The following is a 532,051-nucleotide window of genomic DNA, read 5'->3' as shown; positions in this document are numbered from 1 at the left end:
GCCGCAGTGACTAAAGAAGCAGTTGGCAACAATGAATTGGAATGTAATGGGGAATGAAAAATATGCGGGGGTCAGAAGAGAACAGGTTGCTTACAGGAGCATGGGCTTGAAGAGATTGCAGAAGTAGACAAGTTCTTCAGGACTGAATTAAGATAAGGGAGAGGATGTTCTAATCTTTATTGGTGCCAAAGGTAACAAGGCCTAAGTGCAGGTTAAACCTCTGCTGCAAAAGTTGTCAAGACAGATCTGCATGGTTTGGAGCTTTCAGCATTTAGTGGAAGGGTTTTCTCTGGCCCATCCAAGAACAAGTTGAATCTTGGACATACCCTCTGCTCCTTAAACACAGAGATAGTTCTCAGGCCCCTTTCCTGTGCTTCATCATCAGTGACATTTCCTTCAACTAATTAATATGTCTTTTCTCTACTACAACTTCTTTAAGACCCTGCTCTTTGACCGTCTAGGAAAATGTAGGAGGGGAGGACTCTGGTCTGTACTGGAAAGGGAATTCATTATGGTGCATACTTACATGAGGACCTAGATCAATCAGGTGGTGATAAGTAAACCTCGTATGCAGCATTGGTCTTGGAAGCCTAAAACAGACTTTTTGATTTGTGCCAACTGGCAATCAGCTGATTTTTTTTTTTTGAGTTATCAACAGTCACAGATTGCAACTCTTTTGAGTACAATCACAGTTCTTGGTTTCCAGGAGTGGGACATGAACCCACAACCTTCTGATTCAAAGGCAAGGGTGCTATGGACTGAGCCACAGCTGACACCTCCCTGGAAGCCTAAAACAGACAGTTATACAAAAACACAGAGTTCAGTATCTGCCATAACTGGATTCTAGACAGACAATCAGTTGATGTTGAAGGCACTCACCTTTAACTGGTAAAATTGCCATTCAATGGGGTATGGTTGTATACATTGTCATGCCCAATACAGGCATGTAGATATTACAAATTATTAAAGCCATTTTTAAAAGACACATCTTAAAGACTGAAAAGATGGCATCTGGGTATCACCAGACTTCTCTTCCGAATTGAAACTACTCTGTTTCCAGAGAGAACAAAAGAGTACATTGTTGACTGATGTGACTTGTCGTGGGTCAGACCAAAAGGTAAACAAAACCCATTGGTACCTCATTGTAATATCATGGTCTGGCCTTCAAACACTTGTGTGAAACCACAGGTGTGAAAAGCTGCAGTTCAGAATACTTATTGAACTGACGCCAAACTTTATTTGGACAATGACTAGGCACTTGATACAAGGTCAAATGGTTAAGGCTCCCTTCTTTTAAAACATAATAGCAGACTTACAGCAAAATTCCTTCAGAGAGTCCACAAAATACCATCAAAGGCCATCAGACCGCTGCAGTCAATTAAACAGCCAAGGTATCCAACAACAATGTGAAGCTCAATGCAAACTGGAGGAACAGCACCTCATCTTCCGACTAGGCACTTTACAGCCTTCTGGACTGAATATTGAGTTCAACAATTTTAGATCATGAACTCTCTCCTCCATCTCCACCCCCTTTCCGATTTTCCCCCTCTTTGTTTTTTCCAATAATTTATATAGATTTTTCTTTTCCCACCTACTTCCATTATTTTTAAGTGTATTTCCATCCATTGTTTTATCTCTACCTTTTAGCCTATTTCGATCCCTTCCCCCCACCCCACCCCCACTAGGGCTATCTGTACCTTGCTTGTCCTGCTTTCTACCCTTAATTAGCACATTCCTTTAGATAATATCACCACCTTCAACACCTCTTTGTTCTTTTGTCTGTGACATCTGTTGGCTATCTCCACCTATCACTGGCTCTCTATCCAGCTCTTCTTGTCTCCACACCCCCCCACCCACCCCTTAAACCAGCTTATATTTCACCTCTTTTCTATTTTTACTTAGTTCTGTTGAAGGGTCATTCGGACTTGAAACGTTAACTGTGTCCCTATCCGCAGATGCTGCCAGACCTGCTGAGTTTTTCCAGGTATTTTTGTTTGTGTTTTGGATTTTCAGCATCCACAGTTTTTTGCTTTTACCCAACAGCAATACCTTAAAAGAGAAAGAAGGTTTTTTAATATATCCTATTCCAACTTCAAGCTCACCAGAGAGTAGGGTGATCAACTTCCAGCAAAAAGTTTAAGGGAGACTTTGACATGACAGTGAGCCTATAAGAATGGGGGTTGGGGGGGGGTGGCTGGTGGCAATGGCAGGGGTGCTGTCAGAGCTGTAAGAACAGTGGAGTTGGTGGGGGGGAGGTGTGGTTTGTGTCAGAACTGTAATAGCAGGGGACTGGGGGGCAGGGCAGGTTCTGCTGTACATCCCAAACTCAAACTACACGCATGTTCTGGTCCAACACGTGCAGGATCAGCAAAAGAATGCCGAGGTCCGAAGCATATGCAGCAACAGCAGAAGTAAGTGCCAGGTTCTACATAGGCGCAGAGCTGAGAGAAGAATTTTGAGGGCTCGACGGATGCACAGGAACAAGTTAAATCTGAAATCCAGGACAAAACACTTCCTGGGAAGGCTTGACCAACCTTCTGGCAAATCAACTATAGGAACCTTCACAGCCACTGAGAACCCCCTACTTTTCCTGCAAGACCTTCACTCCAGCCAAAATAAACTCAAATAAGAAACAGCAGACTTAAGATAAATTTCATTTTTATAACTATTGTTTTTATCTTCATCTGTATTTAATTTTGTGTGTGTGGTAGCGTGGGTGAGTCCAGTGAGTGAGACATCACGTTTTTGTTGCCCTCCAGGGAAAGTGTGTAAGAAATAAAATAACCTTTCTCATGTTTAAATATATAAAAGCTTGATGCTGGGTTATTAAAAATCGAGTAAACCACTCCGAGAGTAAGAAAATACACAAATATATTGATCACAGGCAATAAAAAGGAAACATAAAATTTGTCCATGATGATGTGTTATGTTGAAGAGTATAGTAACAATGCACTCATATTTTAGAGTGAGTTGTACTGCTCAGGAGGAGTTTTTGATACTGTAGTATGCCTAGCAAGGAGTTAAACCCAGGGCATTTGTTTAAACTCTGGCTTGTTGTCCTGTAACAATTAGTGACAATTCATCTTAAGAGATTAAATGGTCTCTGGAGATGAAATACATGGTGAAGGGAGATCAAAATTAATTTGACCCAGCAAGCCAATTCCAGAATAATGCGGTTCTATAGTATTGTGGGAAATTGTTAATGATCGATTATCCAGCCTACGGATTGAGCCTATACTCATTGGATTTTAGAAACATCAGAGGTGAACTTCTTGAAACATATAAGATTCTGATGGGGCTTCACAGGGTAGATGCTGAGAGAATGTTTCCCCCCATGGGGAAATCTAGAACTGGGGGCACAGTTTCAAAATAAAGTATCTCCCATGTAAGACAGAGTTGAGGAAGAATTTCTTCTCTCAAAAGGTCATTAATCTTTGAATTTACTACCCCAGATAGCAGTGGCACTGGGACATTGAATATATTCAAGGCTGAGTTAAACAGATTTTTGATCTACAAGAGAGTCAAAGGTTATGGAGGGCAGGTACGAAGTAGAGTCAAAGCCACAATCAGATCAGCCGTGATCTTATTGAATGGCAGAGGAGGATGGACAGGCCAAGTGGCTTACTCCTGCTCCTATTTCTTATGTTCAGCCAAGCTAATTAATAACCATTTACGGGATTAAAATTCTTTTGATTCAGCTTGAGTCGTTGCTACTAACCAGTGTACTAAGGAGTATGTTATGGACAGGAGAGAGAAAGAAACTGAACTCCTTTATTCTCTCCCTGTCTGTACACAAGCAGAATTGTTTTTGAATTATTTTTAAAGTACGCCCAAAACACTCAGCTTGTGTGGTCCAATTTACTAATGATTTGTGGCAAATTCACGTTATGATTAACTCAGAAGGTTAGTTTATTCACATTCAAATCTGGGGTGGTGGGGGTGGAGTGTTCACAACCTCACACACACACACACACATACACACACACACACATTCAGTTATTGGGGGTGTAGAAAAGAGGAAGATTTATGGCTATCAGCAACAATAACAAAAAGGACACTGAAATGAATTCATTGATTCCCAGAGTCTGAGAAGTCAAAGTCCAGAGGGTGTTTCCTTCATGGCAGAGTTCAGTCCAGATGAGTTTCTGGTTGGAGGCAATAACATAAAAATCCTTGAAACGATGACACTGCAGTACAATGGGCTTTCTGTTCTTCGATCACTTGGCAGGTGATAGTCAGAGACATTTAAAATCAAACAGGCTTCAAGGAGTTGAAAGGTAGTGGCCGCTGCTTGCTCAGCCAGGAGTTGCTGGAGTTCTTTCCTGTTGGTGATAAAGCAGCAGTCTGAGGATATCTCATTTCTCAAAGGAATATAGAGATTTCAAAATGGCCATCGGAGTCATGTGATCTTCTTTCTCCACAATAATGTCAAAAGGGATGTTTATCTATTGTCTTAGACTGGCTTTGGTTTCAGGACTGATAGTCCCAGCCATTAGCTTTTGAAAGAGTTACCATCCATATTGAGGTTCTTGTGTTAGGAAACCATTGTCTAAGCAGAGCCTCTGACTCTGCTAGAGGGGTAAGCTTATCAAGATGCAAATGATGCCCATTGTCTCCTTTTGAAATGGATCTGGACAGTCCTTGGTGTGAGATGGGTCTGTTAACAACTCTGTAGGAATAACAAGTATTGACCTGCGAGTCCCCTAGTTTTGTGATTATAATATCCTTACAAGTTGGTGTGAGATTCCACGATAATGAGAGGAGGATTCTTTTGTTCTTGTAACTCCTGTTGGTAGCTTCCAGAAAAAAGGGCCAATCCTGTGGTCATGTGACTTGAAGCAGCCAACTTTTTGGTTTAGCAGAAAGTCTATTTTAAAAATAGAAAAAAAGATATTTTGATACAGTTTTGGATTTTTTTTCATGTCTTATTGATCTAATAAGTAGAATGGTCTCAGCTGGACATGGCCCTAGCTAAACAAACACTGGTTAATTTCAACATACTTACCAATCCAAGATTACTTTGATAATCTTGGGATCAAACAGTGCTCTAGCTCAGCCAACAATAATAAGTAGATAGCAATAATCATTTAAAATAATGTGCTGTAACTTCTGACAAATTACTTCTTGAATATCTTTTTGTGTATACACGTTGTATTTCTTAATAATATTAAATTTTCAACATTTTGTTGGTGTAGCATGGTTATATACCAATGTGGTTTGCCATCTCTATGCACAGTTTGAGATCAATAAGTCTTGAGTTTTAATTTTCAAGATGTTAGTGCTGGAGCCCACTGATACACCATTACACAGCGTCGTAAAGTAGTAGGATCTAGATTTGTTTTTGTGACTATTCATAGTGCATTTGTGATCATTTGCTGGGCTGTCAAACAAGTGCAATGGATAGAGGAGGTGTCTTCTCAAAGACAGAGAAAGGAAAACACAGGTGAATAATCAACAGAGTGATTTATTCATCTGTGAAAGAGAAAATGAGGTGACGAATCAAAAGAACAGATAGTAGTACAATGTCATGTTACAACAACGTGAGATTCAGGAAAAGATAAATGGAAGAACTAGGCTGCATAGATCTATTTCTGCCCTTATAAATATCTATCAATACTGGTGATATTCTTCATCTGACAATGATATTCCGAGGTCCATTTGAGCCGTAGGTCAGGTTTGAAACAATGATTTGGATGTGTGATAACATTTTTTGTGGCGGTCTCAGTATATACCTGGAACAGTTCTGATGAAGGATGGATCCTCACTGAAAAACAGTCAAAATGTTGACAGATGTGCTGTTTCCAGCATTTCAGTTTTTATTTCTTCTGATCAATTTCTGTTAATTTTATGGAAAATGGAAAATTCAACTCATTTAGATCATCAACACTGATTTCAAATTCAACTTAATTATAAATATATTAATGTCACTTCTTAGGAAGAGTAATATGTCGATGTAATGTTCGTTGGCATTGTACATAAAGACATGAATTACGAAACAACTCATATTTTTCTCATTAGCATTTGGTAAACAGAAACAATTAAGACTATTGAATTTTGTGATGAATCAAGGAGGATTATGCAAAATAAGCAAAAATGTTATGATTTTATACATACATGCTTCCACTGCTTGTATGTTGAATTGTTCCCATAGAAACCACTTAGCCTTTGTGAGCTCTCCTGAGATTCCCATACATTCCCACTGACAACAGCTATTGTTTATAAAAATGGTGAATGTATAATTACTGTGGGAATGTTTGTGGCGCTGGGAAGATATTAAAGATGCAGGAATGTATGGGAGTACACTGCACTTGAAAACAGTGTGCAGTATAAAGTTTTTGCTTAATGCCCTATAAAAAACACATACTTAAGATGTTCTGACAGACTGTTGAAAAAGCTTAGAACCCACAAGGGGGCACATTGGCAAGAGCATTGGTATGGATTATTTAGAGACACAGCCTTTACAATGTGTGTCTTGCCAAATCAAACAGTAATAATATCTATATAATATTCATTTGTGAAAGATACAGTATTTTTATAATACTCTTCAAATTATTTTATTTGGACTGCACAATCCCTTTTTCAGCAACATACTTTCCAATCCAAGATTATTTTGATAGTTTGGGATCAACCAACAATAATAAGTAGATGGCAATAACCATGTTTAAATAATCTTCAGTAACTTCTGATGGATAACTTTGTTTCGACCTCTTCTTGAATGTCATTGTGTTTATATACATTATATTTCTTTAAAAAATTAAATTACATTTTCAACATTTTGATGAGCATGTTGATATAGCAATGTTTTGTCATTGCATTGCAAGATCTGGATCTGTACTTGAGTCTCTACACATTCTTGATTTATTTGCTGGACTGTCCTGTCTTGTACAGAAGAGTGAATGATTTTCTGTTCAGATTTCTGTAGTTTGACTTTGAGCAAAGCCCACACATCTACAATTGCCCCCAAAATGGGGACACCATCTATAAAATAAAAGTCTGTCCAAGCTAAACCTAGTAGTTTTCAAATAATAATTGTAAAATTCAGGTTCATGGCATGTTCAATCCCTTGCAGTAGCAGCCAATGATGGAGAACTCCTGATAAATCTATGGATGTCGTGCAATTATAGCTCGTGGTCACCAGGGTATCTCATGGAGCTTTGGTCATGGCAGCAAAGCTCAAAAAGCTTGACACCATCCAGGATTAAGCAGCCCACTTGATTGCCACCCCATCCACAAACATTCACTCCCTCCACCACCGACGAACAGTAGCAGCAGTTTGTATCATCTACAAGATGCACTGCAGGAACTCACCAAGCCTCCTTAGACAGCACCTTCCAAACCCACGACCACTACTATCTAGAAGGACAAGAGCAACAGACACATGGGAACACCACTACCTGGAAGTTCCTTCCAAACCCCGCACCATCCTGACCTGGAAATACATCACCGTTCCTTCACTGTTGCTGGGTCAAAATCCTGGAATTCCCTCCCTAACAACACTGTGGGTGTACCTACATCACAGGGACTGCAGCGGTTCAAGAAGGCAGCTCACCACCACCTTCTCAAGGGCAGTTAGGATGGGAAATAATGTTGGCCTAGCCAGCGAAGCTAACATCCCATGAGCAAATTAAAGAAAAAGCCAGAGAGGCCCTGCCCTGTGCTCCTTTGCATCTCAGGCTTGTAAGTAGCTGGTTTCACCAAATCAGGAAAAAGACCTACCAACTGCTTGCCCTGCATATTAGATAACCATAAATATATAGGGATGGTTAAAATTTATTGGATTCTCAAAAGATTTGGAGCATGGGTCAGGTATGTTCTCTAAAATATAGGGGGGGAGTGGGGGGGAAAGCAGGGACTCAAGGAGGTAACTTTTACTGATCCAGCAATGGACTTAAATGTAAGAAAAATAATTTTAATTCAACTTTGGTTTGTTTGTTACATGCACAGAACAATATCTTATTACAAGAAGAAATTGTCCCACGTAAAAATGCACTGTTCTGAATTACACCAAGTTCCACATGACCCAGTAGCATGAGAGTACACATTGCCCTTACATGTGCTGCCAGCCTTGCCTCTGAGTCAGAAGCCCACATCCCATGAATGAATGTAAAATAAAAGAGGTTTTGGGTTCAAATCCCATTCCTGAGACTAAAACTCAAAATACAAAAACAAAATTCTCCACACATGTTGTTGAAGATTTATGTCATGCACTCATCAGGACAAAAGCAAGAATGCCAAATTTCAAACAATCACAACAATTTACATTACAGGAGAAAAGGATGCTGATTTGGTGGTAAGTCGGCCTTAACTGGCCAAGACATTGCCCTGGAGAGAACAGGGAACTATAGGCTCCCCAAACTCCCAGGTAATTCAAAAAAGGTGCAAAATTGAACATATTCCTTCTGCTTGCAGAGAACAGGTCCCTGTGTATGAATGTATGTCACTTCTAGCAAGCCTGAAGAGTGACATTACAAGTTCGACTGATTATCTTAAATTGGTTGTTAGTGTAGCTATTAGTGCACTCAGGTTTCAGCAACTTGTCTCTCTTTTCAGCAAAACAGGCAATGTTGGAAGCACTCAACAGATCTGGCAGCATCTGTGGAGAGTCAGAAATAACACTTAAGGTCGAATATCTTTCTCAGAACTGCCTATCCGACTATAAATAGTGATCGACGGAACTCTTCTATTACCACAGAATTCTGGTGGTCTCACTGAGCAGCGACATGTTAATTGCCTTCAATTAAGGCCAATGTAATCTTCTAATCTCGCAGAAAGATTATAACCTTTTGATTTCTGTGTACTAAATCAAGCCCAGTTTCAATCTCTGAAGAGTCCCCTGATGAGATGGTTAGAATCTAAATATATAAATGGAATCTCTTTAGAATTGTTTGCGACATCGGTATTTTAATGACTTTTTTCAGTTCAGATTCACATCTTGTCGCAAGCACAGAACATGAAATAACCTTACAGCTCGCAGAGTAAGCAGTTGGGGAGGCACCATAGTAGCATTGATCTGTGATGCGTAGTACCAAGTGGAATATCGGTTTGATCTTCCATGTGGCAGATTTCTTGGTTTCAAATGCATTCCTGTCGGCAGATGCTGGTTAGAAATTACAACAAATTACCCCGGATGCTGGAAATTCGAAATTAAAAAGAGAAACACTGGGGATGCTCAGCAGGTTTGACAGCATCTGTGGAGAGGGAAACAGTTAACGTTTCAGGTCGATGATCTGTCATCAAACCTGAAAAAAATATTAAATATTTAACAGTTTATAAGCAATTATAGAGCTGTTTCTTTACATTAGTGGGGAAGACTCATCATGAGACAGGAATGCATAATTCTTACAAATCTAGCAATTTGAAGTACTTCTGTCCACCTACTTGCAATATTTTCGGCGTTATCTCAATGCAGCGTTGAAGCCCACATGCCGGCGCATGGCCATGCAGTTTGTTGTAAAAACAGATTAGTTTCAGAGACAAAGTCAAGTTCACAGGCTTTTTACAGTAAATGTTGGTTTCAACCGCCTCGGCTGAGGGTGAGATGTTGAAAGGATCAGGAATAATGTTCTGGGGGAGAGGGAAATGAACATGTAACAAAACACATAGAAAGGGGAAAGCTACAGAAAAGTACTGCAGCCAGCCTCAGTAATAAACATTTGGAGTCAAAAGCATGGACATACCTGGTGAAAATATTGAAACTGACTAAAATAAAACTGAATTCTGCAAAGAACTGGCTTTTCAATTCGACTAATATTTCAGCATTTCAAACATTTGTGTGGAAATTAAAGCTCCCCGCTCTGTTTATTGTTGTTTTTGGTGTAAAGTGTGTTCGAGCTGCGAAACCTAGGAGAAAGTCAGGGCTCGGTGGCAGAGGACAAGAAGTGTCCATTCAGTGACACCAACTGTAGGAGTAAAAGAAGATTGAGCAAAAATAAAAGCAAAAAACTGCGGATGCTGGAAATCCAAAACAAAAATAAAAAATACCTGGAAAAACTATTGAGCAAGATGTTTGTGTTCGCAACAAGAATGCCTTGCTTAATTCAGGACACGTCGGACAAGACATCTTATGAACATACACATTTCCAGCAAGCCCATCAGCAGAAATCTTGAGCTGTCACCATTATTTTTATACCCTAGAGAATTTTCAGGCAAACGTCTGGAATATTTATGTTCAAAAGCATTATTGCTGTTACTATTTAGGAATGGGGCAAAGATAACACCGTTTTGAAAGATTTTTCTCTGCAAATCTACCAACGTCATAGTTAAGTGCTTCTTGTTCTGAGCCTCTAAAATATCCTTTCCAATTTTAGTTGTGTAACAATCCAGATGCAAATTCCATTCTACTTCACTTCGCCACATCACACTTCTCCATTGCCATTAAACAGATGCTCAGACGACAGGATTACTCAGCCAGGTAAGAATATTATGGGGAAACTTTAGGCAATGGCACACAATTCGGTTGCAATGTTTTCTATTTTATGGTTTGTTTGTAATAGTTCTAATTTTCTTCATATTTATTATTAATTTTGTTTTTGGTAAAATTAAAACCAAAAAATGCGATTCTACATTTCCACACAATCCAATTTAAGAGAAAGCTAGTATATTATAGGAGGAAGGTGTTGATGGGGTGAGACGAAGGGGAGGAGGAGAAGCCTGCGGATTAAACATCCGCCAGTTGAGCCGAATGGTTTGTTTCTGGGATTGTAAATAGTGTAAATACTTCCCTGCATAAATGTGTTTATGCATCATTCACAATTCTAAACCCATCGGCTTTGTCGCCTCTTTTCCACTTCCATCAATAGAAGCGGAAATGAGAAACTGCACCAATTTGATCATTCCAGTTCGCGCGAATGTTTGGTCTCACTGCTCGAGTTTCATTCCTGAGGCTGGCTTCTCCTCAGAGTGGTGCCTCTCTGTGGAGGCGCTGCGTTTGGGCTCATTGCGGAGCTGACGTAATAGGAGTTGCTCATTGGTCCGGTGACGCAGCGCCGCCGCCGAATGACTTGAGTGCTGCAGTCTCCTGGCGCTGGGAGGAGGAGGCACAGCGGAGGCACTGGAGCGTAAACGCATAGATTATTATGGCATCGCGGCGAATGGAGACTAAACCGGTGATAACGTGTCTCAAAACACTCCTCATCATCTACAGCTTCGTTTTCTGGGTAAGGGTGATAGATTATTTCCTATTTTTAGCTCCGAAATAGAAGCGACCATAAAAAAAAAAATAATTTTGTTTTGTTTTGCGGACGTGTGCTTGGTACAAAAAAAAAGCTGAGGTTGAAACGCGAGAATACTGGAGCCGCTTCTTTGCTTCTCCAGATTTAACCCCTCGCCCCCTTTTATTTGTATGTTGGCCAGATGTACAAAATCTCAGATAGGCAAATGCCACGATTAGAAACTCAGCCCTGTTTTTGTGATATGGGAATGTCTTTGATCCTGACGCACTGGTTGCTGTGTGATGCGCGAGAGTACTGCAGCAAACATGAAAGATCATCAGTCTCACACAGAACCTCCCCCCCCCCCCCCCCACCAAGTTTGTTTGCTCAGTTCAAATAATTCGCTCACTGAGTAAATCTATCATTTTTTAATACTTATTGTGTGAATTAATGATTTCACTGATAGCGCGTCAGCCCCGTGAGAACATCCAAAACAACTTTCTTCGTCTTCGCATTCCGTTAGGTTTATTTTTCCTCCTCTTTAGGTACAAATAGACATTCTACGGTTCAAACATTTAATTATACAATCCACCTCTCTTTAAATAAAACACTAGCGACACAAATAATGCCGCATTGTTGAATTATTTCATTGTATTTTTTTTTAAACCAACGCTGTTGTGAAATAATTCAGTCAACGTTTCACACTGTCTTATTATTCGACTGCAGTGTTTTCCACCTGCATGTTACATTTGTAGGTAGGTTTTATTCAACCAGAAATAATTGTTTTTTTAATTTATATATATAGTTGCTTCATTTCCCCAACAATTTTTTTCACTGGTGTAACACTTTCTTCATTGGTAGGGATTTATCGTGATCTGACTGAAAAGCCAGAGAACCGAGTTTAATTTTAGGTTCAGACCTGAATAAACCAATAGTGACAAACCAGTGAATGTTATATATAAAATGCTGCAATTATATTTAAAACCTGTAATGTCGGAGTTATGCCTGTCTGGATGTGGGAAGTTAACAATGTGATCCCATGCTTAATGAATGTTTTACTTTCAGCTATGTAAAAACGTAATGTTTACAGCAAGTCGATTAACAGTTAATGCCTGGTTGTAAATTCATGACAGTCTAGTAATCCAATTTTATTCTATGATTTGGCTAGTCGTTTCACTCAGCACAGAATTCATTGTTTACATATGTGGCAGTTGAAAATACTTATGAAAGGATCGCAGCAGTGAAAGGTATTTTTGATTTCAAGCAAATCTGTATTAAGGATTCTGCTGTCAAATGTGCCTCTAGAATAAAAGGGTTACAGATATTTCTCCACTTGTGTAAAACATTGCTGTAAATTGTCAATGGACAGACTTATAAGCCCTTCACATTTACAACAACATCCTTCATTTATATAACACCTTTAACATTGTAAAACATCCCAAACTTCACAAGAACATTATCAAACAAGATTTGACCCTGAGCCACATAAGGAGATATCAGAGCAAATGACCAAAAGCTTGGTCAAAGAGGTTGGCTTTAAAGAATGTCTTTAAAAAAGGAGAGTGAGAAGTAGAGAGACAGAAAAGTTTAGGGAAGGAATTCCAGAAATTAGAGGCTAGATAGGTGCAGAAATGAAAGCCGGGAATGCACTAGAGGCTAGAACTGGAGGAGCACAAATATCTCGTAGGGTTGTAGGGCTAGGGGAAGTTACAGAGATAGGGAAGGGTGAGGCCACAGAGGGATTTGAAGACAAGGATGAGGGTTTTAACATTGAGGCGTTGCTAGACTAGGGGCCAATGTAGGACAGCAAGCACAGGGTTGATGGATGAATGGGACCTACTGAAAGCTCGGATATAGGCAGCAGAGTTTTGGATGAGCTCAAGTTTATAAATGGTGTAAGGTGGTCGGCCAGCAAGGAGAGCATTGGAATAGCAGGCCTACAGACAACACAGTCTTTGCTGGTTTCAGCAGCAGATGAGCGGGCACAGGATTGGATGATGGATGACGTTATTGAAGTGAAGTGAAGCTTGGTGATGGAGTAGATATGGGGTTGGAAGCTCAACTTAGAGTCAAATAGGATGCCAAGGTAAGATAAAACCTATAATTTATCCTGCATTACTGAAATTGTCTATCCTAGCAATATTTACTCATAACCTCTTTGACCAAGCTTTTGGTAATCTTTCCTAATATCTCCATTGCTGGCTCGATGTCAGTTTTTTCTCTGATTACGCTCCTGTGAAGTTCCTTGGGAGGTTTTACTACAGCGCATTACAAATACTATATAGATGCAAGTTGTTGCATTGTTGATACACTTCATCAAGTAGGCCTTTATCACAATTTACAATTGTTTGCTTTCTTCTCCAAAACTGGATACCTTTTATTCTATGCAGTGTTTAGAATTAGGAAGGGTTAACAGGCAGAGTACCTTCTGGTACAATTTTCGTTGTGGTAGCTTTGCATTCACAGTAAATGCATAATAGTGGCTGTTGTATAATGTTTTCTGTCATTCATCAAGACCATGAAAATATAGGGACTAGGACATTACCACCTCTTTTTAATGATGAGATTGGTTTGAAGTATTTATCGAACTCGTTACCTGATCAGCCTGCTTAAGAACATTGCACGTTTATTTACATTACCTCCTCAATTACAAAAGCTAAAATAAAGCATAAATGTTTTATGAAAAGAAGAAGCAGCTATAATTTAACCAAGTAGGAAAAAATTCAATCAATGCTTTTCTGTTGTAATAGGTCTTGGAAATTATTAGATGCAATGAGAAGCAGGTTTGGCTTCCTTATTTGTTTAACTATTTCATAAATGACCATGCATTACTTTAATAGCTTTAAATAGCATTTTCACATAAGAGTGTAAACCTTCAAATCTGCTTTACAGGTTTCCAAGTACAGCACACTAAATCTTACAAATTAATTTCACATCTAGGCAAGGAGAATGTTTGGCTCTGAGCTGAGGAAATTAAATTCCTAAGATTACCTTCACCTTATTATAAAATCATTAATTATTTAGTTCAAAGACAAAATGTTGTCTTAAATATATAACAGATTTGCCCCTCCTCTGCCATTTCAGTTATACCATTCTGTAGAGTACATGAGCAAAAGCATATAACCTGTGCCATATATAAATCAGTGGACAATATGGGGTAGATTTTCTGCTTTGAGCATAATTGACAACCCAGGCACAAACAGTGCTAGTTTTCCAAATTGATTTTAATGATTCAATCCCTGTTCAAACTCAGTTACAAAATCACAAACATAAAATCATCTGTCAGCCAGCACAATCAGGCAACATGATAAAATGTTCTTCCTTGGATTAAAAAATATTCCTTGATGTATTTAGTCTGCAACATGTTACTGTCCTTTATTAATAAAGCTGAAAATTGATTTGCCACAAAAATAAGCATTATTGATAAGAATGTTTAGCTACGTCCTGTGAGTGGCCTGATTATAAATAACTAAAAACTGACTTTAAAAAACTATATAGAGCCATTTATTAGTTTTATTGGTGTACAGTAGGCAGTTTCTTCCTCAATTAAATATTTTTTCATGTTTAAAATCTTTAAAAAGGTGGATATTCATGCCCTTGAGTCTATAAGTGGCTTAATTTTAATAACCTTCTAGAAGTCTTGATAATGTGTTGTTGTAATATTCATCCTGCTCAGTATGAATAAGAGCAACAATAACAATTAAACTGTCATATTAATACATGGTTATCATAGCCAGCTCTGATGTGTCACTCATAATTTTTGTTCCCACAAATTGGGGCATTGATATTGCATAACTGTTATTGGATAGCAAAAGTTCAATTATCTTCTGTCAAGAGGTGCTTTACTAAATGTCCAATTATTATCTCCAGTGAAAACCTTCTTTGCCCACCTCCTCCAGGAATCCAGAGGTACTGATTTGGTAGAATGCTGGTTTTTTTTTTTAGTTTTAAACAGTAACTTTATTGTTTAAAAAAATAACCTCAAAACACATTTGAATCATGCCCAAAAAATAAACTGCATGATGCATCCTTCTCTTATTACTTGAGAACTTCCAACTGAACAGAACTTAGTGGGAGTGACGGCCCTGTGCCTGTACTTGTACAACCATGTAGGAAAGTCAGCAAATGATGTCAGTCATTTATCAAGGCCAGGATCATACTGTGCAGGTAAGTAGAATCCTAGTTTAATCATCGCCTCCTTCATGTGAGTCTTGAACTGTCCGCGATTGTGAATCTCGGTTGGCTCATAGACTCCCACATTACCACAGGGGACTGCCAAGTACCTGTAAAGATTCCAGGCTGCTACTGGCAGATTGAGCAGAAATATGAACCAGTGCATGGCGACGAACATCAGCACAGTAACAATTCCTAGTGCTACCAGCTCGGGCAGTATCCACTTGTTCATTTTGGAGCAACATGCTCGGGCATTTATATACTCACATTCTAAATCCAACAGGGTGATACTAAAATAAACCGCCATGAAAATCAAGCTACATCACTCAGCCAACGACACGATAAAAACCAACGCCCCCATCTTCACTTGGGCTCTAGTATGATCGTATTTTGTAACTCCTAAATAGTGGATTGTATTACCCAATTAGTGGAAGTACCATGATGATTAATTTGATTGGAGATGTGGCCACTTAGTGGGTGGGACCAATTTCCAGCACAATATTTTTTAAGCTATTTCTAAAAATCGCAGAAACTTGATTTGTCCTAAGGGAACTTCAGCTTGAAATTCCTCACATTTTCTTTTTTGGTTTAGCCAATTTTGGGCATAGCTTAGCGAAAATCCTATCCCATTTACAAAAAGAGTTAATTAGCATCGTTTAACAAATTTAAGCATGTAGCATTTGCACCAGTTGAGTGCCAGATGGATGAATGAACTGCATCATTTAAAGGGCTTCTTTAACTTAAGTGTATATTTTGTACATGGAGGGCAAAAACCTATAATGTAAAAATCTACACATTAAAGTGTCTTAGTGGAATAGACACCAATAGAAATTATTTGAAGGCACCTAAGATTAAGACAGTTAAACAGGATATATCTTAAGAGTTACATTGTTGAAATGAATGGAGCTGCTGACTTTCTTCCTTCCTCCTACATAGCTACTTCCTTCCTTCCTTCCTCCTTCCTTCATAGCTACATTTGCCGTATACATACAATATGGAATGTAATCTAAGAATGTTCAGAAATTACAGTGGGGAGTTTCCTGACTTATTTTGGTGTTAAGAAGGTGGCCAAATTATAAAGCAAGCAATGCTGGCAGTATAGCGGTGTAATACAGTATTGTCCAGACAGGAACAAGGCCTAGAGCTAATTTTCCACATTTAGTTAAGCAGGATAATTTGAAGTAGCACTGCAAATATTTTTCCCTCATTATCTTTGTGTCACATGCACTTTGTGTCAGATCAATGATATTTCCCCTGAAAGCTCAGTCTAAGGCCTAATAGGTAAATGCCTTGACCAACATAGCATTAAATCATAGATGCCCAAAGAGTCCAGGATTGATTTTCCCTGTTTGTGCTGAGTTAGTTGATCTCAATCAGGCAAACAATTATTACAGTAGCTGGAAAGTGTATGAGGGTAACTCCTAGCTATTCTCACACACCTCTCAGCAACCAGCATCACTAGTGGAGATCTGGCAGGTCATCTGTAATTCCTTTAGGTCAGGAATAGATCAAAGCAGATCAAAAGAGTGGTGTGAAAAGGAGATATCTGAAGAAAACTGCACTATATGGTGACTGAACTTCCCCCTCTCCCACATTTATTAATACAGCAGAATAATTATTCAATATGCTGCTATCTTCTGAAATACTTCCATTTAAACTAAAGGCAGTTTCAAATCATGAACCATCAGTTATGTGGAAAATGTGGTTATTGCAGCCCCAAGAGTAGCTGGGCTACCCTTTTTGTGCAATGCTCCCAGCCTCGGTTGCTGAACAGGGACTGGTTATAGAACTTGAATTAAAATCCCAATATGGCAGGTTGTGCAATTGAATTATGTAACTCTGATAATTTGCAGGCTGGCAGCAGGGGAAAAAGATATTATTGAGAGCTGTTGTGAAAAACAAACTGGTTTACTAAAGACCTGTAGGAAGGAAACCTTCCCAGTTTAACCTACATGTGACTCCATTTCTGAAGTACATAGTTGACTCTGAAGCCTCTGTTGATTTGTAAAACATCTGCAATGGTGTTCAAAGTGCATCACCTGCTTAGGACAACTAGGATTGGATGGGCAGTAATGGGCACATCCCAAGAATAAGTCAACAAAAATTTTTAAAGCAAAACAATAGCAAATAGGCTTTCATGTGCTGTATTATTATTATTATCTTTACCCTTTATTTTTTTTTACTTTGTTTCCTTCTTCTTGTCTTTAACAGCTTATGGAAACTCCAAGTTGAATTTTGAAGTGCTATTGAAGGGCAGGGGTGGCTGAGTCAGCAACAATAATGTATTTTTTTTAACTGCAAAGGATTCAGATGTAGAGCTGACACCTCTATTTTGTGGTCAGCACTCCAATGTAAAGCCAGGGTGGCTCTGAACCAATTTAAACACCAGTGTGCTGGAGTTTATTTATAAAACCGATATTAGATTTGAATAAATAGTACATCCATCCAGGAACTCACTGCAAGTTTGGGACTGAGCTGTCTCGGAAGTCATCTGGATGGTTCCTATTTGTTTTATTTTTGCAAGAATGTTTGCACTGTTTGCTTCAGGGTAAAATCTCCTATTGTAACATTCTGATCCATTATTTAATTGGTGTCTTAAAATATCATGGGCATGCAGATGGTGGTGTGAGAATTTGTAACCTTGTTGGTAAACCTGGCAAAGAACTTTGAGTGGCATTTTATTTATTTGTCTATTTATTTGTCTCTTTCAATCTGATTTTATTCTACAGTAATATCACCTTTTTTCTGCTAGGACTAGCCTCCAATATCTAGTGATTAATTTCATCTCACCTAAATGTAAGTCATTTATTAGCTCTTGTTAAATATGGGTCACACGTGGAAAACCAAATTGGTTAAGTGATCATCAAAGTTACAAAAAAATTGGTAAATGTGATTTTCCTCAACATAAAATTGCATGAATCAAATTAGCTAAGAGTCCAAGGGCGGAATTTTACACTAGTGGGATTTTACGGTCCCGCCAAAGTCAATGGACTTTTGAACAGTTCACTGCATTTTATGGGCTGAATTTTCCCGTCGGCGATTTGGGGTGGGGCCCACTCACCGACGGGAAAATGACATGGGATGACGTCGGGAGGAAACCCCGATTTCATCCTGGTCAATTTAAATATTGAGTAAGGCAAGCGGGCAGCGAAATCAGCTGTCCGCCCACCGACCTGTCAATGGCCAATTAAGGCCATTGACAGGATAATTAAGGTAGTTAAATGCCCTGCCTGGCCAACCTTAAGGTTGGCGGACAGGCCAGGAGCCCCAGTGGGCTTCTGATAATACATAAACCTCATCCACTGGCGGGATGAGGTTTCATGTCCGTTTTTAAAAACTTTAATAAAGTTTATGTGCTTCTTATTAATATGTCCCATATCGTGTGACATTGTCACATGAGGGGGACATGTTAATAATTTTTATATTTTACTATTTTAAAAGTATTTTAGAATGTCAGTAATCTCCCTGAGACAGCACTTAGTCTCAGGGAGCAGTGTGCTCTTTCGTGCGCATGCGAGAAAGAGCGCACTTTGACAGCTGGGGATCCCCCCCCCCTGCATAGGAAGCGCATAGCGCTTCCCATCGGGCAGGCCGCTGGGCGGGCCTTAATTGGCCCGCCCACTCAAAATGGCAGTGGGCCCTGTTTCGGCGGCAGAGTTCGGCTGCCCGCCTGCCGCCGAGCCGGTGGGGCCTGCCCAGCAACCAAGGGCAAAATTCTGCCCTATGGCTCTGCCCCCTGCCATGACAGGGCTGTAAAATTCTGCCCCAAGAAACTATTGAGCAACCAATTTTTACTGAAAATTTGCTATATTACTTAACCATAAAGATTTTCCTTCCTTCTTTCACTCCTCTCCCTTATCTTCTTTGTGTTGGCTTCGCTAGGAACCCCTCCACATGTAGCAAGAGTAATGGATATGCAATAGTGGAGTTTGGATAGGTTAACTGGACAAATATTCTTAGAATTTGCCACATTAATATCTAAATATCTATTGTTGACGTAATATATAGTGCAGGAGTTGACAGCTTGACAATAAAATAAACTTGTATATTTTTCAAAAAATTGTTAAATTTATATTTCACTACATAAGAACTTAAGAAATAGGAGCAGGAGTAGGTCATTTGGCCCCTCAAGCCTGCTCCACCATTCAGTAAGATCATGGCTGATCTGCCCCAGGCCTCAACTCCTCTTTCATGCCAGCTCCTCATAGTCCTCAACTCCCCGATATTTCAAAAATCTATTGACCTCCTCTTTAAATACTTTCAGTGATCAAGCCTCCACACCTCTCTGAGGTAGCGAATTCCAAACATTTATTACCATCTGAGAGAAGAATTTCCTTCACATCTTAGTTTTAAATGAGTGTCCCCTTATTCTGTAACTATGTCCCCTAGTACGAAAGTCCCCACTAGTGGAGACATCTTCTCAACATCTACCTTGTCAAGCCCCCTCAGAATCTTGTACGTTTCAATAGAAGCACCCCTCATTCTTCTAAACTCCAGTGAATAAACCTGTTTAGCCATTCTTGATGAGTCAACCCTGTCATCTCAGGAATCAGCTTATCGCTGAATCTCTTTTGAACTGCGTCCAATGCCAGTATATCCTTTATTAAATACCGGGACCAAAACTGTACACAGTACTCCAAGTGTGGCCTCACCAACACCCTATACAGTTATTAAAAGACTTCCTTATTTTTAAACTCCAACCTCCTAGCAATACAGGTCAAATTCCATTTACCTTCTTAATTACTAGCTGCATCTGGATGCTAACTTTTAGGGCTGAATTTTCCCCCTGTGGAGGGGGAGGATGGTGGGCGTAGCGCCATTTTACGTGGGCGGGCCAATTAAGGCCCGCCCAGCATGACGTCCGCAGGGAAGCGCTATGCGCTCCCAGTGCGGGTGGGGGGATGCCTAAAATCGAGAGTGCACTCTTTTGCGCATGCGCACGAAAGAGTGCACTCATCTTCCTGAGGCTAAGTGAATAGAAAAAAAAATTCCCTTACATGTCCCCTCATGTGACAATATCACATGAGTTGGGACATGTTCATAATTTCCAAAAAAAATTATTAAAAATTTAATACCCTACATGAAACTTCATCCTGCCTGTGGATGAGGTTTCATGTTTTTTCTACTTCCTGCCGGGGCTCCTGGCCTGCCCGCCAACCTTAAGGTTGGACGGGCAGGTCCACTAATTACTTTAATTGATCTGTCAATGACCTCAATTGGCCATTGACAGGTCTGCGGGCGCACAGCTGATTTTGCTGCACCCCCGCCTTCCTGAAAATTTAAATGGGGCGTGGTGACGTCGGGAGTTCCGCCCGATGTCACCGCGCGTCATTTTACACGTTGGCGAGCGGGCCCCGCCCCCACTCGCCGACTCGTAAAATTCTGCCCTAAGTGTTTCATGCATAAGAATACCCAGATCCCTCTGTGCTGCACTTTTTTGGAGTCTCTCTCCATTTAAATAATAGTCTACATTTTGTTTTTTCCTACCAAAAAGTGCATGACCTCACACTTTCCTACTTTAAATTCTATCTGCCAAGTTTTTGTCCACTCACTCAACCTATCTATATCCCCTTGCAAATTCTTTATGTCCTCATCACAACATGCCCTTCCAACTATTTTTGTATCGTCAGCAAATTTGGATACATTACACTCTGCCCCCTCCTCCAAGTCATTAATATATATAGTAAATAATTGAGGCCCTAGAACCGTTCCTTGTGACACTCCACTAGTTACGTCTTTCCAATCTGAAAAAGACCCATTAATCCCAACTCTCTGTCCTCTGTGTATTAATCAATCTTCAATCCATGCTAATACATTACCCCCAATACTGTGAGCTCTTACCTTGTGCAATAACCTTTTATGTGGCACCTTATCGAATGCCTTCTGGAAATCCAAATATACAACATCTACCGGTTCCCCTTTATCAATTCTGCTTGTTATATACTCAAAGAACTCTAGCAAATTTGTCAAACATGATTTCCCTTTCACAAAATCATGTTGACTCTGTTTGATTCTGTTACGCTTATCTAAATGCCCTGCTATTTCTTCCTTAATAATGGACTCTAGCGTTTTCCCAGTGACAGATGTTAGGCTGACTGGCCTATAGTTTCCTGCTTTTTGTCTCCCTCCCTTCTTGAACAGGGGCGTCACATTAGCAGTTTCTCAATCCATTGGGACCCTCCTGGAATCCAATGAGTTCTGGAATATTTTGACCAATGCCTCCACTATATCTGCAGCCACTTTCTTTAAAACCCTTGGATGCAGGCCATCAGGTCCTGGTGACTTGTCTGCCTTTGGCCCCCATCAGTTTCGCGAATACTTTGTCCCTCATGATAGAGACTGTTACAGGATCTTTCCTCCCATTAGCTCCTTGCTTATCTGATATCTTTGGAATGTTTATAGTGTCCTCCGCCATGAATACCGATACAAAATATTGGTTTAAATTATTTGTCATTTCCCCGTTCCCCATTTTCGATTCTCCAGTCGCATCCTCCAAGGGCCCCATGCTCACTTTAGCTACTCTCTTTTTATGTACCCGTAGAAGCTATTGCTGTTTGTTTTTATATTTCTTGCCAATTTACTTTCATAATCAATTTTCTCCCTTTTTGTTAGCTTTTTAGTCATCCGCTGCCTGTTCCTAACAAATTCCCAATCCTCTGGCCTATCATTAGTTTTCGCCGCTTCGTATGCCTTAGTTTTTGATTGGATAATTTCCTTGACTGCCTTTGTTAACTATGGGTGGTTCATCCTTCTCATCGGAGTCCTTTTTGACCGGGATAAATATTTGCATAGCTTTATGAAATATCTGCTTAAATGTCCGCCACTGCTCATCCACTGACCTTCCCCTTAGTCTATTTTCCCTTTAGACAATTCTTTCTTCATACCTCTGTAATTTCCCTTATTTAAGTTGAGGACACTGGCTTGAGATCCGAGTTGCTCGTCCTCAAACTGAATTTGAAATTCTACCATGTTGTGATCGCTACCCCCTAGAGGATCCTTAACTACGAGATCTCTTATTAATCCAACCTCATTACACATTACTAGATATAAAATAGCCTGTTTCCAGGTAGGTTCTGCAACATATTGCTTTAAGAAACAATCCCTGATGCACTCTACAAATTCATCTTCCATGTTACCCCTGCCAATCTGATTTGTCCAGTCAATATGCAATTAAAATCACCCATGACAATTGTAGCACCCTTCTTACATGCCTCATTATTTCCTGATTTATATTTTGTCCTACAGCGAGGCAACTCTTTGGAGGCCTATGGACGACTCCTACCCATGACTTCTTCCCCTTGCTGTTCCTAATTTCCAGCCAAACTGATTCCACATCACGATCTATTGCACCTATTTCAATACTCACCACCACACTGATATCTTCCTTTATTAACAAAGCTACCCCACCTTCTTTTCCTTTTTGCCTATTTTTCTGGAATGTTGAATACCCTTAAATATTGAGTCCCAATCTTGGTCACCCTGCAACCATGTTTCTGTAATAGTTATCAAGTCATATCCATTTATTTCTATTTGTGCTGTCAACTCATCTGCCTTGTTACAAATGCTGCATACATTCAGATAAAGAGCCTTAAGCTTTGACTTTTTACCATTATTACTCATTCTGGCTCTAATTTCTGCTGCACTCTTCTGCTTATATTTTCTGCCCCTTCCTGTCACACTTTGATTATTGTTTGCCTCTTTATTACCCTGCACCTCTGCTCTCCCACTTATTTTTGATTTTCCAAACTTCCCTTCAATTGAACGCCGCCCCCCCCAATTAGTTTAAAGCCCTGTCTACAACCCTAGTTATACGATTCACCAGGACACTGGTTCCAGCATGGTTCAAATGAAGTCTATCCCAATGGAACAGCTCTCTACTTCCCCATTACTGGTGCCAGTGCCCCATGAACCGGAACCCATTTTTTCCACACCAATCTTTGAGCCAAGCATTTACCTTTCTCTAATTTTATTTACCCTACGTCAATTTGCAGGTAACTCAGGTAGTAATCCGGAGATTATTACCTTTGTGGTTCTGCTTTTTAATTTAGCCCCGAGCTGCTCGTAGTTCCTCAGAAGAACCTCTTTCCTAGTCCTACCTATGTCCTTGGTACCTAAGTGGACCACGACAACTGGATCCTTCCCCTCCCACTCCAAGTTCCTCTCCAGCCCAGAAGAGATGTCCTTAACCTTGGCATCAGGTAGGCAACACAGCCTTCGGGACTCTCTGTCTTTGCTGCAGAGAACAGTGTCTATTCCCCTAACTAATGCCATCCCCTATTACTACATTTCTCTTTTCTCTCCCTACTTGAATGGTGCTCTGTGCCAAGGTGCTGTGGTCAGTTCGCTCATCCTCCCTGCAGTCTGTGCCCTTGTCCACACCAGGAGCAAGAATATTGTACCTAGTGGGCAATGGCACTGGCTGAGGCTCCTCCAAAGCTAAATTCTGGATCCCCATACCAGCCTCACTTGCAGTCACACCTTCCTGTCCCTGACCACAGACTAAATTTGATGTAATTAATCTAAGGGGTATGACTGCATCCTGAAACACATTGCCCAGGTAACTCTCCCCTCCCTGATGTGTCGCAGTGTCCGCAGTTCAGACTCCAGCTCATCAACTCTGAGCTGAAGCTCCTTGAGCAGCTAACACTTGCTGCAGATGTGGTCACCATGGATTGCGCCACTATCTACCAGCTCCCACATGCTACAGCTGCAACACATCGCCTGCCCAGCCATTAATTAATTTAGATATTAAATATTTTAGAAGTGAATTTCTTAACTGTTCTCTTCAGCTGTAATAACGTCTACTGATTTAAGCCACTTGGCCAATCAAAAGAGACACGGAAGAGATACACACCAATCACCTAACTGTTTTCCTATGATGTCACACACTGGCTCTGGCAGGTAGAAACAACTTGAATGAGTTATCTTTCGCCGCCGCTGTCCTTCTCACCCAGGTCCGCTCTCCATGTGCTCCTGGCTCTCCTCTCGCTGTTTTAAAATGGAAAACTCCTGGCTCTCCCTTTGCTGCTTTAAACTGTGAAAATCCCGGTTGTCTTCTCGCTGCTTTAAACTGTAAAAATTCCACTCTCCTCTCGCTGTTTTAAACTGTAAAACCCCCTCAGTCAACAATCTCCAATTGTAGCTCCCTACTTCCAAATATTAATGCAAGATACAATATATCTTGAAAACCTATTGCTCACATTTCCTTTCAATTTTAGTTGCACAAAGTTAAACAAACAGATTTTTATGCAGCTTTTTAAATCAAAGTGGTATTTTGCAGGTGTATCTTAATGATTATTTTATATAAGACTGCAGTTAAGCAGTTTTTACTGGTTCAACAAACTTAGTCAGAGAATAAGGACCAGAAATGTCCTAGTTTTGATCCCCAGATCTTGTTAACTAAGTTAACCTCAGCAGGGCCAGCAACTGGAATGCTACAATTGTCTGTTACATTACCCAGTGTTCTTTTCTGAAGTATTCATTAAAAAATACACACAGTAGTCTGTCTGTGTATTTCGGCAAGGTATCTGTTGTTACATAGAATGTGCAGCACAGGAACAGTCTGGTTTATGATCCAGAAAAGCTAGGTTATTTTGATTAAGGAAAATTATTTACCATATGCCTATACAAAGGATTGGCTATAATGGGCCAGATTTTGCTAGGTAAAAAACACCATTTGAACAATGCGCACTGTTATTAAGCAAACTATCCAGTAATTTATAGTGAGGAAGAAATACCCCATGAATTGCAATTCACCATAAGTTGCTGGCCAATTTCCACTGCTCCAGTTTAGCTTGACAAAACATCATGTACTTAACCTCCCTTTTCTGTATTTGCATATTCATTGCACATTAAACTAGCCATAAGCACAAGTGCTCTTTTAATTACACAATAATTATTAATGACAACAACAATAACAACAACGGTGGTCATTATATCGTAAGGTTTAGGATGATGGTAGAAAAGAACAATGTGCAATTTGGAGTAAGAATAATTAACTGGGGGAGAGCCAACTTCAATGGGGCAAGAATGGAGCTGGGCTGGATATATTGGAACCAAAGGTTGGCAGGAAAAACTGTAGCTGAACGATGGACTACCTTCAAAGAAGAAATGGTTTGAGCACAGTCAAGGTATATTCCCTCAAAAGGGAAAGGCAGGACAAACAAATCTAGAGCTCCCTGAATGAAAAAGGAGATAGAAATTAAGATAGAGAAGAAAAAATGTGCTTATGACAGGTGTCAGGTAGAAAATACAATTGAGAACCAAGCGAATCACAAAGTTCAGAGGGGAGGTGAAAAAGCAGATAAGAGGAGCGAAGAGGGATTATGTGAAAAGACTGGGAGCCAACATATAGGGGAATCCCAAAGCTTTCTATTGGCACATAAATAGTAAGAGGGTGGCAAAAGGAGTAGGGCCGATTAGGGACCAAAAAGGGCATTTACACATGGAGGCAGGGGGCATTGCTGAAGTGTTAAATGAATATTTTGCATCTGTGTTTACCAAGGAAGCAGATGCTACTGAGGCCATGGTGACAGGGGTGGAAGCTCTGTCACTAGAAGGGTTAAAAATTGATAAGGAGGAAGTTTTGGATAAACTGTCGGTACTTAAAGTTGACAAGGCACTGGGACCAGATGGGATGCATCCAAGGATATTGAAGGAAGTAGGTTTGGAAATTGCAGGGGCACTGACCATAATCTTTCAGTCTTCCCTAGACTCAAAGGAGATGCCAGAGGACTGGAGAATTGCAAAGATCACACTCTTGTTCAAAAAAGGTTGTATGGATAAGCCCAGCAATTACAGACCAATCAGTTTAACTTCAGTGGTAGGGAAGCTTCTAGAAACAATTATTTGGGATAGAATTAGTAGTCATATGGAAAAATGTGGGTTGATTAGGAAGAACCAGCATGGATTTCTAAAGGGGAAATCTTGTTTAACTAGCTTTTTGGAGTTTTTTGAAGAGGTAACAGAGGGGGTAGATGAGGGTAATATTGTTGACGTGGTGTACAAGGACTTTCAAAAGGCATTCGATTCAGTGTCACACAACAGACTTGTGAGAAAAGTTATAGCTCATGGAATAAAAGGGACAGCAGCAACATGAACACAAAATTGGCTGAAAAATAGGAAGCAGAGGGTAATGATCAATGGATAGTTTTCAGGCTGGAGGAAGGTTTGTAGTGGAGTTCCCCAGGGGTCGGTATTGGGGCACTTGCTTTTCCTGATATATATTAATGATCTAGGTCTTGGTGTGCAGGGGACAATTTCAAAGTTTGTAGATGATACAAAACGTGGAAGCATTGTAAACTGTGAGGAGGAATAGAACTTCAGAAGGGCAAAGACAAGTTGGTGGAGTGGACAGACAGGTGGCAGATGAAGTTCAATGCGGAGAAGTGTGAGGTGATGCATTTTTGTAGGCAGAACATGGGGAGACAATGTAAAATAAGGGGTACAATTCTTAAGGGGGTGCAGGAGCAGAGGAACCGGGGTGTATATGTGCATAGATCATTGAAGGTGGCAGGACAGGTGAAGAGAGCAGTTAATAAAGCTGACAGTATCCTGGGCTGAGTGCAAGAGCAGGGAGAGTATGCTGAGCTTAGATAAGACACTAGTTAGACCTCAGCTGGAGTATTGTGTACAGATCTAGGCACCACACTATAGGAAGGATGTGAACGCATTGGAGAGGGTTCAGAAGAGGTTTACAAGAAAAGTTACAGGGATGACAAACTTCAGTTATGAAGATAGATTTGAGAGGTTGAGACTGTTCTCCTTGGAGAAGAGAAGGCTATTATGGCATGGCAGATGGTAAATGCTGCGATGCTCAAATCCCAGAGGGAAACTTGAAACAGCTGCCACAACTGTTTTGCAGTTTGTATTTTATTTTGAGATGTGTGCCTTGAATTCAGTAGTAATAAGTCCACTGAGGCTTAGAGGTTTTTTTTACAAAACTAAGTTAAACATTTATTAATAGAAAAAAAGATTTTAAGCACATACATAGGTCTACAAATTACTACTATAATAACCCCTAACTGCCCTAATTAATCTGACTCCCAGTTACACCTCCGTTAAGGCAACAGTAAAATAAATAAATTTCAACAGACCCAGGCAAAGCACACAACCCTGGACAGTGATATTTACAGTCAGTTTTCTTAGCTTTGGCTCTTGTAGACAGCAGTTTGATACATAGAGGCTGGAGGCTTTTCATACTTGCATTAGATCTTAGAATGCCTTCCCCCTTACACATAACCTTATCTCCTTTATACATGTTTCTCCCTTTTTAATGTAAATGACATTGTTCCAATATGTCTTTGCAACTTTACTTCTCTCATAATATAAATCTTTCATAGTACTCATATTATCAGTAACCTTTGGAAAAATAAACACACTGTTGGGCTTAGCTTCTTATGGCTAAGTGTAACATCTTACCATCTCTTTGAAATTCAGACTAACCTAATTTATCTAAAAATGCAAATATTCCTTACACCTCACATTCTAAAACTTCAGCCATGTTAACATATTTAGCATTTCAAACCTAGCTTCCCTTTTGATAACTCAAAAGTTTCAGACCAGCTGCCTCCAATTCAATTAAAACCCATGCACACACATCCACACAGAGAAACTAATCCAAGCCCCACTATTAACCTACCTTTACAATATATCACGATAATATTATGAAAATTATTATATTTCCATGACAAGGCTAAGAGGAGGTTTAACAGAGATGTTCAAAATCATGAAGGGGCTGGATAGAGTAGATAGGGAGAAACTGTTCCCACTCATAAAAGGATCAAGAACAAGAGGGGGCACAGCTTTAAAGTTATTTGCAAAAGAAGCAAGTGTGATGTGAGAAAAAACTTTTTCACACAGTGAGTGGTTCGAGTCTGCAATGTACTGCCTGGAACCTGCAGAGGCAGGTTCAATTGAGGCATTCAGGAGGGCATTAGAGAATTATTTGAATAGAAACAATGTGCAGGGTTACAGGGAAAAGGCAGGAGAATGGCACTAAGTCATAATGCTCAGTTGGAGAGTCAGTGCAGACACACTGATCCGAATGCCCTCCTTCTGCACCGTAACAATTCTATGATTCTGTGAAATGTCCCAAGGTGTTTCTTGGGAGCATTATAAAACAAAATATGACACCAAGCAACATAAGGAGATATTATTAGAAGACCAAGAGCTTGGTCAAAGAGACAGATTTTAAGGTGATGAAGGTGAGGTGGAGGGAGGGTATTCTAGAGCTTGGTGTTTAGGCAACTAAAGGTGTTGCCACTAATGGTAGAATGATTAAAATTGGGATGCACAAGAGGCCAGAATTAGAAGGGTGCAGATATCTCAGAGGGTTGTGGGGCCGGAGGAGATTACAGAGAGAGGGGATGGCGAGGCCAGGGAGAGATTTAAAAACAGGGATGAGAATTTTAAAATCATGATGCTGCTTACTCAAGAGCCAGTGTAGATCAGCAAACATAGAGGTGTTAGAGAAATGGGACATGCTGCAAGTTAAGAATAAGGCAGCAGAATTTTGGATGCCCTCAGATTTACGGAGGTTAGAATGCGGGAGACCAGCCAGGAGTGCATTGGAAAACTCAAGTTGAGAGGTAACAAAGGCACAAATGAGGGCTTCAGGAGCAGATGAGCTGAGATGGGGCGAAGTAGGGCAATATTGCTGAACTGGAAGTAGGTGGTCTTTGTGATGGCAGGAATATGAGGTCGGTAGTTCATCTCGAGATCAAATGTGACATCGCATTTGCGAACAGACTGGTTTAGTCTTAGACTATTGCCAAGGTGAGGGATTGGGTCAGTAGCTAGGGAATATAGTTTGGAACAGGGAATGAAAACAATGGTTTCATTCTTCCTAATATTTAATTGGAAGAAATTTCTGCAGTCTGATAGTTAACAACAGTGGAAGAGTCTTGGTAGTGAGGTAGAGCTTGGTGTCATTAGTGTAGATGTGTCTTTGAATGATTTTGCTGAGGGCAACATGTAAATGAGAAATAAGTGGAGACTAAGGATATATCTGTGGTAATTATGGTTTTATTTAGTGTGTAATATACCTTATAAGAATAATGCTTGTTAAGGAAGATCACATGATCTTTAGTACCCAATAGGAAAGTAGTGTGAGCTACCTCAGTAGTCAGGGGTTAGTAGTGTAGAGATAGAATTTGAGCTGAAAGCACACACGTAGTTGCTGCTAAGTATCTTGTAAATAAACTTAGTTTCCACCCAAGAAGTGTCTGCAGATCAACTTACAGCACTACCAACTCGGCCACCACTCACAACAAGATCCCTGGGAGATACCAGAGGTAATGCTGCAGGAGCAGAAGGAGAAGCCATTATAAGTAATTCTGGCAATGATTAGGTAGAAAAGATGGAACTGGGTGAGACCAGGTGGATTACAGTAAAGAGGCGTTGGAGGAGGAGAGTGTGGTCAACTGTGCCAAAAGCTGCAGACAAGTCAAGAAGGACGAAGAGGGAAAGTTTACCTTTGTCACAGTCAAATAGGATGTGATTTGTGACTTTGATAAGAGCTGTTTCGGTACTTTGTTTTATAATGTTCCTTGGAACATTTCATTACATTAAAGGTACTATATAAATAGACATTGTTGTTGCCATTCACAATTATCACTTCATTAAAATAGTATTTATTACTAGTTAATAGACTTAATTTTCTATGGCAAGTTTAATGTGCAGAGACGGAAACCTAATGACCACCAATCATCCTCTTTTGGTCAGAACATGAACTGTTATAAGTGTGAAATCTCATCCTTCAGGCTGTGAATTGTTTAAAGGGATGGATTAGTTGGCCGCCCACCTGCACTCAGTGGTTGAAACGCTGCCCATCCAATCTTCGGGAATATCCCATGGCAGTGGCAAGACATCAGACTGCCCCCTCCATGCCTTCCGCCAACATTTTACCAACCCTCCCACCTCTCAGCCTGTCTCCAGAGTGCTGGTAAAAGCCCAGCTTCTGTTCCCCTAACTGGACCATTATCAGCTCGTACTCCCAGCAACTAAAAGCTCACAAACGAGTGTAACTAATAGGGAACATGGCAAGATGCCCAACTCCAGTGTTTTTGGTCAAAATTTTATTTCTTTTATGAGCAAATATTTACACATAAGCATCAGCTGATACACTCACTTGGAAAAGAAACAACTGAGTCAGTAAGCTCTCTTTTTCAATACTGTAGCAAACAAACTGTTTTCCCCTTTAACATTGCTAATAGTAGTGCGTAACCTAAGTGTCCTGGAGCCACTGTATTTCCACATATATATTCTTGCAGCCCCCAAAACAAGCTTTTATAATAAATTCCAGCCGCAGTCTGATAAGGGGTGATTTCTATTTTACCTATTTACTGTCCACAATTTGGAATGAAGAAATGGCTTTGGCACAGCAATAGAACACAATTGTAAAAGAAAGTCTGAAAGAATACTCACATATTCAGCTAGCAGAAAAATAGATTTATTTTTAATCACATGCTGGGCAGAGCATTACTGACAATGAAGCGAATAGCTGTTTATGTAACCAAAATATAATCCTTCCTGAGGTCTTCCGAACTTTAAAAGTAAACATATGCTTTCAGCACAAAACTTGAATTTTAACTTGGTAAATATCTAATGCTGATTACAAGCAGGAATACCTGGAGCCAACAGCATTTTGTTAATTCATTCAATAATTGCAACCTAGTTTACAAATGTCTATCCATCTCAAAGTCATTGAGTCTTTGCAGAGATATAATTCCTGCATTGTCTGGTTCAAGTGGCTATTATGCATGTCTGAGCCCTGACAGTGAGTGTTGGCAAGTACTTAGATTTGTTGGGCATGGGGATGGGGTGTGGTAGAGTTCAGTGGAGGGGTAATACTACAGATGATTAGAATTCCGTCTTTGCCTGATTTCTGCATTCACCCATTTCCCACAGGGGTCGCAGGATAAAGGCCACATGCATGCCAATGATCAGTTTTTTAAAGCTGACGATAAGCTTTTTAACCATGTGTCAGCTTGACATGAGCTTTTTCAGTGGTATTGGAGGCTGTTGGTTTCAAACAATCAAATCATTGAGAAGTTAGTTTGGAGTCTGTGGGAATTAATCTGATGTTACTTTCTCCCATTATTCGACTTAAGGCAGAAAAGCTTAAAATGAACAGTTAGTTTCTGAGAGTTTGTAATTATTTGTGGGGAAAATTTTAGCTCCAGCAGCTGGTTCATCCTGAAGTGGCAGTGAGAGAGTAGCGATTTTAACAACCAGGCCTCATGTCATAACATGCTGCTGACCAACCTTCTGACCAAAGTAACAAGAAATTGGTGGGAGTGGCTGCCCAGCTGTTAAAATCAGGCATTTTGGAGGCTGAAACAGGGATGGGATGGCATTTCCTTTCTGGTCAATGGTTTGGGAAGAGGACGGGGTTGTCTGGGCTGGAGAGCTAGGCCTATACTTTGCTTGGGGGTCTGGAGTTGCACTCCTGCTCTTTCTGGCCCTATAAACCTAACCACCTTCTCACCTGCTGATCCTCTTCCCACTAGTTTCAATTTAGTTCCAAGTCAGGATTGTGTGTGGCCTAGAGTGGAACTTACAGGTGATGGTGGTGTTACCATGCATCTGTTGCCCTTGTCCTACTAGGTTGTAGAGATTGAGAGTTTGGAAGGTGCTGTTGAAGGAGGCTTGGCGAGTGGCTGCAGGTCAGCGGGGGAGGGGGAGATGGGAGACTTAAAACTCTGCTCCAATGTGACTATTTAGTGTTGCCCTTAAATAGGCTACACATAAAAAATAAATTGCTAAACTTTTAATTTTCTTCAAAATAAGAATGTATTATTCTTATAACATTCTTTTGGAGCCTAATTTTCATCTAATATGCAGGTTGAGTTTTTGGTTACAGCTGGTTTTTGAGATAAAATGCTTGTTCCCTGATACAAATGCATTAACTGGCATATTGCACAATTCTTGCCATTTCTGGAATTGTAATCTTTTGAAAAGAAAATAGAAATGGAGTTGATCTGCAGAAACAAGCCCCCACCCCAACTGCAGCCCGTGCCCTCCCCCCAGCAATGAAGATCCCACCTTTGCGGGCACTTTGTCCTAAGCCAGGCGGGCCAAACCGGGAATTTTCCTGACTCCCCCTACCTGCCTTGAGAATGAAAACCCAGGCCGTGATCAATGCCAAGCTGCTTGGGATGTGTTTACGTGTTGTTAGCATATCGTACAAACCCTGATGTGTGAAGAAATTCTTATGTTAGCTGCTACTGTAACAAAGTCATGGACTTTCTGGGGAAGCAAGTCACTCTCTGGATATGGAGAGGGAGGCAAGAAAATATATATACATTGACTGTCAATCATGGCTAGCATGACTTGGAACATCTAGGCTTGACTGGCACATGTCTTTAGATTCAAAAGCAATACACATGACTCACCAATTCAGATAAAACAGTTACATTGGTACACTTTCCTTCATCAGTAAAGTTTGCTGAAACTGAATATTTGGCCAAGCTAATTTAAAATATCAGAGCCCGAAGTGGCACCAGTAGGGGATGATACTGTAAGATCTACTTCCCTGAGAGGCTTACTTACATAGGTTTTTCTCTAGTTTCTCTCTTACCTCCCTTCACATTCCCTCTGAGCTAATTTTGCTCATGAAACTGACCTCTTGCTCCCTCAAGACTATCCTCATTAAATTGCTGACTATTTTAATCTGGAAAGCCAAATGGAGAGTGAATCAACCTTTACTCAGTCTAACATTTGGTTTGCAGATAGTAAAAAAAATTACAAGCATAAACCTCCTAACTCAACCACACCACAGTTTCAAGTGTCCTTTTATTTGTATTAAAGTGAAACCCCAATCAATGCTCATCACCTATTTACAATTAAACACAATTAATGTACAGTTAATATACAATTAACACTGTCAACTCAACTTCCGTTCCTGGCCCCCATGTTTGCTGATGTAACAAAATAAGAAAATAAGAAATAGCAGTAGACCATATGGTCCCTCGAGCCTGCTCTGCCATTCAATACGATCATGAATGATCTTCTGCCTCAACTCCACTTTGCTGCCTACTCCCCATATCCTGCGATTCTCTGAGAGACCAAAGTCAATTTCAGTCTTAACGATAGAGCATCCACAAACCCACGGGGTGAACAATTCACAACCTTATGAATGATAAACTGTCTCCTTATCTCAGTCCTAATTGATTGTCCCCTTATCATGAGACTGTGCCCCCTAGCAGGGGAAAATACCTGTCAGTGTCTACCCTGTCAAACCCCTTAAGAATGTTGTTTCTGGTTCTCTTGTCTCAGGTACTGTCCTCCTCCGCTTCAAATCTTCTGTCATCACTCCTCTCCTCGAAAAATCAATCTTTGGCCCTTTGTCTTGCAAAACACCATGCATCTCCAACCTCCCATTCCTCTCCAAAGTCTTTGAATGTGTTGTCACTTCCCAAATCCATGCGCATCTTTTCAGGAGCTCGATGTTTGAATCCCTCCAATCAGATTTCTGCCGCTGCCACAGTACAGAATAGCTCATATCAAACACAAATGACATCATATGTGACTGTGAACATAGTAAACTATCCTTCCTCATCTTTCTTGACATGTCTGCCGTCTTTGACATAGTTGACCATGCCATCCTCCAATGCCTCTCCTCCATCATCCAGCTGTGATTGCTTTCACCTGGTTCCATTCTTAACTTTTCCAGTTGCTGCCAGAGAATCACCTGCATTAGTTTCTCCTCTCAATCCTGCACCTTTACCTCTGGTGTCCCCAAGGATCTTTTCTTGGCCCCCTCCTATTTCTCACCTACATGCTGCCCATTGGCGACATCTTCTGAAAGCACATCAGGTTCTACACTGACAATGGATAGCGCTACCTCACTGCCGCCTCTCTTAACCTTACTACTGTCCCTAAATTGCCTGGCTACTTGTCCAACACACAGCACTGATTGAGCAGAAATTCCTTCCAACTACATATTGGAAAGACCATGGCCATTGTCTTTAGTCTCATCATAAAGTCTTAGACACTGATTCCATCTCTTTCCCTGACAATTGTCTGCAGCTGTACCAGACTACTTGCAGCCTTGGTGCCATATTTGACACTGAGATGAGTTTCTGACCACATATCCACACCATCATTAAGCCAGCCAACTCCACCTCCGTAACATAGCCTGACTCCGCCATGTCTCAGCTCATCTGCTTCCGAACCCCTCATCCATGCCTTTGTTACCTCTAGGCTTGAATATTGCAACATATCCCTGGCTAGCCTCCCATATTCTACCTGCCATAAACGTAAGCTCATCCAAAACTCTGTTGCTCATATCTGAACTTATATCAAGTCCCGATCACCAATTTCCCTGAGTTCACCAAGTTGAAATGATCTGTGGTTGAGCAACACATCGATTTTAAAATTCATATCCATTTTCGAATCCCTCCATGGGCTCACATCTCCCCATCTCTATAATCACCTCCAGCCCTACAATCCTCTGAGATAACTACACTCTATTTCTGGCCTCTTGAGGTTCCCGATTTTAAGCGCTCCACCACTGGCAAACATGCCTTCAGTTGCCAAGGCCCCAAGCTCTGGAATTCCCTCCCTAAACCTCTCAAGCTCTCTTTCCTCCTTTAAAACTCCTCTTCAAACCTACTTCTTCGACCAAACTTTTGGTCATCTACCCTGCTGTCTCCTTATGTAGCTCAGTGCCAAATTCTCTTTGATAATGTTCCTGCAAAGTGCCTTTTTACTACACTATAGTCTCTATATAAATGTAAGGTGTTGTATAGACAATGGGAACCCTTTGGCCCAGGAAGAAGTGCAAAGGCAGCCATAGGGGTACGAGAGCAGGCTATTCAAAAGCCCCGCCTCAATGCCATGGGACTTGCCATTCCTCCATGTCCCTCTACCCACCTCATATGGCCTCTCATGGCCCCCATGACAGGCTGACCTTCCACCCACACGCTATGGCCCCTCATGCCCCCTATGCCAAGCTGTGGCAGTTCCATGCCCATTGACCCACTGTACAATTTCTAGAACCAATGAACCCTATAGTGTAAAGTGCCATATATTTAAAAAAAAGCTTTGAAAAATAAGCAATTCATTGGTAACTGTCTCCTATGTTTGGAAAAAAAAATCTGCACTACAAGCTAATAAAAGTGTAAAGGGAGGTGATGACATAGGGGTATTGTCACTGGACTAGTAATCCAGTGTAATGCTCTGGGGGCCCAGGTTTGAATCCCGCCACGGCGGATGGTGGAATTTGAATTCAACGAAAATCTGGAATTAAAAGTCCAATGATGACCATGAAACCATTGTCGATTGTTTTTTTTTAAAAAAACCATCTGATTCATTAATGCCTTTTAGGGAAGGAAATCTGGCCTACATGTGACTTCAGACCCACAGCAATGTGGTTGACTCTTAAATGCCCTCTGAAACGGCCTATCAAGCCAGTCAGTTATAACAAACCACAACAAAGACACAAAAAAGGAATGAAACCGGACGGACCACCTGGCATCGACCTAGGCACCGGAAATGGCAATCGCAGCCCTACCTTACAGATAATGTCCCAGACTCCACCATCACCATATGTGTGACAAGTAACTTGCCTCCTGACTCCCCAAATCCTGTCCACCATCTGCAAGGCACAAGTCAGGAATGTGATGGAATAATCCCCACTTGCCTGGATGAGTGCAGCTCCTGCAACACTGAAGAAGCTGGACATCGTCCAGGACAAAGCAGTCTGCTTTATTGGCACCACATCCACAAACATTCACTCCCTCCACCACCGATGCACAGTAGCAGCAGTGTGTACCATCTACAAGATGCACTGCAGGAATTCACCAAGGCTCCTTCGACAGCACCTTCCAAACCCACAACCACTACCGCCTAAAAGGACAAGAGCAGCAGATAGATGGGAACACTACCACCTGGAAGCTCCCCCACAAGTCACTCGCCATCCTGACTTGGAAATATATCGCTGGTCCTTCACTGCCGCTGGGTTAAAATCCTGGAACTCCCTTCCTAACAGCACTGTGGGTGTACCTACACCACATGGATTGCAATGGTTCAAGAAGGTGGCTCACCACCACCTTCTCAAGGGCAACTAGGGATGGGCAATAAATGCTGGCCCAGCCAGTGAAGCCCACATTCCGTGAATGAATTTTAAAAAATCATCCAGGCCCTTTAAAGTGTCAAGCACCGCAAACCCTTGAAGCCACTTAACTGTGTAAACAAACATTGTGAAATTGACAGCAGAGATCAGAGAGCCTGAGTTGTGAATCAAACAATGTTTCCCCTGGGGAGCAGGGGTTCTGGTATTCTAATAGCGGTCTTGGCTCTCAGCCAAACCTCATTATGTATGTCTGGCCCTCTGTTACTCTGTTTTCCAGTGTCTAACCAATCCCCGAACGAGGTGAATAATTTGCTTTCGATTCTCTGCTTTCCAGTGGAGAACCATGGTAATGTTGTAGGAAATGATATTACACATCAATACTTCTGCTTTGGTTGTGTCGGCATCACAGACTACCATCCGTATTCTGCAACATTTATAAATGTGGTTTGCGCCAGCTAAACCAGCCATGACATGTGGTGGTTATGATAATGAAAATCTTACAAATGGAGACAATCTAAAGATGGGTCTTGAAGATTTTAAATGATGGTACTGTGACTATTTCCTTTGGTAGCTTTTCCCTCTGTGGGAATGGTCTTAGAAAGAAAGATTGTTGATACACTGCCTTGGAAACAAATGGTAGTTTTTGTGGGTGGCTACCTTGTGTTTTGTCATTGCCGGAGGGCACTAGATACTTGTGAATAGAATAACAATAGAACACAACAAGTATAATAGAATAACATGCCACTAAACCAATAATGTAAAGTACAGAAGTATGATGATTATATGGTCTGTATGTCATTTAATATATCACATATACAACTGAGATTCCAAATGGAAGATTGTTCATTAGTAAACAAGAAAGGCATGTTAATCTCCAAAAAACAAATGTACCAGTTTGTCTAAAGAGTTCCGAAGAGCAAAGTTTACTAACAAACAAGTACACTGGCACTACATTTCTGTCTGTTCTATTTTTACCTTATTTTAAGTGGGTTAATGTTTGCAAAGTATAATGTATGCAAGTGTGTAATACAGAAGTGTAAAATAAACTTTGGAATATCTATCCTCATTTTGTCGTGTCATTTCACTGTAAAGCTCTTACTCTTTTATTTAACTCATGAAATTTCATCTGTGCTCAGCTGCTAATCAGGTTTAGCAAAAGAGTGCAAAAAAAAGCAAAGTCATATCTACATTGAAATCCCAATACTGGTTTCCTGATTTTGTGCTCCCAGTACTTTTAGGCTTACAAACAGCAAAGCCCGGCATGCTTTTATGAATTGCAGCCTTACTGTGAAAAGTTTTGAAATGGGAACCACAGGCAGAAATGCACTCTGACGGCTGTCGTATTTTCATTGTTAAGTATTTCAGTGAACAAGGAAGACCCTGGAAACTCAGAGAACTCAATAGTTAGTTTCTGTTGGGAATGCCCAAAGCAGTTTAAGTGCAATGAGGCACTTAACTGGCCAGTGTTAGGCGTCCCACCTGATTGAGGCCCCAAGAGGGCAGAAATCTCACCCCCAAGCAACACAGAGGGTGGTGGTTGCTGCTGGTAATGCTCCAAGGCCTTCACCAGGGATCATCTCTGGATCCCTGGAGGTAGGTGAGTGGGCGAAATGGAGGTCGTGGAGAGGGGGTTGCTGCAAGTGGGGTGGAAGGGGGTGGGATGCAAGCACAGGGTGGTGGTTTTTTGCGGGCCTCTGCCCCCTTCCGAATGCTGGGCTGTTCGATCAGGCACTGAGTGTCTGTGAATGAGAGACCACCTCCCCCACCCCCACCTGCTGGTAGACAGGAACCATGGGAGACCTGTGCCAGTCCCGTTAAATCCTTGAGCCACCTTTAAATTCTGGTGGGCTCAGGAATAATTGGCTTTAACTGACTCATTAATGAGCCTAATTCCACCACCAGCGGGCTGGATTCCTGTGTCAGGCCCTTCATGCAACCCACTAAATTGGGGACAGTTTTCCTAACACTGGGAATCAGAAACAGATGTTCTCATCCAATTCTCTTACCAACCCCCCCACCCCCCAACTTTGTCATGCTCACTCTGACAAGCTCCATTAAATCCTATCCATTGTTTGGCACAATTTTAATACATACAAATTGCTGTTGTATAGCTAAGACAAATCATTATCTTGTAATTTTTTTCCTTGATATGTTATTAATGTCTTTTTGAGCACTAAATTTATCACTAGAAAGTCCAAGATGGTGGCTGATAAAAAATATTTGGAGAGATTTGATTCATGTTCTCAGTTTTGTATTTGTAGATTTAGTTGGCTGCTCATTGGTATTTTGATAATTCCTTATTTTCTCACTCGAGATTGAGCTGCTTTGGATGGTTAAGTTTTGATTTCACTGGAGTTGTCTAAATATTACATTTTAACAATAAGGTGCACATGTGACATATATCAGGGGCGATCACTGAGGAATAAAGACATGGCCTTGTGCTAGATGCAAGACTTTTACATAAAATGATTACTAACTTTTTTAAAAACGTGATAAAGTATAACCTTTGCTTACTAATTAAAACTTTAGTGATTTCTGTTAATTTGGGGAGCATTACAAAAGGTAGAGCTTAATTGTAGGGATATGGTGGGTGTGTTTGCACAAGGTGCCAATACTAAACGATAACACGTGAAATAAATTTGGTCCAGCAATTTGTTAATGCTACCAGTGGTAACCGGATATCTGCCATCCTTCTGGTTAAAAAGTTTATGTATTATCCCTTTGACTACAGAGCTATTGTGTACTGCTTACGCAGCTGCTTTAGTGCTTTGTCTGTTAATTAATAGTGCTAAGCAACGGAAAATGCGGTAGCAAAAATTAGCCTGGAGTCATAACTAGCACAAAGGAAGATAGTTCTGGTTGTTCACCAATTCAGCCCCAGAGCAACGCTGCAGAAGTTCTTCAGGGGCAGTGTCCTAGGCCTAACCATCTTAAGGTACTTCATCAATGACCTTCCCCTCATCATAAGGTCATAAGTGGGGACGTTCATTAATGATTGCAGTTTGAAGTACTGTTGGCAATTCCTCAGATAATGAAACAGCCTGTGCCTGCATGCAGCAAAACCTGGATAACATCCAGGCTTGGGCTGATTAGTGGCAAGTAATATTCGTGCCAGGCAATGACCATCCCCAACAAGAGAGTTTACTCATCTGTCCTTGACATACAACGGCAATACCATTGTTAAATCCCCCACCATCAGCATCCTGTCAATCACCATTGACTATAAACTTAACTTGACCAGACACATAAAATCTGGTCAAAGTCTGGGTATTCTGCAGCAAGTGACTCACATGCTGACTACTCAAAGCCTTTCCACCATCTAGAAAGTGCAAGTCAGAAAGGTGATAGAATGCTGTCCACTTGCCTGAATCAGTGCAGCTCCAACATAACTGAAGAGGCTCAGCACCATCCAGGGCAAAGCAGCTTACCTAATCAGCACCCTAACCATCGCCTTAAACATTCGCTCCTTCCACCACAAGTACATCATGGCTGCAGTGTCTACCATCCACAAGGTGCACTGCAGCAATTCGCCAGGCCTCTTTGTAAAACCTCAAACCTGCAATCTCTGAAACCTAGGTGAAGAGCAGCAGGTGAATGGAAATAGCACCATTTCCAAGTTCACCTCCAAGCCATACACCATCCTGATTTGGTAATATATCACCATTCCTTCACTGTTGCTGATTCAAAATCCTGGAACTTGCTACCTAACGGCACTGCGGGGAGTACCTTTACCACACAGACTGCAGTGGTTCAAGAAGGCAACTCATCACAACCTTCGCAAGGGCAATTAGCAATGGGCAATAATGCTGGCCTAACCAGTGATATCACATCCCATAAATGAATTTTTAAAAACAAAATACTGCAGATGTTGGAAATCCAAAGTAAAGACAGAAAATTTTGGAAAACACTCAACATGTCAGGTGGCAACTGCAGAGAAGAGACATGGTGAACATTTAAAGTTGATGGTCTTTCGCCAGAAAACAAGACTATGGTCTTTTGGCCATACCTGCTGCTAGATCTGGTACGGATAAGTATGTGCATTTGAGACAGTGGTGCCAACCCTGTTCTACATCACAATAACAGAACTAACAGGCAAATAATTTGTTTGCTAATCTATTAGCTAGGCAATTAACAAATATACTGGGTTAAAAATGTGATCCAAAGAAGCTGCCTCGCATGAACCATTTCCTGGCCGTGTAGACCAGCAGAGCGGAGCCATTAGAGCTCATAAAAAGCTGCGGTAACTGTTTCCTTTGTACAAAAAGTATAACCAGGAATGGACTTTTTAAAATAAAATGGGGATCTCAGAAACTGGAAGCATAGCTGGCACTGCATGGCATCACTACCTGGCAATGATTTTGTTTTGTATATATTTATGGCTTCCCACGTTTATAGAATTAAATGCCTGCATTTTTGATCCCTAGCTGGGAGTGCAGAGTCAGGAGATTTCCCGGCTCTGCAAACCCGAATCGGGGGAAAGTGGCATGGAAGGTCAGATTTTCGTTCCAGGGTGACGGGGTTCCTGGAAGTCAGGCTGGGTGATGCTGGAATGAGTGCAGAGGATGCCGGGTGGGGAGGTGGGCAGGTGGAAGGCCTGCCTTGGTGCACTGGCACTGTATTCAAGTTTTATTAAAAAACCAGGAAAACATAAAACAGTCCTCACCCCTCACACCCGCTCACTCCTTACGCCCACCACACACTCCCCAGGCCCCATTCATGCCAGCCTATACCACCTCATTCCCCCATGGCCCTTATACCTTCCATTCCAACCTATGCTCCTCTTCCCACCCAGTGGCCCCTCATAAACATCCATGCCAACCTGTGCCCCACCCACCCCCATGGCCCTTTATAGCCCCTATGCCAACTTAGTGCTAACTCATGACTCATGCTAACTCATGCCCCCCGCCCACCACTCTTTGCCCCTGCACCCAGTATCCACTATGGGCAGATCTCAGGACTCATGCTGATATTAAATAAAAGAAAGTTCCAAGTGTCTATTACAGACTTTATTTTTAAAAACACATTCTCATTCATAAATACTACAGTTACATTCCTTCAACTACATTATCCATTAGAACAACAAACATTTTATTCATTTGCATAATCCCATATAAAACAAGCATTGGAATTCATAGTCCCACTTCTTATAGATGTCAATCAAACTGTGAAATGGCAGGCACCCTACTGTCATAATGGGCAGTAGTGAATCGGTCATGTGACACCAATAGTAGCTCTAAGGCTTATGTCAACAGACCAAGTGAAATAGCAAGCAATCATTTTTTAACACTCCTGACGGTTTTTCAAAGAGTTAAAGGGCAGCAGTTTTAATTGCCTTGACAGCTTGACAGCTCCCTTTGACAGTTCATCTTGACACTTTTGACAGTTGTTTTTGACAGTTCCAATGAGTTTATGCACTTTTTACACACATTCATGTCTAATTTTAGGAATTCCAACGGGTATATGACCTTCCCCAAAGGGCACTTGATCTCCCCCAAAGGTGTCCTGGACTATATCCAAAGGAGTATCTTACCTCTCCAAAAGGGTACCCTGGATATCCAAACAAACCCACAAAGTTCAGATCTGCTCCTACCAGGTCTCATCTGCGCACATTAGATCACACCCAAATCACATGAATGGAGGTGGCTGCTCATTTTATGGGCAACTGCTTCCACAGAATGCGTATGTGTGAAATGCGACCCAACCCCATTCCCACCCCTGCGAAAATGGTAGGTTCAATGTTCGTGGGCGGAACTTCCACGTTTCGGGCTCGTCTGTCTTTTTGCAATGATGAAGGGGCTCTCCATTGTTGCGAAAAGCCAGGCCAATGTTCTTGATTGAGCAAGTTCTACACTATGCCAGTTCCATCAGTATTTTGATGGGTATTTTCTAAGAGAGTAAGATGGAGCATTTTGCTGATTTATAATTTACATCATATTGCCTAGCTTTTGAGAAGAATTTGATAATCTAAGTGGCTGCTTGAACAGTGTCAATTCTGTATGTATAGCTAAGAAGGAAAATAACAATGTGTATTAGATATAAAGAGCTGATTTGAAATGCTTTCACATAAGAATATATTTTCAAGTAAGTTATTCATTTCTATTTAAACCCATTTGGAAAATTGCATCTGAACAGTTAAAAGCTTCACAATTCTTTCATTATGTAGACTACTTGGGACTGATCTGCAAAATAAGCTTTCTTCCTGTCACTCAGACATTTCACAAAAGTGTTATATGCTCCACAGCTGAATGCACAAACTCTCTGCGATTTATACTTGCTAGCTGGCTGTTCAGTTAGTTGAGAAGGGTTAGAGACTCTTAAACCTGAATTATGGTTGGTTGGTTGATTTTATTTTGCTGTTCCTTCTGATTAAACCATGTTGCACAAAATCAGCTGTTTAAAAATTGCAGGCACACCTAATTTTGTGGGCCATTTTGGGGGGAAAAAACAGAAAAGTCGGCTTCTTAATCATTTTTAAAAAGGAGGAAGAGATCTCCCTTAATCATTTGTGTGCCCCAGTTCATTGGTGAAGCACTATAAAAGACTGAGGCTTAATTATAGTGACATATAGTGGAGTGTCTCTATAGTAAGCCCTAGTCCATGTGATAATTAAAACTAAATAATAGCTTGTGTGTGAATAAAATTTGCCCTGGCAACTCATTAAGGTTGCCAGTGGCAACAGGATTTCTGCCAGTTCTGCCCTCTAAGCATTGCAAATGGTATCAATACAGTAATTGAGAGTGAAATAGAAATGTGTTCAGAATATTAGGAACTGAATTAACATGGTGTTGAATAAAAATATATTTTAAGTACTGTAATTTATTAAGTTTTATTTCAGACCATTGGGTAATTATCATCTCAACAATTATCAATACTGCCATGTGATGAAATTGACATGCAGGCAAGGCGATCCAGGAGTCTCTTTGAGCTCAGTTTGAATGTTTTCCATGTTCTGATATACCTTAGCTCCTTACCATGAAGTATATTTTTTACTGCTGCCACTGCAGTATGGTTCATAGAAATCTAATTCATGTTGCAGTGTCCCTTTCAGCTGACTTGTGATGGCTGAATTTCAATAAACAAAAATATAGAGGGCACCGAAGAGGACATGCTGTATCTTAAGTGTTTTTCTCAATTAATCAACCTCAAAATTAAATAGGCTTTAAAAATTTGAAAAGGTCCAAATGGCTTTTTCTCTGCTGTGTTTACACAAGCCGATGAAGATCAGCTGCTAAACGTACATGGTTTGGAATTTTCACATGGGCTAGCAAAGCTGTTCGTTATCGGAGAAAATGATTTAATCTAGGTGCATCTGTCCTGCAGTAAATCATTGTTACATAGACACATAGAAGTAGGATTACTGTACAGTTATTTCATGAATTGAAACTATGGATTTGCAACCTAGATCGGGTTTAATAGGTATAAATGTTTTGTATGCCAAAGTGGAAGCTTACAGCACAAAGTGGCTTTTTGCATGAATTAACATTATCCAACCTAAATTCGTTGTAAATATTTTTAGTTTTCTCCATTCTTCTTTAATTTTATGCCCTGTTGATCCAGTAATATTGTTCAGTGCTTAAAGAGCTGAGGTCACATAGCAGTGCCAAGGCTTCTTCGACAGCCACAATCTGTCCCATGGGCTGCAGGCGGGTGGGAGCATAATCACCTCCAAGTCACACATTATCCTGATTTTGAAGTGTATTGCCGTTCATTCATCGGCCAGAATCTTGTGCTGCTGCCGGCAGCATGAAACGAGGCGATCAGGAGGCGGAATGGCAGCTTCCCGATGGAGGGGTGACAGTAGGGAATTAAGGTTGTGGCGGTGGATTGAAGGTGGATTGCGCTTCCCCGCACCAAGCAGCAGGAACCTATTTGTAATGTATTAGCATGTCATGCATACTCATTAAAACACCATTTCACCAGATTAAATGATACCGTTGCAATTAACTCTGCAGTGAACGAGAAACACATGCCTTTGGATTCCAGGCTGGTTAAAGGTGGCGCGCAGCAAGTTAAGTAATCTTCCTGGTGAATTTGGACTGAGTAGGAGCTGCTTTTCTTTTAAGGGGAGCTTTGTTGGACCACGGGAGAGGAGACATTGATGCATTGAGATTGGATGGGGGCAATCCAAGGGGATTGGGACATGGCTGACGGAGGGAGGGAGGGCGGATAATGGTGGATCTACAAAGGCATGTCAGGGTCAGAGAGAGGAAGCTGGACCATATAGGGAAGGTCAATATTTACAGACAGGAGATCAAGCATGATTGTGGGAAGAATCAGGGTTATAGAGGGAAGGTCAATGATGTGGCCCTGAGAGTCGAGGGTAACAGAGGACAGGGTGATGGAGGGAGATTTGATGATGACAGATGGCAGGTAAAAAATAATGGGGAGAAAGGTCCAGGGTTCCAGGGGGCACATCAATAGTGACGGGGTGGAGTGGGGCAGTTCTAGGGAAAGTTGAGCTAGGGTGATGGTGGTTGGTTCGAGGGCCAATGAAGGCAGGGCAAGGGTGATGGAATGAGAGTTGAGGCTGAAGGAGGGAAGGGCAAATGTAACTTAGGGAGGAGCTGCAGTTGAGGTCATCCAGGTCTGTCCATGGTGGATGCCTATGGAGTTGGCATGGAAGGTATGGGGGTCAGTGGGGGAGCATGACTTGGCATGGTCAGTATGAAGGGCCATGGGGGTTGGATGTGGGGCATTAGTTGAAATTGAGTTGGCATGGAGGATATGTAGGCCATGGAGGTGTGTGGGTGGGAAGGTGAGGGGTGAGGGCTAGAGCGCCTAACAGCTTCTGAAACAATTTAGGCTAAGTCCCAGAGAATGGAGGCAGACCTTCTAACCAGCCCACCTTGGCTTTCACCCATGCCCATGGCTGCCTACACTCTGCTGAGGTCAGCAGGCCTGACTCCATCCTGCACCTTACGCCCACAGCAAAAATTGTCCACAATCTAAGACGGGTCTGGCAAGTGGGGAGCGAACTGCCTTGGTAGCCAAAATCCAGCCCTTAGTGTATTATCATGGCATAATCTATCTTGATGTATAACCAGAAGACTATTGATTTTAAGGGTCATAGATACAATATCCTGGAATACATGATTGCTGCAATTATTGTATCTGGAAAAGTATCTACTTAGCACATCTGACCTGAGATATAGCAAGGAGCCATTAAATTATTTGAATTGTGGAATTCTTATTCATTTTATCAATTTGCAAGTCTTGGCCTAAATCAATCATCATGTCAATTTTAGTTAACTGCTTACAAATTGAACCACATGCCAAACTCCATGACCATTTCTTTCCTGCCCTCCAGAGTATTGGTGGGGGAGCAAGTGGGATGAGCTTTGGATTTGCATATAGCCAGCACAAAAATCAAAGGCTGAATGCTGACCTCATGTGCTTAATCTTCTGTGGTTCTAGCTGGAGAGTATCTAGTTTCCACCCAGCATAGGACTGTTTTCTGGATCTCATAATACTGCAAATTTATGCCATTATTATTAACTAAGTTACGTACATGACCACACTTTTTTTATTGTGGATGTATTTATTTGTGTTTGTAGGATAAAAGCATTCCTGTACATATTATTATCCTTAAAGCTGTGGAGGTACAAGATGTACTGCGGCAACTCACCAACACTCCTTTGACAACACCTTCCAAACCCACGACCTCAACCACCTTGAACAAAAGGGGCAGCAAACACATGAGAACAGCACAATTTGCAAGTTCCCCTCCAAATCACATACCATCAGCGCTCCTTCCACGTCACTGAATCAAAATCCTAGAATTTCCTTCCTGACAGCATTATGGGTGCACCTACACCACATGGACTGCAGTGGTTTAAAAGGCTGCCTCACCACCACCTTCTCAAAGGCAATTGGTGATTAGCAATAAATGTTGGCTTTGTCAAGTGGCACCCTCATCCCAACAACAAATTAAAAAAAGCTTAAATTCATAATATTTTTTAAAATGCTGATATCCTGTTCAATGTCTATAAAATGTAGTGCTGGTGGACCTATTTGGTTGTTAGTCAACAAATTTAATTGTTCCATGTGACAGATGCAGCACCCACTTCAGGAACTGTAGTTGTCTGAATATTCCACTCCTCAATCAATGTGAAATTAAAATATTTGTTTCATTTCCATCTCCCTTCCTATATACTGGGGTGCAGTAAGTTGGTTATTAGGAACCATGCTTCAACGTATTCTAGTTTTTAACAAGAGTCAGAATTGCACTTGTAGTGTTTTGTAAAATATTTTGTTATGTCACTGTTGGTAATCAAATTTCTCACCTTTTAAGGGATAAACTTGTGTTTATATTTTAAAAGAATGTTTTCCATTGAGTTCTATTTTTGAGAAAGTTGCTGCAGTTGGTAGGTTTTTATTTAATTTAATATTTTAATTTATGGCCTAAATTAATGTAAATGTCAATCAATTTCAATTCTGTTAATTTAATGTTGATTCTGGTGTGGATATAAAACTGCAGTGGAGCAATCTAAGAGCTTGTGCATTTGACTCTCACCTGGAAGTACAGATACAGTGCCACAAATCTGGCTGCCCGTAAACTGGAGTTGGCCGAAAACCAGACAGTTTTAGAGTTTGCCATGCATCAACTTTAATTGAGTAAAATAGAAAAAACATGCCTGGACAATTTGGCTAGGTGCTTCATTAGCATGGTGTGGCATTGGACTAGTTATTTCCTCTGCCGCTTGCTTGCCGGTCTGTTCCCATTCTCCGAGCGACCCATGACCCCAAACAACCCGCATGACCTGAACAACCCATGGCCTGAACCACCTGATGCAAAATCAGGCAAGATCTGAATTCTGTCACAGCTTCGGTCCCGAGGTTGTCAGTTTTGAGACACTGTACATGTACTATGAGTTTTGAGTTCAGGGGTTGATGGTCATTTGGCTTTGCTTCAGTTGAGTGAGTTTCACACTTCTTAGCAGTCATTGCAGCAGGACAGAGCACTGAATATAGGAGAAGCATTGCGTCCAAGAGAAACTGAAAAATGGACACTTTTTTCACACTACCAAAAAGTTTCTTTATGTACCAATAGTTACACTAACTAACCACTGGCGTATATGGCCTCTGGACTCTCTGTTTTCCATTGACAATTAGAATTGAAGGAGTGTAAAGATAACTGGTTGTAGAATGAGAAAACGCCAAGACAAAATGGATGAGTTTTCTTATCAATTTCAGTATTGTTAAATTGAGGATGCACAATAATCTTTGCATAATCTTTGACTGAAGTAACAGTTACCTCTGACACTCTCTGGGTTCCTTCATCTTGATATTGGAGTACATTTTATTCTCCAAGCTCCTTGCTTTCTAATTTGTTTCTGCTGATCAAACAGTTTGGTATACCACGTACACCAGAATTCATCCCGGTAATAGGTTTGAGGAAGGACCTGAGCCTCTGTAGAAAATCAGGAGAGGAAAAGGAAATATCTAATATAAACGCACTGGAATTGTTCAATTTTAGTAAGTAATTTACCATTGTATTTAATAGTCATAATCATATGTAGATAAAGATTGTTCATAGTATGGCCAACCCTTGGAATGAGGACAGATGAAAGACAAGACAATCATATGTGGCAACACCTAAGTTGTGAACAGTAATAAGGGGAAGAGGACTTGAAATTGTTTACCAAAGCATATGGAGGAAGGGAGGAGCTTTTTTCAAAAGGGTATGTATGCTATTTTCAATACTGGAGCAGTTATTTGTGTGATATGTAATTTGTAATACTCATAGCACTAACCTGTTCATTTAATTAAGTCACTATTTTATCCGAGTTGAATTAACAATTTAATATATTAATGCCGAAACTAATTATTTTTGGAGCTGGGGAATGAAAAAGAGGTTTATATAGGACAAAGCAGCCAGTTTGATTGGCACCCCTTCCACAAACATTCACTCCCTCCAAACAAACAGTAGTAGCAGTGTGTACCATCTACAAGATGCACTGCAGAAACTCACCAAGGCTCCTTAGCCAGCACCTTCCAAACCCACGGCCACTGCCATTTAGGGCAGCAGACACATGGGAACACCACCACCTGGAAATTCCCCTCCAAGCCACTCACCATCTTGAGTTGGAAATATATCGCAGCTCCTTTACTGTCACTGGGTCAAAAACCTAGAACTCCCTCTCTAACAGCACTGTGGGTGTACCTACACCAAAGGGACTGCAGCAGTTCAAGAAGACAGCTCACCACCACCTTCTCAAGGGCAACTAGGGATGGGCAATAAATGCTTGCCTAGCCAGTGACGCCCAAGTCCCATGAAAGAATTTTTAAAAAGCACATTTCATGGGCCCAGGACATCGAAAAGCAGTTCACGGACAATGAGTTAGTCTTAAAATATAAACACTGTAATTTTTGTTTTGGTCCATCTGAACTAATATCTCCTTACATGGCTCAGTGTCATGCTTTGTGAAGCACTTTGGCACATTTTATTACATTAGAGATGCTATATAAATAAAGTTGTTGTAGGCAAATGTAGCAACTATTTTACATAACAGCAAGTTCCTACAAATTGCAAATGTGTCAAACAGCTTGTTAATTTGTTTTGTCGATACTCAAGGAATAAATGTTGGTCACGCTATGAGGAATGTTCCCCCAAATTTTGGAGTGTTTTGAATTTACTTGAACAGGTTTATGGGGCCTCAGTTTAATATCTCATCTAAAGCAAGCACCTCTGATGGTGCAGCACTCTCAGTACTGCATTCAAGTGCCGGCCTTGCTTTTATGCTCAAGTCCTACGGTGAAATTAGAAGTCACAGCCTTCTGAGTCTGAGATAAGAGTGCTTCGACCGAACCAAGCTTACACTAAAGTTAAAAACATGTATGGGAGTAACATACAATTGGCAATAACAAATCAAAAATTGTGCTGAGCTTGTTTTCAGGTTACAGAAGAAAGTGCTCAGCACTTTTTCTTCTATAACCTGAAAAGTCTTTTTATCCCCCTCTCCCTTAATCAATGTTTCCTGTCGGGGTTGTCATTTTGCTGTGAAGTGCTTCAATTCCTGTAGATGTGAGATAACTACAGTTTCAACTTTGCTTTACCTTGATAGATAACATAGAATTAAGGAACAAAGCTTGAACAATTTATCAATGTCACCACAGCCCAAAGATGGCTTACTGCTACGTGATTATTATTTAAAATATATGTGTGTCAAATTTTTAAGCTGTTGAGAACAGTCAGGGAGAAATGTTAGAATGTCCGTACTCCCAAAGTGCTACATGACAGACACTTAGAGATTTTAGGTATGGAAGTTAATGTGTCAGACAAGATAGATTATAACGATGACCCCTATAATCTGTTCTTGTGCATTTGTTTTTTGTAGTGGTTGGTGCCATAACTGACAGCATCTCTGGAAATAAATATATGCCAAGTGATCAAGAGTAGATTTACTGCATGTTGCAAAGAAACAACACAAAGAAGCCTTTGGCTGCTGAAACTGTCCGACACAGGGAGTGCACATTGAGTTGTTCTTGAAAGTAGAAGATTATTTTTGTTATTTTTATACTGAGTCATGAGTCTGTCAGCTGTTAAGTGCCTCAGTTCCACATATCTTAAATTTTTCCCTAAGAATCCCCTTGACAGCTTGGTGTTAAGTTTACTGTCTGTCAACAGACACCCTACATATACTATACGGAATCATTTCACAACCTGTTTGCCCACCTAATGTGCTAGAGCAGATGAGAGAATTTCTTACTCTCACACACTAGTGAATGAATATTGAATCAGAAGCATCAAGTTACAATCAAAACTATGTTAGCCTGTTTATTTTCTCTTGTAAGTTAAAAACATCTTCCTGATTTGTGGAGAACTTGTATTCTTAAATACTTCACAATACTTACATGGCACAGAGAATGATACCTGACTTTTGGTTTGCTATGGTTTCTTTCTTTATATGTTAATTTAATATTTTTTAAAAATCTAAGTACAATGCCATGTGCCATGGGGAGAACTCAGCTTTCTCCAACATTGAAGCATGCAGCCATATTTACATCTTTTAATCTTATGTTTTAAGATGTCACTGAATAAACATACTTTACAATATGTTAGGGAAATGTCTTAGAACCTGCAGGAAAAATTACTTCTTTGTTTGTTTATGATAAAAAATGGAACACACTCTTTGGGCCCAGTTTTCACAGAGTCTTCCTGATACTGCAGACCAATTTCTGATGGATCCCATTTTTTCCAGTAGGGGAAGGGGACAGGGCATGATTCAACACAGAAGGGAAACCTGAAATCAGTAGAGTGATTCAAACTTAGTGCTGAGTTCAAACTGACCCCATTTTGGCTTTTGCAAAGGCCTTAATTCACAGTGTAGAAGTCACACATTTATGGAGGAGTCATAAATACTCTTAAAGGGTGGATAAGATCTTTTTAACTGTCATGCTCCAAAGATTTTTAAATCCCTCGTCCATTGTTGCTATTTCCCTAAGGACTATTCAAATGCTTGGCTAAATTTCAAAAGCTACAATTATCTCAGCAGAGGTTTCTGAGTTCACAGTTTGATTGACAGCTTAAAGAAGCTATTAAAGGATTAGGGCATGAGCAGAAGTTTGTTTTTATAAGAGATTAACCTCTTTATGAGATTTAAATGCCAAGATGCTTTCAGGAATGGGAGAATTTTCACTATCAAGTCTATATAGTGAGAACTGTATTCGATTTTTAGGAGGTTTTTTTCACCTCCACATGGCTCCTGAACTCTGCCTATGGTGGATACTAGATGAGTTGTCATTGACTTGACATGGAGGATATGAAGGGCCATGGGAATGGATGGGGAGGGTGAGGAGGTGTAAGAATTGAGGGCTGGAGGGCCTAAAATCTTCAAAAATGACCAAGTCCCAGAGAACTGAGGCAGGCCTTCCAACTAGCCCACCTCAGCACTCACCTGTTTCATGTCCTCCTAGGATCTGCTTCTGGGGATAGTGGGCCCGGCTTCATCCCAAACCCGCTCCCCCGAAGTGAGAATCACGCAATTCAGGACACTTTTTACTGAGGCATGTCCAGCGATTCTGGAAATTTCCCCATTCAAGCTATCCACCTCGGTAGCCAAAATCCGACACTGTGTTCATTTTACCCCATGCCAGTGTTTGACCTTGTATGACTTTTACATTGATGTACTGCTGTTCTCCTGCTGTCAGTTCCTGGTACCCTAGTCTTTCAGCCAGCAGGAACCTCAAAGCAAACTTACTGCACCATTAGGTTTAAAAAGTGATATTTCTTCCCCATGACCTTAACGTATGTTGCTATTTTACTTTGGGTCATAAAACTCTAGCATTGAGATTCAGTGACAGTAACATGGTATTCTGTTTAGTATCAGAGAAGCTAGTATTAAACACCATGCTGTTGGTGCAGTAGAATGTATATTGTTATCTCCTGCCTCTCCTGTTCTCAGAGCTTGTGCTAGTTCAATGTTATATGTAACCTGGCTATGTTGATGGACCTATGCACCATATTTTGCCTACCTGGCATTTTTGTTCTCCTATAGCCTGCGAAGTGGTTGATTAGAACACAGTAACAATACTAAATATGGCTGCTCTGCATGTTGTGGGGTGGGGAGAATGTTACACTGATACAAAATGCAGTATATGTCAGGATGAAATTGGGCCCATAATTAAGCTATGCACGGTCAACTTTCTTCAAGACGCTTCACTGGTATCACAATAACATGAGTTAACAGTATAGTTAATCATCTTACGTTGTATAATTTGAAGGGAAATCAGTTAAGTATACATTTGGCCACAAATGTGAGATGCAGTGGAAATTCAGAGGCTATACATGTAGTGATTTTGTTAGTTGTTGCCTCTTGAACTTACAGTCTTCTGCATTAACAATTTGTGCTATGTTAATTTTGTGTGTTGCTCACATTTACAGCCTTCTGCATTAACAATTTGTGCTATGTTAATTTTTTGTATTGCTCACGTTTACAATTATGCTTTGTTATCTTCTATCAACATTTTTCTTTATCCATCAATTGTTTTTTTCACTTTGCCTCATCTTCCTTTTTAACTATTTATTTATTCTTTACATATACATAATACATGGGGCCTGGAATGTTCTTCACAATACAGAGCAATCTAATGGTTTTAGTAATTGTAGTGGTAATGAGATTTTTTTAATCCGTGGTGACAGATTTTTCTTGGCTACTGCTGACTTTCTTTGAAGATGGTGAATATGTATCAGTTGCTGGCAAATCATACACACATCTAGGTAGGGCTTCAATGTGGGATTTGCAGCTGCTGGCAGGAAGATTGAGGATGAAGGTAGTGACGCCATGAGGAGGATTATATTGCTAATTAAGAGGCATGTCCTAAGATGTTTAGTCTTCTATTCCTTTTAATCTGGTGGGGGAGTGCTGTGTGTGCCTGCATTCCATTGTAATGCAAAAGTACTCGAAGAGCAACGGTTAATGTGGGACTGGAGAATAGCACCTCCCACGATATGTTGTATAGAGTCACATGGTAATAGACTCGGAGAACACCTAGAAGGAACCTGCATGGGAGCAGCACCATGCGTAGCAGTAACTGGGATCTGTACATAGTGATTTTCAATAAATGGTTCATGTTTAAACATACAAGTCTCAAGATCTCACAATGAGACACCAAATGAACCCATAACACAACATGGGGCGGAGTTTTGCCCGTGCCACAGTTTGTTACCGGGCCGGTTGTGACGGGAAAATACAGCGATCCGTTCAAAAGCCCATTGACTTTGGCAGGACTGGAAAATCCTGCCAGTGGGAGGGGCCCTAATATTCCGCCCATGGTGATCAGCAGTGGAATGACAGGTGACATTTAAGCGATTAACCCAGAACAGAATCCCAAGATATCAAAAACTAAAAGTAGCTGAAGCCTGATCAGAGAGACGTACGCCTAAGAAGAAAAATTGAAGGAACAGTTGAAAAAGCTTCAAAAGTTGAGGAATCCATCAGAATGAGTGGAGGTCCATTGCAAGACCCTGAGTGACACAGAGTGAAGAAACCTGGTCAGATTACAAGACGGGTAAGCAAAACTGCAAAAAAGAAGCTGTACTTGTATTGCAGATTAGACGGCAGCCCCAGGGGCTCAGCTAGTTCAGAAGCTGGAAGACAGCTGCAAGTAAAATAATGTTAAAAACGGAAGGCCTGAAAAAAAAAGTTTGAAAGCTTTGGAAGGGAACGAGGCAGCCAAAGAACCTGCCAAAATCATAAAAGTGCGCAAAAATCAAAAACAAAGAACTGATAGGTTGCAGACAGCCTGAGTGAAAAATTGGTTACTGCCTTAAAGGGGCAACAACATTTAAAGCTGCAACTAATACAGAAAAAAGCCATGGACAGAAAATTGGAAGAGCCAGACCCATTTTGAATAAGGAAATGGCTAAACCATACCCAAGAGTGGGAGTCTTGAAGAAAAGAATTTCTAGTTTACAGGAGAAATACAGGATTAAATAAAGAATTAGAAGAAGTACAAGTTGACAAGTTTTTATGCGTGCCTGGTTCATTTGTGGGTGAAGCACTCCACAGCCAACAATCAATATTCGACAACATTTGGTGAGATATTAAAAGGCTTTGACAGATATTTTAAACTCCAAGTTGTGGAGAATGCAGACCCTAGAAGAAGGTCTAAAATGCCCCCAATAAAGTGCCGTGGGCAACAAAAGACCCCAGAGAGAGGGCAACAAAAAAATCCAGACAGAGGGTGACAGAAGACCCCAAAGAGAGAGAGCCAACAGACCCCAGAGCAAGGGTGACAGACGACGCCAGAGTGAGGGAGACAATATCCAAGTAAACCACAAAATGGTTGCCGACCATGTCAGTGCAATGAAATGCACGAGCCAAAGAGTGTAGTGCAGAAGAAAGAAATGGCTGAGAAGCAGCCGAAAGGCTTAAAAATAGAACTTTTTGAAAATGCTGACACAGTACCCAAACTGCAACAGCAGATGGCAGTGTGGAGTGAGCAGATGGCTGTGAATGAAGGAAAGCTATCTGAGGTAACTCAAAAGAAGCAAAACATGCAAAAAGTAAATGAAGCTATTCTACAGGAAAGTGTTCGCATCAGAGCTGAACTAGAGGATTTGAAGTGCAAGATTCAAGCTGAGTACATACCTTTGAAAACACATGATAAACTTAAGTCTTCAATGAACCAAGCTGTTTGAGATCTGAACAAACAAATTTCAGAGATGACACAAAGGTATCAGAGGGAAATGACAACCCTCAATTCCACAGTTGGCAAATCAAAGTGGGAGTTAGAAAAACTCAACCAAATGTACAGCCAGGCAAAACAGCTGGTTAAAAAAGGCACGCAAAAAAGCTGTGACCCTGAAAGACTCCTTGAAGAATCAATATGTAGCTGTTGAAAAACATGAGGAGCTAAAAAGAACGTTGAATAGTACTTCAGAAAAAGCTGCGTTGGAACCATCAGTGGCAATGAAACGATGCACTGAAGCCCAGAGTGAGTTGGCAAGGGGTCAACATGAAAGTAAACAGTTGAAAGAACAGCTGATTGTCCTTCAAGATGAAATGCAAAAGGAATGCATAACCATTCAGCAACATGAAGAAATGAAGATTGTCTTAAACAACAGCATGGAAGAACAGCGGGAGAAACTCAAGGAGACTCTGCTGAATTACAGGAACACTCAAGATGAAACAAGCAAGCTTCACAAAGAAAAAGAACCTGTTGAAAGACCTGCACATGCTACAAGGATCCCTCAGGTTAAAGTTTGTACTTTACAAAGAGAAGCAGAATGAATTTAATGTCACTCTGAACAAAGTGAAGAACCAGTTAGCAGAGAACCCTCAGCAATGTGCCACATTTCAGGAGGAAGCCAAAATCGACAAGAAAAAGACAGAGGAACTGAAGAACCAGCTGAGTGACAACAGGGAGGCATTGAAAGGAAAAGCCATAGAACTTCCTAAGTTGTGAGTGGATATGAAGCCATGAGTAGCACAGTTACAGAATTGAAACAAGACTTCGCCGAAGACAGACCAGGCCAACAGTGAAATCAAAATGAAGGACAAGGATAAAGTTCTTTTGCAGACAGAGAAAGATAAAACAGAAACAAAATCAGAAAATGTACATCCGACACTGAAGCACAAGAAACTGGAAGAAGAAATAGCATTGGATGTCTCAGATTTACTGAAACCATTGAGTTGTTGAAAAATGAAATGGCTCAAATGGTGAAACAAGTGGACCTGAAGGTTCCATTCGCAACATGTCAAAGTCCAGCAAGAACATGGAAAAATATAATTTGAGTCCACTCTAGGAATGAGCAGAGTGCACGTTCCATGTGGAAGGAACGGGACAAACCCACAGTGCCCGAAAAAAGCAGACGAGTTGTTAATAAAGAGAAACACAACTCGAAGGAGAGCAAAAGGCGAATCAAATGGAGATAACCAAGTACCAGAAACACAGAGTACTACCACCATTCCTCCAAACATGACAGACTGAGATGTGGAAGAACTGTCAAGCCTCAAGGCCGTCTGAAGTTATAAAGTCAGAGACTTGAGTTGGGGGAGAAGGGTTAGTAAGTAAAGATTGTATTGTAAATAGCTATACTCTGTTGGAAGGGAGAAAAGTTTTCTTTTGAGAAGAAAGGGTGATATTGTGTGTGTCTGCATGCCATTGTAATGTAAAGGTGCTCAGCAGAGCAAGGGTTAACATGGGACTGGAGAATAGCAATACCCATGGTATGGTGTATAGAGTCACATGGTATAGACTCGGAGAACACTAGAGTGAACCTTCATGTAAGCAGCACCATGCATGGCAGTAACTGGGATCTGTACATCGTTAGGGATTTTCAATAAGTGCTTCATGTTTAAACATACAAGTCTCAAGATCTCATCAATGAGACACCAAATGAACCCATAACACAACAGGAAGGCATGAGACAAGTTTTATTCAATGCAATGGGTGGAGGGAGGGAACAGTGCCATTTGATTGTCAGAAGAACCATTTGTACTTAGGACATACAAAAACAAGCTGAACATTGGATATTAGAATATTACCCTATTTCAGAAGAACTGGATATTCCTAATTAAAACAATAAAAAATTCCAACAAAACTTCTCTTCCATCTTAAAAGATTTTGATTAGGTAGTTAATATAAAAAGTATTCAAAATATCAAAGAATGCATATATCTAAATTAAATTGTCTCACATTAATGGACTATTCCCAGAAATCCACTGGCTGAGAGGATGTATCCAATCAAGTTTGATATAAATTTTACTTCAGAGTTTCTGCTCCTTTTACTTCTGTAAAACTTCTTGGTTATCTATTGGTGCAATCCAAGTGGAATTGGTGGAACCAGCACAAAAGAACAGGGAGTTTTAAACATAAGTGAGTTACACATAATACCACTTTGTGTTTTCCGTGATTTTTTACATTTAGGATTAAATTTGCCCGATCAGGCCCTGCCCACAATAGTATCCCCAGGTCAACTGTGCGAGGTTCACTGATTGCATTGGTTTGGGAAGGCTCAAATTGCGTTCATTTTCTTAGGCACTCAGACACATTTTAGGAGTTTTTCCAAGTCAACAATACTTACTAAGGAACTGACTTGTGTACAACAATGAAAGTCAATAAATGGTTCAGTATAATATTTTTAAGTTATTTCGGTTATTTAAAATGGGGTTACTCACAGGTGAAGGACTGGATACTTATTAAGAATACTTATTTTTCAAGATAAACCCATTGTTAGCTGTATTAATAAAACTGTACCAGGTTACCCCTCTTAAGTATATCAAGGAATGTTTGTTAATGGAAAGAAGAAAATAATTATGTTCTGTTACATTGCCCAATTGTGCTGGTTCATGTAAGATTTCACATTTGTGAATATGCAAATGATTTTATCAGAAACTTGAGCATAAGCTCGAGAGCATTTTGGCTGCGATTTCCCAATTGTGCCCGTGGAATTCTATCCACTTGTGTTTTTTGCCCTCCGTCTATTTTTTGCATCCTTTTCTCACACCTGTTTAAGCCTCTATCAATTCTCTACTGCGTTACAGCTGTTAAACTCTGAGATAAAATAGAGGAATTCAGCAAACATTGATGAAAATGCAACCAGGTCATGTAGTATTTGTCACTTACGCACAGTGTTTATCATTGTACCGAATAAGCCAAAAGCTGTTTGACATTCTGTTATTACCAGTAAGTGGGATTTAAGGGTCAGATCACAAAATATTCCATATTTGCATTTACTATTTATGTCTGCTGCAGTGAACATTGAGGAAATTTATTTCATTAATCTGACCATATCTGCAAATTTCCTACAAGACACAGAATAGTTTAAAACAAGCAGATTCTTTCTGAAGTGTTGACTATTCATATTGAATTAAGGGTCACTGAGGTACAGAGGGTGAATCCAAATGTAGAAGTGTTTTCATTAGATGGGAACTGTGGAATGTGACCAGAAGAGAACATTTCATTTTGGAATGCATTTGGTGAAAGTGAGCTTGATTGATTGTGTATTGACTCGCCTATAACCAATTCCTTCACACAGTCTTGATAATGAAACCAGCACCATAATTAACCTACAATCAGCAAGTAGGATAGTTTTCATGATGGAACAGGAGGGAGGGGTTCAATGAAACAAGCTAAAGATGAATGTTTTGTGCCCAATATAAGGATAGAACTATTAGAAAAGTACACAGCAGACTGAATATTTGAGAACAGTGAGTCTGTTCCAGTGGGTGTTTGTGTAACTTTTTATAAACAAAATTAATTTTTTAATGGCAAAGTTTAGATGTTTACATTTTTATTATTTGCCCCTGCCATCTTGAAAGCAGCATATCATACATGGGTTCCTCAGGTGTATATATATATATTCCTGTACATATCATTGTTATAAAATAATCAGAATTAGCTGTAAAGGAAGATTAACATATCTGTTTCTTATTGAGGAAAATTTTAGGGAATTAAACGTGAATGCACAAAACAAATATAAGTTTCACAATTCTTGTCCAGAGTATTAATGCCAACAGATTAGGCAGCCTTCATATTTCAAGGCACATGGCAGAAAAAGTCCATATTTCTTGTGCAGCAATCCTATCTGCAATAGGGATCATTAGCACATCACTTTATTTGTCTGTACAATTTCCTGATAAATTAATTGGTAAGGACAGTAAGAAAGTTTCAGTTTTAATGCCTGATCTTTGCCAAGCCGACAGTACGGTTGATAGAGTTGGCCTCAGTGTCATTGCAGTTTGGAGAGGAAAGGTTAGTTGAAGTCCCTGCGTCTGCTTGCTACCTAGTAATACGACTGGGCACTGTGCAGTGAGAGAGGATTGGGCACAATTGTGATACCCATTCCAGTACAATAAACCAACACTCAACTATCCAGGATACCACAAGTGTTACCACGTGGGTGCAATATCAGAGAGTGACCTGTGGCTGTCGAACCATACCCCAGCAAGAAGACTACACTTTCAGAAAAATGAGGAAATTGCTGGGAAAACAGGTAAACAGTACTGGCACATTAATTAAAATTTCTAACAGAATTGGCATTGCGATAGATCAGCAAAGTGATGGAAGGTGTAGTAGACAGTGCTATCAAGCAGCACCTATGCACTAATAACGCACTTACGGATGATTAGTTTGGGGTCTGCCAGGACCATTGATCTCCTGACCTCATTACAGCTTGTTCCAAATATAAATGCAGAAGTTGAATTCCAGAGGTAAAATGCAGCATTTGACCAAGTGTGGCATCAAGAAGCCCTAGTGAAATTGAAGTTAATGAGAATCAGGGGAAAGCTCTCCATTGGTTGGAGTCACACCTAGCACAAAGGAAGATGGTTGTGGTTGTTGGAGGTTATTCATCTCAGTCCCAGGGATTGCTGTTGATGTTCCTCAAGGTAGTGCCTTAGACCCAACGATCTTCAGTTGCTTCATCAATGACCTTCCCTGTATTGTAAGGCGAGTAGTGGGAATGATTGCCACTAGTTTCATTCGCAACTCCTCAGATTGTGCCCGCATGTAACAAGACCTGGGCAGCATTCCGGTTTGGACTGATAATGGCAAGTAACATTCGTGCCTCACGTTTCCCAGGTAATGATCATCATCAGCATGAGAAAATGAGAAAAAAAGACTTGTGTTTATACAGCACCTTTCACAACCACAGGTCACTCCAAAGGACTTTACAGTCATCGGTGTACATTTTTTTAAAGCGTAGTCACTGTTGTAGGAAATGTGACAGCCAATTTGCTGACAGTATGTTCCCTCAAACAGCAATGTGATCATAGCCAGATAATCTGTTTTTATGATGTTGATTGAGGGGATAAATATCTCATCCAAAATAGAGCACCTCCAACATTGCTGCACTACCTAAGTTGAGTACTGGATTGTCAACCTAGAATTTCCTTTGTACTCAAGTCCTGGAACAAGACATGAACCCAAAACCTTCTGACTCAGAAGCAGGAGTGCTACCCACTGAATCACAACTGCCCTCTACCCACTTTCCTTGACTTTAAACAGGAATACCATCACTGAATTTTCCACCATCAGTGTCCTGGGGATCCCCATTGACCAGAAACTTGACAGGGCAAGCTGCATAAATATTGTGGCTACAAGAGTAACTTGCCTTCTGACTACCCAAAACCTTTCCGCCATCTATGAGGCACATCCAAGAGCATGATGGAATAATCTCCACTTGCCTGAATGAGTGCAGCTGCAACAACACTCAAGAAGGTCAAAAGTCTCCAGGACAAAGCACCCCACTTGACTGGCACCCCGACCCACCATCTTAAGCGTTCACTCACTTCACTACTGCACTGTGGCCCTGAAGCGTACTATCCATAAGATGCATTGCAGCAACTTGCCAAGGTTTATTTGACAGCACCTTCCAAATCTCTGCCACCTATAAGGCACATAAGAACACCACCACCTGCAAGTTCCCCTCCAAGTCATGCACCATCTAGACCTGGCAATCTATCACTATCCATCATCCAGTCCAAAACCCTGGAACTCCATTCCTAACAGCACTGTGGGTGTACCTATACAACAGACTGCAGCGGTTCTCGAAGTTGCCCCCCCCCCCCCACCATCAAAGGAAGCTATGTATGGGAAATGAATGCTGGCTTTGCCAGTGACACATTCCATGTGACATATAAAAAAAAAGTTTGGTTTATTTTACTTCAGGAAGTTTTCCCCAGTTATTTGCTTAGAGAGTAAATGAGCACATGGGACTGAATGCTACATTTGTAACAACACTGCAGCTTGACCTCTGGAACCAGGATTTGAATCCAGCACAAACTGCAGTGAGATATGTTTCCTACTTCACAACACTGCCAACACTTCAAAAAAAAACATTGTTGGCTGTAAAGTGCTTTGAGACATCCAGTGGCCGTGAATAGCATTATATAAATGCAAGTCTTTTGTTTCTTTCTCAGCTGGCTGTAAATGAAATTATCAGAGTGGATTCATAGCGCAAAATGCCATTATTTTGATACTAATTAGCCTTTTTACTCAGTTTATTAATTGGGTGTGATTAAGAAAGAATTACACAATTTTATTGTTTCCCTTCTGGGACTCTGGTCTCCACACCAGTTTGGGCAGAAGAACATGTTTGATGATACTAAGTCAGTGATGAAGGTTTAACAGCGACTGTCATGGCTGCTCATTGGAGCCGGAATTCTCCACCAGATCCAAAATGGAGCTGGGTTCTTTGGGACTTTCTTTTCACTGCAGCACATTCAATACGATTCACTTAATCTTAAATGTTGTGGAATTGCATCTCTGTGTTTGCCTTCTGCTTACCCGTACTGAGGTATTCCTGTTGTTGCTGGCCCTGTACAGTTTCCAAAATGCAGAGTTCATCTGAGTTTATCCTACAAATGCAGGAGGCAGACAGCTGAAGGAAGCTTAGACACCTTAAAGCCTGGTTTCAGATGCCCATAAAAGCCTGTGATCAGATACTACAGTGGTTTGCTATGGACCCTTTCCTTTCCAAAGCCCAACTCCATGGCAGTGTGCATCGCATGGGCCTTGTATCTAGGTAGAAATGCCAATTAGCTATCCTCTAGACCCCAATTCTATTCTAGCTTGAAATTAAATAGACAGCTTAAAGTATAACTGTTTTTAAAACCTGGCATTCCTAACACTTCCCCGTGAGACGTGGAAACTAGCAGTGTACCCTCAGTTAGCACAGATGCTCTTGCCATTGTCCACAGGTATGAATGTCTTGCACCTGCTCAGCAAGTCTCTTTTCTTGGGGCCCCTTTTGTCCCAATAGCAACCAACCACCCAGGCTTATTATTGAGCAGAATTCAGAGCAGGTCACATGAGCCCCGTTCATTCCTCCATTTTACCTTAAATTAAAGATACAGGCTGGAATTTTCTGTCCCCATTGGCATTGGGCGTCATGGCGGAAATGAATGGACAATATGGCAGGAAAGCCAAAAATCGGTTTCACGACATCGTGAAACCAGTTTGTAATCATCCACGCCACCCATCCATGGCGGGCTGTGTTTCCCACCGCCAGATGTCGGGAATGTCATTTTAATACATCTGCATAGCATTATAAGCCCTGCTCATCCTCCCAAACTGGATCATCTGAGCACATCGGCATTTTTCACAACTGTACATAAGCAATTTTTACCTGGCAAGCTGTGGTTCATTTGGGACTTCGATGTTTGTTTGCCTACATTTCTTCAGGCAGCACTCATGGCCATCAGCACCAGGCAGCACCACGTCACTTTTAAAGGGCTCACAGTCTCTACCTATCACACCAGCCGTAAGGCGGGGTGGCTTTTAAATGGCTGCAAGGCTAGGGCTTGCTTGGGGAACGGAGAGAAGTGGCCTCAGGCAAGGGAAGAGGCTGCAGGTCAAGGGCTGTACTGGGGAAGTGGGGTATCCAAGGGTGTGTGTGGGGGCCCATGTTGATCTGTGCAAGTAGCGTCAAGATGGCGAGGGCTGAGGAGGCAGTCTCCAGAGGAGATGAAGCCAGATGGTGATGTGAAGGTTTATGTGAATGAGTCAGTGGTGATGTCCCTTGAGCTGGCAGTGAGTGAGATGCCAGTGAATGTGTGATGGCTTTGTGAATGTGTCAGTTTAGAGTGATGAGATGGCTGCCTTACCCTGGCTACCACAGTTAGTGCAAATCTGGGACGATTCCGCCCACAGTCCCAAATACAAAACAACCTTATAAACTTTGCATTTGTAAGAGCGTTGCACTTGGTGGCCCTTTCTGAGTGCCTATTATTTATGTGAGCATTGATAGTAAATCTAGGTGCAATACATAGTAATTCATTGAATAAATTAATAATCATCTGGTAAAAAGTTAACTACTTTGCATAAGAGAAGGATAGGTGATGTGGAAGATTAGAGAGGGATTTGGGGATTGAAGCTCATGACATTAAAAGCAGCCTTATTCAGTTGAGGTAATATTAAAAAATAGTTAATGGAATATTAGATTTTATAACAAGTATAAAATATACAAGTCAATGATTCTATAATTGAAACGTAATGCTATAATTCAAATAGGTAATCTATATAAAATCCTGGTATGACAACAGTTGGTGTACTATATACAGTTTTGAACTGTGTTAGAATGAGTGTTGAAGCAGTGGAATGGTGGCAGCAGGGAATCACTAGGATTCTGCCTGGTATGAGGGTATACAAGTACAAAGAAACACCTGAAAAATTGCAGGTATTATTTAAACATAGTGATTTGATTGAGTTGTTTAAAATTATGAAGGGATGGGACAGAGTAGTTAGAAGCAGACTGTTTCCAGTGGTAGAATTTAAAACAGGAGGCATAGGATGAGAGGTGATCTCATTGAAACCTACTTAAAGGGATAGACAGGGTAGATGTTTCCCCTGGTTGGGGAGTCTAGAACCAGGGGACACAATTTCAAAATAAGATGGAAGGCACTTAGGACTGAAATGAGCAGAATTTTTTTTACTCAGAGGGCTGTGAATCTTTAGAATTCTCCACCTCAGAGGGCTGTGAAAGCTCAGTCATTGAGTATGTTTAAGGCAGAGATTGACAGATTTCTAAATGCCAATGACATAAAGGGATATGGAGATAGTGTGGGAAAAAGGCATTGAAGTGGATGATCAGCCATGATCATGTTGAATGGCAGAGCAGGCTCGATGGGCTGAATGGCCTACTCTTGCTTCTATGTTCCTAGGTATAAGATTAAGTGTAAGTGAGTTAAGACAGAGAGCAGAAGAATTTTTTTTACAGAGGTTTGTGAGACTGTGGATCTTCAGTAGAAGCAGGAAAATTAGAATTACCATAAATGGCATCAGATTTATTATTACTTGATGGTTGCATTGCCCCGAGTGGTGACTATGTGATTTGCGTGGGCCCACTCAAAAAAAATTCCAGACAACTGGTGTTTCTGGATTTCAGTTTCCAGACTGGAGAGGTAACAATGCACTGTGGATGCTGGAAATCTGATAGAGAAACAGAAAATTGTAGTAATCTGATGTGTAATATACCTTTAAGACAAGTGTTGTAATGTAAGATCACATGGTCTTAATACCCAATAGCAGAGTAGAGCGGGCTACCTCAGTGGGAGAGTCTTGAGTTAGGCACTGAAGAGTGAAGACAGAGTTATGAGTTGTGAGCACACAAGTGTAGCTGCTGAGTTTTGTTTTCGTAAATAAACAGCATGTGTTCATTCTAACAATGATCTCCTGATGTTCTCTGTCTCTGTACCAACTCAGTCACCCCGAAACAAGCATGCAACCTGGATCCTTTAACCCCAACAAACCAAGGGCACTGGATCCAACAAAAATGCTGGAAATACTCAGGGGGTCTGGCAGTATCTGTAGAGAGAATAAACATTTCAGTCTGATGACCATCAGAATCGTTCTGCCTAAAGGTCATTGACCTGAAACATTAACTGTTTCTCTCTCCACCGATTCTGCCTGACCTGCTGAGTAAATAAAGAGAGGCTTGCATTTACATAGCACCTTTCACAATCACCGGACGTCCCAAAGCGCTTTGCAGCCAAGAAGTACTTTTTGAAGTGTAATCACTGTTTTCACTGTAGGAAATGCAGCAGCCAGTTTATGCACAGAAAGCATCCAGAAACACCAATGTGATAATGACAATATCTGGGTTTGTGTTGTTCACTGGGGGATAAATATTGGTCAGAACACTGGAATAATTTCCCTGTTCTTCTTCAAGATAGTGCCATGGGATCTTTTACATCTACCTCATAGGGCAGATGAGGTTTTGGTTTAATGTCTCATCCAGTCACCACTGCACTGAGGTGTCCACCTAGATTGTTATGCTCAAGCCCTGGAGTGGGACTATGCATCCATAACTTTCTGACTCAGAGGCGAGAGTGCTATGAACTAATTCAATCTAATTGAATTTTTTGTTGAAGTAACAGAGAAGGATGGTGAGGGGAATGCAATGAATGTTATCTATATGGATTTTAAGACAATTTGACAAAATACCACACAAAATGCTGCTTAAGAAGATTGAGACTCATTAAACAGGAGGGGGAGTCTCAGTTTGGATAGAACATTGGCTTAAGGACAGAAAACAGCGAGTTGTAGTGAATGGTTGTTTTTCATACTGGAGGATGGTAGACAGTGATGTTCCCCAAGGGTCAGTGCTGGGACCACCATTTTGATATAGATAAATGACTTGGATATTGGAATAAAGGTATAAATTTGAAAATTTGATAATAATGCCAAACTTGAAAGTGTGGCAAACAGTGAGGATGATACAAATCAGCTGTAACATATAGATAGATAAGCAGAATGGCCAAACAAGTGGCAGATAGAATTTATTACAAAGAAGCAGGAGGTGATGCATTTTGTCAGAAGGGATAGGGAGAGACAATATCGATTTAATGGAAAAGTTCTAAAGAGTGTGCAGGGACTTGAGAGTCCATGTCCACAGATCCTTGAAGGTGGCAGGTCATACTGAGAGAATAGTTAGAAAAGCATACACGATCTTGGGTTTCATAAATCGAGGCATTGGCCGGAATTTTCTGGTCCTGTTGGCGTTAGATGTTATAGCAGGCAATAGGGGGAATGGGACAAATGGCAAGGAGGCCAAAAGTTGGTTTAAGGCCACCGTGAAACCAGTTTGCAATTATCTGCTCTGCCCGTGCGCCGTGTTTCCTATCGCTGCACATCAGGAACATAATTTCAATACTGTAACATCTCATTAGCAGCCCTGCTCACTGGAATCACCCCTCATGTCAAATTTACCACCCACGTCTGTGTGACTTCAGAACGGCATGCTTCATGACTGCCTTTAAAAGGTGTGCACCTGGCGAGCTTAACTTCGGGGTTAAATTCGGATGTGAGTGCCCACAACCTTGCACAGCGCTCGCTGTGCCCCAAGGAAGAGGCGCTGCACGATCGCAGGGGGCACAGGCAAGTCGCTTTTTTCCGGCTGGCTTTCAGTGCGGTGCTGGGGCAAGGGCCCCAGTGCTGGTCAGGCCGGGAGGGTGTGGGAGAGGCGCGGGCAGCACAGACTGAAGGAAGTACACAAGCACATGCTGGGGGTTGGGGGAGGCTGGGTGATGAGGGAAGTGGCTACGCACTTGGAAAAGCTTGTCAAAAGTGAGCATTCTTCCACAGCTGAGTCCGTTCAGCAGCAGCTCCATTGCCACGCTTGGAGTCTGGCTTCTGAAGCTTTTCTGCCCACTCTAGCAAAGCAAAAGCGGGAATGTGCCACCAAATGCTCCAGAACTTTTCACCCCTTGGGCGCAGACTGCAAATTAATGTGTGTTTTAGGGGCATCAGAACAATTGGCTAATTGGACAAGTTGTACAATCCCCTTGTGAAAGGTGACCATGGTGCAGTCACTGGTGGACGTGCTCACAGCCCCTTGCAATGTCGTTATTAAGGTTTGGACCAGTATGCATTACAGTTCAAGCTAACAGTGCAGCCTTGCAGTGTGGGTTAGGAGAATGCCTGAGCCTGAGCTGAGAGCACAGCATGCAGTCCAATGGCTGAAGCTGCCGCCAATCAGTCAAATGGAGTGGGGCGGAGTTGGGTGGGTGGGGTTTCGGACAGCCAATGAGCACACTACACACTGGCCATCCAAGCGGTGGCCAGCATTCTCCGGCATGCATGAAGGGGCCTTTCGACTTAACCAAGAGAGGTTCTTAGTGCACCCATGCTAACCCACGAATCTCCCACTTTGATCCTTCAGGAGGAGAACATAAGGACCATGGAGCCTGGTGATTTAGCGCTATGCCTCATGGCTTTACAGGGAGCAGAGAAGAAGAAGAGAGTGGCGGAGGTGCCTGGCTCGGCAAAAAGAGGAGCACCTCCCTCAAGATGAAGAGATGGCAGGGCCTACTGCGCAAGCAGCTGAAGATCCACAACAAGATGTCGCTCATATGTGTCTCGCTAGACCCAGGGTCCACAGACGGTGTTTGTCATTCCTGCAGATGACTGAGAACCAGTGTCGCCAAAGACTGCGCATGTCTAGGGAACTGGTTGGTCAGATATGCCACCTGCTTCAGGATTTGGCACCACAGGGACATGGAAGGCATCCAGTGCCAGTGGCCATGAAAGTGACCGCGAAACTCAATTTTTATGCCAGTGGCTCCTTCCAGGGCTCCACAGGTGACCTGTGTGGGATCTCGCAAGTCTCCACCCACAAGTGTATCCAAGAGGCCACGGGTGCCATCTTCGCAAAGGCACAGAACTTTGTGCATTTCACCCGGGATCAGGAAAGCCAGGAAGCAAGAGCGCTGGGACTTGTACAGATCTCAGATTTCCCACAGGTGCAGGGTGCCATTGACTGCACTCACGTGGCATTTAGATCTCCGTGGCAACAACCAGTCAACTACATCAACCATAAGAGCTTCCATTTGCTGAAGGCTCAGCTGGTGTATGACCGCCACAAACACATCCTACAGGTCTGCGCATGGTTCCCAGGGAGTGTCCATGACTCCTACATTCTTAGCAGCTCTCAGATCCCTGACAAATTCCAGGGTCCAGAGGGGCTGCAGGGTTGGCTCCTCGGGGGTAAGGGCTACCCACAGAGGACGTGGCTGATGACGCATGTGCAGTGGCCTCAGACTGCAGCAGATGGTATAACAAGGCTCATGCTGTGACCTGGACTTCAGTGGGGCAAATGATAGGCGAATTAAAAATGAGGTTCCGGTGCCTTAACAGGTCTTTTGGAGCACTGCAATACAATCCCCAGAGGGTGTTGTGCATCATCATAGCTTGCTGCATGCTACACAACCTGGTGCAGCAAAGGAGGGAGGATCTGGCTGAGGAGGAGATGAAAGAGCTGCACGTCTACTCCGATGAGGAGGACGTTGAAGGGGATGAGGGTGATGAGGTCCTCGAAGTCGGGGATGCCAGTAATGAAGCCATCGCACTGGTCAGACGAGGCAGGCACGCTCAGGAGGCCCTCATAGCCGCAAGATTCATGGAGGATGATGACAACGAGATGCAGTGAGTACAGTCCTGACATCCTCACCTTGCATCTGTGAACATTTGACTCCTGTGTGGCCAATGGCAGCGCACATACCCTCAGTGCACAGGCTCATGTCATGGAGATGCAGCTATGAAATTTTAAGTGCACCTGATCCTTTGTCAGCCTTCAGCACCTGACCCCTCAGGAGCACAGCACCACTGGTCACAGATGCTGAAGAGATGGGGGCCAGCCCCACCTCAAAGGTGCTGAGAGCACACAGAGAGAATGACAGAACTCTGATGCCTGCCCACGACATTCTGGCAGCAATAATGAGCACCATCGAGGTGCAGGCATCAAGGATGTGTCCAGTGAGTGAGAAACTGGACAATCACTTTGCTCTGAGGGTTACACACTGCACAGGGAATAGGCCCTAGCCTGAGACACCTGCCTTTATCTTGTGCAGGAACCAAGGTTTTGCATCTGAGTGACACGAACACTGCTCATCATATCAAGGAGCCATAAGCAAAGAGACATCCTTGGGAGTTTATTTATAATAGTGAACATTGTGTACAAGTGATTAATACCCGTGCCCAGGCTGCACCTCGTTACTGCTCAGCTGTGTGGCTGTTGCTGTGGTTGTGCTTGGTGCTGGCTGTGGCTGTTCCTGTTGCTGTGGGATTTCCTGTAGCTGTTCCTGCTGCTGTGGGATTTCCTGTGGCTGTCCCTGCTGCTGTGGGATTTCCTGTGGCTGTCCCTGCTGCTGTGGGATTTCCTGTGGCTGTTCCTGCTGCTGTGGGATTTCCTGTGGCTGTTCCTGCTGCTGTGGGATTTCCTGTGGCTGTTCCTGCTGCTGTGGGATTTCCTGTGGCTGTTCCTGCTGCTGTGGGATTTCCTGTGGCTGTTCCTGCTGCTGTGGGATTTCCTGTGGCTGTTCCTGCTGCTGTGGGATTTCCTGTGGCTGTTCCTGCTGCTGTGGGATTTCCTGTGGGTGCTCCTGCTGCTGTGGGATTTCCTGTGGCTGTTCCTGCTGCTGTGGGATTTCCTGTGGCTGTTCCTGCTGCTGCAGGATTTCCTGTGGCTGTTCCTGCTGCTGTGGGATTTCCTGTGGCTGTTCCTGCTGCTGTGGGATTTCCTGTGGCTGTCCCTGCTGCTGTGGGATTTCCTGTGGCTGTTCCTGCTGTTGTGGGATTTCCTGTGGCTGTTCCTGCTGCTGTGGAATTTCCAGTGGCTTTTCCCGCTGCTGTTTTCCTGTGGCTGGCCTTATTATTGTGTTGCTGCCTTCCCTCAAGACTTAGTCCATCCTCCGTGTTGCTGGGGACCTGGAGTTTGCAGGGCCAAAGGCCTGGAGAAGAGAGAAAGGGAGAGAGAGACAGAGAGAAAGAGAGGAGGTGGTGCTGCTGCAGGACAGGGAGGTCAGGAGGCAAGGACTGTTTGGCTCAACATCCGAGATGGGTGTCTGGACTTTTGTGCGGTGGGGCTGAAGACAACCGTGTGTTTTATAGGGGGAGGAGAGAAGACCGCTGCAGAGACCTGGGGGAGAAGGGTCACCACATCGCCACCCCTCCTCGCACCGACTGCATCTGAGTCCAGGTAGTTTGTGCTGCCTGGTGAAGGGGGACAGGGCTGACTCGTGTCTGTCAGGCAGTACGAGCTGCCTGATGAGGACATCGCTTTCCCCCTACGGGAGGAATATTGAGGCCCCCACCCACACTCCACTCCACTCCGTGACACCCACCCACCCTTGACCCTTTCCCTCTGTGTCTCCCTCTCCTTTGCCTCTCTCCCTCCTCTCCTCTCTGTTTTTTGTCATCCCGGAGGGGGAGGTTACACCATCCTTTCCCCCTCTTCCCGGGGTGGTATATTGTTGAATATAGAGCTCAGGGTGGGTGTGGCTCAGCCCCTATGGCTGCGACAGGGTCACTTGTAGCCGGGCCTTCCTGGGCGAATGTGGAGGCGGTGCTGTTACCTGTGGCGGGGCCCCCCAAGAAAACCTATGCGGGTGCAGCTGCTCCGGCGGCCCCGTCACCTTTCCACCTCCTCACCCAGGCCCTGGGGGTGAAGAGTGACGTCCACCCGAAATGACAATCAAGGCCTGCGTAAAGGTGATGGCTGGGATTGTCGGCCCCTCAGACATTGTCATGGCCTCGAATGTACATAATTTACATAAATGTACATAAAGCCATAATTTTCTTGAGGTCGGACCTAGCCCTAGAAAAGGGGCTCACTGTGGGTGGGACGTTTCTGGCAGTGGAGCCCTAGGAGGCCAACGCCCAGAGGGTCATACTTTCCAACGTCCCGCCCTTTGTCCCCAGTGAGCTCCTCCTCCATCAACTGGGAGAGGTTAGGTCAAGGGTTACGCTGATCCCGGTCAGCCTCAAAGATGCGGCCCTCTGACACGTATATTCCTTCCGGCACCAGGTTTTTGCCTGCCTGGCCCGGGAAGAGTGCACTGAGAGGGGTTTCACTGTGGAGTTTGAGGGGGCCGCCTACAGGGTCTTCTGGACTGCGGATGGTGTGCGGTGCCATGTCTGCAAGGAGGTGGGGCATGTCCGTAAGAACTGCCCTGCCAAGGCCACCAGCACCGTCCAGGCGGCCGCAGCTGGCACCGCTGCTCCTCCCCCACCACCACTCCATCTTCCTCTCTGCAAGGGGAGGTGCCGCTGGCAGTTACCGCCATCTCGGCTGCCGGTGAGGCTGGGGGGAGAGACCCTGCTCTGTAAGAAGGTGCGGAGGAAAACCTGCCACCTGGAGGCAGCCCCCCAAACCCGCCTTGAGCCCCAGACCCCTGAAAACGCCAGCTCGGGGGTAAAAACATCATCTGGCCCCGGTGACGTGTCCGCGTGAGCTCCCGGGCCCATGTGCGCCTCAGCGCCATGTCCTTGGCCCGTCATCGCCCCGCGTGAGTTCCCAGGTCCAGCGGCGGTGGGGCCCGCAACCCCGAGCCGATGGTCCTATTAAAGTGGGTGGACCTGCCCAAACCCCAGAGAGCGGAACAGCCGTGGGCGATGGGGGTCTTACAGATGGTGGTGTCCACAGCCCCCAGCCTACCCCAGAAGACACGCCATCCCTTGGAGGGGATGACCTTCTGACTCGTGAGGTTGGATGTGTTCCCTCCCCCAATGAAAAGGTGGTGGGGTCTCCGCCCCGTAAGTCCTCGCTCTGCCCTCTGTTGGGAGCCCCCAGCAGTCCCCTGAGCTGAGCCCCTTGGGGATCGGTGACGGTATCGTCCTTGTGGTGGTGCCCCACCCTGACCCACCTTGTACCCCCAGATGCCATCTGGCCCACCAGGGGACTGCAGCAGTCCCTTCATGGCCCCAACTGCTGAGTCATCGGGTGGTGGTGATGAGGAGGGCCTCTCAGCTCCGTCCCAACCTTCAGCACCGGGCACCTCCATCCAGAGCTAGGTCCGGAACTTTTTCCAGATTCACTGGGTGACCTGGTGCTTGGGGGGAGAGCAGGGCTGTGAGTCGCCACCGCCCTTTGGCCCACATCCCCAAGAGGAGACCAGAGAGGACCCCTCTGCCCTTGATCCTGGGGGTGGGATCGAGGTGGAGGTGGAGCCGACTGGCAGCTCCGAACCAGCCCCCGTATTCAATACGGGGGAGGGATTAGAAGCTGGAGGCAACGACATGGAGGAGGGCGGGGTTAAGGTGGTGAGCACCCGGGACAACTTAGAGTCATTGTTGGGTGAGGTGGTGGATCCTCTGGTGTCCCCACCGATTCTCCCCTCATCCCTTTACGGGAGCTCCAGGATTTTTTAGTGAGTAATCGTGGTCACCGAGACAGGGACCAGTCGGCCCTGGGCTGGTGGCATTCTTTTCCTCTTGTCTTCTGGTCTGCCCGTGAGGCCCTCAAGGCCCCTGGGCTGGACCGGAACACGAAGAGGAGGGTCCACACGTTTCTCACTGGGCTCCTGAAAGAGAGGAAGGATTAAAATAGTCCTCTCCTTGCACTTTGCATTAGGCGATGGTAGCACTGACAATGAAGACTACCAAAGCCAGCCTCAACATCAACAGCAGCAGGGACGCACAGCGCAGGTTCCAGAACTTCTCAGTCCTCTGGGACGGGAAGTATGCGCTGTGCTTCCTGCAGGAAACCCATACCGTTCCGGGAGACAAAGCTACGTGGCTCCTGGAGTGGCGAGGGGGGGTTCTACATGAGTCACCTAGCCTCCAAGTCTGACATTTTCAGCCAAAGATCTTCGGGGGTCAAGGAGCCGGTGCCAGGCCGGTTGCTTTACCTCACTGTGCGCCTGGGGGGTGCGGCGCTTCACTTTGTGAATGTGTACGCTCCCCTGGGCTCACAGCAGCAAGCGAGCTTCTTTGAGGAAGTGTCCACTCATCTCGGCTCCATCGATACAGGCGAGGGCATTGTCCTCGGGGGGGATTTCAACTGTACCCTCGAGGCCCGGGACAGTCACGGTGCCCAGCACCGCTCGCTAGGTGTGAGTAAGTTGCAGGACTTGGTCGGGTCCTTCGACTTGGTGGACGTCTGGCGACATCTCCATCCTGACCCCAGCGTTTTCACTTTGTGTCACCTGGAGTCGGAGTGTCCATACTCGACCACCTTTACATTTCCGAGGCGTTGGTGTCCTGTGTTCCATCGGCTTCTGTGCAGCAGCTGCCGTGCACGGACCACCGTCTGGTGTGGGCGGAACTCGTTGCATTCTGCACTCGGACGGGGTCCGCGTACTGGCCCTTTAACAACCTGCTGCTGGAGGACGAGTGGTTCCTCTACTCATTCTGTGGTTTCTGGGCCGGCTGGAGAAGGAAGCGGGGAGGCTTCCCCTCCTTGAGGCTCTGGTGGGTTGTGGGCAAGACTCACGTCCACGTCATCTGTCAGGAGTAAGCGAGGGGGTCGACAAAGAGGCGGAAATCCAGGGTCGAGGAGTTGGAGAAGGAGGTGTTGGATCTGGACACACGTCTCCGTCAGCCCGATGCGGACCCGGCCCTGCGGCTGCTGTACGATGAGGAGAAGGGCGTGCTGCAGGACCTGCAGCTCGTTGGGTTCCACGGTGCGTATGTGAGGTCGCGGATCCGGTTCCTCCGGGACCTGGACCGCGGCTCCCCCTTCTTCCACTCACTGGGAAAAAGACACGGGGTCCGTCAACAGCTCCTTACGCTGCTGGCCGACGAACGATCCCATGTCACGGATCCGGAGGGCATCAGGGCCATTACCAAATCCTACTACACTGCCCTGTTCTCTCCAGATCCGCCCAGCGAGGATGCTCACAGAGTTTTGTGGGAGGACCTGCCGCAGGTTGGCCTGGAGGGTGCCGGAAAGCTTGACTCCCCGATAAGTCTGGGGGAGTGACTGGCGCCCTCGACAGCCTCTCCAGGGGCAAGTCCCTGGGGTGGGACGGGCTGACTGTTGAGTTATTCAGGGCGTTCTGGGACATTCTGGGGAGCGACTTCGCGGGGGTCCTGGGGAGAGTATCGTGACCGAGGAGATTCCCGTCACATGGTGTAGGGAGGTCATTGGCCTGCTGTCTAAGTGGGACCTCCGCCTTCTAAAGTACTGGCAGCAGGTCTCCCTCCTCAGCACAGATTACAAGATGTTTGCCAAGGCAATGTCTTCTCTTGGCACCATGCCGGACCACATGATCCACCCTGACCAGTCCTACATGGTCACAGACTGGACCATCTTTGATAATATCCATCTGGTCTGGGACGTCATCCACTTTTCCCAGAGGACTGGTCTGCCAAGCGCTTTTCTGTCTCTTGACCAGGAGAAGGCGTTCGACAGGGTGGATCACGAATATTTATTCAGGACTCCGCGAGCATTCAGGTTCGGGACGCATTTCGTTGCCCGGATCCGATTTCTGTACACCGCCGCGGAATGTCTAGTTAAGGTTAACGGGTCCCTGACGGCGCCCCTTTGCTTTGGGAGAGGGGTACGTCAGGGCTGCCCCCTGTCTGGCCAGTTGTATTCTATTTGCGTGGAGCCTTCCTGTGCCTCTTGCGGAGGAGGTTGTCGGGATTGGTTCTGCGCAGGCCGGGCGTCGGGATGGTCCTCTCGGCTTACGCCGATGACGTGCTCCTCATGTTTAGCGACCCGGCTGACCTGTGGAGGATGTGCGAGTGCCAGGAGTTCTGCTCCACCGCGTCCTCTGTCAGGATCAACTGGGGTAAATGTTTTGGACTTCTGGTCAGTCAGTGGCAGATGGATTCCCTATCCGAGGAGCACAGGCCTTTCACCTGGAGCAGGACCAGCCTCCTGTACCTGGGGGTTCACCTCTGCCCTGCTGAGGAATCCTGGCCGGCGAACTGGCAGGAGCTGGAGGCCAAAGTCACCACTCACCTGCGGCACTGGACAGGACTGCTCCGAGTGCTGTCTTACCGGGGTCGGGTTCTGGTCATAAACCAGCTGATTGCCGCCATGTTGTGGTACCGGCCGGTCACTTTGACCCCTCCCCTGGACTTTGTCACAAAAATCCAGAGAATTCTCATCAACTTCTTCTGGGACAAAAGGCTGCACTGGGTCACTGCTGAGGTTCTGAGTCCCCTGCTTAGGGAGGGCGGTCAGGCGCTGGTGTGCCTACGCACCCAGGTGGCAACTTTCCGCCTTCAGGCCCTGCAGCGATATCTTTACATAGAGCCCCCTCCGAGATGGTGTCCCCTGGTGAAGTATTTCTTCCACCAGGTGCACAGCCTGAATTATGATGGGCAGCTCCTATTTATAGATGTGAGGGGCCTTCATGGATCCTTGCAGGCATTGTCCGTCTTTTACCGGGACCTGATCAAAGTCTGGAACATGGTCGCCTCGTGATGCAGTTCTCTGCCATCAGGAGTAGCGGCTATCGTCGGAGAGCCACTGATCAGGAATCCATCCCTCCGTCCTTTTCAGTGGCTGGTGGAGAGGAGGGCTGTGGCTGCCGGGGTGACCAGGATCAGGGACTGCTGGGTGGTGGAGGAGTGAGCTGGATGATTCCCCGGGAGTTGACACATCACATGTCCGTGGACATCCGGCTCGTGGCCGATGCCATTCAAGAGCTTAGGACAGTCATACTCGGCCCCAACGTCATTCTGGGACTCGAGGTGGTGCAGGTGCGCGGTGGTTTTCCATCCGAGCATACACCTGTTCAGACGGAATTCCACATTGGCTCCAAGCCCCGAACCCTCCCTTGGGAGCCAGTGCCCTGCAATCTGAGTCGCCTCACGGAAATGCCCTCCTTGGCCTTTAGCACAGCGTGGAGGGGTTTCCTGTATGGGCTGCTGCTGCACACCCTTCACTTTCTTGCCCTTGCCCGCCACCAGGACACGCCCTGCCATGTCTTGTTGCCGTCCGGCGGTGCAGGTCCCCAGTGAGGGGCCCTCTACAGGGTGTCCTCCCACTTTCCATCGGGGACCTGGGGTGGAGGGTGTTGCATGCAGCAGTCCCCTATAATCTTAGGTTGTGTCGGTTCTCCCAAGATACCTGCGTCTTTTGCAGCCTTGTGGAGTCCGTGGACCATGTCTATATAGGGTGTTGTAGGCTGCACTCCCTTTTCAGTTATTTTAAAAACCTTTTACTGTCGTTTTGTTTGCACTTCAGCCCCACGCTCCTGATCTACGGGCACCCGGTGCGGAGGGGGGCTCGGAGGGAGGAGGACCTCCTCATGAACCTGCTCCTGGGCCTGGCCAAGTTGGCCATTAACAGGTCCAGGCAGTGGGCGATCAAGGGGGTCATCAGACTCACTGTTTGCTCCTCTTCAATGGCTATGTTCGCGGCCGGGTGTCCCAAGAGAGGGAGCACAGTGCCGCGTCTGTCGGCACTGTCAAGGCCTTCCATGCCCGGTGGGCACCGCGGGGACTGGGGTGTTTAATTGACCCTGTTAATCACATTTTGGTTTAATGTTTGCAAGTTTCCTTTAAATTTTGTTGTTTTTGCAGTTTCTCTTTAAGGGACTGCTTTTTACTTTGTCCCTGATTTTGTTAATTTAGTTTATTTGGTTGACTCAAAAGAGTTACATCTTCTTAACCTTCCTAACCCTGCCACTACGCCTTGGTGCTCTCCCAACATCCATAGCCGAGGTGGAGGCAGTCTGTTGACTGCTATGCCCTGTCTGTGATGACCTTGGCGGGCGTCCTCTGGAGGGTAGAGACCTGGAGGGCCCCGGCCTGCATTCGGGGTCTTGCTGTGTGGCAGTGACACTCTCCTCGGCTTGTGGACCTGGAGCTGCTGGGGTCACAGGAAGAGGAGATTTGGATCGGCCGGAGTCACCTGGGTGTATGCTCCTGGGGTGTGCATCTGCTGATCTTACTCCCTATGGGTGCCTGAGGGCCCCTGGTTGACTCCTTGAGGGGAATGGAAAGCTGGAGTGAGATCAAGCTGCCCCGCACCCATCTTGCATTGACATTGCTGGAGGCCAACTGTGGTATCAGCGATGGAGTTCAGACCGCGTGGCAGTGCAGGACTGATGTCTTGGATCAAGGTCTCCCCTGGCAGCCGCCATCCTACCAGTGTTGATCTCAGTGCATTGGCATGCCGGTGCTATCACCTCAGACTGAAGGCGGACGGACAGCAGATTTCTGGCCTCCGAGTACTGGAAACCTGGGAAATCCCTGCCTCCGCCTACTGTGGATCAGACAATGTCATGTGCTCACCAAATCACCAGATTGTGACCCCAAGGCTACTCTAGAACTAGGTCCCACCAAGGTATGCCTCTGCACTGGTGGAGGGTGTACATGAGCGTTGTGACTGGTCTTTAATTAGGGTGTCGTCAGATTCTTTTTCCGAGGTGTCTTCGGGGCTTGAGTCAAGGACCTGGCTTGTGGACCCCCTTGGCTGCTTCCCAGATGTGCCTGTGAAAGCAAGGAGAGATAATTAATGCAGAATAGAGGAATTCACTTGCAGCATGGTTGCCTGATGGATATTGCACTGCTGGATCCTCACTTGGTTGAGCACTGCCACCATCATTGTCAGCACAGGAACGGCCCAAATCATCGCTGGCCAGCTGGCTCAATGTTTGTGAGGACCTTGATGTCGAGCATTCCTCCACCTGTCTGCGATCTCTCCCTTTTGTTGTGTGCCAGCTAGTCCTGCATGAACACAGATGGAGAGAGTGAAAGCAGGACATCTGCCAGGTCCGATTGAGAAGGATGCCTGGCATGTGTGGATGGTGAGTGGTACCATGGATGGGATGAGGACACGATCCGCAGGACAGATGAAGATGTGTGTGAGACAGTGAATGTTGATGTCCCTTGAACTGGCAGTGAGTGAGATCCCTGTGGATGCTGTGAAGGGTTTGAGTACACAAGTTGAGAGAGATGTGAAGAGTAACTTACCCTGGCGGAACGGAGGAGATCATTCATCTTGTTTAGGCACTGGGTGGCTGTCCTCTTTTGCAGGGCGTTGGCACTGACCACCGCTACCACTGCCCCCCATGCAGGATTTCTGACCTTGCTTGCCTATCTTCGCCCAAAGTGGGCATAGAGGACATCACGGCAGGCCTCCACTGCATCTGGTAGGTGCCTGAGGGAGATATCACTAAATTTAACGTGTTTCCTCCCTTTGGCAGCCATGACTTTGCAGTAGCTTCTGATCCTGTAGGCAGTACTAGCTCTGTACAGGGGTGCCTTTTTAATATGGCACTCAGATTACTGAAGGTCTGAGGTGATGGTGGGGTGGGCGAATCAGAGGCTGCCTCACCAGCAATCCGGCACGTTTCCCGGGAATGCATTAATAATGAGGCCAGACACGCCGGGAATGGGATGACATAGTGCAAAAACCTTGCATTGTGGCCAATGGGTAAAACAACTTTTTTCCTGCCAGCTACCACACTTTGTGCAAACCTGGGACGATTCTGCCCATTGAATACAAAGGCTGGATCATTGAATATATTCAAGGCTGAGTTTAATTTTTAAATGACGACAAGGGGGTCAAGGGTTATGAAGGGCCAGCAGGAAAGTGGGGTTAAGGCCATAATCAGATCAGCCATGTTCTTATCGAATGGCAGAGCAGGCTCGAGAGGGCGAAAGGCCTCCTCCTACTCCAATTTCGTATGATCTTATGAACCTTTATAAATCACTGGTTAAGCCACAACTAGAATATTGCACCCAGTTCTGGTCACCACACTTTAGGAAGGATGTGAATGTCCTTGAGAGAGTGCAAATGTGATTCACCAGAATGGTTCCAGGGATGAGGAACTTTAGCTGCAAGGTTAGGTTAGAGAAGTGGTTATTCTTGGTGCAAAGGAGATTGAGAGGAGATCAAATAGAGGTGTACAAGATTATGACAGGTTTAGATAAAGTAAACAAAGAAAAGCTGTTCCCATTAGTTAATGGTACAAGGACTAGGGGACATAGACTTAAGGTTTTGGACAAGAGATTGTACAACAGCAGACTAATGGTACAAATTACCTATGGACAATTTGAACTTTTTAAGGAAGACTTGTGTTCTTTAAAAGAAATACAAGCAAAGACACTCAGCAAAACTGGCTGAAAATGTGAAGTGATCACTTTCTAGAAAATTCCTATGTGGAAAATACTGACAGACCTGTCCTGAGAGAACATGGAATGTTGCACCTGAAAAGGTGTCATGGCCTTCTTCAAGCAGGGACACTTAAATGGGATATAGGAAAGATGCAAAAGACTGAACCTTAATCTCCTGTGGTTGCGGAGACAGAAGACTGATTTCACTTCTTAGCAGACATCCAAAATCCATCTCCTGTTGGTTTATTATCTCAGAACATGTAAATGGTCTGAGATGAAAAGAACATGGACTCTGGGTGCGAGTCATAATGTTTTCTGTTCCAGACTACACAGGGAAAAATCAATTAAAAAGCTGGTGTGTGATTATGTGTGCGGCAGGCAAACAAAAGAACAAGTGAATTCTCCCCCCCCCCCACCCCGACCCACCCAAGTAGCTTGCAGGCGAAAGATCTCTCTCTCAGGCACAGTGTCCAATTCTTCGCAGGAGTTTTACCTGAATGCTTGTGGAGCTGGCTTCAAGAAGGGCACTGGTGTTTGTTTGACGGCCCATTGAATCTGGAGGATGTGGCAGAGGCATTGCTGATGGAATTTCTCTAGCGCTCTTATGTGTCGCCCCGCCAGGTCCTGTTTTCTCAACTCTCAAATGCCAATGTTCCAGGGAAAAGACAAAGAGAACATTTCAAAGACATGCTGAAGCTCTGCTTGAAGCGCGGCAGCTTTGTCAGTAATGGCTAGGCGGAGCTTGCTACAATCGTTCAAAATGGCAGCAACTTGTCCATCGAGCTGCATCATGCTTTGAGTCACATCGCCTTATTGATGAGACAGAGTGGCAGCAGAGAATCACAGAATTGACAGAGAATCACAGAAGGAAACCATTTGGCCCATTGTGTCTGTACTGGCTCTCTGAATGAGCAATTCATCTAGTGCCATCCCCCTGCCTTCTCCCCATAACCCTGCACATTCTTCCTTTTCAGATAACAGCCTAATTCCTTTTTGAATGCTTTCATTGAACCTGCCTCCACCAAATTCTCAGGCAGTGCATTCTAGACCTTAATCACCCGCTGCGTGAAGTTTTCCTCATGTACCCTTTTTGCTTCTTTTGCCAATTACTTTAAATTTGTCCCCTCTCATTCTCGATCCTTTCACGAATGGGAGCAGTTTCTCCCTATCTACTCTGTCCAGAAGCCTCACAATCATGAATACCTCTATCAAATCTCCTATCAGCCTTCTCTTCTCTGGGGATAGCAGTTCCAGCTTCTCTGATCTACCTGAGTAGCTGAAGTTCCTCATCCCTGGAACCATTTTTGTGAATCTTTTCTGCATGCTGCCCATGACTTTTGCATCTTTTCTAAAGTGTGGTGCCCAGAACTGAAAAGAAAAGGAAGCAAATCCTGCACTTCTTATCCCACTACCTTGTGGGACACCATGACCCACGTGCCCAAAGACCTGTGAGTCAAGAATCGGCATGAAGATCTATGGCAGAAACTCATGACCCTGAATAGACATCATCCACGAATCAAGAGACAGCCGACGACTACACAATCCAGGTCTCACTGCAATACAGGAGTGTGGTGATGGCATCTGCCCTGCACACAGGACTTTTGTTGATCTGCGGAGATCTTTGTTGTCAAACACAGTCCCGTAGTTTGTAGAAGATTGAGCTGGCGTGACTGATCTGGTGTTGGATCTCCCATTTATTAATGGTGGCCTCTTGAGAGAGGTAGTTGCCAAGGTATGGGAAGTGCTCAACATATTCCCTATATGGGAGGTGAAATATTTGGCAGACCAAGTGTGGGCTGATGTGGGTTGTATTTTGGCAACGTTCAAGGACAATCCGAGTTTCTTGTATGCAAAAATTGAAGAGATTGAGAGTGGCTTGCAAATCTCGTGCCGAGTGGGCAACACTCTTATTATATGAGGGGGAAGGCTGGCCAGGACACCAGGAGAACTGTCTGCTCTTCTTAACCTAATATCATGGGCTGAATTTTATGTCCCGCAGGCGGGCGTGCGCACCGCCTGATCAGGCATAAAACCCCACGAGATGACATCGGACAAGCATCCCGATGTTATCCCGCACTCGTGTGATATTTCACTAGGCGGGTGCACACAGAAGTTGGAAGCGCACCTGCCGACAATTAAGAGGGCAATTAAGCCCATTAACGGCGCAGTTGCCTGTTATTTTTCGTAGCTGGCCCAAACTTATGGTTGGCGGACAAGTGAATCGGCCAGGCGACCTTTACATTTTTCATCGACCCTTATCCAAGGGCGGAATGAGGTTTCCGTTATTAAATAAAATAAAAATAAAAATCTGTGGGCAGTATTTTTATCACCTGTATGTTCAGGTGCCTGGTTGTGATGCTTGGTCATATTTTTCCTGATTTTCAAAACTTTATTCCCTGGTTTTCAGATCTGCAGCTCCCCGAGACAGCTCTCTGCCTTCAGGGAGCTTTCTCGCAGTGCTCGCCCGCGTGCACAGAAACATAATCACCCACCCTCTTCCCGCCCCCACCCCGGCAGCGCTGAGCTTTTCAGTGTGCATTTCGGCCAGCCAGCGTGATATCACGGTCGGGGGCCGATCGCAGTCAGTGGTCCGTTTCCCAGCCGACGCCGATCCCACCTGCCAGCCCAGCTGAAAATTCAGGCCCATGGTTATTTTTAACATTAATCAATGGGCCTTTGGTTTAATGTCTCAAAAGCCAACAACTCTAGCACTGCAACACTCCCTCTTCTGCATTGAAATATCAGCTTAGCTTATATATTCAAATCCTTGGGGTGAAACTTTGAGCCCACAACCTTCTGACTTGGGCGCAACAGCCTCCAGCTGAGTTAAGCTGATAGAATTGGAGAGGACATCGTGTAGGCCACTGAAGGCAAAAAAATCTACTAGGTACATTTTGCAAGGTGAGGTTTCTGGCACGGAGCCTCGCAAAACAGGATTGGGAGATACAGGATCAGCCCTACAGTGTGATAATCCAAAATCTGCCCTCCCATGCAGCAGCCTTCACATCAGGAGAGTATACTTGCAAATTGTATCCATTTTTTTTACATTTAATGGGCTTTAGATGAGATTGTAAGAAGAAAATATTTCATTGCTGTGGTAGTTTATTTAGTCCAGTTTGACAATCTTTTAAATCCAGCATTCAGTATTTCATTTTAAGTACATTTAAAATCCTAAACACAAGGATTGTGTGAGAAGTAAACAATAGGGATTGTCCTGTACATTCATAAGCGTTTCACACCTTTTCAGCTGAATGATTTCTTTCTGACACTAAATGCCCAAGAATGATTTTCATTCCATCAGCGTAACTGAGGCCTTAAATAAACGGTCTTAAATAAACAGGTACTCGAGTGTCTTGGGCTCCCATATCAAAGGGACCAGAGTGGTAACTCAATGAGGCATTATCCTAAAAACGGAACTAAGGGAGGGATCAAAGAACCCTTTCCATTCTATGTTCTACCTTTCTCACTTTTTTTTCAATTTTTACTTCTTTGCTGTCTCACTAACTTGCGTACATGCCCCTTTCCTCTTTCTTGCTCTCACTTTCACCCTTCGACCCTTTTTCTCCCCAATTACAGGCTCTCTTCTCATTGCTGTCTCATCATTCACCCCTATTTTCTCATGTCTGCCTCTCCCCACCTCATACTCTGGCGGCATTCCCTCCTTTTCTCAATTCCTTGTCCTCCCTTCCCTCAACTCCACCTTCTCTTGCCCCATTCTCTCTCACCCCCTCTCACGCCTCTTTCTCTCAACCCCTCTCTCACCCCTTCTTTCTCTCTCTCACCCCCTTCTGTCACACCCACACTCACGCCCCCTCTCTCTCCCACCCCCTCTTTCACCCCCCCTTTCACCCCTCTTTCACTCCCTCTCTTTCACTCCTCTTTCACCCCCCCTCTCTTTCACCCCCCTCTTTTACACCCCTCTCTTTTTCACCCCTCTGTCTTGCTCCCTGCCTCTTGACCCCTCTTTCCCTCACACCTCCTTTCTTGCCCTCTCTCTCTTTCCCCATTCCTCTCAACCCCTCCCCCACATCTCTTTCTCGGCCCATCTCTTACCTCCCATGCCCTGCCCCCTTTCCCTCATTCCACCCCCTCTCAGCCCCTTCTTTTCACACCCTCACTCAACACCCTCTGTCTCTCACACTCTTTCACCCTATCTCTCACCCTCGCTTGCTTGAGTTCCTTGTCACCCAATCCCACCGCTTCTCTCGCTCATGTATCTCTCTGCTGCCCCCTGTCTCTATTACGCTCTCTCTCTTGCCTCCTTTCTCTCTCTCTCCTCTCTCTCTCTCTTGCCTCCTGTCTCTCCTGTCACGCCATGCCCCTCGCTCTCTCTCTTGCTTTCCATCTCTCTTGCACCCCTCTGTCTCTCCCTCATCCCCTCTTACTCACTCACACCCTCATCCAACACACTCCCCATCTTACAGCTAATTTCAAATTCTTGCTATTGCATAATTTATCTACTGCATTGTCTACCTTACAAGAGTGACCGCACCACTTAATCGGCTGTGAAATTCTCTGGGATTGTGAATGCTGCTATATAAATACAAATTATTTCTTTTTATTTGTCTTCTCTCTCTCTCTCTCAAGCATCTGTCCTCACTCTTGTATGCATGCTCTATCTCCTCACTTTCACAGACTCGTGCTCCCTCTCTCTCACAACAGTGATAATGTACACCCATGCAGCTTGTAACAGAAAAAGATCAGCCAGTAGATTGGGTTGAACTAGATTGAGGGGAAGTTCGTGCCCGAATTGTCAATGGAGTTTATGTTTGTATTGTTTGTATGAGGCACAGAATCATAGCAAATGAATGGATCATTTCAAAAACTGTGTTCTGCTTAATTCATTTTATGTAAATTAAATCAGGTCGTTGCTTTACGGTCATGCTTCATCTTACTATATTGCTTTTATTCTGCTTTCGGTAAAGACTGGAGAATGCACATGTGAGATTACCATAGCCAGTATACATAACCAGGATTTTATAGTATTATCCTGGCTCATGCTATCGCCTAACAAGATAATGAGCTGAAATAGGTCCAGTCCAGACTCTATGGGGATGTGATGTCCACTTATCAGGGTGACCAGAGACTTTGAATCCAATGCTGAACCTGAAAATCTGTAGCTGGGATATATCAACTAGATCAGTTAATCTAACATCAGCAATAGTCACTTTTAGAGGCCATCATTCAGGTTAAAATGAAAATTCATTATTGCTGTTATATTCATTGGCTTCTGTATTGCTGAAGAAAGAGACATGTCGAAGCTTTTCGTCTGGAACTCTTGCACTCATCTTTTAACTCCGCGATCAGACATAATTTGCGAAATAATCTTCAGTGTGCTAAGAATTATCCTGACAACCAATTTAAGATTGTCAGTCGGGCTTGTGGTGTGCTAAGAATTATGCTGACAACCAATTTAAGATTGTCAGTCGGGCTTGTGGTGTGGCGAATTTGTGTGTACTGGAAGCTACATATATTAATACACACAGCCCTGTTCTTTGCAGATGGAAAGCATACGTATACACATTGTGTCTGTTTCAGCTAAACAAAATAAGTGACAGGCATTCGCTGACTCATTCCTCAGGGTCAAGCTGCCAGGTTTAAATTTCAAACAATGCTTGGCAATTAACCGTCAGTCACCATCACTGGTGCATTCTCATGGCAACACCTCTACCAATCAGAGTCCACTTACTAACAATCAGCACTCTCTTCTCATACAGTATAAATTGTTGTTTTCCTCTTATATTGGTATTCTTGCGAAGTGTCCTGATGAATGCAAGATGAAAAGCTTCAACGTGTCTCTTTTTTCAGCAATGCTCAAGTTCTGTACTACCAAACGACTAGCATTGGTTTCTGTCATCACATTTACAATGACTTGCACAATCATACAACTATACGTTCCTGCAATTTGGTACAGGTCTTAAAATAGGAAGAAAAATTAGTATTTCTCCTGCTTTTTCAGATGTAAGTATACTCCTGGGGTTTTCCATGTACCTTGCGTCTACCATAATAGACTTAACAAGGCTCTGTAATAACATTTACGGAGGGTGACCTCTGATATCAATGGCCAAAAGAGGTCAAGTTTGAAGAATGTTTATTGAATATACAGAACTAATGTAAAACACTGATACAAGTGTCTGTTGGAATTTATTAGACGTTGACATTCTTAATTTTCCTGCTGTGTGTTTGCTTTGCAGGGTTTATAGTGAGATTTTGTGGTTTGTGTAAATAGAGACAGCTGCTTTGGCAAATCTCTTGTCTAAGGGATGATGTGACTGAAAAAAATTAATACCAGGACGGTAAAGGACAAAAATTTCAAGGCAATTGGGATATTGAATAAGTTTTATTTCAAAGAATAACATTTTAAAATATCTTAGAAAATGTTACAGTGTGAATCTATTTCAAATATTACAATTCAGAGCAAAATCTCTCTCAACCTTCTAGCAGAATAAGCTACAATATTCAAGTTCATTGATGAATTTAAATATAATTTCGGGGGTTGGTTATAGCTCAGTTGGCGAGATGTCTACACTGTGATGCAGAATAACACTAACAGCATGAGGTTGAATCCCTGTTCTGTCTCAGGTAGACTTGGGGCCTGCCTCCTTGCCCTGCCCCAGAATAAAACCATGGCATGAGCCAAGTTTCGGCAACCCTCGAATAGCCAAGGATGCCACCTGGAGAAGAAGAAGAAATATAATTTAACACAATTTGGAATAAAAAGAAAGAATTGTGTTTACATAGTGCCTTTCAGAACTTCAGGATATCCTAAAGCATCTTAGGTACTTTTGAAGTGTAGTCACTGTTGTAATGTAGGAAACATGACTGCCAATTTGCACACAGCAAGTTCCACAAACTGTAATGCAATAATAATCAGAAAATCTATTTTAGTGACGTTGGTTGGCAGAAAATTATTGGACATGTCATCAAGAAGACAACTATCCCTGGCCTTCTTTGAAGTAGTTCTATGGAATCTTTATTGTGCATCTGAAAGGACAGACCAGGACCTCAGTTTAATATTTCATCTTAAAGACGCCACCTCCGACAGTGTCGTTCTCCCACAGTACAGTACCACAATGTCAGCCAGGATTATGTGTTCAGGTCTCTGGGGTGTTTTAGACCTACAGCTTTCTGACTCAGAGGCAGGAAAGTTACCACTGAGCCACAGCTCACCCTTCAAATATATCAGTATAAAGCTATGGATTTTAATTTGCTTGAGTTATAGTTGATTCATCCACTAGCTAATTGAGCATAATAACAATCAGATCTAATCTGTTTGGTTAATTTTTATTATCTTTTATGTTGATTGAAGTTTTTATTGGATTTGTAAAGGTAAAGTAAATGGGATAAAATGATTATGGAGGACACTTTCAAAAGTTAGCTAGAGTTACAGTTCACTTGGTTTTAGACCTGAGTTAATTATACTTACACATGACATTTCATGAAAATGGTTTAAAAAGTAAAATAGAATATTTTCTATTATAGTTGACTTTAATCCCCTTCTGCTGCCTCCCCATTTCCTTGCAACTGAAAGGACAAAATGATCAACTTGGGCTGAGCTGTGACCTCCATTGGCACCATTCAAGATGAGCTGACGGGAAATGCAAACCTCTCTTGATATTTTTTTCATCATCTTCTCTACTCCAGATAAAGTATTCCTCATTTTAAAAGAACTGCCTGAACTTTTTAATACAAAAGCAAAATACAGTGGATGCTGGAAACCTCAAATAAAAACAGAAAATGCTGAAAATACTCAGGAGGTCAAACAGCACCTGTAGAGAGAGAAACAGCTCCAACAACATTCGAGAAACTTGACACCAGGACAATGCAGCCCACTTGCTTGGCGCCCCATCCACCACCTTAAGAATTCATTCCCTCCGTCACCATCGCAAAATGGCAGCAGTATGTTCCATCTACAAGATGCACTGCAGCAACTCGCCAAGGTTCCTTCGACAGCACAACAGAGATTCTGCGTCATTGTGAAAATTCAGACCTCAGTGTTATTTTGTCAATGGTGCCCTGGACTTTGCATACTGCCATTGTTTATTTATATGCAGTGCATTTGCATTCCATTGCTAATTGTCTGTGGAGAAATAGTGACATTTTTCTCTGTGAACAATGCATTAGTCATTTTCTTGATATGTCTGCACATTGCATATTGACTGATGTTGCTGATGTTCCCTGTGGCTGCTCAGAATTAACCAGGGATATAAACTTCTAACACAATGCTCCTTGGCAGCCAATTGCAGTGTTGTTTCTATGATGAGAGATTTCAATTTTCAGGAAATTGCACAACTATTTCACTGATTCTTGAATGAAGTACAGTTTGTGAGGACAGCTTGAAAGAAAGGAGTTCCTTTGACTGTAAATATGGATCTGCGGCCGACAACAGATGCATGCAATTCATCTCAATGAATTTCGGGCTCGGCACGATGCTGAGCTCTTCTTCCACCGCCTTCGTCTCCGTGCTCACTTCTTTGGGCAGGAGTCCTCTCCCCGTTCAATAGATCCTTTTACCCGCCTCCAATATTCTCCCTCCACCTGGGCCCCTCCCTCTGGATTCTTACCTTCTCTTGATCTTTTCATTGAGAACTGTCAGCATGACATCAGTCATCTCAATTTCTCTGCTCCTCTCACCCACTCTAACCTGTCTCTCTCTGAACTTGCTGCATTCCATTCTCTCAGGTCCAACCCTGACATTGTCATCAAACCTGCTAACAAGGGTGGTGCTGTTGTTGTCTGGCGCACTGACCTCTATCTCGCAGAGGCTGAGCGTCAACTCGCAGACACTTCCTCCTACCTCCCCCTGGACCATGACCCCACCACTGAACATCAAGCCGTTGTTTCCAGGACTGTTACTGACCTCATCTCCTCTGGAGATCTTCCTTCCACAGCTTCCAACCTCATAGTCTCCCAACCTCGGACAACCCGCTTTTACCTCCTACCCAAAATTCACAAACAGGACTGTCCCAGCAGACCGATCGTGTCAGCCTGTTCCTGCCCCACGGAACTCATTTCTTGCTATCTTGATTCCATTCTCTCTCCCCTTGTCCAGTCCCTTCCCACCTACATCCGTGATTCCTCTGACACCCTACATCATATCAACAATTTCCAGTTCCCTGGCCCCAACCGCCTCCTCTTCACCATGGATGTCCAATCCCTCTACACCTCCATCCCCCAACGGGATGGCCTGATCGCTCTCTGTTTCTTCCTGGAACAGAGGCCCGAACAATCCCCATCCACCACTACTCTCCTCCGTCTGGCTGAACTTGTTCTCACACTGAACAATTTCTCCTTAAACTCCTCTCACTTCCTCCAAATAAAAGGTGTGGCTATGGGTACCCGCATGGGCCCCTGTTATGCCTGTCTCTTTATGGGATAAGTGGAACATTCCTTGTTCCAGTCCTACTCTGGCCCCCACCCAAAATTCTTTCGCCGGTACATCGATAATTGCTTCAGTGCTGCTTCATGAGTCTGGACCTGGAAAAATTTATTAATTTTGCTTCCAATTTCCACCCCTCCATCATTTTCACATGGTCCATCTCTGACACTTCCCTTCCCTTCCTTGACCTCTCTGTCTCAATTTCTGGTGATAGACTGTCCACCAATATTCATTACAAGCCTACCGACTCCCACAGCTACCTCGACTACTCACACCCTGCTTCATGTAAGGAGTCCATCCCATTCTCTCAGTTTCTTCGCCTCCGTCACATCTGTTCTGATGATGCCACTTTCAAAAACAGTTCCTCTGACACGTCTTCCTTCTTCCTTAACCGAGGTTTTCCACCCACGGTGGTTGACAGGGCCCTCAACTGTGTCCGGCCCATCTCCCGCGCATCCGCCCTCACACCTTCCTCTCCCTCCCAGAACCATGATAGTGTCCCCCTTGTCCCCACTTATCACCCCACCAGCCTCCGCATTCAAAGGATCATCCTCCGCCATTTCCGCCAACTCCAGCATGATGCCACCACCAAACACAACTTCCTTTTACCTACCCCATCCCCACCCCCCCACCCTCCACCCCGGCAGCATTCCACAGGGATCGTTCCCTCCGGGACACCCTGGTCCACTCCTCCATCACCCCCTACATCTCAACCCCCTCCCATGGCACCGTCCCATGCAACCTCAGAAGGTGCAACACCTGCCCCTTCACTTCCCCTATCCTCACCGTCCAAGGGCCCAAACACTCCTTTCAAGTGAAGCGGCATTTCACTTGCACTTCCCTCAATTTAGTCTATTGCATTCGCTGCTCCCAATGCAGTTTCCTCTACATTGGAGAGACCAAACGCAGACTGGGTGACCGCTTTGCGGAACACCTTTGGTCTGTCTGCAAGCATGACCCAGACCTCCCTGTCGCTTGCCATTTCAACACTCCACCCTGCTCTCATGCCCACATGTCCGTCCTTGGCCTGCTGCATTGTTCCAGTGAAGCTCAACGCAAACTGGAGGAACAGCACCTCATCTTCCCACTAGGCACTTTACAGCCTTCCGGACTGAATATTGAGTTCAACAATTTTAGATCATGAACTCTCCTCCATCCCCACCCCCTTTCTGATCCCCCTTTTTTCCAATAATTTATATAGATTTTTCTTTTCCCACCTATTTCCATTATTTTTAAATGTATTTCCATCCATTGTTTTATCTTTGCCTTTTAGCCTATTTCGATCCCTTACCCCCACCCCACCCCCACTAGGGCTATCTGTACCTTTATTATCACATTCCTTAGATAATATCACCAGCTTCAACATCTCTTTGTCCTTTTGTCTGTGACATCTTTTGGTTATCTCCACCTATCACTGGCCCTCTATCCAGCTCTATTTGTCCCACCCCCCCTTAAACCAGCTTATATTTCACCTCTTTTCTATTTTTACTTAGTTCTGTTAAAGAGTCATATGGACTCGAAACGTTAACTGTGTTCCTCTCCGCAGATGCTGTCAGACCTGCTGAGTTTTCCCAGGTATTTTTGTTTTTGTTTTGGATTTCCAGCATCCGCAGTTTTTTGCTTTTATAACAGATGCATGCAGTCCATCTCAGGCATAATTTAACCTGGTTGGCACCTGCCTTTTATCCTCTTTCTCCAAATAACACTCAAATAATTAGGTACACATTGAAATGCCCATGTTGTAAACTATCAGTGAGACAAACAAGAATAACAGTCAAAGCTCTTGGCCCAGAACTTACAGCTCTGCAGTCCTGCCACATGCAGTCGTGAATGGTGGTGGACAATTAAACAACTCACTGGAGGAGGAGGCTCCACAAATATCCCCATCCTCAAAGATGGAGAAGCCCAGCATATCAGTGCAAAAGATAAGGCTGAAGCATTCGCTACAATCTTCAGCCAGCAGTGCCAGTGGATGCTCCATCTCGGCCTCCTCCAGAGGACCCCAGCATCACAGATGCCAGTCTTCAACCAATTCAATTCACTCCATGTGATATCAAGAAATGGCTGAAGGTACTAGATACAGCAAAGACTATGTGCCCTGACAACATTCCAGCAATGGTACTGAAGACATGTGCTCCTGAACTTGCTGCGCCCCTAGCCAAGTTGTTCCAGTACAGCTACAACACTGGCATCTACCCAGCAATGAGGAAAATTGCCCAGGTATGTCCTGTGCACAAAAAGCAGGACAAATCCAACTCAGCCAATTACCGCCCCATCAGTCTACTTTTGATTATCAGTGAAGTGATGGAAGGGGTTATCAACAGCGCTATCAAGTGGCACTTGCTTAGGAATAACCTGCTCACTGACACTCAGTTTGGGTTCCACCAGGGCCACTCAGTTCCTGACCTCATTACAGCCTTAGTTCAAACATGGACTAAAGAGCTGAACTCCAGAGGTGAGGTGAAAGTGACAGCCCTTGACATCAAGGCAGCATTTGACCGAGTGTGGCATCAAGGAGCCCTAACAGAACTGGAGTCAATGGGAATCAGAGGAAAAATTCTCTGCTGGCTGGAGTCATACCTAGCACAAAGGAAGATGGTTGTGGTTGTTGGAGCTCAATCTTCTCCGTTCCAGGACATCACTGCAAGAATTCTTCATGGTAGTGTCCTAGGCCTAACTATCTTCAGTTGCTTCATCAATGGCCTTCCTTCCATCATAAGGTCAGAAGTGGGGGTGTTCACTGACGATTGCACAATGTTCAGCACCATTCATGACTCCTAAGATACTGAAGCAGTCCATGTCAAATGCAGCAAGGCCTGGACAATATCCAGGCTTGGGCTGACAAATGGCAAGTAACATTTGTGCCACACAAGTGCCAGGCAATGACCATCTGCAACAAGAGAGAATCTAACCATCACCCCTTGACATTCAATGGCATTACCATCGCTGAATCTCCCATTATCAACATCCTAGGGGTTACCATTGACCAGAAGCTGAACTGGACTAGCCATATAAATACTATGGCTATTAGAGGCGGTCAGAGACTAGGAATCCTGCGGTGATTAACTCACATCCTAACTCCCCAAAGCTTGTTCACCATTTACAAGGCAGGATGTGATTGAATACTCTCCACTTGCCTGGATGAGTGCAGCTCCAACAACACTCAAGGATCTTGACACTGTCCAGGACTAGGCAGCCTGCTTGATTGGCACCCCATCCACAAACATTCACTCCCTCCACCACCGATGCACAGTGGCATCAGTGTGTACCATCTATAAGATGCACTGCAGGAACTCACCAAGCCCCCTTAGACAGCACCTTCCAAACCATGACCACTACCATCTAGAAGAACAAGGACAGCGAACATAGGGGAACACCACCACCTGGAAGTTCCCCTCCAAGGCACTCACTATCCTGACTTGGAAATATATCACCGTCCCTTCACTGTTGCTGGGTCGAAATCCTGGAACTCCCTCCCTAACAGCCCTGTGGGTGTAGCTACACCACAGGGACTGCAGCAATTCAAGGAGGCAGCTCACCATCACCTTCTCAAGGGCAGTTAGGGATTAGCAATAAATTCTCACCCTGCCAGCGATGCCCACATCCCATGAATGAATTAAAGAAGAGTAACTTCGTCCCCCAAAAAGGCAAAAATAACCTACATCATAAGTGTACCCTTAAATTGCTATTTCGGTGTTCAACAATTCAAAATTACCTGTGACCCTTTATATGTAAAATTTCCGATAGTGCTGAATGACTCTTCTTGCTAAGCCCATTTTATATGGACAAAAGTAATGCATAAAATAGAACTTGCAAAACGTGAGAAATTTTGTGTGGTGAATGAATTTGAGTCTACTTAATTTTGTACTGTCAAGAAGCTTTTGCGGACTTATTGCAAAAGTTTAATTTACCCATCATTTACTCTCCCCGCAGCCCCTGACCCCAGATGCATACGATGTATTGGTGGAGGCATTGAGCTCTCCAACACCATCAAATCTCCTGATCCCCTGCAGTGCTTGTTCCATGGGCTGGATTTAATGGTCCCACCAGGCGAGTTTACTGTGGGAGGGTCCTGTAAAATAAAATATACGAATTAGGAGAAGAGAAGGACACTGGACCCTTCAAGCCTGCTCCATCGTTCAATAAGATCATAGCTAATCTAATTTTAACTTCAACTTCACATTCCAGCCTACCCCCGGTAACCTTTCACCCCCTCGATTTTCAAGAATCTCTCTACTTCTACCTTAAAGATATTAAATGACTGCCTCCACCACCTTTTGAGGAAGAGAATTCCAAAGTCTCATATCCTTTTGAAAGAAAATTATTTTCCTCATCTCTGTCCTAAATGGGCGACCCCTTTTAAATAGTGGCCCCTAATTCTAGATTCTCCCACAAGAGGAAACACCCTTTCCACATCCACCCTGTCAAGACCCTAAGGATCTTAAATGTTTCAATCAAGTTACCTCTTACTCTTCTAAACTCCAGTGGATACAAGCCTAACCTGTCCAACCTTTCCTCATAAGACAACCTGCCCATTCCCGGTATTAATCTAGTAAACCTTCTCTGAACTGCTTCCAACGCTTTTACATCTTTCTTTAAATAAGGAGACCAACACTGTACACAGTACTCCAGATGTGGTCTCACCAATGCCATGTATAACTGAAGCACCAGCCCACCACCTTCCTGCCCATCCCCGAGCTGTTTCCATAATGCAATAGATGGGTGGGTGCTGAAATCTGCAGCTGCCCGCCATATTGAAATAAATACTCAAAGGTCAGTTGAGCTGTTAATAAGCAAATTGACTGGAATATTATGCTGCCCATGCCATAACACATTTGGCATGAGCAGGTGGGTGGGAGTGGGCAGTCTGTTTTTGAGGCCAAGTTGAAAAAAGGCAGGAAGGAAGGGGGGCACATCATTCAGAACATGCCCTGTGCACATCAGGGGCAACGCCACAGCCCCCCCGCCCCACCCCCCCATCCCCCACACTGTTGTTGCCTGCTGCCTGCCCTACAAAACTCAGATCCCAACTCCCTTCCCTGGGCTCTAGAATCTCTCCCCCCTCACCGCCCCCCCCCAACAAAAACCCTCGACTTGCCTGTCTCCAGTAGCCATTGCTCTTCTTCCTGCTCCTCCTTGCAGTCATGACAGCATCCACTATTGACCTCTGCCGCTGCCAGGACTGATGAAGTTGCCGGCCAGTCTTCAGGATGGGACTTCCTGTCCACTGAGGGCGGAAGTCCCACTGTGAGCTTGTTTGTAGCCCGCCAGTTATGGCTGCAGGATGGGATTCTTACAGGTGTGTTGGCTGCCAGCTACTTGCCTTCCAGAGGTACAAGAAGTCTCCCCCGCCCCCTACTCCCCTGCCACTGCCGACCCCCACACCCACACCACGTAAAATTGTAAAATCCGACCCCATGAATTTGGGTGTTTTTCTAATCAGAATGAATGAGTGAAATCAGGTCTCAATCCAGGAGATCTTTAAGACTAAGTTCAGCTGTAATTCCTCCTTTGGACTCTGTCCTAATAATTCACCTTTTATCATTTAATTCCTCCATTTATGTCAAAGCTACGACAATCAGATGTATCAATATTATTCTGTATATTCAGCTATTTTTAATGAGTAAATTGACGTCAATTGCAGTTTTTAATCAAAACGCTAGCATTCTGGGAAGAAACTTCATGAAAAATTAAATTTACAGTCAGGCCGAACCTGTCTGAATGTTTATTCTTTGCTCGTGCTATCTTTAGAACTTAAATATGTGTAGTAATTAGATTACCTTTCCAACAACATTTCAAAATCCTACCCTAGTCTTCACCATTTTCTTTAATAGCTCAGCAATCATAACTGTAAAATATAATTGAAAAATTGTGCTGGCAAACAACCAGAAGAAACATGACCACCACCTGTAGTGAAGTCAAATCAATTGTATGATGAGTGGTTATTGTAATTATGCTTTACCCATTTGTCCATCAGTTTCTAATTTGATAATACACTGTACTGACAGTCTGAGATGCTTTAATCTGGCAGATGAGTTTTCAGCCAATTGTGAATATTGTACCAAGGTGGTATCCTTGCAGGCAGTTGCCATGTATTTATTATCTTTTGGTTATATTTAATGGTCATTGTGCCCCAGTTTAAGAACCATGTGTGGCTGCTGCATGCTTAAAACCATATAAAGAGATGTGTTAAAAAGAAAAAACAAGAATGTTTAACAAATTTATTGCAGGGTATCAGAACACTTACTGCCTAGTGAGAATATTACAGTTTTATTGGGCTGTTTTTTTTTTCTTTTACATTACATCAGATGGATGGCATCTGGTGAACAGTTGGGTTGAGAAGAATGTGTCTGAACCTTAATCCAGCCTGACCTTCTGAAGATGACAGAAGAGTCTGTTTGGACGGCATCATTTTGGTGTGTGGGAGAGATTTCCCACGTAGTCTCTTCAAATTGCAAATCATTCAGAAGGAACTGTAACAGACCAGTTTGTTTTTTACTGCTGAGTAGGAAAAGGGAGGAAAGCAAACAGCACAGAAAAATAAATGCCATCTTCACTTTTTCAGCCATAGTAAAAGATCCAATTTTAGATATTGGATACAAAACTTAAAGAATACATTTTTAATCACCTGGTAAAATTTGTTAACCCATTATCAAGTTCTACCTAAGTTTCTGATTTAGTATTTGACCCACTTGATCTTGCTGTAATTTAGCAATTCCCTTTGACAAAAAATTAAATGATACCAATCTATTCATTCAATAGGACTGAATTTTCAAGATATCTTCTGGCATAAATTAGATTCACATGCAAGTCGTTGGCACTGGTAGAAGACCCTACTTGTTTGGTAACTGATATCTAATACTAGTGTACTGTTATAGTATTGCCCAGTTCAAAACTCAAATCATAAAATTAGCTCTATTTAACAAAACTGAGGGTTGCAGTTAACATATAAATATTAGCTGATTAGTACTTAAATATTACAATTTATTTTAATCTTCCATCTTAGACAAAATATTTTAGAATGTGAGGAACTTGTGTTGTGAGTATAACCTAGTGTCCCCGCAGACCATAACACAGGCCTGAATTTCACACTTCCTTGCCTGCGAGGGGGAGCGTGATATTGAAGGAACGGGATTCCCTCGGGTTCCCGCCCGCCCCAACCAATTATTGGTCGCTTAAGAGCCATTTCCCGCCCAGCCCCAATTTTTTGCCTGGGGAAAGCCCAAAACTGAACGGGCCAAGATCTCGGGCGGGAAGGACTGGGGCGCATCTATCAGAAGCCCCCTTCTAACTTCGGCGTCCCCTCCCCATTAAGGTCTAGTGGCTGCTGGACCTCTCTCCCGATCTCACTCCCAACACCCCAATCACCATCCCCCCTTGCACCTCTCAGGCCTTGCCTACCCTCCAATCAGATTAGCTAGCAGCTCTCTAAGGCGGGACTTCCTCTGGGGTGAGGGGCAGAAGTCCCACATGCAGCCAACTGATGTTTATTCGAGGGCGCAATGGCTGCGGGGCACTCGGAGTCAGTGGGGATGTGTTCGGGGAAGCCCAGGGAAGGAAAACTCCACCATCTGAAAAATTCAGGCCATAGGATGGTAAGATGCAAGTTCACACTGGTGATATCCTGATTGTTGCTCTGTCATTAGGGAAGGTGAACTGGCATAGCTCAGGTATGTTTGTTAAACCTGTTGCAATATCCTAACTTGGCTCCAAATTCTTATTGACCAACTCAATATCAAAAAGAAGCGCTTACCGTACTTTCTCCCCTCACCCCTTGTCATTAGACAAATGACCAGAGCTGATTTGTGCCATTGCTAGATGGAAACACAAGCCCCACTTACCCAAGTTTAATCCTTGGTTTGAATTGAGTTAATTGATATCAGCCAGAGGAAGGGAGTTGTAATGGCTCCAAGATCCTTGGGTTAGAGAAGGTAAAATTGGCTAGGATTCCTTCATCTCATTACAATTCATTGACCCTCCTGGAATTGTGTGCAGACCTGATGAAGAGATGGCCTGCTGGCACTGTTATCTGGTCTCACATGAAGATTCAATGTACCAGAGGATACCTAATGTCCATTGAGTCAGTCCAGCAAGAGTTGAGGCCTTCATGAGAGCTAAGAAGAAAATTCTTTAAAATGGAAAGTTCTTCATGTGAGCATGACAGAAATGTACCAATTATTGCAGATGTCAGAATGGATTCAGCAAACTGCTAAAAGTAAATTCAGAAGTGTGGTGTAGGTTCTCTATGGTTCCGTAATGATTGAAAGCAACTGCACATTCTCATTGTGTTCAAAGATTGTCTGCATAGGGAAATCAGTAGTAGAACATTAATTTAGTTTTACTTCTACACTAGGATTTCCCATCATACCTTCAGCGAATGCTGTATTTTCCAACAAAGTAACATTTCCTTACGTCCCTAATGATTCTGACAGCTCTAGTTTCTTGTCAGTAAGAGTTAGTACTGTACAGTTTCTTTTGATTCACAGGCTTTTAAATTATAAAATTCAGTCTTTTTTTATACGCACTAAAGCCTATTCTGGAAGGTAAGTTTATTATACTGACAGATCTAACAGTTCATTACTTTTTCAGAATTGCAAATACATGAAGTCTAACTCAATCATAGAAACATAGAAAATAGGAGCAGGAGTAAGTCATTCGGCCCTTCAAACCTGCTCCATCATTCAATATAATCATGGCTGATCCTCTATCTCAAAGCTATGCTCCTGCATTCTCCCCATAACCCTTGACACCTTTAGAACCTAGATATCTAAGATGTTACTTGAAGAAAGGCTTCACAGATGAGTTGTATACTAAAATCTTGTAATGTTTAGTGGCACCTTCCATCAGGAAGCACCACACCATATGTCATTGGGGGTCAATTGCCTCAGAAGCAAGCAGGACTTCTCCCAGATAAGCTGATCTATATACCCACAGAATATTAGCGAAAAATCTCAGTTATTTATAACTTGACCTTCATTTTTATTAAGCGACTACCATAGAATCTGCATGCTGCTTGAAAACAAAGCAACTGTAAATCACCTCTTGCCACTTGGAATTGTTCACTCTGTCACAACAGCAACAATAACATTCAGACTGCTGGCTTAATAGATCATTGCTTTTTCCTAAACCTTTTAGTACTAGCGGAACACTGAAAATCTGTTTGAACTACCCTTTCAGAACATCTGGGAATAAATTTTCCCAAACATTCAAAACTGTAACTATTTACAAACCAACTTCCAATTTGGATCTGCTTTATTTTTGGTTCTGGAATAAACACAATGAACTAGGACATGCTTGTCCAACCTTTTCCAGGGGGGCGGGGGGGGGGGGCAGTTTTCAATTTTTCTCACACTTGGGGGGGACCCATGAGCAAATTTTGGAAAGATAAGGTTTGGCAAAACATTAAATATGAATTTCAAAAAAAAGCTGACGTATGAAAAGACACAATTTGCTAAGCAAAAAAAATGTCACAACAATAACTTGATAATTTTTCAAAATGAATAATAAATTAAGACGACCATTAGAGTGTGAAAGGGTGAGAGCGCATGTGCCTAGCTCACTCCCTGTCTCAGGGTGCTCACTCACTCAGCCTTACCTCCTGTGAGAGTGGGTGAGAGTGCCTTTTGGTGTGTGGGCATGAGGGTGAATGAGAACTCTGAGACTGAAGTGAGGCAGGTGCACACTTGCCACTCCCTCTCACCCCCTCTCTCTCACACACAAACATGCCTCCCTCTTTCTCTCTCTCTCTCTCTCTCTCACAGACACACAAACACCCCTCTCATGCACTCATCCTTCTCTCTGACACACACTCACCCCTCTCTCACACATACATACACTCATCACTCTCTCTCTTACATGCGTGCGCACACACGCACCCCAACCCCTCTCTCTCACGCGCACACGCACACCCCTCTTTCACTCACACACACTCACGCAGACACACACACATACAAACACACCCCTTTCTCACTCACACACACACCCCTCTCTCTCGCACTCACCACTCTCTCACACGCTCACATCCCTCTCTCACACATACACACCCCTCTCTCTCCCTCACACACATGCACACATACTCTCACCCGCCATCGCTTTCACCTGTCCTTGATCTCACCGACCCTCACTGTCTCCTGCCTTCACACTCACCCGCCCTCACATTCACCGCCCTCACATTCACCGCCCTCACGCTTACCCGCCCTCATACTCACCCACCCTCACACTTACCCGCCCTCACTCACACCTTCTCATTCACTCAACCACCCTCACATTCACTCATCCACCCTCACATTCACTCACTCACCCTCACACACAATCACTCATTCACCCACTCACCCATACCCACTCAGCCTGACTCACTCACTCACTCACCCTCACACTCACCCACCCTCACAGTCATACTCACCCACCCTCACACACACACACACACTCACTCACCCACATACACACACACTCAAACACATTCACTCACACACACTTAATAAATCGACTGGGGGGGTGTTGCAGTGAGAGTGGAGGAGACACTTGGAATGAGTCCTGAGGCCTAGTGGTGCCTGAATGTAGGTAACTGCTGAGAGGAGCACCAAGAGCTGGGAGAGACATGGGGGGAGCCGGGAAGGACACGGGAAGAACCCTGATGGACTTGGGGGGTTGATGGAGGAGGAGCCATGAGGGACTCAGGGGTAGGGGGTGGGGGGGAGTTGGGAGGGATACGGCCAGAACTGGAGGGAAGCGTCCGGAGCCTGGAACAAGCGGCAGGAGCCAGGACAGAGCACTGGGAGCTGAGGGGAAGAGGCCGGAAACTATGATGAGTGGAGGCCTGTGCGTTCCAGAGGTCTACCTTTACATGGTTGCAGTTCCTGGTGTTCGCTGCTCCTCCAATCACAGCCTGTTTCTGTCCCATGTTTGCTGCTGATAGGCTCAATAGTGTGAAACAGGCTGTAATTGGAGGAACAGTCATAGTCTTGGAGTCATAGAGGTCTACAGCACAGAAAAAGGCCCTTCGGCCCATCGAGCCTGCGCCATTTAAACAAGTACCTAACTATTCTAATCCCATTTTCCAGCACTAAGCCCATGGCCTTGTATGCCATGGCATCGCAAGTGCACATCCAAATACTTCTTAAATGTTATGAGGGTTTCTGCATCTACCATCCTTTAAGGCAGTGAGTTCCAGATTCCCACCACCCTCTGGTTGAAAAAATTCTTCCTCACATCCCCTCTAAACCTCCTGCCCCTTACCTTAAATCTATGCCCCCTGGTTATTGACCCCTCCACCAAGGGGAAAAGTTCCTTCCTGTCTACCCTATCCATGCCCTTCATAATTTTATACACCTCAATCATGTCCCACCTCAGTCTCCTCTGCTCCAGGGAAAATAACCCCAATCTATCCAATCTCTCCTCATAACTAAAACTCTCCAACCCAGGCAACATCCTGGTAAATCTCCTCTGCACTCTCTCTAGTGCAATCACATCCTTCCTATAATGCGGATTCCAGAACTGCACACAATACTCTAGCTGTGGCCTAACCAATAAAACAAATAGAACCTTATCAGGCTGAGGAAAGGAATAAAATTGAAGGCCATGGTCAGCCCTAAGGTTGATGCTAGAAAATATACAAAATATCAATAGCTGAGGAGGAAATGATTGCAGTGAAACAGTCTGCATACTTGCAGTAGGAAGCCTATAAGGTTACAAGGATTGTTGCTAGATAGAGGCAGCATGGTAGTATATGTTTTGTATAGATCTGCTGTATTATGACATCAGTACATTACCTTCCAATCATGATCCTCAATCCAGTGCGCCCTATTCATGCCATGATGTCCAACGCATGAGAGGGTGTTCTGTACAAAATGTCTACTCCCACACGGCCACTATCCAATATTTCATCAGAGTAACACAAGTGCAGATATCCATGTTTATTACATTGAGGGATCATTGTGTAATTCAGTAGAATATATTTCCTTCTCAGCAAAATTTCCTGTCACTAATAACAAAACCCGTCAATCTATTCAACTTAAAAAAAACAATTAACCCATTTTATTTATGATTAATTATATTTTTGAAACCTGTGACAAACAGATTTCTGTCAACCACAGTATTCTCTAAGCAACATAAGATTAATTTCAGAGAAAATGATCTAGCTGTTGAGTAGGAGTAGGCAATGATTCCACTGCCTCAGAAATGTCAGTAGCTTATAATTAAAAATTTTATTTCTCTGTGCATTGGGTTTACAATAAAGTCCTGTCACTAATAAAATGAAAGTACAAGTGCTCATGCCATTCCCTCCTAACAGCTAAGTGTATGTGTCCTATCAGATATGGTATTGAACTATACAAATACAAGACATTAGGCAGATTTTGCTAGAGCAGGGCATCTTGCAGCTGAGGCTGTTGATTGTTTTTTCCTGCATCTTTCAACTCAAAGCTGTGGGTGTACCTTAACACATGGGTTGCAGAGGTTCAAGAAGACAGCTCACCACCATCTTCTCAAGGGCAATTAGGAATGGACAATAAATGTTGGTCTAACCAGCAACGCCCACATCCTGTAAATTCATTTTTTAAAAATTCTTTAGTGCTGGAAGTATGCATTGAATTTGGGTTTGATCCCTTCAGTGTCTTGGGGGAGAATTTTCTCCCTGTCGGAGGGGGTTGGATGAGCGCGGGCAGGCGTGTAGCCGATTGCCGCCTGCAATTGGATGCGCGCCATCATTTTACTTGAGCCGGCCGATTAAGGCCCGCCCGGCGTGACGCGCACCCGGAAGCGCTGTGCGCTCCCTGTGCGTGTGGGGGGAGTAGGCTGAGTCGGGGCCCGTGCTCTTTCGCGCATGCGCGTGAAATAGTGCAAAAATCTCCCTGAGGCACAGAGCTGCCTCAGGGAGATTATGAGCTGGGGCATGTCAATGAATTTTATTAAAAATTTTTATTAAACTTTAAAAACCTCATGAAACCTCATCCCGCCCATGGATGAGGTTTCCTGATAAATGCGAAGGCCGCCTGGGCTCTTCACCTGCCCGCTAACCTTAAGGTTGGACGGGCAGCTCAGTTAATTAGCTTAATTACTAGTTAAATGGCATTAATAGGCCTTTGACAGTTCGGCGGGTGCACAGCTGACTCCGGTGCATGCCCACCGAACTTAAGATCTGAATGATGCACGGTGATGTCAGGACGCACGCCCGGCATCACTACACATCATTTTACGCGTCGGTGAGCGGGCCCCGCCCCCGCTCACCGACCTGAAAATTCTGGCCTTGGATTCAGAAGCTTTAAAGAAATCAGCCAGGGGGCCAGGTCTTGATCATCATTTAATGATTTCTAGTTGGAAATGTACATGTGTAAACATCCTTGTGGATATCTGTGTCCTAGCCTGAGCCAGCACTTCAAGAAAGAAAGGGGAAAACATTGCCTGTTGCCATTTCAGGTTTTTTTAAATAGGTTTTCTCTTGCTAGGGTCTTACAGTGGTCCCATAAACAAATCTTCTGTTCTAAAGTCCAGAAGATGAAGCCTTTCTGTACATTGTCCTTACAAAGATGCATAACCAAGCAATTTACAATTAACCGACATGGAGTAATCTTACAAATTTAATTTAATCTCATGTTCAAGATGGCAAAAATTACCACATACATTAGACCAAATCCACTTTTTTTTATTCTCTCAGGATGTGGGCATCATTGCTCTAGGCCAGCATTTTTGTTGCCCACACCTACTTGAGAGGGTGGTGGTGAGCTGCCTTCCTGAACCGCTGCAGTCCATGTGGTGTAGGTACACCCACAGTGCTGTTAGGAAGGGAGTTCCAGGATTTTGACCCAGCGACAGTGAAGGATGGAGATACATTTCCAAGTCAGGATGGTGAGTGGCTTCGAGGGGAACTTGCAGCTGGTGGTGTTCCCATCTGTCTGCTGCCCTCGTCCCTCTAGGTGGTAGAGGTTGCAGGTTTTGAAGATGCTGTCGACTGAACTAATATTATTTACATTTAGATAGAATCATACAGCACAGAAGGAAGCCATTTGACTCATTGGCCAAGGTTTTACAGCCCCACCATGGCATGTCTCCCCCAAGTGGATGTGGTGTGCCATTTAAATCTCCATTCGGTTCAGCAGGACTGTAATATCCTGCCAGGTGGGAGGGACCGCAAAATCCTGGCCATTGTGTCTGTGCCAGCTCTGACTATATAACTATCCCACTCCCATGCTCTCTGTCCATAGCCCTACGTTATTTCCCCTTCAAATATTTATCCAATTCCCTTGGAAAATTATTGCTGAATCTGCGCGCACCACCCTTTCAGGGAATGTATTCCAGATCATAACAACTTACTGCGTAAAAACGGTCTTCTCATCTCCCCTCTGGTTCTTTTACTGACCTTCTTGCCACTGAAAACCATTTCCCTCCAGTTACTTCATCAAAACCCCTCACAATTTTGAACACCTCTGTTAAATCTCCTTAATCTCTCTGTTCAAAGGAGGAATTCCTAGTGTCATTAATCTCTCCACATAGTTGAAGCATGACCCTGCTGGTATCTTGACTGTTTTAAGGGGCACTTGGACCTGAGTAACAACCACCACTATGACCCACCACCAGTCCAAATTCTCCCTACAAAACACCAGATCATGACTTCGTAAGCCCCGATGCTACTTTGCTGTCCAATGCTCTGAGTTAGCAAATTGTGTACTGTTTCTCTAAATAAAACTTAGCTTCAGGCCTGTGAAATGAGACACAGGTACATATATATCTAACGAGAAACAATTTAATCATGAATTTGGACAGATGTCAGGTACATCAGCACAGCAGCAACATGAGAGCATTCCATTACCAGACAACCTTCTCATTCAAAACACAGTGATCACAGTGACACTGAGCGGGAGTTCACCAGCCCTCTGAGGATGGTCTGGGAGGTCGAGGAGAGCCCTAAATTGGTGCGGGGAGGCGGGGTGGCATGCCTGTTCTCTTTCCTGCTAGCAGCAGAGAAGATGGCAAACAGCCCACCCACCCAGAGGCCAACTGAACCACTTAAGTGGCCAATTAAGGGCCTCTTCTCACTGCCACTGGCATTTTACCAGCAGTGGTGGGGGGGCCTGCCCACTAGGTGTGGAGACTGCCAGGTGAATCCTAGTGGCTTCCCAGCAGGCTTGGGTTGGGAAGGGGGGCCTCCTTTCCAGGCACTCTTTGGCCCATGAAGGGGCCCCTTCGCAACAACAGAGCCACCCGCCTTCACCAACCCCCAACCACCTTCCCCTCACCAGGGCCTGTCTGACTGGCTCCAGAGCCCCAAGATGGCACTTAGCAGCTTCTGAGGGTGCCACATCTATCCATTCCATCCTCTCCTTTCAGGTGCATTTCCAGCAGTGACCACCTCTCCTGGTGGCACTGCTGAGCTGCTGGCTCTGATTGGCTGACAGATCCGAGGGATAGGCAGCTGTCCTTAATAGGGGCAGCTGCCCTGGGAACAGCCAATTAATTGACTGCTGCTGACAAGATACGGCTGTGGGTCCCAGAGACCGAGGAAGTGGGGTTTGCCACCACACCTCAATCACGCCCCCCCCCCCCGCCCCCGCCACTTTCAAGCCTAGCTGTGGGACCCCCACCATGATGACAAAATTCAGCCCATTATCCCTGCCCTAAGAAGTATAACAATCTTTCATCTATGCAGGATTTCAGCCTAGGGTGAAGCCCATATACTTTTATACTCTTGCTGATGTCAGCATATCTCAACAGCTATGCTGTTCTCCACTCTTTGAATAAGATGAGGTGTCAAAACAGAGATTTCCCTTCCTGCAGAACTAGTACTTAAGCCCTTGTACTGCTTAGCCGAGGCCTGAACCTTTCCCTCGTCGGGCACACACGATCAGCAGGCCGGGAGCAGCCGGGAAACAGGCCCCCGACGAGATCAGTCCCCGACTACACTTTCACGCTGGCTGGCCAATTAATGGGTCACCAGTGTGAAATGCACGCTGAAAAGCTCAGCGCTTCGGGGATGGGATCGGGAAGAGGGCGGGCGACAATGTCACCACGGGTGCGGGTCAGCTCTGCGAGAGAGCTCCCTGAAGGCAGACATGTGCTTCAGGGGGCTGCAGATTTGCAAATAGTGAAGTAAAGCTGTAAAAAGCTTCAAAAAATGTCCATGCATTACAATCAAGCGCCTGAAAGCAAACCTCATAAAAATTCTGTTCCCAAATATTTCTTTTTATTTTATTTCCTAACGGAGATTTCATCCCGCCCTTGGGTGAGGTTTCATGAAAAATATAAAGGCCGCCCGGCCAATTCGCCCGACATAATGTTGGACAGACCACGAAAAATCACAGACATTTGGGCTGTTAATGGGCTTAATTGCCTGTTTAATTACCAGCGGGCACACTTCCAACTTTTGCAAAAAATGCGAGTGCACGATGAGATCGGGACACTTGCCCAACATCATCTCGTGCGATTTCATGCCCGATCGGGTTGAGCACATTCCTGACTGTGGGACATAAAATTCTGCCCCATGTGTACTTCTAATTCATGGCGCTTCATCAGCAAAACATGTTTTTCCATTTCTGATAACTATTCAACCTTGGGAGTCTGGTGCTTCGCAGGTTTTCAGATCCTGCAAGCATTTGCCCTCATTACAAGGGCATTTGTCTACTATCTTGCCTATTCCCACAGAATGCAATTTCTTATCTATTTCCCATGTAGGGCTATCTGCTCAAAACATACAGAACAGCTCAGACACAGATTAACTATTTCAAAATGTTGTGGTTTAAGATTATGCTATCATGTTTCCTAGATGAAAAGTAACATTTCCCACAACAACAATGTGTTCAGTAACCTTGTTCTCTTAAAAAAAACAATGTACAGTGTGATAAACTAGCAGATTTCATCACCATCAAACACGCAGCAGAATCTCTACTGCTGCTTCGATCAACCCTTTCCATTCTAGTCTATTACATTCACCCAAAGTTATTATCCAACACTGCAAAAATCCATTTATAGTTCCTAGAATTTCTTTGTTCATGTATGTGACCTGCAGGTTGTTCTTTCATCACCTCAGTAAAAGAAAAAAGTTAAAAGACTGAATGCTTCTACAGTATCAAATGCTAGTTATTATTGTGAAGTTGTCTTAAATTTCAGAATTTTTATTGTAAGAGTTGAGAAAACACATCAAGAACACCATATTTTAAAAAGTTAGTTGATAAAGCATTTGTAGGATGTAAATTAATTACAAACAAGCTCCATTAGTTGGTGCCAGAGTATAAAAAATGCACAGCTAGCTGGTAGATCCCTCTAAATCTTCAGTTAATATTTACAATAATATTGTTTGAAATAGGCAGATTACGCAAACCAATAAAACATTTTTTTTTCATCACTAAAACACATGGGTCCATGTGTTGAGAAACATGCCATATTTTTAAACTTGATTTGTTTGGGATTTGAGGCACCTATGATCGATGACTAGAATTTTGTTTGGTAGGTATTTGCATGAAGAAGGGGCAGTAGGTTGGAGCATTTCTTTCTCTGCAGGAGTAGTTGAGATTATTTTTTGTTCCATGTATGGGATAGGTTGAAATTTTGGATGCCGAGAATGGAACTAAATTATGTATTGGGGAAGGGGGGATGAATTTAGACATGTTTGTGTTTGTAAATAATTTGTATTTGCCAAATTTCAACACAATCATTGTAAGTTATTCACTTCTCAGTTTTCTTTTTTACAAAATGCTCATGGATGAGGAAGGATTTTTAACCCACCTTAATACATCCAGGGCAACCCTACACCTTGCCAGCACCAAATGTTGCATCTAGCTGTCCTTAAATGATTCCAAGATTTCACCTTGCCACTCTGCTCAGAAATCCATTCCTTTTTGCTGTTTCAATTTCTCTGTTGAAAATTGAAAATGAGCCAAAGCATGAATTTTCTCACTGACCATAAACTTCTGTTTGTGCATTATAATATCAAAGTTTATAATGTCAATCTCTTAAAGGAATTGTATGCTTTCAGTTTTGACCCAATAGAGTTCTTTTTAACTAAACTAAAAATATCATTGTAATTCTTATGACTGAAAATGTAAAGCTACCATGGTCTAAAGCCAGTAAATCATTTTGGTGCATGGGTCCACGAATAGCAACAGCTGTCTAGCACCTTAACGACTGTTATTCACCTGCAAGATTAAACAGTGACACGGTGACAATCTGTGATCCCACAGCTGCAGCAAAGCAGGAATTTCAGTCCAATGAGCTGAGAGCTTGTTTTTGTCAGAATATCTTGTGGATGCCTATTCCAGCATTGGTGCATTTTGGGCATGTTATAATGTAAAATGCAGTTACCAGAAAGCCATGTTTAGTAGACACCAGCAGGACTGGTGGGAATTGTTCCCTTTAGTAAAGGGACAACTTAAATTCTGCAAGAGTCAATCTTCTAGACCATTTTTGGGATTTCCAGGCAATGACCCCAGCCTGGAAACCCTCGTGAGCCCCACTTCCATTGCGATATTTGATGCTGGTATCTTGCTGGTGTCCAGTACGATTAGTGCCAGGAGGAAGAGTCGATGGAAAACCTAACTGCTAGCACCATTCCAAAAGCCCCATGTCCTTTTAAATTGTCAGCCCACCAGAGGTCAGATGTAAGTTCTGCCTACGTTTTCCCCCCTAGGGTACACTCAACGTTAGCAGGACATATGTGAAAGTTTCACATGAGACTGTAAGATGTCCTGGGCTACGTTGTGTTCTTCTCTTATGTTTTAATACTGGTCTAAAATGAACCCTTCAAGGAACTGCCGCTGATTTTATTGTCAGTTTTCAGTTAGACAATTTATAAGAAGTGATTCTAATTGAGAAGTTGAAAGTCTTTACATGCTTGGAAACTGACTTCACAACAACATGTATTAATTTGCACCTCATAAGTGCCAGGCAATCACCACATTCAACAAGAGAAAATCCAAGCAATGCCCCTTGACATTCAATGGCATTACCATCGCTGAATCCCTCACTATTGACAACCTGGGGTTACCATTGACCAGAAACTGAACTGATTCAGCCATATAAGAGCCCCAGGTCAGAAGCTGGGAATTCTGCAGTGAATATTCCACCCCCTTACTCCCTAAAGACTGTCCACCATCTACAAGGTTTACGTCAGGACTGTGAGGGAATATTCTCCACTTGCCTGGATGAGTGCAGCTCCAACAACACTCAAGAAGCTTGACAACATCCAGGAATGAAGCAGCCCACTTAATTGGCACACCATCCACCACCCTAAACATTCACTCCCTCCACCACAGACACACAGTGGCAGCAGCGCGCAGCATCTACAAATGCACTGCAGCAACTCACCTAGGTTCCTTCGGCAGCAGTTTCCAAACCTGCAACCCATACCACCTTAAAGGACAACGACAGCAGACACATGGGAACACCACCACCTGCAAGTTCCCCGGCAAGCTACTCACCATCCTGACTTGGAAATATATCGCCGTTCCTTCACTGTCGCTGAGTCAAAATTCTGGAACTCCCTGCCTAACAGCACTGTGGATGTACTGACACCACATGGACTGCAGCAGTTCAAGGAGGTGGCTCACCATCACCTTCTCAAGGGCAATTAGGGATGGGCAATAATGCTGGCCCAGCCAACGGTGCCCACATCCTGTGAAAGAATAAAAAAATTCATATGTTCAGCCTTCAGGGATATGGAAAAAAATATTCACCAGAAATTTGCTGCCCTAAAAACTCTAAAGCAATTGATTGGCCATTAAAAGGTCGTGCCAAATAAAGAAATGTTGTCAAAATATCACTTACAAAAGCAATGCAGTATTTTGTTAAAAAATGTGCATATGATTTATGTGAAAATTCTTATTTGCAGTATAAGTAGATGGAATAATTTATGACTCTGAAACAATGCAAAGCTTTCATAGAAAAGTTTAATCAAAGCTGCATTGTCAGAGTTTGGGTTGGAAGCGCCAGAAAGTGGTAATTGCTTTTTCCACTTTCTGGGTTGCACATAGGGCCAGTATCCCTGTGGTACCAGTCAGGCGCTTACATAAGACAATCAAATCATTGAAGCAACCGGTGCTTACTAGTCAGTGCCATATACCACTGTGGTTTGTTATTGGAAGAATGTAAAGCAATGACTGCAGTTTGGAATTTTTGGGGTTCGAACTTTGGATATTGTTGAGATAAGTGCTGTCCGCCAGGGTAGTGGTCAATCTGTTACTTGGTGCTGAAATTGACGCAGTCATCGCAAAAACGTAGCTGTTATGTCCAAGCTGAGTAAGAGAGCATGGAATAACAGCAACCTGACTGAGAACACCAAACTGTGAGTCTACCAAGCCCGCATCCTCAGTACACTCCTCTACAGTGGTGAGACCTGGACAATAAATGCTAGGCAGAAAGAAAGCGAACGGTTTCTACCTTCACTGTCTCAAACGTATCCTGGACACCTATTGGCAGGACAAGGTCACCAACTCAGAGGTTTTGGAGTGTGCTAATTCCATCTGCACACACTTATTGCTGAACCAATAATGTCTGCGCTGGCTCAGCCACATTCATCGGAATGATGGCTGTATATCCAAATACCTGTATAGTGAACTGGCCACTGGGTCACAACCTCCTGGGCATTCATACCTCTTCTACAAGGACACCTGCAAGTGACATATGAAGATGTCAGACATTGACACTGAGCTGGGAGACAGTCGCTGACGCCGTGACCTCTGGAAGCTGACTGTTTATAGAGGAATTAGAAGAAGTGAGCAGAAACAAAAAGCTTAGCTAGCTGAGAAGAGGGCCCAGAGAAAACAGAGGCCAGCAAATCGTGCACCTTCTCAGCCCACTGTCTTCCTCCGCAGCAAACACGGCAGACTTCCATGTCAGAATGGGGTTCCTGAGCCACACCTGGTGATGCATAGCACAGAGTTGAACCATGGCACAAGCCTATGTCTTAGGAGATGGAAGGCTCACACCATTACCAGGCTGGTTACAAGGGCACATACATTGTCTTGAGCGGCCTTAAGGGAAAGAGCTACCCTGGTTAATTAACCTTGACATTTTTTCATCTGTGAAACTCATACATATACGTACATAACATTATTTATATTTAAAGGTATACATATATATAAATTAACTGCCTCCATAAAACCTTTTTTGTAGTAATGTTTAACATGTTACACCATTGTGTGATCATATTTAGTGAATACAGGAAAAAAACATTTTCTAGACATTTTCCAGCAAAGTTCCTGCCCTGCTAACTTAGATAGAAATATCCACATTCCTTCCCAAGAAACACAGTTATTACCAGATGTGACATCAACACCAATGGCACAATTATTTTGTGTTCTCTTTGACTAAAGCTCAGGTAGTTTAGTTGCTACTTGATATTTCTCAGACCCATTAGGCCTTTTCACTATCAGTCATCTGCAGCACACTTTCATCCTATAGCTTCCCACTACTGATTCAAGATTGTAGATGCAAAACATGCTGAGTGTGAAACTGAGAAAGAGTGAATTAGACCTGACCAAGAGTCCAGTTAACATACTATATATATTACACTCAGCTTGCAATTGACTATTTAATTCAGTAAGACAACAAAGCAAAATGCTGCATGAAAGGTAAATGAGGCATGTGCAGAATGCACACCCCTCAACCTCTGGACCGATCAATCAACAAAAGTGGTGAAGAAATTACCAAAATTAGGTTCACTTGTTTTTGATTGTGTAGATGGCCTTGAAGCTGCCTTCAGTATCCATTTGTGCATCTCAGTGTATCATAGCAACCCACATCTTAAGCCAATAGCTCCTATAAGGCATCTGATTCTTGTCTTACATCAGTTATGCTGCTTTTATTCTGCAAATTTCACATCAGTGCAGCATTTGCTTAAGTGGAATATACTGAAATCCAGTATAAAATATGCCATTGTGCAATTTTATATTATTAGGAAGACCATAAGTAACCATGAAAGCAGCCAGTATAATAAGGTCACAACAAAAAATTATGTTTTAAAGTTAAAAACTAATTATGGTGGCCCACTGTACCATTATTCACATTGTAATAATTGAAAAAAGCTGATTGTGTCAATAGCTCTCTCCTGTCATTAAAAATCACCCTGGCAGAGACCCTTAAGCAGCTATGTTTTTCGTAATTTTTTTCCCACTTGGATTGTGAATTCTGGGATAACCCACCTCCAAATTGTATTTTTTACTCTTCCATTAGGAGGGAGAGGCATCTGACTGAACGCGAAGTATTAGTCCTGTTAGTGCAAGAAAGACTAGCTATTTTTTCACTACTTAAGCCAGGTTGTCCCAGACAATTCCTGCATTTGATAGGTGTGGTTGTATGGATTGCTATTCTAAAACTGGGATTTAATCCTGTGTTTTGTATCATCAAAGGGACATATAACTTCGTATAATTCTGGTATAATTGGAGCTTTAAGTTAATGAGCTTTCTATTCTCTTCCAGGATTTTCATTCCCTTAAGAGGTGGATAGCAGTTCTCCTTTAAAAGTTCACTGTTTACTGACAAATGCTTTCTTCTTTTGCAGATCACAGGCGTGGTCCTATTGGCTGTTGGAGTATGGGGGAAACTCACCTTAGGCACTTACATCTCACTTGTTGCTGAGAATTCCACAAATGCCCCATACGTACTCATTGGGACTGGCACCACCATTGTCGTTTTTGGCCTGTTTGGTTGCTTTGCAACATGTCGTGGAAGCCCATGGATGCTGAAACTGGTAAGTGGCGCATCAACAATTTTACCACATGATATTGTACTTAGCAAAAAACAGCTTCATCAATAGTTATTGGAGCTGTACATCTCAAGTGATGTAAAATTAATATTGCAATTCTGTTAATTTGCTAATTTAACAATGATTCAAGCACCTTGGCAAGTTTGATGTCCTGGTGAAGGTGGTGGGGGCTGGTGCTATTTAAAATATGTGAGTGTATGCAGACTGGAGCTGTGTACTCGTTGCATTCTCTTCTAGTTTCTCAGGTGACACATGGTACAATGGCAGATTGTAGCGGACTGGCTTGCACACATTCTCAGTAGTATTTAGTCTTGCAGAAAGACTAGAAGGTCTCTATATTAAGGAATCAATTCCTTAGTTATACTATACACAAACTATATCCTCAGGAAAGGGATGAGAGGGGAAAAATCTACTTAAATCCAAAACTGTTTAAAAAAGTAATAATAAACTGCAAATGTATCCGTAATAAAATAATGTTTGAAATACACGCCAAGTCAGCCAACATCTGTAGTGCTCTGAGGAAGGCTCTTACATTTTACAATTTAACCTGTGTTTTCCCTTTACAGATGCTTTCCAACCTGTTTCCAAAATTATAAATTTAGTGGGCATAAAGAAGATTGCCTTTCTTCCTAAATTACTGTAGTTTAAACATGTTTTAAGGGTAGGAGCAACTTACTTTCTTCTTTTTCCTCCATTTCCTAGATCACAACAATGACTACACTTCAAAACAACTTCATTGGCTGTAAAGTGCTATGAGGTGTCCAGTGGTCATGAAAAGTGCAATATAAATGCAAGTCTTTCTTTTCTTTCCTTTTGGGTCTCCTTGTGCCACATTTTGAGTAGTGAAAGAGAGAAAGACTTGCATATATATACCTTTCATGACTTCAGTACATCTCAAAGTGTTTTGCAGCCAATGAAATACTTTTGAAGTGTAGTCATTGTTGTAATGTAGGAAATCTGGCAGTCAATTTGCACACTGCATGATCCTACAAACAGCAATGTGATAATAACCAGATTATCTTTTTTTATGTCAATTAAGGGACAAGTATTAGCCAGGACACCATGGATAACTCCCTGCTCTTCTTTGAAGTAGTGCCATGGTATTTTTACTTCCATCTTAGAAAGCCAATGGACCCTCAGTTTAACATCTTGTCCTAAAGACAGGCACTCTGACAATTCAGCACTCCTCAGTACTGCACTGGGACATCAGCCTAGATGTTTGTGCTCAAGTTTCTGGAGTGGGACTTGAACCTGTAACCAACTGGCTTCAGATGCTAGAGTGCTACCCTGAGCCGCGGCTAACAGTCCTGTGCAACTTGTTTCTTGGTCTCTACAGATACTGCCAGAAGGTTAAATATATGATTAATTTCTTATAAGCAATTGGCCTTCATTCTCTACTTCCCCACCTTCCCACAGCAACATGGCTAAAGCTACAAACAGTGGATTCCAAACCACGGGCATGGCCATGTATCCCATTTCTCTGTGATGCACTGAGTTGGTGCTGCAGCACCATTTAAATTTTTTTTTAAAATATTTGTGCAATTTACCTACTCCCACTGAGACTGATTAAAAATATACTTCTTCCTTCCCACTCCACAGTAAAGTACTTCTTTTTTCTTTCCTCTTATTTGTCTCCTCATTATTTTGTTGTGGCATTGCACATATACAAAATGAATATGCTGTTTTTTTGGATGGTGTGCAATTCCAAATAGTGCTCAATGCACTGATATCTAGGCTTCCCATGGCTCAGCTGGTCAGTGCTGTGAGTAGCTGAGCCGTACCAACCATCTGATCCAGAATCAATGCCGATTAAACTAGTAGGAATGCTGCACTTGGTCTCAGAACCCACACCACCAGCTGAAGTAATCTGAGGAAGTAGAAAATCTGGGAATTTTCTCAGTCTTGATAAATTAAGAGCATAGGGGTGGGCATCCGGTGAAAACAGGATTGGACTAAGCTTAAGTACTTCCCTGTGAGCGAATACCCTGCTGACGACACTCATTGGTGAGCTCACATACCAAGAGAAGTCACTTGGGTGAGATATAAAAAGACATCTAATCAAGGACAGCAGAGAAAACTAGCTGCAAAACAAGGAGAAAAGCCACCTATTCTGTGAAAAATCAAAATCTTGATATTTATCCTGTTGTTTGTTGCATTCTGAAACTCCCCAGAAGGTCAGACGCTACAGTGTCATGTATGGTCTTTGAGCTATGTAGGTTAGCAGGAGCAGGGATTCCATTTAACATGCTTTTGGGTTTATCTGGTCAGTGACCCTGAATATCACTAACATTTAGACTATTGCTTCTCTGTTTGTAGTATGCCATGTTCCTCTCCCTGGTATTCTTGGCAGAGTTGGTGGCTGGCATTTCTGGGTTTGTGTTTCGACATGAGGTAAGTATATTTGTAATTTTATTTGAATTGGGATCACAAGATCACAAAAAAATTCCTTTATCTTGTTCTACTATTTTCATCCATATTGCAAATATTCACATTCTCTTCATTATATGCTTTATTTATGTATGTGTTCCAAAAAAGCATGAGAAATATATGAACTAATAATTATGAAAGGAAGTGTTTCAGTTTAATTTTCCATTGATTATAATTTACAATATCGACTCCATTCAATTACTTCCATTGCATTACAGCAAAATGTGTTTTAGTTCATCCATTTGGCAAAAATTGGAACTTTTCTTCACCCCAAAAGTTGTTGCATATATTTTCTTTGGAGCTATGTGCTGCCTGGAGCCTGGGTATTTTAAATGAGGGGTGACGTGGAGTAAAAGGAGATTTTAATTTGTAGCTGATTAATCATTTTAAGAAGCTAGCAAGATGGCAAACATTAAAAGGTAAAAATATAGACATCGCATCAGCATCGGAGCGAGTTTCCCACTTCAATGCGCCCTACAATAGAAAGTTAGCAATAATGGGGATGGAAAGGAAAATGAGTCTTTAGACCTATAGTGCGCAAAAATGTACATTGCAAAATATAACAAACTTGTTTCGCTACAATAAAATAAAATTCAATCAGTGTTTAAATAACAACAGTGTCTGGGAACTATATTTTTCCATTGTTTATAAATGGAATCTTTAGGAAATGACAGTTATCATTGTGTAAAACCACAGACCCTCCATTCTTCCAAATTAATATCTCCCTTTACTCCACGTCACCCCATGTCCCATCCTCCATCACCACTCCATCAGCAGCAAGGCCTTCAGCCAAATATAGTATGGAATTTTCTTTCTCAATTCTTCTGTCTTACTGTCTCTGCCAATCTTCAAAATCCTTCTTAAAACCTCTTTAACTGGCCTATTGGTTGCGTCTTCTAATCCTTCCTCCTCTCTGTTGAGTCGGCTGACCCACCAGTACAGTGCTTTGGAATATTTTGTTATGTGAAAGTTGTTATAAAAGTGCAGGTTGTTGAGTAATATCAACAACAGATTTTGTGCTTTGTCCAAATAATAAATGTTGTTTCATCCTTCTGCAGATCAAGGATATCTTTCTCAAGACTTATACGGATGCGGTTCATAATTACAATGGAAAAGATGAGCAAAGTAATGCAGTGGATGATGTACAGAATAGTGTAAGTAAATCAGTCACTTATAATAACAGTGTCAGTGCTCTCTTCTAATGCATTTGGCAAGGACTATTAGAAGAAAATTGCTCAGGTATGTGTCCTGTACACTAAAAGCAGGACAAATCCAACACAGCCAATTACCGCCCCATCAGTCTACCCTTGATCATCAGTAAAGTGATGGAAGGGGTCATCAACAGTGTTATTAAATGGCACTTGCTTAGCAATAACCTGCTCTCTGACACTCAGTTTGGATTCCACCAAGGCCACTCAGCACCTGACCTCATTACATCTTTGGTTCAAACATGGACAAACAGCTGAACTTCAGAGATGAGGTCAGAGTGACTGCCCTTGACATCAAGGCCGCATTTGACAGAGTGTGGCGTCAAGGAACCATAGCAGAACTGAAGTCAATGGGAATTGAGGGATAACTCACCACTGGTTGGAGTCATACCTAGCACAAAGGAAGATGGTTGTGGTTTTTGGAGCTCAATCATCTCAGTTCCAGGACATCACTGCAGGAGTTTTTCAGGATAGTGTGCTCGGACCAACCATTTTCAGCTACTTCAACAATGACCTTCCTTCCATCATAAGGTCAGAAGTGGAGATGTTCACTGATGATTGCACAATGTTCAACATCATTCGTGACTCCTCAGATACTGAAGCAGTCCATATCCAAATGCAGCAAGACCTGAACAATATCCCCATCTCCAACTGAAATTCAAAGGCATTACCATCACTGAATCCCCCACTATCAACATCCATTGACCAGAAACTGAACTGGACTAGCCATATGAACACTGTGGCTACAAGAGGTGGTCAGAGGCTAGGAATCGTGCGATGAATATCTCACCTCCTATCTCACCGCCATCTACAAGGCGCAAGTCAGGAGTGTGATGGAATACTCCCCACTTGCCTGGATGAGTGTAGCTCCAACAACACTCAAAAAGCTTGTCACCAACCAGGACAAAGCAGCCTGTTTGATTGGCACACCATCCACAAACATTCACTCCCTCCACCACTGACGCACAGTAGCAGCAGTGTGTACCATCTACAAGATACACTGCAGGAACTCACAAAGCCTCCCTAGACAGCACCTTCCAAACCCACAACAACTACCATCTAGAAGGACAAGGGCAGCAGATAGATGGAGACACCATCACCTGCAAGTTCTCCTCCAAGCCACTCATCACCCTGACTTGGAAATATATTGCTGTTTCTTCACCATCGCTGGGTCAAATTCCTGGAACTCCCTCCCTAACAGCCCTGTGGATGTACCTACATGACATGGACTGCAACGGTTCAAGAATGCAGCTCATCGCCACCTTCTCAAGGGCAATTAGGGACAGGCAATAAATGCTGGTCTTGCCAGCAATGCCCACATCGCATGAATGAATAAAAAAAAGTTGGCTGCAATAAACAGAAAGCAAATAAATACTGAAACCAGATTTGAAAACATAGCTACACCTTGTGTACTGGCATTGCCCTTCACTGCTCCTTCATTTTGGCATGTATTTCTCATACAAGATAAATCACTGTGCCCAGGGAGTTTGTGTAAAATTGGTATTTGTACAGCTGTTATGAAACTCGAATACTTATCTTGGAGGTCAGGAACTCCAGTTCCCAGCAGGCCTTGGGCCGTCTGCGCCTGTGCCAGCCGGGAAGTGGCCACACATGCATAGTTTGTGTAATTTACCGTCTTTAGGCCGGGAACTGGCCCTGCGCACCTGTGCAGAAGCAAAGTGAAATGTCACAAAACTGCAGGTCAGGTGACCTGAACCAGAGTGCCATTCCCGAGAATGTGCCCCAGCGAGCAGGACATGGGGAGGAGGACAGGGAGAGGTCCCAGAAGAAAGCCCCAAACAGGGTCAATGACAGGGATCAGAAAGAGGTCCCAGAGAGAAGTCCCAGGTAAGAGATAGAGACAGAGGTCAGAAATAGTCCAAAAAATCAAGCTAAAAGAAATGAGCAGAGCAATAGACTCTGAGTTAAAGAGAGAGCTGCGAGGAGCAAACTTGAAGAGAAGTGGACTTGAGAGAAGCCCTGACGATCTGAGGAGGCAGCCGAAGGTTGGTGACTCCTTACCGCTGGCTTTTTGGAGCAGTGGTGTTCTGCTTGGCATGACCGAGGATCTGAAATTGTACTTGAAAGGTGAACCTTGAGTGTACTCGGAGGTCCAGGGGAAAGGAATCTCGGAAGGTGAGATTGGAACCCTGGAAGTGGATCCTTGTTGAAGCCATTCAAATGGGAGCAACGTTTGAAGAGAAATCCAAGGCAAGTTCTTCAAATGTAGACAATGGAAACACTCATGAAAAAAACAAAATTTCTGTGAGACTGGTTGGCTCACAATGTGATAAACTTCTGGGTGTGTTGTTGAGAAATCCATGGAATCTGCTTTGGTCGCACCTGCCATTAATTTTGGAGTGTGGTGTATCTGACCACAGTTCACCTGTTAATTTACATGTGCCTCATACTTACCCTGAATATTAGATTATGATATTGTTATTGTAAATTGTTTATCTTTCTGAACTAATATGTGTCTGTAAAGATATTGCTCGGGTAAAGGAATAGTGTGCTTTGAATAATTTCTTGTGTTGGTATTGAGACCTTTCCAACCTTTTTGACTGGTGTAATATGGTTCATTTTTCTTGTTTAATAAATGTTTTATTCTTTGTGTTAAAAGTTAGCAGACTCCTGTGAGTTTGTTCAGTAACTTTCATCCACTGTTTCTTAAAAAAAACAAAGTTAGTATCTTTCAAACCAGGTTTCACTCTGGCATCTGACTTATCCAGTATTAACATCAGCTGTGATCGTAGCACAACATAGTTCACAGAAAGATGAATGTTAAAAGATCTCAGCTGGAGTAACAATCGCAGCATAGAATTGGTATGCCAGGTTCAACAAGGGAAAAAAATAAATAAAAACAAAAAACTGCGGATGCTGGAAATCCAAAACAAAAACAGAATTACCTGGAAAAACTCAGCAGGTCTGGCAGCATCGGCGGAGAAGAAAAGAGTTGACGTTTCAAGTCCTCATGACCCTTAACTGTTGAAGGGTCATGAGGACTCGAAACGTCAACTCTTTTCTTCTCCGCCAATGCTGGCAGACCTGCTGAGTTTTTCCAGGTAATTCTGTTTTTGTTTTCAACAAGGGAAAGTTGTTCAAGGTTCCTCCTGTTGGTCAGTTATCAGTGCCCCTGTTGGAAGTATACATAGGCTTGTGCCAGGCTTAGGTGTGATGATGTCAAGTAGCTTAATAACATTCACTATCCAAAATCACACATCACTAGTGATAATTGGGAGAGGTACCAAAAAGTTACAAATGTCCACTACAAGCTACCAAAGGGAGGATAGGAAAGTACACAAAGAAAATTGGAGAAGGTGAAAAAGCATTAAAAAAAAACCTACAGAAAAGGAAATACAAAGAAATGTTTTTAGTTTGTGTACTTACTTTGGTAATTTTTTTGGCACCATAGGAGACTCTTCATCCAAACAGTTTAGGAAATGGCCCTCTTCAGATATGTAAAATAACTCGTGCCATCTGAATTCCAGGGTTCTTTATCAAACTATTTTAGTTCAGTAGAGAAATTCACTCTGCACACAGATCAGGATTTCTCACCAGTGATGGCAAGTTATAATTCTTTCAATGATAAATGCTGACTCACATCCATTAGACTGTTTGCTGCCTGCAAAATATTCTGCTTATTTCCAGGAGGGACAATTCTTTGAGCACTAATGTGGCCTTCAAATTGTAAAGTATTGCACACAGTATGCTTATTGTTAGCTGAAGGCTCCAGATGTGGTTTTATCTCTCATTCAACTACATTGGCACCTTATTAAGGAGAAAGATATATTCCCTGCATGAAGACAATGCTGTTACAGCTATGTTACAGCTCTTCCTGTAAGACTTAGTTCCAGGTTTGTCACCTTGGGTGGATAAGCTAAAAATGCAGTTCATGTTTACAAAGAGTGAGACTTTTCAGAACAACTTAAACATGTTTTCCAGTGTGAGTTATGACCCTGATAATACAGGGAGGAAGGAAGAAGCAGCCAAAGAACCCAAGCAAGTGGCTTGTGGCTGAAAGGGAAAACCAAGAGGCTTGGGACCAGTCTCAGGCAACCGGAAGGGGGGTATTGCACTGGAGGTGTGGTGATGAGGGGTAGAGAGTACATGGGGGCTGGGGGGTGGAGGTTCACCATTGGGACAGGGGAGGAAAAAGACCATGCCAGAGACTGAAGTCTTCCTTGAGGGGGCAGTGGGGTTGGGAGGGAGCTCTCCCGTTTCTTATGGCCCACAAGGAGAGTTAATAAAGTGTCCCACATCTCCAGAGTGGGACATTCAGGTGCTGCAAAACCCACCATGACCATGGGCACAGGCACACTGTATTAGGGTCACGTTTTGTGCATTTGACGGTTTAACGCACCAACTCAACCCTCTCCCAACAGTGGAGTTAATATTAAGGCCTACATTTTTGCAGAATTGGGGCAATTCTTTGATATGATGGGACCTTTGCCTTGTCCAAAGATGCACAAAATATTCTGGATGATCTTTCTGGCCTTTTGCCCATCTGTGGACAGGTTTCCCAAACTTTGTTCAGGTCTCTGTAAAAAGAATTAAGAAATGAAGGATAATCAGTGTTCCTGATTTGCAATCTTTGAAAATTGTTCAATGTCATTGGTTGCTTAGCCTGCTTGATAACATTACTGCTGCTGGTTCCTAGCCATCCCCTATAGTTGGCGCCAGATTGACAATGGGTTTTTGTGCACAACTTTCTTTTGAAGTCTGCAGTGATCGCCATTATTTTATTGCTGATGGGAAAAACAAGATCTCTATTTATTTAGGACAAGAGTAAACATTAAGCCTGGTGTTTTATGTATCCAGACTTTCTTAAATTCTTTTTTCTTACTCTTTCTCCTGTTTTTCTTTCTCTCTCTTTTTGATTTTCTCTCTTTCTCTGTCTCTTGCTCTCAAGCAATGACAAACTTATACAAATCAAATGTCTTTCCTTTGCAGCTGCGCTGCTGTGGTGTGCAGAACTACACAAATTGGAGCACCAGTGTCTACTGGCCTGAACATGGCTTTCCTCGGAGTTGCTGTATAAACAGCAGTGACTGTAACCCGGTGGATTTAAGGAACATGACTATTGCTGCCACTAAAGTCTACCAACAGGTATAAAGCATACCAGTTAAATGTGTAGGGACATTGAGCACTATTACTGCAACTGTAATTTGGATTTTGTACATAATTCGCCTTTATTTTTAAATGCACAAATGATGTGACATGTAGTAAAGAAAGAACTTCTAATTACAGTATATTGTGTTCAATCACCTTGGGATACCCCAAATCACTTTACAACCAATGAGTAACTTTTGACATGCCTTCACTGTTGTTATGCAGCCAAACTGCACACACTGCCCCACAAGAAGAAAATTAATGAGGGCCAATTAATCTGCTTTGGTGATGATTTATGGGTAAAGAATGTTAAGACACTTGGAGAACTTCTTACTCATCCTGAATTTGAAATTTTAATCATCCAGCTGACCGGACAGTTAGAACCTAAGTTTAACATTTCAAGACAGATTTTCCGATTAAAGTACTTAGACAGAAAGGAAGATCATGTTGGGCAAGGCACAGGGAAATGCCAGCTGAACAGCCAGCTCACTTTTTTCCTGCCCATTAATTTTAATATATAAAATATAATGAATGATCCTGCCCACCAATCTTTTCCCCATCCCAGCATGCACAGGCAATCCTTTATGACCAAGCACTATAACAGGAAGATCTGTTAAATTATCTGAAAGATGGCATTTCTGCAATGCATCAGTGCAGCTGGGTGTGTTCAACCACAGTTTGCCTATTAATTCACATGTACGTCATGTTAATTCTGATTGTTTTACTTTCCTGGCTTTGTATAGTATAATTTATTTTGGTGCTGAGTGGGGAGGATTTAATGGAGCAAGGAAATAGAGAGAAAATGTAAATGTCTAGTGAGGAGAAACTTGACCACAACTTCACTTGTGCAATTAGCTATATTTCTTTTCTATATTTGCCCCTTTTTATTTTGCCTCATTTTTAAACTCCCAACTATTTACAACAGCAGTCTAAATCTTGTGCTTCAGGTCCATTAGTGGAGTTTGAATGTACAATCTTCTGACTCAGAAGTGAGCATTGCACTAATAAGTTGTAAAGGATTATTTGTCATTTGATTCAATGGACCTATCTTCTGCTGTAATATAAATGCGCTGTTTCTCAGGGCACCCACCACCATCCCATTCCCCATAGACATCTAGCCTCTGTTAGATTATTTTCACAGCCAATGGGCTGAATTTTCTGGGTGGCGTGCGGGTGGTGGAGCCCTCACGTCAGTGCTTAAAATGTCGCATGAGCGTTTCGACATCAGCACGCAGCATCGCGATATTTATGTCGGCGGGCGCACTATGCGTGCCCAGCCATTAATTAAAGGCCTTGTTAAGGCCCTTAACTCAGCAATTGAAGCTGATTTTGAGGTGCGATCTTTGGCTCGGCGCACGGGCACAACGGGCAGGCGGGTAACTGATTTTTTAATAAACCTCATCCATGGGTGGGATATACGGGCTCAGAGGGGTTGCTCATGTTTTTTCTGAAGTATTTAATGCAGAAAGTGTTTTAAACTTGCCTGTGTGATTGTTACCAGTTCAGATCGATTTCCAAGAGCTTTCTTCTGTGTGCTTTGAAGCTTCAACTCACCAGTCTGCAGACAGTAATCTTTATCGGGCCTGCAGCTTTCCGGAGGCCTCCATTTAGCCTGGGTATGGTTTCTGACATCTCCACTGGAGGCAGCTCCCCTGAGAAGGAAGGGAAGGATAGAATAAGGAGGAGGCCAGGACTGGACAATCAGCCTCCAGGGGAGCCACCTTTTGGAGGACAGGCGCAGGCACAAGGGGCGCAGGGCCAAGCGGTTGTTCAAGGTGGAAGGGGCCACAGAAAACACCACTATCCTGCTGCCAGGGTATACAGGCGGCAAAGCACTACCTCAATATGACTGAGGTGCAGTGCCAAAGGAGGCTCCGTCTCTCAAGGGAAACAGTCAACTATATCTGTCAGATGATAGGCCCTGAGATCTCCCCTGACTGTGTGGGTGGACACCCCATGCCAACGGCTCTGAAGATCACAGTTACCCTCCACTTCTATGCATCTGGCTCCTTCCAGGGCTCGGTGGGTGATCTTTGCGGAGTCTCCCAATCAGCTGTCCACACTTGTGTCAAGCAGATTACAGACGCCCTGTTCAGACGGGCATTGACCTTCATCCACTTCCGCTGTGACCAGGCAAGTCAGGCACAGCGAGCCAGAGTCTTCGTGGCCATTGCTGGCTTCCCCCACATCCAGGTTGCAATAGACTGTACATGTGTGGCCATCAAGGCGCCAGAAGGTGAACCCGGTGCCTTTGTCAACAGGAAGGGCTTCCACTCCATGATCGTGCAGATAGTGTGTGATCACAGGATGCAGATTCTACAAGTTTGTGCAAGTTACCCAGGCAGCTCCCACAACACCTACATCCTCAGACACTCCCAGGTGCTGGCACTCATCAGTGCTCCGGCTCGGCTGGATGGTTGGTTGGTGGGTGACCAGGGCTAACCCCTCCGAAAGTGGCTCATGACGCCACTCCGCCATCCAAGAACAGAAGCTGAGCAGCGCTACAATAGGAGCCACGGAACCACAAGGGCTGTGGTGAAGAGAGCCATCGGTCTTCTCAAGATGCGCTTCCGATGCCTGGACCGCTCAGGGGGCGCACTCCAGTACCCCCCAGATCGCGTCTCTCTAATAGTGGTAGTCTGCTGTGCTCTGCACAATCTTGCACTGGAAAGGGGGGATGCAGTTGACGATGAAGACCTTAATTGGCCTGCCCGCGCAAAATGGTGGCATGGCCCGTTTCGGCGGTGGTGATCAGCTGCCCGCCCGTCACCAAGTCGGTCAGGCCCGCCCGCCCATCAAGGGCAAAATTCAGCCCAATGTTTCTTAGAACTTTTACCATAAAATCATGAGGTCCTTGCTGATTTTGTCTTGAAGTTATAACAAGTCACAGTTTTAGTGTCTGTAAAAATTGATGCTGGACATTTGTTCACTTTGAGTGAGAGCCTCTCTAAGTCTACCTGTCGGAGTAGATAACTTGCTGAAAAACAAATTTAAGTTCTTGCAAAAAAATCTTGCAACCTACCAAGAGGTACACGGGCACCTATTCAATCAAAAACTGACACCAAGCCAAAGAAGGAAATATTAGGACAAGTGACCAAAAGCTCAAAGGGAGATATTTAAGAAGTGTCTTTAAGGAGGTGACAAGACAGAGAGGGAAGTCCAGACCAGAGGACCGAGTAGGTTGAAAGCACGATGGTGGGCCAAAGTGGAAGTGGAAGATGGACAAGAGGAACTCCATTCTTAGGTTGTCTGGGCTGGAGGAAGTTCAGTAAAAAAAAATTACACTGAAGATCAGTAAGGGAGAAAGAGGGAATGAGCAGATGCTACAATATTTCAGACTGCTTGCATTAACTTACATCATTTAAAACATGAAAACATTAAAAACCCATTGTAAAAGAAAAAATTACTGTTTAAAAAAAAGCACAGGTGGAAAATCCCGGAAATGACCAACATTTCTAAGTCTGCCCCCGAACCCAGCATTTTCCATCTTCACAGGGGCGGAATTAGAGTCAGGCTGGGGTTCAAGCATGCGCAAGTTGTGGAGGCAGCTGGACATTTAAATCACCAGCTGCCTTCACTGAAGTGGAATTTTGGAAGAACAGGATTTTGGAATCTCAAATGTGCAGATCAGAACAGGTAAGAGGAGGTCTGAACTTGGTGGATGTGTTTGGATAGCCAGGGTACTCCTTTAGGGAGGCAAGGACCCCTTTGGATAGGGCCCTGGGACATCTTTGGGAGAAGTCAGGCACTCTTTGGGATTTTTAAAAGTGAATATGATTATGCACTTTGTACGCGCAAAATCATCGGAACTGTCAAGCTGCCAAAGAGCTGTCCAGCTTTCAAGGAACTGTTAAAGAGCTGCCAAGGAACTATCCAGCTGTAAAGGAACTGTTAAGAAGCTGTCCAGTTGTCAAATCCATCAAAGCTATCCAGGAAGTATCAAAACTGTCAAGCCTGTCAAAGCTATCCAGGAAGTGTCAAAGCTGTCAAGGACCTGTCCTAGGGTACATGGTGAGTTGGCATGGAGGGTAAGGGCGGGCATGGGTTGACATGAGTTGGCACTAAGTTGGCATAGGGGAATTGGCACCATGGATGGGTAGAGGGTCAATAAATTGTTATAGGCGGTATGAGGGCAATGGGGGGTGGGTAGAGGGGAACTAAGTTGGAATAGGGGTATGGGGGTCTTGGGGGTGGGTGGGGGGAACGGGCTGGCATAGGGAGTATGGGGTCCATGGGGGTTGGTTGGGGGACATGGATTGGCATTGGTTGACATGGATGGGGCAAACGGAGTGTGTGGGGATAATGAGGATGTGAGAGCTGAAGGAATGTTTTTGGTTATATTATTGTCTTTTATTTATTTAAACGCTGTGCCAGGGCACAGAGGCAGGCCATGTGCCCAGTCTGCCTCTGCACCCAGCAGCCTGCACATTCATTCCAAGGTCACCCACCCTGAATCCTGCTTCAGCCCGTCCCCTCCGATCGAAAATCCAACCTGCAGAAGGACATTTTTAAAGGTTGAGTTCGCTGAGCCGGGAAATCTCCCAATTCGGCGAACCCAACCCGGGGATGACAATCTGGGCCAATGTTTTAATGCAGGTTTTTGTTTCTATGTTCTCTTATACAGCCAATAACATCGACTAGAAACCCTTTTGTATGGAGTTTATTTTTCATTCTGCATATGTGCTGATGCTATTACTGTATACTTAATGAACTGATGGGAGGCAGTTGTTTGACCCATCAAAAATCAACTGCAATATTGATGCTGCCTGAATTAGACAGACATCAATCTTGTATCTTGACCATCTGTATCCTGATATTTTTCATTAATCTCAATTTCACTGAAGGATTTCGGATAGACTGTTAAATTTTTATTAATCCAATGACTACCAAATTTCTACTTAGCTTTTGAAATATATGTCTTCGCCTGAAAATGTAATACGATATAAAGTATTTAATGTGGTCTTCACAGAAAGAATGAAAATGATAATTGGTATGCAGCATTATTGTCCCTTTCTCACATCGAAAAGTTACTTTTTTAAATATACCATGACGATCATTCCCCACTCCTCTTCTGACTTCTGAATCAAATATCAGTCCCAAGGCTGCTGAACTGAACTTTTCTGGACTAGACTTTATACATCACTAGCTCCAAACTGAACCTGCACACTCCTGCTGGCTCCCAACCTGGACTTTGCTCTACTGTTATCTCTCACTCAGTAGTTTCCCCCACAAGACAAGCACTCAACTATTGTACTGGTTACCTTTCTTCTATCAGTTGTTACCTTAAGAACCTTCCTTCCCATGCTTAGCTGTTTGTCATATATTTAGATCTAAGATCATCTCTATGTCTTTTCAAGTGCAAATATCGGTTGCTATTGCAGAGTTTGACCAATTAATCCAGCTCATCCTGGATATTCTCTGCCATGCGTACCATGGAAAAAAAAATCACACTTAATCAGCATTCTCTTTGTCCACTCCTGGTGACCATGTAATCCAGTTTTCTGAGGATGGGGTGGGGGTGGTGGGTTAACTTCTTCCCATTCATGTTACCTCTTTCAGCTGATCATCAATCATAGTCCCGATTTTCATTGCTATTGAGAATATTCACTTTCTCATGAACAACATCCTCACTATTCATTACTTCATTGTGGGTGGATAAGGTTGAAGCCGGGATTTTCGGGTCCTGCCCGTGGGGCGGAAAATTTGACAGACCAACCAAAGGTCCATTGACTTTGGGTGGGACTGGAAAATCCCGGCTCCTGAAGTCGAGGGAGAGGCAAGGAAGTTTGAGTGACAGAATATATCTTAGGGGCAGTAATCCCTAACCCCCCTCACTGAAACCTCCCCACCTTTACTACATATTCCATCACCAGTCCCACTGCCAATCCATAGCTTTTGGTGCCAAGTCCCACTTGACTTTTGCTCCTATTCTGCGACCATTCTTTCTAGCTCTCAGAATCACAGCAATCACAGAAATGTTACAGTGTAGAAGGAGGCCATTTAGCCCATCGTGTCTGCGCGGCTCTCTGAACATTTTAACTTAGTACCAATCTCCTGCCTTTTCCCCATAACCCTGCACATTGGTTCAATTTAGATAATCATCTAATGCCCTCTTGAATGCTTCAATTGAACCTACCTCCACCACACTGCCAGGCAGTGCATTCCAAACCCTAACTACTCACTGTGTGAAAAAGTTTTTTCTCACCTCACATTTGCAGTTAAAATCTTTGTCATGTATTGTCTTCCCAAGCCCCCATGTCGAATTCCTTACTGAAATAACCTTTTTCTTCCTCTTTAGCCTCTGGCCAAAGCAACCTATTTTCAGATTTAAACCTATTCCTTTGTACCCCTCCCTATAAACTCCCGGCCCCCTTATTCTCACCCAATCTCATTCTTCATTTAAGACTCTGCATCCACAGCCACGTCCTTGCTATCACCATCTTTACTCCTGCGATCTTGATCATTAACAGGGCTATCTCTGACTGCTTTCTTGCCTCACTTACTTCCTACATCCTCCAACCTACCCCAATCCACTACCATCACTGCCTGGATAAACCAGCTCCTTCACAAAATAGCTCCAATTTCCAACTGTCTCTTATCTGCCTTTCATCCATTTTAAAACCTCTGCTCCTGTTGGCCTGCTCAACTATTTGATCACCTGTCTTCATTCCTGCCAAGTCACTCCCCTAACCTGGCTGTAGCTTCCAGGTATATTCCCATTAATATTACCTCAGAGGGCCACAAACTGAAGTGTCTGAATTCATGATGGCCAGATTTCACTTGGCCATGTCAAGCGTTATTATACCTCATTTTCATCAGCCAAATCTTCCTACTATTCCACAATCATCCTGAAAGGCAAAGATAACTCAAGGTTTCTTTTCTCCACTACAAACTATTCCCTTCAAAGATATTTTCCCTTCTCGTCCATCTTCCCCTCCTATATCAAAAGCAAAGAGCTCATGTATTGTATTCCATTCCTTTGAAATTTTAAAAACTACTATCAAATCACTCGTCAATCATTTTCATTCTAACGAAAAGAGCCACCATTTTTCAAGCTTTGTTTGTATTCTTATTTCCTCATACTGAATCTGCAGTGTGCTCTCCCTGTTACGTCATCATCTTTCCTCATATGCATCCCAAAATTGCACACACTATTCCAACTGTGATCTTACTAAAATTTTATATAAATTTATTATTATGTCTCTACTTTTAAAATTTATGCCTCCTGGAAACTCAGGATTCCATTTGCTTTTTTTAATCACTTAATCCATGTGAGATGCTCTTTTTAATGTTTAGTGAATCTGAACACCCAAATATTGCTGCTCTTCCCAGAATTCCAAATATCAAAGTAGAACTTTTTACTTTTTTTTACTTCTTTTGGCAAAATGTACCACCTCACATTGACATGGATTGTATAGAAATAAATACTTTCTCTTTTAGTTCCTTTTGGGATAAAATGATGCATTTGAGGTTTGTTGGTCAATGAACTGTAGAATCGCTGGACTCTGAGAATTACTTGCACCGTCTGCAGTTACTGGAGCACTGTGATAAGATGTTGCACTGTTGTATTATAGCTATTCCTTTTTTGTTCTTTAAAATAAAATCTAGAGCTCTTCAACCCCAGCTAAGAAAGTGTTCAGTCAGCAAATTAGCTGTTAGGCATGCTGATTCCAGTCAGCAACAAACATTATCAATGTTTTCTTACCTCCCACCTTTTGTGATAGTGCCCGTTAATGTTCTGTATTCCCCAAGAACATCTGACTTGAGATTGTAATGAGTGTAAAACCATAACATAGTCTGCTGGATGCCATAACACTTCTTATTTCAGGCTTTAAAAAATATGAAATTCAGTGAAGACTGAGGAATTTCTTTTCTTATGTTGCAGGCTGAGTTTTTCGTCAGAAGTACTCATGAAGTGCTCCCACGATTAACAAATATGTGCTAGCTGCTGGTGGCAACACAGAATTCATCTTATTGTGCATCTGGTGATTAATGATCTGAAGGGATATTTACTGGTCAGAACATGAAATCGCCAGATTTATTCTCAGTTCTGCACTACTTGGTATATGCAGATATATTCCTACTGTTCATTTATTTCCTATTATAAATTTTGAAGAAGGAAAATGGTAGCAAATGGTTTTGTTGTTTCAGAAATTTAAGAGTCCATTCACATTCTTGGCTTCAAGACGACTTTACTGAAAGCGTATTGGGCTGCAAATGGTCACAGTTCCCTCAATAGCCCAGTGGGTAAAGGTAAATCCTGGTGCAACAATAAGCCACAGACCAGAAGGTACCAGCCCAATCTTGGTGTATGCAAGGTTAGCTGATCTTAGCCTGAGTAGCAGTTGCAGCACTTGACCTCATAGCCCTTTTGCAAATTTGAGGAAAACGTTGGATGACAAGAAGTTTGAATACAGTCTGATGGTTCTCATTATTGAGACTCATGTGAAGAATGATCATTTGGGCAAAGTACCAGACAAACTGCTGACATCAATGAAGCTATCCAGCACTAAGCGTCTGCATCTAAAGGGGAGAAAATTAGAAAGAAAGAAAAATCACATAGATGAAAATGATGGTCAGAATTCAATCGGTTCCTGTAATTATACACAAGTAGGACTGAATAAACATAATAAGGATTAAGTAGAAAATGTAATTAACCTGTTCATTGATTTGATTTATAGGGCTGCTATGAATTGGTGACCAGCTTCATGGAGACAAACATGGGAATTATTGCTGGGGTTGCATTTGGAATTGCCTTCTTACAGGTACAATAACTATAGGAATAATTTTCTGACATTGCACACCTGATGCTGAACTTTGCCTGCTGGGATTCATGTTGGGAACTCTGTCACATGCCAGGAAAGTAAATTCATTACTTTACCTCTTAAACTAGTTAAATTAAATTATATTCTTAAGTGCAAAAAGTTAATTTCAATGAATTAGTCAATTTTAAAATGTATTTGTTCTTCTCTCTCCCCCTCACCCCTATTAAAAGCTATGTTTTGTGGCTTGTAACTACCCCTGTTCCAATAACCCTTTGTCCTCTATCCTTCAACCAGCTACCTGGCCTATTCATACATATTGGCATGGACTCTGTTTCAATCATTAACTCTAATGGTGCTTTCCACAGCCTCACAAGTCTATGTCCTAAATCTCATACATTTAATCTTAGGACTAGAATGAAATCACAAAGTTATGTCAACCACTGAAATTAATCAATTTCTATCTACTCTAGCCTCTAATTATAAACGCTGCTATCAAATCACCGCTTAATCTTGGTATAAAATTGAATATTCCATCAGCCCTTTTATAGTTTGACATGCTGCTTTCCGTGCTTTGTGAACCTGAACCCCAAATCCCTCTGATCTTCCACATCATCAAATCTTCCTCTATTCCAAATATAATACATTTTTAGCCAAAACCTACTATCACACATTTATTGAAGACTCAATAGGCAGAATTTTACCCTTGGCGTGCAGGCTCGGCGGGCAGGGGCGGTTGGGAAGCCGACCGCCACCCACGATCAGCACCGGACCACAATTTCACACTGGCGGGCCAATTAAGGCCCGCCCAGAGTGAAACGCGAGTGGCAGCGCTGAGCGCTGCCTATGTGGGGGGGGTGGGGGAGGGCGAGCGGGCAGTACGCAAACTTCGCGCATATGAGCAAGTGACTACTTCATAATCTCCCTGAGGCACAGAGCTGCCTCAGGGAGATGAAGAAATACGAAAAAAATAATTTTTAAAAATTAAAATGTAATGAAATATGCCCCCTCATGTGACTCTGTCACATGAATAGGGACATGTTATTAATGAAAAATTAAAGTTTTTATTTCATTTTTATTTGCTTTTGGAAACTTCATCCTGCCCGTGGATGAGGTTGCCCAAAAAATGCAAAGGCCGATTGGCCTTTTCACCTGCCCACGAACCGTTAGGTTGGACAAGGCAGTGAAAAATTTAAGTTAATTGTTCGCTTAATGGCCTTAACGGGCACCGGAGCCAGCAGCGCACCGGCTGACCGAACTATTGCACGTTGACGTTGGCACGCTCAGTCGACATCAATGTGCGTCATTTCATGCGTTGGGCGCGCACCCACCCACCAAGCGAAAATTTCTGCCCAATTAATTCCATGTGCATTCCACATTCTTATCAATATCCCATTGGAATTTATTTTGATCCTTAGAATGATTTACTATGCTTCTTCGCTTAGTTCCGTTTGCAAATTTGGATGTGACTTTCTGTAGCCCAACTTCCAAATCATTGACATGCACAATAAACTGACGTGGTCCAGTATAGAATCTGATCGGATTACCTATTTCTAACAGCTCTGAGAATCGGTCCTCATCTCCCAGTCTGTTTTCCCTCCCTTCTGACCATTTTTAAACCAATTTGCTGTTCTCTCCCTAATTCCATAAACTTTAATCTTCTCCAGTAGTCTCCTCTGTGATACCTTGTCAAAGGCTTCACGAGAGACCAAGTAAACCACTTTGCCTGTCACAGATTCTTACCTAAAACATACTGGGACATCACATCATCTGCCTTCAGTATAATATCTTGTTAAGATTCAGATCAATCTTTATTACAGTAAATCTCCCAGCCCTTTCCCTTGACATATTTATTTCTTCTGTCCCTTGTTACCCCAAATTACTAACTATCTCCCAACTCTCTCTCCTTTTTTCCAGTATAATTTCTATCATAATTCCCTTAAGTTTGAGGGTTGCAAATTCAAGTGCATGATTGACTTGGTCATTCATTACCATGTTATCTCCACCATATTAAATTTTACTTTGCCTCACAGACTTTGGCCAAATCTGCCTGATACTCCGTTTAGGTGTTTGCCATGACAGACCCCCTCCAAAAACCTCTTTCAATGCCCCCTCCACCTCACCTCCAACAAGTGTTTTAAGAGCCATTGGATTTCTGTCTTTAAAATTGGGACATTTTAAACATCTGTCTGTCAGTATCTCCACTTGCTCTTTCCTGTGACTTCTATCACTCACCAGAGCCCATTCACTCAACATCTGATCCCCTATTCCTATGTAGTTTCTCTCTCTGTTTCCTCACCTACCTTCTCCAATTTAATCTCTTGAAAAAGTCCCAACTCATGGTCCTTGCACACCCAACTCCTGATCGCTTCAATTACCTGTGCTTCTCATATTCTCTTTGACTGGAACCATAGTGCATTATCCTTCCTTATTGTCCTCAGGCTCTTGGTGATAGTCAACAAGGTCAGTGGTGTCATTCTTCTCCATCACTTCTATTGATGGTAATAAAATTTGCCAGCACTTTTAGTTGTCTTGGTCACCTGCTTTGTTTTAGTAGTGCCATTCTCTCAGGGTAGGGGAATGGGGTCGCTGACTGGGAAGGGAGCAGGGTAGACAGTTGTAGCAATGTTATTGCGCTCACCCATTGTCAATCTATGGAACTAGATTCAAAATAGAGCCATGCTACGTTTGACCTGGCTGTCCTTAACGTGTACATTGCACACAAGATAATTCCCCAGCTCTGAATTCTAACAAAAAGCTATAAAGATTTTTTTTTGACTTTTACAGTTAATTGGAATGTTGTTGGCCTGTTGTTTGTCCCGATTCATCACTGCAAACCAGTATGAAATGGTGTAAAGGATGGAAGAAGAAGGTGGGTTCTACACGTGAATAAAATTGTTTTTGATGTTCCATAGAATACAAAACAAACTCCATTTTCAGAAGATTTATGTGTTAGAAAATGGTTTCTGAATTAGCTGATACTTTATTATTGAGCAAGTGATGCCTAATCAAAAGGGAATCATGCATTCCAGATCCAGGGCTATCTTGAAGACAAAAATGCGTTTCTCATTTTAATAAATCCATTTCTATTCTTTTATTTGGGATTGGAGGATAGAGAAAGGGTGAATTTGAATTTTCTGGATCAATTCCAATAAATGGCTTCACCTGCTGGCAGTACTTAAAACTCTCTTATTACTGTCTAACTGTCCTGATGAGGGTGTCTCCGAATGGATTTCAAAATAGAGCAAAAATTAGGTGAGAAAAACTGTGTTCAGATTATCAGAAGAGCCATTTTAGAAATTTAGAAGATGTTGTCCTGAACAGGTCAAATTATACGGTTTGCTGGAATTTGCTTTTAATTGTCTTCTGAGAGATAGTCAGTGGTATCCTTCCAAGCTATTTTTATCAAGGAAGGTGCAGATTTGTAGTTTTGCACATGCTTAATATTTTAGTGATATTAAGAAGGATTGTTGACCCTGTCAAATGAAGAATGGTTTGTGGCATGGGAAGACTAGCGGTGAGTGAGTAGAGTAATGGTAATTTTGAAACCCAATTCCAAAGTCCTGAGATGTGGTACAACAATTGTTGTTGCTGTACCCAATTTTTCTCAAAAATTGTGGGGATTGAGAAAGGCAGCTTGATAACGAAACCTCATGTGATGTGGTTCTGGGCCATATAGACCAAGAAGGTCCCAGATTTAATCCTTAGTCTGTGCCAAGTTTCCAATTTCAGCTGGAATTTAGTGTAGATGCTGCAATTAGCTTTGGTGTCTTTGCTCTACAAATAGGGAAGATTGTTCATGCTCCTGGAAGTTAGGTAGGTACAGGATTATGTTTGATGTGATAGGCTTGCGGTGAAATTGTAAACTGGCATTCACTGTCCAGGTTTACATGATAAACTGGGTAAATTATCAGAGTCCTTTTCCTGTCCATCAAACTATATACAGGCTATCTTAAGGTATGGATAAGAGAAGAAAGAGAACCTTGACAATGTATTCATTTGAATAGTTTCTAAAAAAAATCTTTCTCTTGGACAATTTTGTGATAGCTTTTTTTCTTTTACAGGGACATGATCTAATTGGACACTTTCTAATAAGGATTTGTAGAAGACCAGGCCAACATCCTAGGAGTCCAAACACACTACCCTTTCTGTTATTGGTAGTGCCCCATTTCTTGTCATACTGTTGTGCAATAAAGGGGTAGCTTCTTTTCATATTGAACATCAAGGCTTTTAAGATGCTGATGACTGCAGTAGTTTCTCTACTTGGTCAATTTAATGGGTATCATATTTCATTACAACAGATACCATAACTGCATTGATGTGGCTCTGCATGTAGTGACGTATGAGGTTTAATTGGGGGGGTGGGGGTAGAGGCTGTTTAGCAGTGTCACTGGAATTTCTTACATCTTTTATTTATAGTGAATAAGTATTGATGACTATTTAATATAGATATTGTAGTTTTTGATTTGTTTCATACACTACTATTGTTCTACCATATCGGCTTAGAATTGAAATAAGTGGATTACTGAGGGAAAAATAAAAGTACAATAGTAATGTAGTGCTTGAAGGGAAAAGGAATAGTGTTTTCCCTGAACCTAAACTACAGTTCAAGTTTTTTAATTATAGTGTCATTAAACATTGCTGCTTATGCCACTAAATGTAGCATCCCTGTCCTGTGTAAAATGTAGTTATAATTGTACTATTTGTTTTGTGAATTTGGTAAATAATATTGCTTCAGTTTTGAGTATTTGTATGTTAACATTTACATTGTAATGTATGTAGAAGGCTGTTATTCGGCCATTAAATTTCCTGTTTTCTTCATTGCCTTATACAGCAATTCATGCGCCACAGCATAGTTAATTTAACAAGATGGGTCTGTGTTAAGCAAGTCTAAAGAACATTTCAGAAATAAATTGTAGTTGAAATTAATGCATTTTAGAACAGTCACCAGCTAGCATGCCAACAAGACTGCAACATTGTGAGCTTATGTGAATTCTGTATTAATAAATACTGTTAATTACACATGTTTCCAATCTCTTTCTTTGGGTTACCATGCTGTGATTTATGTGATGCATGTATCAGAACACTTTAGAATTACAATCTTTCCTGCACAACAATCTACAGGTTTGATTTGCTTATCCTTTTTCCAAAAGCTGTATGGACAATGTACTTTGCGCTTGGCCAAATTGTACAGCTGCAGGGTGTCTTCCTAAAGGGTGGTAGTCTTAAAATCTTAATTCCTAATTCAATACAATAGATTATGTGGTCATTAATTGAATTGTGATATTATGAAGCTAGAATGATCTGAAACCTCGATCAAATAATGATTCATTTGGTGGATTTTGTGAGAAAACTGTTGAATTGTTGCTTTTCATTTCTCGGGGTAAAATGATCCTAAGCCAGTCTTTATATTCAGCGCTGCTAAGTATGCTTTTTACTACTGCTGAGAGTGCTAGAACCTTCCACTTATTTAGCAGAGCCAGTTTTCTTGGGAAGTTTTTACTATTTTTAATGTCAGTATGATCTGGACCTACTAAAGGGCAAGATTGTACAGGTGGCAGAGTTTCCCGTCCCGCCATTAAAAAGTCACCCTTGGCTGGCAGCTCTCTGGTCCACACGATGCCACTGGGAGCAGCAGCCACCTCTAGGCCGGCCGCAGCCAGTCTCTGAAGAAGAAGAGCCAGGAGCTGGGTGACAAAATAAGTTGAGGGGGGATCTTGGTGGGGCAGGATAAGAAGTCCTATGTGGGGTGGGGAGGCACAAGAGAGAGTGGAGGCCAGGGTGCACAGACCAGGGTGAATGGTGGAGGAAACCTGAGAGGCGGTGGGGCTCCTCCGACCAGAAAAGGGGGCACGTGAAGGAGGCACCCTTCTTCTCTTCTGTGGCCCAAGCAGACTTCCTGCTGACCTCCCCTGGTCGGAAAATTGCAACCAGCAGGAGCTGGCCCAAGGACTCATATTCCACTTATTAAATTGTGGCCAAGTCTGGGAAGGGTGGATGGGTGGCCTCAGAATTTTATGGGCGCACTGCCACCGTTCCCGTACCCCCCTGCCCCAGCACCCCCTCCACAAAGCTACCCACAGGGGACCTTCAAATTCTGCCCTTAATGTTGTTTAGATTTTAGATTATGAAGCAGCTCATTAAGGTTTAGGCTGAATGCCAGCTTTCTATTCAAATAAGCTAGTTGTTGAAGTCCAGATGATGTGTTGTTCATCTTTGATGAGGAAGAGTGGGATAGTAAAAATCTGTAGGATAGCTACAAATTGGGATTTCTCAAAACACTTCTCACCTTGGTAAAGCTTGATGAAAATAATCCTTTTGTTAGCTCAACTACCTTTGAAAATGTGACTTGTTTCTATTTCTATATAGTTTATTCCAAGAACAATGCAAATTGTATACTTTTGTTTTTGAAATCTCCTTTATATCTAAGTATTATTGCAATTGTTTTTTGTCTTTACAATGCTACAAAACTTGATAGGCAGGCACCTGTCCACTCAGAAAACAATGGACTGCACCCAGAGTGTGTGTCACTTCTGGATTGAACATTGTCTGTGTGGCGGTAGAAGCTGATTCATGAGTGACAGTCCCTTCCGCAGCTGGCACAGGTGAACAGCGCTGGTTCGAGGTCAACTGATGTTATTTCCTTCTGCCAGTCTCTTTTTTTTGCCATCTGGTAGTTTCTTTTGTCCTCTGCTTTTTCCATGCCTTCCCTGACTGTTTGTCTCCAGGTGCTCCGGGCAACAGCAAGGACTTTCCTGTGCATCAGCTCCAATCTTGGTCAGCTTGAGGTCTCGCTTGCAAACATCCTTGTATCAGTCATGTGGGCAACCTGTTGGTTTCGTGCTGATAGCAAGCTCATCATAGAACATGTCTTTGGGAATGTGACCGTCATCCATTTGGCTCACATGACCCAGCCAATGGAGTCGCTGCTGACTTGAGAGTAAACATGCTGGGAATCCTTGCACGTTGGTTTACTTTCATATTTGGCACTCTGTCCTGCCTTGAGATGCCTAATATTCGTCTGAGGCAGCGGAGGCGGAAGCTGTTCAGCCGCTTTTCTTGGCTTGCATAAGTTGTCCAGGCTTCACTACTGTAAAGGAGAATGCTGAGAACACAAGCCTGGTACACACGGGGCTTTGTATTTTCAGTTAGTTTGCTGTAGGTCCACACTTGCCTTCTCAACTTCAAAATAACGGTTGCGGCCTTGTCAACCCTGGTGCTGATTTCAGCATCAAGGGACAGGTTGCTGGTGATCATTGACCCAAGGTAGGTGAAGCTGTTGACGACCTCCAGAGTGAGGTTGTTGATGTTGATGGAAGTGGAGTCTCTGCATACTGGCCCATAACTTTGGTCTTCCAACACTGATTGTCAGTCCAAACTCCTCGCAGACCCAGGAGAACCAGCCTTCAAGCTGTCGCAAGTGGACTTCGGTCAGGATGACCAACTGTCCCGGATTTTCTGGGACTGTACCAGAATTTACTCTCCTGTTCCGTGTCCCGGGCTTGGGCTTCCTGGGATGCCATTTGTCCTGGATTTCCCTGGGCGGCCACTGAGGAAACTGCTCAAGATCTCTTTTTGCTGTCCGATCATTGGGAAGTTCTGAGGGTGGGTGGTGGGAGTTCGGGGAGGCCTTGGGAGGGGGGCTTCCGGGGAGCCCTGAGGGGGAGGGGGGGATCTGGAAAGTTCCAATGGGAGGGGGGGATCCGGGGACGCCTAAGGGGAAGGGGCCAGGAAAGTTTTGAGGAGGAGGGGTAAGGGGGTCCAGCTAGCCCAAGGGGGAGGGGGAGTCCAGGGAGGCCTCAGGGTGAGAGGGGAGTTAGGGTAGTGTGGTGAGCTGAGAAAGCGAATCCGCAGCTCTCATCTGCAGTCACTCTCAACCTCTTCATGTATTATCACCTGCCCCACCCCCGCTGCTCTGATCTTGTCACTCAGCACCCCCACTCCTCCGGCCTGGACAGAATGCCTCCCCCTCTCCCCAGGTCTTGTCAGCACTCCCCCAACCCCAGCCCCACTCCTCTGGTGAAGTTTCCCTTAATTTTTTTCCCCCTGGAGTAGGTCACCCTGAGTGTCTATGGGGTGCCAGCATGACACCATCAGCAAACAACACCGTACGGACTAGGACTTCATGCACTTTGGTCTTGGTGCGCAGTCTTGTCAAGTTGAACAGCTTGCCATCAGCTCTGGTATACATGCAGATGCCCTCATTTGATTCACCGAAAACATACAATAGCAGCGAGGAGAAAAACATACCAAAGAGAGCTGGCACCAGGACACAGCCCAGCTTTACCCCACTGCCGATCTGGAAAGTGTCTGATGTTGCTTGATTGTAACTGACGGAACTGTGCATGTTCTCATGGAAAAAAGAAGTGACATCCAAGAGGACAACCTACTTTCTGCAGCATTTTGAAGAGTCTGTCTTTGCTCATGAGATCGAAAGCCATGGTGAGGTCTATGAGGGCAATGCAGAGAGTGGTCTGCGCTGCTCACAGCATTTCTCTTGTTAGCTGCCAAAGTGAGAAAGTAATGTCAACTGTTGACCTGCCAGCTCTGAAGCTGTACTGGGACTCAGGATAGATCCGTAATGCCAGGGTCTGCAATTTTTGTATTTGAAATCTCCTTTACATCTATTTGTAAGTTTTTTTTGTCTTTACAATGCAACAGAACTAATTAACATTTAATTCACTGCATTTTAAGACTTCATCTGATGACTGTGTCAGGAGATAGTGAGGCCCAAAATGCTAAGTTATAAAGGACTCTAACTGGCAATAACTTTGAACCATGCATGAAAGAGCAGATTGCACATTAAGATGTAGTTATATGGTTTTGACACTGAGCCATATTTTCTGTTATGGGATTAACAGTAGTCACATGATTCTGCAAGGGCTGAATCCAAGTAAATGACATAACACAAAACATAAGAAACTGGAGCAACAGTAGACCATAAAGACCCCTCGAGCCTGCTCTGCCATTCAAAACAATTATGACTGATCTTATGCCGCAACTCCACTTTCCTGCCAGCTCCCCATATCCCTTAATTCCCTGAGAGACCAAAAATCTGCCTGTCCAAGCCTTTAATAAATTCAATGATGGAGCATCCACAACCCTCTGAGATAGAGAATTCCAAAGAATTCATGATGCAACAGGCCTTCCTCAAAGAGGCGATGTTGGTTTTTGCTGGCTGTCCAGCTGGTGGCTGAGATCTCTGTCACCTCCACTAGATTTTATTCATGGGGGACCAAATGGCCTCCATCTGTGCCATGAATCTTTCTGCAGCTCTATATTTCATCCCACAAGCATGCACCTCTTACTCTCTCTGCATCCCCACACCACAACCGTACTCTTGTGGCTTTTTTCTTTCAAGAAGTGCAATATGGCCAGACAATGGAGGAACAGCACGAAGAGGCTGATGTAGACACATATCAGTCGCTGTCACACTTTCAGCCACCCTTTCAGATACTGACACTATATGTAATTTAGAGGGTATCATAGGGACAGAATCTGTATGTGATGAGACACTGGAAATGAGTAGCCTGCAGCTAGAGTCCGGGACAAGAATAGAGGAGGTGCCAGCTCGCCAGAGGCCAGCATTCAATGCCAAGGAATATGGAGGAATCTGGCACTAACTTGGTACAGGCTTTTGTGCAGAGCTTGGAGCCCATCCTTTCCAGCACAGAAGTGGTGGCCAACTTCATTAGCACACCCGTGGACTCAAGCATGATGCAAGATCTGATGACCAATGTTTTAGCTTCAATTGTAGCACAAGCAACTTCCATGGAATACTGCAGTGGAAGCTCAGACTGAAGTCATATAGACTTCTGTGCAGTAATTTTTTTCTATATTTCTATGTTGGAATCCAAAGGGCTGTGAAAAGGCAAGCATGACTGCCCTCTTACCTTATCCTAGTTGCTTCAATTCTCTCTCGTCCTCTTGGGTAATCTCCCTTGTCCTTCAACCACTATGACAGCCCTAGTACACTACTGCAACAAAACTGTATTGAAAGCAACCAAAAACAGTGCAGACCAGCAAAAACTTCTCAGAAGTTGAAAATCACTTGTAAATGTGAACAAGTTGGCCCAAAAATTAACCAAACTAAAGGACAAACCGGCAATTAACCTGTATATAGTGGATGAGCACATAAATAGTGCTGCAGAAGGGTCCTTGTCATGGTGCCATGAATTTCTAAGCAAGTTTATCATGTGGCCAATGTCTCCAGGACTGAAGTTATGTTTCAGCCAGTATTAGGCGTGCTCCGAAGCACCAGACATAACCATTGATGGCACCAGTCACAAGGAAGGAGAAAAATTTTCATACCATAATAGTGTGCTCTCTCGAGATACCACTATTGATCCAGAAAGCAAGTTCCTCCAATGGCCAACATCATGATCGTGTCTGGAAGCAGAATGGCTTCTGCATTGCAGACCATGGGTGGAATGGTCCCAGATTTGCACAAAGTGCAGTCGCAGACAGGAGAAAGGACATGTTTTCGCGCCGTATCAGCCTATTCCTGGCATGTCCCGTCTCAATACTGCATTCACGGGAAACACACCGGATCGCTGGAGGGCGGGCTCGGATTTGCCTGGCCCACCGTGACCTCAGCACTTCCTCGCTCCGGGCACCATATTTAAAGCGCACCAGAGCACATACCTACTTCAGCTGGCCCTGAAAGCAAAGAAGACGTCAGCCCCCAAATTTAGTGAAGCCTCTCTAGGGCACCTATTGAATGCAGTGGAAGGCCACCATGAAGTCCTCTATCCCCACTCTGGCCACAGGAGGTCATCAGAGTCACTAATCCAGCCTGGGAGGTGGTGGAAGCGGTGTCAGCACCGTCAGAGCACAGAGGTCAGCCATTCAGTGCAGGAAGAGGATGAATGCTCTCATCCGCTCGGCCAGGGTAAGTCAACCTCCTCATCACTCTCAACTCACACACTCACAAACCCATCACACATCCACAGGGATCTCACACCTGAAGGGACAACACCACTAACTCTCACACACACCCTCACATCTCCATCAGGTTCATATGCTCTCAAGCTTGTGTCCTCATCCTGTCCATGGCTCCACTCACCACACAAACATTCCATGCAGTGCCATGTGTCCTGCTCACACTCTCTCCATCTGTTTTCATGCAGGAGAAGCTGGCTCACAACAGCAGGGAGAGGAAGCATGTCTGCAGCAAGAGGAGGCAGGTTCAGCCGAGCTCCCCGGCACTCAGAGGACTGCTGGAGAAGAGGTATCTGTCAGGTCTGAGTCAGGTGACGAGCCTCTGGATTTGGCCTTTCAACCTATTGTGGAGAGTCAGCAGGAGGCGGGGGAGAGAGTGGCACGCGAGTCGGAGGACTGCGTCCGTCTGCTCTCTGATGAAGTGGTGCCCACATATGTGTATGGAGGTCTCCATGGAAAGGATGGCGGACACCATGGAGACCCTGATCCAGCAGAACATGGAGTTGCGCGTGGACCTGCACTCCATCACCGGAGCCAGGAGTGAGTTCCTGCAGTGGCAACGCAAATGGGAAATTGGGAGCTTCGACGTCCCTCCAGGTGCTCCTTCCCTTCAAGGAGTCAGGCCAGGGCCCTCAGACACCTGAAGGGAGGAGGAGCAGCAGCTGAATACCCCTGGGTCATCCACTCGGGAATCTCAGAGGCTGTCCTCCCCCTCCAAGGCCCTTTGCCTGTGATCCCCCCTCAACTTCATCCTTTGTCACCTCAGAGGGAGCAGGTGGTCCACAGGAGGACTGCTAAAGCAAGCCGGGTCCCTCAAGGCCTCGGCTCTCCAGAGGATGCATGCGGAAGTCATCAGAGGCAACAGGGCTAACCAAGGCTGTCTCCACCCTTCCTGTGGATGTCAGGGCAACACCTAGAGGAAGTGGTAGGCCTGGAAAAGCTAAGAAATTCTGATCACAAGTGTTACATGGGTGAACACGTTTAGTCACTTTATAATCTGAAAATATATTCACTTTCACTGAATAACGTGTAATGATGTCTTTCAGCTTTACTTACAGGCATAGCAAGTCCTCCCATCCACACCCGCAACCCCCCTCCCCCCCACCCCTCCCACTAGCAGTTCAGATGTATTCAGCCGGACCACGAATGATTCTGAAGGGAGAAGTGTGTGTGTGTGGCAGGGCCTTTCGGAGCTTCATGCGTACACTCTCATATGCACACAGTGCCTTCATCCGTCACACTCATCTCACTGCCCCAAGCATTTTCAATGCTGCCTGCTGGGGTTCTCTCCCAGTTGTCCATCTGAGCTGACCTGCATCTCCGCCCACCCACTGATCACACTCCCATGCAGCACCTGTGCCCGTCCAACACGAGGCTCCGCTCACTTTCAATCTTGACAACCATGGTAATTGTTAAGCTTCTCATCAGCTCCACCATCCTTTCCTCTGCCCCAGTCACCCATGTCCTTTCCCCCATCACTGCTGACCCCCCTGGCATCACCTTCCACCTCCCCACTGTCACCTACCAACCAGATGTCCAGGTGAACGTGCACGTTTCCCACTTTCCTGAGAATCCCACCCCCATTACATTGACCTCCCCGACCTCTTCCTTCCCACTCCCAGGGTCTGTGTCTGCTTCTGAGTCCCCACCAACCACCCTCGCCGTCCCTTCTACCATTACTGTCGCACCCTCACCCTCACCCTCAGCCCTTTCAGCTCACTCTGTCCCCTCTCATACTCAATATTCCCTCCTACCACACCCAACCTCCTTTTGCTCCCCAGGAGGCAGTCATTGACTCCACAGATCTTCCCTTGCACATCCACCTGGACATCCCCCGCCTTATTTCCCCTTCCACCCTTACGCCTTCCTCCACCCTTACTCCTTCCTTCCCCCCTCCGAAGTCATTCTTCCTCCTGGACTCCTTCCTCCCACCAAACTCCTTCCTCCCCCCTGAGACTCCTTTCTTCCTCCAAACTCCTTCCTCTCCCCTGGAGACCTTCCTTCCTCTGGACTCCATCCCTTCTCCGAACTCCTTTCCCCCTCTCTGAACTCCTCCCCCCCCGCCGAACTCCTTCCCCCAAACTCCTTCCCCCTCCTAACTCTTTACCCCTTCCCAACTCCTTCTCCCCAAACTCTTTCCCTTACACTTTCCTCTCCCCTTACACCCACCTCACCACCTGCCACATTCTGTCCCATTACACCTTTCTCCCCCCATAGTCCGTCCTCCCTGCCCCAACCTCACCCCAACCCCCCCACCCCCCCTGACACCTTTGTTCCCCCACCTCCCAACCTCACCTCTTCACAGTACACCTTCCACTCCCAATCACATCTAGATCTCCTCTCCCACTGCCCCGGTACACCTGCCTCTCCAACTTGCAGATAGACCTTCCTCTCCCGACTTGCTCGATGATCATTTGTAGCAGCCCAAAGCCATGACCGTGATGTTCCAAAACAGCCCTAAGACATCAACGGAGACCTCTCACCTTCCGCCAGCGGCAGAGCCATTCCATGAGAATCCACCCAGCATACGATGGACGTGTTCTCCAGGGTCCAGTAGCTGTAGACCTCCAGCATCTTCTGCTTTTCGGATGTCCACAATCTGAGCAAGGCCCTAATGCTAAGTCCCCACTTCTGCATGTCACACTTGTCCAGACATGTTCTAGGCTGGCGTGTTTTCCTGCTGGCATAATAGTAAATCTGGCATGCAGGGATGATTCCCATCAGGCCTTACTTTGCATCCATTAGCAGGATACAAAGCAGGTTCACGCAACCCCCTAGCAGGATTGGCATTCCGCCATGGTGGACACCATCGGATGATCCCGCTGTGCTTTCACACCAGCATGAAACCGATTTTTGGCCTTCTTGCCATATTGTACCCCCACCCACCATGATGCCCGATGCCAATGGGGCTTGAAAATTCCAGCCCACCTTTCCTGAGAAAACATTGTAGTCAACCAGCCCATGTGGAGGCAAGCACCGAAACTTCGTTCAGCGTGGCTCGAGGGCCAAACTCGCAACAACCACATGCCCAGAGAAAGGTGAGAGTCGGCACAGCCGCAGAAGTTCCCCCAAACACAAACAACAATGTGAACTGCCGGTTCTGGGGATGTCTCTGCTGACCTTGCATCGGACTCTTCAGCATGAGAGGACCAATAGAAGACAATTAAACTTCTTATAGCTTGGACATAAACAACGAGGAGCCTACCATGATTATGTGTCAGGAGCTGAGGGCAGACCAAATTTATAAAACGGACTGACAGGAAGCATATGACAATTATTTAAATATTTTAATTATCATTAAATGGACACCTACAAAGGAAACCAAGCCAATATAAGTGATGGGCTTTTGGCTTGGGCTGGGCATATGCTGCCCAGCATTTTGGATGCTTAGATATCCATTTTATTTCTGCAAAATGGCCATACAGCAATACATTTCTTGGCCAAGTTTTTTCCTTCGTACAGAAGTTTCCACTCCCACCATTAAACTTGGATCTGTGAATAATTATATCCCCAAAATTTGATTGCTATTAATATTTAAAATTCTGGCATAATTTCTTAACCAGTGAGAACCAATTTACACCAGGAGTTTCCAATAGGTGGCAGCATTACTCAACCGAGATTTAATCCTTGCATTAAATAATTCTCAAAACAATGCAACTTTTAAATAGAGGGAATCTTAATTACTACATAAATTTCCAACACTTTATATATTAGGTTAGTTTTTTTCTTAAATTCAGAATTTACGTATTTAAGCTTTTGAAATCAATATGCCAGTATATGGGTTAATGTAATCAAGTTGCTTGTTGGCTTCATTTTTCCCATTTATCTTTGTTCTGTTGAAATCTTATTTAAAGGCAGTGTGTTATTTGGGGCTTTCTGATTTTAATAAAACTGACACTGTGACATTCTTGCTCACAGAACATTCAGTCATGTTAAAGAAAGATTGTCACCCTAGTAAAGTAGCATATGATCCCTTCCTCCATTTTCTCCCTTCCTATAGGTGGGAACTAATGCGGTGGTACATCTTACAGTTTGCAATATCTCACCCAAATAGACACTTTTCATACACTGAATCTACACATTGCCTGCAGACTGTTTAATCAAGGGGTGAGCTTCACAACCAAGCTTGTTTTCCACACACCAAGATCACCAGACAGCAATCAAGAATAGGAGCAATGAGTCACGGAGAGATTCAAACATGAGGCATTGGAGGACCAGGAGCCAATATAGATAAGCAATGACAAGGTTAATGCATGAATAGAGTGTGTTGCAAGGTAGGATATAAGCAGGGGCAATGTTCCCCTACCTGTCCAGCCTACTCCTGAGCACTCATAGTTCCACTTGTTCGTTTTCTCCCAGCTAGTTTTGCGACATTGAGTAACAAAACCAGCTCTTACCTTTTCAAAATGTTGATAACATTTATAATGTTATCAATAAATACATTATAATCACTATAGTTTCTTATAGTTTTCTGTGCCTGAGCTGGTGGGAAATCAATGATGTGAAGGGGTGAGGCCAGGGAGGGATTTGAAAACAAGGTGAGAATTTTAGAATCCAGGTGTTGGTGGACCAACGTAAGTCAGAAAGCACAGGGCTAATGGGTGAATGGGATTTGCTTCAAGTTAGGATACAGGAGCAGAGTTTTGTATGAGCTCAAGTTTACAGAGGGTGAAAGGTAGGAGAAAGGCCTGAAGATTTTTGGAATAGTCAAATCTAAATGTAACAAAGTCATGGATGAGGGTTTCAACAGCAGATGAGCTGAGGTTAAGGAATTTTCATTTAGCAGTAACTGATTCCATTTTCCATGGCTCCTGATCCTATGGTTAAAAACCAAACTCCATTGTAAGATTCAGCAATAGATAAGCTGAGGCAGAGGTAGAGATGGGCAATTGTACAGACGTGGAAGTTGTCGTTTTTTGTGATGGAGAAAATATAGAAAATATTTTCCCAATGTTGAACTGGAGGAAATTGTGACTCATTCAACTTAAACACATAAATTATATTTTCACTGCATTTAAAGGGGATCGTTAGTTCAACAAAATCAAATAATAATAGCATAATTCATTGTCAATCTATTCCACCTTAAACAATGGGCTGATTTAATGACTGTAAATTAATACCTTTGGATGCATTTACCATGTAACAAACAGAAGGGGGCAACATGGCACTTTTCCTTTGCAATGCCACATGAAATAAACATACACATTTTCATGAAACAATACCCATAGATATTCCCATATCCACATTGTTCTCAAGTTAAAAGGCCCAGAGTAATAAGAGGATTCAGTCTCATCTGTTCCATAAATGCTGCCCCATACCAACAATCTACAGGAAAGTAGTTTCCGCTTTAGCTTCCCCAATTGTATAGCTAAATCCATGAGTTATACGTTTACAGATTCAAGCCCACGTTGGGATTTGGACATAGAAACTAAATTGGCACTTCAGTGCTACACTGAAGGATGCTGTCGTTAGAGCTATTGTTCTTCCAATGAAATACTATTTTACAGTCTAAGAGACAGATTTTTAATCTGTAAGGGAATCAAGGGTTATGGGGAAAAGGCAGGAAAGTGGAGTTAAGGATTAGCAGAACAACCATGATCTCATTGAATGGCAGAACAGACTCGATGGGCCAAATGGCCTACTTCTGCTCCTACATCTTATGGTCTTATGGCTGTTCCAGTAGTTCAAGCGGATGTTAAAGATCCCATTTGAATTAACTGAAGAAAAGCAGGTGTTAATGGATATGTTATTCTCTCAGCCAAAAACTTGCTCTGGACAAAATTACTGCCATAGTGCCTAAATAACAACAGTGAGAAGTAATTAATTGTATGTAAAGTTGTTTCTCTGAGAGCTGTGATAAGGCATTATATAAATGCAAATCTTTTTTCAATTCAACATCTTCAACCCTTGACCTTTCCATCTGTACACACAGGCAATTCCCCAAATCAAAAGTCCCTAATCTTGACTGATTCATCCCCGACCCATATTAGAGATTTTAAAGGGGAAAATTAAAATGTTAGAATTAAATGAAACAATGAAAACAACAAATATAATATGATCTTGATTATCCATGCTCTCACTATCCACATGCTGTACCTGATCATATGTGAAAAAGCTGTCAGAAAACAGTTAAAGTGAAGACCAGTATGATTCAAGGTTGCGTCAAGGTTCGAGTAGCGACATTTCTGGGTCAGGAAGGGAGTTCCCAATGATCTCAATTGAAATAAGAAGGAAATCGATTTAGCAACTACTGGGCATTAGCATTTGTCAAGAAATATTGGTGAGAAGAAATGTTCATAATGAAAGACTTTTTATCAGAATTTAAAGCGATTGACTGTAAACAACAACATTATCTGCACTGACAACAGCACAAAACACAAGCAAAATATTGGGTAAAGTAATCTAAATATTAAATATAGAATAAAAACCAAACATGCTGGGAATACTCAGCAGATAGGCAGCATCTGTGGAGAGAGACACAAAGTTAAAAGGCCCTGAACTTCATCGGAGTGGCAATCAGCGTCAGATTGACACTCCGTGTCCATTTTTGTACATTGGGCCGTAACTTCCAAGCTCCCCAGTATTGTATTGGTGGCGGGGGGTATCCCAAAAATACACTGGGGAATCCCCTTCAGACATTCCCAGGTAAGGGTTTGCACGGCAATTGCCCAGAAGTGCAAACTTCCCCCGGGCAATTGCCCTGCACTGGGAACCATTCAAAAATGCGATTTAAATTGCAAACTTAAGATGTTTCTGCCAGGGTTACACGAATAGTTATCCAGAAAAAGTTAAAGGGATTAAAAACACTCCTAACATCTGAGTAACTGTTGAACAGAACCAGACCAACGCCCCCTATGGCCCTGAGCCCCCCACCCTCCCCACTGACTACCCCCCAACTACCCCACCATGGGGCTCCTCCACCTCCCGACTCCCAGGGGTCTCCCTACACTCCCCAGGTACCACGCCCCAGGACTCACCCACACCCCTGAACCCCAAGGGGACTCCTGACCCCCCCCAGGGGACTCTTCATTCCCTCAACAACACCACCAACGGGACTTCTCCCGACCCCCCAGGGATCTTCACCCCCAACCCCAACTACAGGATTCCCCAACTACATGGGGCCCTGCCCACCACCACCCCCACACCCCCCACCACCCGGCGGGCCCAATTCTCACCCCCACACCCTCCAAGGTCTGATTTCCCCCCACACCGGAGGCCCGAATCCCCCGCCTCAAAGCCTCCCCCGTCCCTCCCCCAGGCTCGACAACACCACCCCCCCCCACCAAAGGCCCGACAACCCACAGCCACCCCCACCGAGGCCCTACACCCTTCCCTTACCTCCGATTGCCCCCTGAACTCCAAACCCCCCCACCCAATCTCCAATTTCCCCGCCCGACCTCCAATCCCCCCACACCCCAAATCCTATCCACTTACCTTGGACACTTACCTTCTCCCTTGTGCCCTAAAAAAGGGGGCTGGTCCATTGACTTCGTCCCTCCTGCACTTCGATGCTGGGCCCCTGGGATGCACTGCACCGCTTGGATCTCGCCCAGCCTGGGTCGGAAGTTTGGGTGAGATACGATCAAAGAAAAATTAAAGTAAGAAATTGGGCACGGAGTGGCAAACCGACACTGATTGCCACTCTGAGGAAGTTCAGATTGCCACTCTGAGGAAGTTTTCTTCAATCCTATCTCAACCAACTTTCTGGGGGAGGGGAGGATCAGAGGTCAGGGGCTGGATCGGAGGTCGTGAGGGGTTTGGGCCTTGGGATGGGTCGGGCCTCGGTGAGGCGGAGGGCCCAGGTCAGGTTGGGTCTGGAGGGGTGGCCGGTGGGGTGGTGTTGGGCCTTGTTTGGGGAGGGGTCGGACCTCAGGTCAGGTCAGGCTTAATGGGGGGGGTGTGGGGTCGGGCCGGCTATGCGTGGGCTGTCGGGCCTTCGAGGGGGCATGGGTTGGGGCTCATGGGCTGGGGTGAGGATGTTGGGCCTCGTGGTTGGGGCGATGGGTCGGGCCTCAGATCGACTCGGGCCTGGGGCATTGGGGTTGGATGGTGTTGGACCTCGGGGTTGGGTGGGGTCGGGCCTTGGGGGGCTGGTGGTGAGAGTTGGGCCCACCAGGATGAGCGGAGGAGTCCCATGCAGGTGGGAGGAATTCCATTGGGGGGTAGTTCGGGTGTCAGGGGAGTCCTGTGGGTGTGGTAGTTGGCAGGGAGGTGCGGGGGGGGGGGGGTGGAGGGAGTGCCTTGGGGGGGGAGTCCTGCGTGGTGGGTGAGGGGTCTGTCTGGGTTTGTACAATAGTTACCCAGAAGTTAGAACTGGTTTAAATCCTTCTAACCTTTTCTGGGTAACTATTGGTGTAACCCATTTGGAACCACCTCACGGCTGTGATTTATATCGCATTTTCGGATGGTTCCCAGTGCAGGGCAATTGCCCAGGGGAGCTTTGCACCTCTGTGCAATTGCCACACAAACTTTACCTGGGAATGTCCGAAGGGGATTTCCCATTGCACCAATACGATGCTGGGGAGCTTGGAAGTTACAGCCCAATGTTTTGCATCCAATATGACTCTTCTTTGAAACCCATATTCATCAATTCTGAAGAAGAGTCATATGGACTCGAAACATTAACTCTGTTTCTCTCTCCACAAATGTTGCCAGACCTGCTGAGTTTTCCAGCACTTTCTGTTTTTATTTCATATTTCAAGCATCCGTGGTGTTTTGCTTTTATTAAATGTAGAACTGGATTGTATGCTTATTTCTAATATCTGCTAAGTGTTGGTGCACTTCATCATAATGGGTAACCAGGGTTCCACCATTGATTAAATGTGCTTCTCTGAAAATAAATCCATAATTGCTCCCCTCCCCATTCATTTCTTGAGGCTTATTCTGTTAATTGAGAATTCCATAGAGAGCTTCAATGTAAGTGATCATAGAAAATGCAAAAAAGCACCCACCATTTTTGATTGTCTTTGGTACAAATTTAATTTTTTTAAACTTTGCACTATCTGTAAGAAGTCATTCACAATCTCAGGAATCAAAATATTGATTAACAACGTGTAGTCAGGTGACATAGCCCATGTTCATCTGTAGGAACTTGAAATACAAAGAATTCAATGTGTTCAATGTGACTGGGTCCATATGTTTCCATTTTAAATAATAGATTTTATTTTTTGTTTTGCTTTATTATAATTGATGTTCCAGGAAAAATGTTGTACCATGGTTTTAAAAGGAAAGAAGTGTTGCCAGTTGAATTGGACACATTGAAATCTACGTATTGATTAAATTTATTCAAGGCATAAACAGGTTTGATGGCAAAGTGGAGTTGAGACCACAACCAGATCAGCTATGATCTTACTGAATGGTGGAGCAGGCTGGGAGGGCTGAATGGTCTACTCCTGCTCCTAAGTCCTATGTTTCTCTATACTTATTTTGATTTACTACAAACTTCTAGTGAGCTACCCTGCAGAGTTAATCAAAATGTCACTTATGCCAGGCAAACTCTAGACCATCATTTATCTATGAGCTTGAAACTGGTTTTGATTTTGAACCAAAGAAGGAAAATTGAGATTAAAGTAGGCATTTGTTTTCCAATTGTCTTATGAATGGCTTTACTGGATGTGGCATTGTTTCTATATAACTACATGTGCAAGCTGGTGAATCCACTGTTGTTTTAAAGTTGCTGTTTATAACTACTTAGGTGGTTACACTACCCTCCCAAAGGCTGGAGAAGGTTTTTACAAGTCAGTCAGTCACAAAATCACTCAGCTGGCTTAAATGGGGTCATAATGGTTATTACCAACCTAGCTATTGGTGTAATTGGCAATTGGAATTCTAACTATAGCAGATGTATTTAAACAAAAATATTCAGCCAAAGCTTAAAGCAATGATTATTTTAAAAAATTCTTTAGTCAGTCCATGTACCAATGGTCATCCATCTCTTTATTTCATGATTGTTGTATATTAGCCATGCCCTACTAATGTTATAATTATCAAAAACCAACATTTAAGCCAACTTAAATAGCAGCTAGTAGAACTGTATAAGGACTGCATGCAACAGTTGTTTGCAGATAGAAATCCTACTGTATAGGGCAAAGCATTACCAGGCACTGGAATTGGTTAATCATGGTAATGAATTATAACTGTTCACACAAATCTTCCATGCAGTTACAAAATTTATAATGCAGTCATAACCATGGTCACAATAATAAAAATAAAACAGTTGCTTTTACAACTTGTGTAAAAAAAAACTGGGTCTCCCCCTTCTTGCAATGGATGATAAAACTACTCTTAACAATAAATTAGAATTAGAAGACTTAACTAAAGCATAGAAAACTTGAATATTCAATCTATTGTAAAAATGGAGTGAAATGTTTTTGTATACATTAGTTGTTAACATTCTTCATACACACCAAAATATAGATTTATGATGCTGAGGTATCACATTTTTGATGGACTTTCTCATTTCTTTCTTTTAAATGCACAGCTTTTGTTTTTTATGAAATTATATATGAACATGTGGAGGGAACTGAACACTCAACTGTCACTCAAGTGACAGAAATCATCCCAGAATTGAGCTGGGGCCAATGACCCCACAGGGGGCTTAACTAGCCCTATGGAGGAGGGTTTAGACTAATTTGGCAGGTGGAGGGGCACCAACACCATGGCAGCAGAGAGAGGAGACAAGGTGCATAGAAAAGTAGAAGAGACAAAAAACAATGGAACAAAAAATAGTGTGCAGGAATTAGATGGAGGAAAAGAGCGAAGCCAACTAGCATGGTATTGGAATGCATGTGTGAAGAGCATCACAAATAAATTTGACGAGTTACAGATGCAAGCTGCCACTTAGGATTATGATATAACTCCTATAATAGACACCGGGCTTAAACATGGGAAGAAATGGGAACTACACATTCCTGGCTATATTCAAGAGAGAGAGGGATGAAAGACAGGAGGCAGTGACAGTATTGATCATGGATAATAGAGTTCTAAAGAGAGACAATATACTAGAGGGTTCAAAGACTAAATCTATTTGTTTAGAGTTAAGAAACAAAAGCAGCTGTTACATTGCTGGGAATTTACCATAGACCCCCAAATGTTGAGAAGGAGATAGAGGAGCAACTCTGTAGGCAAAATTTTAGAAAAATGTAAAAATAATTGAGCACTAATAGCAGGGGACTTCAATTACCCAAATATGAACTGATGAAAAAAAAGAGTAAAAAGCAAAGTGGGTGAAGAATTCCAAAAATGTGTATAGGAGAACCTCATTAATCAGTATGCTTCCAGCCCAAGAAGGAAGGAAGCAGTCCTGGATTTAGCTCTAGGGAATGAAGTAGGCCAAGTGGAGTGTGCTGCAGTGGAAGAACATCTGGACAATGGTGATCATAATATAATTAGGTTTAAATTAGTTAGGGAAAGCAATAAAGAAAGATCAAAGACAAAAGTAGTCAACTTAGAGCAAATTTCAGTAATTTGAGAAAGAGTCTAGCACAGATGGAGTAGAAACAAAGATTTACCAGGAAAACTGTAAATGAGCAATGACAGGCCTTCAAGCATATTCCCACAATGAGGAAAGGTGGGGCATCTAAAGCTAGAGCTCCCTGATGACAAAGGAAATAGAGATTAAAATAAAATGGAAAAAGGCCCATGACAAATGTCAGGTACAGAATATAGTAGAAAACTAGTCAGGATGCAGAGTTCAGAGGAGAATTGAAAAAGAATGTAAGAAGGGCTGAGAGAGAGTATGAGAAAAGATTAGCAGGTGATATAAAAGAGAATCCCAAAATATTTTATAAACAAATAAGAAGTAAAAGGATAGTGAAAGGAATGGTGGAGCCAATTAGGGGCAAAAACGGAAATCTTCTTGTGGGGCAAGGGAAATGTTTGTGGGACTGAATAAATATTTTGCATCTGTCTTCACAAACAATGAGGATGAAGTTAATGTCACAGTAGAGGAATGGAGAATAGAGATACTAGGTAGGATAAAAAAATAGGTATAAAGGAGTTGCTAAATAGATTGGCAGGAGGAATACTCACTAATGCCACAACAGGGCAAAGAGCATGCTCCAAGGCTCTCAATGCAGCACATGAGGCCTTGGTGTAGGAGGCGGAAAGGAAGAAAGACATCCTGAATCCACAAGCAAACAGAAGGCCATCCAAACAAATTTTGATACGGTAATGGGTGCAGATGGCCATTGCAGTCAATGCCAGGAGTGTACCCCGAAAACTAGTGGGAGTATATGCAGTGCCATGAAAAGTCAAATGACATGAGCAATCAAATTCAGTGAATGCATCTTTAGATGCCAAATCCTTCCAACTGTTGCAGCATTAGTGAGTGTTCTTTCTGCTTGGCTTACACATAAGGTATGGCATCAGTGCAAAGCAATATAGAGGGGAAGACACCTGTAAAACTGTATCCAAGCATGACTCAGAATTTTCAGCTGAGGATAAGAAGAAATTGGAGAAGAAGAAGTTTTTCTTTTATTTTAGCATCTTAAAATTAGTAATAAGAAATTATTCTTCATCCAAAGAATGACCAAAATGTGGAAAAAGCTTGCAGGTAGAGTAATGGTGGCAAAAACTGTGAAACCATGTAAGAATCAATGAAATGCTACAATGCAGGATGGAGACAGATGTATGATCTCTCCAGAAGAATGAATTAAGAGGGACCAAATGACCTTCCCAATCCTGAACTCATGAACTTGTGAATATACTATCACAATTGAGAAATTCTTGTGATATGGTCTGTGTTTGCTTTGTCCAATCCATATTTACATGAATGGTAATTGCATACTGTTTTCAGCAACTTCTGTTTGTAAATGTTTAATGCTATCTCTGTTCAACAGTTAACATTACAATCAGTTATCTCAATTGGTCTCAAGCATGACTCATATTGACAGAGTTGTGTGAAAGGGAAACCTACCTACTGCACACTGAACAACAGCATTTATAGGTTAAATGTATTTCACCCTGCCATCAATCCACCTACTTACTCCTGATCTGATGAACGCTTCCCTGAACCAGTTACTGAAAATGAGAGCAAGCTGGGAAATAAGTCACCACAGGCTGTGCTACCTCTAATATAAATAAGTGAAGTATTTAGAATTTGCACAGAATGAATTTCTTCTGACAGATATTCAGGATTTTTTTGCCTACTCAGTAACATAGCAGTTTGAATAGTAACAAACACACCATGGTCAGATGTATCACAAAATTGATTCTTCTGGTTGCCATGACCATGGAAAGGCTTAGAAAAATGTATTAGGCTGCCAACAGCCAAGTTGCTGATTTTATTATAGTCTTAAACATGCCCTAGTTCAACAAGTGCTCACAATGAATTACTGTCTTGATAGGCCATTAATTTGTTTTCAGGAGCTGAAAAGTCATCCCCCACATCAACCACGTTTCTCACCTATGAAAAAATCTATTTTAATGTCGCTATATTTTTTCATGTTTGCACACAGCAGTGTCCTAGTGGTTGACCTTCAATTCCTGGAGGCTCCAGGCCAATCCTGGAGGGTTGGCAACCCTAATCCACAACATTCTGACTTCAGAGGTGAGAGTGGTACCAACTGAGCACGGCTGAACAGAAAGAAAAAGTAAGCTGAAGCTAAATGTCTAAAAATAAATTACTTAAAGAAAATCTCTGATAACCAAGGGTTAGATGACATTCTGCAAAGAGCGGGGGTTTCCTACCACTAATCTTCCAGTAACTTAATTTTACGTTGAATGAAAATACAAAAAATGCCCTGTGAGATGTGATTCCCTTTCTGCCGTAAATGTCCAATTTTAATAAAATCCGTGCAATCTATGCAGGACAACATTCCGTTCTTGCAATACGCTCAATGTTTCCCCCTCCCATATTGAACACAGCAACCCTTCATTGGATGGAAGATTTGAAGACAATTCACTAGTACAAAATTTGGAATAAAATAGCTCGAAAATAATAAAAACGGCAACACAATGTTAATTGGCGTTAATGAGATGCTGCTTTGAAACATGTCATTTTTGGCCACCAGCAGCAGCTCCCATTCACAAGCTGTCCTTGTCAATCAAAATGAAGGCGCAGGCTGTTGCCAGGGTTTTTAGTGACGTATGGCCAAGGGCCATTGGCTGTGTTTTTTTTAAGCGGGGTTTATTAGCATATTGACCTCACAAAGGGCCCGCTACGCCATTGGTCTGCAGCGAGAGGGTGAGGTTTGACGTCATGATGCCGGCGGCGTCCTGATTTGTTGCCAGGAAATGGGGCGTATCCCGGAGAGCTCGCAAGGGTCTGTTCTGCACTCGGAGCCGGCCATTCACTAACTCACTCCATGGCAATGGGAGCATGAAAGCAGCCGCAGAACGGCCCGGAAACAAGAAGGGAGGCGCTTATTATATTTGGGTCAGTGCCCAGCGTCCAAGTCATCTTACGACAGTTTCCATCTTGCTTTGCAACGAATAAAAAGCGTTGCCAAGTAACACCTTTCTAAGTCCGCTGAGGAAGTGAGCTGGTTTGCAGTGCGAAGATCAGGTCAGCACTGCGGGAGCAAAGTTACTGCAAAGCTCCAGTTTGAAGGATTCCATCTAAGAAGGGCGAAAGCAAACACCGCGTTAAGGAAGATGATGCAAATTATGGATACTTACAACCAGAAGCACTCCCTGTTCAACGCTATGAACAAGTTTATCGGTGCGGTCAATAACATGGACCAGACGGTAATGGTGCCCAGCCTATTGCGAGATGTCCCTCTGGAAGATGAAGGCAAGAGCGAAGTCAACGGCGTTTCCAGCACCGGAGCGTCTAACTATTACTCTGATAAGCGGGATATGTACAACTACTACGTCTTACTGAAATCCATCAAGAACGACATAGAGTGGGGTGTGGTGCAACTGGACGATAGGAAGAAAGATAAAGCCGCCACCATGGACATCAGGGTGGACGAGGCGGAAGGAGAAGAAGACTTGCAGAAACAATTCCACTATCATCTAAATGGATTATACACCGTCCTGTCAAAACTGACCAGAAAAGCGAACACTCTAACTAACCGCTACAAACAGGAAATCGGTTTCGGCAGCTGGGGACATTGAGCACAGATCAAGTTACCAGTACTAATGAAGTTAAGCCAAGCCAAGCCTAACTGAAGTTGCAAGGTTATTTTCTGCTCTGCTCCAAAAACGGATTTAACTTGATCACTTAATAAGCCCTTTTCTGTGTTTTCGTCTTATTGCTGGGAGAAGGGAAGGCTTTGTAGGACGTGCTTGAGAAATAAAACTTTCATGGAACTGAAGCGTGGTTATGAGCGGCAGTGCCGGTGGAAATTACATCATTTTACTTTGCACTACTTTGTACTATATATGTGATGTATAAAATTGTAACGTGTCTTGTAAACCGTTTACTCATTTTTATAAGCGCACAAAATAGACGCGTTTCTTTTACAATCTCTGGTACATGAGTTTGTAAAATACGCTTCTGAAGAGGGCTTTAAGATCCCTGACGAAATGAGGCTATTGAAAGGGCCAATGAAATGACTGAGAGCTGCATAGTTACTCGCGTGTGTTAAGTTGCTGCGTGGAACCGACTGAATTTCTGCTAAAAGATAATGACGAGGTTCCTTACTATCATCAACCTATTTTTCTTATTTTAAACCCTACTTTTTGTACAGGGTGGTATATTAAACCTATATGTTAAAAATAAAGGAAAAATAGTGAGATTTTCACGAGCTTGTGGTAAATTTGAAATTCACAAGTAGAAGAGGTCGATCATGAAAAACTGGTGAAACGTATCTGACGGGTAGAGTTAAGCCTGTTTTCTTTTGGAACCAAGTCAAGCATTGAAGCTTTTAATTCGGTTTGGGAAGAGTATATAATTTCTCTTATTACTCAGCACCAGCTACAGAAAGCCTGTCCACAGAAACTTGTGCAATGTGCGGTCCGATTAAAGGCGGTCTTGAGTGGATTGTTTCAGGTTGTGGAAGCATTTGTCAGTCCTGCCGCATTCTTTCCCCGCCTTTTTACAACTGCGAGAAATCCTTGCCCGGGCTGCTCCATGACTATTAGCTTCCTCTTGTCTGTAAACCATACATCCCACAGCAAAAGCTTGGATTTTGCCTCCTTGCACTGATCATTAGTTGACTTGAGCCTGGAGCTTTGATTATATTGCGTTGCATCTGTTATTACAAAATCCTACCGAATTGGGTGGATGTGATTTTGTTCAAATGAAGGACCCTAAGGGAAACAATGCGCCCGCAGATCAGGGTGCGTCAGACACAAATATAAGCGGAAGCATTTAAGATAATTTTAAAAGAACTATCCTTGAAAAAACATGCAAGATAATTGATCTAATGACACAACGAGGAAAGGCTTATACGGAATGTTACAATTTTAAGTTTCAGCACAGCTTGTGTGTTTGTGTATATATATAGGAAATAAAGATGTAAAGTTCAAAATATGTATTTGGAATAGTTGTACGTCAAAACTCTGGCACCATTAAAGATGGGCAGTATATGGGAGCTTGTTAGTTCATAATATACGAAGTGCCTGAATTTGCTGTGCAAAACGTGTTACAAAGAGGACTCGAAACCAGGCTACAATTTTCAATGCCGATAATCGTTTTAAAAAAAAAACGTTTTTCTGGTAAGCTTAAATTATGATAAATTTCGGATTTTTTATTAACAGAATAAATAATTGCATTTCGTGATTGGATTATGCAGTCGTCCTACAAATGGATGGCACGCCAGCATTAAACGTCTTCTCTCCATTCCTAACTCCACCCCATCCTCTCCTCCATTGACGGCTATATCTTCAACCGCCCAACCCCCATGATTGGAATTCCTGCTCTAAATCTCTCTACCGCCCCCTCATTCTCTCTCGCGTTAAAATCCACCTCTTTAAAGACCACCATTTCTGGCCAGCTTCCGCCCTCAATATCTTAATCCTGGTTCTCTCAAAGGACAACATTTTAGCTCTATGACCTTTCATCAGAACTGGAGAATGTTAACCCTATGTTTCCCTTTCCACGGATGCCTTTTCTAATGAACCCAAAGGCCACGGCCATCGGGGGGGAAAAGTGAAACTAATAAAGAACTTGAGTAAAATAAAGGAATGGAAATGTATGAACTCTATCCGCATTATCCACTGTGTTTCTGTTTTTATTTCGGATTTGTGGCATCTTTATTTTTTGTTTCCTCCTTTTGTTTGGTTTAATTTTTAGATTACGTTTTGTGAAATGCTCTGGAATATTCTTAGTTAAAGATGTTTTTCAACAAGCTGTTGAAAGCTAATCTACGCTTTCTGGACTATAGACTAATTTTTGCAATAGGATTGAAATTAAATATTCAGAAAATTGTTCCATTGTTTTAATTGAAATCTAGTAAATTAATAATGAGTTTATAGTACTCTCATCTGATTCAGAATGGTTTGAGCTCTACAATAAGTTTGAGCTAATAATGCTTTAGTGCATTTTGTTGCATTGGTAGATATCCTGCCTTTCAGATCTGATGTTAAACCATAGGCTGGATTTTAGGGCCCTCTGATGGCATGTTTGAGGGGCAGGGGGAAAGGAATGCTGGTAAAATGCAGTGTGTGGCCCACCTACTGCTTTCCTGTCTGTCAGAAGCCTATCTCCCATTTTATTGTGGATGGTGGAGACGTCAGGCCTGCCTTTGGACCTATTGAGACCCTTAAGGGGTGACTTAAGTGCCTCACCCTGTCTCCATTGCTATTTTACCCATGGCAGGGGGAGGCCCAGGCCAAGTGGGTAGCCAGGCAAGTTTTACTGGGCACACTGATGTCAGGCAGGGAAGGGAGGGGGTTTCCTGTGCCCATCAGAGGAATTTCTGCCCTCACCCAGGCCATAACCCTTGGTCATAATCCTTTCCCAACCCCCCCTGCCAGCCTTTCAAACCTGGTACCCCACCTCCCTTACCCTCACTTGGGGCCTGTCAGCCAGGCCCCAGTAATACCCCAGGTTTACCTGAAATCCCACTTCCATAACCACCTCTTCCAGGGTGACCTACTCTGGGGGAAAAAAGTGCTAACAAGACCTTGAGAGCAGGGCTGGGGATGCTGGTGAGACCATGATGGGGGAAGAGGACCTGAGGCCATGCAACCTGCTCTGATTTTAATGCTGCTAGCTCGGACCACCACTCTGCATCCATAGGACAATTGGGAACAGACACCATCAACCTTTATGCATCCAATGCATGTGCAGTACGATGCCTGTAGTATAAATCAGAACAGAACATGTCCCAGAAAGGTCTGACCCAGGATGAGAGGCCAAATTACGGAACAGTCCAGGAAAATCATGGATGGTTGGTCACCCTGCCCTCTTCTTTGGAGTTTGGTTGTAATCCCCACAGTGGCCACCGCTCAAACCTGGCACTTCTGGGATGACAGAGCATTCTGCCAATCAGCCTCTTTGGAGAGAAAGACAGAGTTAACATTTCGAGTCTCTGAAAAAGAGTCATACGGACTCGACACATTAACAGTCTTTCTCCAGATGCTGTCAGACCTGAGTTTTTCCAGCATTATTTGTTTTTGTTTCAGATTTCCAGCATCCGCTGTATTTTGCCTTTATATTCCGCCAATCAGATGTGCAAGCAACTCCCTAAGGTGGGCTTTCCTCCCCAGCTAGAGGCAGAAGTCCCACCCTTAACCAATTAATGCCCTGCTGAGTGTAATATGGCTGGTGGTTAAGCCAGCATTTTCTGTGGGCTGTTTTTTAGCTAGAGGAACATGGTACCCAGTAAAATCCAGCACCTAAACGTACATTGATGACACCCAGCTCTATCTTGCCATCACCTCTCCTGACCTTCTACCGTGTTAGACTGCTTGTCCAGCATTCAGTCCCGAACCAAATTTTCATCCAATTAAACACAACACACGTTGAATTTGGAAACCAAAAACAATTAGTAAGAGGGAAAATAAACTGTAACTGGTCCCTCGAGTATCTGAGCTTCAGACTTAGGCTAACAATGCATATTGTGGGAATGTTGCATTATTAGGGAAGTCCTATTCTTAAGGGGGCAACTACTTGTTCCACTGGTGATTAGAGACAGAATGACACTGCTCAATGAAGATCAAGAAGTTATCCTGACATTGTGGTCAGCATTCTTCTTTCAACCAATAACCGGCAAATTCTAAATTCTAAAAAAAGCAGTCACATTTTCTTGTATAAAAAGCCACTAAGTTTCAAAATATCCATTGCCTATGAAATGTTTTAGATACTTGTAAAAAGGTGCAGTATGCAAAAACACAGAAATTTGTAACACAAGAATAGACTATTTACGCCTGTGTCTTCAGCTGTCTAGGCCTTAAGCTCTGGAATTCTCTCCCAAAGCCTCTCTGCCTCTTCCTCTTTTTACTCCTCCTTTGAAATGCTCCTTTAAACCTACCTCCTTGACCAAGTTTTTTTTAGTCACTTGTCTTGATATCTCCTTTGTCTTGGTGTCAGTTTTTAGCTGATTATGCTGCTGTGGTGTGCCTTGGGATGTTTTACTATGTGAAACACTGTATATTAGGAGGGATACTGGAGCAGAGACCCAAGTGTTCACATAGTCAAATTTTTGAAGGTGGCAGAACAAGTTGATATGGCTGTTAAAACAATGGACAAAACCCTTGGCTTTATAAATAGGCATAGAATACAAAAGCAAGAAAGTTATGCTACCCCTTAAAGAATTAGGACTGGAGTGTCTTGTCCAATTCTAGGCACCACACCTTAGGAATAATGTAAAATCCTTGGAGAGTGCACAGAGGAGAGCTACCAGAATGACACCAGGGATGAGATACTTAAGTTATATAGAGAGACTAGATAAACTGGGATTGTTCTCCTACAGCAGAGAAGGTTAAGAGGAGACTTAATAAAAGAGTTCAGTATCAAAAGCCCTGAGAATAGAATAGATAGGGAGAAACTGTTTCCAGTGCCAGGAGGGTTGGCAACAAGACAACACAAATTTAAGATAATTGTCAATAAATCCAAGGAGGAACTGAGATTTTTTTTTAGCACCTATGGTTTGGATTGCATTGCCTGAAAAGGTGGTAGAAAATGATTCAATAACTTTCAAAATGGAGTGGATATGTTGGAAAAGGATACATTTGAGGGGTATGGGGAAAGAGCAGGGGAGTGGGACTAATTGGTTAGCTCCTCCAATGAGCTGGCACTGGAAAAATGGGCTGAATGGACTCATTTGTTCAGTGCCAATCAGTGAAATGCAAGCTGATGTTGTCACCATTACCATTCCAGTTCCTACTCTTTCAATTCATAATCCCTTTTGTTTATTTGTACTGCTTGATTAGCAGCTGCACCCCTCTGAGAACAGGTGAAATATAAGGATATCTAGCATAATTTATTTTCTAAGTGGTACTGCTGTAGATTAAATAGCTTATTTCTCAAAAATTATAACATATCAAAAGCACAATTGATAAAATAGTACTTGCATTTTTGCTACTATAACTTTAAAATGGAAAAATTTTGAATTCAACGAACATTTTTGTATATAATGTTCACAAAGGACAGATGTTTACATTTTTAAAAATGCTGCATAGTTTACAATTTAATTGCAATCTTATTGTCCTGGTAGTGTTTATAAATCCAACTTGTAATTAATTTAAACTTCACAGCATCACAACCTGTTTGATTAAAGCAGCCAATAATCTTATCAATTTTATCCTTACTTTTTTTTTCAAATTACACTTTCTCTCAATGTCTTTAGTCTTGTAGATTCAGGTGGTAGGTGCCCGCTGACATTTCAGATAAGTGAACATTATTCTTATCTGAGCTCTGACAGTGAATAGGAGTATAAAAAGTGAAGCTATTTTTGTCATGGCTTTATCTATGTTTCTCACAAACACTTAGCTAATTCTCAAGTGTTTCAGTTTTCTTTTCCCTCATGGCCTTTGTCTTGTAGAAGCTTTCTCCGTCTTTATCATTCAAGAAATGGAAGGTTGATTGATGTGTTATATTCCTCCTAGTCATCCATGTACTTAATTAAGTATTTGCAATTTTATAGGAAACCCTCTGTCATCAGTCATGTGTGGTATCTTGCTGATGCCTCAGCACCACATAGGAAGTTCAAATATTTGAGCTAAATGCCATATGCAAAAATGCATTTACTTTTCAGTTTAAGGTTACATATATTTATTTCAGTTTGCAGGTTGGTTAATTTAAAAGTACATTCCTTAATGATGCCAAAATTAGTCAGGCTACTGATGATCATTTCAAACCTCCATTAGCAAACAAAATACCATAGGCTGGACTTACTTCTATGTTGAAACTTGGGCTGCAAGTTTCTCCACAGCTTTTGTGCCAATAGTTATGTGTACTCAGCCAAGAGAAGTTATGCTTGTCAGGGACTAAATGTGGAATACCTGCAAATTGACTATCATGAGTGAGGCTGGGGAATAGGTAAACTTAGAATTTCATTTGTCAACAACATTATTATGAAGTATGTATGATCTTTATTTGTTCAAGGCTTTTTCAGTCAGTCTTGAGCAATAGTCAAGGAATATAATTGTAACTAGATTAGATGCCAAATTGGTTACAAAGGGTTGGAACACTTGGAACCTATGATGACTTTTTAATTTATTGGTAGGATTCACAGGTTATGGAACCCATGTAATTACTCTGTCCAAAACCCTGAACTGGTGTGAGTCAGTCCAAAGTGTTTGCTCCAATTCAGAGTTCTGAAGTTTGAAATGTTTTATTTCCAAGATGGACACCAGATCTTGCAAATTCAGTATGATTCTGACACATTTGAAATAATAAACATAAAGTATTGTAGACAGCATACAAAACCCTTTGATAAAAAGAAAATGATCTGTAACTTTGGCTGGCATGAAAATTCAAGCGAGATAAAGCCTAAGGTATTATGGTCAGATTCCTCAGATTACAATTAGCAAACAAATCAGTAAATCTTAACGTGAATTATGTGAACAACTAATTGAATCTGTCCTTTAATGAGGAGATTCTAGCAGTATCTATGGGTTGGAATTTTCCTCCACCTATTGTTAATGAAGGTAAGTTCTCACCAAAAACACTAGGTGCTCTATGTAGGCATCTCAATGAAACCTCTGCTATAATAAGTAGTCCACTTGAGTGCTGCAGTAAGATACATTTATGAAATATCTTATTAATTGTGTTTTTGAATTTTGAGTATTGTGGTTGTATATTCTGCTATTATCCCCATACAGAATGTTAATGTTTAAAGAGAAATTTGAACAGTGATTAACTGAAAAAAATTACATCACAAGATTTAAAGTTTTTAAACAAAAACAAACTTTACAGTATATGAAAAGAGCTTAAAGCAAACACTACTAACAACACTATAGTTTAAAAAGAATTATGCTATAAACTCAGTTCTACCTTATCTTACAAAACCTTGAAGGTTCATTCACCTTTCCTGGGACCAGCCCAAAGGTATGCCGCTGCCCTCTGGAATTCACTTTCATTTCTCCTCAGTGTTTCAGTTATCTCTGAAATTTCATAAGGATCCTTCTATTAGCTTTTGGCTAAGTTATCCTCCAAAACCTTATGATTGTGGAATTCTAGGCTCAAACTTAAGCTTCACTGCATGCTCCAAGTTAACTGCTTGTTTTCACTATGAGGATCACTCTAGGTTTCTTCCTCTAGCTCCAAGCTAGGCAAATCTCCCAGTCTCTTTTTCCCTCACGAGCTCTAAATGACCTGAAAACTACACAAGACCAAATCTGCAACTGCTTTTTGTGAGCAAAACCAGGATAAGTTAAAGAAAGGAACCTTATAACCCCCACAGCCTGTTTCCATTACAACATGACATGTTTGGGATGTTCCAAACAGAAGTGTAAATTAACTATCTTTTACCTTCAATGCCAAACCCTTTGATTCTGTCACCCATACGAATAATTTGTACCTCTAGTGGGGATTTTACAACCCTCTTTCCCAGAATTTCTAGCTTTTACCTTCTTTCATCTGGGAACTACATAAATAATATAAACCTTGTATTGAGATAAGGGTAGACCTTTTGCCTCCTTTACAAACCCAAAGATGGGTCACTCATTGTTTAAGTTTTACGTTTCTACATCTGACCTTGTAAGATAAACACAAAATTACCTTTTAAATGTAATTAACTGAAGCTTGTTTGGTTTGCATTCATTCCATGGTTGTTTACTAGGTTCTTAATCAGGTTTTCCATTTATTTTACATTTAATATTTTAATCTCCAACCTAAACATTATACTCCTAATACTAAAAGTTATACCTCTAAAACACATGATTTGTGGAATCAGATATTCGCAACAATTCAAAATACTTCATTTTAATGATTAGGAATACACATGAATCATGTAACCATATTAGAGTAAATGAGCAAATTGTTACTGAGCTAGTGTTTTATATTTTCTAATGACAGAAATAGGAACTACAATCTGGAGAGGTGTATAACAGGCAGCCAGTTGATCTGATATTGTCCCCTTTACATGATCAACAAAAGTTAAAATTATCCCCATATTATTGGAATGGAGAATACTTTACACAAGTGAGAATCAAGATGAGATTGATTATAACCTTAAAAAGGCACTGAATAACTATTGAAAGAAGAATAATGTGAACGTACAAGGGGAGAAATCAGGAAAATTGGGCTGTAAAACTAGTGTTCAAAAGGGGCTTAAGTTGACTGCAGGGAAGAATGACTCCGCACTTTACTGAGCTAAAAGTATAATTGGTTCTGCATAGTGAATTATTGCATTTTTAAAAATACCTCAAGCACTTCACATACAATAGATTATTTTGAAATTTAGTGACATTTTGTGCCAGAAATATGACAGCTAAATTCCAGGCAACAATGAGGTAAAAGAACAATTATTTTGTTTTTGGTGATATTTGTTCAGAGAAGAATGTTACCTAGGAGAACTTTATTAAGCCATGCTATCCTATCTTTAATCGTCACTGGAACACACAAACTGGCTCTTGATTTAAATGTATTTTGAAGGATAGGACCTCTCTAGGGAATGCAAGATTCCCTTATCATTGCACTGCACAGTCAGGCTAGGCTAAAAGCTCAAATCCTTGAAGGGCATTGAATCCACAATAATTACAGGATTTCGTCCCTGTTATTAATTGTTTTTGGTTTCCAAATTCACTGTCTGTTTTGGTGCCATGACAAATATGCATTACATTTGAGTCAGCTATCTCAAGAACTTCATCTGATTAACCTCACAAGAAAAAATAAATTTTTTGGCTTTACTTTTTTTTATTCATTCATGTGACGTGGGTGTCGTTGGCTAGGCCAGCATTTATTGCCCATCCCTAATTGCCCTTGAGAAGGTGGTGGTGAGCTGCCTTTTTGAATCGCTGCAGTCCGTGTGGTGTTGGTACACCCACAATGCTGTTAGGGAGGGAGTTCCAGGATTTTGACCCAGCGAAAGTGAAGGAATGGTAATAAATTTCCAAGTCAGGATGGTGAGTAGCTTGGAGGGGAACTTGCAGGTGGTGGTGTTCCCGTGTATCTGCTGCCCACAGAATATTACTGCAATAAGCTACAGATCCACCTCTGCTTTTAAAAGTAATTTATTGTGCCCAGTATTTACTATCTGTATTTATATCTTTGTGTCAGTTTCTTCTACCATGAATATTATGTGACTTGTGCATATATTCCAAACATTTTTTCTTTATCATAAGCTGAGTTTAACTATCTCTAGCATCAGTTTGGCTTAGTGATAGCACTCTAACTTCTGAGTTAGATATTTTATACACTTCAAAAAAATTTAGCTGTAAAGCACTATGCAACATCTTGAGATCATGAAAAATGCTATAGAAATGCAAATTTATTCTTACTTCAACAACAATTAGGGGACTTGTTTATTATTATTTAGGTAATATTTGGAAAAAATTACATCAATTTGTTTCTCTTGTTTAAAGGGGGTGTAGTACAAAACAGGATGTAGAGACACTGAATTATAGTGCACAGGCTGAGAAACACAGGAAATATGGTTAGTGCTTCAATTGAAACTTTTCAAAATGTAGTTGTCTCCTCATACCCCATGCCACCAACACAAATATTACTTACACTCAGGGAGGAGTGTGGGTTGGTGCACACCAGTAATTTCTCCACAATGGTTGCAGTGAAATCATTTTGGTTACTTTGAAACACCTCATCCAATCAATCCCGTTAAGAAGCAATGAGGCACATTCCTATCATGACAGAGTAGGGGATGGGGTGTGGTGGGTTGGTGGTGATAGTGTTTGGGTACAGTTGGCCTAATAACTGTGTCATGGAATGTTACTGCTGTGAGCTACAGACCCACCTCTGCTTTTAAAAGTAATTTATTGTGCCCAGCATTTACTATTTGTATTTATATCTTTGTGTCAGTTTCTTCTACCAATTTTCACCTCTCCCAAAGTCATGACACTGTGTTAGCCTGTGGTTCCACAGTTGCTGGCAATGCTTCAGTACACTGACCAACCAGTCCATTCCACATGTGAGTGTTGACAATGACTGTTAATGAGCACAGCTGAACCGCACCCTGTCCTCATTCTATATCCCATATGTGCATTTGCAGCAGTGATCATTGGATACCAGTGAGGAATGAGAAATCTGACTGACCTTCCTGTACCTGACTCAGGCATGGTGAGAGCAACCGAAGGAATCCAATTTCAGTCTTAACTGAGACCAGCTGACATATCACAAGCTGGAGATCAAGGCTGCAAAATTAGCTGAGATCTGAAAATGGATACTTGTATTGCATTACGCTATTAACCTGTGCTCGTTCCTTTTAATGCATACAGCACTCAAACTTTGTGCTGCCTACTCATTACCATGATTGTATTTTGCAGCCAGTGCTGAGTGTATTATGAGTGGCTGCACGCCTAGACATGGGGTGCAAATTCATGAGTGACTAGCACCACTTAAAGCTCGCTTATACTACTTAAGTCCGCCTGCACCTCTTAAAGTGCATTTTGACTGGGTAAAAGTGGTCAAGCAGAAAGAACACTGAAATATGGCTCAGCAAGGCATGGAGCATGCTCCGAGGTTTTCTGACGTAGCATTGGAGGTCTTGGTGTAGGAAGTGGCCAGGATGAGAGGGTGGTCTATTCACTAGGCACCAGGAGGCCCTACAGCCAGATACTGTGAAGGCAATGGGAGCAATGCACCAGTGTAGCTCTGAGAACCAGGGTGTAGTGCAAGAAGTATATTGATGTCACACAAGTGGTCAAGGTCAGTGAATACATCTTGAAGTGCCATATCCTTACAACTGATCCATACTCACGTAGCAACAACCTCTATCAACCATGATTCATACCTTACATTTATATTTCACTTAGCATTGCTGCAAACCTGACATGTGCATCTCTCAGCTCGCACAAACTGCCTGCTATTCAACCATAACACTCAAACACATTGCACCTTACCAATGACACACTTCCCTCTCTCTTGTAGGATAGGATGACACAAAATCACAGGCAGCAGAATCTAACCGGTAGGCACAGCTGCATGTCCCCACCGCTGTGGAAGAGAAGGAGCTTGCCATCAAAGCAGCCATGGGGCCATGGCCAGTTTCTGGGCTGAAAGGATCAAAGTACATTCATACCTAATCCTCCTAGAGCTGGACTGCCTCACCCTCTTGACTAAAATAATATAGACAGGAGGAAATAGGTAGTAACATAGAGTACAATGGTATCATTTTGGACAATATCTGACTCAATGTTTTTGATGTGGTTTTATTCATGATATTTCTGTATATGAACTTTGTCTTTTGTGGACTAAATAATTTTGAACTGAGACAATATAAGAGTGAAACTGTGAATGTGATAGTTGCTATGGAGCTAAGGATAAACTGAAATATGCAAACAAGTGGGCTAATTGATTTTAATCAACAACATGAAAAAACATAAATTCATGCTACCTACGGAGTCAAACAGTGATGAATAAACTCAGAAATCTGTAATGAATGTAAAATGAAAATATGGAAACTAAACAATGGCTGTCGCAAACAATACTGTAAACTGTAGTTTATTTGCCACTTCATGCTTGTACTGAACAAACGCAGCATAGTTTCCATTTAATTATGCTTCAGAGCTCATTTAATTACCAGCAGCAATCAATTAAAGCAAGTAATTCAAAAACAGTTATCTTAAAATGTTCTACCTTTCAATGAAGTTAACCTTCAATGCACTAGTCATGACATTTCCCATGCAAAAAATGTATAATTTCTGCTTAACTCAGCAGGTTATTTTATTCCTAGGTTGCTTTCATAACTCCACAATTTCTAGAAGTACTCTTGGCTTTGCCTTGATAGCAATCCTAGGAGCTTACAAAACTGCCCTTTGTGTGAATTCTGGAGAGCCTCATTGTTCATTTATCAAAGCAAAAAGATCTCTAGTGCTTTATTTTGACCATGCAGAATCTGCTCAATTGGATTGATGACTTTAAACTAACTATTTGAAAGAATTACCAATTAAGATGTGTCTGCAAAAAGTTTTAGTTCTAGCTCTACTAGCTTTCTAATAACATTTCCAGATGGCATCTCTCATACACTATGGGTAAAAGCAGGCTGGAGTTTTTCTCAACTATTATTTACATTGAAGTCAGTGAAAAGGAAACATTCAACTGACTACCAGTGAATTTTCTCTGCAGAGTGTTTAGCAAGCTGCACTCTGCTGTGGTTATGATGACATTCGTAAAATGTGGTCACTTTTGGGTGCTAAATACTGTCAGTTCATTTTAACAGAATATAATGGTGTTTGTGAAGGATGTCATGCACAAACTAGACAGATCGCAAAGGTTCTTCTCCTCATGCCACCATTACATTCTTAAATATTTTTTTCTCTTCCAAATGTGCACTCAGAAGGTTCTTCTTTTCCCAGAAACTAGTGAGCTTCTGGAATGCATTACCTGCTTCTGCAATGTGAGCTGACTCTCTGCATGCCTTCAAAAGGAAACCAGATGTTTCTGGTTGGGGCGAGATCACATCATAAAAAACGTTTAGCAGTTTACACACACATAGGGCTGGATTTAATCCAGCTGTCACAGTGGGAAACGTGGTAGCTGGGCCCACTTAATTGTGGGAGAGGCCCTGCATCAGTCTCCCAGTGGCAAAACCACACCTGACCAAGTCAGATGGCGGAAGAGGCTGACGCAATTGGGAATGAACCAATTGGCACCCATTATCCCTGAACCCACTGTGATTTGGTGGTGGCTCAAGGATTAAATGGAGGCTGCATGGCTTTCCCGAGCTCTTGGAAATCAGTAAACCTCTGTTGGGTTTGCCAGCAGTATCCCAGGGTTGGAAAGGTGGGGGGTGGTGGGAGTCAGGGGGTTGAGGGGGGGGTTCCATCATTATTAGGCACTCTGTGCCCGATCAAGCTGGCCTTGGGGTGGGTGCGGGGGGTGGTGTTGTGGCAGGAAGGCTACCCTCTACGCTTGCCTCTGATCCCCTTGGTCCACCCCTCTCTCACAACCCTCACCTCATGTTCCCCATCCCGCCCTCACTTGCCTATGGCCTGGGGTCGCATGATGATCCTGGGCCTCTGGTGAGTGTGCTGCCTCCAACAGCTACCACTCCTAATAATGCTGGTGGCATAAGGAGCTTCCAGCCTCTGGTTGGTCGGCCGCTCTTGGTGGTTGGGACTACCACTTCTGGGGACCACTTAAGTGCCTGAAGAGCACTTGATTCCACTGGGCTTCTCCCACGGAATTGGCGGGGGTTCCCCAACAGTTCTGCAACTTGTGGGAGAGATACCGTCAGCCTGACAAAATCCCGGCAATAGTCAATATGATCTGCTGGACTGGTTTCTATTACCTCAGAGGTTGGAGAGAAACTTTCCTGATTTTGTTCCCTTTTTCCAATATGATAGTTCAATTGTCCATAATATAAAAAATACTTCATATCTAACAATTAAGCTTGCAGAGTTTCATCCTACGTAGAACATCCAGCACCAAAACAGGCCATTCAGCCCAATTGGTCCATTTCAGTATTAACACTCCCCGCAAGTCTCCTCTCAGGTGAGTCACGTGCTGTGGAATACCCAGCCTCTGACCTGCTCTTACATTAATGTGACTTTTCCAGTTAAGTTTCTTGTCAATAGTGACCCCAGGATGTTGTCTGTGGAAGATTTGATGTTAATGATGTTGAATGTGAAGAAGCGGTGGTTAGACTTTCTCTTGTATGAGATGGTCATTGCCTGGCAATTGTGTGGCAGGAATTTCTTTTAATTCGTTTGTGGGATGTGAGCATTAGGCTAGCATTTATTGCCCATCCCTAATTGTCCTGGAGAAGGTGGTGGTGATCTGTTTTCTTGAACTACTTTAGTCCATGTGGTGTAGGTACACCCACAGTGCTATTAGGGAGTTCCAAAATGTTGATCCAGGTACAGTGAAGGAATGGTGATATATTTCAAGTCAGGATGCTTTGTGAGTTGGTGGGGAAGTTGCATGTGGTGACATCTGCTGCCCTTGTTTTTCTAGGTGGTGGAGGTGCGGGTGTGGAAGTGCTGTTGAAGGAGCCTTGGTGTGTTGCTGCAGTGCCTCTTGTAGATGGCATATCCTATTGCCACTGTAGTGGAAGGATTGAATTTTTAAGGTGGTGGATTGGGTGCCAATCAAACTGGCTGCTTTGTTCTGGATAGTGTTGAGCTTCTTGAAGCTGAACTCATCTAAGCAAGTGGAGAGCAACCCATCACACTCCTAACTTGTGCTTTTTAGATGGTGGTCAGCATTTGGGGAGTTAGGAAATGAGTTACTTGCCATTGGATTCCCAGCCTCTCACCTGCTGTTGTAGCCACAATATTTATATACCCAGTCCAATTAAGCTTATGGTCAATGGTAACCACCACTTTCTTGTCACTTATCAGCTCAAGCCTAAGTATTGTTCAGGCCTTGCTGCATGTGAGCACAGACTGCTTCAATATGTGAGAAGTTATAAATGGAATTGAACACCGTCCAATCATCAGCAATCATCCCTACTTCTGACCTTATGATGGAGGAAAGGCCATTGACAAAGCAGCTGAAGGTGAGTGGGCCTAGAACACTGTCCTGAGGAACTGCTGCCTCGATCTCCTGGGCCGAGATATTTGGCTTCCAACAACTGAAACCATCTTCCTTTGTGCTAGGTATGACAACTGCCAGTGGAGAGTTACCCTGATTCCCATTGATTTAAATTTTACTAGAGGGGCTACTTAATGCCATGCTGTTTTAATGTCAAGTGGAGTCACTCTCACCTGACCTCTGGAATTCAGTCCTTTCGTCCATGTTTGGACCAAGTTTATAATGAGGTCTGTAATCAAGTGGTCCTGGCAGAACCCAAACTGAACATCCATAAGCAGGTGATTGGTGAGTAATTGCTGAATGATAACATTGTCAATGATACCTTCCATCACTTTGCTGATGATTGAGAGTTGACTGTTTTGTTTTATTCATTCATGAGATGTGGGCTTCACTGTCTGGGCCAGCATTTATTGCACATTCCTAGTTGCCCTTGAGAAGGTGGTGGTGAGCTGCTTTCTTGAGCTGCTGCAGTCCCTGTGGTGCAGGTACACTCACAGTTCTGTTAGAAAGTGAGTTCCAGGATTTAGACCCAGCGACAGTGAAGGAAGGGCGGTATATTTCCAAGTCAGGATGGTGAGTGACTTGGAGGCGAAGCAGTAATTGGCATGGGGCAGTAATTCACAAGATTGGGTTTATCCTGCTTTTTGTGGACAGGACCTGGGAAACCTTACACATTGATGAGTAGATGCCAGCATTATAGCTGTACTAAAACAGCTTGACTAGAGGCTTGAATAGTTCTGGAACATGTCCTAGTACTACAGCCAGGATGTTGTTGGGGCCCATAGGCTTTGCTGTATCCAGTGCGTTAAACTGTTTCTTGATATCATATAGAGGGTCATGAAGCTATTAATGTATATAATATTTTAGAAAATATTTTTCTTTTAAAATAGAGGTTTAGTCTGTGGGTGTATCTTAATTGGATTAAAGCCAGCTAGTCTGGGTGCTTTGATGTGTACTAGTTTTGATATGTAAGAGAGATAGCACACATTTGCATTTTTTTGAATAGAGCATTCAAGAAGTGGGGTGAACTGACACCTATTTAGCAGATACCAAGCAATATATTTATATTATTAATAAAATTGGTACTATGAAAGGGGTTTTATTGTTAGAGAGGTTTAGTTCAGAGGTTGGTGATAAAGTGAGAATTTACATTCAATGGCTGGTGTTAGATATAACTTCAGCATTTTTCGGGTGTGCAGAGCAGAGGCAATGTGAGATCAAAAGGCAGCTGTAAGCCTCCAACTGTCTCCACAGGAACCAAAGTGAAAAGAACCTCATTTTGAATTCGTAAGGTGAAAATGCTTTGCCTGGTGTTTGATTAAGTCTATGGGTTGCAGTTGCCTTAATGGAGATTAGTTTGGGAATTTGTTAAAAGTTATGATCATAGTAATTTGTAGCCATGTGTATACATATTTTAACCTGTTAAATTAATAAAATGTTTCATTTAGTTTAATGTAAAACCTCGAGAACTGGTGGTCTGATTCCTGAATTTAGAGTTGCATCTCAAACATAACACATAAAATTATAGGTTATGACAGTTGTTTAAAGTTTCCCTCTGGGATTTTTAAATAACTCAGCTTTACCAATTGCTTTGGTCATAACATAGAGTAAATCAAATTGACTGAAGACTGGCTTCTTTGATGCTGAGGACTTCAGGAGAAGGGCGAGCTGGATCATCTACTTGTCACTGAGTTGTTGAAGATGGTTACAGACACTTCAGCCTTGTCTTTTGGACTCATGTGCTGGGTTCTGCTATCTTTGAGGATGTCGATGTTGAACCTGGTTGAATGTAATGGTAGAATGGAGAATATACCAGGCCATGAGGTTGCGTACTGTGGTGGAATACAATTCTGCTGATGCTGATGGCCCACAGCACCTCATGGGGCAACATTGTCCCCCCGTTGAGGGGTAAGTGCGGGAACGGGGGTGGGCGGACAGCCCTCCAATTGGCGCCCCCAATCGGAGGCGTGCTGCCATTTTCCATGGGCGGGCCTTGCGCTAGGCGCTTCCTGTGCAGGCGGTGGAGAATGCCAAATGCGGAAGTGTGCTCCTTCACACATGCACGTGAAGGAGTGCTCCGATCTCCCTGAGACCAAGTGCTGCCTCAGGGAGATCGGTTCCCAAAGTGAAAAAGTTATTCTGTCGAAAATTTCATTTTACCATCCATGTCCCCTCATGTGACAATGTCACATGAGTTGGGACCTGGACATAACTTTAAATAAAAGTGAATCTTAATTTTTTAATTCAGTCATGAAACCTCATCCCGCCCGTGGATGAGGTTTGATGCTTTTTCAGGGGGCTGCTAGCGCTCCCGACCTGCCTGCCAACCTTAAGGTTGGATGGGCAGGTCCACTAATTGGTTTAATTGTTTTTTGAATGGCCTCAATAGGCTGTTGACAGGTTGGCGGGTGCACAGCTGACTCGGCTGCACCCCCACCAACCTAAAAATGCAAATGATGCGGGATGATGTCGGGAGTTCCGCTTAAAGTTACTCCGTGTCATTTTATGCATCGGCGAATGGGCCCCACCCCCACTCACCACGGGAAACTTCTTCCCATGAATACCAAGTTTTGAGCGGCTGGATCTGTTCTGAATCTGTTCCAGTGGTTGGTAACCTGCAGCCTGCGGGTCGCATGCGGCCCATCGGGGTTCTGATCGCGGCCCGCAAAACATTTTGTTGACCTTTGCCCATACGCAGGGTTGCCATATTCCACTGGTTTTGGTCCACCTAGTTTTTTTTCCTACCAGTGTTACTAAAGTGATACACAGGTAAAGCAAGGGCACGTGAAGTGAGGTGCGTGCTGATTGCACACAAACATTGACTGTGAGAGCCGTGCTCTCCCACTGTGTCCAATCAAAGCAATGCATGCGAGTAGACTTTTTCTGCTATGGGACACATCAAATGCAAGAAGCGCAACAGACTTTTAAAAATTAATTTATGGGATGTGGGCTTCGCTGGCTAGGCCAGCATTTATTGGCCATCCCTGGTTGCCCTTGAGTAGGTGGTGTTGAGTGCCTCCTTGAACCGCTGCAGTCCATGTGGTGTACGTACACCCACAGTGCTGTTAGGAAGGGAGTTCCAGGGATTTTACCCAGCGACTAACGGATGGAAACCTCAGTGCTGAATTGTGAAGTATCTGCACATCCCTGAGTTCTAATCTAAGAAAGCTTGTGGAGGACAGATCCAGCCAGAAGTCACACTGAGTATAATGTAGGAAAGGCAAGCGTAAATATTTCTTTTGTTTTTACCATTTGAAGCTGATGACAGCTCAAATCATGTATGAATGATTGAGCATTTTCTATAACTCGTTATGAACTATTTGGCGCGTAGAAATGTATTTAATCTTATTTATGGGGTCATGGTTAGTGCACATGCCTGATTTCAGTCTTGCGGCTCACTGAGATGAAGGAGGGCCACTCATGCGGCCCACTCACTAGCCTAGGTTGTCCATCACTGATCTATCCCCTTTAGCATGGTGGAAGTGTCACACAACACAATGAAGTGTATCCTCAGTGCGAATATGAGACTTTTTCCCAAGGACTGTCGTCACGCATACCAATATTATCATGGACAAGTGCATCTGTGACAGGGAGACTGTTAAGGGTAAGGAAAAATAGGTTTTTCCCTCATGTTGTTTTTCTCACTACTATTATAAGTTCAACTTGGCAGCTATGTCCTTCAGGACTTGGCCAGCTCAGTCAGCGGTGGTGCTAACCAGCCACTCCTGGTGACAGACATAAGACTCCATCCAGAGAATATTCTGTGTCTTTGCTACCCTCAGTGCTTCTTCCAAGTGGTGTTCAACAAAGAGAAGTACTGATTCATCAGCTAAGGGAATCAGTAGGTGATTTCTTAATATTCATATGTATTCTTAGCACTCGAAGACCAATTTGGTTGGCACTATCAATCAACTCCAAGACAGATTCTGTCTCATTATGGCAGATGAAATGGGAACGATCTGTTTTCAGAGTAAGAATCTTCTTCCTCGCCCAGCCTGTCTTTGAGTTGTTATGCCAATTCTTGTACAAACCCAACCATCTTAGATGTGGGAGGGTACATGTTCAGCAAATGACCTGTGTAGCTGTGATGGAGTTCATAAAGATAAGCTGTCCTGTGGTATTGTGGGGTCTGCAACATGGCTGTGATGTTTATCTGCTCGGATGAAGCATTATTCTGGTTTGTAGCTTTAAAACAAAGTCAATTAGATTGAGGCATTTTTGCCATAATCTGTCGTTTGGCTGATGTTTGTAAATCCCCAACCTGTGGAGAGGCCTGGTCATCAAGGTCTGACAACCCAGTCGGAAATAACTCCCTTATTTATTTTGAAAACATTTGATTCTCTGGTCCGTGACTTATGGGTGTGAGAAGCAGGGATTTGATATAATTAAATAAGTAGATAAATTAAATTCAACGGATGCTTCTTAAAACGACAAAGAAAAAGGTCAAAAAAGAAAACAATGAACACAGGAAATGTTTTATCTTCGGCTGTTGCGAAGAGGATCTGAAGCTTTTAGTCAAATCACTTAAGTTATAAATTTCAAGGAATCACCAAAGTGATTTTCCTTTTATTTCTGAATGTTTGAACTTCTCTGAACCAGGATAGTGTTGCCTGTGATGGATGGTTGGAGTAATATTTCCTAATATTATAACACTGACACAACACTCTGTGTGCGGCTATTGATAATGTTTAGGCTTTTTAAAAAAAAAATAATAAAGGTTACAGCTCGGTTGAAGAGAAAGGGCCGTGAGTTTACACTCAGGGCCTCCTGCTCCTGGTCCTGCTCCTGCAGTGGGAGGCCGGCCTGCCTGGCTGGGCTGTGTTCCGGTGCCAGTTCCCGCACTTACTCACCGGGTGTTTGGCAGGGGCGGGAGCAACAGCAGCTTTTTATCAGCCTGGTTACTATGGGAAATGGGCCTTCGCCGATTACCGGTGCGGCCGACAACTTCACCGCATCGCCGAATTCCCGCTGCACTCTGTTCAGCTCCGATTTGGAGGATTATAAATGTGTGAGTATAGCAGCCGCCTGAGCAGACACACACACACACAGAGCCCAGGCTGCGAGCGAGGCCTGCAGGGCCAGCCAACTTCAAAATAAGGATGGTTCAATAAATGCTTCAGCCCTTGCCTTGATTAATGTGGGTTTTATTAAAGTTCCGTTTGCCCCAGTGCAAATATTACTGCACTGCGTGCTGTTAAATAGCCACCCATTAATGCATTTAAGTCACACTTTTTGGTATCCTTTAAAAAAATATTGTGCAATCTGTATTTTTAAAAAAACAGCACCAGTCCCCTTTTCCCTCTGATCAATACAATCCTTCCAGTGTTCAAATGCTAATTCTGGGCCTCATGTAGGGCTGTGGTCGTGAATTTTGTTTCATGGTTAGCAGTGGAATTGCAAAATGAATGATTCTGCATCAACAGGGCTAGTAAAGGTATACTGTCCCTTTTTGTTAGTGATTCAGTATATTTTTGATGTCCTAACATTTTTCCCTACTAGCAACAAGAGCTATGAAGACTTCACATGAAGTCCTTGCTTTGATAATTTTTATAAAGGAAACTGCAGTGCCCCTTTTTATTTGTCACATAATCTGTCAGCATCCTTGGAATACTGATCTGATGGGGGGTGATCTTTATGTGCTGAGGGGCCCCACTTAGAATCACGAAGAAATACTTTTCATTAACCTCATAAATCTTTTGTAAGATGTCACTGATGCCTGTTGCAATTTTGACCCATGAAGTTCTTGGTTAAATCAAAATCTTTACAGCGTTAGCTAACATCAGCTGGGAGTCTTGGTTATCGAAGGAAGGGGAAGAAGGGTCCTTACTTTTGATTATTGTGTAATATATTGACAATGCATTATAGGTGGAGTCTGTTGGGTAAGATCAGGATTGGGTCTGCCTACAATGCCCCTGCTGTCAGGCCTCCTGCAAACACTCACCATATGTTGAGATGTGAAAAATGACCACTTGGGGAAATATTGATGAGCTGCTGGTTTCCATGGAAACCATAAACCAACAAAATTGAGCATGGCCCCGCTTGAGGTTGCAGAATTGTGATTTCAGACAGGTTGATGATAGGTCATGATTTGCCTAAATATTTTGTTTTCAGATGTGAAACTCGGTCATAGTTCCTGCTATTGATCGCCATGTTGTGAGCCTTTTTACCAGTGTGCATGTAAGGACAGAAGGTGATTTACAGGAAGTCCTATAATGGTATCTGTTAGAATATGAACCCAGCACTCGAACATGAAAATGTTTGGATAATGTCCTGGAGAATCACCACTGCTGTGGAACTGTAAAGCAACCACTGCCTTTAAGAAAGGAAGTTTAAGGGAAGAAAATTAGATGATGAAAAATCACATCTTAAGAATTGAAACCATTATCATCAATTAACTTATTGTCAATTAATCAAAGATCCCTTTACTGAAATCGGATTCATCTGGCAGGCTGATGGAGTAATTCAGATATTTAATATTTTGCATTTGAGTTCAGACTTCCGGCAAAGTAATTTAAAATAAATGTATTTATGCTGTCATGAATGAATAGATCACTCCTAATTGGTCAAGAGGGACAATGATTAATAGATGCAATGAGAAGGAAGAAACTTAGTGTTTCAAAACTGCATGAGTTAACCAAACATTGACAAAGTCAAAATTACTATACAATTAAATTACCACCTCAGTATAATTTGACATTACTGTCACACCCTCATGTAAGCACTAACGTTTGCTCATCTGCATATTTCTCCAATTTCTCTTTAAGCTCATCTTGTGCATGTGGCTTACTTATTGCTCCCTTGACACTACTCCCACCAAACTTCTGAGCACCAACTTCTCGTCCTGGTTCTCATGCTAGTAAGCATTATAAATGGTTCCCTCTTCACAGGTACTGTTGCCCTTCCTTTCAAAACAAACATTCTCACTCAGTCCTCAACAATCCCACCTGTGACTGCTCAAACTACCGTTCCATCCTGACTTGGAAATATATCGCCGTTCCTTCACTGTCGCTGGGTCAAAATCCTGGAACTTCCTTCCTAACAGCACTGTGGGCTACACCACATGGACTGCAGTGGTTCTAGAAGGCAGCTTACCACCACCTTCTCAAGGGCAACTAGGGATGGGCAATAAATGCTGGCCCAGCCAGTGAAGCCCACATCCCGTGAATGAAAAAAAAGTCTCCAACTTCTTTCCTCTCCGAACTCCTTGGCCAGGATTTTTCCCTCGTCAGGCAGGGACGAGTGGGGTCAGTTGGGAAGCCGACCTGTGCACATATGCGAACTTGAACACTCACCCCCCCTCCCCCACACACACACACACATAGGCAGTGCTGCAGCATGCATTTCACACTGGGCGGGCCAACCGCGTGAAATTGCAGTTGGGCCCCGATCGTGGGTGGCGGTTTCACGCTGGCAGGCCAGTTAAGGCCCGCCCAGCGTAAAACATGTGCTGCAGCACTCAGTGTTGCCAGTGTGGGAGGGGAGGAGGGTGAGCACGCAAGTTTGCGCATACGCACGGGTGCATGCAGGAAAAGCTCCTGGAGACACGGAGCTGCCTCAGGGAGATGAAGATATTGAAAAATAAAAAAGAAAGAATTTAAAAATGTTGTAAACGTCCCCTCATGTGGCTCTGTCACATGAGCAGGGACGTTAGAAGTTAGTTTGAAAATTTAAAAAAAATTTTTAATGATGGATTGAAACCTTGTCCTGCCCGTGAATAAGGTTTCGCAAAAAATCAAAAGGCCGCTTGGCCTTTTTGCTTGCCTGCCAACTGTAAGGTTGGAAGGGCAGCGAAAAATTGAATTCAATTAGATTCTTAATGGCCTTAATAGGCCTGTTAATTGTTGCAGGCGCGTTGTCAACTCCCGGCACGCCCGTTGACTGAAATATCATGCAAGTGCGTGATGACATCAGGATGCTGTCCCAACGTCATCGCGCGTCACTTTACGCTCGTTAGGGTCGGGCGCGCACCCGCCCAATGAGCAGAAAATTCTGCCCCTTGCAAATGTTGGGAATTTTTACTTATCGGCATGCCGTGTCAAGTGGAGGTTTCCGGTAGCACAAGGGAATTCCTGAGTATGGGTTTCCCTGTATGCTATTGAATTTTTAACTCCACAGTGTGTGACTTTTGATCCTGACAGGTTCCCTGCCCGGAATTCAGGTTGATTGATAGGTGGCGCTTCCAGTCAGCAGGGAGCACTCTGAAAGTTGCAGGACCAGGTTGGTCCAATTCTCAGCCCCGTGGAGATAGGGGAGTATAGTTCCTATAAATTGGCTTTGATCTCTTGACTTCAAGGATCTGGAGGTGGGTCGTGCCTGTATGGCTGGAGCCAGGGTGGAAAGGAGGTCTGATGGTGGAAGCTGAAGGAAGCACTTCTCCTCTTCCTGGCCCACAAACAGTGCTGTCAAGGCATTTAATTTCTCCCTCACGGAGGCTGTCCTCACCTCACTGCACTTGCTGGGTTTCCCAAAGCTGGAAAATATATGAACAAGGTGCAGGAGTGGGCCATTTAGCCCCTTAAGCCTGCTCTGCCATTTAATAAGATCATGGCTGATCTGATAGTAACCTGAAATCTGCATCTCACCTACCGCCGATAACCTATCACCCCCTTGCTTACTAAGAATCTATCCACCTCTGCCTTAAAAATATTTAAAGACTCTGCTTCCACTATCTTTTCAGGAAGAGACTTCCAAAGACTCATGACCCTCTGAGTGGGCCAGCGGGCCATCGTTAAACCAGCAAGGCAGGTTAAATCTGAGTCTTCTAGTCTTAGTAACATATTTAAAATGCCATAGAACCATAGAAAAGTTACAGCACAGAAGGAGGCCTTTTGGCCCATCTTGTCCATGCCAGCCCGAGGACACCCAGGTGCCCTTCCTGCACCCGGCCCATGGCCCTGCAGCTTACAGCACTTAAGGTGCAGATCCAGGTACTTTTTAAAAGAGTTTAGAGTTTTTGCCTCTACCACCAACTTGGGCAGCGAATTCCAGACATCCACTGCCCTCTGCGTAAAAAAGTTCTTCCTCATGTCCCCCCTACACCTTCTGCCACTTATCTTGAATCTATGTCCCCTGGTTCTAGAATTCTCCACCAAGGGAAACAATTTTATCCTGTGCACTCTATCTATTCTCCTCATAATTTTGTACACCTCAATCAAGTCACCTCTCAGCCTTCTTTGTTCTAAGGAAAATAACCCCAACCTATCCAATCTCTCCTCGTAGTTACACTTTTCTAACCCTGGCAACATTCTTATAAACCTCCTCTGCACTCTCTCCAGAGCTATTACATCCTTCCTGTAATGTGGTGACCAGAACTGCACACAATACTCCAGTTGTGGCCTCACCAGTGTTTTATACAATTCCAACATTATATCCTTACTTTTATATTCTATACCTCTGCCAATGGAGAGCATTCCATATGCCTTCTTTACAACCTTGTCTACTTGAACTGCAGCCTTCAGGTACCTGTGTACTTGTACGCCAAGATCTCTCACTTCAACTACCCCTCTTAGCGTATTCCCATTTATTTTGTAATCCCTGTAACTGTTTGACCTCCCTAAATGTATGACCTCACACTTCTCTATGTTAAAATCCATCTGCCACTTTAACGTCCATTCCACCAACCCATCTATATCATTTTGGAGATTATGGCTATCCTCTACACTATCCACTACTCGGCCAATCTTTGTGTCATCTGCAAATTTCCCAACTGTGCCCCCCACGTTGACGTCCAAATTGTTAATATATAACACAAACATCAAGGGTCCCAACACCGAGCCCTGTGGAACACCACTTGGGACAACTTTCCATTCGTAAGTGCATCCATCGACCATTACCCTTTGTTTCTTGTTACAAAGCCAAATTTTTATCCATTTTACCACATTATCCTGAATCCCATGGACTTCTACTTTCCTGACCAATCTGCCATGTGGGACCTTGTCAAATGCCTTGCTAAAATCCATGTACACAACATCCACTGCACTACCTTCATCAACCCTTCTTGTCACTTCCTTAAAGAATTCAATCAAATTTGTGAGGCAAGACCTTCCTTTAACCAATCCATGCTGACCATCCCTGACTAGTCCATGCCTTTCCACATGACAGTTAATCCTATCTCTCAGGATTGATTCTACTAATTTGCTCACCACCGATGTAAGACTAACTGGCCTATAATTGTTTGGCATTTCCTTTGATCCCTTTTTAAACAATGGAACTACGTTTGCGTTTCTCCAGTCCCCTGTATCTAGTGAAGATTGGAAAATCCTCCTCAAAGCATCTGCTACCTCCTCCCTGACTTCCTTCAGTAGCCTTGGAAACAATCCATCTGGCCCTGGTGACTTATCAACTTTCAAGGATTTCAACCCTTTGAGTACTTCCTCTCTCTTTATGACTATCCCGTCCAATATTTCGCTGAGTTCCTCCTGGACTACTATATCTACATCCTCCCTTTCCTTTGTAAACACGGAGACAAAATATTCATTCAGAACCCTTTCCACAGCCTCTGCATCTGCACATAAGTTTCCATCTTCATCTCTGATAGGTCCCACTTTTTCCTTAACTAATCTTTTAGCATTAATGTATTGGTAAAACATCTTTGGATTACCTTCAACTTTACTTTTTCATGCCCTCTCTTTGATTTCCTTATTTCCTTTTTTACTTCGTCCCTGCACTTCCTATATTTGTCTAGGCTATCTGCAGTGCTTAGTTCTTTGTGCCTATCGTACGCTTTCTTTTTCTGTTTGACCTTCCCCTGTATTCCTCCAGACAACTAGGGAGGTCTAGATTTGGCAGTACCACTCTTATTTTTGTAGGGGACATGTCTACTTTGTACAATTAGGATCTCGCTTTTTAGTGCTTCCCACTGGTTTTCCACTGTTTTATCCTCCAGCAGTGATGTTCAGTCCACCTCAGCCAAGTCCCTTCTGAAGTCCCTTCTCATTTCCACCTCCTGGGAACAGGTTGGCTGTCTGCATCTGTCCCATCTCAGGAAAATCTGGAAGTGGGCAGCTTGGAGTCAGCTTCCCAATGCGCTCTAAAAGTTTGGCCATTTAACTACCCCACCCAATTCCATCTGCTCACCTATATTAAATCTCTTTCCTCCCCACCCCCCACCTTCAGCCGTTGTCACCTTTTAAATCTATACCCCTCTTTCTTACTACTTCCATGTTTGAAGTTCTCCAGTCCAGCTGGGCCACTGAAATGGCCCTGATCAAAATCACATAATGACCTTTGTGACTGAGCGTGGTGCATTACCTGATCTTAGCCTCTGACACAGTTGATCACATCATTCTCCTCTTTTGGCTCCCTTCCATTGTCAGGCTGAATGGGACTCCAATTGTAGCTAGAGAATTTTCAGTAATGGCTTCTCTTCCCACACTATTTCCTCTGGAGGCTGCAAGGATCTTTCCTTGTTTCTCACCGCCCCCACTCCCCCCAGCATCCTTATCTACATGCTACCCCTTGACAACATCATCCTGCTTCCCACATATGCACTGACAGCACCCAGCTCCACCTCCTTTGACCCTTCCACTGCCTTTGTTGTCAGACTGCATGGCTTCTGGATGAGCTGCAGTTTCCCTTTGTTAAACACTTGGAAGACAGGTCACTGGCCTGGATTTTGCAATCAGTGGCTCAGTGACGGCGCTTGCTACTGACATTGAATAAATCTGTGCAAAAGCTGACTGTAATCCTCCGATCCCCAGGGCAAGATATTCAGTGGCCTTGGGGGAGGCTTTCCTTCCAACGGTGGCTGCATTGAGGCCCAGCAGCACTGTGTATTGTGGCTAAAATTGGCAGGCCGATGTGGACATGGCTTACAGTTACAAGTATTAAGCAAGGTTGGAAAGAAAAATATTGGCAAGTCAGATTTAATAGATGCGATTAATTTACTAAATTAAAAATCAAAACATTTTTTAAAAACTAAAATTTAAATCATTTTTAAAAATACAATAATTTTAATCAGAAATCATTTTACCAAGTGATACTTAAATCTGAAATCATGCTAAAAGTCATAGATTATACTTTTTGACAAGATTTATAAGACTTTTTAAAAGTTTCATATTAAATTCAATGCATTTTAACTTTTACAGATCCTTTCTGGTGTGGGTCTCCTTATTGAGTATTTGCGAATTGAGAGGAGGACCCTTATGCCTGGAAATTAAGATTTAAAATTTTAAATCTATCATTAATTTGTAATTGGTGGGCAATTATCCCACATTCATGCTCTGTCTGTATTTGCTGTTTGAATTAATGAACCCTCGAGACTAGTGTTGGTTAATTGGCCTCCGCAACTTTCGGATTTGTGTGTTACAATACAATTCAGAGGTTCCAGGTGCTTTCTGATGTTCAGTAGCAGTCAATACTGAAGAGATTGTTGCTGGTGCTGCAATATCCAGCCCATAGTCTTTGGCTCTTAATAGAAACTGTGTACCCTTGCTATTGATTCTGTCCCCTCCCTGACCACTGCTTCTGGTTGAAGGTTGAACCCCAAAATGAACTTCCAATCCAATAGCTTCTTCTATCACAAAGATGCCTACTTCCACCTACATACAACGATACAAAAATGTTAGACAGGAAACGACCACCTGGCCCCATACTGTTGTGATGCCTCCTGCATCACTATTAAGACGCTCTGTACCCGCCTGCTAGGAGCTGCATAATTTCCTGGAAGAGATAAAGAAAACAGTTAAAAGCCCAAGGCCAATTAGGGAAATTCCTTTCCAATCTCCTTTAGGTTATCAAAACTACTCCAAGAGACCATGTTGACCATGATATGAATTGGTACTCACCTCTTGTAGAACGAGATCACAGCTCCTGATAGGAACTGCTCTAGCTGTCTTTAGGAGGTATATGGTATCAATGTGTACGTGAACTGACAACTAGTTTCAAAAGGTATACTATTATTTGGAAGAACGAGCCACCATTTAACCTATTTCTGCCCTTGCACAATTTTTAAGTGTGAGCCCTGGTGCTTTCCAGTCTATCTAATCTATCTAACTGAAATTATTTATCAATGTGAACTTGGTCTGGTCCCTGCATTTTTTTTAGGTCCCAATCAAATTTCCCTTTGCTTTTCTGAAGTATATCGACCCAGCTTTTTAAGCTTATCTTGGTAGCTAAAGTATTTTTAAACTGGGATTATGTCTTGTGCTTCTTCTTTGAACCTTTATTAAAGCTTTCATTGTGACCCACTTGTGAGCAGCCCAGAAATGGACACAGTATTCTAAATAAATCTGACCAATGTTGTACAAGGACAAGCTGTTATGTTTTGTCTTGTATTGAACAGCAATGTTCCCTCCAATCTGCATGGCCATGACCTAACGCACAAGTTTAACACTTTAAATTTTTTTGCATGGTCTTGCACGTGTGATAATTTAAAAAGGACTGTGCACTTAAATAAATTGCCCATATAGTCCAAACAAAATAAAGGGAACCTTATTGAACAGTCCTATGAATGTAGTCCAGCTTCCTATTTTATTTAAGTAAAGTTTTGTATATATGCAATATATTAATTATTATTTCCCTAACACAGTGAGATATGCTGTCAGTAATTTAGTCTCCTCTACAGTCCTAACAATTGCATAAATCATTGTATCACTCGCAAACTTGCAGACCATTCCTGGACACCTTTTTCTAAGGTTGTCTAGAGCTTAACACTTATCCCTGCGGCTCACCAGTGTAATCGGCCTCCAAGCTGATCTAAAGCCACTGAAAACTTCTTGCCTATAGACATGCAGCTAATTCTTAAATCACTACAGCAGCTTTCAACTAATTGCCCAAGATTCTACCTTGAAAGATTTGCATTGCATTATCAAAAGTTTTATGAAAATTCAGGTGGACATTTAAATAACATGGTCCAACTCCACCCCTCCCCAGCCTACCTGCTGCTGAAATTCTAATCCATTCCTCTGTTATCTCAGTATTTGACTATTTCAGTTGCCTCCTAGCCAGCATCCTGTCTTCCACTATAAACTTGATCCCTGGTCTAGAGCCAAGAGTCAGGGTGTCACTAGAAACGTGTTGTGCAAGTCCAATTGTATTGGGCACCTCCTATAATTTGAATAGACTTAAAGACTGTAAACCCTTTGGAGAGCGTACAGAATATATTTATTGAATGGTTCCGGGGTGAGGGATTATAGTTATTTGGGTATACTAGAGGAACTGGTGGTGTTCTCCATAGAGCAAAGAAGTGTAAGAGGAGATTTGATAGTGGTGTTAAAAATCATGTAGGATTTGGATAGGAGTAATAAAGAGAAACTGTTTTCAATGGTTGAAAGGTCAAAACCAGAGACCACAGACTTAAGTGTTTGGCAAAAGTCAGAGGTGACACGAGGAAGAAACATTGGAATTGGAATGCACTGTCTGAATATAGTAGCCTTAAAAAGGGGATTGGATAAATACTTGAAGTAGAAAAAAATTACAGCGATATGCAGTAAGAATGAGTGAGTGACACTAACTGGGTAACTCTTCAAAAGAGCTGGCACAGACTTGATAAACTGAATGGATTCCTTCTTTACTGTATCTATGATTATAAATACCTTGATTTCCATGGTGAATGCTAATCACATAGCCAAAGTTTCTGACAGGGGCTGAAGAGGAGAAACTGGTGAGTCACTAGTTTTTAACAGGAACTTGATGACTTATGTTCAAATCCATCCCAGATTAAAGTCTTTTATAGGTGATGGGGATTAAATACTCCAACTGCTGCATGTAGGCTAGGGGTTGCAGGCCAAGTGTGGTCTTTCCCATCGCCTTCTAAAATGACTCCTGTTTTCTTCACCTCTTGTTCCTATTTTGTCTGAAAACCCTCCCAGTATCTCCTTCCCTTTCCATGGCTCCCTTATTTTCACTACCCCGACTACTGCTATCTATTAAATGTCTGTATCCTCCACTGCTCCTGGCTCCACTCTCACTCTTCACATCCTTGTTCCTATCACTAAGTCTCTACAAAGGCAAGTAGCAAGAGACCAGAGGCCCATTGCTCTTAACTTGTTTCCCTTCTCTTCTACCCTTTCTATCAGAGGCCTTGATTGCTTTCAAAATTCAGTTTACTTATTTGAGGCTAAACACTTTCTGTCTTTGCATCTGAATGCAGAATTTGGAATTTAAAATGGATTGATACAGAAGTACAAGAGGAAGTAATGTTTTGTAAACAGGAAGTGTATGCAGACATTAGGGAGTAAAATTAGTCTTCAGCGGTAGAGTGAAAGGGGTGGTAACAAATTTGCAACTCATTTTTACTCCCTGCTTAATTATCTTTTCCACAATAGACCAACTTTACTACTCATATTATTTTTTAATATGTTAGAAGGCTACATGAATTTAAATTTGATACTTACAAACAATAAAGACAAAGGAAAATTAAAATAAATGTTCTTTTACTGTTGAGACTGATAGATCTTTGCAATCAGCAAAGGAAAACCTAATTTAAGTAATCCTATAACCTACAGGTCACTGTCATTGCTGTAAAGCGAGCCTCTGCTGCATTCTCTCTACTTGCGTGGTAAGTTTTGTTTTACATTTTTAGTTGTAATTTAACCAAACTGTCTTAGTACTACACTTTGGTCCAACATTCTTTATTAAATATATAGCCAAACAAGTTGGTTAAAAAAAAAAATCCCCCATTAATTATTTTGCATTAACAGCACGTTATTAACAGGTCTTATAACAGGCCTTCTCTGATAGATTAACTGGTTTCTCTAGTGAGTAGCTTTGCTGTCCCGACAAGAAAGTTCCCTTCTTTGTACTGAGTTAGTTTTTATTATTCTTTCATGGGATGAGAGCGTCGCTGGCTAGGCGAGCATTTGTTGCCCATCCCTAATTGCTCTTGAGATGGTGGTGGTGAGCTGCCTTCTTGAACCGCTGCAGTCCATGTGGTGTAGGTAAACCCACAGTGCTGTTAGGGAGGGAATTCCAGGATTTTGATCCAGCAAAGTGAAGGAACGGCGATGTAGTTCCAAGTCAGGATATTGCGTGGCTTGGAGGGGTGTCTGGATGGTGTCGAGCCTCTTCAGTGTTGTTGGAGCCGCACTCACCCAGGCAAATCGAGAGTATTCCATCACACTCCTGGCTTGTGCTTTGTAGATGGTGGACAGATTTTGTAGACAAAAAATCGCCTCAGAATTCCCAACCTCTGACCTGCTCTTGTAGCAACAGTATTTACATGGCTGTTCCAGTTCAGTTTCTGGTCAATGGTAACCCCCATGATGTTGGCGGTGGGGGATTCTGGAAGACCCACAACTGCTACCATCTAGAAGAACAAGGGCAGCAGACATATGGGAACACTACCACCTGGAAGTTCCTATCCAAGCCACTCACCATCCTGACTTGGAAATATATCGCCATTGCTTCACTATCGCTGGGTCAAAATCCTGGAACTCCTTCCCTGACAGCACTGTGGGTGCACCTGCACCACATGGACTACAGCGGTTGAAGAAGGCAGCTCACCACCACCTTCTCAAGGGCAATTGGGGATGGGCAATAAATGCTGGCCTAGTCAGTCATGCCCATCTGTGATGGTAATGCTATTGAATGTCATGGGGAAATGTTATAATCACCAAATAATCTGTTTTTTGTGATGCTGATTGAGGGATAAATATTGGCCAGGATACTTGGGATATCTCCTCTACACTTTGAAATTATGCTATGGGATCATCTTATATCCATCTGAGCAGGCAAATGGGGTATTGGTTTAACTTCTGATCCGAAATATGGCACCTCCAACAATGCAGTGCTTCCTCAGTACTGTATTGGATATTGGAGTGTTGGTCTTGTTTTTTGTCCTCGAGCCTCGGAGTGGGATATGAACCGGAACATTGTGCTTCAGAGGAGAGTGTGCTACCAACTGAGCCATAGCAGACGTACAATTTTCTTGATTCACTCTTGTTGGAGATGGCCTGGCACTTGTGTGGCACAAATGTTACTTGCTACTCATCAACCCAAGCCTGAATGTTCTTCAGATCTTTCTGCAAGTGAGCATGGAGTGTTTCAGTATCTGGGAGTTGTGAATGACCCTGAACACTGCAATCATTAGGGAACATCTGGACTAATGACCTTATGATAGAGGCAAGGTCATTGATGAAACAGCTGATAATCGCTGGGCCTAGGACACTACCCTGAGGAACTCCTGCAGTGATGTCCTGGGACTGAGACGATTGGCTCCAACTGCAGCCATCTTCCTTTGTGCTATCTATGATCTTAGCCAGTGGAGAGATTTCCTCCTGATTTTCATTGACTTCAATTTTACTAGGGTTCCTCGATGCCTCATGTGGTCAAAGGCTGCCTTTTTCTCGTAGGCAGTCACTTGTGCCTCTTGAGTTCAGCTCTATTGTACATGTTTGGAGCAAGGCTGTAATGAGGTCAGGACTGGCCCTGGCAGAATCCAGCTGACCTCAATTGGGCACCAGTACTGTGTGTTCATACGATTAGACTCCCCACCTCTATGTGGATAGGGAAATCTGCGGAGATACCTCCTCTTGAATGCTGCCCCTGCTGGAAGCATTCATGTGTGAATGTTGTAGAAATTAGTAGGCTTGGTGATAATGCACTGTGTTCTCATAGGATCGTGATGTTTAAAGCAAAGAAGGAAGTGATTGTGTCTGGGCTGGCTCTTCATTTGAGCAATCCAGTACATTCTAACCTAGTGCCTGCTTGCTTCCCCATATCACTTCAGCTTCCTCTCTCAAATTATTGTCCAGTTTTACCTTTCTACTTACTTTCTGAATGGATTTTAAATTGATGGTTCTTAGTCACTGATTTCTCAACCAGAGAAAACGTTCTCTTCCAATTCACTCTGTCAATACCCTTCATAAGTTCTTTTAAAAATCCACTAAATCTCCTCTAGCTCTGATCTCCGGTAGAAATAGTCGTCTCCCATCTTGTAAACTATATTTCCCCATTATCGCCATTTTCCTGGTTAGTATAAGTTGTACAACGCTGTGGCTTTATTTGGCTGCAAATAATGATCATCCAAAATCGTACACAATGCCCTAAACTATGATTTGTGTAAGTTTATCATTACATCTTCACTCTTGTACTTTGTAAATCCTGTTGCACTTGTTATGAATTATCTATCTATACTCCCACCGTCAGGGAATTATGCATTTGAAACCTAGGATCACTCTGTTCATCCACAACGTTCAGTGTCTTTCAGATAAATGTACACTCTCATTCCATATTCTTTCTCCCAAAAGATATTCCTGCACTCTTATCCACATTAATTTGCACCTAGAAATGTTTCATCTATCTGCCTATTCCACTAATCTATTTATATCTTCCTAAGCTTTTTTACACTCCTGCTCACTTTTTGCCATACCTCTTTGCAATTTTAAAGTTGTATTCCCCAGATCTTGGTCCAAATGATTCCTCTGTACTAAAAACAAAAGTGGCCCCAAACTGATTGTTGGGATAAACCACTTCCAATCTTTCTCTGGTTCGAGGGACTCCCACTTACTTGGTAAGTGTTTGTTTCCTATCTTGTTGGGCAGTCTCCCACTACGTTTATTATACATACCCATAAATTTTTCATACATACACGTGTATCACTCAGCCACAAACTTGGGTGAACCCTTGGGAAGCAATAGATCAGTGTTAATTTTATTAATGCTTGTGGAGAATGTATACTAATGATGGTATTGTTTCCATGTAGTTCCTTTATGCTTCTTGTGATATGGTTATTCCGAAAGTACAACTCTTTGGCCCAGGTAAGGTAATTATATAAAATTTAAAACATGGTGCAATAATTGATAAGTGTACTCACACAACCAGTTTCTAAGTGTTGAAATGCCTTTAGGCTTTTTCCCATATTGACCATTGGTCCTGCGTTGGATACCACTGAATGAGAAAGATAGCAGGTTCGCTGAGGAGAAAATATATATCTCTACCTCGGAGTAGTCATATTAATAGAATGAGCATTTAGTTAATTCACTAGCTATCTATTCCATTTTGCTGACACTAAGAATAATGGTACAAATCATGATGGTTGATGTGGCACAAATAGTGGTTTCGTGTTTGAAGTAACATCCATTTTTGTTGTAGTTTGTATACACTTCATATGCAAAATGCCGCAGGCATAAAATATAATTGCTTATTCAACTAGAAGATTTGTGTGTCAGGTGTGCTCAGACTGAAGCCTGTGTAAAACCCCACTTGTGTAACACAAAAGCAAAATACTGCGGATGCTGGAAATCTGAAATAAAAACAGAAAATTCTGGAAATACTCAGCAGATTTGGTAGTATCTGTGGAGAGAGAAACAGTTAACGTTTCAGGTCGATGAACTTTCAGACAAAAGGTCATTGACCTCAATCATTAATTCTGTTTCCCTCTACTCAGATGTTGCCAGAACTGCTGAATATTCCCATGTGTGTAACATAATGTTTACCTTAAGCTTCTTTTAACAGCTGTAGCAGTGAACAGTTTTGTATCTCTTCTTCAAGATTGCATGAAACAAAGGTTTAAAACTGACTTGGTAATTTTGTTTCAGCACATGCAAGCTATTATAAAGCACTTAGGTTTACTTCAACACAAACTTCTTACGTTCTATTTTCTTTGTTAAGTAGTGTTGACGGTGGATAAATTAACTTAAAGGAGTTATTGGTGGAGAAACAGAATTAGTCCTTACGTTTGAAGTTATATTGTCACTGAGAGCTAAACTAAGCTCTGTCAATTTTAGTGATCAGCAGGCTTAGTTTATTCCCTCCACCCTAATTTCCCCTGATGTCACTATATAATAAAAACATTAAACAAGGTTATGTTGGTCAAATACTTGTTAATTTGAAAGCAGATCTCTGCTGGCATTGCTCTGTGTCAGAAACTACTCTGTTACCAACAAAGTGAGGACAGGGAATGTGGTACAGGAAGTACTTATGGCACCTAGAGTGCATCCTATGTGCAAGACTTTTATTACCTAATAGTTGGGTGAGTTGAATGATTTACAATTCTGAATGGAAAATATTGTTCCTTGCCAAAATATTGTTCCCTTATTGATGTTGTTAGGTTACCAGAGTTACAGTTGTGTTGCTGTAGCAATAAATATTGGTGTGTTTACTGTGCAAAAATGTAACTACAATATGTTAATTTGGACCACAAATGTTATCATTTTTGAAGCCTGAAAATTGTGTTTTTAATTTTTAAAAAAGTTCAACTGCTTAAGCCTGAGTTGAGCCATAAAGGTGAGCAAAGTTCCAATGCAATCCCAATTTGTGTTTTAAGTGGCCTGCCAAAACTCTAGCAGGACTTGCACATTGAATCATCACTACTTGAATGAGGTACTGAAGGATGTTCAGCACAACATGTGACATGTTATTACACTCCATTAAGTGTTGAATATTTTCAGGAGAAAATGGGGAAAAAAAACAATGAAGAAGGATAGAAAATAAGAAAGGTACTGTGATGCATTGCCTCATTAAGGTTGTAGCGTATTTTTTGAAATGTTTTATCTCCCTGTGGAGAAGAATTTTCATTGGAACCTCTCCTGATGGTCTATCTTTAGTTCAGAGATTGTCTTTTGAAGAATTGCGGGTGTTAAGTTAATTCCTGCCACTTCATGCACTTTGTAGCACATCAATAAGCCCAAACCATCAGAGAGTTGCGGAATTTAATTTTGAACTCTCCTTTGTGAAATATGAACATGAAAATAAACACAAGAAAAGACCATCTGGCACATCTAGCCTATCCCATTCAGATATGGTGCAGCCTACCATTAGCTACCTCCCTTCCACCACCCACTTCCACATGCTGCAATCTCCTGGCAGAGGCAGAAGCAAAAGACAGTTTCAGAAAAAAAAAACGGGGGAAATTCCTCTCTAACCCTCCAAAAGCTTCCTTTTTGATTATGGTAGACTAAAGAGTTTTGCTTTTTTTTTATATATTTGTTCATAGGATGTGGATGCTGGCTGGGCCAGCATTTATTGCCCATCCCTAGTTGCCCTTGAGATGGTGGTGGTGAGCTGCCTTCTTGAACCGCTGCAGTTCATGTGGTGTAGGTACACCCACAGTGCTGTTAGGGAGGGTGTTCCAGGATTTTGACCCAGCGACAGTGAAATAACGGCGATATATTTCCAAGTCAGGACGGTGAGTGGCTTGGAGGGGAACTTGCAGGTGGTGGTGTTCCCATGTGTCTGCTGCCCTTGTCCTTCTAGATGGTTCTGGTCGTGGGTTTGGAAAATGCTGTGTGAGGAGTAATAGCTTCAGTGAAAATTTAATTCCATTGCATCTGTAACTCTGGAATGCAGAATTTGTTGACTCAAAACAAACAGCTTGATAACTCGGTCATGATTTCCTCATTCACTTGTGTGTTATTAGGTCTTTCTGCCTTGTTGAAAAATTCTATATTCCCCATATGACTAAGACTTAGTTTGCATCAGGATTTACAATAGTACTGATTGATTTTTTTTTTGTTTAAGTCATCAAATTGTCATGTATGGTGCATAAGTATCTTAGAATATAACATCAAAATGGTTTCCAAATCTGAATAGCTCCTGTCAGACTTACTCTTGCACTTGTGTCCACAATAGAAATTAGTTTTCATAAGATAACTCATGTCAACAGTAAACTGAAACTTTCAACCTTATATATGATGTGCACCACAGCACAATCCAAGTATTTTGCATCAGAGACTATGGGCAAACTTTTACGCCTCGCGGGTGCACGGCTGACCCAATCGGGCGTAAAATAGTGCGAGAAGACATCGGACGAACGTCCTGATGTCATCCCGCGCTTGCGCAATATTTCGCTTGGCGGGCACGCACAAAAGTCAGAAGCATGCCCGCCAACAATTAAGAGGGCAATTAAGCCCATTAATGGCGCAATTGTCTCTGATTTTTTTATGGCCCATCCAACTTTACAGTTAGCGGAAGGGCGAATCCACCAGGTGGCCTTTGCATTTTTCATCAAACCTCATCCAAGGGCTGGATGAGGTTTCCGTTATTAAATAAAATAAAAATAAAAATCTGTGGGCAGCATTTTCGTCAACTATATGTTCAGGTGCCTGATTGTGATGCTTGGATACTTTTTTTCTGATTTTCAAAACTTTATTCCATAGTTTTCTCTGCCTTCAGGGAGCCTTCTCTCAGTGCTTGCCCACGCCTGCGTTGATGTCATTGCCCGCCCTCCTCCCATCCGCACCCTGGCAGCACTGAGCTTTTCAGCGCTTGCTTCATGCTGGCTGCCCGTTAATTGGCCAGCCAGCGTGAAATCGCGGCCGGGGGCTGATCACGGCCAGCAGTCCGTTTCCCGGCTGATCCCAGGCCTGCCAGTCGTGCCCGCCCACCAAGATGAAGATTCATGCTATATGGAGCTGCCCACAATATTCACCATGTTTTTCTGTCCACTGAGGAATACTGTATTAGCCAAAAACTAATAATGATGTTATTTAGAAATGAGCTACATGACAAGTGACTAGTAATATAATCCTTGAGTTGCAAAATGCTTCAACTTTTAAAAAAATAACACAGGACAACCTACTAATTAGTGCCATGTCCCAATGTGTTTAAAGAGGAGGCAAGTAAGGTAGAGGAACAGAATTCACAATTTTTATTTTCATCCACACTTCTAGTTTACTGTCCATGTTGTAAAGTTGAAATTCATCCACTCCTTTTTGGAATCACTTCAACAACTTCCCCATGAACAAATTTTCAAGGCTTATGAACATTATGACCATGAGCATTATCAGGTGACAAACAGATTCCCCCCATGTTGCACATAATATTTTTTTTAAAAAGGGCTGCCCCAATCCCTGGAAATTGTGCTAAACGATTGGGCAAATACTCCCTGGGTGAAATGTGTATGCTTTCCAACACAATGCATTCTTATGTATTTTGACAAAGAAAGCTGTCCCTGGCAGCCCTAAGTCCTGATATGCTACTTTGCTGCCTAAGCACATATCAACACAAGGATCTGGATAGAATGCATCCAGCACAATGGGAGCTGCCAGGGAATCCAATAACAATTAACCACTAGTCAGAGCACAGCTGTAGGCATAGAAATATTCCTAAAACACTAAACCTTTTGTGCTTGGTCTCCAGCTTGTGTTCTCTAACTGGGTCTTTTAGCTGCCACTCTGCTGCTTTTCTGTTCTACAAAACCATCAAGTGTTTCCAGGCCACAACTTAACATCACCCTCCCCCCACTCTGTCCCCCTCAATTTGCCAGTACCTTGCCCTCTACTCAAATGCTGCCAGATCTAAGCCCCTCTTACATCATTTGGATCTGTCTGAGCATGTGTGTGTGTGTGTTAGAAAACTAATGGCTTGGTAACATTAAGGGATTTTATATGTGAGAAAATAAGTGCCCAGGATTAACAAGTTTTAGTAATCTGCTAAAATTGGGAAAACATACTTGAGCCCATACTCACCAATCTGCCTGCCACAGATGCATCAGTCAGCACCATCACCATTCCTGGGTATGTCCTGTCCCAGCGGCAGGGCAGACCCAGCAGAGGTGGCAGCATAGTGGTATACAATTAGGAGGGAGTTGCCCTGGGAGTCCTCAACATCAGCTCCGGACCCCATGAAGTCTCATGGCATCAGGTCAAATATGGGCAAGGAAACCTCCTGCTGATTACCACTTTCCGCCCCATACCTGATGAATCAGTACTCCTCCATATTGAACACCTCTTGGAAGAAGCACTGAGGGTGGCAAGGGTGTATAAAGTACTCTGGATAGGGGAGTACTCTGGGTAGGGGACTTCAGTGTCCAACACCAAGAGTGTCTTGGTAGCACAACTACTGACTGAGCTGGCCGAGTCCTAAAGGACATAGCTGCTAGACTGGGTCTGTGGCAGGTGGGGACGGAACCAACAAGAGAGAAAAACATACTTGACCTTATCTTCACCAACCTGCCTGCCGCAGATGCATCTGTCCATGACAGCATCGGTAGGAGTGACCACTGCACAGCCCTGTGGAGACGAAGTCCCGACTTCACATTGAGGATACCCTCCATCTTGTGTGGCACTACCACCATGCTAAATGGGATAGATGTCGAACAGATCTAGCAACTCAAGACTGGACATCCATGAGGCGCTGTGGACCATCTGCAGCAGCAGTAGAATACTCAACCACAATTTGTAACCTCATTGCCCGGCATATCACCCACTCTACCATTACCATCAAGCCAGGGCATCAACGCTGGTGCAATGAAGAGTGCAGGAGGGCATGCCAGGAGCAGCACCAGGCATACTTAAGAATGAGGTATCAACCTGCTGAAGCTATAACACAGGACTATTTGCATGCCAAACAGCATAAGCAGCAAGTGATAGACAGAGCTAAGTGTTCCCACAACCAACAGATCAGACCTAAGCTCTGCGGTCCCGCCACATCCAGTTGTGAATGGTGGTGGACAATCAAACAACTCACTGGAAGAGGAGGCTTCACAAATGTCCCCATCCTCAATGATCAGTGCAAAAGATAAGGCTGAAGCATTTGCAACAATCTTCAGCCAGAAGTGCCGAGTGGATGATTCATCTCAGCCTCCTCCGGAGATCCCCAGCATTACAGATACCAGTCTTCAGCCAATTCGATTCACACGATGTGATATCAAGAAACGGCTGAAGACGCTGGACACTGCAAAGACCATGGGCCCTAACAATATTCCGGCAATAGTACTGAAGACTTGTGCTCCAGAACTTGCCATGCCCCTAGCCAAGTTGTTTCAGTACAGCTACAACACTGGCTTCTACCCTGCAATGTGTAAAATTGTCCAAGTATGTCTTGTACACAAAAAGCAGGGCAAATCCAACCTGGCCAATTACTGCCCCATCAGTCTACTCTCGATCATCAGTGAAGTGATGGAAGGGGCCATCAACAGTGCTATCAAGTGGCACTTGCTTAGTAATAACCTGCTCACTGACGCTCAGTTTGGGTTCTGCCAGGGTCACTTAGCTCCTGACCTCGTTACAGCCTTGGTTCAAACATTAACAAAAAAGCTGAACTCCCGAGGTGAGGCGAGAATGACTGCCCTTGACATCAAGGCAGCATTTTATCGTGTGTGGCATCAAGGAGCCCCTAGCAAAACTGGAGTCAATGAAAATCAGGGGGTAAACTCTCCACTGTTAAAGTCATACCTAGCACAAGGGAAGATGTTTGTGGTTGTTAGAGGTGAATCATTTCAGTGCCAGGACATCACTGTAGGAGTTCCTCAGGGCAGTGTCCTAGGCCCAACCATTTTCAGCTGCTTCATCAATGACCTTCCTTCCGTTATAAGGTCAGAAGTGGGGATGTTCACTGATGATTGCGCAATGTTCAGCACCATTGGTGACTCCTCAAATACTGAAGCAGTCCATGTTCAAATGCAGTAAGACCTGGACAATATCCAGGCTTGGGCTGACAAGTAGCTAGTAACATTCGTACCACACAAGTGCCAGGCAATGACCATCTCCAACAAGAGAGAATCTAACCATCGCCTCTTAACATTCAATAGCATTACCATCACTGAATCCCCCACCATCAACATCCTGGGGGTTATCATTGACCAGAAACTGAACTGGACTAGCCATGTAAATACTGTGGCTTACAAGAGCAAGTCAGAGGCTTGGAATCCTGCGGTGAGTGACTCATCTCCTGGCTCCCCAAAGCCTGTCCATCTACAAGGCACAAGTCAGGAATGTGATGGAATACTCTCCACTTGCCTGGATGAGTACAGCTCCAACAATGCTCAAGAAGCTTGACACCATCCAGGACAAAGCTGCCAGCTTGATTGGAACCGCATCCACAAACATTCGCTCCCTTCACCACCGACGCACAGTGGCAGCAGTGTGTACCATCTACAAGATGCACTGCAGGAACTCACCAAGGTTCCTTAGACAGCACCTTCCAAACCCACAACCACTACCATCTAGAAGGACAAGGCAGCAGAACGCCAACACTAGAAGCTCCCCTCCAAGGCACACACTATTCTGACTTGGAAATATATCACCGTTCCTTCACTGTCGCTGGGTCAAAATCCTGGAACTCCCTCCCTAATAGCACTGTTTGTGTACCTACACCCCATGGATTGCAGAGGTTCAAGAAGGCAGCTCACCACCACCTTTTCAAGGACAATTTGGAATGGACAATAAATGCTGGCCTAGCCAGCGAAGCTCACATCTGATGAGTGAATTTTAAAAAATAAGAACGCATTGTGGTGGAAATCTAGTGCATTGCATCCTGTGGATTGGAGTCCAATTATTTAACAAAATTCCCAGAGATTTAATAAGTGATACAAAGTGCAAAATACCTGTTTTTACAAATGAATGTACCTTGGTGTAAATACTTCACAAATTGCATAAGCTGATTGCTGTTCTTTTGCTTGTCATTGAATCAATTTTGCATAACTCACCTTTGTGGTGCTAATTAGGCTCTTGTTTACAGAGATTCTGTGGGCTGAATTTTCACCACAGAGGTGGGGGTTGGGTTGGGGGGCGGGGTGGGGGTTGGGAGGTGGGTGGGGGGAAACAGGAGCCGGGTTTGGTTTATTTTGGTCAGAAACCAGTGAGAAACTGATTAAAGCTCAGACTTTCATGGGGGTGAGCCGTTGATTGATTTCCTGTCCACGTAGAGCCAGTGGCAGTGGGAATGGAGGTGTCAAAAGCTCTTAATGAGCTTTTAAACAATCTTAATTGACCTGAATTTAGAGAGTGAACAGGATTCCTGACCTGCGCTCCCTCCGTGCTGCACCTCAAGATCAAAACTTCTATGGAGAGTCATGTTATGGTGAGTGCAGCAGACCACCACAGTCGCTGGGATCCTTGTTAGAAGGTCTTGGTAGACACTGAGCTGCCAGGATTGGCGCCTTGAAATCGACATGGCACCTGGACGATTGAGCCTAGACAATTGGGCCTGTTCTAGGCCCAATCATCTTCAGCTGCTTCATCAAGTTTTCCTGGGCCCCCTCCTTTGTTCCAGCCTTCGAAGGGCCCCAAAAATTCAGCTCCCTGTCTCAAATCTATGAAAATGTTGTTTTATGGGATACCTGGGTTATATTGCAAAACCATCTGACATGACCATTAAACATGTTAATAGGAACCAAGCTGTTCTTGTGGGGCGGGGGGGAAATAATTTTTGAGTTCCGTTTAAATGCTTAAATGCTTTAAATGTTTAAATTCTGTTTAAATTCTGTTTTCAAACAACTACTTCTTATAAAGGGCTCCTGTGTTTCCAGGAAAGCAAACACGTTTTAACACAGCCATTTCAAAGCATAAGTTTATTTATGTTTTCAGTTATGACATTTTAAACTACATATCAACAGCCTTTAATTGAGGATTTGTTCACTGTAGAAAAGGTTTTTTTAAAAATACGTTCATGTAATTCTATTGCATTTGACAAATGGGCTCCTGACATCAATAAATCCATTTTGAAAACATGTTTGAATTTATGTTTGGCATATGTTAAGTTGATTGGGAACTTACTGGCTGTGAGTATTGGGCAGTGCCGGTGAGTAAAGGGTGTGCTGATGATAAACAAAGTAAAATTTGAAATTCTTAAAGTTATGAAGACACCCGTTATGTTTAACATATATTGCAACCTTTTTAGTTTACCCATCGCTAGGTACTTCCAAGAGCATGTTCTGTATGATTTTGTGAAAAAATTTTTTAAATGTTGCCTGGATGAGAAATTTTCTTTTGTCATTGCATTAGTGTTACTTCATTTATTTTACAAATTAGTACAATTGTAAAAAAATTACCTCTGTACCTACAATATTCTTTCAGCATTAATTCCCTTAGCTGAACAAATGCTTTGTTAACTAGATTCCTGAATGCAATAGTTTTGAAAAATTATTAGCAATTCTTGAAAACATTGGCAATGTTGCAGGTGACCTGCCCTGATCTGCCTACCGTGCAATGGAATGCACCACAAAACAAGCTTGGTCCATCTGATATAAGTTCAGGTTTTAGGTTTTATATTTGTTCATGGGATATGGGCTTGTTCAGACAGCATTTAAAAGTTAACCCACCTTGCTGTGGGTCTGGAGTCACTTGTAGGCCAGACTAGGTAAGGACGGCAGATTTCCTTCCCTAAGGGACATTAGTGTGCCAGATGGGTTTAATTCTAGATTTTTATTGGATTCAAATTTCACCCTCTGCCATGGTGGGATTTGAACCCAGGTCTCCAGAGCATTGGAATACCATTCCATTGAGAATACCACTATGCCACAGCCACAGCCTCCCCAAGAACACATTGCTCCCTCACAGTATAAATTATGATTTGTTTAATACCCAAGTGGGAGATATTTCTTCTATAACTTGTCAGGTAAAATTGTAGGTCCAATTTTAACTTGGAGTGGGAATTGGCTGATGGAGGGTGAGGTGAGCATCGAACATCTTGACCTTGGCAATGTGAGGCCTAGGTGATTTTGAATTATTACTCACCATGTCCTTAACAAATAAAGGTTTGGGAAAAGGACATTTGACCCAGTGGTTCTGGCCCTTTTGTATGCAGACAAAACATAAATCTAAGGAAATAAAATCCTAAATCAAGCTTTGGTGAACCAATTTTGCTCTTGCATTTACCCGTGGTTAATCTTATAACCCTCCCATAAACCATAATACTGCTCTAGCAGTCCCATGTTCACATGATTTAAACAAAGTCCTTGATATTGAGAAAAACGGTTCAACATTCACTGATATAAAGAACTGTTCTACATTACAAACTTCTACATTAAAAACTGTCAATGAAGAAAATACACATAGGTCTGTCAGCATGTGGCTAGAGGAAAGATTTCGACCCTTTGTTAGAATGAAGTATTTCTATGCCATGTTTTTTTTGGATACTGTCCAAAGTTTTTGCATTTTCTGCTTTTGATAAATTACACAACATGCTTTAGTTAAAATTTAACAACTTGATAAATCTAGATTTTAGTCACTTTATGTAACATTATATAATTCTAGCTACTGCTGGAGATGGACCAGTGCTATACCAATTGTGCAGCTATTTACAAATAATGGATTGAATTTCCCCTGGCATCTTTAACCCTTTGGCACAATAGGCACCAGCATCAAAATTAAATAAAATAACAATGAAAGAAGTGTTCTGTGCTGGATATGCCCCATACATTTATATATTCAGAATATAATTGACAGTTGTTGCTCTTTTCCCAGTTTATAGGCTTTTGATCCAGAACCATGTCGACAGTTGGGAAATATTGCACATGTACAATAATATAGAAATAAAGCATTGTAATTTTCTGTTTTGGGAATTTGAACTTGCCCAAGATATCTGTTGTTTATGACATCATTGGAGATGAATCTGTTAATGTGCTGACATAAACCTGGTTCACATGTGACAGGAGGAAACCTCTTTGCCTGTCTGCATGTTCCATTTATTTGCTTTGCCCAAACTGCTACAATAGTGACATGCTCTTGTTTCCAAATCCCATCTTTGCCTCCCCGCAACTTCTGTGTCACCTTCTCTTCCTTTTGAGCAACTCGGCTTCTTCCATCCTTCCCACTTATTTCTTACAATCCTTGTCATGTACTGCCCGCCCAAGCCTCATCAATCCTCACCAAGATCTCCTCCCTTAACCTGTACATTGAGCATTTGATTTCAACCTCCTCCCTTGCCTCCATAATCTTCAGGAATTTGAGAGCCACAAGACATGGATAACCTTTACAGACACATTTTAATTACTATTGTACATACTTCTGTGAGGAAACCTTCAGGTTCTTCCTCATTTATATTCCTCTCATATTCTGGGCTTCCTTCACACACAATTCAGACTGTGGCAAAAACAAATCTGCTTCACAGACACACATCAGAGTTAGCACACGCTCACTGCTTAACTGACTTTGGCAGCCTTGCTCTTCCAATGTGGAAACTCAGCCAGATGCTTTTTTAAAAAAAAAATTGATTTTACCTGAAAAAAGTTGTAACCGCCTACTGAACAAAAAATTTGAATCGGAGTACCTGTGTCCCAATACAGTAAGTTCTTACATTCCTGTTCTGTATTAAACTGTTTCCTCCATTTCTAAATAGAGGCCACAAGTTGGAGGGTCATCAATGAGAGGGTGAATTAGGGAGCCAGAGAAAATGGCAGCGAGGGTCACGCAGACCTACGTAAGACCGACGGGAAACAACAGAAGAAATCTCGCAACAGCCTGCTTTCCAGTTCTCTCTCTACAAAGCTGTTTGTGGCCGAGGCTGCACCTGGCTGTTTACCTCCCTCCAATGTGCGATTTAATGGGTTTCACAGCACAAGGAATGAACTGCATTTTTACATATCAAAGAGCTGCACGTGGCTCGCAGCCACAATTTGGCCACCCTGACATAAACTATCCCACCCACACCCATCCGCTCCACCTAACTTTCTCATATTATCCCTGCTTCCAAATCCTTGGCCGCTGTCAACGCTGTTGCCTTGTTTTCCTTACCAGCTGCCTTTGGCAGTGCGGGTAAAGAACAACTTTAACCCAGTTGATCACTTATTCACTTTCATTCACGCTTGCAAGTTCAAATCGGCTCTTCCCCACTGGTCCTTGTTACGCCACCTCCCTCCGCACCGCCCGCCCCCCCCTCTCTGCCCTCCCATCCCCAAATAACCTATCTTGACATTTCTACTATTTTTGAATTGTTGACATGCTGTTTTTGATGACCTTATTACTTACTATCTCTTAACCAATCTTACTGCATGGTACGGATTTGCAGGATGGGTTTTTTAAAAACAAAGAAAAATTTACATACCTGATCTAACATGTCTCACTCCCTTTTCACCTGTTTTTATTATTCATATGGGTGGGGAATCCATTATAATTCTGTATCGAGGCTAACAATCCATTCAATGGCTTCAGCTGACACAGTGTGAATGGTTGTGATGCCACTGGGAATGGATCTCTCGGGGCAGTTCATTATGTAGATGGTGCTCTGATGGCCACAATCACAATTTGAGCTGTTCTTCATGTTTCAGTTGCAGAGTAAGTGGCCATATAGGAACAAGAGAAGGCCATTCAGCCCGTCGAGCCTGCTCCGCCATTCAATACGATTGAACACTTCAATGCCCTTTACCCACAGTATTCCCATAACCCTTTACGTTATTGTTAATCAGAAATCTATCATTGAAACATACTTGATGACTGAGCTTCCCCAGCCCCCTGGGGTAGAGAATTCCAAAGATTCACAACCCTCTGAGTAACGAAATTTCTCATCATCTTGGTCCTAAGTGGCTTCCCCCTTATTTTGAAATTGCGTCCCCTGGTTCTAGACTCCCCAACCAGGGGAAACATCTTACCTGCTTCTACCCTGTCTATTTCTTTAAGTATTTTGTAGGTTTCAATGAGATCACCTTTCATTCTTCGAAACTCTAGAGAATACAGGCCCTCTTTCCCTAATCTCTCTTCATAAGACAGTCCCACATCCCCGGAACAAGTCTGGTGAACCTTTGTTGCGCTCCCTCTATGGCAATAATATCCTTTCTGAGGTAAGGTAAACAAAACTGCACACAGTACTCCAGGTGCGGTCTAACCAAGCTTCTATACAATTGAAGCAAGACTTCACTACTCCTGTACTCAAATCCTCTTGCGATAAAGGGTAACATTCCATTAGCCTTCCTAACTGCCTGCTCCACCTGCATGTTAACTTTCAGTGACTTATGGACAAAGACACCCAGGTCCCTTTGTACATCTACACTTTCTAATCTCTTACCATTTAGGAAATGCTCTGCACATCTGCTCCTTCTACCAAAATGGATGACCTCACATTTTTCCACATTATATTCCATCTGCCATGTTCTTGCCCACTCACTAAGTCTGTCCAAATCCTTCTGCAGCTGCTTTACATCTTCCTCACAACACACATTCCCGCCTACCTTTGTATCATCCACGAACTTAGAAATATTACATTTGGCCCCCACATCAAAATCATTGATATATATTGTGAACAGTTGGGGCCCAAGTACTGATCCTTGTAGTACGCCACTAATCACAGCCTGCCAATGCGAGAATGAACTGTTTATTCCTACTCTCTGTTTTCTGCCTGTTGGCCAATCCTTAATCCATGTTAGTATATTGCCTCCTATTCCATGTACTTTTATTTTACTAATCAACCTCCTGTGGGGTACTTTATCAAAAGCCTTCTGAAAATCCAAGTATATTACGTCCATTGACTCTCCATCTATTTTTTAGTAACATCCTCAAAAAACTCCAAGTTCATCAAACATGATTTCCCATTCACAAATCCATGCTGACTATACCCAATCAGATCATGATTATCCAAGTATCCATTTATCACATCCTTTATAATAGATTCCTGCATTTTCTGTACTCTGATGTAAGGCTAACAGACTTGTAGCCCTCTGTTTTCTCCCTCCCTCCCTTAAATAGTGCTGTGACATTTGCTACCTTCCGATCTTCAGGGACCATTCCAGAATCTATAGAATTTTGGAACATGATCACCAATGCGTCCACTATCTCTATAGCAACCTCTTTCAACATTCTGGGATGCAGAATACCAGGTCCCAGGGGCTTATCAACTTTCAGTTCCATTAATTTCTCTAATACAACCTTCTTACTTAAACTAATGCCCTTCGATTCCTCATTCTCCCCAGTCCCTTGGATCTCTAAATCTGGGAGATTTCCTGTATCTTCCTCAGTGAAAACAGACATAAAGTAATCATTTAGCTTCTCTGCCATTTCTCTATTCCCCATTATGAATTCTCTTGACTCTGCCTGTGATGGACCCACATTTGTCTTAGCCAAACGTTTCCTTTTTACATACCTATAGAAGCTTTTACAGTCTGTTTTTATGTTTTTTGCTAGATTGCATTCGTGTTCTATTCTCCCTTTCTTTACCAGTTTCTTGGTCTTCTTTTGCTGTATTCTAAAAACCTCCCAATCCTCAGGTTTACTACTACTTCTGGCAACTTTATAAGCCTTTTCTTTTAATCTTATACAATCCTTAACTTCCTTTGTCAGCTACGGTTGACTGACCATTTTTGGGTTTTTGCACCTTAAAGGAATGTATAGGAGCTGTAAGCTATGCAATAGTTCTTTGAAGACTATCCATTGCCTATGTACAATCATACCTTTTAATGTATTTTCCCAACCAATTTTTCCCTCATGCCTTTATGATTTCCTTTATTCAACCTTAACACCCTTGCTTCAGAGTGAGCTACTTCACTTTCAAACGTAATGTAAAATTCTATCATATTGTGGTCACTCATCCCTAAAGGTTCTTTTACAACAAGATTGTTAATTAGCCCTTTTTCATTACATAGTACTAGGTCTAAAATAGCCTGTCCTCTCGTTGGCTCATTATTGCTTACCGTACACAGCAGCAGGTGGTAAGAAATTAGTGCCATCGCTCGCACATAAGGGTAGTGGAAAGGAAGGGTGACTTTAAACATGTTTTAAAAAAACTTCCTATGTGGCCTGCAATTGCTGCAGATTTGAAGGTTGGGGTATTTTTGGACATTTGACATTATTCTCAACAATTCCCTTCAATTATGTAATTAAAAGTGGGTTGGCCGGCAGGGGAGATGGAAGGTTGCAGCCAAAGATCTTGCCAAATTCCAGCATTGGCTGAAGGTCACAATCCTTATAAATTTCTTTCTCAGGAGGTAAAGATGAATGTCTATTTCCTTTTATTCACACTGATAAGTTAAATTAATAGAATGAATTAAGCATAGAATGAATCTGGGTACATGTGCCCGAAAATATAAACCATACCAAGGCCATTTAAGGAGTTGTGAAAATTGGACTGTGGTAAAATAATTCTCTCTATATTCATTAACAAAAGTGACTTACTTATGTTACTAAAATGTTACAGCAGCCATGCTCATTTATATGAACTATGAGTTCCTGCTCGAGAAAACTATCCCAAACACAGCCCAGAAATTCGTCTTCCGCAGCATTTAGTGCTCAACTGGTTTACCCAGTTTATATGTAGATTGAAATCATCCATGTTAATGTTTGGCCCATGCTACATTCTTCTCTCATCTCCTGATTAATACCATGCCCCACATTACCACTACTGTTTGGTGGCTGATAAACAACTCCAACCAAAGTCTGCTGTCCTTTGCTGTTTCTTAGCTCCACCCAAACACATTCCACACATTCTTCTTGCGATCTGAGATCCTACCTTACTGATGCACTGATCCTATCCCTTATTGTTAATGGAACTCCACCTCCTTTCCCTTCTTGTCTGTCCTTCCCAAAACGTCGAATAGCCTTGAATATTCAGTTCCCAGTCTTGGTCACCATGCAGCCATGTTTCCGTAATGGCAATTATATCATACCCATTTGCCTCTATTTGTGCCTTTAGTCATCTACCTTATTGCGAATGCTGCGTCCATTCAGGTAGAGTGCCCTAAACTTTATCTTTTTGACATCTTTTTCACATCTTACCTGGCCCATCCTCAAGTGGTTGAGGGTTGTCCATATTTTCAGCGAAAGTTGAAACCTGGGACTTCACCACTCAGGACAGTTGCCTGGAGGTGCGCCATTGAGAGGTGGGGCTGTCGCAGTTTGTTGCATGTGGAGTGTGTTCCAGTAGGGGTTACGGGATTTCTGGTGAGAGTTTAGGATTTCTTTGAGGTCCTATGTCAAGGGGACACTATGATGAACTGTTTTTCAAAACCCTTTTCTTCACATCCAATCTAAAATTCAAGAACACAAGAATTTCTTCGTCACCAAAACTGATGCCATCTATGCAGCTACCTCTGTTACCTTCCTCTTGTTTTTGCCTCTCCCAGCCCACCTTCCACCCATTCTGCATCTGATTCCATGCCACTCTGCAGATTTGACTTCCATTTCCCTCAAACTTCCACAGGCCCAAATGGCCTTGCCCTCTAGCCTCATCTCATCAATGAGACCTATCTCCTGTTCCCTTGATCGCCCCCTCATTGAAGTCTTGACCACTTAACTATGGTTCCAAGCCTTAATACTAGCTGATGTTTCTAATGGCTTCATTGTTCAGGCAATATCCGTGTTCCTTACAAAACTGTGGTAATCACCTTCTTAAAAAAAAGCCCATCAGTGCTGCCCAATGATCTACCACTAACTCCTCTTTCCTCTCTAAGGATCTTAAATGTATGGTCATCTCCCCTATAAGTCTGTTTCAATTCCTTCAGTCCAATTTCTGTCCTGTTCACAATATTATACCACTATGCCAAAGCCTTGAATAACATTCTAGTACAATGATTGTGACGTATTATCCTTTTTGGCTTTGCTAGAGAGTTTGATATTGTTGGCTACAAAACCTTCCTCCAAGGGATTGCCTTTGCATAGTTTCACTATTATTTTCCAAACTCCACCAGCCTGACTGCAGAAAGGATGTCTCGTCTGAAATTTGTACTGTCTGACTGCTTGACTGATACAATGTCATGGATGAGTTCATATTCTCACTAAATGAACCTCAGGAAGACTAAAGCCATCGTATTTTGCCATCATCATAAATTCTTCCCGTATCATGTGCTCTAGCAGAACCTTGACATTCCTTTTCAAACCAGAGCTGAGCTATCACCAAGAATGCTTACTTCCATGTCCATACTGCCATAACTGTCATCCATGCTTCGTCCACCTCTAGACTTCACAATGTTCCTCTGCCTAGCTTTCTATCCTTCATAAACTCCAAAGTTCAAAATCCAGTCAACCATTATCTTGTACTAAATCCCTCTTCTCTGAAGTCCCTATCTTTGATCCACTGGCTCTTTCCCCAGTATATTGAATTTAATATTCTTGCCATATCTTCAAATCTCTCCATCGTCTCACCCCACTTTGCCCCTCTAACCTGCTGTAGCCCTTACATCCCCTTTTGTGTTCTCTAATCTTGGGCTTTTGTGCAACAGGTCCTCCCTTCACCCAGCCATTGTTTCATGGCCTCCAGACACGTGGGCCCCACTCTCTAAAACTTCGTCTCTAAACTCTATCGCTCCACTTCTCTGACCACCTCTTAAAAACCTTCTGAAAGCACTAACCTTGAGGATAGAGCTCCCAACGCTCCAATTTTGGCCCCATGTGTGTTCCTTCATTCCTTTCATTAGTCTTTTTTCTCCCTTCTCTGTAAATGTTGGGGCCTACATTTAAAGGCACTTTATAAATGCAACTTATTGTTTCTGGCTGTCAATGAGTTAAATTGTTCCAAGCCTTTTCTCATTATTGCTTACTGTACACAGCAGCAGGTGGTAAGAAATTAGTGCCATCGCTCGCACATGAGGGTAGTGGAAAGGAAGGGTGACTTTAAACATGTTTTAAAAAAACCTCCTACGTGGCCTGCAATTGCTGCAGATTTGAAGGTTGGGGTATTTTTGGACATTTGACATTATTCCCAACAATTACCTTCAATTATGTAATTAAAAGTGGGTTGGCCGGCAGGGGAGATGGAAGGTTGCAGCCAAAGATCTTGCCAAATTCCAGCATTGGCAGAAGGTCACAATCCTTATAAATTTCTTTCTCAGGAGGTAAAGATGAATGTCTATTTCCTTTTATTCACACTGATAAGTTAAATTGATAAAATGAATTAAGCATAGAATGAATCTGGGTACATGTGCCCGAAAATATAAACCATACCAAGGCCATTTAAGGAGTTGTGAAAATTGGACTGTGGTAAAATAATTCTCTCTATATTCATTAGCAAAAGTGACTTACCTTACTTATGTTACTAAAATGTTACAGCAGCCATGCTCATTTATATGAACTATGAGTCTCCCAGGTTCAGTTTTTGATTTGTGCTGAAGTAACTGTTCAGCTGGGGGAGTTAAAAGAACACCACAGTTGACTTTATCACCCAGAGGTTAGGGAAGGAAAAGTTGGCCAAAGTTCCCGCTTCTGATCATTGTCCAGTGAGCCCCACTGTTGATGAATGTTAACAACTACAACTTATATTTTATAGTACCTTTAACGTAATAAAATGTCCTGAGGCACTTCACAGTAGCATTATAAAGGAAAATTTTGACAACAAGCCACATAAGATGATATAAGTGCAGATGGACAGAAAGTTTGGCTTTAAGGAGTGTCTTGGAGGAGGAAAGAGGTAGAGAGGTGCAGGAAGAGAATTCCAAAGTTTAGGGCGTAGACAACTGAAGGCACAGCCATCAATTATTTTGGATTCTTTCATGGGATGTGAGTGTCGCTGACATTTGTTGCCCATCCTTAATTGCAGTTGAGAAGGTGGCGATGAGCTGCCTTCTTGAACCACTGCAGTCCACCTGGGGTAGGTACACCCATAGTCCTGTTAGGAAGGGGTTCCAGGATTTCGACCCAGCAACAGTGAAGGAATGGAAGTGTAGTTACAAGTCAGGATGGTCTGTGACTTGGAGGGGAATGTGCAGGTGGTGTGTTCCCAAGCGTCTACTGCCCTTGTCCTTCTAGTTGGTAGAGGTTGCGAGTTTGGAAGGTGCTGTCGAAGAATTCTTGGTGAAATGTTGCAGTGCATCTTGTAGGTGGTACACACTGCTGCTTCTGTGCATCGGTGGTGGAGGGAGTAAATGTTGAAGGTGCTGGTTGGGGTGCTAATCAAGTGGGCTGCTTTGTCCTGGATGATGGTGAGTTTCTTGAGTGTTGTTGGAACTGTACTCACCAGGCAAGTGGAGAGTATTCCATCACACTCCTGACTTGTGCCTTGTAGATGGTGGCTTTGGGGAGTCAGGAAGTGAGTTACTTGCCACAGAACTCCTAGCCTCTGACCTGCTCATTTAGTCAGTGCTTATATGGCTGGTTTAGTTCCGTTTGTAGTCAATGGTCAACGTCTTACGAGACAGAAGGAAGCCACCCAACGCCAATAATAACTCTCAGGATGTTGATAGTGGAGCGATTAAAATCAGTTGCTGAAGAGGCCAGATTAGATGAGCACTGATATCTCTTGGGCGTTTTGGGGCTGTAGGAGATTGTAGGGGCAGAAGGGGTGATGGAGGGATCTGTAAACAAAGATGAGAATTTTAAAATTGAGGCATTTGTAGGCCAGCGGGCATAGTGGTGATGGATGAATGAGACTTATCCAAGTCAGGACATGTGGAGCAAAGTTTTAGATGATCGCAAGTTTACCAAGGATAGAATGTGGGAGGACAGCCAGGAGTATTTTGGAATAGTCAAGTCTAGGGGTAACAAAGGCATGGGTGAAGGCTTCAGCAGCAGGTGAGCTGAGGCAGGTGTGGTGTGAGGTGATGTTTCAAAGGTGGAAATAGACAGTCTCAGTGATGGGGTGAATATGTAGTGGGAAGCTCATTTGAGGGTCAAATCTGACAACAAGGTTGCAAACAGCCTGATTCAGCCACAGTTAGTTGTCACAGAGGGGGTTGGAGTTGGTAGCTAGGGAACAGTTTGTGGCAGGGATCGAAAGCAATGGTGTCAGTCTTCACTATATTTAATCAAAGGAAATTTCTGCCCATCCATTGCTGGATGTCAGACAAATAGTGTGATAATTTAGCAAAGGCAGAGGATTTGAGAGAGGTGGTGGTGAGGTAGAAGTGGATGTATATTTGAAAACTAACGCTGTGTTTTTGGATTTGTCACCAAGAGTCAGCGTGTAGACAATACCATGAGCAGGCCAAGGATAGTTCCTTGGGGACACCAGAGGTAATGATGCGGGAGCAGGAAGAGAAGCCATTTCAGATAATTTTCTGCTTATGACTGGATAGATAAAAATGGAACTGGGGGAGGACAGTCCCATCCAGCTGGGTGATGGTGGAGAGGTGCTGAGATGCGGTCAATCTTGTCAAAGGCTGCAAACATGCTGAGAAGGATCAATAGGGATAGTTCACCTTTGTCATTTGTGAAAACAAAAACAGAATTACCTGGAAAAACTCAGCAGGTCTGGCAGCATCGGTGGAGAAGAAAAGAATTGATGTTTCGAGTCCTCATGACCCTTCAACAGAACTGAGTAATATTAGGAGAGGGGTGAAATATAAGCTGGTTTAAGGTGGGGGGATGGGGGGGAGAGAAGTTGAGGGGGCGTGGTTGTAGGGACAAGCAAGCAGTGATAGGAGCAGATAATCAATTAGTGACTCTGATAAGAGCTGTTTTGGTATTTGGCAAGGGTGAGAGCCTGATTAGGGGAATTCAAACATGAAGTTCTGGGAAAGATTGTCACGGATTTGGATGGTGACACACATTCAAGGTTTTGGAGAGGAAAAGGAGTTTGGAGATGGGGTGGTAATTCGAAAGGATGATGGAGTTAGGGTTGGTTTTTTGACAGAAAGGTTAATGGTGGCAGTTTTGAAGGAGAAATGAACAGTACCTGAAAAGCGGGAACCGTTAACAGTATCAGCTAACTTGGGGACCATGAAGGGAAGTTGGATGGTCACCTGTATAGTGGGAATAGGGTCAAGGGAGCAGGAGGAAGCAATGTGTTAAGGATTGGTCTTGACTATTCATTCACACATGAATAATGGACATTTGCAGTAAGTATTAGAGGTTCACCTGTTCTCTGTGTCACCATACCATATAAAGGAGTTGAACATCAGTGAAGGTGCTCTTGGGCAGGACCTTCTATCCTCTTAACAAAGGAGGATGGTGTAGATGGGGAGAAAGAACACCATTTAGTGAATAATTAATTTTAAATTTAGTGAAAAATTTCTCTTTGAGTATGTTATAGTTTTTCAGTTTGAGAATTATTTTAATTGCAGTTCTAAAAGGGTTAGATAGCATTTTAACCCTGTGTATTATTTGCTAATCTTGTTTGGTTTCCCTGTCTAAATATGCTGTGATTTAAAATTTTTACCCTGGCTAAGTAGCAGCTGTTTTGCTTTACTTGCAAGATAATTAGGGTCTCCAATAAAATGGCATTCTATTCATGCAATGTTGTAAATAACTCTAGCTTGTCACAAGCTATATTTTGGGACCCTAAGTGCATTAAAGAGTCACAAAACTCCCAGAGGCAAATGAAAATCTGTTGGCTGTTACGTGTTTCTCCTGGCTAGCGTCAGACCTTCGGGTAACAAGGAATTACAACTGTGTCTCTTCAAGTATTTTCTCTAAAGCTGATGAGTAATCCTTTGCGTAATTTTACAGATTTTTTTTTTTGAAGCTAAGCTACCCTCTACTTCTTCCTTCTCCGTGGGTTTCCTCAGTCCATGAGCTTTTCTGACCAAGTGGGTACATGGGGATGTGCTTCAGTGCGGTTCTTTTGTGCCAACAGTTAGGTTGTTGAGGTGAGTGCAGTGACGTCCCTTCCTTTTAACTTTTCCCTTCCTCCCCGTTGGGAGGTACATTGCTTTACTTTGGCACATTTCCACAGCTGTGCAACAACCCAGTGGAATGCAAGAATTAAAACTGTGCCCCATTATTTTGTTGCAGCACATGATGCTCCAATGAACTGTGTTTCTTTGAAATGTTATTAAAGGATGAATTGTATCCTCTTATCGATGCAATTTAGCAGGAACTATTCAGGGAATCTAGGACTAGGGGGTAGAGTCTAAAAACTGGAGCCAGACTGGCATTTTCAGTTGGAACTCTCTATGACTTCAGAAGTGAAATTAGGAAACACTTCTACACACAAGCTGGTAGAAATTTGGAACTCTTTTCCACAAATGGCAGTTGGTGCCAGATCAGTTCATTTTAAAACTGAAATTGAGAGATATTTTTTAGCCAAAGGTCTTGAGGGATATGGGACAAAGGCGTGTTTATGGAGTTAGGTCACAAATCAGTCTTGATCTCATTGGATGGTGGAACAGGCTCGGGTTAAATGGTCTACTCCTGTTCCTATTTAACTACGTATTGTTTACAACATAGACTAATATAACAATATTAATATAGCAGTGTTACATTTTAAGCCTATTGAAATACTATGCAGAGGAGGGCATCTTCCACTTGCACAAATAAGAAAAAGATGTCAGGGTATGAGGGAAAACTGAGAGAACCCTTTACGTCTGTCATGGTTTGTGATTTGTGAACATTTGCCCAGGGCTTTTTTTTATTAGTTCATATTGGGATGCTTATGACGTTAAATTTGGCTGACAAGGTTAGATTGACAGCGCAGAGCTTTTTGGAATTAGGTTTAAATGAAGGATTTGTCCAGGATGTTACTTCCCGCATCATCTTGTCATTGAGATTTATTAAAACATTCTTAATGAATATTTTTGAATAATAAAACAGAAAATTGCAAAGCACTTCACATTTTTATGTCATGAGTGCTTATTGCAGTAGATTAAAAACACTTATTTTATTTATTCTAAGTATTTGTAAAATAATCAGCTTGTGGTTTAAAACTTACCTTGTTTCACTGAAGTGTTTATCGGGAGATGGGAGAAATGCACAGAATCGAGCCTCTCATGGTTATGACTTGTAGGTCATGGTGCCATATGAGATATTGAGCAGTAAAGGTAAACTGCTGTTTAGAGGAACATGAAACCTGCTTACCAGAAAGACCAATGAAGCTGAACATGCAATGATATCTAGTGCAGACCAGAAATTTGTAACAGTTACCATCTCAAGTGTTGATCATTGCATGCTTCATAGAGGAAGATTTAAAGGACTGGCATTTTCAGTTGGAGCTCTGTGACCCGAACTGTCTGATTTATATTGTATTTCGATCGATAAAACTCTCAAGCCCTGAAGCAGTTCAGCAGAGAACCAGGAGGCTGATCTCTAATATCAGGAGATTGAATTACATGGAGACACTGAAAAAACATGCGCTGTTCAGCTTTGATAGGCGACAGAGAGAGAAGCTGGTGAAGGTATATATCGCCTAGATATATATCGCTGTTCCTTCGCTGTCACTGAGTCAAACTCCTTGAACTCCCTCCTCTAATGGTACTGTGGGTGTACCTGCAGCACATGGACTGCAGTGGTTCAAGAAGTTAGCTCACCATACCCTCTAAAGGGCAGTTAGGGATGGGCAATAAATGCTGGTCTAGCCAGCAACGCCTGCATCCCACGAACAAATAAATTTTTAAAAATAGGAAATGGTATACAAAAGGCAAATTTGGAGTATGGCTTCAAATTAAACTGCAGAACAAAGAACTGCAGGTTTGAACTGGTGAAAAGCAAATTTATGGCAGATATGAAGGAGAACTTCCTGACAAAGAATGATCAACAAGTGGAATGGATTCCTGGGTGGGGTAATGGAAACAAAAACTTGCTGTTATGGGAGACTGTAGGTTTTATAAATAGATGGAACATATGGCCTTCCTCCTTTTGTATATAGATTGTGATCTTGTGGAAAAAGCTGTATGCTTTGTGCCTGTGGATATTTGTTTTTATGGATACTAGTGCCTGTCCTGTGACATGGTGAGTCAGATAATTCTCTATTTTGTGCTGTGTAGTATACAGTATATTATAGGGGTCACGGATTTAGAGCGACTGCATAATTAAAATATTATGCTTGTTTAGCTATCTAATTAAGTTTATTTTTTTTTCAGAAGTCAAGGAACCAGATGATGATTATGGGGAAGATATTCCATGTTGCAAATAGGTAGGAGACATGTAGAAGAAGGGGAAAGGGTGTGATGTAATTTTACTTTTAAAATGGTCATCTTGGGTTATGGGGATTGCAGGAACAGAAGTGAATTGGGATTTGGGACAATTAGGGAGGAGATCTTGGAGTACTGGGAGCAGTGTGGTAAGAATGGTGGCCTGCGTGTTCTTGTGTGGGAATATTGGTGAGGGCAGTGCTTTGGATTCAGAATGGGGGCAGGAGGACATAAGAGCACCAAGATGGTGATGGTAAGCTGTGGGAGCATTGACATAGGGGGCTCACTATGGAAAATATGGAGAGGAGGGTTACTGGGTATAGACATACTGGGAGGGGATGCGAATAATGAGATGGAATTGTTGGGTACCTCTGTGAAAGACACTATGACTTTTAATGGCTGTGGCATGGGAGCTGACTATAATTTATTTTGAGTGATATTATGATGAGAATGAAGCTTCTACAAAAGGGATCCAGAAAAAGGGAATCTCTCACTCGCTAGTTAAAAAAAGCTGTGTTCAAGGCTGACAACAGTCATAGTTATGTGTGTGCTGAGAAAGTGGCTTTTGCACTCCCCAGCCAGGAGAAAAGAGTTCATGCATTTGGGTTTAGGGAGGGGAATGATGGAATGTGAGTGATACGAGGGGAGAAGTAGAGCGTTGGGTATTAAGGGATGTAGTAAGGGGAGTAGGCCTAAAGTGGGTGATGCAGTGGAAAGCTGTGCTACAGTGCCACCTTTCTCGGACACGAGTTGAGACGACTCATCAAGAATTAATTTATATGTACATCTAAATTCAGTATGATGGAAATAGCATGATTTAAAAAGAAAAGTGATGCCAGAAGTAAGTGTGCACTATAGGAAGACTTCTAGTATTCCAGTATTATTAGCTGATCTTTCATTGCATTACACATGGAGAGTCAAGACCAGTCTAGAACTGAAATGTTTTAGTTTAACGTTCCTAAAGAATGTAATGACAGTACAATATACCTCAAAAGAGTAGACAATAGAAGCTTATGTTGTTATAGCATAGAGATTAAAAATGAACAGAATAAAGTGGCAAATTTAAATGAGAACAAAATGTCATTCTAGAATCACAACAGAAAATCTAAACCCACAGAAATCAATGCGAACTATGTGCGTCACTACTGACTGACAACAATGAAAGGTTACTGATGAACGGTACTGCCTGTTTAGCTATGCTTCAGTGAATTCATGCCTTGATGGAGCATTAGATACAACTGGCTGAATAAATTCATGGAGCAGCAGGTAGTAACAAATGAATACATTGCTCCATTTTTTAAAAAGTTCAATGTGATCCAGTGAATTATTAAAATCATGATGGTGAGTACCAGTGAAATAATAAATTCATAAAGCAGTGGAAACAACAAGAAATCAATAGATTGATGAAGCTGTAAGCATCCATGAATTAATACCATCTTCCTATCTTTGTCAATGCTGTCTTCTTCCCGTAGAACTGCCTACTGGCGTCCACTAGTTTCCTGGTGCTTCATGTTTCAAAGCGCAATGAGCACTTTAGTGTATTTTCTGACTGTAAAAGTAAGTTTAAAAATGTCTCCAATGTTAACCCCTAATATTTAAAGAAGATTTTAGTTTGCTTAGAAATTTAACAATTAATACTTTATATTTGTGTAGTTTAATGAGCTTAAGTGATTGTTGTTGTTTAAAAGGCAGGGGAGTGGGACTAGCTGAGTAGTTCTTACAGAGAGATGGCACGGACACAACAGGCTAATTAGCCTCCTTCTGCACTGTAACCATTATATGATTCAATGATGGCTTAGCTGCTCAGAAGAAAGATTGCTGGGAGGAAAGCTTCTAGGGCAAAGGATTGGTTTGAGTAAGTAGGGGGTTTTGATGGATGCAGTTGTGGTGCTCAGGGTGTTAGTATTAATAGTACTAAAGAGTGACAAACCCTCAGGAGCAGATGGTTTCCAACCCAGCATTTTAAAAGAAGCAGGTGAGCTTCCTAATTTATTCAATTTGGGAACTGTTCCTTTAGAAGGAAAAAGTTCAGGTCAGTCCACTATTTAAGAAAGGTGGGAAAGGAAATCGGGGAATTATAGACTGGTTAGCCTAACATTGGTTGCTGGTAAATTACTGGAGATTATAATTAAGGACAAAGTGACTGAACACTTTAAACTTTCAGCTGATCAGAGAGAGTCAGCATGGATTGATATAATTGTAGGTCATGTGTGATGAACCTTATTGAATTTTTTGAAGCGAAGTAAAGGACAGGGAAATGTCTATGGCTGTTATGTGAACTTCCAGAAGGCATTTGATAATGTCCCTCATATGAGACTATTAGCTAAGGTTGAAGCTCATGGAATTGAAGATAAGTTATTAGGCATTGCTGAAAAAAGGGACATGTCAAAGCTTTTTGTCTTGCACACAGGACACTTACAAGTGTCCTGATGAGTGCAAAAACAAAAAGCTTCGCCATGTCTCTTTTTTCAGCAAAATTCAAATTCTGTACTACCAAACGACTGTAAATTATTAACCTGGTTAGGAAATTAGCTGATATCCTAATCGGCAAACCGTGACTAGTAGTGTCCTGGAAGGATCTGTGTTGGGACCTCAACTTTTCATTGTATTTGTTAACGGCTTGGATGATGGGATAGAAAGCTACACATCCAAGTTTATTTATGACCCAAAGATAGGTGACATTGTAAGCAGTGTAGATGCTAGCACAACATTACAGAGGGATGTTAATAGCTAAGTGAATGGTCAAAATTGTGGCAAATGGATTTCAATGTTGGAAATGCTAGGCAATGCACTTTGGATCTAAAAAGAATGTATCAGAAAACTTTCCAAATGGTGAAAAACTAGAAACAGTGCAGGTCCAGAGAGACTTGCGGGTTCAGGCACATAGATCACTAAAATGTCATGAACAAATAAAGAAAGTAGAGAAAATAATCAAAAAGGCTGAAGGAATGCTGGCCTTTATGTATAATATATGAGGGTAGAAGTTACATTACAGCTATACAAAGCCCTGGTTAGGCAATGCTTGGAGTACTGTGAGCAGTTCTAGGCACCACATCTTAGGAAGTGTATATTAGTCTTGCAAGGAATGCAGTGTAGATTTACTAGAATGATACCTGGATTCCAAGAGTTAAATATATGAAGAAAGGTTACATAAACTAGGGTTGTATTCCTTGAATTTTAGAAGGTTAAGGGATGATTTGATTGACGTATTCAAGATATTGAGGGGAACAGAGAGTAGATAGAGAGAAACTATTTCTACTAGTTGGGGAGTCTAGGACTAAAAATTGGAGACAGATCTTTTAGGAGTGAAATTAGGAAACACTATACACAAAGGATGGTAGAAGTTTAGAACCCTTTTTGACAGATAGCAATTGATGCCAGATTAGTTACTAATTTTTAAACTGAAATTGATGGATTTTTGCTAGTCAAAGATGTTAAGGGATATGGGACAAAGGTAGATATATGGAATTAGATTGCAGATCAGCCATGATCTCATTGAATGGTGGAACAGGTTCAGGGAGCTACATGGTGTATCCCTATTCCTATGCTCTTATGCAGCTGGAGAATCCAGTAATCCCAGTTGTGCATAATATACTGCATGATTTCCTGAGGAAAATTTGCTTCCTGGATATCAAGTTAGGAGCACAGTTGGTTGCCACAAGGATGAAAGAGCTAAGGAAACAGATGAACAACTGAATATTGGCTTTGCAAGAAAACCCATTCTTGGGGAACGGGTTAATGAGGGATGCAATGTGAGTAAAGTCCATGTGATTCTTTTTATTCATTCTCAAGATGTGTGCATCACTGGTAAGGCCACCATTCATTGCCCATCACTAGCTGGTTTCGAGAAGGTGGTCTGCTTGAATCACTGCTGTCCAAATGGTGAGGTTGCTCCCAGAATGCTGTTCAGTAGGGAGTATCAGGGTTTTGATGAACTGATGGTGACGTATGTCCAAGTTACAATGGTATGTAACTGAGAGGGGATCTTGGAGATGATGGCGTCCCCATCTACCTGAAGCGCATGTCTTTATAGATGGTGGAGGTTAAAGATTTGGGAGTTACTACAAAAATATCCCCACCCAAAGATTTCCCTGAATGTTCTTGAACCCTCAAAGGACCTTTTGGAGCAGCAGGAAAAAAAGAGAATACAGTCAAGCTCAAAACAACAGCATGTATTTATATAGCACCTTTTATGTAATAAAATGTCCTAAGATGCTTCACAGGAGTGTGAATAAACAAAAGTTGACACAGAACCACATGAGGAGATATTAGGACAGATGTCTAAAGGCTTAGTCAAAGAAGAAGGTCTTAAGGAGCGTCATAAAGGAAGAGAGAGAAAGAGAGAAGTGGAGAGGTTTAGGGAGGGAATTCCAGATGAATTGGCAGCTGAACACACAACTACCAACTGTGGAATGACCAAAATTGAAGTGGTGCAGACATCTGAGGGTTGTAGGACTGGAGTGACATAACTGACAGTAAGTGAACATGTGAGGATGGAAGCAGGTTTAAGTTGGTATCCAGATAAAACAACACCATGACTTCTGTGCAAAATTGTAGCCAGTATTGTTTTTATTATATAAAACTGTCTCAGAAATTTTAGAAATTTTGAAAAATGATAAGTTACAAAATTAATTATTTTCAGACAAGGTCAGATCCAACTGTAAGTTCAGATTCAAATGATCATGAAAACAAGCAAAAATAATTGTAAAACTCGCTCTTTAATTAGGAAAAGCAAGATCCAAATACCTCTCATGGTCTACAACTTATACTCTACTTTCTGAATTGGTGATTTTTTACCCCAGGCACACTGGACATTTTACTCCATTTACACATGTTTTATCAACGTTATGATGATAGTGTGCAGATTTGTGAAACTGATAAATTAGATTTTACTCCACCGTATATCAAAGGGCCCCCCTCAGGGTTTTGGATAAACCTGTCTCCTCCATCTTCACCTTGAGGAAGTTCATGGACGTCTTTGTCACAATGATTGAGACCATCTAGTACCCTGCTATCTCCCTCCTTTCCCCTAGCCCACCTGGCCAATCTTCCTCAGATTCCTGCTGCACTAGCCCCAAATTCGCATCTTTCTCTTGTTTCTCTCTTATCCCCCTTCATGCTCTTTCCAATTCACCCTGTCTTCGAAATTGACCTCCTGCTACCTCAACTCTACTTCCACTAAACTGTTGACCACCTAACGGTCCTTCCTGGCTCCCATATTTGTTAATGTCTGATTAATTACATTATTAAGGTTAATTGGCAATTACATTAAGGCTTAATGACAATTACATTGTTAAACAGGTGGCAGGTATTTGTACACCTATAAATGGTGATAGCTGGGACACTGGTGGAGTGGAGTAGTATTGACTGTGAACTAAGTCAATAAACTCTTCTGCCTTAGTTTTAACTTCACTAACCGATGTGGATTCAGTTAACAATGCTAACTAATATGGTTAATTGATTTCTCTTCTCAAATATTGTTCCCCAGTCCTTTACATCTGCTGCCATCATTCCTCTCCTTAAAACAAAACCAAACCTTGACCTCCCCATACTTGCAGCTCCAACCTCCCTTTCCTTTCCAAAGTCCTTGACTGTGTTGTCACCTTCCAATTCCACATCCATTTTTCCCGGAATACCATGTTTGAATCCCTCCAATCAGATATCTGACCTGGCTGCAGCATTGAACCTGCTCTTACAGAACGTCACTGATGTGGTTGTGACAGAGAAACTATCTCTCCTCATCCTTCTTGACCTCTCTGCAATCCTTCACATGGTTGACTATACCATGCCTCTCCATCATTGTCCAGCTAGGTGGGACTGCTCTCATCTGGTTCAATTTTTATCCATCTAATTGTAGTAGGAGAATCGCCTACAATGGCTTCTCTTCCTGCTCCCACACCATTACCTTTGGTGTCCTCCAGAATTCTATCCATGGCCCTCCTATTTCTCATTTATATGCTCCATCACCAACATCATCCAAAAACACAGCTTCAGTTTCCACATATATGCTGATGAGACACAGCTCTACCTCATCCCCCCTCTCTCGACACTTCCACTGCTTCTAAATCATCCAATTATTTGTCCAGCATCAAATACAGGATGAATAAAAATTTCCTTCAACAGTATATTAGGAAAACTGAAGCCATTCCCTTTCCCTGTCACAAACTCCATTCCCCAGCCACTGATTTTGTCCCTCTCCTGGCATCTCCCTAAGGTTGAACCAGACTGTTCACAACCCTAAGTGTCATATTTGACCCCGAGATGAGCTTCCAACCACATATCTGCACCGTCACTAAGACTGCTTATTTCCACTTTTGTAACATCACTTGACTCCCCTCCTGCCTCATCTCATCTTGCGCTGAAACTCTCATTCACCTTTGTTACCTTTGGACTTAACTGTTCCAACACAGTCTTAGTTGGCCTCCCATCCTCCACCTTCTGTAAACTTGAAGTAATTCAAAACCAGCAATTCCTGTTCTCCTATCACTCCTAAACCTTGTCTCCTGGCTAAGCAATGCCTCGATATTAAAATTCTCATCCTTGTTTTCAAATTCCTCTATATCCCTCCTATCTCTGTAATCTCTTCCAACCCCACAATTCTCTGCGATATCTCTGCTTGCAAATTCTGGCCTCTTGAGCATCCCAATTTTTAATATCTCCAGCATTAGTGGCCATGCCTTCAGCTGCCTAAGCCCTAGAAGTTCCCCCTTAAACCCATCTCTTTACCACTCATTCCTCCTTTAAGACATTCCTTAAAACGTACCTCATTGGCCAAGCTTTTGGTCACCTGTCCTAATCTCTTTGGGTGTCAAATTTTGTTGATAATGCTCCTATGGGGTACCTTGGGACATTTCATTGCATTTATATAGTACCTTTAATGTAAATTGTTGGCATTGTTATTAAATATTATTGGCATTTCTGTAAAACTAAGTAGTTAAATACACCACGTGTTGTACAGTGAGCTATAGTGGCCAGATTTGATTGCTGTTCTCTGGTGATTCACATGTGAACCATGTGCTGTAATGAATTAATCTGTAGGACCAAAGATCTTGGCAGGCGTGAAAGGGAATTAAAATGAATTGCTCACATGTACATATTTTCAAATCATCCAGTAGGTTAATAGGTAAATCCTGTTGATTGGTGCTGAACAATACAGAGGAGGGAGATTTAATGTTGATTGTTGGTTCTTCCACGTTATTGGTTCTTGGACAGATGACAATGAGAGAGTTAGAATTTGCTTCAGTGTCACAGGTATATGGAGGGCAAAGATAAGACAGGGTTCCTGCTCTTGATTTCTAATCTATCTATCCATTCCTGCTGGAAAACTTGTTTCTGCAGATGTTGATTGAGGACAGGATTGGGATTGACTATGATGACACGAATAGTTAATACCCAGCTAGCATTCATTGTCTATGTTGATGCATGAAAAAAGACTGTTGACCATACCTTTGAAGACGGGCCACACAGACTCGAAACGTTAACTCTGTTTCTCTCTCCACAGATGTTGTCAGACCTGCTGAGTTTTTCTAGCATTTTCTGTTTTTATTTCAGATTTCCAGCATCTGCAGTATTTTGCTTTTATTTTAGCACATCCCGTCGGCTTTTTGCAACAGGCAAAACACTGATCATACCCAACCAGCCTGTGTGTGCAAAACTCAAAACATAGTGCCCAACATTAGATGTGGTTCCACAATTGGGCAGCACTTGCTAAACAACCCTGATTGGCATTCAGTGTAAGTCTTAGCATAATTTAATATGATCAGTTGGGCTTGCAAGTGCCTCATCATGCTAGAAGCCACATGTATTCACTGCACAGCAAGCCTTTTTCAACTAAACAAAAGCTTAGGGGACAGCCATTCTCTGGTTCAGTACCAATGGCAATGCCTTGACCAATCAGAGTTGACCTGCCTAGTTTGAATTTAAACTAAGCTTGGCAGTTAATTGTTCCGTGGTGCATTCTCCATGGCTCGACCAATCAGAGTCCACTTACCAACCAATCAGCACTCTCTTCTCAATTAATATCATTACTGTTCCCTTTACTGTTGGTTTATCTTGTGTGGCTGTCCTGATGAGTGCATGATGAAAAGCTTTGATAGCATGGCCAGGATTTTCCCGTCGGCGAGCAGAGGGCAGAACTCCCGACGTCACCGCGCCCCATTTAAATTTTCAGGTAGGCGGGGGTGCAGCAAAATCAGCTGTGCTCCCGCCGACCTGTCAATGGCCAATTGAGGCCACTGACAGAGTCATTTAACTAATTAATGGACCTGCCCGTCCAACCTTAACGTTGGCGGGCAGGCCAGGAACCCTAGTGGGAATTAGAAAAAGCATGAAACCTCATGGGCGGGATGAGGTTTCATGTAGGTTTTTAAAAATTTTATTGAAGTTTTAAAAAAAAATTATGGACATGTCCCAACTCATGTGACAGTGTCACATGAGGGGACATGTTAGGAATTTTTTTTTCTCTATTTTTAATATTTGTGACAGAACAGCCGATCTCCCTGAAGCAGCACTTAGCCTCAGGGAGATGAGTGCGTTCTTTTGTGCACGTGCGCGAAAGAGCGCACTCTCAGGTTTAGGGAATCCCCCCCGCCCGCACAGGGAGCGCATAGTGCTTCCATGCAGATGTCACGCTGAGCGGGCCTTAATTGGTCTGCCCATGTAAAATGGCGCTGCGCCCCCGATTGGGGGGGAAAGTCCTGCCCTATGTCTCTTTTTTCAGCAATATTCCAGTTCTGTACTACGAAACCACTAAAATATTTCATTGTGGGCATGGCTTAGCTGAGCTTCCACCTCCAAACGCCTTCCAGATCAGTGTGTGCCAACAAAATGCACTAGTCATCTAGTCTTGTGAGAGCCCAAGGACAGTTCAGAAATCCTGACATCAAGATGACTCACTGCCCTGATTGTTTCGTGTTCCTCCCCTGTATGATCAAACATTGGGCCGCTCCTGTTTCCTGATTCTATCAGCCCCTGGAGCCAGTTCAGTTATTAAATGAGATCACAGCTGATCTGTATCTTAACTCCTTCTACCTGTCTTGATTCCATATCCCTTTATATCCTTTCCTAGCAAAAATCTTTCAACTTAAATTTTGAATTTTTAAATTTACCAGACCTCAGTAGTTTTTGGGGGAGAGAGTTCTAGCTTGCCACTGTCCTTTGTGCGAAGAAGTGCTTCCTAACATCACCCCTGAAAGTCACACCTCTAATTTTAAGGTTATGCCCTCTTGCTTTGGACTCCCCAAGCCCCCTCCTGACCCTCATCCTCCACCCCCACCAGAGGATATCGTCTCTCTCTATCTATCCTCTGAAATGCCGAGCAAGCCACTCAGTTTCATGGACAATTAGGCATGGGCACACAAATGCTGGCCTTGCCAGCAACGCTCATGTCCAATGAAAGAATTTTAAAAAAAACTACTGAGCTTGTGGCCAGGATTTTACGGTCCCTCCTGTCTGGCGGGATATTATGGCCCGGCTCAACTGAATGGAGATTTAAATGGCTAGCCGCATCTGCTACGGGAAGACACGTCGCGGCAGGGCCGTAAAATCCTGGCTCATGTTTCAATTAACTTGCTTTAAATGAAATAAAAATGTAAAATGCTGAAATGCAGTTCAGGCAGCACCTGATTTGTGATCTTTAGAACTTTAGGTTAATTTAGTTTGCTCAATTGTCCAGGCAAGCTATGGTTGCAATAAATACAGTGCAATATGAGTTTTTAAAATTATATTTCTGATCAAAAGATGGCTGCTTTTCCAATAAATTTTTCCCTCTTTAAATTTTTGAGATCAGTTGTGTCCTACCTTTACTGATCAGTGGCCTCCAATGGGTGACGAAGCTTGGTGTCAAAAGGTGGTGGGCCCTATTATAAAGCCTGTCAACTAAGGTTGGATTTTATAATGGTACTTTTACTTTAGTGGCTCATCTTTTAAATTTGGAATAGGTCCTTGTGGGGCTTTATCCTGAAATATTCATTTAAGTCAGTGTTAAAAATTTACCTTTGAAAATATTAACCCATTAATTGGAAGATTAAATAATTGAGCTAAACTGATTTTATGGCCTTGTTTACATCGCTTTAGAAACTAGTTTAGCACCAGCCTTGTATCTCAGTATAAGCATAATAATAAATCGCTGCGCAGGTTATTGGCCCGTTAAAAACTTATAATGTTGGTGCTCAATGGAAGTATGAATTGTAATTGCTGTTAACTAGGTGTTGCAGATAACCAACTACTTGTTATCTCTTTTGTAAATCTGGTCATTGCAACAAAACAAGATCAGAGTTGAGACGAATTTCAAAGTAGATTCAGAATCCAAATTTGATTTGTTAGGATTGTTTTAAACATGCCATGTTCTGAATAACTAGGACATATTGTGCCATTTTTCCTTGTTCCAGTCAGTTCTAGCTGCCTGGTGGCACCTGAAGTTTCTTGTATCTAATTGCACTTTTTCTGGATGTATTAATTCCTTTTCAAAGTTATATATATTTCCATTTTCCTGAGTTGGATTATCTACTATAACAAGGGTGAATAGCCTGTTTCCAGGTTCATGACTGTGGCATAATAAAATTGGTAGAGTAGAAGAATAAAAGGAAGATGGGGCTTCCTTTGTTTTCTTATTTTTCTCCACTCCTGATGGTTCTCCATGATAAGAGACTGGGACTCAGCAATATGCTGGATCATGGCTGAAAACTACATTCTACCATTTCATGGCGTTATGATTTGGTGTTCTGTTACTGTGTACCAGCAGAAACCCACTCCGCAGAGCTCTGCAGTTAAGCAACGAGAATTGAAAACGGATTTGAGATTCAACATCAGGGATGAAATTTCTGCCAATTAAAACTGGAAAGATGTCTGCTTTCTGTAATTAATTAAGATCTAACAAAACCATATGCTTGAAAATTGCAAGTTTCAAATTGGTGCACTCCAATTTTATTATGGGTCATTAATTGCAAAGCTAGGCAGGAGTTCTTCTACTCCCTCAGTGTTCAGAATCTAAAGTTACTCTTTATATTTTCCTGGTGCATTCCAGCATAATTACCAGCATACTAGGAATTGCAAAGTTGTATTGCAACAAGTTAAAAAAAAAAGCAAATTTTGATTTTTAAAAAAATATAATGTAATTTGAAATATTTTTTATTGTTTATGTCTCTTTTGCCAGTCAGCATAGACCTGATCAGGGCAACAAGCCCTATCCTGGCAGTAAGTGGATGTGATGACCAGGAACTCTGTTACCTATTCTTTCTGTAGAACACTGCTTCTCAAACCTTTTCCCATTGAGACTCCAATTCGAGGCTTGGAAGTTGCTGTGGCCCCTCAATGGGAGCTGTGAGAGTGGGATAGGGGTGGGGGGGGTTGGAGGTGGGGTGTGCAATGGTGCTGATCTTTGAAAGCGAGGTGGGGGAGGAACCTGTAAGCAAGGGTCGAGGTGGGTGGGAACCTGGCTTCACATATTTTTAAAAACTGACCTTTTCAGTTGGTTTTCTGGAGCAAGAATCAGGCCACGCCCACAATTTAAAACAGCAGGAATTTAAAGGGGCCGCGCAGCTGTTCATATTAGGTCAGAGCTCGGCTGCCGCAGATCTTGCGACCCCAGAATCTTGTCTGGGTCGCAAGCCCCAGTTTGGGAAGGCCTGCTATAGAAGCACCAACCTCTGCTCAATAACTCTTTCAGAATGCGTCCACAGGTTATGAATACAAAATTCTATGAGAGAACACATGTCCAAGGGTGTTGCCTGTGATTAGTACTGAAAAATAGACAGAATTGTGGTATGCAATTCCAAAATACTAATAAAAATCACATTGGGGGGGGGAGAGAAAAGTGGAAATTGACTTATTCAGCCCCCTTAAATTACTGGCCTTGCAGATGTTCTAATACTTCATAGTGAGAAGTGCGTCATGTTAATGTGATGAAACAGTAAGCTGATTTATATTCACAGATTTGTTGGTACTGTATTTAATATTGATTTAGAGTTTGCAGGAAACCACATTACAAAATAGTATCTATAAATCTATATTCCCAATGTAACGCCATATGTTCAATGCATCCTGTGTAGTCATTTCCTTTTACTAAAATTATTCATTTTACACCATCTACACACTAAATAATAATGGGGAGTCAGGAAATGGTGGAGGAGTTGAATAATACTTTGCATCAGTCTTCATGGTAGAAGACACTAATAGCATACCAAAAATACTAAATAATCATGGGGCAAAAGTGGGGGAGGAAATAAGTACAATAACTATCACTAGAGGAAAAAGTACTAGGGAAACTAATGTGGCTAAAGGTTGATAAGTCCCCTGGACCTGATGAGTTGCATCCTAGGATAATAAAGGAAGTAGCTGCAGAGATAGTGGATGCACTGGTAGTAATCTTCCAAGAATCCTTAGATTCTGAAAAAATCCCAGAGAACTGGAAAATTGCCAATGTAACACCCTTATTCAAAAAGGGAGGGAGACAAAAAACAGGTAACTATTGGCCACTTAGTTTAACATCTGTCTTTGGGAAAATGTTAGAGTCTATTATAAAGGATGTAATAGCAGAGCATTTAGAAATGCATAATATAACCAAGCAGAGTCAGCATGACTTCATGAAGGGGAAATCATGCCTAACAAATTTAACAGAACTCTTTGAGGAGGTAACAAGCAGGATAGATAAAGGGGAACCAGTAGATGCAATATATTTGGATTTCCAAAAGGCTTTCGATAAGGTATCATACATAAGGCTACTTAATAAGATAAGAGCCTATGGTGTTGGGGTAGTATATTAGCATGGATAGAGGATTGGTTAACTAATAGAAGACAGAGAGTTAGGATAAGGGGGGCATTTTCAGGATGGCAACCTTTAACTGGTGGAGTGCCACAGGGGTCAGTGCTGGGGCCACAATTATTTACAACATATTTAATGAGTTGGATGAGGGAAATGAGTGTACCATCACCAAGTTTGTGGATGACACAAAAATAGGTGAGAAGGCAAGTGGTGAGGATGACGCAAAGAGTCTACAGAGGGATATAGACAAGTTAGGTGAGAGGGCAAAAACCTGGCAGATGGAATATAATGTGGGAAAATGTGAGGCTGTGCACTTTGGCAGGAAGAATAGAGGAGCTGAATATTACTTAAATGGAGAAAGACTGAAGAAAGCTGCAGCGGAGAGGGACTTGGGAGTCCTTGTGCATGAATCCCCAAAAGCTAGCATTCAAGTTCAGCAGGTAATAGGTAAGGCAAATGGAATGTTGACCTTTATTTCAAAGGGAATGGAGCATAAAAATAAGGAAGTCTTGCTAAAACTATACAAGGCACTAGTTAGACCAAACGTAGAATACTGTGAACAGTTTTAGTCCCCTTATCTAAGGAAAGATTTATTGGCATTGGAGGCAGTCCAGTCTAGGTTGATCCCGGGGATGAAGGGATTTTCTTAGGAGAGGTTGAGTAGGTTACCCCTGTACTCATTGGAGTTTAGAAGAATGAGAGGTGACCTTATTGAAACGTATAAGGTTCTTAGGGGGCTTGACAGGGTAGATGCTGAGAGGTTGTTTCCTCTTCTGGGAGAATCTAGGACCAGAGGACATAATGTCAGAGTAAGGGGTCACCCACTTAAGACAGAGATGAGGGTAGTCAATCTGTGGAATTCTTTACCGCAGAGGGCTGTAGAGTCTGGGTTGTTAAGTACGTTCAAGACTGAGATAGACAGATTTTTAATCAGTAAGAGAATTGAAGGTTATGGGGACAAGGCAGGAAAGTGGAGTTGAGGATTAGCAGATCAGCCATGATCTTATTGAATGGCAGAGTAGACTCAATGGTCTGAATGGACTATTTCTGCTCCTGCATCTTTTGGTCTTATGGTCTAAAGGTAATACCTAATTCTAGTAGCTAGAGATTAAACTGAAATACACAACTGTTGGATTTTTTGAAAAATTGCACATGACTCAGATCTAACTCTCAGAATGATTCTTCACCCTTTGAAACTGCAGGAAGTGGTGGTACATGCAAATATGAAAAAAAACTGAAGTAAAACCTATTTTTAACAGTCTAGAGAATGTTCTGCAATGTGGGATATAAGCCACACTGTACTGACATTTCAGAACCTGCTGTGTAAATCTGATGACACTGGTCTTAAATTCATTTTATAGAAAAGAGTTGAGAAGTTGACAATTGCAAACAGGCTTCACCACACCTATAGTTCCTACAGTTTTGCACTTGCACTGTTGTCCTGGGATTGCTGAATGCACCTAGTTGCATAAATTGCACAAATTTGACACCGCACAAACCATATGATATTGTGGAACCATTTCCATTAGTTGTTCCTCCAATATAAATGGGGCACACGTTACTCTGATGTGATGTTGGTGTGCCAATCGTCTATGTTATAGAATGATTAGACATTGGTTTGTCTCTTACGTAATTGAGTTCCTGGTTTCAGCAGAGCAATCTGGAGGAAGCTACAGTTTACTCTTGAAGCAAGAAATGGCAAGACAACCCAAGCTGTTCTCTCACTTCCCCAGAATTCTGATTAAAGTGTAGCATAATCAGAGGCCTGGACCAGGATGTCTGCTGACATACTTATTTTGAGCAGTAATGTGTTAGTGGGAGGGAGAATTTGGTGTTTAACTTTGCATTGAGATTGCTATACAGCTTTTCCTAATCTTTCTATGCTTTCATGGGCTGGCAGCATCAAATTCATGAGACCTCTGTGCTACGTTTACTCCAGATGCACCATAAAGCAAAAAGGGAAAGAAATGACTTGAGTTACAAGTAGCATTAAAAAATTTACAAAACCCTGATCTCATGTACCTTTGAGGCGTATGGAGCACTTTCTAACAGACATTAGGGGGTGTAATTAATCTATGCCAACAGTGCAAATGGGCTCGTAGCAAATTGACAGCTGATTTTTCATCACGCCAGTTTCTATTTCCCATTGACTTGGAAAATATTGGCAAGATTTTTAATTTCAAACCAAATAAAAATAATAGTAAGACTCAAGAATGAGTCTCCAAAAAGGGTTTGAACCGTTGTTCTGTGAAAGAAGATTGGCGTGGTGTAAAATCGGCTGTTTATTTACTATGAGCGTGTTTCATGCTGCTGGCAGGGCCCAACTGACTCACCTTATGTCCACAGTTTAATTGATAAGGGGGGTGGGGTAAGAATGTGTCAATCGGCAGTGGAACTCCTCTGGGCCACCACCAATAACTCCTCCCTACCCAGGAACACTATAGCAGTAGTGTCGTGTCAGAGAGGAATACCAAGTTGCACGGAATACTGGGAGAGATAGACAGCATTAGGATAATAGGGAGTTAATGGGTGGAATTGTCCCAAATTTGCACTAAGTGCGGTAGCAGGCATGAAAAAAGTTGTTTTACCCGCTGGCCGCAACGGCGAGTTTTTGCATTTGTAGTCCCCTTCCCGCCTCAAAAATTATGCAGTCATGGGAACCATGCTTCCTCACGCTGGGCGCCATATTTAAAATGCAGACGCACGCACACTTCTCAATGCTTGCAACCCAGGACTGCTTTGCTGAAGACATGGCCGCAAAAGCCAGGAAGATTGCAGACTCCCCCCAATCAATTAAGTGATATATCCCTGGAACACCTTCTGGATACCGTGGAGACCCGCCACGAAGTCCTCTACCCCTGCTCTGGCTGCAGCAGGCCCATCAGTCTCACCACTCCAGCTTGGGAGGCAGTGGCAGAGATGGTCAGTGCCAATGCTTCACACAAGAGGTCGGCCATCTAGTGCAGAAAACGGATGAATGATCTCAACCGTGCAGCCAGGGTAAGGCAACCATCTTAAATCTCAACCCACCCACTCACAAGCCCATCACACATTCGTTGGCTGCTCACTCACTACCAGCTCAAGAGGCATCACCAATCACTCACTCACACACCCTCACATCTCCATTTGGCCTCATCTCCTCTGGAGACTGCCTCCTCATCCCGTCCATGGCTCCACATGGCACACATGCATGCCTGCCATCTTTCTCATTTGGTCTGGCATGTGCCCTGCTTACACACTCTCCATCTGTCTTTACTGCAGGACAAGATTGCACACAATCACCGGGTGAGGTCCCAGACTGGGGATGGAGTGTCGGACGTCAAGGTCCTCACTCCATTCGAGAGTGGAGCGTTGGAGCTGGCCAGAGGGGATGTGGGCTGTTCCTGCAGTGACAGTGAGGTCAGCAGGGAACATCCTTCTTAATGCTGCTCTGAGTCCACTGTTCTATGTTCAGTGCAGCTACCAAGCTCGAATAATCTCCACTTTCTCTCCTAGGCACATCTGACACATTGACCTCAGGCACCAAAATGTAGTGGCAGGGTTAGGAAGGTTAAGAAGATGTAGTTGCACAGCCTGAGCACAGGCGTTAATCACTTGTACATAATGTTCACTGTTGTAAATAAACTCCCAAGAATGTCTCCTTGTCTATAGCTCCTTGTTATGATGAGCAATGTTCATGTCACTCAGATGTGAAACTTTGGTCCTGCACAAGATAAAAGCAGGTGTCGTAGTCCAGCGCCTCTCCCCTGTGAAGTGTGTAATCTCCAGACCAAAGTGATGGTCCAGCTTCACACTCACTGGACACATTAGAGATGCCTGCACCTCGACGGTGCTTGTCATTGCTGCCAGAATGTCATGGGCATGTGTCACAGAGTTCCATCATTCTCTCTGTGTGCTCTCAGCATCTTTGAGGTGGGGCTGGCCCCCCACCATCTCTTCAGCATCTGTGACTAGTGACACTGTGTTCCTGAAGGGGTCAGGTGCTGAGGGCTGACAAAGGATTGGATTTAAACTTTCACGGCTGCATCTCCATGATATGACCCTGATCGCAGAGTGCAAATGAACTGTCCTCAGCCAGATAGTAATTGACACTCACAGAGGCATGTGAAGATCTATGGAGTGTCCTCACTGAATGTCGTCATCATCCTCCTGAAATCTAGTGACTATTAGGGCCTCCACTTTGCCTCCATGATATGAGCCTGAGCACTGAGGGTAAGTGCGCTGCCATCAGCCACGCAGGAGTCAAACATTTGCAGATGCAAGGTGAGGATGTCAGGACTGTCCTTACTGCGTCTCGTCGTCGTCATCCTCCATGGATCTTGCGGCTATGAGGGCCTCCCGAGCACGCCCGTCTCGCTTGACCAGTGCGATGGCCTCATCGCCCAGCATCCTTGCTTTCGAGGACCTCATCACCATCACCTCCTTAGACATCCTCCTCATCAGAGGATATGTGCAGCTCTTCCAACTCCTCAGCCACGTCCTCCGCTGTTGCAGCGCCAGGTTGTGTAGCACACAGCAAGCTATGATGATGTGCAACACTCCCTGGGGACTGTATTGCAGTGCTCCACTGGACCTGTTGAGGCACAGGAACCTCATTTTCAAGATGCCTATCGTTTGCTCCACCAAAACCCAGGTCACGGCATGAACCTTGTTATACCATTGTTCTGCTGCAGTCTGAAGCTGTCGCATGGATGTCATCAGCCACGTCCTCTGTGGGTAGCCCTTGTCCCCGAGGAGCCAACCCTGCAGTCTCTGTGGACCTGGAAGATGTTCTTTTTCCCCAACCCCTCCACACCTGCACTCACCCTCGGCCCAGGGCCATCTGTCACTGGTTCCTATGTTGTGCTTTCACAAGAGCACTGACCCTTGTTCTGCTTTAACACATTCTGCTCTTACCTTTATGCCACCTTCAGCACCTATTTTAGTCTTTTTGTCTTGTGTCCATGACATCTTTGTCAATCTCTCCTTCACTACCACCTATCCCTGACCTTTCATCTTGCTTCACCTGCTCTAGCCCCTCTTCAACAGTACAAAATCCATCACATTTCTACTCTTTAGCGCTGAAGAAGAGTCAGACGGACTCGAAACGTTCTGTTTCTCTCTCCACAGATGCTGCCAGACCTGCTGAGTTTTTCCAGTGTTTTTTGTTTTTATTTCAGATTTCCAGTCTCCGCAGTATTTTGCTTTTATCTTAATGATCCTTGATGTTTACTGTTGTACTGAACAGTGGTGCTCAGTGAACACTGATGCTTTAAACAGCTGGTTAATCAGCTCCTTAAGTGTCTCCTACATAATGCACAGATTGTTAGTGTGCTTAATTTTTTTTTGTTTCAGCCCAGAACCAGCACTTCTTGAGTGGAATGCTACTCAGCACTCATCTGTTGCAGTGTTGTGCCCAACTGCTGGTTTTGGCTTGAAAATAAATTAGGGGGTGGAAGTGCTAGCCTTCTGAACAGTGCATTAGGAAGGAGGAATTAAGCAGTTGATTGATTAGCTGTTTACTTTTCAGCTGTTTAAAGTGCCATTGTGCAGCACTGCTCACTTATACTGTGACGCAGTATCACAAGTAGGAAACCAATTTATGCATTTGATTTTAAAAATTGAGTTAATTAATATTGAGTACCACACCCATACGGTATTTACAAAGAGATGATTAAATGTAATACTCCACTGTAGAGCACAAAGGATATTCACTAGAATAGTACCAGAGATGAGGGGCTTCATTTATGTGAAGAGACTGGAGAATATGGAATAGCTCCCCTTAGAGAAAAGAGGTTTAGGGGATTTTTAATAGAGATAGTCAGAATTATGAAGGGTTTTGAAAGAGTAATTTGGGAAAAAATATTTCCACTAGGAGGAGGGTCAGTCCCCAGAGGATGCAGGTTTAATAGGGGTGATGAATTTTTTTAACACAGTCATTTGCTGTGATTTGGAATGCACTGCCCGAAAGGGTGGTAGAATCAGATTCAAAAGTTACTTTCAAAAGGAAATTGGATATATACTTGAAAAGGTAAAAAATAGTAGGGCTATGGGGAAAGAGCAGGGGAGTATAACTAATTGGATTGCACTTTCAAAGAGTCGGTATAGGCATGGTTATCAGATGCTGTGTAGAATTCCACTGGATTTCAAAATGATTAGTTGTTCATTAGAAATTGGTGGGACCAGTGTTGCGGTCAGTTAATGCTTTGTACATAAACGTTAAAGTACAGATTCTGTGCAATTTCCATGCGTATGGAATTACTTAAATGAGATTTAGTAAAATTCACTGAACAAGAAAGTGTGATAATGGGAAGAAAAAGATTTTTAAAAAGCAGTAATCAATACTGTTAGACTTTTTACTGTCGTACAATGATGCCATATTCTATCGACATGTAATATATTTTTAAAAATGATCAATTATATTTTAATGCGGTAGGTTGATTACTAAAGCTCTAGAGCCACTTATGTTAATTAAGATTCTGTTTATATTAAAGCATTTTGTGGAAATTCATATAAATATTGGTCACAGCCAAATTGTTCTAGGGTTGCTTCTTCAGCTAAAAGGTGCAGCAGCCTAGATTCTGGATCATTTCAGAACTAAACCATAATTGTCAATTCTGTTTTGTTGTTGGCTAATAGGAGCTGTACTTTTATTGGAGCTGCTGACTTTGCTATGTGTTTGATGTTGATTTGAATAGGAAATATTTCCATTTCCTTTACCTCTGACCTTGACGAGGATAAAAATTCTCAAATATCATTAAAAGGAATTTGAGAAAAGTAGCCAAATGATAGTTAATGCAATTTTTACAGCTCACCCATTTTTCAGCAGACAGTTGTGCAGGGAATAATGAATCTCAGGAAGTGATTGCAAGGCAGTAATCCAATCAGAGACACTTAGATGATGTCATAAACCAAGAGAATAAAGTGAATAGTTTATAACTATTATCTGAACCCTCAACATTAAATTACTGCATTGAACCACTCCAGGATCTCTTTCATCATAATCTGTTAATTTTGTCAAGTTATAGGCTTGTCTTTGTGTAAACCAATGTACCCTAAGTATAAGTCAGGTGTTATGCAGTGTGCACATGTCTAGTTTGAATTTCAATGAACTAGGCCACATTTCTGGATTCAGCTCATCAGAATGAAGTGGGCGAGAGCGAGGTGCAGTTATCATCTCCTATTTGTCTTTCATTTGTATGGGGGCTGGTGCAGGCAGGAGGGCGGATGGTAGGTGCAGTGAGAGGGGAGAATAATGTGTGCTACTGCTGCAGGTCTTGAAGGCCTTCACAACTTAAAGGAAAATCACTGAGAATCATTGAGACAGAGCAGGATATCATGCTTTAAGGCTGTATAAAGCAAGTGCAGCACAGAAGGGATTTCTATGGCCAGTTGACTTTAGAAACAATTGAGAGGATAGTATTGTAGTTTCCCTAATGTTCTGGTCTCTCTCCCAACAGAAAATGATCCTGAGCCTGACTGTGGCTGCACTGTTTGACAGTATTGCCTATCTGATGGTAAGTGGGTTTTACCTTTACCGACAGTACATGTTTGGTCCGTACTTTTTCGGTCCGAAAACTTCAGAATGTATGATAAAGTCAGTTGTATAACTACTCATTTTCTTTTTCATTGTACATGAAAGTAATATTTTGGTATTGTATCCTTTGCCGTATTCTTTAAACAAAAATGACTTGTGATATAAACAAGCTATACTGTCAGATTTCTGGGTAATAATACTTGAAAGGTTTTTAAGTGTCCAATCCTAAATCTATCAATTATTATTGTGTATTTACTTTTTTTAAATGGTATATTTTGATGTAAATATTATTTGGAGGAATTATGACAAAATTTTCTTAAACTCATCACCCCAAAATATTTTTATAATTTTAACTTGTTTATTTGTCAAACTATTGTAGAAAAATACACATCTGTGCCGAACAGCAAGCCAACCCTTTTTGCAGTGTGTGCATTTATAGTATGGAAATATAGCAATAATTTTGTAGGTTTTAGAAGCTTCAAAATACAGTTTCTCTAGTCCTAATGCTTGCATTGTCATTTTAAAAAAACTATTAAGTAAATATACATGTGATGGAAAATGCGTATTTCTCTATTTAAAATAAAATAACTGATTTGCATATTTTGGAAATTGATATGGTCTCTATTCAGTGGTATGAAACTTAACTTTTGTAACAGGGAGAAGTTATCCCAGATGGTGTCCTTTGCAACTTTCAAGCCTGGTGGCTTACATACTTTGGTGAGTGCTTTGGTTCCTTTCCTATATAGTAAACCCAAAACTTGTTATGCTGATACCTAGTATGATAAGCACATAACATCAAGCAACACCTGAGAATTTTCTCTCACTGAAACAAAAACTTACATTTATCTAGTGCATTTTATGACCTTAAGATGTCCCAAAGCACTTCAACAGCCAATGAGTACTGTTTGAAGTGTAGTTACTGTTGTCAGAAACTCATGCTTCTGCATGTTTGAAATGGTCTCCTTTTAATTGTGAATTAACAGGTAACAACTTTTAAAAATGTTGTGAAATAAATACTAGAATGTTTTACAATTTCCTAAATGAGTTAAATGTAATATGCTATTGAGGATTGATAATTTTAATGCAATGCCATATGGCTCTTCTGTTCATTCATTATAGTGAGAGGGGCCCAAACATCTCTTGTACTAGAATGTGTAGCTTCAGAACTTTTATAACTTACTAACACTTCTGTGTCATGATAAACTTTGAGCCAAAAAGAATTTGAAACACCTTTGGTAATTTGTAATATTTATTAATAGAATTAGCATATCATATGGAAAGTTTTTATGTGACCTTGATTACATTTGTTTATAGTACTTGTTCTTTAGGCTGTGCCATGGATCTATTCTAAGGGACGATACTGATAGTTGCAGTGTAAGGGTGCATTCTGGGCTATGCCATTTGTAGAAATGCCAATGTCATTTAGCAATCTGGGAGATTATGAAAAGGGAAAATGACACGAATGAGTGAAATATATAGCAAATCCAGAACATTCCACATTTTTAAGTGTTCTACCTCAACAATATGTACACTAAGAGAAACTGGAAATGGCAATAGCTTTTAAGATAGTTCCAATTTGCAACTCCTCTACATTGGCTGTTTGAATGCAGTTTGTCTGAATAGAATAAAAGCAAAAAACTGCGGATGCTGGAAATCCAAAACAAAAATAAAAATACCTGGAAAAACTCAGCAGGTCTGACAGCATCTGCGGAGAGGAAGACAGTTAACGTTTTAAGTCCGTATGACTCTTCAACAGTTCTGTTGTCAGACCTGCTGAGTTTTTCCAGGTATTTTTATTTTTGTTTTGTCTGAATAGAATGCAGCTTTCAGTTGTCACAAGTCCCTAATTGTATGTAAATACTTTAAGCATGCTATTTTAACATTCTTTCATTAGCGTTTAAAAAACAATCCTCTTTCCACATCCTCTCTCAGCAGATTGTTAATACATGAGTACTAATGTATGGAGAGTAGAAATGGTACATTTAACCTCTCTACTTTGAATCAATCAACTTCTCACTCAGAAAGGGCAAAATTTAATGCTGTCTCCATGGCAGATTTGGTGGTGGGGGCATTTAATCGGACGGGTAGGGACCCCACCGCCTTTCTGCCCCTGCCCCGATTGAGTCTGTCAGGAAGACTTGTGAACAGCATTCTTGCCCAACCACCAATTGAGGCCCTTAAGTCAGGGTGACCAACTGTCCCGCATTTTATGGGGTGGGGGGGGTCCTGTATTTGAGGTGATTGTCCTGAGTCCCCAGTTGTTTGCTGCTGGAGTGGCCTTTGTATTTCAGATCTGTGTTTCTTACGAGTGTACAGTGTACACCTCTGTGTGCGAGCTGCTCTCTGCTACTGCTGTCCCACACCCACAGTCTGAACAAAACACCCCCAACCCCCACAACCTTGGACAGTACACTCTATGCACCCCAACCATTCCACTCCCCCACTGCCACACCCCACACCTCCTTCTACTCCTCGCTCCCACAGCCTGGATAGAATTCTCCTCCCACCTCCCACAAACTATTAATACCCACTTAAGGGCCTCATCCTGCCGCTGCTGGTATTTGTCCAGCAGTGGACAGGGAACTTGCCATGTGGGAAGCTCTAAAAGCAATCCTGTTGGTTGCTTGTGGGTTTTTTTTTGGTGTGGTGCAGGGGGGGGCATTCAAAGGCACTCGGTGTCTGATTGAGGGACCTGGCATCAGGAAGTGGGGGGTGGGGGTGCTGAAAACCGCCCCTTACTCTTTCTGCCCACCTCCATCCCTTAGCCTTTCTGCTGACCTCCATCCCTCGATCCACCTCCTGCCATCGCTCGGCGGCAACCTGGGGCCCTTGGTGAAAGTGAGCCTCAGGTGGGTGCATTACCAGCAGCAGCCACCACCTCCCTGGTGGTACTGCTAAGCAGTGAAGAGCTGCAGGCCTCTGATTGGCCAGCATCTCTCAACAAGTGGGACTTCTGATCCTGGGAAAGTCCTGTTGCCACTTAGTTAATGCGGTGGGCCTTCCCGACACATGGTTCTCACCGGTCCTCCAACCAGCAGTCAAGACCCCCATCACCTACACTGAATTTCTTTCTTTTTGAGTTACTCTCAAAGATATAAAGGTACTAGAGGTAGGTGACGGGAGGTTGCAAGAACAAAAGGGTTAAATATTAGTTTTTTGTAAGGAGTGGAGTGATGACAGTGGGAGACAGTATCTGTGGTGAGGGACCAATCTGCAATGTCGATTAGTATGGGGGCTAAGAAGAAAAGTTGTATGATCGCAGTATAGTGACATGGGGTCATGGGAGCAGGTGTTGGGTCCCTAGAAACAAACAAATGATCCAATGTAGAATACAGATTCAGTGGAAAGTGGTGTTGAAGGTTGAGGACAGGCAGTGCCTCAATTTAACATTTCATCTGGAAATCAGCACCTCTGATGATGTAGTGCTGCTGCGGTACTACATGAAATATCCACCTAGATGATAAGGTATCTGGAGTTGGCTTTGAAGCCATGACAGAGGCTAAAGTGCTGCCACTGGACCAATATTGATCCTTGTGAGAGCTTGAATGCTGGAGAACTGAGATTTGATGGCCCAGCTAGTCGTCTCTTGTCCTTAGCTTTTCCTAATTCCCTAGGTAAACTGTCCTGTGCCAATAGAAAATTATTTTGCATTTGGACTATGAGAATAGTGAAATTTCTAATATAAACACATACTGTCAAGCAAGAATACATACATAATTACATAATAAATATATAATTGCATAATTTTACATTTTTAACCTGTTAATGAAATACAATTGCTCAAATAGAACATGGACCATCTATAATACAATGTGTTATGAGTTGTTATTAGAGGCAATGGGGACCTGGTTGACACCTTTTGTAGTGTTTGTGTTACCTGATTTTTTTTTAAAGTGCAACTCTAATCCTGAATGATCAGTTCATTGACTAAATAGTTGCCAGTGTTCACATGCACTTACCCAATTTTCAGTTGAATAAGTTATAAACACAACAGAAAAAATATTTTGGGACAGTGCAATTGGAAAGACATATAGTCATCAAATAGAATTTTGCAATGATACAAATGTAATTGTAGCCTCTAGGAGACTGTTATAAAAAGGCAGTAAACCAATTATATCTTGAAGGAGCAGTTTCTTTGAACAAATCAAAATATAAATTCAGTGATTCCACGCTCCCAGCAGGGAACTGCACACATAAGAAGTGCATGACAAAATGTGCGTTACACTGTTGTAGGCCTTATCTCAAACCAGTGCTCCCTTCAACCATGGTTCTTCATTGTAACTATAGGGTTTCTAAATTTTCCCTCAAATATGTGTGAAGATTCTATATTGGTGGCTTTTATTTTACCAAATGTTGCAGTACGGTGTTGAGTTTTTGGACTAGTCGAGGGCTTGCTTATGCAAAACACCTGTGTTAATGCATTAACAAAAGCTAAATCTGGTTTAATGCCTGATCACTCAGCAGAAAAATCCAAATCGCTTTTAACCCCCCCACACAAATTGCCCCAGCCACTGACTCCCTGACAATAGTCTGGAAATGAACAAAATCATTCACAATCTGCACGTTGTGTTTGACCCAGAAATGGGCTTTTGACCACAACATCACTGAAATCACCTATTGCTATGTCCATAACATCCCTTATTCTGCCCCATCTCAATTCATCTGTTGAAACCTTCATCCATGCTTTTGTTACCTCTAGAATTGACTGTACTGATACTGGCTGGCCTCCTACCTTCCATCATCCATAAAGTTCAGTTCATTCAAACTCTGCTTCCTGCCTCCTAAACCTCACCTAGTCCTGTTCAGCCATCACCCCTCTGGGTTGGGCAGTGCTTCACTTTTAAAACATGCTTTCAAATCCCTCCACAGCCTCACTCATACCCAATTCCATAACCTCATGCAGCCCTTCAACCCTCCGAGATCTCTGTGCTCCTCCAATTCTGATCTTTTATACATCCTCTATTTTAATTCCTCTATTGTTGCTGGTTGTACCTTCAGCTGCCTGGACCCACGCTCTTGAATTTCCTCCCTGGCTGTCAACCTGTCTCTCCTCCTTTAAGATGCTCCTTAAAAACAATCTCTTTTATCCATACTTTTGGCCATGTCCTCTCTAATATCTCCTTATATGGCTTGATGTCAAATTTTGCTGATAAAGGTCCTGTGAAGCACCTTGAGAAACTTTATTAATTGAAGTGATATATAAATTCAAATTGTTGTAAATCCTGAAACTTTAAAATCTGCAGGACTGAAGCATTGTTCAGTAGTTTAAAAAAATCCAATCCTTTTGTTATATACAAACAGTTCTTTGAGCTTCTAGGGAGGTAACATTTTTGTATCAGCCTACAATTTTTATTTTAAATGCAAATGAACATTTCAAAACAAGGTCACAATTGGGCATTATTTGCGAAACAACATACTTCAGTTCATTTTTTGACAACTGTGTTTTACATGCTATTTTTAGTTTGAGATTCTTTGACAATCTTGCACAAAAAAGGGAAAAGATAAGACATTGTTTAACAAACTTCCAGCAACCAAAATATATTGACTACAAGAATGTAGGAAGTACATGCTCTTAGCTTACTTAGCTCCTCTACCTACGTAACATCTTTGTAAATGCATAGAATGTATAAATGGAGCTCATCAACTCTAACTAAATAAGGTATTAATGGATCTACAGTCAGGGGAAAGTCTATCAACATTGTTTTTGCTGCTATGCAATGATCTGAATAAATTGCAAACAGTTCCATTCTAGGAATTAGTTGCTTTCTGAGGATAATTTTCAACTTGGCAGTGATATGATGTAGTGGATCACCTGCCCTATGCAAAACCCGCCTGGTTTTCATCCTGTTGTTTGAGAATGGGATAAGGTTGAAAATTACCGGTAAATTGAGTGCACTTAGCTTTTTTAATGAAGGAAACACTTTATTCTCTCCAAACACAATTCTTTTGCCCCTCCTGTTCTGAAGTTGGCAGTTTATATTCAATGCGATTCCAGGGGCTACAAAGCCCCCAGTACTTCATCCAAGTGTCCATTCCCCACATGTAAGTTAAGGCACAATGTGATTAAGCTATTCCGGCATCTAGAGCAATGTAGATATCCCTGTATTGCCCTTAGCTGAATTTCATGCACCCACACTTTCCACCAGGAGCAAAACAAAAATCTCAGATTTTTTCCCCTTTCTAGCCTTTACCTACAAGGCAGATGCTGCCCGGACCATGGTGACAGAGGAGGAAACTCAGTCACTAACAGGGTTTAAAATTGATACTTAAAGCTGATAAGGCACCAGGACCGGATGAGATGCAGGCAAGAATGTTGAAGGAAGTGAGAGTGGAAATTGCAGAGGCACTAGTAACAATCTTTCAATGTTTCCTGGATTCGGGGGAGGTGCCGGAGGACTGGATAATTGCAAACGTTGCACCCTTGTTCAAAACATGCTGTAAAGAATCTGCCCTGCAATTACAGACCAGTCAGTTTAACTTCATTGTTGGGGAATCTACTGGAAACAATTATTCGGGATAGAATTAATAGTTGCATGGAAAAATTTGGATTGATTCGGAAGAGTCAGTATGGATTTGTTAAAGGAAAATCGTGTCTGACTAATTTGTTGGAGTTTTTTGAAGAGGTAACAGAGGGGTTGATGAGGGCAAGGCCATTGATGTGGTGTATATGGACTTCCAAAAGGCATTCGATGCAGTGCCACACAACACACTTGTGAGGAAAGTTATAGGTTATGGAATAAAAGGAACAGTAGCAATGTGGATACAAAATTGGCTGAGGGATAGGAAACAGAGAGTAATGGTTAATGGGTATTTTTCAGGCTGGAAGAAGACTTGTAGTGGAGTTCCCCAGGAGTCGGTATTGGGACCCTTGCTTTTCCTGATGTATATAAATGATCTAGATCTTGTTGTGCAGGGAACAATTTCAAAGTTTGCGGATGACACAAAACGTGGGAGAATTGTAAACTCTGAGGAGGACAGTGTAGAACTTCAAAAGAACATTGACACATTGGTGCAGTGGGCAGATAGGTGGCAGATGAAGTTCAATGCGGAGAAGTGAGAGGTGATACACTTTGTTACAAAGAACATGGAGAGAGAGTATAAAATAAAGGATAAAAATACCTGGAAAAACTCAGCAGGTCTGACAGCATCTGCGGAGAGGAACACAGTTAACGTTTCGAGTCCGTATGACTCTTCAACAGAACTAAGGAAAAATCCTCTGTGTTCCTCTCCGCAGATGCTGTCAGACCTGCTGAGTTTTTCCTTTTATTTTTGTTTTGGATTTCCAGCATCCGCAGTTTTTTGCTTTTATAAAATAAAGGATACCAACCTAAAGGGTGTGCAAGAGCAGAGAGACCTGGCTGTATAGTATATAAGCCATTACAGTACAGGTAGAGAGAGCTGTTTCTAAATCATACAGTATTCTAGGCTTCATTAATAGGGACATAGAGTACAAGAGCAGGGAGGTTATGATGAACTTATATAAGACACTGGTTATACCTCTGCTGGAGTATTGTGTACAGTTCTGGGCGCCACACTATAGGAAGGATGTGAACGCATTGCGAGAGAGTGCAGAAGAGGTTTACGAGAGTGGTGCCAGGGATGAGGAAGCTTCAGTTATGAGGAAAGATTGGAGAAGTTGAGACTGTTTTCTTTGGAGAGGAGAAGACTGAGAGGAGACTTGATAGAAGTTTTCAAAATAATGAGGGGCCTGGACAGAGCAGATAGGGAGAAACTGTTCCCACTTCTAAACGGATCGAGAACCAGAGGGCAGTTTTGAAGTATTTTGCAAAAGGAGCAAATGCGAAGTGAGAAAAAACTTTTTCACACGGCAAGTAGTTAGGGTTTGGGATGCACTGCCTGGGAGTATGGTGGAGGCAGGTTCAATTGAGGCATTCAAGAGGGCATTGGATGATTATCTAAACAAAAACAATGTGCAAGGCTACGGGGAAAAGGCAGGAGATTAGTACTAAGTTAAAATGCTCAGAGAGCCAGTGCAGACACGATGGGCCGAATGGCCTCCTTCTACACTGTTAACAGTTCTGTGATTCCATGGTACTAAGGCGCATTCTGCAAAGGGCAGATGATCCATTCCACCATATCGCCACCGAGTTGAAAATTATCCCCCAAAAGCAACTCATTCCACTGATCAGAACTGTTCACCAATTTTCCTTTGCAGTGCACTGATGATCAGAGAGCTAAAGAAAATTTAGCCATCTGCTTATATGCTGAACTTTATATATATTGGATTCATTAATACCTTATTTAGTTACAGTTAATGAACTGTAGCCTCTCCATTGCTGTCAAACTGACATCAACTAACTCAGAAGCAATTGATGATCAGCGGTAAGTCCCTCCATGTCTTTATATTTCAATACTGCAACATGATAGCTTTTGCAAATGCAGAAACATCCAGATATTTTTCACTTGAATCTCATCTCATCAAATACCATTTATAATAAAACTGCAAAAAAGAACTAAGTCAATTAACAATTCTACAGTTTAATTCTTTATTTGTTTCATGCTTTCTGTTTATAACTTATCCCCTCTCTTCCTCAGCCAATTGCCCATGCTCATAATATTCCTAAAATTGTGCATGAATGCAGGATATTTTATGTTTAACAAATATTCACACAAAAACCCTTCAAAAATCTTTGGGGTACCGTTAAAAAAGACAGACATGCATTTATATAGTGCATTTCACAACCTCAGGATGACCAAGTATTTTACAGCTACTGAAGTACTTTTGAAGTGCAGTCATTGTTAGACATGCAGCAGCCAATTTGCACATAGCAAACTCCTAAAGACACCAATGTGATAATGACCAGATAATTTATTTGTGATGTTGGTTGGTAACGATGTTCTTAGGGTGTGGGGTGCCCTCCAGTTATTGGTCCAGATTACCTTTACTCATATGTGTGAAGTTAAGCTTTACAGCCTAGGGAGAAGAAGGTTAAGAGGGGTAGATAAAGTATTAAATGGTATGGTTGGATCCAGAATATGATTTTTCAGTAGAAGTTGAGACAAACATACGAATCTGAATAAATTTATCAGTTTTGCGCGGTATTGCACACAAACATCAGGAATATTGTTGGGATTTCTCACGGTTAGCTGCTATAACTTCAGACATGCAAAGAAGGGGTTCCCATTGATCTTCCTCCTAAGTTATAGCAGTGAATTGGGCGAAACCCCAATGAAGTTCCTAGCAAGGGAGTCATGACCAATTTCTATCTTCAAACTGAATTAGAAGGCTGAGGAGGAGGAGAGAGGAAGAAGAGCAGAGAGGACAGTGGGAGAATGGGGATAAAGGGCAGAGTAAGACAAAAGAGAGATGCCTAAGTGTGGGTGGGGAGTGAGGTTAGCACAGCAAGGCCAGAAAACTACTTCAGTGAAGAATAGCAAAGAAACAGAATAAGGATGATGAATAAGTTGAGGAATTGGTTGTGGTTGGTGGGGGGGGGGGTGTTGTATCATTTCAGTTGGGCTTAGAATTTGGTGACTCCTTGCAATCTATTTAAAATAAAAGAATTAATTCAGCAAAAGTATCAGAGTCTGGTAAATGCTGTGACCAGATTTGCTGATGGAACTCCAACGTCTTAGATCCATTAACAATGCATTCAGTCTCATTTGGAAAATGAAGAAAGAGGGCAGCACATTGCGAATGAATGAACACAGCTCAACTGGAAAATTGGCAACATTGACCTGAATGTGGTACACTCTAGCAGGGTATCCCGATGAAATTGAATTTCTATTCTGTGGTCATCTATTGAACCAAAATTAAACATAATTAAAGATCTTAAGGAGTTGTATGCCTTTTAGAGAACTCAACTTGGTATGGAGCCATCCCGTGGCCAGTATTCAAAACTGTAAAAATTCTCCAACTAAGCGTTTTTATTAAGGAATTGCACAGAATCAGGGGCTTTTGTGAACACAAAATGTGACACTAGCGCTGAGTACATTAAATGGGAATATCCTACCAGAGTGTCACATAACTATTTCAAACATACTGGGATGTGGACACAATTAATGTGGAAAACTAAAAGTGACAGGTAACAGGACGTAATGATTTTAGTACACCTATATAGATTGTACTGTTGTTAATAGTTTGTTATTCCTATAGAAAATTAAAACTTATTGTGGTTTTAACTTCACAATTTTTTTTGTTACTTTTTGTGTGCTGCATTTTTACTAATAATAGTACTATAATTTATAAAAATTCATTTGTGAGATGTGGGCATTGCTGGCTAGACCAGCATTTTTTTCCCATCCCTAATTGCCTTTACGAAAGTGGTGGTGAGCTGCCTTCTTGAACCACTGCAGCCCATGTGGTGTAGGTACACGCACAGTGCTGTTAGGGAGGGAGTTCCAGGATTTTGACCCAACGAAGGTGAAGGAACAATGATATATTTGCAAGTCAGGATGGTGTGTGGCTTGGAGAGGAACTTTTAAAAATTATCTTTTCTTGATGACAATTTTAGTTATTATACTTAACAAGATCAATGCTTTACCACCCATTTTCTCCCTTTACTATGAGTAGGGGACTGGTATCCATCCACACTTTGCTACCATATTATGGCTGAAATTACTTAAGTTGAGGTATGAAATCATATTTTACCGCCCTGTACTACTGGGTTTTGGATGTGCAATATGCTGCACCATCAGTTGACTACATAAACATTTGGGAACATTATAAAATTTACGGGTTGAGAAACCCTTGGCATTTTTATTATTAATAAATACTACATTATTCTGGACCCAATTGGTAATCAGATCCAGATGCTAAGTGACAGTTCTAATTGAAACTTCTAGAAAAAATGATAGTTTTTTTTCTGGATTAAATATGTATCACACAGTGCTCAATGTAAAGTTTTTAGCTGCTGTAGTTAGGTTTTTAGCAGTTATTTGAGTTGAGTTTATATAGAATTTTCCGTGTATTCAGTACTTTACTTTTCATCTCCTGAGTACTTCAATTTTAATAAACTGAAGCTGCTGCATCAGGTTGGAATAACAGAGAATAAAGGCAATGTGGCTTAATGAATGGAGCCAAGCTGTAAACAATTTCCCAATTAAAACCACAACCCACGCTATTTAAACTTTGAACATCAAGCGGGGAAATACTACAAATTCCATGGGCTCTTATCTCGGGATTAACATGAGATTTGTTCTCAAATTTGGAAAATATGTAACTTCTAGATTTTGTCATAGGACTACATCTTTCTCCCTCCCTTGTTGGAAATAAAATCTGTGTAGTTAAGTACTTTATGAGCATGCATATATATCACTGTGCATGACTTAAATATTTAAGAACACTTTGGAAGAGTTGAATCTGAGGCTTGCCTAATAAGATGATGTAAATTGACACTGTAGTTAAAGACAGGACTAAAAAAAAAACCTAGTTGTGCAAGGCTTTAAGAGAGCAAACTTTCAAACTATGCGAAGAGCTCTAGAGAGGGTTAATTGGGACAAGAATATGAAACAGTAGAAAATGGAACTGGAGTATTGCTGATAAAAGAGACATTTTTTGTTGAAGCTTTTCATCTTGCACTCATCAGGACAATTCGCAAGAAATACTAATGTCAGGGGAAACAGCACATTTTTACAGTATGCGAAGAGAGTACTGATTGGTTGGCAAATGGACTCTGGTAAAGGCGGTGCCATGGAGAATGCACCAGTTGATGGTGACTGACAGTTAACTGCCAAGCATTGTTTGATATTTAAACCAGGCAGTTTGACTCTGATTGGTCAAGACATTGCCCTGTGGAATGAGCCATCGAATGGTTGTCACTTATTTTGTTTAGCTGAAACAGGCACAATGTGTGTGCATGTTCTTTCTGACTGCAAAGAACAGGGCCCTGTGTATTAATATATGTAGCCTCAAGTACATGTAAATGCGCCACATTGTGAGCCCAACTGACAATCTTAAATTGGTTGCCAGTGTAATTCTTAGCACACTCAGGATTATTTAGCAAATTTTGTCCAGTCACGAAATCCCATCTAATGTAGAACACTGTGTTTTGAGTTTCGCAAGCACGGGCTGGTTGGGTACAGTCTATATGTTGCCCGTTGCGAACAGTGGAAGGGACATGCTATTTGATATGATCCGCCAGTCTTTGGGCCTACATATCTAGCATCACACTGGCACTGAAATTCATACATGACACTACTCATTTGTGTGATAGGTAGGGCGTCTTTTTAGATTGATGACAGCATCCTGTTAGTGGCGAATATCACTCATGTTGCAACTGCACAGTAGCAGCGTGAAACAGCTAGCTTCACCTGTTGCTCAAATTTTTGAGATACTTTGCCCTCCCAGGGTAATCTTAGACCGTTTGGGGATCTGTGCTTTTGTCGCCAAAGACCTCGCACCTTGCAACATAGGTTGCTATGCCCTGCCAGTAACCATTCAATCACTCTGGCCGTGAACTTGTTCGCTTCTGGCTCTTTCCAAGGATCAGTTGCAGACCTTGGTGGCATCTTGCAATCCAAACGTGGCTGCATAACACGCACACCTCAGATCACTGATGTCCTATTTGTGAGAGCTGTGTAGACATAAAAGGGAGTGGGTATTTTTCCATCGCTGGATTCAGGGCATTATCGATTGCACCCACATGACCATCAAGACACCAAACGATTGCCCACTCAGATCCATCTCCCTCGATGTTCAGCTAGTCTGCTGTGTTAGGTTTTTTTTTGGTCCTGTCTTTAACTACAGTGTCAAATTACTATTTGTGAGAGCTGTGTAGACATAAAAGGGAGTGGGTATTTTTCCATCGCTGGATTCAGGGCATTATCGATTGCACCCACATGACCATCAAGACACCAAACGATTGCCCACTCAGATCCATCTCCCTCGATGTTCAGCTAGTCTGCTGTGTTAGGTTTTTTTTTGGTCCTGTCTTTAACTACAGTGTCAAATTACATCATCTTATTAGGCAAGCCTCAGATTCAGCCCTTCCAAAGTGTTCTTAAATATTTAAGTCATGCACAGTGATGTATATGCATGTATATGTCTGCGAGGCCCCATCTGTCTGGAATTGAATGCGTTGCCAAGCTGTCACAAGTAGGGCATCAGTAACCTGCGAGGCTAAGGAGAGACCAAATAGAGATATTTAAAATTATGAAGGGTTTTGACATGGGAAGGAGCAAGAAACTGTTTCCTTTTTGCAAATGGGTTGGCAATCAGAGGACATAGGTTTAAAATAATTGGCAAAAGAGCTAGGAGGAAATTAGGAGGCGCTTTTTCACAAAGATGGTTAAAATCTGGAAGGCTCTACCTGAAAAACTGATGAAAGCAGATTCCAATGCACTTAGGCATGCAGGTGAAGAGGACTAATTTTCAAGGTTATGGGAAAAGGCCGAAGCGTAGGACTAAATTGTCAGCTCTTTCAAAAAACCAGCACAGGCTTGGACAACATTCAGGCTTGGCTGAAGAGTGGCAAGTTGCATTCACACCACACAAGTGCAGTCAGTGAACATCTTCAACAAGAGAGAACCCAACCATCTCCCCTTGACATACAATGGAATTACTGTCACTGAATCCCCCACTATCAGCATCTTGGTGGTTACCATTGACCATAAACTGAACTGCACCTGCCATATAAATATTGTGGCTACAAGAGCAGATCAGAGACTAGGAATTCTGCGGTGAGTAATTCACCTCCTGACTCCACAAAGCCTGTCCACCACCTACAAGGCACAAGTCAGGAGTGTGATGGGAAACTCTCCACTTGCTTGGATGAGTACAGCCCCGACAACACTCAAGAAGCTTCACGCAATGCAGGACAAAGCAGCCTGCTTGATTGGCACCCCCATCCAGAACCTTCAACATTCACTCCCTGCACCACTGACACACAGTGGCGGCAATGTGTACCGTCTACAACTACACTGCAGAGACTCCCCAAGGCTCCTTCGACAGCCTCCTTTCCGAACCCACAACCTCTACTACCTAGAAGGGCAAGGGCAGCAGATAGATGGGAGCACTACCACCTGGAAGTTCCTCTTCAAGCCACACACCATCCTGACTTGGAAATATATTCCTTCACTGCCACTGGGTTAAAATCCATAACTCCCTCCCTAACAGCACTGTGGATGTACAGTGTTCAAAGTGGCGACTCACCATCACCTTCTCAAAGGCATTTAGGGATGGGTAGTAAATGATGGCCTAGCCAGTGACACCCACATTCAATGAAAGAATGAAAAAAATGCAATCTGAGCTAATTGTCTTCTGTGCTGTTAAGAGTTTATGGTTCTATTCTCCTTTTGTGGTGCTGTCCCAAACTTAAACTGAAATGCTCGTAAACTGCCCTGTTGCACCATGTTGTAAAATTAAAATCGAAAATCTGAACAGGACTTGTTTTCTTTCCTGAGACCAGTAGATTTCTTCCTGTTCCCAGGTTCTGAGCACAGGTGAGATACCACTGACTCTTTTTGTCATCTCTAGGCAGGATACATTTCACTGGATGGTGGCCCTTACTCTAGAAAATAAATATTTTCCTTTTATTGGACTTCTCAATACCTACAAAGCTGCTTTATTGGATGATGTAGAATTTGTGCTTATTGCAGTCATTTCTTTTCTTACTTGGACACAGGACAGCTTTAAAGATGAACGGAAGCCTTTAAGAGCTGCTTATGCCAAAATAGCATTAACTCTGTGACGTTGCTGGCTGTGTGCTGGGAACAGTGAAAATGTATTTAATGAGCTGACCTCGCATTTTAGCAGTTTGCTGGCACACTGAGTACCCAAAGAATAATGTTCTTGCTATCTTTCTGCATTATCATTATTGGCTCCATGATATATGCTGTTCTGGGAACAAATGACAATCTTAATAACATGAAAAACAGTCATTAAACTTTCCAATCAATATAAAGGCACAAGTGTGCCTGTCACTTCCAAAAACTGTGTGTTCCACCATCACATTTTTCAGCCATGCTGAAAAAATATGCTGGTAAACATCAGGATGGTGCTTCTTGAAGTCCTGCCAGCTGTTTTCTCCCCCACTACTTCTACTCATAAGAGAAGTATCATTCTCATGGTCTGAGAATTTCTAAGCCGTTTTGAGCAGGAGGCCCTGGATCTGGAGAGGCGCCATGCACCCAGGTGAGGTGTTGGTGAGGCTGGGGTGCCATGGGCAGGAAGTATGCCCAACAGTGAGGTCAGTATTGTCCTTCCAACAGCCATAGCACTGCTGAATGTTAAATGATTTAATTTTGCAACATGGCTTGACCATTGGTTATGGAAGGATGAGCGCATAATGATCCGGGAGACAGGGATGGACTTTGTCATTGCCTCCACACTAAGTGACCCACTGCCCTTGTTCGTCCTTTCAGCATCATCGGAGCAGGGCCTGGAGGAGGAGCAGCAGAGGCCCCCTCTCACGCCTGAGCACCCTGAAGTCTCACCAGCATCACACCATTTCTGCAAGGCAGCCACCATCACAGATACTTGTACCTCGGTGGGAATTTGAACCTTGGCTAGTGTCCTGGGGCACAGTGCTGAAGGGACTTCACAGTCGCTGGAGGAGCTGGCAGAGACAGAGAGTGCCCATGGCGCCAGCAGCCGGAGGACTGCAGGGGACCAGGCACATGCTCAGTTGGTGCCTGATGATGTGCCTCTGGAGTCGTCTGCGATGAAGCAGGTGCAGGAAATGCGGCCGGGTGTGCAGGAGGATCTGGTGGAGGTACATGAGGCTATGCTTGGCTTGGTCTCCATGGTGGAGGAGTCTACGCGGATGCTCGCCAATGCAATAAACCGCATGTCCGAATGCCATGTGTCCTCCATGGAGAGAGTGGCGATTCTCGTGGAGAGCCTATTCCAGGAGACCTGTCAGGTCTTCCGGGGATGCGCTCTGACCAGCAAGCCCTCACATCAGCATTGACCTCAGCTGGTCAGTGCCAGTGTGGGAGATGGTGTGGGCATCAAGTTTCCCAGCTTGGTGCCCATCCATCCATGGTGAGCAGGAAGGTCTGAAGTGACCTCACGGTCAGCACAGCAGCTGCCTGTCGTCTCTGCGGGCACCTCTCAGGGCGCTCCGGATGAGGGCATCAGCTGCTCCGCCCCTCCCCCAGTGACCGTATCATCCGGTGAGGCTGCGACGACTGGGGAGATGCCAGCTGTGGAACTGGCAGCTCCCTCCTAGGCGGGGCCAGCACAGGCTCCACGGGCCAGAGGACGACCGCCAAGGTCATCGAGGCCAACAGGACAGCAGAGTCAGCAGGCTGGCTCAGGTGCCACTCCGAGCAATGGGGCAGCACCAAGATGTAGCACCCGGAAACGTAAGCATAAGACACCTTAGGCACAGCACGGGTTTTTCACTGGTGGTTTTTTGTTGGCCCGAAATGAGGCCCTTCTGATTTTATTTGATTGTAACACTTTTGTCTATTTTTTGTAATAAGCTGCTTTGTTTCACACATTAAATTCAGATATGTCACCATGGCTGAGGGTGCCTCTTTTCTTCTGCATTTATAAAGTTTCCAAAACTGTAATGAGTGATTTTTTGGACATTGAGCTTTATTAACAATGCCCTTAGTTACTGTTGCTAACCTGGCAGATTTTGCACTTGGGTGTCGAGTGTCGAACTGACAGCCCAGGCTTGGCTTGGTGAACCATCTGTGTTGTGCTAGCTGAAGGTTAATTGGATTAAAGCATCCCAGGTGTCCCTGCCTCCCTGGAGTATGCCGGGGTCAGTGTCTACCCCCTCAGCATTTCCCTTTGCGTGATCATCCTCGGACTCACTGCTGGACTCATCGTGTGCAGCTGCAGACACTGTGTCGATGTCTTCATTGTCCACTGCGTCCCCCCTTTCCAGCGCAAGATTGTGGAGAGTGCAGCATGCAACCACTATCACCAAGACACGATCTGGGGGGTATGGAGTACGCCCCCTGAGCGATCCAGGCATCGGAAGCGCATCTTGAGAAGACCGATGGCTCTCTCCACCACAGCCCTTGTGGTGCCATGGCTCCTATTATATACCGCTGCTCAGCTTCTGTTCTTGGATGGCGGAGAGGCGTCATGAGCCACCTTCTGAGGGGACAGCCCTTGTCACCCAGCAGCCATCCATCAAGCCGGGCTGGAGCACTGAAGAGCCCCGGCACCTGGGAGTGTCTGAGGATGTAGGCATCGTGGGAGCTGCCTGGGTACCTTGCACAGACTTGCAGAATCTGCATCCTTTGATCACACATTATCTGCACGTTCATGGAGTGGAAGCCCTTCCTGTTGACGAAGGCACCGGGCTCACCTGCTGGCGCCTTGATGGCCACGTGTGTACAGTCTATAGCACCCTGGACGCGGGGGAAGCCAGCAATGGCCGCGAAGCCTCTGGCTCGCTGTGTCTGGCTTGCTTGGTCCCAACGGAAGTGGATGAACGTCAATGCCCGTCTGAACAGTGCGTCTGTAACCTGCTTGTCACAAGTGTGGACAGCTGATTGGGAGACACCACAAAGATCACCCACCGAGCCCTGGAAGGAGCCAGAGGCATAGAAGTTGAGGGCAGCTGTGACCTTCAGAGCCACTGGCATGGGGTGTCCACCCACACCGTTCACGGAGATCTCAGGCCCAATCATCTGACAGATATAGTTGACTGTCTCCCTTGAGAGTCCGAGCCTCCATCGGCACTGCACCTCAGTCATATTGAGGTAGCTGGTTCGCCGCCTGTAAACCCTGGCAGCAGGATAGTGGCATCTTCTGCGACCCCTTCCACCTTGGACTACCTCTTGGCCCTGTGCCCCTTGTGCCTGCGCCTGTCCTCCCAAAGGTGGCTCCCCTAGAGGCTGAATGTGCACTCCTGGCCTCCTCCCCCTACTAGCCCTCCCTTCCTCCTCAGAGGAGCTGCCTCCAGTGGACAGTACAGCTCCCATTCCTAGGCTAAGGGAAGGCTTCCTGAAACCTGCAGGCCCAGAAAAGATTACTCACTTCAGAGCGCTGACCTGAAGGTTAAGAGTCCAGAAAAAGCAGCTGCAATGTGTTCTGAAGTACTGCAGATCACACAGGCAAGTTTGAAAAACTTTCATAAATAAATACTTGACTGTGCGCATTCATGACCCCAGTGAGCCCTCTTATCCTGCCCGTGGATGCGTTTAATACAAATGTGCCCTTCTTGCCTGCCCGTTGCACCCGTGCGCCAACCCAAAGATTGCACAGACGCAGAAAAATTGGTGTCGATTGAAGACTAAAGGGACTTAAGTGGCCCGTTAATTAATGGCGGGTGCGCGTTGGACATCATCGCGTGCCCACCCAGCAAAATATCGCGATGGCGCGCGGTGACACCGGGATGCTCGCCCGATGCGTCATTTTACATGCGGATGTGCGGGGCCTGCCCCCCACACGACAACGGGAAAATTCTGCCCTTGGTTTAAAGGGGGCAAAAATGGCAGCTCAACACCTCTGGAAAAAGAGTTTTCGGGCAAGATGGAGAGGGGGATAAAAAAGGTGGAGTGTAGCATTATTGGCTAAAGAATCAATTACAGCTGTCAGGAGGGATAATATATTAAATGAAGCATCAAATGAGGCCATATGGTTGAGCTGAAAAATAAAGGGACAGCCACACTGCTGGGAGTGTACTATACACCCCCAAATAGTGAGGGAGATAGAAGAGCAACTATGCAGGCAAATTTCTGAGTGCAATAACAATAGGGCAGTAGTATTTGGGGACTTCAACGACCCTCCTATCAACTGGGATACAAATAGAGTGAAAGGCACAGAGGGCACAACATTCATGAACTGCATTCAAGAGAACCTTTTCAGCCATCATGTAACAAACCCAATGAGAGGGAGTGCAATTCTAGATTTAGTCTCAGGAAACGAAGCAGGGCAAGTGTATGAAGTAGCAGTGGGTGATTATTCTGGGGATAGTGACCATAGTGCAGTTAGATTTAGCATCATTATGGAAAAGGGCAAAGATAGAACAAGACTAAACGTTCTAAATTGGGGGAAGACAAATTTTACGAAGTTGAGAAGCGATCTGGCGAAAGTGGACTGGATATAGCATAGCTACTTAAAGGAAAACCAGTGACAACTCAGTGAAAGGCATTCAAAAGCAAGATTCTACAGGCACAGTGTAGATATGTACCCACAAAGGGAAAGGGTGGTATTGCCAAATCTAGAGCTCCCTGGCTATCCAGAAGCATACAGGGTGAAATAAAGCAGAAAAAGAAAGCTTATGACAGTTACAGAAACCCTAGAGGAGTATAGAAAGTACGGGGGTGAAGTAAAAAAGGAAATTAGGAAAGCGAAGAGAGGTTATGAAAAAATATTGGCAGGTAAAAACAAGGAAACCCAAAGATGTATTATTAGTACATTAAGGTCAAGAGGATAACCAAAGAAAGAGTAGAGCCTATCAGAGATGTACAAGGTAACATATGGCCATAATTTTGTGCCCTGAGTGGGTACAGGGACGTGATCAATCGAGAAATTGGGCACGATGATATTGGGAGGGCATCCCGACGTCATTGCGCTGCCTCACAATATTTTGGTCGGTGGGCGTGTACAGAAGTTGGAAATGCACCCACTGACCATTAAAAGGCCAATTAAAGCAATTTAAAGGACAATTGACAGTGATTTTGAGTGGCCCATGCGCTTTTACGTTTGGCGCATTGGCCACTCGACTAGGTGGCCTTCAAGTTGTTCATGCATTCTACATCCAGGGCTGGATAAAGACCCCCATGCAGATGCAAAGGTGAGTAATTAGGAGTTTGGCTGTGAGTGGTTTGGAGCTGGTTTATAGATAGTTTCTGGCCTTTTTCTGTTCTGGAGAACTGATTTCTTAGGATATTCAGAGGCCTTCTGTCAATAAGCTCCTTCCGTGCAGAAACTTGTGCAACTATCTGCACAAAAATGGGGATAGTGTACTCTGCAGGAGGGATCTCCTCAGAAGAGGAGAGGAGGCCAGTTGCCCGCAGGCAGCGTTCCAGGGTGGGACCCATGGATCGAGAAGCACAGCAGGAAGTACAAGGCAGAAGGGTCTGGAGAAGGCGCCATTCCCCAGCAGTGAGAGTCTACGGGCTGTGCCCCTGCTACCTGGACATGTCTGAGGTTCAGTATCAAAGAAGGCTCCGCCTCTCCAGGGAGACTGTCTCCTCCATATGTGAAATGATTGGTTCCGAAATCGCCTTCAATTGTGTAGGTGGCTGCCCTATGCCAGTGGCTCTTAAGGTTACAGTTGCCCTGAACTTTTATGCCTCTGGTGCTTCCCAGGGTTCAGTGGGAGTCCTATGTGGTGTCTCCCAATCAACTGCCCATAGCTGCATCAAACTGGTCACTGATGCTCTGTTCCAAAGGGTCAGTACCTTCGTTCACTTCAGGACCAACAAAGCCAGCCAGGCTGAGCAAGCCGGTGGCTTTGCAGCAGGATTTCCTCACATCCAGGGAACCATTGACTGGACCATAAAGTTCCCATAAAGGCACCAGCGGTGGAGCCGGGTGCCTTTGCCAATAGAAAGAGCTTCCACTCCCTCAACATCCAAATTGTGTGTGACCAGGAGAGTCAGATACTGCAGGTTTGTGCCAGGTATCCAGAAAACTGTCATGATGCCTACATCCTCTGTCACTCCCAGGTGCCAAGGCTTTTCATGGCTCCAGCTCACTTGGATGATTGGCTCCTGGGGGGGGCGGCAAAGACTATCCGTTGAAAAGCTGCCTGATGACGCCACTGAGACACTCAAGGACTGCAGCTGAGGTGAACTATAATTGCAGTCATGCCTCTACAAGAGCAATAATTGAGAGGACCTTAGGTCTACTCAAAATGAGGTTCTGCTGCCTGGACCACTCAGGGGGATCACTTCAATATCCTCCTGAGCATGTTTCCCTTATTGTTGTTGTCTGCTGCGCACTGCACAATCTGGCACTGTCAAGCAGGGACCCATTGGAGGATGAAGACAACAATCCTGCTCAACAGGCCGCAGAGGATGACTCAAGTGTTGGTCTGAGGAGGAGCTGGAGGAGCCCCAGCACGAGAAGCAGGATCCGATGTGAGGATCCTTATGGGAGGCAGGGAGACCTTGAATCAAAGGATCTTCAGCTAGAAATCTAAAGTAAGAAGTCAAGGTAATGGCAAGGGTTACGCCACCTTACTGATCATACCTGATGAGGCACTCCTGTCACTCTTAAGTCAAGTCCCGACATGTGAAATAAACTTTGTAGCTCTTCCTCTGTGTTACACATGACTCCCAGGCCTCTTCCCTATTAATTGCTTGAAGCACACTAAGGCTATTGCACATAATGTAACATTTTTATAAAGAAGGCAGAGGTACAAATAGACCAATACATGTGCCAAGGAAATATAAATTACCTGAGGAGCCTCCTCTTGCTGTCCCTTAGCAGCAGGATGTCACGACAATCACTTACTGTCTGCAGCAAAACCCTAAGGCACTCATCCAAAAAATGGGAGAGGCAGGCTGGATCCGAGCATTTCCATCACGCCTGGGAAGGGCTCCAGCTATGATGCCATCCCGGAGAGAGGAGCAAGAAATCAAGAAACGTGACCAAAAAGTTTCGAAATCCAAACCAACTCCCTGAGGCTCGGAGCACAGACTTTCAGCCTTCAGGGAGCTGTGTTTAAATCCCCTGCCCACACATTTCCTGCACCTGGCACCCGCCCCTGTCAGCAGCACTCAACTTCTCCCAGCGTGTGTTTCATGCTGGCTGGCAGTTAATTGGACAGCCAGCATGAAATTGACTACAGGAGCTGATCGCAGGCGGGAGCGAATTTTGCATCTACTTCCAGGCCCGCCGATCGCGCTTGCACGCCTGACTGAAAATTCAGGCTTGTGTGTTGATACAGAAAATTTGGGCGGGGTACTTAATGAGTAGTTTGTCCCTGTCAACCCAAAGGAGAGGGATGATGCAGACATTCTGATTAAAGAGGAGGATTATGAAATATTAGATACAATAAGCATAACGAGAGGGGAAGTACTGGAGGGACTGTCATCCTTGAATGTGGATAAATCAACAGGGCCAGATGGATTGTATCCCAGGCTGTTTAGGAAGCCAGGGAGGAAATAGCAGATGCTCTGAGGATCATTTTCCAATCCTGACTAGATGCAGGCGAGGCACCAAATGATTGGAGGTCTGCGAACGTTGTGCCACTATGTTAAATGGGTGCAAGGGACAGGCCAAATAATTATAGGCCTGTCAGTCTGACTTTGGTGGTGGGCAAATTATTACAATCAATGGGGAGACGATGGTGTAGTGGTAATGTCACTGTTCTAGTAAATTGGAGGCCTAGGCTAATGATCAGGGGACATGGGTTCAAACCCCACCACAGGAGCCGGTGGAAATTAAATTAATAATTTGGAATTGAAAAGCTTGTCTCAGTATTGGTGACCGTGAAACTATTATTGATTGTCGTAAAAACCCATCTGGTTCACCATCTGGGAAGGAAATCTGCCGTCCTTACCTGGTCTGGCCTACAACAATGTGTTTCACTCTTAACTGCCCTCTGAAATGATGTGGCAAGCCAATCGGCTCAAGGGCAATTAGGGATGGACTGTAAATGCTGGCCATGTCAATGATGCCCACATTCCATTTAAAAAGAAACATTTTTTTAAATTCCTAATGATAGGATAAACTATCACTTAGAAAGGAATGGTAGTCAGCATGGTTTTGTTAAGTCGTGTCTTACCAATTTAATCAAATCTTTTGAGGAAGTAACAAGGAGGATTGATGAGGATAGGGCAGTGGATGTTGTCTACATGGATTTTAATAAGGCATTTGACAAGGTCCCACATGGCAGACTGGTCAGAAAAGTAAAAGCCTGTAGGATACAGGGGAATATGGCAAGTTGGATCCAAAATTGGCTCAGCGACAGGAACAAAGGGTAATGGTCAGTGAATGTTTTTGCGAATAGAAAGTGGTTTCCAGTGGCATTCCACAGGGCTCAGTGTTGGGTCCCTTACTGTTTGTTGTATATATTAATGATTTAGACTTAAATGTGGGAGGCATGATGGGAAATTTGCAGATGACACAAAAAGTGGTCATGTAGTTGATTGTGAGAAGCGGATAGCTCTCAACTCCAAAATGATATCAATGGTTTGGTTGAGCGGGTGGAAAAGTGGTAAATGGAATTCAGTCCAGAGAAGTGTGAGGTAATTTAGTTGGGGAGGGCAAACAAAACAAGGGAGTACACAATAAACGGGAGGATATTGAGAGGAGTAGAGGAAGTGAGAGACCTTGGAGTGCATGTCCATAAGTTCCTGATGGTGGCAGGACAGGTGGATAAGGTGGTAAAGAAAGCATATGGAATGTTTTCCTTTATTGGACGAGGTATAGAATACAAGAGCAGGGATGTAATGCTGGAACTGTATAAAAAAAACTGTTTAGACCACGACTGGAATTTTGTGTGCCACATTACAGGAAGGACATAATTGCTCTGGAGAGAGTACTGATATGGTAGCAGGTAGCATCCCACAGCATGTTACCTGCTACCATCTCAGCACAACCCCAACCTGGCATGAGGTAGAAAAGGCCTTTGACAGCTAAAGAGCAACAAGGCATCAGGAGTAGATGGAATCCCCACTAAAGCACGGCAGAGAAGCACTATTGGTGCAAATACATGGCCTCATCTCCCTTATCTGGAAGGAGGAGAGTATGCCAGGAGACCTCAGAGATGCAGTAATTGTGACTATCTTCAAGAGAGGTGATAAATCTGACTGCGGTAACTATAGAGGAATCTCCCTGCTGTCGGCCACAGGGAAGGTCATGGCAAGAATCCTCCTTAATTGCCTTCTCCCTGTGGCTGAAGAGCTCTTCCCAGAGTCGCTATGCGGATTCTGCCCACTAAGGGGCACAACGGACACAATCTTCACCGCGTGGAAACTGCAAGAGAAATGCAGGGAACAGCACTAACCCTTGTACATGGCCTTCTTTGACCTCACAAAAACTTTCAACACTGTCAACCACGAAGGATTATGGACCATCCTCCGCCATTTCGGCTGCCCCCAAAAGTTTGTCACCACTCTCCGCCTGCTCCACGATGACATGCAAGCCATGATCCTGACCAACACAGACCTAATCCACGTTTGGACCTAGGTCAAGCAAGGCTGTGTCATCACACCGACGCTCTTCTCGATCTTCCTTGCTGCAATACTCCATCTCACCCCCGGCAAGCTCCCCGCTGGAGCGGGGCTAAACTGCAGAACAAGTGGGAACCTGTTCAACTTCTGCCGCCTGTAGGCCAGATCCAAGGTCGTCCCATCCTCTGTCATTAAACTACAGTATGCAGACGATGCTTGCACCTGTGCACACTCGGAGGCCGATCTCCAAGCCATTGTCAACATGTTCACCAGAGTGTACAACAGTATGGGCCTTATATTAAACATCTGTAAGGCAAACGTCCTCTACCAACCTTCCCTCTCCACAGCGCACTGCCCCCTCCTCTCTCTCTCTCTTCTCTCTCCCCCCCGCCGGCCCAGTTACCAAAGTCCACAACGAGGCCTTAGATAACGTGGACCATTTTCCATACCGTGGAAGCCTACTGTCAAAAGGGCAGACATTGACAATGAGGTTCAAAACCAGCTTCAGTGTACCAGTGCAGCCTTCGGCCACCTGAGGAAGAGTGTGGTTGAAGACCAGGATCTCAAACCCAGCACCAAGCTCACGGTCTACAGAGGAGTAGTGATACCCACTCAGAGACATGGACTATGTACAGCAGGCACCTCAAATCTCTGGAGAAATACCTTCAGTGCTGCTTCCACAAGATCCTGCAAATCCATTGGTGGGATAGGCGCACCAACGTCAGTGTTCTCATTCAGGCCAACATCCCAGCATTGAAGCATTGAACACACTCGATCAGCTCCACTGGGTGGACTCAATTGTCTGTATGCCTGACACAAGACTCCTGAAACAAGCGCTCTACTCGGAGCCTCGACACAGCAGACGAGCACCAGGAGCGCAGAGGAAATGCTTCAAGGACACCCTCAAAACCTCCTTGAAAAAGTGCAGCATCCCCATTGACATCTGGGAAACCTTGGCCCAAGACCGCCCAAAGTGGAGGGAAAGTATCCGGGAAGGAGTTGAACACCTCGAGTCTCATTGCTAAGGGTTAGCTGAAGCCAAGTGTCGACAGTGAAAGGAGCACGTGGCAACCCAGGCACCCATCCACCTGTTCCCTCTACCTGCCCCAGATCTGCCCCACCTGTGACAGAGACTGTAGGTCACGCATTGGACTCTTCAGTCACCTGAGAACTCATTTTTAGTGTGGAAGCAAGACATCCTCGACCCCAAGGGACTGCCTAAGAGAGAAGAGAGGTGAGAGTGCAGAAGAGATTTATAAGAATGTTGTTAGGGCTTGAAAATTGCAGCTATGAGGAAAGATTGGATAGACTAGGGTTGTTTTCCTTAGAACAGAGGAGGCTGAGGGGTGACTTAATTGAAGTGTACAAGTTTATGAGGGGCCTAGATAGAGTAGACAGGAAAGGCCTGTTTCTCTTAGCGGAGAGGTCAATTACCAGGGATCATAGATTTAAAGTGATTGGTAGAAGGATTAGAGGGGACATGAAGAAAAACTTCTTCACCCAGAGGGCGGTGGGTGCCTTGAATTCACTGCCTGGTTTGGTGGTGGAGGCAGAATTCTTCAACTCATTTAAAGGGTACCTGGATCTGCACCTGAAGTGTTGTAACCTGCAAGGCTGCAGACTAGATGCTGGAAGGTGGGATTAGAATGGGCAACTAGTTTTTTTCTCCTTTTTGGCCAGAGCAGACATGATGGGCTGAATGGCCTCTTTCTGTGCCATAACATTTCTCTGGCCCTACTTCTAACGTTCAGTTGGTAGTGAAGTCATGGAAATAATCGTCTCTATTAGAACAATCTACACAGCTAATTTTCCAACCTTTGTGTTCCTGCTGGTGAGATAAACCTGCTAGGTATATATATCCGAAATTCAAATATATGCTGCGCACGATTTTCCAACCATTAATTCAAGTATGCACTTGAATTTCAGATATGTGATTAGTGTGAGAGAGGCTCTGCCTCCTGGAACCTGAAGTTGGAAAACAGCCCTTTTAAATCTATATGTTTTTGTGTATTTTGCCTTTAATGTTTAACTCATTTCTTGTTCACTTGCAGACTGGTGCTCCCTGGCATGGGTTTGTTGCATAACAGTCAACCTATATTTCAACTTGGTGAAAGAAATCAGAACAGATCGCTTTGCAGTGTGAGTATTGCACTAGATGTTATTCTCTCTTTGACCTTCCTTTGTATATTGTTGATTAAAGTACTACAAAACTATAACTCATCTCTATACTTACTATGGTTTTGCCAATAGTTCTTCAGATACCCTAGATCAATGTTATGTGCAGCACTTGGAGAGTTGCTGGATATTTTTCTTGCATCTGCACTTCTGAAAAGCTATGACTATGACTATTAACTTCCTATTCAGCTAGATGTTACTATGAATATTTGTAAAATTTAGTCCTCTGCAGTAATTTTTTTCTTCCTTTAAAAACAAATTTGAATGTCTGGGTGGATTGAATCCAGACATACTGCTGAAGTTTGGTTGTACAGTAAAATTGTTTGGCTCTTAATTGGCTACAGAGAATTCCCTACCTACTGCGTTGACTGTATGAATAGTTTGTGAAGATACTTTGGGGATAAGAGGGTAAGGAGAGCCAATTGCTCTGAGTTTATTAACTCTCCTTACCCTCTTTTCCCCAAAGTATCTTCACAAACTATTCATATAGTCAGTGCAGTAGGTAGGGAATTCTCTGTGGCCAACTGAGTGCAGAAATGTAGGCTGAGTTAGAAGCCCTGACTATTTTTTCTCTGTTATGTTGTTCTCTGCTAGGTTTTGTGCCTAATTTTCTGCTTGAGATTAGCAGCTAACACCCCTATGCTGAGATTCAACCTCTGTTTTTACAGTTTTTAGACCAGCACATTTAACATTTTGGTCTGCTGAACCACCTCAATGAACTTAAGGATTTTAAAGCTTAGAATTGAATTGCATTATTTATTGGAGCCAAAAAGCAGTAATGCAATATAGAAATTACTGCTATGTATAAACTTGAAGTTCAGAATTCCATTCTCCGTCATAAAAATGTGAATGATTTAAGTGGATTGCATTTCAGAGGAGAGGTGAATTGTATGCTTAAATAAACTTTAAATGACTAAAATATATTTGAGAGTCTTTGGCTTTTTAACAAATGAAACTGCTGTCACAGTGTACAAATAAGCCCTTTCCTTTCAATATTGAAGAACTGATGAACGACTGCAGCATTAACAGCCATGACACAATGTGATCCCAAGGACATAAGTGAACAAGGTCTTAGTTATGACCTCAGCTGAATGTACTTCATTGTTTCAAATATGCTCTTCCTGTACTTGTTGGAAGAAGATTTTAATAAATAGCTATTCAAAAAAGGGAAATGGTGTTGTAGTGATAATGTCACTGGACTGGTATTCCAGAGGCCCAGGCTAATATTCTGGGGACAAGGGTTCAAATCCCACCATGGCAGCTGGTGGAATTTAAATTAAATTAATAATCTGAAATTGAAAAGCTAATCTCAATAAGGTTGACCATGAAACCATTGTCGGTTTTCATAAAAACCCATCTGGTTCACTAATGCCCCTTAGGGAAGGAAATCTGCCGTCCTTATCTGGTCTGGCCTACATGTGACTCCAGACCCACAGCAATGTGGTTGACTCTTAATTGCCCTCTAAAATGGCCTCGCAAGTCATTCAGTTCAAGGGCAATTAGGGATGGGCAAGAAATGTTGACTTTGCCAGTCATGTCCACATCCCATGAAAGGATAAAGAGTAAAAAAAAAGCAGAATACTGCAGAAGCTGGAAATGAAATAAAAACGGAAAATGCTGGAAATGCTCAGCAGGTCTGGCAGCATCTAAGGAGAAAAATAGAGATAATGTTTTAGGTCAATGTAAGTTCTGATGAAAGGTCAGTCATTGACCTCAAATTTTAACTCTGTTAAAGAGCAGAAGCCTGCTGAGTATTTCCAGCATTTTCTTATATTTAATAAATAGTTATATGAATTGAAAGTTGCCTCACAATGGCAGCACCTTGTCCCTTATTAAACCTCCCCCATCTGACAGTTTCTATTACCTGCCCTGCCCAAACTGTTGTGGGCCTTATCACTAAGTCACATCTTGGCCTCTCTCCCTCCTCCTTTTGGTATCTTCTATTCCTTCGAGTTCCTCAACCCTCTTGCTTTTTCTTTAAAAATTCTGGTTGTCCTCCATGCCACCTTCACAAGGGAGTTAAGGGTTATGGTGGACAGCCAGGAGGGTGGAGTTAAGGCCACAATCAGATCAGCCATCATCTTATTGAAGCAGACTCAAAGGACAAAATGACCAACTCGTGCTCCTATTTCTTCTGATCACCCTGATTTTCTCCCTGATTAAGCCTCTCTCTCCCTTTTTTCCTCAAGTCTCTGCACTAAGCCACTCCTCATCCTCAGTAATTTTACTCTCTATCTCAGGCCCTCCTATAGTCTTTCTTTTAAATCTATTTCCCTCTTATCTTTCCTCCATATAATCTCTCCTACCTATATTTACAGCAACCTCCTTGATCTTCCCTACTTCCAATAACTGTCGGTCATCTTTTTTGTATCGTTCATGGGATTTGGGCATATCTAGCTAGGCCAGCATTTATTGCCCATCCCTAATTGCCCTTGAGAAGGTAGTGGTGTGCCGCCACCTTGGACTGCTGACACTTGTTTTGTTCACCTACCCACATCCCCTTAGCCCACTTTCAAACTCCACTTGCTTCTGTGCCTGCGGCTGAAAAAAAGCCATTCCCACCGCCCCCAGACCAAGTCACTTAACTGCATTTTCAAACTTATAATATCCTAAGCATTGACCTTTTATTCATCACAAGTCTCTTATAGTTGTTGATTTTCTCTACCACTCCATTTCCTTCATCTTTTTGATTTTGTTTCCAATAAAGTCTTTAGTGTTTCTGCTGCCATCTTCATTCCCTTGCAGGCTTCAATATACCTGGTGCTCAACTTGCTTTAGCTATCCATTGCTAGATCTGGCTGGACCACATTAATTGCTATCAGGTCTCATTGTCCTGCCAAAACTGCTCACTACTCCCAAGATTATTCTGGAGAGCAAAGGTAACTTCCAGCTTCTTTTCTCCACTATGGACTGTCTCCTTAAACTCCTCTTACCTCCTGCTCTCACCACCATCAGTAGCTATGAGAAGTTCATGGGCTCCTTTGTCACTAACATTAACACTGTTCATTTAGCTGCCTCTAATGCTTTGCTAATCTTTTCCTTTCTCATCAGGCAAACTAATCTGCCTAGCCCCGCCAACTTGTTGGCAAATTCCCAAATTTACATCACTGCAAACTATTGTTATTTTTGTTTATTCATTCACAGGTTGTGGGCTTCATTGGCTGGGCCGGCATTTATTGCCCACCCCTAGTTGCCCTTGAGAAGGTGGTGGTGAGCTGCCTTCTTGAGCCACTGCAGTCCATGTGGTGTAGGTACACCCACAGTGATGTTAGGAAGGAAGTTCCAGGATTTTGACCCAGCGACAGTGAAGGAATGGTGATATATTTCCAAGTCAGGATGGTGAGTGACTTGGAGGGGAACTCCCAGGTGGTGATGTTCCCATCTATTGCTGCCCTTGTCCTTCTAGATGGTAGTGGTCGTGGGTTTGGAAGATGTTGTCAAAGGAGCCTTGGTGAGTTCCTGCAGTGCATTTTGTACATGGCACACACTGCTGCTACTGTGTGACAGTGGCGGAGGGAGTGAATGTTTGTGATGTGGTGCCAATTAAGTGGCTGCTTTGTCCTGGATGGTGTCAAGCTTCTTGAGTGTTATGGGAGCATCGCTCATCCAGGCAAGTGGATAGTATTCCATCACACTCCTGACTTGTGCTTTGTAGACGGTGGACAGGCTTTGGGGAGTCAGGAGGTGAGTTACTTGTCACATGATTCCAAGCCTCTGACCCGCTCTCGTAGCCACAATATTTATATGGCTAGTCCAGTTCAGTTCCTGGTCAATGGTAACCCCCAGGATGGTGCAATTGAAATATGATACTTACCGTTTCACATAGAGCCCTGAATACCTCTTTGTAGTTGTCCAAATCTGCATTTTTAAAAGTTAATAATGGGTTAAAAAAAACATAGCTGAGCATTGTAAACAAAACACAACTGGAGAACCTCTAACTTGCAGCATTGTTACATGAAGTGAATGACTGTTCCTTGATAAAGTATTCTGGGGGTTCAATAAATTCATAAAACATAAAAGCAAATCAATTGAATTATAACTGTTGTTTGAACTCAGGACTGTCTCACCAACAAATCACTCTGAGATATCCAGTATTTTTACAATGTACAGCGAAGTTTGTGTTCCAATTTAATTCCTAAGCTTTCGATGCATGTTGATCCCTGCACTTAAAGATAATGATAGTGATATAACCCTTTATGAAATCACTTTGCATTAAAACACTGCATATGAAATATTTTTCAGCCCCCACCTGCTCACCAGTAGCCTTGTAAGTAATAATAAGAAAGAGTGGGATATCAAGCCATGCAGACAAGGTCAAATATGCAATTCTTGCACTGTACTGAGTTTGCTAAATGCAGCTGGAGCAGTGGCTGAATGCTGCACTTTTTACATGCTAGGCCAGCACTTATTGCCAATCCCTCATTGCCCTCGAGAAGGTAGTGTTGTTGAAACACCCACAGTGCTATTAGGAAGAGAATTCCAGAATTTTGACCCAGTGACAGTAGAGGGTCAGGATGGTGAGTGCTTTGGAGGGGAATTTCCAGGTGGTGGTGTTCACATGCATCTGCTTCCCTTGTCCTTCTAGTTGGTAGAGGTCAAGGGTTTGGAAGGTATTGTTAAAGGAGCCTTGGTGAGTTGCTGCAGTGCATCTTATAGATGGTGAACACTGCTGCCACTGGTCGCAGAATTTGTCACAGAATCCCTAGGCTGGGGAGAGGGAGAATCACTATCCAGTAATTACTTTTGGAAAATGCAAATGTGGAAATTGGATGACAACGGATGATGTGCTTCTGGCTTTCACAGTTCATTGGCCTGCCAAAAGTCATCTTTTGGCTTGCACATGAAGAATGATGACTTGTGTGGGATACTGAAGGCCTGATACCAGTAGAGCCATACCCCGATGTGAGTCAGTCGGCCCAATTTTACCTCCATGCAAGTGGATCAGTTTGTATGGGTTAAAGTCGGACCAGTGTCTTTGGAAGAGGAAAAGATTGGTTGGAGTCATGCCTAACACAAAAGAAGATAGTTGTGGTCGTAGAGTCATAGAGGTCTACAGCACAGAAAAAGGCCCTCAGCCCATCAAGGCTGCACTGGTCAAACAAGTAGCGAACTGTCCTAATCCCATTTCCCAGCACTAGGCCCATAGCCTTGTATGCCATGGCATCGCAAGTGCACATCCAAATACTTCTTAAATGTTATGAGGGTTTCTGCCTCTACCACCCTTTTCAGACAGTGAGTTCCAGATTCCCACCAGCCTCTGGGTGAAAAAACTCTTCCTCACGTCCCCTCTAAACTTCCTGTCCCTTACCATAAATCTATGCCCCCTGGTTATTGATCCCTCCACCAAGGGGAAACGTTCCTTCCTGTCTACCCTATCTATGCCCCTCATAAGTTTATACACCTCAATCATGTCCTCCCTCAAACCCCTCTGCTCCAGGGAAAATAACCCCAGTCTATCCAATCTCTCCTCATAACTAAAACTCTCCAGCCCAGGCAATATCCTGGTAAATCTCCTCTGCACTCTCTCTAGTGCAATCACATCCTTCCTATAATGCGGATGCCAGAACTGCATGCAATACTCTAGCTGTGGCCTAACCAGTGACGTTGGAGGTCAATCATCTCAGTTCCAGGACATCACTGCAGGAGTTCCTCACGGTAGTGTCCTAGGCCCAACCATCTTCAGCTGCTTCTTCAATGACCTTTCTTCCATCTTAAGGTCAGAAGTGAGGATGTTCACAGACAGTTGTACAATGTTTAGCACCATTCATGACTCCTCAGATACTGAAGCAGTCCATGTCCAAATGCAGCAATATCCAGGCTTGGGCTGACAAGTAGCAAGTAACATTCACGCCACACAAGTGCCAGACAATGACCATCTCCAACAAGAGAGAATCTAACCATCGCCACTTGACATTCAATGGCATTACCATCACTGAATCCCCCACTATCAACATCCTGGGGGTTATCATTGACCAGAAACCGAACTGGACTAGCCATATAAATACTGCTTGCTGCAAGAGTAGATCAGAGACTAGGAATCCTGCAGCGAATAACTCACCTCCTGACCTCCAGAGCCTGTCCACTATCTACAAGGCACATGTCAGGAGTGTGATAGAATGCTCTCCACTTGCCTGGATGAGTGCAGCTCCAACAACACTCAAGAAGCTTGACACTATCCAGGATAAAGCAGCCTGCTTGATTGGAACCCCATCCACAAACATTCACTCCCTCCACCACCGACGCACAGTAGCAGCAGTATGTACCATCTACAAGATACACTGCAGGAACTCACCAAGCCTCTTAGACAGCACCTTCCAAACCCACGACAACTACCATCTAGAAGGACAAGGGCAGCAGAAACATAGCAACACCATCACCTGGAAGCTCCCCTCCAAGCCACTCACCATCTTGAAATATATCGCCATCCTTCACAGTCATTGCCAAAACCCTGGAACTCCCTCCCTAACAGCAATGTGGGTGTACCTACAGCACATGCACTGCAGCGGTTCAAGAAGGCAGCTCACCCACCACCTTCTCAAGGGCAATTAGGGATGGACAATAAATGTTGGCCTAGCCAGTGACGCCCACATCCCATGAATGAATAAAAAAAATATTTTACTGCATGCATGCAAGTTCAGTTCACATAGGGTTTCTCTCATTGTGAAAATATACAAAGAATATTTCATATTGTAAGGCATATAGCACTGAAACATTATTTATGTATAACTGTTATGTAGTCAGTCAGTGGATAATTTAGCAAAGTAAAGCAGTTTGCAGTATTTAAACCTTGTTTATATTGTTTTTGCTTTTACCTGTGACTAGGATGCAGCCCAAGGGAAAGGGGCACATGGCTTGGATATTGAAGGTTATTTTTAACCTTTTTTGAGTTGAGGTAATATTTCTATACTTGAATTAAGGAAATCTAAAGTAGGATCACTGTGATCAATATTATAGAAGTTGTGAGTGGAGCTGAACACAGTAAAGTCAATGAATAATCTGCTTATTTTATAATAGAGGAGTGTATGCACTCCCTGAAGGAGTATGTGATAAGGAGGAAACTACTAGAATAAAATAAGGAGATAGGTATTTACTTCTCAAAATAACCTTGGCAATTAATCCATTTAATGATGATGCTGTCCAGCACATGGAGATTAAACTTGGTGCTCTGAAAACGTCAGCAGGGTGTTCAGGTTTTAGTTAGGATTTATTTGGGTATTACAATTTTTCTTTTTTGTTTATGTCTGTTACTTGGAAACAGAGAGCCTTCCTCATACACTAGGATTCCTAAATGATTCAAATTACAGGTCATGTGCAAAGCTTCAGTGTGAGTGTTCTCTGCTTCTCCTTTATTGATTATCCTTGTAGCTTGCTTAATTGAAATTATAGAATTCTGAGCATTTTTGTGCTCAACGCCTGTGCCCAAGAGGAGCTCGATTGAAACTGACCAGCTCATTTTAAAAGGGCCCTTGGAGCCAGCAGGGAGAGAAACTTTCATCTCATTATTCTTGACCAAGGTCCCTGAGAAGAAAAGCCAGTCTGCTGTGATAGGCATTCCCTACCCGACGGGGAAGATGATATTGTAAATTAGACTTTAAAGCATATGTAATTATGCATCTTCAAAACAAATGTTACAATGCATCTCCAGCCAATTATTTAAATAAGCCACAGTACCAAAAATTAATTTGGTGCAGCATGTTTTGGTTCTCCAACACTCAATTCTCTGGACTGATATACCACTGCTGATGGTAGAATTCATTCACTGGTGACAGTCTTGCGTCTCACAAGACGATGGTTGTGCCATGATGATCAACTCTGTGTTGAGCGTCACCTGGTGTGGCTCAGGAGCCCCACTCTGGCATGGCAGTCTCTGCCGCATTTGCTCTAGATAAAGGCAGTGGGCTGTGAAGGTGCACAATTCACTGGCCTCTGTTTGCTCTAGGCCCTCTTTGCTTCTGCTCACCTCTTCCAATGTGCTTCCAAACAGTCAGCTTCCAGAGGTCACGGTCATCAGCGACTGTATCCCAGTTGTTGGTGTCGATGTCTGTCATCTTCATATCTTGTAGAAGAGGTATGAATGCCCAGGAGGTTGTGACCCAGTGGCTAGTCACATTACAGAAGGTCTTTGGATATCCAGCCATCTTCTATCCAATGAATGTAACTGAGCCTGGGCAGACGTTGTTGGCTTAAAAATGAGTGTATGCTGATGGAATTAGCATGCTAGAGGGTCTCTGAGTTGTTGACCTTGTCCTGCCAAATGCTGCTGTAGATACGTCTGAGACAGCAGAGGTGGAATCTATTCAGCCTTTTTTTTCTGTCTAGCATATGTTGCCCAGGTCTCACCATTGTAGAGGAGTGCACTGAGGACCCAGGCTTGGTAGACTTGCAGTTTGGTTTTCTAAAATCACTGTAAAGTTGCTGTTGTTCCTCATTCTCTTACTCAGCTTGGACATAGCAGCTGTAGCTTTTGCAATGCATATGTTTATTTCAGCATCAAGAGACAGATTGCTGGTGATTGCAGATCCTAAATATGTGAAGCTATCATCAGCCTCCCACGTCACATTGTCATTGCTGATAGATGGCGGTATGGCAACATCCTGGACCATGACATTTGTCTTCCTAATGCTGATGGTTAAACCAAACTTTTTACAGGTGTGAGAGGGTCTGTCCATTTGCCAGTGAAGGTGTTCCTCAGTATGGAATGCTAGTACAGCATCATCAGCGTAGAACAACTCTTGGCGCACCTTTGTCTTGGATCTCTGGTGAATAAGGCTGAACAGCTTCCGTTGGTTCTGATATGCAAGTAGACACCCTCTGTAGATGACCTGAATGTATATGACAGCAGCAAAGAGAAGAATGTGTCAAAGAGTGTCAGTGCCATAATGCAATCCTGTTTGACCCCACTATGGACCTCAAAGAGTTCCAATGTTGCACCACCATAGCTGACCTTGCCCATCATTTTGTCAAGGAAAGAGAAGATCACATTGAGCAGCCAATTTTCTCCAGCAGCTTAAATAGACCACCGCTGCTCACATGGTTAAATACTTTTGTAAGATCGATGAAGGTAATACATAGTGGTCTCTTTTGTTCATGCCATTTCTCTTGCAGCTGCCGGACTGAGAAGATCATGTTAATTTTAGTTATTATAGTTCTGAAACCATACTCAGATTCTGGGTCGATACATTCAACCAGGATCTGCAGTCAGTCTTTGAATCACGCATATCCTGGGACATTGCCCCCTTCCCCCAGCAGAGATAGAGAAGTTTGTGCAGATATTGCAGCAGTGCCAGTTTCCCGTGCTTGTTGAGTTCAGGTGGTATAGCATCAGCACCTGGTGCTTTATCCATGGCAAGCAAGTTAATAGCTTTGCTAAGCTCTTCCACCATAGTTACGATATCCAGCTCTGCCATGACAGGCAGGCTTTCTATGGTGTTTAGAGCTTCCTCATTGATGGTGCTCTCCTGAGAGTACAACTCAAGGTAGTGTTCCACCCATCCTTTCAACTGTTTATTGCATTTGGTGATGACCTCTCTGCCTTTGTTTTCAGTGGAGATGTTTTTCTTTTTTGATGGACCTGTTTCCTTTTTGATCCCTTCATACATGCCCCTAACATTCCCTGTGTCAAAGAGCATCTGGATATTCTGGCAAAATTGTAACCAATAGTCATTGGCTTACCGCCTAGCAGTCTGGTGGATTTACTGATCTCTACTCTGCTATTGTGAAGTAATTGGCTGCAGAAATGAAGTGCTTCAAATTGTACAGGGATAGATGGAAAATAGAGAAGTGCTCTTTGTTATATTTCAGAAAACCGGTGCTGAAGGATAGAACTCAAACTTGTCTTTATACACTTTCTATGAACATTTATTTACAGAGGTACATATTACAAGCACACACTTTTTTATTCATATGTGGGATTTGAACATCGCTGGTAAAGCCAGCCTCTATTGCCCACCCCTAATTGCCCTGGAGAAGGTGGTGGTGAGCTGCCTACTTGAACCACTGCAGCCCATGTGGCATAGGTCCATCCACAGTGCTGTTAGGAAAAGAGTTCCAGGATTTTGACCCATCAACAGTGAAGGACTGGTGATACAGTTCCAACAAACCAGGATGTGTGTGGCTTGGAGGGGAACTTGCAAGAGGTGGTTTCCATGCGTCAGCTGCCCTTGTCCTTCTAGGTGGTAGGGGTTGTGGGTTTGGAAGGTGTTATTGAAGAAGATTTGGCAAATTGCTGCAGTACATCTTGTAAACGGTACAAACTGCTGCCAATGTGTGCTGGTGATGGAGGGAGTAAATGTTTTTTGATCAAGTGGCTGCCTGGTCCTGGATTGTGTCAGGCTTCTTGAGTGTTGTTGGAGCTAATCTTGTCCGGCCAGCTGGAAAGTATTCCATCACACTCCTGACTTGTGCCGTATAGGCAATGGACAGGTTTGAGGAGCCTGGAGATGAGTTACTCATCACAGAATTCCCAGCCGCTGATCTGCTCTTGTAGCCACAGTATTTATATGGCTGGTTCAGTTAACTTTCTGATCAGTGGTGACCCCCTGAGGATTTTGATAGTGGGGGATTTAACAATGTTAATGCTGTTGAATTTTAAAGGGTGATGGTTGTTGCCAGGCATTTATTTGGCACAAGTGTTCCTTGCCACTTCTCAGCCCTATTTGAATGTTGTCCAGGTCTTGCAGCATGAACTGTGGGCTCCTTCAGTTTCTGAGAGTTGCAAATGGTTCTGCACACTGCTCAATCATCAGCGAACATCCTCATTTCTGACCCTATATTGGAGGGAAATTAATTGACGAAGCAACTGAAGATGGTTGGGCCTAGGACACTACCTGGAGGAACTCTTGCAGTGATGTCCTGGGACTGAGATGATTGAACTCCAAAAACCACAACCATCTTCCTATGTGCTAGGTATGACTCCAGTCAATGAACCTCCATTGAGGTTGAATTTTATGAGGGATACTTGGTGCCATACTTCATCAAATACTATCATGATGTCAAATGCAGGCACAATCTCCTCACCCCTGGAATTAAGGTCTTTTGTCCATGTTTAGACCAAAGCTGTAATGAGGTCAGGAGCTGAGTGGCCAAGAGGAAACCCGTACTGAGAATTGGCAAGTAGGATGAGCACTGATTTGGGAGGCAATGACCTGTTCGAGGACTTGAAAGGAGATTGGAAATCGGATAACAGCAACAATTTGCTTTTATATAGTGCTTTTGACATAGTAAAACATTCCAGTGTGTGTTCAGTGAGTATGGTAGCAGAATGGATATCTTACAGGACTTGGTAACCCAGAGGCTTGGTCTAATGATCCAGAGACATATGTTCAAATCTCACTATGGCGGTTAGAGGTTTTAACTTTTATTTCAGATTTATTTAATTAAAAACTAGCATAAGTAATAGTGACCATGAAACTACGGGATTGTCATTGAAACTAATCTGGTAATAATAGGGAAGGAAATTTGCCACCCTTACCTGACTGGGTCTATACGTGACTCCAGATGTGCAGCAGTGTGGTTGACTTTTAACTGTCCCCTGAAATGATCCAGTAAGCCACTCAGTTGTATTGCTTATCAGCATCTTCTCAAGGGCAATTAGGGATGGGCAGTGAATGTTGGTGAGCAATACATGAGTAATCCCATGAACGTTATTCATTTTTATTCAACATTGAATAGATTGGGGGTGGGGTGGGCTGGGAGGAGGAATGTGAGAAACTAAGTTGGATGGTCAACAGTTTAGTGAGAATAGACTTGAGGTAGCAGGGGATGGTGTAAGGAAAGCATTTCTTTCATATTAATTTCTTCATAATAACTTTTAGCTTTTGTTAAGTGAGCTTCTGTTATAAGGCTAAAAGGTGTAAGACAGGCTTGCTTTGTAGATTAAAATGTACTGAAAAGTAATGGTAATTAAATTGTACTGAAAAATCAGTTTGGACAGTAAACTTAATTAAAAGATATTTCAGTAATTAATGGGTAACAAGTTCATTGGGAGAATGCACATTCAAATATATCATCCTTTCTAGATGGGAAGGAAGTTATTTAAAATAGATGGCAAAGACAACATGGAAAGCCAGTTTTTAGCTGGCAAGAAATTCAGCAGTGAACAAACAAGTTTCCTTTGTTACAAGGATATTGAGCTCAGGATTAACACCTCCAAGGACATATCTGCGTAAAGCAAGGAATAACAGCACCTGTCGAGGGCCTTTCTTCATCATATTCCCTGCTACTGTCTAAATTGACTGATTTGATTGATAGTTTAGTTAAGGTGAAGCTAGCTAGGGAGTTATTAGTATGAAAACTGCAATTATCAATGAGGTAGAATATGAGAGTAAACTAGCCTGGAATACAAAAACAGATTGTAGGGCTTTTTTAAGTATATAAAGAGGAAGAGAGTAGCTAAAGAAAATGTTGGCCCCATAGAAACAGAGACACGGGAAATTATCACGGGGAATGAGGAAATAGCAGAGGCATTGAACAAATATTTTGTATCTGACTTCACAGTAGAAGACACAAGTTTCATACCAGAAATAGACAGTAACCTAGGGGCTAAAAAGAATGAGGAAATTAAAGAAATTAGTATCAGCAGAGAAGAAATATTTGTGAAATTTGAGGGACTAAAATTCAACAGATCCCTGGGACCTGATGGCATGCACCTAGGGTTCAAAAAGAGATAGCTGCAGAGATAGTGGATGTGCTGGCTATGATTTTCCAAAATTCCTTAAATTTGGGAATGGTCCTATTAGATTGGAAGTTGGCAAACATTATACTGCTTTTCAAGAAAGGAGGGAGAGAGAAAACAGTGAGCTATGGGCCAGTCAGCCTAACATAACATGTTGGGAAAATGCTGGAACCTATTATTAAGGAAGTCTTAACAATGCACTTGGAAAAGCATAGTTTGATTAGAACAAGTCAACATGGTTTTACTAAGGGGAAATCCTGTTTGACAAATTTATTAAAGCTTTTTGAGGATGTAACTAGTAGGGTAGATAAAGGGGAACCAGTAGATGTAGTATACCTGGATTTTAAAAGGCATTGGATAAGGTACCACACAAAGGGTTAATACATAAGATAAGGGCTCACGGAGTTGAGAGTAGCATTTTAGCATGGGCAGAAGATTGGTCAATGGTTAGAAAGCAGAGAGTGCGCCTAAACAGGGCATTTTCGAATTGACAGGCAGTGATTAGTGGAGCACTGTAAGGATCAGAGCTAGGGCCTCAGCTATTTACAATCTATGTTAGTGACTTGGATGAAGGGACAAGAGCATAATGTTTCAACATTTGCTGATGATACCAAGCTAGATGGGAAGGTAGGTTGTGAGGAGGACACAGAGGGGCTACAAAGAGAAATGGACAGGTTAAGTGAGTGGGCAACAAGATGGCAGATGGAACATAATGTTGGGAAGTGCGAAGTCGTTCACTTTGGTTGTAAGAATAAAAAAACAGAATTTTTTTTAAAGTGTGAGACTTGTAAGTGTTGATGTTCAAAGAGACTTGCGTGTGCTTGTACAAGGAATGCAGAAAGTTAGCATGCAGGTACAGCAAGCAATTAGGAAGAATTGGCCTTTATTGCAAGGAGATTGGAGCACAATAAAGAAGTCTTGCTACTGAGGGAAATGTTTTAGGAGAGAAAGAGAAAGGAAGATGGGAGTTGTCTTTGCATTCCAGGGTGATCCTGGGATAGTGAACTCCTCTAGCAGAGGAGAGCCAGGTTTTTTAATACATGATGTATTCCAACCAGAACTGGCCGGGAATGGCTAAATCATTTGTGTGCCAAAGAGCACAGCTAAGCACATTATTAACAGAGTGTGCTGGATCAGAATAGGAATGAGATGCTAAATAAGGGACAGCGCAAAATAGAAAGGAGGTGAGATGGAATTGAAGGGAGTGTATGTCCTTATCCCTAAGGTAATTTTTGACAACTCAAACAACCGTGAAACTTTAAAGCTGATTGAGGGTGGAATATGCTGTGTTCTAGAAGTTATGATGTATTATTTGATTTCTGGAGAATTTCTTTAACTGCAAGTTTATTGATGGAACAGGTAATTCGATTCTTTTTTTTAATTAAGTACTTTCATTTATATGTTCCAAAGGAGGGCCCAACCTGAAATGTTGTCCGACTTGTTCTCTCTACAAATATTGACTGACGGTGTGTGTTTGCACTATTCTGTTCTTTTTCTTTCAAATTCACATCATTTGTAGTCCTTGCTTTTAACCTGCCTTCCAGGATGCTCCAAATCAATACAAGCACTTAAAGTAGCCTTAAACATGCCAATAATGTGCTTTGTTAATACACTGGTCTTGAATGGACCTCATTACACTGGTGCTTTATTCCAGACAAGTGCAATAAGCCGTGCCTGCAGAGGATAGCCTTGATCTCCCAGGAGCCAACCTTACTTACATTAGTGGCTCAAAGTGCTTGCGCAATGGACTGTTTTGAAACAATCGTATTATGACTGCTCCAAGGGAAGCAAGCAGTTACATGCATAATGTAGCACTGCTGGTTGCAAGCCAGGTGCACATTGAGATCGTGGAATCCTTTTTCTGTTGGTGGTAACATTGAAAAAGAGATCACATGGGGTTATATGGGTATGACCTGTGATTCGTTTAGTCTTTGGGAATGCCTACATGTTGCCACTAATTGACCATGGAAAAAGAGATGCAACATGTGGCATTAGTCAGTGATAGCTTCCTCAGCAGATCAAAAACACCACATGCATGCACTGTTACTATGATCCGTATGTGTATCTCTGCCTGTATATTCTGGTATGGGAATACGAGCAGGTGATATCACCTTCTGAGTAGCATAGCATCCCTTTATGGTTTCTCTCCAGAAAAATAAAAATTCAGAGGAATTGCCAATGGTAAATCCATTGTGCTCTGTGTGCATGGTAACATGGTTGGGGGCGGGGAACAAAACAGCAGCACACCACCCCCACCCCACCCAACAAATAGCATAAAGAGAAACGTGAAAGAAGTTGACAGCGGCAATAAATAAAAAAAATCTTCTGACCCAGAACAGGTTGGAAGTAAGCTTTAACTTTATGCTTTCCATGTTCACAGAATTATTATAGCACAGAAGGAGGCCATTTGGTCCATCGTGTCTACACTGGATCTCCAGATGAGCAACTCACCTAGTGCCATTCTCCCACCTTCTCTTTGTAACTCTGCACACTCTTCCTTTTCGGATAAGTCAAATTCCGTTTTGAATGCCTCAATTGAACCTGCCTTCAACGCACTCTCAGGCAATGCATTCCAGATCCTAATGATGTGCTGCATGAAAATTTTTTTCCTCATATTACCATTGCATCTTATGCTTATTACTTTAAATGTGTGCCCTCTTGATCTCAATCCTTCCATGAATGGGAACAGTTTTTCCCTATCTACCCTGTCCAGACCCCACGTGATTTTGAGTACCTCTATCAAATTCCCCCTTGACCTCTTCTACAAGGAAAACAGTCCCAATTTCTCCAGTCTATCTACGTAACTAAAGTTCCTCATCCCTGGAATCATTCTTGTGAATCTTTTCTGCACTCTCGCTAATACTTTCACGTTTTTCCTAAAGTGTGGCACCCAGAACTGGACGCACTATTCCAGCTGAGGCTGAACCATTGTTTTATACAGTGTTGATAGTAGACTCTGGAAATTCTCTCCCGTCTAGCTAAAAGCCAGAAAAAAAACTTAAAATTATTTAGTGCCTTTCCTGACCTAAGGACTTCAGTGGATTCCAGTTTATTGGGATTAACTGACTGGAAAGTCGGCGCAAGATTCTCTCAAATATAACCCTGCATCAGAACCTTGCTTTAAAAATCTTTTTAGAATTCCAAATCATTTTGGCTACCAAAATAAAATATGACCAGGTTTTGATTTAATCCAGAGAATATTGCCCATGTACAAATATGTATTTCTTAATTCTGGTTTTCATGATCAGACCACACTAATTCATGGAATATATTTTGTAGATGTAATTACTAACAAATAACATGCATTTTGAAAGTTGCTAAGGATTTGGAGGATTATAGCTGCAAAAGGACATTTGCTATTGAAAGGATTAGAGCTATAATACTAAGATACAGCAATGGTTAAGGAGGAAGCTCATCTTAATAATCACCAATTTCATTTTGTTTGGTGCCTGGTTCAATAGTCAAAAACAAAACTCCATTTTATGCTATTGGGTAATACCCACTTTTCAGGCAGTTTTGTGACACTCCATAGTATATGTGAACTTTGTTTCCCTCTTTCCCTCTTCCCCAATCTGTGAGACTGTTGTTATTTTTGTTAATTTACGGGATCTGGGATAGTGCTGGCTAGGCTAGCATTTATTGCCTAACCCTAATTGGCCTCTAGAAGGTGGTGGTGGGCTGTCTTCTTGAACTGCTGCAGTCCCTGTGGTGTAGGTACACCAACTGTGCTGTTAGGGAGGGAGTTCCAGAATTTTGACGCAGTGAGAGTGAAGGAACGGTGATATATTTCCAAGTCAGGATGGTGATTGACTTGGAGGGGAACTTCCAGGTGGTGGTGTTCCCACGTATCTGCTGCCCTTGTCCTAGATGGTAGTTGTCGTGGGTTTGGAAGGTGCTGCCTAAGGAGGCTTGGTGAGTTTCTGCAATGCACCTTGTAGATGGTACACACTGTTGCCACTGTTTCAGTGGTGGAGGGAGTAAATGTTTGTGGATGTGGTGCCAATCAAGCAGGCTGCTTTGTCTCGGACGGTGTCAAGCTTCTTGACTGTATTTGGAGCTGCACTCATCCAGACAAGCAGAGAGTACTCCATCACACTCCTGACTTGTGCCTTGTAGATGGTGGACAGGCTTTGGAGAGTCAGGAGGTGAGTTACTTGCTGCAGGATTCCTAGCCTCTGACCTGCTCTTGTAGTCACAGTATTTATATGGCTGCTCCAGTTCAGTTTCTGATCAATAGTCAATGCGTGCATTATCCCCTGTTTTTTTTTCACCACCGTTCCCTATGTAAATTTCATTATTATAAATTAGGAATCTTTCCAGAATCTTGAAGATTACAGTATCCCATATCCCATTGGATCTATCAGCCAGCTTTCCTTTCATATCCAAAAATCTATCGCTCTCTGACTGAGCAGCACAGCAGTCCTGGGGTAGACACAACTCTAAGTGAGAAAAATTTCATTTCAGCCCTAAATGGCTGATCCCTTATTCTGAGACTATGATCGTTAGTTCTAGACTCCCCAATCAAAGATACAACCTCCCAGCATCTACCCTGCTTAGGTCTCTCAGAATCTTAGTATTTCAATGAGATCTCCTCTTGTTCTTCTAAACTCCAGAGAGTATAGCCCATGCATGTTGGTCTTTTTTGCAAGGGACTTGGAGTATAAGAATTATGAATTCTTTTTCTGAAATTGAAATTATTCCCAGCTGGAATACTTTATACAGTTTTGGTCTCCATCAGGAAGGATATACTTGCCTCAGAGAGGGTGTGCAACAGAGTCACTAAATCTATTCCTGTTGAAATGGTTAGAAATAGAGTCATAGAGGTCTACAGCACAGAAAAAGGCCCTTTGGCCCATCGAGTCTGTGTCAGTCAAACAAGTACCTAACTATTCTAATCCCATTTTCCAGCATTAGGACCATAGCCTTGTATGCCGTGGCATCGCAAGTGCACATCCAAATACTTCTTAAATGTTATGAGGGTACCCTCATAACTGGTATATGTTCTATGAGGCGAGATTGAGCAGAATGGGCCTACACTCTGGAGTTTAGAAGAATGAGAAGTTATCTCATTGCAACACAAGTTTCTACTCAATCTCCTCTTGTAGGACACCCCTCTCATCCCAGCAATCTCCAGCAATCAACCCAGTGAACCTTCGTTGCATCCTCTTTAAGATAAGTATCTATTTCCTTGGGTACTCAAGACCAAGTACACAGTACTCAGATGTGGTCTCAGCAAAACCCTATAAAATTACAGTAAGACTTCTTTAAATTTGTACACCAATTGCATTGTAAATGTTCTGACATATTACATTCAGCAAAGTACCAGGACAAATTCTAGAAAAAGTAAATGTTTCCAGGCTTCTTGGGGCATGTTTTTGCTTGTCTGCATGTATAGTGAAAAGTATTCATTTCAAGAAAAAAAAAACATAACAATAACTACCTAGTTCTCTTCTACATCTTATCGTTGTTCCTATGCCTCCTCTTTTGCTTTAGTTTCTCTCTCACTCCCTTTCCTGTATTTGCCATTTTAACTCTTTCTCAAGTAGCCCATATTTCTCATTCTGTTGTTATTTCGCTCCTATAGGTAACTGCTGTGGCAATTGGTATATGTAAATAAAATTGTTAGTGGTCTCAGGTTTACAGTACGTGGTACAGTATATGTAACATGACAAATTGAAAATGGTGGAGGAGGATCACAATTTACTTTTTAGCCCCAAAATGGAAATTTGAATAATCCTTATATTCCCTCTAAAGGATTGTGATAGTGACCTTGAATGGGCCATTACATTTAGCGAAGAATAATGACAATCAGAATGAACTTTCTAAATTCTGCATTTGGTTATCTAACACAAATTGTGCAAGTAGCAGAAGTCTTGCAAAGTACGTGCAAAAACCTTTTTAAAGACAGTTAGTTGCACTCCAGAGCAAAAACCTGAGGCAAACCGCAATCCACAGTGAAGTACAAACAAAATTGGGAGAATTTAAAAAGTCCAAGGAAACTGGCGATTGGAAGGTCATGAATCAGAATGGCCAATGAGCAATATAAAAGTTACCACACATGAGCGTTATATTAACCTGGGAACCAACATCCCCATTCTGACCCCCCCCCCCCCCCACCCCAAACTGCTCTACTCTCCTCACACTGAGCAGGAAGCACAAACAGCTTCCCCTGCCCACAGCAGAGCAACAATTGCCAGCAGATTCTTCCCCGCCCTTGCATTTAGACTAAGCAAAACTAAACAAACAAATGATGAGTGCTTTCATGGAGCACAAGAGCAGCTTTGAAACGTTTGGTGGAACTGGCAATGGGATAGCCCAAGTCACTCATCCCAATAAATAGCTTCTCCATCTCTTCTTCCACCTCCACCATGGCTCAGTGACAGCACTCTTGTATTTGAGTCAAAAGACTGTAGGTTCAAGGTACACTCCAGATACTTTGCACTACTGAATAAATGCTCCGCTGTTGGAGGTGCCATCATTTGGCTGAAATTTTAGACCTCTCAGGTGTACGTAAAAGATCCCAAGGCACTTTTTGAAGAAGTGCATGGGAATTTTCCTTTTGTCCTGACCAACATTAAACCCTCAACCGCTACCACCACTTTAGTTGGTCATTTGCTTTCTTTGGGGCTTTGATGCATGCAAATTAGTTGCCACCTTTGTTATGTAACAAAGGTGATGCCACTTAATTGGCTGTGAAGCACTTTGGGCCATCCCACGGAAGTAAAAAGCGCTATAAAAATGTAAATTTTCTCTTTTGTCCCTTCTCTTGATTTAATTCTTTCATTCTATCCTTTCCTAACCCCCTATCTTTCCCACTTCTCATCCCCCCATGCTTCTCCCCCTCCCTCCCTCCCTCATGTTTTTCCCCCTCCTCTCTCTAGTTTCTCCCCCTCCCAGTTTCTCCCTACAACTACAATTTTTGAAATGCTAGTTGGATCAAAATTATGAATTACTTCGTTTCTGTGTGTAACATAGAAATCTTATTAGAAAAATGTGAATCCACATAGAGATCAGATCACTAAATATCGTGTATAAATGATATTTTTACCACATCTACACCAGATTTGCCACTCCTTAGGTAATGGCACAGCTAGAAAGTTTAATCCAACATCGCCTTTACAAATGTCTGGATGATTCACCCTCTGGTTTAACTTTGCAGCATGATGAGTAATTGCAAGTGTGAGCCTGCATCCTACCACTGGGCAAGGCTTCATAGACCATAAGTTTCTTTTTGTTAACTCCCTCTGTGCCCGTTCTAAAATGTCTTGATTTGAAACTTTTCTGCAGCTGTCTTCTATTCAAATTGGTTGTCATTTTCTCATTTGAGGATAGTCCTCAAATGTATCTGTATCTCTTAAACATATTTTATTTTAGTCATTGTACCAGGAATCTGAGTATCTGCACAATCAGAATTTATTAATTTACTACATTAATGAATTAATTTACTAAACAAATCAGCCATTTAAAACTGGAACAGTATTAAATATTCATGCAGATAAAAGATCAATTAACTGACTGAAAATTGATTAATGTTGCCCCTTAAAACTTGACTAATATTACATGAGTTATAACTATGGAAATAATTTATGTTTTTGAATATCATAACTATCATAGATTATATTGCTTGTAAACACTCCTAACAAGAAGTCTACAGATTTCTATTTGAGAAGTTTACAATAAGCATTTTTGCATATTTGCATAAAAGTTACAGTTGGCAGGGAATGAAATGCCCAACCTTTTAAATTATGACATTGAAGTGTGGGCTTTTATGGGCTTTTCCACTCCTGCACATGGCAGCTTGGAATTTTCTACCCATTCCCTTTAATGAGCCAACAATTGTGAGCTGGTGACAAAACAGCCGAGGAAAAAACAGTGTGAAAGTTTTTTTTTCCCTTCAATAGCCAGCATCATGAGTGAATAATTTTTTTTAAAAACTGGTTTTCAGTTTTACAATTTAAGTTGCTCAATTTTGCTGTTCTGTTCTATTCAATGTGTACTTTGATTAAAAGCAGAAATGTCAAGGCAAAGCATTACAGTGACTCAACTGTTTTTTTCAGGCATTGGGGCGGATGAAGGTTATTATTAATACAGTGTGCGTCTGGGCTTGATCCTGTCCTAACAACTGATTACACAAAGCTTATCTGCACACTCCTGTGTTACTAGTAGCTGATTAGTTCCTCTGCAAAATCTTGATGTATTATATGATTTGTTTGAACTGATGGGCAGAACCCTGAGTCGTTGCTAAAAAATACAGGAATATAACTTGAAGCTGTGATGAAACTGAAGTCTGGTGATTTTCCTTCCTGGGCAGCATGCCAGAGAAGGCTTGTGTGGTGCTGAATGTGGAAGTTACTGCAAACGACTACGAAAAGTACAAATGTATATTTTGTCTTGCAAACACAGGGTGGCTATTATATGTTGGGCAGGATGGAATATATATGAATAATTTTTGGGAGCTATTTCTTATAAAGTTTTGTCATTTGGCAATTACTGATGCAATAAAAATGATAGTCCAGAACAATCAACAATAAAAGTAAGTGCAAGTATGCAAAAATGCAAATCATTTATTATTTTACAAATTTAATTATTTAAGCTGAACTATTGGAGGCGTTTGCTCTGTCCTATTGAAACATGATTATTTAACGGTTGAACTATATTTGTATGCATTATTTTAAAAAGACTGTACTGCTGGAGAGGTTGACAGATGTTCTTTCAGTCAGAAGGCAGTAGTGTGGACTTGAAAGGCCTCTGCCAGCCTTGGGTACTTTAGTTGCAGTTCCACTTGGACTGCAGCATGATAGGGAGATAGAGCATATTCAGCAGAGAGGAGAAGCTGTGCACAGAGGGAGGAGGTGATGGTGGGGGGCTCACAGCAGCAGGCTGTGCCACCTAGGGTCTTCAGGGAGCACTTGCCCCACCTCCATTGCAAATTGGAGCACTGTCTGAGGAAGCTTTGATTCACCAAGGTGTGGTCATACAACCTAGGCATGTTAGCAACAGTCTGAGCTGGGAGACTGACATACAACAGCAGTGCCACTGACAGAGTGGCAGTAGTGAAAACATGAATGCTGTCATCCTGAGAGAAGACAGCAGGCTTATGTACTACAGAACCACTGTCAGTCCCTGGAGCAGTGCCTCAGCAATCCTGGTAATCTGCTGTAGCACAGATTGCTGGACTGCTGTAAGAACCTTTGAGAGCAGGTAAACACAGCTATGGTGGCAGCAGTCTGACCTTGCATGGCAACAAGCAGAGGTCTCATGATCTTAGTCTGAACTTTCACTGCAGCACTCTGATGTTGGGTGGCTTCTGCTTGTGCTGAAATGGAAGCTGAGACATTGGCCATTAAATGCTGCATCATGGCCAGCTCCACCATGCATATCGCTGGAAAGGATGTGCACCAAGCTCTGCATGAGCTCAGTTAGAACCAAACTCCTTCATGCTCCTGGACAGTGGCATCAGGCTCTCTGGCAGGTCTGTCAATGTATCAAGCATTCTGTGTGCATGCCCATCAACAGTTTCCTTTAAATACCCAATCGAGGTCCACATTTGAGTCCTCCACAACAGAATTTGCAAGCAACCTAGCCCTCCAGGGCACATGTTTATTCTTTTACCCCAGCTTTGTTGCAGCCCACTCATGTCCAGTGATACACCATGTGCAGAACCTGCCTCAAATTGTACCAGTACCTGAACTGGTGCCTGTGAGTGTCAGATCAAATGATGGTGTCTCTTCCTCAGAGATGTGCTCTGCTTCTTCTCCTCTCCCTTCATTGTCATGCACCACTGGCTGGCCAGGCTGCAGTTCCTCCGCTACCTTAAAGTTTAAATGCAGAGGGGGAGGGTTGGGTTGGGTTGCATAGGAACATAGAAGCAGGAGTAGACCATTCAGCCCGTCGAGCGTGCCCTGCCATTCAGTTAGATCATGGCTGATCATCTACCGCAACACCACTTTCCCGCACTATCCCCATACCCCTTGATATCATTAGCATCCAGAAATCTATCAATATCTTTCTTGAACATGCTCTATGATTGAGCTTCCTCAGCCCTCTGGGGTAGAGAATTTCAAAGATTCACCACCCTCGGAGTAAAGAAATTCCTCCTCATCTCAGTCTTAAATGCACTGCTACTTATTCTGAGACTGTGTTGCTTGTTTCTTGACTTACCAGCCAGGAGAAACATCCTATCTATTTCTACCATGTCATGCACTGTAAGAATTATGTAAGTTTCAATTAGATCACCTCTCATTCTTTGAAACTTGAGAGAATACAGGCCCAGTTACCATGATCTCTCCTCGTAAAACAATCCTGCTATCCCAGGGATTAGTCTGGTGAACCTCCATTGTACTCCCTCTATAGCAAGTACATCCTTACTTAAATAAGAGACCAAAACTGTACACAGTACTCCAGGTGCAATGTCACCAAGACTCTACACAATTGCAGGATTGCCACCAGGATTGCTGAGGCACTGCTCCAGGGACTGACAGTGGCTCTGTAGTGCACAAACCTGCTGTCCTGTCTCAGGATGACAGCATTCATGTTTTCATGACTGCCACTCTGTCGATGGCACTCAGTCACCCAGCTCAGACTGCTGCTAACATACCTAGGTTGTGTGACCGCTCCTTGGTGAATCAAAGCTGCCTCAGACTGTGCTCCAATTTGAAATGGAGATAAGGCAAGTGCTCCCTGAAGACCCTAGGTGGCACAACCTGCTGTTGTGAGCCCTCCTGTACTCCTGTACTCAAACCCCCATACCATTTGCCTTCCTAATTTCTTGCTGTGCCTGCATGCTCACTTTTAGTGACCCATGAACAAGGACATCCAGGCCTCTTTGGATGACATCACTACCCTGCTGCTCACCATTTAAGAAATATTCAGCCTTTCTGTTTTTTCCACAGAAGTGGATAACTGCACACTTATTCACATTATATTCCATCTGCCATGTTCTTGCCCATTCACTTAGTCTTTCCAAGTCCCCTTCAAGCTGCCTTGCATCCTCCACGCAACGTACGTACCTAATTTTATGTCATCAGCAAATTTGGAAATACTACAATTGGTCCCCACGTTCCAATCATTTATATAGATTGTGAACAGCTGGGGCTCCAGCACTGAACCATGCAGAACACCACTGCCCCAGGTAACAGCCTGCTATGCTGAGAATAACCCATTTATTCCTACTCTCTGTTTTCTGCCTGTTAACCAATTCTCAATTCATACCAGTATAATACTCCAAATCCCATATGCTATAATTTTGTTTACTAACCTACTGTGTGGGACCTTATCTAAAGCCTTCTGAAAATCCAAATATACCACATCCACTGGTTCTCCTTTATCTATGCTGCAAGTAACATCCTCAAAACACTCCCAACAAGTTTGTCAAACATGATTTCCCTTTCATAAATCCAATCATATTATTTTCTAAGTGTCTAATTATCACAGCCTTTGTAATAGATTCTGACGTTTCCCCACTACTGACATCAAACTACTGACATCGAGCTAACAGATCTGTAGCTGGGTTGAGGGAAGAGCAGGAGTGATGGGTGGTAAACAAGAGGTGCATGGTCACACCATCTGCAGCTTATATTTCATCCCAGATGGTGGGGTGAGTGTGAAGTGGAATTTGAGCAAGTGCAAAATGCAGGAACATAGCATCATTCCTGATGGCTTCAACGATATGGTTGCAATAGCCTCTGTAATGGCAGTGCCAATAAAGCAGAGCACCGTCTCCTCCCATGGGGTGAGGATGTGTGGCTGTGCATGTTTCTTGCAGGTTTGTTACTGCTGCCTCCTATTATGTGGCACCCTATCCTGCAAGAGAGAGGAAAGGGTGTCAGTGAGTATGTTACATTATGTTCGGAGTCATAGCTGACAGTATGTGGAAGCTGTGTGATGTGGGTGTGTGGCTTACAGCAGTGTTATGTCTGAGGGCGAGATGGCGCAAATGAATGTTGGGCATGATTCCTGTCTGCTAGAGATTGTTGTCATGAAGCTATTAATGTATATGATATTATTGGAAAATATTTTTCTTTTAAAATAGAGGTTTAGTCTGTGGGTATGTCTAATTGGATTAAAGCCAGCTAGTCTGGGTGCTTTGATGTGTATTAGTTTTGAGATGTAAACAGAGAGGTAGAGTGCATTTGCATTTTTTGAATAGAGCTTTCAAGAAGTGGGGTGAAAACTGAAACCTATCTAGCAGATACCAAGCGATATGTTTATATTACTAATAAAATTGGTGGTATGAAAGGAGTTTTATTGTTCAAGAGATTTAGTTCAGAGGTTGGTGATACAAGGAGAATTTACATTCAATGGGCTGTGCAAGGTATAACTTCAGCAGTTTTGTATGTGTAGAGCAGAGGCAATGTGAGATCAAAGCAGCTGGAAGCCTCCAACTGTCTCCACAGGAACCAAATTGAAAAGAACCTCATTTTGAATTCATACGGTGAAAATGCTTTGCCTGGTGTCTGGTTAAGTCTATGGGTTGCTGTTGCCTTAATGGAGATTGGGAATTTGTTAAAAGTTATGATTGTAGTAATTTGTAGCCATGTGTATATATTTAAGTTGTGTAAATTAATAAAATGTTTCATTGAGCTTCATATAAAACCTCTCAAGAACTGCTGGTGGATTCCTGAATTTAGAGTTCCATCTCAAACATAACACTTAAAATTATAGGTTATGACAGTTGTTTAAAGTTTCCCCCTGGGATTTTTAAATAACTCCGCTTTACCAGTCATAACATGACAGATGCTCAGTCATAACAATTGGGGGCTCTTGCCGCAATAAATTATATTTCTAATTCCTTGATTGGTTAGGACTTGGTGAATCTTAATCTTACGAGTATGAGAGGCACTTTGAATTCAGGAGTTGGTGAGGTATTTTAGAAGTGGTGAGACATCAAGATGATTTTGGCAATTGCTAAGACTTGTCTGGGAGTAGAAGAGATAACTCTGATTGGGTTGGAGAAAATAACCAAAAGTAAGCTAACAGAGTTGGCAGATAAGTTAAAATTGGGGTTACCTGAGGGTACTAGGAAATCAGATATTGTTAAAAGTATAGCACAGCATCTAAATTTGGAAATGAAACCTGACACTAATGAGTCACAGCGGGAGGTAGTGAGACTTCAGTTGCAAATGTAAAAGCTTGAATTAGAAGCAAAAGACGGAGAAATAGATTTTAAAAGGGAATTAGAAATTGCGAAGATGGAGGAGGAAAGAGAGCGAGAGTGAGAATTCCAACTGAAAATGTTGGCAATTAGAAAAGAGATGTCATTAGGTGAGGAAGGATTTATCTCTAGAGTAGAACCCAGTGGGGATATGTTTAAATTTGTACTAGCTCTTCCAAAGTTTGAGGGAAAAGATATTGAAGCATTCTTTATTTCATTTGAGAAGCTAGCTAAACAGATGAAATGGCCACAGGAAAACTGGACGTTATTATTACAGTCTAAGTTGGTAGGTAGGGCACCTGAGGTATATGCTTCGCTATCAGAAGAAATGTCGGTGAATTATGATGTGGTGAAAATAGCTATTTTGAGTGCATATGAGTTGGTTCCTGAAGCATACAGGCAGAAATTTAGGAATATGAGAAAACAGCCTGGGCAAACTTATATTAAGTTTAAAAGAGTAAAACAAAGTAATTTTGACCTGTGGATACAAGCGTTAAAATAGAGACAACCTATGCAGCTCTTAGGGAAGTAATTCTTTTGGAAAAATTTAAAGATTCAATCCCTTCAGTAAGACAAGCAGCAGAGATAGCTGCTGATTATGAGTTAGTTCATGTTAGCTAAACCTTTGTTTCATCACCCTTTCAAATTGGAAAAGGATAAAAAGTGGGAAGATGAAAGGAAGGTAGGTAGTCAGGGAAGAGAAGGAGTAGTTGGAAGTTCCCAGGAAGTTTTTTTCTCAGAACAAAAAGGAAGGTGCTGAAGGTAAACGTGACATTCAAAAATTGATGTGTTTTCATTGTAATAAAGTGAGGCACATGAAGTCAGTGTGTTGGAGATTGCAGGAAAAATCTGTAGCAATTGTTGGGCTACAGAAAAGCTCTGGAAGTTAAAGTACTTTGGGTTCTGAGGTTCAGGCGCAGGAGAAACCAGTGGTTTGTGTACAGGTGAAACAGGGAGAATCAGTGAAAGGTAAAGAAGTGGGAATGTGTTCTCAGTTTACTCAAGAGAATTCTGAGGAGCAGGTTGAAGAAATGTTTAAAGACTTTGTATGTGAAGGGAAAGTCTTTCTATGTGTACAGGGTGGAGTAGGTAAAGATGTTAAAAATTTAAGAGACACAGGGCTAGTCAATCCTTAATGATGTGGGATAGTAATATTTGTTGTTCAAAGGGAGTATTGCAGGAGAAGGTAATAATACGTGGGGTTCATGGAGATACTAAATCTATTCCATTGTGGAAGGTAAATATAATGAGCATATGGAAGACAGGTGAAGTTATAGTTGGAGTGGTGGAAAAATTGCCCATTGCAGGGGTTCAGTTTATCCTAGGTTATGATATTGCTGGATCGCAAATGTGGGTGATGCCTATGGTAGCTGAGCAGCCTGTAGAAGTGCTTTCACTGTTACAGAGCTGTTACAGAAGGAACATTCTGGATTGTTTCCTGATTGTGTTGTAATGAGATCAAAGGCTCATCGGGAAGACAAGACAAGCAGGCAGTTCAAAGGCAAGAAGGAGGTGTTGGAATCTAATTAGCTGGCACTGTATTTGATAACATTGTTCAGGAGGAAGGAATGCAGGACAGTTCAGTTAAAATATTTAACTCAAAGAGGTTAGTGGAGTTACAGAAAAGTGATTTGCAAACAAAACAGTTATATCTGAAAGCTTATTCAGAAACAGAAGCAAAATGTATTCCAGTATGTTATTATCTTCAGGGGATATTCTGATGAGAAAATGGAGGTTGGATCATGTCTTAGCAAATGAAAGCCGGAGGGAGGTGCTTCAGATTATTATCCCATTAGGGTATAGAAATGAGATTCTGAGGATTGCTCATGAGATTCCAATGGGGGTATATTTAGGAATTAGGAAAACACAGGAAAAGATAGAGGTATTTTTTTCACCAGGATTGCATAGGGATATAGTCAAATTCTGTAAAACCTGTTATACATGTCAAATAACAGGAAAACCACAAGCAGTGATTAAGTCGGCGCCTTTAATCCCAATACCAGCATTTGAAGAACCTATTACCAGGGTCATGATTGATTGTGTAGGATCCCTCCCTAAGACTAAAAGTGGGAATCAGTATTTATTGACAATAATGAATGTGTCTACTAGGTTTCCTGAAGCTATACCTTTAAGAAATATTACAACTAAGATGATTATGGAAGAGTTAATTAAATTTTTCACACAATATGGTTTACCTAAAGAAATACAGTCAGATCAGGGGTCAAGTTTCATGTCACAGCTGTTTAAGGAAGAAATGAACAGATTGGGATAAAACAGTTTAAGTCAACAGCTTATCATCCAGAGTCACAAGGAGCTTTGGAAAGATGGCATCAAACTTTAAAAACTATGATAAGAGCATACTGTCATGATTATGCACAGGATTGGGATACAGGAATTCCATTTTTGTTATTTGCTATTAGAATCGCTCCTAATGCATCAACTGGTGTTAGCCCTTTTGATCTAGTTTGTGGTCATGAGGTAAGGGGACAGCTGAAATTCATTCATGAGAAATTGGTGGCTCAAAATTCAGAAACTACTCTCCTGGGTTGCGTATCAATTTTCAGGGAAAGATTGAACAGAGCATGTGAGTTGGCTAGGGAACTTTTAAAGATATCACAGCAAGTGATGAAAGTGAAAGCAGGTAAGAAGGCTAAAATTCACAGTTTTGTCTCTGGAGAGAAAATACTAGTTTTGTTACCAGTACTAGGTGATTCATTAAGGGCAAGATTTAGTGGGCCTTACAGGATTGAAAAGAAATTGACTGAAGTAAATTATTTCATCAATGCTCCAGATAGGAGAAACAAGCAGGCTGTGTCGTGTAAATATGCTTAAAAAGTACTTTGACAGGGAAGAGGAACAAAAAGAGGTATTAGTGTTGGTAGATGATGAGAAAGAGGTAGAAGTGCAGGACTCTGAAACTGATTTTCCTCTAATCAAATTGGTTAATGAGGAGGTGCTTGAAAATTTAAATGAAATATTGAGTTACCTTCCAAGCAAATGTCAGAGTGATTTGGAAAAGCTATTGCAGTCACACAAACCTATTTGTGGAAATAAATTGGGAAAGACGCATTCAGCTTTACATGATGTATGTATAGAAATATCATCTTCAGTGAGGCAACAACCTTATAGGTTAAATCTGGCAAAGTTATCACAAGTACAAAAATAAATTGATTTCATGCTTCAAAATGACATAATTGAGCCTAGTTGCAGTAACTGGAGTTCGCCTATTGTACTGGTACCGAAACCAGATGGAACACTGAGACTGTGTGTAGGCTATCGAAAGGTGAATGCGGTGACAAAAATGGATTCATATCCCATACCACGGTTGGAGGATTGCATTGAGAAAGTGGGACAATCGAAATTTATCACAAAGATTGACTTGCTAAAATGATATTGGAAGGTACCGTTGTCGGAGAGAGCAAATGAGGTATCAGCTTTTGTAACGCCAAGTGGACTGTATCAGTTTAAAGTCATGCCATTTGGTATGAGGAATGCACCTGCAACATTTCAAAGACTGACAAAGTTAATGCAAGTCTCAGCAATAATGAGGTTTTTATTGATGATCTAATCGCTTTCAGTCAGACGTGGGAGGAGCATTTACAGCATCTGGAAGAATTTTTTACTGGACTACAAGAAGCTAATTTGGTGATGAACTTGGCTAAAAGTGAATTTGCAAAAGCACGAGTTTTGTATCTAGGCCATACCATTGGACACTACAGTGTGCTTGCACATGAGTAGGGGAGAGACCTCATCGTGAGTGAGACACAGCCAGAGTAAGTGTGGGTATTGGCAATTTGGTGCACAGTGGGAATTTGGTGCATAGGGGAAGAGGTGCTCTTTGTATTTTTCTTTGCTATCCAACTTCTTAAGTCTTCAGAGAATGGTCTTGCTCTGCTGCAGCAGTAGAGGTTACAAGGGAAAGGAATCACTGCTAAGTATTGAGTAAGGTCGGGTAAGTATTTACTACTTTTATCACTTATAGTTTCAGGTCTTTTCCTGGTTTATAGTTTGTATATTCTGTAGTAACGAGGATCAGGAAAGAAGGGCCCTAGATTTAAAAGGTTTAATTTAAAGGGATAACTCATGGCAGGAGAACTCAAAGCTGTGGCGTGCTCCTCGGGCTCCATGTGGGAAGCCAGGAACGTTTCCAGTGCCCGGGACCAGCATGTGTGCAGGAAGTGTGTCCAGCTGCAGCTCCTGGAAGCTCGGGTGTCAGAGGTGGAATGGCGGCTGGGGACACTGGAGCATCCACAAGTCTGAGAGCATCGTGGATAGCACATTTAGAGAGGTGGTCACACCGCAGCTGAAGGGACTTGAGGAAGGAAGGGAATGGGTGACCACCAGGCAACCCAAGAGAAACAGGCAGGTAGTTCAGGAGTCTCCTGGGGTCTCACTCATAAATCGGTATTCTATTTTGGAGGCTGATGAGGGCGCTGGTTCCTCCATGTTGTGCAGACAGAGCCAAGCTTCTGGCACTGTAAGCAGCCTGTCTTTACAGGAGGGGAGGAACAGCAATAGTAATAGGGGATTCTAAGTCAGGGGAACAGATAGGCACTACTGTGGCCGTCAACGTGACTCCAGGATGGTGTGTTGCCTCCCTGGTGCCAGGGCCTGGGATGTCACTGAACGGCTGCAGGGCATCCTGAAGGGGGAGGGTGATAAGGCAGAGGTCATGGTACATGTTGGTACCAGTGACATAGGTAGGAAGAGGGATGAGGTCTTGCATCAAGAATTCAGGGAGTTAAGCAGTAGACTAAAAAGCAAGACCTCTCGGGCTGTAATCTCTGGATTACTCCCAGTGCCACGTGCTAGCGAGCTCAGAAATAGGAGAATAGCACAGATGAATACGTGGCTTAAGAGTTGGTGCAGGATGGAGGGTTTTAGATTCCTGGATCACTGGGACCATTTCTGGGGAAGGTGGGACCTGTACAAGCGGGACATCTGAATCAGAGCGGGACTAACACCCTGGCGGGCGGCTTTGCTAGTGCTGTTGGGAGGAGTTTAAACTAATTCAGCAGGAGGAGGGGACACAGAATGTTAGCAGAATAGGGACACATCATAATACAGTAAAACAATCGAGTCAGAGGGAGTACAGCTGCATTAAGTTTCAAGGGAGTAAGGCAAGGCTGGATGGCCTCTACTTTAATGCCAGGAGTATTACAGGTAAAACGGATGAATTAAGGGTGAGGATTGACACGTGGAATTGTGATATGGTAGCCATCACAGAGACGTGGTTGAGGGAGGGGCAGGATTGGCAGCTCAACATTCCAGGATATAGAATCTTCAGGCAAGATAGGGGAGGGGATAAAAGAAGAGGAGGCGTTGCATTATTAGTTAAGGAGTCAGTTACTGCAGTAAGGAGAGATGATATCTTGGAGGGGGCATGGAATGAAGCTTTGTGGGTAGAGCCTAAGAATAAAAAAGGGGCAGCCACATTGTTAGGTGTTTATTGTAGATCCCCAGATAGTCAGCAGGAAATTGAGGAGCAAATATGTGCACAATTTGCAGAGGTGTGTAAAAACAATAACAATAGGGTAATTATATTAGGTGATTTCAACTTTCCCAACATTAACTGGGATAGACATAATGTTAAGGGCTTGGATGGAGTGGATTTCTTGAAATGTGTACAGGAGAACTTTCTGGGTCAATATGTAGAGAGTCCAACAAGGGACGGCGCAGTGCTGGACCTAATTCTGGGGAATGAAGCCGGACAGGTGGTTGAGGTGGTGGTGGGGGAACATTTTAGTGATAGTGACCACAACATGGTACAATTTAAGTTTGTTATGGACAAAGAAATAGACAAGTTGCATAAAAATGTTTTGGATTTGGAGAGAGTGGATTTTAGTAAAATAAGGCAGGATTTGGCCAAGGTTGACTTGGAACAGTTACTTGTGGGGAAATCTACAGAGGAGCAGTGGAGGATGTTCAAAAAGGAAATGGGGAGGGTACAGGCTCAACATGTTCCCTCTAGGGTGATAGGAAGGAGTAACAAGCCCAGAGAACCATGGATGACCAGAGATATTCAGGATAAGATGAGAAAGAAAAGAGAGGCTTTTAGCAGGTACAAGGGGAGCAAATCAGCAGAGGCATTAGTGGAGTACTGTAAGTGCAGGGTGGAGCTTAAGAAAGCAATTAGGAGAGAAAAGAGGGGACATGAGAAAGCTCTGGCTGGTAAAAGTAGGGAAAATCCCAAGATATTCTACAAGTATATCACTGGGAAGAGGATAACCAGGGAAAGAGTAGGGCCCATTAGCAATCTATGGGTGGAGCCAGAGGACATCGGGAGAGTGTTGATCGAATACTTCTTATCCGTCTTCACCCAAGAGAACGAGGATGAAGGTATCGACTTGGGGAGAGAGACTGCGAGGTTGTTGAGCAAATTGACATAGGGAGTTACAAGGTATTGGAGGTGTTGGCAGGCTTAAAAGTAGACAAATCTCCAGGTCCGGATGATTTGTGTCCCAGACTGCTGAGGGAGGCAAAGGAGGAGATCGCAGGGGCTCTGACCAAATTTTTAATTCCTCTATGACCACGGGGGAGGTGCCAGAAGACTGGAGAACAGCAAATGTGATTCAAAATTGGCTTAGTTGTAGGAGACAGAGGGTGATGACAGAAGGATGCTTTAGTGACTGGAAGCCAGTGTCCAGTGGCGTACCACAGGGATCTGTGCTGGGTCCCCTATTATTTGTCATTTATATAAACGACATAGATGACTATGTGGGGGGTAGGATTAGTAAGTTTGCGGATGACGCAAAGATTGGCTGGGTGGTTAACAGTGAGGTTGAGTGTCTTGGGCTAAAGGAAGATATAGACAGGATGGTCAAATGGGCATATAAGTGGCAGATGGAATTTAACCCTGAAAAGTGTGAAGTGATACACTTTGGAAGGAGTAATTTGACAAGGAAGTATTCAATGAATGGCATGACACTAGGAAGTTCTGAGGAACAAAGGGACCTTGGCATGTGTGTCCATAGATCTCTGAAGGCGGAGGGGCATGTTAGTGGGGTGGTGAAAAAGGCATATGGGACACTTGCCTTTATCAATCGAGGCATAGATTACAAAAGTAGAGAGGTCATATTGAAGTTGTATAGAACCTTGGTGAGGCCACAGCTGGAGTACTGTGTGTAGTTCTGGATGCCACATTATAGGAAGGATGTGATTGCACTGGAGGGAGTTAGGAGGAGGTTCACCAGGATGTTGCTTGGGATGAAACATTTAAGTTATGAAGAGAGGTTGGATAGACTTGGGTTGTTTTCGTTGGAGCAGCGAAGACTGAGGGGTGACCTGATTGAGGTGTACAAGATTATGAGAGGCATGGACAGGGTGAATAGTTGAAGGGTCAGTCACGAGGGGACTTAAGTTCAAGATGAGGGGCAGGGGGTTTAGGGGGGATATGAGGAAAAACTTTCTTACCCAGAGGGTGGTGATGGTCTGGAATGCGCTACCTGAGAGGGTGTTGGAGGCTGATTACCTCACATCCTTTAAAAAGTACCTGGATGAGCTCTTGGCACGTCATAACATTCAAGGCTATGGGCCAAGAGCTGGTAAATGGGATTAGGTAGGTAAGTCAGGTGTTTCTCACGTGTCGGTGCAGACTCAATGGGCCGAAGGGCCTCTTCTGCACTGAGAGATTCTGTGATTCTGTGACATGGTAAGGTGGCTCCGAGAGATGCGAAAGTCAAGTCTAATGTGGATTTCCCAGTGCTTACAACAAAATGAGAAGTTTTCAGATTTCTGGGCACGAGTGGGTTTTACTGGAAATTTGTACCAAATTTTAGCCAGGTGGTTGCTCCACTGACTGAATTATTAAAAATGAACAAAAGTTTCAATGGACACTGGAGTGTCAGAAGTCATTCGATAGTTTGAAAATTGTATTAATTATGACATCACTGTAGGCAGTACCCAATTATGCCAAGCAATTCAAGTTGACTGTTGACGCAAGCAACATAGGCATTGGGGCAGTACTGTTACAAGAAGATGACACTAGAATTGAAAAACCGATAGGGTATTTTGAACGGAAGCTGAATGTACAACAGAGAAGATATTCAATGATTGATACAGAGACTTTGAGTTTGGTGTTAGCATTGCAGCATTTTGAAATTTATGTTGCAAACAATTCATCAGAATCAATTGTTTATACAGACTGTAATCCTTTGATGTTTCTGGACAAATTTCGTGACAAAAGTGCAAGGCTTTCGGATGGATTCTATTATTACAACCATTTAATCTACGTATTATACATATTGCTGGAAGAGAAATCTGTTCGCAGATGCATTATCAAGAGTTTGAAGCTTAAAGGAAAATGGGATATTTTTTTTAAAAATCCTGGACACTGAACTGGAGTGGTTTCTGTTGATACCAAGGACTTGTGTATATATATATATTATGTTAATGCATGCATCTGGTTATGCAATAGTGTAATAAGTATAGGAGATAGTGTGAGATGGGTTGTTAAAATGAAGCCGTTGTCTACAATTATGACGGTTCATTTTTTAATAGGGAGGGGGATGTCATGAAGCTATTAATGTGTATAATATTATTGGAAAATATTTTTCTTTTAAAATAGAGGTTTAGTCTGTGGGTGTGTCTAATTAGATTAAAGCCAGCTAGTCTGGGTGCTTTGATGTGTACTTTTGAGATGTAAACAGAGCAGTAGAGTGCGTTTGCATTTTTTGAATAGAGCATTCAAGAAGTGGGGTGAAAACTGACACCTATCTAGCAGATACCAAGCAATATGTTTATAGTACTAATAAAATTGGTATTATGAAAGGAGTTTTATTGTTAAGAGAGATTTAGTTCAGAAGTTGGTGATGCAATGAGAATTTACATTCAATGGACTGTGCTAGGTATAACTTCAGCAGTTTTGCATGTGTAGAGCAGAGGCAATGTGAGAACAAAGGCAGCTGGAAGCCTCCAACTGTCTCCACAGGAACCAAAGCGAAAACAACCTCATTTTGAATTCGTAAGGTGAAAATGCTTTGCATGATGTCTGGTTGAGTCTATGGGTTGCTGTTGCTTTAATGGAAATTAGTTTGGGAATTTGTTATAAGTTATGATCGTAGTAATTTGTAGCCATGTGTATATATTTAAGTTGTGTAAATTAATAAAATGTTTCATTTAGCTTAATATAAAACCCCTTGAACTGGTGGTATGAAAGCTGAATTTAGAGTTGCATCTCAAACATAACACTTAAAATGATAGATTATGACAGTTGTTTAAAGTTTCCCTCTGGGATTTTTAAAACTAACTCAGCTTTACCAACTGCTCAGTCATAACATTGCTAATAGGCGCATGATGAGGCTGCGGTGCATTAAGCAGCACGTGAGGTTGGTGGTGTTTGTAGTAGAACATGGCATTTGAAGCTGCATTCACTGGTCTTGACCGTTCGGTGTGAGGTCTTTGAACTTGTCCCGGCACTGTATCCAGGTCTGCAGTGTCAAATTCCTGACATTGGCCTCCTGCTTCTACCATAGTGCTTGTCTGATGAGCCTCCTCGGCCCCTGCAGAAAAATGACCTTTCTACCTCCAACACAGCTCCCTCCGCTGCTCCATTCCTCAGATTTCAAACTGCTCATAAAGTCACTTCCAGCCTCTACTGCAGCCAGAATGCAACTCCCTTTTAAGAAATGCAGGGTAGCTTTAACTCATGTTAGCCTTGTACACAGCTGAACCTCCTGCTGAACGTGCAGCCAATCAGCAGCATGTTTTGCACTAGGCTGCATGTCACAACCATGGAGATGAGGCAGCAGCGCAAAGTTTACGTGTTGCCTGCATCACCCCAATCTGGTGCAGGAATCGGCATTATCCAATTTTTAGCTTTTTCTTTACCTTTTCTTCCCTTTGCTGAGAAGACTGGCATGTAACCATGTTTTAAGCCTCTGCCATGACTGAAGCATGACTGGTTTCAAAAGTGTGGGAGCAGGCTGCATGGCAATAGTGACACTATAATTGGCTTTTTAAAAATTCATTCTTGGAGTTTGTTTCCCCCAAAGATGATTTCTGCTCACCAGGATACCATTTAACAAGCATCAGTCACCTGCAAGTACCTGCTTAAGTACCGATCATTTATGTATGAGCCTTGGTGGTGGCTGATGGCAGGCTATTTAACTGTAGCGTCATCAGCATCCTGTTTTGATCTGATATCCATAGATACAGACCTTGAGCAAAGGTGCTTAAGGCTGAAATCCCTCCAAAATCCACAACGTCTTATCACCAAGGGGGAAAACAATTGGACAGCAGTCACATGGGAACATCACAACCTGCAAGTTCCCCTCCAAGCCACACACCATCCAAACTTGGAGCTATATTGCCATTGCTTCGCTGTTGCTGGATCAAAATCCTGGAACTTCCTCCCTAACAACACTGTAGGCGTACTACATCACATGAATTGTGCGGATCAAGAAGGTGACTCACTATACCTGACCAAGGGCAATTTTAATGGCCAATAAATGCTGGCCTTGCCAGCAACAATCACATCCAAGATGGAATAAAAAATGAATTGAAGCCAATTATAGTACCACTACTTCCACCCTACTTGAGTTTAGTAACTTATTACAGAGCAGGTATCCAGCCAGGCACTTGCAGGAACTGTATAACTCAGCTACTGACTGAATAAACTATGAGTTATTGGGTAACCTTATCTTTCTGAGACAAAATACCTGGCTGCTTCTTGGCACCTTGCATAAAAGCACGCTTGAGATTTCAACTAAGCAGTTGACAAATTAACAACATATATCCATGACCTACCACAGCCTGTCCATTCTCTATTGAAATTATCATAATCTTTTATGCCCAGTAAAGATATATCATATAACCAACTTTTCAGATATGAACTTTATTCAACATGGCCTCTTTGAAATTAACCTTTGCTTTTTAAAATGAACCATATGCTGCTGTAAAGGTGGCCGCTGAAGGTCAGATGACCTGCCCTGTGTATTCAAAAAGTGACTCATTGTCTGAGGCAAAAATGCACATCCCAGATGAAAAAGTGCTAAATACACATGTCCTGAGACCATCAAAAAGCATTCCCAAATTGAAGAGCCTTTTTTGAAACAAAGAAGATGAACGTCTTAATCTCTCGTCAGGATGAGTGTCTTGCAATAATAAACCAAGATGTGGCTAATCAACCTAAGATCACCAGCGTATTTGAAAAAGGAACTGCAATTGTGAGGAGTCACATGGTAAGGCAGCCATGTGTGTGCCTTTGTAATCTTTAAATGCTGTCTGCAGAAAGACATAGCAGCTAATAGGGCAATAACGCCTATACCTTAAAGGAACTGGAGGTTGTAACATTCTAAGGTCTCCAAACCTGTTCCTTTTTGGGTCCATTTATACAGCAAACTGCCTTCCCGGTAACGAGACTACAAGCAACTAACTTCGTGACCTGCAGCAAGTCCAGCCCTTTGAGAAAATCTATAATGACTTTGTCATATGACTTTCGACTGTTAAATTCACCTAAGCTACCCTTCAGGAGTGAAGAAGTTTTCTTCATCAGGCCTGCAACATTTGTTTTCCAGAACAAGACAATGATGTGAATTATGAACTATTCTTTTTGCTTATAACCTGTAAAAGTGCACTGTTCTCTCCAACTGTACTTTCCTTGATTGTGTTTGTGTGTGTGACTGTTAGATTTCGGGGTGAGCATGTAAATAAACAATCCTCTTCCTTTATTTAAACCCTCGAAAAGCTTGCTGCTGGTTAAATATGGCGCTTGGCATGATGAAGCAGCAAGGTGATGGCGTGGCTGGCGAATGAAAGCCTGCCCGCCATGGAAATGGCGTTTTTCCTGGGAATGCATAATTAATGCGGTGGATTTGGGACAACACGATAGGAAAAGCCTCCATTAAGGCCGGCGGGTAAAATGTCATTTTCCCCACCTGCTAGCGCACTTAACGGAAATCTGGGATGATTCTGCCCATTGTTTCACAGGTGGAACCACAGCCTCCGGCACATTTTATAAAATGCAATGGAACTGTGATGTGTGATGACTTCTTCATGTTTCTTTTATTTTGAGTGACATGTTCTTGAAATCGCACGAGATGACATCGGGCAAGCGTGCTGACATCATCCTGCGCTGGCGGGATATTTCGGTTGGCGGGCGCATACAAAAGTCGGAAGTGCACTTGCCAACAATTAAAAGGCCAATTGGTGCAATTAAAGTTGTAATTGTCTTTGATTTTTCATGGTCCGCCCAACCTTACGGTTGACAGACAGGCGAATCGCCCAGCCAGACTTTGCTTTTTTCATGAAACCTCATCCAAGGATGGGATGAGGTTTCCATTATTAAATTAAAAAGAAAATCTCTGGACAGCATTTTTATCATGTATATGTTCAGGTGACTGATTATGATGCTTGTACATTTTTTTCCTGATTTTAAAAACTTTATTTGTTTCCAATTCTTCAGCTCCATGAGGCAGCTCTGTGCCTTCAGGGAGCTTTCATTCCGCACTCCTCTGTGTTTACGTCAGCACCCACCCTCCTCCCGCCCCCGCCCGGCAGCGCTGAGCATTTCAATTTAATTGGCCAGCCAGCGTGAAATTGCGGTCAGGGGCTGATCATGGTTGGTGGTCCATTCCCTGGCCGATCCCAGACCCGCTGATCGCGCCCACCTGCCCGCCGACCTAAAAATCTTGCCCCAGAAATATTTTGTTTGCTATAAGGCACTTTTGGATGTCCTAAGCAGAAACTATGTCAAACTTTAAGGTTAGATTGGCTGGGTGAACTAAGGTAAAAAGCATTAAAGGGATATGGGAACCGATGAGGAAACGTGCTTATAACTATTCGCTCGTGTCGGGGGGCAAATGCCGATGCATGCTTTTGGGCGAGTGGCCTGTTTCCATGTTGTTGCTTCATTGTATTTCTGTGTATCAGAATGCGAAAGGCACAATATAAATGCAGTGTTCTTCTTTCTCTCTCCTTTCTTTCTCCCTGCTCCTTTTCTTTCTGTGTAGTACGTCCATCTTTATTTAGCTCTGAAGAAGAATCATACAGACTCGCAACGTTAACTCTGTTTCTCTCTCCACAGATGCTGTCAGACCTGCTGAGTTTTTCCAGCATTTTCTGTTTTTATTTCAGATTTCCAGATCCGCAGTATTTTGCTTTTAAGCTTTATTTACTAGTCATCTTAGTTTTGGTGGGAACTATTTACACATGCCTTAATTATTTGCATTTAATTAATGGGATTCATAATATGATCCTTGATGTCTAACATTACACAGAATTACATAGAAACTACAAGATAGAAACAGCCCATGTTGGTGTTTATTCTGCACGAGTGGAATCCTAATCCATGTGCATGCGCTGTTCCCAAATCCCTTTCTTTTCCCTGAACCTGCTCTTAAATGTTGCCATTGTCTCTGTTTCGATCATTAACATTCAAAGGTCTCTTAACCCTCTGTAAAAAGAAAACCTTTCTCTTGCTCACTTTCCTAAACCTCTTGATTCACTTTTAGACCTATGCCCCTTGATATCATTTTGGAATCCTGGATAGATTTTTTCTTGTGGACAGCAGTTGTTTATTTTATTTTTTATCCACATAGAATTTGTTAGGAATAGGATGATAACACAGGTCATTCATAGAGATTATCAGGAAGAGATTCATTATGCTGCCTTTATATCACAGTAGTGCGGATAAAGCCCCAAATCAGCAAGTGAGATGGTGTTGAGGCCTGCAGTGGTACAGAGATCTACCTCAGCAGGTGGTTTTCTCCTGCTGCTGAAGGAAAATAGCATTTAGAGAAAACATAAATGGCTCCTGCCACAGGACAGTATGGATTACCACTTTTCATTTTAGGTCATCAGCAAGTTAAATTTTCAGAATTGCTGGCTCACATGGGACTTCTCCAGACAGGGGGGAATATTTAAGGTCGGAAACATCATTGGTTTCGAGCAAGTGCATTTCGAGTTTTGTTGAAGAGCAGTTTTCCATTACCAATTGATGCACCAGAATACTTTTTCAGAGTGACAGTGACAACTGTTACAGAACCAAGCAGTTCTGTAATGTAGTATAACAATGCTATAAGAAATTCTGAGAGATATAAGAATTGACTGTGGAAAATGAAAACCTGGGAGAAATTGTCGGCAGAAAAGAATAGAGGGCAGGCATCAGGGAGTGACACAGTGTCTGGATTTAAGTGTCTCTTTTCCCAATCTACAATGTTTTTAGTTCAATAAATTTTTCCACTTTTGCCTTACACACAGGCAGCTCATAGCCAGTTTAGGCTCAACCACGTGTGTTGCCACACCAAACAAGTTATATAGTGCCTTTAAGCTAATAAAAGCCACCAAGGAGCTTCACAGGAGCATTATAAAACAGAATTTAGAATTGGGCCACATAGAGATATTAGGGCAGATGTCCAAAAGCTTAGCCAAAGAGGTAGGTTTTAAGGAGTGTCTTAAAGGAGGAAAGGGAAGTAGACCAGTGCAGAGATTTGAGGAGGGGATTCCAGAACTTAAGACCTTTGAAACGGAAGACGCAATGGACTGATTAAAATTGGGGTTGCTCAAGAGGCCAGAATTCGGGGAGCACAGATAACTTGGAGGGTGGTAGGCTGGAGGATATTAAGCGATAAGGGAGGGGCACAGCCATGGAAGGATTTGAAAACAAGGATGAGAATTTTAAAATCAAGGCGCTGCTCAACCAGGAGCCAACGTAGGTCAACAAGTACAGGGCCAATAGAGGAACAAGGCTTGGTACAAGTAAGGACCCAGCAGCAGAGTTTTGCGTGACTTCAAGGTTGCAGAAGATAAATGTCGATGACCAACTAGGAATGCATTGGAATAATCAAGCCCAAAGATAACAAAGGCACGAATGTGGGCTTCAGCAGATAAGTTGAGGCAGGAATGGAGTCGGATCACGTTACACAGGTGGTCTTAATGATGGCATTGATATTTGGAAGCTCATCTTGGGGTCAAATATTACACTAAGGTTGAAAACAGTCTAGTTCAGCCTCAGATATTTGCCAGTCAAGTTTTTGGGCAGAACATTTTAAACTGTGCCCTCTTGTTTTAGATTCCCCCACAAGAAGGAAACATCCTCCCAGCATCTATCCTGTCAAGCCCCCTCAGAATTTTACATGTTTCAAAAAGATCACTTCTCATTCTTCTAAACTCCAACTCATAGCATCTTTCTTTCTTCAATGGAATATATCTTTGTTGAGAGTTATGAAGTATCCCCTTAAATGCCTGCCACTGCTTCTCAACTGCCTTACCTTTTAGCCTATTTTCCCATTCCACTTAAGTCAACTCTGTTGTCATACCCTTGTAGTAGCCTTTATTTCATTTTAAGACACTAGTTTCAAATCTAAATTTCTCACCAGCAAACTGAATGTGAAATTCTATCACATTATGATCACTGTTACCTAGAGGATCCTTTACTATGAGATCATTAATTAATCCTGTCTCATTAACATTACTAGGTCTAAAATAGCCTGCTCCCTGGTTGGCTCCAGAACATAGTGTCCTGAGTACACTCCATGAACTCACCCTCCTGGCTACTTCTGCCAGTTTGATTTGTCCAATCCATGTGAAGATTAAATTCTCCCGCAATTATTGCAGTACCTTTCTTACAAGTCCCCATTATTTATTGATTTATACTCTTATAGCTACTGTCAAGGGGCCTATAAACCACCTCCACCAGTGACTTCTTTCCTTTGCTATTTCTTATCTCCACCCAAACTGATTCAATTGAATTCAGATCAAGAGCCTTTAATTCTGCCTTTTTACCATTTTTCCCTAATCTGATTATTTGCTGGTGCACACTTGTGTCTATACATTATGTTCCATCCTCTCACACTCTGGTTGTCATTATCTGCAATGCTACCCTGCACTATTGCCTTGTCCTTTCTCTTTAACTTTCCAAATCTCCCCTCACATGAACTTTCTCCCGCCCCCCACTGTTTAGTTTCAAGCCCTCTCTACAGCCCTAGTTATATGATTTGCTGATACACTGGCCGTAGTGCAGTTTAGGTGAAGGCTGTCCCAATGGTACAGCTCCCTCTTTCCCCAGTACTGGTGCCAGTGTTCCATGAATCAAAACCCATTTCTCCCACATCAGTCTTTGAGCCACTCATTCAACTGTCCTAATCTATTTACCCTATGCCAGTTTGCTTGTGGTTCAGGTAATAATCCAGTGATTATTACCTTTGTTTTATTTTAATTTAGTTCCTAGCTGCTCATACTTCCTCAGCAGAATCTCTTTCTTGGCCCGACCTATGTTGTTGGACTGTTACCACTGGATCCTTCCCCTTCCTGTCCAGCCCTGAGGAGATGTTCTTAACCCTGGTGCTGGCAGGCAATACAGCCTTCAGGACTCATGCTCTTGGCTGCAGAGAACACTATCTATCCCCCTAACTATACTGTCTACTACTACAACTACATTCCTTTTTTACTCCCCACCCCCCCACCCCTTTGAATGGCTCTCTGCACCACTGTGTCATTGTCAATTTGCTCTTCCTCCCTGCAGTCCCTGTGCTCGTCCATACAAGTTGCAAGAACTGCAAACCTGTTATACAATTGCAAGGGCCGAGGCTCCTGCATTATTACCTTCTGGATCCCCATATCTGCCTCACTCATTGTCACACCCTTCTGTTCCTGACCACAGACCAAATCAGAGGTACCTAGCCTAAGAGGTGTGACTGTCTCTTGGAACAAAGCATCCAGGTAATTTTCCCCCTCCCTGATGTATTGTAATGTCTGAAGCTTGAACTCCAGCTCCTTTCATAGAGCCTCGTGGAACCTCATATTGCCAGCACAGAGGTTACCTAAATCCTAACCTAGACACTTGAGTTTTTATGACCTCAGAGTGAGTGTTGCAAGTTCTCCGAAAGGTGAAACAATGGTAATTTGGTGTGATTCACTGTTGCCGCACCCAGTAATTGTTATTGATATTATCTACATTTCTAAAACATGTTTTGTACAATTACTATACACAGAGGATGGCAAGTATTTGGAATGGACTTCCAAGGAAAGTTTCCAAGGAAATTAAAGCTGATAATATCAATAATTTTAAGAGGACATCGAACAGAAATTTGACAAGGAAAATTAATAGAGGAATATGGGTAGTGAACTTTGTATTCTATTTTTGTACCTGGGCTCGGGTGACATATCATCAATATGGGACTTCTGATATTTTGCATTCTTATGTTACCACTTCTACTTACTTGATAATTACTGCAGCCACAAGCTTTATTTATAGAAGTCATGTAGGCAGCAGTTTGGACATATATGCTGCTTTATTCTGTCTGAAATGTAGAGTTACTCATCAGTGAAACAAGATACTTTAACATTCTTTGTATATGAAACACTGCCTGACAGTGGTAGAAAAACTGGCAGGACGGGTTATACCAAATAGAATTGCATCTGTTAAAGATAAGTTTTGGCTTAACACTAAACTAAGCTGGCCTGATAACATGGTGAAATGGAATCTGACTCCCTGGAGGTGGTAGGCTCCAACGATTTTGATTTGACACCATGGCCTGAAATTTTGTCTGGGTGCGTAGGCATGTTTCAGTGCTCGAATGGCCACGTTTAGCTTTTTTTGGGGAGGAAATCTGACTTTCTGCCACATTCTCACCCCCACAAAATTTGTTTATTGCCTTCACTGGTCATATTCAGCAATGTGAAAGAACCATGGGAAAGGAGGAAAGACTGATTGATAGCAGAACTTTAATAAGCCAAGACCTATTAATAAGGTTGTTGTTTTACATCTTTTTTTCCAATGCCTTACACACTAAATTACTGTATTAACAGATTTAATTAAAGATAATAGTGCTGAAGGAACCAGTTGCCCTATTTATATGACTGATTAAAAGTGCATGCAGGCCCAGAAGCAGGAATTATAAAAATCCCTTTTCAGTATCAGTGAGCTCACATTCAAATAGTTTAATTGAAACTTGGTTTAATTCTCATTTTCCTGCAAGCAAAGACTTGTTAATAATCAATTATTTTCAAAACTAACTTGAAAATAGAGTTAAATATTTGTATGTTTTATTGCACTTGTCACACTTGAGTGTAATTTCCTTATGGCTTACTTCTCCGATTTTATGCAACTCCGCTGGCTGTACTTGTGAAGGGCATAGGTCATGAAATTCGGCACCTAATCTCATGGGTCTGATGTGTGGTGGGACAAGTTTTGCGGGTATGATCTTTGTAAACCAAGAGGGGCACTGCTGCAGCACACAGGGCCCTACATTAAGTTTGAATCATTATTAAAATAAGGTCATATGCTGTATTTCATAATACATCTCACTATGTAAAATGGCACATAGCAGCTCAACATACATTGACTGCGTTAACTTAATCCTTAAATCAAGGTTTATGTTCGGGTTGATTTTTGACAATGAGCATTAATCTACTTCTTCATTTAGTATCTTGCATAGAATCTTTGGCATGTACATTTCTAGCTTGTTGCTAAAGTTTTCAGTTTGCTAATCAATACATTCCTCTAACCTTTGTTATTGCTGCTCCAATACAAGTTGTTGTTAACAAAATTGAAATGTTCCAATCGTATTGCATGAGCTGGATGAGGACAAATTCATATATCGGGGAGGTGGTGGCATAGCGGTATTGGACTAGTGTTCCAGAAGACCCAGGGTAATTCTCTGGGGACCCGGGTTCAAATCCCACTGACAGATGGTGAAACTTGAATTCAATAAAAATCTGGAATTAAAGGTCTGATGATGACCACGAAACCCCGGTTCATTAATGTCCTATAGGGACATGTTGACTCTTAAATGCTTTCTGCAATTAGGGATGGGCAATAAAGTCTAGCCAGCGACGCCCACATCCCATAAATTAATAACAAAATCTTCACCTCAAACCATGTAAGGAAAAAAAACACTACCATTGCTGGATATCTGAAACAGAAGCACACAGAGGGCAATCAGAATTTATGGCCAGAAAAGTTTGTCTACTTTATGGTTGCCTGTTTGTGTAAAAGTTTGTGCACTTGATATGTAGACTATCCATTTCCTCCAGAAATATTGATTGACCTGGTGTATTATTCTAATTTTTTAATTAAACTGTATACTCACTCCTGCACAACCCAAGGATCTGTCACAATGCTCCTACCTAGATATAGGGGAAGATACCAGTCATTGCCAAAGCAGTGACCAAACTGCCTTCCTCTGCAGTCTGACTCTCACACAGTTTCAAGGACTGTGGTGGTTCTTTGTGCAGCTGTGATGGTCACAGCAGCATCAAGCAACAGGATCCTGGGGCTATTTGCTAGATAAGCCTGCCTGCAGTGTATATCTCTAATAAGACATGACTGATGCCAAACTTGCCAGATGAAGCACCTTTATCACTTTTCAAATGGAATGGAGACTTCAGTGTTGCAGAGGGCACAAAACTTTTACTGGCTAACAACCTTTGAATAGTCCCAAGCATTACTGACAAAACCCATATGGCCACCAGTGCTTCAACTGTCAGTCCTGATGTATGCATAGATAGGAAAAGATATCGCTCCATAAAAGTCCATTGTGCTATTCCAATGAAATCCACATTTTATAACCCAGCAGCTATAACATTTTTATGGCTCTCCTTTGACTCCACTTTTGCTAGAACTACTTTGTGCCGTATTTAGTTGATTGTTCTGATGTCTTGAGCAGATACTCTCCCCCTCTCCTTTGGTGTCTAATCATGCATCCGTAACTGAATGAAGGCAAGGTCAGGAACTAAGTGATTTTGGCAGAACCCAAACTGAGTGTTGCTGAGTAGGTTATTAATGTGCCAGCGTCACTTGATGGCATTATTGATGAACCCTTCCATCTTTTCACTGATGTTTGGGAGAAAGCTAAGAGGGCAGTTGTTGTCCTAGTCTTAGGGGTTGTGTTTTTTTATGCTGAGGACATACCGTGGCAATCTGCCACATTGTTGAGTAGATGCCTGAGTCATAGCTGATATATCTTAGTTATGGGAGTAGCCAGCTCTGGTATGCAAATCTTCAGCAGTACAGCAAGGGTGGTGTTGAGGCTTTTGTTGTCTCGAAGTGAATGCTCTTTTCAGCTGATCATATAGTCTGTTAAATCCATCAGTGATAGATTCTTTTAAGTGGGTACTCACGGTCTGATTGGCATCAGTCACAGAACGTGAAAATTGGCCTGTATTTTGGAATGCTCTACAGATGGCTGTGAAGATGCCACTTACTCCATGGTACTGTTTGTTTGTGTAAATCCCTTGTGTGACTGCAATGATGTTGGAGGAGCACTGTTGCACATCCTCTGCCAGCTGCTGCAAGCTGTTTATCGCAGACTCAAGGATGTGGAAAATGCCTTCTGCTCCTGCATTCATTTATGCCCAAAAGCAGATTTAGTAGGATGCCAGTCCTTTACCCATGCAACAGGTATATGTTGTGGACATTCAGCCTGTCTAAATCTTTCCAATTCCCCTCCTGCCCCTTCCACTTCTCACTTGTGAGTTATAAGTCACCTATTACACATTCCTCAAGCTTACTAGCTATTTTCTCTGGAATGTTGATAATTATTCTCATTCCTGGACAGCTGGAATACTTGTTGCAGCCTGCTGTGAACTTCTATACTTTATGGTACTACTCGCACTGGATTTTTCTTTATCTTGGAATGAGCTTCTAAAAAGGGTATTTGCATGCATCCCCAAGACAGTGTCTTCAAAGAGAGAAGCAAGATCATAAGACATTCTTTGTGTCATGCACCTGTTTTGCAAATGTAACCCTAGATTAAGAAAGTAGGTCGTTGAAGGAAGGATCATCATAATGGGTGGTGGCACCAATGCTCCAAACTCAACCCAGTTAATCTCTTAACCGAGTTAGTCAGAAATGGTAGGGCCACATCCTGTACTGAGTGAACTGTTGCAGCATGGATGGTCCCTTACCTATCTTTGTGCTTTATCAGTAGTTGCAAAACACAATAAAATATTGGCAATCTCATGAGCTCCTCTGGCCTCCCCCATTCACCACCAACCCCCCTCATCCACTTCCAAAGCAGCACATGTGTAGCCAGAATACCTTCCTTTCTCCTTAGGCAAGGCCATTGCAATGCTTCACTGCAGTTGTGCCCTACTGCTTCAGTTGTAGAAAAGAATGAAGTAATGTTGCAAACAGCTTTGTGTGCTACTATCCTGAGGGTGTGTGAGATAAGTTTATTGCCTGTCTATAGGCGGATGTTTGTGTACAAAGGTGGATATCATGACATTATTCCTGATGCCACTGAATTTGCTTAGCATTTTCTCCCAGTTGTGACAAACCCAGAGGATTTCATTCTCTTGCACAACTAAATCAATAGACCATGGACATCAGTAGATAGTCCCATACTTTTTGGCTGTACTTCCTGCAGCAAGACCCCAGGATAGTCTTTGTTAAATGAGTGAGTTTTAGTTGCCCACACTTCTCCGCGTGTATACTTTCATCCTTCGGTTTTAAACTGAGAAATGGTGAACTTCTGTTTGACGGAAAGGAGCAGCCCATTAAGAGTTACTGGGTCAAATAACTTGTGTTACTCTATCAACCAAAATTCGGCCTGCTTCCAGAGCATGTTCATAAAAACATAAGATAAGGAATAGCTGCCAGGGGTAGGTCATACAGCGCCACAACTTCCTGCACTATTCATTAAGATCATGGCTGATCTGATCTTGGCCTCAATTCCACTTTCGTGCCTGTTCTCCAAGACCTTTGACTATGTTAATTGTATTATTAAGGTTAAGGCTATACAGATGGAGGGCATTGATTGATTAAGTACCTGGAGAAAATACAAAGAGAGACTTGTGCGGTGTCAGCTGTGGCTCAGTTCATAGCACCCTCGCCTTTGAATCAGAGGGTTGTGGGTTCATGCCCCACTCCCGGAAACCAAGAACTGTGATTGTACTCAAAAGAGTTGCAATCTGTGACTGTTGATAACTCGAAAAGAGTATCAGGGGCTGTCACCTCATGTATTAATTGATTTTATTGACCATTTGTTTTATTTTGAAAGATAATATAAAGAGAGACTTCTGGGACACTGGCCATTGGTTAGGGAGGAGGAAGATATTTGTAATGTTGCATTCTGTAAGTAAACCTAGGGAAGAATTTTATGGCCCTGTCGCAGCGGGAGCGGGGCTGTAAAATGTGGCAAACCTTTTAAAAGCTCATTAACTTCGATGGGACTGGAAAATCCTATCGGTGGGAGGGGCTGTAAAATTCTGACACTGATGTTAAGTAAAAGGTTGGCTTCTGGTTTCCTACTTCAACTGGCTTCGGAATGAATTAACAGACTCCCGTAGTTCGAAAATCTGTCTACCTCAGCCTTGAATATATTAAATGACACGGGCTCCAAAGTGCTCTGGGTTAGGCGAGAATTCCAAAGATTCATAACTCTCTGACAGAAGAACTTTCTCCTCATCTCTGTCTTTAATGGGCGAACACTCACTCTGAAACTATTCTCCCTAGTTCTGGATTCCCCAGTGAGAAGGAACATCCTCTCAGCATCTACCCTGTCAAGCCCCCTCAGGACCTTTATACAGTACAATAAGATCACCTCTCATTCTTCTAAATGCCAGAGTTTAAGGCTCAACTTACTCAACCTTTCCTTATATGACAACCCCTTCATCCCAAGAATCGTCCTAGTGAACCTTCTCTGAACTCTCCAGGGAAAGTATATCCCTTCTTAAATAAGGGGTCTGAAACTTTTCGCAGTAATGTAGGTGTGATCTCAGCAAAGCCCTGTACTTTTGTAGCAAGACTTACCTAATTTTACACTCCATCCCCTTTGCGTAAAGGCCAACATTCCATTTACCTCCCTAATTATTGCTGTACTTACACTATTTTGTTTCGTGTACAAAGACACCCAGATCCTTCTGTACTACAGTATTCTGTAGTCAATCTCCATTTAAATAATATTCTGCTTTCCTATACTTCCAATCAAAGTGGACAATCTCACATTTTCCCACATTATACTCCTCCTGCCAAATTTTTGCCCACTCATTTAACCTCTCTGTATCCATTTGCAGACTCTCTGTTCTCTTCACAACTTGCTTTCCAACATATCTTTGTATCGTCAGCCAATTTAGCTTCAGTGCACTTGGTTCTTTCATCCAAGTTATTAATATAGATCGTAAATAGTTGAGGCCCCAGCACCAATCCTGTGGCATCCCACTAATTTATAGTTTGACAGCCTGAAAATGACCTATTTATCCCAACTCTGTTTTCTGTTCATTCGCCAATTGTCTGTCAATGCTAACTTTTAACCCCCAACTCCACGAGCTCTTAACTTGTACAGTAACCTTTTATGTTACACCTTACTGAATGCCTTTTGGAAATCTAAATACGCTACATCTACCCATTCCTCTTTATCCATTCCACTTGTTACATCCTCAAAGAAATCTAATGAATTTGTCAAGCACAATTTCCATTTCATAAACTCACATTGACTGTGCTGGATCGTATTATGATTTTCTAAATGTTCTGCTACTTCTTCCTTCCTAATGGATTCCAGCATTTTCTCAGTGATAGATGTTACGCTAACTAGCTATAGTTTCCTGCTTTTTGTCACACTTTTTTTGAATAGAGGCATTACATTTGTGATAAAAATAAAAAATGCTGGAAAAACTCAGCAGATCTGGCAGCATCTGTGGAGAGAGAAAGAGTTAACTTTTCGAGTCCGTATGTCCTTCATCATTACATTTGTGGTTTTCCGATCTGCCAAGATCTTTCCAGAATCTAGGGAATTTAAGTTACAGTCGATGCACCCACTATTTCTGCAGCTGCTCCTTAAGGTTCCAAGTTCAAGTCCCACTCCAGGGCTTGAGCCCAAAAATCACATTTGACATTCCATTTGGCGGTGCCATCTTTTGGATGAGATGTTAAACAGAGGCCCCATCTGCCTGGTTGGATGGATGTAAAAGCTCCGATGGCACTATTTCGAAGAAGAGCAGGGACGTTATCTCTGGTGCATTGGCCAATATTTATCCCTCAATCAACATCATTAAAAAAAATTATCTGTTCATTACCACATTTTTTGTGGGAGTTTAGCTGCTGTGTTTCCTACATGACAGCAGTGACTACGTGCTGAATTTTACGTGCCCCCGGCGGGCATGTTTCCCATGGAGGATGAGGGTTGCACGTAAAATAGGGCGGGCGCCCAACCCACCACCTTCCTGTCCACCCCCAAGCTCACCCCCCATAATACAGGGTGGGAGGGAGGGGATGGAGGCACGAATTGGCGCTAAATTCAGCAGCCCATCTGCCATATTTAAATGAATAAACAAGGGTCAATTAGGTTTGTTATCAAGCAGTCGACCCTGATAATACACTGCCCACACCATAAAACGTTTGGTGTGGGCAACTGGGTGGGAGCGGGAAGCTTGATTTAACTTAAATGTGTAAAGGATGGGCAGGAACAGGGGTTGGGGAGTGGTGGTTGCTCTTCGGAGGCTGCCCTTTGCCGATCGTGGGACAGCCCCATTAGGTTGAACCCCCCCCCTCTTCCTACCCACTCCCTCCCTTAAACCAACCCCTCCCCTCACCCCTCCCCGTAACCTACCCAGTCCCTCCCAACCCAAGTCTTCGGACTGGTTTGGGGATCCATGGGCCTTAATCTTCTTTTCCTTCTACAGTTCCGGCAGTGACCACTGATGCTTCCCTGCATTGCCAGGACTGATGGAGCTTCCAGCCAATTGGATTGGCCAGCAGCTCCAGAGTGCAGGACTTCTGCCCCAGTGAGGGGCAGAAGTGCCACTTGGCCCTCATTAGTCTGCCTGCAGTGCTTTATGGTTGCAAGTCGGTGTGGAACATGTTGGCTCCACGCCAACGTTGTTTCTGGGGGCGGGTCGCACCCCCCTCCGCCGATATTACTCAACCCTATCTTTCAGAAGTACTTCATTGACAGTAAAATGCTGAGAGATATCCAGTGTTCATGAAAAACATTAAATAAATGCAAGTCTTTCATTCTTTTAAAACCAAAGGATGCAGGCCATTAGAGATAATTATTTGAATTCCTAACTCCCTTTTGCCACTCTACTGTTATTGGGTTGCTTTTAGTGTGTCCTATTCTGAAGGTAGATACAAAATATCTGTTCACGTCACTGCCATTTCCTTGCTTCCTATTATTAATTCCCCAGTCTCAATCTCTAAAGGACTAATGTTTACTTGAGCTAATCTCTTTTCTTTTAAATACTTGCAGAAGCTTTTACTGTCTTTTTAAAATTTTTTGCTAGTTTGCTCTCATAATCTATTTTCTCCCTCTTTAATTTTCTCAGTGATCCTTTTCTGGTTTCTAAAATGTTCCTATCTTACAGCATATCATTAATTCTCACAACATTGTATGCCTCTTCTTTCAATGTGATACCATCCTTAACTGTTTTTGTTAGCCACAGATGGTTCATCCTTCTTGTAGAGTCCATATTTCTCAATGGAATGTATCTTTGTGAGAATTATGAAATATCTCCTCAAATGTTTGCCAATGCTTATCTACCATATAGAGATGAGCCTCCCAAAATTGATGTAGAAATGCCATAGGCAAAAACAGAACTCTGATGTTACCATTTCCGCAGAACTGAAATGCTTTTGGTCAACTGGCAGTGGAAATAAAGTTAGATTTTAAAGACATTCATTGTTACTCATTAGATGTGAAGAAGCATAACTTTGCAGCCCCCCCCCCCCCACCCCTTCGCCACCGCCGCTGCTAGCAACAGTTAAAGTTATTCTATGGAACATAGATTGCCCAGGAGGAAGAAAACAACCCTCTTTTGTGTTTCTTTTGAGGTTCTGCTGTTGTTGTCATCCTCCTCAAGCAGGGGGAGCGGGATGGCTTATACTGTGAATTTCTTCTTGGTGACCAACACTACCTCTTTAATCAGTCTATTGAAATAGAATTCTTTTGGACTAACCCTTGCAGCTTTTTCTTCCTCCTGTATTGAGTTGCTTTTGTGCTCCAGCAAAATTTAACAAATGAAGGTGAGTTTTTGTCACTTGATGATAAGGCATCCTCCCTTGTTTTAACAATATTGTATCTGATGTCATTTGTAATTATATTTTGCTATCTGTGAGCCCTGGCTCTTTTCTGGAGTGTATACCTTGTGTGTTTGATAAATCATTATACAGCTGTTTTCTGCTGATACCTTTGACTTATGACCCTGAAAGTTGGGGGTGGAATATTCTGATTGTGAAAAATGTCCGTTAAATGTTTAGTGTATATTATGCACACTACAGGGTTGTGCTCATTTTGTGGAGACCTAATGTGATTTATCTTTCAATAGAGTGAAATATTCCTGTAACTAATGTCCTGTCTTATGATTGCCATCAATAAAGCATTAGGCTTATCATGCTTAAACATTTAAAATGGTTTTTTTCTTGGCTTTTTGTATAATTTTCATCCAAGTTCAGCTTTTTAAAAAATGTTTCCCCACTACACTGATTAAAACTGAATGGCATGGTGAATACCAGAAAAATCGTGCATTCCTGAACTGTGGTCATAAGTTCTATTTCCTGTGAAATTTCACACTAGAACCTTATTATAATATACAGTGCTGCATCTGTCCTCCACAGGCTATTTGAAATGGTGTTCTTGCCTAAAAGACAAACCTCCATTCCTTTGTGTTCTTCAGCAGGAAAACTCCTACTGTTATTAGGCTTTGTCTTTCGAATTATGGAGAATATTACTGATTCAATAATTTATCTCTAACTTTCATCTTAATATTTCTGATCAAAAAAACTCTCAAATTGGGAAAATAAATGACAACTTAATTTAAAAATTATTCTCTAAACAAAGTAATTTTGAAAAGACTAATTATTTAAAATAAATACCTTGTATCATTAAAGACTAGTTTAAAATTATTTCCCAGAGTCTTTTTCTGTTTTCACAATTCATCTGTAGATTGGAAGTGATTAATTTTAATAATGTATTAATAACTATAGTTCCAAAATTGAGAGACTCTGCATATGGACAGAAAATTGGGAACACTGTTAATCAAGTGCGCTGATGTCTCTACCATCACCCCATCAAGCAAAGCTGTGCACCAGGATCAAGTCTCACCATTTTGGAGCTTAAATATTTCCAATTTAAAGTGTACAACAGTTTGTTTTATCTTTTATTCTTTGTCAGAATTAAGTTTTTTTTTCCCTTGCATTATGTCTTGCAGTGCGTATTATGTTGCTGCCTGGGGTGTGCCTTTCATTCTATCCTGTCTTCCGCTCTTTGGAGATTATTACGGCCCTGCGGGGGCATGGTGGTAAGAACATGGCTGTGCCAATAGATAATGTAAATTTTGTGTAGAGGAGGTCAACTGTCTTTTGCTATTTGTTGCAGAAGGAAGATTCATTCAACAGAATAGTTTCAGAGATTGAGCTATAATTTGAATTGTAAATTTATAAGCTCATTATTTGTGGAGTCTTGAGAGGAAAGGTATGAGTTAGAGAATTTGTATCTAAATAATTCTGTTACAAAAAGATGATAAAGGAGATCTTTTGTTAGTTCAGAGGAGACAGATAGTTGTAAAATAACTTTCTTTGGGCAGGGTGGGGGCTGAGGTGCTTTTCTCACTTTTCTAGTTATTATTTACATTGGTATTGAGTCACGCATGCCAATAAAGTTCCATGTGCTGAGCAGCTTAAATTAGTTTGCGGGGTGACAACAGAAGTATGGCCACAATAAGGTATCTCCAGGATGTAGTGTAAAATAATCAAGGATGTCTGCAGTTGCAGTGCACACATGTATGAAGCACACGTTAACAGTTATTTTTTTGCGGGAGGCAACACAAGATGAAACACTTTCTTCACCTTGCCTTTAAAAAGGAGCAGGATTTTTCAGATAGCAGGTTTCCAGCAGCCCAATCTCCGAGAGCTGCTGGCCAATCTGATTGCTGCGCCAGCAGTAGCAGTGGCCAGGTCTGGGACTATAAGCACTCCCTAGATTCCAAGTCCCAGAGTCCAGGGCTAGGTTAGTGTGGGGCTGTCACGGCAGGGAGGGGAGGTGAGGCCCCGGGTGGGGTGGGGAGAGGGGGGTTGTGGTCTTGATGGAAAAGCCATGGGGGAAGGGAAGAGGGGAGCAGCCCTTGGGTGGGGTCTCCCGATATGGAAAGGGGACCCTTGAGGTTGGTGCCCCTCTTCCATCCCAAGGCCTGACTAGGGTGACCTGCCAGACTTCCCCTCTGCTTCATCCTCCCTCCAGCAGCTGGGGGGGAAGTGGCCTTTAAGTGCCCAATAATTGGCCACTTAAAGGCCTCAATTGGGGTGAGGGTTGTGAGAAGCACCCTCTGCCTGCAAACTTGACAGTGGGGGACTGGAAAATTCTGCCCAAGGAATCAGCTGGATAGAACACACAATCTTCATCAAAGCATTGCACATCTTACTGGAAAACCTCCTCGTTTGTCAGGTACGAGGAACCTAATTGATTGCATTTATGAAATCGCTGGTCTCTCTCAGTGCAGCTGGCACCTGCGCTTTCACTGGAGGAAGGCCATGAGTTGCAAACTTAACCACTCTCTCTTGGCAAACCCCTGCAGCAGGACTTCCAATTCTTCCCTGCTATGCCGTAGTGAACAATTAGTCCTCTTTTCTGGCACTACCACGGCTTCTCCTTTTTATTGTTAGCAGAAACCATGTAAGAGCTGGTCCGTCTCCAGATTTTGTGCTTTCTATTCAAGTGTGCCACAGACCAAGCTCTTTGGCCATTAGTTAATCAAATTAGATGGAGGTACACCCATCACAAAGTCCAGTGCAGCTCTCACCATCGGTGTAGGTATGCCCTTGGTCATCCTTTCCAGGGTCTCAAAATTGGGGTGAAAACATCAATTCTGGTGAATTTAGGACTGTTGTCAGGAAGAATTATCAGCACTTGTTGTAGACTTCTGGGCAAGGAAGGGGCAAAAATATGAATCATTCTAAAACCAGTCAGATACTGTTAACAGGGATCTGTAGGTTTTTCTTTTTAAATGGATGAACTAAACTAAACTCAACTTCCTCACCTGGATATATCTTGTGGTTATGGGCGGAGTTGTGGAACACATAACATTGTTGCTACATAATAATTGTTTCAGAAATTGAGTGGCTCAAAATTGATGAGACATTTAGAATAAGGTGTTCCTTCCCAATGTTATTTGTCTGACTCCGTTAGGCAGGTGGCAGGTGTTGAGCAGTCAAGTGAAGGGATGGGTACACCCCAAGCAAATCATATATTATCACCTTTTCTCCAGAATGCTGTAATTGAATGTGGTAACATTGTTTCAATTATTTTTGAAAAATAAAAATGGAGCTCTTTATGACTCTTCTACCGTGTAAGTTTCATTTTAAGGCCCACTCATCCCATGAAAATTCCTTGTTGCAATGGGAAGGCGATTTGTTGTGAGGAATTTTCCGGTGCTTACTAGGAAATATGCATTGGCTAAGTGAGGTCACTCTCACTTCCAATTCTCTCTCCACTCTTCCTTTACGATTGTATAGAATCAACCGCACAGCAATAGGGAGGTTTTAAAGGAGATTTAAGATGGCAACTGTGTTTGATACATCAAAGCTCCCCCAGGTATTTGTGTTTTTGATTTCTGCATTGTGCCCTGGAAGATGGGCAAGATTACCCAAACGTAGCCCTCCCCTTAATAAGAATTTTGTTTTTTTGTAACAAGTGAGAAATCATAATATGGAAAAAAATGAATAACTTTGCTTGAAAATATTTTAATTATTTTAGAAGCCAGGGATAACCATAGTTGTGATCTAATCACATATGCTGGATCCTTACCTCTCAAATTGTAGCCTATCTAAAAATAGATGAAATTCAAGTTGGCAGGGCCAGGCTTTTTGTAAAATTTGCTGATTTACCAACTCATGCACCATTTCTGTTTTTCTCAGCAGTATTTAATGTCAGAACATCCTGATTAAATGAGACAGTTGAAAGATATGGTCTGATCTATTACACATAGCAGAACAACAACATAAAATTTCATATACCTGCCCATATTTCAACATGTACTGAAAGACCATTTTAAACTTTCAAAGTAGCAGACTTTTCTTTCATGCAGCTTGAGTAAATATAATTTATTTGAATTTCGAATTTACTATGGTGAAATAGAACTGGACCCCTCCCTCTGGATTCTTACCTTCTCTTGATCTTTTCATTGAGAACTGTCGGCGTGACATTAGCCGTCTCAATTTCTCTGCTCCTCTCACCCATTCTAATCTGTCTCTCTCTGAACTTACTGCACTCTGTTCTCTCAGGTCCAACCCCAACATTGTCATCAAACCCGCTGACAAGGGTGGTGCTGTTGTTGTCTGGCGCACTGGCCTCTACCTTGCGGAGGCTGAGCGTCAACTCGCAGACACGTCCTCCTACCTCTCCCTGGACCATGACCCCACCACGGAACATCAAGCCATTGTTTCCAGGACTGTCACTGACCTCATCTCCTCTGGAGATCTTCCTCCCACAGCTTCCAACCTGATAGCCGCCCAACCTCGGACGGCCCGCTTCTACCTCCTACCCAAAATCCACAAACGGAACTGTCCTGGCAGACCGATCGTGTCAGCCTGTTCCTGCCCCACGGAACTCATTTCTCGTTATCTTGATTCCCTTCTCTCTCCCCTTGTCTAGTCCCTTCCCACCTACATCCGTGATTCCTCTGACACCTTACGTCACATCAACAATTTCCAGTTCTCTGGCCCCAACCGCTTCCTCGTCACCATGGATGTCCAATCCCTCTACACCTCCATCCCCCACCAGGATGGTCTGAGGGCCCTTAGCTTCTTCCTTGAACAGAGGCCCGAACAATCCCCATCCACCACTACTCTCCTCCATCTGGCTGAACTTGTTCTCACACTGAACAATTTCTCCTTTAACTCCTCTCACTTCCTCCAAATAAAAGGTGTGGCTATGGGTACCCGCATGGGCCCCAGCTATGCCTGTCTCTTTATGGGGTATGTGGAACATTCCTTGTTCCAGTCCTACTCCGGCCCCCTCCCACAACTCTTTCTCCGGTACATCGATGATTACTTCGGTGCTGCTTCATGCTCTCGTCGGGACCTGGAAAAATTTATTAATTTTGCTTCCAATCTCCACTCCTCCATCATTTTCACATGGTCCGTCTCTGACACTTCTCTTCCCTTCCTTGACCTCTCTGTCTCAATTTCTGATGATAGACTGTCCACCAATATCCATTACAAGCCTACCGACTTCCACAGCTACCTCGACTACAGCTCCTCACACCCCGCTTCCTGTAAGGACTCCATCCCATTCTCTTAGTTCCTTCGCCTCCATCGCATCTGTTCTGATGACGCTACCTTCAAAAACAGTTCCTCTGACATGTCCTCCTTCTTCCTTAACCGAGGTTTTCCACCCACGGTCGTTGACAGGGCCCTCAACCGTGTCCGGCCCATCTCCCGCGCATCCACCCTCACGCCTTCTCCTCCCTCCCAGAAACATGATAGGGTCCCCCTTGTCCTCACTTATCACCTCACCAGCCTCTGCATTCAAAGGATTATCCTCCGCCATTTCCGCCAACTCCAGCATGATGCCACCACCAAACACATCTTCCCTTCACCCCCCCTGGTGGCATTCCGTAGGGATTGTTCCCTCCGGGACACCCTGGTCCACTCCTCCATCACCCCCTACTCCTCAACCCCCACCTATGGCACCTCCCCGTGCCCACGCAGAAGATGCGACACCTGCCCCTTCACTTCCTCTCTCCTCACCGTCCAAGGGCCCAAACACTCCTTTCAAGTGAAGCAGCATTTCACTTGCATTTCCCCTAACTTAATCTACTGCATTCGTTGCTCCCAATGCGGTCTCCTCTACATTGGAGAGACCAAACGCAAACTGTGCGACCGCTTTGCAGAACACCTGCGGTCCTGTCCGCAAGAAAGACCCAAACCTCCCTGTCACTTGCCATTTTAACACTCCACCCTGCTCTCTTGCCCACATGTCTGTCCTTGGCTTGCTGCATTGTTCCAGTGAAGCCCAACGCAAACTGGAGGAACAGCACCTCATCTTCCGACTAGGCACTTTACAGCCTTCCCGGCTGAATATTGAATTCAACAACTTTATATCTTAAACTCCCCCTCCCCCCATCCCCACCCCATTTCCTCCCCCTCCCTTTTGTTTTGTTTTTCAATAATTTATATAGATTTTTCTTTTCCCACCTATTTCCATTATTTTTAAATCTACAACTAATACCTTGTCAGTCTTTCCACCCCACCCCCACTAGAGCTGTACCTTGAGTGTCCTGTCTTCCATTCTTAATTAGCACTTTTCTTAGATAATATCACCACCTTCAACACCTCTTTGATCCTTTTGTCTGTGACATCTTTTGATTATCTGCTCCTATCACTGCTTGCTTGTCCCTACAACCACCCCACCCTCAACTTCTCTCCCCTCCCCCCCCCCGCCCCCCACCTTAAACCAGCTTATATTTCACCCCTCTCCTAACTATACTTCAGTTCTGTTGAAGGGTCGTGTGGACCCAAAACATCAACTCTTTTCTTCTCCACCGATGCTGCCAGACCTGCTGAGTTTTTCCAGGTAATTCTGTTTTTGTATTGGAGAATTAAAGTTCATTTGATCTATAGCAATCTGAAAATAAACACCATTCCTTGTGGTGACCAATTACAGTGCTATTCCCTGGCACGTTATCTCTCATTTAACATGGTTTAAACCAAGTTCATTCAAAGAAAATGATCCAGTCATTTGAACCAACAGCCCAACAGTGGATAGCTTGCTTGTTGTTGATGTCATGGGTATATGAATCTTAATTCTTTAAGTGATAAATCTATTTACCTACTTGCTCTGTTTGGTGAATTTCAAAGGGATTAATGGACCAGATCATCCAGGTACCATCTTGTAAGCTGCCTTATATCAGAATGTGACAAACTGATGCACAGCTAGTTCAGTAATTCACCCTGAAATTTGACTGAAACAGGTTTCATAAAAAGGTTACAGCACACAAGGAGGCCATTTGGCCCATCATGCCTGTGCTGGCCCTCTAATGGAGCATGTCACCTAATGCCACTTCCCTGCTTTTTCCCCTTAGCCCTGCAAATTTTTCCTTTTCAAATAATACTCCAATTCCCTTTTGAAAGCCTTAACTGACCCTGTCTCCACCACACTCTCAGGCAGTGCATTTCAGATCCTAACCACTGGCTGCATGAGAAGGCTTTCTTCATGTCGCCATTGCTTCTTTTGCCAAATCATCTTAAATCTGTGCCCTCTGGGTCTCGAAACTGGTAAGGAATATGATATTTGTGTAGGCCAATATGTTTAATTAGCATTGATCATTTCTGTTCCTATCTGTCAGTACGGTTACTGATTATTTTGACAAATTTAAGGCATTTATTAGGGGAATTCTCCTACAAAGTTAAGTACAAAATGTGGTCCAAGGTCACACAAGTTAAACTGACATTTAAGAAAATCAGTACCTTGCACATCTGCAAAGGCCGCAAATAAAAGTATTGATGACACTCCCGCTGATTTACTCCTCAGTTATTAATGCTGTTTGACATGGAAATGTCCAACTGCAGGGAAGAAAAGAGGCAAAATAGAGCACTTAACAAAAAAAAGACAAAGCTTATGTGGTATGTTACCTTGACAATGATGTGTCACTTGTGCATCTCCTCAATCTTTCCATGGTTTTTGATATGATCAGCCATGCTATCCTCTTCCATTGCCCTCGTTCCTCTATTGTCCAGCTCCTTGCAACTGCCCTTATCTGATTCCCTCCTACCTGTACAAAGGCAGCCAGAACATCTCAAGCCATGGCTTTTCTTCCTTCCCCCATTCAATCTCCAAAGAATCTATCCCTGGCTTGTTCCTTTTTATTCATCTCCACAGTGTCTCTTAATGACATTATGCACAGACATGGTGATCAGCTTCCATATGTAAGCTGATGACACCCAACTGTTCTCTCCAGCAAAACCTGCAATTTTAGCTTCAACATAAATTCAGCTCACTTGACACCGTCTCCACCCTTGCCTCCAGCATTATGGGCTGAACCAGATTTCACAAAATTTACTGAGCTTCAAACTCCACACTGCGTTACCAACATCTCTTACTCCTACCTCTGCAACATTGCCCAGCTCTGCCTCTATCTTAGTCCTGCCGCTGCTAAAATCTTTGCGCACACTTTTGTTACCTTTTGACTTGATTCCTTCAATGGCCTCCCATCTTCCACCATTTGTAAATCCAGTTTATCACAAGAACAGGGCTCACACAGGGTTAAAACGCCTTTTAAATCCAGCCGGGGGTAAAAAACAGCTTTTTACAATACAGCATCAACACTGGAGATGAGCATGGCTTTGATTTATTGATCTGAGCTAAACTTGAGCTCCCTTGTCTTTTGCCTAACATCTCCCTGAAACAATATACTGGTTATGTCAGGTGCTATCAAATTGCAGTCTGACACATGCACTGTGTACTGTACTGCAGGACAGAAACCCATTTGGGATTTGAATTGGCTGTTGGCATGGGCTTGATTTAAATCAATTTGCTTTGCAACTGGTTTAAAATCACCATCTGGAGCTCGACAATTTATACTGAGCTGGAATAATTGCAGCAAATTAATTGGCATAATTTACATGCTACATCATGATGCAAAACAGCAAAAATATTACAAACCCCTAGTCGCATTTGAATGTTTAAGACAGCATAAATGGGTCTTTTTTTTTTCATTTTGTTTCTTCATTCAGGACACTACAAAACAGCACATGTTAAACATGGACCTAATTTGTAAACTTTGACTTTCTTTATTCGAAGATAAAATACACCAACTTCACACAGAGAAAATATACCTTGATTTTCCTGATCATTGGATCATTGATGGTATGGAAATGCAGACTCTCAGGCGTGATTTCAGTGTGATTTTAACCTAACTCACCGGGCAAGAAATGGCTGGGATTGGGTGGAGTGCTGGATTTACACTCTGCCCAATGTTAATCAGGAGGGGTGTAAAATCAGTTTGTACACAATCCCATCAATTTCCAGGTGAGTTATTGACCCTGCAGTGCTATAATATATACTGATTCTTTGCCAATGACTGCAAAATGTGGCCCTTGAATGCTTTATCCCTCCTTGAATGTCTTTCCTTCATCATTCAACTTGTTGGGATTGCCCTTACACAGTTCCATTCCTCACTATCTGAACATAGCCATTGCATCTTCAACTCTAACCACCTTGCCCTGGAGGCCCTAAGGAATGATCCTTGGTTCTCTCCCCCTCTTCACCCACATGCTGCACTCACTACATGCATGGGTCAGCCTCTGATGGCATTTAACTGGACCTTTACGCCGCCACGTCCCTTGATTCCTTTGCTGCCTCTGTGGCTTTCATCTGTTTGGATGCAATTTTAACCATGCCGGATGGGAACAGCATGAGTAGCAGGGGCTAAAGTTGCACCTGGGTGCTTACCATACTGTTCTCACCCGCTGCCATCTTAACAGTTTTTTCGGATTTGGGACGGGCACCTCCCAGGCAGGCTGAGATTTCATTATCATTGAAAAATCATGCTCTGATGATACCATTGGGATCCCAAAAGGATTTTAACTGAAAATCGCAGCAGCCTTGCGCAGTCCCAAACCCGAATTGCTGTGAGACACTACTGAAGAAGTATAAAAAGGAGCATAGAGCTGCAGCTCACAGGGTCAGTGGATCTTCTCGTAGTCTTGTTTGCCAGGAGCACTTCCAGCTTCCAGAGTGCTAATTTACTCTGTTTTGCCTTACAATCCAGAGTAAGCTTCTTGTACTTATTATGGGTGCTGCTTGATGGGCACCCTAGCCACCACCTTAAATATTTACTCCCTCCATGTACAGCATCAGTGTATATTATCTTCAAGATGCATTATAGCAACTCACCATGGCACTGTCAACAGAACCTTGCAAACCTGCAACCTCTACAAACCTAGAAGGATAAAGAGGTGGCATAGTGGTAATGTCACTAGAACTAGTAATCCAGAGGCCCAGGCTAATGCTCTGGAGACATAGCCCAGAATTTTCCCGTCGGCGATTTGGGGGCGGGGCCCACTCACCAACGGGAAAATTACGTGGAATGAAGTCGGGAGGAACCCCCAATGTCATCCCGGCCCATTTAAATTTTTAGGAAGGCGGGCGGACGGCGAAATCAGCTGTCCGCCCGCCAACCTGTCAATGGCCAATTAAGGCCATTGACAGGCTAATTAAGATCATTAAAGACCTGCACGTTAAGGTTGGCGGGCAAGCCAGGAGCCCCAGCGGGCTTCTGATAATACACGAAACCCCATCCAATGGCGGGATGAGGTTTCATGTACATTTTTAATAAGTGTAATAAAGTTTATGTCGTTTTTAGTAACATGTTCCATCTCGTGTGACATTGTCACATGAGGGGGGACGTGTTAATAATATTTTTATTTTTCTATTTTTTAACTTTTGTGCACTGTCACTAATCTCCCTGAGACAGCACTTAGCCTCAGGGAGCAGTGCGCTCTTTCGTGCGCATGCACAAAAGAGCGCACTTTGACAGTTGGGGATTCCCTCACCCCCCTGCCCCGCACAGGAAGCGCATAGCACTTCCCGTCGGGCAGGCCGCTGGGTGGGCCTTAATTGGCCCGCCTACTCAAAATGGCGGCGAGCCCCGTTTTGGTGGCAGGGGTCAGCTGTCCGCCCACCGCCAAGCCTGTGGGGCCCGCCCGCCCACCAAGGGCAAAATTTTGCCCATAGGTTCACCATGTTAGCTGGTGGAATTTAACTTCAACTAATAAATCTGTAATATAAAGCTAGTCTCAGGAATGGTGACCACGATAACTATCATCAATTGTTATAAAAACCCATCTGGTTCACGAATGTCTTTTAGGTCCTTAATGTCCTTTAATGTCCATGGAGGAAAATCTGCCCTTACCTTTTATGGCCTACATATGACTCCAGATCCACAGCAGTGTGGTTGACTCTTAACTGCCCTCTTAAAATGGCCTAGCGAGCCAGTCGACTCAAGGGCAATTAGGGATGGGCAACAAATGCTGGCCTTTTCAGCGAAAGAATTAAAAAATCGGTAGCAGACGCATGGGGACACCAACACCAGTAAGTTCCTCTTCAAGTCACATGTCGTCCTGATTTGGAACTATGGGCGGAATTTTCCATTTATGAGACTAAGTGAGGCGGTGGATGGTTTTGGCGGGCCGGAATGGCAGGAACTCACACCCAATTCCACGCTTAGAAGCTCATTAATTATGCACAGGCAAGTAGCGGGCCGAATCATCCGGTGGGTCAAAAGCTGATTCATCTGCCCTGCTATCAGCTGGCCGGGTCGAAGGTCCGGGTGCCACATTTGAATGCCAGTCCAACGCATACATCTCACTCTCTCCAGCCCAGCTGTCTTCAGGACACATGCAGAGGTGTCTTCCAGCCAAAAGAAGAAGGCTGAAAGCCTCAAGAAGAAGGCAGCACCCTGCTTCACCCACCAGGCCCCCCAGGCCTTGATTAGAGGAGTGCGGATGCACAGGTATGGCCTGTATCCCAGGGATGACTCCGGGATGCACAACAGTCTCACCTCTCCGGCTTGGGAGGCCGTCGCACAGCAGGTCAGCAAGGCTGGCAACTGTGCCCAAAAAGCAATCCAGTGCAGGAAGAGGATGAATGATCACATCCACACCGCCAGGGTAAGTCATCCTTCAACTCCCTCCAAAATCAAACTCCAATCATGGCATCATGCTCTGAAATGGCTACTCACGTCAGGGATCTCATGCAACTGTTAGCAGGGAACATAGAAACTTTCACATCACCATCCCATCTATCATGTTGCTCACACTCCATCCTCTGGCCCTTTACCACACACAGGGGACATACATCTCACCCAGCCTCTGCTCCATCCCTTCTCATCACATGCCTTTCTTTCTCCTTCATACAGGCCAAGCTGGCATACAACAGGCACGAGAGACCGCAGACTGGGGGAGTGATGGCCAACATCATTGCCCTCAGCGAGTTTGAGGAGGCTGCAGTCAAGCTGGCTGGGAGGACAGGGATCGCTCCTATGGGGAAGGGGAAATCGGCCTCTTCCAGCAGCCTAGTACGGATCACTGCTCCATCACTACATCAAATCCTGACAATCACAGTGACTCACATGCAGCCTTATATATCTCATGCTCATCAACTGAAAATCTATTTTTTATTTTCTAGGCACCAGCAAATCGAGGCCCTCAAGGCAGCCAAGCACTGGTCCGAGCCCCCAGATCACGCCCGGAGGAAGCTCTGACAGACCATCACGGTGCTCACACGCACCCTCCACCAGCTCAGAGACACACGTTGGTGGGACACAGCTGTACATTAGGCTCAGGCTTACTTTATGGGGAACACCTCACTGACACGTCCCCACAGCAGTTGGAGGCTGGGACAGCCCAGGCCTCTGGCACTCGGACGGCTGCTGGAGACCAGCCACCCACTCAGTACAAGTCAGATGATAAGCCTCTGGAAGTGGCTGCCAATTCAATGCTGGAGATGCAACAACAGGCGGCAGAACATCAGGCAGAGATTTGACTCACTCAGCAGACTAGAGTGGACGATGGAGGAGTCCGTCTGTGTTCTGTCTGATGTCTTGGCTCCGACATGCGAGCGCCTCAAGGTCACCATGGGAAGGCTAGTGACCACCATGGAGTCCTTGGTCCAACAGGTCTTGCCAGATTTGCACTTGGCTCTGCACTCCATGGCCACACACCCTGGTGGGCACCATCAGGATGTAGGTGACATGGCGACAAGGTACCTTGACCTCCCTCTGGTGCACCATCTCCTGCAGGAGTCAGGACGGGGCCCTCGGCCACCCTTAGGGAGGATGAACGTCATCCGGACACCCTGGGGGCCTCCTCTCGGGACACTCCAAGGATGTTGCTGCTGCTCACAGTCCCCTCTGCCTGTGACCCCATCCACTCCAGCTGCTCAGGCTGCTGTGGGTGCTTCTGCCCCTGAGCAGGGAACCCTTATCAGCCGGGGCTCTCCAGGCCCCAGGCCACTGGAGGACGTCTGCCAAGGTCATCACAGACATCAGGATGTAGCAGTCAGCAGGCTACCTCCACCTCTGCTGCAGATGTTAGGACTGCACCCAGGCATAGCGGTAGGGTTTGGAAAGTTAAGAAATTTTGATGTCACTTTTGGGTCATGGGTGTGCAATACCTGTAAAGAAATTGTACTCTTGTGAATACATTTGATGGTAACGTGGATGTTCTGGCCAACTGAAGGCATTTTGAATTTGTACATTGGAATCCTCATATGTTGAGGTTTAGCCATCCTCTCGCTCAATGGGCGGAATTTTGCGGATCTGTCGCAGCAGGAGTGGGGGCATAAAATGCGATGAACCGTTCAAAAGCCCATTGGCTTCGATGGGACTGCAAAATTCAGTCCAGCGATAGTGTCCCACTGTGAGATTAACATTCCTGTGATGTCAACCTCAGTTGAACTAGTATCTGCATCCCTTGTGTGATGTCAGGGAGATGTGTTTAAATCTTTATTTGAAGTGTGTGATGTAAGCGTTCCTAACCTCTCTTCCTCAAGGAACACAATTGAGTGAGGGCAGCTCATCTGCATTGATATTTTAGCAACATTTGTGTCCCCTCAGTGGTAGTGGCAGAAGAAAAGACATGCATGGGGTGAGGAGATACCTAGGCATGTCCACATCTCAGTCACAGCATTGTCTGCATCATTAGATGCCGGTGAAGGCATCAAGTCTTCTCTCGCATTGCCCTTGTTCCTCAGTGTTTCTCAGGGCCCCACAGACCAAAGTAAAGGTCATGATTCATGAGGCCAGAACATGCAAATGTGATTGATTGAATTTTTTGAGGAGGTGACCAGGTATGTAGATGAGGGTAGTGCAGTTGATGTAGTTTACATGGATTTCAGCAAAGCCTTTGACAAGGTCCCCCATGGGAGACTTATAAAGAAGGCAAATGCACATGGGATACAGGGTAATTTGATAAGGTGGATTCAAAATTGGCTTAGTTGTAGGAGACAGAGGGTGATGACAGAAGGCTGCTTTAGTGACTGGAAGCCAGTGTCCAGTGGTGTACAACAAGGATCTGTGCTGGGTCCCCTCTTATTTGTCATTTATATAAATGACATAGATGACTATGTCGGGGGTAGGATTAGTAAGTTTGCAGACGACACAAAGATTGGCCGGGTGGTTAACAGTGAGGTTGAGTGTCTTGGGCTACAGGAAGATATAGACGGGTTGGTCAAATGGGCATATAAGTGGCAGGTGGAATTTAACACTGGAAAGTGTGAAGTGATACACTTTGGAAGGAGTAATTTGACAAGGAAGTATTCAATGAACGGCATGACACAAGGAAGTTCTGAGGAACAAAGGGACCTTGGCGTGTGTGTCCATAGATCTCTGAAGGTAGAGGGGCATGTTAGTGGGATGGTGAAAAAGGCATATGGGACACTTGCCTTTATCAATCGAGGCATAGATTAGAAAAGTAGGGAGGTCATGTTGGAGTTGTATAGAACCTTGGTGAGGCCACAGCTGGAGTACTGTGTGCAGTTCTGGTCACCACATTATAGGAAGGATGTGATTGCACTGAAGAGGGGTGCAGAGGAGATTCACCAGGATGTTGCCTGGGATGAAACATTTAAGTTATGAAGAGGGGTTGGATAGACTTGGGATGTTTTCGTTGGAGCAGAGAAGACTGAGGAGCGACCTGATCGAGGTGTACAAGACTATGAGGGGCATGGACAGGGTGGATAGGGAGCAGCTGTTCCCCTTAGTTGAAGGGTCAGCCAAGAGGGGACACAAGTTCAAGGTGAGGGGCAGGAGGTTTGGGGGGATGTGAGGAAAACCTTTTTTACCCAGTGGGTGGTGACGGTCTGGAATGCGCTACCTGGGAGGGTGGTGGAGGCGGATTGCCTCACATCCTTTAAAAAGTACCTGGATGTGCACTTGGCATGTCATAACATTCAAGGCTATGGGCCAATTACTGGTAAATGGGATTAGGTAGGTAGGTCAGGTGTTTCTCACGTCTCGGTGCAGACTCGATGGGCCGAAGGGCCTCTTCTGCACTGTGTGATTTTGTGAAGTGTGGATGCAGGACTCATTCTCGCTGCAAGTGGTTGGACATCCCCTGAGATGAAAGGGAATGGCATTGAGGGCTAAGAGAGATGTGGCCATATGCCCTCACTTAACTTTACTCTTCCTGGAGCCTGTCAGCAATTAACGTATCATGGGCACATATCATCCCCATGTCTTCCTTCCTCCATGGCATAATCGTACTCACACTGACCCTCAGCAGCCTCCTGAGGTTCCTGGGCCTCTGGATCTTCATCTTCCGATGAGCTCTCATCCTCCTCCAGTTCACCCTCTGGCAGGGGTCACCTCTTTGCATTGTCAGTTTGTGAAGGGCACAACTCACTGCAACGATGCTGGAAACCCTGTCGGGAGTGTATTGTAGTGAGCCACCTGAGCGGTCTAAGCATCTAAAGCGCATCTTCAGAAGCCCTGTGGTCTGCTCTAAAAGGGAGTGTGTGGATCTGTGAGCACCATTGTCCTTCTCCTTGGAATTACTCTAAGGGCGATGCACTGGTGTCATCAGCCAGTGTTTCATTGCGTATCCCTTATGCCCAAGCAGCCATTGCTGCAGATGTAATGGTCCCTTGAAAATCTCAAGCACGTAGGAGTGACTTAGGAAGTAGGAGTCATAGCAATTCCCAGGGTACCGTGCACATTCATGCAGTATGTGCTTTCGGTGATCTCACACCAGTTGTACTTCGATGGAATGATACCCCTTGAGATTTATAAACTTTAGGGGCTGCTGCCATAGAGCCCGTATAGCCACATGGGTGCAGTCTATTGCACCCTGCACTCCTGGGAAGCCTGAGATGGCGGTGAAGCTGGTGAATCTCGCACTCTGGCTATCTTCATCCAGAGCAAAGCTGACATAATGATGAGCCTTCTTGTAAAAGGCATCTGCAACCTCCTTTATGCATCAATGTGTTACGGACTGAGAGATGCCGCACAGGTCCCCTGTTGATCCCTGGAATTGTCGGAGGTGGTGGGTCAGACTCCAGTTAGCACCCATCCACCAGAACAAAGATCCAGCTATCCCTAATTGCCCTTGTTGAGAGGGCATTTAAGAATCAACCTTGTGGGTCTGGAGTCACGTAGGCCAGAACAGGTAAGGATGGCAGATTTCCTTCCCCAAAGGGCATTAGTGAACCAGATGGGTTTTTACGACAATTGGCGATGGTATCATCGGACTTTTAATTCCGGATTTGTATTGAATTCAAATTTTGCCATTTACCATGGTGGGATTTGAACCCAGGTCCCCAGAGCATCACCCTGGATCTCTGAGATACTAGTCCAGTGACAATACCTCTATGCCACCATCTCCCCACCAATTGGTAAGTAGCAGTTGCAGATATATGAAAAATGACAAAGATTTAAAGAACCACAGATTATAGAACCACAGAATGGTTACAGCAGCCCATGAAGCAGTCAATGTCCAAATGCAGCAAGACCTGGACAATATCCAGGCTTGGGCTGACGAGTGGGAAGTAACATTCGCGCCATACAAGTGCCAGGCAATGACCATCTCCAATAAGAGAGAACTTAACCATCACCCCTTGACATTCAATGGCATTGCCATTGCTGAAACCCCCACTATCAACATCCTGGAGGCTACCATTGACCAGAAACTGAACTGGACTAGCCATATAAATACTATGGCTACAAGAGTAGGTCAGAGGCTAGGAGTCCTGTGGCAAGGAACTCACCTCCTGACTCCTCAAAGTCTGTCCACCGTCTACAAAGCACAAATAGGGAGTGTGATGAAATACTCTTCACTTGCCTGGATGAGTGCAGCACCAACAACACTCAAGAAGCTTGACACCATCCTGGACAAAGCAGCCCGTTTGATTGGCACCCATTCCACAAACATTCACTCCCTCCACCACTGACGCACAGTGGCAGCAATGTGTACCATCTACAAGATGCACTGCAGGAACTCATCAAGCCTCCTTCGACTGCACCTTACAAACCTGCGACCACTACCACCTAGAAGGACAGGGAAAGCAGACAGAAGGGAACACCACCACCTGGAAGTTCCCCCCAAAGCCACTTAGCACCCTGACTTGGAAACATACCTGACTTGGAAACAAAGTTCCTTCACTGTTGTTGGGTCAAAATCCTGGAACTCCCTCCCTAACAGCATTGTGGGTGTACCTACACCACATGGACTGCAGTGGTTCTAGAAGGCAGCTCACCACCACCTCCTCAACGGCAATTAGGGATAGGCAATAAATGCTGGCCTAGCCAGTGACACCCACGTCCCATGAATGAATAAAACAAAGCACAGGAGGAGGTCATTCAGGCCATTGTGTCTGGGGAACTCCACTATAAACCTTCCTCCAGTCTGAAAACAACCATTCATCACTATTTGTCCGCCAATTTCGTAACCATGTTGCTACTGTCCTTTTTATCCCATGAGTTCTAACTTTGCTCACAAGTCTGTTGTATGACACTTTATCAAATGCCTTTTGGAAGTCCATGTACACCACATCAACTGCATTGCCCTCGTCAACCCTCTCTGTTACCTCATCAAAAAAACTCGTTGGTTAAACATGATTTTTCTTTAATGAGTCCATGCTGGTTTTTCTTAATTAACCTGCATTTGCCTCGGTGACTATTAATTTTGTCCCAAATTATCATTTCTAAAAGCTCCCCCACAACCAAAGTTACACAGCAAATTATGATCTGGAATGCACTGCCTAAAAGGTAAGCAGGTTCAGTAGTAACTTTCAAAAATAAATTGGACATATACTGGAAAAGGAAAAAATTCCAGTGCCATGGGGAGAAAACAGGAATAGGATTAATTTGATTCCTCTTTCAAAGAACTGACACAGGCATTGATAGGACCAAAAGCCTCCCCCTGAGCTGCAAGCTTTTACAATTGCTGCACCTGGAGGGACCAGTCCCAGCTGAAAAGCCCTGGCTCTCTTCAGACTACAGCGGTCAAAGGAGGGGGTGATATACTGCTCCGTCTTGTACACAGAATATTGGTAACCTGTTTAATGCGTCTGTCTATTGCAGACTATGCTATGTGGCTGGTGGCCTCTATCGCAGTTTGACTTTGTGGGCTACTGACATGGTATGTCCCCCGGATCAGCCGACTGCAGATCATGTGCAGGAGGCTGCAAAGGTCTTCTAAAGCTTGTCTGCATTTTCCATAAACCTCCTTCTTTGGTTTCATTTTAATCTCAATTTCTTTCGTCATCCAGGAATCTCTAACTTTAGATGTCTTTCCTTTCCCCATTCATGGGACCATGTTTATTCTGTACATGAACTGTCCCTTACCTGAAGTCTCCCTTTGCTCATTTACTATTTTACCAACTGATCTTTGTTTCCAATCCACCTGGGTTGCATTGACTGAACACACATCAGTGCATCACAACGCCAGCCAGCAGTTGTGAAGAGAAAAAGAGATCATTCCATCATTGTAAAGCTAGAAACCCCTCGGCACACATTCCAATATGTCTCATGTGAGGCCAGCAGTTTCCTTCTCATGGCTAGGCCCAGGAAGTTGCTTGCTACAAAACAGCAGTGATCAAAGGTTGAATTTTCATGGGCCGATGGGAGCAGGAACGGAACTGGGCGGGCACATAATTTCACGCTACCGGTTTACTGGCACCATCCCACTCCCAAGCAATTTTGGGGAAGTTTGGGGCAGGGGTGAAACAGCTATCCACCTGCAAGTGGAGGGTAGCTAGTTTAGCTCATTGGCAGGCCAATTTAAGAACCTAGATCAAAGGCCAACTGGGATTTTCTAATTGACCAGCAGCACCCCCATGGCGTCAGCAGCAAGGCAGCTTGTGGGGAGTGGGGGGTTTGCTAATGATCCAGAAGATTCCAAGAACCGCCCACTCCCCCACATTCCTGGCCATAGCTGCAGCCACAGGTCACCCTGTGGAGCTGCTTCCCCTCCACAGTGATGGCCCAGAACTGTGGGTTTTTTTCAAATATATTAAAAATGCTGAGGTGGAGGCACCATCTCTCTCCCTTACCTGCAATGGTAGGCTGAAACTCCCTCTGACCTGGAGGACTCCCTATTGTTCCTCCAGCCTTGTGAGCCAACCCACCATCTATAATTGGATGGCATCCATGCCTTCTGGCCACTAATTAGCCAATCAATGCAAAATTAAGGCGGAGGATTGTTTCTGACACAGTGAGGGTGAGGACCCACATTTGACGCTTCGTCAGGCTCCTGACCCAAATGCAAAATTCTGCGGTACTTTTCAGAAGTAATTGATTGGACATAAAGTACTTTGGGACATTCTTAAGGGAATGGAAAGCACCTTTATAAGTGCAAGTTTGCTTGTTTATACATCCGTCCTTTGTTTCTTTCTCTCTCTCCCTCTTAAAACTATAAAATCTCACCATATAAACTTTGGCCACTGCTCCAAATCCCTCACTTCTTGGTTGGCTGCCCATTTTCCTATTGGTATAAATATCTAATTTATGGTTCATAGTAATATTTTAGAGGTAATTTTTAGTTCTGGGAAGATTACGGTTTAACTGTAGAAAATGGGATAACTAACTAAAGCAGCTTGAAGATTGAAGGTACAATTAATTTAGCAGCATCCAGTGAAGCCTGGAAGGCGACGTCGTCGTGGAGATGGGTAAAGCTTAGGAAAGGTCTAGGGTTTCAGTTTATCTGCGTGTTTGCTGGGGGAGTGAGCATTCTGCAGCAGGGGGAAAGGCCATACTGAAGAGGTGCTGCTGTTAACAGGCTCCAGGCAGCAAAAGCCAGTCGTTAGCTGGCTCTGTGTAGTTGAGGCTCAAGAGAAGCTCTGAGGAGCCAAGAAGGTGGCAGAAGGTCACTGGCTCCATGCAGGAAAAGATTAGGATTCAGAAGAAGCCCAGAGAACCATTTATAACTTGGTGTTAGGCATATTTGAGCTTGGTGAAATCCTGGAGCAGTGCCAGCCAAGAAACTTAGCTGGCTATTAAAGAGCTGAAATTGCACCAGTAAGTAGAGGCTGGAGCGCACACTGGGAAATCCAGGGGAACAGAGCCTCAGGAAACGAGATTGAAACCCTGGGAGATGAGCAGTTGTTGAGGCAGTTTGAGTTGGAGCAGCTTTGAGGCAATTCAGAGGCTTGATCTTCAAAAGTGAAAAGTTTGGAGTCCCTCTTGAGGGCGACAGAGTTTCAACAAGATTGGTTGACTCATTGTTTACTGTTGTCTGTGGGGTAGTTGCTGAGAAATCTATGGGATCTGTCTTGGTCACATTTGCTATGCATTGTATTGTAGTGTGTTTGACCACAATTTGCCTTTTCATTCACATGTACCTCATATTAACCCTGAACATTAGAGTATAAGTTAGATATTGTAAATTGTTTTATCTTTTTGGCCTTATGTTGTAAAGTTTACTTTTGTTTGTTCAAAACCATTGGAATCTTGTGGCTTTATTCCCTTAGCAAGTGTCTTGAATCAAACTTCATCTACTTTAAACAAAATGTTATTGGTCCCTAACTGGATCTCACTCAAAACCTGGGGGTCAGGTCTAGGATCATAACACCATCTATGCAGTGTCTTGACACATTCTTCAAATTTTTCTCTCTGTATCTTTAATTTAGTCATGTAGGTCTGCTACCGCAGCACCATGGGCCTCTACCTTTCTGGTCCACATGATGATGTGTCAGTGATGTCAATGAAGAACTCTGCATGGGCCACGGAGCTGCCTGCCCCAGGGGAATCAGCTTAAATCAGTATAGCACCGCTACACAAATTTCTCCCCCATAGGTTGTTTGTATTTTTAACAAGTGAAATATTAGAATACATGCCTTTGTAACTGATATTGCTGGAGCAAAAATACTAAACTCAAGGCTTCAGCATTGCTTGAACTAATTATTTAAAACTCATTTCAGATAATCTGTCAAAATCATAATTCCTATTTTGAGCAGGAGTTTTTAGCATAAGTTATTTAATTCAAAACAGTATGCTGAGTTGAGATATGTATTCATCGGCAATTAACATGGATAATATAAGCAGTTTGTACCATTTGTTTAGCATTCTAAATCTGCCAGGGATTGAAGACAAGTATTTTGTTTCAGCCTTGGGCTAGACTCTGAAGCATGATTGGATAAGACAAAGCCACATGTGGCCAAATGGTTTCCTACTGATTCACGACAAAGAGGAGATATCAGTCAAGAATGGAACAACGTTCTATATTGTCTTATGATCTCACTGAATGATTAAAGCGGTCACATAGAAGAGTGATACTCTTTAATCAGCATGTTACTGGCAAAATCACTAATTTTGCAATACAATCATTAGCGATCTGACATTTGTAAATAGATTTCAGTGATGCAACTCAATGATATGTATACATGGGCATTTTTTAATTAACATGCTTATTACTGCTTTTGCAAAGCGACCAGATGAGTTTATCAATTAATTGCCACCAAATAAGCTGTCAGAATCCTCTTTTTCCTTGTTCGCATTTGTTATCATATCTACTGCTTTTGGTAATTTAGCATACATCTGTCCACTGTAAATTGAACTTTTATTGTTCTATGCACTTCATATTGATTGTAATGGTTTCAGCTGCTCTTTATTTCCTTTTTCCTATTTAAAGAATGTGTCTTCTTTTGCAGCTGGATTACAGATGATCATGTTGCCTGGAGATTTGGCATGTAAGTATGGCTGATTTAACTCTGAGCTCACAGTACACTTCAGGTCACCAACATTCTCTTTTAGTCTAAAACGTAGAAGAGAAAAATCCTAATAAAACCAGTTTACCTCAACACTTAATGTACTCGGATTCCTATTGATAACAAATATCAGTAAGTGTTTTTCCGTTCTTAAAATTACACACTTGTACGTCATTGTTTATTTATGTATACTTTGATATATGGAATTTAGTGATATAATTTCCTCTAAATGACAACATCTCTTTAATCCTGACCGGTAATCAGTGTATATTCTCTATCCTGTAGGCTTCCTTTCAGAATGATTTTGAGCAAGGCTCAAGCTGTGCAGGAAGTATATCAATGCATTAGATATTGAAAACAATGAGTGTTTTCAAGATTCCAAAGGTATTACCCCAGTATGTGCTGTTAAAAACACAATGGCCTGGAATTTACTAAAAACTTGAAGCATAACAATGGCGTATCAATGTCATAAAGCTGTCTTCCAGTGCAAAAATCCAACAAAAGTGACTTAAACCAGTTTGTAAACGGACTGTACATTCAGAAGCCCCAATGCCAAAGGAGGAACCAGGCTGTGTATAAATTTTTTATAATTTCCAGGGTGATGAATACCTTCTCCACCTGCCAGGAGCTTCTGAAATAGCTGACCAGGGACACCATTTCCGCATCAAGCATTACATGGTTCTGCAAACGATCCTCCCTATGAAATTGACTACATCACTAAGCCTACAAGACGATCATATATATAATCCACTGCTATATCGTTCCACATAGAAATTGCTATCCAAACATCCATTGTTTGTAATAACTTTAATGTCTAAAAATACTGTATCATTTATTACTACAGAGAACTCAGTCATTATACCATCAACCATTGTACTACTTATTATCAGCATAGTGCTTTTTTCTCGTGCCCTATTTTGAGCTTCTTCATGGTGTCCTCCTAATATCAGGGGTGACAGACTGGCTGATTGTTATTGTAGAAGTCGGTTCTCATAGAGTAAAAAGCAAAAAACTGCGGATGCTGGAAATCCAAAACAAAAACAAAAATACCTGGAAAAACTCAGCAAGTCTAGCAGCATCTGCGGAGAGGAACACAGTTAACATTTCGAGTCCGAATGACCCTTCAGCAGTGTTTGTGGCAAGCTTCTCACTGAAAGATCATATGCTGATAACCAGCTTTTGACTTTCTTCCAAAGTTGTTGTTTGGCTGTCTGAGAGAATTATTTTTTTAATGAGAACTCTGCGAATATGTAGGAGTGTAGAAGTACCATGTCCTTGATTTCAAAACTGCTGCTATCACCCTCCTCAAAGTGCCCATCTTGATCCATTGGTTCTCTAGATTTGTAACTACCTTTGAAAGCACTCAAATGTGCTGTCTCCCCCAAGCATCATGTACATCTCTTCCAAATTCTTAGTTCAAATCCTTTTGATCAACTTCTACATTTCTCACAGCAATGAGATCTCCTTAATCATAAATTGCACCCATGTGACTGTGACCACACTACATTACGCTTAATACTCCTTTTCAACCTCTCTGCAGCTTTTGGTATAGACAACATCACCATCATCCTCAATTGCTTCACGTTTATTGTGCCGTTCTGTGGGAAACCACTCCTACCTGTCTAAACACAACCAGTGCATCTCTAACAATGGCTCCTGTGCCTGACCCATACAATCACCTCCAGTTCTCAAGGGTCTTTGCGTCTTCTTCCACATCTACATGTTGTCCCTCAATTGCATCATACCTCTCTTCCAACTCCTTAACCCCAACAATAACCTCTGTGTTGTCAGACTGCCTGTCAGATATCAAGTTGTGAATGAATCAGAGCTTCTGCAGCAGAACATCAGACCAAAGCCAATGTTTATAAGAACTAACACTGCTCACTTCCCACTGACTGATACTCTTCCTCTTGTCACTTGCTCGGGCTGGACTAATTCATGCAAAACCTTGGCAACCTTTTCAATCCAATGCTGAGCTTCAAACTGCACATTTTAACTATCATCACAACTGCTTACTTCACCTGTGCAATATACCTTGCCCCTGCTTCTACCTCAGCCCTACTGGAATCATTAGTTATCCATACATCAAGTCTAAAGTTAATTTCTCTAGTATTCTCTTTGTTTGCCTCCCATCTACCATCCCACAGAAAGGCCAAATTGTTCAAATCTCAACTGCTCATATCCAGTGCCATGCTAGCTCTTGTTCATCCATTACTCCTATTCTTGCCCCCAATGCACTGGAATTAGCATCCTCATTCTTGTTCTTGAATTTCTGCATGGTCTTGCCCCACCCTGCCTCTATAGTCTTCTCCAGCCTTAAATTCCTTCCATACCCTTCAATCTTCTAATTATGGCCTTTTAGCATCCTTCTCACCTTGCCATTGGTGGCAGAGCCTTAAGTTGCCTTGGCCCTATCAGTAATCCTTTCTTAAATCCTACCCCGCTCATACTTCTCCACTTCTCTCATCACCTTTAAATGTGTTCTCAAAAGACATCTTTTCAAAGTCACCACTCTTAACTCTCCCACCCAGGCTTGCAGTCTGTTTCTACATTCCTTGTTGGTTGTTTTATTGTTCTTCACCTCTCTAAAGCATGTTTTCACATTACTGAGCTAAGTACATGTGAGTTATTATTATAAGGAGTTATGTACATATGAGTTATTAAAAGTACAAGCCTTTTTTAAACATCACTGAATTGGTCCACCATTAAATCACATTCCTTACAAATTTCCATGTGTTCCACACATGGTGAACAATTTGACAAAGGTGGGGAATTCTCAAGGGACTTACATGCAGGGCTGTACTTAACCCTTTCCAATATCTTCAGTAAAAGCATTTAATGATAGCTTTCCAAGTCCTTGTCTGTGCAGTTTTGTAAGCTACCTCTTTATGACTTCAGAAGTCACAAGCTATAATTACATTGGTCAGTTAACAGGTCCACGTTAAAGTAGTTGTATTTTGGCCATGTTGTTGCATTGAAGCTGAGACTAATCTTGCCCTCTGCTATTGTCCCACACTGACACACTGGATAGTGGGAACCCTGATTGAATTTTTCTCTTCTGTAATCGAGGGACATTGAAGCCAATTGTAGCACCACGCTACTACACCAGCTGAGCTTATTCTTCTTTGTTGTTCAATTGCCTCACTTTTCTGTCTTTGACGTGATTTGAAAAATATGTATTTCTTCATCTTGTGTTATTGACAGGCATAGCTTCAAACATTGATTAAAATGTCTCTGAATTTTACTGTATTCACAATTAGTAAACCTCCTTCCATTTGTCATCTCTGAATTTTTATTCTCATGGTACGATAGTACATAAATGGATTATTCCTAGCAGTGCAGTGATTATTTGCTATTGCAAAGACCTGTTTGTTTTAAGAGAAATTGAATGCCTGTGTGGCTAGAGAAATTGTGCTCTATATCTTGAAAGAGATTTTTAAACTGTCACATTTATTTATTTTATTTTTTGCAGATGGTACATCCCATTGTTTGTCCTCATCTTTCTAATGATGTCCTGCTACATTCACATTTTTTATGTGGCTAAACGGAGGGTAAGGATCCAGATTTGAAATTCCTGAAATATAACAAATTCTTGCAAAAAATCAATCCTCAATTTATATGGTTATTTCTCTCTGAATTTATTTTCTTCTATTTAGGGAGCAAGTACAGTAATCATTCTTCATGTTCGTGCTTTTTTAAAATGCTGGATGGTAAAGCTATCAATCATGTTCAATACCTTTTTGACTGTCCATTATGTTAATAGCATGGTTATCATCTGAAATTATTTGCTTTCGTTGATTATTGCTTTCTGGGATAACTTGTGGATTGCATCAGCTTCGTTTGCGTTTTCTATATATGGAATGTATAATTGTGTTGATACTGCAATTAGTGGATAACCCAGGAATCTAAGAATGGACTTGGGAAATATTTGATTAAAACCTGAGCATGGGTTAGTCCGGATTAAATAAAGAAGGAATTAATTTGCATTTACATGGCACCATATTATTTCTCCCACTAATGGCCTGATAGCCAGCTATCCAACAAATTGTTTTGAAGTTCAGTCAATATTGGAATATGCTGCATGTAGCTTTTTCAGTGGTCTGTTTTTAACACTCCTGAAGCTGCCAGTGTGACCATGAACCTGTGAATCACTGTTATTTTATTTTTAAATCATAGAATGCAACTATAATGCACTGTTTTCTCAGAATTTTGACTTTTTCATTCCTTGATATAGATTTGTGCTTGTGAAGGTATTCAGGACCTTAACATAAGAAATAGGAGCAGCAGTAGACCATGCAGTCCCACCCCCAACCCAAGCCTGCTTCAACGTTCAGTAAGGTCAAGCTGATCTTCAACCTCAATTCCACTTTTCTGCTGTATTCCCATATAGTTGATTCCCTTGGAATCCAAAAGTTTATATATTTCAGCCTTAAATGTGTTTGCCAACTGAGCATTCATAGCCCTATGGGGTTGAGAATGCCAAATATGCACAACTCTGTGAGTGAAGAAATTTCTTCTCATCTCAGTCCTAAATGGCTGACCCCTTATCCTGAGACTATGCCCGCTAGTTCGGGTCTCTCCAAGCATGAAAAGAGCCTCTCAGCAGCTACCTTGTCAAACCCTCTCAGAATCTTATGTTTCAATGAGATCAACTCTCATTCTTCCAAACTCTAGAAAGTACAGGCCCATTCTACTCAATCTCTTCCCATAGGACAGCCCTCTCATCCCAGGAATCAATCTAACGACCATTCATTGCATTCCCTCTAAGGTAAGTATATGCTGCCTTTGGTACAGAGACCAAAACTGTACACAGTATTCCAGGTGTAGTCTCATCAAAGCTCTACACAATTGCAACAAGACTTCCTTCCTGTTGTGCTCCAATCCACTTGCGATAGAGGCCAACATAACCATTTGATTTCCTAATTGCTCACTGTACTTGCATGTTAACTTTCTATGTTATGTGCAAGAACGCCCAAATATTCTGAACACCAAAATTAAATAGCTTCTCACCATTTAAAAAATATTGTGTTTCTCTTCTCCCTAGAATGAATGGTGATGTCCCTTAAACTGGCAGTGAATGAGAACCCTGTGGATATGTGATGGGTTTGTGAGTGTGTGAGTTGAGAGTGATGAAAAGAGTGACTTACCCTGGCGGAAGGGAGGAGATCATTCATCCTCTTGTGACACTGGGTGGCTGTCCTCTTCTGAAGGGTGTTTGCGCTGACCACCGCTGCCTCCCAAGCTGGATTGGTCAAATTGCCGCCCATCCTGCGGCCAGAGTGAGGGTACAGGACATCCCTGGCATCCAGCAGTTGCTCGAGGGACCTGCCGTTGAAGCGAGGTGCTGCAGTCTTTTTTCCATTGCTAGCCATGTCTCCCAGGCAGCGGCGGTGAGCTGGTAGCGATGAGTGCTGTGCTGGCGGCTGCCTTTTAAATATGGCGGCCGCCTTTTAAATATGGCGGCCGGCGTGATTCAGCAGCGGGGTGATGGCGAGAGAGCGAATGAGAGCCCGCCCATCATGGAAACGGTGTGTTTCCCGGGAGTACATAAATAATGAGGTGGATTTGGGATGAAACATGCGAAAACCCACCATCGCTGTTGGCAGGTAGGATGCCATTTTGCCCACCATCGCACTTAGTACAAATCTGGGAAAATTCTGCCCTTAGATTTGTGAAACATGATTTCCCTTTCCAAAAATCCATGGCTGTACATAAATTCAAGGTTGACACTCCAATGCAGTACTGAGGTAGTGCTGCATTGTCGAACGTGCATCTTTCAGGTGAGATATTTAAACTATCGCTCCTGACAGGTGGACATAAAAGATTCCATGGCACTATTTCAGAGAAGAGCCTGGGAGTTATCCCCAGTGTCCTGGCCAATACTTACACTGAAATCAACATCACAAGAACAGATTATCTGGTCATTATCACAATGCTGTTTATAGATCTTGCTGTATATAAATTGGCTGCTGTGTTTCCTACATTACACTAGTGACTCCACTTCAAAAGTACTTCATTGGCTGTAAAGTGCTTGGGATGACTTGGGGCCATGAAAGACAATATATTTCCTTCTTTTATCATATTATGATTTTCTAAGCACCTTGTTATGACTTCATTAATAATGGCTTCCAGTATTTTCAGACAATTAATGTCAGCCTAATTTGTCTAATTTGCTGCCTTACAATCCACTGAGACCACACCTGAATGTAGGAAATTTTGGAAGATCATAGCCAGTGCATCCACTATCTCTGTGGCCACCTGCTTTCGAACACTAGATTGTAGACCATCAGATCCAAGGGATTTATCAGCTTTCAGTCCCATTAATTTCTCCAATACTTTTCCTTTACTAATATTAATTTCCTTACGTTCCCCACTCTTATTAGACTCTTGGTTCCCCAATATTTCTGATTTGAGTTTATTGCCTTCAATGTGAAGATAGACACAAAATATTTGATAATTTATTGATTTTTTAAAAATCCTGAGCAAAATATTTTTTTAACAGCGCATGCATTTTTATATTATGGTCGTCTGTCCCTTATGAGGCTGTATTTTACGCTCCCCTACTGGCGGGTTTGAAGGTGGGAGCCTCATAAAATCCAGCACGTGCTCTTCTCACCACCTGCTCGCCCACCCCCACCCTGTATTAAATTTTACAGGGGTTGATGGAGGCCTCAGGTGGCCTGCACAGCCTTGGGCCTGTTGAGATCCTTAAGTGGTCAAGGGCCTCATCCACTATTTCACTCTTGGCAGGGGAAGGCCCACGCCATGTTGGAAGCCCAGAAACTTTAGTTCACTAGTGTTTCGCATGGCGGGGTGGGGGCACATCTCTTCCTCCCTCCCAAGATCACACTTCCCCATTCACCCTCCCGTCCATTTTCTCAAATACAGCCCCCCATTCCCCTCACTCCCTCGCCCCTATCGCTGTGGCCTGCCAGCCTCACCCCAGCAAAATCTATATCACTCCCTCCCCACTTACTTTAATGTATGGCTCCAGTGTATACCTCCATCAGAGACTGCCTGTCGTCGCAACAGTAGCCACCGCTTCTGCTGGCCATCTGATCCCTGTCTGTGAGGGGCGGAAATCCTGCTTCCAGCCTTTTTATCTGGGGGTGTGAGTCCATGGTGCCCCATAAAATGCAGCCCATGGCGTATATTTTCTGATGCCACATTTGTAAGTAAGTCATGTGTTGTTTTTCTTTTTGAAGATTCACTTTATCTTCCACCCCCTCCTCTACATCCCCTCCCCCCACCCCCCAAGCCCCAGCGTTGTTATATCACTCTAAACATAACTTTTGGACTGCAACTGTAGCACCGTCACGTTTAATCCAGTGCTGCACCAAAAATAATTTGAACCATCAAATAATTGATGGTTCTCGAGTAATGATTATTTTCTCTAATGCTGGATAGGCATGGTCTTAATGGAAGGGGCCAGCCACAATGTGAGTTTCCATCATCTACAGGATCAATAAAACTAACAGTCCCTGGCCTGGGGAGTTTGTGCATTCTTCTGAAAGTCTTTTTGCAAAAAAAAAGATTGCCTGGGGTTGCAAAAGCTGGTGTCTCCTGCTGAGTCAACACTCAGACAACCTACCCACCCGTATAGCCTGCTTAATTTCCACAAAAAGCCTTGCAAGATCAGTGTTTTCTTTGTGTCTACTTCATTGTTGCCATTTGCTGCTACCAGTGTAATATCCATTTTAAATAGTTAAGCATTTTATGAATAAAGAATAGTTCTATTATATTTTTACCACAGATTGCTCCAGTGCCATGCAAGCTGATTGAAATATGTACTAAATATTGTTTTTTTCTGAGAATGGTTGGCTATTTTGATGTAATTATAAATACTTGTTTGTTATAGTGCATCTTGCTCTAATCATAATGCTAAATCCTGAGTTTACAAACCGGTGTTTAGCCAGATGCATGTGAAAACACAGTCAAGTTCAGAATGAAAGGTCAAGGGGCAGAATTTTATAGCCCCATCGTAGCGGGGGCGGGCTGGAAAATGTAGCGAGCCGTTCAGAAGTCCATTAACTTCACCGGTGGGAGGGGCCATAAAACTCTGCCCAAGGTTTTTGAGACAGTCAGAATAAGTAGGTAATCATTACAAACCAATTTTAAATAAGTACTTGTGCCTGAATAAATTTATATCTCTGCCATTTGGGAAGAGAATTTGAAAATAATGTAGATAGTTCAAATCTTACAGAATGGTTTTAAGATAAAAGTGAATATTTAAATATTTTGCTATTTTCTTTGATCACTGCTGTGTTGTATGAGACTTAAAAGCAAGGGCAATATTTTACCTACATCACCATACACCAAATATAAATAGCTTTAGTGCTCTATTAATTAATTTATTTTCAATCAATATCCTCATTTTTTGCTTCACGGTAAATGTTAGATACGCCTGAAAATTGATCAACTCTGAAATGTTTGTGTTCATTTATTTCCCTTTTGTCAAAAAACCCAGGTTTCCTTTAGAAATGCATTAAGGCTGTGTTCTGCACTTTTTTAATAGCATTATAAGAAGATAAATTTGGTGTGCTGCTTTTTAATTCTCTGACTGTAGGTTTAATTGATTATTTAATTCGCTGAGATGTTGCACATTAAATTGGACCTCCTCCGAAAATGGGCATGGGAATTGTGATCACAATTAGCCCACTCCTGTTGCTTGCAATGTAGGCAGCATGGCAACTTTGTGCTTTCTAGTTTGCACGATTGCTGCATGCAGCCAACACTAAATGTAGTGGGGAGCGGCTGCATGTTTCCACAGTGGACCAAACTTTGTGCAAGACTGGTATCGCTCACAGCCAGCCTGGACCTCTTTATGAGGAAGTGCATTCTGCCTGGAGCATATATGTGGAAAAGAATCAAATAATGATGCAACAGGGGATATAGTGTGCTCCAAGGTTTTGTCACGCTGCACCAAATGCCTTGGTGGAGGAAGTGGAGAGACGTACAGTGAGAGAATGTGAGAGAAACAGTATGATCATTTACAGCGAGAGTGTGTGAGAGGAGTGGGACCATTTACAGCGATGGTGTGAGAGAAACAATGTTATTTACAGCAAGAGTGTGAGAAAACAGTGTGGTCATTTACAGGGAGAAAGTGTGAGAGAAGCAGTGTGGTCATTTACAGGGAGCAAGTGCAAGAGGAGCGGGGCCTTTAACAGTCAGAGTGAGAGAAGAGTGTGAGACCATTAAAATGCACAAGAGGGAAAAGAGTGCGGAGAGCAGTTGATTGGCGAGTAGGATTGGTGAGTACTTCTAATCTTTAAAAGTAAAAGTAAGGTCTTTAGTTTGCGTTTTGGTCTCTAGTCTTTTTTCTCTTTTTCTTAAAGATAGCTTATTAAATATAAGATTGATACTGGTGTATATAAAAAAAATAATTATAATAAAGTGTAAAGAGTAGGGATACCAGAGTAATTAATTAATTAATTGAATAAAATACGATAGTGATGGCAGGATGAGAGATGTGTTGCTGCTGCAGCATGTGGGAGTTGTTGGACACCAAGGTGATCCAGAGCGAACACATCTGTAGTAAGTGTTTGCAGCTCGCAGAACTTCGGGTCCGAGTTAAGGAGCTGGAGTCTGAGCTGCAGACATTGCACCACATCAGGGAGGGGGGAAAGCTACCTGGACACTTTGCTCCAGGAGGCAGTCACACCTCTCAGATTAGTTAATTCAAATTTGGTCTGTGATCAGGGACTGGAGGGTGTGACTGCAGGTGAAGCAGGTGTGGGGACCCAGGGAGTAGCGTTCGAGCAACCTCGGCCACTGCAACTGTCCAACAGTTACAAGGTTCTTGCAAGCTGTGTGGATGAGAGCGGGGACTGCAGGGAGGATGAACGAACTGACCAAGGAACTGTGGTGCAGGGAGCCATCTAAATGCGGGGAGGAAATGGGAGCGTAGTAGTGGTATGGGACAGTATAATTAAGGGGATAGATACTGTTCTCTGCAGCTGTGAGCATGAGTTCCGAAGGCTGTGTTGCTTGCCCGGTGCCAGGGTTAAGGACACCTCCTCAGGGCTAGAGAGGAACTTGGAGTGGGACGGGAGGGATCCAATTGTCATCGTCCATGTTGGTACCAATGACATTGATAGGACTAGAAAGGAGATTCTGCTGAAAGAATTTGAACAGTTAGGAGCTAAATTTAAAAAGCAGAACCTCCAAGGCAATGATCTCGGGATTACTACCTAAGCCACAGGCAAATTGGCATACGGTAAATAAACTCAAGGAGCTAAATCAGAGATTGGTGTGGGAGGAAAGTGTTTCAGTTCATGGGGCGCTGGCCCCAGTACAGGGGTAGAAGGGAGCTGTTCTGGTGGGATGGGCTTCACTTGAACTGTGCTGGGGCCAGTGTCCTGATGAACCGAATAACTAGGGCTGTAGAGAGGGCTTTAAACTAAATAGAGGGTGGGGGAGTGTTCTGGAGAGGGGATATGTAGGCTTACAAAGCAAATGGATATAGCAGCCTTGCTGGGTAGCTACTTAGAATGATACCCAGAGTGTGACAGGAAGGTATAGAGTGTACAAACATTAAAAAAAAAGCAGCAAATAGGGTCAAAGGGGGAAAAAATTGTAAAAAGGCAAAATTAATGGCTCTTAAACGCATGTAGTATTCGCAACAAAATAAATGAATTAACAGCACAAATAGAGGTTGATGGGTATGATCTTATAGCCATTACGGAGATGTGATTACAAGCAGATCAAAGCTGGGAAGTAAATATTCAGGGGCATGTGACTTTTCGAAAGGACAGGCAGGAGGGAAAGGGTGGTGGGGTAGCTTTGTTAGTATGAGATGGAGTAAGTACGATAGCAAGAAAGGATCTTGGATCGGAAGATGTAGAATCCATATAGGTGGAGGTAAAAAATAACAAGAAGAAGACACTGGTGGGAGTAGTCTATAGGCCCCCTGACAGTGACTGTACTGTAGGACAGAGAATAAATTAGAGATAATGAGGACATGTAAAAAAGGCAATACATTAATCACGGGTGACTTTAATCATCATGTAGATTGGGAAAATCAAATTGGCAGAGGTAGACACGAGCAAGAATTCATAGAGTGTATTGGGGACAGTTTCTTAGAACTATGTGTTGTGAATCCAACCAGGGATCAGGCTATTTTGGATCTGGTAATGTGTAATGAGGCAGGTTTAATAAATGATCTCTGAATAAAGGATCCCCTAGGAAACAGTGACCATAATATGGCAGAATTTAGCATTCAGTTTGAGAGTGAGAAACTCGGGTCAGAAACAACTATGCTAAACTTAAATAAAGGTAATTACAGTGGAATGAGGGCAGAGTTGGCTGGAGTGGACTGGGACAGCAGTTTAGCAGAAAAGACAGTAGATGAACAATGGCAGATGTTTAAGAAAGTAGTTCATGACTCTCAACATAGATATATTCCAGTGAGGAAGAAGGATTCAAGGAAGGGGGTAACCCAACCCTGGTTAACCAAGGAAGTTAAGGACAGTATCAAATTGAAGGAAAAAACATACAATGTGGCAAAGATTAGTGGTAAGACAGAGGATTAGGAAGGTTTTAAAAACCAATAAAAGATGACCAAAAAATAATAAAGAGGGAGAAAATAAACTTTGAGGGTAAACTAGTAAGCAATATAAAAATGGACAGTAAGAGCTGCTTTAAATATATAAAAAGGCAGAGAGAGGCCAAAGTGAACATAGGCCTCTTAGAGAATGAGGCTGGGGAAATAATAATGGGGAACCAGGAAATGGCAGAGGAGTTGAATAAATACTTTGCTTCAGTCTTCACAGTAGAAGATACCAATAGCATTCCAAAAATACTAAATAATCAAGGGGCAAAAGGGAGAGAGGAAATAAATACAATAACTATCACTAGAGAAAAAGAACCAGGGAAACTATGGGGCTAAAGGCTGATAAGTCCCCTGGACCTGATGGGTTGCATCCTAGGATATTAAAGGATGTAGCTACAGAGATAGTGGATGCACTGGTAGTAACCTTCCAAAAATCCTTAGATTCTGGAAAAGTCCCAGAGTATTGGAGAATGGGCAATATAATACCCTTATTCAAAAAGGGAGGAAGTCAAAAAACAGGTAACTATAGGCCACTGAGCTTAAAATCTGTCATTGGGAAAATATTGGAATCCATTATAAAGGATGTAATAACAGAGCGTTTAGAAATACATAATATAACCAAGCAGTGTCAACATGGCTTCACAAAGGGGAAATCATGTCTAACAAATTTATTGGAATTCTTTGAGGAAGTAACGAGCAGGATAGATAAAGGGGAACCAGTAGATGTAATATATTTGGATTTCCAAAAGGCGTTCAGTAAGGTACTGCACATAAGGCTACTTAATAGGATAAGAGCCCACGGTGTTGGGGGTAGTATATTAGCATGGATAGAGGATTAGCTAACTAATAGAAGACAGAGAGTTGGGATAAGCGGGACATTTTTGGGTTGGCAACCTGTAACTAGTGGAGTGCCACAGGGATCATTGCTGCAGCCTCAATTATTTACAATGTATATTAATGATTTAATGAGGGAAATGAATGTACTATCGCCAAGTTTGCGGATGACACAAAAATAGGTGGGAAGGCAAGTAGTGAGGATGACACGAGTCTACAGAGTGATATAGACAGGTTAAGTGAGTGGGCAAAAACTTGGCGGATGGAATATAATGTGGGAAATGTGAGGTTATGCACTTTGGCAAGAAGAATGGAGGAGCTGAATATTATTTAAATGGAGAAAGACTGCAGAAGGCTGCAACACAGAGGGATTTGGGAGTCCTTGTGCATGAATCCCAAAAAGCTAACATACAAGTTCAACAGGCAATAGGGAAGGCAAATGGAATGTTGACCTTTATTTCAAAGGGAATGGAGTATAAAAATCAGGAATTCTTGCTATGACTATACAAGACCACACCTAGGATACTGTGAACAATTTTGATTCCCTTATCTAAGGAAAGATATATTGGCATTGGAGGCAGTCCAGAGAAGATTCACTAGTTTGATCCCAGGTATGGAGAGATTTTCTTATGAGAAGAGGTTGAGTAGGTTGGGCCTGTACTCATTGAAGTTTAGAAGATTGAGAGGTGACCTTATTGAAACATATAAGATTCTTAGGGGATTTCACAGAGTAGATGCTGAGAGATTGTTTCCCCTTGTGGGAGAGTCTAGGACCAGAGGGCTTAATCTCAGAGTAAAGGGGCGCCCATTTCAAACAAAGATGAGGAGGAATTTCTTCTCTCAGAGGGTAGTTAATGTGTGGAATTCTTTACCGCAGAGGGCTGTCGAGGCTCGGTCATTAAGTATATTCAAGGTTGAGATAGACAGATTTTTAATCAGTAAGAGAATCAAGGGTTATGGGGACAAGGCAGGAAAGTGGAGTTGAGGATTATCAGATCAGCCATGATCTCATTGAATGACGAACAGACTCAATGGGACAAATGGCCTACTTCTGCTCCTACATAGTATGGTCTTATGGTCTACATAGAGATGTGATCTATCCACAGGGGCAAGGTGGCCCTCCAGACAGGCTTTGCGAAGGTGAGGTACCTGTGGTGATCATTGCCAGCAATCCAATCCCAAGGACCTGGATGCAGTGCCACAAAAAGTTCAACAACCTCACATGAGTGGTCAAGGTCAGTGAATATATCTTCAAATGTCGTATCCCACCAACTGCACCACTAGCCTTACACATTGACCAATGTACCACACTCCCTTAACTCACTTATAATTGATCGTCATCAATCACAGCTCATTCCTAACAATCATAGTTTCACATCAGCTTCACATACTTAGCAAGACACTCACATCTCTCAGCTTGCACACGCTGCTACCTATTCAATCATAACAGCCACATCACCCATATATATTGCATCACACTCATTGATGCATTTTCTTTTCTTGCTGGACAAGTTGGCACATAGCCAGAGGCAGCAGGAGCTAACAGCTGGGAACAGCCACGCCTGCATGTTCTCACCCCAGTGGAGGAGAGAGTGGTCACTTACTTTGGAGTGGCCGTTGCTAAGGCCATCGCTTTTTGTGGCACTGAAACCAGTGAAGATGATGGTATCCTCATACCTAAACCACTTTCTCACATCCCACTTCCACCCATCCAGCAATATATTCTGATTTACAAGCTGCAGATGGTGTAAGCATACAGATCTTGCTTCACCTCCACCCTCCCCTCGCCATTATCCTACCCATGTGCAATTCTCCTTTCAGATACCCAAGAACTGAAACCTAACCAGGTAGTGCTAAAAGAGCAAGAGGTGGAAGAGCAGGAAGACAGTGATGAAGAGACACCATCACCCACTCTCACCCATAGTCACCAGCTCAGATACTACACTGCACATACTTAAAAGGATAGGTTAGAGGCAGGATTTTGTGTGATACAACCTAACACGCATGGCCTGCAGCCAGTGCAGGGGACATGAGTCGTGTAGGAGAGTCAGGTCACACACGGACTCTGCTGCAGAGAACAGACGAGCACTTCAATGAGGTGACCTACAGAAGAATGCTGAAGGGCGTGTATAGTGAAATGCTTCTGCATTGGCAGGCCCTCCAGAAAGCTTGTATGAAATGTCAAGGAGCATGGAGGAGTCTGAAACCAACTTGGCACAGACCACTGGGCAGAACTTGGAGCCTGCCCTTTCCAGCATGCAAATGGTGGCCAACTCCATTAGCATGTTTGTGGACCCAACCACAATGCAGCATCTGACGGTCAATGTCTCAGCTTCCATTGCAGCATAAGCAGAAGTCACGCAATGTCTGGGTGCTGCAATGAAAACTCAGACTTCTGTAATGCAGCTCAGTTCCACTATCACAGCTGTAGATACTGATGCACAAAGGGGCTTGCAGAACTTCACAGCAGTCCAGCAATGTGTCCTCTTAAAAAATTAGTAGGGCTGCTGAAGCCTCGCCCCAGGAGAGTGGCAGTGGCTTTATGGGGCACTAACCTACTTTCATCTGTAAGAATGACATTTGATACTCCACCAGTGCCCTTGCTGTTGCCTGTCAGCCAGCCAGCCGAAACTGTTTCCATCTATACCAAAAGGGTGCAGTCCATAGCTAGGCCTTCTAGGCCCAGAGCTACTTGAGATCATCCTCCACTGAAAATCAGCAGCCTCCCACTGGCTCTGCTGCAGTCACTAGGATAGCACCGCGTGGAAGCATTAGGACAGGCAATGGCACATGGAAGGCCAGCACAAAAGGAATGCACAAGGATGGTTAGTTTAAGATAGTGCACCATATGGAATAGTTTGATTTATTAATTTGGTTTGGAATGTTTAGTTTGTGTTGTTTTTTTATTTTTGGATTGTGGCCAAGTGGGCACTGTGATGGTTGACAAAAGATGGAAGGTAAGGTGGGGACTGTTGGTGAATGTGGAATTGTGATTGTGTTTACTGGTATCGCAGTCAGATGAATTGATCATGCAGAGCCCAGCTTGATTGCTTCATCTCTTCATCTTCTTCCTCCTCATTAGCTGTTCATTGTGGAGCTGGTGGCAGGGGTTGAACTCTCATGACAGCGAGGTTGTACAGCATGCAGCAGACCACCACGAATCTTGACACCTGCTCTGCCAAGTACTGTGGGGCTCCTCCAGGACAGGCCAGGCAGTAAAAGCTGGCTGTTTAAGCTGTTAATCACCCCAATTGTCTGGCTTTTGTTATATGCATGCTGCGCACACATGCATAGGCTGCACACCAGAATCATGCTGTCAAAAGATAGCCCTGGTTGCCCAGTGGCCACCCTCTGGTTTATCGTGGTGGTTCAAATACTGATGGCACAGCAAACTGCTGCAGAATGAAGGCATCATGGCTGCTGTCAGCAAACCAGGCATTGACCAGCATGATACGTTGTGTATGATCCTACACCAGTTGGACATTGAGGGAGTGGAATCTCTTTTCGTTGTGGTATATCTCAGAACTGACAAGCAGCACCTACAAAGCAATTTGCATGTGGTTAATGGCTTCTTGCACCATGGTGAAGCCTCCAATCCTCGCAAAGCCACCTGCTCACTCCTGTTTCTCTCCGACAAGACAGAGTGAAATATATTCTGCTGTCTCGGAATACAGAACCTCAGTGACCTCCCTATGCAACATTGGATGGCAAACTGGGAGATGTTGCAAATATCACCACCTCCAGCGTGGAAGGAGCCAGACACATCAAAAGTTCATGGCCAGGGCCACCTTCACAGCCACTGGCATTGCTGTCCTCCTCCTGCTCTAAGGTTGCAGTTGTACAAACATATGAAATAGGAGCAGCAGTAGGCCATTTGGTCTCTCGAGCCTGCCCTGCCATCCAACAAGACCATGGCTGATCTGTTTGTGTTTCGAGTTCCATATTCCCATCTACTCCTGACAACCTTAGATTCTTGTTAGGCAAGGGAATCAATCTACCTCTGCCTTAAAAATATTCAGCGGCCCTGCCTGCACTGCCTTCTGAAGCAGAGTTACAAAGTCTGCGGCAGGTGGCAAATTTCACGAGGACCTCCTTAGGGAAGCACAGACATCTCACACATTGTTTCACATGGAGGTTCAGGTCGGAAAATTGCTCCCTGAAAACCCTGAATGGGCACGGCCTCCTGCTGAGAGCCCTTCTTCCCCCCCCTCCTCCTCCTCTGCTTCCACTTCCAGTAGTTTTTTCTGCTCTGTGTTGTCTCTGCTCATTTCACCTGTCATGCTGAAGTTCAAGGGGAATGATTACTATTGCACCCATTTCTAGCAGCAAGTGGTTTGTGCAGAATCATTGAATTCAGGAAAAAGTCACAACTTGCCACACCACTCCCTGTAGACTTCAGCAACTTTAAAGAACAGCCAAAACCTTCAAACACTTCTACAATAGCAGAAACAGCCAATAAAAATCAATGAGCAACTAACCCAAAAGTAGTGATGATCTGCCCCACACTTTCAGTGGATGCTACATGTGTGCATGCAACTGCCCTCACCAAAATGGAGTCTGGTGTGGTTCACAACAGAAGTGTGCACACAAGCCACAGATGCCATTTTGAAAGCAAAATGACAATCCTAGGACGGAATCCCGCCCGCGGCCGGTTTTGTAGCGGGCGGGAGTGGAGAATCCAGCAGGAGGCAAAAAATCAGAAACGCGCCGTCATAAAACAGGTCATAATTCTCCCGACGGTGTTTTCCTGTTGGGACGGTTATCCCACCAACTACTGACCCGAGCGTCGTTTGCATTCATTAGCATGTCATAAATGCTCATTAAAACAGCTGCTCGCCGGAATCTTGCCAGGCCTTCCAGTCTTCTGTCACGCCAGTGGGAAATTACATCAGAGTCAAATCCATTTGAAAAGGGGTGACGTGCACAAGCCGGACCTCAGTTCGCTGGTAATTTTGGGGTCAGTGGAGCATACCTGCCATAGCGCTGAGCTAGTCTTGTTGCAATCAACGCCACTCTGTGGGGTGGTAGAGTTGGGCTGTTCCTTCTCTTTGCTTTCATTGTCCAGAGGAACACCACTGTGCTATGGTACTCATGCAGGCCTCCGCTTTCAGAGACTAGCGCTTCAACTGGGGGTGGACTCTGAGGCAATCGGTCAGGCTGACAAACACGAGGGGTCAATGGGGATGGAAGGCTGTGGAATGGTAGTCAGGGGGAAGGGTGGAACACGATGGGGGGTAACAGGAAGGGAAGGCTGGGGAATGGTAGTCAGGAGGAAGGGCAACATAAAGGGGGCCTTTCTAGGGTTGCCCTCTAACCTCTTCTTGCTGCTGGAGTGAGCAGGAGTCTGCTTAGAAAGAAAGGAGGGAGACTTTTTTTTTGAAAAATATACTTTATTCATAAAATATCTGAAAGAGCATTACAAAACATTTCAAAATGGCCATCATAAAAAATGCAATCAGATTCAAGTTTTCCACATAAATCATGAGGTGCTTCAATACAATCAATGAACATTACAGACATTTCAACATGGTCATAACAGACAATCAGACAGTGCAGTGGTATTTAAGTTATCTACATAGATCTAAGGTGCTTCAATGCAATTGTGATACATGTAGCATGCACTGCATACATTCCTGTGAGTCATACAGCCTGAGGGGTCTATACAATTCCCAGCCCCATTTTGCATTAAGGCTGAAAGGTCTTAGACAGTGACCTTTCCCCATTGTGCCTTTGTGGTGGCTGTCCCAAGCTTTAGTGCATCCCTCAGTACATAGTCCTGGACCTTGGAATGTGCCAGTCTGCAACATTCGGCCAGGGACAACTCTTTGCACTGGAAGACCAACAAGTTTCGGGCAGACCAAAGAGTCTCTTTCACCAAGTTGATGATCCTCCAGCTGCAGTTGATGTTTGTCTCGGGGAACAGCCCGTAGATCACAGAGCCCTGTGTCACAGCACTGCTCGGGATAAACCTCGACAGAAACCACTGCATCTCTCTCCAGACCTTCTTTGCAAAGGCACATTCCACAAGGAGGTGAACAGTGGTCTCCTCCCCACCACAGCCACTTCGAATGCAACATGCGGAGGGGGTGAGACTCCTGGCGTGTAGGAAGGATGTGACGGGGATGGTCTTTCTCACCACCAGCCAAACTACATCTTGGTGCTTGTTGGAAAGTTCTGGTGATGAGGCATTCTGCCAAATGACTTTGACAGTCTGCTCGGGGAACCATCCAACAGGATCCACCATCTCCTTTTCCCGCAGGCCCTCTAGGATGATACGTGCTGACCACTGCCTCATGGACTTGTGGTCAAAGGTGTTTGTCTGCATAAATTTTTCCACAAGGGACAGGTGGTATGGCACGGTTCAACTACTTGGAGTGTTCCGCAGCAGTGTGGCCAGACCCATCCTTCGCAACACCGGGGACAGGTAGAACCTCAGCACGTAGTGACACTTGGTGTTTGCGTTCCGAGGGTCTATGCACAGCTTGATGCAGCCACGCACAAAGGTGGCCATCAGGATGACGGTGATGTTGGGAATGCTTTTTACCCCTTTATCTACAGGTTTGTACATCGTGTCCCTGCGAACACGATCCATTTTCAACCTCCAGATAAAGCGAAAGATGGCTCGGGTGATCGCCACAGCGTAGGAGTGAGGAATGGGTCAAACCTGCAACAACACCGAGAGTGTCTCACACCTGATGACCAAGTTCTTACCCACAATGGAGAGGGGGTGTCCCACAATGGAGAGAGGGTGTTGCTCCCACATGCCCAGTTTTCTTTTCATCATAGCTACTCACTCCTTCCAGTTTCTAACGCATGCCCTGGTCCCTCTGAACCATATCCCCAGCGCCATCAAGCAGTCTGACCTGATGGTGAAGGGGATAAAGGATCGGTCAGCCCAGTTCCCAAAGAACATGGCCTCGCTCTTGCCACGATTTACCTTGGCTCCTGAGGCCAGTTCAAACTGGTCGCAGATGTTGATCAGTCTGCGCACAGACAGCGGATCCAAACACAAGATGGTGACATTGTCCATATACAATTGTCTATGTTTGGGACAGTGGTGTGGACACCTGCCTCATCAGCCTGGACCAGGAGAAGGCCTTTGACAGAGTGTCGCACACCTACATGGTGGATGTGCTCTCCAAAATGGGGCTTGAGGAGGGAATCTGCAACTGGATCCAACTGCTCTACACAAACATCAGTAGTGCAGTTTCAATCAGTGGGTGGGAATCAGAAAACTTTCCAATTAAACCTGGAGTCAGGCAAGGCTGCCCCCTCTCCCTTATCCTTTTTGTGTGTTGCATAGAACCCTTTGCTGAGTCCATCAGGAAGGATCCGGGCATAAGAGGAATGATGATCCCAGGCAGTGGAGGCACTCAGGTCAAAGAAAGGAGGAAGACCTTGCGATGAAAGCCACTTAAAGCTAAAGGCTTCATTAGCGCTGTTAAAGGGCTACTCAGAACTCAGTGGCTTCACATCACAGTCACTGCATCTCAGTTGTAACACATAGGAATGTAGAATTTGGGAATGCAGACAATAGTGAGGGAGGCACAGCTGCATCATATGTGGCATTCCATCAAGGAAACCCTGTCACGTGTTTACCAGATGTGACACTCCTAATGGGACAAAGGACATTCACTCAATGACCATGCAGGGTACAATAGACTGCACCCATGTGGCTATACGGGCTCCATGGCAGCAGGCCCTACTGTTTAAAGACCATAAGGGTTATCATTCCATGAAGGTACAACTGGTGTGTGACCACCAGAAGCACATTCTGCATGTTTGTACACATTACCAAGGGAGTTGCCATGACTCCTATGTCCTGAGTCACTCCCAGGTGCCTGAGATTTTTGAGAGGTCATTATGTCTGCAGGGCTGGCTGCTTGGGGATAAGGGGTACGCACTGAAACACTGGCTGATGACACCAGTGTGTCGCCGTCAGAGTTGTTCCGAGGGGAGGTACAACGGTGCTCACAGCTCCACACACTCCCTTTTAGAGCAGACCATAGGGCTTCTGAAGATGCGCTTCAGACGCTTAGACCGCTCAGGTGGCTCACTACAATACACTCCCAACAGGGTTTCCAGCATCATTGCAGTGTGTTGTGCCCTTCACAATCTGGCAATGCAAAGAGGTGAACCCTGCCAGAGGATGACCTGGAGGAGGATGAGAGCTCATCAGAGGATGAAGATCCAGAGGCCCAGGAACCTCAGGAGGCTGCTGAGGGTCAGTAGGAGCGCGATCACACCATAGAGGAAGGAAGACGTGGGAGACGTGCCTGTGATACATTAACACTGACAGGTTCCAGGAAGAGTAAAGTCAAGTGAGGGAAGATAGCCACATCCCCCCCCAACCCTCAATGCCATCATCTTTCAACTCAGGGGATGTCCACCCAGTCACAGCGAGAACGAGTCCCACATTCACATTTGCCTCATGAATCACCAGGCCATGATCTTTGCTTTGCTCTGTGGGGCCCTGTGAGTGAGCTCACTCTGGGAACTGAGAGCCCACTTAGGAACAACAGCGATGCCAGAGAAGACTTGAAGCTTTCGCTGCCAGCTGATGATGCAAACACTGCTGTGACTGAGATGTGGACATGCCTAGGGATCTCCCCCTCCTGTGCATGTCTTTTTTTCTGCCACTACCACTGAGGAGACACACACGCTGCTAGATTATCATTGCTGATGAGGTGCCCTCGCTCAATGGTGTTCCTTGAGGAAGAAAGGTTAGGAATGCTTTCATCACACACTTCCAATAACGATTTAAACACATCTCCTTGACATCACACAAGGGGTGCAGATACTAGTTCAACTGAGGTTGACATCACAGGAATGGGAATCTCACAGTTGGACACTATCACTGAGTGGGGGAAGGCTATACCTCAAAATAAGAGGATTCCAAAGTACAAAATAACGACGTCTTCAGTTGACAAGAACATTCACATATCCATCAATTTGTTAACAAAAGTGCAATTTAGTTATATGTCTAGCACATCTGTGACCCAAAAGTGACATTATTTTTTCTTAACTTTCCTTACTCTAGCACTATGCCTGAGTGTAGCCCTGACATCCTCAGCAGAGGTGGAGGCAGCCTGCTGACTGCTACGTCCTGATGCCTGTGATGACCTTGGCGGATGTCCTCCGGTTGCTCAAGGTCTGGAGAGGCCGGCCTGATGATGGTCACCTGCTCAGGGCCGAAGCGCCCTCAGCGGTCTGAGAAGCTGGAGTGAATGGGGTGACAGGCAGAGGAGGCTGTGAGCGGCTGCACACTCTTGGAGTATCCTGAGAGGAGGCCCCCCAGGGTGTCCGGCCGACGCTCATCCTCCCTGTGGGTGCCCGAGGGCCCCGCTCGAGGACTCCTGCAGGAGATGGTGCACCTGGAGGGAGATCAAGGTGCCTCGTCGCCATGTCGCCTACATCTTGATGGTGCCCACCAGGTGTGTGGCCCTCAAGTACAAGGCCGAGCACAAATCCGGCAAGACCTATAGGACCAGGTCTCCATGGTGGCCACCAGCCTTCCCGTGGTGACCTCGAAGCACTCTCATGTCGGAGCCAAGACATCAGACAGAATGCGGATGGACTCCTCCATCATTCACTCTAGTCTGCTGAGTGACTTCAAAAATCTCTGCCTGGTGTTCTGCCGCCTGTCGTTGCATCTCCAGCATAGATTTGGCAGCCACTTCCAGAGGCTCATCATCTGACTCGAACTGAGTGGGTGGCTGGCCTCCAGCAGCCCTCTGAGTGCCGGAGACCTGGGGTGTCCCTGCTTCCGACTGCTGTGAGGACACGTCAGTGAGGTGTTCCCCGGAAAATGAGACCGAGCCTAATCTATATCTGTGTCCCACCGACACGTGTGTCTCTGAGCTGGTGGAGAGTGCGTGTGAGCGCCGTGACGGCTCTTCCGGAGCTTCATCTTCGGATGAGATCAGAGGCTTGCACTGGTGGTGCTGGAATGGCTTGGGGGCCTCGATCTGCTTGTGCCTGGAAAATAGAAAAGAGAGTTTCAGTTAATGAGCACAAGCTAGATAAGACTACATGTGACTCACTGTGAATGTCAGGATTTGATGAGGTGGTGGAGCTGTGATCTAGGTTGGTTGGAGAGGCCAATCTCCCCTTCCCCACAGGAACGTTCCCTGTTGTCCCCAGCCAGCTTGGCCGCAGTCTCCTTGAATTCACTGAAGGCAAGGATGTCGGATGTCCTTCCCCTGGTCTGCGCGCTCTTGCGCCTATTGTGCGCCAGCATGGCCTGTATGAAGAGGAAAGAAAGGCATGTGATGAGAAGAGATGGAGCAGAGGTTGGGTGAGATGCATTTACCCTGGGTGTGGTGAGCCCTCCCCAGAAGGACCAGAGGATAGAGTGTGAGCGTCATGATAGATGGGATGGTGGTGATGTGAATGTCTCAATGAGAGAACGAGTGTTGATATGTGACCCCTGCTAATGGTTGCCTGAAACCCCTGATGAGAGTAACCATTTCAGTACATGATGCCATGATGAGAGTTTGATATTGGAGGGTGTTGAAGGGTGACTTACCCTGGTGGAGCGGATGAGGTCATTCATCCTCTTCCTGCAATGGGTGGCACTTTGGGCGTGGTTGCCAGTCACACTGACCTGCTCCACTACGGTATCCAAGGCCCGAGAGGTGAGGCTGTGTGCTTTCTGCAGCCATCCGTGGGGTAGAGCACGTGCTGTTCTCTGATCAGTGCCTGGAGGGCATGGTGGGTAAAGCGGGGTGCAGACATCATCCTGAGGTTCTCGGCCTTTCTCTTATGGGTTGCAGACATCTGTGGTGGGCTGGAGAGATTAAGATTGAGTGTTGGACCAGCGTTTAAATATGAGGCCCAGACCTTTGAACCCACCAGCTGACGACGGGCGAATAAATCAGCTCCCAACCCACCAGGTGATTCAGAGCAAAACGCGCCTCTGCATAATTAATGAGGCCCCAAGTGCATAATCGGGCGCAAGTTGCCGCCATGACGGATGGCGGGCTGTGCGCTGCTGAAACCACCCACCGCCGCACTTAGTTTCATTTGTGGTGTTGAAACGCTGGGCGCTAAGGAGCTAAGTTTTATGGTAGTTGTTTTCAAATTCTAAATCCGTGTTCTGCCATTTTGTTCATACAGGTTTTAACTTGGTCTGGCCAATATGATCCTGAAAGAGAAAGAAGCAAGGTATGGTTCAGATGAAACTACAACTTACACTCAAAAAAATTCCTGTAAATTAGTGGTTAAGAAAGCTCCCCATCTTCCAGTATCGTGGGGACAAACTTAACAGAAACATTTAAAACAAGTCCATGGCCTTTGACCTCTGAGACTAGGCTCAAAGCCAATCCAGGCTGGTAGTAAGAAAGCCTCTCCAATCTGCCTGCGAGTAAGCATCCTGTATGAAATTTGTCTTTCTTATTCATTCTTGGAATATGGGCGTTATAAGCGACTCTATTTGCCCTAAGCTGTATGTGCTAGATCCATGTTGTGGGTTATGATTATTCAGTTTCAGACCATGAATGAAGAACACAAATGGAAGTTGCTATATAGATTTAGTTATGTTCTGCTATTAAACAACAATGAATACCATATTGTTCTGGCTGTAACTTGTAGCTGGTAAAAACATACAAGTACCAGTGCCAAAATGTTATTTTAGGTAGTAAAATTGCAATCTCAGATTATTTTAAGTTGAAAAGTAACAACTATTCTCCAATCCAAGATATAAAGCCATGGGTGGAATTTTACGACAGCGGGATTTTACGGTCCCGCCAAAGTCAGTGGAGTTTAGAACGCCTCACCACATTTTATGGCCCCGTCCCTGCTACGATGGGGCCATAAAATTCCAGCCCTCATTTTTGTGTGGTTTTGTTTGCATTAAAAAATAAGAATGAAGCCTCTTCTGTTAAAATATTAACATTTGTTCACGTTATCTGGATCTGAACTGTATTCCAAGAATGAATAAACTACTTTGTTACGATTAAGGTGAGGCAACTCCATTGCTGGTTTCTGGGAAGTATCAAAGGTTAAAGGACCTGAATGTGCACATGTATTTGCTGATAGTGTAGAACTAAGAATGTGAGCATCCAGTATTTCTGCAGGACTAATAGGCGAATACTGCCCCTCTCTGGCTGACAGTAATACTACAAAATATTTTGTCATCAGCGTCTTGCACCTCATTTTCAGGAATAATTCCTGCAAGGATGTACAGTTGAATGCGAAATAATCCTGTTCCTTATAAATTTTCACTTTTAACCTATTTCTAATACAATGGTTCTTTTGAAGAGAGTTTCCATTATTTAAATTTTGATGGGCATCAGAAATTAGCAATATTTTTATTTTAACAAGACCAGTAGACACTGTAATTGCAGTTAGCCTTCTGCCGTGCATCACTTATTTTGTATTCTAACAAAACATCTCTAGTAAGTCATGGGCTTTTTTGCAAGGTTGTTTTCATATTCTTAAATACTATCATCTAATCTTTACAAAATAGTTTCCATTTTTATATGCAGCAAGTATTTCAATCTGAACACACTGATGCACTACTGCTAAGGTTGGCAGAATCAAGCAACTTAAAAGAGGGCCTCACTTTTTGTTATGCTTCATGACTATTGCAGTCATAGCAGGATTCCTCCGAGTTTTTGCAGTTGCACACGTCAATAATTTATCTTCCAATACGAGGATTAATTTACTAGTAGCCAGATGCTTTATGAAATATGGATGTAATTGGGTTAAAACAGGACTGCAGATTTGTTTTCTTTCTTATTTTTAATGATGAATTTTCTATTGGACATCCTGTGCACTTAAAATTACTTTTGTGAGAAATGATTTAAAACTGACAGAACCAAATGTGTTTAGAAATTATATTTTTTTCTATATATAGATTTTATTAACTCTGGAAATCAAGCCACTTAAGTGGTACCCATCTGTATACCTGGCAGTGTCTCTTTTTCCTCTCATTAACAGGTGAGTGAAAATAATTGTTGCCATTGCTGCTGCTTCTGGTACTTAATAAGGCTACAGTAATTATATATTACTGTGGCCAAGTAGCATGACTACTAGATGATTACTGTCAAATTAGAGATGAGTCATTCTTTATCTTCGGAGGAGGGGGCAAAAATAGCATTCTAATTTTACTATTTAAGAGGATTCCATCTAATGGAGTGGTACCTTGTTCAAAAATGGCAGTGAAGCAAAATTTATCCTTAATTGAATCAATTAATATTCTGTTCTGTCCAGCCATCCTCTAATCAGTAACTAATATAGTGATTTTTTTTTTGAGGTACTGCTGTATAATTTTTAAACAGTTTTCTGAAGTGGTTTTCTTTCACTTCTGGAACCTGAGTTTAAACACAGTCCTGAGAAATAGAATAAAAATCCCCTCACTTTGTAGATTGGAAAAGCCTTGGGTTTTGGGGAATTTTCTGTTTGCACAATTATCTCCATTGGTTAAAATAAAACCCTGATCAACGACACAAATATAAGAAAAAATAGTTGGTATTTTAGAAAAAAATCCATGAATTAGTGCTCTGTTTGATCATCTGTCTCTTCCTCCCGTACCCAGAGAAACATTCTGAGCAATTATAAAGGGTTTAACATTGATTGTACATAATTTAAACATCAGACGTGAAGGGCCCAGTGTTATCTTCGTGTAGGTGAATGGGTTTTGAGGGAGTCAAAATCTTGTCTGAAGATCTTGTCTAAACTATGGATCCTGACAGTCTGAATCAAAGCGTAAATTATGAGGAATACAACCCTAGATAGAAACTCAGCCACATTGTCTCTTAATCTCATACCCAGCCAAGACCTCCAGAGACAGTGAATTTTAAAAACTCACAAATGTACCATGAAAAAACATATGCTAAGGAATAAATGACAAACAATTTCATTAATTAAGAAAAGACAACTGACACTAATCAGCTTTTTCAACAACCATTTCTCTCTTGTTCATCTCTTCCTTTCTTTCATTTTCTCCCAATTCATATTCTTTTCTTCTGCTTTTCTTTTCTTCTCTGCTTATTTTATATTCCTTTTCTCTCTGCCCATGTCCTTCACTATGCCTCCCACAGTCCTACCTTTTTCTTTCCCTATCCTTCTGAAATCTCTCCATATGTTACTCCAGGGTAAATTTTCAAGTGGCATTCAATCTCACTGGACCTGTGGCATGCATAAACTTCCAGTGAGATCACAAAGCCAAGAAGCTTGTGGTTAAAAACTTAAGAGAGTTTAGTTTTAATAGCCCCAAGAAGCAGCAGCTTTCACTGTTCTAATGCTATAACTTTGACTGGAATCTGCCAGAAGGATGGGAACTAGGCAGGGATCCAGATGCACTAGAATCCCATACCTCTCTGGAATGCAGAGTAAGATCAATAGATATACATACGCGTGGTGATGTCTACTAGAGCGGAAGTGGAACCCAGCAGCAGTTTAAACTGAGGACGGTGGCCTGGACTGCTTAAGATTTAAGGCCACACTTATTTTTATTGTTTTTAAAGCACCTGCTTATACAGAATCACCGTTAGTGCCGCAGATGCTCACCATTGAAAGATAAATTAGGGAAGCTATCCTGATCTTGGAAAGCAATCAGGGGCAGCAACAAAGATTCTCAGTGAAACATCTTGACAGTTATTTTGGCAAACACTCCAGTCTAGATTTTCAGGACCGCTGTGTTGAGGTATTATAATAAGATGCATATTAGCTCATGTGCAGCTTTCCGATAATTCTTTCTGGAACAGCACTGTACTCAGAGCTTGCCTACGTAAAAGGAAAGGGGACATTTGAAGAGAAACGTGCTGTATTTTGAGGAGAATATCAGAATCTGGTGGTTTTTCTTTGGCTATTTTTCAAATTAACTTCTATCACAACTTTTGAGTATAAGTTTAAGGTGTGCGTTTTGTTATGGCACAGCCAATGGTAAACGCTGAGCTGCCCAAATCCCAGAGGGAAACTTGAAACAACTGCCACAACTTGTTATGCATTTTATATATATTTTGAAATGTGTGCCTTGAATTCAGTAGTAATAAGACCACCAAGTCTTATAGGTTTCTCACAAAACTATATTAAACCTTTATTAATAGAATAAAGGATCTTAAGCACACATATTACTACTATGATAACTTCTAAACCCCCCTAGTTAATCTAACTCCCAGTTACACTTTTGTTAAGGCAATAGTAAGACACATAGATTTTAAAAGACCCAGGCAACGTAACACACAATACACTGAAACAGTCGAATTCAAAGTGAGTTTTCTTAACTTCAGTTCTTTGTAGACAGCAGCTTAAGGCTTAGATGCTGGAGACTTTTCACACTTGTTAGATCTTAGAATGCCTTCCCTTGAACACAACCTTTTCTCATTTATCCATATTTTCCCCTTTGAATGCAATTTCCCATTGTTTCACTATGTCTTTGGACTTTACCTCTAATAATAATAATATCTCAGTACCAATTTTACCAGTAATCTTTGGGAAAAATAAACACACTGTTCTTAACTTCTCCTGGCTAGGTGAAACATTTCACCCCTCCTTTGAATTCAAGCTAGTCTGGTTTATTTAAAAATGCAAATGTTCCCTTTACATCTATGTTTACCTACTTAACATTTCAAACCTGGCTTATCTTCTGATACATCAAAGCCTTCAGACCAGCTGCCTTTAATTCAATTAAGTTACACACACACACACACACACACACACACACACACACATATTAACACTGACCCCACTATTACTCTACTTTACAATACATTCCAATAACATTATGAAAATTATCATATCTTCCTGACAGTTTTTAGTTGTGAAACTGAGCATTCTAGTGGAGATTTCTCTCATTGTGTTCTTCTGGAAGATAAAGAAGATGAAATACAGGATGTGAAGCATGTCAGCCTACAATGCAGGATGTGGCGGACTACCTCCAATGCCCAGGGGTTCTGCGTCTGCAGCCAGTGTCACACTTACCATAGAATGTCATTGGAAAACAGCCTTTTCAGATAGTACTCCTCTAGTGATACAGTGAGAAACTTGTGCCTTAGAGCCTCAGCTCTAACCAACCTCCACCATAGGCATTGCACTGACTGTTCATGTTGTGGTCACCATAGCCCTGAACTTTTATGTATATGGCTGATTATAATTTACGATTGGTGTTACGAGACGCGAGCTTACCTTGTTCTGGGTGGAGGCATTTCCTGACAAGCCCAAAAGTTCCAGTGCATGTGCTGAGTGCAGCAGGGTGAAAGGCTGCGCATGGTCCCTTCTAGTTTTTATTTGCAGTTAAAGACTTGGCCATCTGGGACATTCATAGTGCGCCTGCATGATGCAGAAAAAACAATCACAAGACCCAGTAAAAGACCATAAAAAGGGAAGCACCATGACAGAGAGAGAAAACCCAGGGGAAGATCCCAAGAAGTCCCAGAGAAGGAGACCAGCGGGGAAGGAACCACCAGGAGGAGAAACCGCTGGGCTTATTGGGAGGTAGTAGATAAGGCTTCAGGCAGGAAAATTGCTGCTGTTATCAGGCTCCAGATAGTGAGGGCTCGGGCAAAGCCCTGGGAGCCAAGAAGGTGTCAGAAGGTTGCTGGCTCCATGTTGGAAAGGGTTAGGGCTCAGAAGGAGCCCTGGGAGCCATTTATAGCATAGTGCGGTCAGGAGACTGGAGTTCAGAGAAACCCAGGGGCAGTGCCAGCTCAGTGAAGCTAGCAGTCTGCTAAAGAGCTGAAATTGTGTGGGTAATTAGATGCTGATGTGCAGCTTTTGCGAATTCTATGGAAGGCAGTCTCAGGAGAAGAGATTGAACCATCGGGAGGTGTGCAGTTGTTGACGCAGTCCAAGTCGGAGCGGCTTTTGAACAAATTCAGAGGCTAAATCTTAAAAAGCTAAATCTTCAAGACTACTTCATTATCTCAGCAGTTGCAAATGGTATAGAACACTGTGCAATCATCAATGAACACTCTCATTTGTGACCTTATAATAAAGGTAAGGTCTTGGATGAAGCAGCTAAAGAGATGTTTGGGCCTAGGGAACTACCCTGAAGAATTCCTGCGGTGATGTCCTGGGACTGTGATGATTTGGCCTTCAAAAATCACAATCGTCTTTCTTTATACTAATTATATTTCCAGCCAATGGAGAGTTTTCCCTCTGATTCCCACTGATTTCAATTTCACCAGGGCTCCTTGTCACGTTCTGTCAATTGCTTGCCTTGGTGTCAAGTGCAGTTACTCTCACCCCACCTCTGGAATTCAGTTCCTTTGTCCATGTTTGGACAAAAACTATAATGAGGTCTGGGACCATGATCACGTGTGGCATTACCACTGAGATAAATGGGATAGATTCAAATTGATCTAGCAGCTCAAATGTGGGCATCCATGAGGTACTCTGGGCCATCAACAGCAGCAGAACTGTATTTCACCACAATCTATAATCTCTTGGCCTGGTACATCCACCATATTGCTCCCTCGTTGGTTCTTTCACTACCTGCCACATGCCCAGTCTGGTAGCCATGTCATTCAGAATTTGGTCAGTAGTAGTACTACCGAGCCACTCTTGGTGATGACCATCTTCCAAGTACTGTTCAACGTGGAGGAATTCATTAGATGAAGGAGGACAATAGGCAGTAATCAGCAGGAGGTTTTTTCACCCATGTTTGACCTGATAGATTCATGAGGTTCAGAGTTAATGTTGAGCCTCCCAGGGCCATTCCCCCCTGATTGTATACCACTATGCTGCCACCTCTAGTACTGCTGGTGGGACAGAACATGCCCAGGGATGGGAATGGAGGAGTCTGGGACATTGGCTAAAAAGCTTGATTCTGTTACATAACTATATCAAGCTGTTGCTGACTAATCTGTGGGATACATCTCCCAATTTTGGTACAAAATCCAAGGTCTTATTGAGGATGACTTTGCAAAGTTGATTGGCTGGGCGTGCCTTTGTCATATTTGGTAGCTGGATCAATTGCAGGTGGTCCATCCAGTTTTATTCTTTTTCAAAATTTTTGTAGCCGTTTGATGGAACTGATGGTTGGCTAGGTCATTTCGGAGGGCAGTTAAGAGTCAGTCACGTAGGGACGAACAACAAACGCTGGCCTTTCTGGTGATACTCGTATCCAATGAACAAATATTTTTTTTAAAAATAGCTGTGGGTCTGGAGCCACATGTAGACCAGACTGGGTAATGACAGCAGATTTGTTCCCTAAAGGACGTTCATGACCACTTGGGTTTTTATAACAATTCAGTAGTTTCATGGTCACCATGACTGAAACTAGATTTATTTAATCAATTGAATTTAAATTTCCCAGTTGCTGTAGTGAGATTGAACTCATGTCTCTGGAGTGTTAGTCCATGCCTCTGGATTACTAATCCAGTAACATAACCACTCTGGTTGCAGAACAGAAAATTTCATCTCTTTTCCCATGTCCTGCTGGCAGCAGAATGAAAGGGCTCTGCAATTTCTTTGGATGATGGGATTCCACAAAGTTCGCGCCACCATTCATGGACATAAGAAAAAGTCAGGAAAACTTTTTTGGACCAGCCAAATTATGCTAATATGGCATAATTTCCACACATCATCAGTCCCATTCCCATACTGACAACCAAATGCAGACGCACAGTCTTCTGGGAACCTCTTGGACTTGGGGTGGCTACTTGCTCTGGGTTAGAGAAGCTATCACTGACAGCCACATTCACTTCCCACAATGGTGTTAGGGAGGGATTTCCAGGATTTTGACCCAGCAACAGTGAAGGAACAATGATATATTTCCAAGTCAGGTTGGCATGTGGCTTGGAGGGGAACTTGCAGGTGTTGGTGTTCCCATGTATCTGCTGCCCTTGTCCTTCTAGTTGGTAGAAGTTGAAGGAGCCTTGGTGAGGGCTACAGTGCATCTTGTAGATGGTACACACTGCTGCCACTGTGTGCCAGTGGTGGAAGGAGTGAATGTTTAACGTGGTAGATGGGGTGCTAATCAATTGGGCTGTTTTGTCCTGGATGGTGTCAAGCTTCTTGAGTGTTGTTGGAGCTGTACTTGCCTAGGCAAGTGGAGAGTATTCCATCACACTGCCGACTTGTGCCTTGTAGATGGTGGACAGGCTTTGGGAAGTCAGGAGGTGAGTTACTCGCCCCAGATTTCCCAGCCTCTGAACTGCTCTTGTTGTGACAATATTTATATGATTGATCCAGTTCAGTTTGTGGTCCCAGGATGTTGATAGTGGGGAATTCAGTGATGATAATGCCATTGAATGTCCAGGGATGATGGTTAGATTCTCTCTTGCTGGAGATGCTCATTGCCTGGCATGTGTGTGGCACAAATGTTACTTGCCATTTATCAGCCCACGCCTGAATGTTGTCCAGGTCTTGCTGCTCATGGACACGACTGCTTCAGTACCTAAGGAGTCCCGAATGTTGCTGACTATTGTGCATTCATCAGTGTACATCCCCACTTCTGACCTTATGATGAAGGGAAGGTCAATGATGAAGTTGAAGATGGTTTGACCTAGGACACTACCCTGAGGAACTCCTACAATGATGTCTCAGGACTGAGATGCTTGACCTTCAACAACCACAACCATCTTCCTTTATGCTAGGTATGACTCCACACAATGGAGTGTTTTCCCCAATCCCCATTGACTCTAGTTTTGTTAGGACTCCTTGATGCCAGACTCGGTCAAATGCTGCCTTGATGTCAAGGTTAGTCACTCTCACTGAGAGTGATCCTTCTGAAGATTAGCAAAAAGAGTAAGATTTTATACCCAGAGAATTGTATCTCAGCATGTATCTCTGCCCTTCAGGAAAAGAAGGCTTAAAATCACTGGCAATAATATAATATGAAGGAAAACCTCTTGTAGTGGTTGCTTGGTCTGTCGTAACATGAACTTGTGTTTGGTGGAATCTTCCTTCTCCAGCAGCAGTCCAAAAGTGGATCCCAGGAGAGGATGGGGTTGGAGCAGCTTTGAGACTTGGTATGACAAGAGCGGGGGATCTGATTGCAAGAAGAGTAGAGTTGGAGCATCACCATAGGAAAGTTTCTTAAAAAGAAATGTTAACCTTTTCTTTTGAGAGCAGCTGCTGCGGCATCTGCTCTGCTCATCATACACTTTCCCAGAGGGATTCTAAAACAGGCATTAGGCCCCTTATTAACATATGTAAGGATGCTAGTGCCTTGCTTAGGAGACGGCTCAGGACAACTAAAATATGGGCCCAGTTAATTTAACAGTGTCCCAAACGTGTGCACAGATTGGATATGACCCGTTCCACAGCGAAATTTGTCATTGCTGCACCTGTTTTACGCCCAAAAAAAAAATCAACGCAATGTGTAATAATTTGTATCTAATGTCTCTCGAAGTTCCATAAATGAAGGCTTAAAATTGGGCAGCATCTTCAAGACACCAAGAACAAAATGTTCCTGCATCTGCTTTGGGCTGAAAGTAAGTTCACCTAACACAGTTAAAGTTTGCACCTTTAATTATAGCTTGAAAATATCTGTTCAACACCATATGTTGACTCCAAGGGCAAATATTTGATCTGTCGACAGCTTATATTCTACATTAAAAGTGAAATGTTACTGCTTTTGCAGCAAGAGATGCAGGTGATAAAGTTAGGCTAACACTATTGTGTTTGAACAGTCCAGTAATTATCAATCATAAGGATATATCTTTTAGAGCAAAATAAAGATTTGATCTAGGATTCTGTTCCGTATTTGAGCCAACTGACTGTCCCTGAAAGGACATTGGATGTATATTGTTAGCCTTTGCAACTATGTTTGCAAACGATATTTAAATCACAAAATATTAATACAGAGGGGAGAAATTTGTTTACGTACTGACACTTCTAGTGGCACTAGGCAGACTTACCTCAATTCCCCAGGAGCAGATATCGCTGCGGGTCACTACCTGTGAGTCCACGCAGTGTTCTTCAATGAACAATATTCTCTCCACAATTTTCTAATGTTTTCTGTTGAAAGTTAATCTAATCTCTAAGAGCCAGATTTTGCCACTTAACCTAACGTAGACTCAAAGCCACTCCTTAAGCTTTCTGAACCCTGAAATTTTGTGACATTTCTGATCAACGTATTCCTTAGGAAGTGGGCTGGTCTCTGAGGCATTCCTTTCATTATACAGTCAGCAATTACTGTTACTGTGAAGGTGAAATTATTCAAGTGCTCTAATGGCTAAAAGCGTGATACCATGCAAACAAATGCTTTGGGAATATGGAATGGTAACAGAGTGTAATGCTCCCAAAGCCAATTATGCTGTATTATTCAGTCAGGTATAATGCCAATACAGGCATATTACAGATATTACAGAATATTACATATTACAGATATTACAAATTTTTTAAAACTGTATTCATTTTAAAATGGACCCTGATGAACTTTTAAGATGGCTGCTAAGGGGGCAGGTGATTTACAACTTCAACAGACTAACCAGCTTTCTGGAATGTTCCGAATTGGAATATAATGGGCAGGGATCTCCCTGTTGAATGGACATGGCTAAGTAGCACTCCTTCTGTGAAATTTCACACCTGCTATTGTCAAGGCTTACTGCAAAACACAGGGACAATAAACTCCCAGACTCTCAGACTCTGGGTCTGCCATGTAACAAAGGAACACTATTGAGATTAAGGCCAGGATTTTTAGGAAGGGCGAGGTTTTCCTTCTAACCGTCCAAGGAGTCAATGGAGAACAGATCCCCGCCGACTCTGCCCGCCCTACAGCCATTTAACGCTCCAACAAGCATTAATTGGCTGGAGGCAGGACTTCTGCCCTTCACTCGGGAGGAAGTTCTGCATCAGAGAGCTGCCAGCCAATCTGATTAGCCAGCAGTTCTCAAGTCTCTGCAACACCAGAAGCTGCAATGGAAAGGACTGAAGCTGCAAGCAGAGCTTAAGGCCGGGATTTTCCAGCCCCGTCATGGCAGGACCCGCTGCAGGAGATCCAGCGGCCCAGCCAAAAATCCATTGACCGGATGACCCTGGTGGTGGGAGGGGCCAGAAAATCCTGCGCAAAGTCCCAGGAGTCAGTCCAGGACCAGGTAAGTTTTGGAGCTGAGGCGCATGGGCTTGGGCAGAGTGGGGTAGGGCTGTTAGTGGAGATGCTGGGGGGAAGGGAGGAACTGCAGGGGCTAGTTCCTTTTGGGGTTGCGTCCAATGTTAAAAGGAGGCAGCTGATAGAGGCGTTTCCCCCACCACACTTCCCGCCTAAGGCCTGCACAAAGTTACTTTACAGGCTTGCCCCCTGCCCCAGAACTCTTCCCGTCAGAGCTCTGAAGAAGAGTCATACGGACTCGAAACGTTAACTCTGTCTTTCTCTCCACAGTTGCTGTCAGACCTGCTGAGTTTTTCCAGCAATTTTTGTTTTTGTTTCAGATTTCCAGCATCCACAGTATTTTGCTTTTACCTTGAAGGACCCTTGCAGTTAATTGGGCTCTGACCCCAGCCATCTGAACTTACCAGAACCTCAATTCCAGGGTGGGAAAAGCTCCCTACATCACTGTACTCTCTAGGGCACGTGAACTGCTAACCATTCTGTTTCGTTTTAATACTTGTAGGAGTGAACTACCTTCTTTAATTGTATCTTTCCTGGGTGTATGTTGTGGATTGGCGTTGCGTAAAATTTCTAGGATGAGTGTGTGAGTAAATAATACTCCTTGTTTAAATCCATGAGAGTCTGCTGCTGGTGATTTTTAAATTGACTGCATACTAACCAGGGTTTGGGAACACACACATCAGCCTTTTCAAAAATAAACCACATGGATTATGGACAGAAGACAAGAGGAATTGGGGGTTTCAGCTTATCTCTCTCCCTTGTCTGTAACACAGGAAACACACTTCAATCAGAATTTTAGCAACATTTTTATTCACAGCTTTAGATAAAGAAGCCTCCATTAACACCAGCTACCATGAACCATATCACATATTATATTGATAATTTCTTGAACAAGTTTATTCATTTCCAGAATCTTTTTTTTAAAAAGCCATTATGTCTGTGATCGAAAGGATTATCAAAGCATGTTTGTCCTCAGATACTGAAGCAGTCCATGTCCACATGCAGCAAAACCTGGTCAACATTCAAGCTTGGGCTGATAAGTGGCAAGTAACATTTGTGCCACACAAGTGCCAGGTAATGACCATCGCTAACAAGAGATAATTCAACCATCTCCCCTTGACATTCAATGGCATTACCATCGCCGAATCCTCCACTATCAACATCTTGGGGATCACCATTGAAGATAAACTGAACTGGACCAGCCATATAAACACTGTGGCTATAAGAGCAGGTCAAAGGCTGGAAATTCTGAGATGAGTAACTCACATCCTGACTCCCCAAAGCCTGTCCACCATCTACAAGGCACAGATCAGGAGTGTGACTCTCCGCTTGCCGGCTGAGTGCAGCTACAACAACACTCAAGAACCTCGACATCATTTAGGATAAAGCAGCCTGCTTGATTGACACCCCATCCACCAACTTCAACATCCACTCACTCCACCACTGACACACAGTGGCAGCAGTGCGTACCATCTGTTGATGCACTGCAGCAACTCACCAAGGCTCCTTTGGCAGCATTTTCCAAACTGCAGCCTCTACCATCTAGAAGGACAAGGGCAGCAGATGCATGGGAACACCACCACCTGGAAGCTCCCCTCCAAGCCACACACCGTCCTGACTTGGAAATATATCGCCATTCCTTCAATGTCACTGAGTCAAAATCCTGGAACTCCATCCCTAACAGCACTATGGGTTTACCTACACCACGTGGACTGCAGCGATTCAAGAAGGCAGCTCACCACCACCTTCTCCAGGGCAATTAGGGATGGGCAATAAAAATGTTGGCCTAGCCAGCGGTGCCCATGAAAGAATTTTAAAAATTACGTAACTAAGAGATCAAGATAATTTTGTTAATCATGTATTGCTCTTAAAAAACACTGCCCCAGTTATGCACAATGCAAGAAAAAAATTAGATAAAATAATTCAAGCATTTAAGGTATGTCTGCAATGAAGCAGGCCCAAAACAGTATCGGGCAGTATTGCCATGGAAGAATGACTCGATATTATTCACTCAGTTTTATGAGCATGGAATAGAAAATAACCCAGTTGCTGGGAATAAATCATTTTGTCTTCAATTCTATTCATGCTTTCAAATAAATGATTCCTGTGGAAAATGCATTAGATGGTGGAATCGTCCCAGATTTGCACAAAGTGCAGTAGCGGGAAAAAGGACACTTTACCCACCGGCCTCAATGGTGGCTTTTTGTGCCATATCATCCCATTCCCAGAGCATCCTGCCTCATTAAGTCTGCGTCATGGGGAATATGCCGCATCACTGGCGGGTGGGTTCGGATTTTCCTGCCACACTGTGAACTCAGCACTTTCTCACTCCAGACGCCATATTTAAAGCACACCAGAGCGCATTCCTACTTCATCTCTTCAGACCAGGACTGCTCCAGGCGACAGATGGCCCTGAAAGCAAAGAAGACGGCAGCCCCCAAATTTAGTGACACCTCTCTGGGGTGCCTGCTGGACGCAGTGGAAGGCCATCATGATGTCCTCTACCACCCCCCGCTCTGGTCGCAAGAGGTCCACCGGCGTCGCCAATCCGGCCTGGGAGGCAGTGGCAGCGGCGGTCAGCGCCACCGGAGCACAGAGGAGGTCAGCCATCCGGTGCAGGAAGAGGATGAACCCATTCCGCTCGAGTAAGTGAACCATCTCATCACTCTCAACTCACACACTCACAAACCCACCGCACACCCACAGGGATCTCACACCTCAAGGGACAACACCACTAACTCTCACACACACCATCACATCTCCATCAGGCTCATATCCTCTGGAGCTCGTATCCTCATCCCGTCCATGGCTCCGCTCACCACACAAACATTCCATGTGTCCTGCTCACACTCTCCATCTGTTTTCCTGGAGGAGAAGCCGGCTCACAACAGCAGTGAGAGGTCCCAGACCAGGGATGGAGTGACCCACATTAGGCCCCTCACTCACATTGAGGAGCGTGCCATCGCGCTGACTGGTGAGGACGTGGGCCATGCCTGGGGTGATGGTAAGATCGGTAGCGAACACCCACATGAGGATCCTGTACCCTATCATCCCTCTCTCAACACAACTGTGAGTGCTCTCTCTCTTCTGCTTTTAACTCTGCTGCCATGCACTCATTATCTCTACTTTGGTTCACAGGGAGCTCTGCCTAGCGACCAACACCCTTAGCCAACCAGTCCTCAGCTCCATCCACGTCCTCACCTCCAGCCAAGAGGACACCACCTCCATTGAAGAGCTGGAAATAAGCAGCCTGGAAGGCCCTTCACAGCGCTTACCCACACCCTCCGCCAGTGCAGAGAGGCACACCTTGGTGGGACCTAGACCTAGAGCAGGCTCGGGTTTACAATCTGGTGGTCACTGCACAGACACATGTCTGCAGCAGGGGGAGGCAGGTTTGGCCGAGCTCCCAGGCACTTGGAGGACACTCCAAGTTCTCTGGATTCGGCCTCTGGATTCATCCTTGCAACTCATTGTGGAGAGTCAGCAAAAGGCGGGGAAACATCACGCAGAGTTGGAAACTCGCAACAGACTGGCATGCAAGTCGGATGAGTGTGTCTGCCTGCGTTCTGATGAAGTGGTGCCCACATGTGCGCGCATGGAGGTCTCCATGGGAAGGATGGCGGAAGCCATGGAGACCCTGGTTCAGCAGAACGTGGAGATGTGTGCAAACCTGCACTCCATTGAGGTAGCCACAGGTGAGTTCCTGCAGTGGCAACGTGAGAGGGAAACGGGGTACCTCGATGTCCCTCCAGGTGCTCCTTTCCCTCAAGGAGTCAGGCCTGGGCCCTCGGACACCCAAAGGGAGGAGGACCAGCAGCTGAACACTCCAAAGTTATTCATTCAGGAATCTCAGAGGCTGTCCTCTCCCTCCGAGAGTCCCTTTGCTTGTGGCACCCTCAAACTCGTCCTCTGTCACAGCAGAGGGAGCAGCTGGCCCACAGGAGGACAGCCCAAGCAAGCCAGGGCCCCCTCGGTTCTCCAGAGGACTCATGCCAAAGTCGTCAGAGGCAGCAGGGCCAACCGTTGCACAGTTTGTCTCCACCCTTTCTGTGGATGTCAGGGCAGCACCTAGAAGAAGTGGTAGGCATAGAAAAGCTAAGAATTTCTGATCACAAGTGGTTACACGGGTGAACACATTTTGTCACTTTACAATCTGAAAATATATTCACTTTCACTGAATAATGTGTAATGGTGACTTTCAGCTTCATTTAAGGCTTTGCAAATCCTCCTCCTGCATTCTCCCACCCCCACCCCGCCCCCAACTAGCAGTTCAACTGCACGCAGCCAGACCATGAGTGATACTGGAGGGAGAAGTGTGTGTTTGGCAGAGCCCTTTGGAGCCTCGTGCAAACGCTCTCCCACGCATGCGAAGCCTTCCTCTATCACACTCACCTCACTGTCTCAAGCATTTTCAATGCTGCCTGCTGGGGTTCTCTTCCAGTTGTCCATCTGAGCTGACCTGCATCTCTGCCCACCCACTGATCACACTCCCATGCAGCAGCTGTGCCCGTCCAACACGAGGCTCCGCTCACTTTTGATTTCGACAGCCATGGTAGTCATTAAGTTTCTTCTCAGCTCCCGGTCCTTTCCCCTCCCCCAGTCACCCATGTCCTTACCCATCACTGTTGACCCCCTGGCATCACCTTCCACCTTCCCAACGCCACATACCAACCGGAACCTTTTCTACCCAGGATGTCCTGGTGAACATGCATGTTCCCGACCTACCTAAGGATCCCATCCCCATTCACATTGACCTCCCAATAGCCTCCTTCCCACCCCTAGGGTCCTTGTTTGCCTCCAAGTCCCCATCAACCACCCTTGCCGTGCCTTCTACTGCTACCGTCATACCTTCAACCTTCCACCCTTACGGCTCACTCTGCCCCCTCTCATACTCACCATTTTCTCCTACCATATCCACCCCAGGAGACAGTCATTGACTACACAGACCCCTCCCTTGCATGTTCACCTGGACATCCTCCACCCTTACTCCCTCCTCCACCCCAAACTTCTTCCCTCCCTCAAACTCCTTCCCCCTCCGAACTCCTTCCCCCCTCCGAACTCCTTCCCCCCCGCTCCGAACTCCTTCCCCCCCCTCCCATCTCCTTCCCCACCTCCGAACTCCTTCCCCCCCCTCCGAACTCCTTCCCCCCCTCCGAACTCCTTCCCCCCTCTGAACTCCCTCCTTTACACCTTCCTCCCTACTTGCCGCATTCTCCTCCGTTACACCCTCCTCCCTCCGTACTCCATCCTCCCCCTCCCAGTCTCATCCTGCCGACACTTTTATTCCCCCCCTTCACAACTTTACTGGCCCCACCCCGACACCTTCGTCCCTCTCTCTCAACCTCACTCCCCCTGCTACACATTCCAGTCAAACCTAGACCTTCATCCCCCAGCCCCACCCAGGTACACCTTTCTCTCCCACTCACAACTGGACCTTCCTCTCCACCCCTCGCCGATGTTCCGAAGCAGATCTGAGACATCAACAGAGACCTACCATATTCCGTGAGCTGCTTTGCGGCGGAGCCATGTCCATGAGAATCCACCCAGCATGCGATGCACGTGTTCCTCCAGGGTCTGGTAGCTGTAGGGCTCCAGCATTTTCTGCTCCTTGGATGCCCACGATCTGAGCAAGGCCCTAACGGTAAGTCCCGACTTCTGCATTTCACACTTGTCCAGACGTGTCCTGGGCCAGCCTGTTTTTCCTGCCGGCGTCAGGGTAAATCTGGCATTCGGGAACGATTCCGGTCAGGCCTTACTTTGGATCTCATTAGTGGGATGCAAAGTGGGTTCATGCCTGCTTCTAGCGGGATTGGTGTTCCGCCATGGCAGACACCATCGGATGATCCCACTGTGCTTTCACGCCAGCATGAAACCGATTTTTTGACTTCTTGCCCCACCCACTTGCCATGACGCCTGGTGCCAACAGGGCTGGAGAATTCCAGCCATAGTGTTTTGTACCACAATTGATACAACGTCATTCTAAATAATTGGGACAAAAGTTTATTCTGCCTTGATTTCCTGTCTTTTCAGTATTTTTATATCATATAACAATTTCCTACTAAGCTGTTTCCAGGTTATTTAATCCATGGACCATGACCCTTCATTTTGTCTCTTTTAGAAGCAAAGCATGTGTTTCGCACACCACCATTGCATTTTACTGAAGTTTTTGTGGCAGTGATAGACTATGTGAATTATGTTTCAGACCTGTCATTATTTCCTTTTGATTTCAGATATCTCTTAGTTGTTTAGCCCTGTGAGTGCTGTGGTAGTATATATAAACCACAATGAAAACATATTATGGGATACCTGGCAGTGATTAAAAGATGCAAATGTAATGAAAGCTTTCAGGTGGCACCCTCAATCATAGTGGTGAAACTTGAACAATTTTATTACATTACCTGAACCACAAAACATGGTCACAGCCTTGAGTTCACTCATTGTATAATTTAATTTAGAAACCGTACCAATGAGTCAACCATGTTTGATTTTCAGTCAATTACTGTACTTTGTAACCTTCAGTATTAAGTTTACAGAATAAGTTCCACAAAGCTTTTATGTTGATGGATTCACCAAGTGCAAGGCTGAGATACTGGATTCTGAGCTCTGTGCTTCTGTACATTCAGACGTGTTAATCCAGGTCGTGGTCTGCTTTATTTTTGATCAGCTTATCAAACGATGGGGTGAGAGGATGAAATTCAGCTTCAGTGGAGGTGCTCAACAGATAGTAGTGAGTGGAGCAGCCACTCATTATTAAATCCTGCCTGATTTTCCATGCCTTTTCACTTCAATTCTCAACCGATTCACGAAAACTTGTTTTGCTCTCCCAACAATGTTGAATTTCATCTCTTATAATAACCTCTGGGATGTGTGAGTATAAGTTTTTTAACTTTGTTTAAAGCTGAAAGGTGATCTTTTCCTTACATGGGTAAAACTTTGGGAAATGAAATTTTCTTTTACAAAAAGCAAGACAATGAATATTTTTCTCTGTAATTAACCTCCTAGTAAGGGTGTGTTCTCTAAAACTAGGAGGAGGTAAGTTCCACTTTGGGCATTAACGTTTTAAAGCTTGTTTGCTCCTGCAATTTGGTTAGCGGGCCATTAATTAAATGATGACATTTTCCATTTTTTATGAAAAGAGAAATTTAGTTAAAAGGGTTGCTTCACAGGGCCACTTTCAACCTCTGGGGAACTCAAATATCTAAGTATGCCGAGGTGCATGGCAGCACAGTCACTGCGTGCAAATTCCAAATGAGTGGCAGTAACATGCAACTTTTACATTTAAAGCACCTTAGTAATGGTTGGACTCACGTTTTCCGAGTTTCCTGTAAATGGTTTCTGGTTTGGTATCCATGTATAATACACATCCTCCATTTGACAATTTTGGGATGGAAAGTGTGTGCAAAGGTTTACAAGAAAATATAAACTGGTGGTTGTTGATCCTAAAGTTTAATGATCCACATTTTCTTCCCATCCACCACAGGAATAATATTACCAATTCAAACGGGGGTACAGACGAACCCTGGTCATGCATAATTAATCTTACAATAGCTGTCCTTCAATTAAGAGCTTTCAAATAAAATTGTGTTCTCTAAAACTAAATGGCAATAATGTTCACTTTAGGCATCCAGATTTCCATATATCTAGAGCTGCAGACAAAAATTAGGCCATTTGCAAATTTGGGTTTCATAGATTATTCAGCCATTCTGCTTAATCAAAAACAACATGAAGCATTTAGCAAAAAAAATACACAATATTTCACACAAAAGTGATTACACTTTTCATTTAAAATATGTTTTGATGGAGGTGAACTGTACTTGGTGTCCATGGCATTTAGTTATTCTTGGATCCATAATTCCACAAATCATAAGGAAATTTTATAATGTGTTGGTATTGTGTATTTACATCAGATTTGTGGTTATTTGCAGTTAATTAAATTTAATGGCAGACTTAACAGTGTGTGTTACTGATTGAGTTCGTAGGCACTATGCGGTATTTTAATACCAAGAGACAAAGGGTTGTTTGCAGATGAAGAATTACCTTTGAATTTCCAGAAATCTAGTGCACGTTTTGCATGGATATACCTCCAGGCTCTGTGGCCCAGATCTTCTGGTCTCCGGATAGTCGGAGACCGGATCAAGCCCCCAAGATGCACTACGGGACCCTTTGGAAGTCCCAACACAAGGGAAATTCTACGGGAATTTCTCGGGAAGTTTGAACTTCCAATGGGAAATTTCCCTGAACATTCCGAAAAAGTCTCCAATTCTGAGTTAGAGTCAGAGACTTTGGGCAGTTTTGACCTACTAACTTGGATAGTTACCCAGGAAATGTTAGACCGGAAAAAACCTAGACTAACTCATGGGTAATTATACATCTGACCCCCGCCCCAGTCATTCACACTGACCACCCAACCTCACCAACCGACTCCCCCCTTGATCCCCTGACTCCCCTCAAACCCACCTGACCCAACGTCACCACCCTACCCAGCTGTCACCCTACCCCCTTAACCACTTATTTCACCCACCCTACCCCCTTACCCACCTTACTTTACCCCCCTTACCTACTCTACTCCCTTACCCATTTACCTCATCCACCCTACCCCCTTACCCACCCTACCCTCTCACTCACCCTACGCCCTTGCTTCACCCATCTAATCCCTTACCCACTAACTTCACCCACCTACCCCCATGCCCCTTACCTGCCTTACCTTACCCACCCTACTCCCTCATCCACCCTGCCCCCTCATCCATCTTACTACCCTTATTTTTTTTTTTGAAAAATATACTTTATTCATAAAATATCTGGAAGAACATTCCAAAACATTTCAAAATCACCATCACAAAAGTACAATCAGATTCAACTTTTACACATGTATCACAAGATGCATCAATACAATCAATGAATATTACAATCATTTCAATATGGTCAATGCAGACAATCAGACAATGGTATTGGAGTTATCAACATACATCATGTTGCACTCTGAGGTGCTTCAGTACAATTATAATACAATTAGTATTCAATGCAGACATTCATTTTGAGCTGTACAGCCCGAGGGGCTCTCAACAGTTCCCAGCCCCTCAGTGCATTATGGCAGAAAGGTCTTAGACAGCAACCTTTCCCCATTGCGCCTTTGCAGTGGCTGCCCCAAGCTTTAGTGCGTCCCTCAGCACTTAGTCCTGGACTTTGAAATGTGCCAGTCTGCAACACTTGGTCAGGGACAACTCTTTGCGCTGGAAGACCAACAAGTTTCGGGCAGACCAAAGAGCGTCTTTCACCGAGTTGATGATCCTCCAGCTGCAGTTGATGTTTGTCTCAGTGTGTGTCCCTGGGAACAGCCCGTAGAGCACAGAGTCCTGTGTCACAGAACTGCTCGGGATGAACCTCGACAGAAACCACTGCATCTCTCTCCAGACCTTCTTTGCAAAGGCACAATCCACAAGGAGGTGAACAACGGTCTCGTCCCCACCACAGCCACCTCAAGGGCAACGTGCAGAGTGGGTGAGACTCCTGGCGTTTTGGAAGGATCTGACGGGGAGGGCCTTTCTCACCACCAGCCAAGCTACATCTTGGTGCTTGTTGGAAAGTTCTGGCGATGAGGCATTCTGCCAAATTACTTTGACAGTCTGCTCGGGGAACCATCCATCTTACCACCTTTATCTACTTGCCTCATCCACCCTACCCCTTTATCCACTTATCTCACCTACCCTATTCCCTTATCCACTCTACCCCCTTACCCATTTCCCTTATCCACCCTACCCACTCGCCCACACTATCCCCCTTACCCCATTTGGTTCAGCCACCCAATCCCTATCCCTTACTTTACCCACTGTATCCCCTTCCCTTACCCACCCACCCTCTTACCTTACCCACCCTACCCCTTTACCTTACATCCCTACCCCCTTAACTTACACCCCTACCCCCTTAACTTACCCTCTACTCCCTTCACCACATTTCTCCGTAGCTTTTTAAAGGCATTTGGGATATTTAAATTCTTCACTTACCAGAATACGGTAGCTAGTGCCGTAAAAAGGGGGCGTGACTTCTGCGTGGATTCCCTTTCAGGTTTCCTACGCTGAGTCAGTTTGGAAGGATCTCCATCAGAAGATTGCCTAGAAAAAATTGGCGGAAGGTAAGTGGGTATTTTGAAATAGAGGTTCCGATCCTGATTGGAGGATTTGGGCCTATCTTTTGACAGAGCATCTGCTTGACCAATTGGGAGAGAATGACTGGTATCGTGCATATATGGCTTTAGTATGTGTTATCTACAATATCCCTATGAATGTGGTTTCAATATCAGTAAAGGTTCACCATTACTGAAGTGTAACAAGGACTATTATATCTGATTTTTTAATCTTATATCCTTGTGACAAACATGTGACCCTCTACTCCCTCTGGTGGCTAGATGGGTGATCAACAACCTATGAACCATCTGATCAATGCAGGTTCAGAAACATTTAAGCTATCAATATGTACGTTATGTAGTTTTTCTACTGATAATTCAGCATGAGTTCTATTCAGCTTAAAATTGTTTTTATTTAACTTATACCGAACCCATGTGTTGGGCAGAGCTTAATCATGCCTAATAATCATGCCAAATTGTGTTCTCAGCTGCAAATGGAATAGTTTTAACTGAGCTAAGTCCAGCAACCAACATTAATTCTGCAGTTATGCTATCTGAAATCATACAATGATGCTACAGAGAATACAAGAGTATATTTCCTTACCCATGGATATTAAACACATTTGTATTGGTATCATTAAAATTTGCCCTCACTAAAATTATTTCTTTTAAATGCATTGATAGTTTACTATAATATTAAAAGCAAAATACTGTGGATGCTGGAAATCTGAAATAAAAACAGGAAATGCTGGGAAAACTCAGCAGGTCTGACAGTATCCGTGGAGAGAGAAACAGAGTTTTACGGACTCAAAACATTGGGCAGGATTTTCCGGTCTTCGGGTGGGTGTGGCTCGCTGGTGGGCTGCTCTGGAGCGGCAGGGAAATGGTCTGCTGCCTGTGATCAGCCCCCGAACGCGATTTCATGCTGGCTGGCCAGTTAACGGCCATCCAGCGTGAAAGGCGCACTGAAAGGCTCAGCACTGCTGGGGCGAGGCTGGGAGCGGGAGGAGTGCGAGCATTAAAGCCTGTGCATGCACAGGGGAACACACACTGAAAGGTCCCTTAGGGCACAGAACTGCCTCAGGGAGCTGAAGAATTGTGGACACAAAAATAAAGATTTTAAAAATGAGAGAAACATGCCCCCACATGTGACTCAGTCACATGAACAGGGACATATTAAAAACGATTTTTATTTTTAATTACTGCTCGAAGCCTCATCCCACCTATGGATGAGGTTTCATTAAAAAATTCAAAGGCCGCCTGGCCGATTCTCCAGCCGCCAGCCTTATGGTTGGACAGGCAGCGAAGAATAGTTTTCAATTATTTGTTTAAGGGCCTCAATAGGCCTCTTAATTGTTGGGGGGTGGGGGCCAACTTCCGCGTGCACCTGCCAACCAAAATATTGCGTGTGATTTTATGCTCGATTGGGGTGGGCGCATGCCCGCCCACGGGACGTAAAATCCTGCCCGTTAACTCTGTTTCTCTCTCCACAAATGTGCTGAGTTTTCCAGCATTGATAGTTTACTAGTCTGCTAACATCTACTGTCCAGTTTCACAAGTGCAAAATTGACATTTAATTGAGGAACTGGAAGAGCACTGAAAGCTGTGAACCGCCACCCCAGAAGGAGAGGAGAAAAGGAGGAGGGAGGAAAATACATTATCTAAAATAAGTCTCAAAAGAGTCAAGGTTAAACATTTACCAGTACATCATGTCATATAATTAAATATTTTGGACAGAAAGTGTCTACACCTAATACTTGTCTTAACCACAGCTTCTGATAACTTCCTGCTGTTGCAAGAAACTCAATAATTCTTCTGTGGAGGACTGGGAGACATTGCTCAGGTTTTCCTTAAAATTTCAGTTCAGGTCAATCAGTTGCTTTTTTCTGATTGCAAGTGACATTTTCATTTTGTAACTATCTCCAATGTTCATATTGGATGGCTAGTAATGATTTGAAAGAATTTATGTCTTTAAATTGCAATAGATACAATGCTGAATGTTGAGATATTTGATGGGTTTTGTTACTTACCCAGCCTGAAAGACGAGGGGAACCCAAGAGTAGGGATTCTCCTGCATGCTGTGGAGTGGTTGATTTGTGGTGTAGGGAGTGGGGTCCTGTTGTTGGGGACCTCAGGTGAGGGGTCAAAGGCCTTGTGAGTTAGAGATTGGGGGCCTGAGGAGGGAATCAAGAGGCCAGGGTCGGAGATCTGGAGAGTTGGAGGAATGAAGACCTGGGGGAGGAAATTAAGGGCCTGAGGTGGTTGAGGTGTCAGAGGCCTCACCGTGAGAGAGAGATTGGAGGCATGAAGGGGTGGATTGGAGAGGAAGTCAGAAGCCTGGGGGGTTGGAGGGGGGACGTTCAGCGGCTCAAGGAGCGAATTGGAGCTTGGGTGAGGCGATCAGATGTCTGTTGGGGACAGTTGGGACTGATGGAGGGATGAGCACTTGGCACGTCATAACATTCAAGGCTATGGGCCAAGTGCTGGTAAATGGGATTAGGTAGGTAGGTCAGGTGTTTCTCACGTGTCAGTGGAAACTCGATGGGCCGAAGGGCCTCTTCTGCACTGTGATTCTGTGATCCTGGTTGTGGGCTTTGGGATAGTGGGGAAGATCTTAGGCCAGGATTGGGATGTCATAGAATCGGAGGACTCATAGGGACTGGTGGGAGTGTCTGATCACAGGAGTAAGCATGCTAGATCCAGGAGGTAATTATAAAGGCACACCTCCCCATCTTTCTGGCAAGTGTAATATGTTTGCAGAAGGAATTCTACTGAATTACCTTACAAAGATCCTCAGATTCCATAACCTTACTTTTCACATCCAAATAGCTTTGATACAGTTTATATTAATAGAGGAGGTTGGAACAGTAAGGGTGCATCTGAATTATGCTTTTGATGCTTTGCACAAAGAGATTTCCCTGGCCCCTTACTTTTCTGCAAAATTTTCTTAATCTGAATTTTAGTTGTCTGAGTGCAGGTAGAGTTTCAGAACAGGGAGGTATTCGGCCTGGAATTAAATTATTGGAAACACAGGGTCTTCTGATCCAATCTTAGGCTGTCCCTCAGGATCGAAGAGGATTTACCTCCACTCTGGTTCGATGAGTTCTGAAACATGAACATACGAACAAAGAGCAGGAGTAGGCCATTCGGCCCATTGAGCCTGCTGCCATTTATTAAGATCATGGCTGATCTGATAGTAACCTCAAATCTGCATCCAGCCTACCCCAGGTAACCTATCACCCTCATGCTTATCAAGAATCTATCCACCTCTGCCTTAAAAATATTCGGACTCTGTTTCCACCGCCTTTTCAGGAAGCGAGTTCCAAAGAATCACGACCCTCTGAGAGGGTATGAGAGGTCATCTCTGCTTTAAATGGATGACCCTTTATTTTTAAACAGTGACCCCTAGTTCTAGATTCTTCCACGAGAGGAAACATCCTCTCCACATCCACCCTGTCAAGACCCATCAGGATCTTGTATGTTTCAATCAAGTCGCCTCTTACTCTTCTAAACTCTAGTGGATACAAGCCTAACTTGTCCAACCTTTCCTCATAAGAAAACCCGCCCATTCCTGGTATTAGACTGGTAAACCTTCTCTGAATTGCTCTCAACGTATTTCCATCCTTTCTTAAATAAGTGACCAATACTGTCCACAGTACTCCAGATGTGATCTCACCAATGCCCTATATAACTGAGCATAACCTCCCTACTTTTGTATTCAATTCCCCTCGCAATAAATGATAATGTTCTATTAGCTTTCCTAATGACTCGCTGTACCTGCATATTAGCCTTTTGCAATTTATGCACTAAGACACCCAAATCCCTCTGAGTCTCAGAGCTCTGCAATCTCTCATTGTTTAGATAATATGCTTCTCTTTTATTCTTCCTGTCAAAACAGCCAATTTCACATTTTCCCACATTACACTCCATTTGTCAGATCTTTGCTTACTCACTTAACCTTTCTGTCTTTTTGTAGCCTCCTTATGTCCTCTTCACAACTTACTTTCCTACCAATCTTTGTGTCATCAGCAAATTTGGTAACCATCCCATCCATCCCTCATGCAAGTCATTTATATAAATTGTAAACAGTTGAGGTCCCAGAACTGATTCCTGTGGCACACCACTCATCTTATCTTGCCAACCTGAAAAAGACACACTCTCTGCTTCCTGTTAGCCACCCAATCTTCTATCCATGCCAATATGTTACCCTATACCATGAGCTTTTATTTTCCGCAATAACCTTTGATGTGGCACTTTATCAAATGCCTTCTGGAAATCTAAGCGCAGTACATCCACCAGTGCCCCTTTATCCACAGCACGTTACTTTCTCAAAGAACTCCAATGAGCTGGTTAATCATGATTTCCCTTTCACAAATCCATGTTGACTCTGCCTGATTGCCCTGAATTTATCCAAGTATCCTGCTATAGCTACTTTAATAATAGCTTCTAACATTTTCCCTATGATAGATGTTAAAACTAACTGGCCTGTAGTTTCCCACTTTCTGTCTCCCTCCCTTTTTAAATAATAGAGTTACGTTTGCTATCTCCCAATCTAATGGGACCTTCCCCCGAATCTAGGGAGTTTAGTAAAATTAAAACCAACACATCAACTATCTCACCAGCCACTTCTTTTAAGACCCTAAGTCTTAGGACCCGGGCACTTGTCAGCCCACAGCTCCAACAATTTACTCAGTATTACTTCTCTGGTGATTGTAATTTTCCTGAGTTCCTCCCTCCCTTCCATTTTCTGATTTCTAGCTGCTTCTGGGATATTACTTGTATCCCCTACAGTGAAAACTGATGCAAAATACCTGTTCAATTCATGTGCCATTTCCTTGTTTTCCATTATCAGTTCTCCAGACTCACTTTCTATAGGACCAACGCTCACATTGTTAACTCGTTTCTTTGTAAAATGTTTATAAAAACTCTTACTATCTGTTTTTATATTTCTGGCTAGCTTTCTCTCATACTCTAATTTTTCCCTCCTTATTAATCTTTTTAGTCACCCTTTGCTGTTCCTTATAGTCTGTCCAATCTTCTGGCCTTCCACCTATCTTTGCACAATTATATACTTTTTCTTTAAGTTTGATACTATCTTTAACCTTTCTAGTTAACCACAGATGGTGTGTCCATCCCTTGGACTTTTTCTTACTCGTTGGAATGTATTTATTCTGTATATTCTGAAATGTCCCCTTAAATGTTTGCCACTGCATCTCTATTGACCTATCCCTTAACATTATTTGCCAGTTCACTTTAGCCAGCTCTGTTTTCATGCCCTCATAATTGCCCTTATTTAAGTTTAAAAACATAGTCTCGGACCCACTCCTCTCTCCCTCAAACTGAATGTAAAATTCAATCATATTGTGGTCACTGCTACCTAGGGGTGCCTTCATTATGAGGTTATTAATTAATGCCATCTCGTTGCACAATGCCAGGTCTAGTATAGCCTGCTCTCTGGTTGGCTCCAGAACATGCTGTTCTAAGAAACTATCCCGGAAACATTCTATGAACTCCTCATATAGGCTACCTTTGCCCATTTGACTTTTCCAGCCAATATGTAGATTAAAATCTCCCATGTTATCTCTGTGCCTTTCTGACAAGCTCCCGTTATTTCTTCCTTTATGCTCCCTCCCATCACTTGATTACTATTAGGGGGCCTGTATACGACTCCCACAAGTGACTTCTTCTTGGCTTTACCATTTCTCATCTCTACCCAAATCGTTTCCACATCCTGGTTTCCTGAACTTAGGTCATCCCTCTCTATTGTGCTAATACCATCATTAAGTAACAGAGCCGCCCCTCCACCTTTTCCTCGCTTTCTGTACCTCCTAAATGTCCTAAATCCTTTAATGTTTAGGTCCCAATCCATGTCCTCCTGCAGCCATGTCTCTGTAATGGCTATCAAATCGTACTTATTTATTTCTATGTGCGCTCTCAGTTCATCTGTTTTGTTTTGAATGCTTCGTGCATTCAGATACAAAGTCTTCAGTTTTATCCTTTTATTCTTGTTATAACCTCTAATCTCATCTGTTGATTTACTCTTAGATTTGTACTCTCTATCCCTTCTTGTCACAGTCTGTTTTCCATTTCCCATAATAATAACTTTCTCTTCTGCCTTGTCTCTACTCTTTTATTTACCACATCTTCCCAAATTTGTACCTCTGCCTCTACTATTTAGTTTAAAACCCTCGCTACTTCCCTAGTTATGCGGCTTGCAAGAACACCAACCCCAGCACAGTTCAGGTGTAGACCGTCCCAACAGTACAGATCTCACTTTCCCCTCTATTGGTGCCAGTGCCCCACAAATCGGAACCCGCTCCTCCCACACCAGACTTAGAACCACGCATTCATCTCCCTAATGTGATTTGTCCTATGCCAATTTGCACGTGGCTCAGGTAATAATCTAGAAATGATGACCTTTGAGGTTCTGCTTCTTAATTTGGTGTCAAGCTCCTCATACTGACAATGCAGAACCTTCTTCTTTGTCCTGCCTATGTCATTGGTATCAACATGGACCACAATGACTGGGCCCTCCCTCTCCCACTGCAAATTCCTCTCCTTCCCTGAGCAGATGCCCCAAACCCTGGCACCTGGCAGGCAACACAGGACAATTGCAAGGGCTGAGGCTCCTGCACTCCTGCCCTCTGGGTCCCCATACCTGTCTCACTTGCAGTCACACCCTCATGTCCCCGACCACTGATCAAATCAGAAGATTCTATGCTTATGAGTGTGACCACCTCCTGGAATAGTGTCCAGGTAACATTCCCCCTCCCTGATATGCCGCAGTGTCTGCTGTTCGGCCCCCAGCTCAATAACTCGGAGCCGAAGTTCCTGCAACTGCAAATACTTACTGCAGATGTGTTTGCCCTGGATCACATTGGTATCCAGAAGCTCCCACATCCTGCAATCATAGCACATCACCTGCCCTGCCATCTCCAATATGTGTTAATTAATTAATAATTGCTAATGAATTAATTATAATTAATAAAGCCTACACCTCCCAACAGGCTTTGGCACTGCCAGTAAACTTTACAATACTGATAAAACAATACATTACAATACTGATAAAACTAATAATGCCAGTTACCGATTGACCCGGTCCTTCTGCTGCGCCAAAGCGGAAATCAAATACTGGAGTAAAAAGTGTAGAAGAAAAAAGCACCTCCTCCTTGCCTTTCACCGAACTCCCCACTCGGTACACTTTACTTCTTGCAGTAAACCGTACCTAAAGCACCTCTTTCCCCTTAGTCATTGAATTCCCACTTTGAACCAAATTCCTAAATATACTTACTCAGTCTCTGTCTCACTCAGGCCGACGTTTCCCCTCACTGACTGTGCATCTCTTCATAAGTCCAATGCGTGATCTGCAGACTCTTCCACAGGCAGGCCAGGTGGTACTTGTTGGGTCAGGTAGATGTTTGGAGGCTTGTGGGCTTTCTCCGATGCCTCAGCTTCACCTCTGCCTGTTCTCAACGAGGTCTCTCGTTGTGTTTGGTGCATTCCCGAATGAGCCTTCTCCATTTTGGTCAGTCACAAGCCAGGGACTCCCCATTAGTCAGCGGGGATGTTTGACCTCTTCAGGGATGCGTTGAGGACATCCCTTCCATTGTCTTCCTGGGAGTCTCTTGCCATGGCTGAGTTCCAAGTAGAACAGTTGCTTCAGGAATCTGGTGTCAGGCATACGAATGACATGTCCTGCCTAGCCAAGTGGGTTTTGAGTGATTAGCGCTTCGATGCTGGGTATGTTGGCTTGGGAGAGGACATTTTTGTTGGCATTTCTCCAGTGATATGAGGTGCCTGCTGTAGGTTGTATAAACCTCCGAAAGTCTAGGAGCGTGGGGATGACTGCTGCTCAATAAACCATGACATTAGATAAAAACAAAAAGCTAAAAGCTACTGCGGATGCTGGAAATCCAAAACAAAAACAGAATTACCTGGAAAAACTCAGCAGGTCTGGCAGCATCGGTGGAGAAGAAATCAGTTAAATCTTCATGAAGGGTCATGAAACGTTAACTGATTTCTTCTCCACCGATGCTGCCAGACCTGCTGAGTTTTTCCAGGTAATTCTGTTTTTGTAAACCATGACATTAGTTTGGTGTTTGAGATTGGGTTTGAGACAGTACTCTGATCCAGTATGATTATTGTCTTAATATGGGTTGCATTATATTGGTTTAGTTATTTCTTGGGCATAAAAATTAGGAAAAAACAATAGTTCCATTGTATCCTCAAGTGCTAGAACAAGACAGGAAACAAGGCCTTAATATAAAATTGTAGAAGCTTTTTCCTTTTGGCCTGTTTAAAGAACCCAAGCACAGAGGGCTTATAACACTTGTAGAAATATTAATTCGTTGATCCCATAACAGTGTGGTTTCACTGTCCCCCTCTCTGCTACCAAAAAGCTAGATTTCATTAATTTGTAAAGCTACACTCTGAGCTGTGGGCAGGAATTCACAGCGATGCAGATGACGAAGAATCAAAACAAAAATAAGAAATGGGTCAAGGAACTCAAAGTTCTGTTATATCGGCTAACCCATGTTTTGCTGTGTTCCTTCTTCAAAATTCTACATAAATATATGACTTCAGAGCCCTGAAACTCTTGAGATTTTCAGGCTAGATTTCCTCCTTGCTACAATGCTGTGACCTGTAGCTTTTTTGTTTGAAATTTTTTTCTTTCCTCCTTAATACAAAAGCTTTTCTAGCTTTCTTACTTTAATTTGTCTTAAGAATTTGATCTCAAATGATGCACATTTTCTTTTCACTTTTTCATGATCAACAGTGATATTTTTGATAATTGTACCACAGTACCTATTTTATTACTTGTAAGACAGTTAAAAGCTTTATGATCTGATCAGCACTAGATACATTGCATAGCTTTTAAAATATTAAATGTTGACTTCCACAAAATCACAACCCTGTGGAGTGCCAGTTATATAATTTAGTTGAATATAGATTTCAGTAATATAGATATCCTTTTCCCCTGTTGTAATGACTCCCCTACTGTAATGGTTTCTAAGCAAAAGCACCCGTGAACCTCTGTTACTATGGAGACAATTTGAGCTAGCCTTGTTGGAGTCACACAGGATCAGGAAGGTGCTGGTCCTCCAAGTACAAGCAAAACTCGGGCACTTGAATCTGATGGATCAGTTTGAATCAGTGTGAATGAGCATTGGTCCCTTGGTCGTATTTGATGGGAGAAATAATGTCGATCTGGCTTCTTATCCAGTATTGCTTGTTCATCTTTTGCATTAATTGGCCTTTTAATCAAAATGTTTAGCATGTGAAGTTTATCAGAGATTGCACCAATCAGCTGAATCTACTTAATTTTGTCTTCACTTGCCCACTCCATCCCCCAACCCCACCCCAATTATTTGTTAACAATTATTTTACTGGCACGGTTGAGTGACTGAACATGATTTACAGAATGATTGAAAGTATATTTTGCTGTGAAAACCACAACAAATGATTAACTATCTGTAACATGTCAGCAATGCCTCTTAGTGTGACAGCAAGATAGATGGCTTTGCCACACAGGACATATCTCAGAATTAATTTTAGGCACCAGGTTGCTCCAGATTTTGGGTTGCCTTTTAATTTTTTGACTCAAGTTTCTTAAATGACCAATCCCATATTTCCTTTTAAAGCCAATGAGTATGCCATGATACTAACCTTGCAGAAGAATAAATTGTTTTAAAGAAGTGTTTCCATGACAGAAGCAGATCAATGTGCAGCATTGTGCCATTAAAGTCAGGCTGACATTCAAGTAATCCGTGCAAAAAAAAATCTGTGGAATAGTTGATACAGACATATGAACTCTCCAGACTGCTACCAGTTAAATTTACCACTCTGACATGTACACTGGCAAGATTCAGCTGTCTGAGGAGAGCAAGTTATCAGAGTACTGAGACAATCTGAATGTACTCAATAACATGAAGTTCTTTGCCTACATTAGTTACAAGCACAAGTTGTATAAACCTTTGTACTATATTTATATGAAATATTATGCTGAACTGTAATTTCCACTTACAGGAGGTTTCTACCTAACCTCTATATGAAACCCAAAGCATGACAAATCTTACTATTACTCTGATGAAGTTATGCTGACATGAGCACGGCAAGATCAAAAATACATTTGATTTCTTTTCACACTTTTCTTTTGTCAAAATTACATTTGTGAGAAAAGAATGAACAACGGACAAAATATCATTTGCATTTTAGTAGTCACTTATCCCAACAAGTACATTGATGATTTTGCTCTGCAGTTAAAATGACAATACACAATCAAAAATTTGAAACAAATGTAGATGAGTCCTTTGAGTTGTAATGTAGAATTTAAGAATGTCTCATTTTTAATGCATATATGTGATGGTCATCAATTGTCAAAGATTACTTTATTATGTAGCTCATTCATGGTTACAAAAAAAAAACATTTTGATTGAGATCTCCCAATGATTAATGTCATTAAATCTCAAAAAATATCTCTCTACAGTATCTCCCAAAAATTGTAAGGAATATCACATATCCATTGCTTGTCAAATGATTTTGCAGTATACTGCTGCCAACAAAGTAGAACAGTTTTGGATTTGAGTCCTGTCATTATCAGGAAAACTATTTTAGTTGGCCGCAGAGATCATCTCTGCATAAAGCTTGACATAACTACATGTTAATAATGAATAACATGCCATCTCACTAACCATAAAAAGCATGGTAAGTTGAAACAAGCTTAGTCAAAGTAACTTTGAAATGGTTAGCAGCTTTTTAATGGGGATGGGAGAATGCCAGAATTCCATGTTTAAAGTATGCATCTTTAAAATTAAAATTTTCTTCTATATGCAGCAAAATATCAACATGATGGCAATCTGTTTATCATAATTTATTAGAAATTTCTGTACACCAAATGTGACACAGGAAAAGAAATTGTAAAAGAGGCAAGTTTTGAATTGAACATTTTTTGTTTGATGTTTTTGAACAATTTCATTCAATGATCCCTGTTCCACACACAAACCCATTTCATGTTTTGCACATTACTCTTAAAAGGACCCAGTAGGGCGACACCATGGTGCTGAGCACTGACATTCAATGCCCCTGAGTGGGATGAACATAGGTTTGACTCCCCACTCAGTCTTGCTTTGATCTGTAGTATGCTGAGCAGAAGCTGCAGTGTCCCTTCAGGGGAAGAAACAATCAGAAGGGTGGGTTATGCCTGGGTTACACCTAGCATCTTATGTCACTTGTAGTTAGCTGAAGGAAGATGAGTGAAGGCTTAGCAGATCTGATTACGGAATAAGTTATAATCAAATGTTACATAAAAATTAAGTTTTTTAAAACGGCATTGCAAATAAATATTCTAATTTTGACTGTAGAAATTGAAAAAATATTAAAATATAATGTGGATGATTTTGGGTAAGCTTTCTCTTTGTTTCCTGTAATTTATCCTCTTCTTCACCTGTCTAATCTGGCTGAAGTCAAGGTGACAGCTAAATTACCAAGTTTCTACCTGCGCCTCCTTAGTTGGCAGCCAGCAAGTAAGAAAGACTGTCCGAGGACAATACTTTTCCCATCCTTCGAGAGAGAAATGCCACAGCCTCCATATGGTGCCCCCACCAACATAAAGATAAGGATCTGAGGGGAGCGTGAAGCTGCTATTTGCAATGCATGGCAGTATCACTGTACCACCTCTGAAAAAAATACATCATTACAGTAACAATATATTAAAATGACAAACAATACAATTTGCTATTTAAACTATTCAGAAAATAAGAGTATAGTGCCAGTTAAGGAGAAGCTATTATGAACCCCACTCAGCCGTGTCAGTAACATACTGTACTTGGACATATCGTAAACAGAAGTTAACCATTAGTTGTGGTCCTGTAGGTCAAGCCTTTGAGAGTTCTTGGATTATTTTTCTATTTTTTGCTACTGGATAAACAGTAGGTTCCTGTCACTGTCTCTTTGGCTCCCCAGAAAAGTCTAGCTTTAAGCATAGAACATTTGTCACAAGATTTCCATTTCACCATAATGTAGTGGAAAAATTCAACATACAAGTCAGTTTAAAAATATATATTTTCATTCTCCTTATAATTTTAACCTCTTTAGTTTCTTCATCTTGTATGCCACTCTTCAGCCAAGAGACTGGAAATATGATCTGTCTTACTCTGGTAATGTCCATTTGCTTAAGTGCCATTTGAATGTTTACTTCTTCATGCATTGTTCCTTCTCTTCCATGATTGTGACATACAAAGGTATGCCCACTGTAAGTGGCATATCTGATCTTGAGAAGCCCTCACTGTTGGTAGAGAATGAGTGTGAATAAGTACCTGTTGTAAGCAGTGGGAGCAAACCCAGGCCTGGAAAGCCAGAGTGTCCAGAAATGGCCATTTAAACTTCCCACACTTTTCAAGTTCAAATCCTCACTTTCACCTGTCTCAATTGATCATGGAAACTGCACCTTTTCAATCCAAGTCACCCTGGATCTATTGCAAGTGTGAAAGCAGGAAACTTGGAGATGTAGTGTCGCTGCCCCTAGGCTCATTCTGATATATTAAAATGTAAGCACACAAGACTTGGCAATTATAGGGAGGGTCAAAAACTGTCAGGGAGCTCAGGAAGGTGATTTTATGATAGAGAATCAGTAGAATTGATTTATTCCCTAGTTTTTGGCCAAAAAAAGTTATTTCCCCCAATTACTGACTAGAAACTTGTGGAAAACTGCAACAAGTTTCATGACTTTTAGAAAGCATATTTCATTGAGGGACTAAAACCTATGCCACCAATACCATGCCTCTCCCCAGCCATTGTATTAGGTTGAAACAGACTGTTTGCAGCCTCCTTTGATCTTGAGCTGAGCTTCCAGTTCTAAATCTCCTCCATCAAAAAGACTGCCTACCTGCACCTCAATAGAATCGCTGAGCTCCAACTAGTTCTCATCACATCTGCTACTAAAACTCTCACCATGCCTTTGTGAGACATTACTAGTTGGTGCTCAACATCAACTTCCTGTTCTCTGCCCTCCAAAACAGTTGACTGTATCCTATTCCAAGCTGTTCCACTCACCCATTGCCCTGTGCTCACTGGCCTACATTGATACCTGGTCTCCAAGCACCTCCAATTTAAAATTCTAATCCTCATTTTTAAATCCTTTCATGGCCTTGCCCTTCCCTATTTCTGTAACCTTCTCTAGCCATAAAACCCACCAAAAAACTCGGAGTGGAATCGTCCCAGAATTGCACCAAGTGCAGTAGCGGGTGTGAAAAACGACATTTTACACGCCAGCTGCAATGATGGGTTTTTGCACCATCTTGTCTGATTTCCGTCACACTAATTATGCAGCCACAGGAAACACGCTGTCTCACTGGCGGGTGGCCTCTGAATCGCCCTCCATGCTGTTACCTCACCGTTTTCTTACTCCGGGCGCCATATCTAAACTGCAGCTGCGCACACAGTTCTCAATGCTTGCAGCCCAGGACTTCTCCAGTGAAGACATGGCCCTGAAATCCAAGAAGAGTTAATTGAGCAGCCACTGTAATGCCTTTTGGAGGCCCATCGTGATGTCCCCTACCCCCGTTCTGACTGCAGGAGGTCCAGCAAACTCACTACTCTGACTTGGGAAGCGTTGGCAGTGGTGGTCAGTGCCAATGCTGCACAGAAGAGGTTGGTCATCCAGTCCAGAAAGAGGATGAATTATCTCATCTGTGCCACCAGGGTAAGGCAGCCATCTCATCACTCTAAACTCACACACTCACAAGGCCTTCACACATTCACTGCCAGCTCAAAGGACATCGACACTCACTCTCTCACACACATCCTCACACCTCCATCCTCTGGAAACTGTCCCCTCAGGCCTCACCATCTTGAGGCCACTTGCACAGATCAACATGTGCCCCCACACAAACCCTGGGATACCCCCTTCCTCAGTACAGTCCTCATCCTGCAGCCTCTTCCCTTCCCCAAGCAAGCCCTAGCCCTGCAGCCATTGAAAAGCCACCCCTGCCTTATGGCTAATTTAGTAGGTAGAGACCTGCTCGTGAGCCCCCCTAAAAGTGATTGGGTGCTGCCTTCTAAGCCTGGCACTGAGGACTGCGAGTTCTGCCCAAAGCAAGGTAGGCAAACAAACCTCAAAGTCCTTAGTGAAGTGCAGCTCACCAGGTTGTCATGAAGAGATATTAATGTATATAATGTTAATGGAAATTATTTTTAAATTGGAATTGTAGTAGGATCTATGTCCATGTCTATGTGTGTGTCTGCGTGTGGCTTAATTGGATTAAAGCCAGCTAGTCTGGGCACTTTGATGTATAGTAGTTATGAGATGTTAATTAGATAAACATAAGGAAGCTAAAAGGAAAAGTGTACATTTGCATTTGTTGAAGAAAGCATTCAAGAGTGGGAGTAAAATCTTGCACCTAGCTGGGAGACGCCAAGCAATGTGTTTATATTACTAATAAAATTGGTGGAATGAAAGGATTATTGTTAGGAGAGGTAAAATTTAAAAAACCTAGTAATACAATGGAAAATTTACATTCCAAGGGGATACTAGGTATAAACAGAAAGGAGTTTTTTTTGTATGAGTCAGAGGCATTTAAGGTATAACCAGCCTATAAGCCTACAACTGTGTCTGCAAAGGGAATAAATTGAAAGAAACCTCATTTTGAATTTGTACGGTCAAATGTGCTTTGCCTGGTGCCTGTTTAAAGTCTATGGGCAGAATTTTCCGTATGGCGGCGGGGGTAGCAGGAGCGGGCGCGGGCGGGCGTGGAGCTGATCACCACCTGCGATCAGGTCCGCACCGCCATTTTACGTGTATTTTCTGACTCCCGAGGATAGCTGGAGTGCGCAGGTGGCAGTGGGTATACACAGACCACCAGGTCCAATGTCGACCCTGCAGTCTGTTTAAAAGATGGCCTGGCAGCCTTTTGTAGGCTAATCACAATGGCCAGTTCCAGGCGCAGCAAAGAGGTTCAGTTGAGCAGGCCAGGCCAGAGGGTAGGCCAGTGGAGCAGGAGGGTAGGCCAGCGGAGCAGGAGGTTAGGCCAGCGGAGCAGGAGGGTAGGCCAGCGGAGCAGGAGGGTAGGCCAGCGGAGCAGGAGGGTAGGCCAGCGGAGCAGGAGGGTAGGCCAGCGGAGCAGGAGGGTAGGCCAGCGGAGCAGGAGGGTAGGCCAGCGGAACAGGAGGGTAGGCCAGCGGAGCAGGCTAGGCTGCAGGGTAGGCCAGCGGGGGGGCCACTGCGCCCTCGTTTTTCTGATGACTGCCTTGCTGCCCTCCCCGAGGAGGTGACAGCACGGTGGAAGGTGTTAGTCCCCCAGGATTGGAGAAGGAGGCCTCCCCCCCCACCACATGATCAAATGTGCTTGAGAGGAGGTGGTGGAGATAGTGAGCTCTCACGACATGGCGCGGCGCAAGCGCTTCAAAGACTTGTTGCGCTCAGGCAAGGTGAGTACCATGTTGGCATTGGACATCTAACCCCGCAGGTAGCCTTACCCTCTGCAGCCCCTTTCTCCTCCCCCCACCCGCCGCCCCCCCCCCCCCCCCCCCCCCCCCCAAAAGTTTTAGTGTCGTGATTGCATTGAATCATTGAGGGCACTTTTCCTTTGCTGGGTGGGACAGCAGATAGTGCCCATGCTGAGTTCAGCCTGAGTGGATCATGAGGAGATGAGTTTTGCCCTGCAGCATGTATTGACCTTAGTCCCACATGATTGGATAGTGGGCAACTTGCAGGAGCTGCACCTAGGCACAGACTCAATTCCAGGACATGCCCTAGTCAGGGTGATGAGATGATGGAAGGGGAGCCTCAAGGTGGCGTGGCAACGAACCATCTGCTGCCCTCTACACTGCACGTGTTTGCGCCTCCTTGCTATGGGAGGAAATACCGTGTGGTTCCTAATGTGATGTAGGCAACATGTGTCCAAGGGGCGTTGGGACGGTGGGGAGCAGGCCTAGCATCTTTGTTTGAATGATCAGCAGCAGCAGGGAGAGGGCACTGGAGGCCTGATATGCTTGACTCTGGTTGGGGTGTGCCGTGCGCGAACAGAGTCCATGTGCAATTTGCTCTAATCAATGCTCTTCTCCCTTTTTCAGGAGAAGAATGCTCATAACGTGGCGGAGTGTGTGAGGACTGGAGACGGCCAGGCACAGCTCTCCATATTAAGCCGCTTCGGGCAGGAGGCCCTTGAACTAGAGAGGCGCCATGCACCCAGATCTACTGGTGTCGGTGAGGCTGGGGTGTCACAGCCAGGTATTTAAGGCCAACAGTGAGGTCTGCATTGTCCTCCCAACGGCCGTAGCACTGATGATTGTTAACTTAGTTATTGTTGCAACATTGCTGGGCAATTGATTATGGAAGTTTGAGTACATAATGAGCCGGGGGACAGGGATGAACTTTGTCATTGTCTGCACACTAACTGATCCACTGTCCTTATTCTTCCTTTCAGCATCATCGGAGCAGGGCCGCGAGGAGGAGCAGCAGAGGTCCCCTCTCACACCTGAGGGGCCTGAAGTCTCACCAGGGTCACTCCATTTCTGCAAGGCAGGCACCAGCGCAGATACTAGCACCTCGGTGGGAATTCGAACATTGGCTAGTGTCCCGGGGCACAGCGGTGAGGGCACTTCACAGTCGCTGGAGGAGCTGGCAGAGACAGAGAGTGCCCATGGCGCCAGCAGTTGGAGGACTGCAGGAGACCAGGCACATGCTCAGTCGGTGCCTGATGATGTGCCTCTGGAGTCGCCCGTGACACAGCAGGCGCAGGAAATGCGGCCGGCTGTGTGGGAGCATCTGGGGGTGATACATGAGGCTATGCTTGGCTTGGTGTCCATGGTGGAAGAGTCCATGCGGACGCTCGCCAAAGAAATGAACCACATGTCCGAGCGCCAAGCGTCCTCCATGGAGAGAGTGGCGACGCTCTTGGAGAGCCTACTCCAGGAGACCAGCCAGGACTTCCTGGGGATGCGCTCTGACCAGCAAGCCCTCACATCGGCAATGACCTCAGCTGGTCAGTGCCAGTGTGGGAGATGGCGTAAGCATCAAGCTTCCCAGCTCGTACATCCATCTACAGTGAGCAGGGAGGTCCGAGGCGACATCACGGTCAGCGCAGCAGCTGCCTGTCGTCTCTGCGGGCACCTCTCAGGGCGCTCCAGATGAGGGCACCAGCTGCTCCGCCCCTTTCCCAGTGACTGTATCATCCGGTGAAGCTGTGGTGACTGGGGCGATGTCAGCTGTTGAACTGGTATCTCCCTCCCAGGCGAGGCCAGCACAGGCTGCCAAGGTCATCAAGGCCAACAGGACAGCAGAGTCAGCAGGCTGGCTCAGAAGCCACTCCGAGCGATGGGGCAGCACCAAGATGTAGCACCCGGAAACAAAAACATAAGACACCTTAGGCACACCACGGGTTTCTCACTGGTGCTTTTGTGTTGGCCCGAGATTAGGTCCTTATGATTTCTTTCTGATTGTTTACGCTATTGTTTTCTATTTGTGATAACTTCTGCTTCACATTAAATGCCAGATGTGTGACCATTGCTGAGGGTGGCTCGTTTCTTCTGCATGTGTATGTTTAAGAAAAGTGTAATGAGTGATTTGTTGGACATTCAGCTTTATGTACAAGGCCCTTAGTTAGTGCTGCTGACCTGGCAGATTTGCAATTAGGTGTCGAGTATCGAGCCGACAGCCCAGGCTTGTCCTCGTGATCCATCTGTGTTGTGCTAGCTGAAGGTTGGTTGGATTAAAGCATTCCAGGTGTCCCTACCTCCCTGAAGTATGCCTGGGACAGTGTCTGCCCCCTCAGCATTTCCCTGTGCATGCTCATCGTTGGAATCTGTGCTGGACTCATCATGTGCAGCCACAGCCACTGTGTCAATGTCTTCATCGTCCACTGCATCCCCCCTTTCCAGCGCAAAATTGTGGAGAGCACAGCATGCAACCACTATCACCGAGACACGATCTGGGGGGTACTAGAATGCGCCCCCTGAGCAGTCCAGGCATCAGAAGCACATTTGAGAAGGCCGATGGCTCTCTCCACCACAGCCCTTGTGGAGGGGTGGCTCCTATTATACCGCTGCTCAGCTTCTGTTCTTGGATAGCAGAGAGGCATCAAGAGCCACCTTCAGAGGGGATAGCCCTTGTCACCCAGCAGCCATCCATCAAGCCAGGCCGGAGCACTGAAGAGCACCGGCACCTGGGAGTGTCTGAGGATGTAGGCGTCGTGGGAGCTGCCTGGGTACCTTGTACAGACTTGTAGAATCAGCATCCTGTGATCACACACTATCTGCACGTTCATGGAGTGGAAGCCCTTCATGTTGACGAAGGCACCGGGCTCACCTACTGGCGCCTTGATGCCCACATGTGTACAGTCTATTGCACCCTGGACGTGGGGGAAGCCAGCAATGGCCATGAAGCCTCTGGCTCGCTGTGTCTGACTTGTCTGGTCACAGCGGAAGTGGATGAAGGTCAATACCCATCTGAACAGTGCGTCTGTGACCTGCTTGACACAAGTGTGGACAGCTGATTGGGAGACACCGCAAAGATCACCCACCGAGCCCTGGAAGGAGCCAGAGGCATAGAAGTTGAGGGCAGCTGTGACCTTCAGAGCCACTGTCATGGGGTGTCCACCCACACAGTTAGGGGAGATCTCAGGCCCAATCATCTGACAGATATAGTTGACTGTCTCCCTTGAGAGTCCGAGCCTCCTTCAGCACTGCACCTCAGTCATATTGAGGTAGCTGCTTCGCCGCCTGTAAACCCTGGCAGCAGGATAGTGGCGTCTTCTGCAGCCCCTTCCGCCTTGGTCTACCTCTTGGCCCTGCGCCCCTTGTGCCTGCGCCTGTACTCCCAAAGGTGGCTCCCCTGAAGGCTGAATGTGCACTCCTGGTCTCCTCCCCCTTCTAGCCCTCCCTCCCCCTTCTAGCCCTCCCTCCTCAGAGGAGCTGCCTCCAGTGGACAGATCAATCCCATACCCAGGCTAAGGGAAGGCTTCCTAAAGCCTGCAGGCCTGGAAAAGATTCCTCACTGTAGAGTGCTGACCCGAAGGTTAAGAGTCCAGAAAAAGCTGCTGGGATGCGTTCTGAAGTACTGCAGATCACACAGGCAAGTTTAAAAAACTTTCACCAATAAATACTTCACAGACCAGATTCACGACCCCACTGAGCCTTCTTATCCCACCCGTGGATGAGGTTAATACAAATGTATCCTACCCACCTGCCCGTTGCGCCCCTGTGCCGACCCGAAGATCTCACGGGCACCAAAAAATTGGCGTCGATTGAAGACTAAAGGGCCTTAAGTGTCTCTTTAATTAATGGTGGGCATGCGTTGGCCTTCATTGCACGCCCGCCCAGCAAAATATCGCGATGACACGCGGTGACGTCAGGACACTCGCCCGACATCACCACACGTTACTTTACGTGCCCGACATCACCGCGCGTCACTTTACCTGCCCGACATCACCGCGCGTCACTTTACGTGCCCGACATCACCGTGCGTCACTTTACCTGCCCGACATCATCGTGCGTCACTTTACCTGCCCGACACCACCGCGCGTCACTTTACCTGCCCGACATCACCGCGCGTCACTTTACGTGCCCGACATCACCGTGCGTCACTTTACCTGCCCGACATCATCGTGCGTCACTTTACCTGCCCGACACCACCGCGCGTCACTTTACCTGCCCGACATCACCGCGCGTCACTTTACGTGCCCGACACCACCGCGCGTCACTTTACGTGCCCGACATCACCGCGCGTCACTTTACGTGCCCGACATCACCGCGCGTCACCTTACCTGCCCGACATCACCGCGCGTCACTTTACCTGCCCGACATCACCGCGCGTCACTTTACGTGCCCGACATCACCGCGCGTCACTTTACCTGCCCGACATCATCGCGCGTCACTTTACCTGCCCGACATCACCGCGCGTCACTTTACCTGCCCGACATCACCGCGCGTCACTTTACCTGCCCGACATCACCGCGCGTCACTTTACCTTCCCGACATCACCACGCGTCACTTTACCTGCCCGACATCACCGCGCGTCACTTTACGTGCCCGACATCATCGTGCGTCACTTTACCTGCCCGACACCACCGTGCGTCACTTTACCTGCCCGACATCATCGTGCGTCACTTTACCTGCCCGACACCACCGCGCATCACTTTACGTGCCCGACACCACCGCGCGTCACTTTACGTGCCCGACATCACCGCGCGTCACCTTACCTGCCCGACATCACCGCGCGTCACTTTACCTGCCCGACATCACCGCGCGTCACTTTACCTGCCCGACATCACCGCGCGTCACTTTACCTTCCCGACATCACCGCGCGTCACTTTACCTGCCCGACATCACCGCGCGTCACTTTACGTGCCCGACACCACCGCGCGTCACTTTACGTGCCCGACATCACCGCGCGTCACCTTACCTGCCCGACATCACCGCGCGTCACTTTACCTGCCCGACATCACCGCGCGTCACTTTACGTGCCCGACATCATCGTGCGTCACTTTACCTGCCCGACACCACCGCGCGTCACTTTACGTGCCCGACACCACCGCGCGTCACTTTACCTTCCCGACATCACCGTGCGTCACTTTACCTGCCCGACATCACCGCGCGTCACTTTACGTGCCCGACACCACCGTGCGTCACTTTACGTGCCCAACATCACCGCGCGTCACCTTACCTGCCCGACATCACCGCGCGTCACTTTACCTGCCCGACATCACCGCGCGTCACTTTACGTGCCCGACATCATCGTGCGTCACTTTACCTGCCCGACACCACCGCGCGTCACTTTACGTGCCCGACACCACCGCGCGTCACTTTACCTTCCCGACATCACCGCGCGTCACTTTACCTGCCCGACATCACCGCGCGTCACTTTACGTGCCCGACATCATCGTGCGTCACTTTACCTGCCCGACACCACCGTGCGTCACTTTACCTGCCCGACATCATGGTGCGTCACTTTACCTGCCCGACACCACCGCGCGTCACTTTACGTGCCCGACACCACCGCGCGTCACTTTACGTGCCCGACATCACCGCGCGTCACCTTACCTGCCCGACATCACCGCGCGTCACTTTACCTGCCCGACATCACCGCGCGTCACTTTACCTTCCCGACATCACCGCGCGTCACTTTACCTGCCCGACATCACCGCGCGTCACTTTACGTGCCCGACACCACCGCGCGTCACTTTACGTGCCCGACATCACCGCGCGTCACCTTACCTGCCCGACATCACCGCGCGTCACCTTACCTGCCCGACAGCACCGCGCGTCACTTTACCTGCCCGACATCACCGCGCGTCACTTTACCTGCCCGACATCACCGCGCGTCACTTTACCTGCCCGACATCACCGCGCGTCACTTTACCTGCCCGACATCACCGCGCGTCACTTTACCTGCCCGACATCACCGCGCGTCACTTTACCTGCCCGACATCACCGCGCGTCACTTTACCTGCCCGACATCACCGCGCGTCACTTTACCTGCCCGACATCACCGCGCGTCACTTTACCTGCCCGACATCACCGCGCGTCACTTTACCTGCCCGACATCATCGCGCGTCACTTTACCTGCCCGACATCACCGCGCGTCACTTTACCTGCCCGACATCACCGCGCGTCACCGTACCTGCCCGACATCACCGCGCGTCACCTTACCTGCCCAACATCACCGCGCGTCACTTTATGCACGGATGTGCGGGGCCCAACCCCCCTGCACGTCAAACGGAAAATTCTGCCCTATGGGTTACGGTTGCCTTGGTGAAAATTTACCTGGGAGTGATTAATTTGGGGATTTGTTTAAAAGTTATTATTGTAGTAATTTGTAGACATGTGAATGTGTTTAATTTGTTGTTAAATTAATAAATGTTTAATTTAGTTTTATATAAAAAATCTTTTCGAGGCTCGGTGGTCTTATTCCTGAATTCAGAGTTGCATCTCAAACATACCAATTGAAAATATAGTTTATGACGGTTGTTCAAGTTTCCCACTGGGATTTAAACATCTCAGCCTTTACCAATTGCTGTGTCATAACACAGGTGCACATCACTTATGATCAGTTGTGAAACACATTGGCATATCCGGATGATTCAGCATGGGGGGATGATTTCGGCGAGCAGGGCTTATAATGAGATGCCAAAGTATTGAAATTAGGTTCCCACGGGCGGCAACATACGAACTAGGCCCCTCGAGCCTGCTCTGCCATTCAATAAGGTCATGGCTGATCTGATTGTAACCTCAACCCCACATTCCTGCCTACCCCGATAACCTTTCACCCCCTTGTTAATGAAGAATCTATCTAGCTCTGCCTTAAAAATATCCAAAGACTCTGTTTCCGCAACCTTTTGTGGAAAAGAATTCCAAAGACTCACTACATTCTGAGAGAAAAAAATTCTCCTCATCTCTGTCTTAAATAAGTGACCCCTTATTTTTAAAGAGTGATCCCTAGTTCTAGATTCTCCCACAAGAGGAAACATCCCCTTCACATCCACCCTGTCAAGACCCCTCAGGATCTTACATGTTTCAATCAAGTCACCTCTTACTCTTCTAAATTCCAGTGGACACAAACCTAGCCTGTCCAACCTTTCCTCGTAAGACAACTCACCCATTCCAGGTATCAGTCTAGTAAACCTTCTCTGAACTGCTAATGCATTTACACCTTTCCTTAAATAAGGAGAACAATATTGTATACAATACTCCAGATGTGGTCTCACCAGTGCCCTGTACAACTGAAGCATAACCTCCCTACTTTCGTAATCAATTCCCCTCACAATAAATGATATTCTATTAGCTTTCCCAATTACTTCTTGTACCTGCATATTAGCCTTTTGTGATTCATGTTCTAGGACACCCAGATCCCTTTGAATCTCAGAGCTCTGCAATCTCTCACCATTTAGATAATATGCTTTTCTTTTGCCAAATGGATAATTTCACATTTTCCCACATTATACTCCATTTGCCAGGTCTTTTCCCACTCACTAACCTGTCTATGTCACTTTGTAGCCTCCTTATGTCCTCTTCATAACTTACTTTCCTTCCTATCTTTGTGCCATCAGAAAATTTAGCAAACATACCATCTGTCCCTTCATCCAAGTAATTTAAATAAATTGTAAAAAGTTGAGGCCTCAGTACTGATTCCTTTGCGTCAGTCTTCACGGTGGAAGACACGAGTAACATCCCCAAAGTTCAAGAAAGTCGGGGGGGGGCAAAGGTGAGTGTGGTGGCCATTACCAAGGAGAAGGTGCTAGGAAACTGAAAGGTCTGAAGGTGGATAAATCACCTGGACCAGATGGATTACACCCCAGAGTTCTGAAGGAGATAGCTGAAGAGATTGTGGAGACCTTAGTGGTGATCTTTCAGGAATCACTGGAGTCAGGGAGGGTCCCAGAGGACTGGAAAATCGCTAATGTAACCCCCCTGTTTAAGAAGGGAGTGAGGCAAAAGATGGGAAATTACAGGCCAATTAGTCTGACCTCGGTCCAACGAGATTTTAGAGTCCATTATTAAGTATGAGATTTCAGAATACTTGGAAGTGCATGGTAAAATAGGGCAAAGTCAGCATGGTTTCATCAAAAGGGAGGCCATGCCTGACAAATCTGTTAGAATTCTTTGAGGAGGTAACGAGTAGGTTAGACAAAGGAGAGCCAATGGATGTTATCTACTTGGACTTCCAGAAGTCCTTTGACAAGGTGCCGCATAGGAGGCTGCTCAGTAAGATAAGAGCCCATGGTGTTAGAGGCAAGGTACTAGCATGGATAGAAGATTGGCTGTCTGGCAGGAGGCAGAGAGTGGGGATAAGGGGGTCCTTCTCAGGATGGTGGCCGGTGACTAGTGGAGTTTCGCAGGGGTCAGTGTTGGGACCACAACTTTTCACTTTATACATTAATGATCTAGATGAAGGAACTGAGGGCATTCTGGCTAAGTTTGCAGATGATACAAAGATAGGTGGAGGGACAGGTAGTATTGAGGAGGCGGGGATGCTGCAGAAGGATTTGGACAGGTTAGGAGAATGGGCAACGAAGTGGCAGATGGAATACAACGTGGGGAAGTGTGTGGTCATGCACTTTGGTAGGAAGAATAGAGGCATAGACTATTTTCTAAATGGGGAGAGAATTTAGAAATCTGGAGTGCAAAGGGACTTGGGAGTCCTAGTCCAGGATTCTCTTAAGGTTAACTTGCAGGTTGAGTCGGTAGTTAGGAAGGCAAATGCAATGTTGGCATTTATTTCGAGAGGACTAGAATATAAAAGCCGGGATGTGCTGCTGAGGCTTTATAAGGCTCTGGTCAGACCACATTTAGAATATTGTGAGCAATTTTGGGCCCCGTATCTCAGGAAGGATGTTCTGGCCCTGGAGAGGGTCCAGAGGAGGTTCACGAGAACGTTCCCAGGAATGAAAGGCTTAACATATGAGGAACGTTTGAGGACTCTGGGTCTATACTCGATGGAGTTTAGAAGGATGAGGGGGGATTTGATTGAAACTTACAGAATACTGTAAGGCCTGGATAGAGTGGACTTGGAGAAGATGTTTCTATTAGTAGGAGAGACTAGGACCCGAGGGCACAGCCTCAGAGTAAAGGGAAGACCTTTTAGAATAGAGATGAGGAGAAACCTCTTTAGCCAGAGAGTGGTGAATCTATGGAATTCATTGCCACAGAAGGCTGTGGAGGCCAGGTCATTGAGTGTATTTAAGACCGAGATAGATAGGTTCTTGATTGGTAAGGGAATCAAAGATTACGGGGAGGAGGCGGGAGAATGGGGTTGAGAAACTTATCAGCCATGATTGAATGATGGAGCAGACACGTTGGGCCGAATGGCCTAATTTCTGCTCCTATGTCTTATGGCTTATGACACACCTCGTCACATCCTGCCAACCAGAAAAAGACCCATTTATGCCAACTCTCTGCTTCTTGTTAGCTAGTCAATCTTCTATCCATACCAATATGCTACCCCCTACACCATGAGCTTTTATTTTGTGCAAATACCTTTGATGTGACACTTTATCAAATGCCTTCTGGAAATCTAAGTACATGACGTCCATTGTTCCTTTATTCACAGCACATGTGACTCCTTCAAAGAACTCCAATAAATTGGTTAAACATGATTTCCCTTTCACAAACCATATCGACTCTGCCTGATTACCCTGAACTTATCCAAGTGCCCTGCTATAACATCTTTAATAATAGCTTCTAACATTTTCCCTATGACAGATGTTAGGTTAGGGAAAATGTTAGAAGCTATTATTAAAATGTTATAGCAGGGAACTTAGAAAAATTCAAGGCAGGAAACGCCATTAACGGACGATCACAAACTGGTTTTACAATGACGTAAAACCCATTTTTGCCATCTTGGTATGGATAGCTCCAGCAAGCTATGACCCCCTCTGCAAATGGGAGTGGACGATTCCGCCCTCGGTGTTTCTCTCCCTGGAGTCTTGTATATCCCCCACCTTTAGGCAGGTCTTTAAACCAATAAAGGGGATTGTGGGTGGGAGGATTCAGGAAAGGGAAAATTCAGTAGCAGCAAGGGAAATGTTGAGGCTTTAGCGTAGAGCAGCAATCTGGTTAAAGTAAGCAGAGTGGGTCAGGAAGGGATGGTGAGAGTAACAAAGATAATCGGGTAATAGTGGCAAAACTGGCATCAGGAAAAGTTAGAAAAAAGCCAAAGCTTAAAGCAATGGGCAAAACATACACAACAAACTGGATGAATTCTGTTGTTACTGTCCTTGTTGGAGTAGCTGTTATATCATTCTGTGATATGGGGCGGAATTTTATGGCCCCCTCCCGTCAGCGGAATTTTCCGGTCCCACAGAAGTCAATGGACTTTTGAAGGGCTCGCTGCATTTTCCAGCCCCACCTTGCCACAACGGGGCCATAAAATTCCGCCCATGGTGTAATTTTTAGCCTGGGTTGGTTAAAAAGTTGCTCCATTCAGTCTCATTCATACCTACATCCTTACTCTTGTAATATTTGGGTGTTGGTCTGATATAGGACAACAGTGGGAACAATACAGTATCGCCAAAATCATATCACTTAAATGGTTAAATTATAGCATGTTTTCTAACATTTCTGTCACCTGCCTCCATGCTGTTAAATGGCAGTAAATTTTTGGAACATATTCGAATCAACTTCAGTATCGAAAAAAGCTATCTGCAGAATGTAATTCTCATTAGCCACAAGAAAAAGAGTTGCATGTTTCAGTGCTTGATGTAGAGAAAGGCATTCCCACTAACCAACCCAGTTATTTGGTTGAAGGGCAGTACCATTATGACTCGACTTTTTTTTTTGTTCTGAATAACAAAGTAGCTTGAGCAGCACAGATTTCAATAGTAAAGCCCAAGCAAGCGTTTAGAAAATGGGCAGCTTATCTATGACAAAAGGCCAGGCACTTAACTTCAAAAAAACTAATTTAAACGTGTAGGTGGTCTGTCAAAAATAGATGTGTACCTCTCTTTTTGAACTGACACTACAGTCTACCAATGCTATTGGATCAAACAGTTCTTGCAATATGCACAAGTGCAGGAGTTTTTTGTCATCTCATTTCATTTATTAGTTCATACCAACCGCACGTTAACTGTCCTCTCTGTAACTCGAAACTTGTTTACACTACGGCTTTATCCTAAATTTTACAGTCGCTTCGAATTAAAATGCAGAGCATGAAAATAGACTGAATTTATTTAATCCAATTTTACATTAAAGTAAAAACTTCCACCTCCTCATGCCACTTTAAATTTGTCTCCAAAGCTGATGGATTCAAACTGAATGGGTCACAAGTGCTAGATTCTAATAGAAGACAAATTCAAAGGAATTTTGTCCATCTTGCCAGTGAATTAGCAACAAGTCAAATGCCTTTATCTAGTTTAAACATCTACCAGCTTCTGAATCAAACGATACAAAAGCAGGTTGGTTGTGCTATACTAAAATAGACTCTACCAGTTTTTGCTTAAGCACAATAAAAATTAACAAAAAATGGTGCAAGTTTAATATATCCATAAAAATAGATAGTCTTTTGGTTGCTATTTAGCCTGCCTTACCTATTCCCTGCCTCAAAGTCGTGTTTCCCAAAGACATTCAAATATCTTAAACTCTGTATTGGGGCTTTGTCTAAGTTATGGCTCTTCTTCCCTATCTAGCAGTATTTCCATGGCTTGTGTATTTTTCATGTTCTGTGTAAAGGAACAAGCAAACAAAGTATCATATGTACCAGATTGCTGCTGATTACCTTTTGTAGCTCATGGAAGTCATGATAAAGGTGCTTTTTTCATAAATGAATGCACTTTACAGGTAAGATCTTCTGGCTTGAGTACAGAATAAAGCAGTTTTCAAGTTAATCCATAATTTTCATAAGAATATAGTTCACGAGATGGTGGTAATAGCGAATGGGTTTGTGTTTTACATATGCTTTTTATTAAAAACACTTATGTAAAGTATCCTTTTAATGTTCTTAATTGTTATCCGTTTGTGGGGTATATTCAAAATACTCCTTGTATGCTCATGGAAATGATTAGTGAAAGATTGTGGTGGCCTCAGTCCAAATTAGGGGTGTGTTACCCTCCTCATTCTTTGTTCTGAACCAGTCCAGATAATGCAGTGCTTGTCCTCAAATAAAAGTGAATAGGAGTTCATAAAGTTGGAATTTTTACAATGTCCCTGCAAGATGCTTTTCAAATACCCAGAAACTTTATTTCCTGTGTCACAATTTTGAGTTGCACTTGTATGTCAACATTTGTAATTGAAACTGTCTTTGTAAACATTATAGGAATCCATGTGTAAATATGTATGTTGTGGTAGACTCCTCATTGTTTGAATATGTCAAAGCTTTAAGTGATTTAATCATTTTTTGTGAGTCCTTTCATGACTGAAGAATCCAATGCAGGATTGGCATGAACGTCCACAGAACTGACACTTCATGCTGTTGTTGTTGGTGCTTGGGGATCTTCTTCAGCTGTGCCGCCTCTGACCTTCCTCTGGGCATGTCAGCTGTTGCGAGTTGGCATATAGCCCTCAAAATATGCTAAACCAAATTTCGCTGCTTACGCTACATGGGCTGGTCATCCACAGTGTTTTCCCAAGAGAAGTGGTCTGCAGTGCAGAGGTTTGTAAGTTTTTTTTGTAGGGTGTTCTAGTATCTTTTGTACTGACCACCTTGATGGCATTTGCCCTGAGACTTCCATAGAAGATCTGCTAGGGGATTCTATAGTCATCCATGCTGAAGACATGGGCTGCCCATCCAAGGTGAATTTTCTTGAGGGTGGTCTCTGCACTATTGTGCCCAGCATAATGAAGGACCTTGTTGTTTGTGATTTTGTCCTGTCATTAATTTCTCATGATGGACCTCGGGTGTCTCTGGTGAAAGTGTTCCAGAGCTTTGATGTGGTGTCTATACCAGACCCAGGATTCTGCACCATGTAACAAGGTGATGAGAACAGTGGCCTGATAGTCTTCAGCCTAATGCCATTCTGCTTCCAGACAAGATCATAGAGTTGGCCATAGGTAGAACTTGCTTTCTGGATGCATGCACGGATAACTTCCATCAATAGTTGCATCCCATGTGAGCACTACTAAGGTATGAGGTTTCTCCTACAACCTGGAGACTGCTGTTATCAACAGTTATATCTGGTGCTTCATAGTATGTACCTGGCGCTGACTGAAACAGTTTAGAGACCAAAGTTTTTGGCGGTAAAGTTGTTTGCCATAGTCTAGATATCTTCTTTGTATGGGCATCAAGAGTGCAGTCATTTGCATACCAAAACTCTCTGATTACTGTCTCTGATTTTGGTGGAGACATATAGTCTGGGGAGATTGAAGAGTTTCCCTGAATGGAACCTAATGGTAATTCTTGTCATGTCTCTGGTGGCTTCCTTAAGCATTGCAGCAAAGAAGAGATTGAAGAGTTGAGCCACGATACCGTTTTTTTGTGCCACTGGTTACTGCAATGATATCAGACATCTCACCACAGGTACAAACTCACCCTATCGTGCCATCATGCAGTAAGCACAGGATTTTGACTAACTTGTTTAGGCATCCTAGCTTGGAGAACAAGTGTCATAGACCAGGTCAATTAACACTGTCAAAAGTTTTAGTTAGGTCTATGAACAGCATATACAGATCCTGATGTTGCTTTCTGCACTTCTTGTATTCTTGTATTTGTTCTTGTATTTGTCTTGCTGCAAACACCATATCTGCTTGTCCCATGACTAGCCCTAAAACCACACCAAATTGACCTGGTCTATGACACTTGTTCTCCAAGCTAGGATGTCTGAACAAGTTTGTCAAAATCCTGTGCTTACTGCATGATGGCACGATAGGGTGAGTTTGTACCTGTGGTGAGATGCCTGATGTCATTGCAGTAACAAGTGGAACAAAAAAAGGGTGTGTCGTGGCTCCTCAACTCTTCAATCTCTTCTTTGCTGCAATGCTTAAGGAAGCCACCAGAGACATAACAAGAATCACCATTAGGTTCCATTCAGGGAAACTCTTCAATCTCTCCAGACTATGTGTCTCCACCAAAATCAGAGACAGTAATCAGAGAGTTTTTGGTATGCAAATGACTGCACCCTTGTTGCCCGTAACAAGGAAGACATCTGGGAGCATATCATCTATGAGGCCATCTAGTAAATGGTTTAATAGGATCCTTATAAGAATGTTTCCTGCAACTGAGTGAAGAATTTTCCTTGGTAGTTGCAGCATGCATTTTTGGATCCTTTCCACTTTCAGATCCTGACTATGTTAGCATCCTTGAGGTCCTGAGGAACTTCTTCCTGATCTCAGGTACTCTTGAAGACTGCTGTAAGTTTGTTAACAAGTTCTGTACTATTACACTTCCAGATCTCTTCTGGAATTCCATCTGGGTCAGGAGCTTTTCCTTGTTTGGTTGATTTGATTACCTTTATCACCTTTTCAGTGGAAGGAGGAAAATTCAGGCTTTCTTTCTCAGGCAACTGCTCAGTTTGATGCAGAGAATCTGCTGAGATGTAGGAGTCTCTGTTAAGGAGCTCAGCAAAGTGTTTATGCCACCTTCCCATTACTGCCCTATCTGTGATCAGTTCATTTCTGCCACCCCCTTTTCCTTCCTCCACCCATCCTATTTAATATACATAAACACATAGGAGTTACATCTCTGCAGCAGCTCAACTAGTCCTGTTAAGTTGACCTCCACGCAAGAAATCCCTTCAAAGCTCATCTAACTATCAAATCTAATCTTGAATATTGGCATAGGACCTGATTTTAATTGAAGCATGGGAACTGAGCGTCCAAGCTCTGAAGCATTTGAGGCACCCAGACGTGGGGAAAAGCATAACCGCTGGCCATCATTATAAGATAGTCACCAAGAAATCCAATATTGAATTCAGAAGAAGCTTCTTTACCAAACGAGTGGTGAGAATGTGGAACTCGCTACCATAGGGAGTGATTGAAATGAATAGTATAGATTCATTTAAGGGGAAGCTAGACAAATATGTGAGGGAGAAGGGAATAGAAGGTCACGATAATAGAGTTAGATGAGAAGAGATAACTGGGAGATCGAGGCTGGACATAATTCCTATAAGTTTTCTCACCTGAACCTGGCTGGTGCGAGCATTAATTTGAGGGAGGGGACAATAGCTGGAGACCCACAGGTATGGTTCCTGGCAGTCAAGTAAGTGGTGAGGATTTGGGATCAAGGCAGGCCCAAGGCATCCTTGTAATATCCAGGGTAAATCTAAAATAAATTTAAAAACTTGCCTGTTTGGACCTCGACCAGCGATCCATTTCCCAATTGGTTTAGCCTGATGAGGAAGCTGGCACCCAGCCAATGGCCTCTTTACAATTCTAAATAAAGGTGGAAGAAGTCATCAGTAGTGCCATCAAGTTACACCTACTCACCAATAACCTGCTCAGCAACATTCAGTTTCTGTTCCATCAGAACCAGGGGGCTCCTCATCACAGGATTGATCCAGACATTGATGAAGGGATGGCAAGGGATGGATGCCATAGGAGAGGGGAGAATATCTGCTCTCGACATGAAGACAACTGTGACTGAGTATAGCACCAATGAACCTTGGCAAACTGAGGCCCCCGGGGGCCCAAATGGAAAACCCTTCTACGGCTGGAATTATACCTAACACGTTTTTAGTTATCACAGGTCAGTCATCGCTGCTCTAAGATATCATTGCAAGGAAGTGTCATCAGCCCATTTATCTTCAGAGTCATCAGTGACCTTTTGTCTCAGAAGTGAGGCTGTTCACTGACAATTCCTTTTGCAACTCCTCCAAAGACAGAGCAGCCCACGCCATCCAGAACAGAGCTGAGAAGTGGCAGGTAACGTTTGTTCCAGACAAGTGCAAGGGAATAACTATCTTAAAAAGTGAAAGGCCAGTCAGCTTCCCTGACTTTCAACAGCATCACAGAGTCCCCCATTATCAGCATCTTGTAGGTCATCATTGACTAGAAGCCTAGTTGGACCAGCCATATTAACAATATGGCTGCAAGAATATGGCAGAGGATGGGTACTCTTTGATGATTCTCATCACCTGTCCCATGAAATCTGACCCATCACCTACAAGGCTGCTGCCTGGAATATGATGGAATACTTGCTGATTGTTTGGATCGGTGCAGCTGCAACAACACTCGAAGCTCATTACCATCCAGGATCTAGCAGTTTGCTGAATTCTTGGCCCTGTCACTGGACTCAGTATCTATCTCTCCACCACCAATGCTCTGTGGCTACAATGTGTACAATATACAGCATGCACTGCAGCAGCAACACATCAAGGTTACTTTGACAGCATCTTCCTTCTCTATGAACATTACCATCTGAGTAAGATAGGAGCAGCGATGTTGTGGGAGCACTATCGCTTCCATATTCCTCTCCAAGTCATGCATCATCTTAATTGGGACATATATTGCTTCATCGTTGCTGGGTCAGAATCCTGGTCCTCTCTCCCTAACATCATATGGGAGCACCAACAACACTTCATCTGCAGAAGTTTATGGAAAAGACTCATCGCCACCTTCTCAGTGTTAAGGGATAAATGCAGCCTTGCCAGAACCCCAAGAACAAATAATAGAAAAATATGCACAGGCTTTTTTCATAACTGTTTAAATTTGATCCTTTTTTTTGAAACCCCCTCAGCTGATCTTCGCACATAAAGATTTCTGTAACACCAGATCTTGATGCGATTCAGGAGTGGAGCCTGTTCTCCATTTACTGTTCAGAAATTCAATATGATTCAGGTCTTAGATTAAGATCAAGTTAGTGAGTCGATTTGAATTTCTAAACTTTGCACAGGTTAGGCTCCAAAATGTTTCTCTCAGAATTAATATGCCAATCCAAATTCTAGAATACCAAAGGTGCTAAAAGTGTTTCATTCTAAGTACTTACTTTCTCTCAGCCTGCTGAACACAAAATTTACCAAAAACTATAAAAAAAACAAAGTTGTTTATTATATTAAGTTGAGTGTGACACAGTCTTTGTCCTAATCTTCCATGAAACTGAAACTCCTATGCCACCCGCTATACTGCCTATGATTTGTCTTTTTTTGGAAAATGAAAATACCTTCTCCTCTCATGGCATGTTGGTGCCATATGTGGTCACACTAACAACAGTATCACAAATTGAGGGGGTTTACGTTTGATTTCACACTCTGTTGAAATGCAAATCACAGCAGTTTTGCAGAATGGAGCTACCAAACAGAAGCCAAATGTTGCCTCAATGGGGACAGAGAAAAATTGAGAAGGAGCACTATCATTGGGGTATTCTTGCTCATTTGCTATTGGCCAACTCAAGATTGGCATAGATAGATAACCAGAAAGCAGGCCACTTGGCTGTCCCCTTGCCTGTATCAGGTGTAATGTATAGAAGGATCACAGTGGGAAGAAGAAAAATTATAATGTGTCATATCCTCCTAAAAGTTTGCTTTCCTCCAAATTAGATGTATCTACAACACACACATTACTTGACCAAGATGGTGAGTTAGCGATTTCTACCTGTGTCTCATCCATCACAAATACCGTATTTATTGGGAGATATATAAGAGGGGCCCATGTGATAGACCTCCAACTCTCCTTATCTCCCTATGGGATAGTACCTACCCTCTGCTTAATGCCTGCAACTTAGATTGGCAACTCAGTGAATGGACAACTGTGGTCATAATTCAGCATACCAACTCTCCTTGGGCAGTTTAGGAATAACTTGTTATGGCAATATATTTTACAATATTGTTCCCATATTTTACTTAAAATGAACTTTTATATATAGCTGTTAAATCTGTATTCTAAAGTAAATTAATTGTGTTGAGCATTTAATTTGGGTAAATGAATTTAATTTTGGATATAATATCCAAGACTAACTCATGGTTCTGCCTCTTTTGATTGTCCCTAAGAATATAGAAAACGTTGTTTCCTTCTGGCAATGTCTGTTCCCGTGGCACCTTCATACACTCTATGATTCACCACATCAACTCATCTAGACTAAATGACATATAGCCCTACGAGTTCCTCTGGCCTTGAGGTTCGGCTGTCTGTATGTTTGCTTTGGGAATCCTGTGAGCTCTTTGCATTTGATTTGCAACACAAAAGTAAACATGAAAAATAATAAATAATTGGTAGGCAGAATGTATTTAATATTTCAGCATTATATTAGCAAAGTAGATTAACGTCATAGTTCTGGCCTCTATAGCAATGTAATTACAATAATTTATTACTTTTTCATCATTTGCCCTTCATACAAGTGTTGTCCTACATCTGTACAGCTCAAGACCTGTTCATGTTCTTATTTATTTTGTTTGACGTGCGGGAATGCTTTACCTTATTAAGGGTCTCCAATACAAGCTATTGTGAAATTTAAACCGACTTATAGTTTCTGTTTTCCCACTTTGCGAGTCTAATAACTTAGGTGCATATTGGCAGAGCTGAGGCTTGGGAATCCCAAATGGAGTTTAATCAGCTAATCATGTAGCTAAGCAGAACAGATTACTGGTCAGCTTTCCACTGCTTATTCAGCTAGGTGCATCCTACCCATTAGTGCTGTGGTCTGCAGGGTAATCTAAAGCAGAGTGAGAAGAATTCCAGACCCTAGAGGCAAGTGAACCTCTCCAACTTTAATTAGTGAATTTAAAATGGCTGGTCAAGCATCAGCAGTGTTCTGGAATATTACAGAGCTTCCCGTGTCAATTATACACACTGAGTTCCAAATGTCCATCACCAGATGTGTAATCTTCCACAAATGATGTTGTATCAATTGTTAACTTTAAGTCTGAGATTGATAGATTTTTGTTACCTGAGGCATTAAGGGAAATGGAGCAAAGGAGTTAGGTCACAGATTTAACCATGATCTAATTCAATGGTGGGATAGGCTTGAGGGGCTAAGCGGCCTACTCCTGTTCCTAAGTTGCTATCTTGAAGTCATTATCATCCATTAAGTTATTCTTTCATCCATGTGCACAAGACTCCATCTCACACCATTTCTTGAATGAGCCTACGTTAGGAGACCACCTTTTAATAAGGCCCATCGGTTCAGTTTTTGATGGATGTTGCACTTGGCTACACATTTTTGTTCAGTCAAGGAAAATGACTTAAGAGATAACTGGGGAGATTTCCCTGCATCTTTGCTCAGATGCACTGGATCCCTGGCCACAGTGAATATCAGAGAATTGGTTGGGTTGGATTGTACGTGTGCAAAGAAACCTGTCGATTTTTCAGATATTTGCTGCACCAAGGCAGTCTGCCTGGGCACAGATCCAGGAAGAACTCCCTTGAATTTGTGTTTGGCTTCTGTAATTCTCTGATGTAAACTGCATGTGTAATTTGACAAGTAAATTTACTACTTGAGAGTTTTTTGGTTGAATTTTGTTAAAAGAAAATTGCATTTGTTAATTACTTTCTATTCTGTTTCTCTATAATAGGCTGCACAATGCATTTGATCCTAGCCATCCTGTTTTCGTCCTGACTCTCCTCCATGTTATTACTGCTCCACTGCATGGACTGGCCAATGCCATTGTGTTTGGATTTGACAGGGAAACATGGAGCCAGCTGAACTTAACATCTCTACAGGTAACATTTACTGATCAATAACAACTCCTGTTGGTGTTTTAAAAATATGGTTCCCTCCTTTGCCTTATTTTCTCCTGAAAAATCTCCTGCTGTTCCTCCAGATGTTGCATTTGACCACAAGCCTCCTGAGTCCCAAACTTGAGAAATCAGTTGTTCTGTTGCTTTAAGTAGCTGCAGGACTTTAAAACCTGAGGCAGCATGTAGTTTCCTATGTGAGTCATAGAAACTCAACCATGGTATTAAAATTAGTCTGGCTTCAACAATGCTGGAAGGTGGGTGTGATTCTCACACTGCTGCACTTCTGATTGGCTGCTGTCCCACCACCTCATCCCCAGCTGCAACACCAAAAGCAATGAAGCATTTGAGCATTTCATGCCTTAGAAAGGGTTTTGAGTTCTGGAAATAACAGGAAGATGGCACCCCAGTTAGGCAGACAGCCATTATGAGTTAGGAATTTTCATTTCCTAATAGTTAAATATCTTTTATATGCCCTCCCAAACCCCTACACCAATCTATCAGCACTCTTTGACCTTCCTACTCTCCTGCCATTGACACCCTTTTAGATAAGCCTACCTCTTCCCTATGTACCTCTTTTGGCATCTCCAAAGGCCCCCCTCAAGGCACATGTCGCTCCTTACAAGCAGCAATCCTAATTGCCATATCATTCTGTCTTGCCAACCTTCCTGCCCTGCAAGCCTGATGGGGGATAATCTTAGCAACCTCCACCCCATCCAACTCACCCAGCCCTGACCCTGTGGACTCTGCCAGCAGATCAGCTCTCACCACCTCTCTCCACATCTCCCTCCAGAATGTCTGATCACTTTGTGCCATCCATGTGCTCATTGCATTGACATCATGGGCTTCTCAGAAACCTGGCTGAGGTTTGATGATAGGGGGAAGATGGTGGTGCAATGATAACATCACTGGACTAGTAAACTAGAGCCTAGTACTCTAGGACATGGGTTCAAATCCCACCATGGCAGCTGGTGGAATTTAAATTCAGTTAATTAAATCTGGAATTGAAAGCTAGTCTCAGTAATGGTGAAACTATCATCAATTGTTGTAAAAACTTGTGGAAGCATTCTTCCACAATTGGCTATATCTTCCACAACTTTCCTCACCCAGACCATTGCAGTGGTAGTGAGGCTCTTATCACCAATTCACACAGTGGTCTGTTCACCTACTCTTCTGGCATCTTTTTCTGCTTTGAGCATCTCACCTTGTTCCACCCCGTTTACCTCTCTTAAAGTCCTCATTATTTTCTACCACTCTCCCAAATACCATAAAACATTTCTCACTGAAATATCTTTTCTGCTTTTGTCCCTCAGCCTCTGCACTAAGTGAATCCTCATCCTCGGTGATTTCAAACTCCGTCTCAACCCATCATGCTCTCTTTCCCCTGAGTTCACTGCCCTCTTATCCTCCCTTAACCTGCCCCTCCAAATAAACTCCCCAACCCATGTACACAGTCACCCCCTTGACCATCCCATCTCACATGACCTCGCTACTCCCATCGTGTCAATCACAGTTAAGGCATCTCTGATCACTGTCTTGTATAGCAGTCCACCCACAACCCCCTTCCAACCCTACTTCTTTACGTGTCCACCCAGGGAAGGAACTCTCTCCTTCATTTTGAATATTTCAACTCTCTAGTCTTTGGACCCTCCATTCACCACTACATTTCTGTAGCTACTGATTTGCTCAACCAAATCCTCAGCTCCACCTGTGATGCTCTAGTTCCCAATGAAGCCATTACTCTATCTCATCCTGGCCATTCCCCATGTTACAGCCCTCACCTCCACTCCCTTAAGTCCAAGGGATGCCAGACTTGAACGGATATGGCTGACACCCAGTTTAGCCATTCACTGCCAGATCCAGCTTTTGACAGCTAAAACTGCTCACTATGCCTGAACATCCTGAAATGAAAAGATAACCCCTGGCTTCTTTTCTCTATTGCAAACAGTATTCGTTAACCCCTGTCCCTTGTCTCTTCCACCCTTACCTCAAACAATGTGCAAGCAGTTGATTGACTTCTTTGTTACTGACATTGAGAACATGCAATCGGCTGTGCCTGCCATTACCCTCCCCCTAGCACACCATCCACACTTCCTCTAGGCATTCCCCCCTGCCCAGCCCTAAACTTGCATCTTCCTTTAATTTCCCTCATCTTGTCTATGAGACTCAACTTCTGTTTCCTCAGCTTTATTCTCACTAAACTGCAGACCACCCAGCTTAATTTCCTTCCTTGCTCCAATGCTAGCTGATATTGAGAACCGGTTCTCTCTCCTCAGGTACAGCTCCTCCCCACAACTTCAAATGTGCTGTCATCATCTCTTTCTCCTCAAAAAGTCAACCCTTGCTCTCTCTACTATTGCAAACTATTGCCCCACTTCCAACCTCCCTTTCCTCTCCAAAGTCCTTGAACGTGTTGTCGCCTCCCAAATATATGCCCATCTTTCCCAGAACTCCTGGTTTGAATTCCTCCAATTATTTTTCTGTTCCTGCCACATTACCAAAATGGCTCTTATCAAAGTCACAACTGACATCCTATTTAATTGTGACAAAGATAAACTATCTCACCTCATCCTTCTCAACCATTTGGCAGCCTTTGACATGATTGATCACACTATCCTCTTCCATTGCTTCTCCATGGATGGGACTGCACTTGCCTGGTTTTCATTCTTATCTATCCTGTCATTACCAGAGAATCATCTTCAATAGCTTCTCTTCCCACTCCTGCACCATTACCTCTGATGTCCCCCAAGGATCTATCCATGGTTCCTCTATAGCGTAATGAGTTAATAGAATAGATATGCTAATATATGATGTAGACAGTGATGTATCAGTGACATCAGGCAGTCATGTTCTGGACTCTCAAGAGACAGTATGGAACACACTGTACTCAGGAGAGACATACCTACTCTGTAACCTGTTTATATATGGTGTTAATAAACCAGTTTAATGCAAGTAGCAGAGTAAGACTACAGTCTTCCTAGGGAAGATGGATCACACCAAGAGCACACCGAACATGAGGGCAGAGAAATCACCCTCCCATTTTTCATTTACATGTTGCCCCTCAGCAACATTATCTGAAAGCACAGCATCAGTTTCCACATGTACGCTGACAACACACAGCTCCACCTCACCACCACTTCTATCAACCCTCTCCACTGTCTCTAAATTATCAGACTGCTTGTCCAATATCCTGTACTGATGGAGCAGAAATTTCTTCCAACTAAATATTGGGAAACCTATGTCTGCAGCCCCCGCTCCAAACTCCATTTCCTCGCTGCCAACTGCATCCTTCTCCCTGGCAACTCCCCAAGGCTGAAGCAGACTCTTTGCAACCTTGATGTCATATTTGACCCTGAGTTGTTTCCGACCACATATCTATGCCATCACCATTTGCATCTCCAAGCTATCACCTGAATTTACTCCTGTCTCAGCTCATCTGCCGCTGAAACTCTCATTCTTACCTTTGTTTACCTCTAAGCTTGACTATTCCAACGCACTGCTGACTGGACTCCCACATCTAACCCTTCGTAAACTTGAGGTCATCTATAACTCTGCTGTCCACGTCCTAACATGCACCAGGCCCCATTCGTTCATCACCCTTGTGCTTGCTGACCTACATTGGCTCCTTGTTAAGCAATGCCTGAATTTTAAAATTCTCAAACTGGTTTTCAAATCTCTCTATGGCCTCTTCTTTCTATCTCTGTAATCTCCTCCAGCCCTACAACCCTCCGAGATATCTGTGCTCTTCCAATTCTGGTGGTGACATAGTGGTGATGTTACTGAAGTAGTAATCCACAGGCCCAGGTTAATACTTTGGGGACATGTGTTCAAATCCCACCATGGCAGTTGGTGGAATTTAAATTCAATTAATCAGTCTGGAATTTAAAGCTACTCTCAGTAATGGCAGCCATGATTGTTGTGAAGACCCATCAGGTTCACTAATGTCCTTTAAGGAGGGAAATCTGCTGTCCTTACCCAGTCTGGCCTACATGTGACTCCAGACCCAAAGCAACGTGGCTGACTCTTAAATGTTTAAATGAAATGTTCAGTTCAAGAACAATTAGAGATGGACAACAAATGCTGGTTTTGCCAACAACACCCACATCCCATGAAGGAATAAAGAAAAACCTTGGTGGCTGTGCCTTCAGCTATCAAGGCATCAAGCACTCAAACGCTCTCCTTAAACCTCTCCACCTCTCTATCCCCCTTTAAGACGCTCAGTAAAACCTTTCTCTAACCAAGCTTTTGGTCACCTGTCCTAATATCTCCTTATGCAGCTTAGTGTCAAAATGTGTTCGCTAACACTCCTCTGAGATGCCTTGGGACATTTTACTATTTTGACGGGGCTATATAATTACAAGTTGTTGTTATTGTAATAAATTGTGAAATATATTTTATAAAAATACAGTTGTCTATTTTTAAATGAATACTCATGCATATGTTATTTATTTGAAGTTTGTTGTACAGCTGTAACTGCAGAAAAATTTCAGGGAGTGGAATTGTGTGTGGCTCTGTCACTGTAATATTAACTGGAACACCAGATAAATGATTAAATATCCAGTTATGCCATTTCTCTAGAGTTCCTGTCAAAGTGAGAGAACTGCCACAAAAAAGACTTAAAGCACTGAATGGGATTGTATTTTCTTGTGTTGGGCCCGGCAGATCCTTCATTGCTGGCTCCTGCCAAAATTAAGAGGGCACTTAATTTAACCACAATTAATGAATGGGGAACCATCAAATCCGGCCACCAAAGAGGCCACAGGTTGTGCAGCATTGTTGGCCAATGAGGGGCCATCATGTTATGCAGCCCGGAAAGAATTATAGATTTCCCCTAGTGGCACCCTTTGTAAGAGGGCTGTATTTAAATATTAGATCTTCACCCGAACCTAAGGTTATGGTCATATTACCTATGTATAGTGATTTGATTACTGTTTAGTCTATTCAGCAATAGGATGTTATAGCCCCCTTTAGTAGTCCCCAGACAAAGCCCGCTTCCGCCTCTTGTTCCTGGACATGATCATGCAGATTAGCAGAGTTGATGAGGAAAGTTAATTCCATGTTTAAGTTTGCCCTTCCCAGCTTTGGAGGGTTGTGGCGAGGCTGTTGGTCTTATACAAAGTTAAGACTGGAATATCACCACAAATAATTGTTATTGCTTACTCAAGATTCCACAATTATGTCAGGAACAGAACTGCTGCGCCTTCTGCAAAATGGAAAAAAACCTTCAAGTAGAATATCAGCAGCAAATTTATGCAGACTCTATTTCCTGTTTCTGTAACTGTTCACCAAGTATTATCAGCTGAACCTAAATTTTTTTGTATACAGAAATTCAAAAGCAGAGTTTATCATTGCTCACTGAACCAAGATTGTTAAAGCATGCTTTAGGCTACAGGAAATCTGTGACTTGCCTTTTGGTAGATCAGTATGATTTCCATGCTTCCAGCAAGCACCAGGGTCAAAGCCTTGAGATATCTGTGCTTATTACAGTTGTCTGCAGCTGCACCCTGTTGTTGAGCCAGTTAATAATAATGTTACAAAAAAACACACGTCAACACAGTACTTAACAGTATCCCATCAGGCTGATGATCAGATTAAAGTATTTCAGCCAAAATTAAGTTGAATTTCAACATAGAAGTACATCTAAAGCTTTTCATGAATAGTGTAGCTTTGATGCCATGTCATTGGCTCCATCAATTAATTAGTCTGTTATTAACCCTGACCTTGAAAGTAACCCTTTAGTTTCTTTGCTCTGCATTTCAACATTTCTACAGTCTTTTTTTACCTTATTAGATTTAGCTAGTAAATCTGCTTTTGTTAATTATTTTGTGGTTATTTTCTTCCAGTTGTTCCTTCATCATTTTATTTTGGTGCAACCTTTCAGCAGAAATCATGTAGCTCATATATTGGGAAAGATAATATGACTCCATGCACTGACTCCCTCGCCCTATTCGCCAGGTCAAAAGTGCCCTCTCAATTTTTCTTCAAAATAATAAAAGTCCCTAACATTCTCAGAACAGTTAAAAAGGTTAAGAGACCATTGTTGCATGAACTGTTATTATGTGTACTTTGTTTGTTCTAATCATGTATTTTTATTATAATGAATTTTATTAAATTTTCACACATTACCTTTTAGATGGAAAAGACATAAAGCCCTACCAAGCATGTCCCTGAAATCATTCCTTTATTGCAGTGCATGACATATTCATTTTTTCAGCTTGCTTTCCAGTCCAGATTTTCTGATACGACATTGATTAAGGAGTACCAGCCAGGGCCAGTGCGCTACATGGCCCATTTGGAAAGCGATTCCTCAGACTCATGTGATGATGGCACAGGAGCAATTTATTCATCCACCGTGACATCCAGGGACAGGAGGCCCTGACAACAGAAACACCCTGCAACTGAGCATGTGCACTGTTGGACTCCTAGACAAAGGAAGAACCCCTCCGTGACACTAGAAATGAGCTGTCAACCCTCATTATTAATTCTAGGGTCTTAATATTTAATGTCATAAAACTGGAACAGAAGCTTCAGATTTGTAGAGGAGGCACCACGCTAAACATAAACACATAGTTAAAGAGATTGTTCCTTTCAGCTGTGTCTGGTAGCTGTGTTACAAAATAAAAAAATGATAGTCTAAAGCTAATCAGAAAAATAAGAAAATAATTTTGAGTAAGAGAACATTGTTTGAGTAAATTGATGTAATGACCATATCTGGAAAGTTAAGTGCAGTGTTTTATTTCAAAATGAATACATTTACTTTATTGAGGGCACTGAGTTTAAAATTGTTTTTCGCTTTAATTAAATTTGCATGTTTTTAGTACAGCACATTCTCAATTTGGCTGGCTTACCTATCTGGTTCAGGTTGTGTGGCAAAATTATAATAAGTGGAAATATTACATTTGTCCCTATACAACAAGCTGTGAGGAAAGCAGACTGTTCAAGGGATAGGGAGGTTGAAGAGGAGAGGAAATACACAGCTGCAGAATCCTTAGTATACACTGAGACAAAATGGTGGAGACCCAAAACTACTTGACCTCTTTTTGAAAAATGTTTACAATTTTATTTTGACATCAGTTACTTAAAGTGCCCAGGTTACTGAAGATAGCTCTTTTCAAAGATCAAGCAAACATTACAGCTATCTGTAGATGTCCGGGCCCATAAAATTTGTAGCTTAGTAGCTAATTTTACTGGTGTTATTTTGGCATTAGTTTTTACCCTTGGTTTGGGTACTTTGTTGTGTTTTTTATACTTGCTTATATTATTGTACTTATCTGTAGCAAACTGAAGCTTTCCTACAAAATGTTACAGAAGTAGTGTTAATTGAAAGGGACAATTCTGCCTTAGAAACATTTTTCATTTGATTTTGATGGTTTGGTAGAAGCTCTATAAAAAGTATAAAATAGATACTGGCTAACAAGGTGGTGCATCACCATGGCTGTAATAAGATACAATTAGCTCTCACCATAAACTGCTCTGAGCTGTCTTTAACCTCCTGACAGTCAGCTCAGTGCAGTTTTATGGAAGCCTGGCTGCAGATTACCTCCTTGCTTTCTTGTTTGTAATTGATATCTGACCTATAGAGAAAACAAGAAAGAATTTATCCTCAAGTTTTTACAAATTGAAGCCTTTTCCAGCAGAGACACTTTAGACACTCGTCAACCTTGTTTTATGATCAATTAGTACCACTAAAGCAGCATTAATTGGGCACTCATCTCAATTTATTCTTACTCCATTTGCCCCCAAATGTAAAATCTCATACAGTAATCAATTGTCAAGTGAGATCTGACTGAACTCATAAGTAGGAATGAGAGAAGTCCATTATAGTGACTGAATTCAACTATCAAGCAAACTGGGAGTCTAATGCCGTACACTTAAGATTTTGGGTCATCCTGTTCCACATCATTTGATAATCCCTGCTTTAATGTATAGGGAGTGAAATTGTACCTCTGTGGGGCTACAAAATCAGCACTATCAAATCAGCTACCCATGATAGACACTGCCCCAATTCCTTTTCATTGACTTCAGCGGAAAGCAAGTTCAGGAAAATTATATAAAGGACGGCCATTTCATTGCTGTCCATTTTATGCTTCCACCAAAGTCGAATTTCCCCCTGTAGCCTTTCAGCAGAACAGACCAAAACCCATAACTGAACTTTAAAATATGAATTAGGCATTCAAATTACGTGAAGTACAAAGTATAATAACAGCCTGATAATTGTAATAGTGAAACCTTATACTTCCAACACAGAGTTCTTGGTATTAATAGAACTTGCATTTATACAGCACTTTTCACACCCTCAGCAAGGCCCAAAGTATTGGGAAAACTCTAAATTTCTTCAAATGGTTTCTTGTGATCTTTAAGTCTACCGAGATAGCAGTTTGACATCTCTTCTGAAAGAAGTTGTCTGAGATAGCACAGCACTTCCTCAGTACTGCACTGAAGATTATGTGCTCAAGTCTCAGGAGTGGGATTTGAACTCAGCTTTCTAACTGGGAGCTAAGACTGTAACCTCTGAGCCACAACTGACATTGCCATTTCTTAATCCTCTTCCACAATGCTGGATAGAGAGAATGCTGTCAGGACTAGTCCTGCCCATCAAAACAGACATCCTGTTTGGCAGTCACTGAGTGGCATTGATGGGAACTCTGAAGGTGTCCTCAGCTCATAGTATCACAACCTAGTGTTTGAAGGAAAATGATATTGGCAAGAGTTGTCCTCTGGTGGCCTAAAAAGAGTAAACCAGCAGAGAAAAAAATATAATTTCAAAAAGCATAAAATTTTTACACATTCTCACAGAACTGAGTATTGAAAAATATTAGATAAGTTGGACATCGATTTGGTGGTTTGAAAAGTGCTGGAGTTCTATCTTGATTTAAGAAATAATTTAGAGTACACTATTTTTGCATGTTTAAAGAATTGGGGATACATTTTTACTATTTTAATATATATTAACTATAGGTGAAATGAACTGAACAAAATGTTTCTTTTTGAATCTTTAGCTCCTGCGTTGACAAGAGCGGGTTTAGAAGAGGGATGAGGGAAGTGGGAGCTTGATAGGGTAACTCAGAAGTCCCGGTTTCCATAACTTTTAGCAGGATCCCTGCCTTGAAGCCAGTCTGAGTGACAGGCTTGTCTTCCAGTTGGACGAGGAGCACTTGGGAGCAGGCCACCAGTAAGGGGCCTGTAGCTGCTTGTGGGAGCATCTGCGTGGGGGTGTCCAATCCCCAACCCCAGGAGGGGAGTCCAATTTTGAGTGTCTTTTTATGGGGAAGGGGGCATCTGATCCAATGGAAGAAGGTAAGCTGCCAGCCTAAATAAAATATTTAAATGACCATTTCTGCCTCCTGAGAGTGGGTTATCCCAGCTGCATTAAACCCCGAAGTCAGCAGCTTAGAGGCAGTTTAATATTTCTAAAATTTTAACTTCTCACCTGACTCCTACCCACTCTTTTTTGGGGGCTAAAATTCTCCCATTTAGGACAATTACTATGAAGCTGAGCCTTAGTATCACCAAGCATGACTGCATCAAGCACAAACCAATTTATATGTTTTCTGTTTCTCTTTCCCTCGCTACCACCCCCACTTTCAAGTTGTTCACCATCATACATCATCTTCCACCTAGTATAAAGAAACAGTCTGGGGGGTGCTTATCCTATCATGATCACTCTCAGTCCCTTTGCAAATAGCCATAATATACGATCACATCATCTTGCTGTTTTGTACTGGGTGTCCTTCATTATTTAAAGAATAACGGTCAACTCACATGAATCTTAGTTGCAACATGCACAGCAGATAATGTGGTTTCCTGGGGTTCTGCAGCTTGAATCTGCTCTCATATGATACCGAAGCCAAGGCCTCCATTGTTTCCTGTGGATCCACTCTGGATGCACAAGAATAATTCTTGTAAATTATGTCACAGAATTGCATACTAGAGGAAGTGAATAGATGTCATATACCTCCCTGAAGCTCAGATGATTGAATTTTTTTTTAATCCATCATGGGTCTTGTAAATAGATTTTTTTTCTCCATAACATGGTTGTGCTTTAAATAAACAAACTATCCATAGACTTGGGTGATGCAGTGCTGTCCTTTCACTTTCAGGATCAGAGTGTGAATATTACCCAGGCTGATGAGATGAATGTCTCCTTTGTCTGACCACTTATAAGGGTTGTAAGTGCTTATGATACAGATAAACAGGAATATATGGATAGAAAAAGATAAAATAAGCTATTTTTGCCCTGAAATTCCAAGACACACATAACACTGCTGCCGTTGCTGATAAGTCCACAGGCCCATAACACATTTCAGTTTTTACAGTTAAATCCAACACCTCACAGGTGTCTTGAGAATTATCATGGTGTTTACCATTTCCGTAGCTTAAACATAAATTCAGAATTTAATTAAATGTTCTTCCGCTGAAATCCTCATCTATATCTTTGTATTCTCCAAACACTATTCCAATGCACCCCTGGCAGGCCTTGCATCCTCCACCCTACGTAAACTTTGGTTCACCCAAAACTCTGCTGCCTGGATCTTGCCCTGCACCAACTCCATTGCCTCTGTCCTTGCTGAACTAATTTGGCTCCCAATGCCTTAAATTTAAAACTTTTGTCCTTGTGCTTGCCTTGCCCCACCTTACCTCTGTAACCTCATCCAACACTACAAAACCCCTCCCTGCAACTCTCCACTTCTCCTCCTCCTCCATAGGAATACCACCACCTGGAAGTTCCCCCTCCAAGGCACTCACCATCCTGATTTGGAAATATATCGCCGTTCCTTTACTGTCGCTGGGTCAAAATCCTGGAATGCCCTTCCTAACAGCACTGTGGATGTACCTACACCACATAGACTGCAGCAGTTCAAGAAGGTGGGTCACCACCATCTTCTCAAGGGCAATTAGGGATGTGCAATAAATGCATGAATAACCTCACATTTATTCACATTATATTCCTTCCACCATGTTCTTGCCTACTCACTAGGCCTGCCCAAATCCCCTTGAAGTCTCTTTGCATCCTCCTCACAAGTCACATTCTCACCTAGTGTTGTGTCATCCACAGACTTGGAAATATTACATTTTTTTCCCCACATCCGAATCAATGATGTAGATTGTGAACAGCAGGGGCCCAGGTACTGATCCTTGCGGTACCCGGTACCCCACTAGCCACAGCCTGCCACCCTGAGAATGACCCATTTATGTCCATGAACCAATCCTCAATCCATGCCAGAATATTATTCCCTATGCCATGTGCTCTAATTTTGTTTGCTAACTTCCCGTGTGGGACATTATCAAAAGCCTTCTCTATTCTGCTAGTAACATCCTCAAAAAAACTCCAACAGGTTTGTCTTACATGATTTCCCTTTCATAAACCTGACTCTGCCCAATCAGATCATTATTTTCTAAGTGTCCAGTTATCACATCCTTTATAATTGATTCTAGTATTTTCCCTACTACTGACATCAGGTTAATAGGTCTGTAGTTCCTGGTTTACTCTCTCCTTCCTCTCTTAAATAGTGGGGTTACATTTGCTACCTTACAATCTGCAAGAACCGTTCCAAAATCTATAGAATTTTAAAAGATGACCAATGTATCCGCTATCTCTATAGCCAGCTCTTTCAACACTCTGGGATGTAGATCATCAGGTCCAGTGGGTTTATCAACTTTTAGTCCCATTAATTTCTCCAATACTAGTTTTTTACTAATATTAATGCCTTCAGTTCCTCATTCTGATAAGTCCCTTGGTTTGCTATTATTTCTGGGAGATTTCTTGTATCTTCCTCTGTGAAGTCAGATGCAAACGCAAAGTAATTATTTAACTTCTCTACCATTTCCTATTTTTCATTATAAATTCTCCTGTCTCTGCCTGTAATGGACCCTCATTTATCCTTGCTAATCTTCCTTTTTACTTACCTATAAAGGCTTTTATAGTCCATTTTTATGTTTCTTGCTAGTTTACATCCACCTTTATGCTTTTCCCCTTATTTTTGCCCCACCATTGGCAGCCATTTCCTCAGCCATCTAGATCGCTTGCTGTGATATTTCTTCCCTAAATCCCTCTGCCACTGCACCTCCCTTTCCTTTCTGAAGACTCTGCACAAAGTCCACCTCCTTAACCAAGCTTTAGATCACCTCTACTAATATCTCATCTGGCTCAGCATCAATTTCTTTGAATACGCCTGTGTGAAGCACTTTGGAACATATTTCTATGTTAGCTGTGTTGTACAAATGCAAGTTTTTGCTATGCTTAAATTTTACAGTATCTCTTTCAAATCCAGTAGCTGCTATTTTACCAATCAGGTTGTGAGGTCAGCCTACTGCCAAACCATGAATCATAGGATCATAGGATGAAGTATGGCATAAAATAAAATCGATTTGATATACCATCCTCATCTAAACAGCACTGGCAAACCATGCTGGAGCAGGAGGAAATTAATTTTTGAGTAGTACTCTGTGTCTCCTAGAGGTTAATGAAAAGGGCTATTTGTAGAGATCTAGCAACAGATATGTGAGTCAGGGAGACTGAAGAGATACATGATAACACGAAATTCTGAAGGCACATTTCAACTTCTGCATTGCATAATCTTTATGATTGTATGTGGTTTAAAAAAATTACTGCAAGATAAATCAAATGGAAAATTTCCAAAATATCATTGCGGTTGTTACTCCACTAAACCCATGTGAAATTGACAGTTTAACACGACTGTTCTCAATATGTGTAGCTGATTAACTTAGTGCTACTATTTTCATGTTGGAGTGTAAGGTTGAAGAGAGAGAGAGAAGGAAGTAGTAATTGGATGATGTCAGGCTGGAGTTTTAAAAGCCGGCTGATAATAGAAAGGAAGGCTGAAGCACTTCCACAGCTATGAGGCCGTTAGAAAGAATGACTTACAGCAGAACACAGCTTAATGAGTCTTAACTACAGCAGAGTGAGGATGCAGAGAGGAGACAAAGCTTGTAGGATGCCGTAACTGACTACTGAGCTGTTTAATTTTTAATCTTAAAAGCCCAAATGCGGTAAAACAAAAGGAGAAAAGTATTCTTTGTTATTGCAGAGATTTATTCAAGCTTCTAGTTTAAATGAGATTGTGATTGATAGATGAGCAAGGATTCACCTTATGTAAATATAAATGAAGTATTTTTTGAAATTCTCTTTGCTTTTAATGCAAAAGAAAATAATTGTAAAACTGAGGGAAATGAATGAGAATGTGTCTAAACACAGTAAGCTACAAATTCTAAAGGCACAAAATAAGCAGCATGGGCACAGCAGGAAGTTTGTAAACTGAGAGCCACACATACAAGTGCAGAAAGAGGAAAGGACATTACATTTGATGTTATTGGGTCAGTAAAGATTACAAATGCCTTCTGGTCTTGTTTTACTTGTAAATCAACGTGACATTTTATAGTGTTGTTGTACTAAGGTAAGCTGAAATCATAACCAAATATTTAAAGCAAAAGCTAATTAAAATTGCTTGAAACTGAACAGAGCCAGTTGCTAAAATAATTGCTTTAACTATAAATCTGCCTACACTCCTCATAATAGATGAATTGACCTAGTAAGCTTTATAGAACCAATTCTGCTGTCAGTGCAGGCACATAAACAGCGCTATTTGAATGACAGTCCTAGCCAGTCAAATTCCATGGTGTCAAATCATTTGTGTAATAGTAATATGTTCCTTTGTGTTGCCCTGACATCTGCTTTGCTTGCAGGAGGGCATCAGGAACCTGTAGAGCACCATAGAATAAATGGCAACTCCACAGTATCCTGTGGTGGTGTCCCCGAGTAGAGAGGGTCCAAGTGTGTTGCAGTTCTGTCCTCCCTGGTCCTTCAAAGGATGGTGGCACCATCAAACTGTTGCAAAATAAACGTCTCGTCCCAGAGTATTTTGCAGTCACCTTCCTTTATTCAGTTGTAGTAGTCTGAGATCACCTCACTGTTGATAGAACAAAATTGGTTTTGGTTCGTATATGGGGGTTAGCTGGTGCCCTGGAGGCAACAAGGGGCGTTGTCATTATATCTGCACTCATGGGAACCCAGCTGGTAGAAATATGCAACCTCTCCCATTGTTCCCTTCTTTCTATTGACCAGTATTGCAAGGAAACCTCAACTATGGCCAAACCAAAAATAAAAGCAGAAAACGCTGGAAATATTCAGTTCAGGTAGCATCTGTGGAGAGAGAAAAAGAGTTAACATTTCAGGTCTGTGATCCTTCACCAAACCAATATCTTCTCCATATTCAATTTAATTTCTTTGCTTTTATTTTCATTTTCAAATAACTTAAAATCCCATTTGCCCTTTTATTGCCTTTGCCGTCTGTATTCCCACTTTTAAAGATATGTAACCCAAGATCATTTTGTTTCTCCACTATGTTAAGAGTTTTAAGCTTGCTTTCAATGTTCTTTTCCCAAATGTACTACAGTGTTGCTCTTCATTGAATTTAATCTGCATTTTCTATTTATCTGCCCACTCTGTGACCATTGTTTTTCTTATAATTTCCTACAATCTTCCTCATAGTTTGCCACACTCCTAAGTAAGTTATACCTTAAATGTGTATTCACTATAACTCATCTACCCTTGTCCTAGAGTTAGTGCCAAGATTGAATGACATTCTGGGATCTAGCTTATCGATTCCCTTGATGATCTTAAGTACTTCAACATCATGACCTCTATACCACTTTCTTCCCCATGCAAATTTTCCTCATACAATTTAGTCTCATCATGAGACACCCAATCCCATTTGGTTGTTTTTCTAAAAGTTACCCAAAGGAAAATAGTATTGAAACCATTTAGTTTTAAAGAATGCCAGTAAGTCAACAAATATGAAAAATAGAGCAATATGATACCACCTGAGTTTCCCTGACACAATTAGTGAGTTAAAGATTAAAAATCTATTGCTTAGAAAATGTGCCTCATTCTATTCAGCATCTCGCATGGATCAACCGACTCAAATGAGAAACTCACTGTTGACAGTATATATCAGTGACATTTTTGTTATTGGGAATACATTGGGGCTGATTTTCCTTCCCCTTACTCCAGCATAAATTGTTTGGTACGTTTTCCAACTTGGTCTCCACTGAACCCAGTTGCTTTTGCAGGTTAGATCATTTAGGTCAGCTGCCTCATGTTCAACATCCCTACATACTAGGGAGCGAGAAGTTGTGTGCTGCCATGCTAATGGGCCAAATTTAGCTGTGAAAATAACAGTGCGGCTTACATGGCTCACTGTTTTTCACAAATCAGACAACTTCCAGCAAGCGTACATGTGCAGTTAAACACAGAAATCCAGATCGTGCTATCTCCTCCGTCAGTTGTATGAAAGCAGCATCTTGCTGTCCAGGTCTCCATTCAAGTATATTAAACGCATGAGATTCCTGTACTGACATTGTAGATAAAGACCAATCTTGCCACGGAAAATTAGTGCTTGTCCATTCCAGCCTAACTACTTTTATAACAGCATGAATATGTCTTGATTTACTGCCAAACAATCTCTCTGCATTGGAAGTTGACTTTTTTATTGAAATAAAGTTTACTTTCTTCTGCCTTTTTTATAACTGTCCCTTAATCCAATCTTTCGCTTATTATTTCACTTTCTGCATGTGATTTGACTTTGAATTCATTATTCTAATTTACACTTCCTATTTTAGACTCTGTGCTACTTATTAACAATCCTTCAATCTAATTAGTTAAGGAGATAGACAGTAACTTGTCCTGTTCATACAAGATCCAGATGCTGGAGGAGGCTGGATGATTTGAATGTCCAGTTAACAGCAACTTGCCCATGCAAAAGCTCAATTCATTTGCTGTTTACAGCAAAATCTTTCCGCCATTTTCTTAGGGCATCAGAATAGTTTCACTACGGCACTGGGATTTTTAATCTTTCTATTTTCTATTTTAATATTGGACTTACATTTTAAGTTTTTTTTAATTTGCTGTCCTTTACGCACCATTATTATGTTAGGGTATCTGCTTCTGGGCTTCCGCAAGTGTATTTCTTTAGCTACCAGATTTACACCGATGTTTGTTTGTTTCGTATCTTCATGTGCACATTTTTTCCCTTTGGAGAATAGTGGAGAAATGTTGGAGGATTAGCAGGCTGAGTATCAGCCTGTTGAACCATGTCGTGAACACACGGCCAACAAGCCCTGGAGTGGGACTTGAGCCTGGAGCTTCTGGCTCAGAGGCGGGAGTGCTCCCTACTGAGCCAAAAGACCTCCTTGTGCACCAATGTTGCCCAGGTTGTCTGAATGTTTCTCCCCTTCATTTTGGGAAGGCGTCTGGAATTTCCCCTGGTTCTGCTGTGATCAAAATGGCCATGGTTCAGTTCAATGGAACAACAATTTGCTCTGTCACTATCCCTTCCTTCACCAGAGCAAGATCACTCTCTAGCAAAAGCAAACTATCATGACCATGATGCAAGTCGTGTCAATGATTTCAGTGATAGGGCTGAACAACCACAAGATTTAGGTTAGGGTGTGGGAGACAGGAAGAAAACAGCTTCTGGTGGCATCATATTAAAGGAGCTAATTTTGGTGGACAAATTCAAAACAGTGCTTTGTTCCAGCAAAATGATACAATTGAAGATCAAGCACATTAACCAAACATTGTGTGAAATTAATGTTTCAACGTTGCAACTTTATTTGTAGGAGTGGACGTACAGCACTGTGCAATGCTTGGAAAACACCACCTATTATATTCTTTATCAATGTACTTCCCACAGGTACAAACATCAGTTAATGGGCAGAATTTCTGCCTACCGGACGGGCGGGCCCGACCCAATCTCCGGCGGACGGGGAGCCGATCCCTGCCAGAGAAGCGGGGCCCGCCGCCATTTTAAGTGGGCGGGCCAATTAAGGCCCGCCCAGCGTGACACCCGGCGGGAAGCACTATGCACTTCCTGTGCGGGCGGGGGGGATTCCCCAAAAGCGAGAGTGCACTCTTTCACGCATGCGCACGGAAAAGCGCACATCTCCCTGAGGCAAAGTGCTGCCTCAGGGAGATCGCTGACAGTTGTATAAACATTAAAAATAGAGAAAAAAAAATCCTTAACATGTCCCCCTCATTTGACAATGTCACATGAGATGGGACATGTTAATAAATTTCACTAAATCTTTATTAAACCCTACTTGAAACTTCATTCCCTGCCGGGGCTCCTGGCCTGCCCGCCAACCTTAAGATTGGACGGGCAGGTCCTTTAATTGTTTTAATGACCCTGTCAATGCCCTCAATTGGCCATTGACAGGTCGGCGGGCCCGCAGCTGATTTTGCTGCACCCCCACCTTCCTGAAGACTTAAATGGAGCAGGATGACATCATCCCGTGTCACTTTGCGCGTCGGCAAGCGGGCCCCGCCCCCTGCTCACCGACGGCAAAATTCAGCCCAATGAATTTAGAGGGATTGTGAAGCTTACAGCTCTGCAGTCTTCTCCGCTACATCTAGAGCAGAATTTTGCCCTTGACAGGTGAGCTCGGCAGGGGCGGTCGACAAGCTGACCGCCATCCGCGATCGGCACCGCACCACAATTTCACGCAGGTGGGCTAATTAAGGCCCGCTCAGCGTGAAACACAATCAGCAGCGCTGAGCGCTGCCTGTGCCGAGATGCCTCAGGGAGATGAAGAAATATTTTTTGAAATAAAAATGTAATAAAACATGCACCACGCTCTGTCACATGAGCAGGGACATGTTATTAATGAAAATTTAAAGTTTTTATTTCATCTTTATTTGCTTTTGGAAACCTCATCCCGCTCTTGGATGAGGTTTCCAAAAAAATGCAACAGCCGCTTGGCCTTTTCGCCTGCCCACCAACTGTTAGGTTGGAAGGGTAACAAAAATTTTAATTTAATTGACAACTTAATGGCCTTAACAGACCTTTTAGATGTCGACACACGCACTGCCAGCTCCGGCATGCGCCCACCAACCAAACTATTGCGTGAGTGCATGTTGACGTCGGCACGCTCGACCGACATCAACGTGTGTCATTTCACACTCGAGTGGGTCGGGCGCGTGCATGCCCGCTGAGCGAACATTTCTGCCCCTAGTGTTTAACACTCCTGGTGTAGGATGAAACAATTTAGCCCCAAAATCAATGGGTGAAAATTGGGAGTGCTGTATATTGGATGCGCCATGCTCCTTTTCTGATTCTCCTGGTCAGTGAGACTCCATGCTAGGAACAGAGTCTCACAATTTAATGGCTGTGGTCTTAAAGCATTTCATTTTTCCCATATGATTTATTGTAATTACAGCCATTTGCTCTCAATTTAACCTATCCAAAATGCTACTTATAAGGAGAATGACAGATCCCTAAATCACTAACTGATACTTTGCTGAGCTTAATTAGATGTTTAGAGTTTTGATTTTTCTAAGAATATTTTCTTGCCATATTAAATAATTACAAACACATATTTCTAGTAATATACTATTTTGGGTGAAATTGAGTATAACGTCACTAGACGCATTTTAATTATTTTTGTGACTGAAGCATTTTAAAATATTTTTAGATGAATTGTCAAGGAACATTCCAGATTATCAGTACAATGCCCGCCACATGAATATCTAGCTACATCTGTGTCATCTGTGCTGTGATCATCTTACAGTACTTTTAAAAAAAAAGCTGAATGCCTCTGCCAAACGTATCTATGGAGTGAATAATACAGCCCTGTTGGCTCCACTCCACCTTTATTTAACTGTTAGTTGGTATCAATCTATTGAAAGTGGAGTCTCAGGTTTTCCCTTTACCTGTGTGACGATGCTTCGAATAAAGGTTCCGCTGACATTTAACAAATGTGATGAGAATTGCAAGTTGTATTTCTTTAGTTCTGAGCTGAATCTCAGCCGAATATTTTTAACACAATTTCACCTGAAGGTTTTTTCCTTGTCAATTTTCTCCCCTTCCCACCTCTCCAGAGTAACTCATTGGTATACCCTTCATAGGTGCTTGGCACCCTCTGACACCTGCCTAAGTTGCTGTTAGTCACATGCAAGCTTTGACAGTGAGTTATCAGCATGCAACTCAGCCCGATAGTGTCCATGCAAGCATTTCCACCAGCTTTCAGCAGCAGGTTCTCTGGCTGACTTCTCCCTCCCTAATCCAGAGTAGGTGAAGACAATTGAGTTCAACTAACTCAGCACAGACCAGGAAATGAATCTCAAATCTTCATGGGTTCAGCTACTCACTTGTTTAAACCCTTTGAGCTACCAGGGACTTCCACCTTAATTGTTTATCAGTTAAACTCCTTGAATGGTAACATTTCTTAAATGGCTGCACAGTACACTATATGAAATAATTAAACTGTCAATGTTTGACTTTTTTCATTTATTTTTCCTCCCACCCTTTGGATCTCTGCCGCTCTGTATCTCCTCCTCACTAAGAAAATAGGCAAGTTCTCTGAAAATCCTAATATGTAATAGACCACAGGAGTGATCAGGGTAGATTGCCACTCCAGTTTTCATTTTATTTGTTTACCTCATTGCCACTTGTTAAGCCTTGCATCCATCTGACAGGACAGCTAAGATTGAGTAGCATAACTTGCAGTTTTTAACTGTCTCAGTGCTTTTTGTATGCAGTTAATATAAATCACTGTGTTAGTACTTTTAATATTATGGCTATTATAATACGTTTTTAGAAAACTATTAATATTTTTATGTATACATGATTGTGGCAATTATTAATGTTTGCATAGTGTGTGCAAATGTATTTAAAATGTTTAGTAAGTTATTTGAATTATTCTTCATGTAAACATCTGAAAATATAACATGATTTCCCACTGGCTCAGTGCTAGATACATGCCATGGTGTGATGATTACCTATGTAGACTAGGAGGATCCCAATTTGATTCTGGTTTGTGTTAAGTTAGCTGGTCCTCAGTAAGGGTGGCAGACAAAATGTTACAATTGCACTCTGAGCCATAGTTCCCACTCCGAATTGCTCTCCAGTTCCATATGTGCTACTGTCTCAGCCTTTGGAAATGGAGTGTTTAAAATTGTGGGGCAAAGATTGAAATGAAATGTTGTTTGTACATCACTTAGATTGGTAATCAACTAAAATATGTCTGATATTGGTGTATAGGGGTAGAGTTTCTGTTTTTGGTGTATTCAGTGATCTAGGTGCAAATTTGCTCTCAAAATTCCTCCAATTTTGAAAAGTTTTCTTTCTGGAGCTTCTGCTCAAACTCATTTGCATATCCCCAATTGCAAAATCTGTCATAAATTTGCGCAATTGGATAGCATTTTAAAGTGTCATTTAAGGATAAAATTTTATATTTGCTAGAAGCAACATACATTCATATGCAGGGACCCATTCTCTGCAAACAAAAGGAATATGTTCTGGCCTTGCACCTTTTTTGAATTACCCGGGAGCTTGGGGAGCCAATAGTTCCCTTTTGCTTTCACCATGGCAATGCCTCAGCCAATTAGTGTCAATTTACCAAACAATATGGACCCTGTTCTCCTGTAGTATAAATTGTTGTGATTGTTTGAAATTTGGCATTTAATGAGCGCAAGACAAAAAGCTTCAGAAACATGGCTTTCTTTTCAGCAAGATCAAATTTTGCTTTAAAAATATTCCTTGATATATCTCAGATTGGTAACTTAGTGCAGATTTATTAATACAGCTGAAAATGCGATTATCATAAAAAAGTGAGCATTTTTAATCTGTGTTAGTCCGCCACCTGTGAGTAGTCCAATGTTAAATTACTGAAAGTGACTTTCAAACAAATGTACAAAACTGTCTGCTTGCTAGTTATATTAGGGTACAATAGTTAGTTTCTTAGTTTTTTTTTAATTACAATTCAAAAGCTTTTAAAATATGTCAATTAGTATCCTGGTGCCCAAAAGGAGCAGCTTAATTTTTAGAGCCTCCTTGAAAGCCAGCAAGGAGCACAATTAGTAGAAACTCCCAATAGTGGTTAATGCATCCTGGGAATGGTATCTAGCACAATGAATTCTAAACTAGTGCAAAAGGTTGTGGAAACTCAATTTGCACTGAGCATAATTTGCTTTTGTTGTGTTATGCCCATTTTGAACAAACTGTGCTAAAAAAAGTCAGCACAACTGAGTGGAAAAGGTACCTATAATCTCAGTTCAGATTGAGCAGACTTTTATCCATGGGACACATTGTTAAGTCCAGCCCAGGCTGTTCCTCTGTCTGTGGCTTTAAGGATCATGAAAAGAATTTTGGCAGTTACTAACAGACATGCTCCCATCTTACAAAACACTTCCTTCTGCCAAAAGTTAAAATTCATACTGAGAGTTTTATTGACCAGTTTAATCTTTGGAATATTGCTTTTGTATTTAGAGTCATAGAGATCTACAGCACAAAAAAAGGCCCTTCGGCCCATCAAGTCTACGCCGGTGAAACAAGTACCTAACTATTCTAACCCTATTTTCCAGCATTAGGCCCATAGCCTTGTATGCCATGGCATCGCAAGTACACATCCAAATACTTCTTAAATGTTATGAGGGTTTCTGCGTCTACCACCCTTTCAGGCAGTGCCAAGTTAAGTTTAAGTTTGAGCCAAAGAAACAAGGAAGATGTGTAGATTTGAAGTTAATCTCGTAAAAGGAAATTTGACAGCTGTGATGTAGATAAACATTGTGTACCTTTGTAAGACTATGATTGGTATTGTCATTTTGCAAAATTAGTGTATTTATGATGAGCGTAATAAATTTTATTAGCAACATATCGAACAGACTTGTCCTTTGCTCTTTACTTTTTTATAGTCATTAGCACTGTGTATTTGAAACAGTCAACGCGGTAAATTAGTATTTACAATAAGAACTTCAAGGCCAGAGTTTTAGGTTGAATGCACCCAACCCAAAATCACGTGAAATAATGAGAGAAGAAGTCGGCCACGCGTCCCAACATCTTCACGCTCACGCACAACATGACGGTTGGGCGCGCGCAGGAGTCGGAAGCGCGCCCGCTGACAATTAAGCAGGCAATTAAGCCCATTAAGGAGCCAATTATTAGAGATTTTATGTGGCCTGTGCGTTTTTACCATTGGCATATGGTTCAATTGGCCAGGCAACCTTCATGTTTTCACTTCATACTCAACCCAGGCCAGGATAAAATGTCCGAGATGAAATAAAATAAAAGATGAAGTTTGAGGTGTTATGAGTTCTTGCCAGTTGTTTGAATTTGCGTTACAGAGAGGGTTTGTGGCATTTCTTTTGTGCAAATTTCATTGGAACAATACTGCAGCTCGCTGAGGCAGCTCCACAGCAGTTGTCAGCTTTCAGGGAGCTCATTGAAAACGCCAGCCTCTTCCCGCCACCCCAGCCCCCCAGCAGCGCTGAGCCTCTCTAGTGGGTGTTTCAAGCTGGCTGCAAGTTAATTGGCCAGCCAGCAGGAAATCGTATTCAAGGTTCAATCCCTGCCAGACGCTGAAATCGCAGCTGCTTCCTGGCCCACCGATCAAGCACGTCTGACAAGTGCAAAATTCAGGCCCAAGTCTCAAACTGTTGTAAAATATATTTAAAGAATACATTTTATTTTAAAAGGGTCAGAGGATATATGTAAGAAAGTTTCATATTTTTTCTCTAAACCACATGCTTCTAAGTGTGCCGACAGTGGAGACCTGAGAGTTTCAGTTATTCTGATTCCTGAATCATTTTCAGCACTATGACTATTTTCATTTATATTTTTCCTTTCTTCAGGCCTTCCCATGAAGCACTATCCCCACTAGGAGGAAAGGCAGGAAACAGGTTCCCTAAGGCCTCTGCTAATGGCATTTTATAACTAACCTGTAGGAGGTGTCTAAGTGCAACCTGGGTAACTATTGATTTCCTGATCACTTCTTGTGGAAAAGTTCCTAGTTTCCTTCCTGTGCTTCTCCAAGAGAGGATCATCCAAAAGCTAGAGAACAGAGGCTGGAGCTCCAGTATACCACCCCCTCATGCCAACAAACCTTTTGAATTTCTGGGATGAAGGGACATACCTTTGATGAATTGCCTTTCAGTAGGACAGGAATTTGATTCAGAACCCAGATTCATTGGATTTTAGTCGGGTTTCCAATCCATCCTAAATTCCACTGGGAGATGCACAGATGAGTCTTCCATCCACTCTGCTTACATTTAGCAAAGCTTTTCAAAACATACCTGGGATGTTCTTGGCTATCCAGTAATTTTGTCCAGGACTTCATCCAGCCATCCTAGTGTAACCTGTGTCTCCTGAGAATTGGTGTAGGTCCTGTACTGAGCCATGGGAAGACCTCATAACTACCAGCATGAAAAATAACTGATCCCAGAGAGGGTCGATTACTTTTCAAATCATAACCTTTTGCTTCCATAGAAGCATAGAAAAAATTTGAATCAATTTTTCTTCGCCCTGTTGGAGCAGCAAGGTGCATCTCATAGGAGTGGGCAGACCTTCAGCGGCCCTACAGATACAGGGGGTCACCCATTCCAAATTAAAATACCCCCATCCTAATTATTTGGGATGGATTGAACATCCTGGAGAGTCACTGGCGGAGGTTTCACACCATCTCACTTTCACCAATAACACAATAGATTCATGCACCGTGTGGTACGGGATTAAACAATACAGGGCTAGCAGAGTTTCAGATTTGATTCCCCTGTCTGTGCCATGTTAACTAATAGCCAGTGCAATGGCTCACACACTACAATTGGTGTCAGTCTGGCTAAGCTGTGGGAAAGGAAAAAACAGCCAGGATTCCTGCTCCTGAATGCTATCCATGTACCGCAGGAAAGTTTACAGGCCATAGTGTAACAACTCGGATGGGAGGCGTGTGCAGTTTGACTAGCCCCACTACTCCACAGGTTGCTCCATTAGTTTAAAAGTTCAATTTACTCACCAAAATGGCCAATTATCTACCTTTGCTACTGTTATACCCAGGATAAAAGAGTCTTTAACCAGGCTTCTTCCAATAAACTCAGAATGACTGATTTATTCTAAAACAAAACTTCTTTTGTAAAACAAGTTGCAAGGACAGGTTAACATACAATTGTAATCTGGGAGTGTAACTATCTATCCCTTTTAAAATTCCCCAGCACACACACAAACACAAACAAACAAAGGTCAAACAAATAGGGTCTCTGCAGAGATGGGTGGGTAAAGAAAAGCATTCTGGAAAGAATAAAGTCGCAGGGTTTTGACATTGTCAATCTGGTGCTCCATCGTGTGAAGACAGGTAGTTAGTCCAAGTAGGTGTCTGGAGGTTCTCACCAACGTAGCTTCGGTGTGGAGGAGAATAGAGTTAGATCAATCCTCCTTGTCTCAGCCTCTCGGGTTTCCAAATACAGACAAGTTTCACTGAGATGAGGATTCCTAGCTGGATACTGACAATCACACTGTGTTTCAGGCAAGACAACGAGAGCACAAGCTGGGCAGCTTTTCCCCTTCTCAGCTCATTCCCAACTGAGTTCAAAAAAAAGTTCAAAACTTAAAGCTCAGCTTCATCGGGTGATTTCCAGTAAATCACTGGGCCTTTGGCTTTAAAACAGTTTCTTTTTTTCCAGCTATTAAAGTAATTACTGTTCAAATAAGCAAACAGCTCTCCTCCTCAAGCACCATGTTGGTCAGGTGATGCTTGCTCCCAGTCCAAGGTGAATTTATGACCTTTTTTAAAAAAAGATCCAAGTGTCCAAATAATGCAATATCCTTCCAAGTTTTAAAAGAAAATACAGTTCTCGAAGATGTGGTTTCCCAACATGCCTCCACCCTTAAGAAATGAAATGCCATTTCCAAATGTGTTACATTACAAAGCGTACAAGAAAAGGTATACACAATATGTAAAACAAAATTCAAACATGCACTCAGTCATTGACTCTTTAAACAGAGTCTACAGTTTTCCCTGATTTTCTTGATTTCCAGATAATCCTACAAAAAGTACATTCTTGATAATGCATCAGCAATTACATTATCCTTTCCAGCTGCGTGAACAATCTTTAAATCATAAGGGGTGTATTAGCACGTTCCATTGGAACAGGCTATCATTCTGAGTCTGAAATTTTCCTACGAAGGCCAAGGGATTATGGTCAGTCTATATATAGTGTTTCTTTACAGCCATGACGGTTTTATACCTCAAAATGCTTAAATGCCAGTAACAATCCCAGGGTATGCTTTTCTACCGTAGAGTATCTCTTCTGATGCCGATTTAATTTTTTTGAAAAGTACCCCACTGGTTTCTCTATCCCAATTTGTCTTCTTGCAATAAGAGCGCACTAACCCCCAAGTCACTAGCATCGATTGCCACCTTGAAGGGTTTAGTAAAATTAAGGGCAGCTAACACCAGTTCATTAGTTAGGATCGCCTTCAGCTTCTCAAGGGCTGCCTGGCACTCTCTTGGCCATAGCACCTTTGCCTTCTTTTACAATAAAACCATTAGTGGAGCAGCAGAAGATTGATACAAACCTACGATAGAAGTTGCACATCCCTAAAAGTCTCATGATTTCCCGTTTAGCTTCAGGGACAGGGAATTCCATCAAAGCCTGTACTTTTGTTGTTTTTGACAACACTTGTTACGATATGTCCTAGATAAGTTGCTCATGCTTTCATGAACTCACTCTTGGCAAGGTTTCTTATTAGATCTGCTGACTAGTTCTTTGAATATGGCTTCCACTTGTTTTAAATGATCTTTCCAAGTGTTGCTATAAATCAATATACAATCCAAGTAAACTACACAGTTAGGAACACTAGTTACAACTTGATTCATTAGCCTTTGGAAAGTGGCTAGAGCATTTTTTTTAGCCCGAATAGCATCACTTGGCATTGGTATAGCCCATTCATCATGACAAAGGCCAATATCTATTTAGCTTGCAGCATTAAAGGTACTTGCCAGTATCCTTTCAATAAATCTATCTTAGTAAGGAACGTGGCACTGTCACCCTGTTAAAACACTCGTCTAAACGAGGGATTAGGTAGGAATCCATTTTTGTTACTGCATTAACCTTTCTATAATCTATGCAGAATCTGGTTGACCCATCAGGTTGAGGCAGTAACCTACTGGAGACCTTCAACTGCTTTGACTAGGTTCAGGGGAGGCAGTGGTATAGTGGTATTGTCATTGGATTGGTAATCCAGAGACCTAGGGCAATGCTCTGGGGACCAAGGGTTGAATAGTGGAATTTGAATTCAATAAAAATCTGGATTAAATGTCTAATGATAACAATAAAAACTTTGTCAATTGTCAGAAAAACCTGGCTCACAGATGCCCTTTAGGAAGGAAACTTCTGTCCTTACCTGGTCTGGCCTACGTGTGACTCCAGATCCACAGCATATGTGGTTGACTCTTAAATGCCCTCTGAAATGGCCTAGCAAGCCATTCAGTTGTATCAAATCACTAAAAAATCTAAAGGAATGAAACCAGAGGGGGATCATCCGGCATCGAGCAAGGCACCAGAATCGATCACGGCAAACTCAGCCCTGTCGACCCTGCAAAGTCAACTAGAAGAGGAGGCTCCACAAATATCCCCAGATTCAATAATGGAGATGCTTGAGCACATCAGTGCAAATGATAAGGCTGAAGCATTCGCAACAATTTTCAGCCAGAAGTGCCAAGTGGATAATCCATCTCAGCCTCCTCCGGAACTACCCAGCATCACAGATGCCAGTCTTCAGCCAATTCGATTCATTCCACGTGATATCACTGCATACTGCAAAGCCTATGTGCCCTGACAATATTTCGGCAATAGCACTGACTTGTGCTCCAGAACTTTTTGCACCCCTAGCCAAGCTTTTCCAGTACAGCTACAACACTGGCATCTACTTGGCAATGTGGAAAATTGCTCAGGTGTTTCCTGTACACAAAAAGCAGGACAAATCCAACTCAGCCAATTACCACCTCATCAGTCTACAGTAAAATGATGGAAGGAGTCATCAACAGTGCTAGCAAATGCCACTTGCTTAGCAATAACCTGCTCACTGATGCTCAGTTTGAGTTCCGCCAGGGCTACTCAGCACTCATTATAGCCTTGGTTCAAACATGGACAAGAGAGCTGAACTCCAGAGATGAGGTGAGAATGACTGCCCATGACATAAGGCAGCATTTGACCGAGTGTGGCATTAAGGAGCCCAGCAAAACTGGAGTCAATGGAAATCAGGGGGAAATCTCTGCACTGGTTGGAATCATATTTAGCACAAAAGAAGATGGTTGTGGTTGTTGGAGGTCAATCATCTCAATTCCAGGACATCACTGCAGAAGTTCCTCAGGGTAGTGTCCTCGGCCCAACCATCTTCAGCTGATTCATCAATGACCTTCCTTCCATCATAAGGTCAGAAGTGGGGATGTTTGCTGATGATTGCACAATGTTCAGCACCATACATGACTTCTCGAATACTGAAGCAGCCCATGTCCAAATGCAGCAAGACAATATCCAGGCTTGGGCTGACAAGTGGCAAGTAACATTCGCGCCACATAAGTGCCAGGCAATGACCACCTTCAACAAGAGAGAATCTAACCATCGCCCCTTGATGTTCAATGGCATTACCATAGCTGAATTCCCCACTATCAACATCCTGGGGGTTACCATTGACCAGAAACTGAACTGGACTAGCCATATAAATACTGTGGCTACAAGAGCAGGTCAGAGGCTAGGAATCCTGTGGCGAGTAACTCACCTCCTGACTCCCCAAAGCCTGTCCACCACCTACAAGATATAAATCAGAAGCATGATGGAAAATCTCCACTTGCCTGGATGAGTACAGTTCCAACAACACACAAGAAGCTTGACACCATCCAGGAAAAAGCAACCCACTTGATTGGCATCCCATCCAAAAACATTCACTCACTCCACCACCGACAAACAGTAAAAGCAGTGCGTACCATCTACAAGATGCACTGCAGTAACTCACTAAGATACCTTAGACAGCACCTTCCGAACCCATGACTGCTACCATCTAGAAGGATAAGGGCAGCAGACACATAGGGACACGACCACCCTGAAGTTCCCCTCCAAGCCGCTCACCATCCTTATTTGGAAATTTATCGTCGTTCCTTCACTGTCACTGGGTCAGAATCCTGGAACTCTCCTCCCTAACAGCACTGTGGGTGTATCTACACCACAGGGACTGCAGCATTTCACCACCACCACCTCAAGGGCAATTAGGGATGGGCAATAAATGCTAGCCCACAGGTGCCAGTCTTCAGCCAATTCAATTCATTCCACGTGATATCACTGCATACCGCAAAGTCTATGTGCCCTGACAATATTTCGGCAATAGTACTGACTGCCCCATAAATGAATTTTTAAAATTATGTGATTTTCTAACATATAATAAATTTCTGCCTTCACTTGAGCTTGTTCCTGTGTACTTAAACAATAAGGATGTTATTTTATAGCAGAAGATTCCCCTTCATCCACATCGTGTAAGACTAAAATTGTATGCCCTGTTTTATACCTACTGATTCCTTTAAATTCTTTAAGTAACCTCAATCTATCCTCTCATTGTCCTGCCTCTAAATATAAAAGTATGGTGTCTAACTGTCCTAATATTTCAGTGTTAGCTAACTGAATAGTAGGAGGTTCAATTCATGAACTATCTAAGTCTCCTTCCGCCTCACTCTGTCTCTTTCATCCCCCACTGTGCTTACAACCTGACGTACCTGCTTCTTCTTATCCTCCTCCCTACGATGGTATTGCTTTAACACAGCTGTCTCTTTTTCCTGCAATCTGGGGTATCTAACAATTAATTTATCTTATCAACCCACTTAGCTACCTTGTATGGGCCACTGAACTGTGCTTTCAGAGGTTCCCCCTGTAAAAGCAATAACACTAACGCTGCATCCCCAGACTGTTATGTTCGGGCCACAGCTTGTTTATCTGCCCATTCCTTTGTCGGTGAGATTTTAAGATGTTCTTGAGAAACTTTGCTGGCTCCCGTGAGCCATTCCTGGAACACGGACACATAATCTAACATAGAGGATTTGTCTAAGATAAAACCAAAATACTGCGGATGCTGGAAATCTGAAATAAAAACAGAAAATGCTGGTAAAACTCAGCAGGTTTGGGGAGGGAGAAACAGAGATAACGCTTCAGAGCTAAAGAGAAGTGGAAAGTAGAAAGTAGAGGAATTGTCTCTCTGACCTAAAGACTTTTCTTTGATTAATTTCAGAAGACCTCTTATCTCATGTACATAAATTAATTGAAAATGTCTAAAACCAGTAGATTCACTCGGTGAATCTTGGGTAGCAAATAAAAGAAAATCCAGTCCTTTGTCCCAATCGTGGGAATATTCATAACAATATGCTTTAATTATGGTTTTGAGAGTTTAATGGTAGCTCTCTAAAGCTCCCTGTGTCTGTGGATGCAAAGCTTTAACTGTTTTATACCAAAACTATTCATTGTGTTTTGAAAAATCTTAGACATAAAATTGGAACCTTGATCCGAATGGATCTCCACTGGTAATCCATATTGAGTAAAAAATTGGGCTAACTTCTCTACCACTCCTTTACCTATACTTGTTCTCAAAGGGATGGCCTTTGGACATCACGTTGTCATATTCATAATAGTAGGGATATACCGATTACCTACTCTCGTTTTTGGTAACAGTCCCACACAGTCTACTAACAACCTACTAAATGGTTCCCCAAAAACAAGTATGGGAATTAAGGGTGCCGGTTTGATTGTAGGTTGTGGTTTTCCCACCATCTGGCACGTATAGCACATTTTACAGAACTGCACCACATCCTTGTGAAGATCTGGCCAATAAAAATGTTGGCTTATCTGCATCTGAGTTTTCTCATTCATATCCCTGCATGTCCTGCTGTAGGAATTTCATGTGTTATCCATAATATTTCTTTACGATATTTGGGCAGTACCACTACCTGATGAACCACTGTCCACTCTTTGTCTGCAGGTCTGTGAGGAGGTCTCCACTTCCTCATTCCATCATCCCATTTTTAATATAATAACATTCTGGAACTTCCTCAGCTTCAGCTTCAGTTTGGGCTGATTGTGCTACCTTACTTAACTCCAAATCAACTTGTTGACCCTCAGCTAGAGAAGATTTACTAAACATCTCTTTCAGATTATCTAAGTCTTTAAAGAAAGTTTCAGCTAACCAGGTATCTGCCTGTGGCATCACTTTGCATCGCTTTGCATCAGACAGTAAGCAGTACTACAATGTATCCAAAGAGTTAATTTAAAAACTGCTATAGCATATTGGACATGTTCCTCTCCTCCCCTTCCCCTCATCACACCCCCCCCCCCCCCCCCGCCGCCCCCCCCCCCCCCCCCCCCCCCCCCCCCCACCCCCAACCTTAACCATTGCAGACTGTATGGCAAGGCACAGATTTCTTGAAAGAAATGGTGGAAGTATTCTCAATTACTTGACCACATCTACTTATGCACTACCACATGGACTTTGCTTAGCCATTGCTTGGGTCATTACACACGAAAGAAAATTTCCTAGAACCTTTCCCTATAACTGCTCCATCTCCTTAACCTCACTTGGGCATTTTGTAATTATGGGAGAAGTTACTACCTTCGTTCCGGTTAAATCATTTCCCAGATGTAAGTCAACTCTGTCTATGAGTAACTTATGGACAATCCCTACAGTTACTGTCCCAGACATTAGGTCACACTCCAATTGCACCCAGTACAAAGGTACAGGTATACATTCCCCACCAATACCATTTATTAAAACTTTGGCTTTTAAAAGCTGTGCCTTTCCCCAGCAAAAGTTTGTGTGGCTCCCATATCTCTTAATATAATTATAAATTTAGCTGTCTCACTTGAGGGATAAGGGGTTACTTTTCCCCTCAACATAAACCCTTTATAACTTCATGAATCACATTCACCTCTCTTGAACTCACAGCAGTATTCATGCTCGGTTTCACAGCTGTAATTAATGCTACAACTTGATCGGCTGTATTTTCAGATAGGTCTCCTTTTCCTGAATCGCCCTTACATACCCAAGTAAGTCCCATGGATTTCCCTCACAACTTCCAGCAATCTGCATGAACGTGTCCCAACATGTTACAATGGAAATATTTGGGCCTTCAAATATCACTTCCACCCTCAGTGCCTTCCTTCCCAGTCTAAGGAGGAATTCCTGGGGCATCCCCAACTGTCCCTTCTCTTCCCTGGTTGTTTGCCTTCCTTTCACCTTCCCACCTTTTATCCTTCTTGGGTATGTGGGGTGACAGAAAAAGTGTTTAGGTTTATGGACTAGCTCATAATCGTCGGCCATTTCTGCTGCCTGTCTAGTTGTTGCAACCCTCTGGTCTTCAACATGGGTTCTAACTACTGGAGGAAGTGAATTTTTTAATTCTTCCAGGAGAATTATTTCCCTAAGAGCTTCATTCGTTGTATCTGCCTTTAAAGCCTGCATCCAATGGTCAAAATTACTTTGCTTTACCCTATCAAATTCAATATAGGTCTGCCCAAGCTGTTTCCTTATGTTTTGAAATTTCTGCCTGTATCCCTTACGCATTAAGAATAGCCTTTTTACTGCATCATAATCCACTGACCCTCTTCTGAAGGTGATGCATAAACCTTATGAGCTTTACCCACTAGGCTACTCTGTAGGAGTAATGTCCAGTTTTCTTTTGGCCACTTCATTTGTATAGTTACCTACTCAAATGAAATAAAGAATGCTTCTACATCCCTTTGGGAGGGCTTGTACAAATTTCAACATCTCCCCACTGGGTGTTGTGTTTGGGTAGTTTTTGCATCACCAGAACTTACCCCAACATCTGAGGCCTTGTTTAAATTCCATCCTTTTAAGCTGGTATTCCCTTTCTCATTCCTTCTCTCTTGCCTGAAACCTCAGCTCCAGCTTCTTCTTCTCTTGCTCTTTCTCCTTCTTTTTGTTTCCTCACTCTCAAGTCTTTTCAATTCCAATTCTCTTTCCTGTTCAAACTTAAGTTTTTCTTTTTCATGTTCAACCAACGGGAACTTTGAGAAGGGAAAAGCAAACTGTCAGGGAATGAATTCATATAGTGTTGAGAAGGACAATACATTGATCTACAGTTCATTGTGGAGAAACAAGACTACCAGTGCAATACATGAAGCTCAGCAAAGAATAGTTCAGTTTCTGCTGTTGTCTATAATTTTACCCTACTTGTAGGTTGCATCTCATGGGAGCGTAACATGGCAATAGGATATGTGTAACGTGATCTTGTAGCATTTCTCTCTCATCTGACATAATTGGCAAAAGATAGCTTAGGTCTTGTTATAGAAATGAAAGGAAGTACGATGAGCAGTGAAGGATAATCTGCCCATCACCAAGGAACAAATCAAATAGGTTCATTTGTCTGTCTAGGATGCACATGAATGCACAAAAGTGTGCTTAAATAGCTATTTACTAAAATCGCTTGAGACATACTCTCTTCATACATTGCTACAAACTTCTGTGGCGTTCTTAAAGATTTTTGGATCTACTCCTATAAATCTTGCATAATTTATTAAGACTTATAAACTCCATGGGAATCATATAATATTGCAAAATCCAGTTGCTTTATTCGTGGGAAGGGTATATGCTGGGGTTTAATGTGTTTATTTGTTCCAAAGGAGGTAGGATGATATAAGTAGATGTGGTCAAGCAATTAAGATTACTTTCATCATTTTTTTCAAGAACCCTGTGCCTTGCCACACACTCTGCAATGGTTAAGGTGGGGTGGAACATGTCCAATATGCTATAGCAGTTTTTAAATTAACTCTTTGGATATATTGTAGTACTGCTCACTTTCTGATGCAACTCCGAGCTAATGGCAGATTGTCACTCATGAGTAATGGCAGCTTTAACTTGAATTCACCCCTTTTCAGCTCTCGTGACTGAGTTTCACAGTTGACTGCTTTGTTTGTTCACATCCCTCCCTCAGATATTTCCCCAACCTACTGGCATTTCACTCAATTGGGATATCACTCAACTGAGAGACTCACCAGATTTTCCATTCATTCATTTTAAGGGATGGGAATTTGTGGGGAATGTACTCAAATACCTGAATTATGTTCGCTGCCCAGATCTTCATCTGCCAGAAAGAGCAAATGTGTAGAATGAGTCTGAGTAAATCTTTCAGTTGACAAAGGCTAGTTGAGTGAAATCCAAGTAGATTGGAAATATCTCTGAGTAAGGAGGTATGCCAACAATCGGCTGTTGACCTCTATTGTACTTCAACATCAGCTTTTCTGTCAGTGCAAGAGAACTACGAGACTCCAAGATAAAAAATAACAAGCTAATGGTCACATTCAAAACTATTGAAACTCAGCAATGACATGGGGTTCTTCGCCCCATTGGTGTCAGCGCTACAGAAGTCCTGAAGGCATAAAATAATGCAAGCTGTGCCGCTGGCTATTTCTGCTGTGTTCGACACAGCACCCCATGCTGGGGAGGTCACTCATACAGGTGTGAGCACCAGCAGTGTCAGGAGAGGTCTAATAGTGATTCACACGTCTTTCAAACGTGGTCCGCTCAGGTCAACTCAACACCTCTGCCAATTTCTCACAGCTGCATTCAGCTGCGAGAGGAACCCCCAGCACTATTTAAAGGGGCAGGTATTCAACTTGCAGGTGAGGTGTTTTTGATTCATTTCAACTGTGGAGAAGTCTGTAGAGGTACGATGACTTGCTTTTGAATATCTGTCAGTGAACTGGAGTATCCAGACAGGAAGAAGAGCGGATTTGGTCCATTCAAGTCTGCACAAGGTATGAGGGCTGTAATTGCAGTGCATCTGGTTCTGCAACATGACCAAGGAAAAGAACAGAGGCTGCAGAGTGGGGAAGCTCTGTGAAGAGGGAGAAGTAGAACAGCTCTCCATTGAAAGTTCTATCCACCACAGGTTTTCAGAGAGCACTTCGCATACCTTCACTTCACCCAGGAGCAAAGCCTAAAGTGACTCAGATTTATTGTATCACCTCCTTTGAAAGGACCTGATGTCTTAAACCAGGACAGTGATAGTGCAGCCATAAAGATCACAGTCATGTTAAATTTCTACTCAGCTGGATCATTTCAGGCAGGTGGCATATCCAACATGTCCCAATATGCCGTCCATCACTGCATTTGGAAGGTGACAGAACCCAGGCTTCCTGATGGTGCAGGAAGCCAATGATTGCACCCATGTGGCTCTATGGGGCCCCACATCAATGGAGAGTGGTACAGGAACTGCAAGGGCTGCCATCAATATGCAGTTGGTGTGTGACCATGCATAGACCATTATGTCAGTGAGTGCCTGGAAACAGCCATGATGTCCTTCATTCTGAGGCAGCCTACCCTTCCTGTCATCTTCAGGCCTCCAAGCAAAATTAGACAGTGGCTACTTGGAGACAAGGACTATTCCCTCTACAACAAAAACAGAAAATACTGGAAAACCTTAGGAGATCTAGCAGCATCTGTGGAGAGAGAAACAGAGTTAACGTTTCGACTCAGTATGACCCTTCTTCAGAGCTGAAGAGAAGTGGAAATATGATGAAATTAACGCTGTTTAAGGAGGGTGGGGCAGGTGGAGCTGGATAGAAAGCCAGTGATAGGTGGGGACAAAGGAGGGATTAACAAAGATGTCATGAACTGAAGGACAAAGGGATTGTTCATGTTAGTGGTTCGTGCTAAAAAAGCTGATAGTGGCATAAAGGTAAGAAACAGAATAGGAGAACAAGGGTAGCATTGTGTGAAAGAACAACGTGGAACAAGTAAAAGATGGCCCTGTTGGGGATGGGGTGGGAGGAGAGTTGGGTGGTGGGGGGAAAAAAGGTTAGAAAATGGGATAGAAGGGGGGATTCCTTTTATTCCCTCTACACTTGGCTGATGATACTCCTCCGCCACATGACCACATGAGTACAATGAGCTTACAATAGAAATCATGCAGCCACCAGAAACCTCGTTGAGCAGATCATCAGCATCCCAAAGCAATGTTTCTGGTGCCTGGACCACTCGGGGAAGTTCCATACATGTTGAAGTGTGTCTTCAAGCTCATGGTGGTCAGCCACATACTCCACAATATTGCCATCATAAGGGTGCAGCTATTGCCACCAGGCATGCAGAAGGCACTCAGGAGGAGGAGCCAGAAGAGATTAATCTGAGACTCCTTCATTCAGATGGGCTGTCCAAGAGCACCGGCTCAGACACAGCTTCCCACAGGAGAAATTTCCTTTACCACCATGGCTCCAGCATTCCCCACCTTACCCTCCATTTGAGATGCCCCATCACAGTGCCAATTTGGCAAAAACCCAGTAATTGAAAACTACCAACAATACCATAACATGTTTATCCAGAAACAAATCCGCTTATGCAAACAGGAATGAACTATTCACCCTTGAGCAAACCCTCAGTGCCTGTCTTGCAGGTGACTTCTGTCCTGCTGCTCTTACATATTGTTACCCCAATGGCTGCAACATGGCTGATGGAAGGTTGCTGTCTTTCACAATGTGGGGGAGGTGAGGGAGTGGGGGGAGGGGGCAGTGGTGGAGATTGCAGAAGGCCTTGCAGGATGCCTCAAGCAACTCTGGGCAATGAGGGCCCAACTTCAGACTGCACCGCCTTGGCATGGACGGCAGCAGTGTGGGCTGGCTGGCTGAGAGGCAACAGCAGAGGCATTGACAGAGTATAGCAGAAATGGGAGCATGAATGCTGTCATTCTGAGAGAAAACAGGATGTTCATGCTCCACGGGCCACCATCATTCCCATGGGGCAAAACTTCACCTATCCTAATATCTGCTGGAGGACATATGGCTGGGCTGCGAGAGCCTGCCAGCCCCTTTGAGCACTGAGATCTGCAGCCATGATGGCGCCAGTTTGAGCCTGCATGACAAGAAGTGTGGATCTCATGATATCAGTCTGAGCTTCACTGCAGCACTGAGATGTTGGTTAGCTTCCCTTTAATTTGCAGTGCCGGCTGATACATTGGCCATCAGGCAGCAACAATAACAATTTATGTTTATAAAGCATTTCAAATGCAACAAAACATCCCATGATGCTTCACAGGAGCATCATAACACCAACTATGGCACTGAGTCACATAAGGAAATGTTAGGTCAGATGATCAAAACCTTGGCGAAAGAGGTAGGTTTAAGTAGTGTCCTAAAAGGGGAAAGTTAGTTAGAAAGGCAGAGAGGGGCAGCAAGGGGATTCCAAAGCTTGGGGCCACTAGTGATGAAGTGATTAAAATCAGGGTGCACAAGAGGCCAGAAATATTGGAGTGCAGATATCTTGCAAGTTGTGGGGCTGATGGAGATTACAGAATTAGGGAGGGGTGATGCCATGTAGGAATTTGTAAACAAGGCACTGCATTGTGTCTGCATCTGCAAATGGTGTCATGGAGTTGGCCACCACTTCTATACTGCATAAGCTGATCTCCAAGATCCTCACGAGGTCCTGTGTCATGCTGGATGCTCCATGCTTCTTGACAGTGACAGAAGACCTTCTGGGAGACTATGTCCTGCCAATACACCAAGCATCTCAGTGTGCATGTTTATCAGAATTCTTCTGGATGCTGCTCGATTGAAGTTCTTACCTGAACCCCTATACCAGAGCTCGCGTGTGACCTCAACCGTTGGTGAGCTTACCCTTTCCCCCTGGCTTGGCTGCAGCCCATTTATGTCTGGTGACTTGCTACGTACTGATCCCTCTAAAGTTTTTGCAGTGCCCAGCATCTGAGCTGGTGGCTGTGAAGGGCTGATCAAATAATAGCATTTCTTCATCAGTGCTGAGCTGCTGCTTGTTCTTCCTCCTGAGGCTGTTGTGACTAGAAAATGTGGCAGTTTTTGGGTATCAGAAAGCAGAAAGTCAGAAGAAGAGGGTTGGGATGAGGAAAGTAGGGAGGGAAGGAAAGCAAGAAGTCATGGTTGTAGCATCTTCAGTTTGGACCATACTCGGTAAGAGGATGAGGGTGATTTGTGTTATCTTCTTCTCTTCAACATAAACGTGCCATTCACACAAGAATAGGTGAAACAATACCATGGGTTCTTTATTTGAAGATAAATCTACATACATATAGCATTAATTGGGAGACTGTAAATAGTGCATCTGACTCTTACTCCTGCTGCTTGTAGACTGACAACAAGCCATGGGACTAATACATCATATCTTGTTGAGGCGATAGTGATTGACAGCAATTTACCATTCACCCCCTTAAAGGCACATATATACATCATATAACAGTGTAGGAATTGAGGACCATACTGCTGTCCTCAACGTTCTCAGCAACAGTGGATGCAACAATCTCTGCGCAGCCAAATCCATGATTGGGAGTACCATCTTCCCCATAGGACTCAGGAACACAGGCATGCTGGTTCCTCGCTGCTTCTGCGCTGCTCACATCTATTTCATTCCATCTTGTCCTGCATGAGGGAGGGAAGAATGTCAGTGATTGTGGTGCACTGTATTTGTGTGACTTGCCTGGCACAGCTGAATAGCTGGAGGTATGTGGAGGCAACAAGAGGTGGGTGTGAGACTGGCATCACTGAGTGTGTGACAGTGAAATGGAGTATGTGAATGTAAGGCCTGAGTCCTGAATACTAAAGATTGTTGCTGGGTGAATGTGATGCATTGAGCATCATGATGGTTTGGTGGACCGGAAATTACCTTTGAAGATGCATTCACTGGCCTTGATCACCTGGGGACGTCATTTAACATTTAACATTTTCTGGCGTTAGACTCCTTGCACTGACCTCCCTGATCACCTGGGCATTCCTTGATGATCTGCTGCCCCCACCCACCAGGGAAACATGGCCCTCCTCCTGTGTATCTCCATTAGGCTTTCAGCATTGCAGACGTGAACCTGGGCACCCTCTCTCGGGCCTTCTCCATTTTCTTTATTTCCAATTGCAGTGCCAGCATTCAACGTCCCTTCAAGCAGTGCAGCTCCCTCATCGAGGGACAAACTGCTTTTAAGACCTGGAGGCTGGCTGCAGCAGTGCTAGCCTCAAACACGCTTGGCCCCCCTGTTGTTAGTGCAGGCAGCCAGCAGCAGGGGTTTCCCTCGGCTGCATGCTATACTCAAGCAAATGAGGAGACAACATGACGTTTATGTGCTGGGACATCAATGGGACTGGGCGCAGGCAGGTTGCAGACCAATTTTTAACCCACAGACTTCAAGTTAGTGGATGAAAGAACTCTTAAGGACTTAGAAAAGATCAAATGGGTCAAATTCTCATTTGAAATCTAAAAATGGATATGGAGGTATGATTCTAACAGTCTGGTGTGGGTACAAATATGTATCAGATCCCTTCTCTCCTACTGGAAATTCTGGCTCCCAATTTCATCAATTTATTCTTTGGTTATAAAAGGGAATTTGTACTCACTAAAGCCTGCAAATTGGGACAGATCCTGTACATGCTGAGTCTCTGTGCTATAATGAGTATGCTGCTGTTTGTGGTTTCTAACAGTGCACAAGCCGGTGTTACTGGGAGCTCATAATCATATGTTTAAATGACTTGGAACAGTGCAGGAGTGCCCAGATTCCATGACCAGCAACCCCATTACACCAGGTAATTCACAATCAGATAAAAGCGGTGCTGCTGTTGCCAGCATCAGCTGAAACAGGGACAATTGGTGAATCTTTAAAAAGTGATTTCTGGACTTACAAGAGAGCCTCTGGAGAGGATATTTTTGCTTTGCACTTAGATAAAGTTGCCCTGCCTCTAACAGCCTGAAGGCTTGGGAAAGATCAAAGGGGATATTTTTCCATACATATAAAGTAAGAGGTGCTGACAGTTACAGAATTCTCAATGGGTTTGCTTTGTTTGCTGAGGAAGAAGAACAGTACACAATGGATGAAATGAGGATTAAGCAACTTTTGCAGAAGATGCATCCCACAAGAAGCTATCCTCCACCTCCCACATCCCCTCCCCCAAAGAATCTACAGGCCATGCGGATATTATGAGGATCTTAGGGAGAAACACTAGCCTAGAAATTTAATTACACCTGGATGTGACCATGGAGGGGGCAGGGAGCATGCTGCATGTGCCTGTTCACACATGCTACATGTGCCTGTTTACGCGTGCTGCATGTGCCTGTTCACATGTGCTACATGTGCCTGTTCACATAGTCTCAGTGATCGTGTTAGATTTGTGCTGTGAGCTCATTTTAATGACCCATTGGCTGCGCAGGGATGAGGGAGGGTTGGGGCAAAAAAATAGGGCTTCATTAACACCATTTAATGGCAGCCAACATCTCTTAAAGGGGAAGTGCACTCTGGATGCAGGTAACACTTGTAAAGAGATAAATGACTGCAAGACCCGTCGATCAGGTGCTCCAGTTCTTCAATGCTATGTTGTAGCCCCTGGTCCAAGTGAGATCCTGCTCTCCAAGGGCACTGAAGATGGGGAGGTGTGGCATTTTGCGGGTGCAGAAAGCTGACGAGGGGGCAGAGAAAGAGCAAAAAGAAGTGTTGCAGGCAGAGAGAAGAAACAAAATCAGGAGAAAGAGCAAGATGGAGAGGAGACAAACTCCGAGGATTGTGCCAGAAGGGCCACCAAGGCTAGAATCTGGAAATGCCAGCAGTGACTCGTGGTCTATGTTCAGAGCGGAACCTTTGCTCACCCAAAACAAGGACGTTAATGCAAAATGGTGGTTATGGGAACTAGTTTGGAGATCATCTGCACCGTGAAAATGCAATCTGCATCACTGAAAAAAAATATTTTTAAGTTGTTAACTTGTGTCCCTGTTGTAGAGTGGCCAAGATGTGCTATTAATGAGAGAGTTGATCTGCAGACACTTCTTGGGTGGAAACATTAAGTTTATTTACAATATACTCATAGCAACTACACGTGTGCTTTCAACTCCAACTCTATCTCTATACTGACTGCTGCGGTAGCCTGTGCTACTCTACTATTGGTTACTACAAATCATGTGATCTTGCCTAACATGTATTATTCTTAAAGGTGCATTACACACTAAATAAAATCATAATTACTACAGTCCCCTTACAGACGGAGTGGCTGAGAACACTGTTTACTTCTTTCTAGGGATGGGAGGCCTGGCACACATGACCCCATGGTTAGACACGGCATTGCCACATTGTTTCCGCTCTGGTGGTCACCTGAGATGCTCCTAATGGCATGAGTGCCCACCATTGACATGCAGGTGACTTGCTCCTCATCCGGCAATTTTCTGTATTTTCAGCACAAGGTCCCCAGTGTGCAGAATCCCAGTGTAATTGCCAGGTTTGCAACCCAAGCATTCACAGGGCCAAAGTACATATTATCTGCCAATTTTCTCCTCTTCCCAGCCAGGCATCTGCTCCAGTTATGAGTTTGAAATAGAATGCCGATGCTACTCTGGTAATTGGACAATAAGGCACAACTCAACTCAAACTGGATAACATTGCTCCTGTCGGTCATTGTGAAAGGAGCCCACCTGAAAGTCAACTATTTAAGGCTGTACACACTGCTGCAAGTTTCCATTTTAGATACTAAGTTGTGTAATCTAAAGTTTCCTCACCATACCCAACAGTAGTGCACAATGTGAAAAGTCCATTCCACTGGAAAAGAATTGTACAAAGTTCAAAGTTGACCTTGGCAGCCTGTGTTACCAACATGCTCAATAAACTTTTAAAAGAAGCCACTGTTCCTTTAAGATCTGAATTAAATTCTTAGATTTGCAACATCAGCTGCATGGGACTATGGTAATGCATCATCAATAATGTAACACTTCTATTACTGTTTCAATTGCTGTTCAATATCTTGTATTGCAAGAGGCTTTTAAGAAGCCTTTCCTCTCTAGATACCTTTAACAAAAATAAAAATAATACTATCTTTGTAAATACATATGAAAATGTAAAAGTTGTTACCATTTATTAAATTGCTATTGCTTAGCTCACCTTGCCACTGGGAGTTTTTCTATTGGTTGACTGATCACAGATCCTTAATGATGGATCACATACTTAAGTCATATACATTTGTCTGGAAAAGGGAATAAACCTCATGAGAATGTTCAGACTTGCCATCTGCTAACTTTAAAAGCTACATTCCTCAGCCTCTCTAAGGCTGATGAGTGACTGAATGAACTACAAACTGTTTCAATCTAGTTCTTTTGTTTCAGTTATTTTTGGGGGGTTATTTTTCCTCATTAAGGAATTGATCATAATTCCAAATGATAGAATATTTTAAATATTTTTCCAGCCAGTGTTAGCATCAATTGCTTCAAGCACTTGCTGTAGTCTGGGATAAATGTACCATTCTGCATTCCTTTTAAACTTCCCTGAAATGTACCTCAACCCCAAAGGAGCACCCTGTACTGCACCATTATGATGTTTTCATTTTCACTTTCCTCACTTGCCTTCCTTGAAATGTTTGAGTAACAACAAATTCATTATAATTTAAAGACATCTTTGTGCTGTGAGTCAATGTCTGTCGGGAACTGAATTGACACTGTCCAGACTTACTTCACTTGGATTACTAACTTTTCTCCCGTTGATGTGGATTCACATCTTGTTCTCACATTTCATTTTTGTAAGACCCGCTGGGCATTTATTTTCCTGGGGCAGAATGCCCTTTCTGGTGGCATAATGAAAACATTGGACCTTGGTCTTTGCTGAAACCTTATGTCAGTACAGGAGGTGCTTAGTTGATTTTCAGAACATGTGGCTGCAACACTCACTATAGCATAGCATCGGTAAAGTGCCCTACAGTTAGTAAGGAAACTGTAGTTATCTAGTAACTGCAACCCAAATTTGGAGTAAGGGCCTAATCTAATATCAGCATAAAGAGGAATGGGATTCCCTGGAGGCGACTTCACCTTGTCCCACTTCTGAGTCAGTGTGAACAATGACACCCAATTTACTTTCCGTGGCACTGATATTTCTGGATTAAGGGAGGGCATAGTTTTGCATTTGTGCCTACATGAGGACATGGATTTGAATTAGATCTTAGATCCACCAGGTTTCCTCCTCAAAAGCATACATTCCAGCAGGCTTCAGGGCAAGCCAAAGGATCTAGACCCCTCAGCAGACCATATGTGACTTTCATATTCCCATCTGCCTTTCTGATTGTAGGTCACTATGTAGCAGACAGGGCTTCAAGGCGGAAATAGTTGTTTAAAGAGAATCTGTTGAAGGTGTAATTGTTCTTGCAGACTTTGAGTCATTTCTTGGGATTGACTGCAGATATCTGAAATATGTTTGCAATGTAATACTCAGGAAGCTTTGGCATTATCTGTGGAGGATCTTGTAGTTAAACAGGATTTTACAGCAAGTATTTGGAGATGAAAGAATGAGCTTCCGAATGGGGATCCCACTTTACATGACGAACGTTTTGGAAGTGAAGATGGAAGGAGAACAACAGAAGCCTGCAAGAGAAGCCAAATTAATCAGGTAACACCAGTGAAACCCAGACCATGTCTGTGGTACACATTTAGCAGGATGTTTGGCTCCCTATGCACTGTCACATGGGATGTGTCTCAGGAGACTTCTCTTTAGTCATGAAGCTTTGTTCATTGCTGTAGCCAGATTTCCAACCAAGATCCACATCACAGATTGTGATGGATAAAGTGATCACAGCCCTTAGCTTTTGTGTTAATGGTCATTTCAGGGAACTACAAGAGACTTTTGCCAGATCAACCAATTTGTTATACATTCTTGAGCAAGTCATCAATGCCTTATTTGACAGGATATCTCACTTTATGCACACCAACCCGAAGCCCAGACTGATGGCTGATGGTGCAATAATATTATTTAGAGTGTCCAGATTCCCCGGTATTGTGAGGACTATTGATTGCATCCATGTAGCATTGTGTGCCGCAAATACAAATCCCCGTGCTTGCATCTATTGCAAAGGCCTTCATTCTCTAAATGTGTAGGTCATTTGAGACGACAGGCACAGCTTTCATCATGTGACCTCATGATATGCTGGGGGACAATCCAGTGCCCCATCATTTCAGCAGTAAATCGGAACAGGGTTGGAACAGGTAGGTGATTACAGAACAGAAGACCTGAACAAATAATTACTAATTTATGGTGAACAATCTATGAGATTAGTTCATTCTCCTAATCCAATGGTTTCAAATAAACAAAATTGAATAATAACAGTTGGACCTCTATGATTTTGGAATTTTGAACCTAATTCAGTGGATCCATTTCAGTGAATGTAAGTAATTATAAGTAGTTTAGACCTTTTTTTAAAAAAAGGGAACCAAAATTAAGAAGAATGTTTGTCAAATCTTTTTTGTTTGATGAGAAAAATGATCCAGAGGAGCTGTTCGTTACATTTGCCACACTGCTCAAGTCAGATAATAATATTAATATATTTTGCTATAATTGTTGTGATCACATTACATACCTGTAAATCAAGAAAAAAGATTTAGCAAATGCAATTTTTATTAGGTTCATGCCCCCTTAAATTTATTTTCTCTGTATTTTTCACACTATCCTTCAGGTAGGGGGACAGAATCGACAATGTCACAGGCTTCTGTCTGTCTGTTGGAAAGAAAGTTTTGCATTACAAGCAAAAGGAGTCTAGCAAAATAATTATCACAAATACTATGGTGTTAAAATTGCACATAGTGTGCTGCAATGGAAAATGAATTGCACATGCTGGTGGTCTAGAGAGGTATTTATACCAGAATTTTATGATTCAGTTCATTTATAATTGCGTATCGCAATAGTCATTGGCATAAAGCATGTGTAAAAGGGGATTACTGTGCTGGGTTCCATGGAAATTACTGTGTAGCCTTTAGAAAGAAAATTCTGGCTGAAGACTGCAGCAGAAGATGGTGACAGCAGCAGGTGAATAGGGACAATGCTTGTCTCAATGAGTTGACGGTCAGTCAGCTTAACTGGATGTTGCATGGCTATTTTTGTGCTACTTTACAAAAATTACTAATACAAAAGAGAACCTGGCAGAGATTGTCAAATAACAAGTGAATGGCACAGTGGCAGACAAGAAGATGCCACAATTTCACGGAGTCTGATCTGCAAACCCAATTAAATAAAATATAATTTAAGAATCAGGGTGCTGGAAGTTTATGGTAGAGTAAGGTTGCACAGGGAATGTGCCTTCACAACAGGGCAGACAAGATAGGGGGCATAGTGGCAGGACTAAAATGGTGACTAAACACCTCCCCTTTACCGTGGCATCACTGTAACGAATCACACAGCACCTTGTCTTTCTCCTTGAATTCAAAGGATAATGCTCACCCATTCTTAACTTTCACTTTCCATCCCTCCAGATCCACAAGGGGTGCACATAATAAGCAAGAAATAGAAGAAGATGATAATGAAAATAAGGAAAAGACATGATTAACAATGATGAGGAAATTGAGGATGCTAATGAAGCAGTATATGATGATTGACTGAAACACATCCATGTATTCCTGTAAAAGCTTCCATTGCCATATAATGTTGATCTTCTCAAACTCACCTGCTGCACTGATCCTCACACCAGAGAATAATTAGATAACGTTAAAGAGGAAGAGTCACCAGTTAATTCACATTGCATGAGGGATAAGGAAGAGTGAGGATTCGCTGCCTTAGCAGCATAGGCTGAAAGGAAGGCTGCGCATGGCTTTGGTCATGGGACTCAGAAAAGGAACTCACCTGAAAATAAGGATATCGGAACTTTATGTGTAACTACTTTTGCAAGAACGCGTAACAACTGACAGGTCTCATTTGTGACAACCTCAGGAAAATGTTTTCTTCACTGCATGCATCAATATAGCTTCTGGCAGCTTCACTGGAATCTGAAGCAGACCACCTACCTGAGGAGCATCCAGTCAGTTCCTGTAGCTCAATGGAATTAGAATACAGCTCTGGAGGCAGTAGGGGAGAGAATAGGCAGCATGCCACACATCGGCTTCCAACCCATGGCCCAAAATGCAGACTGCTGTCATCAAGATCCTTCAGGATCCGATTACTGCCATTAGAGTAGTGATCTCATACATAGGTGGAGACACAGATTCAGTGCCTAATGGAATGGTTGTAATTGGCATTGACCTCCCTGAATGTGCCAATCCTCAGGTCAGCAGTCTTTCCCTTCAGAGCACCACATCAAAGAATTGAAGGGGATGACACTGGACTACCCAAAACAAACTGCAGGGATGCAGCCAGGAGTGGCTCCTACCCAGGAGGAAGTTGCCAAGAAAGGATGGCCACCTCAGTTCTATGCCTTAACATATACATCCAACCACACAAACGATATAGGCTCTAAGGTTGCATTGAGGACAAGCATTAGAACAGGGAAAAGAAAAGCACATGTCGCATTAATATTGAAAAAGTGTAGGTTGTTTTGTACTCACTTTGGAATTTGTTGCTCTCAACAGAATGTATAATTATGTCATGTTTTATTATTCATGGAAGTTAAAAGTCAGATAGGAAAGGATGCATTTATTTAATCAAGTGATTAGTAATGGCATGTAGGTTGATGGGTTGTCATGTTCAAGGAGGTGTAATCGATTGAGAAAATGTTCTTTCTTGTTTGATGCTAACGATTTAAGGAAGTAAGGTTATGCTAAATAGAGAAGAAAAGCTCAGTGATAAGATGTGCTTTGATGCCCTTGCAGCAATCACTGACGAGTCTTCTGTAAAAGGTTCATCCCCATCCATGTACATTTGCCTCCAAAGCAATGTCCAAGTCCAGTAAATAGATATTTCAAGTATCAATGCTTTCTGGAAACTTTCAGCATATCTCACACTGACTTACAGGATTTTTTGTGTACTGTCGGACAGAATTTGTACATTGAGAGAGTGAAAATCTTCTGTTGAGCAAGTTGTGAGGTTTCTGTAGGAATTTGTAAAGCTGCCAAGAACTTTGACTTGCTTTGATTTCACATTGAAGTTACATTGAAAGCAGAATGTAATTTTTCAGCTTACATCTGTACTCTGTAACATTTTAAAGCAAGTTTAGCATTTAGCTAAAAACAAAATCCAACAATCAATAGGTATTCCAGTAAAAAAAATGTCCTGTGTCCTTGGCTGTATTCACGTGAAACATATAACACGGTACAGTATATGGTTTTCTCAATGACTCATGGACTGTTTAGTTCTACAATGTCAATTGTCCTTTGGTACCTTAACACCTGGACAGTAATTGTCAGCAGGCTATTTAACAGGAGGGATCTTGCCCTTACCCAATGTGTGTACACCTTCCAGCAAGGGGGAGGTGTCAGCTGTGGCTCAGTTCATAGCACCCTCGCCTTTGAATCAGAGGGTTGTGGGTTCATGTCCCACTCCTGGAAACCAAGAACTGTGATTGTACTCGAAAGAGTTGCAATCTGTGACTGTTGATAACTCGAAAGAGTTTCCAGCAAAGGGTAACTGGTTACAAAAAGGAACAGGAAGGATCCAAATTGTACACTTAGGCTAACTCTGCACCGGCTAGACAGAGATGAGCTAACATCACACAGCCCACGAATCAAACCCAGGCCATCCTTAGAACTGTATGGTTCAATACTACACCCCGTGGCGCCTGTGCAGTGATTTCTTTTCACGAGCCCCACACATTATAAGGGTGATTTTTTTCTCTGTCACGCGCAGCTGTTTTCCAAGGAGAGGGCGAAGGGGCTGAGACCTGGAATCCCACTCCTCTGTGCCTTTTTCAATTACGTGTTTCTGGGAGTATTTTATGTAAATAAGGTGGGAGTGATGTGAGAACACCTTCCTTATCACTTTCCCGGAACCCCGCCGGGAAAACGCCAGCCCCGAAAGGCCACTCAAATGCATTTCTGTAAAAGGGGGGTCGGTGGCTAATGCCTACCTCAGGAAAGGACTGATCTCAGGCAAGTCCAGCTCATTCTCAATTTCTCAAATGCAGCACAGCGGAGGTGGAGGCCATCTGGCTAAAGCTTCTGTCAATACAATGCTGAGAATTTGCGCTGTTACATTTCCCCGATTGGATGCGAATGAAGATTCTCAGGTTGTGGTCTTGCCCAGACCTTCGAAATCAGCTGGACTCAGATATAAGGCTGCGTTAAAGTTTACGCTAGGAGGAAGGGGTGGAGGGGAATCGTGGCCCTTGATTTGTTAATTGAAGTTTAGGTAGTGGTGTTTACTTATTTAATGAGCACTGTTCAGTTTCTGTTGATTATTTGTTTTGGAAGCATTACCCCCAGTAATTCTGAGCAGATGGACTGCACTGGGATCCTATCGCCTCACCTCACTCGACTGCATTTGCTCCACACTCCACCGCATGAACCAGTTGTACACAAGGCTCCATTTGGACTAAGAACCGAAAAGTTGAACCCAGAGAGTTGTGTCTGGGTCAGTACCTGAAGACAAAAAAATCTTAACACCTTGGTATAAGTTATTGATTATGAATAAGAAAATGCCTGGCCTTTATTGCTTAAGATGATGCAGCTATGTGATCATCAGAAGCATAATAATAATTAACAATGCTATTATCTGAAGCAAATTCATAACGATGATGATAAAGTGATGAAGTAATAACGTCATAATTACTGAATACCAAATTATCAACCAAGACAAATTTCAAAGCCCCCAACTTTACACTTAAGGAAATAACTATCATGTAAGCTGAATTGAGTACAGAGTTGACCTTTGCTCCGTACCCTGCCAAGGTCACGACCCTGCTCTGTGGGAAGGCCTAAGGTGCTAATCTATGCTGAATTTAAGGGCGATAGTAGATTGACATTGCATCATTTCTGGATAACTGTCATATATAATGAACAAAATAAGTGTGAGTTCTAGTACGTGTGATTCATTAAAGGAGGGGGTGAGGAACCTGCAGCCCATGGGCCGGATCCAGCCCGTTGCTCAATTTCATCCGGCCCACAGCAAGATTTCTAAAAATATAGACTTATGACAGTGGCACCTTCAAAATAGCATTTATCATCATAGTTATGAATTTGCTTTAGATAATAGCATCAGCTAAATTACTATAATAATATTTAACAATTTAATATTCAAATTCAGCTGTTGCATTAAAATAGCAGGTGATTTGAACTTTTCTGTATTCTCTCAAAAAAAATAAATTGAGTTGGCTTTTATGTGTGTGTGGCCCGCGACTGATTTTGTCTGTGTGAATGGCCTGTGAAAAGAAAAAGGTCCCCCGCCCCTACATTAAAGAGACAAAGGGCGGAATCATCCCAGTTTCACACTAAGTGCGGCAGTGGGCAAGTAAAACGATGTTTTACCCGTTGGCCGCCGTGGCGGCTTTTCACGCAGTATCGTCCCAAACCCGCCACATTAATTATGTATTCCCGGGAAACATGCCGTTTCCATGGCGAGCAGCTCTCATTCGCCCGCCACACCATCACCTGGTCGCTTCAGCATGCCGGACACCATATTTAAAGTCCACCTGCACATACACCTCTCAGTGCCTCCAGTACACAACTGCTGCACAAAGACATGGCCCCGAAAGGGAAAAAGACTGCAGCCCCCAGGTTCAATGACGTGTCCCTCGTCAGGACACAGTGAAGGCTCACCGTGATGTCTTCTAACCTTGCTCTGGCTGCAGGATGGGCAGCAACCTCACTAATCCAGGTTGGGAGGTGGTGGTCAGCACCAATGCCCTGCAAAAGAGGACAGCCACCCAGTGCCACTGCAGGATGAATAGACTCATCCGTTCCCCAGGGTAATTCACTCTTCTCATCACTCTCAACTCACAAACTCACAAATCCATCACACATCCACAGGGATCTCACACCTCAAGGGACAACACCACTAACTCTCACACACCCTCACATCTCCATGAGGCTCATATCCTCTGGAGCTCGCATCCTCATCCTGTCCATGGCTCCGCACACCACACAAACATTCCATGCAGAGACATGTGTCCTGCTCACACTCCCTCCATCTTTTTTCATGCAGGAGAAGCCTGCTCACATCAGCAAAAAGAGGTCCCAGACTGGGGGTGGACTGGCCTACATTAGAACCCTCACTTACTTTGAGGAGCGTGACATCACACTGACTGGTGAGCAGATGGACTGTGCCTGTGGTGACGGTGAGGTTGGTGGCAAACACCCTTGTAAGGATCCTGCACCACATCATCGCTCTCTCAATGCAACTGTGAATGTTCTCTCTCTTGCTTTTGACTCGCTGTCATGCACTTTATTTATCTTTAATTTGGTTCACAGGGAGCTCTGCCAAGTGACCAACAGCCTCGACCAGCCAGTCCCTCAGCTCCATCCATGTCCTCACCTCCAGCCAAGAGGACACCTCCTCCATTAAAGAGCTGGAAATAAGCAGCCTAGAAGACCCATCACTGTGCTTACCCACACCCTCCACCAGCACAGGGACACACACCTCGGTGGAACTTCACAAACTGGTGGTCACTGCACGGACACATGTCCACAGCAGCAAGAGGCAGGTTCATGCGAGCTCCCCGGCACTCGGAGCACTGCTGGGGAAGAGGCATCTGTGAGGTCTGAGTCAGACGACGAGCCTCTGGATTCGGCCATCCAGTTCATCCTGGAGAGTCAGCAGAAGGCAGGGGAACATCATGCGGAGCTGTTGGAAGCCCTCAGCAGAGTGGCACATGAATCGGAACGGTGTGTTCACCTGCTTTCTGATGAAGTGGTGCCCACATGTGTGCGTATGGAGGTCTCCATGGGGAGGATGGCGGACGCCATGGAGACCCTGGTCCAGCAGAACGCGGAGATGTGTGCAGACCTGCACTCCATCACCGGAGCCATGGATGAGTTCCTGCAGTGGCAACACGAGAGGGAAATGGGTCACCTCGACGTCCCTCCAGGTGCTCCTTCCCCTCAATAAGTCAGTCCAGAGCCCCTGGAAACCTGAAGGGAGGAGGAGTGGCAGCTGGACACCCCTGGGTCACCCACACAGGAATCTCAGAGGCTGTCCTCTCCCTCTGAGTCCCCTTTGCCTGTGAGCCCCTCAACCTTGTCCTCTATCACTGCAGAGGGAGCAGCTGGGAGTGATTCTGGAGGGAGACATGTGTGTGTTTGTGTGTGAGAGGCAGGGCCTTTCGGAGCCTCATGCAAGCACTCTCCCATGCATATGGATCCTTCACATTTCATACTCACCTCACTGTCCTGAGCATTTTCAATGCTGCCTGCTGGGGTTCACTTTCAGTTGTCCATCTGAGCTGACCTGCATCTCTGCCCACTCAATGATCAGACTCCTATGCAGCACTTGATCTCACCCACCATCACTGTCGTTTCACTTTTGATCTGGACTGCATGGACTCGTTCGGTTTTTCATACGCTCCCCCATCATTTCCCCTCCCCAGTCACCCATTTCCTTTCACCTTCCACCTCCCCTCGGTGACCTACCAGCCACAGCCCTTTTCCTTTGGGGATGTCCTGGGGAACATGCATGTTCCCTTCCTACCTGAAAATCTCACCCCCATCCACATTCACCTCACCGCCCTCCCCCTTCACATTCCCAGGGTCCGTGTTTGCCTTTGAATCCCCACCAACCACTCTCGCTGTCCCTTCTACCATTACCATCAAACCCTCACCCTTCCACCTGACCGCCTCACTCTACCCTCGGTCATTCTCACCACTCCCTTTACCACGCCCACCCTCAGTTTGCTCCCCAGGAGACAGTAATGTACCCATCAGACCCCTCTCTTGCACATTCACCTGGACATTCTCCCCCCACCCCCCTGGACCCCTTGAACTCCTTGCCCCCCCTCCACCCCGAACCCCTCTCCCCCGGAACCTCTTCCCCCCCCACTTAGTCCTCACACCCCCCGGACTCCCATCCCCCCAACTTAGTCTCCCCCCTCCCTGACTCCCTCAAACACCCTTACTTCTTCCGCCACACTTAGTCCTTCCGCCCTCCAGACTCCTTCCTCCAGGCTTACCTCTTCCTCCAGACTCACTTCTTCCCCCAGCCTTATTCGTTCCCCATTCCTGACTCCCTCAGACATCCTCACTTCTTCCTTCAGCTTTACTCCTTCCCCCTTCCCGACTCCTTCTTCCACCCTTACTTCTTCTTCCACCCTTAATCCCTCCCCTCTCCACACTCCTTCCTCCCCCTAGACTCCCTCCCCCTGGACTCCTTCCTCTCTTTGCACTCCTTCCCCTCCAAACTCCTTTCCTTATACCTTCCACCCCCCTATATCTACCTTCCCAGTTGCCATCTTCTCCCCCATTACCTCCTCCACCCCCCTCCCAACCTCACCCCTCCAATACTTTCATTTCCACCCTCCCAGCCTCACTCCCCAACTCCTTCATTCCCACCCCAACCTCACCCCGCTGACTCCCAGTTGATCCTAGACCTTCCTCTCCCACCCCTTCGACCATCATCCATTTTGAGCATCAACAGTGACTTTCCAACTTCCATGAGCTGCTTTGCAGCAGAGCCATGTCCATGAGAATCCACCCAGCATGCCGTGGACGTTCCTCCAGGATCCCGTTGCTGTCAGGATCCAGCATCTCCTGCTCCTCAGATGTCTGCGATGTGAGCAAGGCCCTGGCGGTAAGTCCCAACTTTTGCACGTCACAGTTATCAGGACGTGTTCTGCACTGGCGTGTTTTTCCACCGATGTGGACACGTGATCCAGTGGAGGGGGGATGAGTCCGGCGGGCTGGCCTTATAATGATATGCTGATGTATTACAATGAGGTTCCTGATGTCCGACGACGGGGAATGTGGATGATTGCAAACTGGTTTCACAATGTCGTGAAACTGATTTTTGGCCTTCTCGCCATATTGTCTGCTCATGCCACCAAACATGCCCGATGCCAGCGGGCACGGAAAATCCAAGCCAAAGTCTCTGAGATAAAATGTTCATATTATGTCAGAACATTGTATCAGCTCACCTAAAAAATCAGCTTAATTGTTACATACTGGCAGTAAACTGAAATGTTAAGAGTTTCAGTACAGGCCTCTTTTGTCATTTCTGTCAACGGTAGCCTCTTTCAGGAATTAAGTTCATCTGAAAAAAACTCAACCAAGGTTCACTTTTCCCTTTGGCACTAATATGAAGCACAAAATCAAGAAAAACTCCTCAAAGAGGAATTCAGGGGAAAGCAGAACACTGCGGATGCTGGAAATCCGAAATAAAATGGAAAAATGCTGGAAATTCTCAGCATTTCTGATGAAAGGTCATCAACCTGAAACATTAACTCAATTTCTCTCTCCACAGATGCTGCCCAACCTGCTGAGTATTTCTCGTATTTTCAGTTTTTATTTAGCAAATCAGGGGGGGTTGTGGACAACTTTAGTCTTTGCACAACTAGTGTCATCTCGCGGGGGGGGAAGGTGGGCATAAGACGTTCTAAACAGCTTCTTCTACTCTGTGAACATGCCTTTTTTTAATCTGAGTAATGTATTTCAAATACAACTCTCAACAGTAACTGCTAAAGTCATTATGATAAATGGCTTTCACCTCTATAGTGCATCAATGAAAAATGTGGATAATGCTGCATTACTGAAAAGCACCCATTATCGTGAAGAAGGCCTATTGCAAGGAAGATGATACAGTCATTAGCATGAACATAGCTAAAGTAATTATTTCATTTTACCCTACCTACCCTTCTTCCGTGGTTACTAAATGATAGTTTGGATGCATTAATTCAACAAAATTATCTGACTTTGTTATTTTGAACTATTTAAATTAGGATGCCCAAGTAGAACACTGTTTTGAAAGCTAGCAAATCTTTGTATTTTATTTGTGCTGGAATAAGCCCATCTGAAAATTAACTTGTCTCTTATAAAACTCATATTTGCCTGTACTTAATTGATGTCGCATTTGGCATGAACATTCTGTGACTCACATGGCGATAGGATAATTGGAATCTATCCAGACACAAGCTCTGAACCTCACCAAAGGAGACATGAGATCGAACGGCACTCTTCAAGTGGAATCAGTTATAGAAAACATCATCAAATGAAGTGAAATATCCAAGTCACAGAATTCACGTTCAAATCTATGGAATCAGTAGAAATAGAGTAATTGTAAGTAACAGAAAAATCATCATTTATAGGGAACAAAGGTTTGTGATTCTAGAATGGGTAGGAAGTCTGAAAGAGGGCAGCAAACCCCTAGGTACTGGAAAGAAAAATAATTTAATTTCTACAGCACCCTTTACAGCATGCTAAAGCACTTTACAGCTTGTTAAGTGTGCTTTTAAAAAAGTTGTTTAAGTATAGTCACTGTTGCAGATATGATGAGGCAGTACAAATATTTCTGCAGGAAGTGCAGCAGAGGACAGTGATATACTTTGGCACTGTGCAGTTCATAGCTCCACAGAAAACTGCCTTGAGGAAGGAGATGTCCTGGGAACGAGCATGCTCAGCATGTCTGCCTCCTACAATGATCTCATACTATATTACATAGAATGTATAATTCAGAAACAACCCATTCAGTTCAACTGCTGGCATTTATGCTGCACAGGAGCCTCCTCCCAGCACTCTTCATCTAATCCTATCACCATATTCTTCTATTTCTTTCTCCCTCATGTGAATGTCTAGCTTCTCCTTAAGTGCATCTATGCTACTTTTATTAAGTGCATTGATAGCTTACCATCAATGCCCATGGGGGCTGCACAGTGCTTCTGACAATCCCAACCTTTACTTGGAAGTCTTCCTGCACTCTCAGCCTTGCATCGATTCACACCGCAGAAGCCATGCATGGTATGTAATTGCTTATTTCATTCACATTTATCCCACCCATTCTTGGCTGTATGCAGATGTTTAGGCATTGCTGCACATCAAAATCCTGCCACATTATAAAATTTCAATGTCCTGTCCATGAAAGTTGAAAGTGGTTTTGAACTTTATATCCATTGACAGTGCAGTGTCTGTGGTAGAGGCTGACATTACACTTGCAACATGCTGGCTTCCCTTGCAAACCAAACCCTGAAAAACACTGCTCTCCTAGCAAATGTGAGCATTTCCTGTCCATTCTGGTTTGAGGATGCTGGTGAGTGAGTGCTGCAAACTCACTGTGAGTGGGTGTTGCCCAATCAGGCTGGGCATCCCTCTGTGACTCCCCTTTCTTTTTCTGAAAAAGAATAGTACAAAACAATTCTCAAAGAGAAACCCTTTGTACCCTGTGTTATTGCCGGTGGTGGACGGCAGTGGGGGAGGTAATACGGAAGTGCCACAGCAAATGACTGAACAGCAGACAAATCAGGAGTGTGATGGAATACTCTCCATTTGGCTGGATGAGTGCAGCTCCCACAACACTCAAGAAGCCTGACACCATCCAGGACAAAGCAACCTGCTTGATTGGCACCCCATCCACATTCACTCCCTCCACCACTGATGCACAGTTGCGGCAGTGTGTACCATCTACAAGATACACTGCAGCATATAGATCTTGACAAACTATAGTGTTGTTAGTAGTGTTTGTTTCGTTTAATTCTTTGTGTGTGATATACACACAGTAAAGTTAGTTTTTGTTTAAAAATGTGAAATCTTGCAGTGATTTCTTTCAGTTAATCGCTGGGGTATTCGAATTTCTCTTTAAACATTAATGGTCTCTACGAAGATTGTAACATATCTCACTTAGCTTTCTATAAATCTTTCCTGTATATCTCCAGTTTCCCTCACACATAGGGCAGGATTTTTAGTTCAGCGGGCACAGGCGATCGGCGGGCCCATGAGCAGCCAGGAAATGGACCGCCGACCACAATCGGCCTCCAATTGCGATTTCACGCTCACTGACCAATCAATGGACAGCCAGTGTGAAACACACGCTGAAATGCTCAGCACTGCCGGGGTGGGGGCAGGAGGATGGCGGGCGCTGACATAGGCGCGGGCATGAGGGAACACGAAATGTAAGCTCCCTGAAGGCAGAGAGTCGCCTCAGGGAGCTGAAGAATCTAAAAGCAATAAATAAAGATTTTAAAATGCAGAAAAAAATGTCCACTCATCAGAGTCAGTCACCTGAACATATAGATGATGAAAATTCTGTCCAAACATTTTTTTTTAATTTAATAAAGGAAACTTTTATCCAGCCCTTGGATGAGGTTTCATCAAAAAATGCAAAGTCCGCCTGGCAGATTCGTCCATCTGCCAACCATAAGGTTGGATTGACCACAAAAAACTGGAGTTAATTAGAACTTTAATGGGCTTAATTGCCCTCTTAATTGCCGGCGGGCGTGCTTCCAACTTGCGCGCATGCCCGCCGACCAAAATATCGCATGACCGCGGGATGACATTGGGACGCTCGCCCGATGTCATCATGCGCTATTTTACCCTCGAGTGGGTCGGGTGCTGAGCTAAAAATTCTGCCCATAGGCTGGAGTTTCCCAGCTCCGCACGCCGGCAGGATCTTCCAGTCCCACCAATGTGAATGGGGATTTCAATGGCTCGTTTGCCTCGCCGTGAGGGAGTTGGAAGATTCCGGTCGTATTCATTTACTAATGTACTTAATGGGGGACCAGTTAGCTCAGTTGGTTCGATGGCTAGTGTGTGGATCAGATTAACACCAATAGCATGGGGTTTGACCCCTATTCTGGCTGAGGCTGACTTGGGCCTATCTCCTCACCCTACCTGTAGTAAAAGCTCCTGGCAGTTTGCCATAGTTAGGTGAAAGAGTCACCAAGTACCTGCCTTCAAGCAGAGAACTCAAGAAGAAAAATGTACATAATGGGATCACTTTTGGCTTTATGACACTGGTGGGGAGCCTTGTCCATACAGCATATATTGAAAATTCATCAATGGATACCCAAGTTTCCGTTATGCGCTCCTCACAAGTGATCCTCTCTTTTGGATGCACCTCAGAAAATTACCCCTAGCATTTATCATTACCGTTTTTTTTAAGACCTATGGTTTGTGGAAAAATTTAAGTCAACGGATGCTGAGTTAGAGGTGGGTTTGGGAGAAACTGTCAGAGATTTGCTACAACATAGACGCTTTAAAGAAATCCTGGAATGAGGCAAAAAGATTCAGATCAGAAGAAACTATGGGAGGACTGTGGTTGGAAGGAAGCAAGAGGTTGGAGTTAAGAGTTAATATGTAAGTGCATAGGCAGGATGAATTGCAGATTGCGAGAGAGTGCTGGGTCAGACAATGTCTGCTGGGGTTGCACTTACCTTTGTAAGTAACTAGGCTCTTGCAGCATTTTGCTAGATAATGGAATTACTTATGGGATAGACCCTGACACCAGGGAGAAGGCTGGTGCCCGAGTGTACTTTAGCCAGGAGGAAATAATCCAGCGGTGTCTGAAGACTCTGAGATCCTTACAAGTTGGGACTTTTGATAAAGTTAAGGTACAGGTTTTGTGGACAGTCAGGGAAAGGGTTAGTGGTACTGAGTGGGTTTAAGAGAAGAGGCGCCTAGGAGAGTAGAGCAGCTGTGAAGTAGTACTGATGGAGAAGACTGAGATGTTGGAAAAGTGAAGTGAATAGAGGATTTAATATACAGAGAAAGGTACACTGGATGGAAACTAGTTTGTGTGGGCACTGAAGGAAGTGATGGGGACTGGAAACTGGGGGATAGGAATTGGCATGTTCTGGGATTTTCTTTGGTAGTAGTTGTACACTTTGTTAGTTTCTGTGTAACCTTTGATTTATTCAACAGTCCTCTTCAGCTACTGTTTATGTTCACAACTTCTTCAATTTCTTTTATGTGTTTATAACTTATCTTTGCCTGCTCAACTTTTTATGCTTTTATAGATAATTTCAACAGATGGAGGTCTTGTGGCGCAGTGGGTAGTGTCCCTAGCTCTGGGCCAGAAACTCTGGTTTTGAGTCCCACCCCAGCAGCGGAATTTTGTGCCAGTGGGATTTTACGGTCCGCCAAAGTCAATGGAGTTTTAAATGGCTCGCTGCAGCTTATGGCCCTGCCCCCACCTTGATGGGATTGTAAACTCCCGCTCCAGGACTTGATGGCTACAGAAGGTGCGTTCATAATGTGGCCAAACAGGTTGATTGTCAACCTGTAAATCCTTGCAACATGCCTATGGCAAGCAGTAAGAGCAGGAGAGTTTCCTGGTCAGCCAGAATCATGTGGTAGTTACAGGGCAACAACCTCTCCACATTGAGAGACTCAATATGCGAGCTCTTGCCAGCGGCTGTACTCCATGCCATGTCCTCCTTGTTTTGCGGGACTGCAAGAGAGAGAGAGTGAGAGAGAATTTCAACAGCAATTTTTTGAGGGTTTTCAACAATTCAGTATAGTTTTCATTATTTGTGCTGTGGGGGAAGAACTCAGGTGAAGTATTTCACTAAAAATGCATAGCCTTGAATTATATCATTTGTAAACTTTATACCAGTGTACACTACCTTTCTTTCAGACGTGCATCAGTACTAAAGTATTTGAGATTCCTAATACTTGCAATCATTTAAACCTCATACACGGAGACAGTTTAGAAAATTATAAAAATACATTCAGGATAAAAATTCTGGAATAATACTCTGGACTCTGGATTAGATTTGTCAACTTTTTAAAAAATGAACATTTTAATAATGGCTATTATGACTGGTTTTACAGGATGATACACTTGCTTGTATAACTGCTTAAAGATTATGATATTTATTTGTCACTTAAAGAATTACTTTTATTATTTACTCACTACGCATTGGGGTAATTTCTAGAATATGCATCTCTGTAAAATCTATTTTCTAACATAATTGCGGATAACTTCCCTTCAAGGCAATTTTTCTAATAATAAATAGACCTTGGCAACATTCCAAAAAAAACATGAAAATTCCCTCTATGTTCTATGTCCAACCTCCGACTCTGGCATTACTTGCTTGTGCCTTGCTCCTCCTTCTCAATCATTTGTGCTTTGACATGAGAGGCCTGATGCAAGTTATTGCAACATTGCAAAAATTCCAGGTATTGTAAAACTGTTCCTCTTTTGACTGGGATTTTAGCTTCTATAATCAAATATTGCATTTAAGTAACAATTTTCAACAAGAAAGTTATTTTTTCATACTTTGGCATATTTGACTGAAGTTTCTTGCCCTCCCCTTCTCTTAATGATGTGCTCCATAGTGGCCCATCTGAGAACCAGCAGAAGTTATCAACAATGACAACTTAGTTTTCGTATGTATTTGTCCAAACTGTATTCAAATAGATGCTTCTGAATGTTAAGCACTGCTCAAACTTTTGGATTAATTTGGCCTTTTAACAACTAATCTTTAAAAGAATAAAGGAACACGATTATTCTTTTTCAAAATCCTTTTCATTTCTGCAGTAAATCATTTTAGGTACACCGTTATTCTGTCCCAATTTTTACTTTTTCCTCCCTGAAGGCTGTGTCCACAGACACTTTGCTATGAATGAGATGCAAGTCCTAGACAGGTTAACTGCATCAAAACAAATATGAACCTCAAGGGTCCCAGGCTGCTGCTGAAAGAGGTTAAGGAAGAGACTTACGAACATAAGAACATAATAATTAGGAGCTGGAGTAGACCCTTTGAGCCCACTGCAACATTCAACAAGGTCATGGCTGATATTCTACCTCAAATCCACCTTTCTGGGCTATCATCATTTCCCTTAATTCTAAATATCAACCTCCTAACATGGTTATTCTCACAGATTGAGTATCCATAGCTCTATAGGCTACAGAATTTCAAAGATTCACAATGCTTTGAGGGAAGAAATTTTTCATCTCAGTCCTAAATGGCAAACCCCTTAATTTGAGATTGTGAACCTATATTCTAGATTCCCCAGCCAGGAGAAACATTTTCTCTGCATTTGCCTTTTCGAGCCCCTTAAGAATTTTATATGTTTCAATAGATCACCTCTCATTCTTAAAAATTCCAAGGAATATAGACTTATAGTCTACTCAACCTCTCTTCACCCCAGGGACCAGCCTGTTGAGACATTTTTGTATTTCCTCTAGGGCACATATGACCTTCCTTAGGTGAGGAGACCAAAATTGCACACAGTACTCCATGTGTGGCCTCACCATTGACCTGTATAATTACATTAAGATTTCTTCACTTTTGTACTCAAATCCCTTTGTAACAAAAGCGAACATATCATTTGCTTTCCCAATTGTTTACAAAACCTTCTTGTTACTTTGTAATTCAGGTATAAGGACACCAAGGTCCCCTGAATGCAAACATTTCCCAGTCTCTCACCATTCAAAAAAATAATCTGATTTTTTTCCTACCAGTTTCCTCAGAGAGGGCAGGGCATCTTGCACATTCTTTTAAGCTTATATAAGGGAGATTATGAGGGCATGAATACAGAGCTGGCTAAAGTGAGTTGGGAAATTAGGTTAAGGCAGAGGTCAGTAGAGATGCAGTGTCAGACATTTAAAGAGATGTTTCAGAATACTCAGGATAGATACATTCCAGTGAGAAAGAAAGACTCTAAAGCTGGAATTTTCCAGCCCATCATGTTGGCAGAATCTTCTGGTCCCACAGATGTGAATGGAGATTTCAAAGGTTTGCCAGCCTTGCCGCTGCAGGGGGGACTGGAAAATTCCGGCCTAAGGGGAGGACACACCATCCTTGTCTAACTAAAGAATTTAGAGATAGTATCAAATTGAAAGAAAAAGCGTATTATTCTGCAAAGATGATTGGTAGGTCAGAAAATTGGACAGAATATAAAGAACAGCAAAAAATTACTAAAAGATTAATAAGGAGGGAGAAATCAGATGACAAGAGAAAGCTAGCTAGAAATATAAAGATAGAGAGTAAGTTTCTACAGGTATTTAAAAAGGAAAAGAGTAAGTAAAGTGAGCATTTGTCTTCTAGAGTGAGAATGGGGAATTAGTAATGGAAAATAAGGAAATGGCAGATGAATTGAACAGATTTTTTGCATCTGTCTTCACTGTAGAGGATACAAATAACATCCCAGAAATAATTGTGAATCAGGAGGTGAAAGGGAGAGGAACTTAAAACAATTACAACCGCTAAGGGAAGGGTACTGAGAAAATTATTAGAACTAAAAGCTGACAAGTCCCCAGGTCCTGATGGACTTCATCTTAAAAGAAGTGGCTGCTGAGGTAGTAGATGCATTGGTTTTAATTTTTCAAAATTCCCTAGATTCAGGAAAGGTGCCTTCAGATCGGAAAGTAGTGAATGCGACTCCTCTATTCAACAAAGGAAAGCAGGAAACTGCAGGCCAGTTAGCTTAACATCTGTCATAGGAACTTGCTGGAATCTATTATTAAGAAGGTTCTAGTGGGCACTTAGAAAATCTCAATGCAATCAAGCTGAGTCAATATAGTTATGTGAAAGGGAAATCATGTTTGACTAATTTATTAGAATTCTTTGAGGAAGTAACAGGAAACCTGGGTAATGGGGACCCTGTGGATGTGCTGTACTTAGATTTCCAGAGGCCTTTGATAAGGCGCTACATCAAGGGTCACTATGCAAAATAAAAGCTCATGGTGTAGGGGGTAACATATTAGCATGGATAGAGGATTGATTAGCTAACAGGAAGCAGAGAGTAGGGATAAATGGTCTTTTTCAAGTTGGTACGGTGTGATGAGTGGAGTGCCACAGGGATCAGTGCTGGGGCCTCAACTATTTGCAATTTATATCAGTGACTTGGATGAAGGGACCAAATGTATTGTTGCTAAATTTGCTGATGACACAAAGGAAGGTAGGAAAAGAAAGTTGTGAAAAGGACATAAGGAATCTGCAAAGGGACTTAGATAGGTTAAGTGAAAGGGCAAAAATTTGGCAGATGAAGTATAATGTGGGAAAATGTGATCATGAATCGCAAGAAGTTAGTATGCAGATACAGTAAATGATTAGGAAAGCAAATGAATTGTACAGGACATTCGTGAGACCACATCTGGAGTTCTATGTACAGTTTTGGTCTCCTTATTTAAGAAAGGATATAAATACATTAAAAGCAGTTCAGAGAAGGTTCACTCGACAGATACATGGGATGAGGGTGTTCTCTTACAAGGAAAGATTGGACAGGCTGGGCCTGTGTCCATTGGAGTTTAGAAGATTGAGAGGTGATCTTATTGAGACATATAAAATCCTGAGGAGACTTGAAAGGGTGGATGCTGAAAGGATGTTTCCCCTTGTGGGAGAGACTAGAACTGGGGGACACAGTTTAAAATTAAGGGGTCTCCCATTTAAAGATGGACATGAGAAGAATTTTTTTTCTCAGAGAGTTGTGAATCTTTGGAAGACTTGTCCCCAGAGAGTGGTGAAGGCAGGGTTTATGAATAGTTTAAGACAGAGATAGATAGATTTTTGACTAACAAGGGAGTCAAAGGTTATCGGGGCAGGCAGAATGTAGAGTTAAGGCCACAGTCAGAGAAGCCATGATTTTATTGAATGGTGGACCAGTCTCGAGGGACCAAATAGCCTACTCCTGTAGATTCACTAATGTCCTTTAGGGGAGGAAATCTGCGATCTGGCCTACATGTAACTCCAGACTCACAGCAATGTGTTGATTCTTAAATGCCCCCTGAAATGGCCTAGCAGACCACACAGTTGTATCCAACCGCTAAAAAGCCTAAAAGGAATGAAATTAGATGGATCACCTGCCATCGGCCTAGGCATCAGAAACGACAATGGCAAACTCAGCCCGGTCGACTCTGCAAAGTCCTCCTTACTAACAAAAATTCGGAGAGCTGTCTCACAAATTTGTCAAGCAACAGCCTGACATAGCCATGCTGATGGAATAACACCTTACAGATAATATCCCAGACACCACCATCGCCATCCCTGGGTATGTCCTGTCCCACCAGCAGGACGGACCCAGCAGAGGTGGCAGCACAGTGGTATACAGGTGGGAGGGAGTTGCCCCAGGAGTCCTTAACATCAACTCCGGACCCCATGAGATCTCTTGGCATCAGGTCAAACATAGGGAAGGAAACCTCCTGCTGATTACCAACTACCGCCCTCCTTCAGCTGATGAATCAGTACTCCTCCATGTTGAACACCACTTGGAGAAAGGACTGAGGGTGGCAAGGGTGCAGAATGTACTCTGGGTGGGGGACTTCAATGTCCATCACCAAGAGTGGCTTGGTAGCACCACTACTGACTGAGCAGGCCAAGTCCTAATGGATATAGCTGCTAGACTGGGTGCGTGGCAGGTCGTGATGGAACAACAAGCGGGAAAAACATTTTTGACCTCATTCTCACAAACCTGCCTGCCACAGATGCATCTGTCCATGACAGTATTGGCAGGAGTGACCACTGCACAGTTCTTATGGAGACAAAGTCCTGTCTTCACATTGAGGATACCCTCCACCGTGTTGTGTGGCACTACCACTGTGCTAAATGGGATATATTTTGAACAGATCTAGCAACTCAATACTGGGCAATCATGAGGTACTGTGGGCTATCAGCAGCAGCAGAATTGTACTCAATCACAATCTGTAACCTCATGGCCTGGCCTATCCCCCACTCTACCATTACCGCCAAGCCAGAGAATCAACCCTGGTTCCATAAGACCATAAGACATAGGAGCAGAAATTAGGCCCTTCGGCCCATCGAGTCTGCTCTGCCATTCAATCGTGGCTGATAAGTTTCTCAACCCCTTTCTCCCAACTTCTCTCCGTAACCTTTGATCCCCATACCAATCAAGAATCTATCTATCTCTGTCTTAAATACACAATGAAGAGTGCAGGTAGGCATGCCAGGAACAGCACCAGGCATGGCTAAAAATGATGCATCAAACTGGTGAAGCCAAAACACCAGGACTCCTTGCATGCCAAGCAGTAAAAGCAGCAAGTGATAGACAGAGCTAAGTGATTCCAAACCAACAGATCAGATCTAAGCTCTGCAGTCCTGACGCATCCAGTCATGAATGGTGGAGGACAATTAAATAACTCACTGGAGGAGGAGGCTCCACAAATATCCCCATCTTCAATAATGGGGGAGCCCAGCACATCAATGCAAAAGATAAGGCTGAAGCACTTGCAACAATCTTCAGCCAGAAGTGCCAAGTGGATGATCCATCTCGGCCTCCTCTGGAGGTACCCAACATCACAGATGCCAGTCTTCAGTCAATTTAATTCACTCCATGTGATATCAAGAAACTGCTGAAGGCACTGGATACCTCAAAGGCTATGGGCCCTGACAATATTCCAGCAATAGTACTGAAGACTTGTGCTCCAGAATTTGCCGTGCCCCTAGCCAAGCTGTTCCAGTACAGCTACAACACTGGCATCTACCTGGCAATGTGGAAAATTGCCCAGGTATGTACTGTACACAAAAAGCAGGACAAATCTTCCCGGTCAATTACCGCCCCATCAGCCTACTCTTGATCATCAGTAAAGTAATGGAAGGGGTCATCAACACTGCTATCAAGCAGCACTTGCTTAGCAACACCCACACTCAGTTTGGGTTCTGTCAGGGCAATTCAGCTCTGGACCTCATTACAGCCTTGGTTCAAACATAGACAAAAGAGCTGAACTCCTGCGGTGAGGTGAGAGTTACTGCACTTGATATCAAGGCAGAATTTGACTGAGTGTGGCATCAAGGAGCCCTAGCAAAACTGGAGTCAATAGGAATCATTGCGGAAAAACTCTCCGCTGGTTGGAGTCATACCTAGCACAAAGGAAGATGGTTGTGGTTGTTGGAGGTCAATCATCTCAGTTCCAGAAAATCACTGCAGGAGTGTCTCACTGTCCTAGGCCCAACCATTTTCAGCTGTTTCATCAATGACATTCCTTCCATCATAAGGTCAGAAGTGGGGATGTTCGCTGATGATTGCACAATGTTCAGCACCATTTGCAACTCCTCAGGTATGAAGTAGTCCATGTCCAAATGCAGCAAGACCTGGACAATATCCAGACTTGGGCTGACAAGTGGCAAGTAACATTCATGCCACACAAGTGCCAGGTAATGACCATCTCCAACAAGGGAGAATCTAACCATCGCCCCTTGACATTCAATGGCATTACCATCGCTGAATCCCCCACATTGAACACTCTGGAGGTTACCATTGACCAGAAACTGAACTGGATTAACCATATAAATATAGTGGCTACAAGAGCAGGTCAGAGGCTAGGAGCCCTATAATGAGTAACTCACCTCATGACTTCCCAAAGCCTGTCCACCATCTGCAAGGCACAAGTCAGGAGCATGATGAAATACACTCCACTCGCCTGGATGAGTGCATCTCCAACAACACTTGAGAAGCTTGACATCAACCAAGACAAAGCAACCTACTTGATTGACATCACATCCACAAACCACTCCCTCCACCACCGATGCACAGTGGCAGCAGTGTGTACCATCTACAAGATGCACTGCAGAAACTCACTAAGCCTCCTTAGACAGCACCTTCCAAACCCACGACCACTACCTTCTAGAAGGACAAGGACACATGGAAACACCACCATCTGGAAGTTCCCCTCCTAGGCATTCACCATCCTGATTTGGAAATATATTGCCATTCCTTCACTGTTGCTGGGTCAAAATCATGGAATTCCCTCCTTAACTACACCACATGGACTGCAGCGGTTTAAGAAGGTGGCTCACCACCACCTTCTCAAGAGCAATTAGAGATGGGCAATGAATGCTGGCTTAGCTAGTGACGTCCACATCCCATGAATGGATAAAAATAATTTGTATGTTCGTATGTACATTTGTTACATTGGGCAAGAAAATACAAATAGGATACATTCATCCAAATCCCTATATTCCCCTGCAGTTTCTTTGCATCCTCCTCACCACTTACTTTGCCACCTACTATTGTATTATCAGAAAGCTTGGATATGGTATACTTAGTCCCCTCATCTATGTCATTAATATATATATAGTAAATAGCTGATGTTGAAGTAGTGACCCCCGTGGTACCTCACTAGTTACAACCTGCCAATCCGAAAATGTGCCTATTTATTCACACTCTGATTTCTGTCCATTAACTAATTCTTAATCCATGCTAATTACCCCCAGTCTCATGAGTCCTAATTTTGTGTAATCTCTTTTCTGTAGCATCTTATCAAACATTTTTTGAAAATCCAAATACATTACTGGTTCTTGAATATCGCTCCGACCACTTACATCCTCAAAATCTCTAATAGGTTTGTCAAACACTTTCCCTTTCATAAATCTGTGTTGACTCTGCTTAATCATATTATGATTTTCTAAGTGGTCTCTTTCCATATCGATGGACAAACATTACGAGGGAATCATTGGACACTATTGAGAGGCCAGAAGATTTGAAACAAGCCAATGGAGTGCCCATATTCAGAAGTAAACTTGAGGATCCTCTATCTGACAATACCAACAGTCATCATGGATTCAGAAGAGGAGAATCCTATCTGACCAATCTCCTCAGCTTCTTTGAAGAGGTGACAATTCAAGTGAACTGTGGTAAGCTCTACAATGTATCTCGATTTACGGTGGACTTTGACAAGGCTCTACAAGCAATTCTATGACCTAAACTCAAAGCTGTGGTGGTTCAGGAGGGAGGGAGACAGAAAGCAGAAACTAAGGCCAGTTAGCTTAACATCTGTCATCAGGAAAATGTTAGAAGCTATTATTAACGATGTTATATCAGGGAACTTAGATAAATTCAAGGTGATCAAGTTGAATCAGCATGGTTTTGTAAAAGGGAAATCATGTTTAACCAACTTTGAAAAGTTATTTGAAGAAGTAACATGTGCTGTGGAGAAAGAGGAACCAGCGGATGTACTGTACTTAGATTTCCAGGAGGCATTTGATAAAGTGCCACACCAAAGGTTATTGCAAAAACTTTTAGTGTACGGCATAACAAATTGGCATGGATAGCTAACAGGAAACAGAGAGTAGACATAAATGGGTCATTTTCTGGTTGGCAAGATGTAATGAGTGGTGTGCCACAGGGATCAGTGCTGGGGCCTCAACTTTTTACAATTTATATCCATGACTTGGACGAAGGAACCGAAGGTATGGTTGCTAAATTTACTGATGACACAAAGATAGGTAGGAAAATAAGTTGTGAAGAGGACATAAGGAGGCTATAAAGTGATATAGTTAGGTTAAGTGAAAGGGCAAAGATCTGGCAAATGGAGTAGAATGTGGGAAATTGTGAAATTACCCATTTTGGCAAAGAATAAAAAAGAAACTTATTATCTAAATGGTGAGAGATTGCAGAGCTCTGAGATGCAGAGGGATCTGGGTGTTCTAATGCATTAATTGCAAAAGGTTAGTATACAGGTGCAGCAAGTAATTAGGAAAGCTAATAGAATGTTATTGTTTATTGTGAGGGGAATTGAATACAAACAAAGGGAGGTTATGTTTCAGTTGTACAGGGCAATGCTAAGACAATATCTGGAGCACAGTATACAGCATTGGTCTCCTTATTTAAGGAAAGATATAAATGCATTGGTAGCAGTTTAGAGAAGGTTTACTAGACTAATGCCTGGAATGGGCGGGTTGTCTTATGAGGAAAGGTTGGACAGGCTTGACTTGTATCCACTGGAGTTTAGAAGAGTAAGAGGTGAAACATATAAGATTCTGAGGGGTCTTGACAAGGTGGACATGGAAGGATGTTTCCTCTTGTGGGAAAATCTAGAACTAGGGGCTACGGTTTAAAAATAAGGGTTGCCCATTTAAGACAGACATGAGGAGAAATTGTTTCTCTCAGAGGGTCAAGAGTCTTTGGAACGCTCTTCCTCAAAAGATGGTGGAAACAGAGTCTTTGAATATTTTTAAGGCAGAGGTAGATAGATTCTTGATAAGCAAGGGGGTGAAAGGTTGTTGGGGGTAGGTGGGAATGTGGAGTTGAAGCTACAATCAGGTCAGCCATGATTTTATTGAATGGCGGAGCAGGCTCAAGGGGCTGAGTAGCTAATTCCTGCTCCGAATTCGCATGTAACCCTAGGAATGGATGAAACTAGTTGAAGGATTGAAATAATGAATACTTGATCAATGAGTTATGTTAGTAAGGGGAAGTACAGAGTACTTTACTGAAAAGAATTATGTGCTTTAATGAAAGTTTGCTTCAATGGCCTACATCCAGACTGTGAACTATGGGCAGCACTTCTCAATCATGGTCTCTGGACTGAAGTATAATGATATCAATGGAAGGATAGTTCTACACAAAATGTTTGGTCCCAAGTTGTCTCTAAGGAGCAGTTCCAAATCCAACAAAGTGTAGCAATAGGTGACTGAGGGACACCAGTTCAGCTGCAGCTCACTGTGTAATAGTTAAGAAAAATATTTGACTATTGACCGTTGCCACCTTCCCCCCCACCCCCCACTACTTACCTTTTAAGTATGAACTACAGAATTTTCCAAACTCTATCTTCCCTTGCTCCTTAGATTTACTCTTTTTGTTAACTTTAGTTGTCTAAGCTTTTATTTATCTCAAGTTATTTATGGTCATATGGTGATTGCCATAATTGAGTACTGTTTATAAAAGTTTAATGGAAAATACGAAGATGTAATGTTTCAGTAAGTCTCCTCAACAAACCAATCATTAACTGTGGTATTTGATGGAACACCCTGCACATTCTTGGTGGGGTACACTTATGCCCATTTCATCTAACTGGGTGTGCTAGTCTATAGTACACATCAAGAGAGCCTGGAACCCTCCAATTATGGCTCCTCCCTTTTATGGCATTTTGCCAGTTGCAAGGCAGCCAAACTATTACATGTAAGTTGTTACTCTAATGCGTGAATAAATTTGACCTTTAAGCAATTTTTAAAAAAATCCCAGAAAAAGCAGATGTCCAGTGCAATAAAAGCAGAGGCCAGGCAGCATCTGTGAGAGAGAAACAGAGTTAACATTTCAGGTTAATTATCTTTTAACTGAACTGGAAAAAGTTAAAAATGTAATAGGTTTTACGTGAGTAAAGAACAAGGGAAGGAGAAGGAACAAAAGGGAATGTCTGTGATAGGCTGGAAAACAAGAAATTAAATGACAAAAGGTGAAAAGCAAAAAGGAGATAACAATAGGACATGAAACAAAAGATGGGTCTGGACGAGGTGCAAATCTTGAGTTTGAAATATTGTAAAGTACCCAATTGAAAGATAAGGTGCTGTTCCTATATTGGGTAAAAGCAAAATACTGCGGATGCTGGAAATCTGAAATAAAACAGAAAGAGCTGGAAAAATTCAGCAGGTCTAACGGCATCTGTGGAGAGAGAAACAGAGTGAACATTTTGAGTCCACTATAACTCTTTTTCGGATCTATGTTCCTATATTGAGCTTCATTGGAAGAGTGTAGGAGAGCAAGGACATAAAGGCAGTGTGGGAATGACAGGTGACTGGAGGCTTGGGGTCATGCTTGCAGACTGATTGGGGGGTGATCTACAAAGTGGTCACCAAGTCCGCGCTTAGTCTCCCCAATGTGAAGCAATTTTGAGCAGCAAATACAGTGCACTAAATTGAAAGAAGTATAAATAAATTGCTGCTCCTCCTGGGAGGAATTTTTGGAGCCCTGGACAGTGAGAAGGGAGGAGGTAAAAAGGTGATTGTTACATCTCCTGAGTTTGCACAGGAAGGTGCCATAAGAAGTGGAGGAGGACTTGGAAGTGATAGAGGAGAAAACCGGGCTACCACGGAGAGAACATGAATCCCTTCAGAATTTTTCAAGGGGAAGGGAAGATATGTTTGGTGGTGGCGTCACTATGGAGGTGGAGGAAATGGTAGCATGTGATCTATTCAGGCTGGAGTGGAAGATGAGAACAAGGGTTAGCCTATCATGGCTCTGAGAGGTAAGGAAAGGAGTCTTATTTATTCTTTCACAGGATGTAGCTGTTGCTGACGAGGCCACCATTTATTGCCCATCCCTAGTTGCCCTTGAGAATATGGTGGTGAGCCACCTTCTTGAACTGCTGCAGTCCATGTGGTGTAGGTACATCCACAGTGCTGTTAGGAACCAGGACTTTGACTCAGTGACAATGAAGGAATAGCAATATATTTCCAAGTCAGGATAGTGTGTGGCTTAGGGGGGAACTTGCAGGTGGTGGTTTTCCCATGCAATTGCTGCCCTTGTCCTTGGAGGTGATATTGACTGTGGGTTTGGAAAGTATTGTCAAAGTAGCATTGGTGAGTTTCTGCAGTGCATCTTGTAGATGGTACACACTGTTGCTACAGTGCATTGGTGGTGGAGGGAGTGAATGTTTAAGGTGGTGGATGTGTGCCAATCAAGCAAGCTGCTTTGTCCTGGATGGTGTCGAGCTTCTTGAGTGTTGTTGGAGCTGCACTCATCCAGGCAAGAGGAGAGTATCCCATCACACTCCTGACTTGTGCCTTGTTGATGTGGACAGGCTTTATGGAGTCAGGAGGTAAGTTAGTCATCCGGAATTCCCAGCCTCTGACCTGCTCTTGTAGCTACAGTATTTATATGGCTAGTCCAGTACAGTTTCTGGTCAATGGTAACCCCCAGGATGTTAATAATGGGGGAGTCAATGATGGTAATGCCATTAATTTTCGAGGGGAGATGGCTAGATTCTTTCTTGTTGGACATGGTCATTGACTGGCACTTGTGTGGTGCAAATGTACGGGAAGTGAAATGGATGTGATTGAGGGCTCTGTCAGCCATGGCGGAGAGGAAGCTTCAGTTGATGAAATCATATTGTAAACACCAATATGGAAGATTACATAGTCAGAACAGATGCAGTGAAACCTGAGAGATTTGAACATTCTTGACAGGAAATGGGATGGAAGGAATGACCAAGGTAGTGGTGTCAGTGGGTTTATAGTGAATATTGGTCAAAAGTGCATCCCCAGAAATAAAAACAGAAATGAAGGATGGGACAGGAAACATTAGCAATGGACCGTGTGATGAAGGTGTGGCAAGGGTAGGAATTGGAAGCAAAGTTGATTAAATTTTCCAGGTCAGGTTCCCATAGCGACATCTTTTATTTGGAGCAAGTGAGTGGAATCAAAGAAGAAATTGTTCAATAGGAAAATGGTTCAGCCAGGCGGAGGAGCGTGGAGGCCGATGGGGACTGTTTGGGTCTCTGTTCAAGGAAGCGATGATGAGCCCTGGTGGAGGAAAGAGGTGTAGACAGATTGGACGTCCATGATGGAAAGGAGATGATTAGGACTAGGAAACTGGAAACTGTTAAAGTGGCACAGGGCATGGAAAACCTGAAGATTTAGGTGGGAGTCACAGAATCACAGAGTGCAGAAGAGGCCCTTCGGCCCATCGAGTCTGCACCGATATGTAAGAAACACCTGACCTATCTACCTAATTCCATTTACCAGCACTTGGCCCATAGCCTTGAATGTTATGACGTGCCAAGTACTCATCCAGGTACTTTTTAAAGGATGTGAGGCAACCCGCCTCCACCACCCTCCCAGGCAGTGCATTCCAGACCGTCACCACCCACTGGGTAAAAAGGTTTTTCCTCACATCCCCACTAAACCTCCTGCCCCTCACCTTGAACTTATGTCCCCTTGTGACTGACCCTTCAACTAAGGGAAACAGCTGCTCCCTATCCACTCTGTCCATGCCCCTCATAATCTTGTACACCTCGATCAGGTCGCCCCTCAGTCTTCTCTGCTCCAACGAAAACAACCCAAGTCTATCCAACCTCTCTTCATAACTTAAATGTTTCATCCCAGGCAACATCCTGGTGAATCTCCTCTGCACCCCCTCCAGTGCAATCACATCCTTCCTATAATGTGGTGACCAGAACTACACACAGTACTCCAGCTGTGGCCTCCCCAAGGTTCTATACAACTCCAACATGACCTCCCTACTTTTGTAATCTATGCCTCGATTGATAAAGGCAAGTGTCCCATATGCCTTTTTCACCACACAACTAACATGCCCCTCCGCCTTCAGAGATCTATGGACACACATGCCAAGGTCCCTTTGTTCCTCAGAACTTCCCAGTGCCATGCTGTTCATTGAATACTTCCTTGTCAAATTACTCCTTCCTAAGTGTATCACCTCTCACTTTTCAGGGTTAAATTCCATCTGCCACTTATCTGCCCATTTGACCATCCTGTCTATATCTTTCTGTAGCCCAAGACACTCAACCTCACTGTTAACCACCCGGCCAATCTTTGTGTCATCCGCAAACTTACTAATCCTACCCCCCACATAGTCATCTATGTCGTTTATATAAATTACAAATAATAGGGACCCAGCACAGATTCCTGTGGTATGCCACTGGACACTGGCTTCCAGTCACTAAAGCATCCTTCTGTCATCAACTCTGTCTCCTACAACTAAGCCAATTTTGAATCCACTTTGTCAAATTACCCTGTATCCCATGTGCATTTGCCTTCTTTATAAGTCTCCCATGTGGGACCTTGTCAAAGGCTTTGCTGAAATCCATATAAACTACATCAACTGCACTACCCTCATCTACACACCTGGTCACCTCCTCAAAAAATTCAATCAAATTTGTTAGGCATGACCTCCCTCTGACAAAGCCATGCTGACTATCCCTGATCAAACCCTGCCTCTCCAAATGGAGATAGATTCTCTCCTTCAGAATTTTCTCCAATAGTTTCCCTACCACTGACATGAGACTTCCTGGCCTGTAGTTCCCTGGCTTATCTCTACAACCCTTCTTAAATAACGGAACCACATTAGCTGTTCTCCAGTCCTCTGGCACTTCCCCCGTGGCCAGAGAGGAATTCAAAATTTGGGTCAGAGCCCCTGTGATCTCCTCCCTTGCCTCCCTCAGCAGTCTGGGACACAAACCTGGACTTTTGTCCACTTTTAAGCCTGCCAACACCTCAAATACCTTGTCACTCCCTATATCAATTTGCTTAAGAACCTCGCAGTCTCTCTCCCTGAGTTCGATACCTTCATCCTCATCCTCTTCGGTGAAGACGGATGTGAAGTATTCATTCAACACTCTACCGATGTCCTCTGGCTCCACCCATAGATTGCTCCCTTGGTCCCTTTTGGGCCCTACTCTTTCCCTGGTTATCCTCTTCCCATTGATATACTTATAGAATATCTTGAGATTTTCCCTACTTTTACCAGCCAGAGCTTTCTCATATCCCCTCTTTGCTCTCCTAATTGCTTTCTTAAGCTCCATCCTGCACTTACTGTACTCCACTAATGCCTCCGCTGATTTGCTTCCCTTGTACCTGCTAAAAGCCTCTCTTTTCCTTCTCATCGTAACCTGAATATCTCTGGTCATCCATGGCTCTCTGGGCTTATTACTCCTTCCTATCACCCTAGAGGGAACATATTGAGCCTGTACCCTCCCCGTTTCCTATTTGAACTGCTCCTCTGTAGATTTCCCCACAAGTAGCTGTTCCCAGTCTACCATAGCCAGATCCTGCCTTATTTTACTAAAATCCACTCTCCCCCAATCCAAAACCATTTTTTGCAACTTGCCTATTTCTTTGTCCATAACAAACTTAAACTGTTCTGTTGAAGGGTCATGAGGACTCGAAACGTCAACTCTTTTCTTCTCCGCCGATGCGGCCAGACCTGCTGACTTTTTCCAGGTAATTCTGTTTTTGTTTTGGATTTCCAGCATCCGCAGTAGTTTTTTGTTTTTAAAACTGTACCATGTTGTGGTCACTATCACTAAAATGCTCCCCCACCACCACCTCAGCCACCTGTCCGGCTTCATTCCCCAGAATTAGGTCCAGCACTGCGCCGTCCCTTGTTGGACCCTCTACATATTGACCTAAAAAGTTCTCCTGTACACATTTAAAAAAATCCACTCCATCCAAGCCCTTAACACTATGTCTATCCCAATTAATGTTGGGAAAGTTGAAATCACCTAATATAATTACCCTATTGTTATTGTTTTTACACACCTCCGCAAAGAGCCTGGACAGGGGGGAAACAATAGTTGAGATGCGAAAAAAATCAGTTCTGTGAAGCAAGAACAGGCTGAATGATGGGTCAAACAGGGCAGCCCTGTTTGTGAGTCTTGGGAAGGATGGTAAAAAGTAGGCTGTTTGGAGTTGGGGGAACTGAGGTCGGAAGCTGTGGACAATAGGTCTCCAGAGGGAATGAGGTCTGTGACAGTCTTGGAAAAGAAGGCTTGATGTTCATTGGTGAGGTCATGGTCCAGGGGGAGGTGGTGAAGTAAGAGAGTCCGGTTTGTGAAACAACAACAGCGCCACATGTATGTGCAAGTTTAAGGACAACGATGGGCTTGGACTTGAGAGAATGGAGAGCTGAGAGAGAGAGAGAGAGAGAGAGACAGAGAGGTTACAACGAGTCAGGCGAGCACAGAAGTGGAGAGCCAGTGCAGTTGGCTCCTTGCCATTTTCAGTGGGTTTTGCTGGTGTCCTGCTGAAGTTGCAGGAGGGATGTGGCAGGATCCCTGAAGAAAATTGTGGCCAAGGTGTTTAAACAAGTACATGTTTAAGTGGCGATTTTTACATTTAAAATGTTTCTAGCAGTTAAAGTGTTGCTAGTATTTAGGCTGGAACAAGCTGAACTTTTTTAGAGCTTGGTTCAGTGACATTGGTTTCAAATGCAAGATTTTAACCTTCAAAGCCTTGTGTTGACCTTATCAGAAACAGATGTCTACATGCTTCCACTTATAACTTGTCTTATTTTAGTTCTCAATCCTGGCCTGTTGTTCTGTAAATTTACCAGCATTGATTCTGTTATATGAAGAATTCCACACATACAATGTGTTAAGAAAGAGAAACGAGAAGCAATAAGAATTGCCAGTGCAGGCTGAATGATTGGAAAGTGTTCAGTATCTCGGTCCTGTTTTTTTATTTGATGATTTCTCCAACAACTTGCATTTAAGCAGGTTGCAGTTTGCAGCATTCTGAAGTGTCTGAAGCATCTTGAGCAAAATTGCACAACTGAAATAGCTTGTATAGTAGCCATTTTCTTTCTGCACAAGCTGCACATTTGTACTCTTGAATGATCTATAAAATTGGAACATATATTAAACCATTAATGGTGTTTTCTTAGGCTTGTGAATCCATGAAATGCAAGTCATTGTAAGCTAAATGAACAGCTAGAGAGAGAAAGCCTCACTGTTAGTGTGCTGTCTACATTGTAATGCAAAATCCATGCTGCTGCTGTTCTTTCTTTACAGTTTTAATACATGTCCTGATTGTGATAAATAAACCTTGCATTAAACTAACAAGTATGGAAAAAGATTTAGATTCCTACGTGGATGCATTATCCACTTTCTAAACGTCAAATAGATTTTCTCTGTGGGAGATCATACACCCGCCATTGTTTGTTTAAGTGTTACCTATCAATAGCCACAGCTCATGATGTACTAGGAGAAAATTTAAATTTACAAAATTCAAGTTTAAAATATTTTTTTCAATATGTTTTTAATTGTTCCAAATAAGCAGCATTTTTTTCATTCATCAAAATGAAAGAAGTAGTACACCTTTGTGGAACCTTGTTTTTCAGTGAATTGTCAAAATCAAGGCATGCACTTTAAGTTAGCTATGAGGTATGTCGTATGCATTAGAGAGCTCTGTTCACTATTCCAGTCGTGTGCATTCATCTCATGCTTTAGAGGAGCATCCCCTTATTACATCAGTGTAATTTCTAGGGCCATGATAGCATTGTAGTTATGTTACTGGACTAGTATCCAGAGGGATGAATGATCCAAAGACTTGAATTTAAATTCCACCATGGCAGCTGGGAATTTAAATTCAAGTAATCAAATAAAACCTGGAATAAAATAACTAGCATGTAACTACCAAATTGTGGAAAAAAAACCTTCTTGTTCATAATGTCCTTTAGGAAAGGAAATTTGCCATCCTATATGTGACTCCAGACCCATAGAAATGTGGTTGACTCTTGACTAACTGCCCTCTGAAATGGCCTAGCAAGCCACTCAGTTGTATTCGAGAAGGCGGCTCACCACCACTTTCTCAAGCGCAGCTGAGGATGGGCAATAAATGCTGACCTTGACACAGGTGCTCACATCCCACAAATGAATAGTAATTTCTATTTTGCACATTTTCTTCAGCCTATGAGGAAGAATGCTGACCTGCTATCAATTTTAAAGAAAAACAACTCTATGCTGTGAACTTGCATTAATCAGAAACCTGAACTGAAACTATTCAAATTCATCTCTGTTAGGATTCTTTTAAGGCATTAGGACGCCTGGCTCTCCGAACTTCTACATGATCTGTCTGTATTAGATTTCAGGGAACGCTTCAGTGAAAGAGCAATATTCCTGTATGCTGTCTAGCCTAGTCCCCTGGAATTGCATTTGTTAACTGCATGAACAGCACAGGCTGTGTGTGGCCAATAAAGAAAGTTAGCACAAGGGTGATCATTTAAAGACGAAAGTAGAAGGGGGAAGATCTCACATTTCCTACAACAGTGACTGAATTTCGAAAGAACTTTACAACTTTAGTTGTAAAGTGCTTAGGGACATTCTGAAGTTGTGTAAGGTGCTATATAAATGCGAGTCTTTCTTTATTCTGTGTTCTGCCATAATTTTTATTTACAACTAAGAAATATCCTGCTGCAGATTTAAGATTGAGTTCTAATACAATCTAAATGGAACTCTCTTAAAGGGTGCAACAGTTGGATATGATGTATACAAATCTGCTTCTTGACCATCTGGATTTCAGTCCCACAGTTGGTTATCTTTCTGGTCTTGCACATACATTTATTTTTTTCTCAGGAAATGAACAGGAAGTTTAAACTCTTCCTTCACTACTTTACAAGAATTCCACCCCAGAAGGCAAAATCATTTACTTGATGATTCTGCCTCAACCCTCAGCCTTGCACGGACACCTCTGTCATTGTGGAATTAGACAGTTTTACACGGCTCTTGTTTGCCTACGTAATGTTCCCCATTTTTTTTTTAATCTTGCCTTTCCTGATCCAGTATGTTTATAGACATTATTTTTGTTCTTTATTTTCTACTTTTACTCCTCTCCTGAAGCTCATTGTGGGGTACACTCTCCAGGGCATCAGCAGGATTCCAATGCCTCCAAGCCAGTTTTCATGTGTAAATGTGAAGTTTCAGCCTGAATGGCGAGTGTTAGCCTTCTGTTTCACCCGAGAGTCATCAAGCCGAAACCCTTCCAATTCTCAGCCAGCATCACACAAAGGCTTTTTCCAGTAGTGCTTGGTGACTAGTGTGCAGGAGCCCTTGCTGATTCCCCTTCCCCCAGCCCAGGGATGCTCCAACATTTATAATGCTCCCACTGCAGAAGACCAAGCTATTCTGAACAAACCAGTGCTTGAACCTAGAACAAAAAATAAAATATCGCAGACACTGGAAATCTGAAATAAGAACAGAAACTGCTCAAAGCAGCATCAGTGGAGAGAGAAACAGAGGCCTGAATTTTTGAAAAGATGGAGATCCTCTCCATTGTTACGAAACTGGCCGAGGAGGCCCGGATCCAGAAGTCCAACCCCCCCGAACACAGCACCTACCATTTTGCAGGGGGCGGGGGAGGGTTCTAAGTTACACATCTGTAGTTCACGAAGGCAGCAGCCCATATAAAACAACAGCTGTCTCCAGTTATGTCAGATTTTCGTCAGCTAGAACTGGGAAACACCATGTGTGCAGGTTAGACCTGGTAAGAGCAGGTCTAAACTTTACAGAGTTTCTTGGTTAGGTGGGATGCCCTTTTGGAGATGTATGGTTCCCTTATGATCCTGGGATACCTTTTGGGAGAGGTAATATGCCCTTTGGGATCGTAAAAGTAGATATAAGTATGATCAAGCTCATTGGAACTGTCAAAAGAAACTGTTCAAAGGAGCTGTCAAGCTGTCAAAATATTTAGAACCCCTGCTCTTTAAGTATTTGAAAAAAAAACTATCTGAAAAAACTATTTCCATGTGCCATCTTTAGAAGTGTATCAAGACAGACCTTGATTCAGTTCTTTAACAGTCTACAAAACTCAAGTTAAAGTTTAAAAAAACAGTGCTTGCTTTTTCCACTCTGTCTGTTGACATAAGCCTGTTATCATTACTGGATTAGTGCTGTATGACTGATTTCACAACCTTCCATTATCACAGTGGGGTGCCTCTCAGTTCAGTTTGATTAACAGCTCCAAGTGGTTATAGATTCTTTGAAGCAGTACTATGAATTCCAATGCTTGTTTTTATAAGGGATTAAAGGAAGTTAAATGTAATGTATGGGCTTTTTAATCAATGAGAGTGTTCTTCTTACATAGTAAATTCTTCAATAGACACTTAAGAACTTCATTTTATCTCTCAGCAAGGATCCCGAGGTCTGCCTATGGTGGATACTGGGTGAGTTGGCATGGTAGATGCAAGAGAAAATGGCAGTGATTGGGGGGCATGGGCTGGCATGAGTAGGTTGGCATAGGAGTTATAAAGAGCTATGGGAGATGGGTAGAGGGGCATAGGTTGGTGTGGAGGGTATGATGGGCCATGGGGGTGGGCAGCATGGGTTGGCATCATGGATGGGGCAGGGGGAGCATGTGGGGGTGAGGGAGTGTGAGGCCGGAGGGCTGTTTAATGTTTTTTTAAAAACTTCCACACAGCGTTGGTGCACCAAGGCAGGCCTTCTGCCCAGCCCTGCACCTGGCAGCCTCTGCACTCATTCCGGGGTTGCCCACCACAACTCCCATTTTCACAAACCCCCCCCATCCCAGCCTGACTGAAAATCTGACCTTCCAGGGCACTTTCTCCGAGGTCAGGTTTGTGGAGCTGGGAATTGTCCCAACTCTGCACTCACGACCCAGGAGCAAAACTTCAGGCCAGAGTTAACATTTCAGGTCGATGACCTCTCGTCAAAACTAGAAAAAATTAGAGATGTAACAGATTTTAAGTAAAAACAGGAGCAGGAAAAGGGGGAAGGGGAGAATAACAGAAGCAAATGTATATGATAGGACGAAGGTAGGAAAGAGTAAATGACTAAGGGATGATGGTGCAAGGCAAAAAGAGATGGTAACAGGGCAGGTAAAGAAACAAAAGATGAATCGAGGATAGGTGTAAATGGTAAAGAGCAAAATCAGGAAGCAGCAAGAGAAGTGGTTTGATACCTTGCTTTGTTTTCGTAACTAGAAACATTGTCATAATCATGTCTACAAAAGGCAAAATACTACTGCAAAAGCAAATATTACCAATGCAGTGAAACCGTCTCCAGCTTGGGTTTATTGTGCTTTAATTCCAATTTAAATTCAATCCTTCATGTTTCTCCGTTGATTACAGATATATCCATGATATTGAGCATTCTTCCAGTGACTGCTCTTGACACTTCCTGAGATCCGCTGTCAATGCCACCCTCTGCGGCAGTTCCACTTCATTCTTGCTTCATCTGCTACTTTTAACAGTAAAAAAACACTTTTATCCTTTCAGGTGTCAAGGACCACAAGTTTCAACAACTCTTGGATATCAACATCTTGCTTGATGCTTCTTTTCCTTCACTTTTCACTGACCCCTTTCCTCCTCCCAATCTTGCCCTTTGTCATGTTTTCACTATCTCCCCTGACCCTGAACAATAAGGTCTCGGCTTCATCACCTTAAACACCTATCTCAATTAATTTTGAGCCTGACATTATGCTGAGCTTGTTCTCTCTATTGCCTTCACTTCTAAGTCCACTTCTTTGGTCCCAACCCCCTCCCTCAACTGCAGAGCAATATATATCACATATATTCACTATTTTCCCCTTTTCCTGCTTCTGGTTTTACTTAAAATCTGTTACATCTCTAACTTTCTCCAGGCTTCAGAATGTCCATTCCAATCAGACCTTTCCTCTGGGTCTAATGGTGTGACATCAGCTGTCACGATCTCTCTCTCTTTATCCATTCACTGTAATCTACCTCTTGCTGAACTTGCAGCACTAGATTCTCTGGGGTCCACCCCAGACAGTGTCATTAAACTTGATGAGAAGGGCAACACTGTTGGTGCTTGGAGAACAAACCTCTAACTTGCAAATGCTGAACGATGACTTGCCAACATCTCCTCTCACCCACCATAATTCCAAGTCAGGAAGGTGTGTGGCTTGGAGGGGAACTTGCAGGTGCTGGTGCTTTCATGCATCTGCTGCCCTTGTCCTTTGATGTGATAGAGTTCACGGGTTTAGAAAGTGCTGTTGGAGGAGCCTTGGTGAGCTGCTACTTGTATGTTGTGCATCTTGTAGATGGTACACACTGCTGCCACTGTGCATTGGTGGCAGAGGGAGTGAATATTTAAGGTGATGGATTTGATGGCAATCAAGCAGGCTGCTTTGTCCTGGATGGTGTCACGTTTCTTGAATGTTATTGGAGCTGCACTCATCCAGACAAGTGGGGAGTATTCCATCACACTCCTGATGTGAGCCGTGTAGATGGTGGAGGGGCTTTGGGGAGTCAGGAGGCGAGTTACTCGCCGCAGAATTCCCAGCCTCCGACCTGCTCTTTAAGCCACAGTATTTATATGCTGATCCAGTCCATTTTCTGGTCAATGGTAACCCCCAGGATGTTGATCATGAGGTATTCAGCGATGGTAATGCCATTGAATGTCAAGGGGAGATGGTTGGATTCTCTTTGGTTGGAGACGGTCATTGCCCAGCACTTGTTTGGCGCACAAGTTACTTTCCACTTGTCAGCCCAAGCCTGGTCCAGGTCTTGCTGCATTTGGATATGGACTGCTTCAGTATCTGGGGAGTCACAAATGGTGCTGAACATTGTTTGCTGATGATTGCACATCCCCACTTCTGGCCTTATGATGGAGGGAAGGCTATTGATGAAACAGCTGAAAATGGGTGGGCTTCAGACACTTCCCTGAGGAACTCCTGCAATGATGTCCTGGGACTGAGATAATTGACCTCCAACAACCACAACCATCTTCCTTTGTGCTAGGTATGACTTCAACCAGTGTAGAGTTTTCCCCCGATTACCAATGATTCCAGTTTTACTAGGGCTCCTTGATGTCACACTTGGTCAATTGCTGTCTTAGTGTCAAGGGCAGTCACTCTCACCTCCCATCATGAATTTAGCTTTTTTAAGTATGTTTGGACCAAGGCTGTAATGAGGTCAGGAGCCTAATGATTCTGGTAGAACCCAAACCGAGCGTCAGTGAGCAGGTTATTGCTGTGTAATTGCCACTTGATAGCACTGTCAATGACACCTTACGTCACTTTGCTGAAGGTCAAGATTAGACTGATGGAACAGTAATTGACCAGTTTAGATTTGTGCTACATTTTGTGGACAGGAGATACCTGGGCAATTTTCCACACTGTCAGGTAGATGCCAGTGTTGTAGCTGTACTGGAACAGCTTGGCCAGGGGCATGGCTAGTTATGGAGCACAAGTCTTCAGTACTATTGCCGGAATATTGTCAAGGCCCATAGCCTTTACAGTATCCAGTGCCTTCAGCCATTTCTTGATATCACATGGAATGAATCGAATTGGCTTAAAACTGGAAACTGATGCTGGAGACCTTAGGAGGGGGGCCTGAGATGGATCATCCACTCAGCATTTCTGGCTGAAAGATGGTTGCAAATGCTTCATCCTTGTCTCTTGCACTGATGTGGTGGGCTCCCCCATTATTGAGGATGGGGATGTTGTGAACCACCACCATTCATGATTGTATGTGGCAGGACTGTGGGGCTTATTTCTGATCCATTAGTTGGATTCAATTACCGACACCCCATCCTCCCCTCCAGGGTGGCCTGCAGGCCCTCTGCTTCCTCCCTGATTGGAGGCCCAACCAGGGAACCCCTATCTACCACCATTCTCCTCCACCTGGCTGAACTTGTTCTTGCATTGGACAACTTCTCCTTTAACTGCACTCACTTGCACTCATCTCTTGCAAATAAAAGATGTCACTGTGGGAACCTGTATGGGTCCTGGGATGTGTTAGATGTAGCTCCCTGGGTGGTAACATTCACTAACACTGCACTTGTACGCTGTGGTAAGGAAGCAGGAAGCACCATTTTGAGAGAGAGGTACACAGGGCAGCAATTTGAATATTTGCAAATCAGGAGCAGCTCCTCAGAACAGAACTGATATTTTCTGAAGGGGTGCAGCGAAGGTGACAAGCCTCAGAAGAGGAGCAAAAGAGTGATAAGTGAAAGTCATGAATCAAAGATGATTTTGGACCATAAAAAGTCAGCTTGATGCTAAAAATGGATGGAGTTTCTTGTTTTAATACTTCAAAATATTTTAAAATATTTATACCAATATGAACCCTGTTTTTATGAAGCTCAAGTTCCATAGGGTGTTAAAAGTTTAAGGAAAGTTGGTGCTCAGCTGAAATCTTTCCTTTGCACAGTGTGAAATTTAGGATGTTCTGCACAATTGAAAATAAGTTATGGATTTAGTTATCTTAGGAGTTATTAGCTTGTTTCTATGCCAGTATGTGGGGCTAAATATGTGAGAAATGGTCATGATGTATAATTTTCTCTGTATAGGTAAGTTTTTTTGAAGGATAATAACCATCTTGCCTGTTGGAGAGAGGAGTGCAATTGTTGACTTGCATACACATTCCATTAGCCATATAGCTGAACAAACCAGGCAAGATGCTGACAAAATGTAAGAGGAAAAGAAGGTGAATATCATTCATTCTTATCCAAGTGGGAGTTCACCATTTTGGGTTAGTAATGGAAAAATAATGTGCCTGCTTTTCCACTGCAATCTACCACAGTTCAGTTACTCAAGTCTTCAGCAGAATATCCAAGCTGGTCATGAGCACATGAAGAAGGATTTTCAAAAGTTTTCAAATTCAAACATTAAAAAGAAAGGCACTGAAAAGTCAATTTATATAGCAAAGACTTCTTCAGTAAATTCATCACATCACCCAAGACTGCAAGGTTGATTGTAGTGTCTTGAATGACCTACCTGCCTAAATTTGCCCCACACAGATTACTAACATCTTCCTCTGCACGTCCTGGGTCACCTAACTTCCATGATCATTGGATCTGTCTCCTTATAATCTGAAAATAGTTGAAGGGCTTATGTAGAGCTGTTCTATCGCTTCTAATGGTCAACAGGCTCCTCTTGCAGGTATGTTGTAGTGCAGACCCATAAAGGACAATGCTGTTCTCCTCACAAGCAGCTCATACAATACCACCTTAAATTCCGTATCCATCAAGGAGGTGGTTGGGTTTTGGGCTACTCCATCCCTTGTCTGCTGACTCAAGCCTACACCTTGGGTTTCTTTTCCCTTTATCTTGACCTATCAATAATTAATATCCATTGTCAGTGAAGAGTGCAGGATGGCATGCCAGGAGCAGCACCAGGCATAACTAAAAAAACTAACCTGGTGAAGCCACAACACAGGACTACGTGCATGCCAAACAATGTAAGCAGCAAGTGATTGACAGTGCTAAGTGATCCCACAACCAGCAGATCAGGTCTAAGCTCTGCAGTTCTGCCACATCCAGTCGTCAATGGTGGTGGACAATTAAACAACTCACTGGAGGAGGAGGCTCCACAAATAGCCCCATGATGAGGGGGCCCAGCACATCAGTGCAAAAGATAAGGCTGAAGCATTTACAACAATCTTCAGTCAGAAATGCCAAGTGGATGATCCAACTCAGCCTCCTCCAGAGGTCCCTAACATCACAGATGCAAGTCTTCAACCAATTCGATTCACTCCACGCGATATCAAGAAATGGCTGAAGGCACTAGAAACTGCAAAGGCTATAGGCCCTGACTATATTCTGGCAATAGTACTAAAGATTTGTGCTCCAGAACATGCCGTGCCCCTAGCCAAGTTGTTCCAGTACAGCAACAACACTGGCATCTATGTGGAAAATTGCCAAAGCATGTCCTGTCCACAAGAAGCAGGACAGATCCAACCCGGCCAATTACTGCCCCATCAGTCTACTCTCCATTATCAGTAAAGTGATGGAAGGGGTCATCAACACTGCTATCAAGCAGCACTTGCTTAAAAATAACCTGCTCACTGACTCAGCAGCTCTGAAGAAGGGTCATACGGACTCGAAACATTAACTCTGTTTCTCTCTCTACAGATGCTGCCAGACCTGCTGAGTTCTTTCAGCATTTTCTGTTTTTATTTCTGCTCACTGACGCTCAGTTTCAGTTCTGCCAGGATCACTCGTCCCCTAACCTCATTACAGCCTTAGTTTAAACATGGATGAAAGAGCTGAATTCGAGAGGTGAGGTGAGAGTGAATGCCCTTGACATCAAGGCACCGGGTGTGGCATCAATGAGCCCTAGAAAAACTGGAGTCTAAGGGACTCAGGGGGAAGACTCTCTGCTGGTTGGAGTCATACCTAGCACAAAGGAAGATGGTTGTGGTTGTTGGAGGGCAATCATCTCAGTTCCAGGACATCACTGCAGGAGTTCCTCAGGGTAGTGTCCTAGACCCAATCATCTTCAGCTGCTTCATCAATGACCTTCCTGCCATCATAAGGTCAGAAGTGGGGATGTTCACTGATGATTGCACAAAGTTCAACACCATTCACGACTCCTCAGATACTAAAGTAGTCCATGTCCAAATGCAGCAAGACCTGGACAATATCCAGACTTGGGCTGACAAGTGGCAAGTAACATTCATGCCACACAAGTGCCAGGCAATGACAATCTCCAACAAAAGAGAATCTAACCATCACCCCTTGACGTTCAATGGCATTACCATCACTGAATTCCTGCTTTATCAACATCCTGGGGGTTACCATCATGTAGAAACTGAAATAGATTAGCCATATAAATACTGTGGCTACAAGAGCAGATCAGAGGCTAGGAATCCTGTGGTGAGTAACTCACCTCCTGACTCCTCAAAGCCTGTCCATCATCTACAAGGCACAAGTCATGGGCATGATGGAATATACTTCACTTGCTTGGAAGCAGCTCCCAAAACACTCAAGATGCTTGACACCATCCAGGACAAAGCAGCCCACTTGATTGGCACCTCATCCACAAACATTCACTCCCTCCACCCCCTGATGCACAGTAGCAGCAGTGTGTACCATCTACAAGATGCAGTGCAGGAACTCACCAAGGCTCCTTCAACAGCACCTTCCAAACCCACAGCTGCTACCATCTAGAAGGACAAGGGCAGCAGCTACATGGGGACACCACCACCTGAAGTCCCCTTCCAAGTCACTCACCATCCTGACTTGGAAATATATCACCATTCCTTCACTGTCGCTGGGTCAAAATCCTGGAACTCCCTCCCTAACAGCATTGTGGATGTACCTACATCACGGTTCAAGAAGGCAGCTCACCACCACCTTCTCAAGGGCAATTAGGGATGGGCAATAAATCCTGGTCTAGCCAGTGAGACCCACAAATGAATGTAAAAATACTGCTGATGGGGTCAGGTACCCTTTTCAAAAGTTTTCTGAATTTCTGTTACCTCATTGGGACCTTCCACTTAAATTGTCTTCATCCTCATGAATTACATCTGCATGTGCAATTTACTTCTCTTACCACTTGTGTGATCTGTTTAAGCCTGCACCTAATGTTATGAATAATTATGCAAATGAGCCTAGGCTGGAAAGCTGAGTATCACCTGAAAGAGCCTTCAGGCGCATTTTGCACGAATTCTAAGATATTTATAGCTCATTTAGACCTCAGCAGAAATATCAGCTTGTGACTCTAATTCCATATCAGGTTGCATGGAACATGTGATGTAGAATCCTAATCAACTGCAAAAGGAAGTTTCAAATCAGCAAGTCTCGTGACACAATAAAACCTCAGGGGTAAGAATTTCCCCTGAGTTCTTCCAAGCTTCTGCCATAATTTGACAAAGATCGGCTGAAACACTGAAAAAAAGCATAAGAAGCTCTTTAAGCCATTTCCCTGGGTTTCCATCAATATTTTATCAAAGTTATCACAGAAGATAGGAAGAACCCACATGGAAATTCTACTCCTAGATCTAAGTAGTGAAACTGAATCACAATTGCATCTAGAGATGTACATATTTCAATCTCCTATTGGATGAGTCTTGTGATGTTGAAGTAAGGCCTCAGCTAAAATTTTTGCCTACTGTGTCTAATAAGTACGGTATTGTGAAGGGAGAGCTGCTTGACGTTGCTGGGCTATATTTTTCTTCACTATCTTGCTTGAAAGCAGGTGGTATAGCAGCGAAGAAGCAACAAAAATGAACAGGAAGGTGTACACTAAATTCTCCTCCTCACAGTTTTCCTTCATCTCCAGCAGGAATCCTGTCCTCCCTCCCCACCCCGAACCTTTATTGTCCCATTGTACCTAAATGATGGTGAGGCTCAGGAAAGAAGCCAATTTACTGCCTTTCCGCAGTGCATCACTGGCCCTAGGCATTGGTAGAGGAGGGATGGTGATACCTGTTGGGGGAGCAGCCATAATCCAGCTGTTAGCCAGGCTGGAGGGAGAGGGTGTGATTCTTGCCATTTCTTATTCTCTGCTCTGTCTATGCTCAGGGGAAAATCCAGAGATTTAAAAAAAATCTTTATGGTGCTTCTGCCCTTTTTTAAAGATTGATTCCCCTTTCTAATGCTTCCTCAGTGCGTTGGCAAGAGTCTGGGCTGCAATATTAATGACCCTCAACTCCAGGAACATGGGATGGGGTCATAATGAGGTCAGGGCAGTGGTGGAAATTCCACATTTACCCAGCCCAGCAACAAAACGGCTCTGGGGGAATATTCAGCCATTAAAAAAATCAACCCATCCTGTGGCTATCAAAGATCTTTGGAAGACCAATAGGAGAAGGATTGTTTAATATTTGTAATTCTGTGAGTCTTCTGTCATATTACTGTTTCCAAAAGCATTATGAGAAGTGTGTCAGTTCACTTTTGCAACTGAATTTGAAATGGCTTAAGTTTATTGATAGAACAAAACATGATTCGTGGTAGTTCGATAAAAAAATGTCATTTCTCTTTGTAATTCCGGATGTGATTTGTGTAGATGCAACATGTTTGTGAACAATGTCAACTACGCAACCCATTGAGAGTTTATCATTTCGGCTTTTCTTTGACTTTTTTTTACGCGTGCACAGGATCGAACAATTCTTTAAAAAAATGCCCATCACTTTTTCCACTTGAAACCAGTGGACTGCACAGTGACGCACGAGGTCTGAAGGTAACTCTTCAATCAGATTTTTAAATTGCCTGTAATTCAGTGCATGGGTTTCAATGTAATTCACCATTTCCAGAACATCCTTCATAACGTGTCTTAAATTCAGATATTTTGACACCAACTACTCCTGATGAACCATGCAATTAAATGTCCAGATTCAGGAAAGCTATCATTAGCTTCACAAAGTCTCATTCATTACTCACTGATCCCAACATTGCTGTCGCTCCAGCGATGACTGTAAGCTTCTGTAATGATTCCGTAGCTTTCTAAACAGACTGTGCAGCGCACTGGCTTTTAAGAGGATATAAAACTCTGCAGTTCTGAAGGAGTGCTATGTTATCGGAAATGCTGTCTTTCAGGTGGGTTAAACGTACACCCTGTTTCGCTGTTCAGGTAGCAACATTGGTGGCTGCGCCTAGGCTCCATGCTCTGAAATTTCCTTCCTAAAGTCTTCTAGCTTACCACCTCCTTATCCTTTAAGACCCTTCTTAAACCCATCTCTTTGGCTAAGCTTTTGGTCGCCCCCTCCGAAGAGCTTCTCCTTTGGATAAGTAAAAGAAAGAAAGACGTGCATTTATATAGTGACCACAGTGTGAGACAAAGAGCTTTACAGCCAATGAGATAATGTTGAATTATAAGCACGGCTGTAACGCAGGAAACGCTGCAGCCAGTTTTGCAGACAGCAAACCCCCACGAACGGCAATGTGGTAATTAAAAGAAAACCTCTGACAACATTTTAAAGCTGGACCATCAACCAGAATGCGTTGATGGGGGAAACCCTTTTAACATCGAAACCTGCTAGGCTGTTGCAAAACAGCAAAACCAGACAGTGCTATCAAGAGGCAACAAAAAGACATTCTGTAGTCAAAAGAAGATGCCTGTGTAAATGATGCCTTGATAGTGTTACACAGAACACAATGGACCTCATCAATAAACAATCCTTATCAGGAGGTTTGGCAGCTAGACACTTGTGATTTGACCTATCCAGCCAATCAATTGTTAATGTGGTCTTCAGATGATGGGATTTATGAAAGGAAGTTGAAGTAAAGAAGGCTTTAACTTTAAGTTTGAAACAAAGCATGATCTATGATTGGCTATCATTTTTTAGGTCAGTGAAGCCTTGGTAATTAATGTAACATCTCATCCACCATTGAGGGAACAAGATATAAAAGAAGCTGTTACCCTGTAGTTGTAGACAAGGAAGGAACCTGATTGATCATGGAAGGAGTGCTGCAGCCAAGGGAACTGATCGTCAAAAGGTGGATGGCAATCAAAGAGGGAGCTTGACTCACCTTCAGAACAATATCTGTTCTGTACTTAGAATTAGATAATTAAAGGGGACCCAACCGCTTTTTGGAAGAATGTTTAAGGGAGCCCGATGAGGAAGCCTGACATATCATTGGGTGATTATTTAAGGAAATCCAACACATTATCGCAAGAATATTTAAGGAAGCCTGACCTATCATTAGAAGGATATCTACAATCAAATTGGTACTGGGTTGATTGTATGACCATTTACTAAGAACATATTTGGGCATTGCATTGCTAAAACATCTTTATTCCTAAGAGTAGATGAAGGAGAGCTCATATTCTGTTTGAAACATAGAACTGTGTGTGCATGTGTGCTTAAGACTGTTCTTGGTTTTTGTTGCTTTAAATCTTTACTGTAGTTGCTACACAGGAACCTAGGAATATAGGAAATAGGAGCAGGAGTATGCCGTTCGGCCCCTTGAACCTGCTTCGCCATTCAACTAGATCATGGCTGATCTACCTCAACGCCATTTTCCCACACTATCCCCATATTCCTTGATATCTTTAATGTCTAGAAATCTTTCAGCCTCTGTCTTGAACATACTCAATGACTGAGCCTCCGCAGCCCTCTGGGATAGAGAAGTCCAAAGATTCATCACCTTCTAAATGAAGAAATTCCCCCTCATCTGAGTCTTAAATGGCCTACCCTTTATTCTGAGACTGTGTCCTCTGGTTCTAGACCTCCCAGCCAAACATTCTTCCTGCATCTACCCTGTTGAGCTCTGTAAGAATTTAGCATGTGTCATTGAGATCACATCTCATTCTTCTAAACTCTAGTGAATATAGGTCCAGTCTCCTCAATCTTTCCTCATAGGATAATCCCACCATCCCAGGGATCCGTCTGGTGAACCTTTGCACTCCCTCTATGGCAAATTTATCCTTCCTTAGGTAAGGAGGCCAAAACTGTACACAATACTCCAGGTGCGGTCTCACCAAAGCTCTATACAATTGCAGCAAGACTTCTTTAACCCTGTACTCAAATGCCCTTGCAATAAGGCAAACATACCGTTTGCCTTCCTAATTGCTTGTTAGCTTTCAGCGACAGGTTTCTTTGGACATCAACACTTCTCAATCTCTCACCTACCAAATTGGATAACTTCACATTTTTCCACGTTATATTCCGCCTGCAATGTTTTTACCCACTCTCATAGCCTGTCTAAATACCCCTGAAGCCTCCTTGCATAGACATTCCCACCTAATTTTGTGTCAGCAGCAAACTTGGAAATATTACATTTAGTCCCCACATCCAAATTATTGACTTAGGTTGTGAATAGCTGGGGCCAAAGCACTGATCCTTGCATTATACTACTAGTCACAGCCTGCCAACTTGAGAGTGATCCTTTTATTCCTAATCTCTGTTTTCTATCTGTTAACCAGTCCTCAGTCCATGCCAGTATATTACCCCCAATCCCATATGGTCTAATTATGCTTTCTAACCTCTTGTGTGTGATCTTATCGAAAGTCTTCTGAAAATCTTATTACACCACAACTACTATTCTGTCTTATTTATTCTGCTAGTTCCATCCTCAAAAAACTCCCAACTGTTTTGTCAAACATGATTTTGCTTTCATAAATCCATGTTGTCTCTGCCTAATCCTACCATTATTTTCTAAGTGTCTAGTTACCACATCCTTTATAATAGATTCTAGCATTTTCCCTACTACTGACATCAGACTAACAGGTCTGTAGTTCCCGGTTTTCTCTCTCTCTCTCCTTTCTTAAATAGTGGGGTCACATTTGCTACCTTCCAAACTCCAGGAACTATTCCAGAATTTTGGAAGGTAACCACCAGTTATCCCAACAGCCACCTCTTTCTACACTCTGGGATGTAAATCATCAGGTCCAGGGGATTTGTCAAATTTCAGTCCCATTAATTTCTCCAATACTATTTTTTCACTAATACTAATTTCTTCTAGTTACTTATTCTCACTAGTCCCTTGGGTCTCTAGTATTCCTGGGAGATTTTTTGTATCTTCCTCCATGAAGACAGACACAAAAGCCTAAAATTTCCAGTCCCACCCACTGTGAGAATTGTAGCAGGCAGGACAGATAATTTGACGGACTAGCAAAAGATTCTTTGACTTTGGGTGGTGGGTTGGGAAAATACCACCCTAAGTCTTTGTTTAGTTTCTGCCATTTCTTTATTCCCCATTATAAATTCTTCTGTCTCTGCCTGTAATGGCCCACATTTGTTTTTGCTAATCTTTTCCTTTTTACATACCTGCCTCACTTATGTATTAATTTCGTCCTTTATTAACAGTGCTACCCCAGCTCCTTTTCCTTTTTGTCTATCCTTCCTGAATATCAAATACCCTTGAACATTTGGTTCCCAGCCTTGTTCACCCTTCAGCCACATCTCTGTAATGGCAATTAGATCATACCCATTTACTCCTATTTGTGTGTTCAATTCATCTACCTTGTTGCAAATAATGTGTGCATCCTGATAGAGTGCTTTCAATTTGGCCTTTTTATTATTTTTGCAACCTCTAGCCTTATCGGCTGGTGCACTCTTAAGTTTGTATGCTCTGCCCCTTCCTGCCGCACTCAGATTGTCAGTTCCCATGTTGTTACCTTGCTTTCTTGCCTTGTCTTCACTCTTTAATTTATCACATCTTCCCTCACTTGATCCCTCTCCCCACTATTTATTTTAAAGCCCTCCCTGCCACCCTAGTTATACTACTCATCAGAACACTGGTCCCAGCACGGTTCAGATGAAGACTATCCCAACAGTACAGCTTCCATTTTCCCCAGCACTGGTGCCAGTGGCCCATGAATTTCTTCCACACCAGTCTTTAAGCCATGTATTTAACTCTTTAATTTATTTACTGTACTCCAATTTGCTCGTGGCTCAGGTAATAATCCAGAGATTATTACCTTTGAGGGTCTGCTTTTTAACATAACCCCTAGTTGCTCATGCTCTCTATGCAGAACCACTTCTATAGTCCTACCTTTGTTGTTGGTACCTACATGTACCATGACAACGTGAACCTCCCCCTCCCACTGTAAGTTCCTATCCAGCCCAGAGCAGATGTCTTGAACCCTGGCATCGGACAGGCAACACAGCCTTCTGGACTCAAGCTCTCAGCTGCAGAGAACTGTATCTATCCCCCTGACTATATTGTCCCCTGCTACAATTACATTCTTATTAACTCCCCCTGCTTGAATGGCTTCCTTTACCACCCTGCCATGGTCAGCTCACTCATCCACCCTGCAGCCCCCACTTTCATCCATTAAGGCTGCAAGAACTTCAAACCTGTTGCCAATTGCAAGAGCTGATACCCTTCCACTTCTACCTTCTCGATGCCTGTACCTGCCTCACTCAGTCATGCCCTCCTGTCCCTGACCATGGACCAAATCAGATGACCCTAAGGAGTGTGAGTGCCTCCTGGAACAAAGTGTCCAGGTAACTCTCCCCCACCCCAATGTGTTGCAGTGTCTGCAGCTCAGCCTCCAGCTCAATGACTCTGAGCCAAAGTTCCTCCAGCTGCAGCCACTTAATGTGCCCTGGATCACACAGGTGTCCATGAGCTCCCAAATTCTGCAGCTACAACACATCACCTCCTTGCCATCGTTAGAGTGTTTAAATAATTATTTTACTAATTAAATTGTAATTAATGCCTCTAGTCCTGTCTGTGCTTTATTCTTATTATTTCAATGCATGTTCTACTTACCCTGATTGAAATTCCCTAGTTAACTTAAATAGGAAATACTCACCCACCAATCTAATAAACTTTACTACTATTAGTAAACCTTATTACGAGTAAGACAACCCTACAATTACTAAAATTACCCAAGTTTTAAAAGATAAATGTGAAAAATACTCACCAACCAAACAGCTACCTGTTTTCCTGTGAAGTCATGCTTTGATTTTCCTCTGGAACCACAGATTGGACTGGACAGGATAGGTCTTTTAGGTGCTAGTGTCTGTCTCCACGTCCTCCTCCCTCCATAGTAGAATGGATTTTTTGCATTGTATGTCTGACCTAATAAAATTTAATATTTAATTCAGATATTTGAGTGTGCTGTCATTATTTCTCATAATTTTTGTCTCTGAACCACAGAATAACCTGTCAAAGGTTAGAAGGTTACGTCTTCCATGTTGTTCTTGAGGGGTAAATATTGACCAGCACAACAGGGATATCTCCCCTGCTGCTCAAAATGGTGCCATGGGATCTTTAGCATCCACCAGAGCAGCAAGATGGGGCCTCAGCTTAACCTCTCATTCAAAAGACAGCACCTCGAAACTGCACCACTCCCTTAGTGCACCACTGGAGTGTCAGCCTTGGCTTTTGCGCTTGGGTCCTGGAGTGGGACACATCATGTGTTAATTCTTGTTTGATTACAAATCTGTGCAGAGCTGTGGGTACTTTTTCTATGTTAAAAGTGCTATATACATGTAAGTTGATGTTGCTGACATAAGACCCTATGGCACTATTTAAAGTGGTCCCTGGGTGTACTGGTCAATGTTAATGCCTCAACCAAGATCACTAAAACTGATGATTTGCTCAGTTACCTCATTGCTGTTTGTGGAATCTTGCTCTGCGTAAATTGGCTGCCAAGTTTCTTTATATTACAGCAGTGACTATACTTCAGAGTACTTAATCGACATGAAATGCTTTGGGACACCTCGAGGTCATGAATGATGCTATATAAATGCAAATTCTTTCAAGTTGTCTTTAATTCCTGTGCTGCCACAGCCTCATTAATATCATCTGTACAACGCAACTAGTCAGGATTAATTAATGCAACTTGCAATGTTAAATATTTCCTAGAGTTTAGTAAGATTATGTGGGAGAGATTTCAGAGGCTTACTTTCTCAAAGTTCTACATGTGGGTAACAACTTCCTTCAAGAGTTTAAATAATTGAAGTATTACAGCAGCAATGACAACAATCAATATACTCTCATTTGTTTTTGCCGATTCATTCAAGTGCGCTGATCTTTTAAATTATTTTGTGTGACTGCACACGCATGGTATCTTAGAGCTGATGGCTTGTACTTTTCCTGTACATGGGAACGTTCAGGTTGTTGTGAGGCTACGCAGTTTAGAGGGAGCATTGACAATAACAAACAAACAAAAGAAGGTTCCAAAGTGTTTTTTATTAGCCTGAGCCAGTGTGCAGGAAGGAGTCAGTGGTAAGGGTACATACTGCACAGAGTTTCATGTGCAAGAACTGATGCTGTCATAATGACACAATGTTCTGTGGAGGGAGTGGTTTGGATTGGGGGCATTATCGTGTGCATATATATCACAGGTAGCTGGTTACCTTTTGTGATCTTGAAAATTAAAAAAAAAATTTAGACTGATGATTGTTTTCCCAACAGGCTAATGCATCCTCCTCTGCCTCCTGCTCTGTCCAGAAATCTGCTTCATTGCTTAAGAGCTGTATGTTCTCATTGACATCTGTAGGGTATTTCTATCATCAGGTTGGATGATATGACTGTCTTGTCTGTTCATTAAAAATCCCACCGCCAACTTGCTCAGTGCTCTACAAATCAACACCTCATTGAGAAGCGTGACCACATGCAAACTTTTCTGATATACCAGGTGCTAAAATCCTATTCAGCATCTACAAGTTTTATCTACACATACATTGTCTACAAGCTTGTAATTTCATGAGTAATCTTGCTAAGAGTTACATAGATTTAAAGGTACCACTACAAATGGTTGCAGCATGCTGATTGACAGAATAGTTTAACATCAATGAGGTGTGCCATGCATTGATGTCTGTACTTGAAGGTCTTAACTCTTGCAAAATCACAGAACAAAGCACAGTTTTCATACTTGCATTACTCAATCACCTTTTTCAAAATTACTAGGAATAAAAGTTAACAGTAATTTGAGTAGTTCTTGCATTTTGTTATTTTACTTTGGGTGATCTAATTCACTTCTGCTCAAGACAGACAGCAGAACAAATGAGATGCATCTATTCACAGCTGCAATACATCTCCCACTGTTAGTAATTGTGGAGCTGATATTATAAAAACCTAGAGCATTGTTTGTCTTTCAAAGCTTTTTAAATGACCAGACTACTCCTTCATAATTGATCATAGATTACAACATAGAAACAGGTCATTTGGTTGGTAACACCAAGTCCGTGTTAATGTTTAACCTAATCCCATGTGACCACCATGTTTCTGTTTCCTTTTATTATTTTTCTTCGACTACCTATCTAATCTATTTTTAAAAGTTGTCACAATCTCTGCTTCTATCATCTTCTACAGAGCAGGGACCCACAAACAACACTGAGATAAGGGACCAGATATACATTGATCTTTTCTAATAGTGCCAGAGGATCTTTTACATCCTCCGGAGACACAACAGGTTTAACATTGCATCTGAAAGGCAGCACTTCCAACAATGCTGTACTGATGTGTCAGCCTAGACTACGTGGTCAAGTCTCTGGACAGGATCTTAACCTGTGACCTTCTGACTTAGAGGTGAAAGTGCCATCACTGAGTTAAGTAAGTGATCAAAATAGAGTTGGGGCATTGATGAATATATAGTGTTACACTCTCACTATCCAGGGGAGAAATTCTGTTCAGAGCATTATTTGTTAACCAGAGTGGAAAGCTGTAAGTCTCAATTGCTGAATTTGCAGCACATTGTTGCACAAGCTTTCCTGCATTCTTTACTTTTTAGCATTAAGGTGGAAAGTAGTATTTGCTGAAAGCCTATTTAGTTTCATTAATATACAGCTCTACCTTTGTACATTTCTACTACTAAAGATAAATGGTAGATTGCTTTGGCAAAATCTATCAAATATATTAGCTTTTTGGATGGAATTCGACACATTCTTATGGCAACAGATCAAACAGCCCCTCCTCACAGTACAACTGGGATGGATACAGCCAATCACTGGATGAGGGCCTCCAATAAACGTTGTACCCAAGTGATATTTTGTACTTCCTGTGTTTCAAAGTAAGAGCTGGTCATAAAATGTTTGATTGATGATTTCAACTGAATCAAAATTTGTAACATCTTGATTCTGGTGTTTTAACTATACTCTGTATATTTTTAGTTGTGTCTTGTGTTTCTGGATGTAGTGGATAAAGTTTTTCCTTCTATTTAGCTGATTGTAAATTTTTAAATCTGAAAATCCATTCATTAAATCTTACACCATAACAAGAGAAACTGACGCAAATTGCACACCTTTGGCTTTTACTGAATGTTGGTCTCAAATCAAAATCAATTTACCTTTTTAAGTTGAAGCGATTAACGTTTGATAAAAGTAAAATACTGCGGATGCTGGAAATCTGAAGCAAAAACAGAAAGTGGAAAATGCTGGAAAAACTCAGCAGGTCTAACAGCATCTGTGGAGAAAGAAACAGAGTTGATGTTTCAAGTCCGTATGACCCTTCTTCAGAACTAAAGAGAAGTAGAAATGTGATGAAATTTACACAGTATAAGGGGGGGTGGAGCAGGTGAAGCTGGATAGAAGGTCAGCGATAGGTGGGGGCAAAGGAGAGTTGGACAAAGATGTCATGAAAAAACGGACACAGGGAATGTTAATGGTAGTGGTAAGGGCTAAAGAAGGTGCTGATAGAGGCATTAAAGTAAGAAAGCAGAATGTGATAATAGCAGAACAAGGGTAAGCGTTCTGAAAAGAACAACATGAACAAGTAACATATGGCCCTTGTGGGGGTGGGGTGGGAGGAGAGGGGGGGTGGTGGAGAATAACGATCAAAAATGGGATAAAAAGGGGAATGAAACAATGAATAAAAAAAATAAGTGGATAAAAAATAAAAATGAATTTTGTAAAAAGGGATAAAAAAGGGGTGAAGATAGAGGAGCAAGTTCATGGTCTGAAGTTGTTGAACTCAATGAAGGTCGTAAAGTGCCTAGCTGGAAGATGAGATGCTGTTCCTCCAGTTTGTGTTGGGCTTCACTGGAACATTGCAGCAGGCCAAGAATGGACATGTGAGCATGAGAGCAGGATGGTATGTTGAAATGGCAAGCAACAGGAATGTCTGGGTCATGCTTGCGGATGGACAGACTGAAGGTGTTCCGCAAAGCTGGGATGTGGGCTTCACTGGCTGGGCCAGCATTTATTGCCCATCCCTAGTTGCCCTTGAGAAAGGTGGTGGTGAGCTGCCTTCTTGAACCGCTGTAGTCCATGTGGTGAAGGTACACCCACAGTGCTGTTAGGGAGGGAGTTCCAGGATTTTGACCCAGCAGCAGCGAAGGAACGGTGATATATTACCAAGTCAGGATGGTGAGTAGCTTAGAGGGAAACTTCCAGGTGGTGGTGATCCAATCCATCTGCTGCCCTTGTCCTTCTAGATGGTAGTGGTCGTGGGTTTGGAAGGTGCTGCCTAAGGAGCCTTGGTGAATTCCTGCAGTGCACCTTGTAGATGGTACACACTGCTGCTACTGTGCATCAGTGGTGGAGGGAGTGAATGTTTGTGGATGGAGTGCCAATTAAGCAGCTACTTTGTCCTGGATGGTGTCAAGCTTCTTGAGTATTGTGGGAGCTGCACTCATCCAGGTAAGTGGGGAATATTCCATCACACTCCTGACTTGTGCCTTGTAGATGGTGGAGAGACTTTGGGGAGTCAGGAGGTGGGCTACTGATCACAAGATTCCTAGCCTCTGACCTGTTCTTGTAGCCACAGTATTTATATGGCTAGTCCAGTTCAGTTTCTGGTCAATGGTAACCCCCAGGATGTTGATAGTGGGGGATTCAGTGATGGTAGTGCCAAGGGATGATGGTTAGATTCTCTCTTGTTGTAGATGTTCATCCCTGGCGCTTGTGTGGTGCGAATGTTACTTGCCAGGGATTTATCTAACCTTTCCTTACAGCTCAAGCAGACAGCTAAATTGTACAAATGTTTGTAAAAGATGATAATGTAGCTTTCAAATTTGCATGCTGATTGTCTTAGGAAAAATATTTTCACAAAATGATTGTAACATCCAAAGGCTAATAAAGTAATTGTCTTCCAAAATCCATTATTGATGTGTGAGCCTTGAAGCAGTACTGGCAGCCTATTCAACTATATGAGACATCACAATCAATTTTGACCCTATCTTCACCCAATGTCCAAATATCTGGACATCAGTGATCAATCTGGATGGAGAATCCTAGTTAATATTCCTCTCCCCATGGCACTGAGGTTAATTGTAGCAGTCTTACTGTCACTCAAACTGAGTTCAGCCAATTCATTGGATTAGCACCTAACCCCTTCTGGATTATACAATTCAGGAATTCACTGGCTAAACTCTGTGAGCCATCAACGTAGTATGTTTATGGCTTTACCATGAAAGCTAGATCTTATTTTAGTCAGTACATAAAACTATAGTAAGGCAACAAATTTCAGAACAAAATTACAGTCATGGTGCTGACAGCACCTCCCCTCTAATGTGCTGTGTTGATAGTCATTATACTTACAAGTAATAATTTTTTTTCCTGTTTTTGTTCTGTTGGAAATGCAGTTTGCACCCACACAAATTGTAATAAGATTGATTCTAGGTCATGCTTTATCTTTGAATCTATGTACAGTTTTTTTTACCTTGAAGTATGACCCTTGATGGTTCTCCAGAGACCACTATCAGTCCGTGCACGCTGCCTGGAATGGTTTTAAATTGAGCACATTTCAAGCTCCAGCCCCTATATTGAGTTAACTGATCACTTCATATTTCATGGACATTTCAGTTGGGGATGAAGTTATTGGAGCTTCTGTAGAATTAATGTTTATGTTAAAAATTGATATCCAACTTTTATTATTTACATTTTACCGAAGTTATTAAGAACATAATCCATGGGTTTCCCGGCTGAAATTGTGGGTAAATGCACTCCTCATACTAACATAAATCCCTACAGCAAGAAACGCTAGGGTCGATTAGGAGGCAACAGTTGGAACATTCCAGGAAACTTTGGGTTCTCCTGAACAGCCTCTCTAACTTCGGAAAATCAGCAGCATTCCCTGATAAAGTTTATGGTGGTTGATAAACAACTTTCCCCTCCCTCATCCCCTGAGGAAATTACCAAATTATTTGGCCCTATAATTGTCATTTTGAAGAGGATTCCTCTTTCTTAGAGTGTTATTTGCATAAGATGCCAAAAGGGGGATGAGAGGTAGGCCAGATTACATCAGAGATGAACTGGCCTTTTCCACCATCATCCACAAAGCCATATCTATATGCAGAGGCACACCTACCCATGATTGTTAAAAGGTTCCACTTCACTGACAAAGCAATGACAAAGTGGTCTCTTAGAATCTGAACTCCAGCAAACTTCCACCAACATATCAAGCAAGTGACTGATCTGCCAATTGCAAGGGCAAAAAATTTCATAATTTTCGCTGTGCAGCTGTCAGCAGAATGAGAGCCATATGGTTTCTTTTTGGGGATAGCAGGATTTTCAAAAGTGCAGGCCATTGTAGGCATGTGTTTGGCCCTACATGCTTTTACACATAATACTATGCCTTCATGACTCACAAGGACTTCCACTCCATCAATGTGCATGTTGTCTATGATTATCTAAATATAAACATAGAGTGATTGGCTGCTTGCCAAGCAACAGACATTATGCCTCCATTTCAAAACATTCCTTTATGGCGTGATTTATTGGCCAAAAAGGAAAAACTCCAATGCTGGTACCTAGGAAATCTAGGTTGCTCTCCTCAGCACTCGCTTATGACAACTCTGAGACAGATATGCATTGCACCAGATATAATAGGAGCACGCAGTCATTAGGATCATTATTGAACACACAATAGACTTCAAGTATTTGAACAGACCAGATGTTACAAAACTGGAGTCTCCAAAAATCATCATAGTGTGTTACTTGTTCCCTAACGTTGCCATAAATATGAAGCAGATATGTTATAATTATGACGTTTATAAGATTATCATGTTTCAGCACTGTGTCTTTAAATTTAGGGTGAAATGAAGGGAGACCTGGGCTGAAGTCTGCCTGACTACAGGTCTGGGTGATAGGGCTGTTAAAGGTTAAAGGAAAGCCTAGATTGCTTTACTGACAAGTAAGTGCAAGGTATTCACAATTGCAAAAAATGGCGAAGGCAACTGTGATGCTGATGGACATACTGATGGGGGGATCTCTAAATCCCAGGGAAGTTAAACATGTCAGGTTGTATAAGGATATACTTTGAACTGTCCATTCGTTTCCAGGATAGAATAGAGTTGGGGCCTAAAGAATAGCTAATCAGCATTTCTACCTGAATACAAGGTCCATGTGATTCATGGTGTTATGGGGAAGGGTACAGAGGAAGCCAATATAAATATCAGGTCATAAGCCTTCCTAAAACATCACTGAATATCACAGACAGGTAGGTTAGTCTGCCAGGATCCAGGAGAGGGAAGGCAGCTATCGGCAGCAAGACTCTATGGTTCCTCGCAGGAATGCAAGTGGGAGCTCACGCTCAGATTGTAAAGACCAAGCTCAAGGGAGTTAATATGAGGCTGGAAGATTTGCCTAGCTTTAGCTAGAGGGAGAAGTCTTTACAGGAAAACTTGCACTGTGAAAGATAGCTCTGGAATTTAAAATTTCCAGATTGGGAAAGGAAAATATTGGAAGTAAACCTTCAGAAGTGAAGAATCATTTTGGACTGATTCCAGGAGAGTTGAATGTCTACTTAAAGGACTGTGTAATGTATACCTGATAATGGGATGTTTTTTGGTTGTGTTAAAAGTTCTGATTTATAGTTTAAAGTATAAGTGGCCTAGAAAAATAGTGTTTAGCCAATAGTACTTTTAGCCCATTTGTTATAATATACATTTTAAAATGTGAAATCTTGTAATGTCATCCGTTCAACTATTACTGGAAGTTCACAATTCTTTAAAAGTTATTCGTCTCAATAGGAATTATAACAAATGGAAAAGAAAAAAATCTAATCACAGATGAGAGCAAACTTGAATGAAGATGAGGAACTTGAAAGATTCTTGCAGTCATACCAGAATGGTCTTTGGAGACAGAAAGAGCCATATTGCAGGCTCAGCTTGACATGACTTTCCTCTAAACGCCCCATTTGTTCAGTGCATTATTGGACCTCCACATGCACGCAATTGCACTGTTACCAACTTTGGTCACTGCACTAACTCAGGTCTAAAGGATACTTTCATCTACTGTTGCAAGATTCTACATAATCCTAATAAATTTTTTTTTGGCAAAATTGAAATAAAACCATATTTGTTTTCCTATAAGAGATTTGTGTATGTGCCCTGATGTTTCACTTTAGTGCCCGGGGAAGGGGTGGGGGTGGGTGGAGGGTGGTACGGTATGTTTTGAGGGCTCTTTGAGGGCTCTAGAACCTAATGCAAAGCTCCTTTCTAGATGTTACCCAAGTGACAGTGGCAGGCAAAGAGGTTAGCTACTGAATGGCTTGTGGGATTGAGGTGGCTTTCTTATGTGGTGCCAAGGGATAGCTCAACAACTGTTGCCACCATATCTGCTTCTGTGGTAATTGGCTGATTCTGCTCACTTTCTGACATATCTTCTGTCATTTTAAATGGACAAGTTAGATACATTAGTCAACATAATGGTAGTAGTTTTGTCTGTGCTACTTCAGCCTGATATACTAGGTACTCCCTCAATATATCCAGTTACTTGCATGAAAGGCAATCACTGAACAGGAATAAGAGCAATGAACCCTGCAAAAATGGGTCTCTTTCCTTCACTCCCTCAGCACATTGAAATCAATGTGAAAGCCTCTCAGAGACTGAATGCCTATAGTAACTGTCATGGGAGTGACTCCGAATGGGACTCCACTTTGGGGACTATACTTTAGATTGCTCTGAAATTGCCATGTGCCCTATATTGGACTATATTTCTATTAAATAGTGATATATGATTGCACAGATGCAGCTAATGGACCTCACAACAATCACCATTGTTCCTTGAAGGGTACTTGGTACACACTGTAATGACAGATGAAACAATTGATGCTTTGAAAGAATTCTGTAGGCTCCAGGTCCTAGGGGTCAACACTGAGAAAGAATGCAAGATGATCCTGTGGGTAGCCAGTTCCTTCTCATTCTCTTGGCTCAGCTACCTGCTCATTCTCATCATGTATGCATCTCAAGTCAAATCATTGGAGAGGATGCATGTGTGCTAGTGCTTGCCATAACTGAAGTGTGACACTGAGTGCTGCGAGATGCTGGGTTCATGGGGATTACTGGGGGGCCTGAAATTTCTCCTTTGGAGATATCAACAAAAAAGAAGCTGGGACTGAACTTTCTTTTACCAATGATTAACCGTAACTTGAGCAGAAAAATGGCATAAATATCATTTATGCTATTTTTCTAGGGCTTCTGTGGAATTAGGGCAAAGTTACAGCAGATGACCTGGGGAATCATACATGGAAATTCAATCCCAATTTGCTAGAAATATCACCTAAGTTCCTCCCTGAAACTTGAATAAGAGCTTGTTTAATTAATGTGTGCATTTTGCTGCAATGTAAACATGTGAGTGAGAAAATAAATAATAACAAGAAAAGGATGGTATAAGCCTGGAGTTTCAGGGAATCCTCTACCATCTGCCACTTCCACTATATTCTCAGACCCAATCATGTCAGAATGGTGTGTGCAGATTTAATTTGGAATCCAATAGAGATGAAGCTGCTCCCTACAATGTTTTTGCCAGAGTAAAGAGAAATAAAGCTGAGATTTTGGAAGTTTGAAGTGCAAGTAGGCAAGTGAAAGCCTTTAGACTACCCTCAATTCCAGCCTGTGTATAAACAAATGAACAAGCTTCATGCAGGTTTGTTGTGTGGTAAGGTTACTTTGTGGTGTCACCTTCCAAAAGGTCAACATCAGCTCCACATTGAAAAAGCAGTTATAAGGTGTATTCAATTGCACATCAACATATATATGAATTTTTTTAAGAGGTGCTTTCTGGTGACATAGCATATAGCCTTGGTCAGGGTGTGACAAGGTGAGGAAACAATGACCTGCATTCCTTGCCTATCCATTTGGTACAGTGAAATGTTGACTGGCCTTACTTTACCAGACTTCCTTAGGCTGTTAAGCTATTTTTCTCATCAGCTTCCACATCCTCTGGATGTTTTCTCTGGTAGCCAATTACTGCCAGCCAAAAAAGAGCTTTGCTGCCTAATCCTGCTTTCCGACTCATGTTCTGTAACCTTGTAGGTCATAGCACTTCAAGCACATATTGTCTTTTTTAAATGCAATTAGGGTTTCTGCCTCTACCATCCTTTCAGGTAGTGAGTTCCAGATCCCCAATATCCTCTGGGTGAAAAAAAATTCTCAACTCTGTTCTAATCCTTCTACCAATTACTTTAAACTTATACTCACTGACTTACATTTGGCTTTCTGTTCAGCAACACCTTGATTTAAAAATTCTCATTCTTGTTTCATAAAACATTCCATGGCCACAACCCATCCTAGTTCTGTAACCTCCAGCCCGACAACTCTTCGAGATCTCTGTGCTCCTCGAAGTCTGGCCTCTTGTACATCTGGTGTACCACAGGGATCTGTGCTGGGTCCCCTATTATTTGTCATTTATATAAACGACATAGATGATTATGTAGGGGGTAGGATTAGTAAGTTTGCGGATGACACAAAGATTGGCTGGTTGGTTAACAGTGAGGTTGAGTGTCTTGGGCTACAGGAAGATATAGACAGGATGGTCAAATAGGCAGATAAGTGGCAGATGGAATTTAACCCTGAAAAGTTTGAGGTGATACACTTTGAAAGGAGTAATTTGACAAGGAAGTATTCAATGAATGGCATGACACTAGGAAGTTCTGAGGAACAAAGGGACCTTGGCGTGTGTGTCCATGGATCTCTGAAGGTGGAGGGGCATGTTAGTGGGGTGGTGAAAAAGGCATATGGGACACTTGCCTTTATCAATCGAGGCATAGATTACAAAAGTAGGGAGGTCATGTTGGAGTTGTATAGAACCTTGGTGAGGCCACAGCTGGAGTACAGTGTGCAGTTCTGGTCGCCACATTATAGGAAGGATGTGATTGCACTGGAGGGGTTGCAGAGGAGATTCACCAGAATGTTGCCTTGGATGAAACATTTAAGTTATGAAGAGAGGTTGGATAGACTTGGGTTGTTTTCGTTGGAGCAGAGAAGACTGAGGGGCGACTTGATTGAGGTGTACAAGATTATGAGGGGCATGGACAGGGTGGATAGGGAGCAGTTGTTTCCCTTAGTTGAAGGGTCAGTCACAAGGGGACATAAGTTCAAGGTGAGGGGCAGGAGGTATTGGGGGGGATGTGAGGAAAACCTTTTTTACCCAGAGGGTGGTGACGGTCTGGAATGCACTGCCTGGGAGGGTGGTGGAGGCGGGTTGCCTCACATCCTTTAAAAAGTACCTGGATGAGCGTAACATTCAAGGCTATGGGCCAAGTGCTTGTAAATGGGATTAGGTAGGTAGGTCAGGTGTTTCTCCCATGTCGGTGCAGACTCAATGTGCCGAAGGGCCTCTTCTGCACTGTGATTCTGTGATCTGATTTTCTTCACCCCACTATTGGCAGCTGTGTCTTCAGCTGCTGAGACAATAAGCTCTGGAATTTCCTCCATAAACTTCTCCATTTTACTCTCCCCTTCTTTAAGATGCTCCTTAAAATCTACTTCTCTGGCCAAGCCTTTCGGTCATATGTTGTACTAATATCTCCTGATGTAGGTTGGTGTCAAATTTTGCCTGATAATTTTCCTTTAAAGCATCTTGGTATGTTTTACTATATTAAAGGTGCAATTGTTACAATTCCCATAGAGACCAGTAACTTCTAATGAGAAACTGGAACTAACAATTAACAGCTGAAAGAATAATGTTAAGATTTCATGTTTCAAAACTTACTGTAATAAATAACTAAAAACACTGTTGACTAAACACGGGGGCAGAAATTTCCCCCTGTTGTGGGGGGTTATGCGGGGGTGGGCGCGAATCCGCTTGGCACCCCCAATCGGGGCCGTGCGTCCATTTTATGTGGGCAGACCAATTAAGGCCCGCCCAGCATGACGTGCGCCCGGAGGTACTGAGCGCTCCCTGTGTGGGCGGGGTTCCCTGAGTCAAGGCCTGCGCTCTTTTGCGCGCATGATCTCCCTGAGGCATAGAACTGCCTCAGGAAGATTAGTTTAAGGTTTAAAAATTTAAGTGAAGAAAAGGAAATATTTTAAGACATGTCCCCTCATGTGACAGTGTCACATGAGCTGGGACATGTTCATGAATTTTGATTAAAAATTTTATTTAATTAACGAAATCTTAATGAAACTCCATCCCGCCCGTGGATGAGATTCCATGAAAAATGCGAAGGCCCTTCACCTGCCCACCAACCTTAAAGTTGGATGGGCAGCCCTGTTAATTGTTTTAATGACTATTTAAATGGCTTTAGTAGGCCTTTTACAATTTGGCGGGCATGCAGCCGAACTGAAAATCTAAATGACGTGCAGTGACGTCGGGACACCTACCCGATGTCACCGTGCATCATTTTACATGTCAGTGAGCGGGCCCCACCCCCGCTCGCCGACCTGAAAATTCTTCCCACTATTTTCTTTTTGTAGGCAACTTATACTATAAACAACAGAAAAGAGATTCCCCATTTAACTTGAGCATGACCGAAAATCTCCCACTATGGATATATGTTACGTTATCCCTTAAGTGGCCACTTGATCTTCCAGGAACCAGACTAAAATTATTCTCAGTTCCCAATGGCTTTCTTCCTTCTTACTTTCCCAGCTGGGTTACTTCTGATCCCAGAACTGACTTTCACTGTGAGGGTTACACTGTAGATTCCTTTTCTCTAACCGTAAGCTGGACAAATCTTCAGGCCTCCGTTAAATCCTCACAAGCTTGGTCTCTTCAATCAGAGTGTCCACCTGTGTTCTGCGTGGTAAACAATAGAGTCGACATTTTCTCTGCTTCAGGTGCAGGACTGGTTGCCTTTATCTTATGCTCTCTGCCTCTCAGATGGCTTCAGACCACCCTAATGAAAACAGCTGTGTCTGAGATATTCATGGATTTGTAGGCACTTCAAAAAATGGCTTCCTCTGCCCTCTTCTCCATGGCAATATAAAACACAATAGCCTTGTATTAGGTGGAATTGTTAATTAGCTATCTTTGATCCCAATTCCCATTTCATTTTCGAAGTAAATGAATAGCGCAACTGTTTACAACTTGATACCTATAACACATGGAGGTTTTGTGGTATTGTGATGCAGTGGGTAGCCTCTGAGTCAGAGCCAGGTTTGAGTCCCACCCCAGAACTTGATGGCCAAGAAAGGTGCATTCATAACACAGCCAAACAGATTGATATCAGCCTGTAAATCCTCCCAGGCAGGCAATGAGAACGGGAAAGATTTCTGTCAGCCATGTGATGGAAAGAAAGTTGGAGGTTCTACCATCACTACTCATAGCTCCAGACTAAAACATGCATGCAAAAAGTCCTGTTGTCACAGCAACTTGAGCAACTCCTTGAGTGATCTGTAACACACACACCTATAACATCTTTCTGGGACTTTGGGAGACTCAGGGTCTATTCACGATATACCCAGAGACTGCTGCCATTGTCTCCAAATGTGAATATCTTGCAGCTTCTTCTCAGTAAAACAATCTAACCCTTTCTTTGATCTCTAACAATTAAACCACCCAGGGCTACTCTCAAGCAGTCTGCAGAACAGGTCACATTTATCCTAGAACTACAGTCCCAAAATATAAACCCTTATAAACCCAAAGATAGTCCCAAAACTTAACTTTATAATCCTCACAATTGTGACACTATATAAATGCAAGTTGTTTTTGTTTTCTCTGAGAATGGTGCCCTGGAATGCTGAAGAGGATGCCTCCCCCTGCCTCATTTTCTCCTCTCCAAAAAAATGCTTCAGAAAATGGAAATGGTCTGTGACTTTTTCTACCCATTTCTCCTGGTATGATAACAAAAATAAAACAGCCCCTTTAATCACAGTTGCATGTTATCTCTTGCCAATGTCTCCCCCCGCCAATCCACAACATGCTTCTGCAAACGGGCACAATCTGAGCTGGGAGCTTGTAATAAATAATATTATCTTGCATAGTTTCAATGAGTGTAACATTCATTGCTCTGAGGTACCACCATTTTGGCTCCAGGAGGGGAACATTTTTCCTCGGGCGTTTTGATGTGAAGTTTATTGTAATATGTAGCTATAAAAAAACTAAATACTTTCAAAAATAACATGTTGCTTTAAAATGTGTATGTTTAAGTGAATTTTGCAATGACCCAGATGAAGGATGCCATCTGTGAAGGAGAGGGATAATATGTTTACACACTGTATCAGCATCAAACACTTAGGTTGGGTATAGCATGCGCTTTGTTCAGAGTAAAATTCTTATTGCACTGTTCTAACAAGATACCTTAACTCAGACATTTTGTTTTAAATAGTTTCTGAAGTTCAATAAAATCATGCTTCATTACTGGCCCTGTAAATTAAGGTAAGATTGATCAGGTATCTTCATTGTCTCCCATTAAATAGAAACATTAATATTTCAGTTGTGCACTGTATACTGTATTATTGTGGTTAGCTCAACGTTTGTGCTCACTTACTTGACACTAATATTATTCTGCTGTGGGTATTCCTTCAGCCTGTTCTACTGTTTTCTAAATTGACAAAAATGTTCCAACTCTATCACTTTGCAAACACATTTTTTAAAGCTCACTATATTATAACAGTATACTGTTAAGTTCCACATTGTTTTCATTTCCCTTAATATTACTCAACTATGCTTCTGGTACATGACCTTTGACCCACGAGATTTCCTTTGCCATAGAGGTGCAAATTTTTACTATTTAAATCTTCAGTATGAACAATAAGCAGCAACTTTATCTAATCTGATGAAAGAATAAAAGATCGTTTTGAAAAGCTGTTCATGTACATATTTTGAGAAATTTTACACTGCATTTGACACAGAAGTATAACACCATCCAACACCAGCCTTTAACTACCGGCTAACACAATTATACTCCATATTTACAGCAGTTACTTTAATTGCTGCACATGTATTTATTTATAAATCTGTCTGGTTGAAAGGACCCATATGGCTTTACCTGGTGATTCATTTACTTGTTTTTGTTCCCACTTTTTATCTTAAGTTGTTTTATTCTTCAGTTCCTTAGAATTCCTGTGTTCCAAAGCAACTAATCTAGGGCGATTCATTATGTTTCCCAAACTGCCTGTGGGGAAACTTGGCATCTCCTCCCAGTGACCTAGGTAAAATGAGGACCTTGCCCCATGACCATCAGCATGCAGAGGCAAGCATAGCCTCCATATCCACAGGAAGCTGGGGAAACTAAAAAGGCCTAGTCAATCCCTTCTTGTGGACCTTCAGATGCTCATTTAAGTCCACAGCTGGATAGGATTGGTGCAGGGATCATCGTTTGGCTTCTGCATTTTGTTTTGCTGTTAATAGGAATTTATTGGAAACCTTAATAATCAATCCCTTCATTTCATGAGACAGTAGCGAGGACAAAAATGGATTTTTATTTTAAAACACAAACCTTTTATTATCCAGTTTCCATTTTGGAATTAGTTCTTTCCTACCACTCATCTACTTCCTGTATTCAATGAGAAAAATAAAAATGTACCTGAACTTTTGCATAGGTAGATGTTTTATTGTGAATAGTTAGTTGGAAATACCTAAAACTGTAAACATGCTAGCTCTACTGATCCACCAATGTAGGTTCAAGTGCTGAGCTTGACATATACAAGGGACCTGAATTAACAGTGCCTGAGTATACATTAATTCAACACTCTGTAAATGACATCTCATAGAATGATGCAATTAATTCACCATCTAAACAAAATACAAAGAAGGGTAGGAAAAGATGCCAAAATCATAATTCTTTGTAGAAGTTGGATTCTTAGCGAGGACATACATTGATGCTAGGATTTGGTTTAATCCAAGCTTGCATGGTTGTTGCTCTGTTCTGCAGCATGCTTGCAGTTTTTGTACTAGCATTGTCAATGTAAACCCTGCAAAGACCCTGCAATGAATTGATGGGCTGAAAGGTTAGGCTGCACATAATGTCATGCATTCAAATGTATATAAGGATGTGTGCATTGGGTTTAAAATTATAACTCTTTGATAAGAAGTCGTGAATGGTGGAAGATAATTGACAACTAACTGGAAGGGGAGGCTCCACAAACACACCAACCCTCAATGATGGGGGAGCACAGCACATCAATGTGAAACTCAAGGCTGAAGCCTTTACGACCAGCCAGAAATGCTGAGTGGATGATCCATCTCAGTATCCTCCTGAGGTCCGCAGGATTACAGATGCCAGTCTTCAGCCAATTTGATTCACTCCATATGCTGAAGGAATTGGATGTTGCAAAGGCTATGGGCCCTGATAACATCCCGTGCTCCAGAATTAGCTGTGCCCCTAGTCAAGCTGTTCCAGTACAGCTACAACGCTGGCATCTGCCCAACAATGTGGAAAATTGCCCAGGTGTGTCCTGTCCACAAAAAGCAGGACAAATTCAACCCTGCTAACTACCGACCCATCAATCTACTCTCAATCATCAGCAAAGCAATGGAAAGAGTCGTCAATAGTGCTATCAAGTGGCATTTAGACAACAATAACCTACTCATTGATGCTCAGTTTGATTTTCGCCAGGGCTACTCAGCTCCTGACTTCATTACGGCCTTGTTCCAAACATGCACAAAAGGGCTGAACTCCAGAGGTGAGGTGAGAGTGACTGCCCTTGATATAAGACAACATTTGATTGAGTGTGGCATCAAGAAGACCTGGCTAAACTGAAGTCACTGGGAATCGGGGAGAAAGCTCTTCAATGGTTGGAGATGTAAGTCATAAGTCTTGCCTAGCACCAAGGAAGATGGCTGTGTTGCTGGAGGCCAGTCAGCTCAGTCCCATGGTTATTGCTGTTGGAGGTCTCAAGAGTAGTGTCCTAGGCCCAACCATCTTCAGCTGCTTCATCAATGACCGTCCTTCCATCATAAGTTCAGAAGTGGAGATGTTCGCTGATGATTGCACAATGTTCAGCACCATTCACGACTCCTCAGATACTGAAGCAGTCCATGTCCAAATGCAGCAAGACCTGGATGTTCAGGCTAAGTTGATAAGTAGCAAGTAACTTTCACGCCACATCAATGTTGGGCAAAGACATTCTCCAACACAAGAGAATCGAACCATCACCCATTAACATTCAATGACATTACCATCAGTCAATTCCTCCACCATCAGCATCCTGGAGGTTATCATTGATCAGAAACTTAACTGGAACAGCCACATAAATACTGTGGCTAATAGACCAGATTAAAGGCTGGGAATTCTGAGGCAAGTAACTCACCTCCTGACTCCCCCACGCTTGTCCACCATTTACAAGGCACAGGTCTGGAGTGTAATGGACTACTCTCCACTTGCCTGAATGAGTGCAGCTCCAACAATGCTCGAGAAACTCGACACCGTCTAAGACAAAGCAGCCAGCTTGATTGGTACCCCACCCACCCACCAATATTTACTCCCTCCACCACCAATGTACAATGGCAGCAGTGTGCACCATCTACAAGATACACTGCAGGAACTCACCAAGCCTCCTTCAACAGCACCTTCCAAATCCACATCCTCAACCATCTAGAATGTCAAGGACAGCAGATGCATGGGAACACCACCATCTGTAAGTTCCCCTCAAAGGCACACACCATCCCGACTAGGAACTATATCACTGTTCCATCACTGTTGCTGGGTCAAAATCCTAGAGCTTCCTTTTGAATAGCGCTGTGAGTGTATCTAAATCACATGGACTGCAGCGGTTCAGGAAGGTGGCTCACCACCACCTTCTCAAGGGCAGTTAGGGGTGGGCAACAAATGCTGGCCCAGCCAGTAACACCCACATCCTGTGAAAGAATAAAAAATAACAGTTACTAGCTTGAAATGTATTGTGATTCATAAGAAGGGTTCAATTCACATCAATAGGCTGCAAACAATGCCTGCCTGCCATTGAAATGGTATATTACTAGTAGAAATTGTGTAAAATAGCTTAATAGCTGCTTATAAATAACTTTTAGTCATGATAAGATGAATTGCAGCAACTGTGGATCAATTTTTAGACTCTTGGACAGCTCCTGAAATCAGGAAAGACGTGTTCAAAAATTCATTCAGTTATTACCATGATGTCCAATTGTGCATATAACAAACAATGGTTCAAACTTCTGCTGCCTGTATCCTATCCCCCACCAAGTCTCAATTCATTCCTGTCCTCACTGACCTACCTTAGCTCTGGATCTCCCAATGCCTTCCATTTAAAACTCTCAGTCTTGTGTTTAAACTCCCTTCATGGCTTTGTCCCTCTATCTTTGCAATATTCACCAGCCCTACAAACCTATTATTCTGACTGGTGTTTTGTGCATCACTTTCGGTTTGTGGCCATTTTTGGCCTTCCCTACTGTCACCTAAGCCCTACACAAAATTGTTTACCAAACCGACACTTATCCCATTCAGCTCTCCTTAAAGACATTCCTTTAAAGCCATATATTTAAGTAAATTTTCGATACTCCCTCCTAATATTTCCTCCTTTGGCTTCGTGTCCATTTTTTTGATTGTTCTGCTATGGGTTATTTTGGAATGTTTTTCTATGGTAATGACCTGAATTTATATATTGGCTTTGTTTGATGACTGGCAAAGTGGTACAGGTGCAGAATGAGGTGATAACATATTTTATGCTGTTGCCATTTTTCTTCTAAATCCTGAATACAATCTTGTTTTACTATGTTTATCCAAGTTGTATGGCTGTGCATCTCATCATATACAAACATATGAAATAGGAACAAAAGTAGGCCATTCGGCCCATCAAGCCAGGTCCACCATTCAATAAGATCATGGTTGATCTGTTTGTATTACTAATTCCACATTCCCATCTACCCCTGATAACCTTTGATTCCCTTGCCTAACAAGAATCTACCTCAGTCTTAAAGATATTCAATGACCTCGCTCCACCACCTTCTGAGGCAGAGAGTTCCAAAGTCACGCAACCCTCTGAGAGAAAAAAATTCTCCTCATCTCTGTCCTAAAAGGGCACCCATAATTTTAAAACAGTGCCCCCTAGTCTGGACTCACCTACAAGAAGAAACATCATTTCCATGTCTACTTTGTCAAGATCTTTCAGGATCAATCAAGTCACCCCTCACCCTTCTAAACTCCAGTGGAAACAAGCCCAGCCCGTCCAACCTTTCCTCATAAGACAACCCATTCAGTCCAGGAATCAATCTAGTAAATCTCCTTTGAACCACCTATAATGCATTAACATCCTTCGTTAAATGAGACCAAAACTGCACACACTATTCGAGATGTGGTCTCACCAATGCCCTGTACAACTGAAGCATAACATCCTTTTATGTTCAATTCCTCTCATAATGAAGGATAGCATTCCATTAGCCATCTTAATTACTTGTTGCACCTGCATACTCACTTTTTGTGACTCATGCACTAGAACACCTAGATCCCTCTGCACCTCAGAATTCTGCAATCATACTCCATTTAAATAATACTCTGCTTTTTTTATTCTTCCTGCCAAACTGAACAACTTCATATTTTCCCATATTGTATTCCATCTGCTGGATTTTTGTCCATTCGCTCAATCTATCTATATCTGTCTACAATCTCATGTCCTCTTCACAACATACTTTGTGTCATCTGCAAATTTAGCTACTATGCCTTTGCTACCTTCATCTAAGTCATCGATATAAATTGTAAAATGTTGAGGCCCCAGTGGGACTCCACTCGTTACATCCTGCCAATCAAAAAATTACCCATTTATGCATACTCTGTTTTCTCCCAGCCAGCCAGTCTTCTATCCACCCCTATATGGTGAGCTTCTATTTTCCACAATAACCTTTGATGTGGCACCTTATTGAATGCCTTCCGGAAATCCAAGTACAGTATATCTACCGACTCCCCTTTAACTACAGCGTAAGTTACTCCTTCAAGGAACTCCAATAAATTGATTAAACATGATTTCCCTTTCACAAAACCATGTTGACTCTTCCTGATGACCTTGAATTTCTCTTGTTACCAGCTATAACCTCCTTAATGATTGATTCTTGCACCTTCCCCATGACAGACCTCAGGCTAACTGGCCTATAGTTTCCTGTTTTCTGCCTCCCTCCCTTATTGAATAGAAAAGTTATATTCGCTACTTTCCAGTCCGATGGCACCTATCCGGAATCTAACGAATTTTGGAAAATTAACATCAATGCGTCTACGACATAATTGGCGACCTCTTTTAAGACCCTAGGGTGAAGACCATCAGGACCTGGAGACTTGTCAGCCCACAGATCCATCAATTTGCTCAGTAAGGCTTCCCTAGTGGTTGTAATTTCACCAAGTTCCTCTCTCCCTTTCACCTCCTGATTTACAGCTATTACTGGAATGTTTTTTGTATCCTCCGTCGTGAAGACAGAAGCAAAATATTTGTTCATTTCACCTGCCATTTCCTTATTATCTACTATTAACTCCCCATTCTCACTTTGTAAAGGACCAACTCTTTTCCTTTTTTAATACCTGAAGAAGCCCTTGCTATCCGTTTTTACATTTCTAGCTAGCTTCCTCCCATACTCTTAATTTAATTTCTTTCTCCTGATTAACCAGTAACCAGTCATTCACTGCCATTCTTCATATTCTGGCCAATTGTCTGACCTGCCACTCATCTTTGCGCAGTTATATGCTTTTTCCTTAAGTTTGATGTTTTCCTTAACTTTAGTTAACCAAGGATGGTGGGTCCTCCCATTAGAATATTTCTTTATAGAAGGAATATATGCTTATTCTGAAATATTCCCTTAAATGTCTCCCACTGCTCCTTGATTGATCTGTCCTCTAGCCTAGTATCCCAGTCCACTTCAGATAGCTCAGCTGTCATGCCCACATAGTTGCCCTTATTTAAATTTAAAATACTAGTCTTAGACACACACTTTTCTCCTTTAAAAATTGTAGAGTTCAATAGTATTGTGGTCGTTGCTACCTAGGGGTGCCTTTACTCCGAGGTCATTAATTAATCCTGTCACGTTACCTATGGTCAGTTATTATTTAATTGTCAATTGCAACTGAGGGAGACAAAAGCAGCCATGAGAGAAAGATATGAGATCGCTGGAAAACAAGATTGTGCATAATTGTTGTTGTAATAGCAAAAACGTTTTCAGCCATGACAGGAGGCAAAAGGCTGTCTTTTAGTGGCCTTATATGATCTTTAGCACAGATTCAAAATGATTTCCAGGTTTTAGCAGTGCTGTTAAATGGTTATTTCACATCTGTCTTTCATCCTGTAGATGATGCCCATGTTCCAGTTGTGAGATGCCCTTTATTCAACAACATTATAAATATTAAAATGGCATCTTGGATAAATAGGAAATCTCAAAATAGATGGGGCTGCAGGTCCTGATGATATCCATTGAAATGTGCTGGAAAAATGGGACAGGTGCTTGCCGAAACTTTCAATACTTCAATTGAATCAGGGTCCCTTAGATAAGAAGGTAGTTCATGTAGCTCCAATTTTCAAACAAATAGACAAATCAGAGCCAGGGATCTACAGGCCCATCAACCTGCCATTACTCAAACAGAAGATGCTTGAAGGAATCCTGAGAGATGTTGTCTATAATGATTGGGAAAGGGAAGGAGCTATTAGAAGTTTACAATTTGGCTTCTGGAAAAGAAGGTTGCACCTTACAAACTTGATTGACTTTTTTGAAGCAGTCACTAGGTTAGTGAATGAGTATAATGTAGTTGACATTGTCTACATGACTTTTCAAAAGGCTGTGTGATAAATTACAGGATAGATGTGCTACATTAGGAATTAATTCCAATTAAAAAGAAACAGCCTCAGAGGGACAAGCATCTTAATACAGCACGCCAGAGCATCAGAGATTGAATTTCTGTTCAAATAATTCCACATCCAATGAGCTCAGGCTCAGGATATCCAGTGGAGATGAGGTATTTTTCTTTAGAAAGGTGAAAACACACTGGAGAAAGGAGAAAACTTTTGAGGAGGCAGGAAAGTAGATCTTCCAAAGAGCTGACATCTTTTGCTTGACAATATGGACCCATGACATCATTAGTCTCTGTTGTAGTTGTGGTACCTAAATTTAAAAAGAATCGTTATCTACATGCACACGTGAGTAATATGGCACAGTGATATCCCTTTATCAAACAATGTCTTTATTACCAGACATTTCCTTTTTTGGCTTTTGTTTTAAGGAAAAATTGTTTTAGTCACTGTAAAATATAAACCTAAATATACAGCAGTTTTACTTACAAAGTTAAACAGATGTTCTAAAATATTATACAACTATCAGAAACATTTAGTTCCCCAACATCCACAGTATATAACTCCACTCTTGACAAAACAGATTTTATTGTACAATCCTCTAAAATTTTAAATTTCATAATTTTTTTGTACAAAGTACAGAAAAAATATTTTAAATTCATTTTAAATAAAAGCAAAAAAGTAAAACATGTTTACATATATGTATGTATAAAGGACTGGGTGATGTCTGAGTGTGGTTATCTAAAAGTGAATCCAAGTCAGAGTTCTTCTGATGCAAGGATACAGTTTTCATTATCTTACAAGTGTACCTGACCACGGCAGGTAACTTTGTAAACAATAAAGTGAAGTGCCTCAACACAACCAAGCCTCCTAAACAGATCATGTGACAGGGGCCACAGGATCTGAAAGTGGACACCATCTTAAAAATCAGTGCTTCTTTTAAAAAAAAAGAAAATAAAATAACAATCAAATGAATGTGTTTACATATGCAGTGTGCCAGGAAAAAAGTTCCTAATTTGGGCTACCTGCCAAAAAGCAGAAAATTACATTTACAGAAAGATAAGAAACAGACAGCATACAAAAAAATTATAAACAGGGAGATTTCTTTTGAAAAATTCACAAGTCCATCCAAAATGGAATTCTGGCTTCCAAATGTACAAGAACATAGACAACAATGTCATTTAGTATTCAGAATAGTGTTTTTTGCCAAACACAATGATCCATGAAATAACACATCGTTTACATCATTTACAGTTTTGTTTTTCTTGAATGTAGGCCATAATAATGTAGGAACAGCAGCCAATATGTGACCTAGTCCTTTAGCAGTTAATTATATGTTTCAACCTCATTGTCAGAGTATAGGTACGTGACAGATGATCCCAACAGTTCCTGAAGTTCGCTTGTGAATTCCACCAGCTCCAGTGTTTCTTTATTGTCAATGTCACGAGTTTCAAAATTCTCTGGGTAGGTAAAAAGTTGGCTCAAAGAAGCCTGTCTGTAGAATTCTGCCTCTGAAATGGTGGCGTTTTCAATATGAGGAAATGAGGAACGAAAGATGCGGGCTGATACTTTCAGTCGCCGTAGTACATCTGTTAATAGCAGCCAGTTCCGGGGACTGTTATGAAGAAGGAAGAAAACGTTACAAGTTTTATATGAGTTTTGCTGTCCCTGAATCATAAGAATGGCCTTGTAGTATAGAAATTAGACTATTAACTGGATATCACTTATAAAATTTAGCTTAGTTATATTATCTGTTGATTTGATAGGTTATACATCTAAAATCAAAAATATCTTAATTTAAAATAATAATATTTAAAATGCTTTTCTCGAGCTTTCAATGACTTATGTAGCTTGTTGTTCCAAATGCATTCTACTAATGCATAATAAATATTATGACTTATGTCATAATGTTTGAAACATACATTTCTAATGACCTGCTGGACTTTATAGTTTCTGGTAATGAATATATATTTTTTAAGCAAATTACCCAGGGTGAAACAGAGAAAAAACTGTTCTCTAATGAGGGTATTTTCACCAAAATGTGGTGTGGAAAATAGAACGAGGAAAATATTACAGAAATAAGTGAGATATATGTTGAAGCCAATGGAATAGACAGGTATGTGTTGTGTGTGTGCATGAAAGGCTAGAATACAATCATGGGATTTATATATAATAAATATGTATTTAAATAATATATAAAAATATACTTGAATACAGCCCTTGCATTTTATATATTTTTATTCATTCATTAGATGCGAGTGTTGTTGACAAGGCCAATATTTATTGCCCATCCCTAAATTGCTCTCGAGCAGATGGTGGTAGTTCGCCTTCTTGAACTGCTTCAGTCCATGTGGTGTAGGTACACCCACAGTGCTGTTAGGGATGAAGTTCAGGATTTTAACCTGTTTTAACACTGTTTACACTGATTTAACAGTGAAAGAGCAGCAATACAGTTCCAAATCAGGATCGTTTGTGATTGGAGGAGAACTTGTAGGCAATAGTGTTCCCATGTGTCTGCTACCCTTGTTCTTCTAGGTGGTACAGGTCATGGGTTTGGAAGGTGCTGTCAAAAGAGCCTTGTTGAAGTGCTGCAGTGCATCTTATAGATGGTGCGTACTACTGCCATTGATGGTGGAGGGAATGAATGTTTAAGGCGGTATCTGAACCATTTACTTACATTTGAACTTTGAACCAGCTCATATTTTTACATTAGGCTCCACAAAGGAATGAGTTTACCATATCTGTCATAGAACGTGGACGAGGTGCCAGGTCAATGGAAGAAGGCAAATATAGTTGGGTTTTTCTCAGCTCCTCTTTCAGTATCACTTATTGACCAACCATATTTACTGTTAGCCAATTTTTTTTTTTATTCATTCATGGGATATGGATTTCGCTGGCTGGGCTAACATTCATTGACCATCCCTAGTTGCCCTTGAGAAGGTGGTGGTGAACTGCCTTCTTGAACCGCTGCAGTCCATGTGGTGTAGATGCACCTACTGTGCTGTTAGGAAGGGAGTTCCAGGATTTTGACCCAGTGACAGTGAAGGAACGGCAATATATTTCCAAGTCAGGATGGTGAGTGACTTGGAGGGGAAATTCCATGTGGTGGTGTTCCCATCTATCTGCTGCCCTTATCCTAAAATAATCAAGATGGTGGTGTTCCCATCTATCTGCTGCCCTTATCCTAAAATAATCAAGATGGTTTTATCAGAATCTATCTAGAATACATACCCCTGAGAGAGTGAGACCTGAATGTTGTAACAAGGTAAAAGAGGGGTATCAGAAAACTCAAATTCCAACACATCATCATACTCCTCTTCCTCATCACTAGGGCCTGGTGGATTAGCCAAGACATCAAAGCCAGACTCTTCTACTGGTTCTGAAATCACAAAAGACGCTAAAGGTTACTTGCAGAAGAGAATCAGCTATTTCTTTGTGGCTGTCAAATTATAATGCAAAAACTTATATTTTTCAACAGCATCAGAACGGAATGTATTTTAACATATAGAACACTATTTAAAAAAAAGCTTTCTGTCATATGCAGACATGGCCTTAAAGTATTAAATCAAAGACAAAACAAATAATCTTAATAAAAATAACTTTTGTGGCATTCACAGGTCACATTCAAATGCGTCATGTTGTTTAAATCCCACCAGCAAGGGACAAGATGCACTCATCAGACATCTCAGGTTTCAGTTCAAATTCCAAAAGCTAGTTAACATTCAAACCAGTCTGCAATGAATGAGATAAGCTTTACCAGTTCTCAATTGGCCACTGGTAGTTCCACGCAGAAATCAGCTGTTAAAGATACTCTTGTCTTTAGGTTGATGGACATCCTGTACCCAAAACAACAACACTGCTGTTTCAGCTCACACGGTTTGCTTCCAAGTGTCTGCAAACCTCAACTCAAAGTTGGGGTTTATAGACACATGGGCTAACTCAAAGATTTATGCATAATGATCAAAAATCTACAAAATATTCTTAAATTTGACATATTTTGCATAGCTGTGAAAATTCTCCAGCCTCTAAATACAAGATTCCCATGTTTAATGTCTCTTTTCCTGGCTGAAGTCCTCTCTATTGTTATCAGCACTAACACATATGATTCAGATAAGTGTGTACGTGGGCCCACACACATCTTTGAGCCGAATTACCTTCCCTATCTACAATATCCTTTATCACCATGGAACACTTCATCCAGGAAGATGACCAAGACCTAGAGAAACTCAGAGTTCACGACTGTACCTTTAAAGTTACCAAATTGTTCAAATATAATCTTTAATTATCAATTTTTATTCCAAATTTGATCTCACCCCACCTGAAGGTGTTGGTTCAAGCTAGTGCATAGCTCCACTAGCAATATCCACCATTCAGTAGTTTACCTAAGTGGACATTTTCATCTAGAGTCAGTCCATCTGTTGAGCATAGAAAGCACCATAGCCAAGTCTGATTCTGTTCCCTTTCAACCTCAACATTCCCAGGATGGATTACTGAAACATTGGTTAACGCCATTCACAAAACTTCTTCCATCAGCTAGGGGCGATCAGGTAACTTAGTACAAACTAAGTCAAACACAGTACCTTTTGGATCTATGCAGCTCAGCGTCAATCTGAGCAGCGTGTGAACTCACTAAACTGTTGGAGAAGTTATCATCTTTACATCTATACCTAGAAAATCCATACAATATTTTCTAAAAATGTTTCCAAATGCCAAATGGACCCAGGAAAAAGTTTACATTGTATTCACAGAACAAAAACATTCTATTTGGTCCAACTGTTCCATGCTGATGCCAGACATGAGCCTCCTCCTACCCTTCTTCATCTGACCCCATCAACATAACAATCATTCCTTTCTTCCTTATCTGTTTATTTAGCTTCCCCTTAAATGTACATAAGCTAGCCATTTCACCTACCCCTTGTGGTAGCGAGTTTCACAATTTAATCTCTCTGTGGATAAAGAAGTTCCTCCCGAATTCACGTATTAGTGACTATCTTACATAAATGTCCTTAGTTTTGGTTTTCTCCACAACTGGAAACATCTTATACCTATGCTGTCAAACCCTTTTGTAATCTTAAAGACCTATCAGATTACCCCTAAGTCTTCTGTTTTTCTATTCTAGAGAAAAAAGGTCCCAGCTGTTCAATCTTTCCCGACAAGTATAACCTCCCAGTTCTGGTATCATTTTAGTGCATCTCTTTTGCACCTTCTATAGTGCCTCTTTTTTTAATATAACATGAAGACCAGAACTATCCATAGTACTCCAAGTGTGGATTAACCAAGGTTCTATTCAAGTTTAATATCACTCTAGAATTGAAGTCCAATGCATTGTTTTTATAGCCTTATTGATCTGCATTGCTACTTTTAATGATATGTATCTGTACCTGCAGATCCCTTGGCTCCTTTACCCCATTTAGGCATTTATTTTCCAAGGATAATGTGGCCTCCTTATTTTCCCTATCATAATGTGTAACCTCACACTTATCTATTTCAGGTTCATTTGCAAATTACACACCCATTCTGCAAGTTTATTAATGGCCTGGATTTTGCAGTCAGTGGTGAAGTATGGTCACTCACCGTTGACTTCGAAAAAAGCCTCACTGAAAGATCTTGTGATCTTTGTGCTGAGAGCTTTATCTCTCTATGTGCAACTGATTGCTGTATAGTTTAATGGGAATTCCTAGTGTGGAGCTGCAGTGATACCATCAAGTTGTCCAAGCAGCTAATCACATTACAGAATTCTCACAGATAGCTAACCAGGGAATGAAAAGCACTAATAATCAAAATACTTCTAAAGGTTTTACAGAGTGCAAAATAAAAATGGAAACCTATACATGGGATTAAGGTAGAAACTGAAATATCATTAACAAATTTTAAGTATGTATGATTAGTTAAAAAAATCTAGTAATTATAGTGGAGGCATTTAACAACATTCCACAAATATAAAATTAATTTTTTAGCGCCAGATCAGTTGCACTTCATTGTTTCTAACAATGGCATGAGAGCAAAAAAAAAAGGTTTGTTCCAGATTCATTGATTTAGCTGTTTCCCGGCTCTGTGGGGGGTGGTCCACTGTGCAGCCTGTGACGAAACAGTTGATGATTGACTGCAATGTCAGGGTTTTTGTTTTAATCTGTGCTTGCTCTAAATCTGAAACTATGGTCAGATTCAGAGGGATAAGGATGGCAAATGTTGATGGTTCACCATCAATATATATTTTTTTAAATCCCACAAATTCCCAGCCAATGTCTTCTTATATTTTGTTGCAGTCCTCAACTGCATTAACTGTAACCCCAATGTTATGCACAAAATTTGAAATTGTACTTCTGGTTCCAGGGTCCAAATTGTTTACAAAAATGGTGAACAGCAGTTGTTTCAGCACCAGTCCCTGTGGAACACCCTTCACACGTTTTGTCAGAATGAGTACAGGTTGATATTTTTGAATAGAATGATTATTTAGTGCAGTCTTTGTAATTCTTCCTTCCACTTCTAACTTTCCTCCTTTCAAATTGCATGCAAAATTTACCCTTTTGCTGTTGAGCATAATGGTCCCTATTCCTCTCCTGACCTGCTAGGAGGTGCACTCGGTACATGAAATGAATTTCTCCCTTTCCTGATCAGTTTTCTGTTCCTCCTCAGGTAGTGTAGCAAATAACAGAAATGTTCTTTAGACAAATGAAGCTGGGATTCAAACTTAGACTTAAGTCGAAATTTCAGCATTTAACTAGTAGACTAAATATAACCTTTATGATATGATAAATTAGAGACATTCTACTTTGAGGGAACGCTTTTCTTTAAATAAACAGTAAAGAGTCACAAAAACAGATGCAAATTAAAATAAGACCCATAAACTAGACTATATATAGGCAGATTTGTTAATGTGGAATGAAACTGCTTTAATTCAATTCACCATAGCTTTATTAGTACAGAGCATTTAACTTTAAGAATGTTCTTTTTTTTTGCTACAATTACAGTATTCCTTTCCACATATAAGAGTTTGCATAAGGGTATCACTCACCACACACAGAGCTGCCATAGAAATCCCAGTACAAACCAGGGTCATCGCTGCTTCGACCTTGCAAGTCAGCAAAATACTCTGGGGCGGAGTAAAAACACACAAATTGGTCAAAACACTGAAGGCAGAGCACCTGCTCACTGTAGTTGTGTCATACGGTACATAAAATGTTAACAAAACATGGCACTGAAATGTGCAGTATCCCAACTGAGCAGTTTGAGATTGCAAAAGGCTGATCCAGCAATGATGCAAGGCCCAAGTTGTAAAAATAAAAGTACCAGTGTATTGGACCAGGTATCAAAATGTTATGTTAGAGACAACCCCCACCCCCACCTCCTTAAAGCCCCAACCTGGAATGGCTTTGGTTCTTTCTTACTTGGTTATTCACATCTCCCCGACAATTACATGGTGAGTGGGTCTCTTTCATAATGCATGATGCCTCCTGCATTTTATGTGGCTAGATGGACCAGATGAACTTCCCCCGTCTGTCATTTTTGTATGTTCGTATGTAAAATATAATTACATAGAAAGTAGTACACCATTTTTGTGACATTTCACAGGCTGCTTGTTTCTTTGCTTACACTCAGCTCTCAGCAGCCTATGTCACAAATTGCTTTTAGCAGAGCAGGTGGGAGGAGAAGGGGTGACAGGAATGGAGAAGAAATGAAGAATCATCAGGTTTTTGCACCTAGCCCAGTGGTGAGTTTTTAAAGAGATAATGAATGTATTTTTCAGAAGAACGCCTGAGGACATGTCCATTAAAGCATCTCTTCAGGTAAAATAACTGTATTTAGAATCCCTGCTAATCCTGTGTTTATTTCAAGCTAAAATAAAACAGGGCATGTGCAATAATTGAAGTTCAGACATTTCAAAATTGACATTTCATTCTTATTGCATTGGACCATTCATGAAATAATTTCTATTCAATTCATCATTTAAATGAAACTGATCTGAATCATGGCTTTTACAGATTAATTCCAAATGAGAGTTTATACTTTATCTATACACACATGCACACACACCTGTGTGCATTTGAGTGTATATGTCTAAGTGCCTCAGGGTACAGGAACACTATTGAGGCAACTTCTTAAAAATTTCAGACATCTGCTGAGCCTGCTCATTTTCCCAGAGATATACAGGGGTGCCTGTATTTACAATGTTTTGAAGGGGAGGATAAAGAAAGGTTCAGAGAAAGGATACCACACAAATGCATTTGCATCTTTGGCACTTTGTTAGGTCCTATTTTTATGCTGACACCCTTCTGTATAGGGTCAGGCAATTGCACCTGGACAGTCTGGAGACTCCTGCATGTGAAGAATATGAGTTCTTAAGGAGAACATCATAAATCGGTGCACAGCCCTACAGCAGACACGCAAAGCAATCATAGGACAGGGACGGCTGTGTCAGTTCCTATTAAAGTAACAGCTTCCTGAACTGGTATATTGCTGGGTTCTTCCTAAAAACAATTGGGTACATCTTCAAAATCTCCTAACCTGCAGTGCACAGTTGCATCATGCACATTATAGAAGCCTATTTTACCCACACTACTCAATCAATCTATTTCTCCACCAGGAGTGAAAAAAAGCACTATACATTTTCAGTTTCAATTTCCAAAATAGATAGATGGGAAGATAGATGGGAACACCATCACCTGGAAATTCCCCTCCAGGTCACTCACCATCCTCACTTGGAAATATATTGCCGTTCCTTCACTGTCACTGGGTCAAAATCCTGGAACTCCCTTCTTAAAAGTACTGTAGGTGTATCTACACCACATGGACTACAGCGGTTGAAGAAGGCAGCTCATCACCACCTTCTCAAGGGCAACTAGGGATAGGCAATAAATGCTGGCCTAGCCAGCGAAGTCCACATCCCATGAATGAATAAAAGAATTGAGGGCACAAATGCAATAATGCATAGCACTACCTCCAATGTCCTTCCCTTCCTGAGAAGGGAGGAGTCCACTCCATCAATATGCAGTTGGTCTGTCATCATATAGACAGAATCATGTACATTAATACTCCCTATCCTGGCCACTTGAACCACCTGCCATTGTCTAAATCCTTCCATGAGATTCATCAACTGCATCTTCCCAGTATATCATGTTCAATGCACCAGCAGTTCTGTGTTACAATGCCAAATAACTGACCTTGTATTATCATGCTGCCTGCACTACTGGTCAGCAGTGTTCCCAATGCCATTGTGCTGCAACTGCATTATCACAAGGTTGACCTCTATTATCTA

The 532,051-nt window shown here is 42.9% G+C and overlaps 4 protein-coding genes and 1 pseudogene across 15 annotated transcripts in view; 3 read left to right on the top strand and 2 right to left on the bottom strand.

The window, feature by feature from the left end:
- The first annotated feature begins 10,988 nt into the window (after positions 1-10,988).
- tspan7 (tetraspanin 7) lies at positions 10,989-132,741 on the top strand. The gene is made up of 8 exons (XM_078559759.1): positions 10,989-11,156; positions 110,010-110,198; positions 112,530-112,604; positions 113,699-113,794; positions 118,799-118,954; positions 127,639-127,722; positions 130,507-130,591; positions 131,784-132,741. Exons 1-7 carry the CDS (start codon positions 11,076-11,078, stop codon positions 130,573-130,575), a joined length of 750 nt encoding a protein of 249 aa, XP_078415885.1. The 5' UTR covers positions 10,989-11,075; the 3' UTR covers positions 130,576-130,591; positions 131,784-132,741.
- On the bottom strand, positions 15,083-15,686 carry LOC144691944 (protein cornichon homolog 4 pseudogene; annotated as a pseudogene).
- Positions 132,742-152,958: 20,217 nt separating the features above from the next.
- LOC144691561 (mid1-interacting protein 1-B-like) lies at positions 152,959-155,134 on the top strand. The gene has a single exon (XM_078559758.1). It carries the CDS (start codon positions 153,256-153,258, stop codon positions 153,718-153,720), a length of 465 nt encoding a protein of 154 aa, XP_078415884.1. The 5' UTR covers positions 152,959-153,255; the 3' UTR covers positions 153,721-155,134.
- A 17,609-nt stretch (positions 155,135-172,743) lies between these two features.
- Positions 172,744-427,398, top strand: LOC144691557 (cyclic AMP receptor-like protein A). 4 transcript variants are annotated; one of them, XM_078559757.1, is made up of 13 exons: positions 172,744-172,823; positions 184,093-184,145; positions 187,290-187,344; positions 231,147-231,203; positions 231,880-231,940; positions 257,275-257,362; positions 310,309-310,398; positions 330,738-330,776; positions 334,267-334,345; positions 354,298-354,345; positions 356,039-356,121; positions 410,165-410,312; positions 416,542-427,398. In XM_078559757.1, exons 3-13 carry the CDS (start codon positions 187,297-187,299, stop codon positions 416,704-416,706), a joined length of 906 nt encoding a protein of 301 aa, XP_078415883.1. In that variant the 5' UTR covers positions 172,744-172,823; positions 184,093-184,145; positions 187,290-187,296; the 3' UTR covers positions 416,707-427,398. The 4 variants fall into 4 exon arrangements, with proteins under 4 accessions (XP_078415883.1, XP_078415880.1, XP_078415881.1 ...); XM_078559754.1 differs by lacking the exon at positions 172,744-172,823 and adding an exon at positions 173,462-173,652 and having other exon boundaries at positions 187,290-187,349; XM_078559755.1 differs by lacking the exon at positions 172,744-172,823 and adding an exon at positions 173,462-173,654.
- Positions 427,399-523,166: 95,768 nt separating this feature from the next.
- Positions 523,167-532,051, bottom strand: part of bcor (BCL6 corepressor) — a 283,987-nt gene continuing 275,102 nt past the window's right edge. For all 9 annotated transcript variants that reach the window (XM_078559753.1, XM_078559746.1, XM_078559744.1 and 6 more), the window contains 3 exons: positions 529,811-529,888; positions 526,027-526,174; positions 523,167-524,410 (listed from right to left, as the gene is read on the bottom strand). In XM_078559753.1, the coding sequence (XP_078415879.1) occupies positions 524,122-524,410; positions 526,027-526,174; positions 529,811-529,888 (515 nt within the window). In that variant the 3' untranslated portion in view covers positions 523,167-524,121. The remainder of the gene's footprint in view (positions 524,411-526,026; positions 526,175-529,810; positions 529,889-532,051) is intronic.

Source organism: Cetorhinus maximus, chromosome 16, assembly GCF_964194155.1.
Source record: "Cetorhinus maximus chromosome 16, sCetMax3.hap1.1, whole genome shotgun sequence".
NCBI lineage: Eukaryota > Metazoa > Chordata > Chondrichthyes > Lamniformes > Cetorhinidae > Cetorhinus > Cetorhinus maximus.
This window is presented reverse-complemented; position numbering and strand designations above follow the sequence as displayed.

Coding starts and splice junctions, on each gene's coding strand:
- tspan7 (XM_078559759.1), top strand. CDS start 11,076: ATGGCATCGCGGCGAATGGAGACTAAACCGGTGATAACGTGTCTCAAA. Junction 113,795..118,798: donor TGGATGATGTACAGAATAGT/GTAAGTAAATCA, acceptor TTTCCTTTGCAG/CTGCGCTGCTGTGGTGTGCA. Junction 118,955..127,638: donor CCACTAAAGTCTACCAACAG/GTATAAAGCATA, acceptor TTTGATTTATAG/GGCTGCTATGAATTGGTGAC.
- LOC144691561 (XM_078559758.1), top strand. CDS start 153,256: ATGATGCAAATTATGGATACTTACAACCAGAAGCACTCCCTGTTCAAC.
- LOC144691557 (XM_078559754.1), top strand. CDS start 173,550: ATGGGAAATGGGCCTTCGCCGATTACCGGTGCGGCCGACAACTTCACC. Junction 184,146..187,289: donor GCATTCTCTCTACTTGCGTG/GTAAGTTTTGTT, acceptor GTTTCCATGTAG/TTCCTTTATGCTTCTTGTGA. Junction 356,122..410,164: donor CTTTTTCCTCTCATTAACAG/GTGAGTGAAAAT, acceptor TCTCTATAATAG/GCTGCACAATGCATTTGATC.